Source organism: Phasianus colchicus, chromosome 28 (assembly GCF_987193195.1).
Source record: "Phasianus colchicus chromosome 28, bPhaCol1.hap1.1, whole genome shotgun sequence".
NCBI lineage: Eukaryota > Metazoa > Chordata > Aves > Galliformes > Phasianidae > Phasianus > Phasianus colchicus.
Window position 1 is genome coordinate 1,664,315 of NC_143463.1, and position 540,709 is coordinate 2,205,023.

The 540,709-nt window shown below is 53.7% G+C and overlaps 39 protein-coding genes, 4 long non-coding RNA genes and 1 other non-coding gene across 128 annotated transcripts in view; 23 read left to right on the top strand and 21 right to left on the bottom strand.

The window, feature by feature from the left end:
- Positions 1-15,066: 15,066 nt before the first annotated feature.
- Positions 15,067-43,499, top strand: UNC13A (unc-13 homolog A). Of its 3 annotated transcripts, XM_031604604.2 has the most exons (46): positions 15,067-15,191; positions 18,180-18,209; positions 18,409-18,508; positions 18,767-18,884; positions 19,072-19,195; positions 19,272-19,345; positions 19,426-19,480; positions 19,628-19,663; positions 19,754-19,964; positions 20,342-20,467; positions 21,816-22,382; positions 24,162-24,255; positions 24,971-25,020; positions 25,882-25,969; positions 26,713-26,718; positions 26,804-26,875; positions 27,141-27,360; positions 27,871-28,098; positions 28,464-28,605; positions 28,729-28,898; positions 29,095-29,210; positions 29,294-29,457; positions 29,603-29,765; positions 31,258-31,326; positions 31,418-31,507; positions 31,586-31,720; positions 31,878-32,011; positions 32,303-32,388; positions 32,540-32,666; positions 32,748-32,844; positions 32,933-33,076; positions 33,228-33,311; positions 33,545-33,622; positions 33,826-33,914; positions 34,001-34,153; positions 34,459-34,582; positions 35,798-35,803; positions 37,582-37,620; positions 38,391-38,420; positions 39,250-39,306; positions 39,391-39,471; positions 39,572-39,719; positions 40,151-40,207; positions 41,181-41,273; positions 41,349-41,508; positions 42,069-43,499. In XM_031604604.2, the coding sequence occupies exons 1-46, from the start codon at positions 15,170-15,172 to the stop codon at positions 42,355-42,357; spliced, it is 5,346 nt and encodes a 1,781-aa protein (XP_031460464.1). In that variant the 5' UTR covers positions 15,067-15,169; the 3' UTR covers positions 42,358-43,499. The 3 variants fall into 3 exon arrangements, with proteins under 3 accessions (XP_031460464.1, XP_089982046.1, XP_089982047.1); XM_090125920.1 differs by lacking the exons at positions 25,882-25,969; positions 26,713-26,718; positions 35,798-35,803; positions 38,391-38,420 and adding an exon at positions 25,655-25,733; XM_090125921.1 differs by lacking the exons at positions 20,342-20,467; positions 25,882-25,969; positions 26,713-26,718; positions 35,798-35,803 and adding an exon at positions 25,655-25,733.
- Positions 43,500-43,827: 328 nt separating this feature from the next.
- On the bottom strand, positions 43,828-55,198 carry LOC116236158 (unconventional myosin-Vb-like). The gene is made up of 37 exons (XM_090126003.1): positions 55,123-55,198; positions 54,587-54,697; positions 54,234-54,396; positions 54,019-54,163; positions 53,645-53,801; positions 53,392-53,532; positions 53,164-53,245; positions 52,881-52,982; positions 52,571-52,683; positions 52,236-52,501; positions 52,045-52,126; positions 51,667-51,807; positions 51,468-51,590; positions 51,266-51,349; positions 50,716-50,853; positions 50,526-50,623; positions 50,333-50,419; positions 50,141-50,252; positions 49,598-49,809; positions 49,369-49,525; positions 48,973-49,212; positions 48,575-48,784; positions 48,394-48,487; positions 48,176-48,321; positions 47,914-48,027; positions 47,559-47,795; positions 47,384-47,478; positions 47,030-47,216; positions 46,779-46,872; positions 46,514-46,651; positions 46,227-46,378; positions 45,978-46,067; positions 45,627-45,777; positions 44,688-44,958; positions 44,437-44,611; positions 44,255-44,335; positions 43,828-44,151 (listed from the first exon to the last, which is right to left on the bottom strand). Exons 1-37 carry the CDS (start codon positions 55,147-55,149, stop codon positions 43,993-43,995), a joined length of 5,175 nt encoding a protein of 1,724 aa, XP_089982129.1. The 5' UTR covers positions 55,150-55,198; the 3' UTR covers positions 43,828-43,992.
- A 2,462-nt stretch (positions 55,199-57,660) lies between these two features.
- Positions 57,661-61,992, top strand: PLPP2 (phospholipid phosphatase 2). 2 transcript variants are annotated; one of them, XR_016460273.1, is made up of 7 exons: positions 57,663-57,834; positions 59,653-59,804; positions 59,945-60,222; positions 60,305-60,362; positions 60,440-60,616; positions 60,718-61,282; positions 61,368-61,992. XR_016460273.1 is itself a non-coding variant. In XM_031604699.2 (6 exons), exons 1-6 carry the CDS (start codon positions 57,783-57,785, stop codon positions 60,853-60,855), a joined length of 855 nt encoding a protein of 284 aa, XP_031460559.1. In that variant the 5' UTR covers positions 57,661-57,782; the 3' UTR covers positions 60,856-61,992. The 2 variants fall into 2 exon arrangements, 1 of the variants encoding a protein (XP_031460559.1); XM_031604699.2 differs by having other exon boundaries at positions 57,661-57,834; positions 60,718-61,992.
- Positions 61,993-66,162: 4,170 nt separating this feature from the next.
- LOC116236155 (transducin-like enhancer protein 1) lies at positions 66,163-75,288 on the top strand. 3 transcript variants are annotated; one of them, XM_031604698.2, is made up of 21 exons: positions 66,163-66,350; positions 66,663-66,765; positions 67,843-67,967; positions 68,220-68,283; positions 68,528-68,572; positions 70,200-70,262; positions 70,388-70,462; positions 70,934-71,126; positions 71,384-71,400; positions 71,558-71,662; positions 71,749-71,793; positions 71,870-72,025; positions 72,360-72,489; positions 72,562-72,731; positions 72,802-72,878; positions 73,088-73,337; positions 73,591-73,838; positions 73,945-74,092; positions 74,181-74,331; positions 74,442-74,518; positions 74,625-75,286. In XM_031604698.2, exons 2-21 carry the CDS (start codon positions 66,742-66,744, stop codon positions 74,730-74,732), a joined length of 2,271 nt encoding a protein of 756 aa, XP_031460558.2. In that variant the 5' UTR covers positions 66,163-66,350; positions 66,663-66,741; the 3' UTR covers positions 74,733-75,286. The 3 variants fall into 3 exon arrangements, with proteins under 3 accessions (XP_031460558.2, XP_031460557.2, XP_031460556.2); XM_031604697.2 differs by lacking the exons at positions 66,163-66,350; positions 66,663-66,765 and having other exon boundaries at positions 66,912-67,967; positions 70,388-70,429; positions 74,625-75,288; XM_031604696.2 differs by lacking the exons at positions 66,163-66,350; positions 66,663-66,765 and having other exon boundaries at positions 66,918-67,967; positions 74,625-75,285.
- A 48-nt stretch (positions 75,289-75,336) lies between these two features.
- On the bottom strand, positions 75,337-85,635 carry TLE2 (TLE family member 2, transcriptional corepressor). 5 transcript variants are annotated; one of them, XM_031604691.2, is made up of 20 exons: positions 85,519-85,635; positions 83,300-83,385; positions 83,059-83,122; positions 82,529-82,573; positions 81,775-81,837; positions 81,572-81,646; positions 81,184-81,358; positions 80,624-80,640; positions 80,318-80,404; positions 80,084-80,128; positions 79,322-79,438; positions 78,414-78,531; positions 77,757-77,914; positions 77,595-77,671; positions 77,136-77,385; positions 76,665-76,912; positions 76,396-76,543; positions 76,160-76,310; positions 75,973-76,049; positions 75,337-75,897 (listed from the first exon to the last, which is right to left on the bottom strand). In XM_031604691.2, exons 3-20 carry the CDS (start codon positions 83,077-83,079, stop codon positions 75,790-75,792), a joined length of 1,980 nt encoding a protein of 659 aa, XP_031460551.2. In that variant the 5' UTR covers positions 83,080-83,122; positions 83,300-83,385; positions 85,519-85,635; the 3' UTR covers positions 75,337-75,789. The 5 variants fall into 5 exon arrangements, 4 of the variants coding, with proteins under 4 accessions (XP_031460551.2, XP_031460548.2, XP_089981960.1 ...); XM_031604688.2 differs by lacking the exon at positions 85,519-85,635 and adding an exon at positions 83,459-83,691 and having other exon boundaries at positions 81,184-81,355; XM_090125834.1 differs by lacking the exon at positions 85,519-85,635 and adding an exon at positions 83,459-83,691.
- A 3,142-nt stretch (positions 85,636-88,777) lies between these two features.
- Positions 88,778-95,776, bottom strand: TLE5 (TLE family member 5, transcriptional modulator). Of its 4 annotated transcripts, none has more exons than XM_031604693.2 (7): positions 95,496-95,776; positions 95,146-95,243; positions 93,970-94,033; positions 92,709-92,753; positions 91,485-91,547; positions 90,312-90,386; positions 88,778-89,758 (listed from the first exon to the last, which is right to left on the bottom strand). In XM_031604693.2, exons 1-7 carry the CDS (start codon positions 95,520-95,522, stop codon positions 89,540-89,542), a joined length of 591 nt encoding a protein of 196 aa, XP_031460553.1. In that variant the 5' UTR covers positions 95,523-95,776; the 3' UTR covers positions 88,778-89,539. The 4 variants fall into 4 exon arrangements, with proteins under 4 accessions (XP_031460553.1, XP_031460555.1, XP_031460554.1 ...); XM_031604695.2 differs by having other exon boundaries at positions 88,778-89,761; positions 95,146-95,219; positions 95,496-95,774; XM_031604694.2 differs by having other exon boundaries at positions 88,778-89,761; positions 95,146-95,222; positions 95,496-95,773.
- Positions 95,777-96,585: 809 nt separating this feature from the next.
- Positions 96,586-98,546, top strand: LOC149914722 (uncharacterized). The gene is made up of 3 exons (XR_016460233.1): positions 96,586-96,982; positions 97,143-97,233; positions 97,935-98,546. It is a non-coding gene; the product is annotated as an uncharacterized LOC149914722 (long non-coding RNA).
- Positions 98,547-103,603: 5,057 nt separating this feature from the next.
- Positions 103,604-104,587, bottom strand: LOC116236150 (uncharacterized). 2 transcript variants are annotated; one of them, XR_016460232.1, is made up of 3 exons: positions 104,508-104,587; positions 104,177-104,332; positions 103,604-103,954 (listed from the first exon to the last, which is right to left on the bottom strand). It is a non-coding gene; the product is annotated as an uncharacterized LOC116236150 (long non-coding RNA). The 2 variants fall into 2 exon arrangements; XR_016460231.1 differs by having other exon boundaries at positions 103,604-104,078.
- Positions 104,588-104,975: 388 nt separating this feature from the next.
- On the top strand, positions 104,976-121,550 carry LOC116236152 (guanine nucleotide-binding protein subunit alpha-11). 2 transcript variants are annotated; one of them, XR_016460230.1, is made up of 8 exons: positions 104,976-105,231; positions 111,560-111,744; positions 112,798-112,952; positions 113,921-114,049; positions 115,184-115,313; positions 116,038-116,191; positions 118,375-121,012; positions 121,396-121,550. XR_016460230.1 is itself a non-coding variant. In XM_031604687.2 (7 exons), the coding sequence occupies exons 1-7, from the start codon at positions 105,096-105,098 to the stop codon at positions 118,563-118,565; spliced, it is 1,080 nt and encodes a 359-aa protein (XP_031460547.1). In that variant the 5' UTR covers positions 104,976-105,095; the 3' UTR covers positions 118,566-121,550. The 2 variants fall into 2 exon arrangements, 1 of the variants encoding a protein (XP_031460547.1); XM_031604687.2 differs by having other exon boundaries at positions 118,375-121,550.
- A 1,173-nt stretch (positions 121,551-122,723) lies between these two features.
- On the bottom strand, positions 122,724-125,824 carry LOC116236148 (granzyme G-like). The gene is made up of 6 exons (XM_090125894.1): positions 125,539-125,824; positions 125,262-125,371; positions 124,379-124,526; positions 123,756-123,897; positions 123,414-123,647; positions 122,724-123,226 (listed from the first exon to the last, which is right to left on the bottom strand). Exons 2-6 carry the CDS (start codon positions 125,323-125,325, stop codon positions 123,092-123,094), a joined length of 723 nt encoding a protein of 240 aa, XP_089982020.1. The 5' UTR covers positions 125,326-125,371; positions 125,539-125,824; the 3' UTR covers positions 122,724-123,091.
- Positions 125,825-127,614: 1,790 nt separating this feature from the next.
- On the bottom strand, positions 127,615-129,500 carry LOC116236147 (mast cell protease 1A-like). The gene is made up of 5 exons (XM_031604682.2): positions 129,381-129,500; positions 129,162-129,309; positions 128,877-129,012; positions 128,442-128,693; positions 127,615-128,041 (listed from the first exon to the last, which is right to left on the bottom strand). The coding sequence occupies exons 1-5, from the start codon at positions 129,448-129,450 to the stop codon at positions 127,907-127,909; spliced, it is 741 nt and encodes a 246-aa protein (XP_031460542.2). The 5' UTR covers positions 129,451-129,500; the 3' UTR covers positions 127,615-127,906.
- Positions 129,501-132,256: 2,756 nt separating this feature from the next.
- On the top strand, positions 132,257-135,488 carry S1PR4 (sphingosine-1-phosphate receptor 4). Of its 5 annotated transcripts, XM_090125890.1 has the most exons (3): positions 132,257-132,271; positions 132,418-132,532; positions 133,217-135,488. In XM_090125890.1, exon 3 carries the CDS (start codon positions 133,358-133,360, stop codon positions 134,549-134,551), a length of 1,194 nt encoding a protein of 397 aa, XP_089982016.1. In that variant the 5' UTR covers positions 132,257-132,271; positions 132,418-132,532; positions 133,217-133,357; the 3' UTR covers positions 134,552-135,488. The 5 variants fall into 5 exon arrangements, with proteins under 5 accessions (XP_089982016.1, XP_089982019.1, XP_089982017.1 ...); XM_090125893.1 differs by lacking the exon at positions 132,257-132,271 and having other exon boundaries at positions 132,388-132,592; XM_090125891.1 differs by lacking the exon at positions 132,257-132,271 and having other exon boundaries at positions 132,388-132,532; positions 133,056-135,488.
- A 169-nt stretch (positions 135,489-135,657) lies between these two features.
- On the top strand, positions 135,658-147,337 carry NCLN (nicalin). Its single transcript, XM_031604663.2, has 16 exons — positions 135,658-135,933; positions 137,909-138,099; positions 138,332-138,476; positions 139,070-139,164; positions 139,382-139,462; positions 139,660-139,763; positions 140,203-140,291; positions 140,453-140,592; positions 141,018-141,196; positions 141,369-141,456; positions 141,544-141,582; positions 141,696-141,859; positions 142,449-142,502; positions 142,592-142,670; positions 143,311-143,410; positions 145,369-147,337. Exons 1-15 carry the CDS (start codon positions 135,753-135,755, stop codon positions 143,368-143,370), a joined length of 1,689 nt encoding a protein of 562 aa, XP_031460523.1. The 5' UTR covers positions 135,658-135,752; the 3' UTR covers positions 143,371-143,410; positions 145,369-147,337.
- Positions 147,338-147,660: 323 nt separating this feature from the next.
- On the top strand, positions 147,661-182,577 carry CELF5 (CUGBP Elav-like family member 5). Of its 9 annotated transcripts, none has more exons than XM_031604664.2 (15): positions 147,661-147,873; positions 148,071-148,202; positions 148,409-148,517; positions 158,132-158,214; positions 169,294-169,345; positions 174,004-174,132; positions 174,554-174,633; positions 175,374-175,520; positions 178,575-178,719; positions 179,097-179,243; positions 179,403-179,465; positions 179,583-179,666; positions 180,192-180,335; positions 180,447-180,611; positions 181,524-182,577. In XM_031604664.2, the coding sequence occupies exons 1-14, from the start codon at positions 147,799-147,801 to the stop codon at positions 180,572-180,574; spliced, it is 1,518 nt and encodes a 505-aa protein (XP_031460524.1). In that variant the 5' UTR covers positions 147,661-147,798; the 3' UTR covers positions 180,575-180,611; positions 181,524-182,577. The 9 variants fall into 9 exon arrangements, with proteins under 9 accessions (XP_031460524.1, XP_031460525.1, XP_031460529.1 ...); XM_031604665.2 differs by having other exon boundaries at positions 169,294-169,342; XM_031604669.2 differs by lacking the exon at positions 175,374-175,520.
- On the bottom strand, positions 182,571-188,693 carry HSD11B1L (hydroxysteroid 11-beta dehydrogenase 1 like). 11 transcript variants are annotated; one of them, XM_090125883.1, is made up of 9 exons: positions 188,587-188,693; positions 188,309-188,454; positions 187,276-187,409; positions 186,024-186,135; positions 185,801-185,892; positions 184,757-184,850; positions 184,454-184,619; positions 183,451-183,679; positions 182,701-182,801 (listed from the first exon to the last, which is right to left on the bottom strand). In XM_090125883.1, exons 1-8 carry the CDS (start codon positions 188,634-188,636, stop codon positions 183,469-183,471), a joined length of 1,005 nt encoding a protein of 334 aa, XP_089982009.1. In that variant the 5' UTR covers positions 188,637-188,693; the 3' UTR covers positions 182,701-182,801; positions 183,451-183,468. The 11 variants fall into 11 exon arrangements, 10 of the variants coding, with proteins under 10 accessions (XP_089982010.1, XP_089982009.1, XP_031460534.1 ...); XR_016460242.1 differs by having other exon boundaries at positions 182,702-182,801; positions 183,202-183,679; XM_090125884.1 differs by lacking the exon at positions 183,451-183,679 and having other exon boundaries at positions 182,571-182,801.
- Positions 188,657-191,193, top strand: MICOS13 (mitochondrial contact site and cristae organizing system subunit 13). The gene is made up of 4 exons (XM_031604684.2): positions 188,657-188,766; positions 189,432-189,588; positions 190,255-190,306; positions 190,984-191,193. Exons 1-4 carry the CDS (start codon positions 188,738-188,740, stop codon positions 191,079-191,081), a joined length of 336 nt encoding a protein of 111 aa, XP_031460544.1. The 5' UTR covers positions 188,657-188,737; the 3' UTR covers positions 191,082-191,193.
- Positions 191,194-191,728: 535 nt separating this feature from the next.
- Positions 191,729-206,638, bottom strand: LOC116236136 (scaffold attachment factor B1-like). 2 transcript variants are annotated; one of them, XM_031604657.2, is made up of 21 exons: positions 206,309-206,638; positions 205,572-205,659; positions 205,208-205,272; positions 204,916-205,122; positions 203,675-203,734; positions 203,001-203,028; positions 201,602-202,100; positions 201,120-201,169; positions 198,721-198,821; positions 197,279-197,428; positions 197,110-197,186; positions 196,756-196,895; positions 196,216-196,307; positions 195,726-195,832; positions 194,821-195,114; positions 193,893-194,030; positions 193,363-193,405; positions 192,817-192,938; positions 192,480-192,592; positions 192,343-192,394; positions 191,729-192,096 (listed from the first exon to the last, which is right to left on the bottom strand). In XM_031604657.2, exons 1-21 carry the CDS (start codon positions 206,495-206,497, stop codon positions 191,967-191,969), a joined length of 2,745 nt encoding a protein of 914 aa, XP_031460517.1. In that variant the 5' UTR covers positions 206,498-206,638; the 3' UTR covers positions 191,729-191,966. The 2 variants fall into 2 exon arrangements, with proteins under 2 accessions (XP_031460517.1, XP_089982001.1); XM_090125875.1 differs by lacking the exon at positions 206,309-206,638 and adding an exon at positions 205,786-206,221.
- Positions 206,639-206,914: 276 nt separating this feature from the next.
- Positions 206,915-220,295, top strand: LOC116236134 (scaffold attachment factor B1-like). 3 transcript variants are annotated; one of them, XM_031604655.2, is made up of 21 exons: positions 206,923-207,262; positions 207,628-207,715; positions 208,424-208,488; positions 208,578-208,856; positions 209,950-210,012; positions 210,251-210,278; positions 211,177-211,675; positions 212,105-212,154; positions 212,492-212,592; positions 213,526-213,675; positions 213,776-213,876; positions 214,768-214,913; positions 215,262-215,350; positions 215,858-215,994; positions 216,551-216,841; positions 217,371-217,508; positions 218,194-218,233; positions 218,714-218,832; positions 219,360-219,472; positions 219,675-219,741; positions 219,908-220,295. In XM_031604655.2, exons 1-21 carry the CDS (start codon positions 207,074-207,076, stop codon positions 220,032-220,034), a joined length of 2,880 nt encoding a protein of 959 aa, XP_031460515.2. In that variant the 5' UTR covers positions 206,923-207,073; the 3' UTR covers positions 220,035-220,295. The 3 variants fall into 3 exon arrangements, 2 of the variants coding, with proteins under 2 accessions (XP_031460516.2, XP_031460515.2); XM_031604656.2 differs by lacking the exon at positions 213,776-213,876 and having other exon boundaries at positions 206,915-207,262; positions 213,526-213,716; XR_004168497.2 differs by lacking the exon at positions 219,360-219,472 and having other exon boundaries at positions 206,916-207,262; positions 219,908-219,989.
- On the bottom strand, positions 220,193-227,698 carry MPND (MPN domain containing). Of its 2 annotated transcripts, none has more exons than XM_090125887.1 (12): positions 227,578-227,698; positions 225,872-226,092; positions 223,253-223,480; positions 222,489-222,639; positions 222,311-222,395; positions 222,137-222,233; positions 221,992-222,064; positions 221,851-221,927; positions 221,469-221,777; positions 221,279-221,368; positions 220,838-220,930; positions 220,193-220,692 (listed from the first exon to the last, which is right to left on the bottom strand). In XM_090125887.1, exons 1-12 carry the CDS (start codon positions 227,582-227,584, stop codon positions 220,606-220,608), a joined length of 1,518 nt encoding a protein of 505 aa, XP_089982013.1. In that variant the 5' UTR covers positions 227,585-227,698; the 3' UTR covers positions 220,193-220,605. The 2 variants fall into 2 exon arrangements, with proteins under 2 accessions (XP_089982013.1, XP_089982014.1); XM_090125888.1 differs by having other exon boundaries at positions 220,627-220,749.
- Positions 227,699-227,757: 59 nt separating this feature from the next.
- On the top strand, positions 227,758-232,616 carry STAP2 (signal transducing adaptor family member 2). 3 transcript variants are annotated; one of them, XM_090125983.1, is made up of 11 exons: positions 227,760-227,940; positions 228,084-228,155; positions 228,861-228,956; positions 229,202-229,258; positions 229,354-229,475; positions 230,648-230,788; positions 230,893-230,962; positions 231,526-231,622; positions 231,825-231,992; positions 232,076-232,153; positions 232,251-232,616. In XM_090125983.1, exons 1-11 carry the CDS (start codon positions 227,881-227,883, stop codon positions 232,310-232,312), a joined length of 1,023 nt encoding a protein of 340 aa, XP_089982109.1. In that variant the 5' UTR covers positions 227,760-227,880; the 3' UTR covers positions 232,313-232,616. The 3 variants fall into 3 exon arrangements, with proteins under 3 accessions (XP_089982111.1, XP_089982109.1, XP_089982110.1); XM_090125984.1 differs by having other exon boundaries at positions 232,254-232,616; XM_090125985.1 differs by lacking the exon at positions 230,893-230,962 and having other exon boundaries at positions 227,758-227,940; positions 229,192-229,258.
- Positions 232,617-232,689: 73 nt separating this feature from the next.
- FSD1 (fibronectin type III and SPRY domain containing 1) lies at positions 232,690-237,634 on the bottom strand. The gene is made up of 13 exons (XM_031604660.2): positions 237,487-237,634; positions 236,893-236,988; positions 236,628-236,759; positions 236,461-236,562; positions 235,903-235,925; positions 235,584-235,705; positions 235,127-235,336; positions 234,948-235,046; positions 234,719-234,878; positions 234,570-234,649; positions 234,236-234,487; positions 233,171-233,259; positions 232,690-233,068 (listed from the first exon to the last, which is right to left on the bottom strand). The coding sequence occupies exons 1-13, from the start codon at positions 237,496-237,498 to the stop codon at positions 232,958-232,960; spliced, it is 1,488 nt and encodes a 495-aa protein (XP_031460520.1). The 5' UTR covers positions 237,499-237,634; the 3' UTR covers positions 232,690-232,957.
- A 115-nt stretch (positions 237,635-237,749) lies between these two features.
- Positions 237,750-241,161, top strand: TMIGD2 (transmembrane and immunoglobulin domain containing 2). Of its 4 annotated transcripts, none has more exons than XM_090125981.1 (5): positions 237,750-238,520; positions 238,989-239,547; positions 239,749-239,772; positions 239,853-239,945; positions 240,249-241,161. In XM_090125981.1, the coding sequence occupies exons 1-5, from the start codon at positions 238,275-238,277 to the stop codon at positions 240,383-240,385; spliced, it is 1,059 nt and encodes a 352-aa protein (XP_089982107.1). In that variant the 5' UTR covers positions 237,750-238,274; the 3' UTR covers positions 240,386-241,161. The 4 variants fall into 4 exon arrangements, with proteins under 4 accessions (XP_089982107.1, XP_031460541.2, XP_089982108.1 ...); XM_031604681.2 differs by having other exon boundaries at positions 239,194-239,547; XM_090125982.1 differs by having other exon boundaries at positions 239,197-239,547.
- A 276-nt stretch (positions 241,162-241,437) lies between these two features.
- SHD (Src homology 2 domain containing transforming protein D) lies at positions 241,438-245,551 on the bottom strand. 2 transcript variants are annotated; one of them, XM_031604600.2, is made up of 6 exons: positions 245,316-245,501; positions 244,821-244,905; positions 244,501-244,713; positions 243,407-243,545; positions 241,872-241,991; positions 241,443-241,772 (listed from the first exon to the last, which is right to left on the bottom strand). In XM_031604600.2, exons 1-6 carry the CDS (start codon positions 245,484-245,486, stop codon positions 241,586-241,588), a joined length of 915 nt encoding a protein of 304 aa, XP_031460460.2. In that variant the 5' UTR covers positions 245,487-245,501; the 3' UTR covers positions 241,443-241,585. The 2 variants fall into 2 exon arrangements, with proteins under 2 accessions (XP_089982245.1, XP_031460460.2); XM_090126119.1 differs by having other exon boundaries at positions 241,438-241,991; positions 245,316-245,551.
- Positions 245,552-246,355: 804 nt separating this feature from the next.
- On the bottom strand, positions 246,356-251,170 carry YJU2 (YJU2 splicing factor homolog). 2 transcript variants are annotated; one of them, XM_031604654.2, is made up of 8 exons: positions 251,068-251,170; positions 250,772-250,872; positions 249,851-249,995; positions 249,486-249,620; positions 249,010-249,191; positions 248,430-248,550; positions 247,555-247,680; positions 246,356-246,855 (listed from the first exon to the last, which is right to left on the bottom strand). In XM_031604654.2, the coding sequence occupies exons 1-8, from the start codon at positions 251,089-251,091 to the stop codon at positions 246,835-246,837; spliced, it is 855 nt and encodes a 284-aa protein (XP_031460514.1). In that variant the 5' UTR covers positions 251,092-251,170; the 3' UTR covers positions 246,356-246,834. The 2 variants fall into 2 exon arrangements, with proteins under 2 accessions (XP_031460514.1, XP_031460513.1); XM_031604653.2 differs by having other exon boundaries at positions 247,515-247,680.
- Positions 251,171-260,440: 9,270 nt separating this feature from the next.
- On the top strand, positions 260,441-273,041 carry ZBTB7A (zinc finger and BTB domain containing 7A). 2 transcript variants are annotated; one of them, XM_090125931.1, is made up of 3 exons: positions 260,441-260,591; positions 269,434-270,641; positions 272,510-273,041. In XM_090125931.1, the coding sequence occupies exons 2-3, from the start codon at positions 269,449-269,451 to the stop codon at positions 272,955-272,957; spliced, it is 1,641 nt and encodes a 546-aa protein (XP_089982057.1). In that variant the 5' UTR covers positions 260,441-260,591; positions 269,434-269,448; the 3' UTR covers positions 272,958-273,041. The 2 variants fall into 2 exon arrangements, with proteins under 2 accessions (XP_089982057.1, XP_089982055.1); XM_090125929.1 differs by lacking the exon at positions 260,441-260,591 and adding an exon at positions 261,367-267,724.
- Positions 273,042-281,759: 8,718 nt separating this feature from the next.
- LOC149914723 (forkhead box protein L2-like) lies at positions 281,760-283,172 on the bottom strand. The gene is made up of 3 exons (XM_090125828.1): positions 282,876-283,172; positions 282,069-282,241; positions 281,760-281,985 (listed from the first exon to the last, which is right to left on the bottom strand). Exons 1-3 carry the CDS (start codon positions 283,170-283,172, stop codon positions 281,760-281,762), a joined length of 696 nt encoding a protein of 231 aa, XP_089981954.1.
- A 1,048-nt stretch (positions 283,173-284,220) lies between these two features.
- Positions 284,221-298,161, bottom strand: PIAS4 (protein inhibitor of activated STAT 4). Of its 3 annotated transcripts, none has more exons than XM_031604650.2 (11): positions 298,053-298,161; positions 294,938-295,361; positions 291,118-291,202; positions 290,405-290,446; positions 289,659-289,749; positions 289,239-289,367; positions 289,048-289,153; positions 287,263-287,336; positions 286,961-287,121; positions 285,225-285,355; positions 284,221-285,115 (listed from the first exon to the last, which is right to left on the bottom strand). In XM_031604650.2, the coding sequence occupies exons 1-11, from the start codon at positions 298,077-298,079 to the stop codon at positions 284,910-284,912; spliced, it is 1,476 nt and encodes a 491-aa protein (XP_031460510.1). In that variant the 5' UTR covers positions 298,080-298,161; the 3' UTR covers positions 284,221-284,909. The 3 variants fall into 3 exon arrangements, 2 of the variants coding, with proteins under 2 accessions (XP_031460510.1, XP_031460511.1); XM_031604651.2 differs by lacking the exon at positions 298,053-298,161 and adding an exon at positions 295,473-295,640; XR_004168495.2 differs by lacking the exon at positions 284,221-285,115 and adding an exon at positions 286,643-286,770.
- Positions 293,757-295,322, top strand: LOC116236131 (uncharacterized). Its single transcript, XR_004168496.2, has 3 exons — positions 293,757-294,026; positions 294,907-295,046; positions 295,235-295,322. It is a non-coding gene; the product is annotated as an uncharacterized LOC116236131 (long non-coding RNA).
- Positions 298,162-299,844: 1,683 nt separating the features above from the next.
- On the top strand, positions 299,845-307,521 carry EEF2 (eukaryotic translation elongation factor 2). Its single transcript, XM_031604648.2, has 15 exons — positions 299,845-300,003; positions 300,533-300,747; positions 301,682-301,863; positions 301,949-302,160; positions 302,832-303,010; positions 303,193-303,298; positions 303,575-303,688; positions 303,883-304,021; positions 304,441-304,636; positions 304,742-305,000; positions 305,336-305,443; positions 305,633-305,986; positions 306,173-306,355; positions 306,433-306,565; positions 306,781-307,521. The coding sequence occupies exons 1-15, from the start codon at positions 300,001-300,003 to the stop codon at positions 306,972-306,974; spliced, it is 2,577 nt and encodes an 858-aa protein (XP_031460508.1). The 5' UTR covers positions 299,845-300,000; the 3' UTR covers positions 306,975-307,521.
- LOC116236208 (small nucleolar RNA SNORD37) lies at positions 303,344-303,412 on the top strand. The gene has a single exon (XR_004168509.2). It is a non-coding gene; the product is annotated as a small nucleolar RNA SNORD37 (small nucleolar RNA).
- A 369-nt stretch (positions 307,522-307,890) lies between the features above and the next one.
- Positions 307,891-314,529, top strand: DAPK3 (death associated protein kinase 3). Of its 2 annotated transcripts, XM_031604644.2 has the most exons (10): positions 307,891-307,960; positions 308,041-308,142; positions 308,856-309,216; positions 310,018-310,147; positions 310,367-310,415; positions 310,508-310,534; positions 310,611-310,763; positions 311,030-311,075; positions 312,193-312,739; positions 314,318-314,529. In XM_031604644.2, the coding sequence occupies exons 2-9, from the start codon at positions 308,081-308,083 to the stop codon at positions 312,736-312,738; spliced, it is 1,374 nt and encodes a 457-aa protein (XP_031460504.1). In that variant the 5' UTR covers positions 307,891-307,960; positions 308,041-308,080; the 3' UTR covers position 312,739; positions 314,318-314,529. The 2 variants fall into 2 exon arrangements, with proteins under 2 accessions (XP_031460504.1, XP_089982376.1); XM_090126250.1 differs by lacking the exon at positions 307,891-307,960 and having other exon boundaries at positions 307,984-308,142.
- A 1,835-nt stretch (positions 314,530-316,364) lies between these two features.
- On the bottom strand, positions 316,365-323,622 carry NMRK2 (nicotinamide riboside kinase 2). Of its 3 annotated transcripts, none has more exons than XR_016460325.1 (8): positions 323,141-323,622; positions 321,612-321,702; positions 319,406-319,478; positions 319,059-319,230; positions 318,595-318,666; positions 317,605-317,711; positions 316,732-316,877; positions 316,365-316,655 (listed from the first exon to the last, which is right to left on the bottom strand). XR_016460325.1 is itself a non-coding variant. In XM_031604645.2 (8 exons), exons 1-8 carry the CDS (start codon positions 323,164-323,166, stop codon positions 316,639-316,641), a joined length of 621 nt encoding a protein of 206 aa, XP_031460505.1. In that variant the 5' UTR covers positions 323,167-323,622; the 3' UTR covers positions 316,365-316,638. The 3 variants fall into 3 exon arrangements, 2 of the variants coding, with proteins under 2 accessions (XP_031460505.1, XP_089982380.1); XM_031604645.2 differs by having other exon boundaries at positions 316,732-316,818; positions 319,406-319,454; XM_090126254.1 differs by having other exon boundaries at positions 316,732-316,818.
- Positions 321,709-329,462, top strand: LOC116236128 (uncharacterized). Of its 8 annotated transcripts, none has more exons than XM_090126256.1 (8): positions 321,709-321,966; positions 323,617-323,715; positions 323,956-324,073; positions 324,221-324,333; positions 324,476-324,516; positions 325,203-325,435; positions 326,947-327,055; positions 328,597-329,462. In XM_090126256.1, the coding sequence occupies exons 1-6, from the start codon at positions 321,949-321,951 to the stop codon at positions 325,240-325,242; spliced, it is 429 nt and encodes a 142-aa protein (XP_089982382.1). In that variant the 5' UTR covers positions 321,709-321,948; the 3' UTR covers positions 325,243-325,435; positions 326,947-327,055; positions 328,597-329,462. The 8 variants fall into 8 exon arrangements, 4 of the variants coding, with proteins under 4 accessions (XP_089982382.1, XP_089982381.1, XP_089982385.1 ...); XM_090126255.1 differs by having other exon boundaries at positions 324,221-324,337; positions 328,597-329,459; XM_090126259.1 differs by lacking the exon at positions 323,956-324,073 and having other exon boundaries at positions 324,221-324,337; positions 328,597-328,724.
- Positions 329,463-329,472: 10 nt separating this feature from the next.
- On the bottom strand, positions 329,473-344,049 carry ATCAY (ATCAY kinesin light chain interacting caytaxin). 3 transcript variants are annotated; one of them, XM_090126252.1, is made up of 13 exons: positions 343,750-344,049; positions 342,119-342,233; positions 336,554-336,618; positions 336,037-336,258; positions 335,712-335,897; positions 335,083-335,185; positions 334,330-334,461; positions 333,457-333,543; positions 333,145-333,243; positions 332,743-332,778; positions 332,448-332,483; positions 331,867-331,899; positions 329,473-331,335 (listed from the first exon to the last, which is right to left on the bottom strand). In XM_090126252.1, exons 2-13 carry the CDS (start codon positions 342,193-342,195, stop codon positions 331,326-331,328), a joined length of 1,086 nt encoding a protein of 361 aa, XP_089982378.1. In that variant the 5' UTR covers positions 342,196-342,233; positions 343,750-344,049; the 3' UTR covers positions 329,473-331,325. The 3 variants fall into 3 exon arrangements, with proteins under 3 accessions (XP_089982378.1, XP_031460507.2, XP_089982379.1); XM_031604647.2 differs by having other exon boundaries at positions 331,867-331,902; positions 343,750-344,048; XM_090126253.1 differs by lacking the exons at positions 342,119-342,233; positions 343,750-344,049 and adding an exon at positions 338,728-338,859 and having other exon boundaries at positions 331,867-331,902.
- A 20,048-nt stretch (positions 344,050-364,097) lies between these two features.
- On the top strand, positions 364,098-369,860 carry FUT6 (fucosyltransferase 6). Its single transcript, XM_031604641.2, has one exon. The coding sequence runs from the start codon at positions 364,519-364,521 to the stop codon at positions 365,650-365,652; it is 1,134 nt and encodes a 377-aa protein (XP_031460501.2). The 5' UTR covers positions 364,098-364,518; the 3' UTR covers positions 365,653-369,860.
- A 2,708-nt stretch (positions 369,861-372,568) lies between these two features.
- Positions 372,569-386,192, bottom strand: NRTN (neurturin). 2 transcript variants are annotated; one of them, XM_031604642.2, is made up of 4 exons: positions 385,810-386,192; positions 375,946-376,119; positions 375,023-375,181; positions 372,569-373,505 (listed from the first exon to the last, which is right to left on the bottom strand). In XM_031604642.2, exons 2-4 carry the CDS (start codon positions 376,082-376,084, stop codon positions 373,057-373,059), a joined length of 747 nt encoding a protein of 248 aa, XP_031460502.2. In that variant the 5' UTR covers positions 376,085-376,119; positions 385,810-386,192; the 3' UTR covers positions 372,569-373,056. The 2 variants fall into 2 exon arrangements, with proteins under 2 accessions (XP_031460502.2, XP_031460503.2); XM_031604643.2 differs by lacking the exon at positions 385,810-386,192 and having other exon boundaries at positions 375,023-375,272; positions 375,946-376,085.
- Positions 386,193-388,257: 2,065 nt separating this feature from the next.
- LOC149914724 (uncharacterized) lies at positions 388,258-412,660 on the bottom strand. 3 transcript variants are annotated; one of them, XM_090125854.1, is made up of 4 exons: positions 409,257-412,660; positions 409,039-409,159; positions 408,336-408,599; positions 388,258-388,956 (listed from the first exon to the last, which is right to left on the bottom strand). In XM_090125854.1, the coding sequence occupies exons 1-4, from the start codon at positions 409,354-409,356 to the stop codon at positions 388,506-388,508; spliced, it is 936 nt and encodes a 311-aa protein (XP_089981980.1). In that variant the 5' UTR covers positions 409,357-412,660; the 3' UTR covers positions 388,258-388,505. The 3 variants fall into 3 exon arrangements, 1 of the variants encoding a protein (XP_089981980.1); XR_016460240.1 differs by lacking the exon at positions 388,258-388,956 and having other exon boundaries at positions 398,295-408,599; positions 409,336-412,660; XR_016460239.1 differs by lacking the exon at positions 388,258-388,956 and adding an exon at positions 398,295-405,569 and having other exon boundaries at positions 409,039-412,660.
- An 80-nt stretch (positions 412,661-412,740) lies between these two features.
- DUS3L (dihydrouridine synthase 3 like) lies at positions 412,741-420,525 on the top strand. Of its 2 annotated transcripts, none has more exons than XR_016460261.1 (13): positions 412,741-412,827; positions 413,965-414,298; positions 414,736-415,317; positions 415,946-415,987; positions 416,084-416,236; positions 416,333-416,449; positions 416,749-416,814; positions 416,902-417,012; positions 417,608-417,704; positions 418,186-418,261; positions 418,531-418,719; positions 418,796-418,943; positions 420,347-420,525. XR_016460261.1 is itself a non-coding variant. In XM_031604637.2 (13 exons), the coding sequence occupies exons 1-13, from the start codon at positions 412,793-412,795 to the stop codon at positions 420,417-420,419; spliced, it is 2,004 nt and encodes a 667-aa protein (XP_031460497.2). In that variant the 5' UTR covers positions 412,741-412,792; the 3' UTR covers positions 420,420-420,525. The 2 variants fall into 2 exon arrangements, 1 of the variants encoding a protein (XP_031460497.2); XM_031604637.2 differs by having other exon boundaries at positions 418,815-418,943.
- Positions 420,526-422,028: 1,503 nt separating this feature from the next.
- PRR22 (proline rich 22) lies at positions 422,029-423,422 on the top strand. Its single transcript, XM_031604640.2, has 3 exons — positions 422,029-422,184; positions 422,299-422,403; positions 422,485-423,422. Exons 1-3 carry the CDS (start codon positions 422,091-422,093, stop codon positions 423,294-423,296), a joined length of 1,011 nt encoding a protein of 336 aa, XP_031460500.1. The 5' UTR covers positions 422,029-422,090; the 3' UTR covers positions 423,297-423,422.
- A 1,275-nt stretch (positions 423,423-424,697) lies between these two features.
- Positions 424,698-427,689, bottom strand: LOC116236098 (la-related protein 6-like). Its single transcript, XM_031604603.2, has 4 exons — positions 427,549-427,689; positions 427,267-427,431; positions 426,858-427,068; positions 424,698-426,030 (listed from the first exon to the last, which is right to left on the bottom strand). The coding sequence occupies exons 2-4, from the start codon at positions 427,419-427,421 to the stop codon at positions 425,113-425,115; spliced, it is 1,284 nt and encodes a 427-aa protein (XP_031460463.1). The 5' UTR covers positions 427,422-427,431; positions 427,549-427,689; the 3' UTR covers positions 424,698-425,112.
- Positions 427,690-428,444: 755 nt separating this feature from the next.
- Positions 428,445-483,743, bottom strand: RFX2 (regulatory factor X2). 13 transcript variants are annotated; one of them, XM_090125952.1, is made up of 23 exons: positions 483,472-483,743; positions 464,641-464,858; positions 463,399-463,548; positions 461,972-462,132; positions 461,334-461,486; positions 457,300-457,412; positions 454,556-454,645; positions 453,474-453,550; positions 452,508-452,772; positions 447,951-448,025; positions 442,596-442,777; positions 439,302-439,421; positions 438,342-438,457; positions 437,358-437,476; positions 436,915-437,027; positions 434,952-435,103; positions 434,012-434,109; positions 433,358-433,507; positions 432,755-432,963; positions 432,267-432,420; positions 430,546-430,588; positions 430,250-430,407; positions 428,447-428,670 (listed from the first exon to the last, which is right to left on the bottom strand). In XM_090125952.1, the coding sequence occupies exons 5-22, from the start codon at positions 461,404-461,406 to the stop codon at positions 430,298-430,300; spliced, it is 2,259 nt and encodes a 752-aa protein (XP_089982078.1). In that variant the 5' UTR covers positions 461,407-461,486; positions 461,972-462,132; positions 463,399-463,548; positions 464,641-464,858; positions 483,472-483,743; the 3' UTR covers positions 428,447-428,670; positions 430,250-430,297. The 13 variants fall into 13 exon arrangements, with proteins under 13 accessions (XP_089982077.1, XP_089982076.1, XP_031460491.1 ...); XM_090125951.1 differs by having other exon boundaries at positions 428,445-430,407; positions 461,972-462,057; XM_090125950.1 differs by having other exon boundaries at positions 428,445-430,407.
- A 76-nt stretch (positions 483,744-483,819) lies between these two features.
- On the top strand, positions 483,820-495,176 carry LOC116236118 (uncharacterized). 3 transcript variants are annotated; one of them, XR_004168490.2, is made up of 5 exons: positions 483,820-484,590; positions 485,243-485,416; positions 489,081-489,257; positions 492,435-492,667; positions 493,733-495,176. It is a non-coding gene; the product is annotated as an uncharacterized LOC116236118 (long non-coding RNA). The 3 variants fall into 3 exon arrangements; XR_016460263.1 differs by having other exon boundaries at positions 489,081-489,228; XR_016460262.1 differs by lacking the exon at positions 492,435-492,667.
- Positions 495,177-499,727: 4,551 nt separating this feature from the next.
- ACSBG2 (acyl-CoA synthetase bubblegum family member 2) lies at positions 499,728-513,053 on the top strand. Of its 3 annotated transcripts, XM_090125954.1 has the most exons (15): positions 499,728-499,916; positions 500,265-500,394; positions 502,878-502,957; positions 503,288-503,529; positions 504,545-504,633; positions 505,170-505,290; positions 505,740-505,820; positions 506,272-506,421; positions 506,599-506,775; positions 507,439-507,620; positions 507,896-508,129; positions 508,831-509,048; positions 509,875-510,014; positions 510,968-511,214; positions 511,592-513,053. In XM_090125954.1, the coding sequence occupies exons 1-15, from the start codon at positions 499,886-499,888 to the stop codon at positions 511,705-511,707; spliced, it is 2,238 nt and encodes a 745-aa protein (XP_089982080.1). In that variant the 5' UTR covers positions 499,728-499,885; the 3' UTR covers positions 511,708-513,053. The 3 variants fall into 3 exon arrangements, with proteins under 3 accessions (XP_089982080.1, XP_031460482.1, XP_089982081.1); XM_031604622.2 differs by lacking the exons at positions 499,728-499,916; positions 500,265-500,394 and adding an exon at positions 501,687-501,826; XM_090125955.1 differs by lacking the exons at positions 499,728-499,916; positions 500,265-500,394 and adding an exon at positions 501,687-501,821.
- A 373-nt stretch (positions 513,054-513,426) lies between these two features.
- The window catches only part of MLLT1 (MLLT1 super elongation complex subunit), a 33,185-nt gene continuing 5,902 nt past the window's right edge, over positions 513,427-540,709 (bottom strand). For 2 of the 3 annotated variants that reach the window (XM_090125956.1, XM_031604624.2), the window contains exons 2-12: positions 540,132-540,312; positions 537,266-537,348; positions 528,976-529,119; positions 527,462-527,587; positions 524,771-525,316; positions 521,596-521,683; positions 521,073-521,184; positions 519,987-520,086; positions 519,726-519,797; positions 518,045-518,116; positions 513,427-517,564 (exon numbers count right to left, since the gene is read on the bottom strand). In XM_090125956.1, coding sequence (XP_089982082.1) covers positions 517,436-517,564; positions 518,045-518,116; positions 519,726-519,797; positions 519,987-520,086; positions 521,073-521,184; positions 521,596-521,683; positions 524,771-525,316; positions 527,462-527,587; positions 528,976-529,119; positions 537,266-537,348; positions 540,132-540,312 — 1,653 coding nt within the window. In that variant the 3' untranslated portion in view covers positions 513,427-517,435. The remainder of the gene's footprint in view (positions 517,565-518,044; positions 518,117-519,725; positions 519,798-519,986; positions 520,087-521,072; positions 521,185-521,595; positions 521,684-524,770; positions 525,317-527,461; positions 527,588-528,975; positions 529,120-537,265; positions 537,349-540,131; positions 540,313-540,709) is intronic. The other variant, XM_031604623.2, reaches the window with a different exon arrangement.

Below are 540,709 nucleotides of genomic sequence, written 5' to 3' on the forward strand. Positions count from 1 at the left end.
ATGCCATTGGGTGCCATAGAGTGCCACTGGGTGCCACTGGGTGCCCTTGGGTGCAATTGAGTGCCACTGGGTGCCATTAGGTGCCATTGGGTTTAATTGAGTGCCATAGGCTGCCACTGGGTGCCACTGGATGCCATTGGGTGCCCCTGGATGACATTGGGTGATACAGGGTGCCACTGGGTGACATTGAGTGCTGTTGAGTGCCATAGGGTACCACTGGATGCCACTGGGTGCCATTGGGTACCACAGGATGACATTGGGTGACTTTGTGTATCATTCAGTGGCATTGGGTGCCACTGGATGCCATTGGGTGGCATTGGGTGCCACTGGGTGCCATTGAGTGCCATAGGACCACTGGGTGCCATTGAGTGGCATTGGGTGCCACTGGGTGCCATTGGGTGCCATTGAGTGCCACTGGGTGCCATTGAGTGCCATAGGACCACTGGGACCATTGAGTATCATTGGGTGTCATTGGGTGCCACTGGGTGACACAGGGTTCCATAGGACCACTGGGTGCCATTGAGTGCTGTTGGGTGCCATATGGTGCCTTTGGGTGCCATAGGGCCACCAGGAGCCCCAGTACCACTGTGTGACATCGTGCTGCTGGGTGTCATAGGGCCACCGGGTCTTGCATGGCCACCAGATGCCACTGGGTGCCATGGTGCCACAGGTTGCCACAGGGCCACCGAGTGCCACAGTGTATTGGGTGCCATAGGGCCACCGAGTGCCGCTGTGCCACTGGGTGCTGTAGGGTCTCTGGGTGGGTGCCATAGGGCCACCAAATGCCACCAGAGGCCATTGGGTGCCATGGAACCACCGGGTGCCACAGGACCAACTGCGTGCCATAGGGCGACTGGGTGCTGTAAGGCCACATTGGGTGCGGAGGGACGTGAGGATATGGGATTTCCAACACAGGTTTGGGGCCGAGGGATGCACAGATGGCCACGTCCCAATGCAGGGACACACGCAGGAACCACCCCGACCCATGGGACCACACCAGAAACCCTACGAGGGCTTCGTTTAGGAACACATTCCATCTCCTCCGGTCGGGGCCGCTTTCTGCTCTGCCATTCTGCCTTTATCCGCCTCCCCCCGCCCCCTCCGGGCTCTGCTTTGAATTAGCAAAACCTCAATCCAAGAATCTGCAGAGGGATGTTATAGAATTTTCCATGTCCTTATTATTATTATATTTCTTTATTTTTTATTTTTTTTTTTTATGAGCAGCACCGGGCAGCTCGGGTGAGAGAGGAAAAATACGGGTTTGGTGGTTCTGGCTGTGGTTGGGGCCGTGGGGTGGCAGTGGGGTGGGGGGTGAATTCCCAACATATGGGGCACGGGGAGCTGAGGGGCGTTGGGAATGTGGGGATGGGTCAGTGGGAGGTGGTTGGCAGCGTTATGGGGTGATGTATGGGGCTGGGGGCACAGAGATGGTCCTGGAGGGGTGCAGGGATGGTGTGGGTTATAGGGTTGGTCCCAAGGGATGCTCTTGTGGGATGTAGGGATGGTTCCAAAGGGATTCAAGGATGGGCCTGTGGGTTATAGGAATGGTCCCATGGGATGGTCTCATGGGATATAGGGTTGGTCCCAAAGCAATGCAAGGAAGGGTCCATGGGTTATAGGGGTGGTTGGTCCCAAAGCAATGCAAGGAAAGGTCCATGGGTTATAGGGCTCGTCCCAAGGGATGGTCCTATGGGATATAAGGTTAGTCCCAAAGCAATGCAAGGAAGGGTCCATGGGTTATAGAGCTGGTTGGTCCCAAACCAGTGCAAGGAAGGGTCCATGGGTTATAGGGCTGGTTGGTCCCAAAGCAATGCAAGGAAAGGTCCATGGGTTATAGGGCTGGTCCCAAGGGATGGTCCCATGGGATATAGGGTTGATCCTAAAGGGATGGAGGGATGTCCAAGGGGTTATAGGGGTGGTCCCATGGGATGTAGAGTTGGTCCTGAAGGGGTGCAAGGATAGATCTATAGGTTATAGGGTTAGTCCCAAGGGATCGTCCCATGGAATGTAGGGTTGGTCCTGAAAGGATGCAGGGATGGTCCAAGGAGTTGTAGGGATGGTCCCATGGGGTTTAGGATTGGTCCCATGGGTTGTAGGGATGGATCCAAAGAGATTCAAGGATGAGGCTGTGGGTTGTAGGGATGGTCCCGTGGGATGCAGGGTTGGTCCCAAAGCAATGCAAGGAAGGCTCCATGGGTTGTAGGGCTGGTCCCAAGAGATGGTCCCATGGGATGTAGGGTTGGTCCCATGGGTAGTACAGATGGTCCCAAAGGGATTCAAGGGTGGGCTGGTGGGTTATAGGGTCGGTCCCATGGGACGTAGGGTTGGTCCCAATGGATGATCCCATGGGTTGTCAGAGTGGTCCCAAAGGGATGCAAGGATGGGCCTATGGGTTACAGAGCTGATCCCAAGGGATGGTCCCATGGGGTGTGGAGTTGGTGTTGAGGGATGCAGGGATGCACCGTGGGTTGTAGGGGATGGTCCTGGAAGGATGTGGGTATGATACCATGGCTCATAGGGGTTGTCCTGAAGGATGGTCCCAAGAGACAAAAGGATGGGCCTGTGGTTTTAGGGACGGTCCCGTGGCAGGCAGGGGTGATCCCATGGGTTGTAGAGGTGATCCCAAGGGATGCACGATGGTCCCATAGGATGGTTCCAAGGGGTGTAGATGTGATCCCATGGGTTCATAGGATGAGTTTATAGGGATGTAGGAATAACCCTGCAGGGATGCAGCGGCCGTTCCAAGAGATGTGGAGGAGGATCCCCAGGGATGCAGGGATGATCCCATGGGATATAGGGCTGATCCCATGGGATGTGAGGAGGGGCTTGAAGGATGCAGGGACGGTCCCAAGGGATGCAGAAATGATCTGAAGGGATGCAAGGACAGGCCCGAGGGATGCTGGAATGGTCACAAGTGATATAGAAACAGTCCCAGGGGGCAGGGATGGTCCTGAGGGATGCAGAATTGATCCCAAAGGATGCAGGAACCATCCTGAGGGATGAGGGGAAGGTCAGGAGGATACAGGGACTGTCCCAAGGAATGGAGGGACGTCCTGAGGGATGCAGGGATGGATGCAGGGGTCAGGCTTTGATCCTGAAGGGAAGACAACAGCAGGATGAGGAAACAGAGACGGCACGAGGGACCCCACGAGGGACCCCAACCCCGTCACACCGTGCCTCAGTTTCCCCACTCCCATCCTTCTCTGAGCTCGTCTGCCCATTTCCCAACCCGGCTCAGGACGGGCAGAGTTAACAGCAGCAATGTGAGCTCAGAGCTCTGCCCACCCTGAACTGCTGCCAGCTCAGAGCCCAGGCAACAACGGCTGCATTGTGTGCCCATGGCCCCGCACAGCTGCGGGCAGGAATGCCATCCGGACAAGTGGACTTTGTATCCTGGGGAGGGATTTGTTGCATAGGAAGCAGAGAAATCAGAGAGTCCGCTTCTCTCCCACCTCCTGCCATTGGGCCTTCCTCCTCCTCCTCCTCCTCCTCCTCTTCCTCCTCCTTTCGGGTCCCCAAAGGTGCTCCATCATCCCAATGTCGCATCCCCAAAGAGCCCCACAAAATGCTGGTAAATGGATCGACTCCAATCCATTTGGGGCAGATCTGTGGGTCTGGGGTTGGTTTTCCTGCTGGATCCCTTTGGGTGCTGGGGGGACACCCCATCCCATAGGATCCCACATCCCTTTGGGTGTTGGGGGGACACCCCATCCCATAGGACCCCACATCCCTTTGGGTGCTGGGGGGGACCCTATCGGGTGCTTTCCTGATGGAGATGTGGGGGATGGGGGCACCCAGGGGTTCATTTGGGGGGCGGCTGCAGTTTCTTTTCAGGAAAAAAAGAAAAAAAAATGAAAAAAAAAAAGAAAAAAAGAAAGGAAAAAAAAAAAATCCAAAAAAGCGATCTTGAAAAAGAGATGAAATTGTTTTCATTTGGCCCAAACTATTCCTAGACATTTTTCCACGTTTCGCCAACGTGCGACAGCATTTGCTTCTCATTTCTCTTTTTTTTTTTTCAATGGAAACCCAGAGAAATGTAATTGGAAATGATGTTTTCCCCGAGAAAAAAAAGAATATATATATATAAAAAAAATCCATTTGGGTCAAAACAAAGCAATCGAATGAAGCAAAACCCTTCCAACATTGGGCCCCCTCTGCTCCAGGATGGCTCCAGACCCCCTGAGCTCCTCTCTGCTATGGGGCCAGGATGCTGCAAGCCACAATTTGGGGCAAAACCCCACAGAAATGGGGCCAGGAGGGGTGTGAAGCCAACACGAGGCGGCCCCAAACCCGCGTTCCCGTGGTGCTTTTTTGGAAGAGCGATAATTAAATTCAGACTTTTTTCCTTTCAAAATGCCCTGGAAAAATCCAATCACTTTTTTTTTTTCTTCTTTTCTCTCTCTTTTTTTTTTTTTTTTTTTTGCGAATCAAAATAAGCATTTCCAATTAATCCCCCTAACGAGAACCACATGGCTGTGCTGGGAAGGCAGAGCTGCTGCGACTCTATTTATAAATGGGGATGGCTCCGGTGATGCTGGGAGCTCTGCTGGGACACGCAGCCCATCCTGCCCCATTCTGCCCCATCCTGCCCCATTCTGCCCTATTCTGCCCCATTCTGCCCTATTGTGTCCCATTCTGACCCATTCTGTATCGTTCTGCCCCACTGCTGCCATTCTGCTCCACTGTCCCCATTCTGTCCCATTCTGCCCTATGATATCCCATTCTGACCCATTCTACCCCATTGCCCCCATTCTCCTCATTCTGCCCAATTCTTCCCATTCTGCCCCACTCTGCCCAGTCTTATCCATCATCCCCCATTTTCCCCATTCTGACACATTCTATGCTTTCCCACCCTTTGCCATTCTGCCCCATTACGTCCCATTCTCCCCATTCTGCCCCACTGAGCCCATTCTACCCCATACTCTCCCCATTCTCCCCTATTGTGCCCCATTCTGCCCCGTCCTCTCCCCATTCTGCCCCATTCACCTCCATTCTCCCTATTCTGTCCCCATTCTTTCCCACCCTCCACCATTCTGCCCCATTACGTCCCATCCTCCTCATCCTCTCCCATTCAATCCCATTCTCCCCATTCTTTCCCATTCTCCACCATTCTGCCCCATTCTCCCCTCATTCTGTCCCACCCTTCCACCATTCTTTCCCACTCTCCACCATTCCTTGCATTCTCCCCTATTGTGCCCCATTCTCTCCCCATTCTGCTCCACTCACCTCCATTCTCCCCATTCTGCCCCATTCTTTCCACTCTCCACCATTCTGCCCCATTATATCCCACTCTCCCCATTCTGCCCCATTCCTGGCATTCTTCTCCACTGTCCCCATTCTGCCCTATTACATCCCATTCTTTCCTACCGCCCCCCACTCTGCCCCATTCTCCCCATTCTGCCCCACTCTCCCCATTCTGCCCCATTCTGTGCCATCATCTCCATTTTCCCCATTCTGCCCCCATTTGTTCCCACCTCCCCCCATTCTGCCCCATTCACCCCACTCTTTCCCACTCTCCACCATTCTGCCCCGTTCTGCCCCATTATATCCCATTCTCCCCATTCTGCCCCATTCTGTGCCATCCTCCCCATTTTCCCCATTCTGCCCCCATTCTTTCCTACCTCCCCCCATTCTGCCCCATTTTGCCTATTCTTTCCCCACTCTCCAACATTCTGCCCCATTCTGCCCCATTCTGTGCCATTCTCCCTATTCTGCCCCATTCCACCCCATTCTGCCCCATTCTGCCTCATCATGTCCCCGTTCTGCCCCATTCTGCCCCATTCTGCCCCATTCTGCCCCATTCTGTGCCATTCTCCCCATTGTGCCCCATTGTGCCCCATTATGTCCCATTCTCCCCATTCTGCCCCACTGACTCCATTCTGCCCCATTCTGCCCCATTCTGCCTGGGCCCAGAAGAGTAGCAGAGACGACGACCCCCAATCCCACCCCCCACCCAGCAGTGGGGACACATGGGCTCTTCCCCCACATGGCACCGGGGGCAGAGTTAAGGGTATTGTGGGGAGGAAGGAAGGCTCAGCTCAGTGCCAGATCCCCACGCATTGCCATTCATTTCTCAGCTTATTAAGAGCCGCTCTGTAATTAAGGCCCCATGCAAAGCACATTGTTGTCTCGTAGCAACCCGAACTGGTCGGAGAAGAATTTTGTTTGCTTTTTCTCTCGCTCTCTCCCTCTTTTTTTTTTTTTTTTTTTGGAAAATAGAAGAAAACGCACCAGGAAACGGCAGCGCCCGTCGGGTTCAGCCCAGCACAATGGTTTGGCTGCAAACTGGGAGCACTGGGAGGCTACTGGGAGTCTTGGGTGGACCCCTCCCCCCCTCCAGCCCTAAAACTAACCCTTACTTTAATCCTGAACCCCAACCTTAATCCTAACTCCAACTCTAACCCATAACCCCAGTCTGAACCCTAATAGCAACCTTAAATTTAACCCTAACACTTAATCCTAACTCTAAGCCCTAAACTCTGTCCTAACTCCAACCCCAATCCCAACCCTAATCTCAACCCTAACCTGTAACCCATAACCCTAACCCATGCCCTCAGCCCCAACTCCAACCCTAACCCTAACCCATAACCTATAACCTATAACCCATAACCTATAACCTATAACCCATAACCTCAACCCCAACCGTAACCCACAGCACATAACTCCAACCCCAACCCCAAACCATAAATTATAACCCAAAACCCGTGACCCCAACCCCAGCCCTAACCCATAACTCATACCCCATAACCTGTAACACCAATTCAACCCCAACCCATACCCCATAACTCCAAACCCAACGCCAGTACTAACCCATAACCCCAAACCCCAACTCAACTCTAACCCATGACCCCAACCCTAACCCATAACCATAACCCCAACTCAACCCTAACCCATGACCCCAATCCTAACCTATAACCCATAACCCATAACCCATAACCCCAACCCCAACCCCATCCCTAACCCGTAACCCATAGCTCATAGCCCATAACCATAACCCCAACTCAACCCTAACCCATGACCCCAACCCTAACCTATAACCCATAACCCATAACCCATAACCCCAACCCCAACCCCAGCCCTAACTCTAACCCATAACCCATAACCCATAGCCCATAACCCATAACCCCAACCCCAACCCCAGCCCTAACTCTAACCCATAACCCATAACCAATAGCCCATAACCCATAACCCCAACCCCAGCCCTAACTCTAACCCATAACCCATAACCCATAGCCCATAACCCATAACCCCAACCCCAACCCCATCCCTAACCCGTAACCCATAGCTCATAGCCCATAACCATAACCCCAACTCAACCCTAACCCATGACCCCAACCCTAACCTATAACCCATAACCCATAACCCATAACCCCAACCCCAACCCCAACCCCAACCCCAGCCCTAACTCTAACCCATAACCCATAACCAATAGCCCATAACCCATAACCCCAACCCCAACCCCAACCCCAACCCCAGCCCTAACTCTAACCCATAACCCATAACCCATAGCCCATAACCCATAACCCCAACCCCAACCCCAACCCCAGCCCTAACTCTAACCATAACCCACAACCCATAACCCATAGCCCATAACCCATAGCCCATAACCCATAACCCATAACCCATAACCCATAGCCCATAACCCATAACCCCAACTCCAACCCCAGCCCTAACTCTAACCCACAACCCATAACCCCAGCCCCAACCCCATGCACACAGTGACATGATGAGGACACCAGGACCGACGTCACCACAGTGCCAGAAGGGACCCCAAGGAGCACCAGCACGGATGGGTACAGAATCCCCCGCAGCCCCATGGGCCGTACTGGGATCACTGGGTTAATGGCAAACAGCGCCGGGGGCCGTGAACCAAAGGCAAAGTTTGCAACCGAGCACAGAAGGTGAATCTGCAACCGCAGGAAGTCAGTTATTAATGCGAGCAGAGCTGCTCCCCTCGGCTTCCTGTGCTGGTGGCACCGGGAAGGGGACCCCAAGCATTTCCTGGGCTTTGTCCCCTGCGGGGCCTCGTGTCCCCGTGTCACCCCTTGCTTCTGCCCCTGCAGGGTGCACGGCGGTGCATGCGTATCTGTTTGCACGCTCGCGTTTGTGCACGCATTTACACGCGGTGCACGCTCACACGCCGCGCACACGCGGGCACCAAAGCTCAACGCGCCCCGCTGCCCCCCAAGCAGCTCCACTCCCCCGCCTCCAATTGGCCGAGCCGTAAATAAATAGAAGGGAATTAAATAAATAGAGGCGAGGTGGTTTATATAACGCGGGTACAGTTTGTCCTGAACCTCTGCACGGATTACGGAGCTGGCACCGACCGTGGGTCATTAGCAGCTGGGTGACCCCCCCGGCGCGGCCACCCGGGCAGCGGCCCCCAGCCCTGTGCTCTATTTACCTGCCCGGGTACAATTTAACAGGGAGCCTTGGGGAGGGTTGTGCATACGTGTGCAAGCGTGTGTGTGCGTGTGTGTGTGTGTGCTTGCATGCGTGTGGGTGCACGTGAGCGCGTGCGTGCATGTTTGTGCATGGCTGTGTGCATGAGTGTGTGTGCACGCACGGATGCACACGTGTGTGCATGCATGGGTGTGCATGCATGCACTGAACTGAGCGTATGTTTGCAAGTGTATGCACACTAACCCATAACCCATAACCTCAACCCTAACCTATACCTATAACCCAAAACCCATAACCCCAACCCTAATCCATAACCTAAAACCCAAAACCCCAACTCCAACCCTAACCCCAACTCATAACCCATAACCCCAACCTCAGCCCTAATCCATAACCCATAACCCTAACACTAACCCATAACCCATAACCCCAACTTCAACCCATAGCCTATAACCCATAACCCAAAACCCATAGCCCCAACCCCAACCCATAACCTATAACCCATAACCCCAACCCCAACCCATAACCTATAACCCAAAATCTATAACCCTAACTCCAACCCTAACCTATAACCTATAACTCAAAGCCCTAACCCCAGCCCTAACGCATAACCCATAACACCAACTCCAACCCTAACCCATAACCTATAACCCATAACCCTAACCCTAAACCATAACCTATGACCCATACCCCCAACCCCAACCCTAACCCATAACCCATAACCATAACCCATAGCCCCAACCCTAACCCTAACCCATAACCTATAATCCAAAACCCTTAACTCCAACTCCAACCCTAACCCTAATGCATAACCCATAACCCAAAACCCATAACCCCAACCCCAACCCTAACCCTAACCTATAACCTGTAATCCATAACCCCAACTCCAACCCTAACCCCAACTCGTAACCCAACCTCAGCCCTAACCTATAACCCATAACCCATAGCCCCAACCCCAACCATAATCCATAACCTATAACCCCAAATCCATAACCCTAACCCCAACTCGTAACCCATAACTCCAACCTCAGCCCTAACCCATAACCCATAACCCTAACCCTAGCCTATAACCCACAACCCATAGCCCCAACCCCAACCCTAACCTATAACCTATAACCTATAACCTATAACCTATAACCTATAACCTATAACCTATAACCTATAACCCAAAACCCCAACTCCAACCTTAACCCATAACCTATAACCCATAACCCATAGCCCCAACCCCAACCTCAACCCATAACCCAAAATCCATAACCCTAACTCCAACCCTAACCCATAACCTATGACCCATAACCCCAACCCCAACCCCAACCCTAACCCCAACCCTAACCCCTAACCCATAACCCAAAACCCATAACACCAACTGCAACCCTAACCCTAATGCATAACCCATAACAACCCCAACCCCCCACGCTGGCCTGCAGCTGTGTGCTTTTCTGCGTGTGCACTTTCAGGTGTGCAGACGTGTGTGTGTGTGTGTGTGTGTGTGTGTGCGTGCGTGTACTCGAGGCTGCACGTTATCACGGTGTGCACGCACACGAGCGTGCAAGTTTGCAAGCAAATGCACACTCGGACACGTGCTCACACACGCATGTATGTGTGCGTGTGTTTGCACGGCTGTGATCACGCCAGCACACCCACGTGCCCGCGTGCGATCCCACAGCCGCCCCGAACGGCACCCACGTGTCGAAGCCCCCCGGGGTCACCGCGGGACCCCCGGGCAGCGCGCAGCCACGGAGCTGCGGGTCGCTGCCGCTCCGAGCGCGGCCGTGTGCGCTCTTCTGCTGCCACCTGGTGCCGGCGGCGTGCGGAGCACAACGTGCGGCCCCGCAGCCGGAGCCTGAGTTCGTGAGCGCCCCAAGGCGTCTGCCGCTGGGAACCAGGGGGTAGGGTCCTGCCCCACGTCCCACCCCATCGCATCCCACCCCATCGCATCCCATCCCATACCATCGCATTCCATCCCGTCCCATTCCATCGCATCCCATCCCATCCCATTGCATCCCATCCCATCACATCCCACCGCATCCCATTGAATCCCATAGCAAACCATTGCAACCCATCACATCGCATTGGATCCCATTGCATCCTATCCCATTCTCACATTGTATCCCATCCCATCCCACTGCATCTTATCCCATCATTCCCCATCCCGCCACAAACCATCCTATAGTATCCCATCCCACCCCATCCCACCCCATCCATCCCATCCCTTCCCATTCCATCACACCCCATCACACCCCATCCCATCCCATCCCATCCCATCCCATCCCATCCCATCCCATCCCATCCCATCCCATCCCATCCTTTCTCACCCCATCACCTCCCATCTCATAACAAACCATTACATCCCATCATATCCCATTACATTCTATTCCACTCACTGCATCCCACTGCATCCCATTGCATCTGACCCCATCACAATAATCCCATCCAAACTAGCCCAGTCCATCCTATCTCCTCCACCCCATCCTATCAGGTTCTGTCCCATCCCATCCCACTCCACCTCACCTCACCTCACCCCACCCCACATTGTCCCAGTCCCATCCCATCCCATCTCAACCTATCCCATCTGATCCCAACACAGATGTGTCATCCCACCCATGGTGGGATCCGATCCGATCCGATCCTATCCTATCCTATCCTATCCTATCCTATCCTATCCTATCCTATCCTATCCTATCCTATCCTATTGCATCCCATCCCATCCCATCCCACCTCACCCCATCCCATCCCAACTTATCCCATCCCATCCCAACTTATCCCATCCCATCCCATCCCATCCCATCTTATCCCATTCCATCCCATCCCATCCCGTCTTATCCCATCCCATCCCATCCCATCCCATCCCATCCCATCCCATCCCATCCCATCCCATCCCACCCCACCCCACCCCACCCCATCCCATCCACCCCTACCCTATCCCACGCCACCTCCCCACGTCCCCACAAGGACAGCCCCATCCAGCTCTCCCCGCTCTGCAGCGTGGTGCTGGTGGATGTGGGGTGATGGATGGGATGTCAGCCCGTGTTCGGGCTCCTGGTGCTTTGCTCGGGGCCGTCACGCCAGGATGCACCACAGCAGTATTTTTAGTCCCGTAATTCGTTGCTACCTCCAGCTTGATTAATTTCTGCTCCGTTGCTCAATCCATCACCACGAGAGATGGGAGCAGGGCGCGGGATCACAGCTCATCCCTCCAAACCCCATCAACCCTCTGCTCCCCGTGCTGTTTGAGATAACGCACATTCCCAAAGGGGACTTTGGGGTCATCCCAAATGGCTCACATGTGGCCAGTCCCACCCATGTCCCCACTGTCCCTTATTGTTGTCACCGCCGTCCTGGCGCGACCCGGCTCCCCCGCGCCGGCAGCGTGGCCAAGGAAGCGATGGGCTGCGGGGGCTGCCTCAAAGGCCCCACTTTCCTCAGTAGGGGACGCGTGGGCGAAGGGGCACCGTGTTCCCGGGGGGGCCAACGTCCTCCACCTACGGCCCTTTGACAACAGCCCGACCCATTGCCTCGAGAGCTGCGGCCGCCCACAGTGGGGTCAGGCGGGATCCGGTCTATGGGGCCGTCACCCCACCACCTGCGTCTCCATTTTGGTGCGTGGGGACAGAGGAGCCCAATGTCCCCAGGGTTTGCCAGGGCCAGCCGAGTGCTTCCTGTATGGCAGGGATCAACACAGCCCATCAGTTCCCAAAACAGCCCTACAGCATCTGGGCTTCTGCAAGGGGACGGAGCACAGTCGCGCTCCAACTCCATCTGAAAACAGTGGGCATCGGTGGGCGCATCGTCCCTGAACCACATCCCAAACATTGGTGAGAGCATCACACCCCGCACAGCACCCCAAACATCAGTGAGAGCATCAAATCCCAACAGCATCCCAAACCAATGGGCATCAGTGGGAGCACTGCACCCCAATAATGCCCCAAACATTGGTGAGCACATCAAACCCCAACAACACCCCAAACCAATGGGGATCATCAGTGAACGCATTGCACCCCAACCATCGCCCCAAACCAAGGGGCATCGGTGAGAGCGTCACACCCCAACAACACCCCAAACATTGGTGAGCACATCAAACCCCAAATACATCCCAAATCAACAGGTAGTGGTGAGAGCATTGCCCCCCAACCATCACCCCAAACCAATGGGCATTGGTGGGCACATCACATCCCACATTGGTGAGCACATCAAACCCCAAATACATCCCAAACCAATGGGCATCGGTGACAGCATTGCACCCCAACCACATCCCAAATATTGGTGAGCACATCAGACCCCAAATACATCCCAAACCAACAGGAAATGGTGAGAGCATCGCCCCCCAACCATCACCCCAAAACAGTGGGCATCAGTGGGCACATCACATCCCACATTGGTGAGCACATCAAATCCCAAATACATCCCAAACCAATGGGCATCGATGAGAGCGTCGCACCCCAACCATCATCCCAAACATTGGTGAGCACATCAGACCCCAAATACATCCCAAACCAACGGCCATTGATGAATGTATCACCCCCCAACCACATCCCAAACCAGTGGGCATCACTGAACGCATTGCCATCCCAAACCAGAGGGTGAGCGGGTGACCCCAGCCCTAACGCTGAGTCCTTGGCACAAAACCCCACTTTCCCCCCCCCCAAAACTGAGCACTTTCCCCCCGATCTGCCCCCACTCACCATCCACCACGTCCTGGCTGTCACATCGTAGCACAGCTGCCACTGCACCGCTGTCCCCACCGCCTCCATCCCTTCCTACCACCCCGCTCCCACTGCCATCGCAGACCCCAAACAAAGTCACTGAGGCTGTAGGGCAGTGGGTGGGGGGCTGGGCCCGGATGGGGTTTGGCTCATAGGAGGGTGGGTGTCACCGTGGTGTCACCCAGAGGCTGTCCCAGTGGTTGGCACAGCCGTGGGTCTGACTGTGATGGGGACACGTGGGGGCAGGGAGCGTCCCTGTGGGTTCCACCCGTGTTTTGTGCTGAGTTCTATAGGGGATGAAGCCCAAAAACTGCAGTGCTCCTGTAGGGACGTGGGGGTTTGTGGCAGCAATGTGGCCAGAGGGACTGAAGGGTGGCACTTAGGAAATGTTTCGGGTTTTGATTTTTGGGTTTGAAGGTCCAGGACTCATAGGAGCTGCGTTAAGGCAGGTTGGGGTCGTAAAGGGGGGTTGGAGGAGTTTTGGGGTGATAAGTCCCACGGACACTGCTGACACCTGGGGATGAGGAGTGGCAGCACAAGGAGGAAATGCAGATTGCAGGGCTCTGCTCCTGGAAATAGACTGGTTTTGATTTAATGTAATATTCTCTCTCTGGTTTTGGCCCAAAGACAGATTTTTTTTTTTGGCAGGGGGGGTGGGAGGATGAAGGACCAACAAACCTCTTTGGCTGAGGCTCCTCTACATCCAAAAAAAGGTTTTGGGGTTTGGAAACAAACCCAAAGATTTATATATCGGGGTCAGTGCTCAGAGGGCTGCCCCCCAGCAGGGTGGGGGTTATGGGATGGCCTGCCCAAAGGCACGTCCCCCTGCCACCTTTTTGTCCCCTGCTCTTTCCACGTCCTCCCCAGGGCTGAGAGCATCGGGTTTGGGGCTCTGCTTTAGCCCCCATCTGACCCCCCCCACTGTGATATCGGGGTGCTGCTCCCTACAGACCCCACTTGTCAGCCCCTGAGCGTCCCTTTGGGAGGTGATGTTTGGAGGTGACATTGAGACCCCCGGGGGGTGGGGGAGGGGGGCAAGAGGGGGACGATTTATCGCCCCTCCCCACCTTAGTGCCATACAATAGAATCTCCTTCTTGGAGCCATAAGGGAAGAGGAGAGTCCCCCGGGGTTGTATTGGGGGGAGTAGGACCCCCCTGGTGCTATATGGTACAATAGGACCCCCCTGGTGCTGTATGGGCAGGACCCCTGTGTTATATGGGCACGACCCCCACCCCATGTTATATGAATGGAATGGATCCCACTCCCAGTAACACACAGGCAGAACCCCCCCCTCCATGCAGGTTCTGTAGGGACCTGTGTTATATGGGCAGAATAGACCCCCTCCCCCCCCTTGGTAATATATGGGCAGCCCTCCTCCCACCCCCCTGCCTTCCCCCCATATAATGTGAGCAGAATAGACCCCTGCTTTAGGGGCAGAACCTTCCCTACGTTATATGGACAGAATAGAGCCCCCCCTCCAGTTACATACGGGCAGCCCCCCTCCACGTAATAGGGGCAGAATAGGCATCTCTGGTGTTACATTGGTAGCCCCCCCCCCCATTATGGGCAGAATAGACCTCCTGGGTGCTATTTGGGGAGCCCCCCCTTATGTTATATATGGACAGACGAGACCACCACTGGTATGATATGGGCAGACATCCCAACACCCCCCCATAATATGGGCAGAACAGAATCCCCTTGCACTATACGGACAGGACCCCCCATTCCATGCAGACCTCACCTCAATTCTATATGACCCCCCCATCCCATAAATCCCCAAGCCAAATCCCCCCCCTTTCAGACAAACAAACAAACAAACACCAAAAAAAAAAGAACAAAACGAACCAAAAAATAAAACCACAAAAAACCCACACCCCTCTCTATGCCCCCCCCCCCCCCCCCCCCCAGTTTCGGTCGCTTTAAGCCCCGGGGGCGGGCGGTGGGGGGGGGTGGAGGGGGGGGGGGGGGGGCACTGACGTCACGGGCGCTGTCCGTGGTGCTGAAGGAAATGGCCGCCCCATAGCGCCGGGGCGGGACGCGCTCCGTGCGGAGCTTTGGGGAGATCATGTCGCTGCTGTGCGTCGGAGGTATGGCAAAATTGGGGGGGGTAAGGGGGGGGTTACACAGACACACACGGCAAGGAGACCCGCTGGGCCCCCCCTTGGCGGAGGAACCCCCACCACCACCATCACCCCCTGCCGGGTGATTTTTTTTTTAATTTTCTTTTTTCCCGTGGGGGAGAGAGAGCTGCTCCATTCATAAAAATGGGGGTTGTGTGAATGGAGTGGGACTTGAGGGGGGGTGGGGGGGGGAAAGGGTTTGGTGGGTTTGGGGGGGGCCGCACCCTGGTGCGATGTGGGGGTGCTGCGGTTCGGCTCAGTGTGTCGGTGCCGGGAAGGGAGGGGGGGGTTGAGCCCTAAATGTGATCCTAAAGCTGTGTGCCCCCCCGCCCCAAAATTGCCCCATCCCCGTGGCTATCCCCAGATCAAGCGGCTTCCCCACTATTCCCATCCCACCCCACCCCGTATCCATCCCCAACCACCCCCACACCGCACACACGGACCCCCCCATTCCCCACCCCCACGCCCCCCATTCACCCCCCACCTCGCCCCTCCTCATCCTCCCTGCCATTCCCAACGCTCCCACCCCACACACCTCATCCATCCCCAAATCCCCCCATCTTTCCCCAAACATCCCCCAAACGCCCCAACAACACCCCCCTCCCTCACCCCTAATTGCACTAATTACACCCTCCCAATTAACCCTTCCCCACATTCCCAGCCCCACACCCCCAACCTCCCACCTGTCCCCACCCCCCCAAACTTCCCCACCCCAAGCAGCCCCCATCCATCCTCAAATCCCATTATCTCCCCCCAAAGCCTCAATTCCCCCACATGCCCCCCACCCCATTTACACCCCCAGCCCCTTCTCCCCCAGTGACCCCCCCCCCCGCCCCTAATTCCCTCTCATCCCCCATGCACCACTGCAGAGTGGGCAATGAGCCCAGTGATGCTGGGGGGGAGGGGGACCTGGATTAGGGTTAGGTGCTGATGGGGGCCTAATTGGGAGTAACCACTCACCCAAACTGGGAAGAACTGGGAGGGGGGGGGGGGGACAGAGTCTGGGATTCCCTCCCAGTGCCAATCAGGGCGGTGACATCTATGGGGAGGAGAGTGACAAGTGGCATCCCCCGCACTGTGATTTGTGTCACCCTATTTCTGGGGCCACGGGGGTGGAAGTGCCACGTCCCCACATGGCTGTGCCCCCCCCCTCAACCCCCCCCCACAGGGGTCCCTTGCCTTTCCCAAGGGACAGAATCACCCACAGCACCCAAGGGTAGGAGGGGTGGGGGGTGGGTTTGACCTGGTGACAGTCGCCAAAGGGGAGCAGGGTGGTGTCCACAGATGGAAAGACAGACAGACAGAAGGGTGGGGAGACAGATAGATGGACGGATGGCAGGGGGACAGATATGAGTGAGGAGATGGGGGGGGGGGTGGATGGACAGAGGGACAGATGGACAGGTGGATGGACGTTGGGTGGATGAATGGACAGTGAGTGAATGGGTGGGCAGAGGGATGGGTGGATGGGCAGAGGGATGGACAGATGGACAGAGGGATGGGTGGACAGGCAGGTAGGTGGACGGATGGATGGACGAATGGACAGACGGATGGACGGACAGATGGATGGATGGATGGATGGACGGATGGACGGACTGGCAGGTGGATGGAGGGATGGATGGTTGTACAGATGGACAGAGGGCTGCGTGGGTGGGTGGATACGCTGGCAGAAAGTTGAATGGACAGATAGACAGAGGGATGGACAGACAGAGGGGTGAGCGATTGGATAGACAGACAGTGGGACGGACAAACAGATGGGCCCAGCCTGGTGTCCACACCACTGCCCACCCACTCCCTGCCTTCTGCCTCAGTTTCCCCACTGACAAACAACCCCCAAAAGCCTGACCCCACTCCGGGGGTCCCCATGTCCCACTCAGGGTCCCACCATCCCCTCCCCCCGCAGCACTGGGGCCAAATCCTGCCCAAGCTGCACGCCCCAAGCAGAGCCCCCCGGGGTGCCTTTGGGGACACGTGGGGGGGGGGCCATGCAGCCGCAGATGGTGGCAGCAGGACGCCTCCAAGGCGCGGATGACAGCCAGCACAGCCGCGTGGAAATGGTTCGTTCCCATCGGGTATTTTTGGAGCTTTTCCTTCCTCTGCTCTCCCAGTTCAGAGCAGCGGATGATGGAGGGCGGATGGGTCCCGGCCGTGGATGCAGCACCCCAGTGAGATCCCAATGGGGATCGTAATTATTTCCCTAGTCGTGTGTGCCTCCTCCCACCCCCCCTCCCCAGGCTGTGTGTGCCACGCTGTGCCACATCCGCTGCCTCAGTCTCCCTGTGCCACGTCCCCCTCAGGCACGTGTCCCCTGCGGTGCCGGCACGTCGCCGAAATCAAATTCCCTTTTGCTATCGCCAGGGCTATTTTCATCCCTCCTCGGTCACGTTGGTCCCCCCCCCCCCCCCCCGTTCCTCCCCCCCTTCCACTGGCATCGGCGTCATTCCCCCGTTCTGCAGGTGCTGTGTCATCCCTGCCCGTCTCATCCCCTTCTGTCAGCTCTGGGGACACCGACGGGGACCTCGTGTTGGTGCTCAGCCCGTGGCACACTGCTGCCTCCTCCACCCCGATGCAGGCACACAATCGCCCTAAACCACCCCAAAATGGCTGTGGGGTTCCCCCTGCATCGTTTGCTGTGGGGGTGCTGAGTGGGACTGGCCCCCAGTGCAAGGGATGCGCTGGGGGTGTTGCAATATTGCATCCACCCCATCCTCTAAATGGGGTCCATTTCCCCATGTGGACCCAAATCTGAAAGAGAGGGCAGGGGGAGGGGGTGAGGCCCTATCAACAGGGGAAAGCTGTTCATTTTGGGTTGGAATCGCCTGTCTTGGGTTATTTTGGGTGAGGGGGTTTATTGGTGGGAGGGGTCAGACGTGGGGTCTCCCCACCTTTTGGTACCCTGGGGGGATCCTCAGCCCCCACGTAAGCTGATCCCCTCATTCTCTCTTTATGTCCCTACAGTTAAAAAGGCCAAATTTGACGGGCCTCAAGGTGAGTGGGCATCGGGGGGGGGGGGAGCAAGGGGACCCCAAGCTCAATCTTACTCAGGGGACATCACCAGGATTGTGTGGGGTGGGAGGGTGGAGATAGGGGTTCCCTGGGTAGGACTGTGGGGGGGTCACAGGCAGGGAGTGTGTGGGTTGGGGGGGGGCATGGGGTGGTCCCTTCACCCTCTGCTTTGCTCCCGCAGAGAAGTTCAATACCTATGTGACGCTGAAGGTGCAGAATGTCAAAAGTACCACCATCGCAGTGCGGGGCAACCTGCCAGCCTGGGAGCAGGACTTCATGTTGTGAGTGCCCCCCACCCCAGTGGGGACCCCTACCCCACTGTTCCCTGTAACCCATAAGGACCTCATGGTCCCCCCACTCATGCTTCTCCCTGCATTATCCCCATAGGGACCCTGGGATCCCCCCACCCCACTGCTCCCCTCTTCCCCAGGGTCCTCCCACCCCTGCTGCTCCCTCTGAGATCCCAGCCCTATCTGAGCCCTGGGGGACGGAGGGGAAAATGGGGAGGGGGTGACCCCAATTTCTCCCCCATTTCATAGTGAGATCAACCGCCTGGACCTGGGCCTGACAGTGGAGGTGTGGAACAAGGGTCTGATTTGGGACACCATGGTGGGGACGGTGTGGATCCCATTGCGCACCATCCGGCAGTCCAACGAGGTAGGACTCCCCCCCAAAAGTGCCCCCCAAGGGACATGGGGGCATCCCCCTGGGTGGCTGCGTGGAGGTGGAACTCCTTGATTAGGGATGTTCACTAGCTCTGCAGTGACGCCCCACAGCGGGATGCTTGGCTCGCTTGGATGCTGGGGGTGTCCCAGTGACCCCCCCAACCCCTCTTTTCCCACAGGAGGGCCCTGGGGAATGGCTGACCCTCGACTCGCAGGTGATTATGACTGACAATGAGATTTCAGGCACTAAGGATCCCACCTTCCACCGCATCCTCCTGGACACCCGTTTTGAGCTGCCGTTGGGTGGGTGCCCCCCCCTCACCCCAACCCCGTGCTCCGGGGGTGTGCTGTGCACCTATGGGGGTTTCTCTCCTTCCAGACATCCCCGAAGAGGAGGCGAGGTATTGGGCAAAGAAGCTGGAGCAGCTCAACGCCATGCGGGACCAGGATGATGTAAGGGGGGGTCCCAGCACGGGGGCTGGGCAGGGCTGGGGGGGCTGCAGTCAGCCCTCATGTCCTTGTCCCCCCCCCAGTACGCCTTCCAGGAGGAGCAGGAGAAGCCACTGCCCGTGCACGGCTCCCAGTGCTGTAAGTGCACAGCACAGATTGATGCCACCGTGACCACTTCCAGGCACTGTCCCCAGCCCATCTCAGTGCCACCACACCGGGGAGAAGCAACTCCTGGTGCTGCCCCCCCACCACCCTGACCCCCCCCTCTGCCCCTTTTCTTTGTAGGCAACTGGAATTATTTCGGCTGGGGAGAGCAGCAGAGTGAGTATCCCTACATCCTCCCACACATATGGGGACGCACTGGGGGTGGTTTTGGGGTTTCCCCATCCCGCTCATGGCATCCCCTTGCAGACGATGATCCCGACAGCACAGTGGATGACCGGGACAGTGATTACCGCAGCGAGACCAGCAACAGCATCCCCCCACCCTACTACACCACCTCGCAGCCCAACGCCTCGGTGCACCAATACCCCATGAGGCACCAGCAGCAGAGCTCCCGTGACTCCTACACCGACTCCATGCAGAGCTACGAGATGGACTACTCAGACCAGCGGCCCATCAGGTAGCCCTGGTAGCCAGCAACCCCCCCGGCACCCGCTGCTCCCACCGCAAGGTCAGCGGGGTGGCAGCAGGGAAATCGCGTTGGCGGAGAGGTGAGGAAGAGGAGGGTGCCAACCCTGAGCCTCTCCTCATTGCTGGAGATGGATGGAGGAGTTTCCAAGCTCTGTGGGCTCAAACCCCCCCCTTCTCTGCCCCCACCGCTGACCCCAAACCCCAACGTGGCCATAGGGCAGGATGGACGAGCCCTGAGGTCACAGCACACAGCGCCAGCCCCCATGACGCAGCCCCCCAAGGCAACATCCCCAGCTGACGGCGCGGTGACGGGCGGTGGTGGGACCTCTCTGACCATCCTCTTCCTCTTCCTCTCCTCCCCGGCAGACGCTACGGTAGCGTAGATTCTGCCCCAAACGGGCGCAGCGACGCTGAGTCCGCTTCGGGGTCCAGCAGGCGGACCAGCCGCCAGCCTTCCCTTGAGAGCAGGCGGTCCCTAGACCTATCGGATAGGTGGGTCGTTGCTCATTGTGTGCCGTGTGCCGTCCTCGCACAGTGCTGTGCTCGCTCCTTGCAGCCGCGGTGAGGCCAACACCAGTCCCGGCAAGGGAGGCTTCGCCCCGCAGAGCGGGAGCGGCGTGAGGAAGCTCGGAGGGTTTTGAGTTTTTGCTGCTCTTCCTGGAGCTGGCGGTGGGGGGTGAACACGTGTCGTGGTGCCACTCGCCCCCCATCATGGTGACATGGGGAAACCAACGCCAACTGCGTCCCCGGTCACTTTGCACACTAGAGCTCTCCTTGCAGCCATTGGAGACCCCGAGGGCCAGGATCAGGCCAGGCACGAGTCATGTCTCCTGCACCCCCTGCCCCAAACCCCTTCCCCAAGGAGCCTGGATGATGCCTGCACCCCTGGGTGTCCCCAGCATCCCTTCCCAGTGCCTCATCCCCTGCTTCCCCCATTCCCTCTCCGTGCCCCCCTCGCCCACACCGAGCCCTGGCTGGAGACGTGGTGTCGGCCTCTTCCTAGGCATGTCCCTGTCCCTGTCCTGTCTGCATGTGTGCTTATGTGAGTCCCCAGAGCCACGCGGCCACCGGGACACCTCACCCCCAGGAGAACTCGGGGTGCAAGGAGTCCCTCTGCCCAACTGCACCCGTGGGTGCAGGTAGCAGTGAGAGTAGGGTGCTGGTTAGGGGGCAGCAGGGAGGGGGTGGTGAGAAAGCTCTGGCCCCATAGAAAGAGCAAAGGGAGGTCCCCAGAGCAAGGGAATGATTGGTCCATACAAAGAGGGTATCCTTGGAGAAGGGGGTGCCCATGGAGAGAGGATGCTCTAGGAGAGGAGATGCCCTTGGAGAAGGGTCTCTGTAAGGAGGGGGTGTCCACAGAAAAGGGGGTGCACTACAAGAGGGGGTACCTTGGAGAAGAGGTGCTCTTGGTGAGATGTGCACAGAAAGGAGTGCACTTGGAGATGGGGTGCACTTAGGGGAGTGGTGCCTATGGATTTGGGGTGCCTATGACAGGTGCAGGAGCACCAGGCCATCGGGTATGGGGTTAGGGGCCAAATTTGGAGGACGGAGGGCAGGAGTCTGGATCTGGCTGTGTATGCCACGTGGCCACACTGTGCCCCAACCCGTGGCAGGAGCAAGCTGAGGGGACAGTCAGGAAGGTCGGAGCCCCCCAGCACCCAAGCTGGGGTCTGTGTTTTCGTCTGCCAGTACAAGGAGCCCAGTGCCCACCCAGGACCACGTCCTGGTGGGAGCCCCTCCACGCCGCCCCACCCACCCCCTTGGGACTGAGGGGACATGGGGCAGGCGGTGCCACGACACGGACCCACGGGAACCCTCTCCTTGTCCCCTCACCCCACAGCCCCACGGGGAGCAGCCGCTACGCATCGTCAGCCGAGTTGAGCCAAGGCAGCTCCCAGCTGAGCGAGGACTTCGAGAATGAGAGCCTGAGGGACTCAGAGCTGGACGAACGGGACGGCGACTCCTACCACTCCTGCCACAGCTCCGTCAGCTACCGCAAGGATTCGCCACGCTGGGAGGAGGATGAGGATGACGACCTCTACCTGGAGGAGGAGGAGGAGGAGGAAGAGTTCAATGAGGACTACAGTGAGAATGAGGAGGGCTACCCCAAGGAGGAAGAGGAGGAGGAGGAGGAAGAGCTGCGGGAGCCGGATGCCTATGAAGCCCCTGAGCGTGACGCCTATCCCACACCACAGAAACCACAGCAGCAGCAGCAGGTCCCACAGGCGAAGCCACAGCAGCAGGAAAGGAAAGAGGAGAGGAAAGAGGAGAGGAAGGAAGAGAGGAAGGAGGAGAGGAAGGAGGAGCAGGATACGTCTGCCCCACAGGAGGTCGCAGAGGTGCAGAAAGATGAAGCTCCCGTGCAGGAGCCAGCACCCGAACCTGAGCCCCCAAAACAGGATGAGAGGTAGGAGGGGGATTTGTCCCGAAGCGTGCCTGGGAACACTGTGGACCGGTGACACATCTCGGTGGTGGCCCTTGGTTCAGGTCTGCCTGCAGCTCCCATTCTGTGGGCAGCCCCATGGTTGTCCCATTCCGAGGACCCCCACAAACAGGGCTGAGGTCCTATAATAAGGTCTCCTGAACTCCCCTGGGCACCATTCCCACTGCCACATCATGCTGGGCTCTGCGGGATCCTGGCAGGTTCAAAGCGTTCAAAGCGTTCCTCTCCTTTTCTTCCCCATCTGGATTTTGCAAGAGAGGAGGAAAAGAACTGGAAGTCATCCCTGGGCAGGGGCTCCTATCCCCAGCGTGGTGGGAAATGCTTGAAGGACAGCCTGGCTCAGCAGATGGGCTAGGAACTGGATGATATTTAATGTCCCTTCCAACCCAAGTCATTCTATGATTCCATGATTCTGTGACTCTATTACTCTGATTCTGTGTTTCCATAATTCTGTGACTCTCTGACTGCATGATTCTGTGACTCCACGATTCCACGATTCCTTGATTCTATGACTCTGATTCTTTGACTCTGATTCCACTACTGTGATTCCATGATTCTATGACTCTGACTCTAGGACTCTGATGCCATTATTCCATGATTTTGTGACTCTATGATTCCATGATTCTATGGCTGTGATTCCATGACTCTATGACTCTGATTCTAGTACTCTAAGATTCCATGGTAATATGATTCTACAGTTCCATGATTCCATGACTCTATGGCTTCATGATTCCATGACTCCATGACTCCATGACTCCATGACTCCATGACTCCACAATTCCATGATTCCGTGACTCTATGTCTTCGTGATTCCATGGTCTATGACTCTACAATTCCATGACTCTATGATTCTATGACTCCACGATTCCATGATTCCATAACTCTGATTCCATGATTCTATGATTCTGTGACTCCATGATTCCATGACTCTATGACTTCATGATTCCATTACTCTATGACTCTATGATTCCACAATTCCATGGCTCTATGATTCCATGATTCCATGACTCTATGGCTTCATGACTCCATGACTCCATGATTCCATGATTACATGATTCCATGATTCCATGATTCCATGACTCCATGATTCCATGACTCCATGACTCCACGATTCCATGATTCCATGACTCTATGTCTTCGTGATTCCATGGTCTATGACTCTACAATTCCATGACTCTATGACTCTATGACTCCATGATTCCACGATTCCATAACTCTCATTCCATGATTCTATGATTCTGTGACTCCATGATTCCATGACTCTATGACTTCGTGATTCCATTACTCTATGAATCTACGATTCCACAATTCCATGGCTCTATGATTCCATGATTCCATGACTCTATGGCTTCATGATTTCACAACTCTGTGCGATGATTTCATGACTCTGTGACTCCATGATTCCATGATTCTATGATTCCATGACTCCATGATTCCATGATTCCATGATTCCATGCCTCTGAGTCCAAAAAAACAATGAAGACATGTAATCCATGTGTTTCCACATCAGTGTCACTTTGCTCCAGGCTGGATCCTTCCCTCTCCCTTGGGTGCCAAGTCAGGGTTCACCAAGTGAGAGGAAGCTCTGCCTTTCCTTGGGACCCACTGCCTTTGCAGAGCATTCCCTGCTAGAAAACTGCATTTCCCATGTTCACATTTCCTCACAACCCATAGGGATCCCCACACCTCACCATGCCCTAACCCCAGCACTGTGCAGGCAGTGAGTGCACCATATCCCTGCAGGGAGCCAGTGGAAGCGGAGGTGCAGGACCCCAAAGCACGAGCCAAAGCCAACTGGCTGCGAGCCTTCAACAAGGTCTGCCTGCAGCTACAGGAGGTGAGCACCCCGCTGCCCACCCCACAAACACCCACACCCCGGGGGGCAGCGGGGACCCCACTGATGGCCCCATAAGGGGCACGGAACGCTGAGGACTGTCACCATGTGTGCTGCATGCCAGTGCCATCCATCCCCTCGCCCCATCCCTGCGTTGCGCTGACACTTTTTTGTTCTGTTTTTAGACTCCATCCTCCATCTTTTATTTTTGTTTTGGCTCTGGATTTGCTCCCCCGGGGCTGCGATTCCCCTCCCCACCGCTTCACTTTTCAGTTCTCCACCACCATGGCCCTCGCGCCCACGCGTCCCCTTCCCGCAGGGGAGGGCTGTAGGTAAGCATGTCTGATGGAACCGTGTGTGCCTTCCCTGTGTGCCCACATGTGTGCAGGGACCGCCCTACAAGGGAGGAACAATTGGCTTTTTCCTCTCTTTTTCCCCCCAAAATTCCTTCGGGGGTCCCTACACACACCCCAATCCTGCATTCTCTCTTGGATCCGCTGTGCCTTCCCAGTGATGCTCCCCAAACCTGCACTTCTGCACAGTACATCCGTCCCACCTGAATCCTACACCGAGCTTCTTGGGCTGTTTTTTTCTCTCTCCCCCTGCGCAGAGTAGATACTTGATGTCATTTTTCAGCCTCGTGCTTTTAGGACCAGGCTTTTGCCCACCACCCAGGTGACGAGCGCCATGTCCGTGACCCCCACCTTGTGTTTTTCAGGCTCGTGGGGAAGGCGATGGAGAAGCAAAATCGCTTTGGTTCAAAGGCGGGTGAGTACCTATGGGACGTGGGGCTGTCCCTATGGCAGCAGTATTGGCATTCTGGGGGGCTGGGAAGAGCTGTGGGGGACTGGCCTCCATGGGCTGGGGCCAGATTTTGGGTCTGGATGGCAGGTTCTCAGGTTGGATGGCAGATTATCAGGTTGGATACCCAGTTTGGGGTTTGGGTACTGGGTTTGGAGGCTGTATGGGGTTGGATGGCAGATTTTGGGGCTGGATGCTGGTCACTCGGTGCTTTGGAGATGTCCCCAGGCACTGCTCCACGTCCCCAAGAACAACCACCGAGGGGACAACGAGGAGGTGAGTGGGTCAGGAACACAGAGCTCCCTCATCCCTCCTTGCCACACGGGTCCTGAGCGATGCTGCAGGGCTCCCCAAGCCACAGGGTCCCCTGCGCAGCCCCACTCTGCACCAAAACCCTGAACCCAACCCCAAGGGCTGCTTTTCACTGCATTTCCCACTGCAGCACCAAGGGAAAACACCTCAATACGACGAGGAAAGCTGCATCTTTCCACCAGCACCCCACAGCGTCCAGCGCCCGGCGGATGCGCTGCTCCCAGGAGCGCCGGCTTCCCTCCCTGCCTCAGTTTCCCCGTTCCCCCTCTGACTCTCCTCTCTCTTGCAGGCCTGGCGGCGGGCTGATCATTATAGACAGCATGCCGGATATACGCAAGCGAAAACCCATCCCTTTAGTTAGCGATTTGGTGAGGTTCCTCCTATAACGCCTTGCGCCCTACAGCCGCCGGCTTCGCTCCCGCTGGACCGCGCCGCCCGCGCCCCCTGCCGCCTCTAACATGGCTTGTGTTCTCTGTTCTCTCTCCTCCAACCTGGCTTGGCCGTCCCCGGCTGTAGGGGGGCGGCTGTAAGGTTTCTGCGCTGCATTAACAGCATGCCCGACATTAAGCCCGGACGCAAATCTCTCCCTCTAGTCAGCGATCTGGTGAGCGCGGGATGAAGGGGTTAAAGGGAGAGCGCCCTTGGGGGCGGCCGGACCTCTGCTCCTGGTGGGGTGGGGTGGGTTTGGGGTCGCAGGTGGATTTGGGGTGGCCTAGACCAGGAGGACGGCGCTGCCCACCCAAGGGTGCTTCCCTTTAACGGAGCTGCAGGGTCCCGACACTGAGGCATCCGGCGTCCTCATCTTGGCCTGTGTCACGTAGCACAGACGTGCCCCCCCGTCCCCTCCTGTCCCACCACCCCATAGCTCAGGTGGTGCCACGGGTGCCGTAGTGCTGCCTTTATGGACCCCATCTGTGCCATCCCGTTGCTGGGACCTCAACCCCAACCCCTGTCTCACACACTGTCCCCACACTGTCACCTCCCCAGTGACCAAAGACACCAATTTCAGCAATCAAACGCCCTTTGCGCCCACAATTAGGTGCCCTTCACCACCTCTCCCCACACTTCGTGCCCTCCCCAGGGCATCCCCATGCTGTCCCCAACCCTGCCCCATCCCACCCTGCTGTCCCCCTGCTCTGCCCCCGTCCCCAGCCCGCTTGGGGCGGCCGCTGATGCTTCTGCTGTGCTGTGTCAGTGTCTGGGTTTTGGGAGTTTGGGTTGTGGTTGGCAGTGGGGTGGGCACCATGGGTGGGGATCAAGGGGTGGGCAGGTTTAGGGTTGGGGTTATGCTGTGACGTAGCTCCTAATGATGGATTTTTGCTCCCTGCTCGCCCTGGCTGCCCGCAGGCAATGGTGAGTGCTCTGTTAGGGGTCTCAAGGGTCTCGGATTTATGGAGAGGGGCTGTGCTGGACTGGGAACTTTGTTTCTTTCCTACAGTCCTTGGTCCAGTCCAGGAAAGCGGGAATCACATCCGCGTTGGCCTCCAGCACCTTGAACAATGAGGAGCTGGTAGGTGCTGGGATGGCAGCAATGGGGACATGGGGACATGGTCAGTGGGGTCAGGATGGCAGAAATGGGGTCATGGTCAAAGGGTTTGGGATGGCAGCAATGGAGACACAATCGTTGGGGTTGGGATGTCAGCAATGGGGTCATGGTCAAAGAGGTTGGGATGTCAGCAATGGGGATGCTGTCAATGGGGTCAGGATGGCAGTTTCCATGTGGCCACCACTCTAACTTAGGAGTTTTTTCCTTCTCTCTTCCCCCCCTCGCCCAGAAAAACCATGTTTACAAGAAGACCCTGCAAGCCTTAGTGTACCCCATCTCCTGCACCACACCCCACAACTTTGAGGTGTGGACGGCCACCACCCCCACCTACTGCTATGAGTGTGAGGGGCTGCTGTGGGGCATCGCCCGGCAGGGCATGCGCTGCGCCGAGTGCGGGGTCAAGTGCCACGAGAAGTGCCAGGACCTGCTCAATGCTGACTGCCTGCAGAGTAAGTGGTCATCTGCCTCCCCACCCCATACCTCTGTGGGGTGGCTCGGAGGGAGGTGGCCATGATTTGGGAGGTGGGGTCCTGCTGTGTGCTTGGGGTGAGCAGCACAGGTGTGCTGTGGGAGTGGGGTGAAGCTCTCCAGGATTGGGTGCAGTGGGCAGAGATGGGACTGACTGTTCCATCTGCTCTGCCCTCGTGAGGCCCCAGCTGCAGTACTGTGTCCAGTTCTGGGTCCCCAGCACAGGAGGGACGTGGAGCTGTGGGATGGGGAGGGCCATGAAGACGCTCAGAGTGTGGAGCACCTCTGCTATGGAGAGCAGCTGATGGAGCTGGGTGTGTTTGGCTCTGGCGAGCCTCGTTGCAGCCTGATCTGGTTTGGGGCACCCAGCCCACGGCAGGAGGTTGAGCTGGATGAGCTTTGATGTCCTCTCCAACCTAAGCTGTTCTATGAGTCTATGCTGATTCTATGATCCGTCCCCACTGTTGCCACCTGTCACTGCCCTCCCCCAGGGGCGGCGGAGAAGAGCTCCAAGCACGGAGCTGAGGATCGCACGCAGAACATCATCATGGTGCTGAAAGACCGCATGAAGATCCGCGAGCGCAACAAGCCGGAGATCTTCGAGCTGATCCAGGAGGTGTTTGGGGTCACCAAGACCACGCACACGCAGCAGATGAAGGCTGTGAAGCAGAGCGTCCTGGATGGCACCTCCAAGTGGTCGGCCAAGATCAGCATCACGGGTACATCACCCCCCATGGGGACACTGCATCCCTGCTGCTCCCACTGTGGGGCATCCCTGTGGGCACGGCTCTTGCCTTTCCTAACTGCATCCCCTATAAGCTACAGCATTTGGGGTGAGAGCGGGGATACAACAGCTCCAGTCCTTGGAGATGTCACCAACCCTATGCACAAGGACACTGCGTGTCCCAGCCTCCTCGCCCTACAGAGAGGAGTTAGGGGGTGCCATGGGGATACGGGGTGCTCAGCACGGGGACCTCAGCATGGTTGCAGCACTGATTTTGCTCTTTGTTTGTTCTCTCCTCTGTGCCACATGTGACTGGTGTCTATGGATGGATGTGCCACACTGTGCTATGCCTTGCTGCAGTGGTTTGTGCCCAGGGCCTGCAAGCAAAGGATAAGACAGGTTCCAGTGACCCCTATGTGACTGTCCAGGTTGGAAAGACGAAAAAAAGGACTAAAACTATCTATGGCAATCTCAACCCGGTCTGGGAGGAGAATTTCCATTTGTAAGTTGGGGTGGCAGGGAGCTGTCAGGCAGGGGGTCCAGAGGAGACGGGGCTGTACCTGGTTTTGGGCAAATTGAGGCACGTTTCCCCACTCATCCTGGTCCCACCCCCCTCTCCCTGCAGTGAGTGCCATAACTCCTCCGACCGCATCAAAGTCCGTGTCTGGGATGAGGATGATGACATCAAGTCCCGCGTCAAGCAGCGCTTCAAGAGGGAATCCGACGACTTCCTGGGCCAAACCATCATCGAGGTGCGGACACTGAGCGGGGAGATGGACGTCTGGTACAACCTGGGTGAGTGCTGTGCTGGGGACGCAACCCTCACCCTACTGCAAAGGGGTGGGGGATGATACCCAAAGCATCATTTCCTATTGGGACCATGGGGAAACTGAGGCACTGAGAGGGGTCCCATTGTACCCTGGACCGTCTGCAATGGGGCGGATTGGGGGCTGCTGTGGGGTCTGGCCTCACGCTCTCTGTGCCCCCCTAGACAAGCGGACGGACAAGTCGGCTGTGTCGGGAGCCATCCGGCTGCACATCAGCGTGGAGATCAAGGGCGAGGAGAAGGTGGCCCCCTACCATGTGCAGTACACGTGTCTGCACGAGGTGAGCACCACGTGGACCCCCTCGCCCACACCATGCTGCCCCCGACCCCGGAGCTGTAACGGGACCCTCGTGTGTGCCCCCAGAACCTTTTCCACTTTGTGACGGATTTACAAAACAACGGAGTGGTGAAGATCCCCGACGCCAAAGGGGACGACGCCTGGAAGGTTTACTTTGATGAGACAGCACAGGAGATTGTGGATGAGTTTGCCATGCGCTACGGGGTGGAGTCCATCTACCAGGCCATGACGTGAGTCCTTTGCTGCCCTGCATCTTGCTGCCCTTTGCGCTCCCAACCTTGCCATTGGTGCACGTGTGCACACATCCCCACGTACTCCAACCACCCCATATGTATGCCCCCAGACAAGCAGCACGTCTCCCACTTCTTCCCCCAGGCACTTTGCTTGCCTCTCCTCCAAATACATGTGCCCGGGGGTGCCGGCAGTGATGAGCACCCTCCTGGCCAACATCAACGCTTACTATGCCCACACCACAGCCTCCACCAACGTCTCTGCCTCCGACCGCTTTGCCGCTTCCAATTTCGGGGTAAGTCCGATGGTGCGTAAACACTCCTTCCTTCTTCTTCTCTCTTCTCTGGGGAGGGGGTGGGGGGGCAAAAAGGGAGCAAATGGGGCCGTGCAAGGCAGCTCCCAACTCAACAACACGGGGCAGTGGGGTTTTGGCACCAAAATTCATCCCTCTCTTGGATTGTGAGACGGAAATTTCCTGCTGGAGAAAGTCAAAATTTGCTCACAACATTACTCTGGTTGGGTTGAAGTGCCTTCTTTGGGGTGGCAATGCAGTTCACAATGCCTGTGCCAAATGGGAGCTTTGCACGGCCCCACGCGCACCGGGCGCAATCCCAAACCGCCGCAAACTCAGCCAGCTGTGCCAGCACCCATGGGTGCCACACTGAGTTTGCTCCGGGGATGGGTGCACCCACGGGGACACGGGCAAGGAGGGGGCTGTGCTCCCACCCCAGCTGCCCCTGCGTCCCCCTATGCGGGCGCTATGGGGTTGGAGCCCAGCCTCGGTTAGGGCGAAGGGTAGCGAGAGCCGTGCGGCAGGAGGAGACCACAGGAAAGAAAAAACAACAACAACAACAACAACACCTTTTTCTCTTAACGTGGAGGGTTTTAAAAACTTTGTTTCTTTCTCTTTTTTTAGAGAGCCTAAAGGTTGGGTCCTAAAGTGCCCGGCCGTGCCGCTTTATCCCCGAGCACCTGGCGGGTCCGATTTAAGCGCGCTGCAGCCGTTGGGTGCCGGGGACCGAGCGCGGCTCCGAAGGTTTGCAGGACAGCCCGGCCCTGATGCGGCCGACAGGGGGGTGTCCAACCCCCCCAGCATAGGTGCACCCAAAGTGCTTCATCATTTGAGGCAAAGCAGTCGCTTTGCCTCCAGCTCAGATGCCATATTTGCAGCCCAGCGTGCGTTGGCATCCCTTCACCCCATGGTTGGGAGATGAATTTATGCCCTAAAGCCACTCATCCCCAAAGGAACCCATCAGCCCATGGTGTTCCGTCCATGCAGCCTGGGCAGACCCCAAGGAACCCCAGGAGCATCCTGGGATCCCCCTTGATTTGTCTTGAAACAGCTCAACCTCAAAGCCAGAAATGCAGCACCCCACACTGCTCTCCCCACGTTCTTTTTTTTTTCTCTCTTTGGGGCTGCACCACAGGGAGGAGCAATCCTACAACATGCTCCAAGCTCTGCTCCGAGCCCAGGGAGGGCAGGGGTACCCCATCCTGCTCCAGCACACAGGGAGAGCTGAAGGGATGCAGGAATGCATCCTGCACCGAGCGGTCCCCTCTGCACTCTGCCAGGACCACGTGTGCCCTGGAGCCACCGAGAGCTGCCAGCAAACCCCAGAGAACATGGGCTGCCCCAACCACAGGGCTGGTGGAGGTGGGAGGGCCAGCGGGACATCAGGACAGAAGGATGACAGGACAGTAGGACAGAAATGAGAGGGTTGGGGTATGGGCGCAGCGGGGAGGGGGCGGCCCCCACCTCCATCCCCCCGTTCACCCGTCCCCGGGGCGTCTCTCTGCAGAAAGAACGCTTCGTCAAACTCCTCGACCAGCTGCACAACTCGCTGCGCATCGACCTCTCCATGTACCGGGTAAGGCACTGCTGTGCCTCAGTTTCCCCACCCGGGCAATAGGGTTCTCTCTCACCCCCCAACACGTGACTCTTCTCTCCCCCCCTGGCAGAACAACTTCCCTGCCAGCAGTCCTGAGCGGCTGCAGGACCTCAAGTCCACGGTGGACTTGCTGACCAGCATCACCTTTTTCCGGATGAAGGTATTTTCTCCTTCCACATTGGCAGTTTTGGGGCGGGGGCTGCTGGCCCTGCTGCAGCCCTACCGCCATCCCACACAGGTCCAGGAGCTGCAGAGCCCACCCCGAGCCAGCCAGGTGGTGAAGGACTGCGTGAAGGCATGCCTCAACTCCACCTACGAATACATCTTCAACAACTGCCACGAGCTCTACAGCCGCGAGTACCAGACCGACCCGGTGCGTGGGACCCCATTACTGCCCCAAATCCATCCCTTCTCCTTCCCTTCCCCCAGCGATGCTCCCCCTGTGCTCCACCGTGGAGGTGACCTCAATGGGTAACCAAATGGGTAACCAATGGGTAACCAAAGCCTCCACTGCACCCCTGTTGCTCCAGAACAAGAAAGGCGAGGTGCCCCCCGAGGAACAGGGGCCCAGCATCAAAAACCTGGATTTCTGGTCCAAGCTCATCACCCTGATCGTGTCCATTATTGAGGAGGACAAGAACTCCTACACGCCCTGCCTGAACCAGTAAGCAATTGATCAGCGATTTATAGGAAAAGGGGCACTCAGGATCACGTGGTGCCAACCAGGTTGAGTTTGGACGTGGGGTGTAACACCCATTCTATCCAGGGAAAACTGAGGTAATGGGGGGGGGAGGTTGGGGTTGGCTCTCCAAGTTGTGTGTGATGGGCAAAGGTTGGGGTTGGCCTCCATAAATCGTGTGATGGGCAAAGGTTGGGGTTGGCTTCCAAGCTGCATGTGACAGACAGAGTTTGGAGTCCACCTCTCCAAGCCTTCGTGGGATTCTTCCCACCCCAGGTTCCCCCAGGAGCTGAATGTGGGGAAGATCAGCGCCGAGGTGATGTGGAACCTCTTTGCCCAGGACATGAAGTACGCGATGGAGGGTGAGTGCCACGTCAGACAGCATGGCAATCCCCTTTCACCTCTCCCATCTTCTCCCCATCATTTTTGGGGTCACCCAACCCCCCCCCCCCCGCCAACTCCCAAAGATTTGGGGCTGGATGAGACAGCCCTGCTCTCACTTTCCCCACGCAGAGCACGACAAGCACCGCTTGTGCAAGAGCGCAGACTACATGAACCTGCACTTCAAGGTGAAGTGGCTGTACAACGAGTACGTCACCGAGCTGCCCTCCTTCAAGAGCCGTGTCCCGGAGTACCCTGCGTGAGTGCAGCTCCTGGGGGGGTGGGCACGGATCCGTTCTGTGCCCCCGCTCTGTCTGCTCTCACCGTGCACCCGTTACAGGTGGTTTGAGCCCTTTGTCATCCAATGGCTGGATGAGAATGAGGAGGTGTCACGGGATTTCCTGCACGGAGCGTTGGAGCGCGACAAGAAGGACGGGGTAAGGTCAATGCGCACGGGATGCAATCCTGGTGTGTGCTCATGGGGCCAGGAGCCCTCACCCCAATGCCCCCCTCATCTCCCCACAGTTCCAGCAGACGTCGGAGCACGCGCTCTTCTCCTGCTCCGTGGTGGACGTCTTCTCCCAGCTCAACCAGAGCTTTGAGATCATCAAGAAACTCGAGTGCCCCGACCCGCAGATTGTCGGGCACTACATGCGGAGGTTCGCCAAGGTGGGCACCTGGAAGGGGTCTCATACCCTCGGGACCCCAACCCTACTGTGCTGCTTGGCATTTCCCCACCACAACTCCTTCCCCAACTGCACCATTCCATCGCCGCTGAGGGACTCACGTCTCCTTCTCTCCCTCCTTCCTCTGGGTGCAGACCATCAGCAACGTGCTGCTGCAGTACGCCGAGATCATCTCCAAGGATTTTGCCTCATACTGCTCCAAGGAGAAGGAGAAAGTGGTGATGTACCTCCCTTCTGCTCGTGCTGTCCCCGCACAGTGGCTGTCACTTGGTTGTCACTTAGCTCCACTGCGGTCCCCATAACCCACATCCTCAGTCTTGTTGTCTGATGGAGGTCTCCAAAATGTATCTCAGTGCCATGGGGCTGCAGTGACCCTGTGTGGGATGGGGGGGCTCCATGGGGCCATTGCAACCATGAGCACTGGTGCTGACCCCAAATCCTGCCCCTACAGCCCTGCATCCTGATGAACAACATCCAGCAGCTCCGCGTCCAGCTGGAGAAGATGTTTGAGGCCATGGGGGGGAAGGAGGTGCGTAGTGGGGGTCTCAGGGTGGGGGGCATGGGGAGGGAATGGAGCTTTTCTCCGTGGATTGGTCCCCAGTTCCTCATTTCTGCGTGGGTTACCCCATGGCACCGCACCAGACCTTGCCCAGGGATGAATGTGGGGCACACAGAGAACCTCCAGTGTTGGGCTAGGGGATCTGATGTCTGCCCCAAACTGTCCCCCCCAAGCTGGACACAGAAGCCAGTGACATCCTAAAGGAGCTGCAGGTGAAGCTCAACAACGTCCTGGATGAACTGAGCCGAGTGTTTGCCACCAGGTGAGGGGGCATGGGGTCTGGGGATCATGCCCATGCAGGGGGTCCTATGAGAGGGCACTGACCCCCCTGGTCACTGCCATCCTCAGCTTCCAGCCCCACATCGAGGAATGCGTTAAGCAGATGGGGGACATCCTGAGCCAGGTGAAGGGCACTGGCAATGTCCCTGCCAGCACCTGCAGCAGCGTGGCACAGGATGCTGACAACGTCCTGCAGCCCATCATGGACCTCCTGGACAGCAAGTGAGTGGGATCCCCATGTTCCCAACATGGAGGACCAGTAGGGTTGGGTGGCGACATGGGGATTCCATGCTGGGACGTCAGCCATGACCTCCAGACCCTGCATCCCCAACTTTGGAACACAGAAGACCAGTAGGATTGAGCTGGCTGTACATGGGGTGGAGTTGGGATGCTGGGACATCAGCCATGACCTCCAGACCCTGTGTCCCCAAGTTTGAAGCATGGAAAGCCAATAGGGTTGGGTTGGCTGTGCATGGGGTGACACTGGGATGCCATGCAGGGATGTCAACCCCATTCCCACCCTGCAGCCTGACACTCTTCGCCAAGATCTGCGAGAAGACGGTGCTGAAGCGCGTGCTGAAGGAGCTCTGGAAGCTGGTGATGAACACCATGGAGAAGACCATCGTGCTGCCACCGCTCACCGACCAGACGGTGAGTGATGGGATGGGGTGGGGACACGGAGCTGCTGCCACACAGGGCACTGCTGGATCTGTGGTGGGGCACTGGAGTTGGTGGCCTCCACAGGTGTGTCCCCAGCTCATGGCTGGGAAAAGGACAGAGGAAGGAATGGCCACCTGAGATGTAAAGTCAAGAGCTGGAGTTAGGGTCAGGGTCAGGGATTAGGTTGGGATTGGGGTTAGGGATAGCACTGGGGTTAGGGTTATAGTTGGGATCCAGGGGTTGGGGTTAGGGTTGGGATCAGGGGTTACATTTAGGCTTAGGGGTTAGGACTTGGGTTTGGGTTAGGGTTAAGGTTGGGACTGAAGTTAAGGGTTCAGGTTAAGGTTAGGTTTTGGATAGCTGGGGTGAGTTAAAGTTGGTGTTGGTGTTAGAGCCTGTTAGAGTCAGCAGAGCTTGGGTCTCTTAATCCCAGTGCTGTAGGTTCTGGTTCCCTGTCGCTGGAATACCGCCTTCCTGCCATGGTGGCATCAGGAAGCATCCAGCCATGTCCTCCCATCCTTCCCTCCATGCCCTGTTCTGGGAAAATGAATATGGAGGTGTTGGAGATAGAGGGGGCCTTGCCATGGCTCTGGCACCATTTGGATGGGGTGACACAGGGATGGGGTAACACAGGGATGGGGTGACACAGGGATGGGTGTGAAGCCTAGCAATGGTTCTTGCATGGAGAGAAGATTCCTGCAGTCTCCGTGTCGCAGTGCTGCGTCTGTCCTCCCCACATACAGCAACGTGGGGCTTTTGGGCAGGGATGGGGATGTCCCCAAATTGTGTGACCCCAGGATGTTGTCACAGTCACAGAGCTGGGATGGGCCACTCGCCTGGAGCCAGCTCTGCAGGGCTGTGGGGCTCTGTGTTGTGTCTGTGCTGCTGGCTCTGCCCCCATCCTGGTCCTTGTCCCCATCCCACCACATGTAGCTCTGCCATGGGGCGGTGGCAGCGCTCGCTGTGCCATGGGGTGGTGACAGGGACGTGCAGATGGTTTGAAACCCCACTGGATGATGTTTGCCAGCCTTGGAAGTGCGGGGCTGAGGCTGAGTCCCCGCTGCAGCAGGGAGGCGGGTGGGATGGGGTCAGGAGGACCATGATGAGATGGGCAGGGGTCTGGCACTGGGCAGCGCGTCACATCCGATGGGGACACTCATGTCACGGTTGTTCTCTCCACTTGCTCCGCTCGCCTCTCAATGGCAGATGATTGTAAGTACGGCGGCTCCATGTCTGTCTGTCTGTCTGTCCGCTGTGTGTCGGTCCTGGCCTCTCCGGTTCCTGTCCCCTGTGGCTGCCCGTGCTCTGCCCGTCCCCTTACTGCCCGCTTGACACCGACCTCAGTGGGGATTTGGGGTTGGACGGATTCAGGGTGCCTGGATTTGGAGTCAGCGTGAGAGGGGATGGCAACGGGCAGCGCCATGTTTGGGGGCAGCCGAGTTGACCCCGTCATCTTGCTCTGTCTTGGGGTGGGACAGGGACACTGGCTGTGGGATCAGGGTGGGCAGGGCTGCTCTGCACCCCGCGTGCCTCAGTTTCCCCATAGGGTCTGGCCGGGCTGTGGGCACGGTGGGGGCTGAGGGCAGAGGTGTTCCCTGCCTGCAGAGAGGAGCAACTGGGACACGAGGTGTTGGCCAGGAGGTTGGCAGGAGGCACGAGGCTCTGCCCTGGGCAGGATATGGGATCGGCACTGCTCTGGTCCCTTGCACGGCTTGGACCCAGCGGTTTCCTTCTGTCCTCTTCTGCTCTGTCTGGGGCTGTCTCTGTAGGACACAAGGTCCCCCTGCTCCCCCATCACTCCATACCTCAGTTTCCCCCCAGGTCACAATCCTTCCTGGTAGCCCTGCTTGACCCAGCCATGCTGCTCATCCCCACCCCCCACAAGCTCCCCACACAACCACCCTGTCTAATGCTTGTACCTCCTCATTCAGAGGTACCCCAGACTCCTCCTCCCAGAAGCTGCTCACAGCCCCCCATGTCACCCTGTGGCATCCCACCAGGACCAGTCCTCTACAGGCCCAGCATCCCGATAGGAATCAGTCCCCCACTGACCCAGCATCCCCGTGAGGACCAACCCCCATAGTTCCAGCATCCCAACGTGGTGGATCAGCTCCCCATTGGTGCAATATCCAGCATCCCAGTGGGGACCAGCAGACCCAACCTCCCACGGGACCATTCCTCCACTCACCTGGCATCCCAGCAGGAAACAGTCTTCTATGAGTCCTGCATTCCAACTGGGACTAGATGCTCATCAGCTCAGCATCCTAGAGAGACCGGTGTCCCACTGACCCAGCAATCCATGGGGCCAGTCCTCTATGAGCCTGATATCCCATGGCACCCCCTGAGCCAACATCCCAGCAGGAACCAGTCCCCTATGAGCCCAGTGGGGACCAGTTGCTCATCAGCCCATCCTCCCAGCAGGAACCAGTCCTCCACAGGTCCAGCATCCCAATGCTGGGATCAATTCTCTGTTTGTACAACATCCAGCACCCCTTAGAGGCTGCTGGCCCACTAAGCCAGCATCCCAGCAGGGAGCAGTTGCTCATCAACCCAGCATCCCAGTGGGACCAGTTCCCTGCTAACCCAGCATCCTAGGGGACCAGCCCTCTGTGAGCCTGGTATCCCACAGTCACCAGCACCAGCCCTTCATTGACTCAGCATCCCAACAGGGACCAACCCCCATGGGTCCAGCATTGCAGGATGGGCACCAGTTCCCCATTGGTGCAACATCCAACATCCCAGTGGGGAACAAATGGCCCAGCATGCTCTGGGGACTGGTGTCCCACTGACCCCCATGGGTACCAGTACCCAGTGGTGCAACATCCAGCATCCCACAGGGACTGGTGTCCCACTGACCCCCCTGGGGACCTGTCCCCATCATCCCCAGCCATCCTTTAGGAGCTCAGTGATGCCCTCGCTTTACCCACATCCCCTCCACGTCCCATCCCATGCTGTCTCCCAATGCTCACCCTCTGACATTGCTTCTACAGGGCACGCTCTTGAGAAAACATGGCAAAGGGACAGAGAAGGTAAATAGCCCGTGGGCTCCGTGTGTGTCCTCGCCCCGTGGCCGCCCTGTTGGCCCCGTGGTCGCCGGGTTTGTCCGTGCTTCCTCTTGTCGTGCTGTCTGGATGTGGCGTGGTGTGGTGTGGCTCTGTGCCGTGTTGTCCCGGAGCTGTGCGGGATGGGGCAGAGCCCCACGTCTGTGTTTGGTTGTGGGGGAGGTTGTGCCATGTTTACCCCATGGGTGGGTTTGTGGGGTGTTAGGTGTGGGGCATGCGGCTCGGCATCCCACCGGGTGCAGGAACAGGAGGGCACAAACCCACCCCATTGCTGGGGGTGTAGGACTGGGGACTGGTGTCCCACTGACCCCCATGGGTACCGGTACCCAGTGGTGCAACATCCAGCATCCCACAGGACTGGTGGGCGCTGCAGGGATCCCATGGATCTCTGACCTCACCCCCAGCAGACTTCACTGAGCCCCAGACCTCCCTGTTCCCCATGCAGACCCCCATCCGTGGGCGCCCGCCCCCTATCCAGCTGCTCCCCACACCACGCAGTGCTCACATACCCCAAAACTGAGTGCCACAAAGAGCTGTGCTGGCATTGCCACACCTGGCCCCGATGTCTCCGTGCTGTGACCCATAGAGGACAGCATCTCCCTCCCCACATTGCCTCAGTGCAGTCTTCCATCACCCAGCCCCGCAGGTGGGGGGCACTGAGCCCACTCCATAGGGCGAAGACCTGGCACGCTCACCACTGGGGCCCCCAGTAACTGTCCCTTGCTCTTCTTTTCCAGAGCAGGGTGAAGCTGCCCAGTCACACTGAAGTAAGGACACAGCTCGTCTCCTCCCATCCTTGCCCCATGTGCTGTGGGGTGGGGGGGTCCCGCTCTGTACCGTGTCCCGTTGGGCTCCGTTTGAGTGACAGCTGCGTCCCTATGGGGGGGACAGGGCCAGCAAGAGAAGGGTTAATGAGGCAGGAGTGGGCCGCGAAGGGTTAATGGGGGCAGTAGGAAATAAAGGTATGGGGTGGTTTGTGGGGTTTCTCGTTGTTGGGGGGGGACTGGAACTGCTGGTGCTGGGGGGGGAGCTGGTGGTCATGGCTCTGCCCCAGTTTGCCCCATTACACACTGGAATGGAGCCAGAGCTCAGCTTCCGAGGGGTGACCCCATGCTGTGGGGCTGCACTCTTTGGGGTCGTGTCAGTGGGGCTTTGCATCCCCACACGTGGAGGTGGCACAATGTGGGGCACTGTGGGGACCGCTGACACCCACCCATGGTGTCCCCTGGGGGTGTCCCAGGGTCTGGAACCCCCTGGGGCTGAGTGGTGGGGTTGGGGCAAGGGGGGGACAAATGCACCATGGAGCAGCGGGGAACTGTGCCAGGTGCCAGCGCGTCCCCAAACTCTGTCCCTTTGTCCCTCTCTTGGGGGGCACAGAGCAGGGATATGGGGTCACCGGTGCCAAAGCGTCACCCTGCCCTGCTGTCCCCAAGCCCTGTCGCTGTGCTGTGATTGCTCAGCTCCTGGGGATACCCAAAGGGCTCAGAGGAACCCCTCTGAGTCTGGGGGCTGGGAGTCCCCAGGCATTGCAACCCCCCCCCCCACACACAACCTGGCCGCTCACTCTCGCCATCCCCTTCTCTCCGTTCTCTGCAGGGCACGCAGATGATCTTCAACGCAGCCAAGGAGCTGGGGCAGCTCTCCAAGCTGAAGGTGGGCTCTCTGAGGTCCCCTTTCAATGTGGGGTGAGGTGACGGCCCCACGCGTCCCCACTCTGAGCCTTTGTCCCCCCCTCAGGACCACATGGTGCGGGAGGAAGCCAAGAGCCTGACCCCCAAGCAGTGCGCAGTGGTGGAGTTGGCGTTGGACACCATCAAGGTGAGGGCACTGTGGGGTGGATGGGGACAGCACTGTCCCTATGGGAACACCAGGTTGAGCCCCCCCATGCCCCACAACTCCTCCCCCCCCCCCCCCACAGCAATACTTCCACGCTGGTGGTGTGGGGCTGAAGAAGACCTTCCTGGAGAAGAGCCCCGACCTGCAGTCGCTGCGCTACGCGCTGTCCCTGTACACCCAAGCCACCGACCTGCTCATCAAAACCTTTGTGCAGACACAGACATCACAAGGTACGACCCCCCCCCAGCCCCCCACATCCCACCCCCCAACCCATAACCACACTCCCAATGGGGCTGGAGCGCGGGGGTCCACAGGGCCGTGGGTGTGAGGATGGCGTGGGCTCTCCCTGCTGTGTGCTCTGTGGATGAATGGGACCGTGGGGAGCTCAGTGCCCCCTCCCCAGCACCAGGTCTGTCTGTGCGTCCCCGTCCCCACACCAGGACGTCCGTCAGTCCGTCTGTCCTGTGGGTCCCCCCAGCCCCCCTGGGTGCTCCGTGTCGCCGCAGTGTCGTCCGCCAGCGCTGATCTCTCTTTCTCTCTCTTTCTGTTCCTCCCCCCACCCCTCTTTTTGCTGTCCCCCCCCACACACACGCTGTCTCCCTCCTCTCTCTGTCCGCTCTGTGCTGTGTCTCCGTCTCTTTCTCTCTCTCCTCCCCGATAGTCCATGGTGGAAAAGGTGTTAGGTTTACCCTTAGTGAAGAGATTTATCCTGAGAAGGGTACGTGCACTGCTCACCCCCCCAGCACCCCTCTGCCTCTCCCCCAAGATGTGCCCCCCCCAGTCTCACAGGGCTGCTTTGGGCTGAACTGGGGGGAGTTTGGGGGCATTGACCCCTTCCCCATCCCCACAGCTTGGGGCTGGCTTGTGAGCTCAGGGCACCCCGGTGCTGCTGCGGGGGGGGCACACACAACCCATGTCCCCCCACCTTATTGCCATAAGGACCATTACCGCCTCGAGGAATGAGCACAGCCTCCCCTATGGGCCCTGCTTGGCCTCCTGCACACCTTCAGTTTTTTTTTTTTGGGGGGGGAGGGGGGGTGGAGGGATGGGTCTGCACCCCCTGCTTGGCCTCCTGCACTCAGACCCCCCCCTCCATTGCTCCATTCTGGCTCAGCATGGCACTGCCCATGGGGACGGGGTGCCGGGTGGGGGCAGAGGATGGAGTGTGGTTGTGCCCCCCTCCCCGTGCCATGCTGGAACACGTGGGGACGTCCTCCTCCTGTTGAACGTTCTGAGCCTGCATTGCCCCCCCACCCTCCTTCACCCATGGGTGCATGCACCGCTTGACGTGGGGGGGTTGCAGGTCACCGAGTTCCCCCTAATTGTGGGGCAGCCCCATAGCTTTGGTGGTGGCACAGGGGTACACTGAGCACCGTCATCCCGCATCCCCCGCCATCGGGGTCCCACCCCATTCCCCTCAGGCTCTCTTGGGGTGAGGAGGGGAAGGGGTTTGGGACCCACTGATGGAGAGGGGACAGCAGTGTCCCTGCTGCCAGCCCCAGCTGTCCCCAATGGTGGCTGCCCCCCATTTCCCCATGGGGTCACATTGGGGCACACGCGGTGCTGAACCCCCCGCTGTCCCCACGTCGCCTGCCCCACTGCAGCGGGCTTGGAGGCAGGCAGGGGACAACAGGGGACAAGAGGGGACAGCACCAAGGGCTGGCACTCACCCTGCACCCTCGGCCACGCAGGATCTGGTGTGGAGGACCCCGTTGGGGAGGTGTCCATCCACGTGGAGCTCTTCACCCACCCCGGCACCGGTGAACACAAAGTCACTGTGAAAGGTGGGCATGGGGGGAATCTAAAGGGGGTCGGGGGGTGGTGACACCCCACCAACCTCACATGCCCTCTTGGCACAGTGGTGGCTGCCAATGACCTGAAGTGGCAGACGTCGGGCATCTTCCGGCCCTTCATTGAGGTCAACATCATCGGCCCCCACCTGAGTGACAAGAAGAGGAAATTTGCCACCAAATCCAAGAACAACAGCTGGGCCCCCAAGTACAACGAGAGCTTCCAGTTGTGAGTGGCAGCTGTGGGGCGCAGGGCTGGGGATGTGGGGGGATGCTGGGGACACGGGGACAGGGGCACATCGAGGACATGGGGACACTGGGGAGGTGGGGACGATGGGGATGTAGGGACATGGGGACACTGGAGATGTGGGGGTGCTGAGGACATGGGGACCACCGGGGTCATGGGGACAACGCAGATGCAGGGAGGTGGAGACATTAGGGATGTGGGGACTCTGGAGACATGGGGATGCTTGGGATGTGAGACACTGGGGACACTGGGGACACCAGGAAATGTAGGGATGCTGAGGACATCGGGATGTGGGGATGCTGGGCATATGGGACACTGGAGAGAGGGGGATGCTGGGGACAGTGGAGATGTGTGGTCACTGGGGAAATGGAGACATGGGGATGCTGGGGAGCTCAGGATTCTGGAGACACTGGGACATGGGGACACCACCAGCAGCAGGAAGCGGGGAAAAAATACAACCTATGGGGGCCACAATGCTGTCCCAGAGCCCCCGCCCCCCCCCCCCGTGCCAACGCTGCCCCAACCTCACCCCCAACCCACAGCACACTGGGGACAGAGACGGGTCCCGAGTGCTACGAGCTGCAGGTGTGTGTGAAGGATTACTGCTTCGCCCGCGAGGACCGCACGGTGGGCATCGCCGTGCTGCAGCTGCGTGACCTCCTGCAGCGGGGGGGCTGTGCCTGTTGGCTGCCCCTCGGCCGCCGCATCCACATGGACGACACGGGGCTGACCGTGCTGCGCATCCTGTCCCAGCGCAACAACGACGAGGTGGCCAAGGAGTTCGTCAAGCTCAAATCCGACACGCGCTCGGCTGAAGAGGGCAGCACTTAAATCCCACCCACCCCCCCCCCCATCCCCTCCCCCACCCGCAGCCCCACAGCGTCCCCCAGCCATGTATAAGCCATAAGAGAGGCCACGACGGGCGGCTCCTGCCTATGGGGAGGGGGATGTGGGTGCAGCGCCGGACCCTCCCCCCCCACCCCATTCCTCCTTTGGCTGTGAGAAAGCACAGAGCGTCGCCATCCCGACCCACGGGGCTATAGGGCTGCACCCCAAACCGGGCAACGGGGCGGAGCTGCCCCTTCCCCAGCGGGGATGGAGGGATCCCAAAGACCCCACCTGGCCCCCCCGCCTCGTTGAGGGATGCAAGGAAAGCTCTGGGCTGGGGGGGCCCAGGTGACGGCCCGTTGTCCCCGTCCCTTGTACATATGTAGATAGAGCTGTACATAAACGGGGCAGCTGTGCCCCGCACCCCGAAGGGCTATGGGGGCTGGGGACCCCCCCAGCTGGCGGCGGCATCACTGGGGCTGGAGGGCAGGGAGCAACCCCCAGCCCCATTCCTGTCTTCCCTGCCCCATGCCCCACCCGAGGTGCCAGGGTGGGGGGTGAGGGGCACTCGCATCCCGTGGGCTGGGGGCACCCACCTCCACAGCAGCGCCCACGGGACCTCCTTGGCACAAGAAAAACCTTCCCCCCCCCCTTCCAAGCCCAAGGACCCCTCCCCTATTCCCCATTAACCACCATTTGTGTGATCAGTGGTGTGTGTGTGTCTGGAGGAGGAGGGAGGGGGCAGGAGCACAGGGTCCCACCCACAGCCAGAAGCCCCCCCCAACTCAATATATACCTCTCACCCCCCCCCACCCTCAAGGACAGGGTACCCCACCCCACCTCTCCATCTCCTTTCTATAGGGTTTGCCTGGGACCAAAGGGTTTAGGTGTCCACTCTTTCTGTTCAATGTTTACACCCCTTTTCTAACTGCTGCTCCCAAGGGGGCTCAGCCCTGCCCCCCCCCACCCCTATGTGCCCCCTTCCTACCCCACCCTGTTTGGCATGTGATGGACACCCCACCACTCTGCTCCGTACCTGTGTGTCTGTACCTCCCCCCCATAGCAGGGGCTCCCCTGGATGCATGACAGTGAGATGTTTTGCACTATTTTGACTTTTTTGGGCTCTGTAAAAATATTTTATTATAACTGACATTAAAAAAAAAAAAAAGGAAAAAAAATCACCTATGTTGTGGGGTGGGAAGGACATCCCACATTTAAGGTCAGCATTGAAGTGCCGTGGATGGTGCCTGCAATTCTTAAGAGCCATCCCTCCAACCAACCCTCTGCCCCCCAATGGAAGGGATCCATCAGGATCACTGATCTTTGGGCAAAAGCTTCAACCAAAGAGTTAAATAGGGTCAGGTAATACTCCACCCTCCCCCAATGTGCCCCCAAAGCCTAACAAGTGGGCAAGGAGGACCCAATGCCAACCACAAGGACATCACCTTACAACTACTCCCCCCCAAGCAGCCAGCCTCAGGCACTCAGTTTATCTGCAAAGACTTTTATTAACACCAAAGCATTAAAAAGAAAGGGGTGAAGATCATCACAGCTGTGCCACAAAGGCAGTACCTGAGGGTTCCAACAAACAAACATCACACAGAGCTGCATCCCAACCCCGCAGGTCCTCCTGCAGGCTCAGAGGCGCACCAGGAAGGCCAGGTCCACGCTGCTGGGGATGCAGAGCTCATCCAGGTGCAGCGGGGAGGGGATGAAGGGCAGGTGCACAGGGAAGAAGTGGCTGGTGTCCACCAGGAGCTGGCTCGGTCCCTCTGCCTGCTGCTCCTGCAGTCGATTCTGTGGGGATATGGCCATCAGCAAGGCAGTGGCCAAGAGCCAAAGCCCCCCCAGCAGAGCCAAGACCCCCCCTCTCCCCAGCCAGCAGAACCTCCTTCCCTACCTCCACGCTGCTGATGAAGGCAGGGCTCACTCTCTCCTCCAGCCCAGCAGTGGGGGTGTACGCCCGTAGGATCTTCACCACCTGGGGCAGACAGCAGATGATGGAGCTGAGGGATCATCTCTGCCCCAGCACTGGTGTCCAAGGCTCCCAGGTCGCTGCATCCAACCCCCCCAGCCCCGTACCTGCTGTGGGGTCAGCACGGTGCACAGGCTGCAGATGGCCCCCGCGTCCTCCTCTGTCGCCTTCTTCACCTGCAGCAGCTGTGCAGCCTGGATCAGAGGCTCCAGCATCTCACGGGCTCCGCTCTGCTGCAGCCCCTGCGCCCGCAGCCACTGCTCCACCTGACTGATGTTGTACCTATGGGGCAGGGGGGGTCAGCAGGAGGCAGCCCCCATTCCTCACCCCCCCCATATACACCCCACTTAGGACCAACCTGAGCTGGATGCCACGGCTCCAGGAGCACGCGTCCTTCCTCAGCAGCAGGTAGTTGAGGGTGGTGCCGCTGATGAGGAAGAGGAGCTGGCGCAGCAGCTGATGTCCCACGGCTGGGGACAGCCCATAATGCTCCAGTGTGCGGTGGAAGGAGCCCAGCTGCTGCAGGAGCTCGGGCAGTGTGTGGGCTGGGGGGGCCGAGGAGCGGCGGTGGGTGGGAGGGCAGGAGGAGGACAGACCCTGGATGGTCTCACTCTCCAGCATCGCAGCAACTGGAGGGGGGAAGAAGAATGATCAGAGCGTGGCTCATTGGCTTCATGTCATCTCCAGCTGGGGATGGAGGAGCTGATGGGGTGGCTGTGCTCCTTGGATGTGAGAAGTGGGGCGTGTGAGTGATGGAGGTCCTCAGATGGGGTACAAATCTCCCCTCCCCCTTCAGCTCCTCAAATGCATTATCTGATCTGGGATACTCCAACACCAGATCTTAGAGCCCTCCTGTGGGGATCCCAACCCAACCCAGAGCCCCAGGCATGGGAAACCTAACCCAACTCACAGCTCTCCTCTGTGCTGCCTTAGGGGGCTGTGGAGAACCCAACCCAGCCTAAGAGGACTTCAACCCAACCCACAGCCCCCCCATGGGAAACAGAGCCCAACCCACAGCCCACCTAAGAGGAGTCCAACCCAACCCACAGCCCCTCACCATGAGGAACCCAACTCAACCAAAGCCAACCTACAGTCCTCTTAAGAGGAACCCAATCCACCCCACGGGGAACCCAACCCACCCCACATCCTCCTTAAAGATGAATCCAACCCAACCCCAATCCCCCCATCACAAGGAACCCAACCCAAGCCAACCCACAGCACCACCCCCCTCCACCACCAGGACCACCAGGCACCCCACGAGCCCCCAGCCCCACACCCCCCCAAGCTCCATCCATACCAATCATGGGCTTGAGGCGCTTCTCAGCCGTGCGGACGAGCTGCTGGTACAGCTGCACTGCCAATGCTCCCAGGCTGTGGCAGGGGCCCTGCGGGTCCAGGTTGCGCAGGCGATGCTCATTCTGGTGTGCTGTGTTCCCCTGGTGGCAGCTCTGCAGGTACAGCCAGGTCAGGGTGATGGGTCCCCGGGTGACCCCACCCCAAAGCCCACCCTGGGGCAACAAGGGGCAGGAGCAGCCCAGCACGTGCCTGTGCACCAAATGGGGGGCAGCCCCAGCCCATAGACAAAGCCCAAGGCTCTTGATATCATCCTGGGAGGGGTGGGGATGACAGCCCCCTCCCCAAACCCTACCTCATCCCGGCCGTACTGACGCAGGCAGTTCAGGAGCCGGCAGGCATTTGCAAGCCAAAGTGCCACCACATCAAAGTCATCACTGTGCTTCTGTGGGGTGGGCAGAAAGCAAGCAGGGAGTGGGTCAGTGAGGTGCCAGCAGTGGCCCCATAGCACCCCAGCACCATCCTACAGAGCCCTAGGGTCCAGGCTGCAGCCTCCCCCCCATGCCATCTCCACATCACCCAGCAATTTTCCTGCCCCCAGCACCTTCATGACCCTTTTGATGGCATTGATGGCTGCATCCAGCAGTGAGTGGGCTCGTGGCTCATCACAGCAGTGGTCTGCGTGCCGGATGCAGAGGAAGAGGACGTAAGCTGGAAGTTCTGGCATTGCCCCAGGGCTGCTCTGCAGGCGATAATCTGTAGGGAAGGGCACAGATGTGGGGCCAGGCAGCCATGGAGAGCAGAGCTGGGCAAGGCTGGGGGGAAGGGAGGGACAGGACCCATCCCTGGGCACTCTGTTGGATCAGTGGGACCACGTTACCCCAAGCCCACCTGTGATGATGGCCTTGATGATGCGCCCTTCGTCCTCCAGCCTCCATGCCAGCATGGCCTGGGGGGGCCCTGGTGGGGATGGGACCATGAGGGACGTTGCTGGCTCCTGCCCCGGTGTGGTGGGCTCTTTCTTCATTGCTGGAGGGAAGCACAGATCACATCCTGGGCCACGGGACTTGCAGCAGGTCCCTGTGTGTGATGCACCAGCACCAAAGCAGGCTGGTGACCCCCATCCCTTTGTCCCCCTTCCCACGCATCTACTTACATGTAAACTCCTGGATCTGCTTCATGTAGGCTCTCAGCTGCTTCTGCAGCTTCAGCGTGGTCCTCTCCTGTTTCTCCAGCTTCTGGGACAGCTCCTGAGCAAGGACAGCCTTGTAAGGCTCACACCCCCAGTACCCACTCACAGGGTCAGGAGATGCCAGAGTTCCCATGCATTGCTCCCAAATGGGATGCTGCAGATTGCCATAGGACAAGATGGGGGTATCCAGCCCGATCCTGTTGTGCCCCCCTTACCCAGTTCTCCTCCTTCAGACGCACAACGTGGTGCTGCAGCCCCTCCTGGCCCTGGTGCCGCTGCAGGTCCTGGATGAGGGCAGCCTGCTGCTGGCTCAGCTGCTTGAGTGAACGGATGTCGAGGTGCAGCCCCTCCACCTCCTCCTCGTGGTGCTGCTTCTCCTCCTGCAGCTGGCTCACCAACAGCCTGCACAAGTGGGGAAACTGAGGCAGTGCACTTGGACTGGATTGTGCTTTGGGTCCCTTCCAACCCAACTTATTCCATGACTCCCAGACATCAACCTCTATCCTTCAGGGGTAAGGTTTATCCCCTCAAACCAACATCTCCCAGAGCATCTATGGGGCCACACTCACTTGTTGGCCACCTGCACCGCATCGTATGCATGCTTCAAGTCATCCCCCGCCGCCTTCTCAGGGCTCCTGCCCAGCCCCAGCATCTCAGCAATGTTCTGCAAGAGGAGAGCAGGGCAGGGTGAGGGCAGCCCCAGCAGCTCAGCTCCATCCCCACAGACACGGGGCAGAGGCTCACCCTTCGCTTAAGGAAATCCAAGGGTTTCCTCTCCTCGTGCTCAGCGGATGCTTTGCTCCTCCCCAGCTCCTCCCGGGTGCGGGCCAGCTCCTCCGTGACAGCATTGAGCTGCCCCAGCAGCAGCAGATAAGCCTTCTCAAAGCGGTCCTGCCCCACAGCAGCGTTAGGCACAGGGTCCTCCATGGGGTGGGGAGGCTGGGGGACCTCAGGTGGTGGCTGCCAGCGCTCCTCCAGCCCCTGGGAGTGGGAAGGAGGTTGGAGCTGGGGGCTGACAGCCCTGCAGCTGCCCCTCTGGGACCACAGGAGCCCATGGGAAGGGGTGCTTCCATTTGTCACCTCCACCATCTCCACTAACCTCAGCCTGTAGGTCTGAGCCATCCCGAGAAGGGGCAGTGGACATGGAGGACATGTAGCTGCTCTCAGAGCCCAGGAAGCTCTCGGATGAAGGGGAACGTCTCAAGGTGCTTTGCTGATGGGAGAGAAAAGGGACAGAGTTGCTCCTTGCCCCCCAAACAGCCACTATCTCACATCCCATCTCTCGTGGGGGTACAAGGATAGGCCTGGGGGTGACAGAGACACAGCAGCCCAAAGGGGCTGAGCCCAACATGACTCCTCACCCTATGGAAGGCCACTTCATCCCGCAGGTTCTCATAGCCCTGCTCCAGGCGGGCGTAATCCTGCACCAGGCTCTGGTAGCGCGCCCGCTCCTCCTCCAGCTCCTGCTGCAGCCCCCGGCTCTCCCGTGCCGCACGCTGGTGCTGCTCTGCAGGCAGACAGACACGTAGGAACACGTGGGAACACAGGGAGGGTGCACCGAGGATGGGGATCCTTCTACCTTCCAGATCCTGCGACTGCTCCAAGGTGCGCTGAATCAGAGCATCCCTCTCCTCACCCAGGTGCAGCTTCACTGCTTCCACTTCTGCCAGGCGCTGCGGAGTGAGCAGAGGGACAGATGCAGCCCAGGGGGCACCTCTGGGGCGCACAGCACCTCTATCACCCCCAGCCCCACGTCAGACCTGCCGGAGCTCCTCCACCTCCTGGGCCAGGTGGCTCTCAGCACTGTGCCTCTCCAGCTCGGCCAGCCGCTCCTGCAGCCGCTGCACCTGAGCGTCGTGTGCCGCATCCTCCCGCAGCCACCGCATCTCCTCCCGCAGCCGCTGCACCTCCTCAGCGTGAGCAGCATTCAGTGCCGAGAGCTGCTCTGCCAATCGCTGCTTCTCCTGGGCCTGGGGGCAGACAGCACCAAAACTTGAGAGGGTGCACGTGGGCACCTCACCCCAAAGGGGAACCCATCAGCAGCAACGGGGTATCCCATTTTCTCAGGTATCACCCCGTGCAGCATGCCAACCAAAGAGCCCACCGTAGGGACGGGTTGACCGCTGCACCGTGGGCACCCAAGAGCTGCAGCACCCACCTGCTCATCCAGCCTGCGCTGCAGCTGCATCACCTTGATCTCCATGCCTTTGTGCAGCTGCTTGTAGTGCTCTACTGAGCGAGCTTCAGCCCGCAGCCTTTGCAGCTCACGGCGCGCCCGCGCCCGGCGGTAGCAGCACTGCAGGTAGAGCACAGCCCTGCGCAGACAGCTGTAGTGCCGGCGGGCCAACCAGCCCCTCACAGCAGCCTGGAGCACCACAGCTTTTTGGTGCTGCACCATCTGTGGGGAGATACAGGACAGCAGAATCACCAGCGAGCACAAGGGACAATGCAACAAAGGTTGCTTGCAGTGGGATCGGCGCCGCGCCGTCACCAAGATGCAGGAGGGCACTGCTCCCATCCGTGCACAGCACTCACTGCTCTGCCATGCTCCTACCTGGCAGTAGAGGCGTCGAGCAAACATCCCCCGGCTGAAGGCCTGGATGGTGAGAGCAGCTCGACACACACGCAGGTAGGAGCGCCGAGCCAACACCATCCTCACGTTCTTCTGCAGCACCACCGCAGCTCTGCTCCTCCGCAGCTCAGCGGCGAGCCTGCAGGGTGCAGGAGATGAGAACCCCACAGCCTCCCCTCCCCACCCTCGGGCTCAGCTCTTTGCATCTCACCTGCGTGCCAACATGCCCCGGGTGTGACGCTGCAGGCACAAAGCTGCAGCACGAAGGCGCCCGAAGCGTCGCCGTGCCAGCCAGCCCCGCAGGTGCCTCTGCAGCAGGGTGCAGGCTGCACGCAGCCGGCGGCACCGCAGCTCCTCCAGGAATGCCACCTGGCCAGCACGGAAGAACACCTTGCTCTTCCCGCAGCGGTACACGCTGGGGTCCTGCAGGATATGAGGGAGATTCAGAGCAATGCCTCAAAGAGGTTCTCCCAAAGGGATGCTGTGTGACCTCCCTGCTGGCTGCAGGATGCCAGTTTCTATCCATCGTGCACAACACACTGAGGACCCGTGCTGGAAAAAGGATGGGGAGAAGGATGTGCAAGGGATGCTCGAGGGACACCAAGGGATGGGGAGAAGCATGTATGAAGGATGCTGGGTGAAATCCTGCAAGGGATGGGGAGAATTGTACATGAAGGATGCTCAGGAGAACAAGAAATGGGGAAAAACGCACACACAAGGGATGTGTCTGGGGGACCCTGCTGCAACCCCTTACTTGCAGCAGCCTCTCCAAGGCAAGGCTGCAGCTCTGCTTCGCATCATCACCCACCAGCTCCTCCCTGCTCAGCAGAGCCCTGTACCTCTCAAAGAACTCCTGGTATGTCCACCTGTGGGGGCATAGAGGGGATGATCAGGGGGTGCTGCAGCCAGTGGACCCCCATGGTGCTGGAGGAGTGGGGAAGGGTACCTGGAGGGGTAACCAGCAGCACTGATCCGGATGGTTTCCAGCACTCCACAAGCTCTCAGCTGCTCCACTGCTCTCCTGGAGTCAAAGCTGGGGCAAAAATGAAAGGGTTATGTCATTCAGGTGTCAGCTGGGGGAGCGCATGTGGGGTATGAGGGATGCAGCTCGGGGTTTGGCACAGCCCCACAGCACTCACACAAAGGGCAGCTTGCTGTCGTTGGGTTTGATGCAGCGCACGTAGTGCGGTGTGGTGCTGCCCAGCGTCTCCATCAGCCGGTGCAGGGAGGATTTGAACTGTAGAGGACAACAGGAAAGCGCTCAGAGCCTCTCCAGCACACAGCAGGGCCTCCTCCCCTCCCCCTGCCAGGGCTGTCCCTGCCCCATACCTGGCTGGAGATGGACTTCTTGCTCTTCTGCGTACCAGGAATTGACCTGCGGCTGGGGCGGCCGGACCTGGACCCACTGGACCTGCGGGACGTGGGGCCATCCCCATCCTCCAGGAAGAGCTCAGTGAGCAGCGCAGACTGCACAGAGTGGGGCAATGAGAGCCAGAAGGGAACATCACACCATGCACCCAGAGCCATCACTGCAGGACACAGACCCAGGAGCCCAGCACACAGCCCAGATGTGGGAGAACCAGCTGTGCCCCCTCCTGCCCCCAGAAGAACCCAATGCACCCACGGACACCCTGCCATGAGAGCAGCCCAAGGTGTGCCAAGATGTCACTTACCTTCTGCCAGGACCACGCAATGCAGAGGAAAGAAATGACAGCATTACCAACCTGAGGGCAACAGGACCCCCCTCCCCCCTCCACAGGGGCATGGTGACCAAGGCATCACACACCCCAAATTATGGCAACCCATGGGAATGGGGTTGGAGCACCCACAGCTCATTTCTCCCACATCACCCACCCTTCCAGCCCTGGGATGCTCGCACCTTGCTGGCTCTCAGCAGCCCCACCAGCTCCTCGGGGATGGTGTCCCTGTTCTTCTCCACAAACCCATCACACTGATACTCCACCTGGCAGGGAACAGCACAACGTTACCCTGGGACTTTCCCAGCCCAGCTTGCTGCAGCGCTCTTGGAACAAGAGCCTTAGGAGCCAGAGCTGCCCAGGGGGCCAGAGTTGCTCTCCTACCTTGCCAGCAAAGTGGCACACAATGAAGGCATCCGTCGGCCTCTTGGGCTTCTGGAAGTGGGAGCTGCCAAGGTGGATCTGGTACAGCTTCTGGGCCCAGCTCCCATCACTGCCCTGGGGCATCTGAAAGGCAGAGGGGTCAGGGGAAGCAGCCGGGGGGGCTCTGGAGGGCTGCAGTGCTGCCAGCACCCCAACCCACCTTGCACTCCTCATTCAGCAGGTCCAGCACGCCCAGTCGGCCCTCGATGAGCTCAATGCATGGCTGGTTGTCACAGAAGTCAATGAAGACCCATGGGATCTCCTCAGCCACGTACTCCTCCTGCTCCAGCTTGAAGACGTGCTGGAGGGACAGGAGAGCAGAGCAGGACCAAGGTGAGGGCAGAGGTTTGCACAGGGCAGCCTTTCCCCTTCTCTCGGATCTTCTGGAGAACAGAGGGCTCCATGCCCATCTCCAGCCCCATTCCCAGTTTTGAGGGAGCAGCCACATCCCCAGGGCAGGAGGACAGAAGGAGCAGCACAGCAGGACACAGGGAGGTGTGCCGCCCTCCCAGCAAGGAGACAATTGGGAGATACCCACCAGGTTGAAGAGCTGCTGCAGCTTCTCATTGGCATAGTTGATGCAGAACTGCTCAAAGCTGTTGAGGTCGAACATCTCAAACCTGTGGGCAGCAGATTGCTGCTTGAGGCAGGGCACAGCCACAGACCCAACCCCATCCACAAACCCAACAGTGGCCAGAGGAGGATCACAAAGAGGAGAGCTGTCCTTACCCATAGATGTCCAGGATGCCAATGGACGTGTGGTGGCCCTCTGGTGAGCGCAGGGCACGGTTGACCCTGCTTGTCATCCACCTGAAGACCTGCCCATACATGTGCTTGGCCAGGGCATCCCTGCAGTCCAGCGCCTGCTGCCTGCTGAGCGGCTTCATGTAGGTCTCACCCGCCGTCACCAGCTTGCGGTGGCAGAGCCAGCGTGTCACCTGCACCTCCTCAATGCCCAGCAGCGCACAGAACAGCCCCAAGGCCTCACTGTTGGGCTGAGAAGGGACAGAGGTGTCACCAGCAGTGCTGGGATGCTTGGGGACACACGTGGGGCTCTCACCCACCTCCACAAAGCAGCCGTCCCCGTGGCGGTCCCTCCCTCTGATGGCGACGTTGCCCAGGTGCAGGATGGCAGCAAGGATGGCAAAGAGCTCCAGCTGGTCAGCTTCAGGGACGCCTGCAGGCACAGAGTGAGGGGTTGGGGTCAGATCCTGCACAGCACGAGCTGGAGAAAAGGGAAAAACCAGCAGATACCCCGCTGGGCAGCAATGGGGCAGCCAACCAACAGGGGGTGAGGGAGGTGGGATGATTGTGACAGCCCACAGGACAATGGGGATGCCCACCCCATTGTTTTTCCCCAACCCAGGACAGTACCCAGGAGGGAGAAGGCGTGCCGTGTGCTGTCCAAGTCAGATGCATCATCAGTGCTTGTGCTGCAGCGGCCCTGCTGGGTGTAGTAGAAGGTCTCTGCTCCACCTAAAGAGGAGATGTGTGGGTGTTGAAAGCAGCACAGCCCCACCGGGCTCCCAACCACCCCCATCCCATGGGGCAGCACATCCAGCCAGCAGCCCCAAAGGCTGGGGGAATGGGAGGTGGGGGTGGAATGCAGAGTGCTGGCATCACCATGGGCACACCCGGGGGGACATGGGGCACTCACGCAGATGCAGACCCTGCAGCTCAGGCAGGGCAGCTGATGCACAGAGCTGATAGAAGATGTGGTAGTTCCGTTCTGCTTTTGCCTGCAGACGAGTGAGAAGAGCACTGAGCACCCCCAGAGCGGGGACAAGGGGATGCTCCCACCTCCCAGTTCAACCGAGCAGCGCTGGGGCTGCGTGCCATAGCAGCCATGGCCAACACTTGGCCCTGTCCCTACCCAGAGCCCCACCTGGAAGGTGACACGGGACTTCTCCAGCAGGTAGGTCTTGATGGTGGCCCCCATCACACGGGCATGGCTGAAGCCAATCTCAATGTACTTCCCAAAGCGGCTGCTGTTGTCATTCCTGGTAGTCTTGGCGTTCCCAAAGGCCTGGCAGGAGGGAGGCTTTGTTTCTCCAGATGCTCCAGGGGAGGCCAACCCCTCACACCCATTTTATCATGGGCTGAAGGCCATGGGAAGGGCTTTGGGATGGGGGACGCACCTCCATGAGTGGACTGGAGGCCAGCACCTTCTCCTCCATGCTGGAGTCCCCCAGACCACCCCCGACGGTGGTGAAGTATCTCATGGCATACTTGGCTGAGGCAGTTTTCCCTGCTCCTGATTCACCACTGATGATGAGGGACTGGTTCCTACCAAACCTGGAAGGGAATGTGAACCCTTCAGCCACTGGGATGGTTCCAATGGGGCTTCAGCCCTTCTCCACCACAACCCAGGGGTTACAACCCCATGTTGGGAACCCCCAGTGGAACAGTTCCTCCCAATGGGGCTTCAGCCTTTTCCTACCTCAACCCAAGTCTGTGGTACACAACCCAAGGGGACACCCCCACCCTGAGGTCCCCCAGAAGGATCTCTCACCTCACCATCTGCCTGTAGGCCTCCTCTGCCAACGCAAAGATGTGGGGGTCCATATCCCCCATCTCCCGGCCGCTGTAGGCGTAGATCACCTCATCCTCATAGATGGGTAGCGGCTTGTAGGGGTTGATGGCCACCAGGATGATGCCTGCAGGAAGGGCTCGGGGCTCAGACAGGGAAGGGGGGCACTGGGTAGGGCTGGAGGGACGCGGGCTCACCGCAGTAGGTGTAGATGGCATTGGCCTCCAGGAAGCGCACACGGAGGGAATGCAGCACTGCTGGCTCATGCAGGTGGCTCAGAGCCACCAGGTCATCCTTGCCTGAGAGGCACTCAGGGTTGCAGAGAGGTGGCAGCTGAGAGCCCAGGGGGTAAATGAGAGGCTGTAGGGTTGGGGAAAGGGTGAGCACTGAGCAGGGACAGACAGCCCCCAGGTAGGCAGGAGGAACGGCCACAGCGAGCTGTGCTCCTGCACAGCCACTAGGCTCCTTGTGGCCTCTCCACCAAGGGGCACAGGTGGATTTGGGGTGCAAAGATGATCTTATCTCAGGACCCACATGGCCCCAACCTCACCGAGCCATCCTCCAGGCGGAGGTGCAGGATGGAGTCTCCTTCCTCATAGCCTTTGGTTATTTCTGCTGCTCTCCAGACATGGACGCAGTCAGGGATCCAGACCCGGGCACCCTGGGGGGGAAGGGGACAGGAGGGACACCCTACAGACAGCCACCAAACCATGCAGCTCTCTGCATTCAACCTGGTGCTCAGCATCCCCACAGACCTGCAGGGTGGATCCCCCCCAGCTGAGCAGGGAGGCCTTGCAATCACCCAAAAGCAGAACATGACAGCAAAAAGGGCTCAAAACCAGCTGTTTTGGGCACCCAGCAACAGGGCTGGGGGATGCTCCAGCCCCAAAGTCCCTTTGGAATCAGCCCCCCCACCCCACCCCACCTTGCTGCTAAGGAAGCAGTCCTCCTTTCCTATAGGATACCACCATAAAAGGGGAACCCACAACACCCTGACCCCACTGCCACAGCTCCAGCAGCACACAGGGAAAGGAGCTGCTCCACATAGGGCGATACAGACTTTCCCTTCCCCCCCCACAGCCTCACCTGCCCATAGGGCTGCCCTGCCGCCATAGCCCCGCTGTCACACAGCCGGCTCCCCCCAGCTCACCGCCCTTTTATAGACGCTAATTGCCGATAATTGGATACGGGGTCCACAGCTGCTCTGCTGCCACAGCACCGCACTCCTCCCCTAATGGGGGAGGACCCTAAGAGCCCTTCATAGACACCTCCGGCTCCTTTAATGGGGGAGAACCCAAGAACCCCCTGAGCTCTAATGGACTCACCCCACAGGATGCCCCCCCACACACACCCCCAAAGTGCCGCCCCCCACCCCAGGACCACCGGGGGCAGCTCGAGTTTCTCCTGCCCACGGCACCCCCTATGTAGGACCCCCCAAAACTGACCCCTCTCTGGCTGACCCTCCCGTCCCCTGGGTGAATATTTATTAGCCCTACGAGAGAGAACATCTCAGGGCGTTCAGCTGAGCGCTGCTCTGGGGTGGGGATCCCAGAGACCTTTGGGATCTTGTCTCCCATCTGGGGCTGCTCAATTAGAAGGGACCCCGGGACCCGCATCCTCCATCTCCTGTCCCAACACATGGGGTGGGAAGGGATGCATTTCCCAGCCTGGGGCACGGGGGACCTCAGTGGGATGTTTTGGGGTTTCCGGCCATGGCAGGAGCCCCGGGCGCTGCGCTGTGTCTGCAGCAATCCCTCAACGTGACACAGGGCTGCGCTAAACGCTCCGCTTTTAATTACTCGAAAACCGTCGCAGCCATCAGAAAGCGATGCTCGTGGTCGTTGTGATGGAAATGTCCTTTAGGACCTCGTTCAAATCAGACGATTCTATGATATCCGTGAGGTTGGGGCGTTCCGGGTGGCTTCTGTTGTTTGGCATCGTCCCACAGCCCCAAGAGGGCAAAGTCCTGCAATGCCGGGCGGGGAGCAGCCGCTTATCGGGGCGCTGCTCTGCCCCGTTCAGCACGGAGCCGTGTGCCCGCAGTTGGCACCGTCCTGCCCCATTTCTGTCCCCCCGTGGTCAAATCTCAGCTCCCAGCACTGCCTTAACCTTGTTTGGGCTTTTATTTTTATCGCTGTTGTGTATTTGGTGTGGCTGGGGCAAATATTGAATGAGGGGAGAGCAGTGTGGATGGAAGGGGGGGAAAGGGAGGGAGGGAAAGAGAAAGGGAAGGGGAAGGAAGGGAAGAAGGGGAGTGGAAAGGGAAGGTGAGAGGGAAAGGAAGGGAAAGAGGGGAGAGAAGAAGGGGAAGGGATAGGAAGGAGAGAAGGAAGGAAAGAGGGAAGTGGAAAGAAAAGGGGAAGGGAAGGGAAGAGGGAAGGGAAGGGGGAAGGGAAGGGAAGGGAAGGGAAGGGAAGGGAAGGGAAGGGAAGGGAAGGGAAGGGAAGGGAAGGGAAGGGAAGGGAAGGGAAGGGAAGGGAAGGGAAGGGAAGGGAAGGGAAGGGAAGGGAAGGGAAGGGAAGGGAAGGGAAGCAGAGAGGAAAGAAAAGAGTGGAGAGGAAGAGAAGGATAAAAGGAAGGGAAAGGGATAGAAAAGGGGAAAGGGGAAGAAAGAGATATAGAATGGGAAAGAAGTAATCAGGGAAGGGAAAGAGAAAGAGAAGGGGAAGGAGAAGGGGAAAGGAAATGGAAGGGGAAATGGAAGGGGTAGGAAAAAGGGAAAGAAAATGGAAGGAAAGGGGGGAGGAAAGAGGAAGGGGAAAGCGAAGGAGAAGGGGAAAGGACATGGAAGGGGAAAGGAAAGGGGTAGGAAAAGGGTAAAGGGCATGGAAGGAAGGGGAAGGGAAAGAGAAGGGGGAAGGAAAGGGGCTGGGAGCAGAGGAAGCCAGGCAGCAGTTCTGCTCCTCTCCTGCAACCCCGGAGCAGCCCAAGAAGGTTTCCAACCCTGCTGTTTTCAACCACAGCCTCGAGGTTCTCCCCGGGCCGCTCACGGCGCGCTGAAGCCCAGCAGCCATCATCACTCGGGCGCTTTCTGTGTGATTTATGTCTCCTTCCGTTCCTAACCGAGCGCCAGGCCTGGAACAAACAGCCCCACGGAATCACCGCGGGCAGCAGCTCCGACCTTTGCTCCCATCCGGGTGCCGCAGGTTCGGCACATCCCGGCCCCGCAGCCGTTCAGCTCCGACGGGAAAACACCGCGGCTCGTTTGGATCACAGCTCCGGAGCAAAGAGCGCCTCGTCCTGCTGCACCCCCCTGCGCCCATCGCTCCCAGCACCGCTCGTCTGCAGGCTGCTGCCCCACCGCCCGCATCTGCAGCTCCGTTCACCCACTCTGATTTTGTAATTGATTTATTTCCTCCCCCCCCTTCTTTTTGTGTTTTATTTTATTATTATCATTAGAAAAGCAGCCCCCGAGCTGTCGAGGTTTTTCTTCTCCCTCATTCCTTTGGCACGGGGCGGGGGGTGGATCCCCATCCGGGGGAACAACGCGGGGTTCCGTCGCTCCGGAGCCGAATTAACACCGCCGGTGGTCCCGATGCGCTCCGGACCCCTCAGCCGGTGCTCGGAGGGGGGGCTCCGCCCCGTACCTGCCCCCGGCCCCGCCGTCCCGCCCCCCGCCCCGTCTGTCGGTGCCGCCCCGTCCCGCCCCGTCCGCCCGGACTTTTGCTCCCGGTCGGGCCCGCGTTGTTCCGGGCCATGTGAACCATAGGATCGGTCCGTTGGGCCGTTACCGAACCGGTGTCGGTATGGAACGCAGGAAGGTCTTCGTGGTGCTCGACGTGCTCTGCGTGGTGGTCGGTGAGAACCCGCTGGGGGGCTGCTGGGCCGCTTCCCCCTCGATGGGGCGGAGGGGTGGGGGGGGACCGGGGCCGGCCGTGCCCTCGGGTGGCAGCGGGATAAGAACCAAGAGAAGCACCTGCGAGACCGCGATGCCCCGACGGGGAAACGTTCGGCCTTCGCCCCCCACTTTGGGACGGAGCGATACGAGCCGGTGAGGCCGTTCGGTCCGAGCGGAGCCCCCCCGACGGGGACACCCCGAAAACCTCCCGACGGGGTCGCTCAGACCGAGGGCAACCGCAGGCGGACCCGGGCACGGGGATGGGGATGGGGATGGGTGACCGTCGGAGCCCCGAGCGCTGTGCCCCCCCCCGGGGCAGCCTCCGCCCAGACGCTCGTTTCTAAAAGTGCCGCTCTCAAGCACCTAATTAAGACGGATGGCCTAAAAATAAAGGCCCGGGTCGTAATTTCAGCCTCAACCTCCTGAGCTTTCTTGGGCTCTAAGCACCGGTGGGGAGAGAAAGAGAGAGAGAGGCAGGTTCCTGTTTTTTTGTTCGGTGCCCTTTTCCTCTTCTGCACCTTTTATTTTTAGGGGGAGCTTTTTTGGAGGATGGAATTACCCAGGGTTGGGAAGAAAAAAAAAAAAAGGAAAGAAAAAAAAAGGGATAAAGAAAAAGAGCGTCTAATTTGAGCTGCAAACGAAGGGTTTGAAGTCTGTACGGAGGCGTCCGTGCGTGCGGGGCTCCTCCCGCAGCCTGGGAGCCGTCACAGCTTGTTCCTGCCATGTTCCTGCCGTGTTCCTGGCCTTCTCGCAGCTCTTTTTTATTTTTTCTTTTTGGCTGCTTTCGCTTCTGTTCGGAGAGAGCCGCCTTTGGAGGCCCGGAGGCTGCGGGGTGGTGCTTTGCTGTGATTTCTTTCTCTTTTCGTTTCTGCGCTTTTGCTCGGCTGAGAGCGCAGCGTGGGACCCCCCTGGGGAAGGGGCTCCGGGTGCAGGGGTGGCTGCTGGGGACAAAGGTGTGTTTTGTTTTTTCCCTGGAGACGGAGGAACAATGGGGAGGCGGAAATCGCCTTCCTGAAGGCGGAACGGGGAAAGGAGCACGGGCTTAAGGTGGACCGTAGGCAGCCCAGTCCCTGCGGGGAGAGCATCCCGTGCCCTGCGCTGTGCCCAGCAGGGAGATGCCTGAAGATGCCCGTGGTCACCCCGGCCAGGGTCCCCAAAGGGTTGAAGTGGCTGCACGACCCCATGTCAGACACCCCTCCCCCCCCCCCCCGGTGCTCCTTCTGATGTTTTGTGTGGGATGGTGGCATCCACAGAGGAGCTGGAAGATGCTCATGGTCAGGGCTGGTGTGCACGGGGTGTAAAACTGAGCTGGACTAATCCAACTGGTCCCAGCATCAGTGCTGCTGGGGAGCAGGGTCAGGAGGGGGGGAGTAGCCAGGCTGGGTCGCGGGCTCTGGGCTCCAGCTCTGTCCAAACCTGAACCGTGTGGGACCTGAAGGCCCTTCTGGTGTAAAACAGGCTGGCAGGATGCCTGTGCTGCTCCCCCAAGCTCTGTCCTCCTCCAGGCAGTGGGGAATGGGTCCTGGCACCAGGCAGCAGCTGGGGAACAGTGGATGCTCCATGGGTGCCCAAATGCAGCCATCTCCTGCACTAGCTCAGTTCTGCAGGCAGTTGTGAGCCCTGATAATGCTTTATCAGCTGCGGGGCCAGCGTGCTGCACTGGGTGCAGGATCCTTCCCCAGCAGTGGGGAGCAGGGATGGGGGAACCGTGTGCATTGGGTGCCTGCATGGAGTCCTTGGGAGGGTGCCCCAGTCCTCTCCCTCTCTCTCCTTTGCAGCGTCTCTGCCCTTTGTCATCCTGACGCTGGTGAACTCCCCATACAAACGAGGCTTCTACTGCAACGATGACTCCATCCGCTACCCCTACAAGGCAGACACCATCACCCATGGCCTCATGGCTGGGGTCACCATCACCTGCACCGTTCTCATTGTAAGGAAACTTTCTGGGCTCCCTGCAGTGCCCATGTCTGGGGCTGAGACCCACAGCCCGTGAGGCTGGGTCCCTGCAGGGTGGGGGAAGGCCCCAGGAGTCTTCTGGGACCCTCACCTGTCAGCCTTTGGTCCCTGCAGATCTCCTTGGGGGAGGCATACCTGGTCTACACAGAACGCCTCTACTCCAAGTCGGAGTACAACAACTACCTGGCTGCCCTCTACAAGGTGGTGGGGACCTTTCTTTTCGGGGGGGCCATCAGCCAGTCCCTGACCGACCTGGCCAAGTACATGATCGGCCGCCTCCGGCCCAACTTCTTGGCGGTCTGCAACCCCGACTGGTCCAAGGTGAACTGCTCCATCTATGTGCAGCTGGAAAATGTCTGCCGAGGGGAGAGCAGGAACGTCACCGAGTCCAGGTGAGCCCTGGGGGCAGCCTCAGAGGGGTGGTGAGGGGTTGGCAGTCCCCCGCCATGTCCTGACCCATACCTTTGCCTGCAGGCTGTCCTTCTACTCTGGGCACTCCTCCTTTGGGATGTACTGCATGATGTTCCTGGCGGTGAGTGCTGTGTCCCCACCATGTCGGGACAGGACTGTTTGTCCCTGTGCTTGGTGACACTTCTGTCCTCTCTGTAGCTCTATGTGCAAGCCCGGCTGGTGGGGAAGTGGGCCCGGCTGCTGCGTCCCACCATCCAGTTCTTCCTCCTCGCCTTCGCCATCTACGTGGGCTACACGCGGGTCTCTGACTACAAGCACCACTGGAGCGATGTGCTGGCCGGGCTGCTCCAGGGCGCGCTCATCGCCATCCTCATTGTGAGTGTCCATGGATGTCCCCAACCCAACCGTGGTACCCGATGGAGAATGGAGGAGCTATGGGATCAGACCTGAGCCCCACCTCCTGTCTGTCCCCTCAGGTCCGCTACGTGTCCGACTTCTTCAAGCACCGTCCGCCCCGGCAGTGCGATGAGAAGGACCCGGAGCGCAAACCCAGCCTGCCGCTAACCCTGAGCGACACCGACCGCAATCACTACAGCTACGCGGGCGCCCCGTGAGCCGCACACGGGGCCCGGACTGTGGGAGTGGAGGGGTGGGGGGGAAAACATGGAGCCTGGTGCCCACCAATGGCTTCATCGCACTGCGCCGCAGCCCTGCCCTTCCCCGATCCCAGCAGCGCCACGGCTTTGGGATCTGTGGGGCAGGGGGAGGCCTTGGGCCTGGGCTGGGGTCTGCAGGGCCTGGGAGCAGGGCAGGGGGAGGCCTTGGGCCTACACCAGCACTGTGAGGCCTGGTCCAGCGCTCTGAGGCCTACCCTGAAGCCTATTCCTGCACCTTAAGGCCTGTCCTGGGGCCTATCCTGAGGCCTATCCCTGCACCCTGAGGCCTGTCCCAAGGCCTGTTCCCACACCTTAAGGCCTATCCCAAGGCCTATCCCAAGGCCTGTCCCAAGGCCTGTTCTCACACCTTAAGGCCTGTCCTGAGGCCTATCCTTGCACCCCCAAGGCCTGTCCCAAGGCCTGTTCCCATACCTTAAGGCCTGTCCTGAGGCCTGTCCCTGCACCCTGAGGCCTATCCTGAGGCCTACCCTGCACCCCAAGGCCTATCCCCGAGGCCTATTCCCACACCTTAAGGCCTATCCCAAGGCCTGTTCCCACAGCTTAAGGCCTATCCCGAGGCCTATCCCTGTGCTCTGTGCCTTATCCCTATCAAACACTACCGCCTTAGGAGCACAACCCCTCACAGCACAACACAAGGAGAGCAGCCTGCTGGGCGAGCACTGCTTTTTGTTTTTCTTTTCTTTTTTTTTTTTTTTTTTGGAAAGGATTGAAGCAGCCCAGAGCTTGGCTGTGTTCCCTGATGAGCTTTAATGGCCGTTTGGTGCAGGGCAGGGGGAGGCCTTGGGCTCCAACCCTTTGGGTGCTGTGGCTTCGGTGTGTCCTCTGTGGGGTGGTCGGGGCAAGGAGAAAATCTTCTGTGGTAAAGGGGGTGGGGGGTGGGGAAAGGGACGTGGAGCTGCACATGGGGCTCTTATCACTGGGGGAAGGTGGGAAATGGGCCGCATCCGTCCTGGCTCTGAGCTGCAGCCGCCTCTGGCATGGGCGAGCTGTGGGCCCGGAGAGAAGCGACAAGCGTTTGCATGATGATGTGTTTTTGTAAAAATGTGTTTTTTAAATTAGATCATCGAGAAAGAATGTCTGTCTCGGGCCTGCTCTCTTGCTCCATGGATGCTCCTGACCTTGGGGCTGAAGAACTCAGGGCTGCGGCTGTGGAGGGGACAGGCACTAAAGGAAGAGCCCACAGTTCTGGGAGAGCACAGGGCTGAGCCCTGGGGCTTTGAGCAAGGAACAGCAGGGCTGGAGGGAGCACTGGGGCCCTGGGACCAAGGGGGGTGGTTCCAGGACCCCTCCTGGTGCAGGGACCTGTGGCCCGGTAGCTCCAGACCCAGCACTGCCTTGAGCCTAGGGGAGCCTCCGCGCTTCCCAGTGTCTCAGTGAGGGGGAAGGGAAGGTGGCTGGAATCGCGTGGAAAAAGTGACGTTGTGTGCCTGCAGCTCCTTGTACTTCTCCGGGTGCCAGAGCTGGGGGAGGCGCGGAGCTGCCCGCAGCCCTCCCACTGAAAAAGGGGAGTGGTGGGGGTGAACAGTGGCCCCCACCTCCAGCATGGGGCTGCTCTGCTTGGAGCCGGGCAGGGATGGGGCTCACAGCTGTGTCTGATGCAAGGCAGGGACAGCCATGTCCCACGTCCGTGGCTGTCCTGCTGTGTCTTGCAGAGCTCTTGTGGCATGGGAAGGCTGGGCAGACTCTGTGCCTGGCACACTGGTTGTACCCAGGGCTGGCAGATGGGGCCCAGGAGCAGCAGGGTCCCCCTTTGCACAGCTGGGTCCCTCCTGCCTGGGCACAGCAGACTCTGCGTGTGCCCCAGGCTCGCTGTTGGTGCTCTTACAGTGTGGGTTGCTCCAGTCTAGACAAGCCCTGACCAAAACCGCCTCCTGCGTGGAGGGAACTCCCTCTCTGCATGCTGCTCTTCTGTTGATCGGAGAACTTTCCTCCCTGGTCCCTCAGCCACATCCCTTCTCCTGTCCCTGCCCTCTGCGCTGCTCCTTCCTTATCTGATGATACAAAACAATGCAGCGGAGCTGCTAGGGCCGGAGGGCAGGGCATCTTGGCTACAGTTTGCAAGTAAAGGAGTCGGGGAAATGCAGCACAGCCCAGCATGGGCACTTGGCTCTGGGTCTGTGATCAGTCTCGGGGTGGGAGCTTGGATGGCAGCAGTCGCCAAGGGCCGTGGTGCTCAGTCCCAGCTCCTGGCATTGCCTCGACAGCTCTGCACAGCCAGGAACGTGCCTGCTCCCTTCCCCTGAGATCTGATTTCGCTCCTTGGATCCATCTCTGGAAAAACCAGCTGGGCCACAATGCAGCAGTGTGCGGCTCAGCGTGGAGGGCAGGGCTGGGCTGGAGCACGGGGAGCTCACTGCGTCCCTGCCTGAGGCTCTGGCTCAGCACACAGCCAAAGCCCCTGGTACCCTGCCATGGGAGGGAGCTCCACAGCCACGTCTGGATGTGGTGAGGGGCTGGGACTGTAAGCAGCCTCTCCACAATCTAAGGAAGGAGTGGGGATGCCAATGGGGCACTGTCTATGCACTGGACCTCGGAACCAGAGGCACCAGCCAGGTGCTGGGGAAGATGGAGCAGTGGATGGGAAAGATGGAGCAGTGCCTCAAGCAGCTTCCAGGCCTCAGTATCCCCACTCCAGGTTTGCTGTTGCACCCAGCCCGATGGCTGTCGGGAGCTCTGGGTACCACGCTTGGCATTCAGGCTTGGGGAAGGGCGAGCCGTAGCCCTGGGCATTGCGCTGCCTCTTGGCCAGAGCATCCAAAGCCCTCTGCAGGAGTGACTCAGGCGTTAGGGATGCAGTGCTGGGGCAGACCGTGCCCCAGGCTGAAGCCGAGCAGCGTTGGCCTGCGAGCAGTGCCAGGGACCTGCTCTGAGAGCCATCCTGTTCCCAGCGGCAGCTCCGCACGCTCAGCCAAGACATCTCCATTCCAAAAGCAGCCGTTTCTGGCAGCGCCGAGCCAGGCTCTGGCTCCCAGCCCTGGGCTGCCTCCCCCAACCTGTGCCTCCCGCTGCCACGCTGCATCCTCCCTCCCCTCCCCCTGGCACCTGCGGCTCCTCCACCCCCCGGTGCCGGTGCCAGTGGGTCCATCTGGGTCCGTTTGCCCTGCCCTCAGCTCCGGGTTGCCTCCCGCTCTTGGCATCCTTCCCAGGCTCTTGGGGTACGGGGCTGATCTTCCCGGTGCCCCCAGCGTGCTTCCAGGAGTGGGCAGAAGCCTTGCCAGGAAGGATGTTACTCATCCTCTAAACATCCTTTTCCCTGGCCGGCAGCCACAAGAAGGCTGCCAGCAGATGAGCAGCGGGAGCACGAGGTGGTCCCCGCTTGGGGAGGGGACTGATACCCACGGGGGGGGGTCTGCACCTTTTGATGGGGATGTTTGCAGCTCCCCGTCCCAAGCGCAGCATGGAAAAGGGGAAATTGACCCCCATCAATTGACCCCAATCAATGACACCCATCCCGAAGGTGGCTGTGTTATCCAGGGTCCCCCAAGCAGTGCCGGTACCAACCCTTGTGTTCTGCTGGGAGCTTGGGGGGAGCACCGGTGTCCTCACCGTGCTGCAGGTTTGGAACAGCCCCGGTTTGGTGTTGCCGTGCTCAGCACAGAAGGGCAGCACAGCTCCCGGGCGCTGCAGCCCTGGCAGTATTTAAGAGATTCCACAGATTGAGGATGAGGGGGCAAAAGGAGGAATGGGGTTCAGCTGAAGAAAGGGGGAAAAGTTCGGTCGGGTTAAGGGGGGGGGGAGGAATTCATCACTCGGAGGCCCGGAGGAAAATCCCCGCAGCGGCTGCGGGCGGCAGAGGGCGGTAGGGATCCGACGGAGCCGCACTGCAGCCGCTGCCCCCCAACATCCCCCCCCCCAACACCCGGAGCTCCGACCCCCCCCCTCCCCCTCGCCCCGTGTCCCCACCCCGGGGGGGTTGCAGAGATCCGGGGATCCCCGTCTTCGTGCACCCACAGTGCTGTGAAAACGCTGAAACGTTCCGGTGCCACAAAGAGCGCTTTGATCAGGCTGGGAAAAAAAAAGCTAAAAGGATTGGGGAGGGGGGGGAGAGGGAGGGGGAGGGGGGGGGAAAGGCAGAAAGAAGCAGAAGAGCAGAAGGAAGGGAAAACCCTCCTGCTGGATGATGCTCCATCCCAACCCGTGCCCCCACCCCAACCCGCGGCCCTGGGGTCAAAGACATCGTTCCAATCCCCCCCCCCCATAAGCAGGGATACCCCGCCCCACGAGCAGGCGGCTCCCATCCAGAGCCCTGAACAACCTGCGTCGGTTTGCGTGTATCGTTGTCCCCCCCCCACCCCGGCCCTCACAGCACTGAATTTCTTCTCTTTTAAACTCATTTCCCCTCCTCCCCTCTCTACTGACCCTCATTAAAAGCCTCCCCCCCCCCCAAAGATGGAAACCCACTGCAAAACCTGGGACCCCACGGCACCCCCCCCCCCCCCCCCCCGCCCCATTCTGCCCCATGGGTGGACAGGGGTTCCACCATTGTGGGGGGGGGGGGATTGGAGCTTTCTCTCCTTTGGGGGGGGTGATTTGGATACACAGATATTTACATTTCGCTTTTACAGCGCTGCTGCCCTAACGTGACCTCAGCCAAATGGGGGGGGGGGGAACCCTGAGAAAAGGGCCGGGGGTGGGGGGTCAGGAAGGGGGGGTGGGATAAGGGGTGGGGATGGGGGGGGGGGCAGATCCCATTGCGGGGGTGCCGGGCGGGGTTCTCACAGCGCTGCACCTACGGACGATACGGGACCCCCCCATGAAGAGAGGAGGGGGCAGAGGGTGGGGATTTTTCATTATTTATCGCCTTGCAATGGATGTTGGGGTGGGGGGGCAAAATTTCAGCCCACCGCCCCCGAGCACTGAGCCGCCCCCCCCCCCCCCGCCCTAACGCTCGCTGCCCTGCGGCACCGCAGGGGTTAACGCCGATTTCCCCCCCCCCCCCAACCTCGCAGCGCTGTCCCCGCAGATTGACACATCCTCCTGCCGGCCCTCCTCCTTCCGCCAATAGGAAGCCAACTCCGCGCGTCCCACGTGGGGGCGGGCCGCCGGCGCGCGTTCCTATTGGCCAACAGCCGCCGAGAGCGCCCGCACGGGCCAGGCCCCACGTGGAGCCGCGCTCCTTCATTGATCGCCCTCCGCAAAGCGGCGGCCGCGGGGGGGGCGGCGGTGCCCAGCGGGGGCTTCGGCGGTGCCCAGCGGGGGCTTCGGCGCCGTTCGGCTCCGCTCGGCTCCGCTCGGCTCCGCTCGGGGCTCGGCCCGCGGTTCGGGGCTCGGCACGGCTCGGCTCGGCCCGGTTCGGCTCTCTTCGGCCCAGCTCGGCTCCGCTCAGCCCCGCGCGGCTCCGCTCGGCTCAGTTCGGCTCCGCTCGGCTCAGTTCGGCTCTATTCGGCCCAGCTCGGTTCGGGACCCCCGTAAGGACCGGGTTCAGCGGCGCGGTGAGTCCATCCCGTCCCATCCCAAATCCTATTCCTCCCATTCCGCTCCGTGCCCCCCCGCCTCTCCTCTCGCTCAGGGATGGGCGGTGGCCCCGCTCCCCCCTCCCCACCCCCACAGCGGTACCTGCGGTGTCGGAGGGGCCCATTGTCTGAGAGGCGTGCGGTGGGGGGGCGGACCGGGGCGTGGGGGGCGGAGGGGGGGCTGTGTGTCTGTGTGTCTGTGTGTCTGTGTGTCTGCGCCCCTCCCGAAGCGGTCACGTCGCGTTGTTCCCCCCCCCCTTCTCCCCCCCCCCCCCCTCCAACCCCCTGCAGGGGCTGAGCCGGAGCTGGAGCGCATCCCCGTGTGAGGAGAGGAGCTGGGGGGGGGGCCCGGGTCCGCCCGGTGCCGGCGATGTTCCCCCAAAATCGGCCGCCGGTGAGCAACGTCCTTTTGCTGCGCACGTGGCCGTGGGATGGCCGCGATGGTCCCCATAAGGGAGCGCTGTGTGGGGCCGGGGGGGGTGAGGGGGATTTGGGGGGGATGGGGGGCACGACGGTAATGTGGGGCTGGGATCCCCCAACGCTACGGGGGGGATGGGGTCAGTGTGTATGGAGTGGGGGCATGGGGTGGGTGATGATGGCACAGGGACAGCGATGGCACAGGGACCACAGTGGCACGAGGACAGGGGTGGCACAGGGACAGCAAAGGTACAGGGATGGTGATGGCATGGGGACAGCAGTGGTGTGGGAATGGGGGTGGCAAAGAGATGGGGGTGGCACAGGGACCACAGTGGCATGGGGATGGGGATGGCATGGGGACCAAGGTGGCATGGGGATGGCAGCAGCACGGGGACAACGATGGCACAGGGACAGCAATGGTACTGGGACCACAGTGGCATAGGGATGGCAGTGGCGTGAGGACAGGGGTGGCACAGGGACAGCAATGGTACAGGGATGGTGATGGCACAGGGACCTCAGTGGCACGGAGATGGCAGCGGCATGGGGACAGCGATGGCACAGGGACAGCAGTGGCAAAAGGACCACAGTGGCATAAGGCTGGCAGTGGCACGAGGACAGGGGTGACACAGGGACCACAGTGGCATGGGGATGGGGGTGGCACAGGGACAGCAATGGTACAGGGGTGGTGATGGCATGGGGACAGCAGCGGTGTGGGAATGGGGGTGGCAAAGGGACAGTGATGGCACGGGAACCACAGTGGCATAGGGATAGCAGTGGCATGGGGATGGGGGTGGCACAGGGTCAGCAATGGGACCACAGCAGCACAGGGATGGTGTTGGCACGGGGACAGCAGTGGCATGGGGACAGTGATGACACAGGGACCACGGTGACACGGGTGACAGCAGTGCTACAGGGCCAGTGGTGGCACGGGGACCACAGTGCCCACCTCCTCCTGCACGTGCCACCATCCCTAATGTCCCCACAGCCTCATCTCTGGGCTCTGGGGACTGGCGGTGGTGGCGGTGCCCCCCCAACTGTCCCCTCCCATCCCCAGGGCCACCTCCCAGCCCCCTCAGCCCCCTCAGGCCCCACCACCCCACAGTCCCTCAAGCTGACTTACCCCGAGACCTTGGATCGCATCAAGGAGGAGTTCCAGTTCCTGCAGAACCAATACCACAGGTGAGGGTGGGGGACGTGGGGGGGGGGGGTGTGGATGGACACCATCCCATGCGTTGGTGGCATCTATGGGGCGGTGGTGCCAGGAGGTGACACTGTGTCATACGGCCCCATTTGGGATGCAGATGCTGCACATCCCCGGTTTGCTCAGCCCTGGGATATGGGAGCAGATTTGGGGGATGGGAGGAAGGGTCTGGGGGGGGGGGAGGGGGGTCTTTCTGATCTTTTATCTGTTATTATGTTTTATTTTTACAGCCTGAAGTTGGAATGTGAAAAGCTGGCGACGGAGAAAACTGAAATCCAGCGACACTACGTGATGGTCAGTGAGAATTTCCTCTGAACTGCCAGAGTGTGACCCCCCCAACCCCCCCACTCCCCATAGCCGGGTTATGGGGCTGCCCCCTGTGACCCCCCCACCCCCACAACGGATATTTTGACCCAAAATGAGCCACATCTGAGTGCTGCAGCTCGTGGGCAGGGTGGCAGAATTGGGGTCCCCCCACCCCATCCCAGCTGTAGGACCCCCCCTTGCTGCCCCACTGATGCTCTGCTCTCTCCCGCAGTACTACGAGATGTCCTACGGGCTGAACATCGAGATGCACAAACAGGTGAGCCCACACGGGGGGGTCACCCAACCCACCTCCCCCGCCCCCCAATCCACCAAAAGCCCACTTGGAGGTCTGCACCCCATGGCCGAGGTGGGGGGGGCTCTGCCTTTTCCACATGGGCATTCCATTCCCAGCTTTGTGCTGGTGTTGGGAGGAGAACCATGCGGCCAGGTGGAAGATATTCCCTTTTTTTTTGGGGGGGGGCATGGAAGCAGCCCTAAACCCACCTCCCTGCATGGAGCAGCCCGAGGGGCGGTGGCAGTGCTGGTGGCCATGGAGGGGGGGGGGTGGGCTGGTGGGGGGGAGGGAAGAGAAGGGGGGGGGGACTGCGAGCAGCGCGATCATTTTTCATGCTGAGAGCGTTAAAGTGCCACTAAATTGCACATTAACGAGCGCGAGTGAATTGGAGGCAGCTCTCCCCGAGGAGCTGCTGCCCATCAGTGCATTAGGGGAGAGAATCCATCACTGGCGGCCCCGGGAGACAGCTAAATCCTTCCCAGAACCGCCGCCTGCCACTGCACTGCTCGCACTGCGCTGCTTTGCCTCCTCTTCTTCTTGCCTTTTCTCTCCTTTTTTTCCCCTCCCTCAGAAGTGAGGGTGGTGCTGAGGGTGGTGGGGGTGGCAGAAAGGTGTTCCTGTCATCTTTTCTGTCATCCCAGTGCATCCCCATCTTGGTGTCCCCATTATCCCAGTGTCCCCACCATCCTCGTGTCCCCCATGATGTCCTCCATCCCAGTGTCCCCATTGTTCCCGTGTCTCCATCATCCCGGTGTCCCCCCCCATCTCAACATTCCCTGTTCCACTGTCCCCGTCATCTCAGTGTCCCCATCATCCTGGTGTCCCCCGTCTTGGTGTCCCTACCCTGGTGTCACCCCTCATCTCAGGGTCCCCCGTTATCCCCATGTTCCTCCCCATCTCAGTCTTCCTGGTCTCAGTTTCCCCATCATCCCAGTGCCCCCCATCTCAGTACCCCTACCCTGGTATCCCCTCCCAGTGTCCCCATCATCCCATTGTCTCCCATCCCAGTGTCCCCCTCATATCGATGTCCCCATCATCCCAGTGTCCCCATCATCCCGGTGTCCCCATCCCAGTGTCCCCATCATTCTGGTGTCCCCATTATCCCAGTTGCCCCCCCATCTTGAAATTCTGCATCCCAGTGTCTCCCATCCCAGTGTCCCCCTCATATCGATGTCCCCATCATCTCAGTATCCCTACCCTGATATCCCCCACCCCAGTGTCCCCCCTCTCTGAGGGTGACCCCATCCCAGTGTCCCCATCATCCTGCTATCCCCATTATCTCACCGTCCCCCATCTCAGTGTCCCCATCCTGGTATCCCCCCATGGCCTGGGCCACGCTGCCACTGCAGTGTCAGTGCTGTCTTGGGGGTGAGGGGGGGGAACTTGGGCTCCCTGTTGGGGTGATATGGGGTTTGATGGGTGGTGATGGAGCTCCCTGCTCCTCCCTGGGCTGTATCAGCTTCGGGGGGCTGAGCGTCCAGGCTGGACACTGGGGAAGGGTCTCAGCACCCCTCAGTGGGAGGGGTTCAGCCATAGGGACGATGGAGGGGGGGGTGGGGAATGGGGGGAGGTCTCACCCTGCCAGGTCCCTCTCCTCCTCTCCTTGCAGACAGAGATCGCCAAGCGGCTGAACGTCATCTGCGCGCAGCTCATCCCGTTCCTATCGCAGGAGGTGGGTGTCCCCACACCGGGGGGGGCTGAACTCCCATCAGAGACCCCAAACCCCGCATACTGGGCTGGGGGGAGCCCCCTCCATCCCTCCCCCCCCCGCCCACGTGCCCCTCTCTCCCCCCCCAGCACCAGCAGCAGGTGGTCCAGGCGGTGGAGCGTGCCAAGCAGGTGACTATGAGCGACCTGAACGCGGCCATCGGGGTACGTCGACCCTCTGCCCCCCCCCCAACCTCCCTGCTGGGCACCTGCAGGTGATGGTGGCACCGTCCCAGGGCTGCAGACCCCCGCTTTGGGGGCACCCACAGCCCCCCCCCCCCAGAGCCGTGGGGGAGCACAGCCAGGCTTCAGTGGGGACCAGAGAGCAGTAATGGGGTTGGGAGCATAGTGGCATTGAGGTGTGGGGGTGCTGTGCCCTGAGGGCCGTAGGGTGGGGGTCACCACCATCCTTGTGTCCCCATCATTCCCTTGAGACCACAGCGCTGTGGATGTGGGAGGGATCCGAGGGCAGCGCCTCATCAGTCCCAGGAGGTGGCAGTGGGTGGGATGTGGTGCCCCCTCCACTGGCCTGGGGGTACCCTGGAAGCCCGACCCCCCTTCCAGCCCCTCCCATCATCCCCTCCCCTGACCCTGTGCCCTTCTGCTCTGCTCTCTCCCCCCACCTCCCCTTTCCAGCACCAGCTCCAAACGCAGCACCTCTCGCACCATGCCCCCCCCATCCCGCTGACCCCCCACCCCTCTGGGATGCAGCCCCCCACCCTGGCCGGGCTGGGCAGTGCTTCGGGGCTGCTGGCGCTCTCGGGGGTGCTGGGGGGGGCCCAGCTCCTCACCAAGGATGACCGTGGGGTCCACGACGCCGAGCACAGGGGTGAGCTTGGGGGATCCAAGGGGGGACCCAGAGGGGGGCACGTAGGGAGGATGCTCCCCTTCAGGCTGGGAGTGGGGGAGTGGGAGGTGTCCCCCCCTCCACGTGGCACCCCTTGGAGGTGGTGGGGAGGACTCAGCCCGGGGGGGTCGGGGACGTCCCCAAGGCTGAGCTGGGGGTCCTGGTACCCGCGGGAGGAGCACAGCCGTGTCCCTGCTTCATCCCGGTCCTGCTGCGCATCCGCATCACCATGGAGACAGAGCGAGACCCGGGTCCCGTAAGTCCCTTTCCATCCGTTTCCCATCCCCTTTCCCAGTGTTGTGTTGGCAGACCCCTCAGCAGCATCCCCACCCCCACTCCTTCACCAGCCTGTGATGGGGTGGGGGCTGCCATAGGACCCCCTGCCCCTAACATTGCCCCTAATGCTGCCCCAGAGCTCTCTGGTGCTGCCCAACGGGGACCGGGCACGAGCCATCTCTGAGTACCTGAGCAGCAACAAAAAGAGGAAGGTGGAGGAGAAGGACTTTGTGACAGACTATGTGAGTGCAGGGAAGGGGCTGGGGGGGCTGGCACGTCCCCACCCCCCCCGGCCGGGCACCCATAAGCACCCATTGCCGTCTTGTAGGGCAGCGATGCGGACAAAAGCGAAGACAACCTGGTGGTGGATGAGGTCAGTGCAGGAGCTGCAGGGATGGGATCGGGGTGATGCCCCCCATCCCTGCTCTGCTGATGTCCATCCCCCGCAGGACCCCTCATCCCCACACAGTGTCCATTCCTACTCCTCCCGTGAGAACGGGTTGGAGAAGCTGCCGCTGGGACGGAAGGAGCCCGCGCCGCTCAGCCCCACCTCCATGGCCTCCTCCAGCAGCGCATCCCCATCGCGCAGCAAGGATGCACCCACGGTACGAGCACTGCTCCGGTCCCACCACTGGGTGTCCCATTGGGTGTCCCATTGGGTGTCCCATTGGGTGTCCCATTGGGCATTGGTCCCGTTGGGCATTGGTCCCACTGGGTGTCCCGTTGGGTTTTGGTCCAGCTGGGCACCCCACGGAGCATTGATCCCATTGGGTGTCCCAGTGGGCATCAGTCCTGCTGCTCCACACCGACAGAGTAAAGGGTGATGGTTGGAGGTTGAGAGGGCTCCCCTTGTAGTGTGCTGGGTTTAGGGATGGGGGAATCACTGAGGGCATTGGGGTGGGTGGAGGATGGGTACGTGACGTTGTTCTGCCCCAATAGGTGGAGAAGGCGGGGACACCCAGCCTCAAGTCCAGCACCCCCACATCTCAGGGCGATGCCGCAGCGCCGGGATCCAGCGGTGCCCCACAGTTCCGCCCCACTGCAGCCAAAGCCCCCGTGGATTCCCTGGGTGAGCATCGCTGAGCACCGAGCACAGCCCCAAACCCACGACTCCATCCTTTGACACCACCTCTCCCTACAGCCCTGGGCCTGAGGACCCCGCTGGGCGTGCAGAGCCCCTACTCCTTCAGCATGGCTCACCCCGCTGTCAATGGGGACATGGCTGGGGCGGGCGCCTACGCCAGCCTGCACCTCGTGTCCCCGCAGCTCAATGGCACCGCAGCCGCCAGCAGCTACGGACGTTCCCCACTGGTGCGTTTCCCCCCCCCCCAGTGGGGTTGTGTGGGTTTGGGGAGCTGTGCTCACCCCCTGTGCCCTGCAGGTTGGCTACGACCCTCACCCTCACATGCGCGTGGCAGGGCTGGCGGCCGGCATGCAAGTGGGGACGTCGGGGAAACCGTAAGTGGAGATGGAGGGACGGAGGGGACGAGATGTGGGGGGGGACAACGCCATGGGAGCGCAGCAGTGGGGACAGCCCTCTGTGGGGTGACGCTGGCCGCCCCCCCTGCTCTGCCGTCCCCATCGCCGCTCCTCTCCTCTCCGCACGGCGCCGGGTGGCCCCGCCGTGGCACCGCGCGGCTCCGTCACCGCTCCGTCCCCTTTCCCAGCGCCTACTCCTTCCACGTCAGCGCCGACGGGCAGATGCAGCCGGTGCCGTTCCCCCCCGATGCCCTCCTGGGCTCCGGCATCCCCCGGCACGCGCGGCAGCTGCACAGCCTGGCCCACGGCGAGGTGGTCTGCGCCGTCACCATCAGCAACTCCACGCGCCACGTCTACACCGGGGGCAAAGGCTGCGTCAAGGTGTGGGACGTGGGGCAGCCGGGCACCAAGACGGCCGTGGCCCAGCTGGACTGCTTGGTACGTGGGGCGCGGAGGGGCTGCGTGCCGGGGGGTCCCGGGGTGCCGGCGGTGCCGGGAACGAACGGGCGGAGGAGAGCGCGGGGGGTCCCGGAAGGGATGGCGCAGGGATGGGGTCGGGGACGTCCCCCTGCCCAAACGTGGGGCTCCCCGCTCGAGGGCCGGGGGCCGTGCGGCCCCCCATCGCGCCCTGCCGTCCTGGAGGGGCTGAGGGCCAAGGGAAGGGGCTGACGGGGTCCTCCCTGCGCCCCAGAACCGCGACAACTACATCCGCTCCTGCAAGCTGCTCCCCGACGGCCGCAGCCTGATCGTGGGGGGGGAGGCCAGCACCCTGTCCATCTGGGACCTGGCGGCCCCCACGCCCCGCATCAAGGCCGAGCTCACCTCCTCCGCCCCCGCCTGCTACGCCCTGGCCATCAGCCCCGACGCCAAAGTCTGCTTCTCCTGCTGCAGCGACGGCAACATCGTGGTGTGGGACCTGCAGAACCAGAGCCTGGTCCGGTGGGTGCTGCGTGGCGCAGCTCCAGATGGGGAACCCCATGTCCTGCTCACTGTGCAGCGCTGACAGCCCTGCGCTTCCCATCTCTGTCCCTCTCCTCTCCCCCAGGCAGTTCCAAGGCCACACGGATGGAGCCAGCTGCATCGACATCTCCAACGATGGCACCAAGCTGTGGACGGGGGGGCTGGACAACACGGTGCGCTGCTGGGACCTGCGGGAGGGGCGGCAGCTGCAGCAGCACGACTTCAGCTCCCAGGTAGGCGCCAGGTCCCCCTGATGTGTCCGAGCCCCCCCCCTCCGTATCCAAGCCCTGCCCTGCCCCTGCCTGCCCCCTCCGCCCCCAGATCTTCTCCCTGGGGCACTGCCCGACGGGCGAGTGGCTGGCGGTGGGCATGGAGAGCAGCAACGTGGAGATCCTGCACGTCACCAAGCCCGACAAATACCAGCTGCACCTCCACGAGAGCTGCGTCCTCTCCCTCAAGTTCGCCGCCTGCGGTACGGGCACCGCCTGCTTCCTTGGGGCTGTAGCCTTTTGGGGGGGTCCCTGCAGCCCCCGACCCTGCGTGCCCACGGGGTCCCACACCGCTGCTTTGTCTCCTGCCCAGGGAAGTGGTTTGTGAGCACGGGGAAGGACAACCTGCTCAACGCCTGGCGCACGCCCTACGGAGCCAGCATCTTCCAGGTGAGCCAAGCTGCCCCCAGCGCTGCTCAGCGCCGTCCACGTTCCTCCAGCACCCAGTCCTGCACGTTGGGTGCCAGCACCCAGCCCTGCCCTCCCCTCTCTGCAGTCCAAGGAAACTTCCTCCGTCCTCAGCTGCGACGTCTCCACCGACGATCAGTTCATCGTCACCGGCTCCGGAGACAAGAAAGCGACGGTGTACGAAGTCATTTACTGAGAGTCACGGAGGTGACGGCCACGGCCTGGGTCTGTTCCCTGAGAACAGACAGACTCACAGCCATGGGGACGGACAGACGGACTCCGGCGCAGAGGGGTGGCAGCCCAGGCCTGGAGCAATTGGCGATGGGGACCCTGCAGTGCTGGGAGGCAGCTGCTGCTGGCAGGGCCCTTCCCGGGGGTTTCCTCCTCCTTTGGTTTGTTATTGGTTGGTTTGTTTCTAAACTGGGACAGGGGGTTGGGGGAGTAAAGGGGGCTTTCTTTTGTAATGTCATTTTCTTTGTGGGTTTTTTTGTTTTTTTTTGTTAAAGTGCTGGGCTGGGCAGGGTGAGAGCTCTCCTCATCTCCTCCTGCACCTCCCAGGGTATATTTAATAATAAAAAGAAAACAGCAGCACGGTGCATCGCAGGGCAGGGGTGGATGGGGCTGGGGGCTGCCCTGCATGGAGTCAGGGGGGGAAGAGGGCATTTCCAGCCCCTCATTGCATTTCAGCACCCCCAGGGGCAGAGTCCCTGTGTACTTCAAGTCCTCCCCCTCACCCCGTGGTGCCCTAGAGGAGCTCGGCCCCCCCCCCACATCACACCAACCACTCTTTTTCCTTTTTTTTTTTTTTATTAGTAAGGATTTGAAAACGCCATTAAATACATCTCTTTACTGATAATTCACAGCTGGGGCTGCAGCAGAAAATTGGTGCCATTGAATCAGTAGCAGTAAATGGGGGGGGGGAGGGAGGGGCCAACACCAGGCTCTGAGCTTCCTGCCTCTCATGGCTGTGTCCCCTTTCCCTACCACAGACAGACAGACAGACAGACTGACCACCCCCTGCCCTGCATCCCTCTGCACGGAGGGGATCCTGCATCCCTCACCCCAACCAGCCCCCCCTCCGTCAAGCAGCAGGAAAGGAAGGGGGGGCACAAAGTGTCACCTGCTCCCCAGCTTGCAGGAAGAGAAGCAGGAGGAAGCAGCTCAAAGAGCAGGAGGGCTGGGCTGGCTGCAGCAGTGCTGGGAGTTTGGGGGGCTCAGCCTCCAATATCTGAGCAACAGAGACAGGGGGGAGCTCAGTACACCACCTCATACACCGTGGCCTTCTTGTCACCAGAGCCAGTCACAATGAATTTGTCATTGATGGAGATGTCACAGCTCAGCACCGAAGATGATTCTTTGGACTGGAAGGAGAAGGGATGGGGGTGAGGGTGGTGGGGGTGAAGCAGCCCCCACTCTGAGCTGCCCCAGCCCCTCACCTGGAAGATGCTGGCTCCGTAGGGCGTGCGCCAGGCATTGAGCAGGTTGTCCTTCCCCGTGCTCACAAACCACTTCCCTGGGCAGGAGACAAAGCAGCGGTGTGGGACCCCGTGGGCACGCAGGGTCGGGGGCTGCAGGGACCCCCCCAAAAGGCTACAGCCCCAAGGAAGCAGGCGGTGCCCGTACCGCAGGCGGCGAACTTGAGGGAGAGGACGCAGCTCTCGTGGAGGTGCAGCTGGTATTTGTCGGGCTTGGTGACGTGCAGGATCTCCACGTTGCTGCTCTCCATGCCCACCGCCAGCCACTCGCCCGTCGGGCAGTGCCCCAGGGAGAAGATCTGGGGGCGGAGGGGGCAGGCAGGGGCAGGGCAGGGCTTGGATACGGAGGGGGGCTCGGACACATCAGGGGGACCTGGCGCCTACCTGGGAGCTGAAGTCGTGCTGCTGCAGCTGCCGCCCCTCCCGCAGGTCCCAGCAGCGCACCGTGTTGTCCAGCCCCCCCGTCCACAGCTTGGTGCCGTAGTTGGAGATGTCGATGCAGCTGGCTCCATCCGTGTGGCCTTGGAACTGCCTGGGGGAGAGGAGAGTGGGGGAGGACGCAGAGAGAGCGCGCGGCCATCAGGGCTGCCTGTTCCCAAGGAGCACCTCCAGCATCTCCTCCTCCCAAAGCTGCCGTTCCCCCCTCTGCTCACCTCACCATGGTCTGGTTCTGCAGGTCCCACACCACGATGTTGCCGTCGCTGCAGCAGGAGAAGCAGACTTTGGCGTCGGGGCTGATGGCCAGGGCGTAGCAGGCGGGGGCGGAGGAGGTGAGCTCGGCCTTGATGCGGGGCGTGGGGGCCGCCAGGTCCCAGATGGACAGGGTGCTGGCCTCCCCCCCCACGATCAGGCTGCGGCCGTCGGGGAGCAGCTTGCAGGAGCGGATGTAGTTGTCGCGGTTCTGGGGCGCAGGGAGGACCCCGTCAGCCCCTTCCCTTGGCCCTCAGCCCCTCCAGGACGGCAGGGCGCGATGGGGGGCCGCACGTTTGGGCAGGGGGACGTCCCCGACCCCATCCCTGCGCCATCCCTTCCGGGACCCCCCGCGCTCTCCTCCGCCCGTTCGTTCCCGGCACCGCCGGCGCCCCGGGACCCCCCGGCACGCAGCCCCTCCGCGCCCCACGTACCAAGCAGTCCAGCTGGGCCACGGCCGTCTTGGTGCCCGGCTGCCCCACGTCCCACACCTTGACGCAGCCTTTGCCCCCGGTGTAGACGTGGCGCGTGGAGTTGCTGATGGTGACGGCGCAGACCACCTCGCCGTGGGCCAGGCTGTGCAGCTGCCGCGCGTGCCGGGGGATGCCGGAGCCCAGGAGGGCGTCGGGGGGGAACGGCACCGGCTGCATCTGCCCGTCGGCGCTGACGTGGAAGGAGTAGGCGCTGGGAAAGGGGACGGAGCGGTGACGGAGCCGCGCGGTGCCACGGCGGGGCCACCCGGCGCCGTGCGGAGAGGAGAGGAGCGGCGATGGGGACGGCAGAGCAGGGGGGGCGGCCAGCGTCGCCCCACAGAGGGCTGTCCCCACTGCTGCGCTCCCATGGCGTTGTCCCCCCCCACATCTCGTCCCCTCCATCCCTCCATCTCCACTTACGGTTTCCCCACGGGGGTGCTGGGGAGGGATGATGGCAGCGTGGAGGCTCTCAGGTGAGGGTGCGACTCGAAAGCCACCTGAACGACGCAGTGGGGGCACTGTGAGCTCCAAAAGCAGCGGCACCAACGGAGAGCATCCCGCCCAGCCCCACGGGTGACTTACCATGGCTGAGCGCCCATACACGGCGCTGCTGAGCTGGGCTGGGAGCTGCAGGCCCACGTACACAGCGGAGGATGGCAGCTCTCCGTTGAGGGAGGTGTGGGGCAGCAGGCCCAGGGAGGTGAAGGGGCTGGAGATGCTGACAGAGGGGCTGCGGAGAGCTGTAAGGAGAGGGGAGAGAAATGCTGGAGGAGCGGGGCAGCCCCCAGACCCCAAATGTTGGCCCCATACCACCTGGTCCCTCAGCCCACAGTGCCCTGTGGCAGGCAGGGCCCAGCTCTGCACCAGGGCTGCGGGATGTTACTGACATCCATCTTTGCTAAACCTCTGTTAGTTTCCAGCCCAGACCAAGGTTTCGTATCTCGCTTTGGGCTCTGTTTCTCCCCAGTGTTCCCTCTCCTCCTCCCACCACTTCTGGTCCCTTTCACTGAGCCACAGCCAAGCTCTTCCCAAGCCCTCAGCCCACATCTTCCCTTAATTACACCCTCAGCCCTTCCAGAGGACCAGCACCCACACCACAGCCCCAGCTTGCCCTCCTGGCCATACCCACATTGGCACAAACCCTTCCGTGGCTCCGAGCCCCACCTGAGCACTCCAACATTCACCACGCAGTGATTCTGGAGGTGCCCACATTGGATCACACCATCCCTGGGCACTCACCGGGGGGGTCCTTGGCTGCAGGCTGCCGGGGAAGGGTGGCTGAGCTGGGCCCCACACCGGGTGTGAGGGCATCACGGGGTGGGGGGGATGAGGAGGACACGGCCATGGGGGGGGGCAGCTGCAAGAGAGAAGAGGAGCAGAATCAAAAACAGACCTAAGGAAGCCATGAGGTAGTTGGGGGTCCAGTGGAGTTGGCTCTACTGCTCCCCATGTGCTCCCCATTGCAGGGGGGGGCCCAGCCCAGCGCTCCCCCCCCCTCCTTGTTCAGCCCTCTTTTTATTTTCCTCCCGGCCTCTCCTCTTTCTTCCTCTTTTTCTGCCCCGGGGATTTTGTCGACACCAGCAAAAAAAAAAAAAAAGAAAAAAAAGGGGGAGGGAGGGGGGAAAGAGGGAAAAAAAAAAATTAATAACAGAGCAAAGCTGCGTGCTGTGCTGGCAGATTGCTCAGGGCGCTTTGTCTGCTCTAATCCGATTGTCCCAGGGAGCAGCAGCTCACTGCTCCCTGCACCCACAGTCGGCTCCTGACCCCAGGGCCAGCCAGGACGAATGGCGGCGGGTCCCCACGGCGGCTGGGAGGGGACTGGGGGGCTGAGGAGGGGGTGATGGAGGCAGCCCTCCCCCCCCCAACGCTGATGTTTCAATCTGAGCAGGGGGCTGGTGCTTGGCGAGGAGGATGGGAGGGAAAAGAAAAAAGGAAGAAAGGAGGGAAAAAAAAAAAAAGAAAATCGATGGCTCAGAGCAGCTCTGGGGAATCCTTCAGGCAGCCAGATGGAACGTACCTGCAGAGCCACGGCCCTGCCTGGCACAGCATCCAATTCCTCACCAGCACACACCTCTGACCACAGCTCTGGGGAACCCTCCAGGTGGAACAGCACAGTGCAGCCCCATCTCCTGCCCCACAGCCCTTACCAGCCCCGGCTCCTTCCGTCGGCACGGCGTGGTGCTCCGGCTGGAGGCTGGGCTCTCAGGGACATCCTGGGCTGGGGGGGGGCGGCTGCCAGGGCTGCCGGGCTCCGAGGGGGGGTCCTAAGGAGAAAAGAGGTCTTTGTGGGGCAGGAACTGCAGCCCCTCCGTGCTGGAGGGGGAGGATTCAGAGGCAAGGCCACCCGTCAGCTCTCGCTCCCCTATAAGCATTCAATTAGGGCTGTGATTTTTATCACCACAATTACACCACTGAGCAGTTTTTAATGTGCCGCTCTCCGCAGAACTCCCAGCTGAGGTTCCTTCCTGTGTTTTCTTGGGAAGTGACAGGAGGGGGGTAAAAAGAAAAAAAAAAACAAAACGTGTGTGCTGTCCATCCCCTGAGTCCCCTATGGGGAAAAAAAGGGGCGTCCCCAAAAAAATACTCTCTGGGCTGTGCCAAGAGAGTAGTGTGAGTGTGAGGCGCCTGCTTGAGTGCTGGGGAAGGAGAGCAGGGCGGCTGTGCCCTCCTCCCCATATGAGATGCTGTGGGAGAGGTGCTGATGTGGGGCTGGAGGGCAGAGCCATGAGCTGGCACAGCCTTCAGCCCCCATTGCCACACTCAGAACCAACCCCAGCTGCGCCAACATCCCACTGCATGTCCTGGCCGGCTGCCCCAGCACAGCAGCCCAATGAACTCCAAACTCTGCAGCCGGAGCCCTACACCAGCTGAGCACAGAGCACAGCACCCTGCGAGCAGCCAGGGCTTACCTCATCCACCACCAGGTTGTAGTCACTCTTGTCCCCATCGCTGTCCTGCACAATGGGAGAAATGCAGAGGGATGTGGCCAGGTCCAAAGGAAGAGGCTGCACCAGGCTCTGCTCTCTCCCCTGCACGTCCCTCCTGGCAGACCCCACGGCAGCTCTGCCCCCCCATCTCCATGGGACTTTTCAGCACGTCTCCTTGCAGGATTCCTGCCCCCCACCCAGCAGCCCCACACTCACATAGCGGCCAGGCAGCTCCTTTTCCTCCTGGCTCCGCTTCAGCCCCATCTCCTCACCAGGAGGGCTCTCTGGAGATGCCGACACGCTCTGAGCAGATGACAGGAGGTGTGAGGGGAGGCAGCCAGCCCTGCGCCCCGCCTCTCCCATCCCCTCCCAGCAACGCTTCCACATTCCCACCTTTCCACCCGCTCTGTTCCAACAGGGCCACCCCTGGGGGCAGCTGCCCCACTGCAAAGCAGACGATCCATCCCACAGCAGCCCCCCCACAGCCCCCCCATGCCCTCACACCCCCAAGGCACCACTCACCCGGCTGGGGCTGCGCTCTGGAGCACAGGCAGGACAGGCAGGTCAGCAGGGCAGGACAGGGGAGAAAGGGGGCTGTCAGTGCAACACCCACGGTGGGGAGAGGAGGCACAGAAGGGAGGCTGTGCCAGTTTCCCACTTTGCCCACCTCACTTTGCCCCAAATTTCCTCCTGTACACCTACAGGAGGGTGTAGGTGTACACCCACCACAGCCTCGTGGCCATCAAGATTTTCCCTTCAAGTCTCAGCTTTAGGCAACGGATCCTCATCAGGGGTGAACCCTTGCAGTAAGCAGGGTGGGGGGGGTCTCAGGTCCACCCTCAGTGGGGGGCACAGGGGTGCAGAGGACCCAGGTGTGCACACAGCCACGCACACAGCCCATGCTCTGGGGAGCTGTCGCTGCAAGGCAGCCACTCCATCAGCCAAAAACTGAGCCAGCCTCGCAGGGCTGCAGATGTTTAACGAGCTGGCAGCGTGCAGAGCAGGCGGCAGGGCTGCCCCCAGCGTGCCTGGGACACGGGTCAGCATCAGAAGGGTTAAAGCAGCTGTTCTCCATCCCTCACCTCTGCTCTCCTGCGCTGCTTTCTCCTCCTTGGCTGCCAGCTGTGACTGTGCCATCAGTGCCCCCGACAGGGCCAGCAGCCCCGCGGCCCCCCCGGGCAGGCTGTGCACACCAGAGGGGTGGGGGGTCAGTGGCAGCTGGGGGGGCTGATGGGAGAGGTGCTGCAGCTGCTGCTGCTGGAGGAGAGAAAGCAAACGGTCCTCAACACGGGGAGGAGGCAGCAGTGCAAGGTGCAGTGGGATGAGATGCGAGGTGGAAGGAGCAGTCGGACGGGGGGGGCTCTGTGAACAGCACCCAGCAGCAAACCCCCCTGCTGGAGCTCAGGGCTGGGCTCACCGAGCAATGAAGACCCCCCTCCGCCCTCCCCACTGCCACACAGTGAGACTCACCCCAACGATGCTGTTGAGCTCTCCCATGGTGACCTGCTTGGCCCGCTCCACCGCCTGCAGGACCTGCTGCTGGTGCTGAGAGCGGGGCAATCAGCACTGCTGCAAACCTCTCCCACCCCTCCAGCCTTGTTCTCCCCCCCACAACTCCCCCCTCTGCTCAGCATGGCCCCACTTTGCCCTTTCCCTGCACATCCCCAGCTCACCTCCTGCGTCAGGAAAGGCACAATCTGGGCACAGATGGCACTCAGCCTCTTGACAATCTCTGCCTGGAAGAGGAGGTGGGAATCAGCCCCGTGGTTCTGCGCCCCATCCCAGCAGTGCTGCACAGCACCCAGTGTTTCCTCCCCACGGAAAGGCAGAAACACCTCCCACCTCCACCCCAACCCCCCCATCAGCTCCAGGTACCCCACAATCACACACACAGCCAGGGGCTGACCCACAGCACCCATCCCTCATCACCCCATGGGGACAATCCTCAGCCCCACTGGGGTTAGGGGAGCACGTGGGGCCGTGTTGGAGGGCTCTGCCAGGTTCCCCTGCTAACAAAAGGAGCAAAGGCAGAGGGGCTGAGCCAGCTGGAGGAGGATGGCAGTTGACTTGCCACTTTGTCAGGCATAGGTCCAAACTAATTTCCCTGGCAGAAAGCCCGCGATGACTGGATTGATAAATCTGAAGAGGGAAAGCAAATTAACGCTGGAACAAAAGGGGAAGTGGGGAAGGGTGAAAACACTCCTCTGTGTTCGGGAAAAGGGAAGAAAGAGGAGAGGAAAAAAAAATTAAAAAGAAAACAGATATAAAAGGAAGACAATCTGTTTGCCTGCAGGCTCCAGCTCCCACTGTTTCCTGGGGCCACAGGGAGGACTTTGGGGTGTGTGCTCAGCCCCACAGCTGCCAGACCCCAGTGCAGGAGCCCTGAGGGATGCGGGGAGGAGGGAGGTGATGTCCCACCCCGCTCACCTGTTTGTGCATCTCGATGTTCAGCCTGTAGGACATCTCATAGTACTGCAAAGAAATCACAGCACGGCCACGTCGGGAGCTGCTGCCCCATTCCCTGCCCAGTGCTGTGGGTCCCGGAGCAGCGTGGGTTCCAACTCAGTGGGTCACTCTGTGGGGCAGCTCCCACCCAGAGGGGCTGTGTCACCCAGGGGAGGGGGCTGCAAGCTTTTTGGATGGGGCACAGCAGGTCTCATAGAGGTACAGAATGAGAAGGAATGATGTTCCCATCCCATCCCCATCCCATCCCCATCCCCATCGCCCCCCTTGGCACAGTGTCAGCCCCACAGCTCCTGGGGGCTCCCAGGGTGCAGGAGGGGGGGCTCCCAAGAGACCAAAGAAACGGGAATAAATAAAATTGAGAGACAAACTCACGGCACAGCACCGGGGCATCGCCTCCCACCTGACTCCCAGCCCTCAGCGCGGGGTCCCGCAGTGAGGAGGGGGTGCAGTTGGGGTCGTGGGGGGGGGTTGGCACGGCGGGCGGGGCTCACCATGACATAATGCCGCTGCATCTCGGTCTTCTCGCTCAGCAGCTTCTCGCACTCCAGCTTCAGGCTGCGGAGCGGAGCGGCGGTCCTCAGCGGGGGGGGAACCGAAACCCACAGCGGCGTCACCGCCGTTCCCTGCGCCCCACACCCGGCTCGGGGCACGGAGGGGCGGCACGGGAAGCCCGAGTCGCAGCCCCGCGGCCCGGACCCCCGTTCACCGGCCAGCCGCCGCTTCCCCCCCCACCTGTGGTACTGCGCCTGCAGGAACTGGAACTCCTCCTTGATCCGCTCGCAGATCTCCAAAACCGAGAACTTGAAGGGCTGCCCGGGCTGCGGGAGGAGAGCAGCGCGCCGTCAGCCGCGCGGAGCTCCCGGGACGGCGCCGGTAAAGCCCGGTACTCACCGGGTGCCGCCCCTGCGGGAACATCCCCGCACCGCCCGCTCCCCGTAGAGGCACCGCGGCTCCGCTCCGGTGGGGCGGATCACGTGACCGGGCCGGGGCAGCCCGCGGAATCCCCACGGGGAGAACCCGGCGGGGGCGCGCAGCGGGGCGGCGGTGGCGGGGACCGATTTAAGGTGGCGCGACCCCGCCGGACCCGGAGCGCGCCGGTACCGGAGGCTGCGGGAGTCCCGAGTGCCGCTCCACCTTAAGCAGCCTCACAGCCCGCCGCGGCGGGGGCCGCGCACGCTATTGGCCGGCGCCGCGAGAGCGCCGGCCAATCGTCGCGCTCAGCTCCCACATGGGTTCGTGACGTCTCGACCAATCGCGGCGGGCGGGGCGCCGCGGGGGCCGATGGGAGTTGTAGGCCGCCCGCCCTCCACGTGCCGCCCGCTGACGCCGCCCGGGGCGCGCGCCGCCCGCATCGCCCGCACCGCCACCGCCGCCGGGGCTGCGCTCAGCCCGGGGACGCCGCGCCTCGGCGACGGCCGCACCGGGAGCAGTCAGCGCGGGGGGAGCGGGAGGGCGGACCATCGGCCCACCAGGCCTTGCGGCGGCCGCCGGCTGCCACTCAAAGTAACGTGGGGCGGTGGAGGAGTGTCGGTAACCCAACCCCCCCCCACGGCCCCGCTGCCCGCAGAGACCCGAGAGCTGCGGGTGGGGGAGGGGAGGGCGGGTATCGGCATCTACGTCGTAACGGGGGGTTAAAAGACATGTGGCAGGCGGGGGATGTGGGGCAGCGGCCGTAGAGGAGGGGATGTGGGGCAGGAGACACAGGGCAGCAGCCATAGGGAAGGGAATGTGGGGCTGAAGATATAGGCATGGGGATATGGGGCATGGAAGTGGGGCTGGAGCCATAGAAGAGGGGATATGGGGCTGGGGACTTGGGGCTGGAGACACAGAGGGGATGTGGGACAGGGGATGTGGGGCAGGGGGCTGGAAATACAGGGCAGCAGCCATAGGGAAGGGAATAGGCAGCAGAGAATGTGAGGTTGGAGATATAGGGGTGGGGATATAGGGGAGGGGACGTAGAGAAGGGGATAGGGGGCAAGAAATTGGGGCTGGAGCCATAGAAGAGGGGATATGGGGCTGGGGATTTGAGGCTAAAGACATAGGAAAGGGGATGTGGGGTGGGAGAAGTGGAGCTGGGAGACGTAGGGAAAGGGACATGGGGCAGGGTACGTGGGGCTGGGGCCTGGAGACATAGGGAAGGGGCTATGGGGCAGGGGACCTGGGGCTGGAGACAAGGGGGAGGATATGGGGCAAGGGACATGGGGGAGGGGGCTGGAGACATAGGACAGAAGACACAGGGAAGGATATATGGGGAAGAGGACGCTGGCAGGGGATATGGGGCAGGGAACATCGGACTGGAGACATGGGACTGGAGACAGCAGCAGACATAGGGAAGGGGATGTGGGGAAAGGAATGTGGGGCAGAAGACTCAGAAGAGGATGTGGGGAAGTGGGCGCTGCAGGGGACATGGGGAAGGGGATGTGGGACAGAGGGCAGCAGGCATAAGGAAGGGGACAGGAAGAAGAGGACATGGGGAAGAGGACACTGCAGGCAATGTGGGATTGGGGACATAGGGCAGGGGATGTGGGGAAGGGGCACGGGGCAGCAGACACAGGGAAGGGGACGTGGAGAGGAGGACAAGGAGCAGGGGACATCAGGGCAGGGAATGTGGGGCTGCAGGCGTGGGGAAGAGGATGTGGGGAAAGTAACACAGGGCTGGGGGAGCTGCAGGGTTGAGTTCCCCCCACAGCAGGGAAAGTGGGCAGAGCAGCTTGGGGATGTTTGTGGCCATACAGTGTGGGTGCAAAATTGGGATCACCCAAGATTTGGGTTTTCCCTGCATGGACTCGCACCCGTTTTGTTTGCTGGACCCATGGACACCTTGTCACCACGTGGCTGTGGGCTGGGGGGGACACAGAGGGGTGTGGGAGCCTTGTGAGCAGCCCAGCAGCTGACAGCCCCCATCGCTGGCGCTGCCTTCGATCCGTACGTTGGCTCCTGTTTGCACTTACCGGCTCTGAGTGGTTTTTAATTATTGATGCCTCTTTTAGCTTTTATCTCGTGCTCGCTGCAGCCAGGAAGGGCTTGGCGTTCCTGCATTAGTGATGAATTGGGAAGGAGGCCCTGCTCCACCGCGCTGCAAAGCATTCCTGGCTGGCAGGCTTGTGCCATTGTTTCAAGCAAAGCTGTGCTGAAAAATGAAGAGGTTGGGAGCCAGGAGGGGGGAAGTGATGGAGGCAATCCCCGCTGTTCCTGTAGCGATGCAGGGGAGGAGGAAACGGCAGGGGATGGCAGAAAATAAAGCGAGGAAACCTGCTTGACCCAGCGAGGAACTGGCAGCGACTCACCTCGCCAGGGAGGAAAGATGCCATTTTGTCACCTCTCCAGCGACAGGCAGGTGGCCGGGGGTCCCGCCAAGTGCTGCAGGCAGGAATCGACGTCAGGTCAGGGCTGGAGGCTCTGTGGGCAGGGCGTGGGCTCCCTGTCCCCCCCCCCAGACAAGCCACAGCTCTGTGGAGCTGTTCCAAGGAGCCCTGTGCCAGCAGGGCTGGCTCGCAGCCTCTCTGCCCGCATCGCTCTCCCACTCTCGTACCACATCCTCAGGAGCGGTTTGTCTGCCAGAAGAAGGTCTTCAATCATCACAGATCAGCAGCACTTTGGGGACCCCGCGCCGCTCGCCGCCCGCGTGCCTCCAACCTCTTCTGCCAGGGCAGGACGGGCTGGCAGCTCTGCAGTGGGAGCTCAAGAGGCAAAGCAGGCTGTCTGGACACAGCGAGGCTGTTTCCTCCGGTCTGCAGCTACGAGGAGAGTCAGGAGGGGATTTCTAACCTTTTTTTAACCTTTTTTTTTTTTTTTTTTTTTAAATTTGAGCCCAACTCGAGCAAGGTTCCCCAAGGAATGGGGAGATCAGAAACAAACCCAAGGCGGGGAACCGCAGCACTGCCGGCCTGGGGGGGTGGGGGAGGCCCAGAGGAATGCCTTGAGCGCAAAGCCGGCGTGCTCCGGGAGCAGAGCACAAGATCCAGCATCTGCTGGGAGGTGCGGGGGATTTGGAGAGCCTGAAAGCTCTGTCTGTGTGCTTTGAAGCAGGTCAGCCTCCCGCGGGGAGCAAGGAAGTGCCAGCAGCCCGGCCGGGAGCAGCTCGCAGCCCGCCGGCAGCCGGGGATGCTCAGCCAGCAGCCTCGTGGTTTGTTCGACCCTTTGCCCACCGAACCGAAGCTGCTAATTAGCTCTAACAACAGGGACGTCTGTTCCTCTGAAGTCTCCAGCCTGAAAACGCCCCAGACCAATTTCTCCTAAATCCTCCTCCCCTCGCACATCCATCAGGAATAACATCCACTTACCGCGCTCCCTGCCCCCAGGCTGAGTCTGAACCGGTGACCTCGAGGTGAAAGCGCTTGAAAAGCTTTGGCCCTCCCCGCAGCCAGCACGCTCCCAGCGGGATTTTCAGCAGCACTTACAGAGCAGAGAGAGTTTCAGCAACCACCGCACCGCAGCCGCCCCCCCCAGCAGCCCCCCAGCCCGGAGCCGCGCTGCCCTTTCACACGGGAATCCCCCCTGCCCAGCTCTGGCCGTGCCCCGGGGGCAGCCGTGGGACCCGGGGTCAGGATGCAGCTACCCGAGCTGCTCAGCCAGCTCCTGTCTGGAGCTGCTCTCAGCTCAGCTGCACAGCGCAGGGCTGGGGGAACGCCGGGCTTCAGCCCCATCCTTGTGCTTGGATAAGAGAGCGCCGCCATGGGCTCGCGGTGCTCTGGGCTCCCTGACCCCTAAAGGGGGTCCCATAACCCACCTGATGCCCTGTGATCTGCCCACAGCCCACAGCCCATCAAAGGCTGCAGGACCTGTCATTTATCGAGGCCCCATAACCCACCCAAGGCTCTGTGACCCCACCTGATGCTCAGGAGCTGTGACCCCCCCGAGGCCCATAACCCACCTTATGCCCTGTAACCCACCCAGAGCCCATGGCCCCATAGCCCACCAAGGGCTGCAGGGCCCGTAATCTACCAGGACCTGCAACCCAAATGAAGCCCAGGTCCCTGTAATCCAGCTGAGGCCGTGGGTCCCATAACCCACCCAGTGTGTAACCCCACCAACCCCACAGCCCCATAACCCACCCCAGTGTCTGTAACCCCACCAACCCCACAGCCCCATAACCCACCCCAGTGTCTGTAACCCCACCAACCCCACAGCCCCATAACCCACCCAGTGTCTGCAACCCCACCAACCCCACAGCCCCATAACCCATCCCGGTGCCTGTAACCCCACCAACCCCACAGCCCCATAACCCACCCCGGTGTCTGTAACCCCACCAACCCCACAGCCCCATAACCCACCCCGGTGTCTGTAACCCCACCAAGCCCCACAGCCCCATAACCCACCCCGGTGTCTGTAACCCCACCAACCCCACAGCCCCATAACCCACCTGATGCCCTGCAACCTGCCCACAGCCCCGTAATCCATCAAAGACAGCAGACCTTGTAATCTAGCCAAGGCCCAGGACCCTATAACTCACCCAGGGCTCTGTAACCCCACTGAAGCCCGCAGCCCCATAACCCATCAACGACTGCAGGCCCTGTAATACACCCAAGGCCCCATAAGCTGCACAGAGCCCCATAACCCACCCAAGGCCCAGGGCCTCACAGCCCATCACGGACAGCAGGCCCTATAGCCCACCCCAAGGCCCCATAACCCACCATAGGCTGCAGACCCTGCAGACCCACAACCTGTATGGGACTGCAATCCCTATAACCCACCAGGGCCCAGGACCCCATAAGTCTGATATCAGAGACTGCAGGCCTTCTAACCCCCCCCAAGACCACATAACCACCCCACAGCCCTGCACCCCAGGCCCCGTAACCCCCCAGCACCCCATAACCCACAGGCTCCATAACCCCGCCGAGGCTCAGGCTCCCATCCAGCCCATCACAGACAGCAGGCCCCATACACCCTATAGCCCACCCCAAGGCCCCATAACCCCCTCATACACCAACCCCCCCCCAAATTTTGGCTGCTCAGCCCCATCTCTGCCGCATGCCTCACAGCCCCCTTCCCCAGGGGAAGGAAATTCTCCCACTGCAGCTGGCCTGGGAGACAGCAGAGGAAGATGTTATCAGGGCAGGCTCGCTAACCAGAGGACAGCTCTAATTATTAAGAGCCAATTCTATTACAGCCATCACAGCCCAGGGGCAACGGGGGGCCATGCCCTCCTGAGGGCCCCCCCACCCCCAGGAGAGCATTTCTAAGCAAGAAAACAGGCAGCACGTCACCATCTTAACCAACCTTCGTATTTCTTTATTTGAAAGGCACAGCTTGTACGTCCTTGATACAGCATTTTCAGTTCCTCTTATTATAGGTCAAGTGATTAAACACAAAAAGCAAAACAAGATCTGTCTAAAGGACTATATACAAACACCAGATTATTATTTAGTTTTCTTCTTCTTTCGTCGTCGTCGTTGTTCCATTTTTTGTATTATTATTTTTTTTTTTAGAAGACACGCTAGCGCACGGAGATAAGAACAGAGAAAGCTGCTGTATCCTCTACAGGGGGGCGTGGGGAGGGGAACGGGGGGCTCCCAGGCACCCAAATGCCCCTCAGCCACCCCCAGGCTCCCAGCCCCCCAGCAGTGGGTGTTCTGCCAAGGGGGGGTGGGCAGCAGGGTCCCCCCCACCCCCCCCCAGCCGGAGAAAACCCGGCTGGACACGTGGAAGTGCGGCGGTTGCTGCGGGACTGGTTAAAAACAGAGACATGCAGAACAGCGAGGTGAGAGGGGTTGGAAGGGGGGGGAGTTGGGGGGGTAATTGGGGCAGGGAGTTGTGCAGAAACCTGTAGGATTGAGGGCTGTTGTTAAATACCGAGGGGAGCAGTGGGTGCGGTGCCCCCGGAACGGAGCGGGATGAAGCCGGGCTGGGGGGGCGCACAGCGGCTGCCATGGTGCCACCCTGGGGCTCTGCTGCCCTGTGGGTGCTGCATCTGGCACGGACACCCCCCCCCCCCCCCACACACACACCCCCAGCAGCCCCGACCCCTTCACTCTAATCTGATTTCTCCCCGTCGTCGTCTTGGTGGGCGTCCCCGTCGTGGCCGTTCTTGTCCTCCTTGGCCAGGTGTGCCTGGGAGCCCAGGGCTGAGAGCGAGAGGAGGCCGGAGCCGGCGCTGACGGCGGGCAGGGATGGGGGCTGCAGCCCCACGGGCAGCGGAGTCAGAGGCAGCGCCAGGGCTTGGAGCTGCGAGAGCTGGTGGGCTTGGAGCTGCTGCTGTAGGGAACCAGGGGCGGGCGGGGGGTGGGAGGGGGCAGCTGTCATTGCAAGGGCACCCGAGCCCCCCGTCCCCCAGCTTCCCCTTCAGGAGCACCCACAGAGCACCCAGCCCCGGCAGCCCCCCAGCGACGACGTCCCCCGTGGAACACAGCCCCCAGCCCACAGGATGCCTGGCCTGGCTGCTGGCATGCTCTGAGGATGCGGTTAAACCCCTCTCAGCCTTGACTAGGAACAGATGGTGTTTTCACAGCAAAGAGCTGCTGCAGCTCCTGCCCCAAACCAAAGCCTCTCTCCTTTTACGCTCTGTGGGGCAGAGCAGAGCCTGCGCTCCCTTGCACAGCCGAGCAATGCTCCAGGGAGCCTGGACAGAACCAGCGGGGCCATCCCAGCACACACAGCCCATCCCAGCACACACAGCCCACCCCAGCACACACAGCCCATCCCAGCACACACAGCCCACCCCAACCCACTGGGCACACCTCCAGCTCTGCCAACGCAGGCACTGACCCCGTCCCCCCGCAGCCAAACTTAAACCTGCACCACGTACACGGATGATGGAGTTCAGCTCCGGCGCCGTCACCTGCTTGGCTCGTTCAATGGCTCCCAGGACTTGCTGCTGGTGCTGGGGTGGGGAAGAGAGGAATTTGGTGTCATTAAAGGCTTAAGGAAGGAAGGAGAACAGGGACGCGGCACACACAGCCACCCTCCTGCTCCATCCTTGTGGCCACGTGGTCCCAATAACTGTAGTCACCCCTCTGCACCTTCTACCCTGCCCAGCCCTGACACAGCATCAGACCCCCCGAAAAGCAAAAACACATCAAGCCTCAAAAATCAGCAGCTCTCGGGCAGCTCCCCAGGCCCTGGGATGCACCCCAGGCTCCAACCTGGAAGGCGCTGCTGTGGATGAGCCCTGCACCCCTCCAGGGACAGGAAGAGCTGCACTGAGCACTTAAAAAAAAATGAAGGATGGCTGTGTTTGATCCTGTGAGAGCACGAGGTCTCCCAGCACCAGGCCTGAGCACCTCAGTGCTGCCAGCAGGGTTTTCTTTCTGGCTTGGCAGAAGGACGGGGCTGGGGAGGGGGAACGTGTCGCATTAAGAAGCGAAGGGTTTAGAAGGGTTTAGCTGGGGCTTAGTTATCAGCCACCTCTGATCTGCTCAGCAAGCCACTCTGCCTTCCCCAGGCCAGGTGGGCAGCAGCAGTGTGGCCTGGCCCCCCATCCCCCAGCTTATCCAGGTCCCAAAATGCAGCTCCCCACCCCACAGCACCTGAACAGTCACCGCAGGGCTCAGCCTGGGGGCAGCACAAGGACTGGCAAACAGACATCATGTGAGGGTGCTTCAGCAGCTTCCCCCGAGCCCTCCCAATTAATTTCCCAGGGGAGTGGGAGGAGCCCATCAGCCACATTAATTAATGAGGCAGATGAACCTGGTCTCCAGGAGCCACATGGAGGTATTTTTTAATGTTCAGCCATCCACCCAGTCAGGAGCAGCTGGGAGTCACGGGAACGGGGTGAGAACTGAGCCCAGTTTGTCTGCAGCTGCCCACAAAGGGGACAGACGGACAGACAGACAGACCCACCAGTCCCAGCACGGCTGGGATGTGGGCTCCAACCTATCCTGAAGGGCTCGTCCTGCATGGAGCAGGCATGGGTGGGGAGGAACAGGGCACCAGCACCCCAGGGCTCCTCGGTGCCACGGGTGGGGGGTCAGGCAGTTACCTCCTGTGAAAGGTAGGGCAGGACCTGTGCACAGATCCCATTGAGCCTCTTGACGATTTCAGCCTGGAGAGGGGAAGGAAAAAAAAACCAAACAACAGAGAGGAATGGCATGAGGGGACCCCACTGCACCCACCCTGAGCACGGCCGGCTCCCTGCAACAACAACACGGGTGCTGGAGGGAGCCCAGTATAAGTGGGGGGACACCGCAGCCCCCAGATGCTTAAATAAATCTGAGCTGCTGACAGCAAAGAGCGAGTTTTCAATATTCTCTTCCCTCTCAGGGTCTCCAGTGTTCATTTAATGAAGTCGGGAGCAACCGGAGAGAAAATTTATTACAGACCCGGGTGGGGATGTGCTGAATTACAGCCACCATGCAGACACAGGTGGGCTGTGACCTTCACTTTGCTGGGCATCCTCAGCCCCCCACCCATTACCCCCATGGGCTGACGCAGAGCACAGGGCTGGGGGCAGCTCCTGCATCAAAGGCAGGCAGCAAACTGGGGGTGCATTAAAGCTTTTTGGCTGGGGAAGAGCAAAGCAGTCAGAGTTCTGCAGGTTACCCTCTAAGAGCCCAAAGGAAGAGGGGAAGAGGGACCCGCAGGGTTCAGGCGAGCACTGCTGTGGGCTGGGAGATGGCAGTGAGGAGCCGTGGCTCAAATCCTGCAGCTTGGCCAAAAGATTTCCCTCCCAAGGTGATGGGATCGGAGGCTCTGAGTGCATCTGCAGGGAGCAGAATGGTGCTAAGAGGCTTTGAGCCAAGCTGGGACACGTACAGATGACCGAGAGCTAAAGGAGCTCACATTGTTAGCAGCACAGGTAATTAGCCACTGAGGCACCAAACAGCTGAACCACCAGCGAGGGCAACCAACAAACTCAGCCAGGCTGCAGCAGAGCTCAGCACTGACTGCATCTGTGGGGTGGGGGACAGGATCACCCCTTCCACCCAGCCCAGACAGGTGTGAACCCAGAGCCAAAGCACCCGCAGGATCCCCTCCTTCCAGAAGGGTTTGTAAAGGCAGTTCTTTGCCAGGATGATTGATTTTTTTTTTTTTTCCTCCCAGCAAGAAAAGACGTTTTTATAAGGTCAAGGGGTGGAAAAAATGTGCAGGTCCTCCCCCACACCAGAGCTGGTGATCCCAAAAGCAGCGCTGACGTCTGACATCCTGAAATACCACCGAAGGGACAGAGGGCACAGCACGCAGCCCGCCCTCCCCCTCCCCATACCTGTTTGTGCATTTCAATATTCAGCCCGTAGGACATCTCGTAATACTGCAGAGCAGGGAAGAAGAGAACAGACAGACAGAATCAGGACTCCAGCAGGCCAACAAGCCCCCTACATCCACGCAAACCTACTGTCCCCAGCCCAGGTGGGACCTGAAATAACCCAGAGCCCACTCAGCACCTTCACAGAGCCCTGGCACGATGGTGAGAGCTCAGTGCTCTGCAGATGACTGCTGGAAAGAGGCACAGCCCGGCTCTGTTTGCTGTGCCTGGCCCATCTCCTAACGCCCACGTGGCTGCTCCAGCAGCAAATGGAAGGGCTCAGCACTGGGCTCCAGCTGCACGCAGCTCCAGCTGTTTGGGAAGGAGCTGCACGAAACACACACACACAAAAACCACCCCCCTCACACACACCAGCAACAGGCAGCTCCAGTGCAAGCTATTGGCAGGAGAAGTCGATCCCCGACCCCTCCAAGAGCTGCTTTTAAGGCTGATATGAGGACTTCAGAAATCTCCTTCCTCATCTTTCCTCCTCTCACTTCTTCCAAAGGGGAAAAGAAGATCCACGTCTGCGCTCGCTTCGTTCTGAGAGGAGCAGCTTGCTGCTGCTTTGATACCAACTGCATTGCTCTGTCTGCTCCCACATCACTGCTTCTCTGCATCCTGCAGCCCGGGCGGGAAGCAGGAGCACCACGCTGCTCACCAGGGCCTGCTCAAGTAGCAGAGCAGCTCTGCACGCAGCCAGGAGCTCCCTGCACGCTGGGCAGGACCCTGCAGTGCCGAGGTCACCGATTCTGGTGGTACGAATGGGTAAAAAACGACCAGCAGGCCTCCAGGTTTGGCTGTGTGAGCATCCATGCTGCATGGAGCAAGCATTTAGCAGTGAGAAATTAAGCAGCAGGCTCCTCCGTGCACCGAGCAGCTCTGTGCCAGGCGTGCTGGGCTCGGGGATGGGACCCACGGGTGGCACAGGAGGATGGGAAGGCTCCACCATGCCTGGGATTCTATTTTCCCATTCATTTCCACATCTCCCCGCTTCCTCCCGGGCAGCACAAGCAAGGATCAGCCCCTCTTTATGGACAGGACAACATCCCATAAAAACAGCTCTTCCCTGGCAGGTTCCTCCTCGGGATCCCAGCGGGGCACCAACTCCACAACCCCTCCACCCCAGATGCACCCCAGCAGCTCTGTCTGCACGAACCCAGCAGCAGCAGCACCTGCTCCCCACCCGTGCCACCCACACGCTGCCCCAGCAGCTCCTCACCATGACGTAGTGACGCTGCATCTCCGATTTCTCGCTGGCGAGTTTGTCGCATTCCAACTTCAAGCTGGAAAGGCAGAAAGAAGTGAGAGAAACCACGAGCAGGAGGGCAGCGGGTCGCATCCTGCAGGGTCCATCCCAGCCTGCTGTGTGACCCGGTGCAGCTCAGCGAGCAGCCAGAACCTCTTTTGGGGAAGCCCAGGTGCAGCGCAAGCCTCCAGAATGATTGCTTTTCCCCTTTCTTTCGGGTTCCTTGCACCCTTAAGAGCAAACGTGCTGCTGGCTGTGCTTTACGCAGCTCCCCAGCCCGGCAGCTGCAACCAGCATGTGCCGTGGTTTTATGTTTCAAACAAGAAACAGCTTCACCTCCACCAAACCTGCTGCTCCGTGAGCAGATCGGGTCCTGCAGCACCGGGGGGGGGGGGGGGGGTCAGGGCAGAACGCTGCACGATGCTGAGCCCCGGGGGGGGGAGGTGGGAGCAACGGGGCACAGAGCAACGGTTTGGTGCATGCGTGCAGCTAAAAAGCAAACAGCAAGAGAGCCCATCAGCAGCCAGCTTTTGGGTCAGCAGAAGCCATTCCGCAGGCGGAAAAGCGGAAGCATTTGGCTTTAAGTGCTCCCTGCAGCATTCGCGATCCAAGAATGGCAGCCAGCAGGGAGAGGGGAGGAAAACTCCCAGCGAGAGGCGGGAGGGCTGGAAGAGCTGCACACGGGAGGGCTGGCAGGGCTGTGCGTTGGGGGAAGACCTGGCTGGGAGCGGGGGGGTGGAAGGAAGAGCGTTTTCTCCTTCCAGAATCCCATCTTTCGGGGGCGGGCAGTGCGTTCCCCTGCCCGGATTGCAGCTTTTGGCCAAACCGCACGGCTGGGTCCCTTCCCGGTCCTCTGCCAAAGGAAGGCCAGCAACGGGTGAACACCGGGCCTCCCCCCGGGGTGCTCACAGTCTGCCAGGTGGGAGCTGGAGGCGACAGCACGCTGGGAAGGCTGCGCACGGGGGGGAAACCCAGGCTGGGAGGGGAGGGCAGCGCATTCTGCCGCACGGAGCCCATCTTCTGGGGCCACGCCGCGTCCCGGTCCGTGCAGGGAAGCGGCGGCAAAGCGGACGACCCCAAGTCCGGGTGCACGGCAGACCCCCCCGGGATGCCGGGGGTGATTTCTGGAGGCGGTTACCCGACACGTACCTGTGATACTGGGCCTGCAGGAGCTGAAACTCGTCCTTGATGCGGTCGCACGAGTCGGAGGTGGTGAACTTGAGCTGCTGCGGCAGGTGAGAGGAGCCCTTGAACAACACACACAGCGCTGCACACCCAATGGGGGGCCCGCAGCCCTGCCCACCCCCCAACCGGAGCCAGCCGCCACCGGGACCGCCGCCGCCCAAGGTCACCCGCACCCCCCGCCGCCGCTCCCGGTGGCTGCGGGCGGGGAGGAGGAGGATGGGGAGGAAGAGGAGGCAGCTCTCGGCGCTCCCCCCATCCCTCCTTCCTTCCTTCTTTCCTTCCTCCCCTCCTTCCTTCTCCCGGTGCCGCCGTACCGAGTGCCGGCTTTGTGGAAACATCATGTCAGGCTGCAGCCCGGCTCACCGCGCTCAGCGGTCCACCGCTCCGTTCCTGCTTTGGTTTGTTTTTATGGTTTTTTTTTTTTTTTTTTTTCCTCCCTCCTCCTCCTCTTCCTCCGCCTTTTGTCCGCGCCGGGCCCGGCCCCGCGGCCGCCCCGCGCCGCTCTGCCCCGAGCCGCCGCCTATTGTCTAATGGCGGCTGCGATCCGCTCCGTCCTGCGGCTGCTCGGCACCACCTGCCGCCCCGCCGCCGCCTCCCCGGGCCGGGCGGGCCCACGGCCGTCTCCGCCCCCGCCGCGATCCGGGCGGTGCGGGGCGCTGAGCCGCTCCCCCCCCGCACCTTCCTTCCTTCCTTCCTTCCTTCCTTCTTCCTTCCTTCCTTCCTCCTTTCCCACCCCCCAGCCCAGTGATGCTCTGCCCCCCCCCTCTCCGCTCCCTGGGTTTGGGGTCTGCTTTGGGACGGAGAGCCCCGCACCTGCTATGGGAGCACCGCGGAGCGTCGTGGGATCAGAGAAAGCTTAGAGTGGGGGCACCTTAAAGATGGTCCATTACACCCCCCCCCCCCCGTCTCCACCCCCTCCCCAGGTCTCCCCCCTCCTGGTCCCTCTCCCTGGGTCCCCCCCGGATTCCCTCTCCCGGGTTCTATGGGTCGCCCCTCCCCCTGTATCCCCCCCTATGGGTCGTAACCCCCTGGGTCCCCCCTTTGGTTTCCCCCCCCCGGGTCCCCGCCCGTGTTTCTCCCCCCGGACCCCTCCCCCCTGGGTCTGTCCCCCTCTGGACTCCTGCCTCGTGACCCCCCCCTGTGGTCATCCTCCCTGTGTCCCCCCCTATGGTCGTCCCACACTGGGTCCCCCCCCCCCGGGTCTCCCACCCCTCGGTTTGCCCCCCCCCCCGAGCCATTATGGGTCCCCCCTTCAGGTTCCCCTCTCCCGGGTGCCCCCCCGGTTTCCCCCCTATGGACCCCCTCCACCCCGGGTTCCCCCCATGGGTCGTCACCCCCTAGGTTGCCCCCCCCCCAGGTTCTCCCCTCCTGGGTGCCACCCCCCTCAGTCCCCCCCTATGGGTTCCTCCACCCTGGTTACCCCCACCCCCCCCAATTCAGGCTCCCCAGCCTGTCCTTGCATGGGGCACCTCCAGGGTTGGGCACCCACAGCTCTGGGCAGCACTGCTGGGGCCTCATCGCCTCTGGGTAAAGGATTTCTTCCTCACATCTAACCTCTGTCTCCCCTCTGCTAGTTTGAAGCCATTCTCCCTCACCCTATCACTATCAGATGGTAAAAAGTCGCTCCCCCCCCCAGTGCTGGAAGGCTGCAATGAGGTCTCCCCAGAGCCAAACACCCCCAGCTCCATCAACACGTCTCCATAGCAGAGGTGCTTCTGCACACTGAGCATCTTTTGCTCCCATTCCCACAGCCCCACATCCCTCCTGTGTTGGGACCCCAGACCTGGATGCAGCCCTGCAGGTGGGGCCTCACAAGGGCAGAGCAGATGGAACAGCCCCCTCCCTGCCCATTGCCCCCCATAGGTGCAGCCCAGGGGGGGGGCTGTGTGACTGCCACGGACCACAGCCCCCTAGCTGTGATCATCCAAGCAAACAAACCCCCTCTCTCTCCCATTTTGCAGTTTGGGGCCGTGCAAAGGCCTTGCACAACAGCAGCCTGACAACTTGAGTTGCCCTTCCTTTGGCCACCATGCCATCACTGAAGGCCACCAGGTGGGTCAGGCACATCTGCCCTTGGCAAACTTGGCAATCAGCGAAGCCCCCTCCCCAATTCTTTATGGTCCTTGGCTTGATGCTGCAGGATCTGAGCCCCCTGGCGATGTGGGGCTCACCATCACGTTGTGCCATTACAGTATGGGGCTCTCCATTGTAATGCAGGGCTCTCCATTGCAATGTGGGGCTCACCATCACAGTGCAAGGCTCACTATCACAGCGTGGGGCTCACCATTGCAATGCAGGACTCACCATTGCACCACAAGGCTCACCATTTACATTGTGGGGCTCACCATTGCAATGTGGGGCTCACCATTGCAGTATGGGGCTCACCATCATGGTGTGGGGCTCACCATTGCAATGAAGGGCTCACCATCACAGTGCAAGGCTCACCATCACAATATGGGGCTCACCATTGCAATGCAGGACTCACCATTGCAGTATAGGGCTCACCATCACAGTGTGGGGCTCACCATTGCAATGCAGGGCTCACCATCACAGCACAGGGCTCAGTATCACATTGCAGGGCTCACCATCACAGTGCAAGGCTCACCATCACAGTGCAAGGCTCACCATTGTAATATGGGGCTCACCATCATGGTGTGGGGCTCACCATTGCAATGAAGGGCTCGCCATTGCAGTGCAAGGCTCACTATCACAGTGTGGGGCTCACCATTGTAATGCAGGACTCACCATTGCAGGATGGGGCTCACCATCACAGTGCAAGGCTCACCATCACAACATGGGGCTCACCATTGCAATGCAGGGCTCACCATCGTATTGCAAGGCTCACCATCACAGTGCAAACCCCCACCATCGCAATGTGGGGCTCAATTTTTGACTTGCAATGCCCCAGGGATCCCCACAACAAAGCACTGCTTCTTCTCTGCTTTGCTTTGCTGGAAGAAACCATGCCCAGAGCAGCAGAGCCCTATGGGCAGAGGCAGCAGTGCTCCAGTGAACAGAGAAACGCTGCTGGATCCCTGCATGGCAAAAACAAGGAGTGAGGAGCAGGGCTGGTGTGTGCACAGGGAGCCTTCCTCAATTTCGGCTGCTGTTCTCTGTCTGTCTTGAAAAATCAGTGCATTTTCTGATTAAAAATAAAACCTCACACGTCATGGCTCCAGCAATGAAGGCTGGGCTGTTGTGCTATTTATTTTTAAAGAGAACAATATAGCAGCTGAGTTATTGTGACAGCTCCTGCATATTGTGCAGTAGCTTTTTCCCTCCGACGTCTCCATATTAGTGAAATCTGTGACAGCTTCCTGCCAAGGATTATTAATAGTGCAGGCAGGCTTTGTGTCCCTGAGGGATAGGGGTTGGAAATGGGGTGGGCCATCGCCCCGGAGCAGATCAGTGCTGAGGTCCCCATTTTTGGTGCCCTCTTTTTGGTTGAAAAGCCCTTGGAGCAGGTCTCATCCCTGCAGCACGCCCCATGCAACACGTTGTGTGTGCTCACAAGTGATGCTCCCTGCATTTTCCATCCCATGGGATGCAGTGTTGCCCTGCACAGAAGGTGCTGACCCCGTGTGCAGGTGAAGGGAAGGAGCATCTCAGCTCTCCTTCTGCCCATAACAACGTGCTGCTGCTCCCTTCCAAGCAAAAAATGAAATGTTCCTTTATTGGCTTTCACGTTGGCTACAAAAGATTCCATTTTATCATATTTTTTTTTCTTCTTCTCTCTTTACTTTCTTCCAGGAAACGCTCTAATTTATGGTATAATCTTGGCAAATGCCAGTCCTGGGGAACACAAATTCGCTTGTGCCCAGTAAATGGCACTTTAATGGGCTGCCTCCAGCTGGCCTGCGTGTCTGCCTCTGAAAAGAGAGGATTAGAACCTCACCCAAGCAGTGGGGCTGCGTGTGTCAGCAGGGATGGGGACGGCGGTGGAGCAGCACATGGAGGAGCTGCAGGGCCCTGCAGGCAGCGAGGGGCTCTTTGGGGCACGGAGGGGTTCTGAGAGCCCCAGGTGAACCCATCTAACAAAGCTGCCAAAAATAAATCAGTATCACGGAGAGCTTTTGAAAGTTATTCAGGTGTTCTGTCCCACTCTGACGTGGAGAGAGGCTACAAAGATGCTTTCTTGTCTTGGACATAAGGTGAAAATCACGCTGCTGTTGCAGTGGAAATGCGGGCTCTAAGAGCCTGCTTTCATCCTGGGAGGAATAAAAAGGAAAGTCTCTTTCACTGGAATGAAAGGGGAAGGCCCAGCAGCCGTTCGGGCCCTGAGACCAGGAATGCTTTTTGCTTTTTTCCCCTTCAGGACCACTCTTCAACCTGACCACATCCACCAGCTCTCCCATGCAGTGGTGGTGCTCCAAAGGAGAGCCTCAGTCCAGGCAGGACTCCTGAATGTGGTGCAACATCTCTACCTTCTGTGATCCCTTCTGATCAGTCAGTCTGGAATAACCAGGTTCCGTGCCTCCAGGTGGCTGCCATGCCCTCTGTTTTTGCTGCAGAATGATTAGGGGTAATTAGCATCCTTTTTAGCACGGAGCTGCAAGGAATGCTTCACGCTCCTTGCAGCAAAAGGGCTGTTGCAGCTGAGGTGTGAGGAGGAAGCACGTGGCTTGGAATCACTGCACCCAAGCAAGCCCTGCAACAGCAACGAGCATCAGCAAAGGCAGATAACCTCCATGCAGACCCCACATCTCTTCCCTGCTGCCCCTGTGCAGGATCAGAGCCCCCTGAGAGCCAACAAATGGATGTTTGCAGCAGCCTGGCACATACGGAAGACGGATCGCCACAACCTGAAGTGTCTTCCTCCTCTCAGCTGGTTCAGCAGCACTGCATTCCAGGTAGGGAGGACATTTCTTCCTGACCTCAATTTATGACAAAACACTGAAGCACGGGGCTGGATTGATTGCACGAGGAGATTGTGCCTTAGGAGCTCGTGTGAACGCTGCAGCAGCTGTGCTAATTCATCATTCCTTTATTTACGAAACGCTTGTGCAGGCTGAGTGCAATTAAATGATGTGCTTTGGGATCCTAGGAGATGAAAGGATCACGGTAAACGTAGGTTTGTTACCCTGATTTACCATGCACTGAGCCCACCTACAAAAGCCACGGCAAGCCAGATGCAAAACATACGGCTTTAAAACCAAATCAGCACTGGCTGTCAGCAGCTGTGTGTTTGATCTGGGCACCTTTTCTCCCTCTTTCCAGAGAACTCAAGCCTCCCAGTGACGTCTCCCTGTGACAGGCGACTGAACAGCTTGCAAAAATAATTTGGGGAGGGGGGGAGATGCTGAAACATCTGGCAACTGTGTGGCAGCACTGCTTGCAGTGCTCAGGATGTAGGAAGAGACCTTGCAGATAGGCTCATGGTCTCCTGGGAGGTGCTTTGAGAGTTGGAGTGCAAGGAAGGGGATGGCAGAGCTGCTGGAGGGGTCCTGGTTAATGCAGCGTAATGGGCAGGGGGCTGGCATGGCAGCTGGCATCTGTGCTGTCAGCCTGCTGGAGGGAGGGCTGTAACCTGTTCCAGGGTGATGCGAGCTGCTGCTGCTCCCCTGGGCCTGGATGCCATCCATCCCAGTTCTGTGGTTGGAATTCTGCTCCCCAGGGCTCTGGGTGCCACCCACCTCAGATGTGTGAAGGGAATGCTGTCCCTTCACAGCACTGTGATGGGAATTCTGCTCTCCAGGGCTCTGGATGCCATCCATCCCACTTCTGTGATGGGAATGCTGTTCCTTTATAGTACTGTGATAGAGATGCTGTTCCCCAGGATGATGCCATCCATCCCAGCTGTGCGATGCAATGCACAGCACTGCAATGGGAATTCTGCTCCCCAGGCCCTGGATGCTGTCTATATAAGGATGCCATTCCCCAGGTCCTGAATGCCATCGATCCCAACACTGCAATGGGAACCCTGCTCCCCAGAGTTCTGGATGTCGTCCATCCCAGTGCTGTGACAAGGATGGTGTCCCTTCACAGCACTGCAGTGGGGATTCTGCTCCCCAGGCCCTGGATGCCATCCATCCCAGCTGTGTGATAGGGATGCTGCTCCCCAGGATGCTGCCATCCATCTCAGCACGGTGATAGGAATGCTGTCCTTCACAGCACTGAGATGGGGATGCTGCTCCCCAGGGCTCTGGATGCCATCCATCCCAGCTGTGTGTTGTGTCTGCTGTCCCTTCACAGCACTGCAATGGGGATGCTGCTCCCCAGGATGATGGCATCCATCTCAGCACGGTGATAGAGATACTGTCCCTTCTTAGCATTGAGATGGGGTTGCTGCTCCCCAGACCCTGCATGCCATCCATCCCAGCTGTGTGCTGTGGATGCTGTCCTTTTGAGCACTGCAGTGGGGATGCTGCTCCCCAGAGCTCTGGATGCCATCCATCCCAGCACTGTGGCAGGGATGCTGCTCCCCAGGATGCTGCCATCCATCTCAGCACAGTGATAGGAATGCTGTCCTTCACAGCACTGAGATGGGGATGCTGCTCCCCAGGGCTCTGGATGCCATCCATCCCAGATGTGTGCTGTGGATGCTGTCCCTTCACAGCACTGCAATGCTGATTCTGCTCCCCAGGATGATGACATCCATCTCAGCACACTCATAGGGATGCTGTCCCTTCACAGCACGGAGATGGGGATGCTGCTTCCCAGACCCTGCATGCCATCCATCCCAGCTGTGTGCTGTGAATGCTGTCCTTTTGAGCACTGCAGTGGGGATGCTGCTCCCCAGAGCACTGGATGCCATCCACCCCAGCACTGTGGCAGGGATGCTGCTCCCCAGGATGCTGCCATCCATCTCAGCACGGTGATAGGAATGCTGTCCTTCACAGCACTGAGATGGGGATGCTGCTCCCCAGAGCTCTGGATGCCATCCATCCCAGCACTTGATGGAGATGCTGTCCCTTCTCAGCACTGCACTGGTGATGCTGCTCCCCAGGCCCAGGGCTCCATCCATCCCGGCTGCGTGCCATGGATGCTGCGTCCCTTTGCGCAGCACTGCTGCCCTCTGCCGGCTCCGCCGCCCCGCTCCGCCCGGTCTCGGTCTCGGTCTCGGTTTCGGTCCCGCCCCGACAGGCGGCGGTTTCCGGGCCCCGCAGCCGCAGCGTTACGGCGGGCCGGGTGGGGCCGTGCGGGTTGCGTTGTTGGGATCCGGGGTTTCTCCTCCGTTCGCAGCCGCCTCCCGGTTTGGGAAATGAGATGGCAGCCAAAGCCCGGGCTGCATTTCCCGACCCGCCGGGAGGGTGAAACCTTCCAACCTTCCGCTGCCCCCGACAGAAAATGTCGCCCCGGGGGGGGGGAAATCTGCAGCCCCGAACCATCTCTGCTGCTCTGCTGCTCAGAGCTCGGCTGGGATGTGAACTGTAGCATCGTGATCTAAACCTTAAATGGAGAAAACGCTGATGCTGGGGGGAGATGTAAGGACTGCACCCCTGGACATGGGTGATTCTTGGTCCCAGCTGTGCTGAGACAAGAGGTAACGGCCCCAGGTTGTGCCAGAGGAGGTGCAGGCTGGGTGTTATTCTGTGATTCGGTGTGATCCATCCCTGCTGTGTGCCTGGCTGAGCTGGGGGTCTGTGCTCACCCCCTGTTAAGGAGGGAGCATCCTCCTGGGCTGCTTGCAAGCTGCTTGCTTAAGCCATGCAGTTTTTCCTCAATTAAGTCGGTGATTGAGCAGCTGCAGCAAAATGCAGCTGGGATGTCCCTGCTCCATTCCCTTCACATGGAACTAAAAACACACACAAGAAATTGGGCCAGGAAGGAAGAAGGGAATGGGACTTTGAGATGTCAGTAAGGTGTGCTCACACCCCGATGGCTCCTGTGACAGAATTTCCTTTCCAGGGGTTGGGAGCTCCCTAAACTGCAGCAAATGGGAGCCATGAAGATCAGAGAATCCTAGAATGGCCTGGGTTGAAAAGGACCACAGTGAACATCCAGTTCCAACCCCCTGCTATGTGCAGGGTCACCAACCACCAGGCCAGGATAATTGCTCCGACCACCTCTGCCAGCTGCCCGGGATCAATCTGCTGGGTAATCCTGCTCATTAAGTTCTTCATGCAGAACTTAAGAAGCCACAGAAAACCACGAGGATCCCACGCCCTCGCCGGTCTGCTGGAAAACAGGCAGGGCTGAGCAGATGGGCAGGAATGTCCCTGCTCAGGCAAGCAGCTCTGGTCAGAAGCCAGCAGCAGAGGATGGAACACAACAGGAACGGCCTGGAAGGTGGTGACATGTGCTGTGATTGTGATGGGACGGCAGGCAGAGAAGGGCAAGGAAAGGAATTTGAAGTCTACAGACACACCAGTGTGCGAGGGGCAGGGAAATGAAGACTGAGGTTAGGGATTTGCACAGTGTATCAGTGACCAAGCTGAGGGACATCCCAGCTCTCCAGGTGCTTTCTAGCTGAGTCCCTCAGCACTGAAACCAAAAGGGAGGAAACAAGCAGACTGCCACTCCTTAGGACCTGCATTTCTGTGAGTTTTACGCTGATGGCCTGAGCAGGATCCATCAGAACAGATGTAAGAACCACGCAGGGGGTCCAGAGGATGGGTGTACGTTTGGTTACTTTTTTTTTTTCTTTTTTTGAGGAAACTTCCATAGTATCTTTTGTCCTTCGAGTTGTGATTGTGCCCAAAGGAAGGCAAGCAAAACAGCAGCCTGTAGCACGCGGCGCTGTATTCAAAGCAGCCTGAGGTCACTTCAGCACCTCCCAACGCATTGCATCCATCTGACACCGCAGCCTGAGGTCATGCAGAACAGCTCAGCGCTGCAGGGATACAGAAGAATCACAAGGTTGGAAGCGACCTGTAGGATCATCCAGTCCAACCGTCCCCCATCACCACTGCTACCACGAGCACTAAACCAGGGCTCGCAGCTCCTCGTCCAGACGCCTGTTGAACACAGCAAGGATGGCGACTCCACCGCCTCCCTGTGCAGCCATTGCAGCGCCTGGCCGCTGTGAGAGGAGAAGTTTTTCCTTATGCCCAACCTAAAGCTCCGGCTTGCGGCCATTTCCTCGGCTGTCTGTCGGCTGGGAGCAGAGGCCAAACCCCTCCTCGCCACAACCCGCCTTCGGGAACTTCTGCCCCTCGCAGCACCGCGCTGTGAGCGAGTCCTCAGCGCCCGCGCAGACGCGTCTGGGCGTCTGCAAGAGAAACGAGCAGAGCTCAGGAAGGGCCGGGGCCGCGCGAGCGCCGGGCGGGGTTCGGTGACCCCAGGAGCTGCCGGTTTGTGGGCCGGGCCGACGGAACCCGGCTCCTCTTCCGGCTCCGCGCCCTGCCGCGCCCGCAGCACAACCCCGCGGGCCGAGCCGCCCGCACCGCGCAGCCTCCGTGCCAACGCCGGGCCGCCGCAGCCGGAAGGGCCGCCGGGGGCGGGCGGCGCCGCGCCATGGCCGCCGGGTCCTCCACCGTCCCACAATGCCCCGCGGCGCCGCCCCGCCCTGGGAACGCGCGTCGCAAGCCCCGCCCACCGCTCGGCCAACCAAACCTGCTCTCCGTTCGGCGCGGAGCCCCGCCCTCCCGCGGGGGGAGCCCCGCCCCTCGGCGCGACGCGCTCTCCCATTGGCCGCGGGGGCCGTCGGTCAGCGCTTGTTTTCGGCGGCAGTGGGTTGGGTTGCGCCGGCTGCTCGCTGGCTCGGCGGGGCCGTGCGAGGAGGGAGCGGCGGGCGGCGCGGCCGGGCGGGGGCAGCGCGCTGAGTGCCGGCGGCGGCGCTGCTGCTGCTGGGCCCGGCCGCTGGGGTCGGGTCGAGGCCGGGCCGGGCCGGGCGGACGCCGGGGAGGGGAGGGTGGGGAGGGCCGGGAGGGGAAGGGGCGGCGGGGCCGGGCCGGGCCGGGGGGTCCCGGCCGCGCGGAGGAGAGCGGAGATCGGCGCCGGGAGGACCGGAGCGTCCCGGCGGCGTTGGGACCATGACTCTGGAGTCCATGATGGCTTGTTGCCTGAGCGACGAGGTGAAGGAGTCGAAACGAATCAACGCCGAGATCGAAAAGCAGCTGCGGAGGGACAAACGCGACGCACGGCGAGAGCTGAAGCTGCTGCTGTTGGGTGAGGGGCGGCGGGCGGGGCGGGGGAGGGCAGGGCTTTGTGCGAGCGGGGAGCGGGGGAACGGGCGATAACGGGGGATAACGGGGGATAAGGGGCGATAAGGGGCGATAACGGGGTCGGCGGGGGAGGAAATGGGGATGGGAGAAAGGGATGGGATGGGATGAGGAACGGGGTGGGCTGTGGGATTGGGGATCGGTGATAATGGGGGATGGGGATGGGAATGGGGGATAAGGGATGGGGAATGGGGGTGGAGAACAGCGATAATAGGGGATGGGGAATGGGGGATAAGGGATATGGAACAGGAGATGGGGAATGGGGATATGGGGTGGGGGTTAAGGAATAGGGAATGGGATGGAGAACAGGGATAGGGGATAAGGAGTGGGGATGGGATTAGGGATAGGGAACAGGGGATGGGCAGTGGGGGATAAGGGGTGGGAAATGGGGGTGGAGAACAGCGATAGGGAATGGGGAACAAGAGATATGGAACAGGAGATGGGGGGTAAGGGATGGGGAATGGGGGATATGGGATAGGGGTTAAGGAATAGGGGATGGGGAATGAGGGATAGGAGATAAGGGATAGGGAATGGGGATGGAGAACAGCAATAGGGGATAAGGAGTGGGGATGAGAATAGGGATAGGGAATGAGGATGGGGAATGGGGATGGAGAACAGTGATAATAGGGGATTAGGAGTAGGGAATAAGGAGTGGGGATGGGGATGTGGGATAGGAGATGGGGGGATAAGGGATATGGGATAGGGATTAAGGAACAGGGGATGGGCAGTGGGGAATAGCAGATAAGGGATGGGGAATGGGGATGGAGAACAGTGATGATAGGGAATGGGGAATAAGGGATATGGAACAGGAGATGGGGGATAAGGGATGGGGAGTGGGAGATATGGGATAGGGTTAAGGAATAGGGGATGGGGAATGGGGGATAGGGAATGGGGATGGAGAACAGTGATGGGGATAGGGAGTGGGGATGGGGATAAGGGATATGGAACAGGAGATGGAGGATAGGGGATGAGGAATGGGGATAGGGATAGGGAACGGGATGGGCAATGGGGATGGAGAACAGTGATGGAGATAAGGAATGGGGATAGCAGATAAGGAGTGGGGATGGGGGGTGTGGAACAGGACGGGATAAATGATAGGGAAGAGGGGATATGGAAGAGGGGTTGGGGAATGGGGGATAAGGGATAGAGAATGGGAAATGGGGATTGAGAATGGTGATAGGGGATAAAGAATAGGGGATGGGGAATAGGGGATAAGAGAAGGATAGGGGATAGGGAGTGGGGATGGGGAATGGGAAATGGGGAATAGAGGACAGTGATTGTGGTTAGGGAATGGGGATAAGGAACTGGAATGGGGGGTGGGGGTTAAGGAATAGGGGATGAGGAATGGGGGATAAGGAGTGGGGATAGGGATGGAGAATGGTGATAGAGGGTACAGGATAGGGAATGGAGAATAGAGAATGGGGATAAGAGACAGGGATAAGGAATAGGGGATGGGGAGTGGGGGAACAGGATAGGGGTTAAGGGATAGTGAATGGGGGATAGGAAATGGGAAATAGGGGATAAAGAATAGGGGATGAGGGGTAGGGAGTGAGGGGATAGGAATAAAGGATAGGGAATGGGGAACAGGATGTAAGGGATAGGGAACAGGGAGTAGGAGATGAGGAATAGGGGATAGGGGATAAGGAATAGGGGATGGGGAATGGGGATTAGGAGATAGGGAATAGTTTCCTGTGGAGATGTTCAAGTCTCATCTGCATGCCCAGCTGTGCAACCTATTGTGGGCACCTGCTGTAGCAGGGGTTGGGTTCGATGATCTCTTGAGGTCTCTTCCAACCATTGCAATTCTGTGAATAGGGGGTGGGGGACAGGGAGTGGGGGATAAGGAGTAGGGAATGGGGGATAGGGGATAAAGAATAGGGGATAAGGAGTGGGGGACAGGGAATAAGTAATAGGGAATAAGGAGTGAGGGACAAGGGATGGGGAATGGGGCTGTAGGGCTGCCACCGCATGCATGTAAATAATGGGCTGTGGGGGAATGCAGGGCCAGGGGGGGCTGCCTTGAGGGAGGGGAGGTGCCCTGTGGGGGCTGGCAGCAAACCCACGGGTTCACAGAGCAGCGTGCAAGGAGGAAATGGCCGTGTGCTGAGGGTGAGGTCTGTAGATGAGCGACTGCAGGAGCATCCGATCAGCTCTCAGCCATTCCTCCGGGGCAGAGAGCGATGCTGGAGCCCCAAAGGAGGTGCTGGTGGTGGTTCTGTATGGGCACCATTCCCACGTGTGTGTCTGTTCTGCTGCTGGAACACTGCCCTGCTTCCAACAGGGGTAGGAAACAGGAAAGTGAATCTGATGGTTGAAGTCATTGGCTCCGGGTCTGCAGCGAGGCGCAGGTGAAGGGTGAGGTGCATCATTGTGGCAGAGCAAACACAAAGCTTTGTGTTGGCTCAGTGAGGCCCCATCCTCGGGATGCCAGCCGTGCTGTTGCACAGTGGTTGCTGTAGGCTGGGCGTTGCTTTGAGTGCTGATTTAGGGGCTCTGAAGGCTCTGGGTCAGTTCCTTATGGTGGAGGACAGCCTGGCGCCGTCACGCTTCCTTAAAGCAGTCCCAAAGAAGCAGTTGTTTCAAAATAGGTTGGAGCTATAGGCTGATCTGGGTTAAGATGATCCCACTGGATCTAAAGATCACACTTCAGAAAAGAGATGGAAGATGCTCAAGAAACCTTTATATATATATGTATATCTATTTTTCTTTTCCTGAAGCAACGCTTGCAAACAAACCAACCAACCAAAACCTCCCCAAAATGACAGGGGGGTGTTGCTCCCCCAGTAACAACGGGGTTTAGAGCATGGTGGGGGGGGGGGGTGAAGCTCTTTGTGGTGTTTGCTTTCAGTGGGTGCAGCTCTGCACATCGCCCACATTACACTGTTGCATTCTGCCTCCATTAAGGAGCTCTGCTGTGGATTTCTGCTGTCTTGGGGTGAGCTCGGAGGTCTTCAATCACTGATATCATTGAGAGGGCTTTTCCCACACAGTCTGAGAAGGGTTTGGATATGGGAGGAGCTCCAGAAGCAGTGATGGTTTTTTCTTCTCAATGGCAGCTGTTGGATCCTATCACAGTGAGGAATCACAGTGCTGTTCAGTGCTTAACCCAGCAGTGAGAGGGTTTTGTTTCAAGATATCACGCGTTGCTCATCGTTGGCCTTTTTGTTTTATTGCTGGGGTGGCAACGGGGGGAGAACCTGCACACAAAGATCCCCTGGCATCGCTCAGCATTGGGGTAACACTGCTTGGATTCACCTGTTGGGTTCCTGGGGGGCATCGGTGACGGGGGGGGGGGAGCTGTGCTGCTCCCACGTGTTGGCAGGAGGCGCGTTGAGTTCAGCTCCTTGCTTTGTGCACTGCCATCCCAGGAGGGTTTCTGCCCTCATGCAGTGCAGGAGGCGGCGCCGCTTGGAGCTGGTGACGTTGGGTGTGATGCTCTGCATTATTGATGGCCCACACGAAAGCAGGAGGCAGCTTTAAAAACCAAAACCAACCTCCCCCCCCCCAAAAAAAAAAAAACAAACAACCCAACAACAACAACAAAACCCCACGTAATAACATTAAGAGGCAGTGATGGAGCAGCAGGAGGCTCTGTGTGCCAGCAGCCCGGCTCTGGAGCAGGTGAACACCGCTGAGGTTTGCTTCGTGTTTTCACTATCAGAATGCTTTTCCTTTCCTCCCTTCTGGTCGCTGTGGTGAGAGGCGAGGAAGTCTTTCTCACCACAGCACACCTAACCACAGAATATTTCGGTTTCCAGTCCCCCTCCCTCCCTCCCTTCTCTTCTGTTTGCTTTCTGTTTGAGATGGAGCCGCCGCTGCTGCATGGTGGTTGTGATGTTAATTCCTAACCTCGGAGACAAAAAAAAAAAACCCCACAACTCAGTCTGTTGGTGGAGATGGGGGAGAGTTTGCCTGTTTATTTTAAACACTCCGCTTCTATTTATAAGCTGGCTGCTTTTATTTGGGCTTATTTATTTGTTTGCCTTCTTAGCCTGGTGCTGGGAGAGTGAGTAATTGGGGATTGGTGGCTGCAAGGGGTGGAATCTGCTTTGGTGCACCCAGCTCTGCTTGGGCTGGGGTGAGAGCGAGGGCTGTGCTGGCATTTGTGTGCATTTGTAGGTGGAGATCCAAAGGGTGGCTTGCTTAATGAGATAGCTGTTAATTGGGGGGGTGAGGGGGGGGGTTAAAGCTGTCTCTTTGGATTCAGCATCCTGCATCCGGGTGGCTGGGCTGGGAGGTGGATGTTGGTGCTGAACGCTGCTGCTGGCTGGGTTTGTGCTCAGTGCCGTGTGATGTGGTTCACACAGCACGGGGAGGTGGTGGCTGTGTGTCCCTTCCCCAGAGCACACCGTGTCTGCATGGAGTGCAGCTCACTGGGCGCTTGCCATAAAACCGAGTGAGCAAAACAAGCTTGCATCACGACTCAAAACACTTCTACCTGCTGACGTTTTTTTCCTTTCAACTTCCCAACGTCGTCTTATGTAAGCTGTTGGCTTTCCTGACTTCACCAACGGGGCCACAAACATAGGAGCTGCCCAGGTGTGCAACCAGAGGCCGGGCTGCAGCCACTGCTGCTGAGCTGCCCTCCAGCTGCTCTTAGGACCTGGCACTAAACGTGTGCAATAAGGAACCAGCAGGCTGCTGGGGAGCTGGGCAGAGCACTGCTGTGAGCAAGGTCTGACTTTGTTCTCCCTGTCAGGCACTGGGTTTAACTCTGTCGTATCCAAAGGCTGCAAGAGGTTTCTGGGGTTTGGGGGAGGCAGGATGCAGCTCCTGAATGCAAATCCCAGAGTGCAGAGTGCAACCCTAGAATGTAATCCCAGAGTGCAGAATGCAACCCTAGAGTGCAGCCCCAGAGTGCAGAATGCAAGCCCTGAATGCAAACCCAGAGTGCAGAATGCAATTGCAGAGTACAGCCCCAGAGTGCAGAGTGCAAAGCCCAGAGTACAATCCTGGAGTGCAGTTTGCAGCCCCAGAATGCAATAGCAGAGTGCAGTTTGCAGCCCCAGAATGCAATAGCAGAGTGCAGTTTGCAGCCCCAGAATGCAATAGCAGAGTGCAGTTTGCAGCCCCAGAATGCAATAGCAGAGTGCAGCATGCAGTCCCAGAATGCAATCTCAGAGTACAGAATGCAAAGCCCAGAGTGCAATCCTGGAGTGCAGAATGCAACTGCAGATTGCAGTCCCAAAGTGCAGAATGCAATTGAAGAGTGCAGTTTGCAGCCCCAGAATGCAATTGCAGAGTGCAATCCCAAAGTGCAAAGGGCAGACCCAGAGTGCAGAATGCAACTCTGAAATGCAATCCCAAAGTGCAGAATGCAGTTGCAGAGTGTAGTTTGCAGCCCCAGAATGCAAATCCTGGAGGGCAAAATGCAAGCCCAAAGTACAAGATGCAAAGCCCTGAATGCAAACCTGGAGTGTAGAATGCAATTAGAGTGCAGTCCCAGAGTGCAGAATGCAAAGCCCAGAGTACAATCCTGGAGTGCAGAATGCAACTCCAGAATGCAATCCCAAAGTGCAGAATGCAATTGCAGAGTGTAGTTTGCAGCCCCAGAGTGCAATCCTAGAGGGCAGAATTCAACCCCACAATGCAAAGCCCAGAGTTCAGAACGCAGGCCCAGAGTGCAGAAAGCAACCCTACAGTGCAATCCCAGGCTGCAGCCCCAGAATGCGACCCCCAAAGTGCAGAATGCAATTGCAGAGTGCAATCCCAGTGTGCAGAGTGCAGCCCCACAGTGCAGAATATTGCAGCTCAGCAGTGAGGATTTCCATTTCAGTCCTGAGGAGCAGACGCCGTTTCATCTCGTGCTGCTTGCAGTTTCCAGGCAGATGCTCTGACTGCATGGTGGTGGCAGACAGATGAGCCATTCCTCGAGCTCTGCAATCCCTTAGGGCTGATTTTTTCCTGCTGCATCCCACTCTTCCCCACTGCTGATGCGTGGGCTGTAAGGGAAGCAGCCCTCCTTGCTGCACGGTGGTTGGAGCATCTCATGGAGTAGCTGGGAGCAGCTCAGGTGTGACGGGGCCCTTTGACGCAGTGCGTGGGGGAGTGGCTGTAATGTGAGATTTGGGAGAAGTAGCAGCCTTGCTTCAGAAGGCTGCAGCAGAGGACAAGATGTCCACCCTGTGCTGGAGCTGTGGGATGGCACTGGGATGGACAGTGAGCACTTGGATACAGCAGCAGGGGCTTGGAGGCGTGATGGGATGCAAGCATGCTGTTCTCTGTACCAAGCCTTGCTTGCCGTGGCCACTAATGCTCTCTCTTGCATCCTGCAGGCACTGGGGAGAGTGGAAAAAGCACGTTCATTAAGCAAATGCGTATCATTCATGGCTCAGGCTACTCTGAAGAGGACAAAAAAGGTTTTACCAAGCTGGTATATCAAAACATCTTCACTGCCATGCAGTCCATGATCAGGGCCATGGAAACCCTGAAGATTCTGTACAAATACGAACAGAACAAGGTGAGTTTCTCTGCATTTCTGCATGTTTTAAGGCTGTGGGGATAGTGGCGTTTGGCTCCCAGGTTTCTGTTTGCTTGGGCCCTTCTGCACTGTGATCTCAACCTCCCCAAACTCTTCCCTGTGTTATTTCTTTATGTGCTTAAAAGCAGCTGTTTATGGCGTTCTGTTGATCTCTAACTCCATTTGCTGCCTTTGGCTGAGGGCTGGAGCAACCTTCCACCTGGAGGAAGGAATCCTTTCCTTGCTCAGGGTCGTTTGCATGCTGCTCTGTATGGCAAATGGGGGAGCAAGGAATTGGAACTTGATACACAAGAGAGGCTCTGTGTGCTTATTTAAAGCACCCAGTCTTGTTGCCTGTGCTTTCTTTCCTTTGGCTGGCTTGTTGTCACACCTGAACACTTTGATCACTGCTCCTGCAAGCTATCAATCTGTGATAAGCACTGACCAAAGGTGCTGCCTTTCTTGAAGGGTTTTGGTCTCACCCTCTGCTTGAATCACAATTCTGTGCTTTGCCTTTCCCTATCTTGCCTCTAGGGTAATCCCTTCCACTCACATCTGATCTGACATCATAGTTATTTAGGGAAGGGGGGGTCCTGTTGAGTGTGCACCAAGAAATTAGGTTTCCTGGCATTTTGCTTCTGCATGCATGGTGTAATATCTCAAAGTAGAGCCATCTGTAATGTGTTCTGTCACACAGCAGCACAGAGCTGGCGTTGGTGAGCTGTTTGTAGGGGTTGGGTGGCCTTTGTGCCTTCAGAGAGGTTCTGCAGCTTCACCTCCACTGCAGTTGGGGTCCTTCACAGTGGGCATCCTGCCTTGGGAACTGCTGTGAAACAAACACGTGGAACTTTAATTTCTCAGTGTAATTCAGTGTCTTCAGTGTAATTTCTCAGTGTAATTCTGGGTAAAATGGAGCTGTGGTGTCTCAGCCGGGTGATTTATCACTGCTCACTGCTCTTTGCCTGCAGCGTTTGGATCCTTGAAGTCATAAGGAAAGGCCTTATTTCACCTGAGGGTTATTTTGCTGTGATTTTTTTGCTCTTCCATCTCCAGGCCAACGCAGTCCTGATCCGGGAGGTGGATGTAGAAAAGGTGATGACATTTGAGCAGCCCTACGTAAGTGCAATTAAAACCTTGTGGAACGACCCTGGAATACAGGAGTGCTATGACAGAAGAAGAGAATACCAACTTTCTGATTCAGCTAAATAGTAAGTTGTACTCACCAGCACGTGGTGCTGATGCTCTCACAAATAGAAACTGCCCAGTTTCTTATTTTTCAAGTTACAGGGTTTGTTTCAGAGGGTAAGAACACTGCAGCGGATTCCATTACGTATTTAATACATTTAATGCATATTGCTGTTTTCACTGGGGTAGATGAGTCTTGGTAGTGCTTTAGACAAGCTACACGTGTTGGGATAAAACCTATAAGCCAACAGTTTGCCTCTATCAGCACAAAATATCCTTGGGCAGAGTTAAGATGAAGGAACATTGGGTAGCTGTAAGTGTTAATCTGGCTACAGAAAGGCCTGGAGCTTTGCAGGAGAAAGGGGAAGCTCTGTTTCTTTGGGGACAGGTTCAGATCTGGAGATTCCTTCCCAGATTCCTTCCTTCCTTGCTGCTTTTCGTGTGGGTTTGAGGTGTTCTGGTGGGTGATGGAGGTGCTCACACATCTGCTTTTAGGTACAGGTGAGGGTGGAATCTCTGCTTGGTGCTATCTGTGTGGCTGTGGCTCTTAGGCAGCAAAATATTGCTTATTTTCTCTTCCCATTGGCCCTCTGGCCTTATTGTTCTACGTAGATATTTAACTTACCAACAAAACCTGAGTACAGAGAAATGAGGACTGTTCACCTCTGGCTGTTAGCACAGATCCCTTCATGACAGAAAAACTCAGGTGAATCCTGATACTGAAACAGAAGCATCCCCTTCATTAAAGCCTCTCTGTAGTAAAGTTGCCTTCCACGCAGAGCTGACAGATCCATCCTTAATGCCTCCATTCACCCTCCAGGGGGGATGGCTCCCGAATTCCTGCTTCCCAAAGGCACATTTTGATGTTCTCCACGTCACGTTTCAGATCCCTCCAGTGACTAACTCTGGGCTGGGGGCAGTGGCAGTGTTTAAAGCTGTATATTTCTGCTGCAACCTGAGGTGGTGCTGCTTGTTTTTGTGTTTGCTGCAGCTATCTCAGCGACGTGGATCGTATCGCTACCCCAGGATATCTACCAACTCAGCAAGATGTGCTACGGGTTCGAGTTCCTACGACTGGGATCATAGAGTACCCCTTTGACCTAGAGAATATTATCTTCAGGTACTGAGGGTGTGTTCGTGTTACAGCTGAACTGAGAGGAGAGTGGCTCAGTTTTGGGTTCTGCGTTGCTTTAGCGTCCAGCTGCCCCATTTAGGGTTGGTTTGTGCTGTGATGTTGTGAAGGATGTGCTGGAAGGGGGTGGTGCCATCTTTTATCTTAAAGGAAAGCTCCAAGAGGAAGCACTGACCATCAGGAAGCAGGACCTGCTGAATTGAAGGCTGGTAGGGCTGCTGAGCTGCTGGTGGCCCCAGCCAGGGGTGGGGGACGTGCTGTGGGTGGCACTTGGAATGGGTTTACCTTTGAGGTTGCTTGAGCAGCTTTGGTTGTTTGTTTCTCCTTCAAAAAGAGCCTTCCTCCTGTGTGTGATGGTTTTCTGTGCCCTCAAAACTTGCTGCCTCTGCTGCAGCAGCAATATGTGGTTAAGCCAGGAAATGAGCATGGCATCTGAGGGCACAGTGACATGCAAAAGCAATTTTCCTCCCTGCTTCTCTGCTGCCGGTTCCCATCTCCACCACAACACTGCCATTACAAAAGAGGAATTAAAGAAGCCTGCATCCCATCTCTGAATCCATTCAATTACAGATGTACCAAAATTACTCTCTCTGCTCTGTGAGATGGTCGTGGGTTTATAGCAGAGCTGTGGGGATTGGAGCCATTGTGCTGAGCTTCGGGTCTCACCAGGTAACTGCAGCATTGTGCACAGGTGGGACTCAGGGCTGAGGAGCCAGGCTGTGTCACTGTTGCAGAGCACGTTCTAGAAGGTTTTGTTTCCAAAGCATGCTCTGTGAGGAGTTCAGAGGTAAGCAGGTGCTTTCACAGGAAACAGCAAATAGTTTTTGGTTGGGCAGAGCAGAGTTTTGAAGGACAGCTGTTTAACAAACCAAAGTGCAACTGAAAGGGCAGTGGTGATGTTTGGGTTCTGAGTGTGATACTGCACTCCCGTGGGCATCTCTTCTGCTTGATTTTGTCTGAAATGGGATATTTTGTGAACTCGATGGCTTTGTTAGCAAGCATGGTGTTACATCCCCATTCTGGCTTATCCATATGGTAGAGTGGCATTTGTTCTCTTTGCATGCTGGTCCTCTGCATTCAGATGGAGAATTGCAGCTGTTTCTGTGTTCTCCTCTTCCACAGAATGGTGGATGTTGGAGGTCAGAGATCAGAACGGAGGAAGTGGATCCATTGCTTTGAAAATGTGACTTCCATCATGTTTTTAGTAGCACTTAGTGAATATGACCAAGTTCTGGTGGAGTCTGATAATGAGGTAAGCCAAAGGGAGGAGCCTTGCAGGGGGGTGGTGGGGAAGGAAGGATGTCTGTTTGCCTTCTGGGAGCCTGGTAACAAAGTGCTGTGCAAGTAAGAATAGTTGGCCTTCAGCTCTTCCTATTGTGAGGAGAACATGAGCCTCAGTGGGTCACAGTGTCATTGAGAACAGGGCATGCATTGTACATTCACATTATCTGTACTTCTCAAATAATGGGGAATTACCCTGAAATTGCTGAGCCCCGTGTGGCTCAGAAGGCACTGTGCAACTTGAGGGGATGCTCTTAGAATTCCCTGTTCCTGCTTTCCTCTTTTCCTCACTTGAATCCCTTTGTGCTGTGGCTGCTGCTCTCTTCATGCCTGGTCTCTGAAGTGGCAGTACTCAATTTTGACACCTGCTAATAGATCAAAACTAATGCCAGGAGGTGGAAGTGGGCATTGTTTCGTCTCATAGAGATGAAAACATGCAGTAGCTCACACAGTACCACGGCCTTTACATGACTACAGAGTGTGAAACGACTTATAAAAGTCTCTGATATTAATGATTTGCCAATCAAATGAGGCTCGAGTTCATCAGACTTTGCATTTTCTTTCCATTTACCTGCTCCAAATGAGCCAGCACTTAGCTGGGACCGAAGTGTGCTGTGTGCAGGAGCTGAGCTGTTGCTGCAGGCAGCAGAAGGGCACCTTAATCCTCATCTTTACAAACTGCTTTCTTGTTTCAGAACCGGATGGAAGAGAGTAAAGCCCTCTTCCGAACCATTATCACTTATCCCTGGTTCCAAAACTCATCAGTTATCCTCTTCCTGAACAAGAAGGATCTGTTGGAAGACAAGATCCTCTATTCCCATCTCGTTGACTATTTCCCAGAGTTTGATGGTGAGTGGCTTCAATGGGGAAACACTTTATGTTTAGAAGGAGGGGAGGGGATGGTTTGGTTGGATTCTCTTAGAGATTGAAGGAAAAGCTCTTTAATTTCAAAGGGAATTTCTCCTGCAATGAGAAACTGTCATGAAAATACCCTGATCTTACTTGGCTAATAGGAATTTAACCGAATGAGCAAATAATGAACCTTTCCTGCAGGATGAGATAGAAAAGATTTTCCCCAAGCCATCATTTAACACTTTAAAATGGATAAAGTCTGACTTTCTTCCCTGGATTCTTGTGCATGTGATCTGTTTTTTCAATAGGTGGCAATGCAGCAGTGTGCTGGGCGTTTTAATGCTCTAATCAAGAGGCAATTTCAGGCTTTGTTTAGAGAGCCTGCCTGGTCAGGCACCCGAGCTGCTCACACACTGATGCTGAATGAGCTCAGATGGCATTCAGTTCTTATTGAGCCCCATCTGAGTTGTGGAATGGTAATACCTGCATGGAACACAGAAAGTCTCACCTGAAGCAGAATTCCTCAGCCAGAATAGCACTGCCCTTCCAGCTCTGCAGCTGAGAGCATTCAGAGCTGTGTGGTAACACACCAGCCCAGGGCTGAAAGCAATGACATGCAGTGGGGAATGAGATCAGGCAGCACGCTCCTCTCCACGCTGTCATGTGCTGCCTGTTGTTATGCATCTTCAGAAAGTGCATGGAAGGAAGAGCTGCAGTTTGGCAAACCAACCGCTTTGCTGCTTTGAAATGACAAATGAAATCTCTCCTTATGGTTTGTCCTCCCACTCTGGGAGTCTCATGCCCCCTGCTGTCTGTGAGCGCTCTGAAATCAGCAGTGGAGAACATCAGGGCTTTGCAGCAGTCTGTGATTGCATGGGTCAAACAGCACGGATTTCCTACAGAGCACAACAGCTGGAGCCCACGTAGCAGAGTCAGGGAGCACCACGTGCTTTCCCCTTTCATCTGAGTGAGGGCTGTGGCTGCTGCAGGAGCACTGCATGGCTGTGAGTGGGAGGGAGCCCATCAGACCACCTCCCAGGAGATGCTCCGTGCTGCAGGGAGTGTGAGAACATCAATACTGAGAAAAGAATATCAGCACAGTGACTCAGAGGAGGTGACTTTTCCTAAGGAGCTGACAGCACCACCGAGTAAATAAAGGCAGGAGTTGCAGTTTTGGGCTCCTTTGAGTTAACAGGGTGGTGAGGATGGAGTTGGCTGAAGATGATCTTTGTTTAATAACATACACTCACATCCTCAAGGGTGTGAGATGAATTTATGTATTAAAAAGAAAGATACAGCTCAATTCCAGATGGCTGTGTGTGAATCCAGGTGTCTGTTGTCCAGCAAACACAGCACAGGTGGGGTTATAGAATGGGCTGGGTTGCAAAGGCCCACAGTGCTCATCCAATCCCAACCCCCTGCTGTGTGCAGGTCACCAACCAGCAGCCCAGGCTGCCCAGAGCCACATCCAGCCTGGCCTTGAATGCCTGCAGGGATGGGGCATCCACAGCCTCCTTGGGCAACCTGTTCCAGTGCCTCACCACCCTCTGGATGAAAAACTTCCTCCTCACATCCAACCTAAACCTCCCCTGTCTCAGTTTAAGACCATTCCCCCTTTGTCCTATCACTATTCAGTCATGTAAACAGCTGTAGACTGTTTATTCCAGAGCTTGGTCTGAAATAACACATTGCTGTCTGTCAGAATCACAGAATGACCTGGGTTGCAAAGACCACAGTGCTCATCCAGTTCCAACCCCCTGCTGTGTGCAGGTCACCAACCAGCAGACCAGGCTGCCCAGAGGCCCCATAGGGTGCCACAGGGATCTGTAGGGCCCCATAATCTTAGAATCATCACAGAATCCTAGCATGGCCTGGGTTGCAAAGGAGCACAACGCTCATCAGTCCCAACCCCCTGCTGTGTGCAGGTCGCCAACCAGCAGCCCAGTGTCCCAGAGCCACATCCAGCCTGGCCTCGAATGCCTGCAGGTCTGGGGCATCCACAGCCTCATCAAACCCTGGACAACAGCTCCTTTCGGAGCAAAAAAGCCACCAGTTCCCAACGTTTGTATGCAAGAAGTGTTTGGGATTTCTTCTTTCCAGCAGCGCAGGAGGAGCACGGTGCTGTGCTGCTTCACCCTGCAGGCTGCACAGAGCCATTAAGTGCTGTTTGTTTGCTGCAGGCCCGCAGAGGGACGCGCAGGCAGCCCGCGAGTTCATCCTCAAGATGTTTGTGGATTTGAATCCAGACAGTGACAAAATCATCTACTCCCACTTCACGTGCGCCACAGACACGGAGAACATCCGCTTCGTCTTCGCAGCCGTGAAGGACACCATCCTACAGCTCAACCTGAAGGAATACAACCTGGTTTGACCCCTTGGAAAAAAAAAGGCATCGGTGGTGAAAAGACAAAAAAAGAGGAAAAAAAAAAAAAAAAAAAGAATAATTTTAAACGTGACAGGAAAAAAAAAAAAAAAAAACAACCAACCAACCACAAAATGTTTTAATTTTTTGATGATCTGATGATTGGCAATTTGTCTGAGCTGTGGAGTGCTCGGTGTTACCCTGGAGTCTCATGTCTCTGTCCACAGAGTAGCTGATTGATTTCCTGTTTTTAACAAATGGCTTTTATTTCACAGTCGATGGGGATATGCCTCATTCCTCCAGCACCTTGCTCACTTCTTAATTGTTGCCAAGCAGCTGCGGCGGCCTCATCTCAAGCTTTTTTTGTTGTTGTTGTTGTTGTTGTTGTTGCTTAGCCACTTTTTTTTTTTTAATTATTTCCCCTCTTCGTTCCCATGCTGTATGTAGACAAAGTAACTTCCCAGCCGAGGTCCTGAAGTCCCTGGACTGTGGGAGTGTGGAATGCTACTGGTCCCTTTGCCTTGTGCTGTAGGGTGCCCTTGGTTTGTGATCTGCTAATCCTGCTTGCTTCCCCCCCTTTCTTTTCCCTTCCCCAGGTTCACTGTGCTGAAACGTTGGGGAACAACAACTGCTCTCCAATGTTGTGCAAACAAAAAACCAAACCCAAAACCAAACCACACACAACAAAAAGGCAAAACGCACCCAAAAAAAAAGAGAGAAGCCATCGCTTTTCCACCCTTCAGATGTTCTGCTTCTGACTTGCTGTCTTGTTTTTTCTTATCAATTGCAAAAGTTATGAAGACCGTGGTTTTGTTTTTAAGTTACTGATGCTCTGTGCGTCGCTGGCAGCACAGAGCTGTGTTTTGCTCATGGACCACAAAGGATGGGAGCTCTTGGAGCGACAGCTGCTGAGCCTGGGGAAGTGCCTGACTCTCACTGTTCGTTTTATTATTTTTTCCCCCCCTCTTTTTCTTACTTTTTTAATTATTTGCATCGTTTTCCTACGCGCACACGCCGTCCCCTCTCACACACAGCAGCTCCCCCTTTGCTTGAGCAGAGCCCACAGCATCCGTGGGGCAGAACCCTGGGGCTCAGGCTGCGGTGCTGCGGCGCTCAGTGCCAGCCTCTCATTCTTCTCTTGCTGCTAGCAGCAAACAAGCCTTGCTTACTGCATTTCGTGCCAGCGTGGTGGATGGCTTGCTGAGAGTTCCCCTGGTTTTTAGGAAGGAGCAGAGCTGGTGCTCGCAGCCTTTGGGGTGCAGGTGGGTTCTTAGTGCAGCGGATGCTCCTGGAGGGAGCGCTGCTCTCCCTGCATCCCCCAGGCATTGGTTGTGCTGCTTTGTTGGCCCTTCAGAGCGGGGTGGATCCTCTCTGGAGGGCGATCTGATGGGATCGTTGTGCTGAGGTGGCCGTGGGGTCGGGAGGTGGCACAGAGCTGCTGTGTTCTGGGTGCCAAAGCGAGCTGTGCTCAGCAGGACGCAGCGCTTCGGTGCATCCCAGCTGCTGAGATGGGAGGACGAGCACAGTGCAAAGCAGGGAGGAGGGAAGATGGGGGACCCGGCCCAGTTCTGGCTGTGCATCTTTTAGCCACCACAAACGCTTGTGTTGTCACAGGTGCTTCTGTTCCAATCCCAACCAGCAGCATTGGGTCCAAACCCACCGAGCGCCTCGTGGGAGGTCGGTGCCACCCGGGGGCTGTGGGCATTTTGTCTGTTTTGCAGACAGAGCACTACGTGGGTGTTTTGCTTTACAACACTACAACCCAGGGGCCGTTGTTCGGAGGGGTTCTGGTTTGCATCCCCTCGTGTTGGCTGAGGGATCCCCAGACAGCTTCACCTTGATCTCATTGCTTGGATTTTTTTTATAGGTTGTTTTTTTTTTTTTTTTTTTTTTTTTTAAATCTTTACGCCAAAAAAAAAAAAGATCCATTTTTATAGAGACCACCTCCCAAAGAGGAGCTCGTGGTCACCTTCGTGTGTATCCAAAGGCTGGCTGTCCCAAGCACAGCACAGCAGCACCAGGCTCTCATTTCCCCCCCCCTCACCCTGAGGGTTCACACTACAACAGGAAACACTCCTGGAGGTCCACGGGTCCATTTCCAGGAGGGAAACTTGAAGTCAATGAGTTGAGGACCACCCCCCCCCATCCCCATCCCCCCCAGAGCCGGGTTCTTTGCTCTCTTATCTCTTCCTACCAATGTCAGCATTGCCTTCGAGTATGGTTCATTTTTTTGTTCGTTTTTTTTTTTTTCCCTTCCTGTGTTTTAATTTTTTTTTTTTAAATAATAATAAATATTATATATATATATATATATATATATCAGAAATAATGAAAAGATATCCCGACAGCAGCGACGACGACGACGAAAAGCAGCCGACCCTGCGGGCGGTGCTGAGTGCTGCCCTGTATGGAGCCCAGCAGAGCTTGTGGGTCACACAGCACCCCGTTTCCTTACGGTTTGTGCCAATGCCCCCCTTTTCTTTAGTAGTGCCAGAGACTCTTTACAAGTGCCAACGTGGTGGAAATTATTTGGTTCTACTTGTATGTTATGGGATCCTTGATTTGAGGCGATCGAAGCATTGTCCTATTGGGGAAGAAAAAAAAAAAAAAAAAAAAAGGAAAAAAGGGGAAAAAAAAAGAAAAAAAAAAGGAAAAAAAAAAAAAAAACACACACAGAAAAAAAAAAAATACTCTTATCGACCGCTGTTTTTAAACCTTGTCATTTGCAATGCATGTGTTGTTGTGTGTGTTGGGGGGGGGAGGAGGGTCGGGGCGAGGAGTTTCTGAATACGACGCCCGCTGTCAGGTTCTATTCAGGCTCCAAACTGTCTCATTCCAGGCCAGGAGTGCGATTGTTTTCTTGGGACGATCCAACTCTGACCGCTGGGCACCAACCCTTCGCTACGGGAATATCTGATGGAAATGGATTTTCATATCTTTCTCCTGAAAAAATAAATTCTCTGTTTGAAATTGGAATAAATTTTGTTCCTAAAAGCCGTGGTGCTCCTGAGTGTCTTCCTTCAGCTCCACCCCTGTGCTGTGTGTAGGGCTGGGATGCTCAGAACCTGGGGGAATCCCGGGTGTTCATACAGGCTGGGAGGAGCAGCCCTTGGGAGCAGCCCTGCATGGAAGGAGCTGGGGGTCCTGGTGGTGAAAAGCTGAGCGTGAGGCAGCAGGGTGTGATTGCAGCAAATGGGATCCTGGGCTCCATCAGCACAGGGGTGGCAGCAGGACAGGGAGGTGATTGTTCCCCTCTGCTCTGCCCTTGTGAGGCCCCATCTGCAGCACTGCGTCCAGGGCTGGAGCCCCCAGGACAAGAAAGACAGGGAGCTGTTGGAGAGGGTCCAGAGGAGCCACAAAGATGAGCAGGGGCTGCAGCACCTCCCCTATGAAGACAGGCTGAGGGAGCTGGGCTTGTTCAGCATGGAGAAGAGAAGGCTGTGGGGTGAATCATTGCATCCTTCAGTACCTAAAGGGAGCCTACAAACAGGAGGGGAGTCAGCTCTTGGAAAAGGGAGATAACAGCAGGATGAGGGGAAATGGTTTGAAGTTGAGGGAGGGAAGATTGAGGTTGGATGTCAGGGGGAAGTTCTTTACAGAGAGAGTGGTGAGGTGCTGGAACAGCTGCCCAGAGAGGCTGTGGATGCCCCGTCCATCCCTGGAGGTGTTCAAGGCCAGGTTGGATGGGGCCCTGGGCAGCCTGGTGTAGCATTAAATGAGGAGGTTGGTGGCCCTGCATGTGGCGGGGGGTTGGAGATTCATGATCCTTGAGCTCCCTTCCAACCCTGGCCGTTCTGTGATGCTGTGAGCACCCGAAGAGGGCACTGTGTGCGTGGGGAACCCACAGCCCTGCTCTGCATCGCTGCTCTGTGTGCCTCCCCTCCTCCCCAGGGTGTTCTGAGCTGGGTTTGGGAGGGCTGGAAGGGATCCCCGAAGGCCACCTGGTTGCCCTCCCTGCTGCAGATGGGCACCCACCGCCCCATGGGGGCTCAGAGCCCCATCAACTTCCCCTGGGTGTCCTCAGTGCATGCACACTGCGTGCTTTGCAGCTCTGCCTGAGCCCCTGCAGCAGGGAGGGCCACCCTGAGCACCTCTGCTGCAGTGCAGGGCGAGGGGGGGGCAAAGCAGGGGGTGCAGCCTGGGGGGGTCCCTCCCCATCCCCGAGCTGCTCAGGGCTGGAGGCTGCCACAGATCCACGTCACCGCAGGGAAAAGGACTTCAAAGCAGATGCACTTTATTGGTTTTCTGTCTTTATTACAACAGAGCTGCAGCAGGAGGGGGGAAAGGAGGCAGGGAAAGGATGGAGGGTGTCACAAATGGGTGGTGAATGAAAGCAGCCGGGTGCCACACAGCAGGGAGGAGGAGGAGATGCTCGCTGCGTCCTGAGAGCTGCAGCCCCTCCTCTGGGTGTGCAGCCCACCCTGCAAACGGGGCTCTACACCAGAAGGGGGATCCCGGGGGGCTTCCCTGGGGAGGATGGAGTGGCAGCAGGAGGGCAATGGGCGCCGCGTGGGGTGAGAGCAGCCACTGCCACCTCAGGACTTCATCACACGGCTGATCCAGGGCAGGTAGGGTCTGATGTCTGTGTAGAAGGACATGCGCTGCCGGTAGGGGTAGGAGTAGATCCCGTAGGCTCTGTTGTTGCACACGAGGGGGCTCCCAGTATATCTCTGTGAGAAGGGTGGAATGGCAAAGGACAGATGTGGGGACGGAGCTTTCAAAGGGCAAAACCCAGTTTGGGAGCAGCACAGCCACTGCTGCATCACTGCTGCATCACAGCATCTCTCCGTGCCCCGCACAGCACCCAGCCCGGCTGCACTGCAGCCCCCCCCCCCACGGGGGTCCCGGCGCACCAACCTCATCAGGAACCCCGTTGCTGCTGCTGGTGGCACACAGGACGTGATCGGCGAGGCCGGGGTAGATGGTGAAGCAGTCCCTCTGTTTGCTGATGGTGACGTTGGCCTCACAGAGGGCAGCATTGGAGGCTCCGCGCCCCCACCCGGCGACGCTGCACGTCGCCCCTCCGGGAAACCTCGTGTTTGAGAAGGAGATGGGCCTCACGCGGTCGTTCACGACGGCTTTGCTTTTCAGCTGGGTGGCAGAAAACACAGAAATGGGCGTTTTGCCTTTGGATGCAGTGTGACCGGGGCTGTCCTCCCCCTCCCAGCCCCCCAGCTCCACCACCGCAGCCCGTGGTACCTCCAGCAGGAGGATGTCGTGCCCCTCCTCGCGATTCGTGTACTGTGGGTGGCAGTGGTACTTCTGCACCTGCAGCTCCTGCCAGCTCTCCTCTTTCCTCTGGATGTCGCAGGCTCCGAGGATGACGGTCAGGGGTCTGAGGCTGTGAGGTGGAGCACAGAGGTGTCGTTAGCTGTGCAATTAGAGGAGGGACGGCTTGGGGATGTGGGTTGGGTTTGGTGGAAGCTGATAGAAGTGTGGATCGCTGCTGCTGAGCCTGCCCAGAGCGGGCTGCTGGGCTCAGTGTGGGTTATCTGCCTCCGGAGCTTCAGCTGAGCTCATTGGGTCCACCTGCAGCAGGGGCTGCCCTGGGGGAGCAGGGGTGCCATAGGGTTGGGGCAGCCCCTTTCCATCAAGCTGTGGGATGTGGGCACTTTGGTTCTGCTGGTTTTGCCCCCCAGACGTGGGGCACAGACACAGGACCGGAGCTCCAGCCCACCCCCAGCTCCTGCAGCTCACCCCACACCGCCCTACAACCTCACCCCATGGCCTCGTGCCGGCCCCACACCCCCTCTCCCTGCCCACTTAGCCGTGCTGAGCCCTCCCACCCCCACCTGGGAGTCATCACCTGTCCCAGAACTCACCTGTAGCACTGCGCGGCCGTCATCACCCAGCCAGGGGCCACCAGGAAGCCCCCGCAGAATCCACCATCCCTGCCCCGCAGATAAGCCATGTATGGCCTGGACTGAGCCAGAGCCCGGCCGCCCCGGTCCAACCGGCTCCAGGAGTGACCTGCAAGGATGAAGGGGTAGATGGGGATGTGGGGATGGATGGGGACGTGGGGATGGATGGGGACGTGGGGATGGGATGGGGATGTGGGGATGGGATGGGGATGTGGGGATGGGATGGGGATGTGGGGATGGATGGAGACGTGGGGATGGGATGGGGATGTGGGGATGGGATGGGGACGTGGGGATGGGATGGGGACGTGGGGATGGATGGGGACGTGGGGATGGATGGGGACGTGGGGATGGATGGGGACGTGGGGATGGGATGGGGACGTGGGAATGGATGGGGACGTGGGGATGGGATGGGGACGTGGGGATGGATGGGGACGTGGGAATGGATGGGGACGTGGGGATGGGATGGGGACGTGGGGATGGATGGGGACGTGGGAATGGATGGGGACGTGGGGATGGGATGGGGCCGTGGGGATGGATGGGGATGTGGGGATGGATGGGGACGTGGGAATGGATGGGGACGTGGGGATGGGATGGGGACGTGGGGATGGATGGGGATGTGGGGATGGATGGGGACGTGGGGATGGATGGGGACGTGGGAATGGATGGGGACGTGGGGATGGGATGGGGACGTGGGAATGGATGGGGACGTGGGAATGGATGGGGACGTGGGGATGGGATGGGGACGTGGGAATGGATGGGGACGTGGGAATGGATGGGGACGTGGGGATGGGATGGGGACGTGGGGCACGGACCCCTCAATCCACCCCACAGCCTCTCTACTCACCAGCCGTGTCCAGAGGCCACGCCAGCAGCAGGATGGTCAGCAGGAGTCTCTGTGGGTGCTGCATGGCCTCGAGGATGCCCCAGGGGTGAGGCTGTGAGTGGGGTCTCTTCCTGCTCTCAGGAAGGATTTATACCCTGAGACGAGACTCCAGGAAACCACAGAGGTCGCACTTCATCTGATTAATCTCACTGCAAAGTGCAAACCTCAGCAATCTGAGAGGGGAATTCAGGCAGCTTTGGGCAATGGTCCACCTCCATGTGGGGTGGATTTGGGGTACCTGGAGCCCTCCTGGACCCAAAGGCTGCGTTATCCCATGGCCTCTGAGCTGGAGGCTGTAGGGAGCGCGTCCACCCCATCACACTGCAGCCCGTGTTGTTGTTGTTTTCGCAACTCTTTGCATCTCTTGATGTTATCATGAGCCTTGCAAAACAAAGATTTCTTTTACATGATGTACCGTCTCCAAGAAGGCCCTGAGGACCCTCCTACTTCTTCTTGGTAGATGCGGTCGGAGCCCAAGGAGCAGCCCCCCAAAACACCACGTAGGTTATGGCTGGCTGAGGGCAGGGAGCTGCACAGCAACACCACTGCTGGCACCACGAGGCCCCTGCTCTGCTGCTTTGGAGCCCTGCTGTGTATGGAAAAAGACACCCTTCTATGTGTTCTTTCTAGTTTGGGTGCTCAAACATGGATCAGGCTTCCTAGCAAGGCGCCTTCTGGCTGTTGGACAATGCCCATAATAAAATACTTGAAGTTTTGGTTAGCCCTGAAGTGATCAGGAAGTTGGATTTGGTGATCCTTGTACGTCCCTTCCACCTGAATTACTCCGTTCTACTCTACTGGGCTCTACAGAACTCAACTCAACTTGATTCTGCTCTACTGGACTTGTCTCCACTGAGCTTGACAACACCAGACTTCACTCAAGTGGACTCTACTGGTCTTGACTCAACTCAACTGGACTCCACTGACTCCAGATGTGATTGTTCCCCATTAAACAATGCTTCACTGCCCCTCCACCCTCAGAAGGATGGCGCCCAGGGCTGCCTCTGTCCCTGGTCTGTGGGGAGGAGGGTTTGGGATACTGCCCATCCGCTGGCCCTATAGGAGGGGTCATGCCCCAAACTGGCAGTTCCTTCCTCTGGTGATGACGAAATGGGCCTGATGCTGGCTGCTGGGAAATGCGCCCTCCCTCCTGCCCCCAGAGCCCTTCTTGAGCAGAAAGCTGTCATTCTCGTGCAAAGACTGCTGCAGACAGAGCATCAAGGAAAAACCTGACGTGACAAAGTGACAGAGATTTGTTTCACACCCTACAGATAAGCAGTTGCAGCAGCTGCAGCCTTTTCACTTGCAGATGTACTGGTTGATAGGAGCTGTTAGCAGAAGCCCAGAGCATGGATCCTTCTTGGTTTCTCCATGGAGCCGTGGTGGCATCACCTCCTCCAGGCAAGGGCAGGGAGAGCGTGGGCACACAACAGGGCTGGACCACGGCGTATTTCAGCCATCTCCTCCCTTTGGCAGATACGGCTGAGTGGAAGCCTAGGAAAGGCTCTGAGAACAGGGCAAGCATCCTGTTCCCTCAAATTGCTCACAGTTTCTGTATGTTCAAAATTTCACACTGGATTTCCCCTCCACAAACCCTCACATTCTCTCCTGGAACTTGCGTAAACATCTGGCATCCTGCAGCAAGGAGCTGCTCTGCCCTGCCGCCTCGCCTATCTTTAGTCCCCAGGTCCTTGCCCAGCCCTTTCACTATGATGCTTCCAGAGCTCCTATCCGTGTCCCTGCTCAGAGAGATGGACACTGGAGGGCTGTTGGCATTCTGAAGGGGATGGATGGGATATGTACGTCGCTTTCCCTTTCCATCCAGCTCATCATAGAATCATTAAGGTTGGAAAAGACATCCAAGACATCAAGTCCATCCATCAGACCATCCCCACCATGCCCACTGATAGATTCATGGAGTCATTAAGGCTGGAAAACACCTCTCAGATCCCCAGACCAACCCCAGCCCACCTCCACCGTGCCCTCTGACCACGTCCTCAAGTGCCACCTCTTCGTGGTTCTTACCTCCAGAGATGGTGATCCCACCACCCCCCTGGGCAGTCCATGCCAATGTATCACCATTTTTTGGTGAATAAATTGTTCCTCATATCCAACCTGCACCTCCCCTGGAACAACACGTGACCATCACCCCTCGTCCTACTGTTGTTACCTGGGAAAAGAGGTGGGTCCTTCTCTGGACCTCAGTGTCTTTGCCATTGCCATCCCACCACGGAGAGGAGAAGCACGACTGACCCAACCCTCCCTTCTTCCCGGGACGAGGGATAAGAAAGAAGAAGGCAGAAATGCTGGGGAATTCAGCTCAGAGTTTACTGGGGGTGTTTCAGGATCAAGCAGGGAAGGGGTGTCCAAGGGAAAGGGGTTCTGCAGTAGTGCCACTGCATTCTGGTGCCACATGGGAATTCTGCTGGGTGACAATGTGGCACCAAAATGGGCCGGCAGTGGGACAGCCATCAGCCTTGGAGCAAAGGGAGGGACCTTATGGGCATCCATTGGGACACTTGGGTTCCCAGGGACAGAGAGGGGAATGGAGCCATCAGTGGGGGCAGGAAGGAACCCAGCAGGTCTCCAGGGCTGGCGCTGCACCGTTACTTCCTCATGATTTGCTTGATCCAGGGTAGGTAGTTGGCAATGCGAGCATAGACACCAGGCGGGCTGTCGTACCCGAAGGAAACAACACCCTGAGCAACCTTATTGCACACCAGTGGCCCTCCGGAATCACCCTGCAGAGAGATGGGATCAGTGGTGGGAGCCTCGTCCTAACAGAGGTGGGCTCACCTCTACCCAGCAGGAATGGCCTTGCCCTTCTCAACGGGATTGACCTCACCTCTTCCCAGGGACTTTGCCTCTACCCAACAGGATCATCTCTTTCCAACAAGAATGGCTTTGCCTCTACACAATGCAATCAGCCCTTCCCAGCAGGAATGGATTTCCCTCTCTACCCAATGGGATCACCTCTTCCCAGCAGGAATGGCTTTGCCGTTCAAAGGATCACCTCTTCCCAACAGGAACGGCATCGCCTCCGTCCTTTTCCCCAGGGCCAGACCTGCTCCTGCTGGCCATGCTCCATGGACCACCATCTCTCCTGGAAACCCCCCAGAAGTGTCCCCTCTGCATCCATACCTGGCTGGAGTCCTTCAGCTCGTGGAAGCTGCCGGCACACACCATGCCGTCGTCGAGGTGTGGGTAGAACAGAATGCACTTCCTGCGGCTGTAGATGGAGACTTTGGTTTCGAAGAGTTTGTCTGTTATCTGGTCCTTATCAATCAGGCCCCATCCTGCTATGGTGCACGAGGTGCCCGTGGGGAGGTAGCTGCTGCTTTTGGGCAGCTCAACGGTGCGGACGTATTTGTTGAGCTTGGCCTTTGCTGTCAGCTGGGAGAGAGGAGGGCTGTGAGCAGAGTGGGAGGAGGATGGAGGGGAAGGCTGGTGGGATGTACAGCCTGCAAATGGGGTCCCACCCCACAGAAGTGGCGGTTGGCACAGGGCGCTCTGCGTGCAATGCTCTGTTTGGTCCCGCTGCCCCCAGCCCTTCTCTGCCCCTCAGGGCTGCCTTGCCTTGAGCAGCATGATGTCGTTGGCCAAGGTGTCGGGGTTGTACGCAGGGTGTGGGTGGTATCTGAGGACCCCGCGGACCTGCTGGCTCTGCTCTGGTTGGTAGATCTCGTGAGCCCCCAGGACGACAGTGATGTTCCTGAGCGTGGCATAAAAGGGAGAGGAGAACCAGTCGGGTCCCACCCCCACCTCCCCACCCCTTCTGCAGAAAGGTGGGGAGAGCTGCTCCAAAACAACCCCAGAGATGGGGAGGAAGAGGAGGATGAAGCTCCTGTGTGCAGTACTCACCCCAGCAAGCAGTGTGCGGCCGTCATCACCCAGTCGGAGGCCACCAGGAACCCCCCGCAGGCAGAATGCCCCACCTTCAGGTACGCCATGTAGGGGTGGGAGTGGGGCTGGGCCTCGTGGCCCCCAATGATCCGACCCCGCAGAGCACCTGCAAGGCACAATGGGGTGAGCCCATGGGACGGAGCACAGAGCAGCAGCCCCGTGCAGCTCTCCTCTTACTGCCATCAGCCCGTGGGCAGGAGAGCAGCAGCAGCAGGGCCAGCAACAGTGGGCAATGGGGACGACACATCTCCTCTCCCCGTTGGATGCTTAGAGCTCTGAGCCTCCCTCCTGCTGCCCGAGGGGTGTTTTTATAGCTTGGAGCATCTGTACCCTACAGCCAGGAAACCATGTGCGATGGGCTGATTGCTTTAATCAGAGCAGTGCAGCATCCCACCGGGCTATCTGCATCTCTGCTGCTCGTGTGCCCACGTGCTCAGGGGCTGCAATCAGTGGAACAGCAGCGCAGCACTGCCTCGGGTCAGCAAATCTTTGTGCAGAGGGCGCAGACCCCACGCACAGCACATCTGTGTTCTCCCAGTGCTGGCTCGCGGGTGGCAGCTGAGCCTGCAGTTTGCATGGGGAGCTGCAGCCTCAGAGGGAGCTGTGCCACCCGGCCCTGCACTGTTAGAAGCTCTCCTTCCTGATTGCTCTTCCCAGCCGTTCATTTTCCCCTCCTGCCAGGCTGTCCCACTTCGCTGCACTGCTTTTTGCTCCTTGGGGCTTCCATCTATCAAATCTTACAGAGCTGCACTCCATGCAGCTGCCGTAAGGAACTGCTTTGAGGGGTGGGCAGGGGAGCTCCAGAGGTCCATTTGATTCTGCGATTGATTCTGTGGTTCTGAGAAGCGTCCGCTCTGCTGCGGAGAGATTTCACATCACTCATCACTGTAATCATCTCAGGGTCCTCTGCTGGAAGGGGCACGAGGGGGGGTCAACTGCTGGGAGAGATCTCTGCCAACACAGAGATAAGGAGCGGGCAGCAGTCACTGGGGACATCCTGCCATACGCTCATGGGCTTAAAGAGGCCTTTGCTCCTTCCCATCCTTGGGTGCTTTGGCTCTCAGGGCGGCTTTGCCTTGGCACAGCCCTCCCAGCAGTGGTGGCTGAGCTCAGGGCAGGTTCTTTGAGTTTATTTGGGTTTCTAACTGCAGGTGGTAAGAGAGGAAAAACCCAGCAGGTGGTGATCATGGGGCAATCAGCAGTGTGCAGCTTTAACAGCCCCTCCATGCCACGGAGACATCACCCCTCGTCCTGCTATGGGATGCTGAAGTTCCTGGTCCTGCTATGCAACATTAAATTCCCAGTCCTGCTATGGATGTTTTCCTACAGACCCCTCTGTGCCTGTTCCCAGGCTGCTTTCTGCCCCAAACCCCCAGGGCTGTGCCCACCAGCCCCACTGCTGTCCCATGAGGGTTCTGCCAGGTGTGTGTGCCCCACATGGAACACCACCTCTGTTCCTGTGCTCCCAGAGCGTGAAATGCTTCCTCAAAAGAAAACCAGAGCATGGATGAGGCTCAAACCCAACCCCAAGGAGGATTTCTGGGAGGAGAGGCACTTCACACCACTGCTTGTTTTCTATTTCATGTTTTTTTTCTACAGACAAAATTGAACCAACCTTCTAAAGACAAAAGAAAAGAAAAAAAAAGTTGGGTGGATCTTTTCTTTCTTTTCCCTTCCCTCTTTGCTTTTTAAAGCCATTAATGTGGTCAGAAGGAGACAACAGTGAAACTTTCTTTCGTGTTCTTGTTTTTCCTGCAGAGGTTCAGTGAATTCTTTTTTTGCAGGGCCCCAACTGCATCCTGATGACCCTCTGAGTGCTGCAGACGTGCTGGTTCCTGGGCTCAGTGCATGGAGAGGTTCTTTTAGGGCTTTCTGCTGTGATGCTCCACAGGAAGGACCCCCACCTGCTGCAAGACAGCAGCACAAACTCATGCTCCAACCGCCAGCAGCAATCAAGTCATCTCTAAACCAGCACCACTCCACCCTTCCTGGGGCAGCAAAACACCTGCAGGGACGGATGGGTGGAGGTGGCACAGCGGTGGGGTTGGCAGTGTCCACTTGTCTGTCAGAACCTGCCCCACAGATTGTTTTGTTGCGGTGTGACCAGGGCTGGGGGCTGAATGGGACAAGGACAGCAGTGACCGGGGGTCTGAGGTTTGTCGCCAGGGTCTGGGTGATGGAGTGGGGCAGCTTTGAGCAAACTTTAGCCTTCGTCTGCAGGAAAGAGATGAGAGATGCTGCAGGACAGGGCGTCCTTCTCCTCCCCCCTGAATTTCAGAGAACATCTGAACTGAAATAGCAGAGGCATCAAGATAAAGCTGGTGTCTGTGCAGATCGCGATGGGGAGATGGGGCAGAGAACAGGAACTCGGCCTGGAGGAGGGGGGCTGAGTGCCACGTGGGGAGGACACCATACGGGCTGTGTGAGTGCTGAGCAGTGAGGACCCATTGGGGTGATCCGAGTGTCCCTGGTCTCATCGGGCTGCGGAGGCAAAATGTTCATTGCCATCAGATGCCTCCTTCCCACTGCTGCTCGGATGCCATTCACTGTTTGAGGAGCTGCTTCAGGCCCTAGCAGGGCACATCCCTTCATCCCTTGACCTTCATCTCCACCTGCTCCATCTTCTGCCTCCCAAAGCTGACGTTTGCCGGTGGCTCAGACAAAGCCGAGCGCTGGGAGGGGTCTGTGGGGCTGACATGGCCCCTTTGGGACTGAACTCTTTGCACCAAGGGCTGAGCACACCACACTCTGCTTTCCCCATGCTTAGGGCTCATTCTTCCCGCTGATTTCTGCTCCTTCAATCTCAGGGCCACCTGCTGACCGTATCAGCACGAGCTCCACTGACAGCGAAACCAAACTGGTACCAACAGCTGAAAAGACAAACGTGGAGCCTGGAGCCCCTCTGTTTTCCATCAGAACCACTTTTGTTGCACACCATCTCCTGCAGGAGGAACACCGGAACATCCTTTGCATTTTCCATGCGCTCGTGCCACAGTCCAGGAGAAATCCCCACATCCCACACCAGTGGGATGGCCCAGCTCTGCCTGGGGACCTCTCCATGACTCCGAGTCAGTCTGCACTGAGAACAGGGTTCAGTTGTGATCCTGATGCTCTTTCTTTGCAGATGTTTGGGTGGGTCCATCCTTGCAGAGAGATGTGGTTGACGATGTTGTAACTTCCCTTTTTTCTATTTTTTTTTTCTTCACGTTGGTAGGTATCAGCCTCGCTGCTTTCACCCTCCTCATTACCTACTGCACTGGGCCTCCAACGAGCAGCTGGGGAGCAGTGCTGGCTGCTGTGCCCCATCCTGGCAGCACGAGCCATGCCAGGTGAGTCCAAAACTCAACAACTGGGGCTGGGAACGGTGCGGTGCAAGAATGTCCCTCCAGGTGGGTTTTGCAGATGTAGGGAATAGATGAGTGACAGACATCAGTCCTGCAGTTGGGTTGGGGCTCTTGGCTCCTGATCCCAGCACAGCCCCTTCGGCTCTGTGCCTCAGAATCCTGCAGATTATGTAGGCAGTGGGAAGACCCTGACCTGTCTGCAGCAGGTGTCCGGGTGCAGGGTGCACGCAGAGGGCTTGGAGCATCTGGTTCCCTGCAGCGGGGTGCAGCTGAGCCCTGGCTGCAGAGCAGCAGGCGCCTGGATTGGTGCATTGGGGGCTACATGTGGGGTTCCGTGTCTGGAGGTCCTCAGGAGGGTGAGAGCACAGAATTCCTCCTGGAGAAGGGTGGATCTGGGCACAGGTGTGCATGGGGCAGTGGGTGGAGGGCAGCTGCTCTGAGGGGTGAATGAATGCCTCAAAAGCCCCAGCAGTTGCCGGGGCACTCATGCCAGCACTCAAACCAACAGATCCCACCCCATGATTTCTCCTTATTGAGAAATGACGACAGCTGCCAGAAACCATGCCAATCTTCTAGCTCACAACAGGAAACTTTATTAAACAACAGGAAGACCCTGCTCGAGCATGGCCTTACAAAACACCTCACCCGCCTCTCCCCTTGTTCTCACAGCACTCTGGGGCTGGCAGATGGGGCTCTGACTCCCACCTCTACACTGGACTGCCTCCAGCCCTCAAACAGAGGCTTGGCTCTGCTCAGAACCTCACCTGAGCCCTCGGTGCTCAGAATTTGGATGGCCCAGGGCTGAGCTGGATGCTGAATCGCTCCTTCTCCCTTTCTGCTCAATATCCCGAGCTCAGAATGGACCTCCTCGACAAGAAGAGCTCCTGCTTGCAGCTGGCTGCCATGCGGAATGTGAACATCATCCTGCAGCACTACAACTTCTCCGGCAAGCTGACCAACCGGCACTCCCGGGATGAGGGCATGGGCCTGCTCCGCACCATCTTCGTCATCATCAGCTGTGCCATCATCCTGGAGAACCTGCTGGTGCTGCTGGCTGTGCTGCGCTGCCTGCGGGCACGCCGCTGGGTCTACTCTTGCATCGCCAGCATCACCGTCAGCGACCTGCTGGCCGGCATCGCCTACCTCTCCAACCTCTGCCTCTCAGGCAAGAAGACCTTCCAGCTGTCCCCTCAGCTCTGGTTCCTGCGGGAGGGCATCCTCTTCATCGCTCTGGCCGCCTCCACCTTCAGCTTGCTGGTGACGGCCATCGAGAGGTACAGCGCCATGGTGCGGCCGATCGCTGAGAACGAGGCCAGCAAGACGCTGCGCCTGCGCGGCCTCATCGTGTTCTGCTGGCTGCTGGCCTTCGTCATCGGGCTGCTCCCGCTGCTGGGATGGAACTGCCTCTGCGATTTCAGCACCTGCTCCATTCTCCTGCCCCTCTACTCCAAGAACTACATCCTCTTCTCTGTGGTCATGTTCAGCATCATCCTGCTGGGCATCATCGGCCTCTACATCTCCATCTTCCAGCTGGTCCAGGCCAGCTCAAAGCAAACTACCTCTCGGCACAGCCGCAAGCGCTCCCTCCGTCTGCTCAAGACGGTGCTGATGATCCTGGGCGCCTTCATCATCTGCTGGAGCCCCCTCTTCGCCCTGATGCTCTTCGATGTGTTCTGTGAGACGCACACCTGCAGGCTGCTGCAAAGCCTGGACTGGACCTTGGCTCTGGCCATGCTCAACTCGGGCATAAACCCCATCATTTACTCACTGCGGAGCGTGGAGGTGCGCCGTGCCGTGTGCAGCCTGCTGTGCTGCTGCTGCATCAGGATCGGGCTCTGCAAGCCTGGGAACTGCCTGGTCATCACTGACATCAACTCTGGTTCATCCACCGAGAGCTCCCTGCGCTACCGGGAGAGCTTCCGCAGCCCCATAGCCCCGATCCTACGGCCCAGAGCACCTCTCTCCAGCAACTCCAGCATGATGAGCAACCTGCCCAGTCTCTGAGAGGCCAAAAGTGGTCCAGAGAGCCTGCCGGGACCTCAGGGTGCTGGGTGTGGCCTATCAGAACCGTGTCAGATGCTGTCCCACCCCCGCTGCTGACTGTGGCCAGGCTTTGAGCAGGAGGTGGCATAGAAACATGCTCCTGGAGACAGTGAGGGATACAGGCACAGGCTGGGATAGAAGCTCTGCTCAGATGGATGCTGTGCTGGAGTAGGAGTGGGTGCTGCTCCATATGTGCACGTATACAGGTGCTGTACCTGCTCTTGTGAGGGCATTCAGCCCCACTGCGTCCCACGGCACAGAGACTGCACTCCCCATTTGGACTTCTAGGAGTTATCAGCAGCAGAGATGAGAACTGAGGGTTGCAGGCAATTGGGCCACCAGCAGCCACGTCTGCACCCACCGCTGCCCAGGGCTCAGCGCTGCAGCCCCGGCCCGCGGGACAAAGCAGCAGGAGGGGTGCCGAGGTGCTGCAAGACCCCGGGCAGGAGCGGGGCGCTGAGATACACAGACACAGGAAGGGCGGTTCCAGGGGCGGGCAGAGCGCTGTGCTGTGCGAGCTCCTGAAAGGGGCCTTCTGCAGAGCGACGTTACGACAGAGAACAGCATCCAATTACCCCCCATCGCCGTGCGAAGCCAAAGCCAGCCGGGCCCTGCGGAGAAGCTTAAAAGCTTACAATAAAATCATCGGTCAGGAAGCCCGCGTTTGGTGCGGTTTTATTGAGTCTCGGGCGCGGGGCAGCTCGGATCCCGCAGTAGGAGGCCCAGTGCCGCCCCCTGCGGCAGCCGGTAGGGCACGGAGCCGCGAGATGGGCGCGCGCGGTGCCCCCGATCCCCGCAGGCCCGGCGGGACCCGGTGCCCGCTCCCCTACCGGAAGTGCCCGCTCCCAGCGCCTGCTCCACTACCGGAAGTGCCTGATCCCAGTGCCCGCTCCACTACCGGAAGTGCCCTCTCCCAGTCTCTTCTCCACTACCGGAAGTGGTGCTGCCCCCTGCAGGCCAGGCCGCACGCTGCCGCGACTACAGCTCCCAGCATCCTTTGCGGCCAGGCAGGAACTACAATTCCCAGCAGGTCGCCGGGGGAGGAGGGGGGCGGTGTGTGATTACGTCACGCGTCTCGCGTCACGTCGCGCCGTGCCGTGCGTGCCGGTGGTGCAGGCGGTGCAGGCGGTGCAGGCCGCAGCGGCGGGTCGGGGCCGCGGCGATGCTGGAGGAGGCGGGCGAGGTGTTGGAGTCGGTGCTGAAGGCCTCGTGCCTGCCGCTCAGCTTCCTGCTCTTCGTCCCCGCCGTGCTGCTGCTCCTGGGTCCGCCGCCCGCCGCTGAGGCCGCCCACGAGTTCACGGTGTACCGCATGCAGCAGTACGAGCTGGGCGGGCAGCCCTACGGTGAGAGGCGGCGGCGGGCCTCGGGCGGGCAGCGGCAGCGGGGAGGTTCGGTCCGGCGGCGGGGCGCGGAGCGGCCGTGGGGAGGGCACGGTGCCCGGAGGGCGGCCGGGGCCCGCCGGGCTGAGCGGAGCTGCTCGGCCCCGGTGCGGGCGGGTGACCTCCGGGTGGCCGCGGACCCGCCGGGCTGAGCGCTGCTGCGTGTCACCGAGCCCGGCTGCAGCCATCTTGCGTGTTGGCCGGGAGCTCCGTCGTGTCCCGCTGCCCTTGGCTCTGCTCTGCAGGCTGATCCGTCGCTCTTCAGTTCACAGAATCACAGAACGGCCAGGGGTGGAAGGGGCCCCAAGGATCACGAATCTCCAACTCCCTGCCACGTGCGGGGCCGCCAACCTCCACGTTTCATAGCAGCCCAGGCTGCCCCGTCCAGCCTGGCCTTGCGAGAGGCCTTCTTTCTTTCACAGCTCTTCCCTCCTCTTCCCGATGACCTCCAGTTCCTGTGCTCAGCTCCAGGCAGGCTGCTGATTGTGCAACAGCTCTCCTCAGGGCAGAAACACAACCTGGGAATTGCTGGAGTGCTGTAACCTTCAGCCCCCACTTCCTCATATTCCCTAACGTAGAGCCAATGTCGTCTGAGTTTTCTGCAGTCATTCATCCCACATCAGGACGTGTTCTGCCTGTGAGCAGCTCTGCCCTGCTGGCTTTCTGTGCTCTGAGTTTCAGGTTTTGTTAACAGCTGGAATTACAGGCCTACGTTCATTCTGTGCTGTGATAGAGATTGTCTGTAAGCCTCGCAAGGCTTCATGGGGTTAAATGGTACAAGTTCTGAAAGGGCAGCTGTCCCTGTGCGCTTTGTGGATATGGCAGATGCTGCTGGTGGTTTCTGAGCACCTGAAGTTATTACTGAGCTCCTTCATCTCTGAGTGTGTCCACATTTTGAAATGTCTGCCTTCGGGGACGTCCCTGAATCACACTGCTGTGTTTGGACATCGTGGTTTGGGGGTGGTGGAGTGGTTATCTTCATTATGGATTGAGGGGAAGGGTGGATAGTGATAGGACAAGGGGGAATGGCTTTAAACTGAGACAGGGGAGGTTTAGGTTGGATATTAGGAGGAAGTTTTTCACACACAGGGTGGTGAGGCAGTGGAACAGGTTGCCCAAGGAGGCTGTGGATGCCCCATCCCTGCAGGCATTCAAGGCCAGGCTGGATGTGGCTCTGGGCAGCCTGGGCTGCTGGTTGGTGACCCTGCACACAGCAGGGGGTTGGAACTGGATGAGCACTGTGGGCCTTTGCAACCCAGGCCTTTCTGTGATTCTTAATATTTGTCAGTTATGCAGCATAGGAGCTCTGCACAAAGGCTTTAGTGTGGCTGACCTCTGTGTCTGGGAGTATGGCCCTCCCTGGTGCTATGCAGGGGAAGTGCAAGCCTGTTTTTTGGCTTAGGTGCTCTGACCTTTGACAAGATCAAGCTAGTGTTAGAGTTACATTAAGCTTTAAACTTAACCTTTAGCAGCTGTCCGCTCTGGCATAGGCTGAGATGCTTTCTGGAGCACCCTGCTCCACCCTTTGCTGCTTGTGAGCTGACCATGATGAAGTTTTCACTGTAGGAGCCAGGATTGTGGAAGAATAAAGAGTGTTTGGAGCATTATAAATGGTGGGGTAGTTCTGAACATCTCTGGTTACACAAGATATCCTTCTAGTTCTCTGTTCCACAGTGCTGGAGCTGTTCGAAGCCTCTGGATTGCTGTTCTATCAAGGACTTTACTTCTGTGTGGAGGATTTGATAAACTGAAGCTGAGAGCTTGTAACTTTCTTAATTGCAGAAGCATCGTGGTGGGTGGATGAGCAAGAACAGACACAGATAGACATGGCTCTGAAGTTCATCAGGCTGTGACCAAGACCGTTTGGAGAAGGAGCTAAGCTCTAGCAAAGGGGATGTGGTGAAACTGCTTACTAACCCTCTCCCTGCTGTCCCTGCAGGCACCAGGAGTGCAGTGCTTAACACAGAAGCCCGCACTGTAGAAGCGGACGTCCTGAGCCGCCGCTGCGTCATGATGCGGCTGCTGGACTTCTCCTACGAGCAGTACCAGAAGGCTCTCCGCCAGTCAGCTGGTGCTGTGGTGATCATCCTGCCACGGTCCATCTCTTCTGTCCCACAGGATGTTGTAAAGGTGAAAAAAAAACCAAAACCCCACCTCCTTCCCTTTCTCTTGTGATGGGAGATGTATCTGAGAGGGAGCGAGGCTTGGGTTGCTGCAGGGCTGAAAGCACCTGCTGTAACACAACAAATCACATTCACATTTGGAAATTTATCTTTCCCTCTCTGGTTTGTTTTCCGTTTCCTTTTCCTATTCTCTTGCATGTTGAGCCTTTGCTAAGTTTGTGTCTCACTTAAATCCTCAGCAATTCATGGAGATAGAGCCAGAAATGCTCGCTATGGAAACCATTGTGCCAGTCTACTTTGCAGTGGAAGATGATGAGCTGCTGTCCATCTATGAACAAACACGGGCTGCTTCTGCATCACAGGGCTCTGCCTCGGCTGCAGAGGGTGAGTTTTAGTGAGTGGGAGAAGGCGTAGGGAAAGGCAATCCTGATCCCACCTCTGAGACTGCTCCACCGTGTTGCATGCAGCACAGACCAGCCTTCCTTTTAATTCTGTCTTTCTTAAAGTTCTTTGAGATCTAGTGGGATAAAAACACAGCATAAGTGAGAATAATTATTTACTGTATTTGCATGAGAGTGAGTTCTCAACTTTACGCTGTCGCTAAAAAGATAGAAGGCAAGATTTGTGTTACAAACAGCACTGATGTTAAGGGACTGCAGTTGAGAGAAGCTGAAGCTTTCTGTCTGACCACAGGTCAGCTCTGTGCTTCCATGTTCTCCCTTGTGAGTAACATTACTGTCTTAGGGACCAGCTGAACACGGTGAGCTTTAGATCTTCAGGGTCTTTTTTGTTTTAGTCAGTTTGAAATATGGGATTTCAGAACAGAATGAAAAAGTGTGGTCACCTGGATCTCAAGTCAGCGCATAAACATAAATGACAGCTGGGAGGGTGAAGTGATTTGAGACTCGTGTCTCCAGTTAGCAAGGGAAATGGAGGGGTGAAACTTCCCCAGGTGTGGTGATCTCTTTTTGTTCCAGTTCTGCTTCACACTGCAACTGCCAATGGCTTCCAGATGGTGACCAGTGGGGCGCAGAGCAAAGCTATCCACGACTGGCTTATACCCAGCGTGGAGGTGAGTTCCAGACAGATTCTAACTGGTGATGTTGATGGGATGCCTTCTCTGTGGGGATCTCATCAGCCATTCAGACTAATGGGGGAAGTCGGGTAAGAATCTCAATTCCTCAGAATTGAGACCACTTAGAGACTTGATAGGTTTGTAGAAGTCACACTGTCTTAGTCCTGGCACACAAGGAGGGTTGCTGAGTGACATTTATTTCCTTCCTCTCCAGGGGAGGCTAACAGGGCTGGGTGGAGAAGACCTGCCCACTGTTGTGATAGTTGCCCACTACGATTCTTTTGGAGTGGCTCCAGTGAGTATTCTTTTTTTCTTGAAGCCTTCTCTCCCATCCGTACCTTTTTTCCTTTTGGCCTCTGACCCTGTATTTTCTTTTGCTCTTAAAGACCAAAATTAGTTCTAAGTGGAGCACAGAGATGTGTTTATCTTGAAGGCTGTTTTGGAGCACAAGAATCACTGCTGTCACTGTCTCTGTCCCACTTTGTCTTGCAGTGGCTGTCTCATGGTGCTGATTCCAATGGCAGTGGTGTCTCAGTGTTACTGGAACTAGCCAGGCTGTTTTCTCGGCTCTACACCTACAGACGTACCCATGCTGGGTAAGAAACTACTCCATTTTGGGTTGGATGTAGCTAAGATCGGGTAAGAAGGGCTTTTGCTCCAGACCTGTTATAGCATACAAGCAGTCTTCTAATTGCTTCCCTCTTGTGCTTCCTTCTGAGTACACCAACTGTTAAGGGCCAAACTCCTTCCTTTGTTTCATGGTGTAGATCTGCTTAACTGCAGGGACAAGTGGATGGAATAACTTAGGAGCTGGGTTCCATCCTCAAGCACTGCGAGCTCCTCTACCCCCATCTTGCCACTGCCTTCCTTTGTGGCACATGGGAAGCGTTTGTTGACAGGCAGTTTGTATCTGGTGCTAACTGATGGGAATTCAGCCCACATCTGAGCACATTAGTTCTGGAATACAGTAAATTAATCACTGTTAATTTAGTGTTGTGTCCTAATTAATACCTCTCTGTTTTCTTTGATGGGCAGGTATAACTTACTGTTCTTTGCATCTGGAGGTGGAAAGTTTAATTATCAAGGAACCAAGAGGTGGCTGGAGGACAATTTGGACCACACTGGTGAGCTGAGGGGCTGTCATTCCAGTATGTCCTCTGGCAAGGATTCTTTAATGTCACTGTGTTAAGTCTGTTATGTTATCTCCTTGTGTAGGCCTTTTTCTGGGGAGGGTGGAAGTCCAGCACAAAGCACAGCATTAAAGGTTTGGATTTTTCTCTTGCAGATTCCAGCCTGTTGCAAGACAATGTAGCATTTGTTCTCTGCCTTGACACTCTCGGCCAAGGCAATAGCCTTCATCTTCATGTCTCAAAGCCTCCCAAGGAGGGGACCTTGCAGCACGCGTTTCTGAGAGAACTGGAAATGGTAACGAAAATGGTTGGGTGGATGGGAACTTGGGGCTTAACCTCAGGGAGCTGCGGCTCTCTTGCAAGAGGAAGAAAGGGAGGAAGATGTGAAGAAAGGGTCTATCACTGAAATATTGTGTGTGTTGTTTCTGGTTGCTTGATTTGGAATGCAGACATCCTCACACCACAGTCCTGAATGATGCATGCTATATCTGCTGCATTTTCCACAGTGCTTTGTTAGGACTTGTTGCTTGTAAAAACGACCCATGTGACTTCTGCAGTGACACTAAAATAACATTTTGATAGCATCAGTGGCATCTTACAGGCAGGAGCATATTTACCATCTGCAATATGAAAATATTGGGTCTGGTTGGGCTGAGCTGTGCAAGATGAGATGGTGCAGTGGGAAGCACGGCGCCCCGAATGGCTTTGCCTTTCCCGCAGGTTGTTGCCAGCCAGTTCCCAGAGGTGAAGTTTTCCATGGTGCACAAGAAGATAAACCTGGCTGAAGACATGCTGGCATGGGAGCACGAACGCTTTGCGATCCGGCGCTTGCCAGCTTTCACCATCTCCCATCTGGAGAGCCATCGGGACAGCCTGCGCAACAGCATCATGGATAGGAGGTGAGAGGCTGTGGGCGAAATCCATGAACACAAACTGGCCTCAGGACTGCAAGCGTTGTTCTGGCAGTTATGGGATGGGGAAGAAAATATGGGCAGTTGGCCTCTGGGTTAAGGGTGGGCTTTGGCAGAGCTGATCTCGTTGACAAGTGAATGATCCTCCATGTTGCTTTAGGTCACAAGTGGACACAAAGGCGCTGACCAGGAATACCAGGATCATTGCTGAGGCTTTGACGAGGGTCATCTACAACCTGACAGAGAAGGTAAGAACTGCCCATCCTGCAGTGCTTGCCAGCCTTTCCTGCTCGCCCGAGCTTGCTCCTAGCAGCAACCTGTCTTTTCCCTTCCAGGGAGCACCTGCAGATCTGCAGATCTTCACGGATCAGATGGTAAGCACACTATATTTTTGTAACCAGAGGAGGGGAAGGGATCAGGAGCCTGGGAGAGTTCTGATTTCAGTGTGTGTAGCTGACTCTGTTTCTTTGGTGGTATTTTCCTACAGCAGATCCAGGAGGAGCAGCTAGAATCAGTGATGGACTGGCTGAGCAGTCAGCCCAGGGCTGCTCAGCTGATTGATAAAGACAGCACCTTTCTCAGCACCTTAGAATATTATATGGGTCGCTACCTGAAAGATGTCAAACAGCATCACGTGAAGGCAGACAAACGGTAAGGACAGAGGTGAAAAAAACAGCCAGGGCGTGCAGACTGCCTTCCCCCTCTGCTCAATCTTGACTCTGAGCTGGAACCTTTGTGAGTTCTTGGTAGGTGGCTAGAAGTGACATGGTTTTGGTTCATGCTGCATTCTCCCAGAGATAACTCGTAATCATTTACAGAGCAAAAAGCCTCAGCAATTCGCTCCACCTCAAGAGCTTGTTTATCCCCTGCTTTGATTCTACCCTTTCCACTCTGAGTGCTGCTTCTCATCGAGAAAGAACTAAACACCCCCTAGAAAAACTTCATTTAATTGCCAAGAGGCAGCTTCCTTCCTGTCTAGCTTGCTTAGGTTGAAAGCAGCTTCCTGAGTCCAGCAGGGCATTGTCTGTGTGCCTTGTAGCTGAATGTTATGTTCAGAATTGCACCCTTGGGCTCCTACCTGTAGAAAGACTTGACAACTAAAATAAGTTCGGAACTGTCACCCAAGGTGGTCATACTGCCTGACCCTGGCTGGGTTAACTTCTTGGGAGGAGAGATTTGGGCTGTTCTGACTGCGTTGTCTAGAAATTCAGCCATCTTGAACAATTTCTGCTTTCCACAGGGATCCTGAGTTTGTTTTCTATGACCAGCTGAAGCAGGTGATGAACGCATACAGGTACGGCCCTCGGGTGTGCTAAGCTGTTGTCTGTCTCTGTAGCACTACCTGATGTTGCAGTTCCACAACTTCTTTTTTTCTTGTTGCAGGGTCAAGCCAGCAATCTTTGACCTGCTTCTGGCCGTCTGTATAGCAGCCTACCTTGGTGTTGCCTACGTTGCAGTGCAGGTAGGAGAAAAGCAGGAAACAAACTTCTTATTTTCCTCTTAAATCACATTAGCTGCAAGAAGTGGTGCTTACACAGCCCCAGTACCAAATTTGGAAGAATAATGCCATCCCACTCTAAAATAAGTAATCCAGAATGGCTGGCTGTTCTGGTGTTCGTGTTTTAGGCTGTGCTAAGGACGATCCCTTCCCACTCCTGCTGTTTTCTTTCCTGCTGCAAAACTACTTGGTTTTTGTTTGTTGTTACAAATTATTTGATCTTGTTATGTCCGTCAGACATCTCAGTAACTGTTACTGGCTCAGAATGCAGTTAAAGACTTCAGTGAGCCTCTAAGGCATTTGTGAAACAGTGAACATCTTTACCAAGTGTTTGCATCTTTCACAGTAGCAGTGATGCAGGTCTGCACAGAGTTTCTGTAAGCTGCTGTTTTCTGTGCAGCCCCAATTAACTGGCACCATTGGAGTCAGTCCTAATTCACCAAAGCCCACACAGTCCTGAGGCTGTTAGTGATCCAGGCAAGATACTGCATTTCTATGTTAGTGTTGTTTTAAGCCTTCCAGTAATTTTTCTCCTTGTGTAGGGCAGTTAATTTTAGTAGAACTTGCAAGCACTTATAGGTACTTATTTTTCTTCTGTTTCCAGAACTTCGGTCTCCTTTACAGGATGATACAGAGATTATCCCTTAAAACCAAGCAGCAGTGAAGCGACAAGTCGTCCTGTGTACAGCAGCACTGAGCCATCGGTGAGCCCATCAGGAACCTTCTGCCTTCCATTGAATCCTGCTGCTTCTCTTCCTCTCTCTCCTCTTTGCTGTCCTAGAGAGGAGAGGAAGGCAGAAAGAAAACAAAATTTCAACTCCTATGCACCTTTTAGGCGCTTTCCTTCCCCTCACTTGCAGCAGGTTTGTTTTCCTTTGCTTTTTTTTTCCGCAAGGGAAAAGCTCAGAGACTTCCGTAGTTCCTGCAAGTTGTTTAAACACTGAACAGCTGATGCTGAGCAGCTTCTGTGAGTATAAACCCGAGTCCTGCACCTTCGTGGACGTTTGTGCCATACAGCCAACTCGGAAGCTGAAACTACAGAGCAGATGTATTACCTCTGCCCAGCAAACCAAGGACTCAGAGCACTTGCTTAGAAGAAAATATGCACACGCAAATTAAAGAGAGTACTATTAGCATGTTTTCTTATGGTACCTCTTCTTAAGTTTACTGCCTGGCTTTAGGGAGATGTGCTGAGCAAGCAGTGTGTCTAGCAAGCATCTTTATGCAATTTGTTCAGACAGTGCAATAACTCATTCCCTTTTCTTGGAGGTACACTGTAAACAGTCTTGACTGTTATAGAGGGGATGAAGAAAGCTTGTTAAAACGGGTTCCTGCAGAAGGGTTCTTACCAGGACACGTCCTGCCCCTATTGGAGGATGCATTTTGCTTTGTACTTGATTTCTCTTAAAGTTTGTCCTTGGACAGATTGCTGCTGCCACTATGTGCTAAACTCTTGCTTGGTTTTTAAAGGCATTCTACAGTCTCAAACGTTGCAGGATCACGTTCTGGGCTGTTTTATGTATTTAGGCATTAATTGCAAGAACAGCCCGGTTCCTGCTGAGCTGTGATCAATCTTCGTTCCTCAGTTTGTGCTTTCGGATGGGTTCTGGATTTTGGGGCTGTATTTGTGTCCACGTGCATCTCAGGGTCTCATTTATGTTTTTCAGCTCTGTTATTTCTGAAAATGCTGTTCTCGACCTGCATGTATAAGCAAATTCCCAAAGTGCTTGCTGCTGCCTCCCTTCACACTCCGCCCCCACTGTGTAAGAAGGGAGGCAAGACACTTGGCCATTAAAAAAACAAGCCACCAAACACACACAAAAAAACCCACAATCTATTTTATGATTGTTGTTTTAAACATGTTGTTTTAAACAATTGGAGAATTGTAACTATGAGAGTGTATCTTGGAGCTCCCTTTGTTACCCTGGAGCAATCCTCACTTACAGTTCTCTCCACCCAGAAGTGTTGGCAGTCTGGCTGGCAGAGCTGGGAGGGGCAGGTTACCATTGCTCTGACATTGCCATCATCTTTAAGCCTTTCTTGGCCGCCACCACCAGAGAGGAGGATATTGCCTATTTCTAGAGAGAGCTGGCTGCTTTTTCAGGGCAGTGCTGTGCTCTATTTACCCCCAGGTTCTGAATATATGATGATTTTTGACCACAAGCCCTAAGCTAGTTGTAGTTCTAGAGGGGAAAGGGATTGAATGCCACTGTCCTCAAAAATGTCTCCCTGAGTCCATCCTTTATTTTTTGTCCTGTATACATGAAGGTATTTTCACAGGCAATGATGACTACATTAAAAAAAAAAAAAAAAAAAAAAAAAACAATTAGAAAACCCCTGCTTTAAATAAAAGCAGCACTTGTTACAGAGGATGAAAAACTCTTACGGGTTTGAACGATGGTGTCCTTTTTGTTTTGTATGCAAGGAATTCAGCTTTGCCTCCTTATCTGCATCACAGCTGCTCTGTGCTCACTCCTTAGAAAAGGTTTTTTTTATGGCCACTGTCTGTGCCCTTTGGATGGGGACCAACGCACGTATTTCCATCCATCTTGGTTGTTTTTTGCTGTTTTCCCCTCCTTGCACACCTTTGCCCCATAACGTGTGCTTTCTGCTATATTTAACGTGCAGCAATTTGTTCTTTAAAGGTTCTTTTCTTTTCCAGGAGAGCATGCTGTGTCTGTGGCTCCTTGTAATATCAGCAGGTGGCATGGTACCGAGCACTCCTGAAATATCATCCCTACGGGAAAACTTGCCTTTTTTTTTCTTTTTTTTTTTTTGAGTTCTTGTTTGAAATATGTCTCTCTGTATGCATGAAGTGTTTGTGACAGCCCTCTGCCGAATGGATTTATAATGACTTCAGAGATTGGTTGCTTGTTCTAGAGCGGCTGGAAGATGAGCTGGGGTTGTTTTCCACTGCGCTGGGACGTTGCACGTACTGCGTGCTGGAGGGTGCAGCTCTGGGCTTGGAGATGCAGGGCGTGCACAGAACAGCACGTGTCTCTGAATATCTGGAGGCAGCACCAGAGGTCTCCAGCTGCACCCCATCCTTTATGTCTGTTACCCATGGATGGGGCATTTTTCACTCCATGTTACTTAAGCAGGCTTAATGAAGCCCTATTACAAAATAGGAAAGTCAGAATTATCAGCAATCCTTCTTCAGCTTCGCTTGGGGAACATAAAAATTGGCAAGAGTGAAAAGGACAGGCCCAAAGCATTCCTCTATGCATTGGAGACTCTCAGCTTCCACTTTTCCAGCTCTGTCCTGGTCGAGGTTATAGCATTAAAGCAAACACTTCAGTTCCTCGTGGTCTCAACTGTAAAGCAATGCTCCTGCTGCAGTGCTAGAAGCAGCTGGCTGAAAACAAGATGAGTAAAGATGAAGGAGGAAAGTTCATACGTCCCCAGGGGCAGCTGGGAATCGCGCATTGTTCTGTGCACAGCCATAATTTGTCCGACCATCTAATTGGTCCATCTAGCTGCCTGCCATAGGAAGTCATTTTTACTACAGATAAGGGTTTATGCTTCTGATCAAAGTTTGTTTGTACTGAAACGTTATATAGTTAAATTCCAACTTAGAGCTGGAACAGCGACCATCCTGGGAGTGAGCTTAGTGCCAACGTTGCCACGTTTCCTATGGGGAGACGATAGGGCAGCATGGAAATATCCCCTCCTGTTCTGCCACGGTTTGAAGTGACAAGTGAATGGGTGCTGATTCATACTGCAGCACATCTGATGAATCTCACTGCCAGCGTGACACGCAGCAGCAGCAACCCAGTGGCTGTTGTGCTAAAATAAAGGTTCTCCGCTACGTTACAGAAGAGCTCTTGTAGCAGATTCTCGTGCTCTTGTTTTGACCTGGACTTTAATTGGGAATTTGCCTGGCCTGGAAGGAAGGAGCATGAAAAACACATGCCCATGTATGTGCAAGAAGCCAGCAGTTGCACTTGTAGCCAAAAAAGCAGAACTTTGCCTGTTGTCCTGGTGCTGTCAGAGATCACGGTGTGCAGAAATCTGTGTTTCCAACACTGATTGGACTCGTTCTGTCCATTCCCCACCCCAAGCACTGGGGGTTACGTGGGATTCGTTCAGGCTTTGTAGCTTATCTCCCGAATAAGAGAGGTTTACCCTTGTGAAATAGCACTGCGGCCAGCTGGAAGGAGTCACTGCAATCCGTTTCAACCTTTAAGACCCCACGTAGCCCCAAACTGCTGCGGGCCTTGGGTTTGGCTTTGGCTTTGTTTTAAACCACGCTCACAACACACAAACCAACATAACGAGCTTCCAGCACCTCGAGGTCAGGCTGGATTCGATGTTTAGAGCCGTTCAGCCCTGAGTTAACGATCTGGAGGGCTAAGAACGCTTCGGCCTCGCTGTGCTGTGTGTTCATCTCTGGTTTGCTCCGTTCCCATTTGTAGCCATGGGCCAACGTGATGTGGAACAGCTCAGGAAGAGGTGTTGATTTATCCGGTATGGTTAACACAACTGTTCAAATCCCAAAGAACAAACGTACGTCGAGGTGAATGTTGAACAGCTGACAGCGAAGGCAATGCAGTCGATGAATGTGCTATTTTTTTTTATTATTTTTATTTTTGTTTTCCCTGCTGATGTGACAGTATTTAATATTTTAACGTTTTTCATTTCCATGTTTGTTTGTCCCTTTGGAAAAATAAACTACGAGTGAGAAGGTTTGGTGGCGCGTTCGTTGGGGAAGCGTTTGCTGAGGAGATATCCCCCTTACGTGGGGAGAAGCGCTCAGGGCAGACTCCATCCCTTCTGTAGAGTGAAAAGTGAAATAGTTGTATAGGAAAGAGCTGGGTTTACAGCCTGAGACGGATAGACGGATCCCGGCACGGCCAGCAGTGCGCGTCCCCATTTATTCGGTGGGAGCGCAGCCCCGCGTCCCTCACGGCCCCTCAGCTTCCCTCAGGCTTCGCGCCTCCAGCCGTGAGATTGGCGGGAAGAGCAAGGGAGCCAGGGGATTGGCTGGAGGAGCAGGGGAGCCGCACGATTGGTGAAGAGGCGGGATGGGGGCGGGGCTTGGCGCCTCGAGAAGGCGGGCGGGTCGTGGCCGCGGCTCCCCTCACACCTCAGGATGCCGAAGGCCGAGGAGCTGGCGGGGAGCGGCCCGGGGAGCAGCCCGGAGGAAGAAGAGGAAGAGGAGGGAAAGGTAAGCTCTGCTCTGGGGTTGCCAGGACGTGCCTGCTGGCTGTAGTTTTCCTGAGTGAAAGTCGCCCCGTAGGACGGGACGGGCTCTGTGGGCCCTGGGAATGGTGGGTGCTGCTGGTGAGCACAGGCACTGAAGGCTCAGGGGGAGGCCTGCGGCTTTTAGGCCACGCTGTTGAAACTGGTGATCTCTCTCTCTAGAAAAGGAAGAAAGAAATGCCTTTGAAGTCAGAGAAAAGGCCCAAAACGGAGGCTGGGCCTTTGAGAGTGGCAGCAAAGCCCCAGGGATCAAAGCCCCAGGGCCAGGACGGTGAAGAAGAGGGCATGTTCCAGGTATGGAGGGTGCAGCCCCCTTCCTCTATGTGCTCCTCTTCGTACCTTCCTTTCGTGGCACAGGTCTCCTCCTCCTGTGTAACTGAGTTGGCTTCTTGGGATGCCTGCTGCTCCCTCGCTGCTCCTCTGGTGTTGTGAACAACCCTGTGGGCTGCAGAGCAGCTCGTTGTGGGGCAGGGCTCAACGCTGGCTCTGTGTTCCTGCAGATTGGGAAGATGCGCTACGTCCGAGTGTCCTGCTTCAAGGGGAAGGTGCTGGTGGACATCAGGGAGTTCTATATGGACAAGGAGGGGGACATGAAGCCGGGGAGGAAAGGTACTGCTGGTTTCTCACTGATGGGTCACTATTCAGCTTAGACCTCTTTCGCTTTGGCACTTATAACGATGACTTACCAGCTTGCCTTGAGGTTCACAGCCCCAGACCATTACACTGCTTTTCTCTCCTGCCATGAGTGCTGTAGGGCTCACCAAAGATTCAGCTCCTGTGAGACAAATTGAGGAATGTTTTGATCCTTGCTATTGATTTTTGTGTTAAGGCAGATGAATTTCTTTGAGCTTGGTTTGCTCCATAACCACTAAGCACAGTTTTCCTTGCAGAAATTAATTCCCTTCAAGGAAGAGGCTGCTATAAATTACTCAGAGGGAGCTGCTTACCCTGGAAGTTGGGAGCAGAGCAATGAAATCTTTCTGTGCCCATTGGGGTGGAGAGGGAAAGGAGCATTTGTGGGCACCTTCCAAGGCTGCAAAAAGCATACTTGCAACTGAAGACAGAACATCTATTAGCTAGAACAGAAATCAGGAGGAAATGTTTTTCATTTAATTAATGCCTCTGCTGTTTTTCTCAGGAGTTGTTGGCCCCTGATTTTTATCTAGAGAAATTAATAAAGCTCAGCCCTCATTCTTTAACAAAGCCATAAGGAACAAGTTGATAACGTTTAGCTGGAACCCACTCTGCAATTCCATGACTGTATTCCTTTCCTAAAGGAGAGGGAAGGGAAATGAAGACCTTATCTCTACTGGTCTTAAAAATAAAAAAACCAGCTCTTTTCTAGAGTTTAAGCTATAGTCGTGGTTTCTTGTTAGCAGCAGCTTTTCTAAATAGAGCTAGAGCTGGCATTTCCTTTGGGTGGTGGAAAGGATGGTTCTCTAACTGCTGGGTAGAGCAAGGCTTTCCTAAAATCTCTTTCCAGCTCATGAAGGTGGGAATTTTCCTAGGGAACAGACTAAAGAGGCTGCAGAACTCCTTGAAAGGCAGCTTGATCTTCTATTCTCACACAATGCTTTTGTGGTAGCACTGAGTACTTGCTGATATGGATACTGAAGCACTGACACAATTGCTGTGCTCAGCAGGCTGCCCCTGTTTCTTTTCTGGGCTCAGGCTGCACCTTTTCCTTCTGTAACTCTTTTGAAGGAGCTGCTGTGGGATGCTGCTTGATGCTGACTGCTTGCTCTGAACGCCCTTTCTGCTGTTTCCAGGCATTGCTCTCTCTGCAGAACAGTGGAACCAGCTGAAAGAGATAATTCCTGAGATTGATGCTGCAGTCAAGAAATTCTGAGATGAAGGATGTTGGACGTCTTCAATCTGTTTCCTTCCCCTGGAGTGAGCTGAGAATGATAGGGCCAAGAAATCTCACCTGGAGCTTTTCCTTGGCCATGTGAGGTTTTCTGCACTGAGGTGGTGGTAATGAAAATAGAAGCGTCTCTGACACTTGTAATGAGCACGTGGAACTTGAACCAGCGTAAGGTTTTCAGCCCCTCTGGTCTCAAGCTGACATGAGATCCGTGCTGGTGAGGAAACTGAGCAGCTCTGAGTGCTTGGGAGGACACAGCTGCAGCCTGGCTTTCCAGGGCTGCCAGTCTGCAGCTTTGGCTGCTCTGCATCTTTTCTGTCCTCCACTTGGTTGAGTGCTGAGTAAGATGGCTTATATACCTCAAGTCATCATCTTTTCTATCTTTTCTACTTGCCATTCTGGGTATTTCAAGTATTCTCTGTGCTGTTGGGATTTCTCTTTGATATTTTTTTAATATTCTTGGAGTGAAGAAAGTTGTTATACTTCAGCAACTAGTTGGTTTGTAGAGGGTGAACGTGCACAATAAATGCATTGGCATTACAAAGAGTTGCCTGCCTGTGAAACACTGCACTTCAGCTCCTTGTTTCAGGTGTGTATAGGTTGCTGTTCTCCTTTCAGGAGGAGTGCTCTGTCCTGTTTGTTCTCATACATTCCCAATACTCCTGTATAGAAGCAGTCAGGTAGCAGCCTGCTCCAGGCCGTGGGAAGGAAGAATGGGAATCACTCAAAGGAACTTTGGAGGCTTATTAAAGAGGGAAATTCAAAGCCTAAGATGGCAAGCTACGGGAAGAATAGAGAGAGGGTATTTTCTGCTTGGGCTCTAAATGGTTCACACTCCAGGATCAGCTGCAGCAAGCACAGCCCTCCTCAGCAAGACTTCTCCAGACTTTGCAGCAGCCTGCGTCTTCTGTCTATTTTGGGTTCTCTCCTTGCCCTGGTTTCCATAGTATCCGAGCGCTTCCTGCTCTTAAATATATCCCTGTGACACTTGCAACACCTTGGTGGAGTAGGAGGTACTGAAGCCGTTGCTCTGTAGAGGTGCTGGGCTGTGACAGCTCGGGACTGAGTGGAAGATGTGGGGCGGAGCTGTGAATTGAAAGTAGGCTTTCCTAAAGGCTGAGTTCCGAGCTGCTGTCACTTCCAATAGGGAGAGCAAGAGGGGGTGAGGGGAAAAAAACCATCAAACCATCTCAGCTAAATGTTGAAGGGCTCAGGGGGTGCGAGGATGGGCAGCTCAGTGACTGCTGCCTTCCCCCTCGTCCTGTGCTCACATAGCAAAGTGCCACGGCCCTCTGGCTGGTGAGAGCACTGGTGTGCTGCTGTGCTGTGTCACACAGCCGGGCTGCTCTTGGAAGTCTGGCAGTCCTTGGGCTGAGAGCTCTTGGCTGTGTGTGATTGTTAAGAGGTTTTGCTGCTGCTCACCTCGGTCATCCTACAGTGAGTGTAGGGCTGTCAGTCCTGATGGTCGTTCATCAGTGCGTTCTCCTAAGATGAAGCTTTGTGTGTGGGCAGGGCTGCAATTACTGCTGTCCAAGCCCGACTCCTGCTTCCATGGCAGAAAAGCTCTGCTGGTTGTTAAGGCTTGCTGTGTACTCCTACTGTGTGTGCCAAAGCTATGAACCCGTGATGCTGGGAAGGCTCAGTCGTTCTCTCCCAGCCCTGGGGAACCAGATCAAAGGTTGTAAAGCAGCCATTTCCATCCACGATGCCCGGTCCGGGAGCAGTGGCCGAGTTTCTGAAAGCAGCTGCTGCTCGAGGGGCAGAACTGTGGGCTGGTTGGTGCTTCAGCATCACCCCGATGTAGCAGAGGTGGGAGCGGCCCAGGCCACCCACAATGTGCTGCTTTTCCTCTGCTGCCTCGCAGCATCACCGCAGCTGGAGGAGCTGCTGGGACAGCAGCCCCCGTTGTCACACAGGGAGGCAGGTCCGAGCTCGGCGGCGGCAGCAGCTGCTCCGCTGTGGCTGCACCTCACCCGGCACGGCCTGAGCGGGGTCAGCCGGGATCCGCAGCCAGGACGGAGCCGCGCCGCACCGCTTCCTCCCCGAGCATCGCTCGGAGCGCCATCGCCCACCGCCGCCCCGCAGCGCCTCCGTACCGCCGTGCGCCGCCAGAGGGCGCCATAGCGCGCTCCTTTGTGGCTGCGCGGCGGCGGCGCGGGCGGCGGGGCCGTTCCCAGGCGCGCTGCCTCCCCCGTCCGCCCGCAGCCGCGCCGGGCGCGGGGCATGGCCAGACTCCGCGAGGGCGAGGCGAGGAGGCAGCCGCAGCCGCCGCCGCTCCCGCCCGCGCCGCAGCCCCCGCCGCCGCGCCGAGCCTCCCCCATGAGCAGCAGCGGCGGCGCGGAGCCCCCCGCGCAGCCCGACAGCATGAAGGACCTGGATGCCATCAAGCTCTTCGTGGGGCAGATCCCGCGCAACCTGGAGGAGAAGGACCTCAAGCCGCTCTTCGAGCAGTTCGGCAAGATCTACGAGCTCACCGTGCTCAAGGACCGCTACACCGGCATGCACAAGGGTGAGGGGTCCCCCGCACGCGGCGGGGCACGGCCTGCTGGCGGGGGCGGCTCCTCGTGGGTCCTGCGGGGCCACCCCACGCGCGACCCCCGCGTTCGGCAGCCGACCCCCCCTTTCTGTTCCACCTCCCCTCTTTCCCCCCCATCCTTGCCTCCCTCAGGTGAGGGTCGGCGCCCCGAACCGCCGCCGAGGGGCGGGGATGGGGTCGGCACCGAGAGATGGGCCACACCGGGTCGTGCTGCGGCTCCGCGGCTGCCCCCGCTGGGAGCCGGTGCTGTGACAAAGGGTCGGTGTGCGGCTGGCCGTGTCGGGTCACGGCCCGTGGTGGGCAGGTCACGGCCGGAGGCGGCGGGTCGGGAATCCCGCGGTACGGAGCAGCGGTTTTCCCTGTGCTCTTTTTCCCTGTGCTCTCGGCCGTCCCTGGCTGCGATACAGCAGTGCAATGGTAAAGTCTGCGTAACAAAGAATATTAGCGGTCGGTGTGCCATTTACCGCGGCCTTTGGGAGAGATGAGAGGGGCCTTATTGAGTGCCGAATTGCTGAAAGACCTTTAGTAGATGCAAAAAAAAAAGTTCGGGATGGCTTGTTTAGCTACAGTTGTTGTGTTTGAAAGCCGTGTTTTGAATAGCCGTCGTGTTCTGCGTGTCAGCTCCCTCTGTGGAGCCGTTCCAGCTCACCCTTAGCAGGTGTTTAGGATCTTACAATCACCAGCTCAGGCACTGAATGGGAATGCACAGAGCCCATTTGCTGTGCCGTTTGATGTAGTGATCTCAGCACCACTCCCTGGCACGCTCACATCGAACCTGCAGGGAACCCACAGTAAGTACCCTTAAAGTTGTCAGTGCTCAGCCTGGGGAGCTGTGCCCTCAGATGCTTTGTGATGGAAGGAGTGTGAGTCGCATCCAGCCCTGATGCCTTTGGTTTCTTCTTGTGGAGAAAACTTAAAAAACGCAGCAAGCCCAGTGCTTCTGGACTGAACAGAGAGGGAAAGGGGATGCAGAAATGTGAGTTTATTTCCAAGCAAAAAGTCTAATCTAACCCCAGTGGAAAAATAGAAAAGTTCCTAATTGAAGCCTAGCAGAGTTGGGCTGGTTTGGATTTAGCCAAAGGTGTAAATATGACTTAGAACCAAGATGTTGTATGTGTGTGTGCACAAAGCTCAAACCTGTGACCATCTGACGGTAAGCAGTGAGCTTTCAAGGCTGGAGGGAAGAGAATGGACCCCAGGCATGAGGTGATGGCACCTTTCATTGCAGTTGGCTTATTGAATATAGACTGTGTGGTCTGTGGTTGTGTTTCTGGAGCCAGATTCTAGAGATCAGCCACTTAGATATGGGAGTGAAGAAATCAGACACACAATCTAGGCATCCCTGGTCCCACTGTTCCTCGCTGTGTTGGTGCAGGAGCTGCTCTGCTCCCTGTGTTATCAGCAGGGTGTTGGCAGTGGGACCCAGTCGGGGCTTTGCATCCCCAGGGCCATGGAAGGCTTTGGCAGGTCCTGTGCACCGATCCCTGCACCGTACAGAAACCATCATCATCCTTGGTAGGTTGAAATATTTTCTCTCCCCGTGTTTCCAGATCCAACTGACAGCTCACAAGCATCTTCCATCTGCTTTTTCCTTCTCCAAAATGGGCAGAAGCACTCATCTGAGAGGCCAGCACTGCTGGCAAAGACCATCAGCTTTTCTTGCAGCCCCTTGCAGCTTGACACCAGGAGCTGAGCAGCTCCTTCTGCTTCCAGGGTGGAAGGAAAGGTGGGAAAAAAAGGTGCTCTTTGTGCCCAGCCAGGGGCAGTAAGCTGTGAGTTGGGCTGTGGAATCCAAGAACCAAACCTGTGGGCTGTTCTTCACGTTTGAAGACCTGGTGAATTTGGTGGAGGCAGATGGAGACATGAACTCAGTTCTGACATGGTTTTGGTAGTGCCTGTTTATTAATGGTCTCAGTAACCTGGCTACTGGTAGTTGGTACTGTTCCAATTCCCTGATATTATTTATGAGGCAGCGTTTCTATTTGTGTTAATCACAGGTACATTTGCATGTTAATGGCAGTGTTTTCCTTAATGCTAATGTCTTTACAGAAAGAGCAGGGAGCTGTTTATTAGAGCAGGCTCTTGGAATGGGTCAGAGGGCTCTGAGCAGGGAGAATGGAGAAGAAAATGCTGTCCCCAGTTTCCAGGATTGGGCAGAATGCAAGGAGTGCTCTCATAGATGGATTTCCTAGCAACGCCCGTGGGAGAGGAAGCAGGGAAGCTGTACTGTGAGATATGGAGCTCAGCTGCTGGGGAACGGCAGGACAGGAGCAGCCCCTCTCATGGGGCATCTGGAGACAGGTGAGTGAGTGACTTTTCCAAAGGACAACAACAACCTCATCCTCCTGTGCCTCACTGGCAGCTGAGTTTTGACTCAGCTTCTGTAGGCTTGAAGATAAGCAGCCTGCTGACTCCATGCTTCCCCTGCTGTAGTGTTTGACAAGATTTTAAATGCTAAGTTGAATCTGGAAGGCCCTCTCTTCTGCAAACTGACAGCCTTTTCTTTCAAGGCTTTGGGCTGCCGATGTCTGGAGTAACATTTAGGATCTGTAGTGATTGAAATCCCAGAGTCCACGTGTGGTTTGGAGGTAGAATCAGGCACGGCGTATCTTCTTTTCGCTGCAGCATCTTGCAAGTGGAACAAGGCTGGGTTCTGCTTGCAGGGAGCTGGAAACCCTCCTGCAGGCTGTGGGAGGTGGATGGGCAGGTAGCAGTTTGACGCAGCTCAGCCTACGCGCGGTTCTCAGAGAGCAGCACTCACACAAGCTGTGCTGCCACCCCTGCAGTTAGCCAAGGGCCGTGCATCCCATTGCCTCTTAGAAGCAAAGCCAAAATGTGATGAAAATGCAAGTCTGTCCATTGAGGGGGCATCCAATGCTGGGGGGTGTGAGACCCACGCGTGGTGTGGTCCCAAGGTGAAGCTGTAATTTGTGGGACAGGAATTGGTTTCAGCTTCAGACACCTGGTAGACGTATATCCATACAACCTGTGGAGTGGGTTTCCTGCTAACTTCACCATCCTGTTTCTTTCAGTGCCCAACCTCCCTAAATTTCTGCCCCCTGACTGTTTTTGCTGTCTTCCTGTGCTGCAGACCGGCCTCTGAAGGCCAACGACTGGTCGAGTCCATCCTCCCCTCCTGCTTATCTTTTTGCAAGGTTTAATGAACTAATTACTCATGGTCACACGCACAGGGGAGCTGAAGGAGAGCAGGTGCCAGAGGGTGGCAAAGCAAAGCACTGCCATCAATAAATACTCTCTCTGGAAGACAGAGTTGGCCTCCTGTGAGGTCTCTGTGCAGTAGCAGTGTGCCATCATTCTCCATCTCAATGGACAGCCTGTGCTGGGATTTTCAGTTGGACGGTGTTTGGTTTCCTGAGAGCCCCAGGGCTCTTTCAGCACCATCTCAGCAGGCACAGTGCTCTGGGTGCTGGAAGTGTCCAGAATGCCATAAGCATGGTGCCATTGACCTGAGTCTGATGTTAGCTAAAGCAGGAAGTGCAAAACAGGAGAGACTTGGGCCCCTTTGCATGAAGTGAGAAAGTGGTTGCTTTCTCACTGCTGAGGGGAGTAATGGGGAGAGAAGCACTCTGCTCTCGTCTTTTCTGGGAGTCTCTGTAAGGCTGAGTTGTAGGAGGAACCCACCAAAGCCACGATAAGCAGGGTCCTGTCACAGCATGGAATCCCTTTCTGCTTCCATGAGCTTCTGGTACTTCTGCAAGCTTCATTGGTGCTCTGCTTACTGGCTGCATCCTCAGGAGTAGCAAGAGATAATGTCTCTTCAGAGGGAAAGATGTTTTCCCCCAAGTATTTCCATTGACAGGCTTAGTGCTTCTGGAAAACCCCTTCCTGCATTTCTGACCAGGGCTTTGACTTCTGCATCCCATCTCCAGCACATCTGGCTGTGGGGGGACAGCAGTCGTGTTGTCCAAAGGTTGCAGCTGACCTTCTTTGCTCCCTGCTCTTCACAGCCTCCTGGATTTCTGCTGCTTAGAAGCAAACGTGAGCTGCTCAGGTACAACAGGTTGATGAGCAGGGTTTTGTATGAGGTTAATGCAGACTGATCTCAGTATAAACATTGTGTGATTCGTCCCAGCCCTGCAGAGCAGCAGACCATTGCAGTGGGTGGAAGCAGACAGAAAAGCATCTGTGTTTGGAACTTTGGTAACCAGGCTTCTGAATCTGGGGTTTGGGCTCTGTGGTTACACAGGTGCTTTTGAGGGGTGAGAGGAAGCAAAGGGGTGCATCTCCCCCAAACTGAGGCTGGCTGCCTTTGCTACCTGCATGTTTCCTGTCCCTGCTGTGTTTGTTAAATAAGCTGTGGATCCCACATCTGGCCTCGGTGCAGCATTCTCGGTTCCAAATGTGCGCAATAAGGGGCTTTAATTCCCTGTTAGAGGCATCCAGTACTTTATGTGTGCTATTCATGGAGGGTGGTGGCTTTGTGTTGTTGTTTTTTCTAGCAAGAGCTGTAAGGACAGCTATGATTTGCTCAGCTGCAGCAATTTCTGGGAGCCGGGACGGAAGAATAGCATAATCCCGCTGCCATGGGTTGGGATTGTCTTGAGCAGCTGGCTTCCACATGGCCTAAAAACATTCTGTACTGCGGAGCAGAGGGAGAGCTCTGTGCAGGCTTCGTCCTGTGCCCACCGCTGGATCCGTAGGGCTCTGAAGTGGCTTTGGAGGCAGAAGAGCAGGCTTTGTTTGGGCTGTACCGATGCATCTGTGAGCCCAGCTCAGCCTTGGGCACGTTGGCATTCAGTGCCAGGCCGAAGGGACACGTCTTGCTTCTGGTTAGGATGGGAAATGCTGCTGGGAATAGGAGGGGGATGAGTGAGGGAGTCACGCATCTGAGTCTGTTCTCCAGCCTCATCTGAAACAACTCAAGTGACAGAGCTCCAGGCACTTCCCCAGGGAGATCATTCCACAGTCTAATAAATTTCCCTCTGCTAGGACATGTTTCTTGATAATCAGCCAATTTTTCTTCCTTTGGTTAGTTTCATTTGATTGTTCTGAGCATCAGAGCACCCAGAGATGATCCCTTTTCTTCCTCGAGGGACTACAATTCTTCCCCTCATCCCAGATTCCAGTTTTAGGCTAAGATGTTGGGTCAGACCTTGGCTGAGAACGTCAGGATCAGGCCTTTTCCTTATGCTTTACATCTCACTTCCTAAGTCAGTGCTTGCAGAGTGCATTATGCTTTGCTGTTCCCTGTTTCCCCCATCATGGGTGGGAATATGGCACAGAAAGCCAAGCTGTGGCTTTCTAGGGTTCCATGGTGCTGGATCGTGATGCTTCTGTATCTCAGATGCTTTTGCTTTCTCCATGACTTATTTTATTTTGTATCAATAGCCGTACTGGTCCCTGCACCCTTCTGTTCTTTGTGTCTTGGGCTGTTTTTCCACAGGCAGTGTTACCCTGCTTTTTGCTCTCCTGTTGTTTCTCACTTTGCTCAACACCTATTTCAAACTGATGTGATTCCCTGGGACCCCTTTCCGTGGCTTAACAGACCTTGGATGAGACCTGCAGGCCTTTTACTGTTATTTTTTTGCCTTTTTCCCCAGAGACTGCAGTACCTCTAGATTTCATAACATTTGCTCCTTTAATTAGCAAACCTTCCACTTTTCCTCTGCTAATGAAGAAGTCAGGTCTCACACAAGGGCTGTCCTGGGCACTCCATCATTAGCAGGACAATTGGAGCACAGATCTGCTGGCACAGGCCAGTATTTAGGTACCTTGGTCACCTGTTCTCACCAAAGAGAAATACTGTGTTGGTGTGCATCTGCAATTGCACGTTTAACTTGACGCTTGCTGTGTCCACTGCAGGTTGTGCATTCCTCACGTACTGCGCCAGAGACTCTGCTATCAAAGCCCAGACAGCACTGCATGAACAGAAGACTTTGCCAGGGGTAAGTCCCAGCACATTGTACTGACGAGCAGGGGTTGCTGGGGAGGGAGCAGGGGTGTAAAAATGGCTTGGGAAAGAGGAGTGCTCTTTGTCTGTCCTACCAAGGCTGTCCCATGTAATTCCAGCCATCCCTATTTCTGTTCCTTGGTCTCAGTGGTGGGATGTGGCACCTCCAGCTATGTGTTGCTGTCACTAGGGAGCTGTGCTGCTCTTGGGGTGATGTTTGTGTCCTCGGCCTGCACAGCAGCCATGCTGGGAAGCTGATAGGAGTCACAACAGAAGGTACCAGATCCTTTTCTTCCAAGAGTGCAGAACTCGTTGGTCCATCTGCTGCCAGTCTGCTGGAGCCTTTAAGGTGCCTGGGCACTTTGTTGGGTGGATCTGTGCTGATCTCCGTCAGCTTCTCAGAGGAAGAAACGTACTTGGCATATCCCATAGTTTGGAAAAGCAATGAGTTATACAGATGAAACCAATTCTGCTGAAGTAGCTGTGGCTTATCCCTCAGGTGAGACCTGCTCAGTTTACATCTGTGCAGAGAGCAAAGTGCAGTAGGGATCCCGAGCAGCCAGGTGTTTTGGGTCAGGTCCCTCATTGCAGGCAAGCCTCTGCTTCCTTGGGACCTGCTGGTGAGCTGGCAGTTTTGAATCCCTGCCATTCCTGCTTCTGTGTGGTGTGAGGGCTTTGACTGGGCAATTCCCTTGCTGTGCTGAGAGGGTTGAGCAAACGCATTGGAAAGATTCATTTGTAGTTGAGTAGGTGGAGGAGCTGGGTACTTGTAGACAGAAGCTCACAGGAGGCCCTGAGTGCTCAAGGCAACAGGATAATTAATGTAAACCAGGGGTCTCTGGAGAAGGGTTAGAAATTCTTAGCCATAATGTTTCCTCTTTAACCCATACAGGTCCAGTCTGCTCCCCTCCCATCTCCCAGCTCCCCTGAAGACCTTCACACACACACACACACACATTTTCCTGTTTGTGTATCTGTGCTCTCTTTTCCCATGGGCTGGCATTAGAGGGACAGAAAATGTGCCTCTCTTGATTGCCACTTGATAGAATCTTTACAGTTTCAGGTTATGTGAGGACAGCAGAGGGGCAGAGTGCAGACAGCCAGGTTCTCAGCTGCCATTTGAGTTAATTCTGTGTAATCTGCTGTGTGCAGTGGTCCCGGGCAGAGCAGGCAGACTATAAGAAATAGCTGAAGGATGGAGGAGCAGCTGTGATGAGTCATGGTACAGCACTGTGACACAGCCACGTCCCTGCCCAGGGTTAGAGACACCCTGACAGGTTATTCCTGAGAGGCTCAGCGCGTTCAAAGCAATCTCAGTTTTGCTGCATGCCTGCATCGGGAATCTTTTGCATGGTCTGCTGTGTTTGTGCTGGCAGTGCTTACAGAGCCCTGCATGGGGCAGTGCTTAAAGCAGCAACACAAAGCGCGTTCATTTGGGGTGTGATGATCTAAATGTGATGATCTGTTTTGTTAAGGGAGGTGTAAGAAAATGCAGTGTGTGCTAGCTGAGTGCTTCCAAACATGTGAATCTTGAGACAGTTAATGAGCAATGTGCTGTAATTAAGCTTCGGGATTAAGATACAGATGAACTGTGCTGTATTTGGAGCTGTCGATCTTCAGGCTGGCAGCTTACTGCTTTATCACGTTGCATTCCTCTTTTGGGAATTCCTTCTGTGAACGAGAAGCAGGAGGTCATTTGACCACTTCATTCATTGGTCATTTAGAGATGGTCACCACCAGAACGAAACAGGCCTCTGTTCTGATTTGGGCAGAGTTGATCTTAGCATGGATATGGGCTGCTTGACCTGAGGCAGCTTCCAGCCCCCTCTTCTTAACCTGGATTGCTTGTTTCCTTAGAGTATCACCCATCCCAGTTGGTCACAGAGAATATTCTGGAACTTAGACACAGGCAGGAGTGCTGGGTAAGTGATTGTTTCCCTGCTGTGGGAGCAAGGCTGTGACATTTCTTCTGTATGCATTCACAGCTAGAACGTCTTCTCAGGAACTATGGCAAAAATTCTCACCAAAAATATGGTGAGGACCCAGCATAAGACGGAGAAGGGAACTTAGTGGACCACAGCTCTGGGATTTCAGTACATGGGCTGTGGTCTGCATTTTTTTTTTCATTTTACCCATTTAATGTCTTATTACTGCAAAGAGAATGGCAGGCAGAAAGTTTAAGAACGCATGATGTTGGTGTGGGGATAACAAACTTTAATCTGAATGCATGGCCAGGGATCAGCACCTTCAGAGGCAGCAAAGACTGGAACAGACATACCATGGCTTTGTTGGTTGTCCTACTCTTGCTGTTGTATTGCAAAGCAATGAATGAAGTTCTCCTCATCGTTGGTCACAGTGCAGTGTCAGACTGGTGGTTGATCTCAAACAAATGACTTTCTTGGTCTGTGTGGTAATGACAGGCTTAGGGAAATGCTGTGAAATGGTTTCTTGTTGGTCCTCAGGCTGTGAGCATGCAGCTTGACAGGTGACCTGGAGCAGGGCTGCTGGGTTCTCTTCCCACATCTATCACTGGGTTTGCTCTCTGCACTCACACGTGTATTGCCTGTGCCCTCTGGGTTGGATGTGAGGGCTGCCAGCCCTAGGAACACTGCCACGTTGCTCCAGCAGTGTCATGTCTGCAGTGTGGCTGTCCTGAGCTCTTAAATGGCTGCTGATTACTGTAGGTTTTCTGCATAAATCAGTAGCAGTCACCATGGTCTCTGTTGGCTTTTATGGTGTTTCTGGCAAGTTCTCCTTTTTGGGAATGAAATTCTCTTTGCGCTGTGACTTTTATTTCGTCTGTTTATCTTTAAATAAGTGGCAGCTAAATAGAACCCAAGTGTTAAACTCAAAATAGCTTGTTTTGGACAGTAAGATTTAGCATCTTTTTCTGAAAGTAGCCAGATTTTCAGTTCACACTCCCTTTCCTAAGGCGCTGGTATACTCGGGGTGTAAAGCAAGGAGGCTGTCAGCTGTGTACTGCATTATCTGAAACTTGTTGTGTTCAGAGGTACAGAACACCTGTGTTGTCATCAGAACTGCTGCCAGTCCAGTCTGGAATTAACAAGTGCTTGCATTCTCCCTTGGGAAGGGAATGATGGAGCTTCCTAGAACAGAGAGGTAAAGGTTTGAGGAAAGACAAGCAGCCCGTGGAGGCCGAACAGAAGCAGATTCTTTGGATCTGAAATGCAGAGAGAAAACCAATTTCTCGTGCTCCTTCTTAAATCTATTGTCCTCTTCAGCTGCCAGCCAGCCTAGCAGCATTTCACCTCCTTGCTGCTCCCTGGCTCAGTGAAATGATATTATATCTCAATAACCCATGCCTTTGATTCGTGATTGTGCCTTCACTTTGCTGAGTTCTGAAAGGAACTGGAGAGGTTATTAATGACACACAGTGATCACACACCAAGTTAAAGCCTCTTGCTAAGTGAAATTTGAGGGAAAAGCAGCCAGCTTTTCAATGTTTCGCAGAAACGCTTTGTGTTGCTTTTCATTTGCAGGGAGACAGTTGCAAATTACGTAAAATTGCTCCTGAAGAAGGGAAAGAAGAATGGAGGGAGAGAAGGGGAGGGAGGATTTTTTAAAAAGTAATTCTTCTGGCAAGATACAGTTACTGTTTTATTTCTATGCAGAACAAAGAAGGGCTTGCTGAAAGGTAGGCGAGTAAGTGGCAGAAATTGGTATTGATCCAAGCTGGGAATATGGGCAGTTTGAGAGCAGCAGTGGGGGCACTAAAATGCAGGGAAGGAACTCATGGATACAGCGAGGGCTTGGGAATGCAGGGCCACGGGAATGGAAAATTACGGCCAGCAGCAGCACTAGAGCAGAGAGAGACTCTGGGAATGCACCAGAGGTTGAGATGCAGCAGCAGTAACTCACATGGCTGGGCATCAGGATTAATGCAGAGACACAGCAGTGAGTGGAGAGCATCCCTGTGGGCAGGCTGTGCCTGCGCTGCCAGGACGTGGGCTGCCTCAGGATCCACAGCACGTGGTGGTGTGAGGGAACACAGGTGTCTGAGAGGGGCTGGTAGGGAGGTCAGAGCATCTCATTGTCCCCTTCTCTTTTGTCCAAGCAGCTGTGTGAAGCCAACGTGGAGCAGTATGTGTGAAATGGTTTCTCTGTGTGAACAGGACAGGGCATTGCAGCTGGCAGCACTGGAGTTGGTGCTGAAGGGTGCAGTGTGGGGTCTGAGTGTTGTCTGGGGGCTGATGCTGGGCTAACCTTGTTTGAGGTGGTCTTTGTGGTTTGAACCCTTGGGCAGAACAGGGAGCCCCTAAGCAGGCAGCAGCACAAGTGCCCATTCACTGCAGAGGTGAATGCAAATGCTCATTCTATCCAAGATTTGGCTCAAGGGGCTGAGAACTAACAGCAAGGCAAGGCAGCAGCCCTACGAAGTACACACCCTGAAGAGGCAGAGGGAGAGCAAGCTGCCAAGGCAAACATTGCAGCTTGCAGCCTACAGAATTGGAAGGATAAAGAAATTAAAGATCAGCACCCATTGCTATGTGCTGTTCAAAAATGCACACGCAGGTTCTGTCCTGTGCACAGGCACATCCTATCCATCCCTCCCATCCTCTCTAGACATTGCTGCCTTTTGCACAGCTGGGCTCTCATGACTTGTAGCACAGAGCTATAGCTTTTGTCTCCCAGAGCTGGCATATTTTCTGACAAGCTCACCTAAGGTGGTGGGCATGTTCCTGTGTGTCTCCTCTGCTATAGGAGAAATATTCCCAAGGTGAAGACAAAAGAAGATGTAGGAACATTCTTTTGCTATAGGAGAGGTGGAGAGGTAGAGCATGGTAATAGGACAGAAGGGAATCTTGAATGAAGGTGTGTGGAGTCATGGAATGGCTTGGGTTGGAAGGCACCTCTAAGATCAAATAGTTCCAACCCACCTTCCACAGGCAGGATTGCCAAACACTAACTCAGGCACTGGATCAGGTTGTGCAGGGCTTCATCCAGCCTGGCTTGAGCACCTCCAGGCATGGGGCATTCACATCTTGTCTGAGAAGTGGAGAAGTCCTGGAACAGGAAGCTCTGAGAAAGCAGGTTGTACCTTTCCCTTCTCATCCCATTCCCATTCAGATGTTGCCTTTGCTGCCCCACTAAGGCCCACGTGCAGCAGCCAGGAGCAGCACCAGACTCCTGTAGGACATTTCAGAAGGTCTCCTGCCCTGCTGCTGGACAGCTGTGCTACTGGCAGAGCTCTCTCAGTTGTGAAAGAAGGAGGTGCTGCCAGGAATCCCTGAAGATGAGGGGCAAGCAGCCTCTAAAATGGAGCCATGCAGAATCTCACTGACTGACACCTGCCAGCCTGCTGTAATCCCAGCTACCTGAACATTTTGAACCTGTCAGCCAGCTGTTCACCCATTGAATTGTGTGTTTATGTAGCTGGATGCTGGGCATCTTGTCCAGAAGCATGCCATGAGGAACAGTATTAAAAGCTTTGCTGCAGTCCAAAAAGATGACATCAACTGGCTTCCCTTGGTCAACAGCATGGGTAACCTTGTCATAAAGTAAATTAAGTTAGCTAAACAGATGAACCTGCCTCTTGAACCCCCTCTTGGCTATGACCAGTGACCACGTTGTCTTTCAAGGATTTCTCAGTAACTCCCAGAGTGATCTCTGTAATTCTGTCAGGAACTGAATTGATGCTGACAAGCCTGCAATTACCAGGGTCTTCCTTCTTGAAAACTGGGACAAAGTTTGCCAGCTTCCACTTGACTGGGACCTCTTCAGATTCCCCAGACTGTTGAAAAATAATTGAGAGAGGTCTTGCAATGACACCAGCTCTTAGAGTACTATGGGATGGATCCCATCAGGCCGTGTAGACTTGCATGCATCCATCTGGAGCAGCAAATCCTGCACAGGTTTGGAGTTGGATGGGGGTTTATCATTCCCACAGGCACAGTCCTGCAGCTCAGAGCTCCGGGGGTCCCAGGACCATCACTGCTGTGTGTCACCAGTGTGCTGTTCTTATTTAACATCTGCCAGGCTGGGGTCACCCATGAGGATAAGGGCAGCTGATCTGGAGGCATCTCTGAGTTTCTTACAGAATAATTCATCAGCGTCGCCATCCTGGCTGGGTGCCTATGGTAGGTTATTGTTGACAACCCTGCCTGTCCCTGCTGAAAAGCTGAAGTTTTCTTCCTTTAGCTTCCAGGGACACACTTGGTGTCCTAGCACCTGTAGAAAAAGATGTGAGGCATTTGGCATTTCCCTTTTCTCACCTTTAAGCCCCTTTGGCACTGAGCTCAGATAACAAGAAGAGATCAGAGCAATGGGGAATATCATCCAGTGTCCTCTTTGGTGCTCTGAGACATCAGGGAAGGAGCCCCACGAGAGCAGCCTGGCCATGGATCCCAGGAGCCTGACCTGATGATGTGTGCCTGCCAAAGCCACGCACGTGGCAGGGCTGTCTGTGCTACACTGAGCTGACCTCCCTGCTGCTTGTCTGATGCTAACTCACAGTAATGGTGCTGTCACTTCTGCAGGGCTATCAAGACGATGCAGAGGCTTTGAGTCACAGCAATAAGCTTCTTGCCTTGCTCCCAGAGCAGTGCTAGCTGGAGGGAGGACAAGGAGAGCTGACTGTGTTAAGGGAGAAGGAACACAGAGCAGTCAGTGCATGTGTATCGTGGCCATGCGCTCGAGTGGCTGCTTGCTGAGTCCTGTGTGCACTCAGCTTTGGAAGGAAAAGGAGAGAGCTCCCCTGCTCTGTGCTGGGGGAAAAGTACTTTCCAGAAAACCTGTGGGATGAGTTCCTCAGCTCTCCTTGTGACACAAAGCAGTGAGGTGAAAGCTCTCCAGCAATCTTTCTCCTTCATGTTGGAAGCAGAAGGCCATTGCTGTGTGGGCAGGAGCTGCGTGGTTTGGGCTCTGGACTTTATGTGTGACCTCCAACATCATCTCCCTTGGATTCTTCCACGTGGAGCACAGCTCTCATTATTATCCTTGTCTCCTTCTGAATGGCATTGAATGGGGATTGAAATGGACTGAATTCTTCAGCAGCTCTTAGAGCTGGGCTAGAGTGCTGCTCGTTGCTAATGTTGCTCATTTCTTCATGAAGGCAGATCCTTCTGAATAGGGCCAACACACCAGGGAAAGAGCAAGCAGGAGGTTTGGGCACCAGCCCACTGTATTCCCCACCAGGAGTTCAAATGAGCAAACCAGCATTTAACTTTGGGTGCACAGCTAGAATTGATTCCAATCATCGTGCAGGGCATCTTTAACTGGCCAGCAGAGGTCCAGCCCACAACCTACAAAGCCTGAAATCCCAGGACCTCATTCTGCCAATGGCCTTGGATGCCTTTTGGTTCCTGAAGTCCCAGAGGAGCCAGCCTGCATCATGTGTTTAATGCGCTCTGCCTCTGACCCACTTAACACTGTGAGGTTCCCCTGCATTGTACCTGGGGGGGCTATTCTACATAACTTAACTCCTAATTAATAGAGAGGCTTGCCCTGTCGTCCGTGGGGGCTATCTGCAGCCTGAAAGCTGGAGTAGCAAAAGGAGGGGCTCGCTGCTCCTCCTGGCAAACGTGGCTGCTGGGTTGCTGAGCTGCAGGCATTGCTGCAAACGTGGGTTTGGGGAGCAGAGCAGGGAGAGAAGCTTTGGGATGAGGGGTGGGCATCTGGCCCACGTGGGTCTGCTGGCGTGTGCAAAATGTGGCCGTGGTATTCTTCAGAAATGAACAAATAGGTTAAATTTTAATGCCCAGCTAAATAATTTAATGAGGAAAAATTAAGCTCAGCTTGTGAGGCGGGCGCAGCCTCGTAAATCATTTCTTTGTCCTGTGTGGCACACGTGTGTTCATGTATGTTTGTGTGGACTAGGCATGCAGGCCTGTGCACGTGCATTTCTGTCACTTGGGATCCAAGGCGTGCATGTGCTGCCTCTGGCTGTGATTGTGGGCCCATACAAACCTGGCTGTTGTGGGCTCAGGTGTCCCTGATTGCTGTGCAGCCTGAGGTGGTGACCAGAGAATGAAGGAATGCCCACCTCCAGAGTGTGGCTCTTCAGACTGAAAGCACGACCTGCCCGCCATCCTGCCTCTGAATAGCTTTCTCACGTGGAAGAGGTGATCTTTGGCCATCCTTTCTGTGTTCCCCATCCTTCTCTGTCCTGTTCCTATTGGGCGCAGAGCTCTTTGCCAAGACCTGTGTATGATTTTTATTTGCCACAGAGACACTTCCAAGGCCTTTGGTGATGAGTTAAAGCAGCTGTGGGCCCCCTTTGTATTTGTAGGCTCACATCTCTGCTTGAGAGGCCTTTGAAATTTTGTTCATCTTCAATGGCAGCGTGGGACTTGGAAGGATTAAAGCCATGCTCCTGCTCGTGGAAACCTCATGTATGCAGTTCTCTGCAGCCAGGGCCATGCCTGCCTCCCCCTCAGTTGGGAGCTCTCTCATTTCAGGACACAGCAGCACACACAGAATCCTGCTGTTCTCTTCCAACCCCAGCATCTGGACAAATTCCTCACGTCTTGTTTTCTCCCCTTTCCCCACCTCTTTGAGGGGCAGACGAGGACCAGAGCTCAGTGAGGGCAGTGTGCATCCCTTGGCTGTGAGCTTGGTGTGACACCAACGGTGAGTCTCCCACGCTGAGCTGTGGGGCTGCCAGGCAGTCAGAGGAAAAGCTATGGCTGCAGCCGTGGGGTGCAGTCCTTGCCTTCCCCTAGGATGCCTCAGCTTGCCGCAGCCAGGCACTGCTGGCAGGCTGGCACCACTGTTGACCCGTGGTGCTGCTCTGGCATCAGTGCTGGCACCTCTGCAGTCCTGCAGCCTGCGTGGCCGTGCTGTGGGCTCACCCCGCTGGGGCCTTGCAGGCTCTGGGGAGGGGGAAGGGGTGGACAGATGGACGGAGGGGGCCCCTCCCCGGAGATCATACCAAAATGTCTCTTTTCTGCAAAGCAGAGGGAATGCCCCCAAGAGCTGGTTTCTATGGCAACCACAAATGTCAGGTTCCATGCGGTGAATAACCGTTTCCATGACGACACCTCCTTTCCCCAAGGTGCTTGGAACTGGAGTGACAGCCCTTTTGGGGGAGGGGACGGGTGAGCTGTCCCCAGGTACTGAGCCCCCTTCTTCACCCCCCCCTCCTCCCCGTGCTTTTGGCTCCTTGCCCTAGGCTGTCAGCCCCAGCATCCCTGGGTGCCTCTGTACCCGTGCAGGGGGGAGTGATGCTCTTGGCTTCAGCAGCATCCCTTCCTCCCTCCCTGCCCCCCAATGAATTTGCTCCACATAGGAGATGAGATCCGAGCCTGCCCCTCCATCTCCCTCCCCATCTGTTTAGCTTAATCCTGGTTTTGCTTCCTGGGTAGAGACAAAGCTATTTCTCTGTGCTGCGGGAGAGGCAGGGAGGGAGGTGGGCAGCCACTCCTCCTGGCTCTGCACAGATCCCCTCTTCCAGACACACATCTGGGCTGCCTGCCCTCTCCCAGCCCAGCCCAGCCTTACGACCAGAGACTGCAGGAGCTGCCACATCTCAGCTGGGAGATGTGGAGCTTTCTGGAGCGAATTCTCACTGCCTCCTCCTGATCTCTGCCCCGCATCCCACGGAGCTCACGGGCTGAAGGAGATGCCGGGTCCTCAGCTGCAGCTCTGAGGCTGGTGAGTGCCAGTGCTGCACATGCTGGAGCCACCTGGCAGCAGAGCAGGATGTTGGGAGCTCTGTAAACCCATGCAGTTGATCCAGAGCAGGAAAGAGATCCTCAGCCTCTCCCTTTTCCCTGAATGACACAGCAAGTCCTGGCAGACAGGGTTGAAGCCAGCACTGCTGCCTACCAAAGAGGCCTTTCTCTGGGGTGCTGCCAGCCAGCTTCTGCAGCCCCACCTCACTCCTGGAGGCAGAGAGGGTGAAACCCAGGGATGCTCCCAGCTTTGGCTTCATCCTGCTTAAGATCCACCAGTCTGTGCAAGCCAGGTCATAGCCCTGGGTTGCCACAGGTTCTCTCCCATGCTCAGCCATCAGCTTGGCCTGCTGGCTGGCCCCTCTGTCCTGTTAGCTGCTGGGTTACCCAACAGATTTCCTCCAGCTGCTGTGAATACGGGCTCTGCTTTGGTTTTCTAACCAGCCTGGCTCAGTCACTGCTGTGACAGCAGCGTGTGTTTTGCATGCTGGCTTCTAAACACGTTTCAGTTTGTGACTTTTAAGGCCTGGTTTTGTTCTCTGTTTTGTTTCCTAAAAGGGAGGGTAGAGCATTGCTTGGCCTGCAGTTTGCCTGTGGGTCTGACCTGCAGTATTCCTGGTGGTTTTTGTGCTGTGAATGTCACTGCTTCAAGTCATTGTCAGCCTCTGTGAATGATGCTGTGAGACGTGGAGTGAGATGTGCTGTGTGGACATCTGCCTCATACAACAGTGCTCAGAGGCCATTCTGGCTCAGATGGATCCTGCTAGCCTGGGGAGGGAGCTGTGTTTTCCCTTTTTGGGCAGCATAGGACACACCAGTGCTGTACCATCCAGCTGACAAATGGTTTGCAAATCAGCCAGTTAAAGCTGTGGGTTACTTAATCCAGGTATTCCTGGGTAGAGCTGTCTGTCTGTCTTACCTGGAGAGTGCTCATGTCCTGTGGGCTGAGCTCTGGCTATTGCTGCTGGTTGAATCATTGCTGATGGGTACGAGAGAGGTAAGCAGCTCTTCACAATCAAAGCCAAGGATTTTTTGTCCCTTTCAAACAGTGCAGTAAGGAGACATTGCTGGAGAGCAGCAATGCCCTTCTTAGAGCCTCCCTGGAGCACAGAGCGTGCTCTGACTGCAGGGGGACTGGGGAGGGGGAAATGCAACCTGCCTGCTTGCTGCACTGCTAGTCACGTTCAGAGGCATTCTGCCTTCTGTCTGGAGGAAGCAGAAGTTTGTGCACACAGGGTATTTCCAGGAGATCCTGATTTCCTTTGGAAAACTCTGAAATCCACTTGGTCCCTTCTCCTGGGTTGCCATCACAGTGCCTCGATTCCCTTCTGCTGCTCTCCTGCCCTGCACAGCAGGCAGAAAGGGGCACCTGGTGCCATCAGCACTGTGTGCCAGGCACGTGGGCCATGCTCTAACCCTGTGTGTCTCTTTTCTCATTGCAGATGGCACGCCCGATTCAGGTGAAGCCTGCAGACAGCGAGAGCCGTGGAGGTAGTTGTCATCTCTCCTTGTTCCTCCCGTGGTGGCTTTGTGGTTGGGAGATGGAGCAGAGACGTGCAGAGTCCTGACCTGACCTCCCCCTCCCCGCAGTCTGTGTGAATGGTTGTTTGTATGTGGCACAGATTTAGGGTGGCTGATTCTCGTGCCTGCAGCTCACCTGTGACTGCTGGGCTGGCTCAGCCTCCCTGCACTCAGGACCCAAATGCCAATGGAGAAAATAGCATGTGATGGGGAGGCACTTCTGTAGGAGAAGGAGCCCGACTTTAAGGCTGAGATGGAGGAGCTGGCAGCCTGCAGTGAAGCAGCTTGCTTAGAGCTGCACCTAATGAGCAGTTCAGAGCTGGAAGACTGAGAACAGGAGAGTATTTCTGAAATTAATGGGGAGCTTACAGCAGCTCAGGCTCTTCCTCTGGGTGGAGAGGGTTTGCAGCTCCCACCCTGTCCAGATTTATGGATGTTTTGCTGCTTTTCCTTGTCTTACTGGTACATTGCTTTTCCCCTTTTTCCATTCCTGCATCTGCCTCTCCATGTGCTGCCTCTAAAAGCAGTTTGCTGGTGGGGAGGATTTGTGTGACGCTATTTGTTCCTGCAGGGCAGCATGTCCTGCGTGCTGTGTTTGGATTCAGAAGACTTTTATTTGGGATTTTCAGGGGTTGTTTCCAAGCAGTTGATCATTTCTAAGCAATTTTGCCTATTGCCCCAGCAGAAATGAGATATATTTTGTGATTTTTTTTTCACAGACGTGTGTATTTCTGTTTGTGTGATCCTCCTTTAAAAAACAGAAAGTTTATCAAGTCAGATATTTTGTTTTTTCAAACAGAATCCGTGGTTTTGCTGTTTTCTTGGGAAATTCAACACCTGGCTTGGACTGAGACCTGCCCATTTGTGTTCCCATTGCATGCCTAGCCATTCCACCAGATGTGTTTCATTGGACAGAACAGTTTCTCATACAAACATAGCTACCTGGTATCCCAAAATGGGTTGGAATTTAACATCTCTGGTGCTTTCATATAGAGCAGAAATAAGTCAATGGTGGTTTTGCTTTTCCTACAGAAGGGTGGGCTTCATTCCCAAAGAAAAACAGAAAATCCCACAGTGGCTCTTTAATTAATTGTTACCATTGCCTTGTATCATGGGCAGCATTCACCCCGAGGTGTCTTGGGATGCTTCCTCCCCCAGCAGAGCTGTGCAGAAGGCATACATCAGCTTTTAACATGTTCCTATTTCACCATTCTGAGAAGGATGATTTCTCTCCTGCAAAATCAATGCAAGAGTAGCAATTTTTTTGGCTCTCAAGGAAAAGGCACCAAAGAAGAAATCCCCCTTTTTGTCAGCACCACTGGTTTCTCATCCAAAAAGGCATTTTCTGTTTCCATTCCGTTTCACTTTAGGGTAAAAAAAAAAGTCTTTTCTGAGCAAACTTTGCCCTTTTTCCCCCTCTCTGTAGGGATTGCTCTTTTCCCAAGTGGGAATCTCAGCCTCAAGCCCACGCAGCACCCATGAAATCTGAATATGAGAGGAGTTCACTCCCCGTCTCTTCTTTCTTCTCTCCTTCACAATATTTATATTGCAAACATTCATTTTTCCCTGGAAATGTCAGAGCAGTGGTTGTTCTGCAGCTGTGCTGGGCTGGGCTGGAGAAGAGGGAGAGCAGACCAAAAGAGCTCATGTTGGGGAGCAAAGCAGGCAGGACTTTGCTTTGGAGGCAGGCTCCTGGTGTGGAAGCTCTAAGTGTATGAAAAGGGCCACGATCTCCAATGACTGCAAATGGCAGGGCATCAGCTCTGCTTCCCAGCAGCAGAGTGGAGCCAGGCTTTGGCTCCTGGACTACTTCTTATTGGAGGCTGCACATCCCCATAGCACTTTTATCTGGGAAGCCATGAGAATAGCTGGGAGGCTCTGAATACCTTTCTTGCTTCCAGCTTCATTGCAGAGCTCAGAAACTAGTGGTCCCCACAGGATCCACCACAGACTGGAATTTTCCCAGTAGTGGAAGCAGCTGGGTTTGTCTGACTCAGGTTGTTGTTTCTAAAGGTTCCTCTTGCAGTTCTCCTTCTTGCCAGAGATGTGGCCAAGCACATTTGCAGATCTGGAAAGAGCCATTCCCTGTAGCAGTAACCCCACACTGACAGGAGGTAAGAGGAAGATTTGGGCAGGGCAGAGCTGCTCAGACAAGGGAACATCAGTGGAGCTCTGATCTGCATTACCCTTGAAAGGAACCTCTGCAGGGGCTCACACCTCACAAATTAAGCACCCTGATTTAAGTCAGAGCACCATAATTTGTCTCCTGGTGTAAGGGATGTGAATCCTTGTGCCAGAGCAACTCTGGGAAGGTTGTGTGGGATAGCTGGATGCTGGGGGTTACTGCATTCTGCAGAAGGGATTTGCTAGGAAGAAGATGCTGCCTGCATGAATTCAGAGGACCTGTCATCCCAGTGCATACTGTGTCAGTTCTTCCCTCCTTCTGCTTCTGATATGAACCCAGGAGGACCAGCAAGAGATGGGCTGAAGGGGCAGAGGAGTTTGTCTGTGTTTCTGTGCTGTGCCAAGTCGATGTGACAGCTGGCCCAAGCCCATTAGCACTGTGTTAGAGGCAAGAACCCCCCCCTGCCTACCCAAGGAGGATCCTACCTGCCTAAATGTGGGACCCAACCCATCCACAGCTGCCTCCCCCTGCCCAAGTCCTGCTGCTGGGGGCTGCTGGCCCAGTTCCCTCCATCTGCAGGGCTGTGTGCTCCCTCTCTCGTGGCTGCAGCCTTCAGCCCCGTGGCTGTTCCCATGGTATCTTCATCCCGACCTGCTCTGCACTCTCCCTCCTCCCATCTGCCTGCCTGCGCCCAGAGCATGTTTCCATGGGAACTCAACAGCCAAGGATCAGAGACAATTTTCCTGCTTGCTGGACAGTATGGGGAAATTGCCAATCAGAAGGTGAAAAACAAGATCTGGAGAGAAACAGAGGACAAATGAGTGGAGGGGGGTGTGCTGTTACCAGGAGGGAGTCCTTTTGGAGCTGTGACCCGCAGCCGTGGCTCGAGGACGACAGCTGATTTGGGATCCATCCTTGGGAGTGGTGACAGCAGACATCAGGTGAAGGCTGTGGGGATTCAGGAGCTGCAGGGATGGCTCACCGCTATGGGCTGCCCCGACAGCTCTGGTTTCTTTCCCTGTGTGCCATCTTGGGAGCAGGGCTGCGTGAAATGAAATTAGCTGGGGAAAAAAAAAGAAAGAAGCCTTTTCTTGCATTGACAGTGATTTCACCCCATTCTGAGTGTTCAGAAGAGATTGAAAACCAATAGGTGTGGGGTTTTTTTGCCTTTAGAGCTTGAGTCTGTAGGGTAGCACGGTTCTAAGCTGTTCTGCATAGGCAGAGAAGCTGGAAATGTTTTTTTCTTCCAAATTCAAGCAAGAAAAGCTGACACTCACCAATAAAAACCAGGCTTCCAAAAGGTTCTGTTAGCAAACCCTCCCAAACAACAGAAGACCTGCAGCAAAACTGCAAGGACGGCGGCGTCTCGGTGGATCTTTCCCAAATGAGTCATCAGCCCAAAGTGGAACCATTCATCCAAGCCTTGGCTGGGGGCAGATGCTGCCGTAGTGCTGGTGCAGCCGTGTGGCACACGGTCTGTTTTCTCCCTTGCTTTTTCTGCAAGGGAAACGTGGCACGTGCACACTGCTTGCCCACGTTCTCATGGCAGAGCATTGGGAAGGCAGTGTGCTCGTGTGCCTCGGAGCTGGGGCCGTGTGAGCGTGCCGGGTGTCATCTATTCAACCACACACACAGCACAGCCCTGCAGCCCGTGCTGTCGCTCCCAGACCTGTTGTTTTTCAGGTCACTGCACTCAAACAGACTGCAGCTTCCTCGCTGTTTGCTGCGACGTGCGTCACGTTGCATTGGTTTTGTTTGAAGCCAGCCCCTCCGATCCTGTCACAATAAGGAGTCCTCCCAGTCCTCATCCAGCACCCCGCCTTGGGGCACATCTCCCCACGTGTGTCTGTGGCACTGGGGGAGTGTTTACTCCTGACATAACCATCCCCAACCATCTTCTTGCAGTGGCAGAGATGGGGCTGGGATGTGAAGCTGTGCTCTTTGAATGGCTGCTCCCAGCAGTTTGGGAGGATGCTGCTATGTTTGTGTGGGCTGATAGATAGGGCAGGGAAGGGCACATCCAAGTGGTGATGCTTAGTTACATAGCAGCAGTGGAAATAGCAATGTTGGATAGAGGGAAATGGAAGCAGAGAAGCCAAAGGTGCAGCATTTGATTTGCACTGCCTGTGACAGTCTGCTGTGTGTCCTGAGGTGCCCCTTGGACTTGATGTATTGCTCAGGAGGGGTATAATCACCCAGGAAGGTTTTGTTATTCCCATTTGCATTGGATTATCCAAAGGAAAGAACAATCATGACGAGCAGGGAATTGCTACCCTTGCTGACCATCAGGGAGGGGAGGAGAAGGGACACCACTGAACCCTTTGCCTGTGTGTGCAGCTCAGGAGGGTCCATCAGACATAACCCAAGAAGCATTTCAGACAACAACAAATCATTTCCATGCTGGGCATGTTTTCAACACGAGGCTGTTTTGTGCATACGTGTCCCTATCTTCCTACTTTAGACTGTGTCCCTCATAGAAGGTTGATGTTTCTGTGTTTGCCCCTAGGGGACAGGAAGCTCTTTGTGGGCATGTTAAATAAGCAGCAGTCTGAGGATGACGTGCTTCGGCTCTTTGAACCATTTGGGGTCATTGATGAATGTACGGTGCTGCGTGGACCTGATGGGAACAGCAAAGGTGTGAACCCCTCTGTGTCGTGCCCTTTCTCCCTGCTCTTCAGGTAGTGCTCGCCTGCCTCGTGGGAACACACATAGCAGGGAGGGGAAGGCTGGGGAGGATGGGCACAGTTAGGTGGAAGGATGGGGACAGAGAGCAGAAAGGAGCTGTTGGGATCATCAGTGAGCTCAGGTTGGGGTTGCAGTTGGAAACATTTGTAGGCACAATTCGGAGCACACAGAGAATGTAGGGAGGAGATGAGGAGGGGCAGATGTGGAGGTGTGACATCACTGAAAGAATGATGTGAGAACCTTCCTGCTTGTCCAGAATAGAGTGCTTGGGGTGAGCCATCCTTTCTGCTCTCCTTTGCCCTGCGTGAGATGTGACCACACCACAGCGGTCCCATCACTGCGTCTCCTGTGCTCTCTCTGTCCCTTTCCAGGCTGTGCTTTTGTAAAGTTCTCATCTCACACAGAGGCTCAGGCAGCAATCCACGCACTCCACGGCAGCCAGACAATGCCCGTGAGTATGAGGCCAGGGTACCTCCCCTTTCCTAATTCTCTCCCCCAGAGGGAAGTCCCTCACTGTCTACAACCACAGTTTCCAGCTCGGTACAGCTGAGGACAGGGGGCACATGCACATATCCATGCTCTTGTCCTTGGGGACCATCCTGTCTCCTAGGCTGGTGTGTGTCTGTTTGCCCAGACTGGTAGTGACAGCACTTTTATCTAGATAAAAGGCTAAAGAAGGAGAGCCAGGGACCAGGCTGTGAGTCTGTATGCCTGCTGAGAGCAGAGCAGCAGTCAGGGCTCCAGTGCCTGGCCACACTCCCTGTCCTTCTCTTTAGGTGGTAGAGGGGCCTCTGGGGCATGCTGGGGTAGGTGGGAATGGCCATGCATGGTGGGGCTGTGTAACCACAGCTGTGCCCTCTCACTGCAAGCTGTGATGTTATCTTTTGCAGTCTCACAGCCTGCTGGGTTGGGGCTGCCTGTGGTGAACGCAGCCAGAGGTGTGTGCAGTTGTGTGAGGGGAAGGGTGGGACATGGATGGACGGACGGATGGATGGGTGGATGGATGGATGGGGAAGGGCATGGCCCAGGTTCCAGGCAGCTGCTGAGCACTTTCACTCCAGTATTTGCTCTTCTGCACCTCTTCCTCTCTGCTGCCTGCTCTGCCCCATCCCTTGCCTGACCGCTGACTCTGCCTGCCCCTGGCCTCCTCCCCCCCGGCCTCCTCTCTCTGTCTCCTCTCTCTGTGCCTAGGGCGCTTCCTCCAGTCTAGTGGTGAAGTTTGCTGACACAGATAAGGAGAGGACCCTCCGTCGTATGCAGCAAATGGTGGGGCAGCTGGGGATATTCACTCCATCTCTCACCTTGCCGTTCAGCCCATACAGCGCCTATGCGCAGGCTGTGAGTATCACTGGGGGGCTGGGGAGGGAAGGCTGCCCTCCTGGCTGTGGGGCAGCTCCATACCTGGGCTGGGAGACTGCTGACAGGTCCCTGGAACTGTGTGCAAGCTTCCTGGCACCTGGGGTTTGTTCCAGTTTCTCAGTTGGCAGCGCAGCCCGTGTGCTTTTTCCTCCTGGAAGGGGCGGCAGGAGAGAACTGGGACCTCCTTACATTGAGGCTGGGTTCCTCTGACACGTAGACTGGTGGAGGTGCCTGGGAACAGGTGGAGCATGAGCTTTCTATCTTGTTTTGTGGACGGCTCAGAGCCACGATTCATGGGTGATATTTGACAAGCATGGTTTGTGAACCAGGTCCATGGCCTCAGTGTGTGCCTCAGTTTGCTTTTGGAGCACCAGGAGAGCCCTGGGCCCAGCCTCAAGTTTTCCTTTCTCTGTTGAAACTCTCCAGAAGGCACCAAGCTCCCACTGCTGTCCGTGGCTCCCAGGGTTTCCTCTCTTGGCCAGTGTGACCCAGTGGGGTTTGCAGGACGCTGCAGAGGGTCGGAGGGTTCCAGTCATCCTTCTTCCTCTCTGACAAGGCTGGCTGCACCTCAGATCTTGTGGAGGGAACCTCACTGCCTTATGGCAATGGTAGTGGTGGTTGCCATTGGTATTTGAAGTAGATCCCAAACTCAACAAGTCCCTGATCAGCTCTGGTGGAGCATATTCAGGTCTTGATGGCTGTCACTTTCAAGTCTCTCTGCTTCCTATGGAAGGAGGCTGGGAAATTGCTCAGGGCATGAGAGATGTTTGTGTCCAAGAGCCTGAAAGTAGGAGCTGCTCCCAAAAGTAATTTCCCTAGAGGACAAAATAAACCTTCACCTCTGGCTTCAGTGGCTCTTTGCTCTGTGTCCCATCTCCATGACAGAGGAGGAACTGTTTCCCAACTGTTGGCCATTTTCTCTAAGAATCCCCAGAAGCACCCACTACAGTCAGCACGTGGGTCAGCTAGGATGTGCTCGTGCTGGTGCACCCTCTGCTATCGTGGAGCTGGTGCTGAGCTGGGCAGGATGGCAGGATGAGGCTGTGCTGTGAGCTTGTGGCCTGCAGTGTGTGAGCAGGGAGATCTTCCAGGCTTGGTTTGTCAGTGACCTCCACTCTTCAGAAGCTCCCAATGGTGACCAGAAGGCAGAACCAAACTTCAGCTGTGCTGCTTGCTGATCTGCTTCTCGTTTCTCCTCAGCTGTCTGTAAATGCCTTCTCTCCACCTCCTTACTAACCTTCCTGCTCTGCCTGCAGTGCCTTTCCCCTCGACTCAAGACTTTCTGTCCCATTTCACTTTCAGCCTTCCCACAAGGAGAGATCCTCACCAGCTCTCAGGTGCACAAAATATCAGAGGCAGAGGGTTAACACCTTTCCTGCTGCTACCTGGGATGCAGCACTGGGGGAACAGGTGATGGTGGTGACGTGGCAGAGTCAGGCTGAGCACTGCTGGGACCTCCTGGGCACTGCTGTTACGTTCCCAGTGCTCTGTGCCAGCATTCTGCTCTCCCCATCCCTGCAGCTTTTGCTCCAAAGTTCCCCCTGAGGCATCACAGCATTCAGGGCCTCACTTCTTGATTCTGCTGGATGCTTTTAATTTATGTTAATTACATTTTCCTTGAAGGAAAGGTATCTGGGATGAAACGTGAAGTCATCCCAGGCTGTATTAGGTCTAAAGTTATCCAATCAGGTGAGATTAATTAAAAAATAGGCAGCGCATTTCAGCTGGTACAGCTTGAGAGAAAAGGGCTGCACCCTGACATGGGGGATGAGCAGCCAAAAAACAGCACATCTGAGAGCTGGGAGCTGAGCTGGGCCCCACACCCCTCCTCCACGAAGTGAGGACATCCCTCATTTCAGCTCCATCAACAGGTTGGTGATTAATTCAGATAAAATCGGGGCCTGGAGAAAGGTCTGGGTGCAGAGGAGGGCTGATGGAGCAGTGGGTGCCATCAGTGCCTGCTTGTTTCTTGGTGGCTGTGAGCACACAGCTGTGCATCCACCACCACCCTTTGTTCTTACGGCTCATTAAGGTAATTTTATTGAAGTAATGACAACCGTTTGGGAATGCTGGTGTGGCACATTTGCATCTGAATGCGGGTCGTGTTCCAGCCAGAGCCTGCCACCAAACAGGCACTAATGAGAAAAAAGAAAATCGATATTCTAAGTAAGAAATGCATCGGTTCCTGCAGGCTGGGGTGTGAAGGCAGAGCGGTGCATGCAGGCTGATGGCCCCGGGGATCCTCGGCACCACCTCAGTGCTCTCAGGAGGACTCGTTTTGCTGGCTCAGGGTGAGGGATCCGTGCCATGGAGCAGCTCTGCTTTGGGGGATTCGCTCTGAGAGCCCACAGCCAGGGCACGTTGTGGGCTCTGCAGCTCCTGGTGCTGCCTTGCAGTGGGTTCCATCCCTGCTGCTCTCCACACGTCGATTCAGACAGCAGTGCTGCGAGGTCAGGCAATGCCTCTCCTTCTTCTGCAGCTTCAGTGTGGAGGGAATGAAGAGAAAGCACAGAGAGATGCAAACATTTCCACGTTAGGTTTTGGATGCTGGGCCAAGCAGGCAGGGTTGTGCTGCACAGCAGGCGGTGGGACTGAACTCACATCAGTGTGAAGAGGATTCATGTTGTTGTTGGCTTTGCCTCGTGCCACCCCAGCTCATCAGTACTTCCAGAGCATCCTGCCTGCTCCTCCCCAGCCCTTCCTCTTGACAGCAGATGAGCTTTATGAAGGAATTTAGATGGCTGCTTGCAGAGCGCAGGGCAGCGTGCTTGGTGCTGTGCTCTGAGAGCTGCATCTTGTGTCTCACAGCACCAGCTGCTGGCTGCACGAGGCTTCCCCCTCGCCCTGCTCCCAGCCCCATCCCTCTCTGCTCTGGAGGAAGGATGGAGCAGGGCTGGGTGCCCATGGTGCACCCACACACCTTGCAAAGGACAGAGGGGTTGGGCTTCCTCGAGGCAGAGCTTAACACCTTGCAGGGGGGGGTTGGCTGCCGGGGGCTGTGCAGACCCTGAGCAGCCCTGCCTTGCCTTGCAGCTGATGCAGCAGCAGACGACCGTCCTGTCCACCTCCCATGGCAGCTACCTGAGCCCCGGCGTCGCCTTCTCGCCGTGCCACATCCAGCAGATCGGGGCAGTCAGTCTGAACGGGCTGCCAGCAGCACCCATTGCACAGACTTCAGGTGAGGGCAACGATTTGGCTCAGCTCAGTCCAGGAAGGTGCAGGAAGGAGTGAATCCATCCCCAGGGCTGTACCTGGCAGTGCTGCCATTCCGTGCCCCAATCCACAGCAGCTGATGGGGATGGGTGCCCGTCGGGAGCAGTGCTGTGCCATGCTGGCTGCTTTGCAGGCCTGGGCTTAAAGTGTCCCCACCTGGAGCTCTGACAGCAGCCAGTGCTGCCCCTCATTGTGTGACAGCTCCACGCTGAGCTCTGTCACCTGCAGATGCCATCTAGAAGAAATAAGAGCTCCGTGCACAGCAGTCTCACCTGGCAGATGGAACAGGCACTGTGGGCTTTGCAGGGCCTCACCTCACAGCATCTCCTCCTCACTCTGCAGGGCTGCACTCACCGCCTCTTCTGGGAACGACAGCCATGCCAGGGCTGGTGGCACCCATTTCCAATGGGTTTACTGGCGTGGTGCCCTTTCCCAACGGCCATCCATCCTTGGAAACAGTTTACACCAATGGCTTTGTACCATATTCAGGTAGGGCACGCAGGAGAAAACCATCCGGAGGCCTTAGGAGCTGAACTTAGCTCTCTTTTTCTCAATCCCTGCAGATTTCCTACCCTCCTTGCAGACTCAGTGGAGTCTCTGTGCATGCAGTTCCCTTAGCTGTGCTTCTGATGATGTTCTTCTTTGCAGCCCAGAGCCCGTCGGTAGCAGAGACCCTGCACCCAGCCTTCACCGGCGTCCAGCAGTATGCAGGTACCGCCTTCCCTTCTCTCCCTCAGGCCTTTTTGTGTTCCACATCCCTGGGTAAATGGTTTGTTCTGTGTTCCACATCCCTGGGTAAGCAGTTTGTTCTGTCTCCTTGGATCACAGCTGTGTATCCAACCACCTCCATCACCCCCATCGCGCAGAGCATCCCGCAGCCGCCGCCCGTCCTGCAGCAGCAGCAGCGTGAAGGTGAGGATGGGAGCTTGTGAGGCTCACAGGGTGAGCAGCTCAGCCCAGAGCTGGGATGTGTGGCAGCCCAGGAGGTTTCCAGCTGGGTTGAATGCAGCTACTGTGTGGTTGTGGGCAGGGAAGGTGAGAGCTGCAGCTTTCACACAGAGGTGTCCGCTGCTCAGGGCAGAGCTGAGCAATACTGGGAAGCTATGAGCTGTCACTTTGGCTGGTTTTATTCCAGCACGACAGCACCTGGATACTCACAGGGAGTTGTGGCCAGAGCCTAGGGTGGGAGCTGGGCAAGCTGCAAAAGGGAATCTGCTCTCCAGAACTTCCAGCTCTCTGTATTGTCTTCAGAGGGTCTTGGAGAGCCCTCAGAACCTTTGGATGAGTGTCTGAGACGAGTAAGGGGAGGTCAAGGCCAAAGGACACAGTGCTGGGGGTCTCCTCCAGTGCTGTGCTCTTAGTTGAGCCCTTTTCTCTTCCCCTTTCCCTTTGGGGCTGTCTGTGCTTTGTCCCTCCACACCGCCCTCGTGCCTGCAGGTCCTGAAGGCTGCAACCTCTTCATCTACCATCTCCCTCAGGAGTTTGGAGACAATGAGTTGATGCAGATGTTCCTTCCCTTTGGCAATATCATCTCCTCCAAGGTGTTCATGGATCGTGCCACCAACCAGAGCAAGTGTTTTGGTGAGTGCTGCTGCCCAAGAGGCCAAAGAAGCACAACATGGCTGGGATGTACATGTGCTGAGCACACCTCAGCAGTGCTGCTGTTACCACTGCCCATGTCCTCTCCTTCAGGTTTTGTAAGCTTTGACAACCCATCCAGTGCACAAACTGCCATCCAGGCCATGAATGGCTTCCAGATTGGCATGAAACGTTTGAAGGTCCAGTTGAAACGACCCAAGGATGCCAACCATCCCTACTGACAGCAGCGAGCAAGCAGGAGTCACTTCTGCAGCACAGGTAAAGTCCATCTGCTGCATCATTGTGGGGGGCAGCAGGGGGTGGCTGCTCCCTGGGATGGGCATCAGGGCTGGTGAAGGTGAATGGGGTTGGATGGCCAGGATGGCCAGGTGGGTGCATGGGACAGCCAAGGGGTTGGATAACAGAGTCTGTGGCTGCAGCCAGAGTGGGGACTGATTGGTGTGGGGCTGAGGGCAGAGGCTGAGCTGAGCAGGAGAGCTGGTGAAGGCTGTTAACATCATGTAGTGCACTGGTAGGTGGGTTGGGTTACCAACCTGTGCTCTGAACGAGGCTTCAGCCCCCTGCCCTGTCCTGCAAACTTTTCATCTTCCTCTGAAGGTCTTAAAACTCCAGCCATAGCACTGTTCTCATCTCTTGGGCCATTGGTCCTCTTCTGGTGGCCACAGCATCAGGAGGTGTTTGTGATAAAGAGGTGATGCCCTGCAGGGCCACAGGAGAGCTGCCTGCTGTGCGAGCTGCCTGGCAGAGCTGCTTCCTGTCAGACAGGCTGGGAGCAGGGGGGGCTGCACTTGATCCCTTCTAATTTGGGGTCATCTTCCTCCTCGTTTAAGCAGCATCAGCTCAGAGCCAGAGGTTCACACAGATGTCCCCCCGACCCCCCACTTCCCTCCCTCCTCCCTTTCTGTTCAGATGAAGGGGAACTCCAGAGGAAGAGTTTCTGCTTCAGGTTGACTTACAGAGAGGCCAGTGAATTTGTCAGCTCCCCTAGCACAACCCCTTCCCTTCCTCTCCCCCCTCCTCCCCTCTAGCTCCAGAAAGAGCCATTACAAAGGGAGGACTGGTCCTGCCTGGCAGGAAGGTCTTTTCCTCCTTCCTTCTCCACCTCCTCTCCCTTTTGCAGATCCATGTCAGTATTGCACAGCCCGTTGTTTTTCTTTTCTCTCCTTGAAGTGACTCACAGGACCAAACTTTCCCATTCAGACGCTCCTTGCCAGAGGGGTTGGAAGCGAAGGGTTTACCTCTGCAGCCGTGTCTTCTCAGCAGGCACTGCAAACAGACCTGAACATTTTGAGAGGATGCCTGGATGGACAGAGAGCGAGGGAGGGCCCATCTCCCCGCTCAGCATCAGCACCAAGCGAGGAGAAGGAGAACTACTTACCTCCAGGGTTAGGGCACAGCCAGCTGCTCCGCTCCGCTCACTCACCCACCAACCTTAGCACCAGCCTGGTGAAGGATCGCTCTGTCTTACCCTCCTAAGGGCTTCTGCAGACCAAACTCCTGCAATTCGGTGCCGGTTGGGCTGAAAGCACAGGAAACCTTTCCCTGCAGGACCTGCACTGCCGCCCCACATCTCATTGCTCCTCGTGGTAACAGGACAGCAGAGGAGGAGGAGGAGGAGGAGGAGAGGGAGCGCTGATGGAACGGCCGGGCCGTGCAGGACCCGGAGCTGCGTGCAGGCATTGCTGGTTCGCAGCCCAGGTGGGACCTTCCCCATTGAATTCAGCTCTGCAGCACTTCCCCATCGCACACGGGCGGCATCGGGCCGCCGTCCCTGCGGTTCTTTCTTCCCCAGCGCTCCCTCCGAGGGACAGATCGCACATCACACAGCCTGCGTCTGCATTCGCACCTCCGCACGCACTGAAGCACAGCTCGGAGCTCTGTGTCACAACCCCTGCACGGGGGGAGGGGGGTGGGGGGGCCGTGCTGCCGGGCCGATCCCTCGGCCGCCACGAACTGCTGCTTCCTGCTGAAGCCGAACGCGGCGCAGAGCGGGGTGAGGCACGGGGGGCGGCGCCGCGTGTCTGTGGGTGGGGGGCAGGACGGGGTTGGGGCTGCAGCCCCCCCCGCTCACCCCACTGCAGTGAGAGGTGGCGGAACCGGGTGGGCCGGGGGGGTCTGTGTGTGTTTCTATAGTCCATGTTTACTTATTGTAAATACCATTTTTATACTTAACATCGACGACGTCCGTGATTTGTATAATGTACTTTATTTCTGCTACGAGTAATTTCATGGATTTAAACTTAATCTAATTTTGAACAAAAAAACAAAAAAACAAAAGAAAAAAGAAAAAAAAAAAAGGACCAACAAATGGAAACGGGGAGGGGGAGGGGGGGGAACCACAGCGGGTCCGGCGAGGTTCGGCCCGCCGCCGTTTGACCATTCGCGTTTCTTCCATCGCCGATCCGACGCCGCTCCGTCAGTGTCAGCCCTCGCTCCGACCTACAGAGTCTGAAATTTATTTAATAAAAGTTTTACTTCCTAAGTAACCCGGCTGCCCCCTGCGTTCGCCGCCTGGGGTTGGGGCGACCCGGGGCCGTTCGGCGGCTGCAGCGCCAGCACCGCTTCGGGGAAACGGAGCGAAACCGGAACGGAACCGGAACGGAACCGGAACAGGAGTGGAACCGGAACGGAACCGGCGCAGCCGCACAGCGCACGGAGCGCACCGGCGCGCCACGGCCCCGCGGAGCCCCGCCCCCCACAGCTGCTCAGCCAATGGGCAGCCAGCAGCAGAGTGGCTCCGCCCACAAGAGGAGGAGCGATGCGCGGGGCGGCTCTTGCGCCATTAGGGCGGTGCTAACGTGGGCCAGGAGCCAATAGGAAAGCGCGCAACACAGCGCAATTTGCATACCCCTCGAGTGCCAGCCAATCCGCTGCCGCCCGGGGGGCGGGGCGCAACCCCGCAGCGGCCGCTTCCGGCTCGGGCGCTTCCGCCGCCGCGAGGCGCGGTGCCGCCCGGTCCGTGCGCGGCGCTCCGAGGGCAGCGGGCTGCGCTCCTTGCGGGCCCGGCCCCGGGCGGAGAACGCGAGCCGTAACCGAGCCTACGGGGCGGAGCGAGGGGGGCGGCCGGGGGATGCGGAGGAGGATGGGGGGCGGTCACCGCACGCGGAGCGCTCCGTCAGGGGCTGCCGGGCTTCCAGGCGCCGCGGTCCGAAGCGCTGTGGTTGTAGAAGCTCTGCAGCACGCGGGGGCTGGGGAGCAGCACCCAGAGGCCGTGCACGTGCCGCAGCCACCACGGGTAGAAGAGCTCCGGCACGCGGGCGGCACCGCCGCGAATGATGGCGAGCGCCGCTTCTGGCGCAGGAAAAGCAGTGATGAAGACTTTGCCTCTGCGCGAGACGAGCAGAGCGTCACGCCGCGCTCAGACACACGCACACGCGTACACACACACACACGCGTACACACACACACACGCGTACACACACACACACGCGTACACACACACACACGCGTACACACACACACACACACACACACACACAGACACACACACACACACAGACACACACACACACACACACACACACACACAGACACACACACACACACACACACACACACACACAGACACACACACACACACACAGACACACACACACACACACAGACACACACACACACACACACACAGACACACACACACACACACACACACAGACACACACACACACACACACAGACACACACACACACAGACACACACACACACACACACACACACACAGACACACACACACACACACACACACAGACACACACACACACACACACACAGACACAGACACACACACACACACACACACACACAGACACACACACACACACACACACACAGACACACACACACACACACACACACACACACACACACACACAGACACACACACACACACACACAGACACACACACAGACACACACACACACACACAGACACACACACACAGACACACACACACAGACACACACACACACACACACACAGACACACACACACACACACACACACACACACACACACAGACACACACACACACACAGACACACACACACAGACACACACACACAGACACACACACACAGACACACACACACACACACACACCGGGTCTTCTCCAGCGCCGTGGCGGTGTCGATGAGGCCCAGGATGCACAGCGTGATGGAGACGTTCCTCTTCTGCATCATCAGCTCGTGGCGCAGGGAGCTGAAGAATCCGTCCAGCGCAAACTTCGTGGCTGAGTACGAAGTGGTGAAAGGAGTGGGAATCTTCCCTGGAGGGAGAAGGAGAGAATGAGGAAACGTCCAGCGAGGCAGAAGCCCGGCCTGCCCCCGTCCTGCTTGCTACAGCTCGAATGTGTGCTGAAAGACGGGCGCGGCGTGCAGGAACTGAGCTCAGTCACGCACTGACCTGTGAGGGAAGAAACCACCACCACAGAGCCGTGATTCTTCTCCAGGCTGGGCAGAGCTGCTGTAGCGAGCGCCACATAACTAAAGAAATTCACCTGGAAGGAGGAGGGCGTGGGAGGAGAAGAGAGCTTGGAAAGGAACCTGCAAGCCGACAGAACAGCAGTGACAGGGAGCGTGGCTTGGATGTGAAACTGGAAACAGGAGGAGGAAAGATCTCAGCGGGGATGGGGACAAATGTTGCCCCCTGAGCCCTTCAGATCCAGGCACAGCAATGCAGAAGTCAGCAAATGTTACAGTGGGGCCTTCAGGTACATTTCCTGGCAGAGGGGCCGCTGTCCCTGATTTCTCTGTGCTGGGCTCACTGTGCATCCCCTGCTCAGTCACAGGGACCCCAGCAGTGCCTCAGTTTGCTCCCCAGCTGAGCTCAGATGACCATGAAGCATCACTTTGGAGCTCTGCTGCTCTGCAAATTGCAGGGACTTCCGTACCCGTGGCCCCAGGCTCCCTGCCCTGCAGCAAACACGCACTTCCCACCATCAGTCACACACCTGGCCCAGCTGGGAGCAAAGCAGGACAGCTCTTCATCTCTACAGTCCCAAAATGTGGCACCGTGGGGAAGTTCTGTGTCTGATCAGTGGCTCAAACAGCAAACACCACTTCCAGCCATCACAGCGTGTTCTGCAACAGACACCTGCTGTAGCTGGGTGGGGATGTTTGCTCCTCGCCTGCTGGCCCTCATAAACACAGCACACGTTGGGCAACGACCCACAGCAGGCCAAGCCCAGCAGCTCTGGGCTGAGGACAGATAGGAAGGATGAAAAGATGGAGAGAAGTCATCTCCTCCCGGGGTTCCTCTGCAAACACCAACATAAGTGAGCAGAACACTGAGGCGAGTAAGGAAGTGTCCAAAGCACTGCACTTGAAACACACACACACTGGTTGCTCTCAGCTGCTGCCACAGGTCTGAATTTGCCTTGGAGCCCCTCCAGGTTGTCCCAGGGGAAGCAGAATCGCTGCGCTCCACAGAACTGCTGGGAATCCTCACCTGCATGAGCCAGCGGGTGTGCTCCACATCTCCAGCCCACATCTGGAAAGGGGAAATGCCAATGTGGTTCAGCACCAGGTAATCCAGCCCTCCTGTGGGCAGAGACAGCAGTCAGTGGGGCAGCCGTCCCTGAGGACCCCCTGCAGCAGCCCCTCAACCCCTCACACCCTTTCCTCCCCCAGCAGCAGACAGTTGGGTTTGCTGCCATTCTTGTTCTGCTTACCCAGTTTTTGGACAGCGAACTGAACCACCCTGTCAGGCTCTGAAGGGGAAGACATATCAGCTGGGATGGAGAAGACTTTCTTTGCTCCGAGGGTCAGGCATTTCTCCATCACCTGGAAAACAATGCTCTCCCAGTGATCAAACAGCGTGGGGTGTGGGGAAGGAACAGCAATAAGGGCACTGCAAGGAGCTCCTTCCCCCTCACTACAATTAGAAAGAAACGATTCTAGACAAAGACACCCTTCAATGTAAATCTACCCCTATTCAGTTCATTTTACATCAGCACTCTGTCTGCCCACAGCAGCTGAATGGAGGCTCTTAACAAGATAGAGATTCCATCTAGCTTGGAAAAGGATCAACCCATCCAAAGGCCATCTTCAGAAGAATGCTTCTAGAACACGGGGTTACAGAACCACAGAGTGAGATCTTACAGATCCCTGAGTTCCAACCACTCTGCACTCAGTGCCTTTTGTTGTTGTTGATCCAAAGCTTCTGCAGTGCTCATCTTTCAGAGGTGTTTTGCACCGAGGGGTGTGTGAAGGTTGCCTGGCACACAGTTGGAAAGTGTGGTGAGGTGATGTCCCCATAGGATCTGTGCTCACTGCCCCAGCTCTCCTTCTGTCTCGTTTCATAGCACACAACTCTCCTGGCAAGGCACTTATCCCGAGCTCTCAGAGAGATCTGCTCTACGTAGATGAGGCTGCAGGGGGCTGTGAGCACCCAGCACTGCTGGGAGGCGTCCCTGCCTGTGGGCAGGTGGAGCTGGATGATGCCAGAGGTCCCTTCTGACCCAAACCACCCTATAATTCTCTACACACCGCCCCATAAAGAAGTCTCATCTCCGGTCAAACATTACACACAAAGGTTGGGGTGTCTGTAACAGCCACAGACAGGACTGACTCAGAACCTCACACAACTGCAGCTCTTCTCCCCTACGGCTGAGCTCCTCTGGAGCACAGAGCCCCGTTGTGCTGTGGTAGTGCCCTCTGGTAGGAGAAACACGCACTGCAGCAGCACTGCTGTGTGACAGCACAGAGTAACCCACGCAGGGGTCACTGCAGAGAAGGGTGGCACAGAGCAGTGGCAGCACAGCGGGCTCAGCACACGCTGCTGATGTCTTCTGTTGTTCTACAGAACCCACAAAGCATTCCCTGCAGCACCTCGGCTGGTTTTGTGCAACGCTGCTTCTGAAGGAGAAAACACAATGTGTGCCCAAAGCCCTGATGTTCTCCCTCACCCAAAGCAGCCCTCACCTCCTGCAGCACAGCTTCCCTCCTGGCGGTCAGAACAATTTCAGCCCCAAACGTGGCATAGTGATAGGCCATCTGCTCCCCAATCCCAGCGCTGGCTCCGGTCAGCAGGACGCGGGCACCAGAAAGCTGCTCTGCTTATGGGAGAACACACAGCACAGCACAGCACAGATCACTTCCACAAAGCAGCTTTCTGTTCTACAGAAGTTGTGCAGCACAAACAGAGCCCTGGGCCTGCAGCCCCCTCTACTCTGCTCTTGTCAGGCCCAATCTGGAATATTATCCAGAGTGTGTCCAGGCCTGGGGCCCCCAGCACAAGAAAGATGCAGAGCTCTGGGAACAGGTCCAGAGGAGGGCACTAAGATGATCAAAGGGGTGAAGCACCTCTCCTGTGAGGAAAGGTTGAGGAAACCGGGCTCGTTTAGCTTGGAGAAGAGAAGGGAGACCTCACTGTGGCCTTCCAGTACTTGAAGGGAGTGTATAAACAGGAGGAGGAATGGCTGTTTGTGAGGGTGGATGGTGATAGGACAAGGGGAAATGGCTTTAAAGTGAGACAGGGGAGGTTTAGGTTGGATATGAGAAGGAAGTTTTTCACACACAGGGTGGTGAGGCACTGGAACAGGTTGCCCAAGGAGGCTGTGGATGCCCCAGCCCTGCAGGCATTCAAGGCCAGGCTGGATGTGGCTCTGGGCAGCCTGGGCTGCTGGTTGGTGACCCTGCACACAGCAGGGGGTTGGAACTGATGAGCACTGTGGGCCTTTGCAACCCAGGCCATTCTGTGATTCTATGACTCTGTGTTTCCCTTGGGTCGGTTTGGAGTCAGGATCAGTTTGAGTTCAGCCAGCCCTCCTGTGCTCAGCCACACAGGAACGGTTCCTGAGCCCAAAGCTTGCAGTGAAAAGGCAAAGGCAGCGGCAGAGGCTATGAGCCCCATAACAGCCACGAGTGGGAAGAGGCTGCAATCACAGTTTGGAAATTCAAGCCGTTCTGTTGCACTGTGTGCGTCCCAGCTTGGGCTGAGCCCTGCTGAGCATACCTGGCTGGAAGGTGTCCCTCCAGAAGAAGGCAAGCAGCACAGCCAGGCTCCCTGCAGCACAGAGCACTTTTCCAAAGGCCTTCATCGTCCTCCACGCCGTGCAGAAGGGGACAAAAAGCCGCTCAGGCCGCGGAGGTGAGGCGGACCTTCGGAAGAGAAGAACCAGAAGCAAAGGTGGACGTCAGCAGTGGGGAGGCCGAAGGAACGCGATGAAGCTGACGGGCCATCAGAACCCGATCAGCCCCGAGCGCCGGACCGCCCGCAGCCCCGACCCTCACCCCCAAATGGCGGCGGGCGCAGCTCCCCGCCCACGTGACCCCGCCGCCATGGCAACGGCCGAGGCGGAAGCGCTTCTCCTCGCTTCCGGTCACGTGAGGCGCTCCCGGCTGCCCTCGCGGCGCGGGCCCGAGCGCTGCCCTTGGTGCCGCCATGGCCGCCCGCCTGCTGCCCGCGCTCAGGTCAGTCCGCGGCGCCGCCTCCCTCCGGTTCCGCCGGGGCTGCGGTCGGGCCCGGCGCCGCCCGCCCCGCGGTTCTGCCTTTCGCCCCGCTCGGCCCCGGGCGCGGAGCGAGGCGGGAGCGCCGTCCCGGCGCGGTGCCCTCAGCTGCGGCCCCTCCGGGCGGCCGTGAGAACGGGGGACGCGCGGGGCTCCGGGCGGCTGAACGCAGCTGCCGTCGAGCTGCGCTGCTGGGGCAGCCTGGCGTTGGCCGGGCTTCGCTCGCTGCCGCCGTGCGTCTCGTTCGTCCGGCGGTGAGAACGGCGGCACCGCGGCGGTGAGGCGTTGGCGGGGTCGCCGCCCCTGGAGGAGCTCGGAATCGCGGAGAGCAGCGGCGTCTGACGGCCCCGTTCGGTGCTGCGTCCCCACTGCCGTGTCCTCCCGTTGCTCTCTGCATCGGCCGCTCTCTCTCAGAGTTGTGGCGCTGCTTCCCCGTTCTCAGAGGCGCGGACAAAGCGCGAGCAGGTTTCTGGCAGATGAGGGACGTTTGGTGGGGGGGGGTGGCAGAGCAGCACCACCTGCCCTCAAACACCTCCAGCGACGGCGGCCCCTCTGCCTCTGGTCTACCGGGAGAGAAGCGGTGTCACTCCTGATGCAAACTGAACTGTGGCTGCTTTTGGTTCCTTCAGGTTTGTCATCAAAGGAAGCCTGGCCGGAGCTGCTGTGTACGTGGCCTACGATCAGGGGCTGCTGGGCAGCGGTGCAGAAGGTGCTGAAGCCCTAAAAAAGGCTCGGGCAGCGCTGCCTCCTGCAGTCAGAGAGTGGACGAGTTACGTGGGCTGGGAGGTGAGGATGGGAGGTGAGGGTGGGAGGTGAGGGTGCACAGATGAGCGCAGCAGATAATGAGGAGCACAACACAGTGGGACGATGGTTCAGGTTCCAGTGACACTGGCAGTTTTGCTGTTGAACTTGGGTTTCGCATTGAGGGTTCTTTGAGGAGGGTTGAAACAGGAGGATGACTTTCAGAGTGTAGTGGGGAGAATTCTGGGTCTTACTGGGAAGGAAAGAGGCAGTGAGCCCAGGCAGGTCAAGGAGGGGACTGCAGGTTTGCTCTGAGGGAGATTTCAGTGTGTAGTAATAGTTTTAGGCTTTTCTTTGGGCTCAAAAGTTCAGGCCAAGATTCTCCTGGTTTGTCAGGCTGAATTCAGATAGCCTGGAGAGGCCCTTTAAAATGTTTAAAATCTTCAGGAGCCAAGAAGTCTTTTCCATATTGGAGTCTATTACAACAAACCCATAGCTGCCAGCAGCACCTCAGCAGAAGTACTTCCCTTCTGCTGTGTGCTGCAGAAAAGAGCCAAGCCCTCAGCCAAGATCTCAGGGCAATGGCTGATGCTCTTTGAGGTTTAGGGAAGGGAGCACCAAAACACCTTTGAGATCTGAGTCCCAAAGCCCTTCCAGGTGAGGCAGCCCTGTCCCACTGCCCCCCCACTGCTGATTTCTTTTTCTTTCCAGCTCCCGGCCACTCCAAGCTTGGACTTTTCCCCCTCTGATTCCTGGAATAAAGGTAAAATCACTTTCCATGTAGTTGTGGGAAGGGGCCAACAGTGATCAGCTTGTCAAAGAATCATAGAACAGCCTGGGTTGAAAAGGAACTCAAGAGATCATCTTATTTCGGTCGTGTCTCAGTACTGCCCTCTAAGAGTGGTGATGTGGCAGGAGCTCTGCATCTAGGAGCAGATCCTCCAGGTTCCACCACGAGCACACGCAGTGACTGTGGGCAGTTCACTTTATCTCATCACCTTCATTTTCAAGTGTGAAATCCAAGTGAGTGTGGCCACAGAACTGTTCTCACACACGAGTGCAGCCTGAACTCACCCTCTGTTTTTTCACGGGAACGTTCCCATAATTGCTGGACAGTTAGGGATGTTTGAAGGCCAAACATTCATAAATACCTGACAAGGATTTATGGTGCAGCAAATAACAGCCCCCGTTCCTGTGACATGTCACCTGGGGTCAGCAGCAAAACCAGAAATGAAATTGAATTATCCAAGTTGCAGTTGTTGTAACCTTGTGGTCATCTGAACTCGTGCTATTGGAAGCAGGGCTGTACTCGAGCTCAAGCTTCATAACACAAATCTGTGTTTTCTTCTGTCTTTGAAGAGATCCACGGTGCTAGAGGAACGATAGGAAATTTGCTTTGAGTGATGCTTTTCTGGGGATAACTCTCCACTCTCCTCACAGGGGTGCACACGGTGATGTCTGCCCTGTCTGTGGCTCCCAGCAGGGCCTGTGAGTACACGGCGGAGGGCTGGAAGTACGTGAAGGACCTCGTCAAGTGAGCATGTCCTCTGGGTGCAGCTCTGCACTTCTGTCCGTCCTGTGCTGGTCCCGCTGGAGGGCAGCTCAGCCAAGCAAGGGCTACAATAAAGGACTTTGGAAGCTCCTGTTTCATTGGGGTTGGTCTTGGCACGCAAACTGCATCCACTGCTTCGTGTCTTCCTAGTGGTAGGTGCCTCAGCAGAGCATGGCTCGTGCAGAGCGACAGTTCTGTGCTGAGGGAGAACCTCTGTCTGCACCACTGTTGACTGCATACTTAAAAACAGCCAAAGACACCCAAGCACAGCTAAGAGCCATTCCTAATCTCCATCAAGGATTGCTGGGGGAATGTAGGTCTTGGAATTTGAGCTTTGGACTTCCTTGATGTAGCAGAGGCCAAGCAGGCGTAGCTCCCACCGTAAAATGAAGAGAAAAAGATCCTTCACCCCTCGCCCTCACTTTGTCCAAACTTTAACTAGCATCATCACCAGCATGAAAAAAATTAGATTGCAGTGCTTAATTAAGACTCCTAAAGTAACGTGGTGTGTCAGTGTGCTGCTGGGAGCACGCTGCTACTGAAAGTGCAAAGGCATTTGGGTATTTCACCTTGGCAGAGCATTCTGTGCTTCAGCGTGTGGCCAAACAAATCAGTGTCCCAGGGACGACTGAAGCCATTAACTGTAAACTGTTTTTTATTTATGGAAAATGGAATGCTTCATTAACAAACATTTTTAAATGAGATATGAACAACACATTACAAAACAGATGAGTTCACATTGTATTGAGTGACGTAATATGGCAGCAGCTTAAAAAAAATTACACTTACAGTGACCCATGGGCTCCAAGGAATGGTAACCCTGGGTGACAAATCAATTTCAGTTGCCACATAGCATTAAAAATTAAAACATTCAGTAGCGACGGTTGAACCGGGGATCGTTGGGTCTGCTTGCTCTTTCCTGGCCAGCAAATCCCTCTCCTTGCATCCCTCCTCCGTGCATCATCTGACTTTGGTTCCCGCCTTGCATGAACCCTCCTCGCCTGCAAAGTGAGGCAGATGGTTTGGGGTTTGTTTTCTTGTGACTCAAGTAGCCAGGTTGAAATAAATGATGTGCTACATTATGAACCACAGGAATATTCTGTCATCCCTTGACGTTTCACTAACAAACTGCATAACTGATAATCCCCTAAAAATGCTTCTCTGGCTCATTTGAATGCAATGGACTCACCCAGAAAGGAAAGGAAATGGAAGACGAAGAAATGCTTTGCTCTTTTTAAGCTTCTTACCCTGACATGCCTCCACGGTGCATCACGTGGCCAGGTCTCCCTCTACCTCCACCTACAAAAGAGTGGAAATGATTCCTTTATATCCACAGGAATCATTTTGCTTTGTGTCCAAGCAGGCGCCCCGTGGGCAGCATTACCTTGCCATCTCTCGTGATCCCGTCCCATCATCCCTCCATCCACACTGCTCTGCCACGAACGCTCTTGGTGCCCTTCAAATTTCCTCCCGTGGTCCCCCCAGTCGCGGCCATCTCTGCAGGAAGAGCCTGAGTTACACTTCTGCACAACAGCAAGAACCCAACGGGACGCCTGGCACTACTGCAGTACAGGAGTGAGCTGGAGGAGCCACTCTTGTGCAGTGCACCTGGCAGAGAACGGGCTGAGGAGGGAGGTTTGTGACCAAGAATCACGTCAAGAAGTGCATCTACAACATTCACTAGCTGCACAAGGAGAAGTGCCACAGCTCAGAGCACTGACCGTGAGGGGGGGGGGATCCCTCTGCTCTCACTCATCCTCCTGTCAGAGCCGTAGCTGCCCCAGCTCTCCCGGGAGTCCCGTGAGTGGCGCTCAGGTCCCCCGTGGCGCTCATCTGGGTAATGCTGCAAGGCAAAGCACACGTGTGTGAGCCCAGAACCAGCTCTGTCCTTATTTCTTCCTGTGAACTTCATGATATTCCTCTCTGCCCAATTCTGTCAGGGACTCTCGCTATCCCACAGCTCAGCCATCAGCAAAAGCCACCTCTCAGCGCCTGCCTCTCAGGCCACAAGAACACACCAACACCTACTGAGTCTTGCCACCTTACAGAGTTGATTTTGTGGTACTTGTCCCCTCTCTGAGCAACCTATCACCCACCCCTCTGACAAGCTTGTTTTGTTTGCTGTGTACCTGACTTTTATAGCGAGTCAAAAACAAGGCAATCTTATCACTCATAGATACTTCTAGCACTATAATTTTAATCTGAAACTACAGCAAACCAGGTTGTAAGAGTTGAGGTAGTTCTACAGCTTATAAAAAGCAACTCACTTGTCCATCGCGATCTCCCATCATTGTCCTTGATCCATCTCTCCTACACACAGACAATTAAAATCAGGCTGTGGTTGGAAAACACACTGCACTTATAACAGTATCTACATATCACAGATAGAAAATCCTGTTTCCATGTGCTGCCAGCACTGCCTACAAGAGACACATGGGGTAGGAACACAGGGAAGCCACAACACTTGAGATTCCTGGAAAAACCTAGCTAGCCCAGAAGTATGAAACAATATCCTCCATTAAGATGCTACAATACTATTTCAAAAGCTGTTTTTTTTCCCAGAGGCTTATAAATCTGCAAAACAGCAGCACCAGCACACTGAGCAGGTGCTTAGTAAATGCTTAACTCATGGCACAGAACAGTTCTCTTCAGTTTCACAAGAGAAAGCACAGCTACTCAATCATGCTTAAAAAAGGAAGTGCAGAAGAAACACCCACTAAAGAAAAGGCAGCAAAATGTGACACTGCATACATCTTTGCCCTTTGATTTCAGACAGCACAGCAGAGGTAACACCAACCTGTCTAATGAGTGGTCTTGGTACCGGCCACGATCCCTGTGGTCGAAGTCGTGGAAGCGATCCTGGCGGCCAAAGTCAGAATGGTAGCGATCGTTCATCGCCATCCGCTTCGCTTCAGGCCAGTATGGATCATCCCTCCTGACAGAAAGAACACGTTTCTTTTAATCCAGATTGTGACTTTTGATATTTGTTCCCTCCCTTCACACTGTGCAAATCAGAAACACGTGGAGCCCCCAGTACAAGAAAGACAGGGAGCTGTTGGAGAGGGTCCAGAGGAGGGCCACGAAGATGATCAGGGGACTGGAGCACCTCCCCTATGAGGACAGGCTGAGGGAGCTGGGTTTGTTCAGCCTGGAGAAAAGAAGGCTATGGGGTGAATCATTGCAGCCTTTCAGTACCTAAAGGGAGCCTACAAACAGGAGGGGAATCAACACTTTGAAAGGGTGAGTGACAGCAGGACAAGGGAAAATGGTTTTAAGCTGAGGGAAGGGAGATTTAGGTTGGACGTCGGGGGAAATTCTTTACTGTGAGAGTGGTGAGGTGCTGGAACAGGCTGCCCAGGGAGGTTGTGGATGCCCCGTCCCTGGAGGTGTTCAAGGCCAGATTGGATGGGGCCCTGGGCAGTCTGGTCTAGCATTAGGTGGGATGGTTGGTGGCCCTGCGTGTGGCAGGGGGTTGGAGATTCATGATCCTTGAGGTCCCTTCCAACCCTGGCAATTCTGTGTGATTCTGTGTGTGATTCTGTTTAAAAAAGCTCAGAAGCAGGAACAGAACTCAGACCGAGGAGCACAACTGAGGTTTTACACGCAGGCAGCTCAGGATAAGCAGTGAGTGCAGCTCCGAGCAGACAGACAGCTCTCTGTAGGGCAGGCTGGAGCCACAGCCTGGCAGCCAAGAGCCCTGCTCCTGTCCCTCACATTGCCTTTACCTGCCATCAATATCATACGGCCTTCTCATGGCAGAGCGGCGTTCTTGTTCGTAGCGCAGCTGCTCGTGCTGCCGTCGCAGCTCTTCCCTTTCTCGCTGGATGCGATCTTGTTCCCTCCTCCTTTCGTGCTCTATGTGCATCCGCTCTCTCTCCAGTCTCTCTCTCTCCATCCGCTCTCGCTCCAGCCGTTGCCTTTCAATTTCCAGTCTCTCACGAGCAATCTCAAGCCTCTCCCTTTCCTCGCGCTCGCGGATGGTCTGCAGGTGCTGCTGCCTCTCCCGACGCTCGCGGGTGCTGTTTTAGCAGCATGAAGGGTTACAGATTTGTATTTCAACAAAGGAAGTTAAAAAGGAAATAAATTAATTAAGGAATAAAACCACAGCGACTGCAGATCTGTTGAGCTCCTCAGAATTATATCGCAGCAATGACTTGTATTTACAGTGATCTCACTGCTCCCATCAAGGACTAGAGGGAATGGTTTCAAGCTGCACCAGGGAAGATTCAGGCTGGATATTAGGAAATACTACTCTGAAAGAGTGATCAGGCACTGGAATGGGCTGCCCAGGGAGGTGGTGGAGTCATCAACCCTGGAGGTGTTCAAGGAACGTTTGGACGTTGTGTTGAGGGATATGGTTTAGCGAGAACCATTGGTGATAGGGGGATGGTTGGACTGGATGATCTTATAGGTCTTTTCCAACCTTAGTGATTCTGTGATTCTGTGATCAAATCCACCCTTGGGGGTAAATAATCCAATATGGACAGGAGAAGTTGAATCCAAATGCCTCAAAGCTTCTACTCAAATAAAAGAAGTATTTTCTCCCTTGGCCATTTTAATTAAAAGAAAACTGTATCACTTCTAGGAAAAAAAGAAGAAAGATTTCAGCCAAGCTAACTGCTGCTCTTACCGGCGCTGCTCGGCCTCCCTCATTTTCCTCTGAGCTTTGATCTTGTCGAAGGGCACAATGCCTTGCCTCTCCCTGCTCTCCGATTTGCGATCCTGGCTCTTAACACTCTGCATTTAATACAGAAGGACAGAAACTCAGCAGAGTGCATTACAAAAGGACGACTGCTACGCACAGTGCTCGGCTCTGTTTCCATTCACACACATCTCAAAGCTCTGCCCCCACATTTTTCTATTTCTTTTTTAAACATTGCAGACCCACAATATAATAACCGAAGACCTTCCCTTCCCACATTTAGTTTGGCAAGATTTCATTGCTGAATATGTTATCAGCCATATGAAAAATATTTGACTAATTAAGAGCTAAATCCGCATTATAGAAACCTAATGAGACTGATCAGTAGGACAAGCATAGGGCATATGCAGCTTAGTGGGATTCCTGATCTGTTTCTAAGGAAAACCGATGCACCGTGCTTCCCATGCAGAAGACTTACTCTGTCTTTTGATGTAGTTGATGTTTTCACACTGATAACAGGTTCTCCTTTGGATTTATCCATTACCACCGTTCTCTCTGTTCCTTTACTCCCTACACAAATCAGAGGTTGAGCAGAAAGAGGTGTAAGAAATAACAATGTTACATAACATATGCAACTCATTACTGTGCACAAAGTCACCTCCTCTACAATGTGAAACAGGTCTTTAAACCTCTGCTCAAAATGCATTTCTTCACTACAGCTATCCCAAGTGTCACCATTAAGGCTGACATAATGTCAGTGCTCCTCCAAGACTATCCAGTCTTGGAGCAGGTGAGGCACTGGAACAGGTTGCCCAAGGAGGCTGTGGATGCCCCATCCCTGCAGGCATTCAAGGCCAGGCTGGATGTGGCTCTGGGCAGCCTGGTCTGCTGGTTGGTGACCTGCACACAGCAGGGGGTTGGAACTGGATGAGCACTGTGGGCCTTTGCAACCCAGGCCATGTTATGATTCTAGGATTCTATGAGAGACTGACTGTGAAATGAAGAACAGCCACGTTACCTGACTTGGAAGATTTAGGCTGATCCGATGAAGCAGACTTCTGTTCATCCTTCTCTTTCCTTTCTTTTTCATCTTTGTCTTCAGCCTTTTTGGAATTGTCTTTTTGGTCACACTTCTCATCCCTTTTACTACTGCTAGGCCTACAGGCAGACGTTGATACAGATTAGACTGATATTCAGGAAGAGAGAATTAAATTAACAAAACCCAACTTTGATTTGCTGAGATGTGGTAGTTACAAACACACACTTATCACCTTCTGGATGTTTATCATAAAAGTTCTATTTAACTGTTTTTCTTGGCAAATCAATATAGAGAACTGCAACACCTCTGGACAGGGAATGTTTAAGGCAGTACCTCTCGCTGACTGTTTCTTTCTTCGACTCATTCTCCTTTTTTTCAGTTGGTTTCTTCCCAGCAGGTTCATTTTTTGCCTGAAATTTATTTTGCACATCAGCTGAGATCGTGGTTTCAATTACGTGTACAACTCGATGGCGGCGAGAAATCTTAGAGGATCAATACTCACTTTTTCCACAGAAATGATCTTCCCGTGTAGCTCTGTTTTGTGGAGGTGAGTAATGCACTTTGTGGCTTCCTCAGCTGTAGACATGGTGACAAAGCCGTAACAGCGCGCACCGGGGCTGCGGGCATTGGTGACCACCTTTGCACCAACCACCTTTCCCAAAGAAACAACGTGTTATGCTCACAGCAACGAGGGCACAGCATTAACAGCAAGAAACACACAGAGCATCCCTGGTGCAACCCAGGGCACGCTGCTGCCACTCCAAATGATGTCTTCATGTCACCGCTGAGGATGACAAGGAGTGACATCCATAGCTCTGCTTAAGGAAGAGAAGTTCCCCCCCCACAAACAACTCGAAAAAGCCTGCAAAAAACACCTGCTTTACAAATGTCACTTACACCAATGTGTGCACAGAGGCATTGCACTGAAGTGGAGCTGGGTACGGAGCGTACTTCTGAGCTCTTGATTTATTTAGCAGATGGGCACTGACTGCTTGGAAGTTTCAACCTCCATCAGTAGCAAATAACAGTAATTTTATTTACATGACTACACGTTATTGTGGCAGCTACGCAGCTGCAAACGTGAGGTGAGCTTATTTTTTTTTCTTACACATTTAACACGCTGTGGTATCTCTATGATCAGTGCATTCCAGCTCACCAGATGGAATTCTGAACAAATAAATGGAAAGGCAGCGCTGTATTTTTTAATTGACATGGGGAAAGAAGCTTCTGGTACTCTTCTGACTGTCAAACCCAGTGCTGTGCCACACTTAACCCATTTCAGTACTTACTGTCAGGTCACAGCTTACACTCTGCAGTTTTTTTTCAGTTAAACATTCAGTAATGCATTACTAGCAGAGATTTCTCTAACTACAAGCTGCTGAGAAAGACATCTTTAAATGGGCTTCATCCCATCCTTAGGAATCAGCTCCATGCAAGAAATGCTAACAGCTCTGACAGCAGTTTTCTGTTGAACTAGTTCTTTCCATTTTCCAGCTGAGATGGAGTACATCCATAACAAACGCAGTAAAGAACAACAATGCCCAAGTGAGTGCATTTTAAAGCAGTTATCTACTTCAGACAAGGTAAACCTTCGGGTACTGAGGGAATTCCTCATGTACACCCCAATAGATGCATTATCCTACTTTGTCCCAGGAATATATTTAATAAGCAGCATTCACTGCTTGCTGTGAGGTTCAAATGAGTAAAGACACCACCACAGGACACAGAGAAGTATGTAAGCAGTCGCTGTCTGTTTATATAAGGACTGAAAAAGGAATTTTGTTTTTGTTTGGAAGAGATAAAATAAAACTGCAGCCATTCGGCATGAACTCATGCAGGTTTTCTTCCCTCTATAATCCCACAGACATTTTCAGCAACAGAAGCATACCAAGTCTTAAAGACAGTTTATAGTGAGGGGAAAATAAACAAACAAACCAATCTTACCTTCCCATATTTGCTAAACAGATTCTTTAAGTCTGTAGCTCTGGTAGTGGAAGCAAGTCCACTCACCCAAAAGTTTCTCCCAGAACCGCCAGCAGTGCGACCTAATTAGGAACACAAACAAAACCACACCCCGAATCCTAATTAGTTCTACTATTCCCATATTTAAAAAAGAACAGTTCCACAAATCTCATTTTTCCAATCATAAAGTAAAGCATAAAATTCATCTCCCCACAACTCGTATTCCTGAAGGCAATGAGGAGTCCAAACTCTTCTAAGATGGAACAACAAGCTCTGTCACGTGCAACAGAGGGATGTTATTCCCTCCATCATCCCTCAAGGAAGAAACTCCAGAGATGAAGTAACTGTGGCCCTTCAGAACGTGTCTGGATCCATCCCAGCAAGTTGGAACTTACAGGAAAAGACTGAAGACCTGCAAGGGCTGTGGGAACCAAGTCAGCACCCACAGGTACTCATGTCTTGCCCTTGTCTCCTTGATTCCTAAGGAATTACAACTGGATGCAGATTAACCGCACCTCTCAAGGAAAAACATTCACCATAAAAGCAAGAACATATTTTCCTAAGTGTCTGCCTGCACGTAGTTCATGTTTAGGGTATGAACAGTTCAGCTATGACCTCAGTTACTGCAGTCAGAAAAGGGTCAGCATTCTTCAGCTATGCAAGAACTACAGAACGCCCAGCCAGTACGGCATCTGAACTGGTCAGTGTTTGATAAGTGACTGTATCACTGCCAAGTCTGAGAACTCATGGTCCAGAGATTAAGAAAGGTTCAAGTTAAATGCTCACAGATGTTATCTCTGACAGTGAGAGATTGATGTCTTTCTGTAAACATCTGTTATTGCTGAGTGATTGTGTTGTGCTCATCTCTCTAAGGAGCAACCAGCAAGCCTGGCCAGCTCCTCTGTCATTTCACTGATTCCTGGTTGAACTTCTCTGTTACTGGTAACTGTGCTAAGAAAAGCCAAACAAACGGGGAATAACCTTTATCCCTTTTAGAAACAGTCTGATTTATGCAAGTTTTGATGGTTGCCTGTTTGCATGGAGTGCTCACACCAGTACACTATCCCAATCTCCTCTGAAATCTCTAAGATCTCTGTACTCTCTTCACAGCATTCAGTCCCACAGGCTTCTGTGACTGGAGTGCAGCAGGTCTCTCTACATCTATCTGCTTCTAAAACACTTTTTTGGTGATAGAAGGAATTTCTCAGAACTGTCATCAAAGGGGAGACACATCTTTCAAAGGCAATCTGAAACGCTCTCCTTACTCAGGAATCTTTCTGTCTCTTGGTTCTTCATGTGGGAGCTCCCACCTTCCTGCTGCAAACATGAGCTCTGCAGGGAACGCTGTCACATTTGTACAAGTTCCTGTGAAAGTATGCAGGGATTTGTAACAAACTCTTAAAAGAAAGATGACACGGCCCAAAATGTGCTGAGTCTCTGGGTAAATAATAGAACCTGTTAAATGGTCCTTAAAATGTCCCGAAATAAGAGTAAAAATAAGGATGAAAGGTGAACAGATGTGGATGGAGCTAATGGCGAGGTCTGGTAGCTGGCACAGACAGGCAGAACCCAGAATCTGGGTGGAAGCAGCTGATGGTGAGTTCAGTCTGTGCTGTAAAACCTAAAACCATGCAAATCCTTCCTTTCCAATCAGTAGACAGGCATCTCCTAACGAACTTCTTGCCAATTACAGAACTGCTGGGACTTCAGCATTCACTGCTTTGAACTCCCTGCTGCACATAAGGCAGTTCTAAGCTTTCTGCCTTGGAGTGGTAAGAGAGAACAGAAAAGAGGAAAGAGAAGTAAAGACTCAGCAGAATGTGCATTAAAAGGAAGAAACGATGAGAAGGAGCAGGCAAAGCCTCACTTGGCACTGCTCATCTAGAAACGTCCATCCTGCTTATCATGCATTGGCACTGCAAACAGGATCTGAGTAGATGAAGATTTAAGAACCATCAATCCAATTGGAAGACATTAAACTTTGAGCATTTGTGATGTTTAAGTACATGAATACAAGACTGTACATTATTTTCACGTAACAGGAGATGGTATAAAGAATCACGAGGAAACCAATCACAAAAGGCTTTGGACTCACTAACAGCTGTTGGTATCCTCAGTGCCATGAAGGACATATTTCACAGATTAACATCTACCTCTGGAGATCAAGACACAAACAGAAGGGCACAACGCAAAGCCTTGTAAAATGTATCAAAGAGAAGAACTTTTTGGCATAAATACATCTTTAAAACTCCAGGAAAAAAGTAAATAATGATACTTAAGAACTGCAGAGACTTCAAAGCCTTCACAACAAAAGACCCCATCCAACACAAAAGGAGCTTCGCTGACAAAAATGTCAAGTTTTGTTTTTTGAAGATACATACCCTTCTCGTCTTTTGAGATTAGCTTTGTATCTCTGTCCTCCTCCACAGGGCTAAAGACAAAACAACACGTTACTCAAGTCAGAGAGAATAATGACTACATATCAATTATTTAAAAAGCTAAAATTAAATACCTACCAGAAAATACGTTGCAAACAAAAATACACCTTTATATACTCGATTTAAGTAATCTGACATGAAATAAGGGGAGTCAGATTCTTAAACAGAATTATAGTAGGAAGAAGTTTACAAATCAGAGTAATTTAAGAAAACAACCTTTGAAGGTTGAGGAAGGAAAGAAATCAAACCCTCTGCGTTTAAGAAAACAACAACAATTCTGCACAAGGAGAAATCAAACCGATTCTTTAGGAATAGGCTACAATTTCAGCAGGCGTGGTGGCCAATTGAAGGAAACGGCTTATTGGCATCACTTAACGACCCGTGACAAAAGATAGCATCTGGTCTATAACGGAGAAAAAACAAACCTCTTTTTCTGATCACCGCCCTCACTGGCTGAGGACTCTTTAGTAGCGGGGCATTCCTCTGAATTAGCTTTGTCTTCTGTTTTCTTGGCATCTTCTTTGCTATCTTTGCCTTCCGCACCTGCGCCTCTCTCCGCTGTTTCCCCACTAGAGGCTTCCAGGCCTTGGCAGCGCTTGCTACTCTGATCGCTTACGCTCTCTACTCCTACAGAGTCAGAGTCCAGCTTCTCTTCCTCTATTGTCTGTTCACTTGTCTCCCCTTTTGCTACAACTAAACGCTTTGCCTCCTTCCTTGCCATAGCTTGTGCCGATTTGCTGTCCAAATCTAAAGCATCTTCCTCCGACTGAGCGGCAGCAAGAGCGTCCTCTTCCTCTGCTAGCCTCTTGCCTGGCACCACGTTACTTGCTTCCTGTGCATGTGGCTGCTCCGCTTCGGAGGTTTCTTCGTTAAGGAGCTCAGATTTACAAGTTTCCCCCAAAATGTCGAGTATTTTCTCATTTTCTACGGATTTAACAGGAATAGAATGGCACAAGGTTTAATCACCAGGGAAATACAGCAATCACAAACGTGGAACTGGCATGGCTGCCACACTAACACCAAGAGAACGGCTAAGCTACACAGAGATTGGAAAACCCTAGTGTACACAGTGTTACAAGTCCTACGCTCACTGCTCTCTGACACACTACTGCATCAGCCCTCACACGTTAACAGGGAAGAAAAATGCCCCCACAGATTTAACAAAAACCTTCTGGCTCATCCTTGATATTCTTCACGAAATCGTTCAGCTGTTTCTTCTCTAGTTAGCTTCCACAGTCCGAGACGCTTAACTGAACATAGCAAAGCACTGAGGGTTCAATTTTTAAATCTCTGTGACATTCTTTTAGCAGACAGTCCAACATGAAACCTGGGCTTCTTCTGATGGTGCATGAGTGTGTTTGCAGTCCACAAAGTGAAAAGTATCTGTATGAAATTTCCATGAAGAAACTCTCTTCTTTCTTCTGTATCCAGTAACTAAGCTTTACATTTTAATGTCCTACAATATCTTTTTACTGCTGTCACTGCTCTCTACTTACTAAAGAGTTAAGGTGTGTGCGATATCACAAGATCTGTTTAGAGGGAGATTGTTTAGCTCTTAAACTGTGATTACCTTCTCTAAATCCATCTATGTAGCTTAACAGGTTTTTAAACCATTTCATATCACTGAAAATATTTCAGAGATGACAAGCATCACTTCACAGATCTGGGGATATGATTGGGTTTCCAATCTCTATGACCCTGCATGATCTGGGTTGTCCATCATAAGAATAACGCAAATTCTATGTTTGTTTGTTTGTTTTAAACAGTTAATGGTTTAAAAAGTATTAGTTGAAAAGACAGGAATATGCTTTTCTTTAACAGTACCTGGCTCCAAGTGTAGTTTCTCCATTTTCTGTTCAGGAAATAAACACAGAATAAGGATTTTATGCAGTGTACTTTGTTACAGAGCATCGTTGCAACCCCCCACCCCATCCATGAGATTTAAACATATGCCAATCCACCTGCTGCTTTTTGCATTGCTTTTCACCATCCACTGGAAATTAATAATCTATGCAACTTTTTTTTTGACTAATTAAAGCCCAAATTTCAGCCACTATTCGCCTCGTAACTGGGAACATTAGAGAAAAGGGGGCAAAAAGGTTCCTCTGTGTACTGCAGAGTGAAAAATGAAACCAGGCTACTGCTGGATATCATCAGCAGGGGAAAGAAAAAATAAATCAGTTGTGAAACTTTTCTAGTAAATCTCATTTTTCCCAAGTAAGAAAAGCCATCACAGTGCTTTTGCTCTGCATTTCTGAAGGCCTGTTTCCTTTGCAGTGCAAGAGCAAAAGTGGAGGAAGTCTCCTGAAATTGACAAAGTGGGGAGGGAAGAAAAAAACCAAGGAAACAACTCGGGGCATCCTCACTTGACAGACTGGACTGTGTGTGAGATCACTCTGACCGTGGGTTCTGTTACAGCTCACACTATGGCCACGTGGTATGAACACAGAGTGAATGGTATTAAAAAAAAATATCTGGAAGTTACATTTTCAATTTACCTTCATTTCAATTAAATCAGAAGAGGAATCTACATTGTTTTCAATTTCATCATAATCTTCCTAAAAGAGTAAAAAAGCAATTAGAGTACTCCTTACACAGCAACGTTAGCTTACTGAGAAATACCACCACATCCAGCTTGCCTGAGCAACAACACAAGTAGTATTTTCCAATATTTAGAAGATCTTGATTACTACTTCTGAGCACAACCCAAGAGGAGCAAGAGATAATATTCTTTAGCATTAAACATTAGCAGGAGAGCACTCTTTCCAGCAACCTTTCATTTTAATTTCATTGTAATACTGAGATTAAAGTATACTTTAAAGATACTTTGATTTAGAAATTGTTTCTCCATGTTCCCACTTATTTTTTTTCAATTTTTTATTTCTTTACCTTCTAACTTCAAGGAGTTAGAAGTGAAGTTGATTTAAGTCTCCACTTTTCCAATAACAAAACGTCCCCCACATCTACATTCCTAAGAGCTGCTGGAGCTCTATTTGGTTGAAGACTCAACCAAAACCTCACTGGTTGTGATTCTCAACAGCTCTAACTGAAAGAAAGCCAACTGGCCTTTCAGGTTAATGGGCTGTTTCTGCAATTACCTTGTTTCTCACATGGTAAAAAGCTGAGACAGACATGACAAGCCTAAAGCAAATACACAAGGAGACAAGGAAAGAGAGTACTTTTTGTGTGGGGAGTAAACATAACATACAATTTCTGTGTTCATTCAGTAGCTGGAGACTGTATAGGAGATATTCCAACTCGCTCTCTAAGCTACATCAAAAGTTTGGCACTGCCAGGCAAGGGCAATACCTGATACACAAAGAGCTTCATGTTTTAATAACCTATACAGATCTACACAACATAAATTCTTCACAACATTATTTCTGCAGAAAAGAGTTCTAAATTGTAAGTTGAAAATGAATTTCTTTCTTCACATATACAATTATTTGCATAGGTGGGTACACATCTATGTGCACACATCCATTAATGCACACACACTCTAACAAGCATAAATGGCAACAGGGAACACTGAAACTAACAACTGCTTTCAGCCCCACAGATGTCACTGCATAGTAAAGCAGATGGTAAACTTGCTGCTGTCACCCCTTCATACCTCTGGTAGGACACAAGAGCTGTTAATGTGAACCAGAATCCATATTCTATACACAACCTATATTGTACTATATCAAAGTAAAGCCTCCACGCTACAGTTGTTACATTTGCAAGGATCTCTACTTACCTCATTTTCTGTCAGCTGATCTGGAAGTTCTTTCATTTCTGCATCAACATTGTCTTTATTATCAGACAGTGAATCCAGAATGTTATCAGGACTATAGTCTTCTCCACAGTCTACAGCACTGCTGTTGTCTATTTCAGCCTCATCTAACACACTAATATCCATCATGTCGATGTCTTGTAAGGTATCCAGGCTGGCTTCAATATCCTCCTAAATAAAGGAAAAGGACAGATGTGTATTTACTGTGATTTTAATGACACATGTACTTGGAAACTGCAATCATGCTTTCACCTACCTGCCCATCTCTGGAGTTTTCTTCTAGCCCATTGTCTTCCACCCCTTCCTCTTCTGATTTTCTTCCTAAAAATAATATAACTGAAGTTATATTAACAGCACTGTATTTCATAACATAGCTACTGCCAAATTATCTACTCAATGCTGCTTCAATTAATAATCATTAAGATCCTGATTCAGATTTAGCTGAGGATGAAAATATAACACAGTCAACACAAATACACAGCACGAACAAGGTTCCAAGGCATGCAAACAGAAATACACCTGGGTGTCATACGGTTGTTGTCTTTGCTTGCTAATGAAACAGTTTTACTATTTTCCATACAAAAGCACGAAAACAAAAAAGCTGTATTTGCACCCCATACCTTTGCTCATCCTTTTTGACAGCCTCTTGTTGGTCAGTTCTGAAGCCATGGGAATTTCATCCGGATCTCCTCCTTCATCCTCGATAGCCTGAGGGAGACAGCAATACAGCCCTGTTGTACTGCTACCAACGTGTGCTTTGTCAGATGGGGCTCTCAGTTCACACAGCCCCATCACAGACAAACTGTGTGCTACAAAACAGCTCCGCAGACACACCGAGATACGATCCAGGGGTGAAGATCCCCACATCTGTATGCAAAGCTTTATAGCACAGATTGGGTTTGGGTTCTGTGTGGTGCTGCGTGGACTCACTGCTCAATGTTCTAATCATAGAACTGACTGAGCTGGAAGGTGACGGCCATCCAGCACACCTCCCCTGCAACGAACAGGGCCATGCAGGGGTACAAATAATCGAGAACAGCCGCTCCAGGGCCACGTTTGTGAGAAGCCACAAAGGACTCGGCACACGCAGCTGGCCAAGCCTGCTGGGAGCCACGCGGGAGAGATGGAAGAACCAAGTGAAGGGCGTGCGGATGGAAGCGGAGCACGGGAAGGGAATCGCGCCGAGGGAGCGGGACAGGAGAACGGCGACACCCGGCCCCCCGCCCCGCGCTGCCCTCGCTGCGGCGCCGCGCCAACCGCGCATGCGCCAACGGCCCCGGGCCGCGGGACAAAGGACCCGGATGAGGCTCCCCCGCCCCCCCCGCGCCTCCCCCCCCCCGCCCGGCGCCTCGCTCACCTTCCTCAGCCGCTCCATCAGCACGCTCTTGTTGCCGCCCGTGTCCAGGTTGCGGCGCTTCAGCTCCGCCCGCAGATCGATGACCCGCAGCTCGCTCAGCCGCCGGGTTTCGGGTTCCGAGCCGAGCGCTGCGGCCCCCCCGGGGGATGTCAGCTCCCCCAGCCCGGCCGCGGATTGACTCTCCGCCATCAAGGCCCCTTCGAGATCCCGAACGTGAGGGAGGTTACGGCGCGATCCCACGGCTAGCCTTGTGATCGCGGCACAAAATGGTGGGGAAGCCGAGACGCGCTGAGGGAAAGGGGAAAAGAAAAAGAAAAAAAAAAAAAAAAAAAGGGAAAAAAAAAAAAGCTTACTCCGCGCAAACTCGGCGAGAAGAGCGACGAATGGCGGAGGGAGGGGAAGGCGGAGCCTGAGGGAGACGCCAAGCGCGACGCAGCGCTCCGTGCGCGCCTGAGGGCGGCTCGCCAGCCTCTGCGCATGCGCCCGCGCTCTGAGGCGCACTGCGCCTGCGCGGCGCCGCCGAACGCATAACTGCGCACGCGTGGTGAGGCCCAAGCGTAATACTGCGCATGTGCATCTCCGGAGCGGGCGGCGCCTTTCCCGCGCATGCGCAGCGCCCCTCACTCGGGGCTGCGGGCTCTCCGCGCGTGCGGGCTGCGCTCGCTCCCTCCCCTTCTCCTCAGCGCTTTCGCCACCATTTTGTGTTGTGCCCGCGCTTCGCGCCGTTGTTTTCACCCCGTCGTTTTCAGTCGAAACAACGGCCCCATGGCGGAGAGTCACTCAGCGACCGGGCAGAGCGAATACGTGTCCTTGAGCGGGTGCGGAACGCCGGGCTCCGAGCCCGAAACCCGTCGGCTGAGCGAGCTGCGCGTGATCGATCTGCGGGCGGAGCTGAAGCGCCGCAGTTTGGACAGCGGGGGGAACAAGAGCGTCCTGACGGAGCGGCTGAGGAAGGTGAGCGGGAGCGCGGCCATGGGGGGGGGGGGGGGGGCGCTCACACGGCGCGTGCGCGGCGCTGAGGGGAAAATGGCGCCAAAGCGGCGCTGAGGGGAGCGGGGCTGCGAGCGGCTCTGTGGGATGCGAGGCTCGGAGGTGGCGTGAAATCGCAGGATGTCTCACGTTGGGGTGGATCTGCAGTGGGGGGTCGTACAGCTGTTAAGGTTGGACTCGGCCTCAGGGGGCTTTTCCGACCCGCTCGGCTCGCAGTGCCACATCGCTGCGGTTCCTCCCCTTCGCAGCCGAAGGCCGTGCCGTCCCAAAGTAACCAAAGTAACCGTCCTGCCTGCTCCCCGCAGTGACTGTCCGTCTGCTCCCCACAGGCCATCGAGGAGGAAGGCGGGAATCCTGACGAAATACCCGTGACCCCTGAAAGCACAATGAAGAGAACCCCAAAAAGAAGCAGCAAAGGTACAGGGGGTATGGAGAGGATTTCTACCCCTCTTCTCTTTGTGTTTTCTGCCTAGGGAACCCATAGGGTGCCACAGGGATCCATAGGGTGCCTTAGGGATCTATAGAGACCCATAATCTTAAAATTATCGCAGAATCGTAGCATGGCTTGGGTTGCAAAGGCCCACAGTGCTCATCAGTTCCAACCCCCTGCTATGTGCAGGTCCCCAACCAGCAGCCCAGGTTGCCCAGAGCCACATCCAGCCTGGCCTTGAATGCCTGCAGGGATGGGGCATCCACAACCTCCTTGGGCAACCTGTTCCAGTGCCTCACCACCCTCTGTGTGAAAAACTTCCTCCTCATATCCAACCTAAACCTCCCCTGCCTCAGTTTAAAGCCATTCCCCTTTGTCCTATTGCTATCCCCTATTCTTTTTTTCCTTTTTTTCTTCTTTCTTGTAAATGCCACATGACAAATTGAACATTGAGATAGATAACTGCAATTTCTACTCAGTCAGATGTAAGGGGTGCACTGTGGTGCTGCTTGAAACCTGTGTCAGAGCTCACACTGTGCTGTCTTACTGGTATAGAAAGTGTACAAACACTCGATTTTGGAAAATGGGGAAAAAGTGGATAGTCAAGTAGGATAGAATACCTGTTATAATGAAAATATGCAACTTGAAAAATATATATTTGTAACTTTTTATATTTTAACAATCAATGCATTTAGGTCGTAGACCAGATGAGGAGGGAGCTGAAGACAACGGCCTGGAAGAGGATTCTGGAGATGGGCAGGTATGCAGAGCTGTGTTGGAAGTGAAGAAATAACAGTGTTGTTTCTAAGCTACAGTGACTTCCATATATGCCTTTTTTTCTTTTTACAGGAGGATATTGAAGCAAGTTTGGATAACTTGCAAGATATTGACATGATGGATATTAGTGTGTTAGATGAAGCTGAAATAGATAATGGCAATGCTGTAGATTGCGGAGAGGATTACAGTGCTGATCACATTCTTGACTCACTGTCTGACAGTAAAGAAAACGCTGATGCAGAAATGAAAGAACTTCCAGATCAGCCTACAGACTATGCTGTAGGAAACTTGGAGGCATCCCCACAATTTTCAGAAATTAAAGAAGAACCAAGAGAAATATCAGTAATGATGGTATGCATCTCTTCTGTGTGTGGAGTCGGATTCTTGTTGTTTTATGTTTGTTTGTTTTGTTTTTCACATTCAGTATTGAAACAGTCATTAAGGAGTAGTTGGAACCAAGCTGTACTGCTTCTCTCCATCACTGCTTTTTATTTCCTTGCATATTTGGGGAAATATCATTCTTGATTTTTAAACGCTTTGGTGTTTTTTGTATCATATGTACATATATGTCACATTTAGTCTGAGAAACAACGTTTTAATAACGTTTTGAAGTCACTTTATACTTCCATTCTCATCTTCATATCTTTCCTTTACTTAAAGACTTATTGCCTCTGTGTGTTTCACCTCCTCAGCTGCACAGCAGCATACACGTATTCTAGATGCTTCTTTTTGTCAAGATATGGCCTTGCACTTACTGAAGTTTCACAGGTATTTTTAGGTTGGTTTTCCATGCTTGTCTGCCTGTTGCACTGACTTTACCACAGTACTCGTTTGTACTAGATGTCTTTCCTTAAGTCACGTGCTTACCTCTTGAACTGTACCACAGAATGCTTGGAGAATGCTATTTGTATGCAGTCTGATGGGGAAGTACACTCCTTGTTCCATCAGCCTGGTCTGTTAGCTCCCCAGATGGGCACTTTTCTCTCCATTCCCAACTCTGGAGGCTTACAGCAGTAAACTTAGCTCTGTCCTCCAGCATTCCCCTTACCCTCAAGACAAACATGAATGCTGAGAAAGCAGGGTTTTTTTCAGTGAGGAAAGAACCAGAATCTAGGTCAAATCCTGCAGTCTTTTCTCAGCATGTACTTCTCTGCTCACAGACGTTTCTTGGTTCTCTGTTTGCCACAGGGTGTAAAAGAAATGCTGCAGTAAGAATTGACATTCTTAAAAGATTTCTGTGAGGCCGTATTTCAGAGGTAGTGAGGGCTTCAGTGGCAGCCGTCGGTCAGCTTTTAACCTCATCCCTTCTTTTGGGCACTAGAGATCTTTGTGTAACATCAGTTAGCAGTAAAAATCATCTCCAGCCTTGGATTTCTCATCCAGGTTTCACTGACAGTGCCATGGTTTGACAGATAACGAGGTGTCTGTTCTGCACTTTCTGCAGGTGGAGGTGGAAGACGTTGGAAACACTTTTGATGCCGCTTCATCTGAATTAATTGAAATAAAGGTAAATTGTGACCTGTTCTTTAGAAATGAAAAGCTTTAATATGTGTCCTATCATCTTCATAGAGAATGGAAACCATAAGGAGTAACGTTAAATCTTCTTGTGAGAAATCTTTTTAAAATGCAGTGGTTTCAAACCTGAGATCAGGAGAACCACGGCGAGGGAGCGGGATGTGTTCCATGCTGGATAACATCTTGGCCTTCTACTGAGTACTGATACTTTTCTTCCCCCTTCCCCACAGGAAATTGAAGAACTGCCTTTGGAGCCAGGTACTGTTTATAAAAATATTAAAAACAAACAAACAAACAACAAAATCCAGGGCTTTAAAACAGTTAAATTCTTCATTTAATCTTTTTTGTATCCCTGTTTCCTTTTAAATTCGTTACTGTAGTGTACATTATTATGATGGAGAATCCAGGTCATGCAGGGTCATAGAGATTGGAAACCCAGTCATATCACCAGATCTGTGGATGAGAACTGTTTGGAAACGTGCATTAAACGTGATGAAATAGTTCTGTAGAACTACAGAGGAGTTAAAGGGTGAGCCTTAAAGACACAAAGGTTCTGAACCTAAAACAGATCTTGTGATATCACGCTGTACTCTAGTTCTGTGAGTATAAATACAGGAGTGCAGGGCATAGGAAGCTGTGGTACAGAACAGAAGGTAAAGAGTGGCTGGACTTCCAAAGAAGGAATACAGTGTCGTCATGGAACGTCCCACAGATCACGTTTGGTTTCTGGACTGCAAACACACCCATCTGCCGTCAGAAGAAGCCCAGGTTTCGTGTTGGACTGTCTGCTAAAAGAACACCACAGAAAACTGGAAATTGAACTCTCAGTGCTTTGCTATGTTAAGCATCTTGGACTTTGGAAGCTAACTAGGGAAGAAACAGAGCGGAACCATTCCACGAAGAGGATCAAGGATGAGCCAGAAGGTTTTTGTTAAATCTGGGGGGGGATTTTTCTTCCCTGTTAACGTGTGAGGGCTGATGCAGTAGTGTGTCAGTGCAGTGAGCGTAGGACTTGTAACACTGGGTTTTCCAATCTCTGTGTAGCTTAGCCGTTCTCTTGGTGTTAGTGTGGCAGCCATGCCAGTTCCACGTTTGTGATTGCTGTATTTCCCTGGTGATTAAACCTTGTGCCATTCTATTCCTGTTAAATCCGTAGAAAATGAGAAAATACTCGACATTTTGGGGGAAACTTGTAAATCTGAGCTCCTTAACGAAGAAACCTCCGAAGCGGAGCAGCCACATGCACAGGAAGCAAGTAACGTGGTGCCAGGCAAGAGGCTAGCAGAGGAAGAGGACGCTCTTGCTGCCGCTCAGTCGGAGGAAGATGCTTTAGATTTGGACAGCAAATCGGCACAAGCTATGGCAAGGAAGGAGGCAAAGCGTTTAGTTGTAGCAAAAGGGGAGACAAGTGAACAGACAATAGAGGAAGAGAAGCTGGACTCTGACTCTGTAGGAGTAGAGAGCGTAAGCGATCAGAGTAGCAAGCGCTGCCAAGGCCTGGAAGCCTCTAGTGGGGAAACAGCGGAGAGAGGCGCAGGTGCGGAAGGCAAAGATAGCAAAGAAGATGCCAAGAAAACAGAAGACAAAGCTAATTCAGAGGAATGCCCCGCTACTAAAGAGTCCTCAGCCAGTGAGGGCGGTGATCAGAAAAAGAGGTTTGTTTTTTCTCCGTTATAGACCAGATGCTATCTTTTGTCACGGGTCGTTAAGTGATGCCAATAAGCCGTTTCCTTCAATTGGCCACCACGCCTGCTGAAATTGTAGCCTATTCCTAAAGAATCGGTTTGATTTCTCCTTGTGCAGAATTGTTGTTGTTTTCTTAAACGCAGAGGGTTTGATTTCTTTCCTTCCTCAACCTTCAAAGGTTGTTTTCTTAAATTACTCTGATTTCTGTCATCTGCAAAACAGCATTAATTGTCATCTTAAGTATACAAGTCCCATATTTCCAGTCACTCTTCCAAAAAATTTGCAGTGGTACCTTTTATTTCAGAACTAATTTTTACTGGTAGGTATAAAATTCTAGTGTACAACCTAAACTTACTTTATCTTATGCTTGGTTGAATAATGTGTTGTTTTGTCTTTAGCTCTGTGGAGGAGGACAAAGATACAAAGCAAGCCTCCAAAGATGAGAAAGGTAGGCTGTTTTCCTTAATGAAATAAAAATCTGAAGAAAGTTTGTTTTGTGTTAACACTTAGTATTTTGACATTCTCTTCAAAGTGATTACAATGTAAGGAGGCCTGTGCATAGGTGAGAACTCATTAAGGCTGTTTGAATGTAGAGCTCTGAATTGCTGAAAGCTGCAGTTTATCTCCTGATTTTAAGTGGAAATATTTTGGAAGCAGTGAAATTAATGTGCTGAAAGAGGTTTAAGCAGGAGGGGAGAAAGTGGAGTTGTTTTCTCACTGTTGCGTTCTTGCTTAAATGGTTGTGGGTTGTTTTTTGTGTTCATGTTATGTTTATGTTCCCTCAGGCCGTGCTGGCAGTGGCTCTGGCAGAAATCTGTGGGTCAGTGGCCTCTCATCCTCTACAAGAGCAACAGACCTAAAGAATCTCTTCAGCAAGTATGGGAAGGTGCGTGGTGGGTGTGCAGATGGTTCATGTGTCTCATGGGGTGACCTGGAACTTCTGGTCACTTAGCTTCTGGTTTTTCTAATGACTCTTGGACTGAGCATTGAACTCTTCCTGTATTCTATTGAAACTCTGTCTGAAAGTAGTAAATCTCATAAATAATGTTGTCTGTGATGGGACAAAAGGAAAATAGTGGTTTTGGGGGGTCTCTGCTCAGCTGCTCTAAAATGAAGGCAGTTCTGGATGTGAGGGTAGCACTTCCAGAGGGGAGCTCTCTGCAAGACTACCTCCCTCCCTCCTGCCTCTCTGGGTGTGATGTGGAATGTTTGTGTCACTGTGCACGCTCACCCACAGGCATTTGGCCATAGGAACTGACAGAGATGTCTCCTAAGAAAAGACAGATGAATGATATTGTTATTTCCTGCTTTCCTGTGTATCTTTAAGTCAGCTACCTGCTCAAAGACCAATTTTGAGTGTGGTTTTTATGGTGGCATCTCTTTCAAGAGCTGTATCATCAAATCAGTCCCACAGTTCTGGGCAGCCTGGTCTGGTGGTTGGCGACCCTGCACACAGCAGAGGGTTGGAACCAGGTGAACACTGTGGTCCTTTGCAACCCAGGCCATTCTGTGATCTCTTCCAAACCATTTCAGGATTCTGGGGTATTTTGTGAAGTCAGGCTTAGTTGAGACACTTTCAGAACACTGTGGGGCCAGCAGTCTGTGTGCCAGGTTAAAATAAAACCCATCTCTGAATTGAGCTTAGCACTGCCATCTCAGAGTGCCAGTGAAGCATTGTATGCCAAGAACGTTTCCTCTGCATTAAAACTGAGTATATACACTCTATCACCAGTGAACAGAGCTGCTCACACGGTTGATTAGAGTTAATTTGCCCTTGTTTCTACAAACACAGAGTGTCTTTTCTTTTTTCCCCCTGCAGGTGGTTGGTGCAAAAGTGGTGACAAACGCTCGCAGTCCCGGCGCGCGCTGCTACGGCTTTGTGACAATGTCCACATCTGAGGAAGCCACCAAGTGCATCAATCACCTGCACAGGACAGAGCTGCACGGGAAGATGATTTCTGTGGAAAAGGTCGGCGGTAGCTCTCACGTGGCAGGATGTTGGAACGAAAGGTGGAATTTTAATGCCTGTGTTTTATTGTTAAAAAAAACGCTTCTTGCTGAAATTCTAGGCCAAAAATGAACCAGCTGGGAAAAAGCCTTCAGACAGAAAGGAAGGCGAAGCACGGAAGGAAAAAGACAGGCACCATTCTGCAGATTCCAAATCTGAGAAGTAAAGTGTTTTGTGTGTTTTGTTTTTTTTTTAATGTTTATTTTCCTGTGTTTAAAGACTGCTCATTTGAAACGCAGCCACGTGAGAAAAGGGGACAGGAATTGCAGTGAGTCTTGATCTGCTGCTTGCTGCATCTGGAGTGAGAGTCATACTGGAAAAATAGCCAGAAGTGCATCTAAATAGGCTCTCTGTTACAAAACAGGGAGAGTTTTAGTGTTCTGTAACAAAACACACCAGCTGTGTGAGATAATGTCACAGCAACCAATATTTTTTAATCAGAATTTTGTCCTCTCATCTGGTTTGAATTTGTTCTGCTCGTTGCTGGTTGGACTAAATGGTCTTAGAATCATTAAGGCTGCAAAGACCGCTATGACTGCACTGACAAATCTTCCTGGTAATTTGTCTGTTTTCTGATAGACTGAATGATGAGTAAGCAGTGTTCCCATACTTTTGTTTTTCACATGCTCTTTTCCTTTTGAAAGAAGCATTTTGCTTTACTACCTCATAAAGTAACCAAAGATCTGGTAAAGGAGCTGCGGGCTGAACTCCTCGCATCAGATGCACAAGTATTTGTTTGTGAAAGCTTCTCTTGCAGTGGAGCTCAGCCTGCTCTCCCTGTGCCATGCATGAGCTGAGCTGTGGCGGAGAGGATTTGTATTTCTAGCACTCTCCAGATAGTGAGAAGGGTCATCTGTAGTTTCTCACTTTCAATCAGCCTTAGCTCAGTGTTTGCTGCTCTGCAGCACGTGCACAAGCACAGCCTGGCGTGCTGTCAGTGCTTGGCAGCATGGAAGTGGTGTTTGGAATGCTTTTTTCTTTTGACTCGATCAGTAGGAGTGGTTACTGAGCACTTCTTGTCAGGTCTTCTGTTAAAGCAAAGTTTGCCTGCAGGTCTGTCGGTGTTAAAAAGGAGGAGAAGGCCGACAAAAAAGACGATGTGAAGAAATCTGAGAAAGATTCAAAGGATGAGAAGGAAGGGAAAGAGAAAGAGGAGCAGAAGGCTGGAGCCTCCGATCGATCCAGGGCGAGCAAATCAGGTGTGTTGACAAGAACACTGCTTTAAAGTACTGATGCAGTGTGAGCAGCTGTGAAAAAGTTTGTAGTTCATTAACTGTGGCAAAAGTGTGTGTTCTGCAGACATAAGCTTAGATTTGCTTTCTTGTAACCTCCATCTCTGCTAGAGAGTGCTTCACTGAGATGTTAGGATAGATTCAGTGCCCTTTCCCCCAGCTTGCACGTGGTTGGCAAGCTGTTTAAATCGTGGATACATTCTCGCACAAGTCATCTAAGAACCCTGGTAAAATAATATCCTGGTGGTTTAAAATTCTTGCAAAATTTTTGAACATCTGGAGTATTATTTATTCTTGTGTGCCTTTGCTTTCTAGCAAGTCGAGGAACTGAGAGGACAGTGGTAATGGATAAATCTAAAGGAGAACCCGTTATTAGTGTGAAGACATCTGCTTCCAAAGAGAGGGTAAGCACGACTTCATGGCCACTTCTCTGTAAAAGCAGGTGTGAATAACCTTACCTGGGTGGTGACTGCAGGGTTTTCTGCCTCGAGTGTGGAGAACAGTTGACCTTTAGCAGTATTTTAGGAAGCAGTAAGGAGTTAATTGTGCTGTGGAGGTAAATGCTGGTGCCTCACCTCGCAGTCACTGCTGCTGGAGCTGAGGAAGTAGAAATGTAATTTGACAATGGTGTTAAGATGATCCATTTCGAGTGTGGTGCCCGGTGACCTTTGCAGTGCTGTATCATTTACCACCAGCACAAGGCAGGTCATGTGCCTCTAATATTTATATGCACTTACACTCACTGGAAATTCTAGCCAAATTCTGGGTGCTTCTCCCTGACTTGTGTGTGATTCCCGTGTTGTTCTGCTTCAGGAGGGTGGGAGTGTTCCGAGTCAAAACAAAGTGGGTGTTTTGCTTGGGAACGGTGGCTGGAAGCGTTCAGCTAAACGTATTGCTTTGATTTAACTCAGAGCACAAAGAGCCAGGACCGCAAGTCTGAGAGCAAAGAGAAGCAGGACATCTTATCATTTGATAAAATCAAAGAGCAGCGCGAGCGCGAGCGGCAGCGGCAGAGAGAGCGGGAGATCAGGGAGACGGAGCGGCGCCGGTGAGTGCTGGGGCTCTGCTCTGCTGTCCTCAGCTGTGCTTCACACTGGCTTCTGTGAGGGCCCTTCCACATTTGTAGCTCAGATCACTGATATTGTGCAGAGTTGGGAAGGCTTTTTTTACTGAAAGCGGTCATCTCTAAGCTTGTGCTTCTGAGGAGGCTGTTGTGGGTGATCGCTTCTGTGGCTACTCCCAGCTCACGTGTTCTGCTGAGGCAGGATTGAATGCTCCTAGTGTTTGTGTTCTGCCTGAAAGTTTTGAAATACCTCCTGAATGCTTCATTTGTCAGAGCTCTGTGTTAGGACACTCTGCTCTACCCAAACTTTCTCAGCCCAACTTGGAGTAGGTGCTGCCTTACTGATGCAGTATGCTTACCTCCCTTTGGGCTCTTATTAAGCAGCTTTGGTTTGGTTGAGAAGAGACCATTTATATTTAATCATACAGTGAGAAGAGCATAACTTGTTTTAAAAGGTGAACTAACAGAAGCACCCAAAACAAGCAATAAAGCCTCGATTGGAGATAATTGACTGAAAAACAAATGTCTTGTTTTCAATTAGAGAGAGAGAAAGGCGAGAAAGAGAGCAGCGCCTTCAGGCCATGCATGAGCGGGATGAAAGGCAGAGGCTGCAGAGGGAGAGGGAGAGACTCGAATTTCAAAGGCAGCGTCTGGACAGAGAGCGCTTGGAGAGAGAGAGATTGGAGAGGGAAAGGATGCACATCGAGCAGGAGAGGAGGAGAGAGCAGGAACGGATCCAGAGGGAGAGGGAGGAGCTGCGGCGTCAGCAGGAGCAGCTGCGCTACGAGCAGGAGCGGCGGTCAGCAATGAGAAGGCCCTATGATGATGGCAGGTAACTGCAGTGAGATACCAGGATGTGGCCACGTCCACCTGCAGATACACTGTTCTGGAGGATACAAGAAAACAGTGTCAGGCCGTGCTGGAGGAGGTTTAGATTGGAAATGAAGCAGAATGTCTTCACGGAGAGGGTGGTCAGGTGTTGGAACGGCTGCCCAGGGTGGGATCCCCATCCATCTGGGTATTTAGGGCATGTGGGAATGGCACTGGGGGCGTGGCTCAGTGATGCGCCATTAGGTTATGCTGATGGTTGAACTTCATCTTGAAGATCTTCTCCAACTTCGGATGGTTCTGGGAATCTAAGCTGTAAAGCAGGGTGCCAGCAGGAGGAGCTTGTTCTCATGTCTGCCCCTGCTGAGGGTCTGCTTTTTGTGGTGGTGCTGCAGCCGACTCCAGTCCTGAGGCTTTAATTACAAATCAAAAATAACTATTAAAATAATGGGATTGAATGTGGTTTGATCTCAAGGTCTCACTCAAGAGATGAAGAAAAGAACTCTGTACAAGATTGGTTTCCTTTCTTACAGGCGAGATGATCCATACTGGCCAGAGGCGAAGCGGATGGCGCTGGATGACAGATACCACTCCGAGTTTGTGCGCCAGGACCGCTTCCATGACTTCGACCACAGGGATCGTGGCCGCTACCAGGATCATTCCTTGGACAGGTCAGCACAAGGCAGAGGTTCTTCTTCCCATACCCTGAGGGAAACTCAGCGTCTTTCTGCTTTACTCGTGGCTTGAATAGTGCTGAAAACAAACAGATGAGCCTCGTGCTTTTCTTGCATCTGATCTCATGCATACTTGCAGTCCTGTGCCTGCACCACTCAGTGTGTATCACAGATCTGCTGTCTGAGGGCAGTCCTACAGTTCTCAAGGTGTATGGATGTATGAGTTATGAAACCAAGTTAATTAATCCAAGATGTAACGATTTCCTTTTGCTGTAACACTTTCCCCACTCCTTCACAGCGTAGCTTACACTGACTTTAACTCCACAGCCTGCAGAAGTGCTCTCACAGCTGTGGGCACTTTGGGTTGCCCTCGGAGGAGCTGTGGGAGGAGCTGTGCCTCTTTACTTTTGCTTGTAACTCATTTCTGATGCTGGTAGGTTCACTCTGTTCCTCCTTGGCTCCAGGTCTGGCCTTGTCCTGCTGACCATAACTCAGTGTCACCTGAATTACTCATTGCTATAAGTCTTCCTTTGGTCTCTTTGTATGAAATCAGAACTCATTTCAGTATGTTACAGCTGAACAGATGCTGGATTCTCAGACTTACAGCCTTCTGAATACAAAGGTCCGTGTGCTGCTTATGGATTATGACTGTTGGTTTAACTGCAACTTTCTTTCTTTCCAGAAGAGAAGGTTCAAGAGGAATACCAGACAGAGATGGGCAGGTGGGTCACATCCACATCATGGCTTCATTTTACACAAATTCCAAAGCAGAAGCAGCACGGTGTTACCTGTCCTTAAATGGAACTGCTGCTGGGATTAAGGCGCGAGTCCTGAGTGCTGGGAGCTGTGCTGGCTGTTCTGGCCATAAGGTGACGTGTGGTGACAGATTCCTGGTTCAAAACCCCGGGTTTGTGATGTGGCAGCACTGTGAGGGTTCCCTTCTCTAACACTCACCTGAATGACGTGTAGAAAGAGATGTTCTGTTAAAAGAAAAGTCTGCACCCCCCCACCAGTGGTGCTGTGAGACCAAACCGCTGCCTGGTGCGAACTGCAGAAGGCACAGCGGCGGAGCCAGCAAAGCAGGGAGCAGCTGCTGCTCTATTTTCTGGAGCTGAATGCCACGGCACCCTGTGAGGAGCTGCGGTGTTGCTGTTAGGGAAGGACTGGGGATGAGCTGACGTGTGACTGTCCTTGCCTTGCAGCATTACCCCGATGAGCGGCACGGCCCCGAGCGGCACGCGCGGGAATCCCGCGATGGTTGGGGCGGTTATGGGTCTGAGCGGAGGATGAACGAAGGGAGAGGGATTCCCCCACCAACCCGGTTAGTGCTCAGCACACGAGGGAAGCATTGTGTTGGTGCTTCGTTCTCACGGCGGGTAAACCTTCAGAGGGTGCTGGTAGGAGCGCTGTCACGGCGTGAGTCCTTTCTCCTTGTGGTTCCTTTGAGCCTCTCTCATCTGGACGCACGAGGAATTTAGGGGCGAAGAGGGGTTCTCCGTAAGCAGCTTCCCTTTTACAGATGAGGCTCAGTGCTGTTAGCTGCCCCAGGGGCACCCACAGAAGTAGCACTCGTAGTTAGAACTCAGGACTCAGCAGATGGAGGTAATGGGGGGGTGCTGAGACGTGCTGGTGGTTTCTCTGCAAGTCAGCAGCCAGGCTGGATGTGTCCCAGATGCGTAACATTGGGTTCAGTGCAGGCACACCAACAGGGGAGCAGTGGTTGGTTGGTTGTTCCACATCTAATCCACTCTGTTGTACACTAAGCACGTGGGTCTCTGCAAGTAATGCCTCCTGTGCTGGCACACCGATCAGGGACGCACCTAGAAGATTCTCTTTTATTTTTTTAAGAGATGGACGTGACTGGGGAGATCATGGTCGAAAGTTAGAGGGGCATCAAGATCGTTCATGGCAGGGCAGTGTGGCTGGAGGAATGATGGGACGGGATCATGAGAGATGGCAAGGTACACTTGCTGCTTCCCAGTGTGATCGTGGTCTTTCTATCAATTACTGCTGCTGAACTTCTGGTGGTAATTAAAGCCTACAGACCTTAACAGCGTTACTGAGAAAGCAAATCAAACTGGGGACGATCTGGCTTTTCTGGTAGGACAACACAGAGGCCTTTTCTCCTCCCCCCACCGTTTCTTTCTCTTGTTTTGTGCTCAGGTGGTGATCGAGGCACGCCTGGTCAGCAGGGACCAGGCCATGTGATGCACCGCGGTGGGATGGCAGGGTAAGGAGTTGTCACCTCGTTACCAACAGCAGGCCTGAATCAAAGCTCAGTGCCTGTCCAAAGCGCAGAGCCATGCTTTCAGATTCAACTCGAGTATAGATTTGCAAGTAGGAGAAAAAAACAAAACAGAATCAAATGCCTGTAACCTGTCTGCTCTCCTTTGTAGGCGTGGAGGATTCACACAGGGCCCAAACCACAGCCAGGTGGCACCAAGTGCTGCAGTGCAGGGGGGGTTTGCAGGCCAGGAGCGGGGACACAGAGCGACCGAGCCGCGCTTCGCCCGCCGCTACTGAGAGCGCTTTAATACACAGATCTATAGACATAAATATATATTTTTTAATACAAAATGACAATGGTGGTGAGTTTTATTAAGCAACTTGAATTTGTGATGACGAAAAAGCAAGACTGCTGCCACATCGTAGCCAAACGCTCTATCAGTTCAGCTGATTGGTTTCCTTTCTTTGTTATGAACGTGTTCTTGGTCGGCATTGAAGTTTCTGTTAGTGAAACATTCCATTTTTCCAGAACAATAAAAGCAGTTGATGGTGAACAAACGGTTCCTTCTTCCCGTGGTCTTTGGCAGCGTGGGCGTGGAATCGAGAAGTTCTGCTTTCAGCTCTGAGGGCAGTTCTGGGACAGAGGGACGCGTGCACGTCTGTGTGTGTGAAAGAGGTGAGACTGTTTCCTCATTTATTTCTCTGTGCTTTGTTACACTTCAGTAAGTGTTGGGCTCCCACGAGTCCCCTGCTGCCCTGCGCCCCCAGCTGCTGGCTCTGCTCCTTCCGTCGGCTTCCTAGGCGCAGCAGGCAATGCTGCATCCCTGCAGTGCTGCTCGCAGCCCCTGCTCCCCATTGCAGCTCCTGCTCAGCTGCTGTGCCTCAGCAGGCCGTAGATCTGCTCCAGGATGTGGGCAAAGCTCTGGTCCTTGGGGCTGCGAGAGGCCAGGGAGCCCTGTGGAGAGGAAGGCAGCTCTGGTCGCTGGGCTCACCCTGTGCCCTCTGCTTTGCTCTGCACCGGGGTGGAGTAAAACCCAATGATCAGCTCGTGGGAGGTGTGGGGTGGGTAGAGCTGAACTCGCAGAAAGCTCTCTGCCCACCTTCAGCTTATCCAGGTAGGTCTGGTCCTGGCTCCACAGCTCCTGGAACTTCACCAGGTCCGGGGCTCCTTTGTAGAACTCCACCAGCAGTGTCTGGGGATGGAGGGCAGGGGGCTGCACTGGGGCTGAGTGCTCCTTCCCCAGACCCCCAGAGCAAACAAGGATAGAGGAGAGATTGTCCCCAAGGCTGGGATGGGTGGCAGGGACACAGCCTAGGTTTGGGGGTGAGAGGGTGGTGAGGCACTGGAACAGGTTGCCCAAGGAGGCTGTGGATGCCCCAGCCCTGCAGGCATTCAAGGCCAGGCTGGATGTGGCTCTGGGCAGCCTGGGCTGCTGGTTGGTGACCTGCACACAGCAGGGGGTTGGAACTGGATGGGCATTGTGCTCCTTTGCAACCCAGGCCATTCTGTGATTCAATGACAGCTCCTGCCCCACGCTCACCATCTCCTGCAGGACGTCGTTGGTGAGGAAGCCATCCTGGATGTAGGCCACCTCCACATCCATGGGGATGCCGTAGTCGTTGGGCCGTTGCTGGATGAGAGGGGAGTGGGATCACCCTATGGGGTCACCTATGGGGTCACCCATCCGGCACTGCACTGGGACCCCCGAGGAGGCGATGGGAGCCGCTCACCTCAGGTGGTGGCATCACCCAGAAGGGCGCAATCTTGGACTCCACACCAGGGTTACCAGCATAGTACGGCCCTGGGAGGAGAGATGGCGCTGATGTGGGGGGGCTGCAGCTCTGTGCCCCCCCCAGGGGTGGGTGCTTACCGCAGATGAGGGCCAGGCAGGGCTGGAAGCCGTTGCCACTGCCCTGCAGTTTGAGCTGGTAATCCATCTGCGCGTCGATGTCGTGCAGGGAGGGCAGCGCGGGGCCGAAGGGGTGGCTGTGGTACCAACCCACCAACGACAGCCCCCGCAGGAACAGGCTCTGGCAGATCTGGGATGTGTGGATAACATCAGACCCCCACCCCACATCACCAGAGGTGTGGGGGGCACCCGAGGGCCATTACCTCCTCCTCCACAGCACCCGCAGCCTCAGCATCGCCCAGGCGGCTCCGGCACGGAAACGCGCGCAGCACCGTCAGCACTGCGGGGACGTGGGGGTGGGTGGCTGTGCCAGGGGCTGCTCCCCCCTGTCCCCCATTGCCTACGCTGCGTGTTGGTGTCCCAGCGGCCCCCCAGGTAGCCCACAACTTCACTGCGCGTCAGGTGGCTGTGGAAATCCTAAAGGAAAAGGGAATGCGCCGAGGGAATCCTAAAAGCGATCCTAAAATCCCAGCAGGGGAGGGGACGCACCAGCAGCAGGAGGACGTTGCTGGAGATGGCCACGTTGAAGGGCTGGAACTTGTTAATGGCGGCGAAGGACGTCACCTCCACCAGGGTCTGTGGGTTCCTGCAACAGACACAGCCCCGCTCCCCCCGGCCCTCCCCACCCCGAGGGCTGACCGAGGTGATGGCGGGGGTCCCTACCTGGCTGCATCCCGTGTGCCCAGCATGCAGTAGCGGACGGGTGCCCGGGCTTTGCTCTCCGGCCTCTTCCCCGGGGGGATGGGCTCTGTACAGCAGTACCACCATCACAGCCCCATCACTACACCATAACCCCATGGCCACTCACTGCAACCCCGTTCCAACCGCCGTTACCCCTCACCCTGCTCTGCTGTGCTGCGGCCCGGCAGCTTCTTGCTTTTCTCCTCCGTTCTCTTGCTGGCTGCTGGCTCCGCTGCGGGCGTTCGGCCGTCCCCAGCCTCCTCCTCTTCCTCCTCGGGCAGCTCATCCTCCTCGCCCTCACTGGGCAGAGCCTGGGGCAGAGCACCAGGAGGGGCTGAGAGCCGTGCCCACCCCAGGGCCCCACAGGGAACCTCCTTGGTGACATGGATGGGAGCCCCCACAAGGCTCCTCCTTGTGACACCCGTGGGAGCACCCTGAGGCTCAAGGCATTTCCTTGGGGACACCAAGGGGGGCATCCCAGGCCCACTCTCAGGTACACCAATGGGGATCTGAGACATCTCCGTGGGGACATCATGGAGACCTTAGGCATCTCCCTGGGGACACCCAAAGGACCTCCATGGGGACATCTATAGGGACACCCCAGGCCTTTCCTTGGGGACATCCATGAAGACCTGACGCACCTCCATGGAAACCCATGGAGATACCCCAGCCCCTGGGATACCCCATGACCTTGAGGACACCCATAGGGACCCCTTGAGACCCCTCCCCAATCCCCATAGCACCTGCTTGGGGACACCCATGACTACACTCCAGGTCTGTCCCTGGGGACACCAACCAGAACCCGAGGCACCTCACCGGGGACACCCCAATGGACCTCCTCGGAGAGGAACCCCGAGACCCCTCCTCAGGGACACCCATGGGGACCCCCCAGGCCCCTCCTTGGGGACACCTCTGGGTTCCCACCTCATCACTGGGCGCGTGGGGCTGGTGCCGCCGCAGCCACGCAGCCTTGTACTGGTCCAGGCGCTGCCCCTTGTAGCGCACGGACGCCCACCCGCAGCCCGACTTCTTGGCAGGGTTCACCAGGCGCTTGCAGTGCGTGGCCCAGGCGCTGGGTGAGCCGAACACCTGCCCCGTCTCCTGCCACGTGATGGCCCCGTCTGCACCCAGGTCCCCCACGAACTTCTTGCCCTGGGAGGAGCGGGGAGGGCTGATATGGACCGTGTCCCCATCTGTGCCCCCACCTGTGTCCCCAGTCACATCCCCAACCATGTCCCCATCCGTGTCCCCATCCATGCCCTCACTCATGTCCCCATCCCTGTCCCCATCCGTGTCTCCATCCATGCCCTCACTCATGTCCCCATCAATGTCCCCAACCATGTCCCCAACTGTGTTGCCATCCCTGTCCTCAACCATGTCCCCATCTATGTCCCCATCTGTGTCCCCATCCATGCCCTCACTCATGTCCCCATCTGCGTCCCCATCCCTGTCCCCACCTGTGTCCCCATCTGTGTCTCCATCCATGCCCTCACTCGTCCCCAGCCATGTCCCCGCCATGTCCCCATCTGTGTCCCCATCCATGTCCCCCACTGTGTCGCCATCCCTGTCCCCAACCATGTCCCCAATAATGTCCCCATCCATGTCCGTCCCCATCTGTGTCCCCATCCCTGTCCCCAACCGTGTCCTCATCCGTGCCCCCATCCATGTCCTTATCACCATGTCTCCATCCATATCCACACCAATGTCCCCATCCATGTCCCCATTGCCATGTCTCCATCCGTGTCCTCACCCATGTCCCCATCACCATTGTCCCCATTCATTTCCCATTCATTTCCCATCCATTTCCTCATCCATGGCCCCACTGCCATGTCCCCATCCATGTCATAGAATCATGTAGTCATGTCCCCAACCATGACCCCACTTCCACTGCCATGTCCCCACCCACGTCCCATGTTCTCATCAGTGTCCCCACTGCCATGTCCCCATCCTCATCCATGTCCCCATCCATATCCCCACCCTTGTTCTTATCAATATCCCCAATCACGTCCCCATCACCATGCCTCCATCCATGTCCCCACCATCATCCCCACTGCCATGTCCTCATCCATGTCCCCACCACCACATTCCCATCCATGTCCCTATCTCCATGTCCCCATTCATTTCCCCACCTACATTTTCATCCACAGCCCCACTGCCACGTCCCCATACATGTCACAGAATCACGTCCCCATCCATGACCTCATCTCCATGTCCCCATTGCCATGTCCCCATCCCTGTCTCCAACTGTGTTCCTCATCCATGTCCCCAACCATGTCCTTATCACCATGTCTCCATCCATATCCACACCAATGTCCCCATCCATGTCCCCACTGCCATGTCCCCATACGTGTCCTTATCACCATGTCTCAATCCATACCCAACATCTATATCCCAATCGTGTTCCCATCCATGTCCCATGTCCCCATCCATATCTCCATCCACGTCCCCACGTCCTCAGCAATATCCCCATCTCATGTCCCCACCCATGTCTACATCCACATCCCCATCAGTGTCCCATTCAATGTCCCCATCCATGTCCCCATCCATGTCTCCATCAATGTCCCCATCACCATGTCCCCATCCATACCCACACCAACCTCCCCACTCACGTTCCCATCCATGTTCCATGTCCTCATCAATGTCCCCATCCATGTCCCCATCCATGTCCCCAACTGTCCCCCCATCCGTGTCCCCATCCATGTCCTTATCACCATGTCTCCATCCATACCCACACCAATGTCCCCATCCATGTCCCCACTGCCATGTCCCCATACATGTCCCTAACACCATGTCTCAATCCATACCCAACATCAATATCCCCATCATGTCCCCACCCATGTCTACATCCACATCCCCATCAGTGTCCCATTCAATGTCCCCATCCATATCCCCATCCGTCTCCAACCATGTCCCCATCACCACGTCCCCATCCATACCCACACCAACGTCCCCACCCATGTTCCCATCCATGTTCCACGTCCTCATCAATGTCCCCATCCATGTCCCCAGCTGTGTCCTCATACGTGTCCCCATCCATGTCCTTATCACCATGTCTCCATCCATACCCACACCAATGTCCCCATCCATGTCCCCATCTCCATGTCCCCATACATGTCCCTAACACCATGTCTCAATCCATACCCAACATCTATATCCCCATCATGTTCCCATCCATGTCCCATGTCCCCATCCATGTCTCCATCCACGTCCCCACGTCCTCAGCAATATCCCCATCTCATGTCCCCACCCATGTCTACATCCCCATCCCCATCAGTGTCCCATTCAATGTCCCCATCCATGACCCCATCTCCATGTCTCCAACCATGTCCCCATCACCATGTCCCCATCCATACCCACACCAACGTCCCCACCCATGTTCCCATCCATGTTCCACGTCCTCATCAATGTCCCCATCAACATGTCCCCATCAGTGTCCCCATCCATGTCCCTATCACCATGTCTCAATCCACACCCAAAATCCACATCCCCATCCCCGTCCCCACCCCCACATCCCCATCCCCACCCCGTCCCCACCGCCCTCACCAGATAATAGATGGAGAGGACCCCACGTCCCGGATCCAGGAGCCCATCACGCAGCAGCACACGCAGAGTGATGCCCCGACGTGTGAGCACGGCCCCCCGGGACCCCCCTGCTGCCCTGGCCCCACTGTCAGGCTCCGGCTCAGCCTCATCCAGCCCCGGCTCCAGCTCATCCTCCTCCTCCTCTGCACACTCGTCCCCGCTTGGGGAGGCGGCCGCCAGAGCTGCGGGGTGGTGGGGACAGAGCCTGCGTCACCCCCAACCCAAATGGGGAAACCCCAGGTCTTGGGGGCAGAGCCTTTGGGTGACCCCGGCCATGGGGTGGAAATGGGGACGTTGGGGGTGTGAACATAGAGGGGATGTGGGGATACAGGGGGATACAGGGGGACAGCAACACGGGGATATGGGGATATGGGGACATAGGGATATAGGATCATGGGGATGTGAGGATGTAAGGAAGTGAGGATAAGGGCATGTGGGGATATGGGGATGCGGGGATACGGGGATATGGGGACACGTGGATATGGGAACGTGGGGATACAGTGATGTGGGGACACAGGGATACAGGGACACGGTGACACTGGGGAAATGGGGCTATGAGGGCATGGGGGCACAGGGATATGGGGGTATGGGGATATATGGGGACATATGGGGATATATGGGGATATGGGATATATGGGGATATATGGGGATACATGGGGATATATGGGGATATGGGATATATGAGGATATATGGGGATATGGGAACACTGGGATATATGGGGATATGGGGATATGGGGATATATGGGGATATGGAGACACAGGGAGATATAGGAATATGGGATAAATGGGGATATGGGGATATGGGGTTCTATGGGATAAATATGGGGAGATATGGGGACACAGGGAGATATGGGGATGTGGGGATATATGGGGATATATGGGGATATATAGGGATATGGGGATATGGGATGTATGGGGATGTGGGGATGCATGGGAATATATGGGGAGATATGGGGATATAGGGGGACATATAGGGATATGGGATATATGGGGACATGTGGGGATATGGGCATATATGGGGGTATATGGGGATATATGGGGATATATGGAGATATGGGAATATGGGGATATATGGGGATATGGGATATATGGGGATATATAGGGATATGGGGATATGGGAATATGGGGATATATGGGTATATATGGGAATATATGGGGATATGGGATATATGGGGATATATGGGATATGGGGATATATGGGGATATGGGATATATAGGGATATATGGGGATATGGGGATATGGGTATATATGGGTACATATGGGGATATATGGGGATATATGGGATATGGGGATATGGGTACATATGCGAATATATGGGGATATGGGATATATGGGGATATTTGGGGATATATGGGGATATATGGGGATATGGGGATATGGGATATATAGGGATATATGGGGATATATGGGTATATATGGGATATATGGGATATATGGGGATATACGGGATATAGGAATATGGGAATACAGGAGGCACACACGAGGCTGAGGGGCAGCGCGGGGACGCAGGGATTTGGGGGGGGGTGACGACACGCACAGTGAGGGGCAGCCCCTCCCCCCTCCCCCTCCCCCCCCCGGTGCCCGCACGCAGGTGCGCGTTCCTCCCCCCTCCCCCCGTTCCCCGCACGCCCCGCAGTGCCCCCCCCGTTCCGGTCCCCCCGTTACCTGCCATGCTCCCACGCCGTCCCCCCCCCCGCGTCGTTCCCACGTGACGGGGCGGCTCCGCGAGCTCCGCCCCCAGCCGAGCGGTGCGGGGGGGGCACCGCACACCGGCGCCGGGCGTGGGGATGCGGGGGGGGGGGGGGTTGGGGGGGGGAGAATCGCTGTGCTGTGCGGGCGGGGCCGCTGTGCTGCGTGTTGCGGGGGGGGGGGCAGCGGTCGGAGGTTGGGGTTCAGCGGGCGGCCCCGCGCTGCCCTTCGCTCGGGGCGGTGCCGGAGGTGCGGGAGGGGCTCCGCAACCTCGGAGCCATGGCCCCCCCGCCGCACTGCTATGAGGGCTTCGTGGAGGTGCGGGGGCTGCGGGATCAGGTGCGGAGCGGTGACCTTCCGACCCCCCCCCCCCCCTTCAGACCCCGTTCCGCCCACAAAAGGTGTGCGGTGTCAGCGCCCCCCCCCCCGCACACACGCACGCACACCCAAACTGTGCCCCCCCCCCCCGTCCCGTCCCGCAGAGCTGCAGGAGGCGCTGGGCCGGGCTGCGCGGGGCGACGCTGTGCTTCTATGGGGCGCCCAGAGAGAAGAAGGTGCGGGGATGGGGGGGGGGCGGGGGTTGGGAAACCCCCCCTGTGGGCATCCGAGGGTTGAGAGCTGTGGGGTGGGGGAGAAACTCGGGTGGGGAAACCCCGAGGTGGCGCTTTTTTGTTTGTTTTTTTTTTGGGGGGGGTCCGAGGGTGGGACTCGAAGGGTGGGAATCCCCCTGGTTGGGGATCTGGGGGGGGGGGGGGGCCATGAGAGGGGAACGCTGGGATTCCCAACGTTGGGAACTCTGGGAGCTGCTCAGGAGGTGGGAACGTGGGAACCCCCCCCCCCCACCTCCAGCATTGGGACCCCCGTGTGGGAGCCCCCCCGCGTGGAGCACCAACGGGCTGGGAGCAGTGGGGTGGGAGCGATGGGGGGGGCATTGCTGGGACACCCCTGGGTGGGACCCCCGAGGTGACGCTTTGCTGGGGTGGGGACCTCGAGGTCAGGGTCCCCCCCCCCAGGGTGAGACCCCTCGGGTGGGAGGAGAGAATTGAGAGTGGGTGAAGTCCACAGATCGGGAGCTCTGCACCCCCCACCTCGAGACGTGGGGACCCCCCTGGGTTGGGACCCCCCCCCCCCCGGGCTTTGCAGGGTGGGCACAGCGTTGGGACCCCCAGACTGAGTCCTCTCCCAAAAGAATGGGGAACGGGGAAGAGGGGGGGCATTGGGGGCCACGGCTCGGCTGCCTCCATCCCCCCCCCCCCCAGCCCCTGGAGCTTCTGGACCTGGATGAGCTGGTGGGGGTACAGAAAGAGGGGGGGGCCCTCGTCCTCCAGCTGCGGGATCAGAAGGTGACACTGAAGGTGAGGAGTGGGGGGGGGGGAGGTGGGGGGAGGCAGTGGGGCTGGGGGAGGACATGGAGGGTTGGGTGGGGGGGGCACAGGGTCCTTAGGGGGGGGCTGGGGGGTGAGGAATGGGGGGGGGGGCAGAAAAGGGAATTTGCAGATGTGAGGGGGGAGGGGAGTTTAGGGTTGGGGTGTGGGGGCACAGGGTTGGGGGTCCGGGGGATGCAGTATGGGGGGGGCTCACGACCCCCAGTCCCTTGCAGGCAGACAATGTCCAGGCACAGGAGCTGTGGCGCGGCTTCATCCTCACCATGGCCAAGGTTGGTGGGTGCCAGTGACCCCCGCCACCCCCCCCACCCCCACCCCGTGTCTCAGTGTCCCCACATCGTGTCTCCCCCCCCACACACACACACAGATGGAGGTGCCCACAGACCTGGAGCTGCTGCCTGGGCACATCTTCCAGCTGTCGGAGGCGCTGCGCCAGGAGAGGGAGAACCGCCGGGGGGCACGGAGTGTGGGGACAACTGCAGTGCCCCCGTGAGTGGGGGGCAGCAAGGGGACCTGAGGTTGAGGTGCCATGGAGTGGGGCGACACGGAGTGGGGCGACACGGCTTGGCTTGGGATGGCTTGGCTTGGATGACATGACATGGCTTGGGGTGACATGGCATGGCTCGAAGTGGCACAGCATGGATTGCAGTGATGCAGCATGGCTCAGCTTAACATGCACAGGTTGGGGTGGCATGGCTTGGGTGACATGTAGCAATTCAAGGTGATGTGACATGGCTTGGGGTGACATGACATGAGTTGAGGTGACATATTGTGACTGGAGGTGACATGGTATGGCATGGGGTGACATGAGATGGCTTGGGGTGACATGCCATAGCTTGGGTGACATGGCTTGGGGTGACACTATGGCTCAGGTTGATGTGGCATAGGTTGGGGTGACACTACATGGCTTGGAGTGACATGGCATGGCTTGGGGTGGCATGGCATGGCTGCATGGCTTGGGGTGAAACTGTGGCTCAGATTGACATGGCATGGTTTGGGGTGACATGGCATGAGGTGACATGGCTCAGATTGGCATGACATGGCTTGGGTGAAATTATGGCTTGGATTGACATAGCGTGGCTTGGGATGACATGGCATGGGGTGACAATGTGGCTTGGGATGACATGGCATGACTTGGGATGACATGACATAGGCTGACATGGCATGGCTTGGGATGACATGGCATGGGATGACATGACATGGCTTGGGATGGCATGGCTTGGGGTGACGCTATGGCTTAGGATGACGTGGCATGGCTCGGGATGACATGAGATGGGGTGACATGGCTTGTGTTGACATAGCATGGCTTGGGATGACATGGCATGGGATGACATGGCTTGGGATGACACGACATGGGATGACACGACATGGGGTGACATGGCATGGGGTGACATGGCATGGGGTGACATGACATGGGGTGACATGGCATGGGGTGACATGGCATGGGATGACACGGCATGGGGTGACATGACATGGGGTGACATGGCTCGGGATGACACGACATGGGGTGACAACGTGGCTCAGGTTGCCATGGCTTGGGGTGACGTGTTGCGCCTCGAGGTGCCACGGCACGGCGTGGGGTGACACAGCGTGGCTCAGGTTGGCTGGGGGAGCTCGTGGTGACACGCTGCACCCCGGGGTGACCCCACCCCCACCCCCAGCATGCCCAGCTGCTTCTTCGACGTGTCGCGTGCCGAGGCCGAGCGGCTGCTGGAGCGCAATGCGGGCGGTGGGAACGTGGTGCTGCGCCCCGGCGGGCACGGCCAAGGCTTCTCCATCAGCACACGGCAGGTGCAGAGCGGGTGAGCGGGGTGGGACCCCCCTCCTGTGCCCAGGGTTGGTCCCGGGGTTGGGGTCTCCTTGGGTGGGGGTTGGTGACACCCGCTGAGGTCGCCTCCCCGGGCAGCGTTGCTCTGCTGAAGCACTACAGGGTGGTCAGCGTGGCAGACGGGTTCCTCGTCGACGTCGATGCGCCGGTGAGCGCCGTGGGTCTGACCCACAGACACCCACTGTGCCCCTATGGGATGGGACCCCCCCCCCCAGCTCTGGGCTGAGGATCAGGGATTGGGACCCCTCCCTTCCCACAGAGCTGGGATCCCCCCCCGAGGGACTGGGGCCAGGCAGCCCTGGAGCTGGGACCAAAGGGGTGGGAAAGCAGGGATTCCCGGGGGGCTGGGAACCCGAGGGATTAGGAACCCCAAGAGACTGGGACTCAAGGGATTGGGGACTGAATAGCAAAGATTTATGGGATTGGGACCCCCCAGGGGTTGGACCCCAGGGACTGGGGACTGAATGCAAAAGATTAATGGGACTGGGACCCCCAGGGGGCTGGGAGCCAGGTGACCCCCCAGGAGAAACCCCCAAACCAGGGAACCCCACAGCTGAGACCGAAAGGGCAAGGAACCAGGGGACTGGGGGCTGAATGGCGAGGATTTATGGGACTGGGATCCCCTCTAGTGGGGCTGAGGGAGCTGCAGAGGGTCTCGTGGTTGTGGAGGGGGGGAGGGGGGGTGAATGACCCCATATCCTCTCCCTGCAGCATCACTGCTCCTCGCTGGACGAGGTGGTGCAGTACTTCGTGGAGCAGAGCAGAGGCAGCCTGCAGCCCCTGCGCCGGGAGTACAGCATGAGGCTGGGTGGGCGCCGGGGGGGGGCGGCTGGGGCACAGCGGGTGTTGCAGGATGGGGGGGGAATGTGGGGCAGGGGAGGGCCGGAGTGAAGTTTATGGGGGGGAAGAAGGGGGGATCTTTGGCTTGCATGGGGTGAAGGGGCTGCGGGACGGTTTCTGCGGGGTGGGGGGGGGAGGGGGGGGTCTGTGATGCCCCCATTCTGCCTCAGAGTTCGCGGAAGCAGATGATAAAAGCTCGGAGGTGACACAGCAGCCATGTAAACCCCCCTCCTGCCCCCCCGCCCCCCGGCACCCCCCCACGGCGCAGCCCCGCCGGCTCAGGGCCCCCCCCCCGCTGCCAAAGGCAACACCGAGCCCACGGCACGCAGTGAGAGAAGGTGAGTGTGGATGGGGGAAACTGAGGCAGAGGGGGGAGGAGGGAGGGGGGAAAGCACTGCACCCACGCTGCTCTCCCATGCAGGTGCCGGCAGCCCCCCCCGCTCAGCGCCCCGTCCGACCCCACGGCGCGTCCCACTGCTGCCCCATGGGCACAGTGCTGGTGAGGGGGGGTCTGGACAGGGCTTTGTTTGGGGGTGGGGGGCGGTGGGGAGCCCATGACGTGGATCTGCTTTGCCCCACTGCCCCCCAACCCCCAGCAGACATCACAGAGGAGCTGGCTCAGAAGCTGATGGCGCGCCGTGCTCTGAATGAGGACTGATGGGGGTCAGGGAGGGGGGGTTGGGCTGGCTGCCCCCTCCTTCCCTACCACCTGTGGGCGGTGGGGGTCACCTGCCCCCTCCTGACCCCCCCTCACGCTGCCTGGCCTCGAAGCAGTGGCTGCCCATGGGTTGGAGGCCCCAGGTTGGAATACTGGGGGTGCACACAGCCCAATAGCAGCACATGGTGGTGAGGGGTTCGAAGGGGAGGGGGGGGCACACAGCCCTGGTGGCACTACAGATAATAAAGCTGCCCATCCCACCACCCCACTGCGCTTCCTCCATGTCCCAGCCCCCCCCCACACCCCAAAAGTCCCTCCCCCCCCCTTTGGCTGTCCCCAAATGCAGCTCGCACCTCTATCCCGCTTTATTAAGGCCAGAAGCAGCTGTCTGTGGGGGGCAGCGAGCCCGGCCCTGTGCCAGTGTTGGGGGGGGCACACATGGGGGAGGGACCTGAGGGTCACAGGTGCCCCAGCACCCCAACCCAGCATCCCATGAGGGTCTGGGGGGGGCTGACACCCCCTACCTCCCCCCCAGCGCCTGGAGCGTGGCGAGGACAGAGTGTGATGGGGTAAGGGGGGGGTTGTGGTTATGGGGGGGGTGATGGGTACATTCAGTGCTCTGCCCCGGGGGGGTCGCTGGGGCTCTTAGGGCAGGCTGGCCGTGGAGCTGCTGGCCGCGCTGTTGCGTTTCTGGAGGCATTTCACAGCGCTGGGCACCTGCAGGCCCGAGGAGACGTGGAAGCTGCCGCACCAAACCTGGGGGGCACAGGGGTAGCGGTGGGCATTGGGACCCCTCACAGCCCCCCCCACGATCCCACAGCCCCCCTCCTACCCCCCCCCACCTCAAGGCATCCTTACCATGAAGGCCGGCAGCACCGGCTGCGCAAAGCGTGCCTTGAAGGTGTGCAGCAGCTGCTTGGTGCGGGCGTTGTAGAAGGACAGGAATCCTGTGGGCACATGTGGGTATGTGTGGGGCACACATAGGGGCACACGTGGGGCACACATAAGGGCAGGTGTGGGGCACACATAGGGGCACACGTGGGGCACACATAGAGAGATGTTTAAGGACACACGGACACAAAAGGGGGAATGTATGGAGCACATAGGGACAGGTGTGGGGCACACACAGGGGCATGTGTGGGGCATACATGGGGCTCATGGGGCATACATGGGGCACAGTAGAGACGTGCATACACGGGTGCATGTGGGCACATATAGGGGCACACAGTGGGGCATTTGTGGGACAGATATAGGGGCACACAGGGAGCACATGTGGGGAACATGGAGACACGTGTGGGACACAAAAGGGGACACATGGGGCAAATGTGGGGCACACAGAGGTGTGGGTGGGGCACACATAAGGGCATATGTGGGACATGTGAGGCACAGATAAGGGGCACATGTGGGGCATATATGAGGCACACATAGGGGCACGTGTGGGGCACACAGGGGCATATGTGTGGCACACATAAGAGCATGTATGGAGCACACAGGGGGGCACATGTGGGGCACACGTGGGCACACAGGCGTATGCGTAGGGCACGCATGGGCACGTGTGGGACACGTGGGGGAACACATATGGGCATGTGTGGCATATAAGGGCAGACATGGAGTATACAGGAGGGCACCTGGGGCACATAGGACCACATGTGAGGGACATGTAAGGGCACACATGGAACACACATGGAGCACAAGTGGGACACTTGGGGGCACATACAGGGGCACGTGGGGGCACACATGGAGCACATAGGGGAGCACACATGGGGCATACATAGGGGCATATATGGAGCACACTTGGGGACATGCATGGGGCACACACATGGGCACACGTGGGGCACAGAGCTCCACCTCTGCCCATCCACCCACCCCAGCAGTGCCCCACACGTCCATCGCCCCACACCCGATCCCAGGAGCAGCTCCCACCTTCATGGAAGTTGCAGTAGACGCCGATGCAGTCGGGCACGGGCACATCCAGCACCTTGGCCTTGTTGGCGTGCTTGGCGCTGAAGCTGACCTGCAGCCAGTTGTTGAGGTGGAGGCACCACGACGCCGACGTCTTGCCCAGCTGATCAAACTTGCCCAGGCTGCGATACGCCACCCCAACACCGAACGCTTTGCTGTCACGGTCGTACCTCACCTCCCAGTAGTGGTCGTCACCATCGATCAATGTGTCACCTGCGGGCACACGGCTGCCACGTCCCCCCCCTCTCTCTGTGCCCCACATTTTCCCCCCTCAGGCCGTGGCTGCTGCTCTCACCCAACACCGTGTAGGATTCGGCGGTGAAGCGATCCCTGCCGGCGCGGCTCAGTGACATCCGCTTGGGTGACTGCACAGCCCTGGGATGGAGGGATGGCGGTGAGGTCGGTGCCACCACCATCACCAGGAGATGGCTGGGGTGCTGTTACCTGGCGGGGGAGTTGGCGGGCGATGCGGTCCTGCCCTTCCCATCCTTCTCACGTGTCTTCACATCCTGCACCTTTCCGCCCGTGGCGTCCCACTCCACGCTGAAGTCCTCCACGCGCAGGTTCTGGTGGCACGTGCTGGCATCCAGCCGGAACATGAACGCTGGGGACAGCCACCATCAGTGCCACCCCCACCCCACCCCCCACCAGGTGCCACCCCCCCGGCACCCACCTCTCGTCTCCAAAGTGACTGCCTCAGAGAATTCTCCAGCCACGGCTTTGTTGCACGCCCGCACCCGGAAATTCATGTATTTCATGTCAAACTTCAGCCCTGCCGACACGCACAGCCAGGTGACAAACTGGGAGCACTGGGACAGCTCTGCTCTGCACCGACCGGCCCCACATCCTCACCAGACAGAGTGTATTCAGTGCCTTTAATGCCCTCCACCACCATCCAGGGCTGCTCCTCCTTGGCTCGGGGCGGCCCCTCGAAGTTGGTCCTGCGGTACTCCAGCACGTAGTGGTCGATCTTGCTGTCCTCATCAGGCATCCTCCAGGACAGCGTCACGCAGTTATCGGCCACCAGTGACTCTGTCAGGTCGATCTCAGGGGTGCTCGGCACTGCCCGGGAGGAGCAGCATGTCAGTCCCCCCCCTCCCCAACACAGCATCCCCGGACCCCCAGGTGTGGTGTGATGGGAGGGCTGACACCGTGAGAAAGCACCCATTGAAACCTGGCACCCAGAGCTCCCTGGATGCAGCACCTATGGCCCCACGCACCCCAGCACAGCCCCAGAGCTCCCACTGAGCCCTCTGTGCTTCTACAAAGGCCACCACCACATCCCCACACCCCCCACACGCAGGGGTACCTGGCAGGAAGGCGAGGGCTTGCAGCAGGCGGCGCTCCTGGGCAAAATCCACCATCAGGTGGCTCATGTTGTCGCTCACCTTGGCCTTGAGCGAGAGGCGGAAGGCAGGAGCCATCGTCACACTGGGACACGGGGACAAAGCATCAGCCAGGCTGGGAGACGGACCCAGACCCCCCCCAACCCCGACTGCCAAGAGGGAGCTGAGGAGGGTGGGCAGCACCCTACACCCGCATCCCCCCCTCTGTAGCTGTGGGGTGAGGGTGGGGAGACGCCGACGCTGGGGTTAGTTGGGCATGGGGGGCAGCAGGGGGCACCGTACCTATCCTTGATCTGTTTGGCAGCCTGGAGAGCGCAGAGGGAAAGAGGAGAAAAAGAAAGCAGGTGAGACAGCAGTGCCAGGAGCCAGCGTGCTGCAGCGTGTCCTGACATCGTGGCCTCACAGCACAGCATCCCTGCAGCATCCCTGAAGCATCCCTGCAGTGGCACCCACAGCATCCCTGCATCCCCACAGCAGTACCTGCACAGCACAGCGTCCCCTGCGCCCACCGGCGTGCCATGCAGTGCAGCATCCCCATGTCCCCACCCCGGTGCACTTACATCCCTTTATCTCGGATAACAGAAGGTGCCACGCAGCACCTGAGGCTCTGGGTGATACGGGGGGTCCCAGGCCCTAACCAAGCCTGGCAGCGGGCAAAGCCAGCCCAGCGTTAACGAGGTGCCCAGCACAGAAAGAGAGGAGCGTGGCCGCCTGGGGCGAGCACAGTCAGAGTGGCACGAGCCAGAAGGTGAGGGGGGACAGCACAGCCTAGCCTCCACCTCCAGCACACAGCGCTGGGGCAGCCGGGCAGGGATGGATGGCAGCTCCCAGCATGTGCACCTGGGCGAAGTCGTGGTTGTTGGCCGTCGCCAGGGTCTGGTTGGCCGTCTCCAGCAGCTCCTCCGAGCTCTCCAGCGCTTTGGCACACGCCGCCAGCTGAGCCTGAAGGACACAGAGCTGCAGTGTGTGGTGGGGGCAGGCAGTGGGTGGGCAGGGCAGGCGCTCACCTGCAGCTCGTAGGTGCGGCTGGCGCGGTCCTGCTTGATCTTCATCAGCATGCTGTCCTTCAGCTCGTCCAGCAGCGCATACAGCGACTGGAACTCCCCCTCCAGGTCCTCCTGCACTCGTGCAGAATTGTCCTGGTGGTGACAGCACACGGCAGCAGGTGATGGAGGCGGCCATGAGCACCACCCCTCACTCTGCCCCCATGTGGGACCCCCATGTGGCAGTGCTGCTGACGGGGAGGGGGGGACGTGTGGGGCGTTGAGTTACCTCCACATTCTGCAGCATCTGCTTGAGGGAGTAGATGAAGTTCTGGATCTCTTCATTCTTCACGGCCAAAGTGGTGATGATCTTCCGCAGCGCTTCCTGCCCGGGGGGTGGGGGGTACATTGTCAGTGTCCTCCTGGATCCCTTCTGAGCTCAGCCACCCCCTGGGTCCCCTCAGCCCCACACCCCCGACCCCACGGGACGCAGCACAGACACAGCAATGACTTGGCAGCGGGTGCGGGCGAGCTGCCAGCCGGGGGAGGGCATGGGGGAGGGCCACACCAGCGCTGCTGCTGTGCAGCCAGGCAGGACTGGGGGAGGTGGGGAGGGTGGAGAAGCTCCCAGCAGCCCCTGCCCACACCTTTGCCCCTCCATCTTCAACCCCTTCATCCCCCCCTCCAGCCCTCCTCCCATTCCCCCACACCTGTCCCTCCGTCCTCACCACCCTCATCCCCTCTCTCCTCCATCCCACCCCCATCCCTCCATCCCCACCCTCCACCCCTCCATCCCCATTCCTCCATTCTCCCTTCATCCCAACTCCCTCCATCCTTTCCCCATCCCCCCCCAAGCCCTGTCCCATACCCGGCCCGGCCCCACCTGGTCGCCCATACCGGGCCGCCCCCGCCGCCTCCAGGCCCTGCCGGCACCAACAAAAGGGGAGCGGTTCCGTCCCCGCTCCGCCCCGCCCGCAGGGCATGCTGGGAAGCGTAGTCCGCCTTCGGGGCACGCCGGGATGCGCCCTATTGCCGGGCGACGGGCCGCGGGGCATGCCGGGAAGTGTAGTGCGGCCGCGAGGCGTGCCGGGATAGGTCGCGTTGCCGCGGGGTGTGCTGGGATATGTAGCATTGGCTGCGGGCGGGCGCGGGGCACGCCGGGAAGTGTAGTGCGGCCGCGGGGCGTGCTGGGATACGCCGCATCGCCATGGGGCGGGCGCGGGGCATGCTGGGATGTGTAGTCCCGTGTAGGCCGTGCTTCACCCAGAGGGCCCAGCCCCCCCCCCAGCGCAGGGCTGAGCCCCCCAGGAGGGGCTGAGCGGCACCGCCGCCTTCAGGCCCCGCTTCCCCCCCGCATCTCAGCCCCCTCCTGGGGAAATGGGGCCCCCAACCCCAGGGCAGGGGGGGACAGAGGAGGCTGCGGGATGCGAGTGCCTGGGGAGGGGAAGGAGCCCCCAGCGGGACCCCCAGCCTCGTGGTTGTCACCGTGAGGCCACGTGGGCCGCAGTGCTCTGGGGTCAGGATGTGCCTCCAAGGGAGGGGACACGGAATGGTGGCACGTCTGGGTCAGCTCAGTCCTCAGCTGGGTGCTGGGGTGGGATGGGGGTCGGGGTCTGATGCCATGGGGTCGGGGGCTGATGGGGGTCGGGGTCTGATGGGGGTCAGGATCTGATGCCACGGGGTCATGGTGTGCCGTGGGGTCAGGCTGTGACACTGCGCTGTCCCCCACCCCACGCAGCTCCCTGCGCTGCAGCAGGAAGCCGTGGCGTCACGGTGAGGGTGACAGGCAGACCGGGTGCTGTGGGCACAGAGGAGAGGACAGCCCAGGGATGGGGACCTCATGGGGACAAAGGAGCCGTGGGGATGGTGCCTGTGTGGGGATGTGGAGGTTTGGGGTGCTCATCCCCCTCCTCGGTGGTGAGTGGTGGGGATATGAGGGGGTTGGGGGACTTGGGGCTGTGGGGTGGGGACAGGGGGGCGCGGAGGGGCTGCGGGGATCAGCCTGGGATGGGGGGCTGCCAGGGGTGTGTGTGTCCTGAGGGTGGAGAGGGAGCGGGGAGGGGTCTGGGACAGAGACAGACAGACATGAGGACAGGATGGGGTCAGAAAACATCACTCAGACCCCACTCCTACCCCATCCCCCCGTGCCACTGACCACGTCCCCATGTGCCACATCTCCGCAGTTCTCAGCCCCCCCAGCTACAGTGACCCCCCCACACAGCCCCCTCGGCAGCTGTGCCAGCGCCTCACCTCTCAATGCTCCTACATCCAACCCAGACAGAACAGGGACAGAGATGGGGACAGTGGCTGTGGGTGGGGGGGCACGGCAGAGGCGGTGAGGATGGGTGAGGGGACGCGGAGAGGAAAGAGAGCTGGTGTGAACAGGAAGGGGACAGCGGCGGTGAGGACAGGATGGGGACGTGTGTGGTCAGTGTCTGCGGCCAAGCAGAACACAGAAGCAGGACAGAGAGCATCCCAGCGTCCCCATCAACAGCAACGGGGCCGTGGTGGCACTGGGGGACCTCGAGAAGAGCCACGTGCCCGGCCATCATCCCCCAGAGCCCCGTGGTGACCCCAGTGCCGCTCCCAGCAGTGGGAGCCCTGCAGGTGAGCCAGGAGCCAGCCAAGCTGCGGGTGGCAGCGGGCACCAACGTGTCCCTGTGGTGCCAGCTGGTGACAACAGAGCCGTGGTCCCTGGCCCGCATCTCGTGGCTGAAGGACGGGGAGCACGAGGTGCTGTGCACCACCCGCCTGTATCCCAAAGCCGCTGCCGTGCCCTGCGCCACCCCCCGCCTCCACCTCGCCTGGAGCCCACCCTATGCCAACCTCAGCCTCCACGGGGCACAGGAGGGCGATGCAGGAAGCTACGTCTGCTGCTTCGCCATTGAGAAGCCCTACCTCGCCATGGCCGCCGGGAATGGCACGCTGCTCAACGTCAGCGCAGGTATTCAGGAGGCACAAGGGGGTGGGCTGTGCCCCGCTCTGCTGCTCCCCCCAGGCAGCATTCAGTGGGGTCTGGGGGACGTGGGACCCCCAGGAGTGTTGCTGGTGATGTGGGGTCTCTGCATGGCAGCACTTGTAGGGTCACAGCATGGAGTGGGGATGGGGGCTGCGCAGCTCTGACTCTGCTTTCCCTTTGCTGCAGGAGCTGATGGAGTGCACGGGGCAGGTATGTGTGTCCCCACCGTCCCCCATGCCCCCCCAGTGCTGGTGGCAGTGACGCAGCAGCCCAGCTGGCTGTGCTTGCAGAGCAGAAATGGAAGCTGTGGGGGGCTGTGGGGGGCACCCTGCTGCTCATCGGGCTGATCTCCTTTGGCTGCTGGCGCTGCAGGAGGAGAACAGGTAACCCCCCCACCTGAGCAGCACTGTGCCCACAAACCCCCGTGTCCATTCACCCCACATCCACCCACCCACACCCCTGCCTGAACGCTGTCCCCAAATACCCCAATCCCCCTCTCACCCTCTGCCCCAATCCTCCACACTCCCCTCCCACTTGGCAAACACCCCTCTGCCCGTGCACCCCATGCCCCACTCCCCCCTTCCCTTCAGACCCCTGGCTGCTCCACTGGGTGCCTCTGGGGCTGGGGGCTCTGCCTTTAGGGCCGTGCCTGCCCTGCACCCCACAATGCCCCCGCTGTCCCCCAGACACCTCAGACATCTACGTGAACGTCACGCTGCGCCGGACCCCGAGGAACAAGAGCCCCCAGGGAGCAGCTGCTGGAGGACAGCGCGTACAAGGGGGGCTGGGCCGAGCGTGGAAGCCTCCCAGCCCTAAGGGGTGACCCCCCCTCGTGCCCCACAGCCCCCGATATCAGCAGGGACAGCATGTGAGCGATGCGCTCTGCTCTGCTTCACACAGGAAGAGCCCCCGCTGGGTTGCAGCATCCTGCCGCCTCGCTTCCTGTCTTCTTGCGGCGCCTTCCTGCCCCCCAGCATCCACCCCTGGGGGCAACCACTGCCCCCGGGACCCCCAGCACAGACCCCGAGCACTGGGCAGCCCTGGGGCTGGGGGCACAGCACCGTCCCGTGGCCCCCCGAGTTACAGGGACGCCGCCGTGCTGTCCTGTGTCCTCGTTTCTCCTTGCACGCAGTGCCTGCGCTGCCTGCAGCAGGGCTCAGCCCGATCCTGGCACAGCCCCACGGGGGGCACTGCTGTCAGCCCCCCCTGCAGAGCATGGGACAGAGGGGGGCCAAGGGTGGTTCTACCCCAGTGCTGGGCCACGTGGGGTTACACATCCAGACACCAACCCTAACACCAACCCAAACCCTGACCCTAACCCTGATCCTAATCCCAACCCATCCTGATCCGTAACCCTAACTCTGACCCTGATCCTAACCCTGACCCAAACTCAAAGCCTAACTCTGACCCCAACCTGAACCCAAACCTGACCCCTAACCCAGACCCTGACCCTCACTCTGCCCCTAACCTGAACCCAAACTCAGTCCCTTTCCCAATCCCGCTCCCTTAATCCTAACTCTGGCTCTGGCCTCAAGCCAAACCCAATCCCAAACCCAGACCCAAACCCAAACCCAAACCCAGACCCAAACCCAAACCCAGACCCAAACCCAAACCCAAACCCAGACCCAAACCCAGACTCAGACCCAGACCCTGACCCAAACCCAAACTCAAACCCAAACACAGACACAGACCCAGACCCAAACCCAGACCCAGACCCAGACCCAGACCCAGACCCAGACCCAAACCCAAACCCAAACACAGACCCAAACCCAAACCCAGACTCAAACCCAAACCCAGACCCAGACCCAGACCCAAACCCAAACCCAAACCCAAACCCAAACCCAAACCCAGACCCAGACCCAGACCCAGACCCAAACCCAGCGCTCCCATGGGGCAGCAGGATGGGAACTCCCCCCACCCCTCTTCCCCCCACACACCATAGAGTTCAACCCCAAGACGTAGCAGAGCGTCCCAAAGCCTTTAATGGGAACACCCGGGGTGAGGCTCCCCGGCTGTGTGGGGCTCAGGGTGGCTGTGCAGCCACAGGGTAGAGCAGGGAGAGGTGCCGGGCACCGCGGACGGGCAGCGCCCGCGCCGTGTAATGCCGCACAGCCTCGGGCACGGAGGGGAACGCGGCCCCAGCGCGTCCCAACACAAAGTGCTGCTCCCGCGTCCGCGTCAGCTTCACGTGCACGAAGCCGTGGCTGCTCCTGGGGGGCAGAGCAGGGAACGCGTGGGGCAGCGTGGGCACCGATGTGGGGCTCGTGTATCTCACAACCCCGTTCCCGTAGGGCGGCCCCACGACGTACCGGAGTGACAGTGAGTAGTCGTCGGGGCTGGTCTCGCAGTCCCTCACCAGGAAGCTGCCCTCACGGCACAGTGCCAGCAGTGTCTCGGCGCCCGCGCGCCCGATGGGGCCGTGGTACCACCTGGATGGGGCACGGTGGGGTTTGTCACCGCAGCTCTTGGCACACGGCGTCCCAACGTGGGGCACTGCGTCCTGCCCGCGCTGCTCGGGGACCAAACTCAACGTGGGGCACCAAAGGTGGCAGCCATCTGTGCCACCAGGATGTCGTGCCGTGGGGCATCTGCTGTGCCATGGGGTGTCCACGCCATGGGGACCCAACTGTGCCATGGGGACCCATCTCCACCACGGGGACCCAGCTGTGTTATGGGGATGTCTATGCCATGGGGACACATCACTATGATGGGGACATCCATGCCATGGGGACTCCATCATAGGCACCCATCTGTGCCATCAGGTATTTTCTGTGCCATGGGGACCCAACTGCACCACAGGGGTGCATTTTCTGTGCCATGGGGAAGTCTATGCCACGCGAGCCCATCACCATCATGGAGACCCATCTGTGTTATGGGGACCCATCTCCACCACCTGTGTTATGGGGACATCCATGCCTTGGGGACCCAACACCATCATGGAGGCATCCATGCCATGGGGACCCATCTCCACCATGGGCACCCATCTGTGCCATGGGGTATTTTCTGTGCCACGGGGACCCAACTGCACCACAGGGACCCATGCGTGCCATTGGGATGTCCTTGCCATGGGGACCGATTCCACTATGGGACACACCTGTGCCACGGGGACCCAACTGCCCCATGGGGACCCATCTCCACCACAGGGACCCATTTGCATCGTTGGGTTGTCCATGCCATGGGGCACCTTCTGTGCCATGGGGACATCCGTGCCATGGGGACCCACCTGCACCATGGGGCCCCTCCTGTGCCGTAGGGACCCAACTGCATCACTGGGACTCATCTGTGCCATTGGGATGTCCACACTATGGGGACCCATCTCCACTATGGGGACACATCTGTGCCATGGGGACCCAACTGCGCCATGGGGACATCCATGCCATGGGGACCAGTTCTATCATGGAGCACTTTCTGTGCCATAGGGACCCATCTGTGCCATGGGGACCCAACCCCCACCATGGGGACCCATCTCCAATACAGAGACCCATCTGTGCCGTTGGGATTTCCATGCCATGGGGACCCATCTCCACCTCGGTGACCCATCTGTGCCACAGGGATGGCCTCTATCCCCTCTGAACCATAGGGACCCCACTCCCCCCCCCATACCCTTCCCCCCCACAGGGCCTTGTCCATGCCATCCATGACGTTTGGGTTCAGATTAGGGTCAGAGTGAGGGTGAGGGTCAGGGTTTGGGTTAGGGGTCAGGTTTGGGATCAGGTTAGGGTCAGAGTTAGGGTCAGGGTTATGAATAAGTTTGGGTCAGGGTAAGGTTCAGAGCCAGGATCAGGGGCAGGGTTAGGGTTATGGATCGGTGCCACCCCACTTTGGATGGGGCCCCCACACTCACACTTGCTTCTCCAGTGGCAGCGAGGTGTCCACGTGCCCTGGGCTGGGTGGGCAGATCGGCCTCGTGCCCGGTGGGGGCCGGGGGGGACGTGGTGGCTGTCGGGACAGACTGGGGGAGCGCTCAGGACTCTCAAACTGCACTGCAGGGACAGAGCGTGCTGTCACCACACTGAGGTGTCCCAGCATCCCAAAGTGGTACCCACAGGGGGGGAGGGATGCTGGGGCTGCAGGGTGGTACCCATAGGGGCTGAGGATGCTAGGGCTGTAGAGTGGTACCCATAGGGATTGAGAGATGCTGGGGCTGTGGGGTGGTACCCACAGGGGCTGGGGCTGTAGGGCTATATGGGGTGGTACCCATAGGGATTAAGGGATGCTGGGGCTGGGGGGTAGTGCCCATAGGGGCTGAGAATGTGGGGCTATGGGGTGGTACCCATAGGGGCTGAGGATGCTGGAACTGTGGGGTGGTACCCATAGGGATTAAGGGATACTGGGACTGTGGGGTGGTACCCACAGGGGCTGGGGCTGTGGGGGCTGTGGAGTGGTACCTATTGGGATTGAGGGATGCTGGGGCTATGGGTGATGCCTATAGGGGCTGAGAATGCTGGGGCTATAGAGTGGTACCCATAGGGATTGAGAGATGCTGGGGCTGTGGGGTGGTACCCACAGGGGCTGGGGCTGTGAGGGCTGTGGGGTGGTACCCATAGGGGTTAAAGGATGCTGGGGCTGTGGGGTGGTGCCCATAGGGGCTGAGAATGTAGGGTTATGGGGTAGTACCTATAGGGGCTGAGGATGCTGGGAATATGGGGTGGTACCCATAGGGGCTGAGAATGTGGGGTTATGAGGTGGTACCCATAGGGGCTGAGGATGTGGGGCTATGGGGTGTGGTACCCATAGGGATTAAGGGATGCTGGGGCTGTGGGCTGGTACCCATAGGGGCTGAGAATGAGGGGCTGTGGGGTGGTACCCATAGGAATTGAGGATGTGGGGCCGTGGGGTGATACCCATAGGGATTAAGGGATGCTGGGGCTGTGGGCTGGTACCCACTGGGGCTGAGGCTGTGGGGTTGGGGCTATGGGGTGGGAGGGACGCCGGCACCTGCGAACGCCCGTGAGATGTGATCCTTCTTCCACTCCCAGGGCTGGTCGTACTCATCAGCTGGGCGCTCGTCGTCGCGGGGCAGGCGGCTGTCCCGGGCTGCGCCCCCCCCCGTGCCCTCACCCACCTTCTCCCATCCCTCGCAGGGGGTGTCGTAGAGCTGTGGGCCCCGCTGCGTTTTCACCCGCTGCCCCTCGCCGCGCCGTGGGCGCCCTGGGGGACGGGCAGGGCTGTGGGGAGCAGCGGGGGCCGGGGGGGCTGCGGGACCCCCTATGGGGACGGGGGTGGGGGGGGGGGGGACGCGGTGCGGTGTCACCCACCTGCAGCCTCGCGGGGGTCTTCATTGCCGCCCTCGGGCACCGAGTCCTGATCGAAGGGCTCCGAGTATTCGCTCTCGTTGGGGCCCTGCAGAGCGGTGGGACGGGACCCCCATGGAACCCCCCCACGTCCCCCCCCCCTGCGGTCCCCTCCGCGGGTGCTCCCAGCTCTTTCCCCGCTGTGTTCCTTTGTGACCCATCCCTCTCCTCTCCTCCCCCCCGGACCTCCCCCATCCCCCACCCCAAATCCCCCCACTTCCCCCTTCCCAATTAATTCCCTCTCCCAGCCCCCAGTGCCCCCCATTCCCCCCCCATTCCCCCCCAATTCCCCCATTTCCTCTCCCGCTCCGCCCCACCCCCAAATCCCCCCGCGGTGACCCCACACCTCTCCCCACCCCCCCCGCTCCCAATTCCCCACCGTTACCCCATCGTTTCCCATCCTCCCCACTGCCCCATCGCACCTCCCCCCCGCACCCCCCCCGGGTGCCCCCTCCTCACCTGTTCCAACCGACCCGGACCCCCCACCCTCACCAGCCGGTGCCGGGGGGAGGCGGTCCCGGTGCCGGTTCCGTGGGGGCGGCGCTCACCGCCGCTGTAGTCGGGTTGGGGCGGCCGGGGGGGGGATCGCCGTGCCCCCCGGCCCAGGTATTCCCGCAACCATTTGGCCATCGGCACCGCGGGACCACCGGACCCCCCCGCAGCCGCCGCCGCCGCCGCCGCCGCTTTGTGTCACCGCCGCTCTCAGCGCGGACCGGAGCCCCTCACCCCCCCACCCCCAGTACCGCCCCGCAGTGATGCTCCGGAGGGGGGCGGAGGGGGGGGGGGGGGAGGGAGGGCTGAGCCCCCCCCACCCAACCGGGGTCAGTGGGAGAATCGAAGTGGCACCGGGACAAAAGCGGGCCGGCGGCCGCGGGACCCCCGGGGATCGGAGCTGGGGGCGGCCGATCCCCCCCCCCCCGCACCAAGAAGGTTCCGCGGACCCCAACATCTGTTGGCCCCAGAGGGGTGCGGCCCCCCCCGGCTCAGCACAGGGGCACGAGGACCCCCCCCCCCCCATCCTCTTCCTAGGATATTTGGGGCGGGGGACCCAACCGCAGCCCCGCTCCGCTCTCCCCGAACAAAGACCCCTTTCCTGCTGGGGGGGGCACACGGGGGGGGCACACAGGACACCGGGCGCCGTCCCATAGAGCGGCCACGGGCAGAGCTTGGAGGGGGGGAAGAGAGTCAGCCACACCGGAGCGCCTTTCCCCCTCCACCCCACAAAGCCCCGCAGCCCCAGCGCCATTTGCGGTGGCTTCGTCGGGTTAATTAGCGCCCGACCATGGGGAGGGGGGGAGAAAGAGGGGGGGGCTTTGACAAAGGGGACGGCGGCACCGGACCGCGCTCCGCTTCGGGCCAAAGCGGCTCTGGGTCTCCCTCTGTGGGTCAGAACCATAACGGACACACGGACCCATCCGTGGGTCAGACCCTATAAAGGACACACGGACCCATCCGTGCCTCGTGAACTCCCACTCTGCTGATGAAGCAGACACAACCAGTTCCAACACACCCCGTTTATTCACTGATTGGGGTCCTCTGTGGGCACAGCCAACCCCACTGCTTCTCCCCACAGCAGCCCCACACAGATCCCAAGGAGGGGGCAGAGAAAGGAGGGGGTTCTTGGCTACAAAAAAGCGCTGAGCTCACGTCCCCCTGTGGGGGTAGGAAGACCCCAGAGTGCTGTTTGCACAGCAGGAGGGTGGGGGGCTGCTGAGGACAGCAGAAAGGACGAAGAACACAGTCCTGTATGGTCCCAGTGCTTCCCAGCACCACGCTGGGATGCATCACCCCAAAGTGCAGGATTGGTGCCCGCAGCCCCACTGCAGGACTGGATGTGTGGGGTGGGAGCACCGCGGGGCTGAGCGGCTCTGGGGCAGCTGCTCTCAGCCAGGCAGGACAGCAATGTGTGATCCCAGGGCTCCTCAGTCACTCTCGCTGTCTGTGTATGCTCCCAACATGCTGAGGGATGATGTGGTGCTCACGGTGCTGGGCAGGGAGCCTGGAGGGTGAAGGGAGAGCAGAAATGGTCAGTCCTTCCCAGGGGAGATTTTGGGAATGGGGAGGGGGAGAGGAGGAGCTCAGCTTCGAGTCTGTGAGCTGCCAGCTGCATCACAGCACAGAGTGCACAGCTCAGGGCTGAATCCTTGTAAGACACACTGCTCCTCCAGCAGCACTGATTGCAGTGGGCAGACGAGGAAAGGTGAAATGCAGGAGTTGTCCCTCCCCACAGATCCCCTGGGGGCACAGGGACCCACTGAACCAAAGGCTTAGGACCAACCAGCACAGAACCAACCCCATCTGCTCTCCCCCAAGCCTCTGGCCCTCTGCTTTCCTGGGTCGTCCTGCTTCTTTTGTTCCACAGCTCCAAATTCCCAAACTCTGGGAGGTTGTACAATCAGGCCCCAGCCCAAAGCAGCCCTCCCACCGTGACACCCCACTGATTTCCCCACTGTGGTGGTTCCTGGTGCTCTATCAGAACACTGCAGTGTCCTTTGGAAGCTGCTGTCCCCACCAGGCTGCCAGCAGCTCGCCTCCCCCAGGAGAGGGGACAGCTGGGAACAGGGACAGTCCCTACTGTGACACCACCACGGCCCCATCTGCCCCACAGCAACTCAAACGGGGAGCACTGGGGCTGCCAGACCCCACATGGGCAGTTACCAGTGCTGGTTGTGGTGCCTCGGTTCTCTGCCCCATTAACCTGGGTGGCACTCAGCTTCTGCTTCCTGGCTGTCACCAGTGCAGCCAGCTGTGACTTGCTGTTCCATTTGCCCACGCTCCGCTCCCAGCTTTCAGTCTTCAGCTTCTTGCTCTGGGGCTGAGGGTCCTGCGGGGCGGAGCGGGAGCATTAGGGATGTGTGGTGTTGTGATGGGGAGGCAGAGGGAGAAGGGGCACTGAAAACACAGACACAGCTCTGAGGAGCACCTAAGGAGGCAGGGAGCTGAACAGGGCCATGCAGGTGGTGCCAGGCGTGCCTGCAGGTTGTCCTGCTGCCAAACTGAACTCCCTTGTGCCCACAGAGCAGCACAGGGCTGGGGAACACAGCTCGGATTAACCCCAGCCTGGCTTACAGACACGGCTGCTTTGATTCATCCGAATGGACAGAGGTCCCTGCGGGCACGGATCGACATCAGAGAGCAGCAGTGCAGGGGGCCCTGTTGGTGGGGATAATCCCTCCCTTGCAAGCCAGGCACTGAAAGCTCTTTTGTCCTGCTCGTCTCCAACATGGATGGAGGAAAAGCAAAGGAGAGGCCGTCCCAGGCGGCTGATTCACCGCTGGTAAATCTTTGGAGGGCTGAGATTGTGCTGGAGTGGGGACTGAGGCCCGGGGAAGGCTGAAGGGGAAGGGATGCTGCATCCTGAGCTCCAACCCAGCTGAGGCCACCTCCTTTGTCAGCAGCCACAGACTAAAATCACCGATTGATCCCTCTCTGCTTTCGGCCCAGTGCACAGGATGCACGCTTTCCGAGCTGCTCATGCGTGACGGGCAGCAGGGACAGAAGGAGCAGTGCAGAGCCCAGGGCAGCAGCAGGGAGGAGCAGCAGCAGGAGGACGAGCCTCTGCCCCCTGCTCACCTCCTGCAGGACGTCTGTAGGCTTTGCCTTCACCACAGGTTTGGTTCCTGGTTTTGCTGGCTCTTCGTCAGAGTCGGAATCTGCCAGCAGCCGGCGGTTCTGGGCCTGCTCCAGCATGGCTCTGCGGGGACAGAGGGCACGAGCTGAGGGTGAGAGATGGCTCTGCCCCGCCACCACGAGGAGCAGCACTGTGCCTGTGCTGCCTGCTGCGTGGTGCTCCCCTACTGCTGGAATTCAGCAGCAGGACCCACATTCTCAGGTGTTGGGTTTAAGTCACCTTCAAGCAGTGCCCAAAGGCAGCCTGATGCAGCTGCAGACAACCTCTCTCCCCACGAGGACACTTCCCACAAGCCAGGCTGTGCTGTCAGCCCACACCAACACCACCTCCAGCATTTGTGTTTCTCTCCCCTCCCCTTCACAGCCCTCTGGTTTACACCCCACCCACACAGCCCCTCCAATCTCAGGCCCCTCAGGCACTGCCCTCACTGCACAGCCATCAGGGTGCTGAGCAGATGGCAAGATGTGGTCCTTCCCCACAGGGCTGGTTTCACACACGTGGCAATGCTTCCAGCCTGCTCACTTCATCTCCTGCTCATCCTCCTCCTGCTCCCTGCGCTTCTGCTCCTCCTCGTATTCCTTGTACTGCTGCAGCATGGCCTCAAAGTCAACATTTGCCTGGCGCTGGTTGAGCTCCTTCAACTCCTGTAGGTTCTCCAGAACTTCCATCTCCAGTTTGGAGTCCTTGGTTCTGTTCTCTAGGACCTGGGTGACCAGAAGGAAGCCAGGTTTACACAAGGCAGCAAGGCCTGCCAGTAAGGTCTAGCACAGCCTCCCTGGGTAGGGGAGTAGGAAGCACTTTTCAACACCTTCATTTCTGAGTCAGGCACAATAGGAAAAAACAGCCTGGTGCAAATTCCAGCACAGGAGGAAACCTCCTGAGAGCAAACAGCAATACCTCACAAGTCTGGAGAAGCTATAAGGTCGTGCTGAGCAAGGTACAGCCGGACAGGGGAGGAGAGAGGTTTGCCTTCTGCAGAGAACAGCATTTTCCAGTACCTTCATGGGATTGTTCAGCTCCTCCTCTTCCCTCTCCTTCTGAATCCTTTTCTCCTCTTCCTCCAAGAGCTTCTCAGCTTGGAAGTTACGAGTGGCTCCATGCTCCATGGTGTAGTCTGTGTTCTCAGGATCTGTCTAAGGGAAAAGTAAGGCAGCAAATTCATTGTCCCGGGGCAATCCTACCCCAGTCACACCGTGGCTACGATTCCCCAGTTTCATCCACGCCGCTGGGCAGACAAACAGCTGCACCCTCCTGTTCAGCTCCAGAATGCACTCAGGCTCAGCCTGTGCTGGGACAGCCCTGTTCCCCATCAGACTGAGCCCACGACCACAGAAAGCAAGAGAGCAGAAAGAAAATATTTCACCTTGAAAGTGATCTCAGCCAGGCACCGTGTGCACTTGATGTAGAAGCGGAATATGGGAAGTCCCAGATACACCTCATTCTGAACCGTCTCCTTACGGGCGTTAAACTTCTTCCCCTTATAGATGTATTCCCCACACGTCTTGCAGCTAAAGAGAAGTCACAGAATCACAGAATTGCCAGGGTTGGAAGGGACCTCAAGGATCATGAATCTCCAACCCCCCTGCCACATGCAGGGCCACCAACCATCCCTCCTAATGCTAGACCAGGCTGCTCAGAGCCCCATCCAACCTGGCCTTGAACACCTCCAGGGACGGGGCATCCACAACCTCCCTGGGCAGCTGTTCCAACACCTCACCACTCTCTCTGTAAAGAATTTCCCTCTGACATCCAACCTAAATCTCCCCTCCCTCAGCTTAAAACCATTTCCCCTTGTCCTGCTGTCACTCACCCTTTCAAAGAGTTGATTCCCCTCCTGTTTGTAGGCTCCCTTTAGGTACTGAAAGGCTGCAGTGAGGTCACCCCACAGCCTTCTTTTCTCCAGGCTGAACAAACCCAGCTCCCTCAGCCTGTCCTCATAGGGGAGGTGCTCCAGTCCCCTGATCATCTCTGTGGCTCCTCTCCAACAGTTCCCTGTCTTTCTTGTACTGGGGGCTCCAGACTTGGATGCAAGTCCATAGCACAGCATTAGAAGAAGAGAACAAAAGAGACGCCAGCCCAAATTCACTCCTTTGGAAATCTGGCACCCACAACCCCAAAATCACCTATAGTGTCTCTTCCCTCTCCTTCCTCCCTTTTCTTCCAGCCCGGTTCATCTCTAAGCACTGCAGCCAGCAGCTCCCTGGCAGAGCGAGGAAGCAAAACAACACCCAAACAAACTCCCCTCCCCTACAGCCGCTTCCTTCAGCCCCACGGCGCCTCTTACCGCATGTTGAACGGGGCCATGAGCCGCACCACATACTGACGGTCCTTCGGGAGTTTGAGCTTCGGGATCTTCGCAGGATCGAAGTCCGGCGGGTAATATTTCTGCAGGGGCGGAGCAGAGAAGGGCACGATGTGGGCACAGAGCGGCACAGAGCCGCCAAGCAGCTCCCCAGCACCGCCCGGGGAGCTCCGAGGCCTTTCTTAGCCCGAAGAGCCTCCCGAGCCACCAGGAGCGCCCCGAGGACGAAGCGGAGCGCCCGCAGACCCCCGGCCCACCCAGGAGCCCCCCGAACTCACGTTCAAGACTTTCCGTTCCGACATGGCTGCGCGCCGCCCTCAGCGCCCCGTAAACAGCGGGGTCAGCACCGCCCGCCGCTTCCTGGGAACGGCTCCCGCCCCCCTCCGCCTCTCATTGGTGAAGCGGGATGCTGCCTGAAATGTTCTCCTGTTCTATTGGTTGATTCTGCCGCTCGTCAAAGAGCTCCGCCCACATCCCGGAAGTTCGTGTGCCGCCGCCCAAGGGCCCGCCCTGCGCCGCGACCCGAAGAAAGGTTCCGGGGCGGAGAGGGGCCGGGAGGGGGGACCTGGGGAGCTGAAGCAGGACGAGGCGGGGGGGCCGGGACGGAGGGGGGCGGCGGGGACCGAGGCGGGTCCTGGGGCGGCCTGGGACCCAGTTCGGAACGTGGAGGGAGGCCACAGACGCTGTCTGGGGCTGGGGGCTGTATGTCTGAGGCGTAGAGACCAATAGGTGCCGGGGGGCACAGGGCCCTCCTTAGGGACCGGCTGAGCCATAGGGGCCGGCTGAGGCCGTTAGGGGCCGATTAAAGCACCCCCGGCCCCCAGCTGTCCCCGCGCTGTGCCAGCCCAGCTCAGCACCCCACAGCATTTTCAGCTTTGCAGAGAACACCACAGGTGTGGGGCAGGGGTCAGAGCCCCAGGATGGTTTATTTATGGGCTGCGTGTGACCAGCAGCGTGATCTCTCCTGTACTGCTCTGCAACTCGGTGGTGCCTCAGTTTACCCCCGTTGGGGGGCCAGCAGAGGCTGAGCTGAGACCCAGCAACTCATCGCACTGATGCTTCTGCATCACAAGGCGGGGGGCAAAGTGGAGAAGGAAGAGAAACCCACAGCCGACACGAGCCCCAGGGCTGGACGAAACCCAGCAGCGATGCTGGGCAGCGGGGTTAAACACGGGGGGTCCGTGGGGGCTCTGCCCGCAGCCCCACACCTGGCTCCAACACCCCGGGGTCCCGGCGGGGGCTCCAGGCCGCCTGCGGGCACTGCGGGGCTCTTCGCTGTGATCCACGGCTCCCCCAAGCGGTCTCCCATCTGTCCGAACGGCCACGCTGCGCCCTCCGGCTGCGCTCCGGCAATCCAGGATGAGCGCAGAGCCCCTCCGTGCGCTCCGAGGTGCCCAGGAGGCCCCCCCTGCTTCCCTCCTGGAGGTACCTGTATTACTCTCAGGAACCTGAGAGCATCCCCTGGGCTCTGCAGAGTGCTCTGAGGATCCCGGGCTTCTGCCCTGCGTGCCCCACCTGCCTCTAGGGCACAGTGGGGAGCTCTGGGAGCACAAGAATTGAGTTCTGGGATTCCTCTAGGGCACAATGGGAAGTCTCCAGGTCAACCTAAAGCGCACTGAGAAGCTCTGGGAGCAGTCCTGGGGTCTCCTGGAAGGCCTCTAGGGCACCCCACAGCACCCTGAGGGGCTCTGGGAGCACTCCAGCCCAGGGGTATGCTGTGGGCTCCAGGCCCCCAGGATGCCCCATAGCAGTAAGGACTGCTGTGTGCAATATGAGGCGCTGGGCTGGATGCTGTGATGTGGCAGGGTTGGGGAAAGCTGTTTGAGATGAGGCTGTGGGGAGGGGGAATGACCCCAGGGAGGGGGTCTCACCTCAGCCTTCCCTGCAGACAGAGCTGGGTCTGTGCTCCAATGGAATCCAATTTTAGGAATGGCTTTGCTGGAAACTCTCATCCCAGCAGCAAACTGGCACAGTCCCAGCAGCTGTGCCGGGGGTGCTGGAAGCTTTGTGTGCAGCACTGCTCAAATGCTCCGAGCTGGGAAATACATCTGGACTATAGGAGCAGTGATAAAGCCTAAATTCAGCCCCCCCCCCCTGGGCAGCACCAAAATCCCATTTGGTGCCACAGCAGTGGGGGAAGGGAGCAGCTGTGTGGCTGTTGAGAGCATCTCTGGAGCACCACTTTTTGCTGTGGGTCACTGCACTGAGAGCTGCTGCCTTGGGGAGGGCTGGGAAACACAAGATGTGTTTTTGTGGTGACCTCACAGGCAAACTGCTGACTTTGAGACCCTCTGACATTCGGGGGCCTGGGGGTCACCGCTGCCATCCCCATTGAAACAGAGTGGGTGTTGTGATCCCTGCCGACCTCCAGGCCCTCCTTGTGGGGCACAGCTTGGAGTGATGGACCTCACGGCTCTCCCCATAGCCCTGTGGGCTGCAGGGAATGCTACCCACGCTCTCCTGGGGACGGGTGGGTTCGGTGGAAACCTCTCCATCTGAATACGGTTTTGCTTCTCGTTGCTTCTCATTTCAGTTTCACTGGGAATCCAGCAGGACGGGCAGATTTGAAGATGCTGACGGTGAGCAGGGGGAGCAGTTTTCTTCCTGCGGTGGCTGGCACCACATCTGCCTCCCCATCCCATCCCATCCCATCCCTCGCTGCTTCCCTTGCTCTGAAGGTTGGAAACTCCCCCGGCTGAGCCCGAGAGCCAAATCCGGCCCAGGGAGGCAGTGACTCAGTGCCTTTGATTCAAAGGCAGTGATGTTATCTAAGCCCTGAGAGCCTGCTGCCCCTCCCCAGCAGAGCCCAAGGAGGGAACCTGACAGCTCCAGCACCTCCCTGCATCTGCCGAGGGTTGGGGGCCAATGCTGTGCCTCGTGAGCAGGGTGGGAGAGCTCAGTTTATCCCCATGGCCCCACTTCTCTTCCCCCCAGCAGTGCAGAGCTCGCAGCTGGCTGCCCCCCACCGCCCCTCACAAAGGCAGCAGCCCTCAGCCTGTCCTTGTTTCGCCCCTGCCCGGCGCTCCTGTCCTTGTTTTGAGGCTCTGCCTCCACTCCTCCTTGTGCAGGGGATGGCGGCGGATGGGAGCAGGGTTTGGTTTCCAGGAACAAAGCGGGAGCAGGCTGAGCACAGGAGCTCTGTGTCCTCTCAGCACTGCAGTGTTTGGGTTTGCTGGAGGGATGCAGCACGCAGCCTTTGCTCCTCAGCTTTTCCACACACCCTGAAAGCAGCCCGGCCACGCAGGGCACGCAGCCATCCCAAATCCCATCCACGGGGCTGGGGGCAGCAAACAGCCCCCAAACCACACTTCGGTTCCTCTGCCCTCAGCTCGGGCTGCAGCACCTGGTCTGGAGGTTGGTGACCCTGCACAGAGCAGGGGGCTGAAACCAGGTGATCGTTTTCAACCCAGGCCATTTTATGACTCTGTGATTCCATGCTTCTATGGGTCTTTGATTCTGTGATTCTGTGTTATTCTATGATTCTGTGTTTCTATGATTCCATGGTTCTATGGGTCTATGGTCTATGATTCTGTGATTCTGTGATTCTATGATTCTGTGATTCTATGTTATTCTGTGTTTCTATGATTCTATGGTTATATGGTTCTGTGATTCTATGGTTCTGTGATTCTGTGATTTTATGTTATTCTATGTTTCTATGATTCTGTGATTCTGTGATTCTATGGTTCTGTGATTCTATGATTTTATGATTCTGTGATTCTGTGTTCTTTTATGATTCCATGATTCTATGATTCTATGGTTCTGTGATTCTATGTTATTCTATGTTTCTACATTTCTATGATTCCATGATTCTATGATTCTATGGTTGTATGATTCCATGATTCTGTGATTCTGTAATTTTATGGTTCTATGATTCTGTGATTCTATGATTTTATGATTCTATGATTCTATGATTCTATGTTCTTCTATGTTTCTATGTTTCTATGATTCTATGGTTCTGTGATTCTATGATTCTGTGATTCTATGTTATTCTATGTTTCTACATTTCTATGATTCCATGATTCCATGATTCTATGATTCTATGGTTCTATGATTCTGTGATTCTATGTTCTTCTATGTTTCTATGATTCCATGATTCTATGATTCTATGATTTTGTGATTCTATGATTCTATGGTTCTGTGATTCTATGTTATTCTATGTTTCCACATTTCTATGATTCCATGATTCCATGATTTTATGATTCTATGGTTGTATGATTCTGTGATTCTGTGTTATTCTATGTTTCTATGATTCTATGATTCCATGATTCCATGATTCTATGATTCTATGGTTGTATGATTATGTGATTCTGTGATTCTATGTTATTCTATGTTTCTATGATTCTATGATTTTATGGTTCTGTGATTCCACGATTCTGTGGTCCTGTGATTCTATGTTATTCTATGATTCTATGTTACTATGATTCTATGATTCTATGATTCCATGATTCTATGGTTCTGTGATTTTGTGATTCTGTGATTCTATGTTATTCTATGTTTTTATGATTCCATGATTCTATGGCTCTGTGATTCTATGTTCTCCTATGTTTCTACATTTCTATGATCTGTGATTCTGTGATTCTACGATTCTATGTTTCTATGGCTCTGTGATTCTGTGATTCTATGATTCTGTGATTCTATGTTATTCTATGTTTCTATGTTATTCTATGTTTCTATGTTTCTATGATTCTGTGATTCTATGATTCTATGTTTCTATGATTCTATGATTCTATGGTTCTATGATTCTGTGATTCTATGTTCTTCTATGTTTCTACATTTCTATGATCTGTGATTCTATGATTCTATGATTCTATGTTTCTATGGCTCTGTGATTCTGTGATTCTATGGCTCTGTGTTTCTATGCTCTCCTATGTTTCTACATTTCTACGGTCTGTGATCCCAAGCTCCTACGACCTCCATCCCAGGAAGGCAGCGGTGCTGCACGGCTGCTGCCCTCCCCACCTTTGCAGCATCGCACCTCCCAGCGCCGCAGGCGGTGGATGTGTGCATGCAACCAAACGCAGCCCTGCACCGAAGCAGCCCAGCACGCCCACCGTGCAGCCATGTGACGGCCGGGCCGCCCCTGCTGTCACCGCATCTGCCTCTGTCACCATTTCCTGTCCTCCTGCACGCAGCTCAGCCCTGCAAACCCTCCTTCCTTCTCCCCAACCATCCCAGCCACCAGCGCAGCACCCACAGCACACAGCTCTGCTTCCTGCAGGGCTCTGCCCCCACCCCACGCCTCGCGTCCCCTTTTTGGGAAACGTGGCCGATTCTGCCCTTTTTTTGTTTGTTTTGAATTATTATTGTTGTTGGTTTTATATCAGAAACGCCTCCGGTGGGGTTAAAAACGTCCGTGTGTGATGGACGTGTGCACACAGCCGGGCTGTGGAGGAGCTGCTGTGGGCGTGGGGGGCCTCAGTGCTGGGTGCTCGTGGGGATGGGGGCTGCTGGGGGGCTGGGGGCTGCTTATGGCTTCGTTGGCCCAGCTATGGGTTTGTAGGGCCATGGCTTTGTAGGGCCATGGGTTTGTAGGGCCATGGGTTTGTAGGGCCATGGCTTTGTAGGGTTGGTTATGGGTCTGTGGGGCTGCTCATGGGTTTGTAAGGTTGGTTATGGGTTTGTAGGGTTGGTTATGGGTTTGTAGGGCTGCACATGGGTTTGTAGGTTTGGTCATGGGTTTGTAGGGCCATGGGTTTGTAGGGCTGCTCATGGGTTTGTAGGGTTGGTTATGGGTTTGTAGGGCCATGGGTTTGTAGGGCCATGGCTTTGTAGGGCTGGTTATGGGTTTGTAGGGCCATGGGTTTGTAGGGCTGGTTATGGGTTTGTAGGGCCATGGGTTTGTAGGGCTGGTTATGGGTTTGTAGGGCTGGCCATGGGTTTGTAGGGCTGGTTATGGGTTTGTAGGGCCATGGGTTTGTAGGGCTGGTTATGGGTTTGTAAGGTTGGTTATGGATTTATAGGGTTGGTTATGGGTTTGTAGGGCTGCTCATGGGTTTGTAGGGCTGCTCATGGGTTTGTAGGGCCATGGGTTTGTAGGGTTGGTTATGGGTTTGTAGGGCTGGCCATGGGTTTGTAGGGCTGGCCATGGGTTTGTAGGGCTGGTTATGGGTTTGTAGGGCTGGTTATGGCTTTGTAGGGCTGGTTATGGCTTTGTAGGGCTGACCATGGGTTTGTAAGCTTGGTTATGGATTTATAGGGTTGGTTATGGGTTTGTAGGGCTGGCCATGGGTTTGTAGGGCTGGTTATGGGTTTGTAGGGCTGGTTATGGGTTTGTAGGGCCATGGGTTTGTAGGGCCATGGGTTTGTAGGGCTGGTTATGGGTTTGTAGGGCTTGGTTATGGATTTATAGGGTTGGTTATGGGTTTGTAGGGCTGCACATGGGTTTGTAGGTTTGGTCATGGGTTTGTAGGGCCATGGGTTTGTAGGGTTGGTTATGGGTTTGTAGGGCTGGTTATGGGTTTGTAGGGCTGGTTATGGGTTTGTAGGGCCATGGGTTTGTAGGGCTGGTTATGGGTTTGTAGGGCTGGTTATGGGTCTGTGGGGCTGCTCATGGGTTTGTAGGGCCATCAGTCTGTGGGGCTGGTTATGGGCTTGTAGGCTGGTTGTGAGTTTGTAGGACTGTTCATGGGTGTGTAGGGTTGGTAATGGATTTGTACAGTTGGGTATGGGTTCGTAAGTCTGCTTATGGGTTTGTAGGGTTGGTAGGGCTGGTTAAGGGTCTGTAGGGTTTGTCATAGGTTGGTAGGGCTGGTTATGGGTTTGTAGGGTTGGTCATGGGTTTGTAGGGCCATCAGTCTGTGGGGTTGGTTATGGGCTGGTTGTGAGCTTGTAGGGCTGCTCAAGGATGTGTAGGGCCATGGGTTTGTTGGGCTGTTCATGGGTTTGTAGGGTCATGGATGTGTAGGGTTGGTTATGGGTTTGTAGGGCTGGTTATGAATTTGTAGGGCCATGGGTTTGTAGGGCTGATTATGGGTCTGTGGTGCTGCTCATGGGTCTGTAGGGCTGCTCATTGGGTTTGTAGGGCTGTTCATGGGCTTGTAGAGCCATGGGTTTTTAGGGCTGCTCATGGGTTCACCGGACAAGTTATGCATTTATAGGGCTGCTCAAGGGTTTGTGGGGCTGCTCATGGGTTTGTAGGGCCATGGACTCGTCGGGCTGCTCATGGGGGGCTGGTTACAGGTCTGTGAGCTGGTTATGGGTTTGTAGGGTTGATCGTGGGTTTGCAGGGCTGGTCCTTGTTTTGTAGGGCTGGTTATGGGTTTGTAGGGTTGGTTATGGGTCTGTGGGGCTGCTCATGGGTTTGTAGGGCCATGGGTTTGTAGGGCTGTTCATGGTTTTATTGATCCAGTCATGAGTTTATAGGGTTGATCATGGGTTTATCATCCTGGTTATGGGTTTATAGGTCTGGTTATGGATCTATTGGTCCGCTTATGGGTTTATCAGCCCACTCGTGGATTTATCAGTTTGATCATGGGTTTAATGGTTCACTTATGGGTTTTATGTTCTGATCGTGGGTTTGTAGGTCTGGCTGTGGATCTCTTGGTCCTGTTATGGGTTTATTGGTCCAGATCAGATTTATCCATCTGGTCCTGCATTTATTGACCCAGTTATGGGTTTATCAGTCTATTTAGGGATTTATTGGTCCACTCATGGACTTATAAGCACAGTCGTGGGTTTATGGGTCTGGTCATGGGTTTCTCAGTCGGGTTATGGATTTATCCACCTGGTTATGGATTTTTTGGTCTGGTTTGGGTGTATTGGTCCAGTTATGGATTTATTGGTCCAGTTATGGATTTATTGGTCCAGCCATCGACTATAGGTCCAGTTGTGGATGTATAGGTCTGGTCACGGGTTTATTGGTTTGGTTCTGGATTTATCAGTCCAGTCGTGAGTTTATCAGTTCGGTGATTGATTTATCAATGGATTTATCCATCTGGTCAGGGATTTATCGGTCCCAGCATAGATTTCTAGGTCCAGTCATGGATTTATAGGTCTGGTTATGGATTTATCACTCCGGTTATGGATTTATGGCTCTGAAGGTGGGGAGTTGGATGACACACGGAGCATTAAGGTATATTTGAGGTTTCTGTCGCTTGTTGGGTTTGGGAAGGGAGGAGCCCATCGAGCGTTCAGCTGCCACAATTTAGAAAAAAAAAAAAAAGACAAACCACACAACAACTCGATATTTTCATCATGGAAAAATAATAATCATCATAAATGGCACTTTATATTTGCAGGGTCTTCTGGTTCGTCCCGGTTGGAGTTAACCCCTTGGTGGCTGGGGCAGGGAACCGATCCAACACCGCCCCACTGGGATGGATGTGGGCTGAGGGGAAGGCGATGCCATAAATCCCAGCTCTGCAATGATTGCGGAGCCAGGCTGAGCTCTGCTGGGAGCCCTGGGCTGCTCCAGCCTCAGCAGCACTTCAACCAGCCCCAAATTTGGACGGAGAGCTGAAAAACGATTTCGGATCCTGGAAAATAATTGTATTGAGACCCCGTCTCCCCTCACGGGGTCCCATCCCAGGGGGGCTGTGGGGCTGGAGAAGCGCTACCCCCATGCGTAGGCACGGCCCGTGGCACCACATGCAGGTGGTTTTGGGATGCCCCCGCCCCGGGGAGCTGTGTGGGGTTATTACCCCTGGCACCGCTGTTTTCCGGAGGTGCTGCATGGGGGAAAATGAAAGCAGTGGGTGCTGGTGCGTGGCAGGGCACAGCTGGGGGGGCGGATCCCCCCCTCACCCACGGGTGGGGTTGGGCCCCACAGCCTCCCGGTGCTCACACACGGCGCTGCCTCAGTTTCCCCATCTGCAACACAGGGGTGCTGACCCCCCCCTTCTCATTTAAAGCTCCCACGGACCCCCCAGCCGGGTGTGGGCACGGGGGGGGGGGGGTGGTGAGCACGGAGCTCTCACTGTGCCCCCACCCCCAGCAGAGGAGCAGAGTGGGATTATTGAAGGGAAGAAAAGGGTGCTGCCCTGCAGTGTGTGTGTGTTGGGGGGGGGGGGGGGCTCCATGGGGGGGTCAGCAGCCACTCCTGGCCGTTTCTCCCTTTGGCACACAGCTATTTTTGGGGTACGTAGATAAAGATGACAGCCGTACACGCGACATCGCGATTTTTTTCCCCCTATTTCACGCTCTCCCGTTCAATTTCACCTCCCCAGGTGACACCCCGGGGGGGGGGGCACACGGACAGGTGTTCCAGCGGCCGGGCCCGGCGGGCAGCAGGGAGCTTTAACTCCGCAACCCGGTGGTGGAGCCCCGAAAAACGGGCCGGGGGGCGGGAAGGGGGTTGGGGGGGGGGGGGGGGGTCCCCGCAGGTGCACGTGCGGTCGATCCGCGTTCCCCCCCCCCGCTTCTCTCCCCCCCGCCTCGCGGGTTCCTCCCCTTCCCGCAGGAGGGGAGAGGACGGAGGGGACGCGGGGACGGGACGCGCCGGGGGCAGAACGGCGGCGGCGCGGGGTGACGGGCGGGGGGCGGCCGGCGGGGACACGCGGCCACACGCGCAGAACGGGGCGGGCGGTGAGGGAACGGCCCCCCCCCCACGCGGGGAGGGGAAGAGGGAAGGGGGGGTGTGGGGGGTCCCCGCCCTCAGCGCGGGGGCGGCGCGGGGGGCGGCGGGGCGGGCGCGGCCCCTTTAAGAGCGGGGCGGCCCCGGCCGGAGCAGGAAGGAGCCGCATACGGGGCCTCGGCGAGCAGCTCCCGCGGGGCGGCCACAGCCTGCTCCGCCCGCACGGCTCGGCCCGGCCCGGCCCGGCTCGGCGCAGCCCCCTCCGCTCCTCGGACAGCGCGGCACGGCCCGGTACGGGGGGGTGCGGGGGGGGTGGGATGGGGGTGCGTGGGGAGGAGGGGGGGGGTTGGGGTTAAGGGAGGGGGGGTGGGGAAGGGGCGTAAATTGGGGGTGGGGGGGGGGGAGCTTTGATGCCCCCCCCCCCCCTCCGTTTCCCCCCCGCTCGGCTGCATACGTTGTACTTGGCCCGGCCGTGCTGGGGGGGGGGGGTCGCGGAGGGGGGGGGGAAGGGCCCTGCGGGGTGCGTGTTGGGGAGGGGGTGGGGGTGCGCGGCGCGGGGGCTCCTGGGAGTCGTAGTCTTCGCCGCCCCGCCGGGCCGCAGGTGCGGGGGGCGCTCGGACTACAGCTCCCGGCGTGCGCCCCGCGCGCGGCGAGTGGGAGGCGCGGTGATGGGCGGCGGGTGGAGCCAATCGGGACGCGCTCTCCGCCCCTCGAGCCCCGCCCTACGCCGCCGCCCGGGGCCAATGGCGGGCGCGCGGGGTGCGGGGTGGCGGAGGGCAGCGCGGCGCGGCCCGGGCGGGCGGTGGGGGCTGAGCCGAGCGGGGCCGCGCTTCCTCCTCGCCGCGAACCCCCCCGCGGCGCCCCCCTCAGGCCCGGCCCAGCGGCGGGGCGGGGGCTCGGGGTGAAGCCGGGCCGCGCTCGAAGCCTCTCGGCTCGGAAGAGGCCGCGGGTGGAGGCCGTAGGGCCGGGGCCTCGCCTCGCCGCCCCCCCCTCCCCCCCCCCACCGCCCGCCCTCCTCCCGGCCTCCATTGGCGCGGCGCAGCCCGGGGAAGGGGTGGGGTCGTGGCGCCCGGCCAAGGCTCCCTGTGGGCCCCGCCGGCCGCGGTGGGAGGGAGGCGGAGGGGAGGGACGGGGGGGCGGTGGGGGCCGCAGGGTGGGGTCCCTCGGGGCCGCCGTGCCGCCCGCCTCCCCGCTCGGTTCCCCCGCTCCGATCCCCGCGCACCCCAAGGTCGCCGCGGCCCGCCGGGGGGCTTTGGCCGTTAGGCCGCGCCGGCCGGCTTCGGTTTCCTGGGGTTTTTCCACTCGGGTTCCGTCCCCTCCTTCCGCCCCCCTCCGGCGCCCACCTCCCCCCGTTCCGCCCGCGGTTCGTGCGGGGCTGCGGCGCCGGGCGCTGCCGATGCTCCGAGCCCGGAGCTCCGTCGGCCCGCGTAGGGCTGAGCGTTAAGCGCTGCCTTCTGCGGAAGGAAGGCCGGGGCCGGGGGTGCCGGTGGGGCTGCGTGTGCTTTGGATGGAGGAGCTGCCGGGGAGGGCGGCTGGTGCCGGCCGGGCTGCGCGGATCTCCCATCGCTGCCCTCGTTCACGTGCTCGGCCTGCGGTCACTGATGCGGTGCTGCTTCCCACGGGGCACGGCTCAGCTCCTCGCCGCTCAGCTCTGCTGCTGCCCTCAGTTCGCTGCTCTCTCTGCTTTTCGTCGTCCCGGCTCTCCGGACCAGAACTTGTGATACGAGTGCCTTACAGACAGCTGTGCAGGAGGTCTCGGCCCGGAAGGATTTACGGCAGCTGGGAGGTCGTCCCGGCGTCGCAGAAAGGTTGCTGGTGTCACTTTTGTTGTTACTTCGTTCAAGGAAATGTTGTTGTTTCTCGTGGTCCTGATGGAGAACTGCACTGTCCGGGCAACCGAGGCGCAGGGTTGGCCTGGCCTGAGAATTGTGAGGCTTGCTGGAGACAGCGCCTTTCAACCGACTCTTCCAAAGCAATAAAGTGAGAGAAACGGAGCGCTTCATTAGACAGGAGCCGTTCTCGTTTAATATTCATTGTGGCCCCTGTTCTGGCTTGTCCTGGGAGGGAGGCAGCGAGGAGGAGCCCAGACGTGGCTGAGATGGTGGGATTTTTCCACCAAGCCTTCCATGTGTCAGCAGTTCGGGGGGGGTTTTGTGGGGCGAGGGCTGAACCCGGTGGTGAGTGAAAGTTGCTCTTCGTTGCCCGCCGCTCTGCTGACTCCAATCCCGCCTTTAGTTTAACTGTGTTCTTGTCTTTCTGCTCTCCTCGCTGTGTTCTGGCCCTGGGAACGGTGGTCTGTGGCCGCACAGGGGCCGGGTGCCCGAATTTCCTCGCCTGTGCATGAGACAGAGCCGAAATGCTCGGAGCTGTGGCTTTATCTTGATTAAAACTGACACTCGAGGGCTTTTTCCCAGTCTCGGGATGCTGCGTTTATTGAAAGAGAAGACTTCTGTGACAATTAGACACCTACTTGTTATCTGGCTTAGCCAAAGCAATAAACAGCCGCTCTTCAGCAGCCCTAACCTCAGTGGAAGGGACCGGTTTCAATCTGTAATTAAAACCCTTTTGATGAACTCAATTCAAGGAGAGGTAGCGAGTCTCTGTCTGGGCCGCTCTCCCCCTGCCCCTCTCTGCCTGGGAGCGGGGCGGTTTTATGGCTCCCTTCCATACCTGGGAACGATGGGGACGTGGGGCAGAAGGAAATGGGGTCAGCCGTGCCGCTGCCGGAGCGCACGGGGTGTTTGGCTGCCGCTCCTCCAGCTCTGGAGCCGTATCATCTTCCCTCCGTGCGTCGTTTCAGTTTCCCTGCCTGGCTCTCGGGGCAGAGCCTGCGTGCAGCTCTCATGGCACGGCTGCCGTGGTGCTGGAATCGGCCCCGAGCTGTGGCTCTGTGCTGCACGAGGGGCTCAGGAAGCCTTTGGTGGGCCGTGGGGGGGCAGCTGGCCGTGTGTGGAAGGGACCGGCGCCCTCGCTTAGCGTGACAAGGCGTGAGAAACTGGAACCGGGCGCGAGCTGCCCTGCGCTGCAGGTGGGAGCCAAGGGCACGTTGGTGAGATGCGCCGCAGATCCCTGGGCACGGCGGCTTCGCTTTGAGGCCCTCCCCCTTAAAAACGCACAGAGGGACACAGTGCTGGTGGGTGCAGCCCCCCGCCAGTGGGCTCGTTCAGTGCAGCACCCATAGCAGAACTTCTCCCGCAGCTCCCTGGGGCTCCTGCTGTTGGGATGTTCAGCTGCTGCCCCTCTGCCACCGCCTGCATCCCGCTCCGCCTTCACCCCACAGCCCCAGCGCCGCACTGCACGCATCCCACTGCCAAACTCAAGCTGTGCATTGAGGAGCGCTCTTATTTCCTCCCCCCCTACAGATTTTCCCATTGGTAAACTGCAAAGCGTCTGGTCCATCTCCGGGCTGTTTTGTGCCCTGCTTGGTTTGTTTGCTCAATGCCTCCCCAGCACAGAGCTGGGCTGGTGCCGAGCGTGGGCTTGTAGCTACAGGTTGTGGCTCCAGCAGCCTCGTGCCCCGACAGGCAGCCGTGTGTGCATGGTGTGTGCAAGGTACCAGCACGGCGTTCTGCCTCCGAACACACGCTGCCCTCTCGTGTGCCGAGGGAAGGAGCACAGCGTCGTGGGACGCACTGGAACAGGTTGCCCAGGGAGGCTGTGGATGCCCCAGCCCTGCAGGCATTCGAGGCCAGGCTGGATGTGGCTCTGGGACACTGGGCTGCTGGTTGGTGACCTGCACACAGCAGGGGGTTGGGACTGATGAGCACTGTGGGCCTTTGCAACCCAGGCCATGCTAGGATCCTGTGATGATTCTAAGATTATGGGGCCCTACAGATCCCTGTGGCACCCTATGGGGCCTCTGGGCAGCCTGGGCTGGTGGCTGGTGACCTGCACACAGCAGGGGGTTGGAACTGGATGAGCACTGTGGTCTTTGCAGCCCAGGCCTTTCTGTGATTCTATGGCAGGGAGCTGGGGGCTGTGAGCAGTGCAGCAGTGCAGAGGTGCTCTGTTCCACCCCTTTGCGTGCCTTGTCCGTCAGCAGGGCTTAACACTGGGGGATGTTTCAGTTCTTTTTTCGGGGCTGAAGCACTGCCCATGTGTTCCCCAGCACCCCCAGCTCGGCGGGGCTCCTGAGCTCGCAGAGAAACCTTCCCCTCCCCGTGTTGCCCAGCACTTCCAGGAGCTGCTGCTTCTTTAGGCAGCATTGAAACCGACTCCGCTTTCGTGTTTGGTTTTATTTTTTCCCCTCTTTGAACACCCGATGCTGTCAGGTCCTCCTCGAGGATCTCTCGAAACCCCCCTGTGGTTTTGCAGGGAGCTGACGTGTTGTGGATGGCAGCAGCAGAGCTCTGTGGGAGAAAACCCATCGTGTGGGCACGCTCAGCTTTGGCTTTTTGAGACGGTTGGGCTCGGCAGCACAGCAAGCAGCTTGCATTAATGCGGGCTGCGCGGCCTTCCTGACCCTGTAAGCTGTGCTCTGGTGTTTTCAGGCAATGGAGGGCAGTGTGTGTGGGCTGCTCAGGCAGCAGGGAGGGCTGGGAGCTGTCTGTGTGCCCACGGGGCCGCAGCCTTCGTGGTGGGGCTGGGGGTGGTGGGTGGGTATGGGCTCAGAGCAGGAGACGTGGAAGTGTCCCTTCCTACGTGCATGGAGGTGTTCAAGGCCGGGTTGGATGGGGCCCTGGGCAGCCTGGGCTCACATTAAATGGGGAGGTTGGTGGCCCTGCGTGTGGCAGGGGGTTGGAGATTCCTGATCCTTGAGGTCCCTTCCAACCCGGGCCATTCTGAGATGTGGTTACGTGGGGCTCCAGACCTGCTGTGCTGGATGCTCATCCCGTATCAGCGCAGCAGTGCAGGTGATGGAGGCTTTCAGCGTGGAATCCCAGAAGCACGGTGTGATTTGGGTTGGAAGAAGGGACCTTAAAGCCCACTCAGTCCCAATGCTGGGTGCTGCGACCACCCCTCCAACCCATTCCTACACTGGCTTCAGTGGAGGCGCATTCCTACTGGATTAAATACGGTCTCTGATGACAAAGGAGAAAATTGGCAAGGAGGTCTGGGTGGAGCAACCAGTCGAAGCTAACCTTGCAACATAGGAGAAGCATTAACATGGCCTCGTTGTGGCTGTCAGGGGTGCAAATGGCCGCGTGCTGTGCAAATGGGGCCTGGTGTGGGGCTGGGCTGGAGCCCCATGGGTCTGGTGGGACCCAGCAGCAGGCCCTGCTGTGTCATGGTGCTCTGGGAGGGGGCACCCACTGCTCCCTGTGCAGCGCCAGCACCTCGCTGCCCTCCGAGCAAAGGGTTCCCCAGTGACATCAGCCCCAAATCTCCTCTCGTTTGGGATCCGAAGGGGTGCTGAGAGGTTCCCCCTGCTGAGCACTGCGCTGTGCTGCGCTGCTGTGATTTTCCCCATTCTGGTTCTGCTGCTGTTGCGTTGTGCTGTGGGTTGGGGTGGAGGTGCTGAGTGGGACAACGTGGCCCCATCCTCACAGGCACTCATCCTTCCCACGCTCATGTGACAGAAAAACCCTCCTCTGTCCCATCCCCTTTCCTCTGGGCATCACATGGCGAGCACTTTGATCCTAGAGTTTTGGGGGAGAGCAGGAAGCCTTTTTCTTCCCAATATGCTTCGTGGCAGCATCCCTTACGGCCTCCTGCAGGACTCCCAGCCTGAGACTGGCCTGCACCCATGGCAGCACCCAGCTCCAACCACAGCACATCACATCCATCTCCCACTGCTCCTTCTGGCACCGCTGGTTTGGAGCCCATCCCCGTGCCCTGCTCCGTGCGGGCCGACGTGGGGTTCTGCTGCTCTCCTCCCCGCGGTGAGAGCTGGGAGTGTCGAGGTGTAGAACGATTATACACGGCTCTGTTGGGTTTGCCTGAGGTGCAGGGGTTGCTGAATCACACCCCAAACCTGTCTGTCCGGGAGCGGTGAGGCACTGCGTGTGTCACCTGCACGGCTCAGTGCTGGTGGTCGCACACCCACAGCACCCAAACTGCACCGCCCCGCTGGGATTTCTGCATCCCGAGGGGGAAATGGGGCTGGAGGAGCTGCAGTTAATGCCCCGCCAAAGGTATCAGCCCTCTGAGTGAGCACAGGATGCAGGCTAGGAAATGGCTGATGATGGGGCAGTCGGCCCATGGGGAGCAGCTCCCAGCATTGCACGGGGAGTCCTTCCAACAGGAATGGAAACTCAGCTTCTCTGCTGTTTGTGGCTGGGAAGGTTCTCCTGCTGCTCGCTGAGGCTCTGAGGTCCAGCGCTTTCGCTCAGCACGAGGTCGTGGCTGGGGGATGCTGCTCCGTGCTGGAGGATCCGTGGGGTTTGGGGGCAGTTCCGTGTGCAGGTGTGGAGCAGGGCTGTGCTGGGGCTTCCCCTGCAGGCAGGAGGGAGAGGCAAACCTCCCCGGCAGGTTGGACCTGGCAGCGGTGAGGGCAGTCCTGGCTGCTTTGCCTGCATGGCGCGGGTGTGAGTTTGAGCCGCGTGGAAATGGAGGCGGTGGAAATGGAGCGGGGCACAGCAGTGGCTTGGTTTTGACATCAGGCCGTGGGATGCTGGAGCGGGGTGACCCCAAAGCTCTGCTCTGGGTGGGCCTGCTGGGCTGAGAGCAGGGCTGAGGGGCGGCTGCTTGGCTCTGTGCTGTGCCGGCTCGGTCCCACTGTGTGATTTGGAGCCCGGGGTCCTTTGGGAGCTGATGGAACCCACTGTCACCGTGTTCAGCTCCTGGGATGGTCTGTCCATCCGGCAATTCAAACCGCGGTGATGAGACCTCATGGAGACACAGTGCTGGGGAATGAGGGCAGCCGCCTTCAGAAGGGGCCGGGGGGGCAGGGGGTGCCTGGCAGCAGCACACAGGGGCAGATTGTCTGTGCGGAGCCCTGTGTGGGACACTGCTCTGATCTCTGCACATCAATGGCTGCGTGATCTCGGTCTGTCACGCGTCTCCTCCTGTGCTCTGCCCCAGACGTGCTGCCCGGGTGGGATAGAAGGGATTTCTTGTTGCGTTGCTGAAATAGGGGTATTGAGTCAGGGGGGCAAAAAAAAACCATCAGCACCCTTTTGCATGATAACCACACGTTTGTTCCTGTCCAAGCGCAGGGTCTTCGCCTCAGGAGCACGCATCTGCTTGGCAGGTCCACATAATTTGGATAGTTTGGCTCTAAACCGCCGACAGCGCATTCCTGCTGGGGAGCAGCAGAATTTTAATGGCACCGTGGAGGAGCTGCAGCAGCCTTCACCCCCCCCGGCGGGCACAGCCCTGCTTTGCTGCCCTCCCCCCCCTCCCAGGCTCCGTGCTGGGGGCTGCAGGGTGCTCTGCCTGCAGGTCTGGCCTCGTGGCTGTGAGGAGGAGAGGGCAGCCGGGGTGATGGCTCCCGGAGTGCGCATGGAGAGACAAGGGCTCGCATTGTGCGACCTATAATAGGGGTGAGCTGTTCATAGGGGGGGAAAAATGCTCATTGGTGGGGAGGGAGAGGGTGATATTTGGGCCTTGGGCAGCAAACCGCTGCCTCTTTTTATTTTGTTCTTTAATAGCAACATTATTGTAGTAATCCTCTCCTGGCACACAGCAGCACTTGGAGGACGCTGTGATTTGTGGTGCGGCGTCCTGCCCCACGTGGCTGCGCGGTGGCTGCAGAGCTGTTGTCCTGCCACCGTGTTGGGCTCTGGATGCAGCACAGCCCCATGCTTGGGTCGCATCCCTGCTGGGGAGCTTGGAGGAGAGCTCTGGCATTGCTGCACAGCACCTCTTCCCAGCGGCCGTATTTCAGGCTGGCAGTTCCCCATTGGGTTGCACGGGAGGGCGCAGTGCTGGCAGCCAAAGCGCGGCCGCTTTGGGGTGAAATGTGGCACCAGAGACACACAGTCTGGGACAGCAGTGCTCGGTGTGGGGCGGGGGGGGAGGAAGGAGCTGCCTGGAGATGGAGGGCAGGGGCCGGAGCTCCTCGCCATGGTTCTGTTCTTGCCAGCTTGTTGGGTGCAGTCACCCAACGCTGTTGGACCCTGAGCGCTGCCTCGCTGTGCCTCGTGTCCAACATTGCCTTCAGCTGTGGTGGTTTTAGGTTCTGGAAAGGTGGAAGGTCCCTCATCATGTCACACATCCTCTGGTCAGCATCCCCAGAAGGGAGCAGCAGGGTGGAGTTTATAGTGCTGCCGGGGGGGGGGGCTGGCTGCATTGCCCCCTCCCCATCTCAGCCATCGCATCGCTCCGACCGCAGGCGGGCACACAAAGGCTGTGTTGTGTGAGCAGAATGAGCAGCGACTTCCCCTGCCAGCCCTGGGCGGTCGCGTGACCCCACAGCCGTTCCCACACCGTCCGCCCTCTCCTCCCAACCCCCTGCCCAGCACGGGGGTCACCTCCCCAGCACAGCCCCCTGCCCCGCTCCTGTCGTGTCCCCGGAGCTGGCGGCTGCCACCGCACAGCCCGAATTCTCCATGGAGGTGGAGGGGACCCGTCTGAAGCCTGCGATCTGGATGGGAAGGGGTACAGAAGCACCAGGGGCTCCTCCCATTGCAGCTCAGAGCCCTGGTGGCTGAGGTTTGGGGTTCCACATGACCCCCTATAGCTCTGAGGTCAGGGGTCCTCACCCCAAACTGCCCTCAGCCCCTGGGCGGCTGTTCCCCCTCCAAGCTGACGCCTCTCCTTTTGGGTAACCCACAAATCACAGGCCACGAGTTTGAATCTCGCTCCAGAAGCTCCTTTCTCCTTTGGATCAATAAAGTTCTTTAGAAACCACATTTGTGAGGAGCTGCTCGGAAAGCCTGCAGTGTGTGCGTGTGTGGCTGTGCGTGTTGGGAAGTGGGCTGGGGAGAAGCATTGCACCCATTTTGCAGAGCCAGAAAGTGTGAGACGTTGGGTTGGCAGCATTGGCTCCTGCTGTTGGGCTGCGTTGCGTCTCATGTTGGGGTGATGGAGAGCATCCCTGGGGGAGCTGCTGGGTGTGCTTGGGTTCTTCAGCCGTCGGAGGGGTTGGGTGTTGTATGGTGGACACGGTTTAATGGGGAAGTGGTGGTGGTGGTTGGGCTGAATGAGTGTAGATGAACGACCGTATCGCTGGTGATGCTACGATTCTACAGACGGAGCGGATCTGTTTCTTTGGAGCATCTGGGAGTCATTGCCTTTCTTCTCTCCGCAGCCTTTCGCATCCACGATGGCGGGCGGCGTGGACGGCCCCATAGGGATCCCATTCCCAGATCACAGCAGCGACATCCTCAGCAGTCTGAACGAGCAGAGAAACAACGGGCTGTTGTGTGACGTGGTCATCTTGGTGGAAGGCCAGGAGTTTCCCACCCACCGCTCCGTCCTGGCGGCCTGCAGCCAGTACTTTAAGAAGCTCTTCACCTCAGGGTTAGTGGTGGACCAGCAAAACGTGTATGAGATTGACTTTGTGAGCGCCGACGCCTTGTCGGCTCTGCTGGAGTTCGCCTACACCGCGACCCTTACAGTCAGCACTTCCAACGTCAACGACATCCTCAACGCCGCCAAACTGCTGGAGATCCCGGCGGTGAGGGATGTTTGCACGGATCTCCTGGACAGGAAGATTCTGGCCAAAAATGACCAGATGGATATAGTAGATCAAATTGATCAAAGGAACCATCTCAGAGCAAAAGAGTACCTGGAGTTCTTCCAGAGCAACCCCGTCAACGGCCACCAAGGCAGCTTTCCGTGGACCAACCCGGAGTTGAGAGACCTTCAGAGACTCAACTTCCGAGGCCAAGAGGACGAGGAGGAGCCGGACTGCAACGGCTTGGACTTCTATCCGCAAGCCTCCCTCAACGAAAGACCAAAGGCGAATGACTGTGATCCCGACAGCAACCCGGCCATGTGGCTGGACAGAGAGGAGGAGGAGGCGGCGGCCGCCCCTGGCTCCTTGTTCTCACCTTCTCAGAACGGACATTACAGCGGCCGAAGCCTGGGCACGCCAGGAGAAGAGGAGGTGGCTCCCGGGGCCGCCCTGGACCAGCAGGACGCCGGCGACTCCCCCAGCTTCGTCCCCACCGGAGCGGAGGCGGAGGACGATGCCAGGGATGTGGACGGGTTGGCTGCCAGCGTGCTGCAGCAGGTGATCAGCTCGGTGGGGAGGCAGCAGCTCGGGGACGACGAGCGGAAGGACGACGACGGAGTCGTGGATTATTACTTGAAATACTTTGGCAGTTCGAACGAGAGCGACGTGTATCCGTCCTGGTCCCAAAAGGTGGAGAAGAAGATCAGGGCAAAAGCATTCCAAAAGTGCCCCATCTGTGCTAAAGTGATCCAGGGGGCTGGCAAGCTGCCGCGCCACATCCGCACCCACACCGGCGAGAAGCCCTACGAGTGCAACATCTGCAACGTGCGCTTCACCAGGTAAGGGCTGAGCTGTGTGCTGTGACGTGACGGTTCCATCCCAGCAGGAGGGCGTTCAGAGGCGTCTCCATCTGATGATGGAAACGTCGGTGGCCTCGCCGGGTGCTCAGGGATGGGTTTGTGCCCACCTGGCCCCAGACAAACCCCACAGCTCCTCGGGCATCGCTTCCAGCCAGCAACCAGCCTGCTGTGGGATGGCTGGGTTCGAGGGCTGTGTTGGGGTTCCTCCTGTTAGCCCAGGCCTTCCAGCACGTCCTCCTTCCACTCCTCATGTCCTCCATCGCCCGGCCGAGGGCGGGGGTTCCGTGCCGTGCCAGGAGATGTGTGGGCTGCAGAAGGAGCAGCCAAATGGCCCAGCCTGCTCTGCTGTGCTCTGCTGTGCTCTGCTGTGCTCTGCTTGCTGCTCACCTCCTCAACGCCCGGGCAGGACAGAGCTGCTTCCCAGCAGCGTGGGCCATTCCCAGCCCTGCAGACATCATGGGCTGGAGCGGGTGACTGCAGGACGTGGGGCTGCTCTCTGAGCCTTCCACCTGCCAGCCTCGTCCCCTCTGCACCCTGAGAGCCATGCGGGGCCGCACCCGGGTGGCTGGGGACCCACGTTTGATAGCTGAGGAATGCAGATAATGCCGGGGCGGGATGCCAGCCCTGCAGCACGGCTCACTGCCCTGCCAACCACCACCGCCCTGCCCGCGGCGGGGGGGTCGGGGGCTGCCTGCACTTTGTGTGCCCGCACCCAGGTTCCGGCTGCCACACCTGAGCGGTTCAAGGTCCTCGTGTTCCCCCCCCTCCTCCCCACCCCCCGGGTTGTGGCCTCCTGGAAGCACCACGAGGGCTGGCAGAGCGGGGGCTGTGCCATGGGGCAGGGTGGGGTTTGTTTGGAGGTGGAGGGGTTTGAGGAGCTGATGGCATTGCTGCTGCAATTCTGTCTGCTGCCTTCACCCCGCTGCCTCCCCCTTCTGCCTTCATCCCGCTGCCCTCGCCTCCCTCACCCTTCTACCTTCTCCCTACCACCTTCCCCATCTTGTCTTTACCCTTCCACCGCCCTCCCTGCTGCCCCCCAGCTCACAGGAGGCATTGGCTCATTGCAGGCGGAGATGTGGGTGGAAGCTGTGCCTCACCCCAGCCTGAACGTGGCCATAACGCATCAGGGCCCTGCTGGTTTCGAGCTAAAATACACCCTCCTGCACTGCCCCCAGCTTGTGGGAGGCTGCATTTGGCCACACAGAGCCCCAGTGGGCGCAGTCTGAGGCAACCAAGCCTGAAATCATCCGGATTTCCCTTCCAGTGTTGCTCTTCTCCCCTCTCATCCCCCATTCATCGTTCTCTGTCACGCTGCCTGATGCAAAGCCCCACCTGCCTTCATGGCTCAGGGCTGTGCTGGGAGCACTGAGCCCTGGCGTGGGGCAGAGGTGCAGGGTTGGGGGTGTGGGGGGGCACGGAGCTGTGCTCGCTGGGTGGGGAGGGCTCACTCACAGCTTTGTGCTGATTTTTGCTTGCTTTGCTTCCTGGTTCCTCCGTGCCCGGATGGGGAGGAGCCGCTCTGCTGATCTTTCAGGAAGGGTTTGATCAGAATTCAACTCGGAAAACCGCGTTGTTTGCTCTCAGCCTGGCCCGACTTCCCAGCTCCCTTTGGGAGCCTCGTTAGGACCGGCTGCATCCTCGAGGTTTCCATCCTTCCCTCTGTGCCAGGACGCCTCCCGGCCCTAAGAGCCCTCGGGGCAGGGGGGGCTTCATGCTCACCCCCACTCCGCTCTACCGCTTTCCTCTGGGAAGAAGCAAAGCCCCAGCCCTGTGACGGCGAGGATGAGGACGATGAGGAAGGCCGTCCCCATCCGTCTGACCGCCCCGTGTCCTTTCTCTCCACGCAGGCAGGACAAGCTGAAGGTCCACATGCGGAAACACACGGGGGAGAAGCCCTATTTGTGCCAGCAGTGCGGAGCCGCGTTCGCTCACAACTACGACTTGAAGAACCACATGCGTGTGCACACCGGCCTGCGGCCCTACCAGTGCGACAGCTGCTTCAAGACTTTCGTCCGCTCTGACCACTTGCACAGGCACCTTAAAAAGGATGGCTGCAACGGCATCCCGTCCCGGAGGGGCCGACGGCCGCGGGTGAGAGATGCCGGGGGGCTGCCCACCCCCACGGGAAACCCCGAGGATGGAGGATTTCAAGGAGGTGGGGAGAGTCAGGAATCAGAGGACACCGTGCAGGGGAACGGCCAAGAGCAGCACTTTGAGGATAGTTCTACTACCGAAGCGTCGGGATTGAATGTAGCAGGAGGGTCGGCCGAGGGCAGCGCGCCAGGACTCTCCTAAACCAAAAAAAAACAAAACAAAACCAAACCCAACCAACCGACAAACCACCACAAACGACAACAAGAGAGGTGTCACAAAATCTAGTTAGTACTTTTTCCTCCGATTTTCTCTTTCGAGGTGTTTCTCTCCCCCTTTTCCCCTCCCTTCCCTCCGCTCCCCCCCCCCCCTCTCCGTTCCTCACCCCCCTCCCCATTTTTTTTTTTTGGTTTTTTTTTTTTTTTGGTTTTTTTTTTAAGGAAAAAAGAAGCAAAAATAGGTCTGTCGACGACGTTCCCAATCTCCCCATGGCAGGCAGGGCTCCCCCAGTGCTGGTGGGACGGGCAGGCGGGGCGGGGATGGAGAGCGCATGGAAAGGAGCTTCCATGTAAAACCCAAAGCTTTATTTTGTGTCCGAATACACGTTAAAAAAAAAAAAAAAAAAAAAAAAAGCCAAGAAAGAAAGGAAAAAAAAAAAACCAACAAAACAAAATATATATATATATATTATTTCAGAGAGATATCTATTTAAAAAAAAAAAAAAAAAAAGGAGGAAAAAAAGCAAAAATAGACGTTTTAAAAAAGAAAAAAAAAAAAGATGGAAAAAAAATAATAAAAAAAAAAAGGCCAAGAGTGGAAGGGGGGCTTTTTGTTGGGGGGAGGGGGGGGTGCACGCAGTGCCTCGAGGGGCCGGGAAGGAGCGGGCCCACCTTCCCCCCCCCTCCCCCCCTTTTAACCCCCCGCTCTGCCTGCAGAGCTGTAGGGAGGTGTTGGGGTGCAGCGTGGGGTTGGGATGATGCGTTTTGCACGGGGATCTCACGGCGTGCGGCCCCGAAGGCGGCTCTAAGCTCCTTAACCCAAAGTCTGTTCCCCCCACAGCCCTCGTCCCAGCACCCCCAACCACCCCCCCATAGCACCCAGGAACCCTCAGGAATATCGCCCAGCCCGGTGCTGCGGTGCGGCCGGGCTGGGGCTGCCCCTGCCCCATATTTTTAGGCACTCGTTCGGAGCTGCAGTGTTCCCGCACGCCCAGAAAGCACCTAAAAATGGCAGATTCCTTTGAAAAAAGGTTATTTGAGGTCTCCCTTAAAGGGGAAGGAGGGTTTTGGCAGGAGGAGATGGGAGGGGCGAAGGCTGCGGCCGCGGCGGCTTTAAGGCTGTGCAGAGCGGCTCTGCGTCACCCTATGGCCGCCGTTCTGCACGGCTCTGCGGCCCTTTTGGGGGCACCTTTCTCAGGGATGCAGGCCTGTCCCCAAAGGGACAAAGCCCTGTCCCCTAAGGGTACACAGCTCTGTTTGCAAAGGAGCACGGCTCTGTCCTCGAATGGACAAAGCCCTGTCCCCGAAGGGACGCAGCTCTGTCCTCCAAAAGATGCAGCCCCATTCCCAAAGGGATGCAGCCCTGTTCCAAAAGGGACACAGCTCTGTCCCCAAAGGGATACGACCCTGTCCCCAACGCGATGCAGCCCCGTCCCCAAGGGGACACAGCTCTGTTTGAAAGGGGGCGCAGCCCTGTCCCCAGAAAGGCACAGCTCTGTCTGCAGTGGGGTGCAGCTCTGTCCCCAAAGGGACGCGGTGCTGTCCCCAAAGGGATGCAGCTCCGTCCCCAAAGAGATGACGCCCTGTCCCCAAAAGGACACAGCTCTGTCCTCCAAAAGATTCAGCCCCTCCCCAAAGGGACACAGCCCTGTCCCCAGAAAGGCACAGCTCTGCCTGAAGAGAGGCACGGCTCTGCCCCCAGCGGGACAAAGCCCTGTCCCCCAAGGGACACAGATCTGTCTGAAAAGGGACACGGCTCTGTCCTTCAAAAGATGCAGCCCCATTCCCAAAAGGACAAAGCCCTGTTCCCAAAAAGACGCAGCTCTGTGTCCAATGGGACGCGGCCCTGTCCCCAAAAAGATGCAGCCCCATCCCCAAAGGGACTCAGCCCTGCCCCCAGAAAGACACAGCTCTGCCTGGAAAGGGACACAGCTCTGTCCCCAAAGAGATGCAGCCCTGTCCCCAAAGGGACACAATGCTGTCCCCAAAGGGACGCTGATGGACGTGGGTGCGCCGTGCGTGCCCCCCCCGTGCAGAGGGCGATAGGAAGGCACCTTTCAGCCATTCACCTGTTTTCTAAATGCACATTTTGAGATGAAAGAAAAAAAAAAAAAAAAAAAAGAGATTTTAGTCCTTTTATTTTGAAAAGCACTTTTTAAGATTCTTTTTTTTTTTTTTTTGCCTTTTTCTGGTTTTTTTTTTTTTGGTTTCTTTTTTTTGTTTTGTTTTTTTTCCCTTTTGGTGTTTGTTTTTACTCTCAAAGCCAGAGCAGGTCGGGCCGAATGTATTTTGGAGAGGGAGTGAGAGGGGAGTGTGTGCTGGGGGAGGGCTGAGTGGTGGGGGGGGTTGGGGAGAGACGGATGTTTATTTAATGCAGAAAAAAAAAAAGCAATAAAAATATATTAAAAAAAAAACCATTATTAAAAAAAAAATAATAATAATAATAAAAAAAAAAACAAAGAAGTCTTAGCACTTTGCGATGGAACGGGTACTTTGAGATCACTTTATCTTAATTTAAACAAACAAACAAAAAAAAAAAAGCAAAAGATGTTTACAAGTCGAAACCAACTTCTACGGAAAAAAAAAAAAAAAAGATATTATTAAAAAAAAAAAAATCCTAAATTTATTTTTGTAAGAAAAAAAAATGTGTGTATATATATATATATATATATATATTTAAAAGGAGAAAAAAAAAAAAAAAACAAACAAAACCAACGTAGGCAGAATCCGAGTTCTATTTCGTGGAGTAATAAAGGCTGAAAGGTGTCCAGTGAGAGGAACGATGCTAATTAGGTTCTGTGACAGCCCTGAAAAGCCGACCCTTGGGAGTCGTTGCACTTCACCAAACGGAAGCTTGAATTTTAGGCAGGAATCGTGGGTTTTGTTTCATTTTTGTCTATCGTTCATTTCTGCCCCCCTTCCCCCCCCCGCCCCCCCCCCTCAACCACCCCCCTTCTTTTTTCTTTTTTTCTTTTTTTTAATTATTATTATTATTATTATTATCCTCTTTTTTTTTTCTTTTTTTTTTTTCTGTTGTTGCTTCTTCTTCAATGTTCCATAGCCAGTGCTGGGCCAGACGTGCATCCCCCACTGCCCCCCTTGTTGTGCTGTGGGGCCGGAACCGGAGGCCTGGTGTCACTGGGACCAGTGCTGTGGGCCTGGCACCATTGGGCCCGGTGCTTTGGGTCCAGAACCACCAACCCAATGCCACCAGGCCCGGTATTTTGGGCCTCGTGCCATTGGGCCCAGCTCTTAGGCCCAGCACTTGGGCCTGGTGCCACTGGGCCTGGTGCCATTGGGCCTGGTGCCATGAACCTCTGGGCCCGGTGCTGTCAGCCCAGTGTCACCAGAGCAGTGCTGTGGGCCCGGTGCCGTAGGCCCAGTATTTCAGGCCTCTGGGTGCCGCTGGGCCCGGTTCTGTTGGGCCTGGCCCTGTAGGCCCGGTGCTGTAGGCCTCTGGGCCTGGTCCTGTGGGCCCAGCGCTGTTGGATCCGGTGCTGTAGGCCCAACGCTGCTGAGCCCAGCACTGTGGGTCTGATCTGGGCCCAGTGCTGTTGTGTTCGGAACCGTTGGCCCGGTACCAGCAGGACCAGCACTGCGGAGCTGGCTCTGTTGGGCCCGGTGCTGCAGGCTCAGTGCTGTTGGGCCTGCGGTGCCATTGGCCTCTGGGCCTGGTCCTATGGGCCCGGTGCTGTTGGGCCTGGCACCACTGGGCCTGGTACCATTGACCTGGTTCCATTGGGCCTGGTTCCATTGGGCCTGGTTCCATTGGGCCTGGTTCCACTGGGCCTGGTTCCTCTGGACCTGGCACCATTGGCCTGGTTCCATTGGGCCTGGTTCTTCTGGATCTGGCACCGTTGGTCTGGTTCCGTTGGGCCTGGCACCATTGGCCTGGCACCACTGGGCCTGGTTCTACTGGGCCTGGTTCCATGGGCCTGGTTCCATTGGGCCTGGTTCCATTGGGCCTGGTTCCACTGGGCCTGGTTCCATGGGCCTGGCACCACTGGACCTGGCACCATTGGCCTGGTTCCATTGGGCCTGGTTCCATTGGGCCTGGTTCCATTGGGCCTGGTTCCATTGGGCCTGGCACCACTGGCCCGGTACCACTGGCCCGGTGCCGTCTGCATGCTGCAGCCTTTGGCCCATTGCTGCCCCAGGCCCAGCAGCACGCAGGCCATGGCGGGGGCTGCCAGCCCTATCTCTGCCCGAGGGCCACGTCTGGTGCAGCAGATAACGCCACCCCCCTCCCCCCAACAAACCCAGCGCCCTGCATGGCGCGGGGTCCCCCCCCCTTCACCCCCCCCCGTCCCCACGATGGCAGCGAGTGCCTTGGCTGGACGTCCCCGCAAAGGGACGGGGACGCAGGGCCGACCCTCTGCTCAGTGCTGGCATATGCAAAAACTCGCGCGGACGTGTAAATAGAGTTACTTGAGGTTCTTGTAATCGAGTCGTGGTATCTCTTTTCTAGTTTGTGTCACTGCTCCTCTTTGTCCCCCACCTCTCCTCGGCCCCAAAGGAACGTTGCGACGAAACAAAGCCCCCAACGCCCTCCTCCCCCCCACCCCAAAGGCAAAAAAAGGAGGAAAACAAAACAAAACAAAAAGGAGAAAACGATAAAAAGCGAAAGGAGCAGAGAGAGGTCGCGTGTATCTGTGTGTGTGTGAGTGTGTGAGTGTGTGAGTGTGAGTGTGTGTGTGTGTGTGTGTTAGACTCAGGATGCCCCACGGATGGACTGACGGACACTACGCCGACCGCGCCGCCGGACGGACGCACCGTTTGCTGGCAACACTTTAGCACAAGTTGGAAGTTTGCACTAAAATAATAATAATAAAAAAAAAAACAGCGGGGCAAATAAAGGAAAAAGGAAGAAAAAAAAAAGGAGAAAAATGGAGAAACGGGGAGAAAAATAAAGAAATGGGGAGAGGAGGGGGAGAAAAACGGGAAGGAGGAATGAGGAGATGAGATGGAAAAAGAGGTGAGGGGATGGGTGAGAAATGAGAAAAAAAGGAAATCAAGGGTTAGGGGAAAATGAGTGGAAAATAAATAAGCGAAAGGAAAGCAAAAATTGGGGAAAAAAAAGGAAGGAAAATGAGTGATAATCAGAGAAAAAAAAACAAACGGGCGTGAGATTAAAAAAATTAGGGAAAAATAAGGAAAAAAATTGGAAAAAGAAATAGAAAAAAAAAAAAGGGTTTAAAATAAGGAGAACAAAAAAAAAGGAAAATGAGAAAAGGCAAAAAGGTGCAGAGGACGGAGGCAGAGCCGCGTCCCGCCGAGCTGCGCCGTGGTAAAGTGTTGCCAAAGAGACGGAAATTAACGAGAGATTAATTGAGAGGAGGGGGGGGGGGGATGGGGAGGGGGGGGGGGCTGTTAAAAAAATAAAACACAGCAGAAAACGGGAGGAAAAAATGGATTTCTGCCCGTTTTGGTACAAAGAGGGGAAAAACGGCGACCCCAAATGTCCCCATGGTGGTGGTTGGGGGGGGGGGGGCTTTTAGGGCTCATTTCCCCCCCATCCCCCCCCCTTCTCTCCTTCCCCCCCCCCCTCCCCAGCCCGCCCCAAAGCTCCTATTTAAAATAAAAGAAAGAAAACACATCTATATATATATATATATATATATAATCTATTTATATTTTCGATTTATGATGGAAAAAAAAGAAAAAAAAAGACAAAGTTTTATTTAAGAGAGAAACTCTTTGTAAAAAGGGGGGGGTTGGGGGCGGGGGGGGGGGTGAGACCCCAACCCCCCCCCCTCCTCCTCCTCCCCCCGAAATAAAGGAACCCATTATAGATATATACACACACAGAGCAAAGAAATGGATTTATTTTGGGTTTGTGGTGATGGGGGGGGGGGGGGGAGGTGAAATTTTGGGGGGGGGTCTTTGGGGGTTGGTTTTTTCCGGCGCCTTTCTGGATCTCTCTCTGATCTCGGAGCGAAGGAAGAGTTTTGTGGGCGGTTTTTAATGTTATATATATATATATTAAAACAAAAAAAAAAAAGAAAAAAAAAAGGAAATAATTAAAGAAATGAATTTTTGTGGAAATGGGGGCGGCGGGGGGGGGGGGGGGGCAAGAAAAGCACAGCAAAGACATTCCATAGATTGTACCTTTGATAGCTCTTTATAAAAGGGGGGAGAAAAGGATTAAATAAAAGATGAAATCATTAACAAACGAGTTTGGTTCTCCTTGGGGGGGGGGGGGTCACCCCGAATCAGCGCTGAATTGGGGTCGCTCTGCAGAACCCCGCTGCAAAACAATGGGAAAAAGCCATTGTAAAGCAATGGAGCAAAACCCCACGTGAAGGAAGACCCCAAATGGGGGCAGAACTGCGAACCCATGGCAGAGCACAGCCTGTTAGAAAGCAATGGCCAACCCCGCTGCAAGGCAGTGGTGGAACACATGGAGCAAAACCCCACATAGGGCAAAACCCCATAAAGGGCAACACCCATATAGGGTAAAACCCCACATAGGGCAAAACCCCATATAGGGCAAAACCCCATATAGGGCAACACCCATATAGGGCAAAACCCCACATAGGGCAAAACCCCACATAGACAAAACCCCACATAGGGCAACACCCATATAGGGCAAAACCCCATATAGAGCAAAACCCCACACAGACAAAACCCCATATAGGGCAAAACCCCACATAGACAAAACCCCATATAGGGCAAAACCCCATATAGACAAAACCCCACATAGACAAAACCCCACAAAGAGCAAAACCCCACATAGGGCAACACCCATATAGGGCAAAACCCCATATAGAGCAAAACCCCACATAGGGTAAAACCCCACACAGACAAAACCCCATATAGAGCAAAACCCCACATAGCGCAACACCCATATAGGGCAAAACCCCATATAGGGCAAAACCCCACATAGACAAAACCCCACATAGACAAAACCCCATATAGGGCAACACCCATATAGGGCAAAACCCCATATAGAGCAAAACCCCACATAGACAAAACCCCACATAGACAAAACCCCATATAAAGCAAAACCCCATATAGGGCAAAGCCCCACATAGGGCAAAACCCCAGTGCAAACCAATGACAATTCCCCATAGAAAGCAAAACCCCAAAAGAAGAAAAAGCCCCATATGGAGCAAAACCCCACTGCAAACCAATGGCCAAACCCCACTGTGAACCGATGGTGAAACCCCATATAGGGCAAAACCCCATATAGAGCAAAACCCCATAGAGGCAAAACCCCACATAGAGCAAAACCCCATTGTGAACCAATGGTGAACCCCCACATGGAGCAAAACCCCATACAGAGCAAAACCCCATACAAACCAGCAGCCAAACCCCACAAGGCCCCGCTGTGGCTCTGCCTGCCCTCCCACCACCCCACAGCAAAGTGTTACTGGGGTCTCCCCCCCCCCAGACCCTCCTCGCCCCCCAGGACCCCTTGGCCGCCTTCGTGCCGCTTTGGCGGCTCGACCCCACTAATCCCACAGCCGAGGTGCAGCGTGGGGCCATAATCCCATTTTTTGGCCCAGATTCGGGGCCAACCCCACAGATGGCCGCGTTAAGGACCCCCGGCTGTGGGGCTGGGGGCTGCGGGACCACCGAAGGGCCGCGATGGGGGGGAAAATGAGGGGGGGGGGCGGGAAACGATTGGGATCGGGGTCGAACCACACACCGTATGGCGGCCGACCCCAAACTCCCACCTCATCCCAGCCCTATGGGGTCGCCCCGCAGCCCCCCACCCCACACGCCAACGTGAAGAGCTTAATTTGTGTCATAAGCTTCCTAGTGCTCGGGGCCGCGATGAGCTTTGGGGTTTTATCTCCCGGGATTAAGCGGGCAAGTCGTCTTTCTTAGCGAGACGCCCTAATGCCACTTAACACCTGGGATCCCCGATTTTCATTAGGGGCGTCAGGGACAATTAACGGAGAAAAACTAATAAATAGGGCAGGGTCCTCCTGAAGCTTAATCAGCAAATGCGGCCGCCGTGGGGTTTTAAGTCCCATATGTGCTGGGGATGGATGGTCCCATAGGGGGCTGCTGTGGGGCACCGTGTCCACCCCCCCAGCAACCATGGGTGTGGGGTGGGGGGGTTCTGTCCTGCTGTAGGGTTGGACACTCGGGGGGGGGGGACAACCCTGGAGGTGTAGGGACATGGGGATGTGGGGTGGGGGGATATGGGGGCATGTGGGTGTGGGGATGGATATAGGGACATGGGGATGTGGGTGTGGGTGGGGGGATATAGGGATGTGTGGATGTGGGGTGGGGGGATAATAGGGATGTGTAGGTGTGGGGATGGATATAGGGAGGTGTGGGTGTGGGGTGGGGGGATATGGGGACGTGTGGGTGTGGGGTGGGGGGATGTAGGGATGTGTGGGTGTGGGGTGGGGGGATAATAGGGGTGTGTAGGTGTGGGGATGGATATAGGGAGGTGTGGGTGTGGGGTGATAATAGGGATGTGTGGGTGTGGGGATATGGGGACGTGTGGGTGTGGGGTGGGGGGATATGGGGACGTGTGGGTGTGGGGACATAGGGATGTGGGGACGGGGGAATACGGATGGGACATGGGGATGTGGGGATGTAGGGATGTGGAAGTGTAGGGGTATGGGAGCTTGGGAATGTGGGGATGCGGGGTTGTGGGGATGTGGGTGGGAACACGGGAATATAGAGATATGGGGTCAGTGCTGCAGAGGGACGCCCTCCCCAGGCTCTGGCACATCGGGTTTTGCTGGCAGTGGGGTCCATGGGGACGGAGCCTCTCACTGAGCCACCCCTCCGCTGTGGGGTCCGCATCCAGGACCCAAGAATGGGGCTACAGGAACGGGGGCCGGGGAGCGGGGAAGAGGGGACCAAGGATTCGGGGACCCGGCGGCCGCCCCCAACCCCATCGCCCACGGTGGGGGCCGGGGGGCAGCGCGAGCGGGGGCGGCAGCGGGGGGCACAGAGGGGGTCCGGTGGGCGCCGGGGGGCAGCAGGGGCAGCAGCAGCCGAGGCCGTAGAGGGCGTAGGGGTGGCAGTAGCCGATGTTCACCGCCATCCTGGGGGGGAAGCAGAGCACAGGGTCAGCTCTCAGCCCTCGGCCCCCAAATGATACCCTGCACGCCCCCAGCCCCCCGCTCACCTGCGGATGCGCCTCCGAGCCCGGCGGCGGTGGTAATCCCCTTTGGAGAAGTCCTCCAGGTTGGCGGGGTGGATGGCCCAGAAGTGGCCTTTGCCGTTGTCGCTGCGGCCGGCTTTAACGAAGCATTCGTTAAGGGACAGGTTGTGGCGGACGCTGTTCCGCCAGCTCTTCTCCTGCGTTGGGGATGCGGTGTCAGAGCCCCCCCAGAGGCCCCCAGAGCCGGCACCGAACCGTGGTATCGTGTGGGACGGGAAGGAGCAGAGCCACCAGTTGGGTGGGACCAGAGCAAATGGAGCCGGCAGCTGGGACTGGGGGGCGTCCATCAGTTGGGATGGGAATGAATGGATCCACCAGTTGGGATGGGAATGAATGGATCCACCAGTTGGGATCGGAATGGATCCACCGGTTGGGAGCAGAAAGGACAGATCCACCAGTTGGGAGCAGAATGAATGGATCCACCGGTTGGGATCGGAATGAATGGATCCACTAGTTGGGATGGGAATGGATGGATCCACCAGTTGGGATCAGAATGAATCCACCGGTTGGGAGCAGAAAGGACAGATCCACCAGTTGGGATGGGAATGCATGGATCCACCAGTTGGGAGCAGAATGAATGGATTCACCGTTTGGGATGGGAATGGATCCACCAGTTGGGAGCAGAATGAATCCACCGGTTGGGAGCAGAGCACAGCCCTGAGCCGTGCCCACATCTCCATCAGTTGGACCCAGCAGACACACAGTGAGTCCATCCCAGCCCCACCGCGGCACTCGGACCCCAAATTCCCCCCCAGCCCCCCCCCCGCCCACCTTGTTCTTGAAGTAGGGGTACTTATCCATGATCCACTGGTAGATATCAGAGAGCAGCAGCTTCTTCTCCGGGGACGAAAGGATGGCGGTGGAGATGAGCGCGATGTAGGACTGCGCTGGTTTGTCCCCAGGCTGCGCTGTGGGGCCGGGGGGGGACGTGGGGGTGCTGCTGGGGGGCGGGGGGGACCCCGCTCTGCCCCGTGCTGCCAGGAGGTACTCGATGGTGAAGGGGGTCCGTGCTGCGGGCGCTGCGTCCCCCATATCCCCCATATCCCCCGTATCCCCCGTATCCCCCATCGCCCCGCAGCGCGGCGCCGGGTGAGGGCTCCGACCCGATAATTAGTGCAGATTACAGGGTTTGCTAATTGTGTTTTCACAAACGGGCTGCCTTTGCAAAGCGGGCTGTTTATCTGGCAAAGCCCCGGGTTTAGCGGGATTTGGGCCTTTAAGCCTCATAAATAAAATGATTAATCCGCTGGAGGTGGAGGAATTTGGAGTGGCACCGGGGATGGGGGGGTGGGGGGGGGTCCCGGGGGGGGGCTGTGGCACAACACCCCCATCCCACCCCAGCAACGCCATGGGAGAAGAGGAAACCCGAGGAGAGGTTAAATGTAAATCTTTCTTTTTATTTTAACAAACACTATAATTTCCAACTTTGAAGAAGGTGTTACTGAGGGAAAGAAAAATAATTTTCCTTTTTTTTTTTTTTTTTTCTCCTTTTTTTTTTTTTCCTCTCTTTTCTCTTTACAAAAGAAAAAAAAAAAAAAAAACCAAAAAAAAAAAAAAGAACAGAACAGGATATAAAGAAAACAAAACATATGTACAGGAGGAGCTGCCAACGCAAACACAACAGCAGTAACAGAGCGCGACGCTTCCAACCAGCGGCTCTGAGCCTGGAAGATTTAAAAGCAATTAAATTAGGATACAAACATCAGAAAGAAGGGGGGAATCTGCGGCGCCGCCCAGCCGCCCTCCTGCCATCCATCCCCTCCTGCCAACCCCTCCGAGCCGGGGGGTGTCGTGTCCCCCCCCAACCTCCTCCCCACGGATGCTGTGGGGTGAAGGGCTGGGGGTGAGGAGCGGCCGTCGGGTTGCGGATGGGGTTGGAGGTGGGGAGGGGGGGGGGGTTTGAAAGAAACCTGAATTGGTAACCGAGGTAGAGTTGGTGAGAACTGAGATTCCCCACCTGGCATTTCTGGAAGGGCCCCGCCGCCCCCCCGCCCCCACTGCGCCTTGTCTCAACGGAAGGGGACGCGCAGCCCTTTGAGTCTTCAAAAACACCAAGTTATTGCACTTCAAAAAGACAACAGGTTTGTGGTGCCAGCCCCCCCCCCCCAACCCCCCCCCAACCATCCCATCCCCCCCCACCCCACCCCCGATGGCTTCTGCTCAACTAAAGGGGTCACTACGCACGATGCCTACGTTACCTGGGGTCGGGATGAAGGATGCAGGACGTGTCCTTGGACACGAGGTGCAGAGCTGCTCCAGCTCCTATCTAGAACAGTGCGCTTCCACCCAAACCTCTCCCCCTTCACCCCCCACCCCTACCAAACCCCTCTATGCTGGGTGATACAAACCCCCCCCCCCTTCCCCCCCCAACCCTCTCTCCTCCTTCCCTCCCCCCACCCCCTCTCCCTCCCCACGTGTCCGGCAGAACTCGAGATACTCAAGGAATGGTTAATTAACGAGACGATCAAGATGCACACAGCTTTGGAGATGCGTGGGGCCGTGCTGGGGGGCAGCAGGGCGGGAGCTGCAGCCCCAGCCGTGGGTTAAGACACTTTCCTTGCTTCAGAGTCCGGTTCGGGGTCGGGCCTGGAGTTGGGCTGGTTTTCCAACCAAGAAGCAGCTCAGTGGTTGCGGGGTTTTTGTTTGTTTGTTTTTCTCTTGTTTTAATGGTTAATTCGGAATAGGAAAGTCAGAGATGGGGGAGGATGGGAGATGAGGTGGGAGACGATGCTCTCCCCCCCCCTCCAGTTTCAGCACCAGAGTATTCAAGTCTGTCCGTTCTGAGATTCAGAGCTGCTTCCACAGTCAGCAGGCAGAAACCAAACCCTTCTCATAAGAGCAGCGCCGTTTTGGTTGGGGTCCCTCATCGTCGTCGTCTTCCTCCTCATCCTCCTCCTCCTCCTCCTCCGATGATGAGCTGTCCAGTGTTAAATCCACCACATCAGCAGCAGCTTTGCCGTTCTCACCGTTAGCGTTCGGAGGGGGCAGCAGCCCGTTCACATCCGAAGAACCTGAAGGCGATCAGGGAAGAGAGGACTAATTAAGGCCTCCGCTAATTAACGCGTGGCTCAGGGGATGGCAGGAGGGTGTGTGAAAGCCTCTGCAGCACGGGGTACTCACCCAGCACCAGGATGGGGCACTGCGGGCTGCAGCTGCGCTCCTTCTCGGCTCGGATGGGGCACCACGAGCCATCCACCAGGTACTCGATCTCATCCGCATCCTCACACTCAGTCAGGATCTTGGACAGCAGCCTGGGTGGGAGGAAGGGCCCCGTGGGTCTGGGTTGGCCAGCAAGGAGTCAATGCTCTGCACTGCATCGCCTCAGAGCTCACAGCAGCGCCCTGCCCTGCGCTGACAGCATCGCCACTCACAGCTATGAACCAGCAGGTGCAATGAGATGAGCATCTCACCTCTGAAGAGGCTCCCAGGCAGGCACCCCAGACCCCACTGAGGCCAAATGTGGGCTGGCAGCTCCCCGAGGAACCACACACCCTCACACTGCCCCACTGATCCCACGCACAGCACTCTGCTCCTATTTTCACTCCCCGCAGCCACTGCAGCAGCCACCCACCTCCACAATGGCATTCTGCAGCACGAGGAGCAGCTCAGCCCCACAGGACCCCCAGTGCCAGCACACACAGCCCTGTGGGCAGCCCCACTGCTCAGCACAGCCACCTACACCACAGTTACCAACACGGAGCCCCAACCACGGGATGAGAGCAGCCCTTACAGACACAGCAGGGCTCAGAGCACTGCCAGCACAGCCATGGGAACAGCCCTGGGCCGACCCACTGCTCAGCTCCACACACCACGTGCCATCCCCAGCACTGCAGCGATGCCACACTAAAGGTCAATTACACAGCTGCGTGATCCCAGCCCACAGATCAGCAGAGAGCTGTGCCCACCGCGCTGCTCCACAGCCTTCCTTCACTCCCAGATGGGAGCCAGGCCTCCACGCAGCTCCGCTCTGCTCTCTGCAGGTGGCTCTGTCACCAGGAGGGGGAGAACTGCTGCTGCAGAGCAGCGCTGGGCACACGCGGCAGCCTGGCTGCAGCACTGAGCACCTCCAGGCACTGCTGCTGTGCCCACAGGAGCACCCAGCTCACCTCACCTCGGGAGAACCAAAGCTTTCATCGGTAGAAAGCAAGCAGACAACTCTGGTGCAGAGATACAGGGAGCAGCACTCCCACACAGACTGAGATGAGGGTTGTGTGGCAGGGCTGGAGCTGCCCCTGCCAAACTCACAGCCACAGAACTGACAGGGTTCAGCACAGGCGTTTCTTGCCTCGCTCTTATCCAAACATGCTTTGCAATCTGCTGCTCCAATTCCCTGCAACGCTTCCACAGCACCACACAGAAGAGAGAGATAACGTTCCTGATGTAAACACTGCACCTGCACTTCTGCCTCAGGGACTGCATGTTGGGAGGTGTTTGCTTTAGAAGCTGGCAGAGATCCCCCCAGCCAAGCTCCCAGCGTGGCAAGCGCTGCCTGCTCACACCAGCAAGAGAAAAGGAAGATGGTTCCTATCAAAAATCACCTTATCGTGTGCTTATAAAGTGGGTTTATTCCATGCAGCGTGACATCTGTCAGCCAGGGCAGCCAATTGTGCAGGTTCATCAGAGTGAGGCAGTAAACGCTCGATGCTCGTAAGGCTTTATGGTAATCCTAAAATCAAGAAGGGCAGACCAACAAACCTTGCTCCAGCACACCAACACAAGCAGTCAGGGCATAATGCATGAGCAAGATACGCTTCCAGCTTCGCTCCGATGCAGGCTCCAGAAGGGCAGACCACAAAACAAGATGCTTCACCCAGCAGAGAAACACCAGGGCCGAGGACAGCAGCAAACACACTCACCCATCAATTATCAGCTGGTCGTAGGGCGCGGGTTTGTCACACACAGGACACATCCACGTGGGCTTCTTCTCGTTCATCTGAAGGTAGAAGACTGCATCGAAGCACTGCAGGTGTGCACAGGTCTCAGCCCGGCACGGCACAGACAGCCGCATCTTCACCAGCTGTGGGAGCAGGGCAGAGGTGAGCAGCAGGGCTGAGCTCACAGCCAGCACTGCGCCCCTTCCAGCACAGCAGCTCTGCTGCACACGGCTGGATTGGGTTTCTGGATGAAAGCACACTTAGGAGGTTCTGCAGAGACTCACCGGGCAGATGAGAGACACGCGAACGCCCGTGGTGGCGATTTCACTGTCTGGGTCCAAGCGTAGCTTCTCTTTTACTGCAGGAACAGCAAAGGGCAACAAAATTAACAGAAGCAAACTTCAACATGGAGACAACCCGCAGTGCAGGGTGAGGAGCTCTCAGAGGCAGAGAGAATGGCACAGCACTGCAGCAGCCACGCACGGCTCAGCACTGCAGCACGCAGGCTGCAGGCCAGCTGGAGCATCCATTCACCTGGCAGGAAAGCTTTTTCCTGCAGCCCACAGCCTCAGGGGCCACCCCCCTTTCCCACAGCCCTGCCTTCCCAGCTGGCAGCAGCCTACTGTCACCATCCCTGTGCTGGTGGGGAGCAAAAAGATGGAGAGAAAGAGGCACACCACCTAGAAAGAAGCTCATTAATCCATTGATTTATCTGGTCGTTAGCACGAGCAGGATGAACTCCATTCCCTTCCAGGATGGGTGGCAACAGGATGGGATGCACTGCATCCCTCTGACCCCTGAAATTCTGAGGAAGATCCCACAAATGCAGCCCAAGCGTCAGAGAGCCACCCAACTTCATTTCTCCATCGGTCACATCTCAGCATTCCTGGGTGCTGCTCCTCAGTTCAAGCACTGAGCAGCTCAGGAAGGGCAGCAGATGTGCATGAACCACATGGGAAAATCTGCCTCAAGGTGCAGAACCAACCTGAGATTAAACCACACGACTCCTGAAGAACAGCAGCTGCTGGCAGCACTGAATGCCAAGGGCATTTCCACCAGCCAACTTCTCTGCAGCACATCCCCCCTTTACCCTGACCTCCCAGATCACAACAGGAGCTCTCCAGACCATGAGGCTCTCTAATCAGAGCACGACTTCTCAATGCAGCACTCCCAGGAGACAAGAAGACTGGGTGCTGCTTTGGTGTCAGGTGATCCATCCAAGATCAACTGGCACAGAGCTGCAGCATTTTTGGTTTTTTGGTTGTTTTTTTCTTTTTGGTAAGAGCTTTCTTTGTGACTGCAACCTCCAAGCTATCTTCACAGTGATGCTTCCTGCAGCTGCTAAGAGCTGTCCATGCTCTGAATAGCACAATTTAAAGTCTGCTGTGATCCAGCGTTGCTTCTCTTACACAGAACTGAACACTAACAGCAGTCCATCCAGTGACAACAAGCAACTTGGAATCCTCCAGGCTCTCAGATGCTGCAAATCAGATTCTGCCTTGAAAAGGTGATTTCCCTTCACATTTTTTCCACGCTGCTCTCCGTGTGCCTCATACCAGCATTTACCTGAGCAGCCCAGGACAAGCATCTGTTGGGATCATCTCTTCTCTGAAGCTCTCAGCACATGTGAAAGGTATGGTGCTGAAACCAGGAACCCTGGGGCGGGCAGAATTATGTTTCCACCAGGATCCCTCTCTCCAGAAGTCTCCTTTGGGCTCAATGTGGGTCAGGGCTGAGGTGCTGCAGTGACATCCCTCAGCTCAAGGCAATCAGAGGAAGGCACGAAGCTGCTCAGAATGATGCTGACCCCCAGCAGTGCTCACAACATAACCTAAAGACAAACCCTAAACACCACTGTGTGACTCAGAGCCTCTGCACGAGGATTTGGGGGCAATTTCCCATGATTAACAAACATCTTCGTGAGCCTGTTCAAATAAGAAGTGTTTTATATGACCGGAGGGAAGAAATGGTACAAAACTCAGCTCTCACACACGTTTCTAGCAGCCTGGCTGCCGGAAATGCCCACCAGGTAGGCACACATTGAGCCCCCCCCACCCAGAAATACTCACCCAGTGCTTTGCAGAGCTCTGGATGTTTGATCCCAATGGTTTTCAACCTCTGCAGCAGCTCCGCTGAGGTCATCTGCCGCACTAAGTACAGCCCCACGGAATAGCTCTGAGGATAGGAGGAAGGGAAGGGCTGAGCAGGGGGCTCTCCTGCACCCCCCATGCAGCCCTGTGTGCCTCCCCATGGCACCTACCTTCCCGTAGTTCCCCCAGGTGACGGTGATACGATTGGTGGCTGCAGACAAATACATGAGATGGGTGAGGTTGATGGGACGGCAGGGCCTCTTGGGTTCCACCCCGGGTTTGTTTGATGGGTAGTAGCCCTAAAGTGGAAAGATTTGTGTTGTTTAAATGCTGCAGATGCTGCTGGGGAGGAACATCCACACATGAGCCTCACTGCCTTCTAACCCAGCCATGGTTTTCAAGGAAGAGGGAAAAGGGAGCTGAGCGGTGCGACCCAGCACAAAGCGAAAAGGAGACTTTGCAGGAGCACTTTATTAACAGTAACCCATCTGAAAGTTAAATTGGTAACTTCTGTACTCTGGCTTCTTGTCTGCACTCAGCAGGAGTAACACTTGCACGAGTCCTGGTGCCTCCCAGCCCAGCTGGCTTACCGGCACAGAGCAGTAACTGTGGTTCACTTTCACGGCGATGTTGGGGGGGTACTGATCCTCCTGGGGAGAACTGGTGTCTGTGTAACAGATCCTGCAAAAAAACCCAAACACACAGCTCCTAAAATGCCTGTCCTGGTTCACTGTTCAAAGATCTACACACCAACCAGCAGCCAACCATCATCTGCCAACCCACATTCCCTCCTCTGCCCACACCGAAGGCCAAACCAAGGGCAGGACCTCTGCAATTCGGGTCCTGGATAGTGATAGGACAAGGGGGAATGGTCTTAAACTGAGACAGGGGAGGTTTAGGTTGGATATGAGGAGGAAGTTTTTCACACAGAGGGTGGTGAGGCACTGGAACAGGTTGCCCAAGGAGGCTGTGGATGCCCCATCCCTGCAGGCATTCCAGGCCAGGCTGGATGTGGCTCTGGGCAGCCTGGGCTGCTGGTTGGTGACCCTGCACACAGCAGGGGGTTGGAACTGGATGAGCACTGTGGGCCTTTGCAACCCAGGCCTTTCTGTGATTCTATGGAAATGGGATGCACTGCTGTTTGCTGTTGACTCAGGTGGCATAGCAGGAAGCTGTCAGAAAGCTGAAGATGCTTGCATGAGGTGTGCCAGCAGCCAGCTTGCTCTAACTCCTCTTTCCAGCTATGAATATCACCACCCTGCAACTCATTGCACCCAGTGATGTGTTCCCCACCTCCCCCTGCAGCACCTCATCTTAAATCCACACTCAGACATACCTGAGCACCACCTGAACTGATTTCACACCGGGCTGCAACTCCCTGGGAAAGCAAGGAAGAAGAACTTACATAAAGAAAAGCCCAAACCAGCTGTCCCATTTACCAGACATAAAGGTTAGAGAATCAATCTTTAAACCAATCTAAAAATCAGTCTTTAAATAATTACGTCCCAGAGTTTTATATAAATTGCTCAGCTCACTCTGCAGCCATCTATCTGTCCTGTGTGCTTTTGTTTTGTGATCTGGCACCCTGCAGCCTCACAGTGAGTTTTCAAAGCTGTACAAACATTGCAGGAAGGACACTGGTTCTCCTGGCATTTTTTTCTGCTGTGTGTCAGCATTTAGAGGACCCAGGTCTCAGGTAGGGTCTGACTGCGCTCCTCCAAGATTCTGCTTACTTCTTCAACTAAATATTCTTGTTGTAGGGGTGGAGGGGATGGCAGCTGAGCTCATGTGGTGGTTCTGGATCCACGTGGGTACAAGTGGGGCACTGCCACAGCAGTGCAAGAGACGGGCTGATCCTCACAGACACCCCCTGAAGCCACTGCTGCAAAACTACTGTGCTTATGTATGACTGATGGTGAAAATTCTCTTCATCTATTTGGATTTGTGAGCAAAGGGCAGTAAGGATCAGCTTCGTGCAGGGGGGAGAGGCGGCACAGAGGAAGCACTGGGCTGCAATCTCTCCAGATAAGAGCACCCAGGGAGGAGCACCTGGAGTTCCGGATCAGCTCCACTTGTCTCGGCGTCAACGCGAAAATGCACGGGCTTTCCTGGAGCTTCTCATTGTTCTGTGGAACTGAAAAGGAGAAAAGAAACACGTCAGTCTGACGGCAGCTCCTCTGACACTGCTGGCTGATCTGAGCCGTGTTGTTGTCTGAGTCTTCTCGGCCTCCATCTGCCACCAACAAATGAACTCGGAACGAAAAGCAGCAGCACAGGAGCAGCTCTCAGAGGCAGTGCTGTAGGCAGGATGACCCAGCAGGAACGCTCAGCCCGGGAGCCAGCATTAACTGCCCTCCTCTCTAACCCTCATTTTAAGATGAAATGCCTTCAGTCTGCTAAAAATTAAGCCTGAGATGTGGGAACTCAAGGCTTATTACCTCAGGTTAAATGCCAACGTGCTACAGTTTGCTGTCACAGGTAACACGCAGAGCAGGAAGCAACACAACTGCCTGCTTCCCCTTTCCTCATGTGCCTTCCCTAACCACCTCAGTCACTGCTGGTTTATTCAAAGGCAAAACACCTGGATTTGAGATGTGGGAAAAGGTGCCTTTCTGCCCAGTAGTAAAAATGAGATGAAGGAAGGAGAAAAGCCCAGCAGCTCTCAGATCCTGACAGATGTGGATTTGCTGCTTCCATCTGCTGCCCTTCTATAATTCAGCTTTAGAAACACAAAAAGGACATTCAGAATAAATAATGTTAAGATATCCTTATAGACTTAGGGAATCATGGTCTGTCATCTAAACACCTCCAGACCAGTGAGCAAAGCCCTTCCAACGCACTGCAACACCCAACGCTTCCCAACAAAGGCAAACAGGTTGATTCAATATCATAAATCTGTCCCTTATGGACCCTCCTCTCTGGGAGAGCTGAGGGCACTTCTGCACTCACAGCAACCTGCTGCAGCTTCACCTGGAGGGAACACAGCCACCCCAAAGACAGCTGCTGCCTGCTGGCACCTCTCTGCCACAGCAAAGCACTGCAGGGATAAAGCAGGAAGGAAGGTCCCCAGCAGAGCAGGAGGAGAACTGCCCCAAGGCAGAGCTGGGCAGTGATCCCACGTCCTTTCCAAGCCCCAACCCTGGAGCTGAGCTCCCACTGCAGCAGCTGTGCTTTTCAGGGCACCTCAGCTGCTGTTCTATCTTCACTGAGCAGCCGGGGGAAAAAAGCACGGGCTTTTAAGGCTGCAGATCTCCAGGTGACTGAGTTCCATCCTTTCTCTGGAACAGATGCTGCTGCATTGCAACTCTGCGCCTGGGCTTGTATGGCTGCTGCTGCCATCAGTTCATTACAACAGCAGGAAATCGATTTTTAAGACAGAGCTCAACCAGCAACCTTCAGAAGGAGCCCAGACATAAAGCTGCTGAAGCCCAGAAGGACTCTGCAAACTGTCCTTGGGAGCTGAGCCCACAGACAACACTGAAATCGACTGAAACTGCGTGTGGTTACGGTGAGGAAGGAGCTGTTTGCAATGGACCTCACTTGTTTGCTGTGGGCTGAAGCCTGCAGGTGTGAGAGTGATGTGACCCCTCCTCAGGGAAGGCCCTCACCCACAAACCAAGCTCAGCATCAGCCTCGAGGCGATCATCTCCAAGGGGCAAACGAGCTTTTAATTAACAAATATGCTTCCAACCCACATCAGGAATGTACAAATTAGGCTTCCTTCACTCCCACTGTGGCTACAAAGCCTCCTGCAGCCCAGGGAAGGGTGCTGCTCCCACAGCAGCTGGGTGTTTTCCTACAGAGAAAGCTCCTCCATGCACTCAGTCCCAGGCCACAGGCTGGGGCTGACCCACAGCCCATGCTGAGTGCAGAGCTGGGATGCTGAGGGCTGAACCCAACCACTCAGCTCCCAGCCCCAAAGGTTGTTCAGGAAATGCTCTCATCAAAGGGAAATTTGTCACAGCCACCCTAGGGAGTGCACCAACCTGAGGGAGGCATCAGCTAACATGCAGGTGTGTTACTGCATGTCATGAGACTTCACTTCTCACTCAGCAAAGCAAATCTGATGTCAACTTTTAATAAGAATTTATTCATCACAGTAAGCATATCCCTGCTCCTCTCCTATCTCTAGATGGCTCCACTTCTTTATGATTACTTCTCTTCAAAATCTTGCATTCCTGACTAATACATGCCATCCCACACTCAGGGCTGAATTAAACCATCCCCTGAGCAGCACTGAGAGCAACACTTCAGCTTCCCAGTCATCAGCTCACTATCAAAGTCACAGCATGAACACAATACCTCCCCAAAAAAGGTGAAAATCACATCAAGCCTGATGAATTTGTATTTAAAGAAGGAAAAAACCCACCAACGTGAGTGGTTAAATAGGCTGCAGGCCTGCTTACCAGTAACAGAACCAGGGTGAACAGGTGGAGGCAGGCAGCACTACATGCAAAAGGTAATGAACATCTGGTGTGAGTTATGAGGGGAGACAACGATGAAGGGTGTGTGGGAGGGACACCCAAACCAGCTAATGAGGCAGAAAATGGAAAAGTCTGATTAAAACAAAAAAAAAAAAGCAGAAAGATGCAATTCAGAAGTGATGGAAGACACACAGGCACATCTCACACCCCTGCATTTCCAGCACAGCCCAACACCACGCCACCACTGTGATGTCACTGTGATCTCAGATCAGCTCCCTGAGCTCTGGGCTCACCCAGCAGTGAGGCCTGAACAGCTTCACTCTCTTTAGGAGACACTGAGGCTAAGCAAAGCACAACAACAGTGTAATCCCTGCAGATCAACCTCCCCAGACCCCAGGACAGTGCTCAGGATCTGAATGAAAGTCAAACAAAGCAGATTCCCACCCCACAGTGGGAAAAAAAGCTCCCCACAGCTCCCCAGCTTCCCTGGCTGCTCCTCCAGACACAGCAGCACACGCAAGGCAAAATGAAGAGGTCAGAAATGGCACCAGATGTGCTCATTCAGCCATGGGGGGCTCCAGGTTGGCTGTGCTCAGCACTGACAAATAACACCAGTGTGGAGCATGGCACAAATAGACTTGCTCAGCTCGGGTGCAACACCAACACAGAGTTTCATGGACAGACTGACACATTATAGGGAGAGAAAACAGATGGTGGTCCATAATGCAGCATTAGGAAGGGTAGAAAGCTACAGCCAATGGGACAGGCTTGCAAGTTATATCTCCATGCAAGTGTGCTCTTGTTCTAAGGGAAGGGAGGGAAATAATGACTGGTTACAAGGGTAGATAGTGATAGGACAAGGGGGAATGGCTTTAAACTGAGACAGGGGAGGTTCAGGTTGGATATTAGGAGGAAGTTTTTCCACACAGAGGGAGGTGATGCATTGAAACGGGTTGCCCAAGGAGGCTGTGGATGCCCCAGCCCTGCAGGCATTCAAGGCCAGGCTGGATGTGGCTCTGGGCAGCCTGGGCTGCTGGTTGGTGACCTGCACACAGCAGGGGGTTGGAACTGGGTGAGCATTGTGGTTCTTTTCAACCAAGGCCATTCTAGGATTCTATGCTGATTCCATGGCACCCTGTGGGTTCTCTGGGCAGCCTGGTCTGGTGGCTGGTGACCCTGCACATAGCAGAGGGTTGAAAACATTTGATCATTGTGGTCCTTTCCAACGCAGGCCATTCTATGGTTCTATATTCTACACACTTCAAGTACCAGGGAGGAAACAAAAGCAGGGAAAGCTGACATCCACCACTGTGTGCACAGCCTGTTCTTCACAGAGCCTTGAAAAAGCCCATTTTCAACCCCTTGACAAACCAATCTTTTGGACACTCGCACTTATTTCACTCCTCTCTGCCAGCCCAAACCCAGCAGACACACAGAAAACTCACCGAGCTCCGTGGGCTTCAGCAGCTCATCCAGGGTGGTGTAGAAGGGGAGCTTCACCAAGCGGACTTCAGGCTTCACAGCTTTGGGGGGCAACCTGCCCAGTCCGTTCAGGTACTTCCCATAGAGCGTGGGATAGTCAATGTTGGGGGTGGAGAGAGAAGTCCGAGCCACGGCGCTCCCGCGGTCGTATGAAGAATGAATGGGGAGAGCCTCGGGGGAGCGGGGCGGCTGCGGGGCCTCGGAGCTTTTCTTGGCATAACGGGTCTCGTAGAGCTCCTTGATCTTCTTGAAAACCTCAGGGCTGCAGTCAAATTGGACCAGCTGCAGTGCTCTGGTGACTAGTTCGTGTTTAAGTCCGCTTTTACTCCTGCCAACAAAACCCAGCAACATCTGAAGATCTGAGACTCGGAAACTCATCACCATGTTCTAGGGGATAAAAAAATTAAAGATGTTCTTACAGTGAAAGGAAGGCAAAGTGACAGTTCTTACTGTTCTCTATGAGTCAGAACCCACCGCCCCACCCAGACCAGAGAATACCTCCACAAAGTGATAAACACCAAACCATCATTCTGATAGGAGCAACGGTGAGCACACGGGAGAAAGCTCAAACATATCAGTGCAGCCCACTGCATCAACACCATGCAGGAGCTCAAAGCTTCTGAGCTTCCCTGCATCTCTGGGTAACATGAAGGGTTTAAAGAGCCAAAAAAAAAGAAAAAGGGGAAAAACACCAGCTGGAAAGCAGACATCACTGAAGTGGGGCTGCCAGTCCTTCAGTGCACCTATCTGCTGTTTTACAGACAAAACAAACTCTCTAGAACTCTTCTTATACGTGCAGAACTTTAAGAAAACAAGAAGTATGTATATTTTCAGCTATGGGAAGAGAAGACTGAAGGGAGCAATGCGTTCCCATGAGAACAATGCCTGCAGGCTGCAGGCGGGGGCTTTGCCAAGCACTCCCCCACGCTCACAGCCAGCACCAGGGCTGCTGCTGGGGATGTCAGCACTTTGATAAGCAGTGAAAACCAGCCCTACCTTCACAAATGTATTCTGCTGCTGCTGTGGGAGCTCAGGAGGCCTGGAACCATCAGCAGGTTCAAAGAAAGTTCAATGCTATATCAGAATAGGAGCTAGAAGTGGGCTCTGCTGAAAGCAGTGATACAGTCAGATGGATGTCATGCTTCTCTTGCATGGCAAAGGGCCATCAAGCCTATAAAGCAGGTTTTTGTGAAGATTCAAGCTGCCCTGAGAGTGTACTTGATAGGCACCCACCTCAGCATCCTTCCTAGTTAGTGGAAAACAAGAACTCAGCCATCCCACAGCAAAGAGCAGCAGCAGTGATAGGACAGGTCTCCGCTCTCCCAAAAGGAGGGGGAAGGAAGGCAGACAAGAGGAGAGAAGGATGCTTAATTGCTATAACGACACAAGAGATGTGGATTCACACTGCTGCTTTGCCAGGCACCACCTGCGTGACCCTGGAGGGATTTAGTTTGTGTCTCAGAATGGTACAAAACAGAGTGTGTGTTGTCTTCACTGGGGCACATCAAGGATAAACACATATCTGCAAAGATAAACACAGCCACAGCAGTGCTCCTACACTCACTGCTCCCACAGCACCACTCACTTGGCACTTTTGGTGCAGAACCAACAGCCTTCGGGATTGGAACCCAGGATCCGTGCTGCTGCAGAGCAAGTCTCATTAAAAAACAACAACGTGTCATTGAGGGATCTGTACGAAGTGCTGAGATCCCTGAGCTCAGCTCCTCCCTGGGTCTGAGCACCAGCTGTGCTCCAGTGGTAAGCAGGCAGCAAACCTCCTGCAGAGGGGTCCTGAGCCCACAGCAATGAAGAGGGGCCGAATCACTGACAGATGGGGACCAGAGGGGTTGTTAAAACATATCCCTGCTCGTTAGCAGGTGTGAAGCACTTCCAATCCACAGGAGCTGCTGGGCTGCACTGACACACAGCTGTGCAAATCCACACCCACAGGGATCACACAGAACGGAGCCCCCCAATACAAACTGCTGCACCCACAGAGCCCAGAGTGCCACACAAACCCCCTATGGGTGCCACAATCACAGCTCAACGCTGGGGGGAGTTCAGGAGCTCCACAGGCCCCCTCCCCAATGCACTGAAGGGACACAGGTTGGGGGGGCTCACATGGGCCGCTCCCCTCCCCCATCGCTGGGAGATCCCCCCCCCAGCACCCCACAAACCAACACCTGCCCCTTGACACCCACAGGAACCCCACAGAACGGAGAGAACGGAGCCCCCCACTACAAACTGCTGCACCCACAGAGCCCAGAGTGCCACACAAATCCCCTATGGGTGCCACAATCACAGCTCAACGCTGGGGGGTGGGTTCAGGAGCCCCCCCAGTTCCCCAATACACTGAAGGGACACAGGTTGGGGGGGGCTCATATGGGCCCCTTCCCCATCGCTGGGAGATCCCCCCCCCAGCACCCCACAGACCAACACCTGCCCCTTGACACCCACAGGAACCCCACAGAACAGAGCCCCCCCACTACAAACTGCTGCACCCAGAGCCCAGAGTGCCACACAAACCCCCAATGGGCGCCACAATCACAGCTCAATGCTGGGGAGGGGGGTTCAGGAGCCCCCCCAGTACGCTGAAGGGACACAGGTTGGGAGGGGCTCACATGAGGGGCTCACACGGGCCGCTCCCCTCCCCCATCGCTGGGAGATCCCCCCCCCAGCACCTCCAGCGCCCCACAGACCAACACCAGTCCCTTGGGGGGGGGTGTGAGGGCCGCACAGCCGCTCCCTGTGACAGCAGATGGAGAATGGAGGAAAGCCCCGAGCGCCGACGAACGGCTGCGAACAGCTCCGGGAGCGGTGAGGGCCGCGGCGAGGCCTGAAGGCCCGCACGGGGTGGGGCGGCCCTGAGGTGAAGCGGGAGAACGAGCCGGGGGGGCGGAGAGGAGAGGTGGCGGTGGGGGGGGCGGTCCCGGGGTGCCGCCCCCCGGCTCTCACCCGCAGAACCGCACCGCCCGCCGCCGGCTCCGAGCCGCGGAGGAGCCGCCGCTCAGCCCTCGGCCAGCTCCCGCCTCGCCCGGCCTCGCCGTGCCGCCGGCGCCGCCGCCGCCACTCACTCACTTTCGCCTCCACCAGCTCCGCCGCCATCTTGGCCTCCAGCGTCCACCGCGCCGGGAGCCGCCGCCGGGTCACGTGACGCCTGGCGGCGAGGGGAGGGGCGCGCGGGAGACACGCGCCGTCCAATCCGCGTTCGCGCTTCTCTCCTCGGAGGCCGCCGCCGCATCGCGCAGGCGCGATAGCGCCGCCCCGCCCCCGCCTTCCGGGGGCCTTAAAGGGACCGCGCCCGAAAAACGGGAGGAGAGGCGGCTGTGAGGATGGAGGCCTGCGGGGCCGGGAATGCAGCGAGCAAATGGCAGCGCGGTGCGGGGCGGACCAGGCCCGCCTAGGGGTCGCGGCCAGTGCCCCTAAAACGGCCCCGGGCCTGCATTAGTGGGCCCCGGCCTACCCTTATTGCTGGGCTTGGGTCTAAGGCCTGGTGGGGGGGGCAGGGAAGGGATGCTCCTTGGTTCTGCTCCTGACGGGCTTCGCTGGGGTCTGCGGCCTTTGGAGCTTATTCGGGGTGCTAGGAGCCTTGGAAGCAGTGCTGTGCTGCCCGGTGAGGAAATAAGGCTTTCAGTACGTTTTCCTTTTCATTGGAAAGGCCTGAGGTGGAGGAGCAGCGGATCTGATCGCGTGGGTTTTGCTGGGAGGCGCTTTTGGGGAGCTGAGAGCTGAAGGACGGAGGGTAAAAGCAAAACGTCCGTCCTTCAGACGTGTGCCAGGCACGCGGCGGTGCCCAGCCCTGGGCTGAGGGCTGCAGGGAGAGCTACAAGGACAGGACGTGAGTGGTTGGGGTGAAGCTGGATGCAGTGGAGCTGCTCGTCCTGCAGGTGAAGCACGCCGGGGATGTGACAGCTCCTCGTGTATCGATGGCAGCGGTGTTACACAACCGGGGCAGCCCTGAGGGTGGTCTCTCGGAGAACACGGAGCTTCTCCCAGCGCTTTCTCTCTCCTCGATGTCAGCCCCGTAAGCTAATTAAGCAAAAAGATAATTAGCCAGTTTTCCAGGCAGGACAGCGTGTCAGTCACACTGCTCAGTGTGCTCTCTGGGAAAAGCCAGCATCAGTGCTAGAAACTCAAATGGCTGCTGTAGCAACGCCAGCAGCTGATAACTCGTGCTGTCACGGGGAAGGGGCAGACACAGCCCCCCCGAGGCCGGGCAGTCCCTGCTGCACCCACTGCTGTCCCCATGGATGGGGCAGGGAAACAGCATGCTGCAGGCTTGGGAGAGCTCTGTTTCACTGCAGATGGAAACGGAGCCGCGGCGTCCTGCGGGGCTGATGAGGAGGAAGAAACGGCAGCGAAGGACTCGCGGTGTGGAGATGGAGAGCGATGTTCCGCCGCAGCCCTGCTTGGATCCTCTCTTTGCTGGTCCACGACGGAGCGCCCCGGGCTGCGCGCTGTGCCGCGCCTGACCTCGGGCGCCGCGCTCCTCCCCGCCCGCAGGGGGCGCTGGTGAGCCCCGTGCACTCCCCGGTGCCGGCCGGCGCATGCGCAACTGGGCCGGGGACGCCGAGAGGGGCGGGGCTCGCCCACACCCCGGCACGGTCCCACTGCGGCCAGGGCCGCGCCCCGCGGTGCCCGGCACAGCGCTGCTGACAGAGGCGGAGGCACGCTCGTGGCCTTGGGGAGCGCCCCGAGTACATTCTCCGGCTCGTTCCCGCGGTGGCCGCGTCGTTTTTGCTGCGGGTTCTGAGCGGGGACTGCGTGGAGCCCGGCTGCGGCCCTTGGAGGACCTCACCGCCCGACCATAGAGCTGCCGGCAGCAGGGTGCTAGAGAGGCACGTCTGCGCACGCGCACGCGCAGGCTCCTCCCCCCGGCCGGCGCTGCCCTATAAAAGGGGGGCGGTTGACGTCAGCGTTCTCTTCCGCCCGCTCTGCGCTCGCCAGCGAGACAGGGCCGCCGCCGCCGCCGCCGCCGCCATTGCTGTACCCCCCCGCCCCGGAGAATCCACCTCCATCCGCCACCATGGTGAGGCCCCGCGTCCCGCCGCCGTTCGAGGGGAGCTGAGCGGGTCCTGCGCGGGCCGCGCGGGCGGGGATGTCCGCTCCGGGAGGGCTGCGGGGCTTCCGCTGCGGGGCGAGGCCTGGCGCTGCGGCCCGGGCCGCTGTGAGGGGAGAGGGGTGGGGCCGGGGCCGGGGCCTGGTGCGGCCGTGGGGCGTCGGTAACCCGGAGCTCCGCGGCGGCCGGCGGTGCGGCGTTGCGGTGCGGCTGCCGGAGCGCTTACGTAACGCTGCAGCTCCGCGGTGCGGGGCTCCCCTGAGCGGGGGGTGAGGATGGAGGGCGGCCCGCTGCACGCGCGGCGCTGTCAGTGCGGCGCGGCCTTGAGGACGCGTTGCTGGCTGCCGTGCCGCAGGCCCGGCCCTCTCTGCGGTGCCCTCGCCGCTTTTGCAGCTTGCTGTTTTGTGAGGTTAAACCTGACAGTGCCACGTATGAAGAAATGGAGCTGGTCTGTTACGTAGCGCGTCTTCCTTTCCTCCCTCCTTCTTTTTTTTCCAAGGTGAACTTCACAGTAGATCAGATACGGGCCATCATGGACAAAAAGGCCAACATCAGGAACATGTCGGTGATCGCCCACGTTGATCACGGCAAGTCCACCCTGACTGATTCTCTGGTATGCAAAGCTGGAATCATCGCCTCTGCCCGCGCGGGGGAGACCCGTTTCACTGACACCAGGAAGGACGAGCAGGAACGGTGCATCACCATCAAATCTACGTGAGTGCTGCTCCTAAGGGCGCCCTCGTGTTCCCAATGACCTCGGGAGTGCTTTGAATCCTACCCTGGTTTCACCTTGAGATGAAGATGATCACATCAGCCTTTCTCTTGTCTTGTTGTTCAAAAGCTTAGTGTTTTTTTCCCTTGTGTGGATTGCTTGCATGAAGGAGCACGTATTGATTGCCCTGTGGTGAGTCACTGAGCGTTACCTTGATGGCTGCTGGGACGTTGACGTGCTCCTGCAGTGTGACTTTTGGCCTCTTGTTTTGGCACCAGCTGTGTGTGATGGAGCTGGTGGCTGTGAGTCCCGCAGTGTGGAGGCTGCCTGGTGAGCAGCTGTCCTCCTTGGGAGCATCGCTGCCTGTGGGTCTGACTGCTGGAGGACACCTGAGGAGGAGGGATCAGAAGGGGTTTGGGCCGGTGGGAAAAGCAGAAATATGAAGCTGAGAGGAGGTGTGCCCTTTTTAGCACTTCATGTTGTCGGAAGAGGTTATGATTTCAGAGAAGCATGAGAAGCAGAAGATTTTGTGGACGCTCCTGAGCATCTTCCCCACCCGCCTCTCAGGATCATGTTCCTTGATAGGGGAGGTTTAGGTTGGATATTAGGAGGAAGTTTTTCACCCAGAGGGTGGTGAGGCACTGGAACTGGTTGCTCAAGTAGGTTGTGGATGCCCCATCCCTGCAGGCATTCAAGGCCAGGCTGGATGTGGCTCTGGACAGCCTGGTCTGCTGGTTGGTGACCTGCACACAGCAGGGGGTTGGAACTGATGAGCACTGTGGGCCTTTTCAGGACCACAGGAAATCTTGAAGGCTGGATGCAGCTGTCTAGAAATAAATAATAAAGGATAAAAGGATGTTTCCAACTGTATTTGCTCTAGAGTGCTGTGAAGGGGTAAACGAGTGGGTGATACTAACAGCTCTTCTTCCATTTCAGAGCTATTTCTCTGTTCTACGAGCTCTCTGAAAACGATCTGGCGTTCATCAAGCAGAGCAAGGATGGTTCTGGTTTCTTGATCAACCTGATCGACTCCCCTGGGCACGTGGATTTCTCTTCAGAGGTCACTGCTGCTCTGCGGGTCACTGATGGTGCCCTGGTTGTTGTCGACTGCGTCTCTGGTGAGATTTTTGCAGCCATGTGTAACTGCAGCCTGCCTCAGGCTGATCTGAAGGGGAGGAGAACTAATTTTCCTGTGTTGGCCAGGTGTGTGTGTGCAGACAGAAACTGTGCTGCGTCAGGCCATTGCCGAGAGGATCAAACCTGTCCTGATGATGAACAAGATGGACCGGGCGCTGCTGGAGCTGCAGCTGGATCCTGAGGAGCTGTACCAGACCTTCCAGCGGATCGTGGAGAACGTCAACGTCATCATCTCCACCTATGGGGAAGGAGAAAGCGGCCCTATGGGAAATATCATGGTAGGTGAATGGCTGCGAGTGCTGCTTTCAGGATGAACCCCTTCAGCGGGAGGGAGCAGCTATGTTTGGTAGCAGTGCTTTCTTCCTTCCGAGGGAGGAGTGAGGCTGGGGTAGTGGAGGCACTCACCCAATGAAGAATATGAGCACAAGTGTGTTTTCTGTCTGGTGAGGGTGTCCTCTTGGCAGGACTTTCCTTGCTCACCTGACACAGGGTGCAGTTCCAGGGCTGCCTTCTGAGGCTGGAGGGCACTTGGTGATGTTGATCCCTTCGCTCCCTGCTGGACTCTGAGCTGTGTGCAGGGCTGTTCAGCTGCAGGTTCTGAGGAAGCCTTTGTGTTTTGTTCCTGTTGAGGAACAAACAAATTGTACATTTTTTGACTGATATTCCCTTAAGGATCACAGTCTGACTTGCAGACAGATCTAAGCAGATACTGAGCTGGATGAAGTGAAGAAAAAGGATCCAGTTTTGGGTTACGGAGCTAAAATGGGGTGTGTGGACCAGGCAGTCTCTCTGGCACGTGCTGTCACAGAAATGCTCAGTGCATCTGTAGCTCTGAAGCCCCACCTTCAGGCTCTTGGTGGAGGCCTGCAGTGTGTTTGGTTTGCCTGGGCTGAGTGCTGTAGCCTTCCACAGCTGATCCTCTGTAACCCACTGTCCTCTTCCCTTACAGATCGATCCTGTGCTTGGTACAGTTGGCTTTGGTTCTGGCCTGCATGGCTGGGCTTTCACTTTGAAACAGTTTGCTGAAATGTACGTTGCAAAGTTTGCTGCTAAGGGTGATGCCCAGATGAATCCATCTGAGCGTGCCAAGAAAGTGGAAGACATGATGAAGAAGCTGTGGGGAGACAGGTGAGTAACTGTGGCTGTTGGTTCCAATCCCACACCAGCTCTGTGTGCCCCTCGCCTGGCAGTGCAGACATTCAGGCTCAGTGAGTCGGTCCTTGTGCTGAGCTAATCAAGATATAAAAAAGCCACCACACTTTTACCCCTGAGCTGAATGTTGATATTTGTTTGGCTTATTTTTTCTGCAGATACTTTGATCCTGCTACTGGCAAGTTCAGCAAATCTGCTACTGGCCCTGATGGAAAGAAACTGCCTAGGACCTTCTGCCAGCTCATCCTTGATCCCATCTTCAAGGTGTGTTCCTTGCTGATGCCCTAAGCTCAGTTTGTTCTGCTGCAGTGCATGATGATGGAAAATTTCTTCACTTTGACCTGACTTGTTTGATTGAAGAAATTTGAGTATCTGACATGAGCTGAGCTCGTTGTGTGCAGCAGGGGGGCTGGTGGTAGCTGTGGGAAGGCAGGTCTGTGCCCGGGAGTCCATGTGGATTCAGCACAGGTTCTCCTTAGAGATGCTGCTGCTCTCAGACTGGGTCCTGAAAGGCATTCCTAACTGCTGCTGCTCTCGCAGGTGTTTGATGCAATCATGACCTTCAAGAAAGAGGAGGCAGCTAAACTGATTGAGAAACTTGACATCAAGCTTGACAGTGAAGATAAGGACAAGGAGGGCAAACCCCTGCTGAAGGTGAGATTGGTCTGAATCCTCCATGAGAAGGGATGAGGAGTTGGGCTGATCCAACTGTATGAATTTGCTCTGCAGCTGCAAACCCTGCTTGGGTAGGAAGGTGCTGCTGGTCACTTAGAGGGGAGCGAGGAAGGCAGGGCTGACTGCTGGGCTCTGAGCTGCCTGCCTGCTCTCACCCTCTGCTCTCTGCTCAGGCTGTGATGAGGCGGTGGCTGCCTGCCGGAGATGCCCTGCTCCAGATGATCACCATTCACCTGCCTTCTCCTGTCACAGCCCAGAAGTACCGCTGTGAGCTGCTCTATGAGGGGCCCCCTGATGATGAGGCTGCCATAGGTATGCGAGGCTGCTGCTTTGCTGCCAGGGATCTCTTTGCAGAAGTGTTCAGTGGTCTAAAATACCTGGAACTATCTTGTTCTCCAAAGCCCACAGCTTAGTAGCTTTTGTAATTCTTGAGCCTGTAGCTTTTCTAGTGTGGATCAAACAGGCTTACCAGCGAGCGCTTGACTCGGGAGTGCTGAGCTTGCTAAGTAACTGGAGAGCAGCCAGGGCGTGTGGTGGCGGCTCAGGCTGAGCCTGTATTCATTTAAAAGATCTCTGGGCAATCTGATCTTCCTCTCTGTTGGGCTGGCCAGCTGTCAGAGCGGAGGGGGGCACTGCTGGGCACAGGTCTGGTAATGAGGGGATGGGAGAAGCAGGCAGGTCTGCTGAGTACCAGAGGTATTCCTCAATGAAATCTGTTTCCTTCTTCTCAGGTATTAAGAACTGTGATCCCAAGGGCCCCCTGATGATGTACATTTCTAAAATGGTGCCAACCTCCGACAAGGGCCGTTTCTATGCTTTTGGTCGTGTTTTCTCTGGTCTCGTATCAACTGGCTTGAAGGTCAGAATCATGGGGCCCAACTACACGCCTGGCAAGAAGGAGGATCTGTACCTGAAGCCAATCCAAAGGTTGGTCCTGGCTGGATGCAGTACGAGGGCAGCTGTCATTTCTGTCTGTGTCTCTCGGGTCCGTCCTTATCTCTGAGGCCATGAAACAGCCTTCTCTTCCTGCAGGACCATCCTCATGATGGGCCGCTACGTTGAACCCATTGAGGACGTGCCTTGTGGAAACATTGTGGGTCTGGTTGGCGTTGATCAGTTCCTGGTGAAGACTGGAACCATCACCACCTTCGAGCACGCCCACAACATGCGGGTGATGAAGTTCAGTGTCAGCCCTGTGGTGCGAGTGGCCGTGGAAGCCAAGAACCCTGCAGACCTGCCCAAGCTGGTGGAGGGGCTGAAACGCCTTGCCAAGTCTGACCCTATGGTGCAGGTGAGCATGTAGGAAATCCCAGTCCTGCTCACACTGTCACACGCTGTGGGGCTTTTAGTTGTGATTGCATCAGGAGAGCTGGCAGAAGTGGCTTGAGTTGATTATTAATTCCAGCCCTCCCAGAATGGGAAGGAATAGAGCATTCCTCCTCGAGGCTGACTCATCCCCAGAACAGCAGAAAGACTTTCTAAAACAGTTCTATGAGTCAAGGCAGAAAATCAGACACCATCAGGCAAACGCTGGTGTTTCACATGCAGGAGCTTTCATTGCATTTCAGCCAGAAGTCCCACCTGCTGTATTAATGTGGTTTTTTTTCCTTTTTTTTTTTTTCCCAGTGCATCATTGAGGAGTCTGGAGAGCACATCATTGCTGGTGCAGGGGAGCTGCACTTGGAAATCTGCCTGAAGGACCTGGAGGAGGACCACGCTTGCATTCCTATCAAGGTACAGCTGCTGTGTGCAGGCTGAGGGGCTGTGAAGCAGTGTGGTTTGGCACCAACACACAGCTTGAGCAGCAGGGGCTGCTGTTGAACCTGCAGCAGTAACAGCTCTGTGCTGGCAGCCTTTCTGCTGCTGGGGAGCTGCAGGTTGGTGGCTCACAGCTCTTCCCTGCTGCGCTGTTTGTCGCTGCAGAAATCAGATCCCGTCGTGTCTTACCGTGAGACGGTCAGCGAGGAATCCAATGTGATGTGCCTTTCCAAGTCCCCCAACAAACACAACAGGCTGTACATGAAGGCCCGGCCCTTCCCAGACGGTTTGGCTGAAGACATCGACAAGGGCGAGGTCTCTGCTCGCCAGGAGCTGAAGCAGAGAGCTCGTTACCTGGCTGAGAAGTACGAGTGGGACGTCACCGAAGCCAGGAAGATCTGGTGCTTTGGTCCTGACGGCACCGGGCCCAACATCCTGACTGACATCACCAAGGGAGTGCAGTACCTGAATGAGATCAAGGACAGCGTGGTGGCTGGCTTCCAGTGGGCCACTAAGGAGGTAGGGGTGGTGTGTGTGAGCCGGGCTGTCAGGGAGCAGCGTGGTGCCTTTGGCGTGAGCTTGGGGAGCTGGTGTTGAGACTGGTGGGCAGTTCCAGTGCTGCCTGCAGCCTTGACTCAGAGGGGGGAGGAGCAGAATTACCATCTGGCCCCAGTGCTGCCTCACAGCCTGCCTTTGCTTACCCAGGGCGTCCTGTGTGAGGAGAACATGCGCGGCGTCCGCTTTGATGTGCACGATGTGACCCTGCACGCTGATGCCATCCACCGTGGGGGTGGGCAGATCATCCCCACTGCCAGGAGGTGCCTGTATGCCTGCGTGCTCACCGCCCAGCCCAGGCTTATGGAGCCCATCTACCTTGTGGAAATCCAGGTAAGGAAAACCCTCTCTCTCCACCTGAGGAGAATGGAGGTGGGCAGTTTGCAGTTCCTCACTCCTCTGTCCCACAGTGCCCAGAGCAGGTGGTTGGTGGCATCTACAGTGTGCTGAACAGGAAGCGTGGCCACGTCTTTGAGGAGTCCCAGGTTGCTGGCACCCCCATGTTCGTGGTCAAGGCCTACCTGCCTGTCAACGAGTCCTTTGGTAAGTGTGTGCTGCAGCTCATCCTGCTCGGGATGGACTCCATTCATGTCCTGTGGTTTAAGGTCTGGAGGCGCAGTGGGACGTGGGCTGTTGATGGGGGTGGAGGGAAGGGCTGTAGGTTCATGGGAAGGCTGCTGGAGCTGAGCTGACCCCACATCTATTGGGCTGCAGCTGTGATTCCCCTTCCAACTCAACTCTCCTCTCTTCCCCTCCAGGTTTCACAGCTGACCTGAGGTCCAACACAGGCGGCCAGGCTTTCCCCCAGTGCGTGTTTGACCACTGGCAGATCCTGCCTGGGGATCCCTTCGACAGCACCAGCCGCCCCTTCCAGGTGGTGGCTGAGACCCGCAAACGTAAGGGGCTGAAGGAGGGCATCCCAGCCCTGGACAACTTCCTGGACAAATTGTAAAGGCTGCACCCCCAACATCACTGTCACTGGTGTGGGACTCAGACAAACTAACTAGCATAACAGCGGGCAAATGGTAGACTGCAGTGACCATCTCTTTGCATTGTACTTAATCAGTTTCATAGCGATTGGAGACTTTCAACAAAAAAACAAAACAAAACAAAAAGGAAACAAAAAAAAGCATTGATATTCAGCCTTATAGGTTTCTGTGTTGCACATGACTCATCTGGGGCCCTACTCGGTGCCATTGTAATGAAGCATTTCCACTCGATGCAACTAGAGTTGCCTGATTCCATATTTATTTGACTTGAGCTGAGGAGCATCTCTGCTTTGTTTTGCTGACGGGGGGGAGAGGAGAGGCTGAGGGGTGCAGGGGCTGCTCCCCCCTTTCTTGGGGAGGGGCTGATGGTGCCCAGCGTTGGGGAGGGGGGGCTGTTCTGGTTGGGCAGAAACTCGAAGGCAGGGAGATCTTGTGCAGTGTGATTGTCATCATGAGCATCAACCAATGTATTAGTGCCACTGGAAATAATAAATTTGATATGGTGATGAAGATCTGGCCGTGCTCCTCCTCGCTTTGCTGCGCCATGCGTGGGGCTGAGCCTGAGGTGTACATTGTGGCTGCCGCCGGGCCCTTGCGTCATCCCCGGCCTCCAGCAGCGGGGTGGAGGGCTGCGGGAGCTCAAAGCTGCGGGAGCTCAAAGCTGCGGGGTTCAGAGCGGACGGAAGAGACCCGCGGTGCGGGGCCGCCAGGAGGCGCCGCCGGGATTCGAACCCGCGTCCCGCAGCTCCGGGGCGAGGCCGGGCAGCAGGGCGGGGTCACCCCGCGCGGCCTCATCCGCGCATTCCAGCATGACGTCACTACGAGGAGCCAATGACGGCGCGCGGGGGGCGGGACGTCGGCGGCACAGCGGCCAATAGCGGCGGCGGAGGGGCGGGGCCGGCAGCAGTGCTGGAATGCGGCGGCGGCGGTGCGGGCGGGGGCGGCTCAGGTGCGGCGGCGCGGGGCGATGCGGGGCGGGGGGCGGCGCGGGGCTCGGCGCGGGGCTCAGCCGCGAATCCCGCTCCGCAGGGGCTGAACCGAGCCGAGGGGAAGCCGCGGGGCCGCGGCCATGTCCACCTTCCGGCAGGAGAGCGTGGAGGACTTCTACGAGATGGGGGAAGAGCTGGGCAGGTGAGCGGGGCGCGGCGGGCCGGGGGCGAAGCTCCGGCGGGAGGAGAGCGGGCGGAAAGCGGCGCCGGTGGCGCTGAATCGCCGTCCTCCGGTGCCCCCAGCCGGGCCCGCGGTCGTGGGGCGCGTCCCGCTCCGCTTTGGGGTTTTGCGGTGCCGCTCCGCTGCGGTTTGGGGACGGCGCGGCGCTGCGGTCCTTATATGGCTCCGCATGGGACAGAGGGACGGACGGACGGACGGACGTCAGCGGGGAGGGGCCGGGAGGGGCGGCGGTGCGGGGCTGCGGAGCTGCGTCCTCCTCCGCGGTGCTGCGGGGCTTCGGGAGCAGCGGGGATGAGCGGCCCCGACCCCACGGCAGAGAAATGGGGACGGGAGGGACGGACAGCCCCAGCCGTTGGGATGGGTTGGTCCCGGCCCTATGCACAGAGGTTGGGCTCACAGACGAGCAGGGCTGTGGGGTTGTGCGGTGGGACAGCTGAGCACTGGGAGGAACGGATTCCCGTCCCACGTCCCGTTCTGCAGGGTTGGGACGCACGCCGAGCTCGTGGGGCAGCCCTGTGGGCTCTGCTATAGGGGCTGCTCTGCCCCATCCCCACGCTGGGGGGATGTTGGCTGCATCCGAGAGAACCCCGCTTCCCACCGGGTGTTGGGATCTGTGCCTTCTTCTCCCATTGCCCCAGCGATGCTGGAGGCTCTCAGGTTCTTTCCTCCCACAGCGGCCAATTTGCCATCGTGAGGAAGTGCCGGGAGAGGAAAACAGGCCTGGAATACGCAGCCAAATTCATCAAAAAGCGACGGCTGTCATCGAGCCGCCGGGGGGTGAGCAGGGAGGAGATCGAGAGGGAGGTGGACATCCTGAGGGAGATCCAGCACCCCAACATCATCACCCTGCACGACATCTTCGAGAACAAGACGGACGTGGTGCTGATCCTGGAGCTGGTGTCGGGCGGGGAGCTCTTCGACTTCCTGGCGGAGAAGGAATCGCTGACGGAGGAGGAGGCCACGCAGTTCCTCAAGCAGATCCTGGACGGGGTGCATTACCTGCACTCCAAGCGCATCGCACACTTTGACTTGAAGGTGGGGGTCTGGGGTGGGGGTGGGAGCTGTAGGGGTCGGGTGGGGTCGTTGGGTGGTCAGCTGTTGGTTAACCATTGGTCTTTTTGGCCACTGGGACGCTCTGCAGGCTTGTGGGTGTCCATTGGTCATCTCTTGGTCAACCGTTGGTCATTTGGGACACTGCTGGCCTTCGTGGTTGCTGGGATGCCCCGCTGGCTTGTGGTCGACCTGTGGCCAACTGTTGGTCAACCATTGGTCAACCGTTGGCCTTTGTGGCTGCTGGGGCACACATCTTGGTTTGTGGTCAACCATTGGCCAACTGTTGGTCAACCATTGGTCAACCGTTGGGCTTCGTGGCTGCTGAGGCACACATGTTGTCTCGTGGTCAACCATTGGCCAACTGTTGGTCAACCACTGGTCAACTGGGACAGCACTGGGTTTCATGGCTGCTGGGGCACAGATCTTGGTTTGTGGTCAAGCTTTTGCCAACTGTTGGTCAACCATTGGTCAACCGTTGGCCTTCGTGGCTGCTGGGGCACAGATCTTGGTTTGTGGTCAACCATTGGTCAACTGTTGGTCAACCACTGGTCAACTGGGACAGCACTGGCCTTTGTGGCCTCTGGGGCACACTGACTCCTGGTCAACCTGTGGCCAGCCAATGGTCATCCAAGACACCGTTGGCCTTTTTGGCCACAGGAGGACACTGCTGACTTGTGGTCAACCATTGGTCTTTGTGGCCACTGTGGCACACTGCTGGCTTGTGGAACACCTCATGTTCAGCGTTGGGTGAAGCACTGATCATCCCTCCCCCCTCCTCCACAGCCGGAGAACATCATGCTGCTGGACAAGAACGTGCCCAACCCTCGCATCAAACTCATCGACTTCGGGATCGCCCACAAGATCGAAGCTGGGAATGAGTTCAAGAACATTTTTGGGACCCCGGAGTTTGTGGGTGAGACACAGTTTTGGGGGGTGGGTGGTTCTCTGGGCTCAGAAATGTTGGCCTCATCCTGCAGAGTTGCCCCTGGGTGGGTGATCTCCCTGTGGGGCTGTGGGGCAGAGCCGGGTGCCCCACGTGTCCATACAGTGGGGATGGGTGCCTTCATGGGGACAGATAATTTTATTTTTCCCCCCAAAATGAGTCTGTTTTCTCCCTTCTTCCTTCCTAAAGCACCAGAAATTGTGAACTATGAGCCACTGGGGCTGGAGGCTGACATGTGGTGAGTGAGCCCCAGTGGGGGGTGAGGACTTTTCCCTATGTGCCATGTTGGGGGGATGCTGTGAGGCTCTGACCTCCTCTCTTCCCTTCCAGGAGCATTGGGGTCATCACTTACATCCTGTGAGTAGCGGGGCTGGGGGTGGGGGAAGCTGCAGGGGATGGGAATGTGGGGCTGAGCATCCCCCCATTGCTGCAGGCTGAGCGGGGCCTCCCCCTTCCTGGGGGAAACGAAGCAGGAGACCCTCACCAACATCTCCGCCGTCAACTATGACTTTGATGAGGAATACTTCAGCAGCACCAGCGAGCTGGCCAAGGACTTCATCCGCCGCCTGCTGGTCAAGGACCCCAAGTGAGGGTTGGGGTGTGGGTGGCAGGGGCTGACGTGGGACTGGCTGTGCCCCACATGGGTGTGGGGTGGGTTTCTGTGGGGTCGCTGCAGCGGATGGAAGGGAGGGAATGGGGTTGTGAGGAAGTGGTGGATTGAGGGCTGACCCTGCATGGCCCCCCTGATTTTGTGCCCCTCTGATCCCATCCCCTGATCCTGTCCCCTCTCCTCCTGTTCCCCCCCCAACCCCCAACCCCATCCCCCACCGTCCCACCCCACTGCTGTTGCAGGAAGCGGATGACCATAGCTCAGAGCCTGGAGCACCCCTGGATCAAGGTATGGGGTTTCCAGGTGATGGTGTGGGGCCTGTGGGACAAATGGGGGCTTGGGGGAGTGGGGTGGGCTGTGGCCCCACAGCCGTGTGGGTTTGTTGTGGCACTGGAACAGCACTCAGATCTGTGGTTTGAGTCTCATGATGTCCCGTGGTCAGCAGTGGGGCTCAGCGATGCGGTGGGGTCGGGCTGTCCCACCCCACAGCGCTGCCCCATCCCTGGAGGCAGTGGGGGTGGCTGGGTACTCTGGGTGCTCTGATGTACCAAGGGGCACCCAGCTGTGGTGAGGGTTGGAATGGGGAGATCTTCGGAGTCCCTCCAACCCAACTGAACCCAACCCAATCCACCTCAACCCAACGCAACTCAACCCAAACAACTCAACCCAACCCACCTCATCTCAACCCAACCCAACTCAACCCAACTCAACCCAACCCACCTCAATGCACCTCAATTGAACCCAAACCAACTCAATTCAATCCAACCGAACCCAACTCAACCCACCTCAATCCAACCCAACCCAACTCAACCCACCTCAATTCAATCCAACCCAACTCAACCCACCTCAATTCAATCCAACCCAACTCAACCCAACCCAACTCAATGCACCTCAACTGAACCCAAACCAACTCAATTCAACCCAACCCAACTCAACCCACCTCAACCCAATCCACCTCCATGCACCTCAACTGAACCCAACCCAACTCAACTCAACCCACCTCAACTGAACCCAATCCAACTCAACCCACTTCAACTCAACCCATTTCAACCCAACCCAACTCAGTGCACCTCAACTGAACCCAAACCAACTCAACTCAACCCAACCCAACTCAACCCAACCCACCTTAATGCACCTCAACTGAACCCAAACCAACTCAATTCAACTCAACCCAACTCAACCCACCTCAACCCAACCCAACTCAACCTACCTCAACCCAATCCACCTCTATGCACCTCAACTCAACCCAAACCAACTCAGTTCAACCCACCTCAACCCAACCCAACCCATTCTGTGCTCCTGTCCCTGTGAGTCCCTCCTGGTGCCTTCGGTGCTCCTCCCACCCCATAGGGTCAATCCGGCCCCACTGCGCTGCCCCGTCCCACGTCCCACCTCCTCCCCACAGGTGATCAAGAGGAGGAACGTCCGCAATGAGGACAGTGGGAAGAAGGCAGAGCAGCGACGGCGGCTGAAGACGACGCGGCTGAAGGAATACACCATCAAGTCTCACTCCAGCATGCCGCCCAACAACACCTACATCAACTTCGAACGCTTCTCCAAAGTGATGGAGGAGGTGGCGGCGGCGGAGGAGACCCTCCGTGAGATCCAGAGGAACAAGAAATCCTTCCGGGAGGACATCGAGGCTCTGCTGTCCATCTACGAGGAAAAGGAATCGTGGTACAAAGAGGAGAATGAAAGCATCGGCCGCGACCTGCGGCAGATCCGGCAGGAGCTGCTCCGAGCTGAGTCCGCCCGGCAGCGGGCGCAGGAGGAGAGCAGGAATGTGATGCAGGCGGCCGGGGGGCTGCGCCGGCGCTACCGGAGGTTGGAGAAGCGTTACGGAGCCCTGGCTGAGCAGGTGGCATCCGAGGTTCGCTTCGTGCAGGAGCTGCTCTGGTCCATCGAGAGGGAGAAGCTGCAGAGCGGCGGGGAGGATGGCAGCATCCGCTGAGGTGGTGGGGATGGGGGGAGGAGGGGGGATGTGGGGTGGGGGCTGTGGGGATGGGGAGCGTGGGGCTGTGGGGTGGGGCTGTGGGTGGCAGTGGGGTTGGGGAATGTGGGGCGACGGGGCAGGGCAGCAGCCCTATGGTAAGCAGTGGGATTGGGGAACGTGTGGGGCTGTGGGGCAGGACAGCGGCCCTATGGTTTGCAGTGGGGATGGGAAACATGGTTTATGGGGCAGGACAACAGCCCTTTGGTTAGCACTGGGACTGGGGAACGTGTGGGGCTGTGGGGCAGGACAGCAGCCCCATGGCTGGCTGTGGAGTCAAGGGGCCACACTGTGGGGCAGGTGGGGGTCCTGTGGTTGGGTAGGGGGGTTGGGGGGACATGGGGCTGTGGAGCTGTGGGTGGCAGTGGGGTTGGGGAATGTGGGGCTGTGGGGCTGTGGGGCAGGACAGCGCCCCTATGGTTAGCAGTGGGGATGGGAAACATGTGGAGCTTGGGGCAGGACAACAGCCCCATGGCTGGCTGTGGGGTCAAGGGACCACACTGGGGCAGGATGGGGGTCCTATGGTTGGATAAAGGGGTTGGGGGGACATGGGGCTGTGGGGCTGTGGGTGGCAGTGGGGTTGGGGAATGTGGGGCTGTGGGGCAGGACAGCGGCCCTATGATTAGCAGTGGGATTTGGGAACGTGTGGGGCTGTGGGGCAGGGCAGCAGCACTATGGCTAAGCTATGGGGTCAAGGGGCCACACTGGGGAAGGATGGGGGTCCTATGGTTGGATAAAGGGGTTGGGGGGACATGTGGGGCTATGGGGTGGGACAGTGGGGCTGTGGGTGGCAGTGGGGTTGGGGAATGTGGGGCTATGGGGCAGGGCAGCAGCACTATGGCTAGGCTACAGGGTCAAGGGGCCACACTGTGGGGCAGGATGGGGGTCCTGTGGTTGGGTAGGGGGGTTGGGGGGATATGTGGGGCTGTGGGGATGGGGAGCGTGGGGCTATGGGGTAGGACAGTGGGGCTGTGGGTGGCAATGGGGTTGGGGAATGTGGGACTATGGGGCATGAGAGCTGCCCTATGGTTAGCAGTGGGGATGGGGAACGTGTGGGGCTGTGGGGCAGGACAGCAGCCCCATGGCTGGCTGTGGGGTCAAGGGGCCACACTGGGGCAAGATGGGGGTCCTATGGTTGGGTAAAGGGGTTGGGGGAACACATGGGGTGGTGGGGTGGGAGCAGTGGCCTCAGGGAACATATGGGGCTGTGGGTTGGGATTGGCAACCCTATTGTTAGGCCTTGGGGTCAGGGGGGCACGCTGTGGGGTGGGAGCAGCCCCATGGTTTGGCAGTGGGGTCGGGGACCACGTGGGGTTGGACAGCGGCCCTATGGCTCAGCTTTGTGTGCCCTCAGTGTCGGTGTGGGGCCAGAGCTCAGTGTGCTGTTGTCCCCAATAGAGCCCCTGGTTGTCCCCAGTGTCTGTGGGGTTTTCCCCCTGACTCCACGGCCGCACACCCCTTTCCTTGGGCTCCTCTGGGGGTCCTGTGCCATCTGTGGGGCTCCACTCCCTCAGTGGGGCAGACATCTCACATCCCTCAGGGTCGCACCCCTATGGAGGAGGAATGGGACCAAAGCACTGTTCCTACATGGCCCCAAACCCCAGCCTGACCCCAGAGTGGCCGTGCTTGGGGGGAGGCTTGGAAGTGCCCCCCAAGGCCGCCCCACACGTCCCATCTGCCCCACGGTGCTTCCTCCCAGCTGGGTGCAGCTCTGAGTCCCTTTTAATAAAATAAAGCTTTCTGTCCTCATAACCCCTCTGTGTGGGGATGGGGGATGTGGGGGGGTCACAGCTGTGCCCCCCCCGAGGTGGGTTTGGGGTGCAAGGGAGTGGGGGGGGAGAGGGATTTGGGCATTCTTATGGCTGGGAGTGAGCGCCCTGCGGGGGTCTGGGGGTTTGGAGGAGGTCATGGGAATGGGACGGGGTTTGGGGGGGGTCTTTGGGGGGAGATTGTGGGAATGGGGAGGTCTGTAGGGTTTGGGGGTGGTCTGTGGGGGGAGATGATGGGAATGGGAGGCGTCTGTGGGAGGTCTTGGGAATGGAGAGGTCTGATGGATCGGGGAGAGGTCATGGGAACGGGGTGGGGGATCTGGGGGAGGTTTTGGGGTCCAAATCTGGGCCCATTTGGCCACATATAAACCTCAACCATGGGACTTGGTGTGGGGAGTGAGGAGGATGCGACCGTGCCATGGGGTTGAGTTATGGGGCTGTGCCATAGGTCATTCATTCCATAGGGCCATTCCATGGGGCTGTGCCATAGGCCATTCCATAGGGCCGTTCCATGGGGCCGTGCCCTAAGTCATTCTGTAGGGCCGTTCCATGGGGCCGTGCCACGTGCCCATTGACGTGCTGTGGGGTGTCAGGTTCATCCCAACCTGTGGGGCACGTGGCTGGGTGATAATTTTAGGGCTGGGGGGGGGAGGTGGCAACGTGACTGCTGTGCTGGCAGTGTCCCCATAGCGGGGCAATGTGGGATGATCCCTTCCCACCCCCCTCGCAGGGGTCCATGGGGGGCAGAGGGCTGACCCCATTTGCTCCCATCGTTTTGGGGCTGAAACCCAGAGGTTGCTGAGCCAGGGGCTCCATCTGCTCCCACATGGAGGTGGGGGGAGAGGGGGGGGAATCCTACAGTGACAGCTGATCCCAAAAGCACAAAGTTCACCGAGTGCTGAGGCTGCGCTGGTGCTGTGGGTTTGGGTTTCAGGAGCCCCATGGGATCACAGCCAGCAAAACCCCAACCTGCACAGGGAGCTCCCCTGTGCTGGACTTGAGGCTATGGGCACTATAGGGGCTCCTGAGTGCTGTACAGGGGATCCTAAGTGCTACAGGGGCTCCTGGGTGCCATAGGGATCCCTAAATGCTCCAGGGACTCTTAAATGCTATGCAGGGACTCCCGAGTCCTGTAGGGATTCCTAAATGCTGTACAGGGACTCCCAAGTGCTATAGGGGCTTCTAAATGCTATATAGGGACTTCTGAGTCCTATATAGCACTTCCTAAATGCTATAGGGAACTTCTGAAGTCCATATGGGAACTCCTGAGTGCAACAGGGATTCCTAAATGCTGCACAGGGAATCCTAAGCACCATATAGGAACTCTTAAATGCTATATAGGGACTCCTGAGTGCTATATGGGGACTGAGTGCTGGAGGGATTTCTAAATGCTATACAGACTCCTGAATTCTACGTCAGGACCCTTAAATGCTATAGGTGCTCCTGAACACCATATAGGGACTTCTGAGTGCAATAGGAATTCCTAAACACTATATAGGGACTCTTGAATGCTATAGGGGCTCCTGAGAGCTATACAGGGACTCCTAAACAATGTAGGAATTCCTAAATGCTATACAGGACTCCTGAGTGCTATATAGGGGCTTCTGGGTGCTATAGGGATTCCCCCACACAGGGAAACCCATAGAGAGCTCCTCCCCATCCCAAATCCCATTGGGTTTTCCCATCAGCATCAGACACAATCCCCGTGGTCACATTGTCTGAATGGGGCCCAGTTCCCACCCGACCCCAAAGAGGGCAGTGTGGGGTTATGGGGCTGCAGGTACCCCCCACCCCATTACAACGTCAGCTCAAGAAAAAGAGATTTGAACTGGTTTTACTCAATGGGAACGATGACGTTGCAGAGCGGCCGGGTCCCAAAGGCGGCCTCTGTTCTTTCCATCAGGAAAAGGAGTTCCCAACTTCTGGTGAAAGTGGTGGAATATAAAAAAATAAAATAAAATAACAAATCCTGCCCGGCACGGTTGCAAATAAATTATCTTCAGTTCTCGATTATATACAAAAGACGTTTCCCAAATCAACCCTCCTTCCGACGTCGGCGTTAAGTAGTATTTACATCTGTACATGGGGTCCCTCAGCTCTTCTGGGGCCCTGTGAAGGAGAAGGGGAGCTGTGAGACCCCCCCAGCACACAGGGCTGTCCCCCCATCCCCCAGCTGTGGGGTTACCTGGGGGGCGGTTCAGCAGGCTGTTCCTGATGTCCTCCAGGACTTCGTTGTAGAGCTCCTCCCTGCTCTTCAGCCCATCTAAATAGACTGAGGGAGAGGAGGTGTCACAGGATGGGGGCTGGGGGGAAACCTGTGGGGTCTCTGACCTGGGGGGGGGACCATAGTTAATAGGAGATGGGATGCTCAGGGCAACATTTGCATTCATTTGTTCCCAAATGTGGCATGGATTGACACAGCGTTGGCTTTGTTGGCCCCAACGTTGGCTTTGTTGGCCAAAACGTTGGCCCAACATTGGCTTTGTTGGCTCAAATGTTGACCCCACCATTTGTTTGTTGGCCTAAATGTTGGCCCCAACATTGGCTTTGTTGGCCTAAATGTTGCCTTCGTTGGCCAAAACGTTTCCCCAACATTGGCTTCGTTGGCTCAAACGTTGACCCCACCATTTGTTTGTTGGCCTAAATGTTGGCTTTGTTGGCCCCAATGTTGGCTTCGTTGGCCAAAACATTGCCCCAACATTTGTTTGTTGGCCTAAATGTTGGCTTTGTTGGCCCCAACATCGGCTTTGTTGGCTTGTTTCCCTAAAACAGAACCCATCCGAAAAACCCCTTCCCCCAGCAGAAAGTTGACTTTTCCCCCTTAATTTTCCCCTCTATATTTCCCCATTGGCCATCACCAACCAGAACAGCCCTACATTTCCATGTGGGTACAGCGTGAGCCTCAGGCTCAGTGACCTCAGAATTCTCCCCCATCCTTAATGGTGACTCTTTATGACATGGACCAGAACGAGGGCAGCACCACCACCACCACCAAACCATCACTGTGGGGGACTCAGCGACCTCAGAACCCAAAAGGACAGGGAATGGGGACACGCACCGACATCGACCCCGCTGTCCTCCATCTCCTTGCGGTGTTTCAGGTACATGGGCCACACGTGGCCATCGAAGAGGCCGGGGGGATCAGGGACAGTGTAGCTGCGTGTACTGCAAATAGGGAACAGCAGGGATGGTCATCACTTCCCAGCAATAGTTACCCAAATTTTGGGGCAGGTTTTCTTCCCGCGCCCCCTGATGGGGTCCGTGGTGGCTGTGGGTTGTGGGGGATGCGTGCCATGTCCCTGTTGGTGGGTGGGATGTTGGTAAAACCCACTCCAAAGGGACAGTCAGAGCCAAGACTGACTGCCCCATATCTCCCTGCATCCACCCCACGGCCCCCTATAGCCTCATATCCCCTATAATCCCCTTATAGCTCACTCACTGCCCTCTATATTCATATCCCCCTATGGCATGAGGTCACTTATTCTAATTAAACTCATTAACTGTAATTCCAGTTTGCACACGATGCTCCTACACACCAATAACGGCAGTGTAGGGAACCCCAAAGCTCATCACCCTCACTGGGGTTGGGAGGGGGATTGGGGTCAGCAGTGTGAGATGGGAGGAAGGCTTAGGGTTGGGCAGAGCTGAGTGGGGTGAGGATTTAGGGCGAGCAGAATTGGCTGGGATGAGGGCTTAGAGTGAGCAGTGCTGGGTGGGATGCAGGTTTAGGATCAGCAGTGCTGGGTGGGGTGGGGATTTATGGTTGGGGTGAGGGCTTAGAGTGAGTGGTGTTGGTTGGGATGAGGATTAAGGGTTGGCCAGTGCTGGTTGGGATAAAGGTTTAGGGTTGGCAGTGCTGGCTGGGATGAACATTTAGGGTCAGCAGTGTTAGTTGAGATGAGGATTTAGGTTTGGGCAGTGCTGGTTGGGATGAAGGCTTAGGGTGAGCAGTGCTGGCTGGGATGAAGGCTTAGGGTGAGCAGTGCTGGCTGGGATGAGGATTTAGGGTTGGCTGGGAGGGCTTAGGGTGGAGCCCAGCACCACTCACCTCCTCCTCCGTTTGCACTCATCGTACGGCACTGCCAGGAAGTAGCGGAGGTCGAAGAGCTCCACCAGGGGTCTGCAGAAAGAAACCCCCACTCATTATTTCCTGGTTTTACCTTACCCCAAAAAAACCCCCACAATCAACCTTTCTATTTCCTGTGTTGCTGACCAGCGTTGTCATTAAGGCACACTGTCATGTAGGCACACTCCATCAACCCCAAAGCTCCCCTGGGCCCATATTCCATTGCCCCCAGTGCTCCATAATCCCATACTCTGTTACCCCAGTGCTCCCCTGTCCCCAAATTCCACTGCTCCCAATGCTCCATTACCCCAGGGCTCGTTAGCAGCCATCAGCGTGTCAGATGGTTGACCCCCACCCCAATATCTGCTATGGGGACTCCGTGGGGCACACAGATGCCAGGGAATGGGTTTCAATTCCACGGGTTCCCCTCCCCCCCTTGACCTCACCTGTAGTTGTAAAGCAGGAAGCCTTCGATGAGCAGAATGTGGGGCTCTTTGGAGGGAGGCTCTGTAGGGTCGGGCGTGACGTTCACCCCATGGGAACGGGCAAACTTGACCGGGTTCTCCATCCAGGCACGCACCGTGCTCACCATGGCCTCCATATCCAGCGAGTCCAGCACTGAGGGGTGGGTGGGAGAGAGGGTCCCCATCAAACGCCACCACCCGCACGGGTTCGAAAGGTTAACGGACTATTACAGCGTTAAGAATTAAAAGGAAATGCTTAGGGAAAAACAAACAAAAAACCCAACGAAAGAAGATACAGCACTGCATCCTACAGCCAACACCGCTCTTACCGTCCCACTGCTTAAAGCCGTCCTCCCCGACTTCTATTTGATCCTGGGGCTGAAATACAGCGAGAAAACATTGCTGCAAAGCCAGTGGGATCGATTCCCCAAACCCAGCAGCCTTTAATCACAGCCTTTCCCATCTCCCCCCGACCCCAAAAACCCCTGCAGTGCTCTGGGCTCATTGGGGCCATTGGTGATAGAGGGCTGAGTTGGCCGTGCTGCACCATCAGCCACCCCAGCATTTGGGGTTATGAGTAGACATATAGGGCAGCACGCAAACTGGCCCCAGGGCTCCACCAGCCCATCAACCCCACTGGCCCTATATTCCACTGACTCCAATGTTTCCCCATCTTCCATTGGCCTTCAGTGAACCGTGGTTCATAATAACTCCAAAGCTCCCCTGCTCTCAGTGCTGCCCTGACCCCAATACTTAATGCACCCCAATGCTCCACTGAGTGATACTCCAACACCCCAATACTCTGCTGGCCTCAGTGCTCCCCTGACCCTAATATTATAGCCAACCCCAATGCTCCCCTAGCCCCTATGCTCCATTAATCCCAGTGCTCCATTGCCCCTGTATCCTATTGACCCCAATGTTCCATTGACCCCAATGCTCCCCTGATCCCATCTTCCATTGCTCCCAATGCTCCGTTGCCCCATACCCTATTAACCCCAGTCCTCCATTATCCCCAACGCTCCCCTGGCCCCATATTCCATTGATCCCAGTGCTCCACTGGTCCCATCTTCTATTGGCCCCCAGCACTCCACTGGCCTCAGTGCTCCATCAACCCCAGTGTTCCACTGGCCCTATATTCAATTGATCCCAATGCTCCATCAATCCCAGTGCTCCCCTGACCCCAAATTCCATTGGCCCATGTTCTATTAACACCAGCACTCTGCTGGCCTAAGAGCTTCATCAACCCAATGCTCCCCTGGCCCCATATTCCATTGCTCCTAAAGCTCCATTGCCCCAGTGCTCCATAGTCCCATACTCCACTACCCAGTGCTCCCCTGACTCCAGTGCTCCACTGGCCCAAATTCCATTGGCCCATGCTCTATTATCCTCAATACTCCACTGGCCTCAGTGCTCCATCAACCCCAATACTCTCCTGGCCCCATATTCCACTACTCACAGTGCTCCGCTGGCCCTATATCCCATTGTCCCAATGTTCCACTGGCCCCAGTGCTCCTCTGGCCTCAATGCTTTCCTGGCACCTATGCCCCATTGCTCCCAGTTGTCCACTGGCCCCAGTGCTCCATCAACCCTAATGCTCCCCTGGGCCCATATTCCATTGCCCCCAATGCTCCATAGTCCCATACTCCATTACCCCAGTGCTCCATTGACCCCGCACTCCATCTACCCCAATGCTCCACTGGCACATGCTCTATTAACCCCAGCACTCCATTGGCCTCAGAACTCCATCAACCCCAAAGCTCCCCTGGGCCCATATTCCATTGCCCCCAGTGCTGCATAGTGCCATACTCCATTACCCCAGTGCTCCCCTGGCCCCAAATTCCATTGTTCCCAATGCTCCATTACCCCAGTGCTCCATTGACCCCAGTGCTCTCCCAGCCCCATATTCCATCGCCCCCATGCTCCATAATCCCATATTCCATTACCCCAGTGCTCCCTTGACCCCAATTTCCATTGGCCCCAGTGCTCCATTGTTCCATGCTCTATTAACCCCAGCGCTCCACTGGCCTCAGTGCCCCATTAACCCAACACCCCTCTGACCCCAATGCTCCATTGGCCCCATTGGTCCCCTGGCCCCAAATTCCATTGGCCCCAATGCTCCACTGGCTCCATGAATCCCATTCTCTCCCAGCCCCAATGCTCCATTACCCCAGTGCTCTCCCAGCCCCATATCCCATTGCCCCCAGTGCCCCATTCACCCCAAATTCCATTGGCCCCAATGCCCCACTGGCCTCAGTGCTCCTCAACCCCAGTGCTCCCCTGACCCCAAACCCAACCGATCCCATTGGCCCCATTGACCCCATTGGCCCCATTGATCCCATTGACCCCATTGGCCCCATTGATCCCATTGGCCCCATTGATCCCATTGACCCCATTGGCCCCATTGATCCCATTGGCCCCATTGATCCCATTGGCCCCATTGATCCCATTGACCCCATTGGCCCCATTGATCCCATTGGCCCCATTGACCCCATTGGCCCCCATCGCTCAGACCAGCAGCACGTGGGACGCCCTCACCTTGAAGAAGTCATCCTGGTGGACGACGCAGCAGTTGGGCAGCGCCTTGACGATCCTGTTGGTCAGCGTGGTTTTGCCCCCATTGGTGACGCTGGAACGGAAAGAAATAAAATAAAATAAACCCCAAAAAGCCCCAAACCGGGCGGAACCCAAAGCGGCAGCGGGAAGCGCGCGCTACACGTTTGAATTTCGCGCCGCGGCGGCGCGCGCTGAGAGCTGATTGGCTGTCGCCGCCAGCGCGGCCCGCCTCCCATCCCGGAAGTGTAACCTTCCAAACGTCCGGCGCTTCCCGCGCGCGGGAGGGCGCTGCGGCGCTGAGGGGAGCGGGGCCGCCGCCATGTTGGGCGGGATGGAGGTGGGGGGGCTGCGCCATGGCGGCTCCGGTCACCCCGGGGCAGTGTCCGTGTTCGCCCCGTACTGTGTGATCAGCCCCGGAGCCCGTCCGACCCGGTGTGTAACCCCACCATCCTGTATCAGCTCCTATGGAACCTCGGGACCGCGTTCCATCCCCTATATAACCCCATCCCCTATGTAACCCCACAGTCCTGTACCATCCCCTATACAGCCCCCATCCTAACCTCTGTATGACCTGAGAACCTCTTCCCATCTCCTATGCAACCCCCAGAATCCCATCCTGTCCCCTATATACCCTATAATCCCCTATATAGCCGTATAATCCCCTATATAGCCCCAGAACCCCATCCCATTCCCTATACGACCCTCAGAACCCTGTCCTATCCCCTATAGAGCCCCCAGAACCCCATCCTATCCCCTATATAACCCAGGAGCCCCATCCTATCCCCTACACAAGCCCCAGAACCCCATCCCTTCTATCACCCCATAACCCCCTCCTATTCCCTATATAACTTCCAGAACCCTACACAACCGTCCTATCCCCTATAGAACCCCTAGAACCTTGTTTTATCCCCTATATAACTGCAGAACCCCCTCCCATCCCTTATATATAACCCATGAACCCCTTGTCAGCCCTTAAACAACCCCATAATGCCATGCTACCCCCTATATAACCCAGGAACACCAGCCTATCCCCTAAATAACGCCAGAACTCCCTCTTATCCCTCATACAACCCCTAGAACCCCATCCCCTATATCACCCTTGAACCCTCTCCCTCCCCCTATACACTCCCTAACCCTGTCCCATCTCCTATATAACAGCAAAACCCCCTCCTATCCCCTATACAACCCAGGAATCCCCTCCTATCCCCTATATAACCCCCAGAACCCAGGAATCCCCTATAATACCAAAACCCCCTCCTATCCCCTATACAATCCCCAGAACTCTGTCCTATCCCCTATACAAGCGTATAGAACCCATCCCCTATATAACAGCAAAACCCCCTCCTATCCCCTATACAACCCCCAGAACTCTGTCCTATCCCCTGTACCTCCAGGAACCCCCTCCCATCCCCTATATCACCCCATAACCCCCTCCCACCCCCTATATCACCCCCTAACCCCCTCCCATCCCCATACACCCCCTAACCCCATCCCATTCTACCCACACTCACCCTCCGATCCCTATGATGTACTCCATGGCGGAGCTGTGCGGTGTGGGGAGGAGGAGGAGGTGGAGAACCCCACAGTTTGTGGGGTTTTGCACAGAGGGGCCCTTTCCCCTGCTGGCTGCGCTGCGTTCCTGCTGGGCTCAGCCCTGCTCCGCTGTTCCATTGAATCAGAGGCTCTTTGCTGCGGGTTTATAGCACCCGGCGGCCGTTTCCCCGCCCCATAGTTGACACCGATCTGCCCCCAATGCCATATTTTGGGGCCACACAGCCCAACCCCCCCCCCCCAGATCCTCCTCCTCCCCCCTCCCGGCTCTGATCGTGGGGTCACGCGCGCACCTGTCGCTCTGCCGGCTATAATTAGCACTCGGGCGGCGATCCCTTTGCCTTAATTAGGAATGGGGCAGGTGGAAATGTCAACCCCTCCGTGGGGCTGAGCGAGGAAATCATTCTCCTTTTGCTTTCCCCTCTGCGGATCGCAGCTGCACCCGGAGCACAGCACGGAGGAGCACTTCGTTCCCAAAGCCCCGACACGGACAGCGCGGAACGAGAGCAGCCTCCCGCTTCCTCTTTGCATTCCCGTATGTATAACTCCGTCCAAACCCAAAAAACCCATCGTCCCATCCCCTGTTTACACCCTTAGGGAACCACTCTCAGCCTGCCGCTCGCTCTGCCCCACAGACACAGCGCCCAGTGCGGCACTGATGGTCCCTCCCTGCGTTCCCCCCCCACACATCCGTCAGATCCGGATGCTGCTGCTCAAATGAAGGACTGCCTCTGCAGTGCAGGCCCTTTGATTTTAATTACTGTGATCATTTCAGATCCCGGATCACGGGGACGCGCTGTGTGGGGTCGGCAGCGTTCTGACGGACGCAGTGATGGGAATTTGGAGCATCATTTCAAAGCAGCAGCCGATAGAGCTCCAGTCACCAAAGCATGGCGCGTTTCCTTCCTTCTGCTTATCAGCACAGCGCCTGACAGTGCTAGCAGCATTCCTGGCCATAAAGGGGGCTGTAATGTAATTGACGACATAACGATGCAGCTGGTAAGTGCACCAACACACGTTGTGTCTCCCTTTCCCTACAGCCCTGTGCTGCAGCACCGATCCCCGCTCCCGTCCCAGTGTGGATGCCTGTTGTGTCTCCCATCCCGTTGCACCCCCAGCACGTGGCACACACCAGCGATGCCTTTTTCTCCAGGCAGGTGATGATGTGCCCTCAGTTTGTGTTCAGGGCTGCTTTGTGCAGAAAGCTTTGTGCCCTAAATAATCTCATTTGCACCTCAGATCTGGGCTGTGCCCCCCAGCTGTGATCCAACCAAGCGTGGTCCTTCTCCCCGCAGACCCTGCAGGCTGCACTGTGCTCATCAGCCATGAGGTCAAGGTCTGGTGCTCCGTTAAAACAAGCCGACCACAAATTAACACAGGTTGCCAATTAGCAGAAGAACGTTAACTAGATTCCAGAACCTTGCAATGAAAGTGTTGGAGGCAACAGATGAGGTTGTTTCAATGGAGACAGTCTATAGCAGATCTATGAACGGGTCTGCACAACGTGACCCACAGCGCTGCATTGCTCTGTGTGTTGAGCACCCAGACCTCTGCATGTTCCCACTCCAGTTCTTACTGCCAGCATTAGCTCTGTGCTGACGTGCTTCTGGGGGCTCTCATTGCCATTTTCCCAAGGCAAAAACATGATGGGATTGCTGCAGAGATGTGTGGAGCTGCAGTTCCTGAGGATGAATGGGACATGAGTGTTGGGAAATGGGATTTCCAGTGGCTGCAGTGGGGTCACCCAACTGGTGCCCAGCACAGTGATTACAGTGGGTCACCCAACCCATTGCCACTGTGCACTGAAAAGGAGTAGCAACAGTTGATCCCATCTTACAATCCAACCTCAGCTGAGCTCTGTGCAAACAGAAGTACTTTTTTCTTCCCCTTCACTGTGTCCATCTCCTGCCCACGAGCTGGGGAGGTGTCTGGTTAATGAACAGACTTTGTGTGGTGTTTATTAGTGTCGATTTCACCGTGTTTGACCTTAACATGGTCATAAAAACCTGCGGGTTTTTGCAGGTGGAGGAACACTGGGGTCAGCCACCTTCGGTCACTGTGAAAGCAAATATATTTGGAACATGCCATCTTCTGTGCAGCTGAGAACTGCCTCCCACCCCAATACCCCAAACGGACACTAATGAGAACAGCCGTCCTTTCTGGAAGCAGGGAGCCCTCCTGACCCATCGCGTGGCCGTGCCATCGCTGCGTGCTCACGAGTTCTTTTTTTGAGCAGCACTATGGCTGCGTGTCGGGTGAGTCACATGTCACTCATTGAGACTTCCTTCTTCCGTGCTCATTTCTGCACAGAGCCGTTAGTGGTGACACTTCGCCAACACAAACATGGGGTGGCAGCTGTGACCGCAGGCAGACAGCGATGCTCTCTGCTGTTAGAATGTGCCTGCTACTGCCAGCTTGAGATTGAAGCTAGGAGAGGTTTGGCAAAGGGGACATAAACATTCCTGGGGAGTGCCTCTGCGACAGCCACGGAGCTCTGCTGCAGGATGCGTCAGTTATCCTAAAGCTTCAGTTCAGATTTCAAGTTGTGAGGTGTTGCTTATGGGGTCAAGGTTAGGATCAGGGTCAGGGTTAAGGTTAGAGTGAGAGTTACGGTTAGGATGTGAGCACTGTTATGCCAGGATTTCTTGATGCCTTCCTTGGAGGTAGTGTTTGGATGAGGCAGCACTGCAGCTAATAAAGAACCAAGGGATGGCAGTGGTTTCCACCTGTAGATTTTTATCTTCTAGGTTGGTTTGCTCTGGGCTGTGCTGCGGAGCATTTCTCCAAAGGTTGGGTGGTACTCACATCTCAACAATGCAAAACTCTTTGTACCCATTTGGAAGAATCAAAGAACCTTGGAAAATTCTGAGCTGGAAGGGACCATCGTGACATTTGTGTCCAATTTCTACCTCCATACAGGGCCGCCCTGAAAGAAGATAAGGAGCTCTATCAGCTGGTGGCAAAACCATGGGCTGGCAGAGTACCAAGCTTCTGTAGGATAACATTTGCTGGCACCTTGTCACAGAGCTGCCAACAGTGACATGCTCTGTGTCACTGCAGCTGATCCCACTGCTGTGGGAGGGCTGTGTCAGCTGGGAGTGGGGACCAGTGAGAGGAAATGGGGACCTCTGGGTGTGCTGTGAGGTGTGGGGGGAGGCAGAATTGTAGGGGGAAGGGAAAGCGATGGAAACAGAAGGAATGGACTAAAGGTTGGTGTGAGAGGAACAGGGTGAGGCAATGTGTAGATGTCAGACAAGGATTATCATAGTGGTCTTTTCTGACATTATTGATTCTTTAGGGCTGGCAGGGGAAGGAAAGCTGGAGCCTGAAGGCAGGCAGCTTGTTTTTGCAGACCCCAATTAGGGATGTAGAAAATAATTCCCAAAGTGTTGGGATCTGCAGCTGTTCTGCTCCCACACCCCATGACCTTACTCTGAGTGAAGCACACATCGATCCCGATGCTGCAGGAAAGGGACCTCTTTGGGGTTCAGTGCTCTGTGGGAGGAACCTGCTCCATGGGGTTAGTGGGAATGGCCATGAAAAGGAGTGGGGAATGGTTCTTCTTTGTATCCGTGTGGTGCCAGGTAATAACAGCAGGAATTCCACCTGCAGGAGCTGACAGAGCAGCTCTGTCCCCATTGGAACCTCACGTATTTCAGCCAGGTGTGTAACTCTACGATGGCCAAAGCTGGAGGAGAGGGATCTGAATTCAGTTCTGTTGGTGGATCTGGATCTTGTTTTTCTGAGACTATTTTTGTTGTTGCAGGTGAACACACAAAAAGGAAGAACTGTCCTTCAATGGCAGTGCTGGAAAACAGTGGAAACCAGTGCCACACACGGAGCAGTGATCCTCATGGGATGGTCAAATCACAAAGGTGGGAAAAGATTTCCAAGATCATCAGGTGCAACCCCAACCCATCCTTCAGCCGTGTCACACAGCCCAATGGGATCAAGATCACTTGATCCCTCAGCTGTATCACAACCCAACAGAATCAGGGTCATTGGGGCTCCTTCAGCCATGTCACAGCCCACTGGGTTCAGGATCATTGAGGTTCATTCAGCTGTGTCATATTCTTTTCCTGAATATTTCACAGTATGAGCACAGTGATAATTCTATAGGATTAAGCTTGCACCCATCCATACTTCCAATTCCTCAGCTGAAATATCCCCAAATCCCATTTATAAAGCACTCAGATCAACATCTCAGATACCTCACTGTACATCCTTGTATTTCTGTACATAAGTATGACTCTATATAGGTGAGATTAAGTTAAACTTGAGGTGCATACCTTCTGTACCCATTGTTACAGACTGCAGCTCTATCCTAAGGCACAACACAGGGATCCCTTTGGAAGGGCCATGTGCCATATGGACAGGACAGAGGTCATTTTGGTGAAAACACTCAGCTTCCAGTGCCATCACCCCTAGAGGAGGACTTCAACTTTATTCAAGTCCACTGAGTTTTGTGTATGGGGCTGAAGTCTCCAGAGTTACAGACAAAAAGAGGGACGTGGGTTTTTTCTTGAGGATTAGTCTTGTTTTTAATTGGGTATCCACAGATTCTGATGGGATAATACAAAGCCAAAAAAGAGCGATACATACTGAGCAGCAATCTACCCTTCTAGCACAGCCCGTCCGATTACAAACACTTTAGAAAAAGGACATGTTTTTACATGTGGGTTTGTGTGAAAAGGGCCACTGCAAAGGAAAGAAAAACCCGGCGATCGATCCGCTCGTATCGCCACGGTGCCTTAAAAACTCCCTTCCCCAGGGGCTGCAGAGGAACTGGGGTAGGTGCAGCAGTTCCACTGCTGTTGGGTCAATGTGAGCTCATTGCTGCCACTGCTTCATCGGCTCCTTCCTTTTTCAGTGCCTGGATATGTTCAGGAGGAGATGTGTTGCTCTTCAAACCTGTGCTGCTTTGCTTTCCTTGTCCACACGTCCCTGCGTCTCTCAGCAAAAGGGTCTTTGGAAAAAAAGAGTTGGGAACAGTGGAGTTGAGGGGTGCTCTCTCTGCTCACGTTTGTGCAGTACAGTGTGGTGTGAGTGCTCCTAATGGAGCAGCATCTCAGCTTCATTCCCTGGGTCATTGCTGTGAATCAAAGAGCATCACTGGGTGGTCCTGAATGGGGGTAGTTCCTAAATTGGCCCAAACAAAGCAGTTCAACTGTGTAAATCCTCTGCCTGATGGAGAGCAGCACATTTAGAAGTCCAATATCATCCTTAGAGATGTTTCTATGGGGCAGAAATGGGGCCTGGTCTGTATTGGGAACATCATCCTGGGGAACAATGGGGTGAAAAAGGATGGAGCTGATTCTGTTTCCTTTGGTAGGTATGTCTACGTGCTGGCAAAAGGCTGAATGGAAATGCGCTTGCACTACCACATTTATTTCACCTCTTTATTTTCTTCTGGTAGAGCAGATTTGCTCTGAGGATCTCCTACAATCTGCACTCCGGTGGAAACATCAGCACCAGACCTTCCATACTTTGATTCTGATCACAGCGCTCCATGAAACAGCAAAAAAATGTGTCTGCAATCACAATCACTTTGGATTCCTCTTGGCCCGTTGTCATCTGCTTTACGGTCGGTGAGTCCCATCATCAGGGCTGGCAGCTCCACATCACCAGTGCTCCATCACCTGTCCCCAGTTTTTGTCTGCTGTCCTCCGGAGTTACCATCAACCTCTCACCTCTGTGACATCAGGACGTGAATTTCTAACAGCATTTTCAGACAAATGCAGCTCCTTTTGCATCCATTTGCCCCTCTGCTCATCCCTTGGCCACCCCATGGCAATGTATTGAAGCCTGTCTACCAGCCCTAAAGCCATCAGCATTGCAGCGTAGTTAATTATGGGACATTGCCAACCCCATTGCTGTGTGCTCAGCAAAGAGTTTCACTTAGCATCTGAATCGCTCTCTGGAACAATAAGTTAATGATATATTTTTCATTGCTATCAAAATGCACTTTTTACATTTAGTTTTACCTATATCCCTTATGGGTTTGACTGTACCCATATCCATTGTGGATATAGGGGTACCCATACCCGTGGTGGGTTTAGCTGTGCCCATACCCATTGGGCTGTGCCCGTACCCGTTATGGGTTGAACGTTCTCTTCCGTGCTGAAAAGCTACACAGGCATCCATCCAGGAACAGAACATTGATGCAATCCAAACATTTTGTGAAAAATTAAAATATGGTGCATCCTACGTGGAGTGCTCCATCACAAAGTGCCCTTTTGGAAAAAGAAGTTGTAAATGGACTCGTGTTCACACCACTTCTTATGCATCTCACAGTGAAGTCTGTGCATCCTCACAGGGAACTCTTGGCCCAAAGAAATCTCTTGGGGACACTTGGAAACCTGGGACACGTCGTCTTCAGGCCTGCAGCTTTTCTGAAGTTGTAGACCTTTTCTAGTTGTAGACCTAGTTGTCTGTTCTTTGGAAAAGAATTGAAAAAGGAAAAAAAAAACCCAGACCAACAAACAAAACCCCAAGCCATATTCTTAGGGTACCACTCGGGGTCGTGAAGTGTTGCATTTCATGGACTGTGGGATTTCAGGACTGTGAAATGGTCCCAACACCACACGTCCTCTACATTCCTTACTGCCCCGTGCTCTGTAGCAGCACTATTTCCCACTGTGTTTCAAACACTCTTCACTGAAGTTTTTAATAACTACAGATGTCAAAAGGGTTTTTAGAGCTGAGCTTTGACGCTACCCAACATCCCACCCATTTGGTTGCTAACTCCACTCCCAACATCCAATTGCGCTCTTTTGTGAAAGCAGAGCAGGTTTTTGTTTTTTTTCTTCTTTTTTTGTCTAAATGCATTAAAATGGTCCAAAAACACAGAAGGACAACCTCAGTGTTATCGACAGGAGATGGCAAATTCCCACCCTACTACAGGGAGATCCCCAGTGCTTATGGAATGAGCTGAAGCCCACAGGATCTGGAGGGGCTGCCTCGATGTTGCAGTGCTGTTCAGTCCTTCTCTGCTGTGCAGAATTCCTGTTGCCAGTGGGGCCCGTAATGATGCTTGCAGAAATCCACAGTTAATTTTGGATTGCTGTGGGTTGGGGTCTCTGGGTGTGGGACCCACAGGTCTCCATCCACCTTATTGGCACAAGGCTCTGCCTGGTGCGCTGCGTGTCAGCTCGCTCCGACGAGAGCAGGATCTTTAAGTGCCTTCACCAGGTCCTCATTTCCAACATGCTCTCCCCTCTTCTGCTCCCACAGCCCTTCTGAGCCCCAGCACCAGGCAGCACAGTCCCACATCACATCCCTACTTTCTCCTCCATCCCTGTAGGTAGATCTGCCCCGGGTCCGTCTGTACCGAGGGGTCTGTGCTCCCCAGGACACACAGCGCGTTCCTGACCCTCAGCAGTGGGAATCCACCAAGGGAATGTTCATAGAGGATTGTCTGAGGGCATGAAGCCAACACAGGAGCATGGGAAGCACTCCTGTCTGCAGGGCTCCTTCTGACCACTGTGTGTGACATGAGGAGACACTCACAGGGAGGCTCTGTGGGACCCTTCCCAAAGCTACCGGGGCCGTACAGAGGCAGAATGAATATGGTAAAAAGACAGCATCTACCCACAGCAACAGCTCACTATGAGTTAATAAGAACTGGCAGCAGATGAACGGAGGTCAAGGCTGGGAGGAGCGGTGGGCACTTGGCATTTACAGGGGGGAAATAAATGGATAGGAAGGGGGAAAATGAACTCTTTTCATTTCTTGCATTAGTGATCCCCTGGGGCAGCAGTGTGTCGCAGTGAGCTGGGACTGAAAAGAAGAATAGATCTGTCTGTGGGCTGGTGGCAAATGGACTGCGGGATGCTCTTTGCTCACTGCGAGGAGATGCAGTCTCTGTTTGCTCCGAGCTCTCTGCAGACCATTGTTGGACATGATGGAACCCATCCTGAAAAAAAGAAGTGCTATCCTTGGAGATATTTCTTCTTCTTGTTGTTGTTGAAAGTCAAATGTTTTCCAGAAGTTTGGAGGACGTTGTGTTGTGCAGACAGGGGAAGCCCCGTGACCTTACAGAGCTCAGAGCTGGGTGGTGGAAAGGTCTTCTACCCAAAGGTCATTTCCAGGGGGGAGTGCTGGGCTGCGTTGCTCTCTGCTCCCTTTGTCCCACGCTGCCTCGATTCATGGCATGCTGGGAAGGAACAGACAATGCGGGTTTGAGATGGCAAGTTGTGGTGTTTTGTTCTCCTTGCTATATCTGACAGTATGGTTATGTCTGGGGGGAATCCTCCACTAAATACCAGTGGGTGGATGTGAGGGACACGGTCAGTGGGTGGGAGGTGAGCTGGGGGACCTGAGAGGTTTTTTCCAGCCTTAATGGTTCTGTGGTTCTGTGATCAGACTGAAGAGACGGCCATGCACAGCTTAATGGGAATGGGTCTCCTCTAAGGACTTTCCTGAGGAAATGAAGAGCTCGCTGTGGGCTAACAGTGGCAGTCTCAGTGCATCCCATGGACACCCATGGGTGCCCCATCCCCAGAGCAGCCCAGGGCCACTGGGCAAGTGGGGGGCACCCATGGAGTGGGTGGAACTGTGGCATCTCCAAGGTCCCCTCCAACCAAAGTTATGGTTCTGGGATGACACACGTGTTGGAGCTGTTCACACTGCAAACTACAAATGCAACAAAACCCCATAGCAGAGGGGAGGCAGAAGGCGGTCCAACCTGGTTTCTTGATCCTCTGCAGGGGGCACAGGCCTGCTGGGAAGAGAACCACAGACACAATCAGTGAACTTGCCCTTTGGCCCTGAGGTCCTTTGTGTTCCCATTGCTCAAATGGGTCCTGGCACATCTGACCCACAGCTCTGGGGAGGGAGGGATGAGCTGCTCCCTTTCAGGAGCTGCTGAGAACAAAGCAGAGAGGCCAAAGCAGAGCTAACACCAGGCCAAGCGATCCTGGCTTTGGCTTTGGACACTGTCTTCCAAACCTCCCTAGAGTTTTCCTTCCCATCTAATGTTACAGCCTTTGGGGACACTCAAATGTGCCAGATATCAGCACTTGGCCCTCTGCACTTTCCCACTGTGCAGAAGCTGAAACTGAACGTTCCCAGTGCTGCTGGCTGTGCTCCGTGACCAAGCGGCTCTGCTAGCTTATGGAGGTGACAAACAGGGCTGGGGATCCACGCACACAAATGAAGGTCAGCAGCAAAGCTGCAACAAAAGTAGGGCTTGCTGTGACCCCATTCTCATGCCAAGAATGCCTCAGGTATTTTCTAAGTGAGGGATAAATAGGAAGGAATCATTACCTTTCCCTTTCAGCCATGTCTTGTTTCTCTTCTGCCCTGTAAGCAAGAAGTGCATTTGAAATCTATCACGTTTTGGGAGAACAGAGAGTTTAAGGTCTTCCTGGGGAGGGCTGAGGACACTGCTCTGCTGTGTAGGAGTGGGATGGGGAAAGCTGGAGCTGAACGGGGTGGGAGATGCAGGGAGCAATGAGAGGTTCTGCATTAGCAGGAGATGGGGGCAGAGCCGTGCACAAAGAAAAAGGGCAGCAATTTCCTGAGTGAAGGAACCACCCCTCCTCCCCGAGAGCAGTTCTACCTTTCTCTCCTGGCCTTGATCCTCTCTTCTTCATATCTGCAACAAACAGGAAACACTTCTTCAGCATCACCCCTCTGACACCACCTGCTTTTAGCAAAATTTCAGTGTTTGCTCTCCATGCTTTGGCTCCGGGATGGCAGGGAGCTGTCTGCACACCTTTGCTTGGCACACACAGCGAGAAGCCAACGTCCACCCCAGGCTCTGTGCTCCCAGCATGCAGCTTCGGACCCAACATAATGTCCTTTGGACCCAACATAATGTCTTTTGGACCCAACATAATGTCCTTTGGACCCAACATAATGTCTTTTGGACCCAACATAATGTCCTTTGGACCCAATATAATGTCCTTTGGACCCGACACAACGTCCCCCTCCATCAGCATTTGTGTCCCATGGTACTCACTGCGAGACACAGTCCGGGATCTGGACGTGCTCCATGGGGATGAGCTGCTCCAGTTCCTCCAGGCTGTGAACGTATTGGATCTTATTGATGAACTTCACGCTGGCAGAGGAAGAGAAGGAGTGTGAGGCCTTGGTTTGCTTTTCTCTCTGCAGAAATTCTGGTGTTTCTGATGGGAGTGTGGAGCTCTGCTCCTCTGTGCCCATCTCCTCCTCCCCTCCTCTCTGTGCGTGGTCTCACTTTGGGCACCGTTACCCAAAGCTGAGCAGAAGATTAAAACCATTCAATTCCCATTCTGAAACCATTCACATTTACCTGATGAAGGGCCTGGAAATAGCCAGCACCGTCCGGATGAACCACGAGGGATGCACAATGATCAGGGCTTTGAGGTTCTTCCGCAGCCTGGAGGGAAACCAAGGGATGGAACGTCAAACTTGAGACAGATCTCACTGTGATCTGTCAGTGCTTGGAAGGCTCCATAGTGCCAAGGAGCTGCACGTGGGGGTCTCCAACCCAAAGCCCATGGGTGCACTGTGGGAGCACTGAGATGGCAGCTTGTAGGATGGCTGCCTACACGTGTAGGATAGTCCCTACACAGGTCTGAGTTGGAGAAGGAGGGAGATGAGGGGATGAAGTCAACAAGATGTGACAGAGGAGATTACAGAATCTGGAACTTGGCTGAGGCCAATGGGATGAGGTCCAACGAGACCAAGCACTGGTCATATCCAGAGAGGGACAGAGGATTTGAGAAGGGTCTGGAACATAATGGGGACTTAGAGAGTGGTTTAGGGAACGGAATGGGTCAGTATGGAGAAGAGGAGGCTCAGGGGAGACCTCATCACTCCCTACAGCTCCTGAAAGGAGGTTGTGGAGAAGGGGGGTCAGCCTCTGCTTCCAGGTAACAGCAATAGGATGGGGGGGATGGCCTCACGTTGCACCAGGGGAGGGTCAGGCTGGGTATTAAGAAGAATTGAAACAGTGGTGAGGTGCTGGCACAGCTGTGCAGGGGATGGGGGGTCACCACTCCTGGAGGGGTTCAGAGTTGTGGAGATGTGGAACTGAAGGATGTGGGCAGTGGGCAGTGTTAGTGGGATGGGTTGGGGCTGGGGGTTGTGGAGGTCTCTTCCAACCTGAATGATTCTATGAAAGCAATGAGAGATGTGGGAGGAGGGCAGCGGGGGATCTCACCGTCTGTCTATCATCTGGTAGCACTTCTTCAGCCACCCCAGCCCTGGCATCCTCCTCCTTGGTGTTGCTCCATTCAGGTACACGATCATGTAGTCCTCAGCCACCAGCAGCTCCAGGCTGCTGATCACGTAGCTGCAGGATGGTCAGAAGCAACAGGGATGTGAGGCTCAGAGAAGGCACTGCAAGCTCCCTCCATCATCCCAAAGGGACTCCAGGTCCCTCCTCTGCACACCAAATTCCCCCGGCACCACATTTCATAGAATCACAGAATGGCCTGGGTTGAAAAGGCCCACAGTGCTCATCAGTTCCAACCCCCTGCTTTGTACAGGGTCACCAACCAGCAGCCCAGGCTGCCCAGAGCCACATCCAGCCTGGCCTTGAATGCCTGCAGGGATGGGGCATCCACAACCTCCTTGGGTAATATTTCCCAGGAGTTACCCATGCTTGTTGGCACAGTGCACACATCAGTAGATGTCTCTGCACTGTTTTGCTGCCCAGAGCAGCAGCTACAAGCTGTTCAGTGCTCTATGGCTGTGCCCGAGTCCATCGCCAGCATAATTAACACTGAATGTCTGAACATTCTGACTTTGTGAGCACTGAGGACATCTCAACGCAGTGACGTTCCCCCCAGCTGCATGCTGCAGACTTTTGGCCCCAATTCAAGCTCCTTCCAGCTGAGGTTTCAGATGCAATGAGCAAACAGCAGTCCTGGAGCCCAGGCTGCCTTCTCTCCGTCCTCTGCCATCCACTTACAGGAAGAGATTCTCCATGATATAGTGGTAATCAGCCAGGTTGCTGTCTGGCAGGTAGCAGGCAGCGAAGACGATGATGGCATTGAGTCCTTCTCCGTAGTACCCTGGAAAAGAGGCACAGGCACCATCAGCTGCTCCTTCCAGCAAAGATCTGTTGGTAAGTCTGGGTCTGTGCTGCTTTCTGGGGCTCTGCTCAGCTCAAGGGAAGCATTTGTCCCTGTGATGGACCTTTGCCACAGCTGAGTTAATCTCCGAGCTGGGTTTTGGCTGTGACATGCACATGGGGTTCAGGGAAGGAGGAAAAAAGCACAGAGCAGAGAGTTCTGCCCCAGGTTTTTGCGTGGCCACGCTCAGATGTTGGAAATGGTCCCTACCTATGGGTACCTTCACCTCTGGCTGTGCCCCAGAGAAATCCAGAGGGGTTTGGCACCTTCAGTCACTGCAGCATTGGGAATTGGTGGGAAGGCTCAGGAAGGTTCACGCTGCCTCAGAGCCACACTTAGCACTGCTTGTGTTTATTGCAGCTCCCTGCTTCTGCCACGAGCAGCACAAAGCCCCCCGACTCAAAGGGGACAGCCCTTCCAGCTGACAGAGCCATGATGGCAGCCAGCCTCCAAGGCATCCCCTCACCTCCGTGCGTCACCACCCTCATGTAGGGTTTGATCATCTGCAGGTCGATGCGGTGCTCCTGCTCCCCAATGATGACCGTCCTCCAGAGCCGCCCGTTGGTTGCGCTCCCATCCTCTGTCCCACCGTCCCCAAACAGATCCGCGCTGTCCCCAGGCATATTCTTGGCCGTGGCCACAGGAGTGTCATCTGGCAAAGGGACAAACCCTACACATTACCCCAGGCTGTGGTCAGGCTGTGAGCCCTGAAAGCACCGTTTCTAGCAGCGAGCGGTGCCAGAAGCGATGGAAGTGAGGCCACCCTCACCACTTCAGAGCCATCCTCGTACCTTCCCATTCCAGCTCGTTGCCATTCCCCAGGAATTCGAGGGAATCCGTCTCGTCGGGTGTTTCGATGTCATCCACGTTGATATCCAGATCATCCGGCGTGTCCAAGAAGTCATCGGACAGAATGGAGCCTTCACTCTGGTCCAGGGAAATGTTGATTTCAGGTGCGACAAGCGTCTTCCGCTTACGGTGCGCCCCGTTAAAGTTTAAGGTATGTGGGGGAGCTGGAGTCAAAAGGAAAACAAGGGACAGGTTGTCCTGGCCCTGCATCCTCACTGCTGAGTTCCTTCATTTCAGGTGATGCTTTATGGCTATGGTTGGATGGAAGCACCGATGCGTTGAGATCCCAATTTCCTCCCCCCAGGTTTGTGCCAAAGATCCCCAAATTGAGATCTGGTTCCTCTCCTGAATGGGTGTTTTGGTGGAGGCTCCATGGAACTGCCTTGTGCCCATCTGTGCTCTGTCAGCCCATTGGGTTTGTGCTCCCCTAGGACCCTGGCAAGGTGGGCTGGTACTTACAGGATGTGTGCTCGTCCTCTGTAGGGCTGCCCAGCGACTCCATGCCAGTTTCTTCTGGGAGAGGTCTGCAGGCAAGCAGAAAAGTTGGGAAATAAGGGATTTTTAGGGGAAAGTCACCCCCATGGAGAGAACTGGGGACATCATGGAACAACACACAGCCCTGCCTGGGCTCTTCCCTTTGGGAGCATCAGCCTGGTGATGACTTCGGGTGCTCTGCCCAACAACTGCACCATCCCAAGTAACTTCCAACCTGTCCCTCCAACACTGCTCTCATCCAACTGTCCCACAGACAGAATGGGAAATCTGAGCAGAAAATCAAAATGGAAAATCGGAATGGAAGATCTGTATGGAAAATCTATCCAGAAACACCAGAATGAGTTCTGTCCCTGGAAATGCTGGTACCATCCTCCTATCCCAAAGTCTGACTTTGCTCCATCAGTGGCTCTGTTGGTGGTCAAGGTGAGGTTTAAACCTTAGCTGTGACCACAGTGCTGTTTTTGGCCTCTGCAGCCAGCAGTGGTGCCTGGACCCCGTGTTGAAAGCAGATCAGTTTGGAGTGGAGATCTGGGCACCAGAACCCAAACCTGATCTGGGAGGTGCAGGCTGACCACAGCTCTGCTCCCTGGGCTCCTGCAGCCCCGTGGTGAAAATGCTGGAAATGCCCATGGTTTGGCTTCCCTTTCCCAGTGCCAAGGCCAGGTCTCATCATGTGGCTGTTGTCCTTTGGAAGTAGGTGGAGATGCTCCCAGCCCATAGAGGGGACAGATTCTGTGCAGCTGGTGGCACTGAGAAGCACTGCCCACCCTGAGCTGGACACTTTCTGGACACTTTTCCCTTTAGTTTGGACTGGAAATCGTGCCTTTCCCAGATGTTAGCTGGGGGAGCCGTTTTGCAACCTTTTTATTGCATCATGGCCAAATCCCACTGACCCCATGGCACCTTCATGACATCAGTGGGTTCCCAAATCTCACCAACCCCATGGCACACTGGTGGCATCAATGGGTTCCCAAATCCCACTGACTCCATGGCACATTCATAGTGTAAATTGGTTTCCAAATCCCACTGACCCCATGGAAAATTGATAATGTAATGGGTTCCCAAATTCCACCGACTCCATGGTTCCTTCATGGTGCCAATGGGTTTCCAAATCCCACTGTCCCCACAGCACATTCATAATGTCAGTGGGTTCCCAAATCTCACAGACCCCATGGCACGTGCATAATGTCAGTAATTTGCAAATCCCACTGACCCTGTAGCACGTTCATGGTGTCAATGGATTCCCAAATCCCACTGGCCCCATGGCACATTCCTAGTGTCAAATTGTTCCCAAATCCCACTGACCCCATGACAAATTGATAATGTCAACGGGTTCCCAAATTCCAGTAACCCCATGGCACACCCATAGTGTCAGTGGGTTCCCCAATCCCACTGACCCCAAAGCACATTTATAATGTCAATGGGTTCCCAAATCTCACTGACCCCAGAGCACCTTCATGATGTCAATGGATTCCCAAACCCCACTGACCCCATAGCACGTTCATGGTGTCAATGGGTTCCCAAACCCCACTGACCCCATAGCACATTCATAATGTCAGTGGGTTCCCAAACCCCACTGACCCCATGGTGTCAAAGGGCTGTTTGAAGAGGGTCCTTCTGAGCCCTCCTTGTTTCCCCACTCCTTGCTGGGAGCTCCCAGCAGCAGGGGATGAGCGTGGGGCCTGCAAGCTTAAATCCTGCATGCTGGGATGTCCCCAGGGAGAAACATGGGGGAAAAAACCAAACATTTTTAATGCAGTGCTGTGAGAATGGGGATAGGACAGGGACAGATCCCACAGGGACGACTGCCGCCGTGTCAGCTGCAGGATGCTGCCCCAAATTAAACCATAACATCTTCGGAGGGAGGGCTAATCCTCCCCGAGCTGCTGTTGTTTATTCATGAGAGCTGATCAAAGCTCTTGGTCCCCCACAGGCGATGAGCAAAGGCCCGACAGCCCCCTGCCCACCCCCAGCCCTCCCACCCCCCCTCCTGCTGTTGTCTCCATGGCTGTTTATCCAACAAACGCGGTGTAATGCACGGTTTGGCCCCACGGCACCAAAAGGAGAGGAAAAGGACAGCGCCATTTCCCAAGGAGCGGCAATCCCGGTGTCAGATGCAAAGAGAAAAGGTCTCTTACCTTCCCGAGGGGGATGGGATCACTGCCCCCCAGCTCTGCCTCCCCCCACACCGCGATTCCCGCAGCGGAACGGCTCTAAGGCTCCGGGAGGAGCACCAGATTGCTCAGCACTGCCCACCACCCGCAGCTCTGCATGGGATGCGATGGGTGCACGGCGAGCACAGCGAGCACAGCGAGCATGCTCCGACCCCACGGCATCACAGCATCACAGCATCACTGCATCACAGCATCACTGCATCACAGCATCATGGAATCATGGCATCACAGCAGCACATCATCATGGAATCATGGCAACATGGCATCATAGCATCATGGAATCATGGAATCATGGCATCACGGCATCATGGAATCGTGGAATCATGGCATCACAGCATCATGGAATCGTGGAATCGTGGCATCATGGCATCATGGAATCATGGAATCATGGCATCACAGCATCATGGAATCGTGGAATCATGGCATAACAGCATCACAGCATCACAGTGTCATGGAATCATAGCATCACAGCATCATGGAATTATGGAATCATGGCATCACAGCATCACAACATCATAGCACAATGGATTCATGACATCACAACATCATGGCATCACAGCATTATGGAATCATGGCATAACAGCATAACAGCATCTCAGCGTCATGGAATCATGGCATCACAGCATCATGGCATCATAGCACCATGGAATCATGGCATCACAGCATCACAGCATCATAGCATCATTGAATCATGGCATAACAGCATCATGGAATCATGGCATCACAGCATCACAGCATCATAGCATCATTGAATCATGGCATCACAGCATCATGGAATCATGGCATAACAGCATAACAGCATCTCAGCATCATGGAATCATGGCATCACAACATCATGGCATCATATCATCATGGAATCATGGAATCATGCCATCACAGCATCATGGAATCATGGCATCACAGCATCACAGCATCATAACATCATTGAATCATGGCATCACAGCATCACAGCATCATAGCATCATTGAATCATGGCATCACAACATCATGGAATCATAGAATTATGGCATCACAGCATCATGGAATCATGGAATCATGGCATCACAGCACCATAGCATCATAGCATCATGGAATCATGGAATCACGGCATCACAACATCATGGAATCATGGAATCATGGAATTATGGAATCATGGCATAACAGCATCACAGTGTCATGGAATCATGGCATCACAGCATCATGGAATCATGGAATCATGGCATCATAGTATCATGGCATCACAGCATTGTGGAATCATGGAATCTTGGAATCATGTCATCACAGCATCATGGAATCATGGAATCATGGCATAACAGCATAACAGCATCACAGCATCATGGCATCATGGAATCATGGCATCACAGCATCATAGCATCACAGCACAACAGCATCATGGCACCACAGCATCATGGAATCACAGTGATTCCATGATGCTGTTGGCTGTACTATTGTGCTATTGGCGTCACAACATCACAGCATCATGGCATCACAGCATCACAGAATCATGGCATCATGGCATCATGGAATCATGGCATCAGAGCATCACAGCATTCATGGCATCACAGCATCATGGAATCATGGCACCATGGAATCATGGCATCACAGCATCATGGAATCACGGCACCACGGAATCATGGAATCATGGCATAACAGCATCACAGCATCACAGCACCGTGGCAGCCACCATGCAGCCCGCGGGGAGGACCCTCTCCTCTCCATGTTCCACTCTATCAGCTGCAGCTCAACACATTGGCATCACACCTTGCACAGTGCCTGCATGGGGAGGGCTGGGAACAGCTCTCAGGAAGAAGCTGTGTTCAGTGCCCAGCTTGGAGCTTGCTAAAGGATGGAGGCATCTCTCCATTGCAGAAATCAGCTCCTGATTTCATTCCTCTGTGGCAGATCCTGCACTTGGGGTCCCACATTGCTGCCACCCTCATCCCTCGTCCCTTGTACCACATCCCTGGGCCTCTCCCCAGTTTGCATCCAAGAGCTGCATTGCTGGGAATTATACTGCGAGGTGCAGTGCATCCTTCCTCCATCCATGGGTTTTTATGGGGAGCATTGGGTGGCACACCATCCTGCTGCCCCACACTGCCCAGGTGACCCGATTGCCAGCAGAGGTCTGCACGGCCCTCAGCAGGAAGAGAAACCTCCCCTAGAAACACAGGACCTGGCTGTGCCCCCACTCCCCTCTCTTTTTGGCACAGAGATGCTCCCACCAACACCGCAGCTGCGCTCGGGGCGAACAGAGCGACGCTCATCCGCTGGCCCTGAAGGACACAAGGAGGGCTTTCAGGGCTGCACGTGCCATCCCACAGCACACACTGCGCCTCTGTGCCACCGACACTGCCACCCTGTGGGTTCAGCTGCAGCTGGGAGGGGGCACAGCCTCCCCCAGAGCCGCCGGTCCATGCTGCTGGGAAGTGCGGGTGGAGGGGGGGATGTCACCTTAATGCCTCTGTCTGCTGGAGTGGAGGGATGTGGGATCCCATAGGTGGCACCAGGTGGCATGGGGTACCCAGTGTCCCAGTGGGGTGGGTGCTATAGGGTCCCATGGATGGCACCGGGTGACATGGGGTACCCAGCAGTCAAGGGAGAAATGTCATAAGGTCCCAAAGGTGGCACCAGATAACATAGGGTGCCAAGGGGATGGGTGCTGTAGGGTCCCGTGCATGGCACCAGGTGACGTGGGGTACCCAACATGTCAAGGGGGGTGAGTGTCAGAATGTCCCTACGTGCCATAGGTTGCCAATTGTGCCAAGGGGACCGGTGCTATAAGGTCACATAGGCATCACCAGGTGACATGGTGTACTCATGAGATGGGTGCTGTAGGGTCCCATGGTGACACCAGGTGCCATAGGGGACAGGTGACAGAGGTCCAGTGCATAGGTGGCACCAGGTGACATGGGGTCCTCACTGTGCCAAGGGGACAGGTGACACGGTGTCCCATGGGTGGCACCAGGTGACACGTGGTACCCAACATGTCAAGGGGAGGGGTGTCACCAGGTCCCATAGGTGGCACCAGGTGCCATAGGGTGCCTGCTGTGCAAAGGGAATGGGTGCTATAGGGTCTCCTGAGTGGCACTGGATGCCATGGGGTGCCCACTGTGCCCAGGGGATGCGTGCCATGGGGTCCCATGGGATGCCAAGGGGACAGCTACTATAAGGAGCCATAGGTGGCACCAGGTGCCCACAGTGCCAAGCAGAAAGGTGACACGGGGCCAGATTCTGCCACTCAATCTTTGTGTCCCAATGGCTTTGGTTCCACTTTGCTCCATTTGGGAAGATGCTGCTCGATCCATAGAGCAGCACGCAGAGCCCACCCCTCCAACCCTTAGACACCCATCCACATCCATCCCTGCTGCTTCCCTACCTGGGGAAGTCCTCGTCCTGCCACTCCTCCTTCACATCCACATTCTCCATCCGCAGGGTGGCTTCTGTGGTTCCCATCACGCTCAGGAGATGCTTCCCACAAGGAAGGGCTCAGTCTGGAAGGTGGAAGGGGGAGAGGTGAGTTCAGCCCTACGGGCAGTGGGTTCAGGGCAGGGACACTGACCCCACACCCACAGAGAAGCTGAGGGGGTTGTGGGGTTTTCAGGACCACGGGGTGCTGTGGGGCTTTGTAGGATGAGAGAAAACAGCATTAAATTGCACCAGGAGAGGCAGAGGGTGGAAATTGGGAATGATTTCTTTGATGGAGTGGTCAAACATTGGCACAGGGAGTGCTGCCACCGACCCCAGGGGGTTCAGAACCACAATGATGTGGGGACGTGGTCAATGACACAGAAGGATGGGTTGGGTTGGGGGTCTGTGGGGTCCTTTCTGAGCAGACCCCACGATTCTGTGGCCTCCTGAGATGCTTTGGATCAGAACAGAGGAGGTGAGCTCAGCCCCGGATCTACGCAGCAGCTGTATTATCTCCACGCTGCAGTGCCCTGAGCTCTCCCTGCCAACTGATAACCACCCCTTCCCCCTTTGCCTTTTCTTCCAAAACCAATCTCAACCTTCACAACTGCTTCTGCCAGCGGTGGGTCACACATCCCCTGCTGGCAATGTTGGGTTGCTCGGGCAGCAGCGCCGTTCTGCTGACCTGGATGGATGCTGATGGCTGTGCTTTGGCAAAGAAAGCCCTGAGCAGCCCTGCCTGCCCCATTCCCCATCCCCACACGTGTCCCTGTGCCTGGAGAGGAGCAGGAGAGGGTGAGGAGCTCCCAGGGCCGTGTGGTTCCCCAAAGGGGTCACTCCCAGCATCACTCTTGGATAAACCACAGTCGAAAAACAGGAGCAGCTCAGATGGAGGTGTGTGGGATCGAGCCGTACAGATCCACACCCAGGGCCTTGTTCTCATGGATGCCAACCCTGACAGCGCCTTCAGACTGTATATAAATATATCTGCCACCCTTAGAAGGTTCCAGCAGGAGCTGAGCCTCCTCTCCTATTTCCCACCAGCCCATCCGTGCTGTGTGTGACCCCCACGAGGCCCGGCCCCACACTCAGCCCCACTCAGGGCAGACCCACAGCCCCCATCCCGGGGCTGCTGGGTGCTCAGGGCACCCCACGCTGCATGGAACGGGGGGGAACGGCGGGCGCAGCACCGACTCCTCTCTGCAGCTCTCCCTGATCGCAGCCCCGGTGCCGTCGGTGCTCCCGGCTGTGGGCAGCGCCCCATAGATGTTATTACACCGTATCTGCGGGGCGGGAGGCCGGCGCTGATTTCCCAGCCCGCCGCCCTTGAGGGCTGATTTCCTCTCGCCCGCAGGCTGCGCACGAAGGATCGGGGGGGAGGACGTCTGTGTGCGCACATCTGCTCCGAAGGAATGAAGCGGCGAAGGGACCGAGCGGGGCGCATCCCTGCCCGCACCTCTCCCTCTCCTCTCACCGCATCCCGTCCATTCACGGCCCCATTTTGGCTCTCTCCGCTCCTACGGACCCCAGATCGCATCCGCCCCCCCCCAGCTGTGCCCGCAGCCCCCAAAGCCCCCCGGAGGTGCCGTTCTCACTCACCGCCGCTGCGGTTAACGGGGATCGACGCTTCGCATTCCCCCCGGGATCGCCGCTCGGGGGATGCGGGGATGTGCGGGTGCATCCAGGTGGGTCCCCGCTGCAGGAGCCGCACTGGGGGTGTCACTGGGGGGGAGCGGAGGGCTGTGCTTTGTATCCTTCCATGGCGGTTCCTTCTCCGCCTCCGGAGGTGTTTCGCTGTTTTCTTCGGCTCTCTGAATTCAGCTCATTGCAGTGCTTTGTGTGCGGGGAGGATGGCGGTGGTGACAGAGAGGGGGTGTCGTAGGAGATGGGTGGAGAAAGGGAGCCCAAAGCAACCCCCCCTCAACCCCCCCCCCCCCCCCCCTCAATGGCACCGCTCCTCCCATTGGCTGCGAGGCACCGAATCTCTCCCAGCTCTTCCCCGGGGCGGCTGATGCTGCCGTGCCCATCGCCCATCGGATGCGGCCCCACGGGAGGTGTGGGGCTGGGTGACCCGGCCCTATGGGAGGTGTGGGGCTGGGGAGTCGGGGGGATGGGGGGGAAGGGGTGGGGAGGGGTGTGCGTCTCAATGCGGTGATAAGGAGAAACGTGGCTCCAGCAAGCGAGAGCTTTGCTGCGTCAGACGCGTCCTGCCTTGAGCTGATCTGCGCTCACACCGCGCGGTCTGACTTCTGGTGCTGAGCAAACACAGCCAGCAGAGCCCTCCCCGCAGCTCCCGTCGCTTCCAGGATGTCAGCAGCACCGTCGCCCCGAGGCCTTCGCGGATTCCTTTGCAAGAAGAGGCAGAGATTTCTGTCTGCTGCGGATTTGGGCTCAGATTGGCACCGTCTGCTCCCCGGGCTGCTGCACGGCGCTCCCTCCGGCTCCGAGCAGAGCATCAGCCCTGGATCCCACGCAGCGCGATCCTTGCAGTCTGCTGCACTCCCAGTGCAGGAAGCACGCTGACTTTTCCTTCGGAGTCTTTGCAGAAACAATCTGCACTGCTTTTATTCCACGGACAGGCAGATTTCCCATCACTGCCGATGGCAGGTTGGTTTTTTTGGGCAGCTGTTCCTTTGGCATCGCTGTGATGCGGATCAGACCTGGGAGGAATGCTGGGTGCTCCTTGCTTTACAGCACCCAGGATCCTTAGCCTTGTATATATCCCCTTCTATTTATTCCCTTAAGGCAGACAGACAGACCCACAGTGACTGAGGGAGGTGCCAGGAGGTCCATAAAACCCACCAGCTCCGATGTTACTCACCAACCCCAGCACTCTACAGTTAGCATTTGCCTCACACCTTCATTTTCACATAATAAACACCACTCTTACATCCCCAGGGCAGCTGTGACAGCATGCAGCTGTGTGCAGCAGTGTACAGATGCCATCTACAGGCTGGGATGTGGGGCAGGGGTACCCTGTGGGGCAGAGATGCACTGCCTGCATTGCCCCAGCTCTCCTTGCCAGGCCAAATATTTGCATTTTTAGGAGTCTATTTTCTGTTGGTTACACTGTGACGTGAGGAGCAGGCACTGCACTGAGGAATTCTGCTCCTCTGAGAGCTGAGTGCCACTCCTGCAGTCCTGGGATGGGCGACAGACAGGCAATGGGATGCACTGTGTGGGACGAGAGCCTGGCTGCATTCTGAAGCAGCTCTTTTCACACAGAGCCATGGAATTGTGAGGGCTGGAAAAGACCTCTCACATCCTTAAGCCCAACCCCAATCCATCCCACTGTGCCCACTGGCCACCTCCCTCAGTGCCACATCTCTGCAATTCTCAGCACCTCCAGGCACGGTGACCCCACTGCTCCTCGGCCAGCTGTGCCAACACATCTCCACTCTTTGAGAAGTTGTTCCTCATACCCAACCCGACCCTCCTCTGGTGCAGTGCGAGGCCATCGCCCCTCATCCTGTCGCTGCTACCTGGGAAATGAGGCCAACAAAAGGATGGTTCCCCCTTTGGGCTTTGGGGTGGTGCCCACTTTAGGTTTGGGCCACTCCAGTCTCTCTATGCTCCCCTTGCCTGCAATGGCACATTCACACGTTGCTTTTTCAGTCTCAGAGCCCCATGCACCGGGGAAGGGAAGGACGGTGTGTCCCTTTTGGGAAGAGCATCTCCCTTCCATTTCCCTGACTGCGATGTCCATGCTGGGCAGCAATGGGCACTTTGCAGTGCTGCAGAGTCTCCAGTTGATTTTCTCACACGTGTGAGCCAGCCTTGCTCAGAAACGCTGATGTTATTACAGCAAATCCAGATGTTGGGCGCAGGCACACGATGATTTCGGCGTTATGGGGCTGGAAGGCTGCTTTGGCTGCAGGAGATGCACAGAATGGGCTGCAGAGGGCCCTCGGCGCCAGGAGATGTGCAGCTCATGGATTGCTCGTGTCTGGGAATGTGTGTGAACACAGCCATGCAGCTTCCAGCAGTCTGGGAGTGTTTAGGGCATTGAAAACGTCTGTCTTTATGGGCAGGGAGCTGAAAGATTTGGGGCTGGCAGAGCATCCCAGAGAGCTCAGCACTCAGGGATGGAGAGCTCGGAGGTTCCACACTCAGAGATCTCTCTCCATTCACTCTCCTGTTCCCCGACACCAACAGGTGGAGACCACAGAACCATGGAACGGTTGGAAGGGACCTCCAAGGTCCTCCAGTTCCAACCTCTAGACCACAGACGCTGCCCCAAAGCCCAGATGTGAACCATCCATAACACACTTCCTCCTCTTTCCACCTCTTTTTGACCAACACATCCATTGCGGGATGCTCAGGGCGAGAGCCCGTTGGGTTTTGGTGATCTCCAAGGATGGACAGCCCACATCCTCTCTGTGCAACCAATTCCAGTCTGACTGCTCTTCCAGTTAAGAGAAATAATAATTTTCCCACTCTGCTTAAAGGGAATTAATTTCAGCTCATGGCCCACTGCCTCTCATCCATTCGCTGGGCACCACCAGGAATCTGTCTCCAATCACACAGAGCCGGCCTGCCCGAAAATGAGACGAAACATTTGTTTATAAGGAAAAATAAAAGGTTATTTTGGTCCCTTTGAAATTATTTACAACTTCGGTTTGCGTTTAAAATGAAAAAGAAAAAAAATAAAGAGTATTTTGAGGATGAAAAACTGCAGGCTTTGCTTGGATACGCTTGAAATTAAACTCCTTAAGTTTTATTGCGCTGTGACATTCTCCATTTGCAATTTGCCTGCCTTTAATTAACGAGGAGGGGACCGAAATGCCTCAAATTATACATCTGAAAACAGAGAGATGTATCTGTGGGACAACCAACTGTTTCCATTGCCTCTGCATAAAGAAAGAACGTTTTGCTGTGACAGATGGAAAGGTTTCGCTTTGGGTGGACCGACGGGGTGCTCTTTCTCCTTCATCCATTTGATCTTTAAGGGAAAGACTGATGGTTTGTACACGTATGGGCTTCACCTGGAGGGCCCAAGGGAGGGGATGGGGGAGGAATTCCAGGTTTGGAGGGTCAGTGCTGTTGGGGGTTTGGTGATCCAAGCTGCTGAAGCAGCACAGTCCTGCGCTCCTCCTCTTTGCTGCTTCCTTCTCACTCTGTATTTTGCAGGACTTTGGTGCTGCTCTTGCAAAACTGCTGCCTGTGGGTATGGATTGATGAATGAGAGTGGATCCTGAAAGGTGGGGTGTGGGAGGAACCACTCATTCTGGTGGACAACATCCCATGGCATGCAGACCCCAAGGGAAAGGGAAAACGAGCACCCAAATGTTCCTGGAAACCAGGAGCAGCACCATTCCCAACCGAGACTGTGATGGCAGCAGCTTTTCCTGTGGGGCAGAATTTGATGTCATAAGATCATTCTGGTCAGAAAGGATCTCCAGGATCCCCAACCCAAACCCATCCCACCATGCCCACTGACCACATCCCCGTGGTTCTCAAACCCCTCCATGGATGCTGACCCCCCCACCATCTCTCAGCAGCCTGTGCCAATGCCTAACCACTCTTTTGGAGAAGTTTTTCCCAAGATCCAAACACAGCATTGCGTGGCCCAACCTGCGCTGCTTGGTGTGTTTTACATCTCCAAAACTGCACCATTTCACCCATGCTCTCCTGCCTCCTCACCTGCTGGGCTGGGCGGGATGTTCTTCATGTGAGTGCAAGCAGGATGCAGGTTTGGGAAGTTCCTTGTGGTTTTATCCCCTGCATGATGAGCCCAGCCCTTGTGGTCTTTTCTCCTCTGGTTTGAAATAACGAGGCTGGTTTTTATCTTTTCCTTTGGTGTGTTTTCTATGCTTAGTCCTGCAATCAGAACTGCTCAGCAGCAAAGGGACGTCACGGGTCAGCGGCAGAGAAAACGGGTCTCCTCTCTCGTGCCCTTTGCGGAGGACAGAAGGTGATTCCAGCGGTTCGATTGGAGGGATTCATGCAGAGGGATTTAATCTGCTTAGAATTATCCTCCCCACCCCGAGGGAGACGCCGGTGATGGATTTGCAGGGTGAGCCCCGTGACACATTGTGTGCTGAGACAGCTCTGCACCTGCCCGGCTCTCGGATCCGTCTCCACTTCAAAGCAGGCGAGCTCTCCATCACCAGACGTCTCACAGGGATGGCGGAACGGGGCAGAGGTTGTCTTTCTTTTCATCTTGATGTATTCATCAGTGCCAGCTACATCCACACCTGCATTTTGTATGGGCTGGTGCTGAGGTGCAGAGATACGTTCTTGTGCCAATGTTTGGCCTCAGCTTTGTCCCCTCCTAGAAAGGAACCGATGGGAATGAAGACATTAGGATTGGGGAACCTGGGAATGCAATCTGGTGATGGGGCATGGCCTCACTGCACCCCGACCTTTCCAGTCACTGCTCTGTCTTTTGGAGATTCAAGCTTGAGGCAGCGGGGCTTAGTTGTACCATGGGAGGAGAATCAACCAACGCACTGGGGGAGATCTGGAAGGCTCTCTGTGATGTCTGTGCTGGATTCCTTCTGAAGACTTTGGATTTGGGACCTCGTTGGGAAGCTGTTACTGATGCGGGCTCCTTGGAACCCCCTGGAGCAACGCAAAAGCTTTCCCTTTGAGCTCCTTGAACTCCTATGGAATTTGGAGCTGGCGCAGATGGCTCTCATGTTTTATTACCTAGCAATAAACGTTTATGATCACTGCTACTCACGAAGGAGCGCATCACTGCAGCAGGTCTTCAGGTGGTGACAGCACTGGGATGGATTTTGCCATCCGTTTGATGGGGAACATTTCATGCGCGTGGATTCCCAGCCTGCTGACAGCTGACATCCAGATAAGGGCTGCCCCCATCAAACACCCCGTGACCTTGACATCCACGTGTGCAGGGTTAATGAGGGCTTTGCTTCGCCTCCACCTTCACGCCCGCTGATTAATTCCAGCCAGGTGTCAACAGTCCTGGTCTTAAAACAACCTTCGGGGAAGCGTCTGGGAACATTTAGTTTGGCTTCACTCTGCAATTCCAAGTATGGGTAAATATTTGCACCTCTGCGGCTGTGAGACACCTTTGAGATATGAAGGCAATTATGGTAGGAGCTCCCTCTGAGCCAAGAAGGTGGATTTCGTGGGGAGCAGCAGCGGCTCAGGGGCTGATGGAGCGCTGTGGATCCGTCTGGGTGGTCCTGGGGAGGTCATGGGGTGGGGGCTGTGGGCTCTGGGGGGGCCGTGGTTGGGATTCAGACGTGCTTCCACCCCTTCCACCCCCCACTGATTTTCAGCTCGGTGTTTTCCGGGCTGCAGTTCCCCTCATGTGGTCCATTTTACATGGGAGAGCGAGGAGCAGAAATGCAGACGCAGAGCCACGTGCGTTGCCCTGGGGTGCACGGCACGCCGAGCTGTGTGGCTCAGCCATCCCAGCAGACACGCTTCGTTTTGGGCCATTTCCTCTTTCCAGCTGGGTTAGCACAAGAGCTGCCTCTTCCCATTGGAGAAACCAGTGGTTTCAGCTGTGTGTCCTGCACGGATTCCGCCCTGCCACTTCATTCCTGGCATTCAGCAGCACGGATAAGAGAAGAGATAAAGATGGGCTGCAGGAGAGGCGTGGTTTGGCTGAGGGAATGGGTTTGCAAGGGAATGGGTTTGCAAGGGAATGGGTTTGCAAGGGAATGGGTTTGCAAGGGAATGGGTTTGCAAGGGAGCTGTTCTCTCCATCACCATGCAGAGATCCCTGTGCTGTGCTACGGGATCTGCAGTGCATTACTGTAACCACTCCAATGGCATTTCCACCTTCAAGTGATCACAATAACGCTCATAAAGCGCTGCCCAGCGTGAAGTGTTTATGAATTATTCTACTGAAGGTGGAAAAAAAAAGGGGGGGGAAGGGGGAAAAAAAAATAATAATAATAAGAAAAGACCTGGGCTGAATTAATAGCTCTGTAAGAGCAATAAATTTAGAGGAACCATATTGCAGAGGGCTCCTTGGTGGGTGCAATAAATGGAACATTTATGGCTTTGGTGTGTACATTTGCTCCGAATGTTTTTGAAGTGGAGGACCTTTGAAATAAGTTATAACTTTTTTTTTTTTTCTTTTATTTTTTTTCCCCCCCCTTTCATTTTCAGGTCTCCAGCAGACGTTGGCAGAGGGATTGCACTGATGGAGGTGTGAGAGCAGAGCCACGTTTTGGCACGGCCGCGGGATGCCGTGATGCAGATCCTGCAGCATCCTGCCCTGCTCCTTCCCCAGCTGCCGGGAACGGCTGATTCAAGCAGCAGGAATGCAGACACCATCCCCGTGTGGTTGTTTTGGTTTTTCTTTTTTTTTTTTTTTTTGCTCCTTTGCTACGTACCATCAGCGACCTGAAGCAAAGCCCCGGCTCATAAATCCTCACTGCTGCCAGGACCTGGAGGGTTTTCTTCCCTCTGTCAAACTCAGTCATCAAATCCCCTCAAACACATCTTTAATTGGGTAACTGGGGGCTGTGATATTCCCTCTGGGCCATGCGCCGTGTGCTGTGCAGGCAGCAGGGAGATGCTGGCTCCCATCCCCTGGTGCGAGTGACGCCAAGCAGCAGCTCCTCCTGGAAGCATTTAATGCTGCTGGGTCGGGGCACCCAGATGGGAGCGATTTGGGGCGATGCCTGCAGCTCCAGCTGTGCTCCCCTGGGGTTGAGCTGGTGGGGTTGGGGGGGGATGGGAGGCTGTCTGTCTGTCAGACATTGAAGCGAGGAAGGACGGAGCAGTTGTGAGGCTGTGCTGGAAATCGCGGCGCTGGGAACGGCGATGGGCGCGGGGGCAATTTGTCTCCTTGCTGTGAACTCACGAGTTGAGTGAAGGGAAAGGAGCACAGTGTGGACGTTCCCTCCTGACCCATCCTGGTTCCTCACAGCTCCTTGGGGTCCTTCCATCAGGGGAGGATGGAAGCCACACATCGTGTGCTCGGAGAGGAGGAGGTGCCTCCAGCAGATGGATACTGCCAGAAATCCTGCTGCGCTCGGTTTCCCTCTGGTTACCTGCAGGCACTGCAGCCACACCTGAAGTACGCAGAAATGCTCCGTCCCGTTTTGGAGCAAGCTCCATCCTTGGCTTCTCCACCACCTCCTTTCTGGATTCAGAGCAGTGCTGGACCCGTGGGTGCTCACGGAGAGGTGCAGAACCCAGAGGATGCTCAGCCCCTCATCGAGGCAGCCTGTGCCTTGCTGTGCAAGGGAAAGCTCCCTTCTCGCAGCCCTGTGAATTGGAGCAGCTCAGGAGGTGCCTGGGGTCTAATCCAAAACAGTAGGATGGTGTGAAATAGGCTCCTGGAGGGCCCTCCTGCGGCGCTGGATGCAGATCTGAGGCGCTCAGCGCAGGGTTTGCCTGCAGGTCGGGGCTCACATGGAGATGGAATCTCTTCTGTCACTGCCACGCGGGACATGGGGCACCTGGGTGAGATTTTGGGAGGGCTGGTGTAGGAGAGCATAGTTTGCTCCCTGTGGTTATCATTGGGTCCCTTTGATCCGCTTCCTCTGGATCCTTGAGCGAGAAAGGTGCCAGATCAGCTGAGGCCATCCTGAGTGTCACTGCAAAACCCATCAGCTCACTGTCAGCACGGAAATACCTTTCTCTATCCCCTCCAGGCTGGATTAATGGGTCTTTTCTATCAGTCCTTGTAGGAAAATGCTCTTTTCTCTGCCTTTGCTTCAGAGCTGTGTTCAGCCACATTCCCTGCGACAGCGCTGTGTGGGAATGCTGGGTTCCTTATAAACACCACGATGGAGAAGGAGCCAGGAAATGGCAGAGTTGCTCGTGGTGGTACACGAGGACACTGCTTCCTGAGGGCTGCAGAGAGCACTCAGAGCAATGAGGGTAAAACAGGGCAACCTCACACCAGGGAGCTCCAGCTGTGGGCTGGTTCCTGCTCAGCGTGGCTGGTTTTGAGCCTCACTCATGGGCTGAGCCCTGCCTCACCTCCACTGTTGCTCCTGGGGTCTCAGGGGGAGTCCCAGCCAAGATTCCCAACCTTGGTTTTGAGTGGTTTGAGGCAAGCACTGCATTCCAGGGGGGTGGGGTCCGCGTGGGGACGGGGCACATCTCTGGGTAGGTGGGTATTGATGAAATCTCTCCCAACTGTGCCGCCGTCCATTCTCTTACTGATGTGTTTATTGTCGATCTCATGGATCAATGGGATCCCAGAGGCCTTTGCACGTCAGGTTGAAGAGGACTTTGTGGTGTGTGGCCATTGGCCGATGGCTTTCGGTGGCATCAGTGTGTGCCCTCAGCTGAACCGCGCCCTCGGTCGCTGCTGATGGATGAGGCTGAGCTTGGAGGGCTTTTAAACCTTAAAACAGACATCTTCAGGTCTGGGCTAAATTATGCCTCCAGAGCTTGTCATTATATCATAAAAAGAGCAGGTTCGTTTAAAATATTTGAACAATTGCCCAGATGGAGTTCGCTAAAGAAGAAACCTCTGTGAGCGTTCGTGGATGAGGAGAGGAAAGCAGGGCTGGAATGCTTTGATTTACGAGCGGGGCTGGGGATGCCCAGAAATGAGCACAGCCTTGGATGGCCCATCCAGGAGGATTAGAAGAGCCGCTGAAATGCTTTGTGGTCAGAGGATTTTGCTGTGGGACCGATGATCAGAAAATAGCAGAAATTCCTTCCCGATGACACGCGACGACTGGAGAAGCCAGCTGATGGGTTGAGGGAGCAGAGGAAGGTCCTTTGGTTGTGGCTTTTTTTGGGGGGGTACGGTTGTGCTCCTTCCATTGCTGATGTGACTCGGAGAGCTTCCCGCAGCTAAAACCCGAATCCTTGAGGGCCTGAGCCTGCACAGCCCTCACCCAGCAACAGGAGGAGAATTTTGGCTGCGTTTGGGGAGAGCAGAGAGGAGCTGGGAGCGGGCGGTGGGACGCGGCACTGCTGACGTCAGGCGGAGTTTGCTGGAGAGGAGCTCAGAACACCCTGAGTGGTGTGAATTTGGATACAGCACAGCCCGGGGGGTGGAGGGAGAATTCATTAAAACACCAGCACATGTGGAGTGAGGTTATAATTGATTTTAAGCGAGCGCAGCTGGCAATCTGGAAACACATCTTCCCCTCCAAAGAGCTTTTTCATTCTCTCGGTTCCATCTCCCCGTAGATCTGCACACCGAGGCGATGCTGTGAGCCGTGCTGGTGGGGATGCAGAGCAGAGCGAGGTGCTCTCATGTGGAGGTGGCTCTGAGGATCGATGCTCTCCCATCGCTGCTCTCCATGCGCCATTCCCACGTGCTGGGAGCTGCGCGTTGCGCTCCGGCTTTGGCACGAGCCATTTCTTTCCATTGGAGCTGCTTTGCCATCCCAGCAAAGCATCAAACTGGGATGGCAGTGTCCGATTCGCCACCTGGGGATCCTTTGGGTGCTGCCCTACAGGACAGCCCAGCAGCAGCGTGCCTGAAACCGCTGCGCTCTGCCGATCCCACCTCCCCAGCCGCCCTATGAGGAGGAACCGCAGCGCTCAGCTCCTTTGCCTTCTTCCTTTTTCCTTTTCCTTTTCCTTTTCCTTTTTCCTTTTCCTTTTCCTTTTTTTTTTTTCTTTACTTTTTTCTCCTTTCCTTTTATTTCTCTTTTCCTTTTTCCCTTTTCCTTTTTTCCTTCCCCCCCATTTTTTCCTTTATCTCTTTTTCCTTTTTCCTCCCTTTTCCTTTTTTCCTTTTCCCCCTTTTTTCCTTTATCCCTTTTTCGTTTCCCCCTTTTTTTTCCTTTTTCCTTTTTTCCTTTTCCTTTTTTCCTTTTCCTTTTTTCCTTTTCCTTTTTTTCCTTTTCTTTTTTTTCCTTTTTCTTTTTTTCCTTTTTCCTTTCCTTCCTTTCCCTTTGTTTCCCCTTTTCCTTTCTTTTCCTTTCTTTTTCTTTTTCCTTTTTTCTCCTTTTCTTTTTTCTCCCTTCTTCTTTTTCTCTTCCCCCCCTTCCCCTTCTCCCCCCTTTTCCTAAATACTCCCACTGAAACCCCCCTATGGTGCACAAAATCCAACCCAACACCAACACATCCACCCCACCAATATCCCCCTCATCAGCCTCCTTGGCCCTGGAGGAGGTTTTCCTTTCAGGCTGTGCTCCCCTCATTGTGCTTGAGGGCCCACAGCTATGAGCTGAGCGTGGTGCATAACCCATGCTCTCATTATTATTCTCCAAAACAGCTCCTTATTACTGCTTAATCCCTTTCCAAACAGCTACGCTTAAACCAGTTTGGTTTTATGCCAGTCCATGCAAGAAGCTGTCCTGAATCATATCTGCGGGCAGATGACACTTGTGAGGTTTGCAAAATGCTGAGCACCTTCCTGGCAGAGCCTCAATGAATCAAAGTGAAGAAAACACTGCTGCACGTGTTTCCCACTGGTTGAGATGCCCAGTGCCTGCACGCACCGATGTCCCCTGGCTGCAGGAGAGCGTGTTTACCCAGGGATCACAGGCAGATTGGGGAAGATAAACACCCATATGACCAACGCTGCCTGCGTGAGCAGAGAACTGCAGTGCTGGGTCTGCCAGGGTGGCTCCTCACCATAGTGGAGCATCACGAAGGGGTCACAGCCCCACGTGAGGAGCTCGCCAGCATGGGGTTAAACCTTCACTGCTGCCTTGGTGGGGTTTTATGGTGTAAAAACTCCCACTTGCAGATGTTCCCCGACCACCTCCGGCGCTGCAGGAAGGCTGTGTTTGCCTGGCAAACGTTTGACACCATGCAGAGGGGATGCTGGTGGATCCAGGATGTTCCAGAACTCAGACCCAATGCAGACACCGAAAATAAGATAAGACCAAAATAATTTCAAATAAAGCTCGCCTCTTAAAAGCAATAAATAACCTTCAGCAGATGCTGGCTCGCTCTTAATCCAATTATCTATCAACAGGCCCACGCAGCACCGAGAGCAGAAACACCAACTGCATCTCGTTGGGAAATGGGGCTTCAGCTCCAGCCAGCTTTCGGGTTCCAGCTGTGCCCCAAACCCAGCAGAGCTCTCCAAAAACACAACGTCTGCGTGTATCAGCACTGTGGGTGAGCTCCCTGAACGAAGGCATCCTGCTTGCCTCGGTCAGAGCACTCAGATGGTGATATTTTGCTCTGAAATATGAGGTCTTGAGCCTCTTTGGCCCAAAGCTACCGCAGTGATGTCTTCTAGAGCTCCGTGGTGCAGGCTCTTGGGGAAAACCCTTTGACAACACAGCACGCTTGTTTTACATCCACTTTCCCTGCAGGGCTGCGCATCCTGGTCAGGATGTGGCTTATGGGAACCACAGCCTTTGGGATACCCCAAGGGCAGAGCCTTCCACCTGCCCGCCCCAATGTGCCTGGAGAGAAACCTCTTGGCAGGGTGGTTGAGCAGAGCAGGATTTGGTGTCCTTGCAGCATCTCGAGGTGATTTGGTCCCTTGGCCAAGCTGGGCTGTATGGCAACTCCCCCCCTGCAATCAGTGGCCACCGTTGGGTCTCAGCAGCCCTTCTGGGACCAGCAGTGAGAGCTGCTGGGAACCCCGTCCACCCACTGCGATGGCAGTTAAGGCATTTCTGGATGACTGCCCTTGCCAGAGTAAATTGTTGGCAACCATGCGCTAATTCCCCTTTTATAAACAGAGCAAAGGAGATAAAAGCAGCAGTCTCAGCTGCCTCCGCTCTTCCCCTCCGGCTCAGTGCCTCGTGCCCTCGCACACCCAGCCCTGCATCTGGAGCTCATTGGGGGCAGCTGCGGGGAGGAGGCGGATGGGAAGCAGCTGAGCCGAGCTGCACGCTGCCTCCAGGTCTGGGGTACGGCCCTGCAGAGGGAAGGGGTGAGCAGGGCCCCACTCGGGCTGGGAGCCTCGGGTCACATCGGTGGTGGCAGCTGAAATACAGGAGAACAGGGTGGATTGGTCGGCCTGTAAGCGGATGCACTGCCTGCAGGCTGGTTGCGATGGCCAAACAGCCACAGGTTTGCTCTAGGGCCATTCTTGCCCCCCTCAACCAGCAGTGGCCAAATGCTGGTGAAGCATCCTGCTTGGGGGATCTTCTTGCACACGCCCTGGGTTTTGTCCTGTCCCCGACACAAAGCTGAGATGTGCAGTAGGAGCAGGATGCTCCTCAGGCTCTGCAAAGATGTGCTCAGCTTGGGATGGGGACCTTAATTTTCAGCTTTGGGAATCTGTGGTTAGAAAGGTTGGTTTGAACCCTATTCTGCAGCCAGGGGTCATTGCAGATGGATTTCTCCACGCGGGAAGATTTTAGTGGGAAAGAAACCACCGTGTGACCACAACGGAAATGTTTGCATTTTCCATTTGCAAGAGGAGCATTTTCCATTTGAGAACGGGAAGTAACTTCTGTTTAGAAACTCAAAGACAGTAAAGCAGGACCGGGAAATAAACAGCAGGGCAGCCCGACTCCAAACTCCACAGCCCAAAAAGAGGCATCTTGAAAGAAATGACTCCCCCAGCTGCTACAAAAATGAGTTCTTTGGAAGTGGGGCTCCACCAAAGCCTTCCCAGGGCATCTCCCAGTCGAACCTACTGCTGGTTGGGGGCAGAATTTGGGAGGCTGAGCCCACAGCCTGTGGTGCTCACTTGAACTTGACCTGAACTTGTCAGCCCTGTAGGAAAAAATGGTATTTTAACCAAATCTGGATGTGGCAGCTGGCCTGTCCTGGTGCAGGAGTGTGTCTGCCCATCCCCAGCTCCCCTAATGGCTCCTGTCTCATCAGGGTCAGCTCACTGCTTTGCTGTTAAGGTCAGGATGGGGTGCTGGTTTTCATTAGCTGGGGAGGGCGGTTTGCTGCCTCATTACCTCCTCCAGGTCTGCCCCATCCTCAGGCTGAGCTCGTGGTGATGAGTTGAGCACAGTGTGAGTATTCCTCTCTGCAGGAGTCAGATTATAGAGCTGTGTGTCCCGGATTACTCTTTGCAATCTGAGACTGCAGTACTTCAGCTGCACCTTTACTTGTTTATCAAGATTTCCTCTGAAACCAGAGATGTGCTGCCAGCATGGTCTCCATTATAATTTAATTAGTTACATTTCCAGTCACTTGCCTCTTTCATTTTCTCCTTCCAGCCCCTCCCTTGGCCTTTTCTTGGGAAAAAAAACACGAATGGGGGTCATTGCCCAACTCTGCTTTCTTCTGGCAAGGAAAGTGTGCAGCTGCAGAGCTGGGTTCTGCTTCCAGTGTGCAGACATGGGAGTGCAGTTCGGCCATTCCAAAGGATGCTTTGCAGGGGTCCAGTGTCTGGTGAGACCCAATCCTCCTCTTCTCCATTTTGGGATGCTATCAGACACGTGGGACATCGGGACTTGTTGTGGCAGCCCCTCAGGTCCTAATGCTGAGCCATGGGGTGAAGCAGCTTGGGAGCCAGCAGGATCTGCATGTGCTGCAGTGGAAGGGATGGTGAGCTCTGATGGTGAGCTCTGATGGTGAGCTCTGATGGTGAGCTCTGATGGTGAGCTCTCTTGGCACCACTCTGAACTTCACCCAACCACAGACCAACCATGCATCCACCCATCAGCCCCACGCCAGGAACCTGGACCCACATCCATACCTCCACTACATCAAAACCAAAGGGAACAACCTCGTTTTTGTCTCCTCCCTGCACACTAAATGATTTTCAGCTCTTTCTTTTCCCCCTTTCCCCTAGAGAATCGCAGCAGACAAATGACAAATCACCCCTAATCCACCTGAACTGCTAAATCTCTCAGTAATCCCTCCTCAGCACAGCTCTGGTGCTGCAACAGCCTTCCTTGGTACCATTAATCAGCGAGTTTGGCTCCTGGGTGCCTCTTGGTACGTGCCTACACGAGGAGATCCTCTCATTTATAAAACTTGGGGACCTCCCACAGCTCCCCATTCCCCACGACCTCGTCCAGGGGGTCAGCGCGCAGAGTAAACCGGCTGAGAGGGAAGGTCCTAATATTTATATGGGAAGCCATTAGCAGGCGATCTCTTATCTGCCTCCTGTTTCGAAGCGGGGGCTGAGGGTGATGGCAGGGCTATGGGCAGTGCTGGAGCCGCCTTGGAAATGCCCTGACGTGCTGCCATCCAGCCTTGGGGATGGGTTACAGCAGTCGTGGGGAGAGAGTGTTGTGTGCAGAACAAATCAGAGAATCACAGAATGGCCTGGGTTGAAAAGGACCACAATGATCAGCTCCTTCCAACCCCCTGCTGTGTGCAGGGTCTCCAACCAGCAGACCAGGCTGCCCAGAGCCACATTCAGCCTGGCCTTGAATGCCTGCAGGGATGGGGCATCCACAGCCTCCTTGGGCAACCTGTTCCAGTGCCTCACCACCCTCTGGGTGAAAAACTTCCTCTTAAAATGCAGAGAGGGAATAAATAAAGAGCTCAGTTCCCCGCCTGTTGGGTTTGAAAGCCACACAGAAATTCCCAAATCTACCCTGATACCTCCTCACACAGTGTGATGCTGTACAACAGCACCCAGCTGGAGGATGGAGTGGTCTTTTGGGGTCTTAAAACACCTTAACCTACAGAATAACCATTGTCTTGTGGGTTCCCCTGAGCCTTCCCCAGCTACTGAGTGTAGCTTTGAACACAGAGTTGGGCAAATCTTCTCTCCAATGGAAAAGATCCTGGTAGGTCTTTGCACTGGGTATATGGAAAGGTCGCAAAGAGGAAAATGAAGATGGAGTAGGGATGCAGCAGTGGTGAGGTTTTCCTGCAGGACTTTTCATGAGAGAAGAGGTGGTGACACGCAGGGGACTGGGAGGCATGCAGGTGCTGGGCAGCTGGGCTGCAGCACAGCTCTGTCACACACTGCATTTCCTTAGGAAATATGGCAAAAAGGCAAACCAGAACCAAAAGCAGAGAATGAGGCAGCGGGGTTTCAATTTCCCTGATACTGTACTCATTAAATGCTCATCAAAAAAAGAACCCTCTGCTCCTGGGCTGCTGTGCAGCTGTGGATATAACTTCATAACGTCCCTTTTTTCAAGTCTGTATCCCTCATACGATGCTGGGAGTCCAGGTGGGGCTGGGAATGGGAACAGAAGCTCAGACATAATGAAACTCGTTGGGAGCAGCAGTTGGCTGGCAGTGTGTTACCTTCAGCATCCAGCAGTTCGGGGTGTTCTGTAGTTGTTGGGTATGGAATGGAGAGAAGTGGGGGCAGAGGAAGCTGCTGCAGCTCCTTAAGCCCTAACAAAGCTCACTGTGCTCGTCCTTGAGGTCAAAAGGGGACGTCCAGGCATAGGCTGGAAAAGTCTGAGAAAGGGAAAAACCTGAGCTGCACATCCAGGTCACCACCCTGAGCTAAGAGAACTCCCAGAGCCAGGAATGTGGCTGCTCCCAGTCCTCTCTCCAAGCCCAGCATAGGGTGGTTCCATACGGAACAGAAGAAACACATTTACTAAACCAGAAAGCTGCCCCTTAGCAGCATTCACATGCGTGTACATATAAGGCTGGTCCTCTTGCACCCGTGAGAGATGTTTCTATGATCCAGCTTCCTTTTCTGCTTAAGTATTCAGGTCTGTCTGTTTGGATTCCTTGCACCAAAATGGATTTCTGAGGTGTCCCTGTTTGCAGTCGCTGAAATTCTACACTGACACCATCGTGTGCTGATTTCTAAATGCTGAGAAATGTAGGATCTTGGCTTTTGACCTGGGAAAGACACTTGATGACTGCAAGGAACAGGCTGGCTGGGGACAGTTGTGGGCAGCTCACCACGTGTTTGGCTGCTCCTGGACCAGGGGAGCTGGTGTGAACTGTCAGAAGGAACGCAGCTTTTTGCTTCATATACAGATTCCCATTTGCTGGTGGGCCAAGTTGAATGCCAGCTCACGGCTGTGATTAACCAGGGCTCCCTGCCACTTTCTGTGGGGCTGCATGGCCCAAGGAGTCAGCCCCACGCCAAAGGTGTTGCTCTCCAGGAGGAGTTGTGGTGCCAGGGAGTGCACAGAACTGGTGGTCTAATAAAGACAGAGGGAAAACGTGGGGCAGGCTGAGGGGAGACAGTGGTAATGTGGTTTGGTGTACCCAGGGAGGGAGGATGCGAATGGGTGCAGGATTTGGTGCTGCCAACCTCATCTGACTCTGCCGTGAAAATGCTTGGGATCAGGCATAGCTAAATCCATTCCCAGTGCCACATCTTTCCAATCTGTTGTTACCAGGCTGTGCCATGAGGTTGGTCTCACCTAGAGGGTCAGAAACCCATTGCTGGATGCCAACCAGAGCGTGGGATTATGTGGTGAGGCACAAACAACCCGACCAGCATCACAGGACCTATTTTACCTTTGGGGTTAAGTCCCTCCCTGATTCTCCTCCCTTACATCGGAAACTCACACGAGAAATTAGCAAGGTGATTGCATCTAGTGGTGCTTCTTTATGTCTGCTCAGGCAAAAAAGCTGAGGGTATTGGAGGACAGCAGCAAATCATCGTGTTTGAACAGGGCCTATCCATGCTACCTGCTGAGGCTCAGCCGTGTGTTTGGGATTACCAAGCCGGTATTTACCTCTCTCATATCCTGTAACATCTTTGTTCCTGGAAAACCTTGATCATCTCTCTGCAGGAGATGATCAGGGAGTGGCCAGGAACTGCAGCTGTGAGTGCCCCAGGCTGAGTTCCCCGGTGAGATTTCGTGACAGAGCTCTGCATTCCTCCAGCTGCTTTGCTCTGCTCTTACAATTCACAGTTGTTCCACGGAGGACGCAGCAAGGAAATGCAGTGTTGTTCCCTGGTAGAATCTGCAGAAGCTTTCCAATGGAACTGGAAGTGCACAGAGACCTTTCCACGGTTACTTTTAATATGGACGTTAAATGCCTTGTCTTACATACCTTGGTTCTAGGAGATGCATGTGGCCAATGGGGCTGTGGGACACACGCACTGTTCTCTTGGAGCCTCTGTCTTGGGACAGGTATCTGGTTAGAGAGATACCTCCAAGATCTCACGTCTCCACTGTAGCCCTGGGCTAAGGGCTTGCCCTCACATGCTATGTATGCAATGAGGATATTGCTGCATTGGCACAAAGGGTTCACAGAACCACAGAATCACACAGAATGGCCAGGGTTGGAAGGGACCTCAAGGATCACGAAGCTCCAACCCCCTGCTACATGCAGGGCCACCAACCTCCACATTTCACACCAGCCCAGGCTGCCCAGGGCCCCATCCAACCTGGCCTTGAACACCTCCAGGGATGGACGGGGCATCCACAGCCTCTCTGGGCAGCTGTTCCAGCACCTCACCACTCTCTCTGTAAAGAACTTCCCCCTGATATCCAACCTCAATCTCCCCTCCCTCAACTTAAAACCATTTCCCCTCGTCCTGCTGTTATCTCCCCTTTCCAAGAGTTGATTCCCCTCCTGTTTGTAGGCTCCCTTTAGGTACTGAAATGCTGCAATGATTCACCCCGCAGCCTTCTTTTTCCAGGCTGAACAAGCCCAGCTCCCTCAGCCTGTCCTCATAGGGGAGGTGCTGCAGCCCCTGCTCATCTTTGTGGCTCCTCTGGACCCTCTCCAACAGCTCCCTGTCTTTTTTGTCCTGGGGGCTCCACACTTGGATTCCAGATGGGGCCCCACAGGAGCAGAGCAGAGGGGGACAATCACCTCCCTGTCCCTGCTGGCCAGATGAGAGGGTTCAGCCCTCTCATCTTCCTGTGCTCATCAAGGTGAATGAATGCTCAGCCCTTGAAGCTCTGCAATCACTTTCTTTGTCAGCAAAGGCAGCAACCAGTAAGCTTCTCCAGATCTCAGCCTTTTTTTTTTTTTTTTTTTTTTTATCTTAAGATGCTGGGATTGCTAAACCTATTCATCATATAGAATAAATGCTCATGTTTGGTCCTGCTAAGCCTGTTACCTGAACGGCTTCTTTGTTCAATCCATGTCACAGCTCACATCACTTTCTGAGTGAGTGATCTCTCACATCACGTCACCTGTGCCACTCAGAACAATTCTCAAGTCACAGCTTCATGATTTGTTTTCTGTGCCTTCCCTGCGTGTGCTCATTTGTCTAATTTACATCAACCACCCCTGCCAGCTAATGTTCCTCATGGCCCTGGTTTTCAGGGGTGCAAAAGTCTTGAATTTTCTACCTGCCTGAAGCCTGGTGCTCCAGGATCCTTCGACTCAGAGCTCCCTGCAGTGCTTGGAAACTCGAATCTTTCTTCTCCACAGCCTTGAAGAAAACGACATCTGGGGACATCATGCAGGAGTTTCATTTGTGCTTTTGGCTGCAGTGCTCGGATACCCTCAGCAAGAAACAATATTTAAGCCCTATAATAACACATAATGGCTGTGGGTTTTTTTGTCCCAGCCAAGTGCAGCCAAGCTCAATGCGAGATCAATTCACTCTGGCCGTGGCAAACAAACAGCCTCCGTGTGTCCACAGACCATGTTGTACAATGCCTATTCTCTGGGGCTGGAGACACTCCAAAGCCAGGTCTGCGGTGCTGGGTGGAAGGATCCCCTAACAGTCCTGGTCAAGTGCTTGTCTACTCTGAAGCTCCAGGTGATCCCTGAAATCACCGGTCCCACGATGCTGGAGATCCTGGAAAGGTGATTAGAAGAGGAATCCTGACATGGGGATGGAGGCAGCTGTGCCACGAACCCTGCTGTGTGCCAGGGGGCTGGGAGACCTGGTGCTTCCACCTCCACTCCCTGCTAATGTGCCCCACCCTTCTCAAACAAAGATGTTCTTCTGCATGACATAACGTGGAGGAGAAAGCACATCACATGCAAATCCTGCGGGCCAGAATGGTAAAGGAAGTAAGCTATTGCATGTATAGAGGTGCTTTCAAAAATGAGGTGTGCTGTAATCGGTCAATAAAAGAGGTGCTTTGTTTAACCTTTGCTCACAAATTTGTCAGAGGAGTCTGCCCTTGTTTCCTTATGGCCCTCATTACTGGGTGAGGGTTCTGGTGGCTGCCATTTGGCACACACCATTCAAGATGCCTGGAACACATCACTGATCCCACCCCACGTCTGTGTTTTCTTTTGTTCTCCTCTTTTCCTGGTTGTGCCCTTCACTTCACTTCTCCCCTGCGCTGTGCAGTTTCACACCAGGGCCATGCCTGCAGGTGAGTTGCCACAGTTCTTTCTTTTTCTTAGGGGCATCAGGGAGGAGGTCTGTGGAAATCTGTTTTTGCTTCTGTTTGCAGGGAGGTATTTTTTCCCTCTGTGCTCCCACATCAGTATAACTGATAGTGTCAGTATAACTGATAGACAAGAAGTGACTGGTGCCAGTCCCACCAGCTTCTGCCAGAAATCCTGTTGCTGGAAATCTCACAGCTACCTGTAAGACACTGTGCGGTGTGGGTTGGTGCTGTTTGTGCTCCCTTGTCCTGCAAATAAGAGGTAGAAAACTAAGCATGCAATGAAGTCCGTCCCGTTAGACTGTCCTGAGGGCTGCAAAAGAGGCAGAACCCAGGTTTTGGGGCTGCAGCCCTATGATCTTAGAGACCACAGCAACTGCAGAAAAGAGCATGGGGATCAATGAGAGCACTGGGGATGCTGCAGAGCTGAAAGATCTGGTATAGAGAAGGTGCACCTAGCAGGATGCTGCTGTTTAAAGGGTGGAGGATGGTGCTCTGATAGAGGCTGCTGGTACTGAGACTTTGACCTCCAGACTAGCCGAACAGAAAAAAATATATATATTAAAGACTGCTAATTGGGAAAGCTAAATGCAGTTTGTAGCTCAGCAACAAGAATCTTATTGGCATGGGGTTATGGAGGCCCTGAGAACCCTTAACTGCAGGTTGCTGTAAGGTTTAACTTGCAGGTCTGGCTGTTGTTGGCCAGAACTGGGATGTGCATGCATATATAGATGCATATTTATGTGTATCTATAGTAGATAAAACAGGTATTTGTACATTCCTCCATGAGCTCCTACATCTGGTATGAATTTAATATATTTTTCCTGATGTGACGTCCAGCTAAATGGCAGCCACCAAGCAGCAGAACCTGGTCCTAAGATGGCGTCAAAATCAAGATGGCATCAAAATCAAGATGGCTGCCACCATGTGTGTGTGTGGGGAAACGCCTTCCCGCTCAGAGGGAAAGGAGGCGTGGCCTGTCCCACCAGCCAATCACAACGTGTTGTGACCGGAAGGGGGCGGGGCCTGTGGAGGAAATGTGTCTGGTGGGCGGGGCAGCACCTCAGGGCTGCGTCCCTCAGCGCCGGGCGGTGTTATGGCGTGGGGCTGAGCAGCCGGGTGCCGCCTGCTCGTGGCGTCCCTGTGTGAAACGAGGGGTGGCAGATGAGAACAGGCCGTGGGATGGAGGAAAAGCTGGGCGCTGGAGGGGCGGCTGTGCCCTGTGGGTGTGCGTGGATGTGAGCAGGCTGTGCGTGGTGCTCCCACAGCAGCCGTTCTGTCCGACGGGAGGAAGCTGAAGGTGAATGGGCCTCAATGCTGTGCCCGGCCCCACTGCCCTCCCGCACACCTCCCTGCCGTGCTGTGCACACAGAGCCACGGCCCTGCTGGCATCGGCATGCAGCCACCGCTCAGCGCTCCGTCTGTGGTGTTTGCAGATCCATTCACGGAGCTCTTGGAAGGGAAGATCTCTTGGAAGAAACTCCTCACCTTCCTCCTCTTCAGCTTCATCTTCAGCTTCTGCCTCTTCGCTTCTCTTCGTCAGATCAGGACTCCCGAGCCAGAGGATAACAATTCTTATCTTCCCACTGAAAGATCCCAAACTGGAAGTACCTGCACCCCGCCGAAGAGCGAGCGCAGGCTGACCATCCTGCTGTGGACGTGGCCCTTCGGACAGCGCTTCACTTTTAGCGACTGCTCAGAGCTCTTTGACACCCCGAACTGCCACTTCACCGCCAACCGCAGCTGGTCCCAAAAGGCAGATGCTGTGATTATGCATCACAGGGATGTGTGTGGGGACGGAGCGAGGCTGGCCCGGCTCCCCAGACTCCCATCCCAGCGCTGGATCTGGTTCAACATGGAGTCCCCGAGTCACTCTCCAAACTTAGGTGCCATGAACCACCTCTTCAACCTGACTATGTCATACCGGAGAGACTCGGACATCTTCACCCCCTATGGGGAGCTGCAGCTGCTCAGCCAGCCCCAGCCCTTCAGCATCCCACCCAAGACCAAGATGGTGGCCTGGGTGGTCAGCAATTGGAGACCAAGCTCCCACCGGGTGAAGTACTACGAAGAGCTGAAGAAACACATCCCCGTGGATGTGTACGGGCGGCATCACTTGCCCCTGCCCATGGACATGCTCCACCAAACTGTGTCCCAGTACAACTTCTACTTGGCCTTTGAGAACTCACAGCACGAAGACTACATCACGGAGAAGCTCTGGAGGAATGCCCTGTTCTCTGGCACCATCCCTGTTGTTCTGGGGCCGCCTCGAGAAAACTACGAGCACTTCTTGCCCCCTGACTCCTTCATCCATGTCGACGACTTTGCCAGCGCCGGTGAACTGGCTCAGTACCTGCAGGAACTGAGCAGGGACACCGAGAGGTACCAGCGCTACTTCCAGTGGCGCAAGTGGCTGAAACCCGTGCTGGGGGTCAGCTGGGCCATGCAAGTCTGCAGAGCCTGTCGCTTCCTGCAGAGGACAGAGGCCAGCTACCACGTCGTGCCCAATCTGTCCAAGTGGTTTGTGTAACAGCTGTTTGCTCAGCTCTCTGCTGCGTTGTGATCTTTTTGTCCTCGCTGGATGGTTGCAGTTTTGAAGGCTGATTGAATGTGGTGGAGCCAGAAGGACGAGAGGAGCTATGAAACAAGCAGTAATGGGGAAGCGTTTTGGTGTTGGGTGTGCCTTTGTCTTACTAGAGAATAGACTGCCAGGTAGAGTAGGACATTGTATTTTGCCAATGCATTAGGTACCTGAATGTTACGCTGGCTGCAGCTCAGTCTTTGCAGAAGCTCAGAGCAAAATGCTCTTTTTTTTTTTTTTTTTTTAACTTCCAGTCTCTGAAAACAGTTCTGGATGGACTCCACTGATTGTAAGGCAGAAGCAAGGGGTAGAGAGGGGAAGGTGGAGAATCAATTTATACAGTCGTAAATCTGCTTCAAGGACTTTGTACTGTGCAAAGCTGCAGCTGGAAGGGGTGGCCGTGCTGTGCAGCTCCTCCCTCCTGACCTCTCTTTGCCTCAGGCTCTGCCTTTAGGGTGCTGCATCAGGATGCTCAGCAGGCAGGAGGCTGCTGTCCTTATTTTACAAGTCTGTTTTTTGGACAGCTTAGTGAGACAGCGTGAATGTGGGGAAGGATCTGACAGGGGCACACTGGTGTGGGTAAAGTGACACGGATGGCTCTGAAAGCGCAGTGAAGTTTTCACACGTGCAGCACCCTATGGCAAGGAAATGCTGAGCACAGCTGTGTCACGGGCTGCCTCCTCCTGTGTGCCCAAACATCCCAACTTCTGCCATCAGCTGATGGCCGTGCTCCAGGCCACGCATTACAAACACCTTTTTGTGTTTGACCTTTATTGAACTTCCTGCTGCTTTCCAGGTCATGCTACTGGAAAGTTTACTTTCCAACTGGGGAGCCCCACTGCATGGAGATAAGCTGCATGGAGACAGCCCAAGCTCCCTGCTGCCACCTCCGGACATCCAGCTTGTCTTCCTGACTGCTGCTGAGCCCTGAGCAGAGGTTTCCAAAGGTCTGTTGTAGCCCCAGGATGTTTCCACGAGGAAAGTCAGCTCCAAGTCCAGCGATGCATATAGAGACACAATTGTTTTCTCCATCAGCACCATTTAGTAAAGATTTTCCTCTGCATTTCCTTGCACAGTCATTCTGTGGCTGATGACCCACCAGCAAGACCTTGTCTTTAGCACTGTCGCCTGTTTATTTTCTCTCTCTGCTTTGCAGATTGGTTGAATATACTGAGCATCACAAGCCTAAGAATAAATCCTTCACTCTGAAATCTGAACTTTAATCCCTCCTCTATTTCCCATCTTTCTGATGGTACCCATCTAGATGGGGCCTCACCAACGCTGCTTCGTTTCTTGAAGAGCCTTTGCTGGATCTTAGCAAAGAAATTCACACAGAGAAACATGCCACATCTTCCTTGGCCGTGTGCTTGCTGACTGCTTCAAAGAAGAGCAAAATATTTGTGAAGCAACCTTCTCTATTGCCAAATATTTGTCCATGCTTCTGCTCCTGCCTTGCCTGCCTGCAGACACACACCTTTCCTTTATCTCCTAGATGCACTGACCGACGTGGTGTTTTCCCATCTCTAAGCCCTTCAGGTCCTGAGCAGCTGGAGAAATGTAAGATGTTAATGCTGTTGACTGAGCTGAGATAGATGTGATTAGAAAGAACTAATATTCTGCAGGTGAGCGGCTTCTTCCTGCCAAGGAAAGGCTGGCAGGGACATGGGAACGTCAGGACAAAATCCAGCATGAAACTTCCCCTCCTCAGTGACATGGAGGCACACACAGGCTGAGTTCCTTATGGGATGAGAAAGCTGACACCACAGTTGGGAAACTCTGGAAGGGGCGACTTAATCGAAGGAAACATCTGGATGGCTGCGCCGCGGGGCCTGGGACTGGTTTTTCCCATCTGCACCCACTTGGGAAAATGCCATACGTCAGTGTGAGGGGCTCCTTCAGTCCCTGCTCCCCCCAAATCCTCCCCTGCCTTCACCCAAAGGTGATAGGAGCCGGGCTGAAATGTTCTCAGCTGATGCTTTTGGGTAGAGATGGTCTGAAAAACAAAGGGGAGAGGTTTGCTTCCCGAAAAGGAGAGCAAGAGGCTGATCCTCATGGGGAAGTGGAGAAAGAATAACGTAAAAAAGTTGAGTTTTTGGAGCAGGATCTAAGCAGACGGTTGCAATCTAAGGCAGGAGGTGGTCAGCCTTCCTCGGTACCAGCTGGCATGGCATGGTGTGGGCTTCTGTCCCTCCTCTGGGACATCCCTGTCCCCTCATGGCCTGGAAGAATGCAGTGTCCCCTGACTCCAAGTATTTTCAGCATCCTAGAAAATATCCCCATGGCTCCGCTGAGCTTCCTACCCATGGAACCTTTGCTCTGTAGGGCTACCAGGAGTGGAGAGGAAAGGCAGAGCGTGAGAGAAAAAGAAATCCCCATGTAGTGCAGCATTGCAGGTAGGGATGGGAAGAGAAATGGCTGAAACAAACCAAAACTCTGAAAACACAGGAGATGGAGCCCTCCGAGCTTCATCCCTGCCAGTTTTGTCCTGAGTGCACGAAGGAACCTGAACCAACCCCAACCCCAAACCTCTGCTTTCCAGCTTTCCTGAGCCTATGGGCAGACACCCGTCCCATTTCTCAGCTGTTTCCTTTTCTACTTAAAAACATGTCGGGGCTTTACAGCTGGCACCAGCCAGTGAAAATCCCCCACATCCAAGCAAGCAACACACTCCTCAACCCCAAGAAATGGCACTCAAAATCCCTTCAGCCCAACCCAGGAGCATGACCTGTCTGTACTTTGTCACCTGCAAACATTATTTTCTTTCTGGATGAGTCAGAGTTTCCAAGCAGCCCTCTCCAATTTGATCATTAAAACTTCACTTTGTCTTTGGTTTTTGGTGTTTTTTTTTCCTTTCTCTTCTATTTTTTTCGGGCAGGCCAGCAGCAGGATCACAGTTTTTGGAGCACACACCCCCCCCAACACTCCCGCGCACGCGGGCGCAGATGGAGATTTATGAGCCTCAAAAGATGCTTCGTAAAATATTTACAGAGCAGAGCTTCAGGGGCGAGTGGTTGAGTCGGCCACGAGATGTCAGATCTCTGGGTGGCACGACGGGGGGAAGATAAACAGACCTTTTTTTCCATTCCTGAAAAACTGCTATAAACTTTTTTGGGTTCAACGGCGTTTTCGCCTGTTCCCTTCTGCCCATGGAAAGAGGCAGACACCTGGGGCCAATGGGTGGTAAAGATGGAACGAACAAGTGCTGCTTGGATGAGTGGTTGAGGGCTGAACTTGGCTGGGATTCCATATTGCAACGTTTCTCCCAAGGCAAAATATTAACCACCATCGTCATCGTCTTAATACGAGGAGCAACAAAACCACAGCCAACGCTGCTGCTGACGGCGAGTTGTTTTCCCTATAAAACTTTTCTAACCTCAGCTCTGCTTCCGGATGAGCAAATGAAACACGTTTCTGGCTGACCTTATCAAAACCTCGCATTCTCTTTCTCCCCGTCTTTCCTTTAAAAAAAAATTTTTTTTTTTTTTGGACCTGATTTTGCCAGAATTGGTGCATCCCTACGGGACACGTCAGCTTTGAGCCAACCCAAGTGGAAGAGCCTTCATGCGGAGGCGATGAGGACAATTATTTCTGTGGCCAAACCAGTACAGACTCATACAGACAACAACCCAGCCCTGGTAATGTTTTAAATCAGTGATTCCACATCAGTGTATCTTTGTGATGATGGAATGATACAAACAGGGGCTGTTGGCGGATGCACATGGAGGTTTCTGCAGGAAATGGGAAAATAAAGTCGAGCTCCATCCGCCCCTTTAGCCTGCAGAGAGCCACATGGACCCTCTCTGCTCTTTCAAGAGAAAACCCACATTTCCCATGCTCGTCCCCATCCCCACGTTGGGGACTTAATGCCACACCTCAATGACTCGCTCGGAGGCAGCAGTAAGTTGAAAACCCCACGGAAATCGACACAACCACAGAGAAATCAATATAATTCTCCTTTTATTTTCACTTTATCGTGAGTATGTAACAGCATCACACCCGAGTTTATGTTTGTTTAAAAAAAATAATATCATACTGCATTTTTTTTTTTTTCCCCCAACGTTTAGAATAAATGGTAAAAATGTAATAAATGTAAACTGCACTTGGCACCATTTGGATCAATAAATAAAATCTTAAAAAAAAAAAAAACAAAAAAAAAAACCACAGAGAGAGAGAAAGAACGCGTTACATAGATGGCACACTATGGTATCTAAATAAATAACATAAGTTACTTCGAATAAATAGGGAGTATCTAAAATATAGATGCATTGCATCAACTTCTGCAGATGGTCGGACAGAGCCGACAATACCAGAGGGGAAATGGGGTTGCACCAATGGCATTGAGTGGTGACATGGGGACGTGGGGTTATGGGGATGTGGGGATGTGGGGATGTGGGGATATGGGGATGCTGGGGACATGGGGATGTGGGGATGGGGCTGCCTCCTCCCGCGCTCACCCTTCTCCTGCCCATGGCTGCCAAATCTCTCCTTTTTTTTTCCTTTTTCTTCCCTTCTTTTCTTCCTCTTGGGCCTCAACTCGGAGGTTCTGCCTTGTTTAACCAAGAACAAAACCATGTGGTGGCCCTATTTATGAAGAGATGGTGGCTGAGGTCTCGAATACCGCCGAAAAACCATTTGTCTTGATAAACTGGGAGAAATGATTTCTTCCCAGCACATTTCTGAACCTGTTTAAATAAAGGACTCAACGTTTGCCAGTGCTTTCACCGAGTGGAAACAATGATGTTAGGCCCATTCCCCCTCACCGATACCAAATCGGGAGTGCGCCCATGTTGGCAAATGGGATCCCGACTGATGCAAGTGACAGGCGGAGCCGAACCAGAGCCAGAGCCGGAGTTACCCAAACACTGCACAGCCATATGGGGATGTGTATAGTAAAACACAATGAAACGTCCCATAACTCATTATCAGAGAGTCGGGATAACATAACACTCATATTTTGCGCTGTCACAACCACTGGAATAGTTCTAAACATCTTGTCGTCGTTTCCAGCCCTCGTCTCCTGCCTTGGGTGATGGGCAAGCTGCAGGGTTGAAGATGCCCCAAAAATCCCAAAAACACCACCCAACAGATGTTGCACACCGTTATTAGCAATCAGTAACGCATGGGGTGATGAGGAAGAGAGCCAGATGAGATTGCGCCGTAGCTTTGAGCGGGGAATTTTCCATCCTTTTGCCTTTTCTGCATTGTAGACATTCTTCCAGACAGCTCCAGCTCCTATTACAGCGGAGAGGGCTGTAGAAATGGAAAGCATTAAGGGAAAGAGCGGCGGTTCTATTGGAACCACATTTCCTTGCTCAGGCATTGCGGGACAGGACGATGCTCCCGGAGCTGGAGGACACACGTGTCCCCAAGAGGACAACCCTGAGTGACACGCACAAAAGCGACACGCAAGCAAAAGCCACGGTTGGGTGATGGCCGCGTTGGCCCTGCTCGTCCCCCGGGTGTTGTGTGGCTGCACAGTGCAGCTGCAGCCCAGATGCACTCCTCGAACCATCACACGCTGCCAACGTCAGCCACTTCCCCCGCACCTCTGCATGGGGTGAAAAAGGAAAGGGGGGGAAAAAAAGGAAGAGGCGTTGCAGCTATCCGCGTTGCTTTGCAACACGCTTCGCACTGGGGGTTTCCCAATGCTTTGGGGTGCTTTTGGGGTTGCAAAGTGCACCAGTTCAGCAGCATGAGGGTGCAAAGCTGCTGCTGACCTCAGCCCTGCAAGCCCCGAAAGCAGTGGGTATCTCCAACACATCTCCAAAACCTGACACCAGGAGCAACACAGCAGCTGCAAAACCTCAGCATCACCTTTGCGCTCCTGGTGACACGGGGAGCTCGGTGCTCACCCTGCTGCTCTGCTCTGAGCACCTTCCTGTGCTGCAGTGCCTTTGGGTTTTGTTTGTTTGTTTGTTGGTTGGTTGGTTTTTCTTTCTTTCTTTTTTTTTTTTTTTTTTTTTGCTTGTTTAACTGGAGGCTTCTGCAACACAACTAATTTTAGTTTTATAGTAGTGAGAACTGGAACGCGCCCAAGCCCTTCAGAGCGCAGTTATTATTATTAGATTTGGGTGCGTTGTGTTGCTTTATTTGAGGGCAGGAGCAAGCTGTGGGCACAGCGTGGGTCACAAGCACAGATCCTCCTGCATTTGCTTCTTTTGGGGTAACCTCTGTCACCACCACCCTAAAATCCTGCCCATGTCCCCAGTGGCCATGGTCCCAATATGGCACAGAGGTCCCCCAGTGGAGCGCTGCCATCGGAGCGTTCTTCCTCCATGCCCAGGACACGACACCAATATTCTCCTTCTGTTTATGATTTGCTTTTTCTGGGAAGAGGGCCAAGGGGAGAAAACCCATCAATCCCAGGCAACAAATTTAGCCTGCCCGGAGAATGCAAAAGTCTGCGGTCTCATTTATTTCTCCGCAGAGTAAACAAGAGTGACACTGCTGTAAATGCGAAGCGGAGCCAAAGCCCAGGCCTGAGCCCTGTCCTGCATGTGCTCCGAGCTGTGCTGCCCTGGGCCAGCTTTGGGGGATCCTCACCTGCTGCAGCCCAGCCGTGCTGGTGGCCCCATGGCTCTGTGTCACCTCCATGGCAGTGGCACGTCTCCAGCCCGGCTGCAGGCGGAGGGGCCGTGGGCTTAATCCAGTTACTGCAGATTATCCTACAAAGCAGCAGCTGCAGGGAGTAAGGGGATGGGGTGTGGGGAATGGAGATGGAGCTTTTCCATGGTGTGCATGCAGCTCTGCACCCAACGTGGGGCTTTGAGGCACAGCACGGGGACCCCAGCACGGACACAGTGAAAACAGGGGATGTCAGCCATACCTGGGGCACCCGTAGCCATCCAACACCCCCTGTGCCATGCGAGCGTCACAGTCTCTCCTCCTCCCACTGGACATGTGGGGGTCCATGGGGCATCTCTCCTCCTCCCTCATGGACATGGAGGGTCCATGGGGCACCTCTTCTTCTCCTCCATGGACAAAAAGGGTCCCAGTGGACATGCAGGGTCCGTGGAGCATCACTCCTCCTCCCATCGGACGTGGAGGATCCATGGGGCATCTCTCCTCCTCCCAATGGACATGGATGGTCTGTGGGGCATCTCTCTTCCTCCCCCACAGACCTGGAGGGTCCCAGTGGACATGGGGGGTCTGTGGGGCATTTCTCCTCCTCCCAACGGACACGGAAGGTCCATGGGGCATCTTTCCTCTTCCCAATGGACATGGTAGGTCCACGGGTCGTCTCTCCTCCTCCAACTGGACATGGGAGGTCCATGGGGCGGGCGGCGGTGTGGGGTCCATCCCCATCCCCACCGTAACCTTCGCCCCCATTGGGCCACCCCCCAACCCGGCCCTTCACACACAGCCGCACTCTTTGGCCGACAGCTCGTTGACGGTGTAGTAACGGTTGTAGGCATCCAAGAAGGACACATCATCATCGTAGGAGAGCGGCCTGCAGCAGGGCCGTGCGCGCACCTTCTCCTTCCTGATCTTCTTCCTGCTGCGCACGCTCTTCAGCGAGAGGTCGTAGTTCCTGATGGCTGCATCGCAGGTGCCGCTGCAGTAGCGGAACAACACGGTCTCATCTGACTCGTAGCCCAGGCCCAACTCGCTGACGCTCACCTCCAGCTCCTTCAGGGCGCAGGGTTTGTGGCGGGCGCGTGCCCGCTTCATGCGGTTGCCCGTTTTGGGGAAGAGGGGCAACTCGTGGCCACCCGAGTTCATGGCCTGGCTGTAGCGTTCCACCAGCGCCGAGATGAGCTGCCGGATCTCCCCTTCCGTGTAGCTCTCCAGCAGGCTGCTGTCTGCAAGAGAAGGGGCGGAAAGGGCAGCGTTCAGTGCCACAAAGCCAACCGTGCCACAAAGCGGCCGTGCATCAGAGGTGCGCAGGATCACAGAAGGTGGAGGGACAGACCCCCCTGCACGGGTAGATAGTGGTAGGATGAGGGGAAATAGCATTAAACTAACAGAGGGGAGATGATATAGGTTAGATTTGAGGAAGAAATCTTTTATCCAGAGGGTGGTGAGGTCCCAGCGCTGCTGCCCAGAGCTGTGGGTGCCCCATCTCTGGAGGTGCCACGGATGGGCACTGGGCAGCCTGAGCTGGTGAGGAGCACCCAGAGCAGAGGGGTACAACTGGATGATCCTTAAGGTCCAACCCAACGCTCCAACTCAACCGTTCCATGGTTCTGTGATCTTTAAGGCTCCTTCCAGTCAGCTCGTTCTGTGGCTCTATAAACCTTGAGGCCCCGTCCAACCCATCCTGTGACATTAAGCATGGGACTGAGACCCCAAGATGGGTTCCCCATTGTGCAAAAATGAAGACCCCACAAATAACCCCACCTTCCTCCTCTTCCCTCCTCCTCCTTTCTGTTTTCTACCCTGCCCAAAGCCATACCCTTCCCGGCACATTAAGTGCATGATTAGAAGTGGAGGGGAAAAGAAAGCATAATGAATATCTGCTGTGCTCATGGTTTCCAGCTGGCCGATGGCAGCAGTGCTGAGGGTGGGGATTGGGCAGCATGATGTGGGGTGCACACAGCAGTGGGGACACAGGGGCACCAGGCAGCACATGGGAACCAAAATTCCATGGTGGCATTGCCCCAACTTGCCAATGTGCAAAAAATTTTCCTGATCCCCGCTAAGAGATGATACTACAGAAAAGCCACCACGGAGTGGTGAAAAACTCCAGCAAATGTAATATTTGGGATGTTTTCCCATTGCTTGGTGGAAGGACTGCTCACCAGAACTGCATGCTGCACACACACAGCGTCCAACCGCAGCTGGCAGCATCCTTGTCCCCATGTCCTAACCCTGAGCCCAGGCTTTGTCCAACACAGCACTGGGGGAGGCACAGAGGAAAGCATAATTTGACAGCTTGTCATTGATTTCCAAATTTCAAACCAAAAAGAAGTTCCTCTGGTTTGGAATAAAAGCAAACACGCCTGGGATTTCCAGCAGCTGCGAAGGCGAAGGGGCGAGCGGCGCTCCGGGGGAAGTTGCTGCAGGATGGAGCTGCTTCCCTTTGCTCTCAGCTCCTGTTTGACATTTTGCGTTTTTAAAAATAGCGTGGCAATTAACAACAACAAAAAAAAGGCCCTTTGGAGAAAAAAGGAAAAAAAAAAAAAAAAAAAAAGCAGCTCTTAGCATGAAGATGAGCGTGAAGGTTTGCTGCCTTTTCCACGCGTGGTTTTCCTGGGATGCTCCCAACCCCGTGCTTTGCTAAACGCCCCCGACCCGCAGTGCAGGAGGAAGGGAGGGATGAGGTGGGGGCTGAGACAAAAGCAGCCCCTGTTGGTGTTGTGGGGCTGTGGGTGCTTACACTGGGAGAGCAGAGAGCTGTGGCGTGGCAGGGCCCGGGGGGGTCTCCGCGGAGCCACCGGCAGCGAGGAAGAGGAAGAGGAGGAGGAGGATGCCCGTGAGGCCAGCGAGGAAGGCAAGGGGCTGTATGTCCGGCTTCCGTTGAACATGTCTCTACAAACTAAAATGGATAACATGGAACTGAGGAGCATCGATGCAATGGCTGCAAACTTCCATACCTTCATCTTAGAGCAAGTCAGAACATTGAAACTCTGCAAAACAGGCAAAACAAATATCCTTATTACACTGCCTTTGCCCGGGGCCACCCCTCCCACCCCTGTCCCCACGGCTCAGGTTGGCCAACAGCCCCCTGCTGGGCTCCAGCCCATCCCCCTCTCTGCCCCCAGCAGGGGTCTGGATAGGACTGCAATGGGGAAACTGAGGCATGGGGTGTGGGCTGAGCAGGAGAAAGGTGCAGGTGGTTCATGGATGGGCTGTCCCCAGTGGTGACAATGGGGACAAGGGGATATTCTCGCCCCATGCAGCCCCAGCAGCAGGTGGCACGCGGGGTTTAAGCCTCCCTCTTGGTGGCTGGGTCTCTGCCTTGTCCTTGCATTGGGGCTGAGACTCTGGTAGGTGGCTGTGAGTGAAGGATGGGGAAACCCACAGGGAGGGGATCCCACACTGAGCCCCTCTGCTCTGCCTCCACCAGTGATGTGCACAGAGCCCAGATTGCAATGGGGAACGGGGTTGTGGTGCTTAACCTCCACCCAGATCCCTGCCCCAACAGCGCACCAACACGGCCACCCCCAAGCCCCAAAAACCAGCAAAACCACAAGAACTACCCTGCTCCATCCCAGCAGCGCTGGGGACTGAAATTCAGAGCTGCAGCACCTGAAGATCTCACATCACCCCAAAACCCTGGGGCAGCCAGGATGCCCTTACCTGACAGTGCTGGGATCTGTCCATCCAGAGCAGGTTGGACCTGGTGGGAGCTGATGGGTGCAGCCATTAAACCCCCATCACCGCCAGCCTTCGGAGAGCGGCGCTGACTCGCAGTCACCTCCCATCCCCTTTTTCTCATCTCAGCTCCTTGCAAACTCCAAACATTTCTCCTTTCTAAATAAATTTTCCACGGGGTGTCAGAGTTTGGGAGGAGGGTTTTGGGGGTGGGGGAAGAGAGAAGGGAAAGAAAAAAAAAAAAAAACACAACAAAACATAACCCGGTTTAGCAATATTTGCCAAATAGAATATACTGGGGGAAAAAAAAATGTTTATTTTAAAATGGAATTTGAGAGATTCACTTTTACCGTTACTGCAGAAAACAACCCTGAGAGCTGTGCAACTGCTGCCTCATTGCCAGCAACACTTTATTTTACAGGATGCAGCTAATTATGCGTTAACTAGCAGTAATTATACGCCCCGTAGGTTACGAGATAATTGTAGAACCCAGCCAGAGCCTAAATATTTTCAACTAGGCTATAAACAATGCCAAGATAGAAAAAGAATAGTTTGGCCATATAAGGAGGTAAGATCATGAAATCCCTCCGTGGTACCGGGAGGCAGCGCCGGAGCGACACGCACAACGCGCCGCGGTGCCGCGTTGGGCTGAGCACTTGTAGGGTGGATGGTGCCCCATGGGCTGTGCTGGGGAGGGTCATGGGAAGGCATCGAGTGGGTTTGCCCCATGGTTAATTGCGGTGTTTGGGGGATTTCAGGCTGAGAGCAATGAGGAGAGAAAGGGGAATGCATGCTGGAAACGCTCGTGGGCATCAAATAGGTGCGGTGAAGCAATGGGGGATGGCGTTGAGGCTTTGGATGCGGCGCTGTAGGGTTGGAGCTGGGCAGGACACAGCGTGGCCAAACCCAGGGAAGGGCTTCTGGCTCGTTCTGAGCCCGTAACATTTCAGCAGGGCGGGTTCAGCCTCGCACAGCCCGCACAAACACTCCTCTTTGGGCAGCCAGCAATTGTGGCCCCCACCCGCTTGCTGGTGACCTTTCCAAAAGCTGGATGGAACTCTGGCTCCAACGTACAAAACAATCAGAAACAAAAATGATTCATACAATCATAGAATCATAGAACGGCCTGGGTTGAAAAGGACCACAGTGATCATCTAATTACAACCCCCTGCTACTTGCAGGGTCACCAGCCACCAGACCAGGCTGCCCAGAGCCACATCCAGCCTGGCCTTGAATGCCTGCAGGGATGGGGCATCCACAGCCTCCTTGGGTAATTTTCAGTGTGATTCCAAGCTTTGCCTTTGGTTTCTCTCACTCTAAGCCCCAGACCTGTGGGGAAAGCAGAAATGCAAGGGGGAGAAAAGGAAAATCACACACACACACAGCTCACGGCCACGATTCTCCCACAGCTGATTCTGAACTGTGCCCTCTGATCCCTCTGGTTTCCACCTATCCTAAACCCAACCCCAATGATAACATTTTGCTGTGGCTGGATGACCCCACGCTGCCATGTGCTGGTGCCCAGCTACTCCCATAGGCATCATGGCTCTGCCACCCTGCACTGCCCCTTCCCCATCCCTACCCTTGAAGCTTCCATCCTCCCCCAGCAAAAGTCAGTGCTCCCTGAGCTGCCCATGGGCTCAGCATCTGCTGGGTTGGGTACCACGACGCTCTTCCCAGCCTGCCATGAGGTCCCATCTTGGTTACGCTGCTGCTGCTCCTCCTGGGCTCAACAAAAGGCCAAAGGCTGCACTTGGATTTTCTTCTGGAGAACAGCCCGAAAGCACTGCGCTCTCCCGAATTCTCCCGATAATCCATCAGTGCAGTGGTCCAGATCCAGCCGCACTGCGCCTGCTGCCAAGTGGGAAACTCGATCCTGCAGGAGGAAACCCTTCCCAGCAGCCCCACTCTGCAGGAGCCGAGCATCAAACTGAGCCCATGCTTCTCTGCATCCTCCCCAGAAAGCTCCACATCCCGAAGAACTGGAAACCTCACAAAAAATGATGGCCAGCAGCACAGCCGAGGCTCACTGCTTGCCTGAAAAGAAGCAGCCGATGATTTTGGCTCCCCTCTGCCCGGCGCTGGGGTGAGCTCCCTGCCCAGCTCCCATCTCAGCCCAAAGCATTGAGCCCTCGGTTCTGTGTGCTTCTCCAGTTCATCACCTCCCCCATTGCTCAGCAAAATGTAGAACCTATGGAGCTTGGCTTCTAGCTGGAGGTTTCTTCGCTCCGTCTCCCAAGCGCTGGAATTTCTCACGCCTGTCCCTGCTCAATGGGAGTGCAGCACTCCCATCCCATGGACTCGCCAACGCCCGCGGGCTGCATTGCATTCGGGACCGCGTGGGCTTCATCCACTCCTCACTCTCTCAGGTTCTCTCCTCCACGACCATTTCCAGCTGTTAAGCCAACTCACGTCGTCCTTCAGACTCCTCAGTGCTGAGGCGAGGGGAGAAGCCGAGCTTCATTTTTTACCCTAAATCCTTCTTTATGGCGGAGAGAGGGGGAAGAGGAGACGTGCGAACGTTCCGTCCTCGGGCTTTGAAGCCTAGAAGCCAGGGCGCCCAAAAGACATTATATTGTAAGTATGTCATAAATTTTCAGTCGATTCATGCTTCCGGGCATTGATTCATTATTTTCAAGCTCTCGGCCTCGGCCACAGCGCGAGAATGGATGAGGCCACGGAGTGGCCGAGGTTTTTGGCAACACGAAACACTTGGAAAGATCAAGGCCTTGACGGGACATCAGAGAGAGCTTCCACCTGCCACACTGTTTATTTTAGTGCCTTACATGGGAGCCAAGCTGCTTTGAAATCCCGGCTCCTCATGACTCACCCCGCAAGAATTAAACAATTTCCATCCCGGCTCCGTGCTGTGGCGGAGCAGCTGTGGTTCTTCCAGGCTCCTGGAGAAGCCAATGGATTGAGCAGCTCCCAGGGGTCCCAGCACCACCGGTGAGGATGGGGACAGTGTGGTGTTCAGACAGAATGTTCCTCAAATGGCCCCGAGTTGGTGAGATCCCCTCTGGAAGCGCAGCCCCTAAATGGCATCGCTGTGCCTGAGTGCTGTAGGTTGAGTGAGAAGGGCTGCAGTGGGGATGCCGGTGCTGCAGGGCCAGAACAGCCCCAAAGTGGCAAAACGCCCAAAATGGAGAGCATCAGAAGGATACATGCCCCAAACCCTGCTCTGAGCTTAATTAATTAGCATTAAGCGGATGCAGAGGAGAGAAAGAAAGAAGAGGTCCCGAATTCCGGCTCTATCTCAGGGTTGCTCTGTGCCAGCAGCCCCGTGGCAGACGGCAGCACCGTGCACAACGCACACGTGGGTTTGGGGCATCTCAGTGCCCACAGAGCCGTGCTGTCACCAATGCTCCCTTTCCCCTCGCTCCTCCCCAGCTCTCCCCATGCACTCTAAGTAAAACCAGAGCCCTGCGCTCCACATGGATCTGCTTTCCCAAAGTGAAAAGCAGCCCAAGGCGAGGAGCTGCAGAGCTCTCCACTTTCCCTCATTCCTCCCACGGGGCTGAGGACAGCCCCACAGCTCTGTGTGCCCAATCCATGGGGCAGCAGGGAGAGAGCCAGGAGGGTCAGGGTGGTGCAGCTGCATCCCTTGTCCCTACTACCACCTCTCCCAAGGGGCAGTTCCTTTTATGACCTTTATCCACTGATTCAATGGGTTTAACCAGCAGCAGAAGCCACCTTTTGTGCTAAGAGGTGGGAACGGAGAGGTAAAACTACGGGGAAATGTTTTGTGATTGCATTGCTCAGCATCAGCCGGAGCAGAGAGCGCGAATGCAGAATCACTCCTTTGAGGTGGGGGTAAACCAAGGATGTGAAACACAACGTGGTAGCAAAAGCACCGCACAGAAACGGCCCTTTGATGGTGGGCAGGAAAAGAAAACAGAGCATGGAAGCACTCCTGTCAACACCGGAGGATTCTCCCCAGAATCTTTACGTCCAACCTCAACAGGGAACACGCAGGCAAAGAGGAAATCAGTGCTAACGTGAGCCAAAAAACCACAAGTATGACAGCCCAGGCACCATAGGTGCTGGCAAATGGCGCTTCTCCAGCCCCAAATTTCCCACTCCTGCCAAAACCTGCTCTGAATGACAGCCCTTTTGGAGCGACGAACCAACCCTTCCAACGCTAAATAACCGCACGATGCCAGAAAGAGGTGGTTTGCTGAAGGAAACTAATTGCTGTGGCTTGTTTGAACAACCCCAGTGCCTGGGGAAATAGGGTTAAAAGCTTACATTTTGGCAGCGGGGCTGAGCTCGGGCCCCAGATGTGCTTTTCTCTGGGCCAATTTCGACACCACTGGTATCCACAGAACCTCCTCCTGCACTGAGGAAGTCACTATGGGACCCAGCGGGACCGGTGACACGGGAGAACACTGAGGAATGTGGTCCTAAAAGCAAGCAATGCCACCTCCAGCCCAGCACTGAGGCATCCCTCCGTCTGGCTGTCCCTTTTCCCCAAAATCTGCTGTTTTTGCACAGAAGGAGCTGGTTTGTCAAGGCGCCCGCCAGGGATTACAGTGCTTTGCTGAGGGCAGGGAGACCCGATAGAGGTTTGCAAATCCAATTTGCACTAAACCCTTCCAGTGGGTTTTGGACGGTGCACGGGATAACATCACATTAGCATTTAGCATCCGACTCCAGCAGCAGCTGCCGACATATTGAAGCACTTAGAGCTGCTCTGCAGCGACCGAACGAGGAATTCCTCCTGAGACGGCGACGGCGGAGTGCTGGGAAATGGAGATTTCGTGGAATCACAGAACATCCCAAGTTGGAAGGGATCATCAAGTCCACATTCTGCCTCCGCACGTGGTCACCAAAAATTCACACCGTATTTCTGAGTGCTTCCCGAACTTTGCTCCCCTTGCAAAGGAGGTGCATGCTGCCACGAGGAGCTGTAGGGCATAAGGGAGCTGTAGGTCCACCACGAGGAGATTTAAGGCCACCATGAGGAGCTGTAGGGCATAAGGGAGCTGTAGGTCCCCACCACGAGGAGCTGTAAGGCCAACATGAGGAGCTGGAGGGCCACCATGATGGAGCTGGAGGCCATAAAGAAGTTGTACAGTCACCAAGAGGAGCTAGAGGGCTGCCATGAGGAGCTGTAGGGCATAAGGGATCTGTAGGGCCACCATGATGGAGCCGTAGAGCAGCCATGAGGAGCTGTAGGGCGTAAGGGATCTGTAGGGCCACCACGAGGAGCTGTAGGGCTATCAGGATGGAGTTGTAGGGCCACCATGATGGAGCTGTCGGGACACCATGATGGAGCTGTAGGGCCACTGTGAGAAGCTGGAGGCCAAAAGGAACCTGTATGGCCATCAGGAAGGAGATGTAAGGCCACCATGGGGAGCTGCAGGCTGCCATGAGGAACCTGTAGGCCATAAGGGGGCTATAGGGCTGCCACGAAGAGGCTGCAGGCCACCATGAGTACTCCCTGTTTGCTCTTCTCTAAGCCAGACAAACTGAGGATCTCAGCCACTCCTCATGCTCTCTGAACCCTTTGCCATCTTGTTGCCCTCCTTTGGACACTCTCTAAAAGTTTTGAGTCCTTCCTGCCCACTGGCACACGTTCCCCTCCAGCTCCATTTCAGCAGCCCCAAAAGGTTGGTTTGGAGAAGGTTCAAAGCTGGGAGATGATGAGGGCTGCAGACAATGGGGAAAATCGGGGCAGGTGTGTGAAGCACAGTGGGTCAGGACTGCCTGGTCCTTTGTGTGCACGGACACCATCGTGGCAGCACCATGGCACTGTGCTCCTGTCTCCATGGGCAAACGGCCTGTGGGGTCAGGGTTTTCTATAGGAGGAGCTGAGCAGCTTCCATAAGTGCAGAGCTTTGCCCTCAAAGCCTCACCACCAGTGGTTCCAGGGTGGTGGCACTCATGTCTGTGCTGCCCAGAGCCACTTGGGATCAGATATGGCCTGGGCAAGACGAGGCAGACAGCAGCCATCTGTCCTTCCCCACCAGTGTCACTCTCCACAGCCACCCACCTGCCTCACACCAATGATCCCAACCCCAATGTCACGGGCTGCACCCCATACCTGCCTCATCCCCATGTCCCCAAGGGCTTCAAGCAGGGGCGCAGCACAGCCAGCATCCTGCAGGACCCCATCCACCACTGCCCCAGGAAGCTTGTGAGATGCTTGGAAGGCTCGTGCTGCCTTGCTGCTGGCTCCTTGCAGCCCTCTAAGCTGCTGTGGATGAGGGTGGACACCCAATGGGGGCATGGCTCTCATAGGGGCACAGGGCTGTGGCACTCGGCGCAGGCAATGACTGCCTCTTGCCTCCTCCTGCTGCTCCACTGCTGGCACCATCCTTCCCAGATGGCTCCACAGAGCTGCTAAGCCTCAAAAATGCAGTCTTAATAAGCCTGCACCACTTAACGAAGACAGCAGCTGGCCTGTAAAACCGCAGGCGAGCCGTTCTATAAGGGACAGCCCAGAGGGACAGGGCACAGTGCCTGCCCCAAGGGGTGTGGGTGAATTGGTTTGTCCCCCTGTCACCTGCTTTGATCCCCTGCCCTATGCGTGGGCATGACACCCATCTGTTCTGCCAAGGCAAGGCAACAGAGAGGGAAAAACCCAGGGGACTACGAAATGTCTCTGCTGGGAGCATCCCATGGCTGCTCCTCCCCGTGCTGCTGCTACTTGGGAACCACAGTGCCACCGTGTCATTGGATGCAGGGCCCACAACCCCAAATAGGAGTGGGGGCTTTGCCCCATCAGGGGGTCCCTAAGCCCATCAGCTCTTTAGAGGAGAGGATCAGAGAGCAACAACCACTGCAATTAATACACTGTGTGCTCCCTGCCCAGCCACAGCCAACAACAACATCATTGACAGCAGAAAGAAACCACCGAAAGCTGCACAGAAGCTGCTGCTGGTCACAATCTGAGCACTCGGTGCTTTTGCAGCTTTGCTGCTGGAGGAAGGCATGGAGGTGGGTGAGAGCAGCTCTCAGCCACGGGATGTGACCACGGAGCTGCTCCCAGCCCTGCAGTGGAGCTGCTTGCTCAGTCCATCCCCAAATCTCAGGGACTGTTTGCTTGCTTTGAGAGCTGCCATTTGCTCAGGGATGCATTTTTCCAGGAGATGAGCTTGCGGACCTCTTCACCCAACTAACATTGCCTGGAAAAACAGCCAAGGTGAAATAAAGGGCTCTCCAAAGCCCCACTATGGCAAATTCTGCTCCGGGGCAACTCAGTGCCAGGCATCACCCAGGAGAGCTCACAGTTTTGGTCTCAGCACTGCACGTCCCCACAGCCCAGACCCTGCAAGCTCAGCCTGGCCAATGTTCAAAGGAAACCTTTCCTGCTTGGAAAAAGATGTGGTTCCATCCAAATCAAAACACTTCACGAAAAGCAGCATTGATGGCACCAGCATTCCTTGTCAGGGGGCTGACAGGCTGGCGACGCGGCCTTTGAACAGCTGCAGGAGGAAATGCTTTTTTGTCATCGCTTGAGAACAACACGGTGGCAAACGACTGTTTCAGTTTAGCTCTTTGGAGTTACAGTGAGACCGTTTGGGGTTTCGTGACAAAGAAGTGAACAGAGCAAAACTGCTCGTGGCATTTCCTTTCCTGGGGCAGCGGCGGAAGGGCTGGCTCCTTCCCATGCTGGGGATGCTCCTTCACATGAGAGCATCCCTGTGGCACCGGCAGCAGCCAGCTTGTGTTTCTTTTCCCTTCTGCCACCTTCAGTGGGGAAAGACTGCTCCAAATCACTGAAAGAGATGCGCTGGAGGGGATTCCTTTGGTCTGATCTGCAAAGGATGGGGCTGGAGTAGAATGCTCGCCCAGATAAGGACATCAGCCGGCCCCAGAGCTGCATCCCTGCAGCATCTTTTGGGGATGCCAGTGGCATGGCAGAGAGCACGCAGCATCCTGATCCTGACCCCCCCACCAGAGCTGTCCCTGCGCTTAGTGAGAGCTCGGCTCCTGGCAGCAGGGCTGTGCACACGTGCTTTAGCTTGGAGCAGCATGGAAAGTGCCTGCGGCACCAGGGGAAAAAACACAGCAGTGAAACACAGTAACCCTGAGCCACGTGCCTGGCCCATCCATCCACCCCGCAGCATCCCCCGTCAGCCACCTCTCGGCCCCACTGGGTACCACAGGATGCTCCAGGGGAGGATGCTGCCATCACCAGGCAGCCCCAAACACAGCCCTGTGTTTGTGGGATTGCCACAGGATGGGCCTCCCTGGACAGAAAGCTGCGTGCCTAATGCCACCACGTCAGGCATGGGGACAGCCAAGGTGACACTGCTCTGATTACACTGCTGCATGGGCCAGGCTTGGGACCACAGGAGAGGCATTGCGCATCTCAGACCATCCCTTGCATTCATTCCGCTGTAGGTAGAAGCTGACCCACAAAGCACACCCCAGAGATGTGAGGTTGGCCCAGCAGCTCTGCCAGGGGATCCCACCGGGAGAGCAGGGAGCTGCTGAGCACCGAGCTGTGATTCACGGCTGCACCATGGGAGGGCACCCAGTGCAACCACCACCAGCCCCGCTCTGCACCCACCGAGCCCTCCCCCTGGAACCCAGGGGTGCTCCCAACCCAGGGACCCCCAGTTCCAGTGCCTGTATGTCCCTGGCTACGTCCCAATAAGCTGGGCCAGCTCCTGCATCCAACTCAGGGTGCTGCAAGGTGCTGGGTGCTCTCACCCACCCAAAATTTGCAGCCATGCGACATGAGAGCAGCCCGGTGCTGCAGGTGCCTCTGATCCGGTGCTGTTAAAAACAAACAAACCAAACACCATAAGATGTAGAAATGAAACAAAAAGAGTTGTTTTCCCCCAGCAGTGCTCCGGTGGGGACATGGGACAGCTGGCAGCCCTCCCTGTGCAGCAGGCAGGTGCCCGGCGATGTCCCTAAGGATGCTCACACCACAGCAGTGCCACATCCCAGTGTGGCATCGCCAGCTCCGCTTTGTCACCTGGATTTGGTGCTGCTTTGGGGCACACCTGGGCCCCAGATAAAGCCAGCAGCTTTAAAAATCAACGGGCAAACGAGTGTTTAAAACCTCTGAAAACGTCCCTTCAGGGCCCTCCCGTCCCCACCTGATTCCTCCGCCCCGCATCACGCCGCGTCTCCGCGCTTCTGCTGTTCGACCCGGCGGCGCACAGCAACGCAGGATCGGGGATTCGGGATCCACAGGTGAGCCCGCTGACAGAACCGGGACTTCAGCACGGGGCCGGGACTCACCCGGAGCTCCCGACCGCCCCTCCCGCCGCAACGCCCCGGCGCCGAGCTGCGGGTCGGCTCCCCGAGCAGCGATCGGATTTAAATCAGTGCCGGCCACGAGCTACCATATATGTGCAATAAAGACATCTGAGGTCTACGTTGTTTTGTTAAAGCCTTCGTACGGAGAGTGGGAAATTCCCTCCCTCGACGCCGCGCTGCCGTTGGCCTCCGATCCCCGCGGAGCTCCGGATGCCGAGGATCGGAGGGACCCGAGGAGGGCAGAGCCGGTTGGAGGTGACGGTGCGGCGGATCCTTTCCGTTTCTTAAGCTAATATTTAGACAGGACGCGTTTTCTCCCCTAACCCGAAAGCGCCGCACCACGAGCCGTCCGAGCCGCGTTTGCCTTTCTGCGCTGCGGGACGCCCTCCAACTATGAAGCAAACTCCTCCGGCAGCCCCAACGGCACCGGACGGGCGGGGGGCAGCGGGGGGCAGCCCGGTTCTGGAAGCACCGCTTCGTGGGGCGGCTCCGCTTGTTGGGCTCCGCTTGTTGGGTTCCAGGGGTGCGAGGGGACGGCGGCAGAGCCGGGACCGGGCTCGGGGGTGCGGGAAGGATCCGTGCGGGATCCGTGCAGGTGCTCCCGGTTCCACGGGGGGGTTTTCTTACCTGCAGGCCGGGCCGGTGCGCAGCGCTCAGCGGCGGCTCCGTGCTTGGACCGGGACGCGCGTGGGACCGGGAGCCGCCATCGGCGAGAAGCGGTGCGGTTCGGTTCGGTTCGCTGGTGCTGAGCCCGGCACGGCTCGGTTCGGCTGTGGCACGGCTGCAGCACGGCTCGGCTCAGCACGGAGCGGGGGGGGCTCGGCCACCGCCTCCTCCCCGCGGCGGGGGGCGGGTTTGGAGCGGGTCGGCTCCCGAGCCCCGCCCGGTCCCGCCTCCCTCCCCCCGGTCCCGAGCTGAGCTCCGGGCCGAGCTCCGGGGCCGCTCCCGGTGCCGCTCCGCACCCCGCGCATCGTTTGATCTAATCCGTAATTTCTTTTCTTTTACCGCTTCTCCGTTTGCCAAAGGGAACAAGAAATAGTTCGGAGAGATGGGGGTCCTCCATCCCCCGCGGAGCTCGGGGACGAGGAGCCGTGTGACAACCTCTGAGCCGTCAGCCCCCGGCCAGGCTGCAGCGATGCTCTAATATGGCGATTGGGGAGAAGTTATTTCTAATCGTAAAGAAATCCAGGTCAGCCAGACAAAGAGAGATGTCAAGGAATTGAAATCCTACCAGAAACACATCGAGTTTTAGGCAGACAGAGGCTCAAAGTGCTGCAGTTCCAAGGCCAGAGGGGACACCGGGCCCTGGCAGCTGATGGGACACGGGGTGACCTTGGGATGCTCCAGAAGAGCCAAGGACGTCCCCTCCCTTTATCTCAGCTGTCTCCTAATGGGACAAGCACTCCTCCAGCCAAATCCATGCCCATGTACTCACTGCAGCACTGCAGGACGGGTGGAAGCATCCCTGCTGCTCCCCTGTGACCGCAGAAAGCCAATTTAGCCAACAGAAAGAAGCAGAAAGTGATGTTTCTTTCAGGTTTGGTGACAAATAGCTGCTCCTGCTGCTCTCTGCCCTGCCATCATTACGCTCCAGAGTTAACACCCTCACCAGCAGCCCCCGCTTTGCTGCGCCCTCATGGCAGCCCCTCTTCACAGCCCCCAGCACCGGAGAACCCCCCCCTTCCCAATGTGGGAAAGCAGCAAGATGTGCAAACAGGCACTGCAGCAGCTTAATGACTTCTTTTTTTTTTTTCCCCCCCATTGTCCAGTCCTCCAGCCCCCCCAAAATGTTTGCTTTTGGAAGAAATGCGATCTGAGCGCCGGGTTGGCCGTTGTGCAACAAGGAGGGCGCAGGCTGGGGCAGGCTGGGATCAGGCTGTGTGCCCACCTGGGGCACCTGGCTGAGGGTTGGGGGGGTCCTGGCAGCCACCTGCACTTCCCTGAGCAAACAAACAAACAGAGACCCAGCGTTCACAGCACGGAGGAGGAGGGTGAAACTGAAATCCTGTTTGCTGGGATCGCTGAGGGGAAAGCAGCAGGAGGTAAAGAAAGCAAAGCTAATTGGCTTGGCGGTTAGGTGAGTTGGCAGCCAGCGGGATGCTTGCTTTTAGGGACAGATTAAAGCCAAGCTAAGTGTCACCCTTTGCACCTGGAGGTGTCCCCTCTGCTGTTTCCCAGGTTCCAGCTCAGCCTGGTTCCAGTGCAGCGTTATCAGGGGTTGGGGGTGAAGGATGCCTGAGCCCTGTGCTGCTCAGTGCTGGGGGTGAGCAGGGCACGTGCCTGGCATCCTCCTCTTAGCAGGAAGGAACACTGCACCGACATTCTGACTAACTTGCTGGGCTCGGGATCTGTCTGAAATAAATGGAGAAATGCTAAGAAGCAGCAGTGAGAATCCCCAAGCACCAGCTGCACGTGGAGCAGCACCTCCATCGCTCCTCTCCGCACTCTCCCATCCAAGCTGAGCACTGCCTGCTGGATACTGCAGCGTTGCATTGCAGTGTGAGCTCTGGAGACCAAAAAAGAGAGAAATCTGGTTGGGAAGGAACACAGGTGTCCTTCGAAAGCTAACCATGCTGGGCACCACCAAAGGGGCTGCTCTTGTGGGGGGTTCTCAGGAGGAAATGGCCATTGGTAATGGAGGGATTGGAGGTCTAGAAACTCAGCACTCCTCTATGGCATGCTGCTTCCTTCTCCTGCCTTCCTCCTGTTTGTTTTTGCAAGTATGAATACACTGGGACTGCTTTCTTTAACGCACACCGTGTTTTGCCAGGGGTCTGGGTGACCTTCCCAGAGGGGTCTGCAGAGCCCACGGTCACTGTGGTCCCCATTTCTCACGATGGTGATGGAACCCCCAGCCCCAGTGCACCAGCAACACCGCATGCGGCCAAATGGGAGCCCGATGGGTTTGGCCCCAGGTGCTGCTTTTCCCCCCCAACATAACAATGCTCCACTTTGACATGTCCAGCAGCATCCCACGATCCCTTCGTGCTCTGCAAGCAGAAGGCAGCAGCAGTCCTGCCAAAGCCCCAGTAGCTGCTGAGCAAACAGCCTAATGTGAACCAGCCCTGACGGAACGGGAGGGAACGTGCCCGAAAAAGCATCGAAGGCGTTTGGGAGCCGTAACAAAAGCACATGATGTCACAGAGGCATTGAGGAGTGATCAGGAAGCACAGCCTGGGACCATTTGCATCTTTCCTTTTAACTAACATTTTCCTAATGACGTGTGCAGCGTGCTGGGTGATATGCAGTTTCCATTGGCCTTGGGGGGGGGGTTCGCTGGAGAGCCCAAATGCCATCTTGCCTGGCCCCACACCTCACCCCTTCTAAAAGCAAAAGAGCAAATGAAGTGCAGCGAGCAACCGAGGGGCTCCCATTGAGGTCTGGGAGTCACTGTTGTTTGCCTTGGCTGCCTCCCATTGACCAGCCAAGCTGCCCTTGATCCGCGTGGGTTTATCCGGCCCCACGCTGATGCCTTGTAGGATAACAGCAGAGCCTGGAGAGTTCTTCTGCTCCTCTGGGAATTCCTGCTTGCAGCTGCACAAGCAGTCTGGAGAAGCAGCACGGTGGGGTCTGATGTGTAATACTGCATGGTGGGGTCTGTTGGGCATGTTGGCCCCATGGAGGTGTTTGCACGGGTGGTAAGAGTGGTGGTAAACCCAGGAATGAGCAGTCTGGGGATGCACCCTGGCTGTGCGTGGCCTCTGGAGTGGCACATTCAGCTGCTGTGCTTCCAAACACCTCCCCGGTGCAGCCCAGCCCATCCAATGTGAGAAGCTGTTGAGGAAATAGAATCGTAGAATCATGGCGTGGTTGGAAAAAAGTTCAAAGCCCCCCCAGTTCCAACCCCCTGCCATGGGCTGGCTGCCTGAGAGGCTGCTCAGGGCCCACCATGGCCTTGGGCACCTCCAAGGATGGGACACCCACTATTTGGAGAGCTCCTGTGCTCTCAGACAGGCATTCTCAAAGATGTCCATCCAGCTCCATTCCATTCCTTTGTTCCTAAGGCCAGCTTCCCATGGGATCCCACCCAACAATTCCTTCAGTAGGGATGACACCACGCAACAGAGCCCAGTGCAAACCCAATGCCATCAGCTGCAGTCCCAGCTGCAACGAAGTCTTGGACATCTTCCCATCTCTACATCACCCCAAAAAGCTCTGGCTTCCCACCTGAGGTTAGCACTGCCCCGGGCTCCTGCTCGCAGCCTGACCCGTTGGATTCCTGGAGAGGAACCACTGGAATGGGGTGAAAAATTGGCAACAGGCAGAAAGTACATGGTACGGAATGTCACGCTCCAAATCCACCATGAACAAGTGTCCGTAAACACCGGGGGGGGGAAACCTAAGCAATTAAGTCATTTTCAATGTCAAATAGCCCACGGACCCCACATTCGGACATGACAGATGAACAAAAACATAGGCATTAAAAATTCCTGAAAACTAACAAAGGAACAATGATTAATTTCTCTCTGTTCCAGGGCAATCGCATTATATACACACAAAGGAGTCATAAAAATTCCAGGATGACGGAACAAAATCCTTACAGAGCTCCACGGATAAAATACAACCGCGTTGGAAGGAGTTGGAACGGTCCACGGAGGGAGCACAGTGGCTGCAGCTCATCATATGGAGAAATCCCTTCATCCTCCAGTCAATGATCCCATGGGGTCCCAAGAAGGGGAGAGTCCATGGTGACAAACCGTGGTGCTGCCAACGTCCCCAAGGAGCCTTGGGAAGGGAGAAAATCAAAAGCACTTCCATCCGAGAGAGGGTTTTGCTCTTCAGTTATGGGGAAGATATTCCAAACCCAAACCACAAAGCAAATATCATTAAGGGAGGCCGTGGTTTCGCTCGTTGGCTTTTTAGGGGATGTTTTTCATCAGAAACGGCTGCTTAGTCTGCAAAGGGACTCACGGAGGGTGCTGAGCAGTGCCCCTGTGCTCTGCCCTGTGCATAGCAGTGAGGTGGCTGGGCGCTGGGGGCCAGCACTGTGCCCACAGCAGATGTCTCTGTTGGCAGCAAGCCCAGCTCAGGGTCCCCTTGTCCCTCTGTCCACACTGCAGGGCAGCGCTCAGCCAGCAGGGATCCCGTATCCTATTGGGATATGGGAAAGTGTGAAACTTCGGGATGGGATAAGACATGGGGGGAAAAAAAACAAAAAACAACACATGGCAACGCATGGAATGGCTCCAGAAATGGCTCCAGAAATGGCGTAACACATCGCGGCGCTGGAGCAAGAGTGGGATGGAGTGGGAGCCCTGGTGGTGGCTGTGGGGTGGCTGTGTCCCCACATCCCCACCCATCGCTGGCAGCAGCCCTGGCCCCAGACTCCTGTCCCGGGGAGGTGTGCCGGGCGAGAGCCATGGCAACTCTTACACAAAGTGTCAACAAAATCAGCCAAAGAATGACTTTCTCATGAAGTCTCCGGGGAGGCAAGAGGAACTCAGGCCAGACCTGCCTGCCATAAAACAGGCTTTAAATTTTTTGCAGCGGAGGCTGAAGCAGAGCTGAGCTGAGGGTTTGCTTCAGCTCCGTTGCGTCCAATGGAAGGGAATGGCTTGGGTCAATGGGAAGGGTCAGTGCTTGGGGATGGGTCTTGGAGGGGGATGAGAGGGACACTTTGCATTAACTCTGCTTGTTGTTCGGTGTACAACTTGAAAAACAAGTTTCCTTTAAAACCGAATTAAAAAAAAAAAAAAAAAAAAGGTAATGATAATTATTTCTTTAATGGAAAAATGCAGCCAGAAGGCAGCTTTTTCAGATCCACGTGCATCACTCCTCAGCATGGGCCGTCCAGGACAGGTCTGCAGCTCCCGCAGCCCCTCCCGACTCAGTCACACATCTGAAGCCGACCCCAAAACACAGCCCAGAAGGGTCTGACACAAAGTTGGGAACCCGCCAAGAAATTCCTCGTGGCAAGCAGTCGGCGAAGCGTCGATCAGTGGGGTCCCTGCCTGGCGAACCCCTGTCGGTAACGGTGAATTACGAGCAAGCTCTGGGTTGAAATGAGGCAGAATAAATCTAATCATATTTTTATGAACCCCTTTTCCTCCCGTGGGCCGAGCTCTGAGCGCACGCTGTGCAGTGGGAAGGCTCTGCCTTCCTCCCCATCCATCCCCTTCGCAGGGTCGGATCGTTGCCAGATGGAGCTGTGATGGATGGGGTCCCCGGAGCGGGGCTGTGCCCATAGGGCACCCTGCCTGCAGCACGGCCGTCTCCAAAGGGCTCCTTCACTCCTACTTGGGTGTGAAGGTCACAGAGCAGATCTTGCCTGGTGCATTATAAACTGCATTTCAGCCCTGCATTCAAATCTCCCCTTCGTTTTTCCCAGGGAGGGGAGATTTGTTCCTTGGAGGTGTGCAGCTGGGAGCCAAGGATGGATGGTGCCTGAGGAGTGATGCTCTGATCATGGGGATGCACAGCATCCCAGTGAAATGACCCTGCATGATTCCACTGCCCAACTCAGCCCCTTTGCAACCATGGGGTTTGTTCAACCCTGCCCACTGGAACTAGATGATCTTTGAGGTCTTCTCCAACCTAAAACATTGTATGATTCTATGGGTTTGGAGCTGCTGCCTCGAAGCAGAGTTTGGTCTGCAATGGGATTGGCACTGGTGGAACCATTGGGATAATGTCCTGAAACCAGTGTGAGGAGGGTGGGAGACACAGCGAGTGCTCTCAACACCATAAAGCACCCCGTGACCTTCGGGAAGAGCAGCTCCATGGGAAACGTGGCACAGAGCAGCCCAGAGCCCAACCCTCCCCATGGGTCCTTCGGGTCCTGTTCTACCCTGCAGCAGCCCACATCCCGCTTGGGCAGCACTGCCCCACAGCCCAGACGAACCCACGGAGGAGGAACCCAGCTGCCAGAAGTGCTGCTAGTGCTGCTGGTTCCTCCTCTCCTTGCAGAGGAATCGAACCACCCAGCTGCTGCTTTGCACTGGGTAATGAACCCACACTTTTGCTGAGCGTTGTAGCAAGTGAGTGCTGCCAGACCACAATTTCTCATGGATGCAGCACCCCTGGGCTCGTGGCAAAGCACTGCGAGGAATTTGGGGAGCTCAGGTTGAGGACTGCAGCAATTCTGCAAATAAATCACCCAAACCAATTCGCCAGCTCTGTCGTCTGCTTGATCGGGTTGTTTTTTTTTTAGGTGACACGTGAAAATGGCAGCTCGGAGCAGAGCTTTGCACTGAGCTGAGCTGAGCCACAGCCCAGTCAGGACGTGGGGAGCAGCAGTGGGGTTTGGAGCAGCCCCAAGAGTGGGAGATGGGAACACAACACTGGGTTCTGCTGCATCCCTGAGGTGACTGACTGTGTTGGAAAACCCATTTGTCCATTGGAAAAAAGATGAGCCCAGCAAGGCGAGTGTGCTGGGCTCTGCTCGTCTGCACAACGCACACACGGAAAAGAGAAATTAATTAAAAAGAAAAGAAGTGAAAAATAAAATGCATGCTGAACCAGCCTGTCTGAGCCCCTTGGGCTGCCTTGAGATGCATGATGCTTGCCCTCCGTACCCACTCCACAGCCAATAAATCCTCCTCTTCGTTAAACACTGCAGGTCTCAATTAATTAAATGAGCACAACAACCACAGCCCCCCTCGGCAATTAGAGAAGTGGCTGGGTAATTAGATGGAATGTTAATTTAATTTCCAGGAGGGAGAAGGAAAGGAAAAAAAAAAAGAAAGGGAAAGAAGGGAAGCAGGAAGGGGCAAATGGGATTACGTTTGATGAGAGGGGAATTAAAAGTCACTCAGTCATAGAGCAATTAAAGAAAAGTCCTCAAATTGCTCCTCTAGAAGGATGGGACCACCGGGTGGTGTTGTGAGTGATGCTCACCCCGATCCCTCCGGGACCTCGTGGGGACCTCAGGGACAAAGGATGGGGATGGGGACACAGCTCTGAGCTGAGCCGAGTGTGCAGCGCCGCTCAGCGCATCCCTTCCCCATCGCTCAGAGCTGAAGGGCTGAACCCTCCTGCAGACCCCCATAGGATGAGGGCAGGAGCATTGCAGAGGGTAAAGCAGAGAGTCTGTGACCCGACACAGCTTTGGGATGCGGCACACTGCTCGCCAGCACTGCCAGTCTGATTTTATTAGCTAAAGCCACATGAGACAAAGCAGAGACCCACACGTCGGGCTGCCAACGCCAGCTCTAATTCGAGCACCTACAACTCACCAGCTTGTAATTATGATGCGGAGCATTCACAGCAGTCCGGCAGGAAGAAATATTTTCCACCAGACAGACGGCTGCGTCTGGGCATTCAGTCCAAGGCTGGGAGGAGGGAGGTGAATGGAGGCAGAGCGGCGGCTCGGTGGTGGCATGGGACAGCCCAGTGTCCCCAGAGCTGCTGGCATGTGATGGTGACACGGGGCTGGGACACAGTCCTGTGAGCTGGGTGGGGGAGGATGGAGAGCCAGCATCCCCAGCATCTATGGGTGCTCACGCTGCTCTCCAGCCCCGAGGACTCTGTCTCTTCAGTGCCCCACAGCTCTGCTTGGTCCCACATCTTCATCCCTGGTCCCACAACACCATCACTGATCCCACATCCCCATCCCTGGTGCCTTATTGCCATCCCTGGTCCCATGGCCCCACCTTTGGTCTAATGGTTCTAATGGGTCTAAAGGGTTCCATCCCTGGTCCCATATTCCCATCCTTGTTCCCACATCCCCATCCTTGTTCCCACATCCCCATCCCTGGTACCACATCCCCATCCCTGGTCCTATATTGCCATCCCTGGTCCCATGTCCCCACCCCTGGTCCCATATCCCCATCCTTGTTCTCATGTCTCCATCTCTGCTCGCACGTTGCCATCCCTGGTCCCACATCCCCGTCACTGATCCCACATCCCCATCACTGATCCCACATCCCCACCCTTGTTCCCATGTCCCTATCCCTGGTCCCATGTCAAAGAATCATAGAATGGTTTGGGTTGGAAGAGACCTTTAAGATCATCTAGATCCTCCCCCCTTGCTACAGGCAGGAACACCTCCCTCTAGACCAGGTTGCCCACAGCCTCATCCAGCCTGGCTCTGTATGCTTCCAAGGAGAGGGCATTCGTATGCCCCCATCTCCAGTCCCAGGTCCCCATCCCTGGGCTCAACCCCAGATTTCTTGGAGCCCCAAAAGCCTCATGGAGATCACTGGGAGGGGAAAACCATTCCGTGTACCTGGAATTCAGCATTTGCTTCAGCTCCATCCCTCCCACCAACAGCCCCTGAGCAATGCACTCTATCACCTGTGGGGTTTTGCAGGAGCTCCATGTGCCCTCAGGATGCTGCTGCCCTTTGGTGTTTATTTGCTGAGCGGTAATTAGAGTGGTGTAATTATAATCAGTGCTGGTTTACAGAAGAATCACTTTGCTCTGTGCTGGGCCCCCCCTGCTCTTCCAGCCACGTGCCAAAACAAACCGACCCGTGGGAGCCCAACCAGAACCCAGAGCTTCTGCACCAAAAGGGATGCAAAGAGGGGATGGGAAATGGGGTGAAGTAGGGGGCTGGGGACCCCTACCCCTTTTGGGATGGCTGTTGGAAGAAAGGCTGTGGGGGGAGCGTGGGGCTGAGCTGGGAAATGGAGCCCAGAGCTTCGTGTTGAGTGCAGCTGTGAGGGAAAAAAACCTCCTCAGCCCCAAAACCTGCGGATGAAAATATTTACATTTTCTTCCTGTGCTTTCAAGGCTGGCTGGAAATAATAATAATAATAATAAAAGAAGAAGCGTTTTCATTTGGGGAAGCAGTTCCCTGATTTTTTTTTTTATTATTATTATTTTTTTAATGGGTCTCTTCCAAAGCTCAACGGGTGAAGCTAGAGCTAAAAATGCACCTTTTCAAATCAGGTGCTTTGGGAGAACTGCTGTTGAAATGCAGCTCTATGAGGAGGATTTGGACTGCTGCTACACATCGCCTCCACCAACTGCTGCTCTCACCTCTGCAGATAAAGCACTAATCCCTGGGTTTTGGGAGACCTCTGGAAGCTTGGACGTGTTGCTGCAGGAAGCCCAAAGGGAGCAGCTGCAGCTCTGGGGTGAGGTGAGGAGAAGGGGCTGTGGGGCTGCCACTGTGCCTACATCTGTGAAGTGTTCCCCAATTCCAATTGCAAGTTGCATGTGTCACCTGGAGGATCATTGTCCTCCCAGTGCCACCTCTGCATTGGAGGGCCAGGCAGCAGTGCTGTCCTCATCACCATCCCCACTGCCATCCTTTCTCCATCATCATCATCATCACCAGCGCCATCATCATCACCATCACCATCACCATCCTCATCCTAATCCCCATTACCATCCCCATCCCCATCCCAGTCCCCATTGCCATTCCCATCCCCATTGCCATCCTCATCCCCACCCTAGTCCCCATCCCTATCTTATCCCCATCCCAGTCTCCATTCCCATCTCATCTCCATCCCAATCCCCATCCCCAACCCCACTGCCATCCCATTCCCCATCGCCCTCCCCATTCCATCCCATCCCCTCCTGCATGGAACCCAATGAGGCAGCTGAGGAGGACACTTCCCTCATGCCCCCTTTCCCATTGCTCTCTGCCTTGTCCTACAGCAGACACCAGTGCTGGGAGGGGGTATTACTTTTCCCCAGGGCTTTGAGGGGATTTAAATAGGATTGGGAAGGAAGGAACCACTCTGCTGCTCCCAGCAGCGCTTTGGTGGCCTTGAGCCTAGCAAAGAGCTGCTCTGAACTGCTGCTGGTGGAGCTCAGCCAGAGATGGACACTATTTCCTGAGCTGTTTACATTGCTGAGATGTTACACCTCATTCCTGGCGCGGGCTGAGGTGCCCGTTTGGATGCACCCGCGCAGGGCGAGCGCCTCCGAGGTTCTGCTGTCATTGATTTTGTGTTGGGAAACAAAACAACGGAGCTCAGTGCTGCTGCAAGGTCAGACCGTAGGGAGTGCATGATTTGCAAAGGGGTTGGGGCAGAGCGGGGCTGGGGATCAGGATGTGGCATACAAGCTTGGACTCGTGTCCATATTTCTCAGACATGGAGAGGTTTCAGTGCCCCATGTGCCACCAGGCAGATGTTTCCCCTCTGCAACTTTGATGCTCCTATATTTCTAAGCCAAAACCAGGCAGGGTTCATGAGTTACAGTGATTTCCTCCTGACTCACACCAGTCTCATCCCAAGGCACGCTCAGCCCCAGGGCTGCAGCAGGACAGCTCTGCTCGCACGGCGGGCGCGCAGCCAGCCCCAACCTCGCCTCCGGAGGATGCGTTTGTAGACAGTTTACAGATCTGCCTTCCTGCTCTTAAATATTTGGGGTCCTTTTGTTTCCCCTCACCTGGAAAGGAGGTGTGAGAAAAGTCCCTGTCCCCAAGTGACACCGCAATGTCACCGCGTTCCTCCTGCACATCCCTCGTTTTGCAGCCAGCAGAGCGGGACGTGGCAGCACAAAGGGGCTCTGTGCTGGCAAGGTTGGCACCAGGCACACTGCGGGGGTTCAGCAGCCCCAGGGCAGCAACCTGAGCACGGAGCTCAGGGGAGTGCAGAGGTGACGCTGTTCTTCTGCTCATTCCTTTCTTTGGGGCTTGCAACAAGTGGTTTCCCCGCGGGCAATGTGACATGGAATGGTGTTTGTTGAAGCAGGAAAATGGCATTTTTCTTGTACTGCAACCCCATGAAATGCTTTGGAAATCTCTATGCATTCTTTTTTTAGGGGCACCCCACCTGCCCCAGCACGGGGTGCCCACCCCCATAGGAGCCCCCAGCCCCAGGTGGGGTGAGCACAGCCCCGATCGCTGGGCTGCATCCTGCCCTTTTGTTCTCCAGTCAGAGCATTTGGCCATTGGGTGCCAGCCACAAGAGCTGCTGCCTGCTTCCTCCCTTGGCACGCAGCAGTGCTGGGTGCCTCTGGCCAATTCCTGCTTGCGTAAACAGCGCAGCTAACGAAGATAAATGAGGCTGCATGACAGGGCATGGCGGATGCCAGCCCTCCCTCCCCAGGGAACCAGGGCATGCTGCAGGGCCACGCGCTGCCTGGGGACCACAGCATCCCCGGAGGGGTTTTACAAGTTGCCTTCAAGGCACAGCAACTCCAGCCAGGCAGGGGGTTCTCTTGCCCATTGGGTTTCACTGGGATGATGTCCTCCCTGTGCCACCACTGCATTGGAGGAAGGAGACCATAGGCAGCAGCATTATCTCCATTCCAAACCCCATCCTCATTTCCATCCCCTTCACATCCCCATTTCCATCCCAATCTCTAACCCAATCCCCATCCTCAACCCCATCACATCTCCATCTCAATCCCCATCCCCCATCCCAATCTGCATCCTCAACCCCATGACATCTCCATCTCCATCTCCATCTCCATCATCTCCATCTCCATCCCCATCTCCATCCCCATCTCCACCCCAATTCCCACCCCCATCCCTTGGGATGAGGTTGAGTTTCTGCATGGCTCAGCCCAAGGAAATCACTGCCACCATCGCTGCCCATTGATGTCCCCCCTCTCTGGTGTGGCACTGCGCTCTGAGCCACATCTGCTCAGGGCTACAAGAGGTTAATATTAAAAAAAAAAAAAAAAAAAAAAAAGAACAACAACGTCTTGAGGCGAGCTAATGCAGCAGCAGAACACAGCACCCTGCCAAGAAGCTTATCTGAGGCTCTTTGTGAACAAAGTGAACCCGGGAAGGTGGCGAGGCTCCGTGGCGGGGAGCAGGGATGCGCGCCAAGACCACTGCTGTTGGCCAGGGGAGAAATTTCCATCTTAGCGAGGAGCCACCCTGCTCTGATAACCAGGCTGTGCCCAACGCATGGCAGCAGGATGGGGCCCTGTTCCCCTGGATCTGGCTCTGATGGGCTCTCTGTGCCCCAAACGTGAATTGGGCCATTCTCTTCCAAAGTTGGTCTGTTGGAATGGGAAAACTCAACCAAACGGTGAATACTGGGGCAATGTCCCATAGTATGGCACGAGGCAGGCATCTTCCCTCCTCTCCCTCCACCCCAGCACACCCTTCAGCCCTACACTGGGATAGAAAATGGGAGCTGGGGGAGAAGGCAGGCACTGCACAGTGAGCCGCTCAGCCCTACAACCTCTGCAAGCAGACGTGAATGAGCCGCACGTCTGATGGGAAAATCCGGGAGCAGCCAGAATTTCACAGCAGCCCCGACCCAAACTTTCTGCTTCCCAAATCCTCCCGGGGTCAGGAATGGAAAAAGAGCAGCTCCAGCCCAGCGCCTGGCCGGGGTCAATAAAAATCAGCTGTGACCGAGCGCAGCCCGCCCCTAATTGTGTTTATTTTTAATTGGGTGGATTGGTGGCTCAGCACCGAGCCGGGCTCTGCCAATTCCTGGAAACTGAATCCCCGGATCACTTCTCCACAGCTACTGTGCACGGGTGAGAGCAGAGCCCAGGCGGCTCTACGGGTCCTCAGTGCTCCCCAAAGGAGACACACAGCCAGCCAAGGGGAAACGCAATGGGAATTTGGGGATTTTGGCTGCTTGAGCACTTGGGAATTTCTCCTTCTTCTCGTTGTCCCTCTTGGTGGGCAGCATGGAGCCACGGGGATGGGACAGTGCTGAGGGGCCCCTACAAGCCCAGCCCAGTAGGGACCCCAGTAGGGCTCAGCAGCTCGCACTGCACTGGGGTTGGTGCTTGGGGTGCCACACAGGGCAGGAAATGCTCACAGCTCAGCTCTTGCACGAGCACTTGGCTTTCTCAAAGGATTCTCCATTAGGGTTTGGTTTATCTTGTCTTTCTCTTTCCTTCCTTTTGCAAAAACCCTGTTTGGACAACGAACGGCAACATCCTCACTCCACACAGACAGGGATTAAAGTGAGCAGACGCCTGTTTGCTCACCCCAGCCAGGGAACAGGACCTGAGCCATCCAACAGGAGTTTGTCTTGTCCCAGCTGGAGGTTCCTGCTGTGGTTGGATGCCTGCAGCTGCAGCTCGCCTGCTCAGAACAGCCACTTCCCAAGGAGTGGAAGTGAAGGAGTTGGTCCTGGCATGCTCAAGAGCTGCTGCTGCTGCAGGAGATCCCCAAAATTCTCCAATCCCACCCATCCCATCTGCACAGAGCTCTTCCACCTTCTGCGTCCCTGCACTGCACGGGGCACTTGAAAAGGAAGGAGGATGGGTAAATAGGTTGTGTTAAAGGGTGGGCTCTCGTTTAGATGCTCAGAGCTGCCTGCTGCTCTGGGATTACCCCGTCATTCCCTCTCCTCAGCCAAAAGGAGAGGATCAAGGGAGCTGAGCACCTCGCTGCAGCCTCTCAAGGTGATATCAGATTATTGACTTTCTTGGTTCTCAGCAGCTCCGGCTGCAAGGATGGATGGAGCCGCAGACCTGCGCCAACCAGCACAGCTTCACGTGGGCACAGGGAGCCTAAGCACTGCCCCTGGTGCCAAGCAGAGCCCTGAGCAGAGCGAGAACCCCAGGAGCACCCATAGGCAAAGGGAAGTGGGCACATGCATCAGTTGCCAGCGAGCAATGCTACTGGGCAGGAGTGGGGCTGGGGGTGGCAATGGGGCAAGCCCTGGCACTGCAGAGCCACGGCCGAGCCTGGCTCGCAGGCAGCACTGCCAGATAACAGAGAGCTCATTAAGCAAATTGCTCCCTGCCCGCTCTGTTTTCCTAGAGCCCCAGCCAGACCCCACGACTATTTATCTTGGCTTTGAAGTCTCCGCCCCTCGCTGCGCTGCATGAGCGCGCGTAACCGCAGAGCTCTGCTAATAGGAACCAAAGCAGAAACTGCTGCTGAGCTCTGCAGGAAAGGAGCTCCAAGCAGCTCAGACAGCGGGCGTTCCTATTCCCATTGGGAAACCCTAAAGCCACATCCACACCTGGGATTCTACGCTGTCCCTTGTCATCATGTTGGCCCTCTGCGCTCATCCCAAACTGAGCCCTCCAGTGCCAGTGGCCACGCAGAGGTTCTGATTCTGCCACATCTCAGCCATCCATTAAGGCTAAAGGGATACATCAGTGGTCCCTACAGCACCCAGACCTCAGCCCAGCTGCATTGGAGCTCCTTTTGGGGCAGATTCTCTGATTCACCCACCATTTCCCTGGTGGCAGAAGCGGGGCTGGAAAGCCAACCCAGAGAGATAAATCTTTCCTCACATCTTACTGCATCCCGAAGACTCATGCCTGGACAAGGAAAAATGGAGTGTGCTACACTTCAAGCAATGCAGAAGCATGTCGGGGAGTGGAGGGCTGGAAGCAGACAAGATGCTGCAATGTTGGCCAGACCCAACCCACTGCTCGGGGGAACGCCTGTGAGCTGGCCAGACCCACAGCTCTCACCTCCCGTTGGCTCCGTGACACTTTGGATTCCTTCTGGGAATCCCAACACTTGGGAAATTCCCAATAGGAACCTTTTCTCATTGGCCTTCCCAGCCAACCCAGCTGCAGCTCCTCTCCATCAGCATCCACACATCCCCCTGTGCATTCCTGCTGCCCAGCAGCGCCGGAGCTGCTTTCCTTCACCCCGCAATTCTCACCAATGAGGTCATTTTTATTTCCTGAGACAGTGGCCAAAGCCCCCCAGCAGCTCACCAACACCAACGTAATGAAAATTCTTCTTTGTTTCAAATATGATTCACAGCTAATATCTGGCATGAAATACTCCAAAGAGAATGTGCAGATCCCGGCCCCAAGCAAGAGAATAGGGGCTGATTCCCTTTTAGTCTATACACACACGTGCATATATACATAGCATATAAATATATATGTGTGTGTTCATATACACAGAGAGCTTTTACAAACCTGCCACGCTCCAAAGATGTACAAAAATCACTGCCCTCGATGCAAAATTTCCCTTCTCAGAACTGGGAATCGAAAAGGGCTGAGCCCGGTGTTTGCAGGGAGGCTCCATCCATCTTCCTTCCCCTTAGCACTGCAGAGAATGCCCCCAGCCTCCTTGGGTGGCTTGGTGTTCTGCTTTGGCCATTTTGCTCCTAACGACTCCAGGAGGAGGATTGATATGCAGGCGGCTCATTCTGAGGAATCAGGCTGAGTTTTATTGGGGCCAGGAGTAGGCTTCTATTTTTCCAAGCCCAGGGAAAGTGTGCTCAGGCTGATAAATATCTGTCAGCAAAGCTATTAGCTGATTGTGTGAACCACAGAAGGCAAGGAAGCCTTTTGGCGTTCCCAGCAGAGCTGCTCAACAGTCTGTTCCTCCATGCAAGATTTCCACTGCATTTCTTAGAGTGTTTTCTGCAGCCCTGCACATGCACTGGTCTACTACCAGCAGCTGCATGGAACGACAACCATCGTTCACCCAAAAATCTCTACTGACTGGCAGCAAAGCATCACTTCTCCTCTTGGTTCTCCCACTGAGGATGGATTCGCCTCTGCTGCAAACTCAGCACCTGCAGGGTGAGCCCCTGGATGCTACAGCAAGGACCCATAGGGGAACCTCGCAGGGAGGGACGGTGCTTCTGTGCCTCAGTTTCCCATCCATAAAATAAAAACCACAGCCATTCAGTCCCAAGTCACCCACGGAGAGCTCCCTGCAGGTGATTCCCACTGCTGTGCAGTGCCAAACCCCGAGCTCCCATTCCCAGAGTGACCCCACACCTCTCTGTGATGTTCCTACATCACAGAACCACAGTGGTCAGAACAGACGTGGATCTGGAGATCACCCATTCCAACCCCCCCAAAGCACATTCCCTACAGTAGATTGCTTAGGGTCCTGAAGAGAACCCCAAAATTCCCCCCCAGAAGCCCAAGCTCTGAGCAGCAGTGAAAGAGGACGCTTGCTATTTCCTCCCTCACCTGCCTGGTGCTTAACACCAGCAGTGCTTTACAGCAGAGCAGGGAGAGGCAGTGATTTATCGTGCTGAAATAATTGGGGTCAGCAGAGCTGCCACGCTCCTCGGGGAGCCCCGCTCAGCACTGCCTCTCCTTTTGGCAGAGCTGGCAGCAGCAAAAACGGTGATTTACTGCAGCAGCAGAGATTTACATCTAATCCTCTTCTGTAATCTCTTCCTCCAGGAAATTTCGGGATGCTGTGGGTGGGAAGTTGTGCCTGCAAGGACTGCAGCATAGGACAGGTGCTGCAGGACCCATCCCTCTGCAGCACATCGTGGTGGGGTGGGCGTGGAGAACCTCCTGCCCCACCGCCTCCCTCCAGCTGGGACGTGGCCACAGAACTTGTGCTCTTGCTGAGAAAAGCCAGACGTGTCATAAAGCAGAGAACTAATTGCCCCCAGGGGTTCTATTAAGGCCGGCAGGATATCCTGTGGGGCCAGGAGAGCACGGCTGGAAGCACCACGAGGTCGTGGTGTAACCACTGCAGGCAGCACAGGGGCACAGAGAGGGGCAGCGAGGCAGACTGGCTTCCCAGTGGGCACAGAAGCAGCTCGAGTCACCCTCCAGCAGGAATTGTAGCATGGTTTGGGTTGGAGGAGACCTCAACGATCACCTCATCCAATCCCTGCTGTAGACCATCCATCCCATCCCTCGTCCACCAAGCTGCCCATCCATCAGATCCATCTCTCTCTAAGTCAGAGACAGGAACGCCATGTAGGACCGTCTCAAAGACCTCATCCACTTATTTTTAGGATGCTCACAGATCTCTGTAAACCACCCCCCTCACTTCTGCACTGCTGAAAGCAGCTCTGAAGCCAGACATCCCTACTGCCCCATGACGCTTGGTACATTTAACCACCATCTAACAAGCCCTGCTAACGAGGGGCAGCCGTGATGAGGTCACAGGACACTCTGGTGGCCAAGGGGACACTGCTCTGTCTGCTGCTCATCCTGCAGCAGCAGGGAGATAAGGAGCTCTGGGTCTGGTGGGAACTCTGACAAGGAGGCTATTTCAGGCTGGCTCCCATCCCAACAGGCTTAGGACAAGCCTGACCTCACATCTTGGGGGTCTGCAGCCCACATTGCTGCTCACTGCTGGTCCCAGTTCCCCTCCACCCCCAGCACGCAGATCACAGACATGCACAGAACAGAGGATTCCCACATCCTTCACCCAGCTCATTCTGGGTGATTTCTGGGCACAACGGGAAGGAAAGGATGGATAGAGGGAGGCAAAGTCATCTGCCAGCTGCAAAGAAAGCAGTTTGCATGGGATGAGAAATAAAAGCAGTTGGCAAGAGGGCTGTGGGACCAGGGGCTGCCACCCATCCTGGGCGCTCGGGAAGAAGGGAAAGGGCACAAGGAGCACGGTGTTCAAATAGGGAGATAAGGAGAAGAATTAAGCAATGGGCTTTGCAGTATAAACACTGTGATGGAGGGGCTCTGTATTCCAAATAAGCAAAGGCAAATTAAAGGAGAGAAGCGGGGGAAGGGAAAGGAGAGGGGGGGAGGAGAAAGAGGCTGAGCAGAGAGCTGTGCCAGGTGGAGAGAAAGCAGTTCTCCTGTTCCTGGGAAGGTGTTTGGGGAAGAGAAGGCTGGAAAAAAAAAGAGGGGTCCCAGTGCCTCCAAGCAGAAGAGCTGCTGTGGGGAAAGATGTGGACAGAGTCTCAGAAGCAGGAGCCAAGCTGTCACACAGCCACAGTGGGTGCTGATGGGCAGCCCTGAGCTGGGGGCTGTGTCCCTGCCTCTGTCTGAGCAGGGAGATGACAGAGCTGCAGCTGGAGCACACACACATCACCCTTCAGTCCATGAGGATAAAAGAATGGGGGATGCACATGGAGGCACGGAGGTGAAGGTCACTCCCAGTGTTGCTCCAACTGCAGAGAAACCTTCTCCCACCAGACTTGTTTTCCACTCCCTTGGCACTCTCAGGATGGTTTGGAGAGGTTCCCAAGCTCTGCCCACCCCAGCTGGGGAATGTGGCCCATTGTCTCCCCTTCCTGCAGCTCAGGGGTTGCTGTCCCACCTCTGGGGACAGCACAGAGAACAGAAGCAGCTCCTTTAGACACCAGCAGCTCTTTGCAGTGCTGCAAAGCCTGGGAAAGTTCCACCCAGTTCATCAGCACGGCTGCAAACTGCCGACTCAGGGAAACAGAAGCACAGCATCGATTTGCAGGAAGCCAAGGGCCGGGTGCCTCAACACGAGCTTCACTTTCACTCATCCCAACAGGTTTCTGAGTGCTGTGACACATCTCTATGGGGTCCCCAGGCTCCTGTGACATCCTCAGTCCCCTCAATTCTCCAGCCCTGCAGCTCACTGCAGCTTCATGGTGGACCTGCATCGATCTGCTCCAGCTCTCAGGTTCCTATCTCCGTTTATCAGGCCTTCACGTTCTCCTAATCCCATCTTAGCCCTCCCCAAAGTGCTGAGATAAGAGGCAGGCTGGGAAGGCTGATAAAAGGGAACTGAGCAAATCCATTAATGCTGTTTCTGTGCCAGGAATTACAAACCTTGGCCCATGCTAATTACACTTGCCAGCCAGAGTCCAAGGCAGCAAAGCCAGGGAGGAAAGTCAGTCTCACTCATAATGCGTCCTGAGGAAAAAACCTCAATACTTGGAGGACCAGGACTCCTTGGTTCCAATTGCACATGGTTCAAACTCAACTGATTTGCTGAGTTTGGGCAAGCAGGGTGCTCCCACCCGAGCAGCTGCAGCACTGATCCCTGCTGCAAACACCTTCCTTTGGCTTCTGTGCCAAGAATTTCACTGCAGGAGGGTAAATCCTGCAGAGCCCACAGGGAGCTGCTCCACAGCACTGAGCCTCCATGCATCCAGAGGTGCAGGGATACCATTCTCACCCTTCAAGATGTCTCACGATCTCTAATTAAGAAAATAAACCAACTCGCAGTGCCCCAAATCACAGGAAAAGTCAAATTTGGAGCATTTTGTTGAAGCACTAAATCAAGAGAGCGAGTGGGGCAACACACCAGGTCAACTGGAACGTGTTTTAATTGCAACCTTTGGAAGAAAAGTCCTTGTATAAATGGAGATTAATGGGTGTTTCAAGAGACAAAGTTGCTTTAGTCTAACCCTTCCCCTCCCCATTTTCCTTGGTACGTGGCCTAATGGATGTGTCAACAATGTCAAACCCAACAAAAACTATTAAAATACACTCATCCGACCAACACCCTCTCTGGAACAGCTTCAGATTTTAATTGATTTCTTCTAAAAACCAAATCCTTTCTGGGGGGAAAAAATAAACCGCAGCCACTCCAAGGAAAAACAAACACGATAAGATCTGCCCACGAAGCCTCTGTTCATGGGAGGCAGGAGCTGCACTCCCTGAGCAGGACCTCAGCATTGGCACACAGAGCACTGACTCCATCACAACCCCAGCAGGTTTCGCTCTGTCTTCCTCCCAGCTCCCACTTAGGCAGTCCAAGGGCTCGTTAGGAAATACAACTAATTATGCTGGATGGCTGGCAACTGGGGGCTATTACTCATCCCTGTGCAGACACCGTAAAGTGCTGTGCAGAAGAATTCAGCTGCAATGAGGTGAAACATCGTGAGAGGTAACGTAGGATCTGGAGCAGCAGTGAATTAAATAAATGCATGGGCAAAGGGACACAGAAGCTGCAGCAAAGAGGAGAGAAAAACCAGGATGACATCCAGCAGCCCAGGCTCCTGCTCAAGGATTTTACTCTAAGTGTGATTACAAAATCTGCAACACAGTGGAAGAAAGCAGAGGAGCTTCGAATAAAACCCAAACCTCTCAACCCCAGTGCAGTATCCAAGCTGCAACCAACCAACTCCTCTAAGCTCTTTTGTACCTATATCCATCTGAACAGCTTGGAGATTACCTGGCAGGAGGAATTAGGGCTTTATACTACAGCAGAGAAAGGAGACACAGCACAGCAGGACAGGATTATTTCACACTCGTGCTGTTTCAGTTCTACGTCGCAGGCAGCTCAGCTCAGACTACAGCCTGCTCAAGAAACACCTGCTAAGAAAATGCTCCTGCCCAGGGAAAAGGAGAAAAACACAAATAGGATCTGCCAGGTCAGATCCCTGCAATCACACCAACAGTTGCATCAGGACAGAAAATTAGCAAGAGGTTGTGAGGCAGCTCGTGGGAAAATGCGTGGAAGGAGAGCAATGTTTAACCAGACCAGAGGAGGAGGGAGGTGTGCAAACTGCCCAGATCACAATCAGGAAAATCTCCTTCTGCTTCAGCTCTCCCACACTGGGTTATCTGGGAGCAGGACCCCGAGGGCAAGCAAGGACAGTGCTCCTCCTCACAGGTGCCACTGCTCCTGCTAAGCACCACCCAGCAGCACTTATCTGCCCATGTGGCATCTTAATCCGCCCTCATCCCATCCTTCACAGCAATGAAGCTGCAGGACTGAGATAAAGATGCTCCGTGCAGCAGCAGAAGCATGCAGCCCACCGTGCCCCAAACCCAGGCAGGAAAAGCATTTATAGCCCCAGACCCCACGGTGGGTTCCAGATGAGCATCAGTGGGGCAGTGTTGGGACAAGGAGGCAGCCATGGGGTGTTGAGATCTGCAACCCCACACAGGGGGATGTGATCCTACCCTTAAACATCCCCCCTGTTCCTTAAACTAAAGCTCTGGGAAAATCTTCACCTGCTCTTGAAACAGGTTGCCTCTTTGGGACAGCTGTTCTGCTGCTGGCATTAAGTGCCTGTGTTAGCAATCTGCCTTGTAGGTCACAAACGTTCCAGCAGGCTCCATCTGCCTGTCCCTGCCTCCCTTTAGGGTGGCTTTCAGGGATTTACTTAAAGCAAGGTTATATTCTTAGTGCTTTCCTAAGCTGCTTGCACGTTTGGACATGGAACCTGTCCTCTGCTGCTCTGCTGAGCAGGGGCTGCATGGGGAGAAGCCCTTATGGACTGGTGAGGTATAGCCCCCTCCAACCCCTCTACGCCCCACATCACCCCACACCTTCTCCCTGGACGTGAGCACTGCAGTCACACTGTAAGTGGGTGCCCACTGATGGGGGGGAGACCCTCTGGAAAGGGGCAAATCCAGGTCCCACACCACCCAGCCACCTTCAGGGACCCCGCAGGAACTCAGTACTTGTGAGATATCTCCCATCTGCCAAACAGTGCTGTGAGCAGCCAAGGGATCTGACTGCTGATGGGACAGGGGGAGTGCACGCTCTGAGCCTGCACAGAGAGCACGTGGCTCATCCTGCTGGAGGGGGTGGAGGTGGCAGGGAAGCAGCTTGCCAGGGTGGGAAGGGGATGTCAGAGCTCAGCGCACAGCCTGCAGCCTCCCCATGCCCCACCAGTACAGCCAGTTCTGGTAGCTCCGCTCACGTTTCGGCTCTGAGAGAGCAGCCAAAACCCATTTGCTTTCTGCTGGACTTGTCACATCCTGTGGCTTGCCAAGGTCGACGTGGAAGAAGCTGGAGGCTGCTCTCAGTGCCACTGCTCCTTCACCCTCCAACCATGCAGGCGGTGCTGCCAGCAGCTGCTCCAGCTGCAGCAGAGAGCCAGGAGGGGTGGTTTGATCTGGGTAAGCACCCTGAAGTTCCTCTATGAGATTCATTAGGGCTGCTCGACCCAAAGCTGGCTCCCTTGCACTGTGGGAAGGAAGGGGGACATCCTTGCCCCCAAAGCTTTTTCTGCAGAGAAAGCTACCTGCTCCTTGCTTCTCTCCCCACACACCTGCATGGACCATAGGCTCTTCTATTTTCTCAGGAGGGCTGAGCCAGCCTTTAAATTACACGACACCAGCCAAGGGCATGCTCTGCACTGAGCTGCAGGCAAGCAGATGGCACAGCATGGCTGCAGTCAGTGCACGGGCATGGACAGCCCTAAGAAAACGCAAAGTCTAGAAGGGCACAGAAATGAAACAGATCCCCTACAACGGAGAGGTGCCACCTCTTGTTTAGGAGGAGGAAGAAAAAATATGCATGGAGTATGCAGAGAGTCAAAAGCTGGGAGGGACTTTGGGTAAAGTGAGATGCACAGCCCCTCCTGGGCTGGCAGTGCACAAGCAGAGGGACAGGGCTGTGCTTCCTCACTGCTGTTCCCAGAGCAACATCTGTCCCTGAGCAGGGCACTTCCCAGGGACATTGCCAGGGGTTGAGGCACAGTGGAAGCTCGGGAACATCCTCCCTGACAACGAGCAGAGCTTGTGCAGAGTGCTTCAGTACCTACTGCTGGGAGCAGTCACAGGACACACTATTGTGATTAACAAGCTAAACAAAACCATCTGCGACCCTAAACATCAACACGTGTTGTTCCCCTCTGACTCGTACAAAACTTGTGGGGACAAACAGGCAACACAAGACCTCAGACTGCCCACAGGTTCTCCAGGAGATTTGGGAGTGGAAAGCTGCTCGTAGGTTTGGAGGAGAAAACATCTCTCACCTGGGATATGGCAGAAACGCTGCGCCAGGAGGAGCTCTGCATGGATGAGCCCAGGTTGGCCCATAGAACCTATGGCCCTCCTGAAGACCCTGCATCAGCACTTCACCAGCACTTCCCCCACAGCTGAGAAGGGCGCAGATGAGGATGAGGATCCTTCCTTGAGATGCAGAAGAACCAACGCTCCTGTGGGTGCACACATCCAGTGCAGGAAAGCAGCAGTGAGGCCGAGCAGCCACACACCCTGAGCAAAACCCAGCTGCAAATCTGGAATGAAGAGCACAGAGGGGTGAATGGGAACTCGGCGGGGCAGAGATTGAGCTATTATTCATCAATGACGGGAAAAGTCACCAAAATAGAAGATGTGGAAGCTTCCAGAGCTATTCGTGAAGCGGGGCCAAATTGGACTCATAGTTTCAGCCAAAATGGGGGAAATAATTAGAAAAACATTGAAATGCATCATTTTTAGTTTTTGTTTTTAAATTCCCACCTCCTAAGCCCCCCCACCCCACCCCCCCAGTGAAACATTTCACTTCGGAAATGATGAAACATTGCAGTCGCAGCAGGATCTTGGAGCCTTTGTCCCAAAAAACAGGAATTTTTATTCGGTTTGTCACTCACTGACTGAGTTAAATGTCAGGAAGAAAGCTCAGTGTTGCTTTTTCAAGCAAAAATATATATCTTTAAAAGTGTAAAAATGTTTTACCTGGTGGTAGAGGGCATTGGAAGAAGCCAACGAAAGGACTGAAGGCACGCACCTCTCCTGCCCCAACCCTCACCTCCCTGAACCCCACAGCAGAGCACGGAGCCCTTTGGGGTGAGCTGACCTGCACAGATAGAGGACAGGAGCCTTGCCTCCACCCAACCCAAGGAGCTGCCCCACAGCAGCCCTGGGGAGAACATGGTGAGCACTGCTGTGCTCACCACATCCTGCCTCCTCCTGCCAAGCACTCAGCCTATTCTCAGGTTTGATAGAAGATCTGGGGTCTCCTCCAAGCTTTACCAAGGAAGGGTTGAGTGTCATAGCCAAGAGATTCCACTGCTCCCCATTGCTTGCCTATTTCCTTCCCTTCTCTCCTGGAATTCCCTGCCCACGCACCAAGCAGACGTCACAAACCCCAGACTCTCCATTATGGTTCATTATTGCACTTTCTCCCCTTGGAGAGCCCTTATCACAGCCTCCTCAACAGACCCCAAACTCCAACCTCCTTCCAGAGGATTGACAGCCCATCCCAAAACCACACAGGCCTTGCCCAAACAACGACCTTTAACAACTCCTATCTGCGGGCCAAACGCTAAGTCAGCGCTCTGAGCAGCTCGTAAAGCAGCCGAGGGGAACTACGACAAAACAGACTTTGCCAAATGCCATTAGGCAGCTGTCTGCCTAAAGCTTGGCCCTGCCAATCACAACCACTTGAGGAGCACACCCCATTTCCATAGCATCCCATGCAGGTCTCCTTGGGGGCACTGATCTCCCTGCATCCGCCCTTGGGAAGTGCCCAGAGCTGGGAGGGGAGTGAGAGCTGGTGATTGGGAAGAATGGGAGATGGGGATGAAACCAGAGAGGGGAAACGTTTAAGCTTTAATCTTGGAAACAGCTTCCTGACAGTAGATTTATGAGCAATGGGAATAGTCTCCTTTGCAGAAGGCTGGAAGCTCTGCTGCACAGAGCTTTGAAAACAAGGCGGGATAAAAGAGGAGGCAATAGACATGAGGAATGGGTTTTGCCTCAACCAAAAGATGGATAGGACTCAGTGGCTCACTTCCAGCTCTGGCTGCCCAGCTCGTACACAAGCAGCAAATCTCACACCTGCCTTCCATGACATTTGCCCATGTACATGATTAACCAGCAAGGGCTGTCAGAATATTACAGCGCTGCTATGAAAGGCATCCAAACAAATGTGACCGGTCCAAACTTCTATCCCCACTCTCACCCACTGCAGCTGTAGAGGTGACCTCTCAGGGCAGCCACAGAACCTCATTTTTCAGCTCACGCCTGGGTGTAGTAGCCAGAACCAGGGGCTCAACACATCCGACTTTTGTGCAGCAGCCCGTGGAAGGTGTATTTTCATTAATGCATGCATCTTGTTTTACTTGGACGTTGAAGGAGCTGAACTTTTTCTGACTTGGTTACTCCTGTATATGTATCACACTTTCCTGTAATCAACCTTTCCTTTTTTCCCCCCCACTTGGCCTTTTGCAGTGTGCTGTTAGGTACTGGCTCTCTCCAAAGCTGCTTTAGTGCTGCTGACGGATGCTAAGCCTGGCTCTGAAAACAAAGCACTTGCTCACCCACAGAAGCAGCCCAGCTCAGGCTTCCAAACCACCCCTTTCCCCACCCCACTGTCAGCCTAAACTCAACCAGGTCACAGCAAGAGCCGGAGCAGCCAGCCAGCAGGAGAAGCACATCCCTGCTCTGAGCAGAGACCCTCCAGCAACCCCTACCTGCAGCCCAAGTCTCCATTGCACTGTGCACAAGCAACAGTGCTGCTGCACAACACCTGCAGAGCCCCAGCTTCGTGCTCCTCTCTCACCAGCAGAAAGCTTGCCTGAGGCTGAGCCTCATAAAGCCACCAGTGCCCTAAGAGGAGATTAGACGTGAAAGCCTGACCTCAGCCAAGTACTGCAAGTCAAAAGCGCTCTGACTTCAGGCTAACTGCCCCACAAAAACATCAGTGAAATCACTTCATTAATCCCCACGGCCTCATTTCCTTCCTTCCTTCCCTCAGCCAAGCTGAAGCTTAAAATAGTATTTTAACATTCCTCATATTTCTCTCCAAAACTAATTAATATCCAATCAGCCAAAAGCTCTCCTCACAGCAGCTTGTCTCAATCACACAACCTGCCCACCCTCAGCAAGAGCAGAAGCACCCTGCCAGGCTCCCAGCTCCTCCCAGAAGACATTTCTGATGGAGCATCAGGAGAGAAACGTGTGAAGGCAGCAGAAAGGAGGAAAGCACCGAAATTAATGCCCTGTGTGCAATCCTACCTCCGCCCCCCACACGCACACACCACCCCGCTGTGCCCATAAACACACACACACTGCAGGAATTCCCCAACACAGCAGGAGCAGCTGCTCATCACCAGCTTCTAGCAGCCCCTAACGGCAAACCGCAGGGCACCTTCCTCCTCTTTCTGTCTTACTGGTACCTGCACTTCAGCACAAGACTGAAAGCATGCTTCAAAGGAGAGGAAAGAAAGAGGAGATGGGTCTGCCTCCATTTAGCCAGCCTTCTCAGCAGCCAGGATCAAGCATCAGTCAAATAAGGGTGCACAGGTGGCAGCGTAGCTGTAAGGAAGGGATGAGAGCCTGAGATAGAAAGGAAACATGGAAAGGAAACATCCTCCAGAGGTTTCACCAGCCCAGGGGGCACAAAGTCCTTTACCACAAGGTATTTCTTGTGTAAGTCTCACTATGCAATGCTTCTGGCACACAGAGACACAGATCAGGAAGGAGACTGCAACAAGTGCTGCAAACACATAGGAAATACAGCAGCTACATGGGATGGAAAGGTCACACAGACACGCAGCCAAAGAACTCAACATGGGGGTTCATCTTGCAGCCCCACATTCAACCTATGTAAGGCCTGGATTGCACTTTGGGCACCTCAGAAGCACCAGCTGGGACAGCCTGCTTAGCCCAGTGGTGGGAGCACAGCACTGCAGGGCTATGGCGCCATGGTGGGTAACCCCATGCTAAAGTTTGTCACATTCCTCTGCCCAGTGCATGGGCTGATTCTCCCCATCATCACCAGGCACACAAGAAATCTTTGTGTCTGTGTGTGTGTGTGCATCAGCTGGGCAGCACTACAAGGAAACTGCCAGAGCAGCCACAGCACACGGCTTACGGGACAGGCAGCACAGCACCAAGGCACAGGGACGATCAGTGCACCACAAGTACTCACACCCTCTGTTTAGGCTGCCTGGCACATGAAAACAAAGCAGCAAAACAACCAAACCCACAGCCACTCCATCCCACAGCTCCGCAGAGCCCCAGCTGCTCTACCAACAGGCAGAACCCACGGCCAGGAGCTCCTCTCACAGCAGGGTGACGCGATGAGGCCACAGGAGAACCTCCCAGCCCCGGCCGCCTCCAGCCCGGCTCCGAGGCACGGAGCAGCTCTGCCGGCTCAGCCCGGGCCGCCACGGAGCCTGGGGGAAGGGCGAGGGCACAGAGGCCGCAGGCCGGGCTCTCTCATTCAGGGCTGGGGCGGCCCTTCTCGTTACAGAAGGCAGAGCTGAGAGCTCTCGCTGACTCTCGCAGCCCTCAGCAGCACCGTAACCCTTCACAGAGCCTAACCGAGCTCCTCAACACAGCCGCGCGCAAAGCACCCACCCTCCCCACCCCGCACCACCCGCCGCTCTGGCGGGACCCGCCCTCCGCCCGCCCTTTTATAGCCGCCCAGCGCGCGCCTCCCGCCCCCGTCGCGTGAGTGACGTCATCGCCGCGTGCGGCAGCAATGGCGGCGGCGGGAGTGGCGCCGGTCCGGGAGCGGTGAGTGCCGGGTTCGAGGCCTCGCGTGAGCTCCTGTCCGCTCCGTGAGGCACCGGCCATCGCACGGAGCCGTCCCTGAGGCGGCTGAGGGGCCGGCCCGGTCCCGGGGTGCGGCTGGGGGAGCTGCTGATGTCCTGCGGCCTACAGCGGGGATAACAGGGCCTCATCCTGGGGTACTGCGGGGTGGGGGTGGGGATCGGGAAGGGGGTGGGGGTGGGGATGGAGTTTGGGGCCGGAGGAATCCCGGGTGTTCATACAGGCTGGGAGGAGCAGCCCTTGGGAGCAGCCCTGCATGGAAGGAACTGGGGGTCCTGGTGGTGAAAAGCTGAGCGTGAGGCAGCAGGGTGTGATTGCAGCAAATGGGATCCTGGGCTCCATCAGCACAGGGGTGGCAGCAGGGACAGGGAGGTGATTGTCCCCCTCTGCTCTGCTCTTGTGAGGCCCCATCTGCAGCACTGCGTGCAGGGCTGGAGCCCCCAGGACAAGAAAGACAGGGAGCTGTTGGAGAGGGTCCAGAGGAACCACAAAGATGAGCAGGGGCTGCAGCACCTCCCCTGTGAGGACAGGCTGAGGGAGCTGGGCTTGTTCAGCCTGGAGAAAAAAAGGCTGTGGGGTGAATCATTGCAGCCTTCAGTACCTAAAGGGAGCCTACAAACAGGAGGGGAGTCAGCTCTTCGAAAGGGGAGATAACAGCAGGACGAGGGGAAATGGTTTGGAGTTGAGGGAGGGAAGACTGAGGTTGGATGTCAGGGGGAAGTTCTTCACTATGGAAGTGGTGAGGTGCTGGAACAGCTGCCCAGAGAGGCTGTGGATGCCCCGTCCATCCCTGGAGGTGTTCAAGGCCAGGTTGGATGGGGCCCTGGGCAGCCTGGGCTGGTGTGAAATGTGGAGATTGGTGGCCCTGCATGTGGCAGGGGGTTGGAGCTTCATGATCCTTGAGGTCCCTTCCAACCCTGGCCATTCTGTGATTCTGTGTGATATGGAATTGGGGATGGGAGTGGGACTGGAAGCAGGGCTGAGGTTGAGGATGGGGATAAGTTGGTGGTTGGGGATGGGGATGAGGATGGAGGTGGGGGCACTTCACAGCGCTGTGGTGCTGGCAGTGCAGTTCTTCACAGCCTCATGGTTGTTCTGCAGGTTTGTTGCCTCCAAAGAGCAGTTCCATGCCTACCTGAGGGCCAACGGTGAGCTTGGTGGCCAAGGAGGTGACAAGGAGGAGGAGAAGGAGGCCAGCAGTGAGCAGAGCGAGCCCCCTGCCAAGCGGGGGAGGTTGGATGTGCAGGGCCAGGATGGAGAAAGCCCAGAGGAGCCCGAGGACGGGGAGAAGGAACCCAGGGATGGGGAGAAGGAGCCCAAGGACGGAGAGAAGGAGCCTGTGGAGCGCAAACGAGCCCGAGGGCAGAACAAGAGCAGACCCTGCATGAAGCCCAACCACTATGAGAAGAGCCGGTTATGTCCATCAGTCACTCAGGTGTGACATGGGGTGTGATGCCTTGCTTTGCTCTTGGTGGGATTCTTTATTTTTTAGCTTAGGAAAGCACATGCCAAAGTGATTGAAGGCAAAGATGCTCCAGGGTGAACTCTCACAAAGAGGGAGCTGAAGGCACAGGGAGGGCTGTGCTGGCACAACTGCCTCTGTTGGCTGCTTGGGAAGCGTGTAGTAGGATGAGGCTGAACAGGGCAAGCAAAGCATCAGCTTTCCTGAGTCCACAGGGCTCAAATAGCCCCTCAGGTGCTCAGTGCCCACCAGCGTCTTCCAGCAGTTGGCTTCGTGATTCGTGGCATGGCCAACATCATGGGTGCTCAGTGTGGCTTTTTTTCCCTCTTCAGGCTCACCTTGGTTGTACAGATATGCCCACAACTAGAAGCAGAGGGTAGAGGTTTTAATCTCTTCTTTCTTGTTTGAAGGGCTGTGCAGAGAAGTGCTACTTTGGCCCACGGTGCCGCTTCCTTCATGACGTCGGGGAGTACATGGCAGCAAAACCAGCCGACCTGGGGCACAGCTGTGTGCTCTTTGAAACCTTTGGCAAGTGTCCTTATGGCATCACTTGTCGCTTTGCCAAGGCCCACCTCAGGGATGGCTACCAGAATGTGGTCAACACAGAGCTGGCCAAGCAGTGGGAAGGGAAATCGCTGGTGAGGAACAACCTCTCCAAGGACCTCCAGCACCAGCTGCGCAAGAAGAAATTTATCTTTAAGAAAGCTGATGAGTATCTCTGCAGCCTGGCCAAGCCCCACCACAATGATAGGAAGGGAGGCAAAGCCCCGGGGCACTCTGCAGGGGGTGAGGAGGTGTCCAACTGCACAATGCCTGAGGATGGCCTGGGAGACACCTCAGAATGTCCTGTGCTACCAGAGGGAGGAGATTCCAAACCAGCTCCTGTGCAGAGTCCTCACCCCACAGAAAGCAAGGAGGGGTGCCCCACCAAAACAGCAGGCCCAGTGACAGATGAAGACATTGTAAAGCTGAGGCCACGTGAGAAGAAGAAGGTGAGCAGTGAGAGTTTGGTCAAGGGCTGCTATCTCTGTCCCCAGGGAAGACAGAACAGATCTCTTAGCTGGATGACAGGTGGGGGGGGGGGGGTTGAGCTGCATGGGGACCACATTACTGTCATGAGAGGGGAAGGATGCAGGCGGGTGAGCTATTGGAACCCAGTAGTGTTGTTGAAGGGGTGAGAGCTAAGAGAAGCTTCAGCCTTTTGCACATGAGGGAAATTAGGAGCTGAGCTGTCAGTGCGGGTAGAAATGATCTGCAAGGAGAAACTATGCTGGGGCTGGTTGGTATGCCTGTACTGTGCAGTGCTCTCCTGAGGGGAGGCTTAGCATTGCCTCCTCCTGACCTCTTGTCCTTTAGCCAGTCTTACATCCTGCTACATTTGTAACTGTTTGAGTTTTATCCAAGCTGAGCAGTGAAAACAAATGGAGCAATTAAAGTTTCTCTTACCCAAATGATGTCAGGGAGCTGTTGAGGTTCTTAAACAAAAAACAGTGATTTCCTGGGTTTCCCACTGAGTTTTCTCAAGACAGGTGATACAGTGGCTAACTGGAATCTCCTCGTGTTTTACCACTGCCGGTTCAGCTCTGCTAACATGCTCCTCCATCCCTGGTTGTTTTCCAGTTGGAAATCCAAGGCAAGCTCTACTTGGCCCCACTGACCACAGTAAGTTGATAATAATGTCCTTTGGTCAAAATTTGCCATTACCACATTTGGAACAGAGCTCATCTCCCCACAAACGATCTCTCTGCTGTCTTTCAGTGTGGCAACCTCCCTTTCAGAAGGATATGCAAACGTTTTGGGGCAGATGTCACATGTGGAGAGATGGCTGTGTGCACAAACCTGCTTCAGGGCCAGTCCTCTGAGTGGGCTCTCCTCAAACGACACCACACTGAGGATATTTTTGGGGTGCAGGTGAGTGCCATCACCTTGACAAGCAGACAAATTATAACTCACTTCTGAGGCAAAAAGCTGCTTCTTGAACTCATGCAAACTGTTGCCCTTTGGTAGCTGGAAGGAGCATTTCCAGACACAATGACCAAATGTGCAGAGCTCCTGAACCAAACGATTGATGTGGACTTTGTAGACATCAATGTTGGCTGTCCTATCAACCTGGTCTACAAGAAGGTAAGAAGATGTTCTGCAGCATGCCTTGTTTCTGTCTACAGATGTTTGTCATTTGCATCATTTCCTGCTACCTGATCTGCTCCTCTCAGTTGGGTCCAGAGTTATCAGGTCATTTATGGACACTAGACTTCAACAGCAGGCAGAAGGGGGGAGGGGAAAGGATAAAGGGAATATTTCAACAAAAAACACACCAAGTCTGGAAAGTCGTGGAGTTTTAACTGTGTTCCTTTGAACAGAGGGCTGCTCTTTTCTATGCAAGGAAGCAAAAAGTCTTGATTGTGCCACTTTTCTTTCCCCAGGGTGGAGGCTGTGCTCTGATGACTCGATCTAACAAATTTGAGCAGATTGTCCGAGGGATGAACTCGGTGAGTCCAATCACAGGCTGGCAGCAGAAGAGAAGCAGGTGGAGCTGACTGCTTCCCCAGCCCGACCTCACTCTGCTCTCTCTGCAGGTGCTGGACGTCCCACTGACTGTGAAAATACGGACAGGGGTGCAAGAAAAGATAAACGTGGCCCATAAAATAATCCCCAAGATCCGGGAGTGGGGAGCATCCATGGTCACGGTACTGGGATACCTGCTGGGGCTTGAAATTGTTGACTGCTGTCTGGGGAGCTCTGCTTGCATGTCAGCCCAGAGTGTGACCTCACCCCCTGCCCAGAGCTGAGAAGCTCTTTCAAACACCTTTGGCTATCTGTGTACTATTTTCTAGTGCTTTCTCCTAAAAAGAGAGACAAACTGTGATGCTTTTATATTTAGAACATTGTCCTCACTGCTCCTGAAGCTTGCATCCATTACAAAAGGAGGTGGCTTTGAAACAGAGGCTTCATTCAGATGAGCTTCATTATATCAGGGCTGGCTAATCATTTGCATGGGGATGAGTAGTTCCTGCCCACAGTGAATATTCCCTTTCACTGCCTACAGTCACTTCCTGCTCTGCCTTGCAAATAGCCCAAACATTACTCAGAAAAGCATCCAGCCCTTTCTCAGCATTGCAGACCACCTCTGCAGCCTGCTTTGTTAGCAGCTGGGCACCCATTAGGATCCTTTACCCCAGCCTGGTGACATTGCCTTGTCAAAGCACATTCCTGCAGTGCTCCTGTGCTGTTCTGCCTCCTTTCTGGTGCTCAGTGAGGTCTCACTGTGACTTCTTTCTGCAGCTGCACGGCCGGTCCAGGGAGCAGAGGTACACAAGAGTTGCTGACTGGGACTACATAGCAGAATGTGCTAAAATAGCAAGCCCCATGCCTCTTTTTGGTAGGTTGTTTTGGGATGTGGGGCGCCCTTCTGATTTGAAAAATGTTGAAAACAAAAAGAGTAAGAGAAAAAATACAGCTCCCAAATACATCCAGTCTGGGGGAAAGGTTGGATTATCCCTGGCAGTGCTCCACAAAGTCTTGTGCAGCTCAGTTCTGCCTGCTTGCTTGAGGCCTGGCACGATGAGCAGAGCAGGATGGAGGGCACACAGAGCACCTTGGTTTCAGCAGGTGCTTTCTCTTGTAGGCAGCATGGCACAGAGATCCCAGCTAAACCTTCAGGGTATGAGTTGAGAGTGCAGAAGGAGAGAGAGAAGAAGGCTCCCCTCCTTGTGATGGGAACGTTAATCAGAAACATTCCTGAGGATCTCTAAATATGACCCTGTGTCCTTTTTGAATTTTATCCCATGCCTGGATTAGCTCATTTTGACTTGCCCTGCTGCATCACTTTGACCTCTGGCTTCTCCCTCCCTTCTGCACAGGAAACGGTGATATTTTGTCTTATGAAGATGCTAATCAAGCCATGCAAACCGGCGTTTCAGGAATTATGATTGCAAGGCAAGTGGCTGCATTTCCCCTGTGCTTCTGAGCCTATTGGTGCAGGGGTAAAGGGAAAAAAAAAAAATAACTAAAATAATTTTAAATATGAGAAGAGCTTCCTCTTAGTGAAATTACTCTTTGAAACTTGGGACAGTGTGTATCCGTGGGAGCTTACAGTGGCTGAAAGCTTTTCAAGTAGCACTGGGCTGGCAAATAAGAGCTGGAAACCATTTTAGTCCTCTCTGAAGCATCACAGGAGTAATGATGCATGTTTTATTTGGCTGCAGGGGAGCACTCATCAAACCGTGGCTTTTCACTGAAATCAAGGAGCAGAGACACTGGGATATCTCCTCCAGTGAGAGATTTGATATCCTCAAAGACTTCACCAACTACGGCCTGGAGCACTGGGGGTCAGATACTCAGGGTGTGGAGAAGACCAGGAAGTTTCTGCTGGAATGGCTCTCATTCCTGTGCAGGTAATTGTGCCCTGTTTGGAGGACTGTTTCCACAACAGGCCCACCTCGTTTGAACAGCAGCACACAGTGCCCATAGTGTTTGTGTTTTGCTGCAGGTATATTCCAGTTGGGTTATTGGAGCACCTACCTCAGAAGATCAATGAGCGACCACCTTACTACATAGGGAGGGACTATCTGGAGACACTGATGGCAAGCCAAAATGTGGATGATTGGATTAAAATCAGGTAACAAAGCACAGGTCAAGCAGTGTTTCACTTGGAGGTTTTAGCTGAGCTTGGAGTTGCCATAGAAGAGCTCTTGTTCCCTCCCTCTGCCTCAGGAGGTCACGCACAGCCCACTGCAGAGCTCGGGTAGCTGACCTCTCTCATGACACACTGTTCATCCTGGGACAGTCAGGAACTGAGAGGAGAGAGCACAGCGATGGGACAGCCCGGGCTGTCAGCACTTTGCACACAGCTCTGCTCAGCCAAGCGACAGGGCAGCATCCCCAGCTGGAGAGAACCGAGCGTGACCCCCCCATTCCTCAGCATCTCATTCTGAGTTTGTGCAACAAAATGCAGACAACTGCTTCTCCCCACTTCTGTGAGCCTACAGGCAGTGGCTGGGAAGTGGCTTCAGTTCCAAGCCAAAATGAGAACTCATGCAGCACAGCCAGCTGCTGTTCCTTGTGTCATGGAAACAGAGATTAACAAAAATAGAGCACAGCCACGAGCTTCTCTGGTTTTTGCTAATCCTCATCCATTTTGGTAGTGCTGGGAACAACTGCCTGAAAGCAAGTTGTGAATACGTCAAGTTTTAATCAGGATTTTTAATTGCTGGTTTTTCAAGCAGAACCTGCCCACGCGAGGCTGTGCAAAGCTCTGTAACCACTGCTCCTTGCAGCACCTTGTAAGAGATTCGTAGCCATAAAAATTCAATTTCCAGTCCAATTAGGTTTATTCATTAAAGCTTATTGTAAGGAGATGTGAACCAGCGGAGGGGTCTCCCAGGCATGCTCTGCTCTGCTCTCACCATCACAGCTTTTCATTACACAGCAATGTGCCCTGCTGGGATACACTGCTGACAAGCCTCATGGAAAGTTTTAGTGATGCTATATTGAACCAGCATCCAGGAAATACATTAAACCTCCTTGACTGTAAAGAAAATTACTCCGCGCTGAAAATACAGCGTGGGTTCCCAAGTGTGAAATAGTTGAAGTCTTAAGTGAGGATAAGTCGCAATAGCACTGGCTTACATCATTTTAGGATCCAACCTTAATACTCTTTGGCACTAACGGGGTTTTGGCTCTGCACAAGCACAGCAAGAGGTTGGGAGGAGCTCTCAGAGGCTTGTGCTGATTTTAGGCATGCGGGTGCCAGCAGTGAAGCTGGTATTCAGGTCACCAAACTTAGAATCCCATTTTGGCATTGACCCACAGCAGTGAGAGCTGTGCCAAGACCCAGAGTCTGTGCTTCCACTGCTGTGGTTCAGGGTTCGAGCTCAGCACTAGAGCCAATTGGGTGCAGCAACACTTGTGAATTTTCGGGAGGGTGACAGCTTTGGGTACAACTGAGTAGAGCCCTGGTGCTGTGCAGCAGGTGGGGTGGCAGTGGTTCTGTACTGAACACAAACTTCTGTTTCCTTTCAGTGAGCTGCTCCTGGGACCTGTACCCACCAACTTCACCTTCCTGCCTAAGCACAAGGCAAATTCCTACAGATAGGAGCAGTGCAGCCCTTTCCTGCAGCATCGAGTGCAGGGGAGGCAGCAGGATGGTGTGTGTTGCTCAGCTGCACGCAGAAATGAAATAAACTCTTATGTTTTTAGGAGCGTGGTTGCTTTCTTACCTTGAGCATCATTACCTGTCACAACCACCACTGAACCCTGCTGTTCACATTGTTGCCCTCTGTTCCTATAGGGATATCCTGGGTTAGGGGCAAATCCTGTCTGTGGGAGGGTGAGGCGTATGGACCCAATTCCTGGCAGTCCTGGAGAGCACAGCCACCCTCACCCTCCCGGCAACTGATGTACAGAATCCTGTCCCTTTTGGGGAGCTCACATGGACTGCTGTCATCTGCTGGACGTCACACAGCCCCTTCAAGGGCTGTGCTGGAAGGGGGTGTGGGGAGCAAAGCAGCTGCTTTTCCATCACGAGCTCTGCTTAAAGCGAAGGGTGAATGAAAGCAGGCCTGCTGACAGCGTGTAGTGACCTTCCCTTGGCTGCCTCGAGGGCTTTTTCTGTGCCCGTGTCACTTGAGCACAGCAGTGAAGGCTGCTGAGCACAGGCAGCAGTCACGGATGCAGCTGCTCTGTATCTCAAGGACTCCACGAGTGCAGCCACGAGGCAGACAGCTCACATCCCTGACTCAGCTCGACTGAATCAGCTCCATCCCCTCCAAAATATTCCACTGGGTACAAAAGGGGTTTGCAACCACAGCAGCCGAGGTTGGGTAGAGCCGCACCGCAGCAGCAGGCGTTCCTTCCCTGCTCAAAGAGCAGCTGCTGTCTGAATGAGATCCACCAGCAGATCAAAAGCAGAGAGGCTTTTGGTGCAGCTGAGCAACGCTCACATGTTCACATGCTGCCTGCCATCATTCCACCACCAAGAGTCCTGGCAGGGCTGAGCTGTGTGGTTTGCAGGAGCACGCAGACCCTGCTGCCCGTGGTTCCAGCCTCGCTGCAGAGCAGGGTGCAGAAGGGAATCTCTAAAAATTGCTGTTCAAAGCCACAGCTGTGCAAGTTTCAGCCTAGGCTTGCTTGTGAAGTGCCTTCATCTGGGAGCACGTGGGGAGCAGATGCATTTTGGGGCAGTGGGTTCAAGGGTAGGGAGAAAGGGAGAGGATGGGTGGCCCACAGTGCAGCCCCCCAGGCAGTTTGCCAAGGCAGAAAGATGCTGTGATGCTGAGGATTGCACCAAAAGTCACTGCAAGTAAATCATGAAAGTCAGTCATGGCAGTCAGGCACCCAGAGCCTAGTTATGCTGGGCAGAGAGCATCTCCAAACACAACAGGAACCCCGAAAGGGGCTGCACACCAACCCCAAGTGCACACATCCCTATGGGGTTCCACTTTCATCCTTATGGGGCTCCACATCCAGCCCTGAGCACCCACATCCCTACGGTGGCTGCACGGGATGCCCCAGCGCTGACAGCCCCCAGCCACAAAGCGACCCCTGGGCTGCAATGGGGCCAACGAGCCCTGCCCCATCACCACCTCATAAAGACCCACAGCTGTGGGGTCACAGCAGCCCCCGTTAACCCTTCCTCTCCCTTTAAGGCCAGAGGAGGTGAGGAGGGGGCGGTGGGCGGGGATAGAACGCTGGGACCCCTGGCAACCCCCCGTGGGAGACCCCAAACACAGCAGAGTCGGTTGGACCCGCTGTCGGACAGCAGCTCATGGAGTTGGCTGCCGCCTGGCGCTCCTCTCGCGGCCCCCAGGGCCCCCCGGCTCCTCCGCCGCTCATCCTTCCTGAGCTCTTCAGCCTCGCAGGTGAGGACCAACCCCGTTTTCTCCACGCGGACGCGGTCCCTTCCCAGCCCGCCCACCCCGGGCTCCTCCTGTCGCTTTGGGAGGGGACTGATGGCGTTTTCTCACCTCTTCCAGGCTCAGCCAAACCCTGCCAGCCTTCTGCGATGGAGCAGCCCCTCCTCGCACCTCCGGCGATGGGGACGCTGATGGCACCCGGCGCGCCCCGGGGTCCCCCGCCAGGTTAGACATCCCCCCATCCGCAGTGTGAGCCCTCGGGGGGCCCCGAGGAGCCCCCTCCCCAACGTCCCTTCGCCCCTGCAGGGCTGTGGATGGCTCCGTGCGGCTGCTTCTTCGACCCCCGTGTCTTTCACTTCGAGTGGGCAACCACCACCGTGCCCCCACCGGCCAACTCCATGGGCTCCCCTTCGCTGCCCAACGCTGCCCCCGGGGCTCCGCAGAGCTGGGTGACCCCCCCGGCCCCACCTCAGCCATTTGTGCCCTACAAGCAGCAGGGCGCTGTCGTGACCCCGCTGCTGCCATCGGTCCCCAACTTCCAGCAGCTGGAGGGGCAGATCCAGCAGCTGAGGATCTCAGAGGCACCTCCGAGCGGCAGCACCGGTGCGCCCTCTCATGGCATCGTCCCAGCCGATAGTGACACCCCAATGGGCGCCTCTGCCATCCCCAACCCCCAGGAGATGGGGGCCAACCTGGAGAGCCTAGACATAGAGCTGCCCGACGAGGTGCTGCTGGAGGAGGCCGTGAGGCTTTTCAACTGCTCCCCTGACATGGAGGAGGTCAACCAAGACAACCCCAGCAGCATCCCCGTGCTCAAAGACCTCGGGGATCTCGCTGACCTCGACGACATCATCTCCTGTCACGACATGAGCTCGCTCTCGCTGCCTGAAGAGATGCTCTCCTCTGACTACAGCATCCCCGAAGCCTCCAGCATGATGCTGAGCGTGGAGCAGCTCGACAGCGTCCGGATGAACACCCAGGAGATGCACCAGGATCTGACACCGCCAGCTCTGCTGCTGTCACCGCCGCAGGGCAATGCGTTGCAGCCCAAAGCCAAGCTGGAAAAGAGGGGGAAAAAGCGACGAAACAACTTCTTGCTGAGAAAGGGCTGCAAATAGAGGGCCTCCACCTGCAGCAGTGGGGTGGGAGAGCAGGGTTAGAGGCCGGGTAATGGGATCGGGAGGGGGGAGGGAGAAGGGTGGTGTTATACAACTTTTGTCTTGTTATCTATTAAACATTGTTTGTTCAGAACATCTCCATGTCTTGGTGGGGGGTGGAACAGCCATTGGGTTTGGGGGGGGGGGGGAGGGGGAACTGGGACAGACATGCCTACACACAGCATCCCCAGCCCTACAGTGAAACCCAGGCCAAGGGCAGAGGGAGTTCAAAGTGCCTTCATCCCAAAGGCAGATGGAGTCACTTTCAAGGTTGGGGGGGAGTGTGGAGGGGGATGGGGGGGGTAAGAGGGTCCTCCAAAGAGGGGGGGGAGAAGGGGGACAGGGTCCTCCAAAGAGGGGGGGGGGGAAAAGGGGGACAGGGTCCTCCAAAGAGGGGGGGGGGGAAAAGGGGGACAGGGTCCTCCAAAGAGGGGGGGGGGGGGAAAGGGGGACAGGGTCCTCCAAAGAGGGGGGGGGGGGAAAGGGGGACAGGGTCCTCCAAAGAGGGGGGGGGGGGGAAAGGGGGACAGGGTCCTCCAAAGAGGGGGGGGGGGGGAAAGGGGGACAGGGTCCTCCAAAGAGGGGGGGGGGGGAAAGGGGGACAGGGTCCTCCAAAGAGGGGGGGGGGGGAAAAGGGGGACAGGGTCCTCCAAAGAGGGGGGGGGGGAAAAGGGGGACAGGGTCCTCCAAAGAGGGGGGGGGGAAAAGGGGGACAGGGTCCTCCAAAGAGGGGGGGGGGAAAAGGGGGACAGGGTCCTCCAAAGAGGGGGGGGGGAAAAGGGGGACAGGGTCCTCCAAAGAGGGGGGGGGGGGAAAGGGGGACAGGGTCCTCCAAAGAGGGGGGGGGGGGAAAGGGGGACAGGGTCCTCCAAAGAGGGGGGGGGGGAAAGGGGGACAGGGTCCTCCAAAGAGGGGGGGGGGGGGAAAGGGGGACAGGGTCCTCCAAAGAGGGGGGGGGGGGAAAGGGGGACAGGGTCCTCCAAAGAGGGGGGGGGGGGGAAAGGGGGACAGGGTCCTCCAAAGAGGGGGGGGGGGGGAAAGGGGGACAGGGTCCTCCAAAGAGGGGGGGGGGGGAAGGGGGACAGGGTCCTCCAAAGAGGGGGGGGGGAAAGGGGGAAAAGGGGGGAGAAGGGGGACAGGGAGACATGACAACAGGGTCTGAGTGAAGCCCTTAAGTAACACCCATCCTAAGGGCCCACTCCAGAGCCTGGCTTGCCCTCCCTGCTGCAGCAAAATAGCCCTAAATAACCCGAAGAAGAGTAATGGAGGAAGCCACTGTGGGACAGTACCCCCACTCCCCTCATCTGCCCAACATAAAGCCACAATGCTAGAGGAAAAATAACATCACTCACAGCCAGAAAGTGCCTGGAAACGTCACCTGTCTTTATTGAGCATTTCACATCTGAGCTCCTCAACTTCATACCAATGCAGCCAACACAGCACCTTCAGGCCATGGTGCCACCATTCCGCCACGCTCAAGCTCTTGGTTTCCCCATCAGCAGCCCCAGGGTGTGGGGGAGTGATGGGGCAGAACCAGTGACCATCACCTGAGCACAGACCCCAATACGGGCAGTGAGGATGGCTCAGGCATTGGGAAAAGCTTTGGGTGCTGCCCCTTCCCTGAGCATCCTCACTCCAAAACAGAACCACACGCAGCAGCGGTGCCTCTATGGGCCACAAAGAGATGTTCTGCTCAAGAAAAAGGAAAAAAAAAAAAAGGAAAATAAAACAATAATTAAAAAAAATAATAATCCCATAACCCAAACGTAAAGGAGCCTTAGTGCTCGAGGACAAACTTCCCTCTGCCAATGCTGTTGTAGAAGCCTTTGGTGCCATCGGGCCCATGGGGCAGGCGCAGCACGCAGGATTTGGGCTTCACAGCCGGGGGGGTTCTGGGAGGGGACGTGGCATCCACAGAGGGGCTGTGGGCAGCGCTGCTGAGCCACGGGGCCCACGTGCTCCCCCAGCCCAAATCGGGGCTTTTGGGGGTGGCATTGAGGCTGAAACCCAGCTCTGCAGTGAGCGGAGGGAAGGCCATGCTGGCCAGGAGCGACCCAGAGAAGGTGCTGCTGAAGGAGCCGGGCTGGAAGCTGTGGCCATGGGGCCAAGCGGGTGCAGAGAGGAGCTGCGGCGAGGCCACGTCCGACTCCGAGGAGCTGCAGAACAGCGAATCCCCAACAGCACAAGGGAAGGCTTCGGCTCGCGCCTCCACCAGCTCCTCCTGCTCAGCCCCGCTCCTCTTCTTGGATCCCTTCCCCGAGAGCCTCACCACGCAGATGCCACGGGAGCAGGGCTGGCCCAGCTCCTCGCAGGCCCTGCGCGCGCTCTCCAGGCTCTCGTACTCCACCAGCGCGCAGCAGTGGCTCAGCAGCTCAGGGAAACGCGTTGCGTATTTCCTCATGTCCGACGGCAGCTTGCGGCCCGGCCGGAGGATGCGGATGGAGGCGATGGCTCCAAAGGGGCTGAACATCTGAGTGATGGTTTCAATGAAGTTCCTCTGGAGCGGTGGAGGCGTGCCCGGCTCCGGGGGCAGCGGGTCCCAGGCCAGCAGGAGTTTGGTGGGAGGGACGTTGAGGATTGAGTCGGGGATGGGGACGCGGCGCCGCACTTTGGTGCCCTCCTGGTTGACTTCCAGCAGCTCGGAGAAGCGCAGGGCGTAGAGCGTGAGGCGCCAGTCACGGGTGAGGTACTTCACCTGTGGGGAGAGGGACGCTGAGCCCCTGCCCAGAGCCATCGTGCAGGCACAGCCTCACCTCGAGGCAGTCATGGGAGCACTGAGTTGGAAGGGACCTTTGAAGACCGTCTGGTTCAACTCGTTGCAATGAGCCAACTTGAGCGAGGCTCCCATCCCTCCTCAGGGCCCTGCAGCTCCATCGGGTGCTCACAGCATTGTTGCCTCACCTGGGTGGTCTCCAAGGGATGCAGTGCCCACCACCATCCTGGGGATCAGTTTAGTGACCCTCCTCTGGATGCTCCAGCAACAGCACAATGTTCATCTGAACTCCATTGGGGTCTGCAGGAGGAGGCCCCTAAAGACCATGGAGATGACCATTGGGTGGCACAGAGCTGCGTGGTGCAGTGACACTCCTGAGGGGTGAGACGGCATCCAGAGAGACCTGGACAGGCTGAGAGTGGGGCCAGGGAAGCCTCACAAGGGTCAAAGTCAAGTGCAAGGTTTTCAGCACCCCCACTGCTTGAATAAGGTGGGGGACAAAAGGATGGAGCTGTTGGGATGTGTCCGGGGAGGGTCACAAAAACAATCCAAGGGATGGAAGAGCAGAGAGGTGGGTGGGTGCCCCATCCCTGGAGATATACAAGGTCAGAGATGGGGCTCTGAGCACCTGGCAGAGCTGCAGGTGTCCCTGCTCACTGTAGGAGAGTGGGGCCAGACAGCCTTTAAGAGCCTCTTCCAACTCCAACCATTCTGTGACTGACCCATATCTCCCCACACAACCCTCCCTTCCCTGCTTCACCTACCCAACAGAAGCCCCCTCCTGCCCAGCAGGCACCAAATCTTCCCACCTTCTTGAAGGATGTCAGCAGCTTGATGCTGACAAAGCCCAACTTGTTCTTCTGGACGTGCTTCAGGAGGAAGGCATCCTTGGCCAGGTTCTCATCAGAGAGGTAGAATTCCACCTGGGACACAATCCTGCGGATCAGCTGTGGGTCAGGGATGGAGTAGCTGCAGTCGAAGAGTTCTGAACCCACAGCATCACTCGTATCACAGAAACTCCTGGGAGAGCAGCAGGGACACAGAAATGAGTTGGCAGCCTTTGGATATGCAGGGCTGCCCAGCCCCAATAGCAGTGGGGTGGGGGGCAGAGATGCCATGAGCCCCAGGTCCATTGGTGTGACCTGGCTATAGGGGCTCAGAGATGGGCACAAAGCAAGACAAGTGCTCAGCCCTGTGTACACCCACACAGCCACGTACCTATTGGAGCTCCTGAAGAAACTGTCTTGGCTGAGCAAACAGCTCTGCGACGGGAGGTGCAGCCCAGGGAAGGAATTTCTTTGCACAGACAGTGGGGTGCTGCAGCTGGGCTGGGAACTGAGCCCCAGGGCCACCATGGAGCTATGCGATGCCATGATCCTTCATCTGGGACATCATGTGGGACAAGGGCTGTGCTGGGAGGCTCCAGCAGCCCCAGAGCAGAGCCCACCTCCCAGCAGCAGCCCCAGAATAGGGATGGAAGAGCAGAGGCTGTGCCCTTACCTGCGTGGCAGCACTGGGAAGCGTGGGAAATCCTGGCACTACATCCTAGAGCTGCAGGGAGCAGACAGAGCCCAACCCTCCCACCTCCAAACTAAGGCTCCTGAAAGGTAGGGGGAAAGGAAAAAGGGAGAAAAAGCCTTGAGGGCTCTCAGGCTGCTGGCTTATAAGAGCCCAGAAGGGGCCCAGAGCTGAGCCCTACCCCAAGCCCCACCAGCTCCAGCTGGAGCGTATCAGTGGGTTAAGCAGCCCCAGCTGAGCCCTGGCTGCAGGTGCTGGGCTGGGGCAGGCTGCAGAATGTTGCTGCCAGGGGCATCTCTGCCTCAGTTTCCCTCCCTTGCACAGGGGCAGTGACAATCACATCAGGAAGCTTTGGTGGCAGGCAGCATTCATCTCCTCATGCTGTCAGGGTGACAGCAAAGCCCTTAATCCTGCATGCCCATAAAACAAAAGAGCCCCCCAAAAAGGGGAGGCACCCACTGAGGGGGGGGGGACACTGCGGGGCAGGATGGCCCACAGCCTCAGTAAGGGACAGGGGAGGAGAATGGGGATGAAATATCCCCATGGCTTAAGCCCTTGGTGGGGGCTGCCCATCTTTTGCTGGGACAAAAGATGACCTTCAGCCCGTGGGGTTCAGCTGATGCACCCTGTGGCTATGGGGTGGGCTCTCAGAGGAGCCAGGGTGAATGCCCAGACTGTGCCTCACTGCCAGCCCAAACCCTGCCCTTCTATCATGAGTCACAGAGAGCAGCAATGCCAAACCACCTCTGGGATGTTCCACTCACTGGGGTTCCCAGCTGCTTTGTCTGGTGCCCCCCCATCCCCAGGACAGATTTGCATCTCCCCCCAGCCCTGCAAAGCTGCAGCAGCTGCCTGCCACCTCCTCTCAATGACCAAAGAAGAAATGGGACCACAACAACTATTGTGCAGGCCTGAGCATTTGATATACATTTATTGCTATTCGGGTTTAGCTGGGAATTTTGTGCATATGGATTTGGAGGGGGTGATCCAGACTCCTCTTATGGTGCTGCACAGCTCCAGAGCATCTCAGCCGGCCATGGGGAGCAGGAGGTGGTTGGGTCTGGTCCATAGAGCCAATGCAGCAGCTGAAGTCAGCATCATGCTCTGTGGGAGCAGGGGAATTTAAGACTTGGTTGCTCGGTTGTTTTTTGACCATCATCTCTTATTAGCAGGATGTGAGGGGCAGATACTGACCCAGGGAGTAATCATTGTCATTATTTACAGGTAAATCCAGCCTTCTCATTTGTCTCTTCCTACTGTGATACGAGACATTTACAGACAGACATCACCCTGACAGACACCAGCACGGAACAGTAAGAGGGAAAGATGTACACTGTACACGCTTTCTTTTTACTTTCCATTTCTTTTCAAGTGTCACAGCTACCTTAGTACCACACTCTGAATAAGTAAATATTATATTTGGATAGAATATACTCTGATATGCAAATGTACACGAGGCCCCTGGAAAAGCTCACATCAAACATACCATATAAAACATCATTAGAAATAATTATAATAAAAGCTATTTATGACACAGCCTTTATTCACAGAAAGATTTGCCTTGGGGTTTGCTTTTTGCAGTTGGCTTGACAACAGACCCCCCACTGCCTGCAGCCGCGCAGAGCTGCCTTGGCTCAGCCCCACAGTGATGGCACAGCAGGGAAATGTCCCTGCAGTGCTGAGCATGGTGCCAGCCACGGCCACAGGGAGCCCCTCCCAGCTGCAGGGCCAGGGTTGGAGCAGGAGTGGAGCACCGCAGAAGCAGGCCTGCCAGCCTGTCCTAAGGCACTGCGGTCGCACACCCTCCCCCATCTCTGCATACACCTTGTGTAGGTCCACGGTGGTATTTTAGCAGGACATCAAGCTAGAATTCTACTGGAATTCTGCTGGAAACCTGGAATTCTAGAATCAACCTGGAATTCTACTGGAAACCTGCTGGAAACCCAGGGTGTGAGATCATGCCCTCTGTGTGGGTACCCTGGAGAGAATGGAAACGTCCCATCCCACAGACATGGGCATCAGAGCCAGCTTGGTGTCCAGCTGTTGCGTCCTCGGAGTCCTTTGGTATCTTGGGTTGGTTTAACAGCATCCCAGGATCGCTCGCAGATGGAACACATAGCTGGCAGGACGTGAGCGCAACAGGGAGGGCTCATCCCAAGTCCCAGGGCATGTATGTGTGCCACTCGGGGGGACCAGCTCAGAGCACAGCCCCAGACAGGTTCAAGAGGTGCACAGTACCACACGCCCAGCACAAGTGATTTGGCAAGTCAGAGCCAGGACAGTGTGTCTCGAAAGGCTGTAGGAGAAGGGTCAGGCATTTTTCCTTCCTCTTGGGCACTGATTGGTTCAAGTTTGTATCACAGTGAAGTCTGAGAAGTGGGGAAGAAATCCAAATTACCTTCCCTGTAAGAGAAAGCCTCATTTGCCCCGTCATTCAGTGGGGCACAGCCTCTCCTGCCAGGCACAGTCAGTCCAAAGACGCTTCAACCTCTCTTTAGCAGACTTTGTCCTTCACCCTCCACTCAGCTGCTAGCAGAGAGCTGGGGGCAGGCAGAACCTCCTACTGCCCCCCATCCGGGATCACCGCCCGCAGCCCTTCCTCAAACAGCAGTAAACAGAGAGAGAAACTAAGAGGCACTAATAGCACAGATGTGGGGAGACTCAGGCTCGAGGGCTGCCAAACCTGGCTCCAGATGTCTCCATCCAGCTGGAGAACAGCCACATCCCCCTGTCAGATCTCCTGCAGTGAGTGCCCGGTGTCGCTGCGTTCTCGCTTCACAAGTGGCTCCCCCACGCTCCGGGAATCCGTGTCTACTTCACTGCCCAGGTCACTGATGTGGTCTGCAAAAGGAAAGGCTCAGCATCAGGGTGGTCCCTGGGGATAAGAGGTCCTTTTCTCCAACACAGTGAAACAGAAAGGCTGGCACAAATTTCTCCCACCCGCAGTGATTCAATCTCAGCCCTACAGAGCTTTCATACCTTTGTCCAGCAGTGTTGGGGACATGGATGTGAGGTCACCAAACTGAAAGAGAAAGGAGGCTTGAGGTGAGTGAGGATTATGCAGAGCCAAAGCATCACATCTACAAGCCAGCATCTGTCTCCAAGTAATTCTAACAAGCAGTTGGGTGAAGCCACGAGCACCAGCAGTGCCAGTGGTAAAAAGCAGAGAGCAAAACTGACGGTGCATTTTGTGGAAACGTTTGTCACTTTCACCTAAGCCTCTGCAAAAATACAAAACACAAAAACCCAGGGAGGGATCAAGCTCTGGAAAAGGGCAAGAGAAGATGTTCTGTCTCTCAAGTGCTGCCACAGACTTCTGGCCAGGGTGCTGCCTGTTCTCCAGACAGTGGAGAAGGACAGCAGAGAAGGTGCCTCTTCTCCAGCCTTCTGCCTCTGTCAGGCAGCACAGACATCTTTCACCCCTGCTGGGCTTTACCAACATTCCACCTCTGCACAATCTGTGCAAAGCCCTTTAGTTCAGGTCAGGAAAGTGCTTTGGCTTTCAAGGCCACAGTGCCAAGTGTAACCAGTGAGCTGGTGACAACTTTGGTTCTGGAGATGTATTGTCTCCATCTGTGACAAGGTCTGAAACTCTGAAAAACTATAATCATAATTCTGAAAGGTCATACAAAGTTGGGCAGCAGAAAGAATCGAAGACAGCAGGAGTTATAAAGTGAGCAATGGGAATAGATGGACACAATTCATTGTCTTTTGCTGGGAAGAATCAGCCTCCTCCTGGAGAAAAGAAATATTGCAAGAGTGTAATGAAGGAAAAGCAAAACCTAAAGGATGAAAGCCTCCCACAGCTAGGTTTTGCTAGAAGGTCCTCCCTGTCTTTCATGTTCTTCTAATATCAATAAATATAGAGGTTTCAGGGAAGAGTGTGCATTCACAAAACTGCTGTCATGATGCAGCAGCATGGGTCTAATGGGAGGGGAAGAGAAAACAAAATGGATGCGATTGATTTGTCTGACTGCCCTACATGAGCTCCACAGAAGGAGGAAAATAGCATGAACTTCATGGAGCAAATAGCATCAGTTTTAATCTAAGAGCAGTTTCTATATTGCTTTCACAGGTTGACTGGAACCTTTTAAATTTGGGCATGTCAGAATGAAATGTTGGAAGTGGCTTCAGCTAGACAAGAGAGGTCCTGTTTGCAAGCCAGGCACTATCTTTGCTGTCTGATTTGTAACTAAAAAACCCACAAAACTGAAAAACAAACCTCTCATCACTTCTCCACAGAAAAAATGGAGAGGGTGGCTGACTGTGCATACAGCTCTGGGGTTTGCAGAGGGGGTCTGCAGAAGTGATGTGCACAGTACCACTGAAAATTGCAGGGAAAATAACTTCTGGAGATTTTGGTTTTGGTTTAGCTTTTGTGTTGGATGGGGCTATGGCAGGAACACCAAAATCAGATTATGGAGAGAAGTTGATAGATCTATTTCCTTCCTCCTTCAGGGCTCTGAAGCCCAACTGATGCCCAACTGCCTCAAAACCATCAGCCCAGGTATTAGTGAGACAGGAGGGAAGACGCTCAGGCAGTTGGATCCTTGTGCTAGGCACTCAAAACAAGTCAGTAAATCCCTCAGCAAAGATGGTTGCAAAACATGTTCAGGGCAGAATGCTGTTTGTGAACCAACAGTGCTCCCTTACGTGCTGCTTGGTTTGGGCTTGTTTCTAAGGGAATAAACAATTCTCACCTCTCCCATTACAGCAATTGGCGTCTCCCCTGTTGCCTGGGCAACACGATGCTCTACCAGATAAAACATGTATTCATCATACAGCAGGCGAATCAGGTGGAAGGAACCAAAGCTGGCAGCGCTGCGCAAGGTGAGGTCACGGATCACCATGGAGCTGGAGAATGACCAGAAAGAAAATAGTTAGAATGTGTTTTACACTTGCATCATGGCTGATGTGAATTCTTGATCCTGAAGCTACTCCAAGTGCTTTGTTTCTAACTCTAACCAAAGAGTGTCCAAGAACTTCAAGAAATTAGTTGGTGGGCATCTGATCTCCATCCCAAGAGGATATAGGTGGAAACACTCTCTTTTGCACAAGAGCAGAACAACAGTCAGCCAGAGTTGCATGTGTGTAAAGGTGTAAAGAAGTTGGCTTTGCCTTTTCAAGGAGTTATTTACATGCTCTGAGCCAGATGCAGAGTTATTACCAAAATGAGAAGAAAACATACCTGTAGAAAGACCATTTCAACAGGAACTGCCTGGCTGCCTTGGGGAAGCTGGGACTGCCCTCGTGATGCTTCAGGACTTGAGTAACAACATTATCCAGCCAACTGGCCCACTGGTCCAGGGAGCTCTGCTGCTGCAGTGTGAGCTTGAAATCCTGCTCCAGCTTCTGCACCATGCCTTCCTCACACTGGCACACCCATGAGGCTTGCTCCTGCTCAGGAGGAAGGGCTGACAGTCACTCACGCAAAGCCTGCTATTTCAGTTTTTTCCCCCAGCCCAGGAATTCAACCTCATTTCTAGTAGGCAAGGACTCCAAACCAGCTCTGAATCACACCTCTTTTGATCTCTCCTGACCACAGTACAATATTCCTATTAGAACAAAATCAGTATTGCTAGTAGTACTTCTTATAGAAGTTCATGAGAGCCTTCTCCACTATTCACAATGAGATGACAGATACACCTTGAAAAACACCAAAACCTCCCGTTAAATAATTCACTTAATCACTTTTTAATATTGGAAATAACATGCTGGTTACTAGCAGACAGTCTCACTAGACAGTCCCAGTTCTAGACAATATGGCCCAGGAAAAGATACAGTAAGTTACCTGCACGTTGGCAAAGTCAACCCGATTGAGATCACTGAGCATCTGGTTTATCTGGGAAGTGTTCTGCAGCACAGCACGAGCAGCCTGAGCCAGGTGGTTAAGGGATGTGTATCTCCGCAACGTCTGTGCAAAGGCACTCACTACTCCAACCTGCAGCAGAGCAGAGCACGGAGGGGACTGTGATCAGGGGGCAGCAGGGCTCAGGGGCTAACTCTTCTCAATGCTGAGCTCAAGAATGCAGAATACATTAGCTGGGGTAACCTGCATGGTTCCTCTCAAGCTGTTGCCTAATGTGCACTCAAGCACTTTTGCAGCATCTACTGAGTGTATCTCGAGCTGGGAACAGGCTTCACAAATCCATGGTGTTAGGAGAAAGACAGTAGGAGCCTTATATTCAGTCTCTGTGGTGTCATTCAGCCTCTGAAGTATCCTGTACTTTCCATTCAGGCAAGGAAATGGCACAACAGGCAGAGCATTATCAGCTCAAATGAACTGCCTGATCTTGCCCTGCTCCTTGCTGATTTTGGTTCAGAATTATTCTTGAATGCTGTGTTAGTCTGGAGTACTCATAGCCAAATTCCAGCAGTGATTTCCAATCACTGTGGAAAATGACAACACACACACTCAATTCAGTATCATGCTTTCTCTACTTACCTTTGTCTGGACAATCTGGGGGGGAAATTCACTCATTGCATTCATCAGCCACCCTTCCAAACTCTTGGCAAAATTACGAATCGCCTGTGTAAGTGTGCCTGCAAAGAAAGCTGCAGAGTTAGAAAGGCTGTTCCACATTGTCTTTACACACCACCTTTCTAGATCAGAACTGCTGTGGAAGGCACAGCCACTGATTTGGTAGTTGTGATCTCAGTTCAGCATCCTGGATCAGCTAGGTCCCAAAATGCACACAAACAGCTCCTTATCTTATTTGTGGCCCATTTTAGCTTTCTCTAATTGCTGAGACATGCTCTTTAAAGACACTTGTCTGCACCAGCATGCAGACTGACAGCAGATCAGTCTGCTGGGACCAGGTTTTTACAGCACTGCTCAGCCCAGTTTGTGGCTAAGTTGTAGCCGTTGGAGACTGACAGATGCATCAAAGTAAGCAGCCAAATCAGAGTGAAAACCCTCCATACGCCATCACTAATCTCCCAAGTGAAAGTTAACCCTATGTTTCCAGGAGGTGCAGGAGGGGACAGCATGGTCCTGTGTGAACAAAGATACAGTCTCCAAGGAAACATCTCATGAGGACTTGCCACGCTTACAACTGCTTGTGCATTAAGCCTTTGCTTTTCCTTTGACTTATAGCCAAAGTCAGGAGATGTGATATGAAATGGAGCTTGTTTTAAAAGGCCTGGGAATTCCAAAGGCCACAAAGTTATGCCTGCAGATAACAATGCTGTGGAAGGAATATTGTCCTTGCCCAAAATATTAGACTGCTTTTACAATGGAAATCTTTGTGGCAAGTGGTAGCCAGACAGCATGAATCACAAAATGCAGTTCTCCAGACATCTGGTGACTCAGGAGCAGCCCAGCAAGGAGCTGGAGCAGGAGGCAGCACTGCCTGTGCCCTCCTGGTCCCACTGCAGATACTCACTGGGCACCGGTCGCAGCACATCGGGGATGAGAATCTCCACCAGAGCCTGGTACAGGATGTGGTCACAGCTTCTCATCCACTTGAGGATGGGTTCGTATTTACACAGAGTGATCAGCTTGTCTTTTGGGAGGGTCCCTTCATGTTCTTCTTCACTGCGGGAAAAGGGAAGCAGCATTAGAAGCTGATATTCCAGGCAATTCACACTTCATCTGGATTTCTAATTTCAGTTTTCAGCAGAAAAAGCAATTCACATTTCTTTCAAAAGGAAATCTCTGATCATCTGTACCAATCTCTGACTCTGCAAGCACCTCTCCATCACAGGATCAGAGCTCTGACTGTGGTTTCACCTCAAGCCTGCATTTCCTGTGCTTGGCCTCCTTTTGCTTTCTCTACCTTCAGCCTCCCTTCACACACACACATGTTCATGTGTACCTGGGAATTGTCCTACAACACAGCACAGCTGGCTCCTCCTTACAGCTCAAGCTGTTCCCAAACCCTTCACACCTTTATCCTCTCCCCTCTGACAAATATTTGCAGCAAATGTTGTTTGAGCAGGTTAGCCAGTGCTGATGGACACTGTGATCATTTCTGAGGTGTCTGGTACCTTCAAATGCTACAAAATTTTCATAAGCAGAAAGATTTGGTGTTGTGATGAGAATAAATTGTCTCCAGCTGAATGAGGTGAAATGAGCCTGCATTCACTTCACTTTATAGATGTACGGAAACTTTTTTTTGCATGATTAAGTCATAAGATATTTGTTTAAACAGCAGGCAGAGAAAACTGAAGCCTTATTGCCCTGCCAGAGTCACAAGTCAGAGCTATTAAGACACTACACTGGGAACTTACAGGGAACTTTCCTCATGCATTACATCAAAATCATTAAAGCTAAGCCTTTGATGTACTATAAAGAGGTCCTTATACTCTCTGCCTGAGAGGTTTTATCCACGGGTGTAGTCCTAGAACACTCACATGGAAAAACCAGCTGTCAACTACCTACACTTTCTTGTTCTGGTTTCTCAAACCAGATTTGTCATTTTATCACATTTTTAAACAATTTGGCACTTGGATAACACTTTATTTTTATATCCATATTTATAAAAGAGGGGCTAGAGTGCTACCTATCTTGATTAATGGCTGTGCTGTGCAGAGCTATGGGAGCACACTGCCCTACCAAGGTGTGCCAGTTTATGCAGAGCTCTGTGCAGATGCTGCCCTGAGTCTGCTCTGATCTAGCTCAGCTCTCTGCTGTGCTGCCAATGCCTTGTAGATGTCCCCGTAAGTAAAAGATTCTGAAACCATCAAAGAGCTACAGTGTTTCTCTGCTGCAAAATATTCACTGGATAACATCTGCTGAGGGCAAAAGGGCTGTACTCCAGGGATTATTATGGGATATTTCCTTATTACCCAAACTTTTATCGTTTTTCTTCCAAATATAAAACATCAATATCTGAAGTCCTCATGTAATTACTGTGAGTGAACAACACAGACTTTCAATACATATCTTAACGAGAAACCATCACCTTTTCAATTCTCTCTATTTTCACTTATTTCCCTTATACTGTCTCTTGGCAGCAGACTACCAGTGCATAAAGGAAGAAGAATAGGCAATAATGAGCCAGACAGGAGCACAAAGCCAGGATCAGAGCAGCTCAGTTTGTCATTATCTTCCTCAAGACATGAGAGACGCACAGACTTGGTCAGGCACCCAAATAAGTGAGCCAGTCGAGGTGTCACCAAAACCTCAGTGTTGGAGATGCTTTCAAAAGCAGCATCCCATTTGCATTCACCCAACTGCTCCCTGTATTTCAGATTAGGATACAGGAAGCATGCCATGGGTGTACCTCATCAGAAGAAGTAGGTATTTCCATGTCTAGTGAAGCTGAAATCACTTTATGCATTTTTAAAAGACAAAAGGCATCAAGAAAAGGATCATTCAGAAATCATCAAAGCAGCATGGTGTACCTGGATGGCAGGGCAGCAGAGCCATCACTAGGTGGTGTTTTAGGACTCCAGAAGGACTGCCACAGTTTCTCAATATAATGAAACTGAAGGTTCATTACAACATCCAAAGTTGCCTAACAACAAAGAATACATCTCATTAGCTACTCTGTTAGCATCTTGTCACAGAGTGTCAGCATGTATTTCATGTGCTGACGTTTAGATTAAATAATTTACAGGAAAAACAACAAGAAGTGCATTGTTTTAATAATCAATGTAATACAAAAGAGGTCACACCATGAAAAAAATAACCAAGTGCAACACTTCAGTTTCAATACCTAGTAAAACAAACATGTCCTATTACAGTTTAGCTTTTCCTGAGGGCAGCATGAAAGAGGTGTACATGAATTATGTCCCGTGTCATTTAATTGATCTATTAATCAATTAAAAATATTCAAAGTAATCACCTCGCAGTGTCTCCTGTAAAGAAGCTGAAGAGTTTTCACATCATTCATGGTGACTCCTTCTTGTAAGAGAACATTACCTAGATCAGGGGCTGGGAACTCGGGAAAGACGTGGGTTACATCTAGGGAAAAGAAGATGGGGAAGTTGGTAAAAATTAGTAGCATTCAGTTATGCAGACTACAGACACATACAAGTTGCTTCTGTCTCTGGTTGCTATCTTACACATTTTAATTGGGAGTGAACCTGTTGAAATGAGGCTGATAAACGAGTACTTCCCTGATTCCTGCTGTTATAATGGGCAAAAAGTAAACAACTGCAATCCATATGTCCAGCATGTAAAGGAGAATGTTTTCCTTCTCTTTGTAATAAAAGTAACAAGAATACATTGTCCTCGTGTAATGTGCTTCCCATTAGATTTTCTCCAAGGCCTGAAAAACATCCCTTTGTAATTTTGAGAGTACAATGGACAATATAACTGGATATCAGGCATATCAGGAGTAATTGCATTTCAGAGAATGCTTGGAGCTGGGCTGGGATTTTGTATCTCTACTGGAGATTATGGAAACACATAGATCCATGACCAGTAAAAGCAGAGAACTTGTCTCATCATGAGAGGCTCTGTATGGATCTCCTGGAATTGAACACACACAGCTTGCAGTGTAGGGCAACAAACAGAATGGCTTCACTCCCCCTGTTCTACAAAGCTCTTCAGAACAGTGTGGCTTGGAGAGTTCTACTTTTCCATCCAACTCGATTGAGTTAAAAGCATACCTAGGAATTGACAGAGCCAGTGGCAATAGGGTGAAGTTTCCTGTGGGTACAGGAGAAACACAGCAAATGTGACATCACAAGAGTGTACTAGAGTATAAGTTTTTTAGAAAAGAAGAAATTCAGAGCAGGCAGGTTTTGCTGGACAGGGCCTTCCTTCTTCTTAAGGTGATCAGCCCAGATGTGCAACTTCAAATCCATGAAAGCAGTCTGCTCACCTATGAACTGCTGATGGTGCTGACTTTGAGCAGCAACTGATTGCTCAGGGGTCGTGTGCAGGCTGCTGTTGGAGCCAGCTTCTGCCACGCCATCCATCTTCTGAGCTGGTCTGTACCTAGGGTTACAGAATGCCCTGGTGTTACACAAGCACGAACAAACACATCACATGCAACATGGTCATGCTGTGAGAGATAGGGACACCTACAAACCTATGATGCTGTAGAGCACTTAATTAAAAAGTTACATCATGTAATAAAAGAGGTTACATCCAAAGCCAGCATTTGGAAGGCTGACTATTTCTATCACCTGCTCAAGGTGGGGAATGAGACTCTCCTTTGGGAAAGCACTACCCAGGAGAAGTTTAAATGGATTAAGAAATTTGCCCAAGGTGGATGTAAAAAAAAAGAAAATGAGAAGCAGAGCTGGTGTGGATGCCAGAGTGCAGACTCTGGAGGTGACTTCTGCATTTGTTTTCTGTTCAGGAGCAGAAGAAATGAATTCTTTACTGTAGCATGAGCCAGAAGCGTCAGCGCTTCCAGGAGACAATCCCAAATTCCACGGCACTCAAAATTGCTCAGACACAAGACTAACCATAGCACTTTAACTTGCATTGTTGCAAGTCCAAACAACCCAAAAACCCAAACCCAAGAAACAAACCAATGCAAGCCCACAACCCCTTCTGTGATCAGGTACAAACAGCTGCAGAACTGAGGTCCTACGCTATTGAGCCAGGGGATACAGTGAGGAGTGGTATATTCTGCAGTAAGCTCTGTAGCAGCAGGCTGAACTCGGGCCACTGGCAAACAGAACAGTGGATAAACGCAGCTTGGCAAGCCATAATTTCTCCTTGAGCCTTCTGCTGCTCAGACCAGGCAGAATCAGGCAGCCCCACTCCTGGGGAGGACCCCACAGCAGCTCTGGGGCACAGCCCTGGGTGCCACGGGGCCAGGAGAACCTACCTTTGCTTCTGATGGATGGGCTGCTGCCTCATGGCCATGTACTGCGTGTCCTCCTGCAAGCGGTTCAGTGGAGACTCTGGCTTCAGCCGGATCCCATAGTAATGGTATTTGGAGTTTCCCCTGCAAGTAGCAGCATTAAAATTGCTCAGTGCCAGCAAGTCAATGGGAGCAACCTCACAGCCCTGCTATTTACTCTCAGGCTTGTTTTGACAATTCACACCACTCCTTACAGTGCACGTGTTTGTTGCCAACGCTGTCTGAACGCTGACCTAATGAATGCCATCAGCCCCTATAAAATTCATGACCACATGTCACAAAGTTCAGTGACATCCACATGTGAAATCTGGCAAGGTTTGTTCTAAGCAGCCAACAGCAACGGGGGAAAACTGGCAAGTGTTAAAAGTACAAAGCATTGTTAAACAATGACAGAGACCTCAAGGGACGCTTCGCACTTTGATTAGAGCTTAAGAATTTGCTTTTATATTGAAACTAAACTTTTATCTTCATCTAGAGTTGGATGAAAACAAGCCTGACTGAATGGCCAGCTATGATAAGAAAGCCACCTCTCTGGTGCCTGCACTTTAATAGCAACAGTTAAGAGACTTTGATCTGCTTTTGGCCTTGGGAATTGCTCATTTTTGCAGTTTTGTAAGATCTGAAAGCTTTTTGCAAGAAAAAGAAGCTGAATTTCCTTCTCCTTCCTAGGTGCATAAAGCTGCTGTGATGCTCCTCAGGAAGAGGCCTTTCCACCCATCACATTGGACAGATGACTCCATTCAAGTTTTCCCACCAAACCAGGATTTTTCCTCTGCAGTGGGGTCTCCAATGTGCTCTCATTGCTTAAAATTACAGCTTAATGCTTCAGTATGACAGTGTCTGAAGGCACCTTCAGATCCAATGATGTCTCCCATAGAGAAATTTAAGAGAAGTATCAGTTGAAGAATTAAGCTGGTATCCAGAATACTTTTTATCTTGTGGGAATTCTCTCTTTTCAATTTTTGGCTGCTGAAGCAGAACTGAAGCAGAACTGTTCAGTCTTTGTCACTGTAATGTAAGGTTTACATGTGCTCAGGTGTGAAGCATGCTCCAATCAAACCTTTAGTGATTCTAAGTGCCTGCAAATTAAATAATAGATGCATTGATAATGCAAATGAATGAATAAGGTGGTGGGCAGCTATTTCCATATGTATGGAGGTGTACTGTAGCCTTTCAAGCTTGCACATCTTGAATATTAAGTTTGTTACTTTTTTTGTTTCTGTCTTAATCACAAAGTTTTCAAGGTTAACCGAAACCTTTAGTGATGGAATTCAGAACATCACAGACCAAAAGAATACCTGGTGAATATTTAACATTTATATCACAGGAGATAGATATAAAAATAAGTTTAAGAACTGGACATCAGTTCCCTTATTACATCAATTTCCTTCTTTTTAGAAAAGAATATAAGAGCTATTAGATAATTTAAAACCTTAATAAATAATGACATGTCAACCAAGCAGCATTACTTACGTTGAAATAAAATATTCTGACTTTTTTTTTTTATTTCAGTCTTTCATGGTGAAAATAAATTCTGAAATATTAGAACACTGCCATCAATCAGAAATTCCATTTTCTGAGCCTTTCTATTTTCAAGTCCAATCATCTTTTAGGTCTCAAAGCAGAAGGATTCTAGAGCAGCTGTTGGGACTTTGAATTTTTCCTCCCTTGGTAGGATTAAAGAATTTTTCTCCTCTGAAGAAATGACTTCAGAGTTCTTACATTGGAACCCATCTTCAGAAATCCAAACTCTCCCCCGCTTTTCCTGTGACTACGACCTCCCCATTCCAGCTGTGGAATGCTCCAGGCACATCTGGTTTTGTTCTACTCTGGAAGACCAAATATCCAAGCTTGTATTTTATTATAGGAAGTTATACAACCAGAGCAATCACTGCTTCTCCAGTGTATTCACTGCTTTTTTAAAATTAGAAGCTGAAGTAAAGTGCAATGTCAGCTGTACAGACTGTGCATATACTTTGGATGCTTCCCTGAAGGACACATGCCATTATTGCAAGTATAGATTCTTAAGTTTCACCTTTCTTGTTGCACCATACGAGTCTGTGATATTTTAAAACAAATACTTGTTAAGAAGATTCAGCCTTCTTCTTTGTGAATTTCAGAAATAAGGCATCTCCATATCTATAGGGATGTCTGAACACCTTGTCTGTATCAGGGAGTTGAGATCTGTTCCCACTGCTGATGGAGAACATTCCTGGATCCAGAAGGAACTCTGCAGCAGAACGCTGGATCCCGCAGCTGACAGCAGCAATGGTGATCAAGAGAAAACAATGGGATGAAAAACAACCTGGATTTAAATAAAATGTCCTTAGATTCCTTGAGAAACGGGCTTAGATTGAATTCAGAATGAGGTGCTGTCACCAAAATCCCAGAACATGTCTGAAATTAACATCCTCACCCTGCTGATTCCTGTTCAGAAAGAGCTTTGCCTCACAACACATGGAAATTAGTCCTGTGATTTACTATAGCAATTTTTTTTTCCTATAACATAATGTTTGGTTGTTTCTATACATCTCAGAAGAAAGACCCGTGCCTGCCAAGTTACACTTGGTAGATTTTCTATGTGTGTGAGAGGAGTTGCAGATCCCACAAGAACAGTGCAATGCTCTTTTTTTCTGCAAAACATGAAGCCACATGCTTTGTTCTTGAGAACAAACTACAGCCCCTGAAATTAGTGGCTATACAAAATATTTGCTTTTAATTAATCCCTGATGCAAGGAGCTGTAGAGCACCCACAGCCATACACAGTGGTGGGGGAAGGCAAGATGCAGCTGAGCTTGGGAGCTGTCACTCACTCTGCACTTTGAAGGCCCAGCCAGCATCTATCTCTTGCTTGCCTGCACCTTGCCACTGAGTGTACACTGAGAGCATCCCCAGCTCACCCACAGGACAGTGTGCCACAGAATCATGGCATGGCTTAGAATCATAGAATGGCCTGGGTTGAAAAGGAGAACAATGCTCATCCAGTTCCAACCCCCTGCTGTGTGCAGGGTCTCCAACCAGCAGACCAGGCTGCCCAGAGCCACATCCAGCCTGGCCTTGAATGCCTGCAGGGATGGGGCATCCACAGCCTCCTTGGGCAACCTGTTCCAGTGCTTCACCACCCTCTGAGTGCAAAACTTCCTCCTAATATCCAGTCTAATCCTCCCCTGTCTCAGTTTAGGTTGGAAAGGACTTTGAAAATCATCCAGTTCTGGGAAGTTTCTCCCCACCACCTCCAGCCCCAGCTCCCCCACCAACCTGGTTCCCAGGCGGCGAGTCCTCAGCCCCATGAACACCGACCGGATCAGTTTTCCAAAGGAAGCAGCATTCACTGGGTCCAGCTTGTGCTCCTGGCAGTGCCTCAGGTAGTGGTTGTAGAGAGAACTCCGGGGCAGGCTCACACCTTCCGCTGTCTCGTAGTTGTCCAACAACCACTGGAGCTTTAGGTATGGGAGACATAAATAAAGAACACGTGAAAGTCTAAAGAGGGCTGGAACGGGCTACAAAAACCAATGGCAGTGCTTCATGTCAGCAGCAATATCTGACATTCAGAGCTCAAGAGAACTGAACACTGCGTGGTTAATTTGTATAAGTGATAATTATGCCAGCAACATTGTTATAAGAGTAGAAGGACCCCCAATCCAAAGCTAACAAAGAAACAAAACCACTGATCCTGCCATCTCAGTGTCCATCTTGCATTTGGATAAATTCCTGTGGGACCAAGATAGAGCTGTTTGCCAAGAATGAAGACGTTAAAAACTGTCTTGGATGAATAAATTTCAGGGAAACAAAGATGCTACAAAAACTTTATTCATTTGAAGATTGGCATGTCTGCAGCTGTTCCCCTAGCAATAAATAGTTCACCACCCAACCTTGGAAATCTGAGGTGTTTCGCCTATTACTTTCCAAAACTTGTTGCTTGAACTTCTTCTGACATTTCTGTTGATTAGAGTTTGCAATTAAATATAAATTATTTATATCCAGATGGTCAGAAAGGATGAAAATGGCAGTACAGGAATTAAAACACAAAAAAGTCAAAAATCTAATCTCCTTTAATTGGCTAAAGGAGTAAGTGTTGTGTTATATTAAGGGAATTTTTGAAGGAACCAAATGTACAAATGGATTAAAATCAATAGCTTTGGTAGGAGTCCTTTCACTGACATTGGGGCTATTTGGGATCAATACTTTCCCAGTGAGTCTCTACATCCAGACCTCTGCACAGACATCTATATAAAGGTGGCACAGCTCCATCAGATGCAGCTGCATTTGCAGCTCATTAGTGGCAAAACAAAGTCAACTTCTGGAGGTTAAAATGTTCACCCCATTATCTCCTTACAACAAAGAAGTCAAGAACATATTGTACTTAAGCACAACCTTAGAAACCAGTGGGACTCAACCACGTACATGGAGGTACAAGAGGCCTATGCTTCAATCCTCCCCACTCATACTTCAATAACTGCCTTTTTTCTATCATTTTCCCTTGGTGAAACTTGAGGGTCCCAATTCACCACTACACTGCTTGAGTTTTATGTCAATAACTGTGAGAACACAACCTGCAGTGTGCAGTGACATTTCTGACACCTCACTCAATTCAGTCGTTTTCAGTTTCTGCATTTCCCACCCCACTTTGCTCTCATTCAAATGCTTCCGAGCTATAAGCTATCAGCACCTGCAGATGCATGCTCTGTGGTTATCATCCACGTACTGAAATTTCAACTTCTGCTATGCCAAAGAAGCTGAATCCAATGAAGCACAGTTAAAATGAGTTCTGTTACTTGGTTTGATCCAACACACCCAGACATTCAGATCATAGAATCATAGAATACTCTGAGTTGGAACAGACCCATAAGGATCATCAAGTCCAATGACCATCAGCAGTGGTGGGCTTTGGAGCAGGGCACAGAATGCCACAGCAGGAAGAAGAAAAACCTCCTGCTCAGCTCCCCAGCCTGCTTTTCAAGAGCCACATGTCTGCCCCCTTCAAACCTCCCTCCACTCGCACTGCTTTGCACAGAAAATGAACTTTCTGGAGCCCAAACCCTACAGACCTATGAGGCAGTGACTGCTGGTGGCCTCCCTGCCCCTATTTGCACCAGGAGATGTGGTGGGCAGTCCCCAAAAGGCCACTGCAGACCCGAGGCTCCGATGAACTCATCCCTTACAGCTGCCTCTAACAAAAGCACTCCCCAGCACTCAGGACATGAAGAACCAGCAGCAGTTCTGTCTCTAACCAGTCCACACCTGCACTTATTTTGACCCATCCCTTATATTTAAAAAAATAATGATTAATAAGTTTTGGGGTTTTTTTTTGTTTTGTTTTCTTTACCTTTTATTTATCCAATGGAAGATAATGACTATGGATTGGTTATTTCTACTCTTCTAAACCTGCCCTAATTCCATGCCTTGAAAAACAGGCATTTCAATTTGACCCTGGAGATTTTCACTTTAATCCTACAACATCCCCTCCACCTTCCAACACTCTGCAGTGTTTTTTAACATTCCTTCAAACACTATGGAGTTTCACGAGATTAACTCCCACTGCTGAATTGGAATTTGATGCAAAATGCACAAAAGAACTCAAAAAAGGCATGTGTGAGGATACAAATAATTTTCAAAGGACGATTTTTGCTCTTCCTGCATTACCAACAACGCACTGGGCACTTAAAATAAGAACATTAAAGATTCTCCCTGTTTGCGTTCTCTATTCTGTTTACTTTTTGACACTGGGCTCTGTTGTGACAGTGACAAAATACACCAGTTTCACTTCTGATTGTGTTATGATCAGGCTCCAATAAAATCTCAGTGCAGCTGTATGCTGCTGGTTGTGTTACACGCAGAGGAACATTTCCATTTCATTTTTACTTACACTTTATTTCTATCGAGTGTCTGTTTTGATGTAAAAAAACAACCCTTTAACACAGCCCTTGATTCAAGGAGGGATCAGAGGGTGGAAGAAGTGATGCTGTGTAAAAAGGAGAAGCTCCAGGTTTGGAGGTTTTGTTATAGATCCTTCTATGGAACCGAACAAACCCATGAGGACACACACCTGTGGGGCACACGTGGGAGTTTCACCCAAGGCTGGGACACCTCACAGCCTTCCACAATTAGATGTCCCCAAAATCTACACTTTTTCTTCAAAAGTTTTCTTGAAAAACCACCACTTCCCTCCCTCTGCATCATCTGCAAGCTCCTCATTGTCAGAGAATAATGCTCTGACCCAGAGACTCCGGAGTGCACTTGTGAGCAGAGCTTTTCAGGAACAGTATTTGATGGACATAATTTCAATAGAAGCATCACTTCTCACTGGGTATTACCATTCGCTTTGGCTTCTACACTCGATATTTCAAGTGCACTTAAGTAACTTCTCAGAGTTTTCAAGGGTAATTTCAGTTATCAAGAGTGGCTCCTTACGGCATGGACTCTGTATAAACTGAGTTATGTAAAAAAAACCAAACCCTCTTGATTGAGATACATTTTGTTTTCCTTTAAAGAAAACCCTGACATGAAAAATCTGCTGATGGCCATAAAATAAACCATTATCCTAAGAATTTACAAATTTGCAAAAAGTGCAGTTTAAAATGAGAGGCAGAACACTCGATGAAAAATTCTTCAACCTTAAGAATAAATGTAATTAAACCACAACTAATGGTGCAATTAACATCACCTCAAAGCTTCCCTTGGGTACCAGGTCTTCCAAAAGAGGAACATTTGTCGGGTTAAAGGATTGCATTTTGCTACCACCTTGGCTTGTGATGCTACCACTGCTCGGGGCTGTGAGCTCTGTTTTGATTTCTGTCCCCCATGTCAAGCTCCTGTTTTCCTTTCAGCCCTGACAAATCACAGTTCCCTTCTGTTTTGCTTTCTGATTCTCACTGGCGAGCCTGACAATATTCAGGCAGGCAGCTGAGATATGTAATTGCCTGTCTTCACAGTAAGCATGGAAGGTAGGAACTGAAATATCCCATGTAACAGAAAACATTATAACTCAGCATGGACCAGGGGACGCACGCGGACACTTAGCCATAGACTGAGGCTAACTGCACAGGAAGGTCCTGAAGACTTCCACAACAGGCAGAGGCTTTTCCAGGCAGCTTCACTGAGCTCCCTCGAGCTCTGAGAGGAAATCACCCAACCTGGTCCTGCAGCACATTGCATTTCCTGCAGGCACTGCAGCACTGCTGCCTCCTCATTGCTTCTACGTGTACATGGACACAGCCTCACACTGCAGAATGGTTGGGACTGAGCCAGGAGACTCAAACACTGAGCAGTGACATGGGCAGAGACCTTATGCTATGTCTTGTCCTGCAAGAAAGAAGTGAGGTGGCACTGCTGGGAGGCTGGGTCTGGCCCCACCTCCGTTCCACATGACCTGTCGTCAGATGAAATCTCTGTCTTCACTTTCCTTGCTCTGTTCTTTTTCTCCTTTTTCCAAACCTCCTTCAGAATCACTCCACTCCCTACCCCACTCTGCTCCACTCTGCCCCTGTCTGTGCTGCAATGAACAAGAACAGTTCTGCAGGACATTACCCTTAGCCAAACCTGTGTGGCTGAGGGGCAGAAGTGTGGCTGCAACCTGGGGCAAGAAGGATGTGCACTAACGCTCAGATCAAAGCCTGATTCCACAACAGTGTATTTTCCCAGCTACAGCAAGGATCCTTCTATTTCTAGCACCTGAAATATGAACTGAGCTCACCCAGGAGCCCAGGCTTGAAGTTTGGAATCAGCTTAAGATATCAGAACATTAGTTTGAAAGTTCCTCTAATTTTCTCTGCCTATTTCTGTACGGTGAAAAGGTCAAACCTACTCAAGAATGACAACATATCTGCCTCCAAGTATGAAGCAAGACTAAATTTGTTAGAATAAGGAAGTACCACTTAGTGCACTGTGAGTTATCAGAGCAGAACATGCTTCAGCCTTACCCAAACCACAGTGAAGTCAAGGCAAACCCAGTAACTTCAGTAGGACTTGAATTAGACTTCTCAAATCTGACACAAGCATGTGCTTGCTGTTAAGCATTACTGCATGGAAGCCATAAACCATGATGCAGAAGACCCTGAGTAGACCCAGTAGAACAGCAGGAACTTCACACAAAGCAGGGAAGTTATTGGCATAGTAAGAACAGAGAGGCCTAGCAAATGGATTTAGCATAGCATTGTAACAGCAATGGTCTTCCTGAGGCACAGAAAGAGGCAATAAAGTATTCACAGGAGTAGGCTTTTGGTATTTGGAATCTAGGGGATATTTGTCATGATCCACTCCAAGTTATTGCTGTAGAATTGCAAGTTATTCTCCAGCCATCTTCCAATTTCACCAAAAGGAAAGAACTTCCTCAAATGTGTTTATCTAATTGCCAGCAATTTCCATTGCAAGGTAGAAGAAATAAATAAATACAGGGTAGAGGCAGTTAACACAATCCAGAGCTTCTCATAAACAAACATTAACATCATGGCAGCTTTTGCATCAATTCTTGTTTCTTAGGAATGGGCTGCTTTGGGCAGCACAGCTGAATCATGGGCTGCTTTGAGTGCTTTGTGCTCTTGAATACACCAAACAGCTACAAATAATGCTTCAACCAAAGCAGGAAAGAGGTTGTAAATTCCGATTGCAACTTACATGGCTGTTGAGCAAACTGCTTTTGTGTGATGTAATCCCTTCATTTTTTTGTAGGTTTTCAATCGCCATTTCAAGCTAAAGAAAATGTGCACAGGGAAAAAAAAAAAGGAAAAAAGAAAAAGAAAGGAAATCAGATAGTTAGCAACAGCCAGGATTTTACCCTTATTAATACTTGAATGATTTATGCTTCATATCAACAGGCTTGTGAAAAGAGCAAGTAGATGAGGCACAGTCCTTATGGGATGAAGCTGAAAGACGTTATTGTATGGCATGCAAACTAACAACACAGCAAGAGTCCCTGTTAGGCTGACAGAGTGAGACAGGGGGATATTTGCTCTTCCACTATAAGCACTGCCCATTATAAAGGGGAAGCAGTTTTCCTTCTCTCCCTTTCATGCCTAGACCAAAACACCACCATACAGATGCACTGCAGCAAATCAAAGAACACTGGTACAGAGGAGGTGCATTGTACTCAGATCTTTCATGGAAAACTGGGATTAATGAACTTATTACTTCTTAAAATTTTGACAAAGAACTAAAAGCACTGAAATAAAACAGAGGCACCAGGAGGGTTGATACAAGGAGTGTGCAAGCTGAAATGGAATGCATCTTTGCTGTTATGCAGGCTGCTATTGTACTCATTTCCTCTGATCTCAGAGCTTCTGCCATACATCTTGGCTTCTGAACAGACCCTTTGCTTTCCTCTACCCGCTCCTACCTTCTCTTCTACTCCCAGCCTAGCTCTTGCTGCTGCCCTGTGCTGTGACCCCCTCCTAGACCCTTTTTGTGTTACTGCTGGGGATCCTTTGGCAATCTCTGGCAAACGACTTAGCAGAATGCTGCTGGTCCAGAGCTCTACTGCTCCTGAGCACAAGGTTTCTGCAAATGTGGAAGGATAAAGAAGCACCTCAGGTTGAGGGACTGGCAGTTTTCTGTCAGTTCCTGTTGTTTCCAGTAGATGTTCTCCAAACCCTTTATCTGTGACCTGTTAGAGCAGGCAGGATAAGGCAGCATGCTACAGAACTTGCAACCAGCACCTATCTCTTATCAAGTTTAGCATCTATCACCATCTAACATGCATGGTCACACATGTATCTGGAGGTGCATGCAAAAAGCATCACATCTGCATGATGATCAGTCAGCTTATGGCTTCATTTACATACAGCTATCTCCCTATACTCAAGTTTGCACTGACTCCTAGCATGGCAAAGATAAGGGTGGAGAAAAAAACAGCCAGGTACAAAACCAAGCTCTATCAGAGAAGTGAGATCTAACATCTGAAGCTCAGTTCAGTAAGAAAATGTCCAGGCTTTGCCATATCCGTGTATGAATGTGACACTGTCCAAAAACCTCCAGCATAAATTCCTTGGTTTCTGCCCCCAGGAGACATCACTGTGGCACCTCTCAGTAAGTTATCACTGAATTCAAAAAAGGGTCAGCCCAAGCATATGGTTCACTGGATTTTGAGAAAACTTGCACGCCCTAATGCACCATGAGGAACCAAAACCCATCAGCACAGATTGACTGCTGACGCAGCCTTCAGGAAATGAGTCAAAGTGTGAGAGGGAGACACCATTTCCTTCCTCTGTTCAGGGGCAGAACCAGCTGAGCAGGGCAGTGCCTGTTGAGCAACATCTCTTATGCAAACACAGAAGTACCACTTGTCCTTTTGGCATTTTGGTAAGTGTCCAGTACAAATGGACACCTTACATCTGCAGGAAAAAAAAAGACTGAAATTTTTTAAGCAGTCCTTTATGAAAGAGAGCTTTTTGATAAAAGAACAGTTCAATAGCTGCTCTATGAGAATAGGTGCTAAATTTCTTGACTTTGAAGTTAAAAAGCACCATGTGCCCTGATGAAATGTCATCAGCTCATTAAAGGAGAGCTGTTCTGCTCTCTATCCCACCCTAGGATACAGGAAAAGACTGCAATTGTGGGGCTGCCTAGAGTGGTGCAGCAGGTAGAAGACAAGCTGCTTTACAGTTGGTTATTCATTCTGCAACCATAGCTGTACAAACCAGCAGCACCTCTCAGCTACTGCTCACTAACTGCTGGACAAGCAAAACCTGTCCAAGAAAGGACTGGAGTGCATTGGGTAAAGACTGAGTTACTGGGACCAGATGGAAGACAGTTCTGAGGGATTTCCTGGCCCAGTTTAATTTAGATGAAGATTAATAGTGCTCTGGCAGTACAGACACCAAACAGAACCATGTGATGCTCTGTTACAGCCCACTAGAAGAAGAAGATCTTTATTCCAGCAGATTTGGAGGATGCTGGATTTTTTCTTTTTAATACTTGAAGATTTTATTTTAGTGTGCATACACCCTTTGCCAAACATCTCTCAACCTCCTGAGGCAGCTCTGCTCTTATTCCATTGCTAATTGTGATCCCTTGTTCCCATCTCACTCTCTTTGAAGATACTCTCCTTGGTTTTCCCTCTGAGGTTTCTGTTTTGGCTCTGCCACAAGCAGTCAGCATCCTCCAAGCCCTCACGATTCCCTGTTCCTTGCAGCAGCATCTCTGTTGCTGTCCTTGCATTGCTGGCTGTGTTGACACCCAAACTCTTCACACTGCACACCTGAGACCACGTGCAAACATTTCTTCCTTGCCTACATTTGCATGAGCTGTAATTGTGTTCTCTCCACAGTTAAGGTCTTAATCCTGCCCCAACTGTTTTTGTTAGGTCTGCAGGCTTGCAACACCAGGCTTCCCTATTCTCTGTTTAAGCGAAACACTGCAAATAAAAATAATGTTATTACCCAGTGACATTATCTTGATATTGCCCTTGCCTTCCACTATCTGTCCACCCATTACTGTGTGAAATTAAAAGCATCTATCATGGCTCTGAATGTCCCTGAAAGATCTACCTTATCTCCCTCCAGCTCTGGTCTGCGCTGAAAGAACTGAAAGCCACAGATGGACATGCCCCTACACCATCTTCCACACAAGCATCATTCATTAGTTAGCACTCTTAAGCTTATCCACAGGAGCCACAGACACTTCTGAAAGTTCATTCCTACATGCAACAGAGTGACTTTTTTTTCAGATGCATTTTCATAAAGGTCACTTCCTAATTTTTTTTTTTTCTGAACAACTTGTCTCATGTGATAGACAGCTACAAAACAAATCTGTTCATGGGACATTTGTACTGACACATCACACTTGGCCTTTTTACACTGAGTCCATTGCCATGGAAATAAAGAAAAAAAAGTAATGTTGTGCAGATTTGCAAGATGCAGTCACACACAGGTGAAATGATCAGCAGCTACTTCGCTCAAAATAACAAGCATGAGCAAAATCAGAGGAAGTTCCAGTGCTGGTTCTTAACTCTGAGTAATTAAAACACACAGAAAACTCTCACAAAAGAAATCTGCTAGTCCAGTGAATCTGCCACTCATTCCTAGAGTTGTCACCACATTTTCTCCTTCACCCTGAGCTAAGACTGTTCTCCACTGACAGGTATTTCTACCTAAGGCAGAACGCATTCACTGTGGGATCAAAAGATCCAAAGTGTTTTAAGTCTGTGTTTTAAAATGCTGTGGGACAAGAAAGTGGAGCCTTGTCGGCCAGAGATTCAAGAGAACTCAGTAGCCAGCAGCTCCCATTTTTCACCCTAAGTAGTGCTTTTCATGTTTTAAAATCCAGCCACATAAACTCAATTGCACCTATATTTGTAATCACATTTACACAGAACTGTATACACACATACACACACCAACGTCAGGTGAAAAGGAAGGTGAATACTGTCCCACAATACAAACTCCAACCAACTCTTGGCAACAGTTGCTACTAAGACTTTGTAGATTCTCAGATAAAACTCTGATAGCTTCTAGCCACGGGAAGGCTGCTTTAGGTTAAGCTATCTCTCATAGTCCCATACAGTTGTACAGCTATGCTTCTAAACCTGGCACCTCTGATTGTTGGAAAGACACAAATAAAAAATATTAGAGCTTTATACGTTTGTGTAAGAGCAGTATTATCCCTAAAATACATTTTCTGTAACATATGGCAAAGACAGAATACACAGTGGTGTAGGAGATATATGAAAGCTTTTCAGTCATTGCGAATTTGGAGAAATCAGCTTGACATACCTTTTGCAGTAATTATTCACCATGTTAATAATGGACTTTTCAGGTCTCTTTATAATTAAAAATATATATTTCTTTACTTTGGGATAAGCCTCGTGTTCAGATGCTATTAAAAAATGTTAACATAGACAATTCTTTTGAATTGGAAAGCCAAAACATTTTGCTTGGGGAAAGAAAAAGCCCCAAACTCTGAGAACATAGCTCTTATCTCCATGCTGCATAATTTCAGTGTATGAATGATCTGCTCAAAACATTTGACAAGCTTCTGCCTGCCAGTGAGAGACATCTAAACTCTGGGATAAATATCCGTGCAGTACACCAGTGTCTATTCTCTTCCTTGCACTTGCATGACATGTTATACAGACATATACACGGTGATAATGATAGGAGAATTTATTTTCTGAAGGCTTTTCAGTTCCCTTGGAACAATTCCGGGCCCCTGAGCTACAACATCTGCAGGGCTACATACCGTTGCTGGAGAGGAGCGTGAAGTATGTGACAGAGAATGTCTAGTGTTTTCCATCCCCCCATGAATGAGATAGGCTCCCGAGCTGGAGAGGATCGGACTTCCCCCAATGTCCATGGTGATGCCCACCATGTTGTGAGAGGGAATGGCTGTAGGAGAGGATGCCGCTGTAGTCACCTGAGCTCCACCTCCCTGCGGTTCGAAATAGGAAGCTGCACTGCTAGGGGCGTAAATCTGAGCTTCGGTGTTGTAGGAGTAGGCGGCTCGTCTGTCAAAGGAACAATAGGGTTAGGATGTGGAGCACACGCCGATGGAGAGGAGCTTACAGATCTAATCTCACAGACAATGGCTTTTGCAACGTGCGCCATGTTTTAAAAAAGGCCTCGACTCCATTGTCAGAGGGATTTGCTTCAATGAAATCGAACTCTGCCATAAAAGTCAACTCTGACATCATTAATCTGTCCTGTGACAGCCCTGAAGCAAAGACCCACACCCACAGCCTATCCAAGCAGTGTGCACACAGAGTCCTGTGACCACTCTGCAGCTGTCTCAACCTAAATGTGGAGGCTGAAAGCATCCCAGTGGGCAGCAGGACCCAAGCAGGGGCACAAAGAAGGTCCCAGCAGAGAGGCAAGAGGAAATCTTACATAGCCCCTTTCTCCCTATAGAAATCATTCTTTGGTTCCTAAGCCTGCCCCAGCTCTCCACTGCAGAGGGCTGGGGAGAGGAAAATACTGGATCATTTCATATCAGGGAGAGCAGGATTCGCTGGAGAACACTCCTTCCATGAGGACAACATCTCTGCCTAAAGTCTAGCACCCACACACACAATGCAGCATGCAAAAAAGTTTTTCCCTTCCACCTTTGAATGGCAGGCAGTGCCAGGAGCAGTGCTGGACTAGGAGAACCCGGCAGGACCAAACTGCTTAGACCCAGTGTGGAGTAGTGAACCGAGTAAAAGACTCTTACATGGTTCCATTGGTATAGACAGCTTCTCCTTCCACATACTGGACCTGGGATGGATAGACGTGCTGCACGGATTGCACCTAAAACAAGCATCATAACAGTTAGAGACATGCCATTGCCTAGGAACAGTGAGACAAATTTCATACTGCATCCTTAACTTTCAACCTTACCTTGACACCTAGGCTTTCTTCAACAAAAAAAGATAATCACAACAAAAATAAAACCCCAAAATACACACGCTTGGGAATCCCAAAGGACACATTTATTTTAAAAGTTCAAATTAAAATAAATAAATAAATAAGTAGTTGCTCCATGAGCAGTGGAAACAATGGAGCTGGGTTTTCTCCACACACACGTCTGAGGGCTGCTTCTCTGCTGACTAATAAGGGTGAGATCACACCGCAGCCTTTCCTTCAGAGAGGTTGGCAGCGTCCATCTGCATCCCAGCCCACTTTCTTGTTGGTCTGGGAGATATGTGGTTGCCCTCTGTCAAGTTTTTCTGGAACTGAGCAACCAAATAAAAACTGCTAAAGGAAAAAGTCAAAGGAGTCAGACTCACTGTCCACGTGAGACAGCACCACATATGCTTGGTTTCTTAGGAAACAAGGGCTGCAAAAGGCAAAGTTCAGATAAATAAAAACACTTGCATGGTTCTCAGTTACCCAAACTTCCTACGAAGCCACATGCAGCCAGTATATTTGTCTGTGTAACTAAAAAATAACCCCACTTTGCCTCTAAAAAATTTTTACAGAGAAGTCCTGCTTACTAAATGGCAATTAAAATCAAACATCAAATCTTCAAATGTATGCAAGACACCTGCTACAGTAAAGGTTCTTTCTAAACCTTAAGTATCTTTAGAGTTTATTTTATTACCAGTCTAAGAAGGAGAGGGAGAGACGGAGAAAGCTGCTCTCACAGTGATCACTAGGTCCCCAGTTGCACACAGCTCTTTAATTAAAACTATGGATCTTTCAAAGGAGATATTTGTCACAGAATCTAGTACAGGTGGGACATGAGAGATGGGGGGAGTGTACAGTCCTGCTGACACAAAGTCCCTGTGTGGGGTCTCCCCTTGGGGACATTACCTGTTGTGGAACCTGCTGAACTCTGGGAACAGAGATCTGCTGCATCTGCGCTCCTTTGGGAGCAGAGCCTGCTGCTTGCACCAAAACCCTCTGCAGAAAGAAGATACATTAACACACACTTATTGCAGCTTGTTGTTATTCTGAACAGGTGAGCCATCTATTCCCCTTCAAACTTTCTGGGAGGCAGGACAACTCCTTAGTTGACAACCCTGTGGTCCCCCATCCCTCCAATGTAATCTGCAGTGACACCAGACTGAACTCAGCACCCAAAACTGGGGAAAAGTGGAGAAGTACATCCATGATTTCTGAATTTCTCCATGGAAGATAAAAGAGTAACAGCAAGCAGCTGATTGACAGGAAAAGTTCAACAGAAGGCATTCAACAGGAGGAGTTCAGCAGGATGTTCAGGTGCAGCACAACAAGAACTGTTCCTCACATGTTCACATCTTCCTCCTAAAACTGCAAAGCTTCTTCTTTTATTCCTGCTACACCGAGCCACTTTCTGCCTCCTGTGATATGAAATTGCACTCTCCAACAAACCACAGATGTTATGGCTCTGCACCTTTAGTGGCTTTAGTGTCACCAAGGACACAAATTTGACTCGTGCTGCCCTGCAGTGGTCACTCCAGAACACTGTTCTCTACCTTTCCCCTGCCTTTTCCATCGCCCCCCTGCTCTTTGCATTACACTCCACACTCTGTTGGAGGCTGGGCATGTCTTGAAGAGTGCTAAGCACCTTGCAGATCCAGAAAAACAAATGTGGATGGAAATAAATGATTCAGCGAGGCCCATGGGAACAGAGCCTTGGATACTGGCATGAAAGTAAGAAAGGAAACATTCAAGCCAAATATCTGTATGGCATTTTAAAATGATGAGGACCTTCTCCAAGGAGACAGTCATCCTCTGCAGCTTGAAGCTTTAAAAATACCCAGCAAACTGGGCCAACAGAATAAACAGCTGCAAAACAATCCCACATGAGTCCTAGAAGAGACCCTGACAATTATTGGCTGTCATATCTCTATTTATGAATTTTAGTCCTCTAATACCCTCCCAGACATGGCTTTTGTAACCAGCCAGAAATTCTGTTCCTGCAGAATTACCAGGAATATGATAATTACACAGTCCCTACATCACCAGCCCCCCATGGAGACCTTCACAAGTCTGGATACATTTGAGATCCTGCAGCTGAGACAGCGATAAGGACACTGACAATTACGCCTGCCATCACTTTGCCTATTTTATTTCCAAAAGAGGCTGTGACCAGAGGAACATTAAAAGCCCTTTTTCAAGTCAGACCTTGGCAATGCCAACTGCCTCCAAGTCTCACCGAGAATTGTTCCTTTCTCCTACTTTTCATTCATTCTCTGTCATTGCTTTTACCAAATGACACATCTCTCCTCCATTTGGCACAGCTGCCCAACTCAGCTACTTCTGTAATTCATCACCACCTGCCCGGTTATTCCTATCGGCTTCCAACCAAAATAATTAATCATCCCCAACCTGTAAGATGAGGCCATCCTGTTCGAAGAGCCTTCTCTCACACTGAAAGGTAGACCAGTGATCAACAAAACCAAAGGCTTCAGCCTCACACCACTCCTGCTGCCAGTAGTTCATTCCTAGCGTTTCCTTTGTCCTGCAGGTGGGAGGGGGAGGCTCTCTGGATGTTCCTCCTCCGAGCTTTCTTCCAAGTTCCTCTGAGTTTTCCTTAATCCACGGAGTTCCACTCAATATGCCATGTCATTACAACAGCACTAGGAAATGCTGGATGGGTAATTTCATGATCCAAAGCCAGCAGGTTTTCTAAACTTTGTTAACGTTGTCCCTAAGATACGTTATGCTATTGTCCAGCATTCGCACCATTATCATACAAACGAGAAACAACACTTGGATAAATGCTGGGAAGGCTGCAGGAAGACAGAGGGCTGGCCAAATGCCGAGTTGCACGATGTGGATGCCCAGGTCCTATGGACAAAGTGCTCCTACCAATTCACTATTTTTAATTGTCACTTCCCACCAGCATCCAATGGCAGCTACTTCTGCTCACTTGGGAGCTGGAGAGAAGGGTGTAGCTCAGCTACACCCACCCATTCTCTTATCCCTTCAGCTTCCTTAACTGTGATGGAAAGTTCTTCTGACAGTTCCCCAAATGGCACAAAAAGGAACTATAGTAATACTTAACACTTCCCGTTTTGTACTAGGTAGTTTTCATTCATCAATTAATTCATCTCTCCTATCAGGAGACCTTCCAAGAGCATTGTGTTCATGCAAATACATCACAAATATCTCCCCTCTCCCTAATTCAACATGTTAGGATCCACCCACAAAAGGAAGAGGCTTCCTTTTGACTCCTCCACCCACATCTGCTTAGCATTCCCCCTCTCTTTTTCTCTTGATCTTGGTAACTTTTCTGCAAGAGATGTCTTTAAAGATTATTTCATTTTCTGATGCTTTTACTGACACAACAAATGACAGCAAGATATTATACTGAGAAAACATCAAACTGGCACAAACTGAGTTCCTTAGGTAGCTAAGATAAAAATCTAAATTCTGGGGTTTAAAAGCACTGCTAACACAGCTAAATATCTCTGGCCTCGATCAACAATCTCCAAGCACAGTTTCTCACCACTGCCTCAACAACTGATTAGCAAACTCTTTCCCCAAATAAGATCCTGGATTAAAATGCATCTACTGGTAGAACTGGTCCCTTCTCCATGGAAACGGCGTTCCAGCTGTGCATACATTACCTGCTGTGAGGCTGGCACTGGCTGCACCACTGGAGCTTGGGCTGATGCAGAAGGATGAAGTGTCACGGAAGCTGCTGAGTCTGATCCACCCTCTGAACTCTGCATGCTCACTGCTGGAGAGAGCAGAAGGGACATCAGCATAGGAAGCACTGTTACGCTCGCTCACCATAGCCAGGAGCTCCAGGAACCAGTGTCTAAATGGAGCAAAATCCCAGTGGAAGACCCAGGGGGAGTGATAGGAAGGAAGGTAGCTACCTTCCTACACAAGGGCTCTTTTTAGTCTTGGATCTAATTTTAATGCGGTATTATATTAAGAAAAAAGAAAGTTGCACAATTGTTCCGCAGAAAGGGGAGGGAAGGAACAGAAAATGCACTTCTAAATATAACAAAAAAGTGGCATTGGAAAATTATTGTGTCATAGCGAGGGATAACTACAGATCTGTAAGAGTAAGAGCATATTTTTGAAGCCATTTATTCTTCCCTTCTGCTTTATCATGGTTACTGTAAAATTTGTATTGAATACCTGCCTGGGGCTGCATTCTGAAAGTGGGGTGTCCAATTGGGGCGTTCAATCAAACATGAATGCAGAGAACAAGCAGAGGCTGAGTGCCATTCCAAACCTCCAAGGGACACCTCTGCCCTCCAGCCAAGTCCCACATCACTTCATCCTGTCCATGACTCCCAAAGCAGGACCTAAGCCATCACCCTCCTGCCCTATGTGCTGCCCACCCTAAGGGGACTGCTGTGAAAAATTAAAATGCTTTCAAGATGTTTCTGTCATCACTTCTGAATCAACAAATTCAGAAACATCCACATTTTGAGCAGTCATTTCTCCTTCCTCAGTCTTGCTGCTGTGTGCTGCACAGCCCCCGAACAATGGGGTGGAATCCTTTCAGTTTTATTTTTCTACTCCTTTCAGTATCTGAACTTCTCCTTCAGCTTTGTGCAATTGAAGAAGCAAAAGGGAAAATGAGAAGTTTAGGGGCACTCTGGACACCGCTCTTGGTGGCAAAAAGAAGTTTGAGAATGGTTCTAACGGGGGCAGATGTTGGCATTTCAGGTCTGCAGAAAGGTCTCAAGAATGGCTGTAAGAATCACGCTTGAGTGCACTTTTCTGATAGCTCAGGATTACCAGTGCCTCAGCCCTGCTGATACTTTGTCTTCTGGCTTCCCCCAGTGACCAAACGAGAGCAGAGAGAGGCAGAAGATGAACTGTCTGCTGCCAAAAGAAATCATCACCATTAGTTTCAGATTTGTTATAAAACACAGGCTCTGTTACTGATGACAATAAAGCCAGACACAAAGAATACAATGACATCTGCAGCTGTACTTCCAGACAAGGTGGACAGACACAGGAGTGCTGGACCCCAAAACACATGAACAGGACTTAGTATTATTTTGTTCATTAGTAGAACATCCTGCATAGAGAATAATTCATTTCCTACTGAAGCCATCCTGTACTTCCTGAGAACTGCAGAGACAGAACCATGTATGCCATCTGCTAGCAGTAATTTGTGCTGCTGAGATGCTGACAGTATCAACAGAATTCCTGCACTCCAAGCAACCACTGCATGGTGCCCCACATCTCTGTCCACATCCCAGAGACAGCTACCAAAGGAGAAATGGGGAACTGCTTTTTAACAGGATGGTAAGCATGTCCCAGGCCTTTTCACTCCCCTTTCTGGAAGTTGCTCATGCATAGCATGGAACACACTTGCGATGGGTGCTTGGTGTTGGGGCACAGCCCCAGTTTGGTGCCAGTTCTGCCACCTGTCTGAAGCCTGTGCCTGGGAAAGGACTCCTTGCAGGAAGTTTTGCAGATCTGCTCCTGGCAGCCTTGGTAGCTCAGAAACTGCCCCATCATTTCCCCACAGCTCCAGATTTGGTCCCCGTTGGCTGCAGCTGTCCCAGCAGAAGAAACCGACAGAGCTGGGAAAGGTGTCTGGCGCCTCCCAACAGCTGATGGCAGCATAGCAGCCTGGCAGCCCCTTGGGCCGGTGAGTCTGCACAGATGGAGAAACAAATCAGCACTAAACAAAGCCACCAGTGGTTCACAGAAAGGAATAGCAACCATAGCCAACTCCCAATGCTCCAGAGCTCCATGCAGAGCTAAGAGCAAAACCACAACTTAGTTATTTCTCCAGTTAGCAGATGGAATCTGACCCTGCAGAAGGAATAAAACTGCAGTGAGTGAGGCCCCGTGCAACTGTGCATTTCAGGTTCAGACAAGTCTCAAAGCTGCTCAACCTGACGGTGACATCACGCATGGCATCACAGCAGCGGCTGCAGGAGGCGGTGCAGAAATCTGGATTCCACGTTGCATCATCACTGAATGAATCAGGCTGCAGGGCTGCTGGGCTCTGGAAACCTTCTGTTTACACCCCAGCTATCTTGGTATCCAAGCAAACAGCAGTGACAGGAAAGGAAATACAGAAAAAGCTAATAACTTCTGGGTGCTATTTCTGGTCCTGCCACCAACTTGCTCTGTGACCTTGAGCAGGATGCTTCCCCTTTCCTATGCTTCAGTTTTCCCACTCCTAAAAAAGCGATCCTGCTCCCCTCTGTAAGGTGTTTTTCAAGCACTGGCCTCAGAGAGCTGTCAAAGACTGAATGTGTTTGAGAAAGACAAGTAGTCATGCTGCAAGCCTGGGGCTTGATAAAACTCCAATTGTTGCTGCTTCATTCATAAATCTCACGGCCTTCATGTAAATAGCCTTGCCTTTGTTAATCTGTCCTGCCTAAACCAGCTCCAAAACGCTGGGAAAACAGAGATAAGGGAGCACTTTGCAATGTTTTCCACATTCTGATTTGCGGTGAGGGGCATCCAAAAGCTTTGTCCTGCAGCTGGGGTGGAAGCCACCTCACAGGAGCCCAACACCCAGCACCAGGGTCCCAGCAGCCAGGGCTCAACAGAACGCAGAGGTGAAGAGGAGTTCCAAGTATTTTTCCACGGAACACTTTAATATAAACTATCAGCTCCTGGACGCTCAAACAAAAAAGCTTCACTGCTAAATGCTGAGACCTCAATTGTCTTAATAACTGCTGCTGATTAGAGCCAGAGCAGGGAGCCTGCCCCAGAGAAAGTATTCGGATTGTTTTCCTTTGCTGCTCTGCTCCTCATTCAGCAGGGCTGCAGCCCTACAGCTGCCCAGATTTAATAGGAGAGGGTGCAAGTGCTGTTCCTCCTGGCCACCCCTCCCTTACTTTTACTGCATGTAGGAGCAGCCTCACTGAAAGGCAGGAAGTCCTGGAGTGGGACTGGCACACCAGTGTGATTCTCACGGGTGAAAGCAGTGTGTGAGGTGCATGGATGGCATCTAGGTCTTGCATTTACATAGCTACATTTTTTAGGTGCAAATGTAAAACACAGGAGCTACCTACCCTGCACCAGCAAACAGTGAGTGCCATTTTTTAAGCCAGAATAATGGTTAAAGCATACCAGTGTTGCTTTGAGAATACTAACATGGCTTGTTTCAATGATTTACATGCTCAGTGGAAGGCAAAACATATTGTGAACCATTTTATGGTGGGGAAAAATTGAATTTGCTTTTCAAAGCTTACTTGGTCATCCTTTGATCTTATTTAAACTTTTTACATTCTTTTATTACATCTTTATTATATTTTTTTCCTGGCAGAATTTTTGAAATGGAATACAATACCAGGGCAGAAATGAGGGGAAGGAAAATGTCTCAGATGAGGTTGTTCTTGTTTGTTGTCTTTAATAAAAATAGTCAATAATTCTACCTCTGGGACAAATTCTCAGCCATTTATTGTTCAGTTTTACAGTAAACCTCAGCAGATGCTAATGCCTCTGTTGGGTGATTCCACTGACTGTGTTTGCCATTAGAGAATGGGCTTAGCACTGCCCCTCTAAGGGGATTTCTGGACTTTAAATATGGGGCATAAAAATCCACCAAGAAAATAATTGCCTCAAAGCACAAGAATCACTAGTAAACCTAAGACTGAAGAACATACTTCATGTCTTGCATTTCAACTGAAGACAGAAAGAAAAACGTTCATTTTTCCAGGCAAACCTGCTATCATCATGTCTTCCTTCTTTATTTCTGATGCCACGCTCATTAAACAGGAAGCAAATGCCAACTGCATTAGCTCTCCAGCTAAAAGAAGGGATCCTGAGTTTTTAATCGCCACCTGCACATGTTGTCAGACACATCCTACAGCAGGGACTGAAGATAAAAACCAAAATCAGAATGCAGGCAGCCGTGGGAACAGAGATGAGCTTGGTTACATCAAAACACACAACTACAATGAAGTGCAGGTAGATGCAACAGAACAGTGAGAAGCCTGAAGAGCCAGATGTGATTGCTAAGGGAATTTATAGTAAACTTCACCCTAAATGATGGGTAATCTTTGTGCTTCTTTAATATTACCATCAGTTAATGAGATCTGCAGTACCCAACAGCCAGGATGCTGAACTGAGCCCAGTTTCTCCTCCAAGATTTCTTTTGGTTTGCTGGACTTCAGGCTGACCAAGGGGTAAAACAACCAGGGAATCAGAAGCAGTCACTTTTCCATGTACAGGATTGTGATACAGCTCTGAGATTTTTATGGAAATCCCATAATAGTTGGTGTTTTACCAAAAATCCAACATGGGAAATGTGTAGCAATGGGAAAGTTGTAGTTTAATTAGAAGAAATGAACAATTTCTTACCCATAGCATTGACTTGCTGGATTGAAATTCAAGTCCAAGTTTCTGCTTTTTTTCCTGTTTGGTTGATTTTGTACATTTTCTGCATACTTTGAAGGGAAGGTTTACAATTTAAAATAGTTATTTGCTTTCTGGAACTTTTTTCAGGTTTAGCTGGCATGGAGCTTGAATAAATAGGAAAAACAGAATGGCAACAACTGGATTCAGAAGAAATAAAAACATTATTTAACCACCAAGTTCTACACAAGCTCTAAATGGTATTTACTCCCCTGTTTATCTACCAACTTGTCTCTACACAAAGGATGCAGGGTTTCTGCTTTTAACAGATTCACTACTGAGGACCCTCAATAAACTCAGAAGTGTTCAAAAATAATAAAAGGAATACAGAAAATAGCAGATCTTCACTTTCTATTCTAGCAGATGAACGCCAACTGTTGACTTTATCTACCACCTCCTATGCTACATTTATTTTATTTGAGGTTTTCTTCAGTATTTTCCATTTCTTTCAGCATTTTTTGCCTAGTCTCTTTTTAATAATTTGCTCTGAAAAGGCATTAGCTGCGTTTTAACTACAGCACAGAAAGGAACTGTCTTTATTTGGAAAAGAACACATTTCTATATTACGTGAATAAAAACGTGACCACATGAATTACACCACCATAGAGCAGAATCAAGGCAAATGCTTGTATCAAACCCAGCTCGCTTCCTGCCTCCATGCATCCTTTATTCCTGCAGTGCTTGTCTCCAAAGCATGATATCTCCAAGAAATAACAGGCGTTTCCCTGAAATTCCTATCAGGAAAATATTTTATTTTCCCATTGCCCATTAAACTCAGGGCTGAAGGAACTGTGGGCTGCTGCCACGCGGCTCTGAACCGAGGATGTGGACAGGCATGTCTCTATGCCTGCACCCAGCATTCTGCTTCAGGAAAATGGAGTTTCAAGGCTGTGAAACCAACAGAAACAGATCACCATTGGGTGGTTGTGTCCATGGTTAGGATTAAAGTTGTCACCTCCTTCATGCACTACAGCAAACACTCAGGGGGTGAAGCTCCCAGCACGGTTGTTAGTATTGAGTACACCTCGTTTGGGCTGGAAGGGACCCTCCAGCACCGTCCCCCCAAGTCCCACTCCCTGCCATGAGCTAGTTAACCCCCCAGCTCAGGCTGCCCAGGGCCCAATCCATGGCCTTGGGCCTCCAGGGATGGGGCACCCATGGCTCTCAGCAGCAGTGCCAGGACCTCACCATCCTGACGAATTTCCTCCTCATATCCAACCTAAATCTCCCCTTTTTTTGGATTAAAGCCATTCCCCCTCCTCCTACCACTATCAGACCCTGTAAAAAGTTGGTCTCTCTTCTTTTCATAAGTTCCCTTTAAGTACTGGAAGACCTTATCCAGACATTATATCCAAAGGAAGGCTGTTCCTTACCCAAAATATTATATATCCAGAAAATGTGATACCAGCTCAACTTTGGAGAGCCACAGTATTTCCTTACTCCCTTTTAGCTGCTCTGGGAGCTGTGGAAGATCCTTTCTGCTCAGCGTTTAGAAGGAGCTGGATTCAGAGGAGCAGTTAGGGCTGCACAGAGAAGGACAGTGAGATTCCCATGAGCAATGACGTTCTCCTTCTTCCAATTTTGTCCCATAGGATGGGAGAGCCCTGCCAAACTCAGCAGCAAAATGGGGCAAAGCTTGGGGGCATCCCTGGCTCTGAGCATGAATGTGCCCTTGTCACCTCGAGTAACACAGTGAGTATTCCAGATAAACAGGAGCTGGCACTTGAGCAGCCTCATCTGAAGGGTGTCCTGAACTGCAAGTCATAACCTTTAGCCTTTTAATAAGCAGTGCTAAGTGGAGGGGATGGAAAAAGGAAGGCAAATATTACAAGGAACTTGATAATAAGCTGATTCTGGAAAGGCTGCTTATTAAATTGCTTCAAAATGATATGAACAGAGAAGGCACCAGAGCCTTCCACTGATTAGGTTAAATTAATTTAAAACAGAAGCAACCCTGCTCGTCTAAGAGCTCCAGTTACCTGGAAACCCAGATAAATCCAAAACATGAGTTTTGAGGGCAGCAGCAGTATGGCTGTTTTTTCAGAAACATGGTCCTCATGGAAAAATACAAATTTGGAAACAGCTTTTATTAGCAGTAGTTAATAATATACTGTTATATAAATATAAACACAGTCTTTAATTGGATTTCATGGAATCAGTCATGTAATATATATATATATATACAGACATATATACATAACTGTTGCATAACAGCAGCTTAGTAACCTTTACTGTTTCTTTAAAAGTGACTTTCAGTGGTAGGAGAGAGCTGGGAACATCTCAGTGCTGGCTGCTTGAGTGGAGTTTCCTTAAAAGCCAGGTGAGATGGAGCAGCAGAGCTGTGATGGGTTAATGCTGCTGGGAACAGTCTGATTACAAATCTCGTGTGCTCAGAGCTCAGACCTGAGCACTGGCAAAAGAACTCAGTGGCTCCCCCTCCCATCCATAAGACTGTCCCTTTTTCATTTTAGCCCAATGACTTTAACACTCCCCAGGTGTCAAAAGTGGGATTGAAATCCCCTAGACCTGAACACATCCCTTCTGGTGTGTAGGAACAGGGAGGTCAGCATCATCCCATTCACTGCTGTGCTGCACTCCACCCCCCAGAACCTTACCTGTGACAGCCCCAGACAGCATCTGTTCTTAAGGAAAAGTTCCACAGCTCCAGGTTTTCAGACTGGCAAAGCCCTGACAAGAAGTGCTTGAAAGTCCTTGCATCCTTTCTATGAGCTAGCTAAATCTTGACTTCAGAAAAGTTTTGCTATAGCCATGGAAAACAGTGCTGCCCAAGAGAACTTCTGGAGATTGCTGGGCAGTCAGGAGGCTTTCATATCTGAAAGGAGGAAAAAAATGTCACACACTGAACTCTGTTCCACACCGTGGCCTTTTGGGTACCACCTGCAACACGTGCGGTGAACACGTGGTAAAATCAAGCACAAGTTCTGGCTCCAATTCATCATCTTCCCATACTTTTAATATGTACACTGCAGGGTTTCCCAGGGCTGTGGTTCAACAGGGGAAGTGCAGTCTACCAGGCAATACTCTGGCACAACATTGTGAAGGCTGCTCTCTAGGACAAACCTTCAAAGTGCTGTTTTGGACCACAGCATAACCCCATCCCAGCTGCTTAACCCCATCCCAGCTGCTCCCACGCTGCCCTCAGTACCTGGATGCATTCATGCTGTCCAGAGGACTTAGTCCCTTTGAGGACTGGGTATTGTGATGTATAACATTGGATGTGCTTTTGTAGGATCCGCTTTTATAGCTGTGACAGAGAACAATGGAAGATGTCCCTTATTTTAAATTAACTCCCAGTGAATCTGAACCTACATGTCCATCGTTTACTTGCTTAGCCTACAGAATCCTTCAGGTCTCAAGGCTGGCCGCCCTTCTGACACATCAAACCTGAAGTAGGAGATGTGCTGCAGTACTTTGTTTAGAAATGGGGCAGCAGCAGCTGTTCCCATCATGCCCATCTGGTAAGCAGGAGACTGCTGCCAACGCAGCCCAGTATTGCTATTTATTTACATAGCACCATTCTCGAGTGTTATGGTGCTTAACAAAGTTAAGCAGAACAAGCCACAAACATAAACTGTGGCTATTCAGAAAAAAAGGCTTCAAATCAGATTTTAAAGCAGCTGAACTTAGGGGAGAGTTTTCACCATGTGGTGCATAAAAACATGGCACAAGGAAGTAATTTAAGAAGCCAGAAAGGAGTTGGGCAAGGAGAGGAACCAGAAGCAGTCAAGTCTTCATCCTGATCCAGCTCTGACTGCAGCATCTCTCCATCCATGCACAAGATGCTTTGACAGGCTGTGCTGGGGACTGGTGTTACTGGGGCAGAGCACTGCAGTGGGCTGAGCTCTGCTCCTGCCCTGCAGAAAAGAGGTCTCACCCTCTGTGCAGTGCCCTGTGCCAGGGTGAAACCTCACATGGAGCAAGGAGGACACAAGGTTGCCAATGAGCCTCTGGAGCAATCTCTTCTTGGGAGTTTGGGGTTTGTTGTTGGTAACTCTCCTCATGCACACACAGTAAAATAGCAGCACGTTCAAAACCCACGTTGGCTGTGTGCATTTGGGGGCACGCTCATCTGGGAGTCACAGGCTGGTATGGCAAGGGGGTCCTGAACTGGAGCCCCCAGCTTCTGCCAGCTCATTCATTGCAGCATTCTGTGCATGTTATTGCAGCTCAGAGACAGAAACTGCTTTCCACAGCAGTGCACCGATAGTAGTGAGAGGGAGAAGGAGCTGGGCTTTGTCCCATGGAGATTTACTGTTCATACAGCTATTGACAAGTGTACTGCAGACTAAACATGACCCCCCAGATTGAAACCACAAGCTGTCTACAACCACAATTCTTGGAAAAGCTAAGAAAAGGGGAGGCTGCTTCAGATTCCCTAAAGAAAACATTTAGGAATATGTACTGGAATACCGTGCACTTGGAGAATGGCACGGCTGTATTTTTGGTGAGGACAAGAATAGGACAGAATGTGTTCAAGTTGAAAGGGAGAAGATAAAGTCTTCAATGCATGCTGGTCTAGCAGTTTGTATTTTGCAGCAATCATGTCCACAAAGAAAAAAAACCACTGTCTGTTACCAAATGAGGAATAACTGAGTTATAACTTGATCCAACTGAGGAATCCCAGCAGGCAGTGCTTTTGGCCGGGAGATTCGAGTGGGTGGCTTCCCAACAGCCTCCCCGGCCCCCAGCTGCCTCTGCCTGCCCTGAGAGGGGCTCAGATAGCACTGGACCCGCTCTGTTCTGTCCATGTGCAGCATAAAGCTTCCGTTTTAAAAGCACATCCTGAGTGCTGCACTCTAGATCAAACTGGGAGATTTGAGCCCTTGTGAAAACCTATGAGGGGGGAAGCAAGACGGTTAGATTTAACTCAAGTCCTGAGAGCACTTCTGGGTGCTACGGGGGGAGCTGCAGCCCCACTTCAGTTCCGCAAAACAGGAGAAAACGCAGGGGCTGCACGGCTGCAGCAAAAGTATGGGATGCACGGCTTGCATGGGAGGAGCAGCCGGCAGATGTTGGGTGACGAAGCGGGCAGGGCGATGTTTGGGGAGCAACACGGGTTGCTAGAGGAGACCGAGCCCGCAGCGGCGGCCGGGCCGCGTTGCTGTGCGACGCAGGGAACACTTCCCAAACCAAACAGTGCCAGCCCCACCGGCCCCAGCGCGCGCCGCCAGCGCACTAAATATGTCAGCGGGTATTTTCAGCAGCCCGGGGAGGATCGACAAATAATGTCTTTGCTATAGTAACTGAGCGGGGGGGCTGCAGGGTGTGGGGTGTTGTGGGTTTTTCTTTCTTTCTTTCTTTTTTTTTTTTTATCATTATTACAGAATAAATGGATTGAGAGCCCTTCAGTGGAAATGCACGGGAAAGGAGCTGTTTTGAAAACCTCTTTCTTTGATTTGTTTTCTCAAATATTATTAAGCTCTTTTAAAGAGAGTGATCATCAGTCAGTCACCACGCTGTGACTCCTGCTCTCTGTGCGGTGAAGCCTTGCACAGCACTGCACGGACACCAGCCCCAACCACAGCCCCTTCTCCAACTTCTTTTCACTTATCTGTAGATACCCAAACATTTCCCAGCAGAGTTTTCAGCCCCTTTAGAGCAGGTTTGCTTTTCCTTATGGTACCTGGGGAGCCCAGGCTGCAGGTGGGACATCAGTGTTCAGGAGGCAATGTGCTTTTTGGGTGTCCTCTGCTTGATGGAGAGGAAAAACTCACCAGCAAGATGTTTTCTTCTAAATCCATGAACAGGGTAAATTGATTTAAATTAACTATTTCCTTTCTTTTTGAGGCAATGAACCATAAGCAAAGATTTATAAAATCTCACAGGATTTTAAGTGCGAGCTCTCTCTCTATGGAAGTGAAGAATAGAGGCTGGTTTCTATTGGACTGGTGGAAACAGGCCATTGTCCTGGGCACAGTGGTACAATCCAAAACATAAAAGTTCTGCTGTGCTTGCTAATCATCGTTAAGGCCACACGCTGCTGTCACAAGCTTGCTAATTCAATAGGAGCCGAATTTGGGCAGAATTTGTCCCTTTAACTTTCAAATCTCAGCTTAGGCACTGGCATCCCATCAGCTCACCTTCACAGTGCCTACCAACAAGGCTTATCACTGCAGCTGGTGGCTTCCAAGTGCAGGGTGCTCTCAGCATTCCCTTTGTAGCACGTTCATGTATCTACTCCTGGCACAGACTTCCAGGGCACTGCAACAGCACTGCACTATGGCACTCACCTCTCCAAGGCAGATGCCATGAAAATCTGAAATCACTCAACCACTAGATCTCAAAAAGTCACAGTATGGGGTACATTTTACATGAGGTGTTTCAACAGTTTTGTTCTTTATTTAAAGACTTGCTGACTTCAGTCTCCCAAGCACCCGGCCTTCTAGCACTTGGTTGCTTGCACCTCCATCTCACAGGCCTCCTGTCCTTCAAATGGGAACCCTGAGAACATTTTGGAATATTTCTGGTGATGAGAAGAAAGACTTGTGTGAGAGCCAGGAGCTGAGCATAGCCTGGCACCTTCAAAATGACAACTGAAAGCTAAGAAATGCCAGAACATGAAGAGTCTCCCCAGCAGAGGAATAAAAAGCACACAGTTTGCAGCTATCTGAGGTGAAGTGGGAGCCTTTGTGCTCACTGCACAAAAAAGTGACCTCAAACTGCTTACTGCTATCCTACCTTATGGTAGACTTCAGCACTGAAGACTCCAAGCTGCGTGAAATACAGTTTAAAATGAAATATGGTCAAAAGATGCTTTATCACTGCAACATTTGGCCAAGGAAAGGGCTTCCACAGATGCTCCTGGCTCAGAGGAACAGCTCTGCCCCCAGCCTCCTGATAGTTCTGGTCTCACTCAATGCCAAGAATCCTTCTACCAAAGCTACCCAAGCAATGCCTTTGCTGGCATCAGCCCAAGACCTATCAGCTCAGATGCAAGACCTGCAGCCATGAAAGAGCCACTGTTCCTACTCCTTATTAAGATGGGCAAATTAAGCCCAAGACTTTCCTCTTTCTATTTCTTTCTGCTAAGTGCCCTCATTCCTGCCTTTAATATGCTAAAAAGTTACCGCTGGGATGAGGAAAATGCATTAACACTGAGAGCTGACACCTCTTATCACAAGTGAGGATGCTGGTGGGGGTTCACAGCTCAGTTGCTGGAGTCCTGTTACTCCCACAGAGCTGCACCATACAGAAAGAAGTTTCCAGCTTTCTGACTTTTACTGCAAAAGCACAAAGAACCCAATTTCAGTAAGCCACTATTTGAACAGTCAGCCTTCCTCACTTGTATCTCCTGGTGATTTTTAACACACCCTTATTTTAGGGCATTTCTGACTTTGAGTGTATTCACAATCAAATACCATCTGAACCCTCTCCTTCCTTTTTTTCTTTACCTTCCCTAAGAATTCTTCTACTTTTTGCTTTCCAGAAAATGAAACCCACATCCTCTTCTTGCAAGAACTAGAGCAATGCTAGGAGAGTTAAGTGTGATGGCAGGAGCTATTTCCAGTCTATATAGCATTTACTGCCTGTGCTGAGCAGTATATTGAAGAGACCATGAAATGGTAATTTTCTACAGACTGCTGGAGATACAGTCTCAAATAGAAGGAAAACAGCTTTGAGAGATTTTTGCCCATTTCATCTCCAGAAACCGCACAAAACTTTAACACCTCCCTTTGGCTAAAGCTTTCTGAGTTACACTTGAAAAACTGAAAAGGAAAACCAGATGAGGGTGGGGGGAGGAGCAGATAGTGATGATCCAGAGCTAAAATATCCATTAGTGGCAAATTCCACCATCTCCTCCCCCTCCCCAAAAGCTGGGAGGGTCAGATTCCACCCGCAAACAGAGCCACGGGGCTGCAGGCTCACCCAGTGAGGCCTTTTCATTGTGCTGCTTGGCTCCAGGCTGCTAGGCAACCCGAGCAGCCGTGCTGCTCATATGCATTAAGTATTAACTATTATTTCATTCCTTTCCCCTTTTTATCAAAAGGCAGCAATCTCAGTTCCCAAGCTTTTCTCTCTGCAAAGCAAATGCTGACTGGACACAGCTGGAAGTGGGGTCAAAGCCACGTAAGAGTTGAACACCCCCGGGTTTCTCAGCCCTGCAGGATGCTCTCAAACTCAGCTGCTTTGGATGCATAGGATTTCCAACACCTGGCATTAACCACCTACCCCAAGTGCCCTCCTTGGGAGCTCAGTGCTCAGTTTGCTGTGCAAGGAGATGCAGGCAGTCTGGGGAGGAGATGCTGCCTGCACTAGGACTCCAAAGTTCAGGTTAGTGCCCAGAAGGAAGCAATGCAAACACTGCAGCCAGTCAGATCAAAAGAAAGCAGCAGTTGCCAGTGTGTAGAAGCTGCAGAGATACTTCAGGTCTGCAAAAAAATTTGGCAACATATTCCTACAAGTCAACCATACAACTTTATAGCAAAGAGTAAGCACTGATGTAACAAAACAGGGTAACTGATACTGGAGGACGCGGGTACCATGGGAGTCACTTTCCATATTACACAGCAATTTAGATGTAAGTGGCTCACATTTGAAAAGCAGTAAACTATGACTGAACAGATTTATTGTAGGTATACGCTATGTTAATAAGTGAGCTAGTAAAAACCAAGCAATAGGAGAGATAGAAACTCCTGTTCTTCTTTGTACAAGTTTCTTTCATCCCTGCCTAGGACATCTCCCAAGTCCATGCACAAACACCAGCTCATGCCTCCATCCACAATCACCAGTGCAGCTCCTCCCTGCCTCCTCCTGAGCACACACAGGAGAAATGCAGCAGTACAAAACAGTGGAACTGCTCCTGAACCAAAAGAAGTGTTACTTTCACTGTCTTCTTCCTAGGTATGACAAATATTTAAAGTACTCCAAGTGTATGGCCAGCCCAAGCAGTGCAGTAAGGCCCTCTCATAGCAATGTTTGAAGCCTTGGTGTACACAGGGCTGCCCAAGGTCCTGCACCTCCCTTTGAGGCCTTGTTCCTTACTACACATCAATGCTGATACACCAACTGCTCAAGAGCCTGGTTTAAAACTTAGGTGACACTCCTGCATGGTAATAACCAGGATCCTTTATAGCAAAGGAAGGTGTGGTGAGGTGCTGGAACAGCTGCCTAGAGAGGCTGTAGATGCTCCATCCATCCATGGAGGTGTTCAAGGCCAGATTGGATGGGGCCCTGGGCAACCTGGTCTAGTATTTAAATGGGGAGGTTGGTAGTCCTGCATGTGGCAGGGGGGTTGGAGATTCATGATCCTTGGGTCCCTTCCAACCCTGGCCATTCTGTGATTCTGTGACAGCAAGAGAAGAATGGATGTGCAGAAGTTCTCACCTGCAAGACAAGGGCAAGGCAAGCCAGAGCTGACTGTGCACAGCTGCTGAGCTGGATGCACAGCACTCTGAGCCCAGTGACATTTCTGAGTAATTACTAAACGTTAAGATCCATTATAATGTTAATTTGCTGGCTGGCTGTTGTGTAGCAGCGTAATTAGATGTTGTGTAGCTGAGATACAAACAGGAAGGAATGCAAGGAATGTCACTGCTTAGGGACTGGGCACTGCTGGAGCAGAGCCCACACGGGATGGTGCAGAGCTGGCACAGAGCTGGCACATCCACGCACCACCAGGCTGCAAAAGGAAGCCATGCGTGGAGCAGGGCCTGCTCTGTGATCCTCCTCTGGGGCACGAAGGCTTCACTGCAGCACAAATAGAGCTGGTGAGCAATGCACGAGGCTGAGCCATGGGGTGTTGTCAGGTGAGCATCCCTACACTCTTGCCCCAAGGCAGGGTTGATACAAGGGTACCTCTCGGTATCATACTTCAAATTCCCTCATTCCAATCAAAGAAAATAGTAGCTGCCACAACTGAGAGCACCCTATTGGTTTATGTCACTATTTTGACCGAAGTTTTCAAGTTAAATCTTTCCTTTAATAGAGGCCAGACAGAAAATGTTTGTTTTTTAAATTATGAGACATTTCCTGAGCTAGGGATGCACTCGCAAGCAACAACAGTGCCCTACAGCTGAGGATGACAAAAACTTTCAAATATTAAAACAGATTTCTTTATACATGGCTTTGCCTTATATCAGAATTAAGAGAAGCAATAGTTGTTTTTTTTTCCCCCCTATTTAAAGAAAGTAACCTAATGTCACAGCACATTTGGAACCAGAATCAGCCATCATTTCATTTCTGAAACATACCTACTGAAAGGACTGCCAGATTTGATACAAATTTTCCTCCACAAAATGAACTGGTTAAATGAAAACTAAATTGCAGTTCCTACAGCTTTGTAATAGTAAACTTCACGCAACAGCTTCGTAATTTGCAGATGGAAATTCTGCTCTGAAAAGGAAAGCTGTCAGCAGCCGAGAAGAGAGTAACAAGCCTCCCAAGGCCAAATAATCATCACAGGAAACACCAGCAAAAAAGGTGCAGTGACATTAGCAAAGAAAAATGTTTTCTAGGAATACTTCCTCGGGTAAAAACACCAACAGCATCTCATAGAGGAGCATATTGTACACAGAGCAGCATTTGAAGAAGGAGCACGAGAGGCAGAGTGAGAAGCAATACCCCAAACATCACCGCCTTCTCCTGGGAGACTGCAGGTGGTGCTGGATTGAGCAGACAAACAGAAGTTACTGACCATAAGCACCGCAGTTGGGACACCTTCTTATTCGCATCCATGTTTCAAATGGCAACATCTTGCTGAGGCTCTGTTCCACAGGGAGAGATGCTCAGGGAGAGATGCTCAGGGTCTGTGCTGTGCCACTGTCACCAAACCCAGGCAGCAGCCCTTGCCTGTGCCCACCTGAGCCCTTGCCTGCACACTCTCCGTCCCCTGTTAGCAAGCTATAGAGATCTCAGTTCTTCAAACCGAATGCGATTGCCACAGGGAGAGAAACTGGGGCTCTTCTGCTGGTCCTGAAGGAATGTGGAGCTGCCTGGGCTGGCCAGATGTTTGCTAAGTCACACAGAGCCCAGTTAACAGTTCAAGGATCAACAAAATTTGTTATTGTTCCAAGCAAGGCCAACCTCCCTCACAGACACCACAACTGACTTTAGAGACTTCTGTATCAGAGCTGGATAAAGCAGGAGCAGCTACTTTGTGCCTGGAGCAATCAAGAAGGTGCAGGGATGTTGCCTGGAAGACAAAGCGTGCAGAAGCTCAAGTTCAGTACTGCAGATTGAAGTGCTCCAGAGCTACCCAGTAACACACCCACTCCATCCTTTTTTTTTTTTTTTTTTTTTTTTTTGTAAAAAGTACGTGGCTAACAAATAGTGAATTCCATTGAGTCTTCAGCAACAACTTTTCCTGTATTCTGCTGAAAAGAACAATGAAGATTTGTCATTAAGTGAAAAGAGGGAGCTCAGGCTGAAGCATTAAGAGCCAAGATCCTGCTCTTCTGTGTGGGCTATTAAGCTTTCAATGGAGTTTTTCAATAGGAAAGATTGCACAGGTGGCTTGATTAAATCACCTCAGCCTCATTCTCCTGTCTGAGCTGTGCAGCTTAAAAAGCATCAGAGGAGGCAGTGAGCAGTCATAGCTTTCAATAGTATTGAGCAGTTTCCTTTTTTTTTTTTTCCTTTCCAAATTAGGAATTGTTTGGCTATTGACCCATTTCAGCTCTCCACCGATTTTCCCTTCATTAACTGACTTCCATAAATCACTCTTTAAAAAGTAAATCAGAAAATATGTGCTAACAGTGATGTCACCATAGTCTTCCTATTTGCAGCATTCATCCCCCACAAGACAAAGAAGAAAAAAAATAGAGGTGGGAGGAGAGAGGACAGGTTGGGAAGCATTAATTACAGATGGGCTTTGGCACTGTCAAATGAAACACCAGTTCATTCTGCTACTCAGAGTATCAGGCTGGGGTTTCTACAACATCCATACTTGACCCTTTCGTACTCCCTGACTCATAGGTCTCTCACGGGCCATGATCTGAAGGTATTTACAAGACAAACGTGCTTCAAACAAGTTGAAGGGTTTTAAAAAAGCTTGCAATACCTCCAGAGCCTCAGTGCAGCAGGTAGCCAGCAAGGGCCCTTACACCATCAATTGTAAAAGCAGAATGATTTGTTGCCTTAAAAAGCAATTAACCTTTTCTGGCTCAGTTGTGTACTGGGATTCGGGTGGGGAATAGAGGGAAGAATTCCCTCACTGAAGCCAGATGGAATTCCAAATCTAGGCAGCTTAGTCAATGAGCTAAGGGGAAGATGTCAAAACATGCTTTCCATTAACGCAATAGCAGAAAACACAACGGGCTTGAAATACTATATACAAACAATGACTGTTCTGTAACAGAACCCATGCCAATACGAGGGATTTTATAACCATAGTTAGTTTAAACTAACAGCAACAGAGTTGTAAGTCAGCAATATGGTATTTTATTCTTAAATATTTGCTTGGGATGCTACTTGACATCAGACTTCAGTCAAAATAAACATCAGCAAGTGATTTGTTATGTGATCCCATCTGCCTATTTCAAAGGCAAAAAAAAGTAGATTTTGTTCAGCCTGAATTTCCAGGTTCAATCTTCCAAAAGAGAAAGCCCAGTTTTTCTCATTTCACGTGATGTTCAGAGAGACAATTCAAAAAACAGACCCAAAGAACACTACAAGCAGTTTGTATTAATTTCACCAAAAAACGCTGCATTTTTCTTAAAGCTACAGCAATGATACTTGTATCCCCTTGCAGAGAACAAAAAAACAAATCATGTTTGCAGCCTTGATCTCCTGCAAGTGTGCACACGTGCGTCCCAGTGAGAGTTTTGTTTGTGCTTCTGCAGTGATAAAACACTCACTGTTGATACAAACTCATGAAATGGCATCAGTACAGAGATTACTTTACCTTCCAAAGCAGGTTTTCAGCACACTTTGTCCCAAAGGAATTGCAGAGCCAACTCCCTGTGCCCAGCTGATTATGACTGCTGGGGGGTGGAGGGCAGAGCAGACTGCAGAATGATAATCCTGCCCTGCTAAGCCATTATGGGACCCTATTATTGCATACCTTCTGTAACTGATCCCACACTTTCCATTCATCAGCACATGCTACTGCTGATTTGGGGGAGACGGACACTTCCAGAGAAGAGATAGCAGGCTCAACCCTTATCTTAACTTTCTGGTACAAACTACTAATTTCCATAAACCCTTTTTTATAAATACCTTTTTCATAAAAAAAGAAAAGGTATAAAGATTTCATAGAGGCCACCAGCTGTCATTTCTTCCCAACTTTCAGTTCACTATTAACCCAGGATGGCAATAAGCAAGAAGTGAAAAGTAAAAATATATCCGTACCCAATTCCCTTCTCTCCAACAAAAGCATTGCATAATGTTTAGGCTGTGTAAGTCAGTCCTCATATATAAAGAAAGCAGTGAGGAATCAGAAGATGCATTCACACTGTGTAATGTTCCAACATCAGAATGCAAGTTCAACCAAATAGCTGCCAAAAGGAAAGCTATGACAAAAATTCCTTAATAATAGAATAATAAGAGACTCTTCACCAAACTATTAAGTAATTCTTCAGGGAACATGAATAAGAAATGCAATGTATGATGTATTAATTCAGTAATTTTGTGGCACTTAAGAATAGGACTCAAGTGTTAAGGACAAGAGGTTAGAATACAGCTGGAAAAATTCAATCCACAGCATAAATAGTCTCTTAAAATGTGCAATCAGAGGGAGTGTCACTGAAACTATTTGGTGTTTCTCATCAGATGCTGCAAACAAAATGACTTGGAACAATGGTTTTACCTCTCCTGTAGTTTGAGCTACCAAATGTTATTGCTAAAAAGTTCACTTCTTGACAACTTGTGTTCAGCTGGATTGTAAAGCAGGCTGAAGAATCACTATGCTTTAGGCACTTCAGCAAAATCTTGTCCAATCACTCTTTTCCCCCACAAGCATCTCTCAAAGTAAAGAATTTCTAAGCTAAACTGTCCTCCAGTTTCTAATACCCAGAACATGTCTCTGAGCATGCTTTCAGCATCTTTACCAGCCAGAAAAAGACAGGTATTGAGTTTTTCCCTTCTGAAATATGGAAATGAAAGCACAGAGCAATCAAAGCAAGGTTTCCCAAACAAGCTCAGAAGTACTGCTAGATGCAGAGCCTGGAGCAGAAGATGGGAGCTGTAGATCAGAGATGAAGCTGTGCCTCGTGCCATGGTCCTGCAGGGGAGCTCGAGGTGGCACAGCTCCTTGGGAGACCCAGCAAGGACTGGGTCTGGGGACAAATGTGGAAGCAGCATCCTTTGGCATGCTGTACTCTGTAACTACAATGCATCATAACATATATATATATATATATAAATATGGATACAAACAGATGCATACATCTCCTCAGAGAGCTACAGATATAGCCCCGGGTCTGAATTAACACATACATTCTGCTGACAGACATCTTCAGATGTTTTGATATTAAAATCTCTCCTTTCAGTCCTCATTAAAGTAGTGATGATTAGCACTTTTTACTAATGAGCTATGAAGGCATGCTACCTATGGAGCTAAAGACAAAACATGTTTCCCTACAGAGCAACAGCAGGGGACTTAAGAACTCCTGAGCACTACAATACACCACATTGGGATTTTACAGGTGATTGCATCCATAAAACAAATGCAAAAATGAGCCTGGTCCACAGCCTGTGTATGAAAGACGTCTCCTGCTTTGCTGCAATCAGCCATGAGAACGTGGCAACAAAAAAAGGGCAATGTCTGGCCATCAGTGAGCATCCTCTGACCTTGTGGGCCACAAAGAACCAGAACACTGTCTCTTACAAATCACCTCCAAAACGTGGATTTGCAGCTTATATATTAAGCACCAATAACAGAGTCTGTGACTGCAACACAACAGCTCATTCCCCCCTGAAGGTAAGGGGAGGTTTGCTCTCAGGGATGCTGATCTCCATCCAGCAGGGCTCTGTAGCTGAGCCAGCCCAAAGACGTTCGTGTTCTGGAGGCCCTTGAAGACACATCAAGCTTTTCCCTGGTAACCAAAGGCTGTGGCTACAGCCGTTCCCCCAACAATCCAGAGGATTACGCAGCAGGCAGTGGATGAGGCACAGCACTGGAATGTCTTGGACAGGGACTGCAGGGAGGTTGCTGGGACGGCAAAGCGTGCTGCCAGCATGAAATCATTAACCCCCATCCTGGTTCGAAGGCAATCCTTCCTCCGCCTTCCAGTGGAAACTCCTTGGGGCAGACACCAGCCCTGCTGTACTTCTGCACAGAGCTTGGATAAGGTGTTCTCAGATTGTAACAGCTCAAACATGAACGGTTTTTAACTGATAGTGGAGAACAAATCTGAAAGAAGTTACAGCTACTCAGTTCCATCTACCTCAAGCCAGGGTAAATATGGGACTGACACAAAATTTCAGTGCCCAGGTAAACCTTTAGGAGCACACAATTTATTAAATGCTACAGCAGTGTTGAGTATGTTTTGTTTTTTTTTTTAAAAAGCATTCTAACCAGTGTCTAGACTGGGAAGGACGAAAATGTCCAAACCAGATATCAAAAAGCATTTTTGGTGCTCCAGTATAACTTGAAGCAGTTGTTATCTAATGGTCGCAGCACACAAGACAACACTCTGAAGTGTAAATACATAAATTTATCAGCACGGCAAACAGAAGTCCTGGTCCTCTAACTGCCTGCTGAGGCTCCCATCTGGTAAACATCTTCAGGTCAGGATGTTGGGAAAAATCTCACATAAAATGTGTAGGAGGTGTTTCTACAGCACCTACCATCTACAGCACCAGACCTCAAGGCCAAACCATGAGCAGGAGCAGTGCTGCTTTAGAGCACCCAGCTCAGGTCAGGGGCTGCTCCTCTCATCAGGTGAGAGGAGCTCATGTTGTAGAGAATGAATATCTGCTAGGAAGAGGTAAGCTGTGCAGATCAGCTTGGCGACCAGAAGCCATTATTTCTCTCATGATCTGTACCTGTTAAAGAAATATTTCCTCCCACGATTGGTCGTTCAAAGTAATGAATATTTGAGAAGATCCACATTTCATCTTCTTCAGGGGGAAGAGGGTGTAGGAATAAACACCACATAAAATATTTTATTTAAATGTACAGACTGCCTATAAAGTAGAACCAGTCCATATGCACTCACATCTACCCCCACGTATCACATCCCAGAGAAGGATTTCAGATTGGTTTCTGACTGTGCCTTCCAAGACAGCTTGGGGTGGGGGGTGGGGAAGAGAAAAAAGAAATATACCCATGCATGGAGCACTGAGGTTACAGCACTTAGAGTGTTACTAAAACGCTGCCTTTCCCAGCATATGAAGGATGTTACCTGTCAGCAGGAGGCTTCTTCTAAAACCTGCTGAACTTCCAGCATCCCACACTCAGTATGGATTAGAAGCAGTCAGATAACTAATACATTCCCGCAAACATGTTGAATGTTTGACCAGCTGTATGTGGTGAGCTAGAAATTATCCAGAATTGTTGCAAGGTTGTCATGGTGGCAATGGGATCTTAGGCTGAATAGTCTAAAAACAACTAACCAGCCAGCAGCTAGAAGGTTGTTTGCTTGTAATCACTCCACTTGCATTTCTTTTTTGTTTTTCTCTCCTTCCCCTGCTGTCCTTCAGCAGAACTGCCCCAAGCAGCAGAGCTGAGCCCACACAGATCCACTGCTGGATGCACCTCAGAGCTGGCAGCACGCACAGCAGCACCTGTGCCTCCTGCACTCACTGTGTTTCAGGCTTTGACTACCCAGGAGTCCCCCCTAAAAGAGGTGAAGAATTCAGACATCCTCCCCTCCAGGCATTCCTACCAACCAGTATTTTCTTGGTGATGACTAGAAGCTTTGGAAAGTCTAAACACCCCAAAGACAGGAGGAGAAGCAGCTGAGCTGCAGAGGACAGGCAAACACCAGGCTTCCCAGCGTGCACAGCCATGTGCTGTCATTTGTTCTGCATGTGAAGCCAGAGAAGAACCACCTCAAAGAGACGAAGCCATCTGTGGAGCCTGACTGATACAACACACACTGATGGACAAAATGGTGCATCAGCACAGGATGCAGGTCCAGTCAGTGCAACTTTTCCTTCTTGTTGAGGACTTCCTCCAGCAGAGGAACTTGTATTTTGTATTTGCTTTGTACAGTCATCACTGGCACAGCATCCTGTGACCACTGTTTCTTTGAAAGCAACTGCAACAAATTGTCAATTTCTTTCATAGCTTTGCCAGTAGGACACATTTGTACTACACTGAGACTTCTTTAGCGTTTGTTAAACTCTGAAAAAGAAATTCTTAATTTTCTAATAGAAACCTCACTTAGAGGAAAAGCGCACCCAGCAATTGCCTTTAAACTGCTTTTCAAATGCCTTCATCTGGCACTTCTACAGCTCTTAAGTCCTGTATAACATCAGACTAATAAAACCAAAAGAGTTCTTAGAGCTCTCTTTGGGAAGAGGTTTTGCTTCTCATGCACGTCAGAATTCTCCCTGTAACTGCAGTGCTGGATGGATGCTGCCCACACCTGGTGTGATAAGCAAGCTGGATCTCATTGGGTGAGGAAGACTTTCCGTCATTGACATGAAGTTACACGTCTACACCAAACACTGTTTCAACAAGTTAGCTGAATGATGCACATTGTATCACAAACATGGCTATCATTCATGAATACATGGCCCAAAGCTGAAGATGCTGGTTGTTTCCTTGTTTTTATTTGGAAACAGTTTGCCTAACAATGTGCACTGACGTATCTCCATGCTATCTGTGCTATGGAAAGTGATTATTTGTAGGTAGTGCCCTTACAAAAGGATTCCTCTTTGCTCAGTGCATTAGGAGGTGCGTGGCTTGTGCTGAATACATTTTCATTATCTATTTATGTATTTATGGCATAATTAGTTCACACATTACTTAGACAGAGACAGCCCACCACAAGCAAGCCAGCACATTCTTAGACAATAAGGTGGATTTGTGAATGTTTGAATACAGGAATAAAGCACTGCCAGCACAAACAAAACAAACCACCTCCTCTCAGAGCACAGATGACAGAAAGAAAGCCCGTGTGCATTTCAAACAGGAGAAAATAACCCCACACCTCGGGGCTGCACACACGGAGCTCGGGCTCACAGCTCAGGCTGCAGCTGCCCGGTGTCTGGCGGTAGCAGTGCTGGCATTTATTTCATGGGAGGGAAAGGGGGAAACTGGTTTAAATATAACTCGGCCTCCTCCAACAGAAACTTTGGCTGAGCAGGCAGCTGTAAGATAAGCCTGTTGAATCAGCACTGCCCTCCCTGTTCTGTGACTGCACACGCTGCAGGATGCACTTAGATTTAGAGCATTAAAACAGAACGGGGGAAATATGCTAAGATGCATTAAATCAGCTTTGTTTATAGGCCTGTATTAAAAGCAAAACCATGTTCTGATTCAACTTAACAGCTGTCAATGCTCCGAGGTGTTACAAGTATGAGACTATTTAAAGACAATGACTGGCGCCATCTATTTCACTTTGATGGAGCCAGGAAAAGCTGTGCTGACTGAGGCTTTAAATTGATGTCAGCTCTGAAGACATTTTGTTGCAAAAGGTGTAGGAATGGCAACAAGTGCAGGGCTGACTTTTAGCGGCACCTAAATGCTGAATGTTCTCCACTGAGGAACCAAAAGGATGTGGAGCTGATGGAGCGGGTGCAGAGGTCAGGAGGATGCTCAGAGGCTGCAACATCTCTGCTGTGGAGTCAGGCTGAGGGCATTCAGGGTGGAGAAGAGAAGGCTCCAGGGAGGCATCCTTCTGTAAAAGGGACTACAGGAAAGCTGGGGAGGAATTCTTTATCGGGGTGCAGTGACGGGACAATATAATGGCTTTGAATCACAAGAAAGTATGCTTAGACAAGATATTAGGAAGAAATTCCTCATCATGATGGTATGAGGCTGTCCAGAGAAGGTATGGGCACCTCCAGGCATGGGACACCCAAGGCCAGGTTGGATGGGGCCCTGGGCAGCCTGATCTGGTTGGGGGCAAGCAGCCCACAGCAGGGGTTGGGGATGGCGTTGCTTCAGCGTCTCTTCCAACACAAACCATGCCATGATTCTAATTTACCCCAACAGACAGCAAGGACATGCAGCATCTGTCAGTGCCATCAGAGGTAATGGCTGCTCGTGTCTTCATAAATTACAGCCTTAAATCACCATTTCACATTCACACAAGCAAAAGCATACAAGAAATGCATTTCTGCTGCCCCATCATGCAAGTACACATGCACACAGATATCTATCTAACACACAGTTAATGCTGACTCTCCAGACCTCACTCAGCTTCAAGTCTTAATGGGAGCCCCTTCCCTCCTACCCTGCTGTACTGTCCCAGGTCACTCTGTGAGGCTGCACCTTGACCTGCATGCCAGCCTTGCAAACGTATGTGACAAACATACAAATCGTTCTTAGAGAGGGCAGACTGCAGGGTGAGGATGGATTTGCTGCCCTGGGCTGTAGCCACAGCCACGCCATTTGTTTCCTCCTCTCCAGCAGTCTATGTCCCTGCTGCTCCCCAGCCTTGGGATTTCGTGCTCTTGGGCTCTTCCACAGCAAACAGGGCTGGCATGCAGGGCCCCAGGACAGGGACATGATGCCAGAAGAGGAATTCATGAGATGTAAATGGCACAGCAGGAAATGCAAGGCAGGGACTGCCCAAGGGAACCACTGGGAAGTTTGACAGACCTGGCGTTCCTCTGTAGCACTGGATGCTCCTTATCAGCACTCTTGGATTCACTGGTATTTTTCCCATTATGCAGAAGGCAAGTAGGGACAAAGAAATTCCAGCTGTCAACCCTCACTTTTGCATGTGTTTTTGCCCTTTAGGCCAAGATCTCGCACTTACACAAGGATCCCAAGTTCCTTCTGGAAAGACTGGCATTCCCAAACCCTGCTGTACAGGAACAGCTTTGAGAAACCGAACTCTCAAGGCTTAAAACAAAAAGCAGAGCACACCCACAACCTCACGCACCTCAAGGCAAAATGTAAGGTGTCCAGCAAGATTCAAACTAACGTCACACCCCTTGGGACAGCGATATCGAGTGCTAAGACAACAGCTTCTTTTTTTCTTTTTTTAAATATGATTTTCAAAATTAAACAACAAAGCCTCCGTGGAAGCCCCCTATCCCAGCACTGATGTCAGCATCTGATCCCACAGCTCAGTCCTATGAGGAGATGGGTTCATCTTGAACTCAAGCAAACCCTTGCAGGAAGTCAAATAGAGCAGAAACACAGAATGGCCTGGGTTGAGAGGATTGTGAATCTCCAACCCCCCCGCTGCATACAGGGCCACCAACCTCCACATTTCATACCAGCCCAGGCTGCCCAGCGCCCCATCCAACCTGGCCTTGAACACCTCCAGGGATGGACGGGGCATCCACAGCCTCTCTGGGCAGCTGTTCCAGCACCTCACCACTCTCAGAGCAAAGAACTTGCCTCTCACTCACAGAATGAGCCTCACAGCAGAATGAGCCTTTACATTTTGATTGATTTCTGTTTTCTTTCTTCCCCCGCCCCATGTCAGCAATGGCTCTGCGTTCTCCAAGGGTTTATAACTGAGAGTCAAAAAGTTTGGGTTGGAGCAGATGAGAAAACCTCGGCCAACCAATGGCTCTGAAGCAGCGCGTGGCCACTTTAAGGAACAACAAAAAAGCCTTTTTCCAAGTTATACTTTACCCCGCTTCGATAAGTACGGTTTGCTTCCTCCAAAAACAAACCCAAGAAAACAATCACTTTCATCCCTAAGTCAAAGAAAGGAAAGATCGAATCCCAACGCAGGAACTCACGCTGGGAACAGGCGCACAGACACACACAGCCCCGCTCCGGGGGAGGGGGAGGAAGCAGCTCCGGTGGCACAACGTGCTTTATTCACACGGCGGGACGAGCCGGGCGGTGTCAGCAGGGCGGGATGAGCGGCTCAGCCGGGTCCGGCGCCGCTCCCTCCCCGCCCCGGTTCCCACCGCACCCTCACAGCGTTCCGTTTTTCCTCTCGTTCGTCAGATTCCTACAAAAAAACTCGTTCGGTTCCGGGACTTTTGCTCCGTTTCACGGAGCTCTAACGTTTACAACGCGCGTTAATCAAAGAACCCGATAAATCAAAAACCAAACCAACAAATCCATCAATAACTCCCAAAGCCAAGCGGGTGGAAGTTGTTAACCCCGGAACACCGCACCATACACACAAAACCCCCCTCAAACCCCAAAACCCCGCTCCGCCCCGGAACTTTCCCTGAGGGCAGCGGGGCCCGGCGGGCGGCTCGAGCTGCGCCCTCACCTCACGGCGCCCGGCCGAGGCCTCGCCCCGCTCAGCCGTCCCGCTCCGCGTCCCCTCAGCAGCGGGACGCCCCACAGCCGGGCCCGGCCCGTCCCGTTCCACCGCCTCTCCCTAAGAGTTTAAAATAATAATAATAATAATAAAAGCTCCAAACGGTTCCGAGATCCGACCGGCTCCTCTCACCTGCCCTCCCCGCCGGGTTCAGCGGGTCGCGCTGCGCTCCGGCCGCCGGGGCTGCGCGCCGCTCCCGTTGGCAAGGAACAGTCTCCAGGGCTACGGTCACTATGGCGCCTCGCGCCGGGTCTCGAGGCAACTGTTGCTACCCTCTCCCCGCGCGTCACCGCCCGGCCCCGCCCGCTCCTCTGAGGGGGGGAGAGGGCGTGGCCGGCTAGATGCCGCCGCTGGTTGGCTTAGAGACTGTCGATCAAAAGGAAGGCGGGATGTTCTGAGGATCAGCCAATGGTAGAGGGGAGTGGGCGGGGCTGAGAGTTGGCGGGCGCTTTGGCGCTTCGGCGGGAGGCGGGAGGAGGGTGGGGGGGGTGAGAGTGAGTGAGTGAGAGGCGCTGTGAGGCGGGCGGGAAAAGGGCGCGATGTGGGGCCGGGGTGATGGGGACAAGATAGGAGGAGTAGTGAGGCCAGGATGGTGATTGTGGTAAAGTGACGGGATTGAGGTGGCGGGGATAAGGTGGAGCTGAGGTAGCGGGGCTGATGTGGGGATGAACTGAGGTGACAAGATGGAGCTGAGGGAGTGAGGGCTGTGTGGGGCTGAGGTGAGGGAGGGTGAACTGGGGGTGAGGGAGTGGGGACAGGGGCTGTGTGGGGCTGAGGTGACGGGGGTGAGATGGGGTTGGGATAATGATGACAACATGGGGGTGAGGTGGGATAACTGAGGTGGTGGGGACAATGCAGAGCTGAGCTGACAGACAAGAAGGCACTGAGGTGGTTTTGGACCACTGGGGTGAAATGCTGGTGGAGTGAAGGGACAAAATGGGGCTGAGGTAGTGGGGAGATGAGGTGAGTGGGGGTGAACTGGGGGTGAGGCAGCGGGGTAAGAATTGGGACGCTGTGGTGATGGGGACGAGGTGGGGATGAGGTGACTGGGATGAGATTGGCACTGAGGTGACTGAGGGGCTGCCTGGTGGAGCAGGATGATGGGTGCAGGGAGAGCACAGACCCATCTCTGCCATGTAAAGACAGCAGCGCCAGCCCTGCAGTGGGGACCATGGGAAAGTGAGTGGTGAGGAGAGGCATCCCCATTCACCCCAAAGCACAGACTGTCAACTACCCTTGGCATGGCACAAGGTGAGCCTGTGTTTTATACTGTGGATGCATCTGGAGGCCCCACACAAACTGGTGATCCAGCAAGCTCTGTTAGTACTATTTTTTTTTAAGTTTTTTTTTTTCTTTCCTATATTAAATATTGAAAAGTTCCTATTGGCTCGTGGGTAACTGGCAAAAAGCTGGAAGCAGACTCCTCGAATTAGCTGCATTTCTGTTCCCTCGCCCTTCCGCACAGCAACATTTGCATGTAAACAGGTTCTTTGTTTCCTAAGAGTTCGTTTGCTTCTGCTGCTGATTTCTCCCTACCTGAACTAATAATTCTCCATGACATCAAAATCGTTCCCATAGCGACCAATTGTGAAGTCACAAATAACAAACAGAGGATTATGGATTGGAGTGGAGTACAGGCAGCTGATGCAGACAGGGAGCAGGAATCCTGTTTTAATGCAAATTCTTTAGAAATAAAAGCAAATTGTTGTGCAGCATCGCCCCATGCAGTTGCACAGCTTCCATTTCTCACCCCAGAAAGGGCTGCATTTCTTTTGTGGGTGGAATAACATGATTGGAGTGCTTGAAGTTAGACCTGGGGGATGCGTTGGATAAGGCTAGGAACAGCATAATTTATCACGCCACATCAAGTTATCTATTTAACAACAAATGTTTCTTGATGCAGTGTTTGTCACAAGTTTTAAAGAACCAGCTATGGAGCAGTCTACAGAACGCTTGGCTCGGGCTGAGCTGCTGCATAGCTGGAAGTCTCTGCTGAGCACGGAGCTAAAGAGTGTACTGAGGAGCCATCTACTGGCTGCAATAACTGAGAACAGCTCGCAGTGCCCGCCTTGAGCAGGTAAATTTGCAGTCCTGTCACTGCTCAGATAGCCATTTGCATGTGATTGGCATTGCAGGACTTTGGCACACTACACTGGAGAAAACCGTGTACCACATCAGTGTCTGTCCGTGGTTGGAAGATGTAACTGGTATTTTTATGCTGTTGGCAGTGACAGATACAAAACCTATGGTCCCCGGATGAGAATTGCAAAAGATTCTTGTTACTCTTGTTTCTGCCTGTAAATGAATGTCTCCTCTATGCGTATGCTAATAGATGTTTGCAAGCATAGCCTCTGTGCCCTCCTGGAAACAACTCAAGCTGGAAATTCAGCAGAACTCATCAGGTGCTGTTTCCTTGAAGTCCCTTCCCAGAAGAGGAAAATGACCAGGAGAGACCTGAAAGAGTTTGCTCTATGAAGAAGGGTATTTGTAGCCTCAGGCATACATTTTTAAGTCTTGACATGAAGTCCTTGCCTCTGCCACAGCAGCAGATGTCCTGAATGCATGCAGACTGAAATGTGCCCATGACTGTGAGATTTATTCTGTCATACTGGGAAAGAAAGAGAACGTTTGGTACTGCACCTCACATTCTTCCTCTGCTGGGTGGTGATAGTCGTCTGGATACAGATTCCTATAAAAACAAATCAGTGTGTACAAATCTTTTCAGGTAGTTCAAGCAATTCCCTTGGAAATGAATATGGTCAACTCTTGCTGACCCACCTTGTGCCAGACATTCTGCAAAGAAGAGACAAGTTCTCTTGTTTTCTGTCATTAATGCAGGCTGTTTTATGTCTGTCCCTAAGAAAGAGATGGTGAAAGTAAGACACTGCTAGTAATGTGAAGCTTTTAATCATTGTCACATTGCATTAGTACTAGGTGACAAGATTATATTCTAAAAGGTTTAGTTTTCTAACAAAAGGGTCACAGTGATGATGCTGATGACCCTGAGCCTGGCTTTGTGCTTAAGGTTTGGTGCAGTTTTATTCCTAAATAAGAAATTATTAACAGCTTTAAAAAGAAGCAGGGATATGTCCTGCCTCCTACTGCAGGCAAGTGGAGCAGGAGTGTGTGTTAACCTGCCTGCTTCAGAGCTGTCATGCCCTGCTCACTCAGTTCTGCATCCTTCTCTCAAGGTTAAAATCACCAAGGAGTGCAGCACAGACCCAAGCTTATAAGAGCTTTGGAGTAGAAAGGGAAGCACTCTGCTCCCTGCTTCCTATCCCATTTATTTTAGTTCCAGCAGTAAGCCTTGCATAATGAAAACTGATACGTGCTCAGTCTTTGAACAGTTTTTGAAAGCAGGTGCTGCCAAGGAAAACAGCAAATTTATAAAACTTGACAGAAAACTTCTGAGTTTTGCTTTCTTTCTTTTTCTCTTGGAGAATCACAGTGAAATCTCTGCATGCTCTTCTCAATGGCTGAGAAAAATCTCCATTAGACGTGTTAACATGAACAAGGGGAAGCATCACACTGACATGGAATAAGGGGTTTCATGATGATTTTTTCTGTAACGTTTTCTGAAAAGTATGTCAGAGCCTAAGCCAAGGAAGTGTGTGGAATTTGTACCCATGGAGACTCCAATAACACAGCCAGCTCCAAACCCACAGGATTATTGGTGTTGTTACCTAACATATCAGGAACAGAGTTACTGGAAAAAGGGGAGAAAGAGATTGAAAGTGAGTGAGAATATAAAACAGAGAGGCTGAATGTTGCAGGAACGTGGAAGGCTTTTGGGTTTGCATCTGATCACAGGATTGAAGTTAGTTTTCAGTAGGTTGCTGTCAGTGTTACCCTGGAAAAATTCACAAGACAGTGTTGAGTGTGTGAGCCTCAAAGTCATCCTGGTTGCAATATTCAGAAGTTAAAATAAAAGTAATTCACTTTTCTTTCAAAGGACTGTAGTCCTTAAAGCAAGGTTATTTAAAAGGAAACTTTTCCATGAAGGTGTCATTGATTAATAAACAGTAAAATAGAAAATGAACAGTTTGTGAGAAATCATCTGATACACTTATAAATCAACAAAAAGCAGGACCTCCTTTACCTATGTCTTATCTGACAGCTTTTACTCTTACCTTCTCTTAAAGTCTTGCATCTTAAACAATGATGTCCCAGCCTCTCCTTAGTCAGAGTATGCAAGCTGGGCAATTTCCCCCCTCCCCATTTCCAGCCTAATTCTCACTTGTTGCAGTAAGTTCATCCCTGTTGTTCTGTTCATGTGGGAAATGGGAATGAGATTTACATCTTTTTCTTTATAGCACCTGATATGTTTGAGGATTGCTCTCTCTCTTCTCCCCAGTTCTCTTGTTTTTGCTAAGAAAAATCTAGGTCTGTCCTACAGAAATGCTATGTAGGTGGTTGTTTCTCTTCCTGCAGTAGCATGGTCACTTATTCCTACTTAAGCAGGATACTTTGCATTTGGTCATATTGAATTGCATCGTGTTTACTTTGGATCACTGCTCAAATTTATTAAGAGGTTAATGAAATCCTTAAGAGGCACCTGCAGTCCTTCCCAGCTCAGTTCTGCCTGCAATGTGTTGCTGCAGATCTGTTATCACTTTTAGGGGAGGTTTCTCTTCTCTTTTATGTCTTGCGTGGAATCTGCTCCTCTGCAAGACACGTGTAAAACATTTTGGTATGTTCTTATGCTTTCAGAAGTGTCAATTATTATATGAATTCCAAAGTAGAGGTTCTCTGTCTCACCCTGCCAGCAGTAGCCTAAAATGCTTAATAATGCCCAGCATACAACCTTTGATAAAGCACCTCCTGGAAGTTAGCCAGCTCCATCCTGGGAGGCTGGATAATAATCATAGGGTTGCTATTTTTAATTAGAACCTGTCTGTCATTTGTTGTGTCTGGAACTAGTTTTCCCCTCTTTCTTGCTGCTGTTGCATATGCCAGATCTCATCCCTTTCAAATTGGATAGTACCAACGTGGATCTGCTGAATGAATCTTGTAAGAAAGCTGTGGGTGAAGAAAAAGAAGAAACAAGGCCTGGTGGTGAGGTATCATGTTTGCTACAGTTATCTCCTACCCACAGGAGGGCAGCTGGAACACAGTTAAATCCTGTCTCATAATCGCTGCACAAAGGGACTGTTTGAATTAGTTTGAATGAAAGGAAATTCGGACCAAAAATAGTCTTTTTATGACAGTAAAAGCCCTGCAAATATCATGTGATCCTTCCTTATCTGTGAAAAATAGAGTTTTGGTAGCTGATAATGAAATACAAATGAAATTATTGCCTTGTTTTACTGAGAAAATGAAATCAAGAACAAAAGAAAAAACTCTTCTGTCCTTTTTTCTTAAAAAAAAAAAAAGAAAAAAAAATTGTTTGCTCATGTTCAGCCAGTTCTAATGGGGAGAATCCTTATCGTTACCCATCAGACATCAAACCCAAACAGCACTTTACTATCAGAAGGCTTTCTGTGTCAAGTTCACCCATCAGTGTCAGATTTTACTGCTGAGTAATCTCTGCACACCTAATGTAAAATATGAGGAGCTTGAACTGGTGGCTCCATCTATGTGTTTTACCAAAGCATATATAGCATCATCCAATGCAAGGTATGAAGATTGTCTAAGCTAATCAATTTTTTTAACATATATATATATAATATCAATGAAAAATTTAACTTATCAGTGATTTTAACTTGTGATGCAAATGGGATAAGTTCTGTTTTTGTGGGCAGGTGGCTGCTCAGCTTGAGAACAGAGTAAATCTCCATGCAGAAACTCCTGGGAAAACCCCTTCAAGTGACTGACAGCAAAACTGAAACTATGGCCTTTCCTGCACAGAGCTGCCACATCTGGAGCAGTGCTGCATGCTGATTCTGCTGAGTGAGTGCCTGCTCAAATCATAGCCCTGGGTATGTTGTCTTCTGCATCATCAATTTCTCAATTTGCTGCTGGTCAAATAAAGGCTCTCTTCCGTGCTTTTGGCTGGACTTAAAAAAACAAATCTGTTAAAAGTTGATTTTCCAAGGCCATACTGGAATTTCCCAATGGCACCAGAATGCACATCATTGTCTGCCAACACACTGCCTACGTGTTTCTTCAGCAAGAAAGTGAATTCAGGGCTGCACTTATTCTAATGTTACAGGCACTGTCCTGTCATGCAAGCACACCACAGCACTGCTGCTTTTCTTTCTTATCTAAACTGAGGGAAAAAAGGTGAGCCTGAAAATGAGCGAAAGAAAGGGCATCTAGCCCTTCCCTTTCCCTTGCTGCTGAGTGGCAGCAAGTTTCACAACAATTTGCAGCAAAATACACAGTGCAGTAAGGCTGGAGGCAGCATGCAATACCTGCTGTACCTTGTGCACTGTGCTCTGCTTAGAGAGGTGGCTGCTGGTCTGAATGAGCCCAGAAGTCCAGTGGATTTGAGCCGTACTCTGAACAGGTTGCTGGTCTCAACCTTGTGTCTTCCTCCAGCCATTACTTTTTTTTTAGCATGGCCAGAAATCCAAATGTTCTCTGACCCCAGAAATTTCCTTTCAGCAGAATTAAAGGACTCAGTATTTATCTGGAGTTTTACCTGCTTGGTTTGGCTATGGCTGGCTGGAAATCCTGGGCATTGCGTATTGGAAAAAGCAGTTATGCTGCCTTGGCTGATATGGGTCTGTGTGCCACACCCAGCATGGAGAGATGCCTCCTCGACCCACAGGAACTGAGAGAGAATGTGTCCAAAGCTTGGATGTGGCCAAAGACTGTCATATTGATATAACTGAATCAATACAGTGTGTGTCAACACAGCTTCTATATGGAGGCAACACTGAAGTAATTAAACTCTCAGTGACTGAATAGTTCTGGCATCAGATTCTAGTAGAACAGGGAAATTCCCTTCTGTAAAACATGGAAATTCCTTTCTGTTGCAAGGAGTATAAATGACTCTCTCACTTTTCCATACAACTACAGACAGGTTAGAAGAGAGAAACCAGCAGTCCTGGGAGGGAGCAGCAGACAGGGTCAGCGGGGTGATATGGCAGGAATGGAACACAAGATCAACAAAGCAGGGCTTAAGTGGGGTCACCTCAGGCACATGTATGTAAGGAAAGAAGAAATCCCACAAACCCTTTCTAGAAAGTCTATGCACCAGGGTACATTTCTGAAGCCTGTGTGTTAATACAGGAAATATGGGAAATAAACATGGTGAGTTAGAGATAGGTGTGCAGTTGCAGGGCCACAATCCTGTTGGGATCACACAGATATGGTGAGATGGCTCCCACAGCTGGAGTGCTGCAATGGGCAGAGACTAGCCTTTTAGAAGGGACAGGTCAGGAAGCAGGTCATAAGAAACCCAGGTGGTTCCTGGAGTGTGTCAACAACAACTTCCTGACTGGAAGGATGGAGGAGCCACTAAGGAGAGGTGCTTTGTTAGAGGGTGAGGTCAATGAGCATCTAGTTTATGTTACTGTTTAGTCAGTGCAACAGCATTCACTGGGATTGCAGAAAAGAAATGCCCAAAACAAAACTGAAAAATCCCTACCCCTAGGCTGTTACTACCACTTCTAAAAATGTCTTGTGTGAAGGCAGCTATGCTGGCAAAATAAAAAAAGGATTTGTTTTTTACATTCCTTTTTTCTAGCTTAATATTAATAACAGACAGCTTCTGACTGAAAATGTTACGCTCTCATCAGCTTTTTATTTCCTTACAGGTAGAGTTATTTTCTCCATTTCCATTCTGACACAGCAGTATGTGTGACTGCTGCCCAGTCTGTAGCTGTGTAAAATCAGTTCTTAGAACAAACCAGCTACTGGGGTGTTTTGCACTAAAGTTATATGCCTTCCAGTTATAGGTATGCAGTTGGTAAGATTACTGCCCTAAATTTGCAGCACCTTCTCATGCATTTTGGTGGTATTAAAAGAAGTGCAAATGAGAAATGACCAAAATTAGTATCAGGTAAAATCGGGTGCCCTAATTTAGGAAAGCTATTTACATTACGTTAGGCATTTCAGTTGTTTGAAATGACTTAGCAAATATTTGCAGGGCTGACAGCTGCCAGCTGTGAGGTAGGAGCTTGGGATGAGCTCTTTGCTCCTTGTCCTTCTGGGTCTTAAAAAGCTGTGATCTGCTGGCTTAGGTGGCTGACTCTGTTCATGCATATGTAGGAAGGACATGTTGGGTTGGGTTTCTCTTGATGGTCTGCTAGAAGGATAGCAGCACACAACCTTGGTTGTATGTAAGTGAGGTATAGCTGAGTCTGTAAGGCTCTGATAGACAAGCTGTAGTGAAGCTTGGTGCACTTGTCTTCATCTTTGCACTCCAGCTTACTGCCAAAATCTGTGCAGGAGAAAGGTACACATGCTTTTTGCTTTGTCCATCTCCATGCAAAGCTTGGCTTTGTAGCCCATAGAAGCAGCAAAGTGAGGCTGACCTATGCCATAAACTGCAGCAGCTAAGGTAAGTGGGAGCAGCAAGAGGTGATAACTATTCCAGCTGCTATAGAATGATTTCTTTAAGCCATTGGATTTGGCTGTTGAGGGGCAGTTTTCTTCAACAATGCATTGCTGCAGCTTTGTAGGCATTGCTGGCTAACCTGTAGGAAGGACAAAGATTAAATAGGTGTTCTACTTGATGTAGAATAACCTACAGGGTCTGAATTATTCTGAAATCCAGAGCAGCTGCCTTCCATCTGCCTGTCCTGTGAATACTTTCAGTGCTTCAGGTCACTTCTTCCCTCCTGAACTGTGACAAAATGTTGAAGTTTGGAACAATTAAAGAGAAAAGTTTTGGGTTGTTTGTATGGGTAAGTTAAATGTATTTATGACAAAGCATTTTTTTTTTTTTTTTACTAGTGAGACTGCTCATAAAAATACACAAAAATAGGTAGCCCTATGGATTATTAACGTTTAAGATTGAATTATTAGGGCATAGGTATTTCATTGCAGTCTAAGTATAGCCAGCTCACTATCAGCAGATGTACTGTTTATGTTGCCTTAAAGAACACAGGATGATATCTGGACTGCTGTAATTAAGTGAGGGTGCATGTTCTGTGTCTTACTGTAATTACATGCTCATCCTCTTTTTCTTTTTTGTTACGACACAGTTTAAATGCTGAGGACAGATAGGACACAACTTTGTTCTGCTTTGGGCAAGGCATGCCTGGTAAACCATGTGACACCATTGCAACACCTGACTTGGTAATCAGGAAAGCAAGCCTGCTGTTTTCATCCTACAGTAGCAAGGAAGATGTAATGCTTTACAGAAGTTCCTGAGATGCAGCTGTGTTTTTTGTCCTGAGCTGCTGGGAGCAACTTCACTCTTTTGTGTGTAACTTCTGTATGTATCTAAATTTGGATCAAATTCTTTTGAAAGAGTGAAATCACCTGTGGGTATAAATAACATCCTAGCGTGGTTTTTAGCTTTAGTGTTCAGGGAACACAGATAAGTTCTTTAGAGAGAAGTGATAGCTAGCATCAAACTAAATGACCATATAGACAAGAAATTCTAATCCTAATCCCCCTCACTCTTCATGAATGTGTTTGTAATGTACTGTGCTTTACACAAGTGCCTACAACAGACAGGACAAACGCACTGCTTCCTACAATTTTATTTACGAGAGCCAAACTGTAGGAGGCTCATGTTATTATAAACTGGCTTTACTGAGTCAGCTAAAGGTCACCTTATCAACTGCTGTGTCCTGTTGAAGACTGTGGCTTTGCTAAGGCTACACTGATTTGTTCAGCTGATATGAATCTAGACCTTAATTTGGGATTTTAGCGAGCTGTTTTTCTTTTGTACTCCAGAGAGACCTACGCCTATTTGCTATAGACTCTTTCATGTGACCAGAAAGATGTGACAAGTCCTTGGTGGGAAAGATAAGATGTGCTGCTGAAGTTGAGAAATGCCTGTGTGCTAAACAAACTCCTCTGTCTCCCATCCTTCCTTGTGACCACTTATTTACTGGGCTGTTTTCTCAGTGCATTCCTTCTCCTTCATGTAGAAATTGATGAAATGGTGCATTGGCTGCCCCCCACCCTTCTGTTATCTTTCAGGTCATTGACCTGAGGTACAACCATGCTTTGGGTTGAGTCACTTGCTACCAGTAACTCTGGAGCTGGAAATGTTGTGAACTTTATTGGAGGATTGCTAGCTCAGAATAGCTTACAGATCCAATACCAGGGATGAACTGGAAGGGTGATGAAAGTGGTGTGTTGTGTAAACTGCCTGGGGTCACACAAGTGGGCAGATGTGACTTGTTCCATATGGGGAATGAGTTACCTAAACAAGGAACTTATTTCCACTTTCTCTGCGTGTCCACAGCTGTATTAAGAGCTGATTCTTTGCTTAAGATAGAAAAAAATTTGCAAATGGAATTTATTATCTTTTTTTTTTTTTTTCCAGAACATGGAGTGAATTCTGTAAGTCACAGGAAATGTTTTTGTAACAGGAGTCAGGTGATTTGGCATGCACAAGCACGAAGTACAGGAGCCCAATCTGCATTTATCCTGGATCATATTAAAGCTCTTATCCTACATCTCTCCCACCTCTGCCCTTGATGGCATTGCACAGCACCTCAGCTGAGCCTGCACTATCAGCACAACTCGAGGCTGCTTAACTTGCAGCCAGCTCCCCCTCTCCCACATTCTCTTCTTGTGTCACTATTAAGAGCAACAGAATAATGGAAAGGCTTCTTCAAAGGGCAAAGGTATGCTGTGGTGGTGGATTTTTAACCCTTTTTTGGTGTTCCTTGAATACTTTGGATTTGCCTGGTGTTTTCATGGAGCTTGTTCCATAGGAACTCTTCCTGTTCTCCCCCAGCAAATCCCTGCAATCAGTCCCTGCAGCTTTGGGTCCTTTTTGGTCAGGACAGTAGATGTGACCATTCATCTGTATCAACCTAAAACTAGAACTCCATGCAGAGGTTTGACAGCTTTGTTAATTTGAAAAATCTTAATTATTAATTAATGCCCTGATATGGATTGATCATTTAGAAAACTGGCTTCAATTGTTAGGCGTGCTTTACAGATGCAAGCAGCAAGGCACAGTGCTTACCTATCTGGGCCTTTGCTATAAAATTCACAGCTTTGCTTTGGCTGTTGCTCTTGGCAGGAGACGTGCTGTAGCACGTGGCATCAGATGAGAAACTGGAATAAAACCCTTTCAAGTCCCAGCGACTGCAAGTATCTGTGCAGGCAGTAGATACAAGTGAAAGACTAAGACACGCTTCTCATGCTTCCTCCCTGCCCCAACGTGTCTGTATATATAATTCACACTGGCTGTAATTTTGATGGCACGAGAATTTAGTGAGATCAGGCTCAAGCTGGTGATTTGAACAGCTGTTGCTTGCAAAGAGCTTTTGGTGTCACCTGGCCCAGCAGTCAGAGCTGCAGCTCAGCCCATGTGAGCTTTTCTGTACAGCATTCCTATTAACTGGAGGTAATATTTCCTCTACTTGGAGGTGCTTGAGCCAACCTGCTTTTGTTGCCTTGGAAAGTGAGAACCCTGGGACTCCACTTGAGTTAATTGTTCATAAATGTAGAGCCCACAAATGTGATCCTTGACAAAGGGTGCAGTCACTGCGGTGCATTTACCACCTCAGGAGTTCAAGCTTGGCCACTCCATCTTTGTTTGCAAAGGGTTAGGCCTGTCAATAGCAACAGTCCGTTGTTAGGAGGTGATGGAAGCTGATCTCCTGCAGGCAGCCAGAGCAGCTCAGTATCACACGCTATGCTCTCATGTGGTCCTTTGCTGATGGTCCCTTTGCTCTGAATTTTGCAGACACTTTGACATCTACCTCTGTAGTGTTGCAACCTCACTCACAAACAGAAAAAAAAAAAGTGCAGCTTGCCCCAGGTCACTTGCTGGCTCAGGCCATTATCCAAAATAGAACTGGTTACTTCTGCCACATCAGTTAACCTTTGGGCTGTGCCACTGAATCTTTTTTTGGGTCTCCAAGACTTCTCTGCCCTTTGTCAGCACAGCAGGTACTGATTAACAATTAAGGCGCGACTGGAGTAAGAAGGTTAGTGGGCTGCTAACTTCACAGATCTGCCCACAGCTCTGGATTGCAATCTTCCAGTACTGAAAGGGAGCTCATAAAGAGGAAGAAGACCAATTATTATTATTATTTTTTTACAGGGGCAGACAGTGATAGGACAAGAGAATGGTTTTAAACTGAAAGAGGGGAGATTGAGGTTGGATGTGAGGATGAAATCCGTTATTCAGAAGGTGGTGAGGTCCCAGCACTGCTGTCCAGAGCTGTGGGTGTCCCATCCCTGGAGGTGCCCAAGGCCACGGATGGGGCCCTGCACAGCCTCAGCTGTGCCCCACAGCCCAGGCAGCGGGGTTGGAACTGGCTGGGCTTTAAGGTCCCTTCCAATCCAATCTGTTATTATTCAGTGTTATTTGTATCCTCGCTCTCCAGAGTTAATTCACCATCTGGATGGAAATGGATGAGCTATACAGGAGCAGGTGAGGTAGCCGGGGCAGGGTGGAGATGCTGCAAGAGATGATGGCAGGCAGCCATAACAGCAACAGCTCCTGGGTCTGCGAATCTGCAGAGCTCGCCCTGTGAGGTTCCTGGGGCCGGTTTGGCAGCCCCAGCTCTGTGCTGAGGCTGTTTTGCAGCTGCGATGTTCTCAGCGCTGTCCTCTCCCCTGCACCTGCTGCTGCTCCAGCTGTGTCCCTGAGCTGCTGGCAGGACTGACCCATGTCTGCACACCACAAGGGAGCAAGGAATGTGTCTGGAAAGTGGAGGCGCTGGGGAGAGGAGTATGCAGGAAAAACAAGGCTGGGGAATTTGTGGTCTGTGCTGGCAGGATAGCAGCAATAACTCATTTGAGGATGCAGCTGTTTGGCCATCAGGATAAACACTATCTTGGCTGTTGTGCAACATCACAACTGAGAACTCAAAGACCTACTATATACAAATAAAAGAAGCAAAGGGGGCACGCAAGGAAGCACAGGCTGCTGCAGCCAGGCTGCTGGGTGCTGTCACTTGGTGCTGGGTGCTGTCACTTGGTGCTCGGTGCTGTCACTTGGTGCTCGGTGCTCTGAGCTGCAGCGCTGCCCACGAGCCCGTTTCCTGTGAGCAGTCATCGCACCACTTCCTCTGCTTGCTGGGGCAAAGCCCTCGTAGCACGGATAGGAAATAGACGTGCGGCCGTTTCCATCGTGTTCTCTTCCTCTCTGCTTTTGGTCGGGGCCGACTCGCCCCTCCCCTGCAGCCGGGAATGGGCCGCGTGCGCCCGGCGTGTCGATCCCTCGTTGTCACCACGTGTCGCCGCAGCGCGGGGTCAATAACCGCGGGTGACCTCAGCGGAGGAGGTGGGCGTGGCCACGCGGTCTTTCGAGCAGCGCGCTGCAGCGGAGGCCCCGCCCCCCTTCTCCCGCGCGCGCTAAAGGGCCCCGCGTGGCGGCGCGCGGCCGCTGTTCCCGCGTCGCGCCGGGTGGTTGCGCGCGCCCGCCCGCTCCTGAGGTAACGGCGCGTGCACGCGCGCGCGCGGCGGGACTGAGGAAAGCGGGCGGGTGGGGCGGTGGGCGCCGCTGAAGGGCTGCCGCGTGGAAAAAGCTTTGGCTGCGTGAAAAGCACGAGTGTTTGGGGATCGGGTTGAAGGGCTGCGCTCCTTAAAGCTTCTTTTTTTGGGGGGGGGGAACGAGGTGCTTTTAAACGGAGCTGAAGCGCCGGGAGCTGCCGGTGAGCGGGGTGGGAAGCGAGAGCCGAGTGCAGGCTGGAAGGGAACGAGGGAGAAAATCCGCACCGAAGGGCTGCGGAACGAGTTGTGCGGGGATTGGGGCGTTTGGTGCTGGTCGGCTGCGAGTCTGAGGAAAAAACAGAGAGAAAATCCGCCTTGGGTTCGGTAGGAGCTGGTCACGCATCTCCAAAAGTGTATTTCTGAGCGTGAGGGAATTTCTACTCCGCAGAGATGCGTGATGGAGCGAGCGGTCCGTGAGGAAACAGAACCGGGGGTTCAGCCCGGGCTGCGGGGAGCGGAGCGGCGATGGGTTACGTGGCAGGCAGGGCGGCCCCGTAACGCGGCTGCACGCAGCCCTGCTCTGCCTCTGCGGCCGGAGCCGCTCTGTGGGCGCCGCCGTTGACTGAGGCTCCGTGGGCTCGGAGGCTGCTGTCCCGTCTCATACACCCCGCTTGCTGTGGGCTCAGCCAGGCTGGGTTTGGTGCCGTGGCATCGCCCAGGGAGAAGTTACGGTGCTCGGAAAGCTGCTGTCGCTGTACGGGTGGTGTTTAAGAGGGGGAAAATTGGGCTGTAAAGGATCTGTTTCCTCACTTCGTAAATCCGCGGTGAAAACAAGAAGTCCAGCTTCTGCTTTTCTGCTCTGTTTCTGGATACCTGGTGAGGTGATGTGACAGCCACAGTAAGCTGGGCAGCTCAGCAGTGCTGTCCGTGTGAGGAAAAGGGAAAGAAAGCAGCAGGGAGCAGAGCAGACTTGTGGTAGTGAGCTTTGGGCTGACTGATGAACATAACCTTAATTTGAATGGGTGTTTTTGAAGCTTTGAGTAAGGGCATATTTTGAAGTTTTGAGTAAGGGCATATTGAGATCCTATTATCAATGAAACCTCCACCTCTGTAGCTCTGCCTGTCGTGGGTGCACGCAGTCACACTGTTACTTTGTTCTGGAAGCAGAGCTGTTTCCATGAAATAGTTCATAAACTTGCAGGTCTCCAGGATGTAGCGCTCAAAGCAGGGGGCGGTTTGTAGTTAAATGACTTCTGCTTTCACACAGATGTAATTAAAAGGGAGCTTTCTCTCGACAGGCTTTTCTCTGGGTGTGTGTTCGTGTTTCTAACAGCTGTGGCATGTTGCAGAGGGTTAATTCCCCCACAAACAGCGTGTGCTCATTCCTGATCCTGCTCCCCCACCCATCGAGCTGTGGGAACGAAGTGTGAGTTGTCACTGCGAGGTTTGTGCAGCACAGCTGTGGTTGTAGCAAAGCATCACAAAGTATAGGGCCATAGCTGGATTGCTTAATGGAGCTGGTGAGGAGAGTATGTATGTTGGCATTTTTATTTTTTATCTACAGCCCACATTTGCTGTATGAAATGCATGGCTGGGTTGGGCTCCCTCAGCCCTGCGTTCACAAGAGAAATCACACAGCTAGGTTGCACTTTGGCCGTCTGCTCGTGTGCTGATGTTTCATGATACGAGTATATTTGGGTACTCCAAAAACTGCTGCTGCTTGTGCTGTTCTTCTGTAGGTGCTGAGGGCCACGTGGCATTAACACCTTGATTCTCCTGGACAATCCCACGTCCACCTGAAGTAGTGGTGCTTCTCCCTGGGCTTCCAGGCTGTGCAATCTCATGTTGTCCTGGTTGCCCGCAGGGTCTGGGCTCTCAGCAGATAACACAGTGAGGCATTGGAGGAGGGCAGTTGGTGGCTCCCAGGGCAGGCACTGTGCCATGCTGAAGCTGGCGTGCTCTTGTAGATGTGGGTTTGAGTTCCTCCAGGTTGGGGAGGCAGCTTTACCCATGCTTCACCATTCTACAAGCACTGGGCTACTCTGCAGAAACAGTGCTTGTTTTCTCCCAGCTGCCTTATACAAAGAACAGAATAAACCACTGTGGTGTTTCAGTCTAGAGTGGGGTATTGGGCAATGTTTGCCACTTAGCCCAATGCTTCTGAGGTGGGATTCTGGAGATGCCCCACTCTCTGCTGCTTATGAATTGCACTGTTTTTTTAATTGGGAATTGTAGCTCGTAGCATTGCGTCCTTGTGCAGATGAGGAATTGGAGGGGGGGTGTGCTTCTAGCCCAGGAGAGCAGATTTGCATGCTTGAATTGCAGCTGGCTGTGCCTTTCTCCACTGCTGTCAGAAGCAGGGTGCTGCACAGTCATTTCTTCCTCCAGACCTCCAGGCCACATCTGATTCATTAGAGAAACGTCTCTTTCCTCTTGCTAGTATCTGTCATCGTTCAGACAGACGTGTTCCTTGCATTGCCTGCTTTCTGTTGCCCTAATGGAGGAACCACATGGCATGCTAAAATTCACTTTTTATAAGGATGAAGGGTCAGATTCAAATCAGTTGATCAGTTACAAATTCACAGAAGCAGTTAAAGCTCAGCCTGTCAGGTTGTGAGCATCAAAAGCTTTTGATGACTGTAAACCTCTAAATAAAAGCAGCGTTGCTTTCAGTATAAGAAAATGCTTCATTTAGATGATGAAACCCCTTAATGACAAAGGACTGAAGGCAGTGCTGAAAACACAGCAGCTACCAAGCACCGATCCTTACGAGGTTTTAAATCCCCAGGGAGCAAGAATGCAGGGGGCTGAGCCCCCCCAGCTGCCCCAGGCATGCACAGAGGAACCCCGAACCTCCCACGCCCCGAGAGCTGAGCATGGCAAGCAGGCATGAGGCCAGCGCTTCCTCATTAGGCGGCGGTGTGGGGTGACGGGCTGCTTCCAATTGCAAGGCAGGGAGCACATGACATAAGATGCTCCAGATCTGCCTCATGGGCGCTAGTTTAAAAATAAAGGATATTTTGCATCGGTGCTGGTTCAGAGAGGCTGCGGGAGGAGAGGCTGCACAAAGGAGCAGACGATGCGTTGTAAGGCCGAGCCGGAGCACTGCGGTGGGTGAATGTGGGGAGGGCTGAGAGCTGAGCCTTAACATTTGGGGCAGAAGAGTGCAGAATGTAAACGTTAACCTCGCTGTGCTTTTTCTAAGCTGTAATTGTCAGACTTGTTTTTAAGTGTGAGAGTGGATGTGTAATCTAATTCTCATCAGGCTTTCCAAATGCACCGGGCGTGATGTGAAGAGCACTTTGTCTAATGATAGAATTTACCATATTTAATGCAAATGTAGCAATCTTGGATCACATCAGCTTTGGGTTTTTCATGGTCAGAAGGTCCCATCAATTAAAGCTGATTTCGCTGTAGTATTTGATTCCTAAATCCTAATTTAAAACCTATTTTTACAGGGATGATGCTGTGTGAGGCAGAGGCACGTTCGACGCTTACAGATCCAGTCCCCATGGCTTATCACAGTGTGGATGCTCAGGGGAGCAGTGAGGTGTCACTGGATGATATCACCATCAGCTCCTCAGCTAGGTTTGTCTAGTTTAAGATCTTATTGGTTTTTTTTCTTGTCATTACCTTTGTGCACAGCACATAGCTTGTATTCAAACAGACTTGGATTAATTGGGACATTCTGAGTTTTAGAGTAAATTTCAAACATTTCTTGCTACTTACAAAATCAAGAAGTTGAATCTGTGATCTCACCCCCTGAAAAGAAGGAACAGAGTTTATTTTTACTGTATGTAGCTACAGAGTGCAGAGCTTGGGGTAGTGTGTGTTTGATAGAAACCCAAGGTGTAGAAATGGTAGAATGTTCTGCAGCTTCAGAAAGATGACTTCTTACAGAGGAACTCCAGATAACTGTTAATTCTACCTAACTGGGAGGACACTGATGAAATGCTTAGCAAGGACTGCGTGCACTAGTGAAGCATTGCTGTACTGTAAACCAGAGGTGAGCCTCTTTAGGGACAGCTTGTTTGCAGAACCTGTACTGATTTTTTTATTTTTATTTTTTTTTACCAAGCTAGGCAGCCTGGTAGTCCCTCTGTTAATGTACATAGCTTCATAGCTGAAGAACAGATTAATAATCATTAATCAAGTGTAATGAGGTATAGCTAGCAGACTTCCAAGGCTCTCTTTACCTATTTTGTGAGGAGCTGTTTAAGAACTATATATATTATGGAGGAGGGAAAGATGGCTTTTGATTCACTGTAAGGGAAGTGGCTGCGGGTTTTTTTTTCTCATATAACTGAGTCACTTCCATACTTTGCCCACAAAAGCAGGTGGAGAAATGATGTAGACCTTCTGCAACTGGGGGATAATCTGTGTTGAAAACTGTTCTCAGTACTGATGAAGAAATGTGTACTGAGGAAGATCTTGTAATCCCTTTGGGAGAAATAAAGGAAACTGATTGATGTTTCTCTGGTTTCTACCTTGCAGATTAGGTAGTAGTGATTCTGCTTTTGGACAGTACATAGGAGTAGCTATCAAAGCTCTGTGCCTTAAATCCTATCATATGTCCAAAGCCATAATTGCTTAATATCCCTTAGAAATTCAAACAAAACATAAACTGGAGGGAAGCAATTTACTGCTTAGGCTGAGAATCACGTGGGGCTTTCTGGCTGATTTATCTCTGCTTTGATCCAGCAGAAAGAGAAGCAAACGTGAGGCTTGGCTGGCAGCCTGCTGGGGTTAGGCTAAAGGGTTTGCATGGGACTGAGAGCTTCCTGGTTAGTGACAGTCACTGAGCCATGTTTTTGCCAGAAAGCTGTGCCTACAGACAGAAGAACTTGGTGAGCCCTCTCTGTGATGTCATGGGAGGTAACCCTTCTGGAACACTACTGAGTGCCTGCAGGAAGCCCCATGCTCAGTGTTGCAGTGGGGAGGAGTGATGGTGTGAAAGAACAAACTCTGTCATGACACCCTTGAGCAGAGGTCCCCCATGAAGGCTGTTTGGCAAGGCAAGGTAGAACTGTAGTTTCTCTGGGATGTAATCTTGGGTGGAGCAAAGCTTGGGTCTTAGTGCTAAGGTGATACAAGTGGGGTCTGTCCAGGGTAGGGAACAAATATCTCCTGCCTGTAGTTTGGAGATGGGAAGTGTTGTTTTGAGGGCAGAACACACAAACTCAAATACCAAATATCACATGGGCTGCCTTCCAATTTGTCATCTGAAGTGGGATTTGTGACTTAATTGTTCCATGTTCTCATCACTCAAAGCTTTATGAAAGTCAATTTTGGAAAAGATCAGAGTAAGAACACTGTTCTACCAATGCAGACAGGAGGCTTTTACCAAATCTTGCAAGATTGAAAGTAAAAAGGGCCACTTTCATATGGAACCACAGTGCAGGCTCCTTGAAGAGCATGGCTGCAGTAGAGGCACATCTGAGAGTGCCTTTTCAGTTACTTCACAAACATGTGCTGAAGCCTGATGGACTAACTTTATTAGGAATACCTAAGAACAGGATTTCCTGCTAAATCAATTTCCTGCTCTTAGCTGGCCTTACCTTCTGCAGGAAATCTCTGGGTTTTCCCGAAGGGTCACTGGGGTGGTTCAGCACTGCACAGCAGGAAGGCCTTGGGGGCTGCTGCCCTCACTTAGACTTGCTTTTCTCCTACCTGTATCATGCACCAGATCTGCACGCCTGTTTTTGTCCTCACTGCTGCAGACTGTTGCAGGCACACAGACCATTCAGGTGGTGTTAAATTATCAGGCTTTCTGGATGCTGTGATGCTGTGTTCACGTGTTCTTCTGCAGCGTATCTTCCAAATAAAGCAACACGTGTGTACAGAAGCAGGGCAGGCAAAGATTGCACACTTGCTTAAGTGGGCCTGTTTTGTTCCTATACCCATGCAACCTGAGCTAGTGAAATTAATAAAGCCAAGTACAGAACATCAGGAATCACTAATCTTTGTTTGACACGTGAGGATTAATACAATTAAGTGATGGAGCAAGCATGCCTCAGGCATTCTTCAGCCTCTTCTGTGCTTGTCCAGCACTAATTGCTTTTGCCTTGCAGAGCTGTTGAGGTCTGCAGCGTGGAGCCAGCTGAAGATCCTAAGACAGAGAGATCTCAGGTGAACAAGATTGGTTTAACATGTAAGTGGAAAGCGCTTTTATTTACTGTTATGTGCATAAAATTATTGTTTAAATGAGGGAGTGATTAACGAAACCATAAGAAGTGGTAGAAGTGTAGGATGGTCTGTCCAGAAACCTCTAAGCATAGACTTATGTCTGTGTTCCAAGGAGTAAGAGAGCTAATGTCACTGACTAACGCAAACCTATCAGGTAATCATGTATTCCAGTCCTTTTTAATTAATAATAATTTTTTAAAAGGAGGACTGTTGGCATTTGCTTCTATTTATATTTCTATTATGGCAGCAGGGAATTTCTAAATACGAGACATTGAACAATTATCTTTATCTCCAGCCCCTCCACCTCCTGCCTCCAGCATGTGGACAACAAAACGAGATGGAGAAGTGAAATTGAGGATGGATGAGGAGGGCGTAGGCAGCAGGACACCAAAGACAGTTCATGACCTGTTCCAAGAAGCCGTTAGCAAATACAGTGATTATTATGCTCTTGCATTCAAGAAGAATGGCCAGTGGGTAAAACTCACGTATAAGATGTACTATGACAAGTGCTGGAAAGCAGCCAAAAGCTTTCTGAAGGTGAGCTTTTGTTGAATTCTACTCCACATGTGTCTTCAGCCAGTGTAACTGCTGAAACAGCTGCAGTCAGCTGTATCTTGAGCTTGCAAATTCTCTGAAAGTAGATGAGACTTAAAGTGAGTGAAAATATTTGAACACGCAATGAACATCTTGGTGATTATTGCAATGTTTTTGTACATACGTACAAATTGTTTCCGTGTTATGTTGAGGGAGAGGTAATTGAGGGATGTGCCAAACCTGGGCAGAGCCCCTCATCACTCTCATACATTGTCACTTTTCCAGGAGAAAACATGAAGGAAGCTGCCTATGAGTCCAACTTAAATGTTCAAACTGGCTGAGCTGTTTGCTTGTGCTGTTGGATATTAAGGCATTCCAAGAGAGAGAGCAATGTTACATGTTCTTCCTGTCTTATCTTTAGAAAGTCTTATTTTCTAAAGTTAAAGCCATTTTTTTTTTCTCTGCTCATGCTGTGGTATCTTCCAGCGTATGCACTTTACTCTCTGGTGCTAAACCAAAGAATGGCTGAAGCAGATTTAAAGACTTCAACTTCAGCAGCTGGAATTTCCTAGCTAAGTGTCTCCAATTGCCATCAGAGCTTCTTCTGGTCATTACTCACATATGACTCCTCTAACCTGTACTAAATGACTAAATGTCTCAGCAGTAGTTGTTTAGCTTAACCTCTTACCTTCCAAGCCCAAAGGGAGCTGACAGCTACTTAGCTTGTAGTTTTATAGCCCCGTGTGTGTCAGTGAGCTAATCATATTGAATGCAGACCTGAGCAAATCCAGAAAATCCCTTTTTCCTTTAATTTTTCCTCTCCTGCCTACTGATGTAGTTGGACAGTGTGATGATATGAAACTTTAATTGGTTCCATGCTAAGCCTTGGAATGTGTGTGAATTACTGCACATAATAGTAGGAGCTTTTCTCCTGACACTGTTCTCACAGCAGAAATCTGTGAATTAAGTGTTCTTAGAGGAAAAATAAGATTGCTGTAATCTCATCTTTTGTTTCAAGCTGGGACTCGAGCGTTTCCATGGAGTGTGCATCTTGGGATTTAATTCCCCAGAGTGGTTCATTGCTGACATTGGAGCTATCTTTGCAGGGTAAGATGAGTTTTGGCTCTCACTGTGCATTTTGTTTTAGCCTTTAGATATTAATCCTGTTTCTGATTTAAAACAAAGCAAGTTCTGCTTATATTTGAACTTAATGAGGGTAGTTACAACCTAAACTCTCTTTACTTCATTATGAATTAATGAGACAAAAAAAAACGTATTTTAGCAAGGTACTTCTTTTTTAAAATGAGATGAACAGTTGGTTAATCCTAAAGCACACTTAGTTACATTTGGATTAAAAATGTGATGGTGGGAAAGGTCAGAGTACCACAGTACCCTTCTATGTGAGACACTTTGGTCAGTAACTCCATTCTGACATTACCCACGCACAGAACAAAACCTGTGTTCTTAGAAGTAAGGATTCTGCTTTTTCTTGTTGCCTTGTGGGACATTCTTCCTGAGAGTATTCCTCTGTTAAGATTTAAAATAATCTGATTTTCTGCCAACAACTCTGCTTATCCTCTAACTCTGTAATTTTCTCCTTTTTTTTTTTCATTTTTTTTTTTCCCCTCCCTTTTCTGTTGCAGTGGACTTGCTGTTGGGATCTACACTACGAACTCTCCCGAAGCCTGTCATTATGTAGCAGAGAACTGTAGTGCCAACATTCTGGTTGTGGAAAATCACACACAGCTGCAGAAAATCTTACAAGTAAGTAGAGTTGTTGGATGAGTTGAGGCTGTGTGTCCTGCTGGTGGGTGTGGGAGGGTAAATCTACCTGAGGGATATGCTGGATCTGGAAGCAGATGTGAACTGATTAAGCCAACTTGATTGTGTTCCCTGTTTGAGCCACAGGAGTGATCGCTTGCACTAAATCTCATTGTAAGATAATGGTGGTTCTGCAGCATAGCAAAACCTTGAGCTTTCAAGTATGATAATTTAGAATAAACAATTGAGAATCACCTATATTGACTGACAACATCTCAGTCCCAATGATTGCTGTCTTAACTGAGGCTTCCCTCTTCTTTTTCAATAGCACAGATGAAATTCTCTAAGCTTTACTTCAGATGGGAAGTAGCCATGTTAAGTGGTGATTTACTTAGGATTAAAAGGAACAAGCAGGCTTTGCTCATTCTCATGAATCTCCCTTTCTAACACAGATTGAGCATAAGCTACCTCACTTGAAAGCTATCATCCAGTATGGAGAAGAGATAAAAGAGAAGAGACCAAATCTGTATTCTGTAAGTACTGGCGTCTTACTGGATTGTAAATATTGGCTGTGCTTAGCTGGTGGCTTGGAAGCAACCATCACCTTCCACTGTCATGACAAGTGTACACTGGGTTCAGCACTTGTCTGGATGAAGTGGTAGATGTCTACTGTTGTTCAAACCTTGATAATCCATGTTGTAAGGGAAAGCTGCAACATACTGACCTCTGCTAGACAGCTTTGGGTCCCAGAATTACTTCTCCTTAGCAGTCCCAGGGTTACTGCAGAACTGGGAAGCTTCAAGGTACATATGTCTCCTTTTCTATTTCTTTCCACACTTCCTGTGGCAGCTAGAAAACAGGGCTGAGAGATTCTGCTGCAGGATTGAACACAGGAAACGCAGTTTCTTACTCTTCATGTTGGGCTTAATTTTGTTTGTGAATCATAGCCTATAAAGTGATGAAGTTCTTCACTTCTGTACACAGTGGACAGAGTTCTTGGACCTCAGTGAAGATGTTCCAGATTCCCAGCTCCGTGAAATCATTGAGTCACAGAAGCCTAACCAGTGCTGTACCTTAATTTATACCTCAGGGACAACTGGGCAGCCAAAGGGAGTGATGCTCAGTCACGACAACGTGAGTATCTCTTTGTATGGACATCCATTCTGAGAACTGTGACCCTGGGTGGGTGCTGAGGGATGGCAGAGGTCAGCTGAAGAGTCATGGCAATTCACAGCCTTCATTTGTGAGCTGCATGTTCTGTGTTCTACCCGCTGAGCAGCTGCTTCATGCTGGGCTGTGTTCTTGTTGCAGTTGACGTGGACACCGATAGCAGCTGGACATTCTTTAATGCTGATGGAAGCTACTGAAAAGCAAGAGCTGGTGGTCAGCTATCTGCCTCTCAGTCATGTTGCTGCACAGATTATGGATATTTGGCTATCAATAACATTTGGAGGACAGGTTTTCTTTGCTCAGCCAGATGCATTAAAGGTAAAAATATTAGATGACAAAAGAACTTGTGCTCTTCTACCTGTGTGTAGCTAGGAGTGGGCACTTGAATACAAACCTTGGTGGCTTAACAAAGCTTTCAGAATCACGAGATGTTTGTTTGTGTAGTGACAGAGTGCTCCTGTTTAAGGGTCTGTTGGTTTGAAGAATGTGGGCAGCCTGACCTTTGCCTTTTGGGTCTGTATGACATGCCAGGATGAGCTGACCAAGAGCTTCACAACTGGAGCTCCTCAGTGTCTCATCTGGCACCGCTTCTGTGCCCTGATATTTTGGTTGAGCTTTGTGTTTGCTGTATTTGCTCTGTCCATGTTGCACAATGCCCCCACCTTTAACTCTGTGCCCTGGGAAGAGCATTCTGTCCCTATGCTGTGTCAGCATGGGCATCAAGAGTGTTGACCCTTGCTGTCTTGTCAAAACCAGTGCAGAATAGGAATGCTTCTGAGGCTTTTTGGTGGAACATGACAGGAAGAAAACTAGTATTGTTCAGTGCTGCTCTGTTTGCACTCGGCAGCAGTGGCACTTCATCTGAAAGTGATCCATTCCTCAAGAGCTGATGGCAGTTGTAGGCCTTGGCTAGTGAGCAGCGCTGACCTGAATCTGTACTAAAGCACTTTTGAAATCTGTGTTTAATTCTCTTCCTCTCAGGGCACCCTGGTAGACACCCTGCGTGAGGTGAGGCCAACTGCCTTCTTAGGAGTTCCTCGTGTCTGGGAAAAAATAGAGGAAAAAATGAAATCAGTCGGTGCAAAATCATCGACACTGAGAAGAAAAGTGGCAACATGGGCCAAGGGGGTCGGGCTGCAGACAAACCTGAAGTGGATGAATGGGTAATTACAAGTTAACTTAAGGGGTGTTACGAATATTAAGAGAACTTTAGCTCCCAATGAGGAATTAATTGCATGGAGCAGGCCAGACTCGTGGGCTTCAATTAAAAACCAAATGTAATGGTTGGTCAAGAGGATGGGCAGCAGTGGTTGGAGGCGGGAGTGATTTCTATTGTCATTTTTTTACTGAAGAAGGCAAATTAGGAAATGGATGAAAGGAGGGTGGGGAGAAGTTTTACTTTCTAACTTGAGATCCTGTCATAATTTTCCTTCCACAGGTACTCTGAGGTCCCGGTGAACTTCCGCCTGGCCAGGCAGTTGGTGTACAAGAAGGTTCGGAAGGCCATCGGGCTGGATCGGTGCACCAGGTGCTTCACAGGAGCTGCTCCCATTAGCAGAGAGACTCTGGAGTTTTTCTTAAGTCTGAACATTCCCGTGTTTGAGCTGTATGGCATGAGTGAGAGCTCAGGGCCTCACACAGCCTCCATACCTCAAGCATTCAGGCTTACCAGGTAAATAACCGCTGTAAGCACTGCTCTGCTGGGAGGAGCAGAGATCCTTTAAGGTTTCTCCTGTGCCTGGCTTCTTTGTTTCAGCCACTGCAGCTCAGCCCCACTCTCACAGCCAGTAAGATATCTCTGGGGAGCCAGTTCCTCTGGCCATGTTCTGCAGATGAAGAGATCTGCCAAGGGCAAAGGGAGCATTACTTAGGTTTGGCCTGGATTCTCTGGGAACTGAGTAGAAAGCACAGGATTTGTGGGAGGAGCAAATTAGTGACTTCAAGCTACAGTTCACCTTAATGTCAAATGAATAAATACAGTCAGCCTCTTCTGTGGCTTCGAATGGCTCGTTCAGTCCCCATGGGTTTGGTCTGCAGAGTAACACCACTGTTAGTAGAAGTTTGCCACCAAGAACATAAGTCTTCTAATTCAGAGCTCAGGTGTCTGAGAGCAGTGGGTGGAAGCACCAGGTGTGTGAGCACTGATCTCTCTGCAGTAACAGCTTTCTGTACTTTCCTTTGCATAAGCAGATGCCTTTTAAATCTTTACGTTCCCCATTGGAGTAGTTGTAATAAAAGGCTGCCTGGTTTGGTTCAGACACTTCAGGGTGTGTGGGTACTGCTATTGTTTCTCTCTGCTGTTCAGCTACTGAATGTAAAAATAGTAATAATGAAAAAAGCCTTGGGTTTGTGTTTGTGTTCTCTTTGTTGAAGCTGTGGGAAGGAAATGGCAGGCTGTCGGACTCTGATCCATAAACCAGATGCAGATGGCATTGGGGAGATCTGCTTTGCAGGAAGGCACATCTTTATGGGCTATTTGAACATGGAGGAGAAAACCAAAGAGGCAATTGATGAAGATGGCTGGCTGCATTCAGGAGATCTTGGCAAGTGTGATAAAGATGGATTCATTTACATCACTGGCAGAATTAAAGGTAATTCTGCACCTTGTCACTCTTCTGTCTTGCGGTCATGCAGTGCTGGGGTTGAATGCATCAAGCCCTGATAGTTTTATTTTGAGATACTTCTCTTTGTGAAGATCTCAATCTGAATATGGCTGCAGGGTTTGCTGCCAGCAAACACGTGACACAGCTTGTGAAGTGAGAAGGATGACCTCTGCAACCAATGTGTGTCAGCAGAGTAAGGCAGAAATCCTCTGATTTCTTCAGCAGCTTTGCTGCCTTGTGTACCCTGCTGGCTCCCTCCAGTTCCAGCTGGCTTTGCTGGTTAACCTGTAAGAGAAAACAAAGCTTAATGCTATTGTGAAAATGGCTTGCAGCAACAACAGCTCTTGGCCAACACTAAACAAATCTAATTTCATGAAAGGCTCTAATCAAGAGATAAATGGTTGTGCAAAGGGACTGCTTTCAGCAATTTATAAAATACAACTAGGAAAGGGGCTCAGCTCTGGTCTGCCTCAGTGAATTTTTGGCTTCAGTTTCTGAACAAGTTGGTTGAATTCCCTGTAGCCTGAGGTGACTGTGGTTGTGTGCTGAGGTGCTCATACTGCACACCCTGTGTTCCCAAGCTGCAAACATCCGTAGAGCATCGAGCAGCTCCTGCATGGCTGCTCATTTGCACACCTCAGTCTCAGCTCTTGTCACCTGGCTGGAGTCTTTCTGGTTCACTGCCTTCTCCAGATGCTGGGACACACTCCTGACTGGGTCTGTGTCGCCACAAAGGTGCTATGAAGTCATTTCAGGCTGTGAAGGAAGGAAAAAGGAAGCCATAAGCAATAATCAAGATCTGATTGTTTTCCAGAGCTCATCATCACAGCAGGAGGTGAGAACGTTCCTCCTGTTCCAATTGAGGATGCTGTAAAAGAAGCCTGTCCCATCATTAGCAACGCCATGTTGGTTGGAGACAAAGCAAAATTCCTTGCCATGCTTCTAACACTCAAGGTGGGATTGATGTGCCTGCTGAATGGAAAATGGGATGGGCATCTACCAAGGGATGGGGCTGAAAGGACACAGATTATTTTAGTACAGTGAGGTGACTTTTTTTTATATTCTGTAATGCCTGCTGGAGCCTGGGGGTGATGCAGTGGTTTGTAGCTGAGTTGCAAACACTGTTTGTACCGTAGAGGAAAATGAGCACTTGCCATCTGATCAGCCAACAGCGTTCCATTGTTCAGGGCAACTTTATCTCTGTACCACCTCAGAGAGCAGAAACAGTACTAAGATGTAACAGCCAAACTGAAAAAAGAAACCTGCTTTTCTTACCTAAATTTCAGGATCTCCCAGAGCAGCTCAGGCAGTAATGAGATGTCAGCGATTTCTTTTTAAAAACAATGGCTTTAAACTCCACAGTGCCATGGGGGTGGACTGTACTGATGCCCCTGTCTAGGGCTGGAGGGACCTCATAGACCAGTGTTTTTCCAGGACAGTGTTAATTGCTCATTAGTGAGGCTGCAGCTGCCAGCCTTCTTGCCCTTGTGCCGGAGATGCTGAGCCAGGCTCTGGTGATGGTGCTGCTGTTGGGGTGAGGGGCAGTGCTGACTTCCAGCAGGATGCAGTGCTGCTATGGGATGCAGGCAAGTAAAGCTCTGGCCCAGAGAAGAGGGCAAGATAGTGTCTTGCTTAAGTCTGTATAGCAAGGGAAGGATTTGGAGCATGAGTTCTGAGCCCTGCTTGCTCCTGGGTGCTGACATAGCTGTGTAGAATGTGTAGAGATATAAAGGTGTTTTAACAAACTTTCATTTGAAGCAGCAGCTTGTATAAAGCATATAAAAAGTGGCCGACTGACAGTCGGTGCTGAGGTGGGAGAGGGGACACAGCAGCTTCCTGTGGGCGTAAGGCTTATTGGGGTGAAGGGGTTTTTAACATCAAGTGACCTCTCCTAACTTGTGTTGCAGTGCACTGTAGATATGGAAAGTGGGGAGCCGGGAGATGACCTCACTGCAGAAGCTATTGAATATTGTCAAAAACTGGGCAGCAAGGCTACCAAAGTCTCTGAAATCACAAGCAGCAAAGACAAGGCCATCTATGCAGCCATCCAGGGAGCAATTTCAGAAGTCAACAAGAAAGCTGTCTCAAATGCTCAGAAAATTCAGAAGTGGGTCATTCTGCAGAAGGACTTTTCTATCGGTGGTGGAGAGCTGGGTGAGTGGTGGGGGGGGAGCAGGGAGGTGGTCCCACCTGAGAGCCTGAAACATGCAGCCCTCTGGCTGTGCTGTGTCAGCCTTTGGGAGGGCAGGATGGCTTATCCTGGACTTCCAGCTCTGCCTGACAGCACTGAGCTGAGCAGCCCTAGGTGCTGTGCTGTCTGCTGCAGGGTGGTTGTGCTGTTTGTGTTCATGGGGGAGGTGTGGAGGTGTTATTAATCACAATTAATCACAAACAGCATTTAGAAGTCGATGTTGGTTCCCGTGCTCTGGATCCTCCAGGCTTCCTTCAACTCTGACATCGATTTGTGTCCCAAAATGATGCTGTCTGTAGTGCTGGCACTGTTAGATCCCCGTGCTGTGTGTTCTCCACAGGCCCAACAATGAAACTGAAGAGACCAGCAGTGGCACAGAAATACAAAGAGCTGATTGAGGAGTTCTACCTGGATGCAAACACACCGACGGCATCAGAGCACGCACTGCGGCAGTGACGTGGTAGGAAACTTCCCCTGGTGCACAGCATTCTGTCAGCCTGGGCTCCCTGCAACGGATTCAGAGGGTTCTGCAGAAATAAATGACACTCAGCAACCACGCAGCCTTCCTGAGGTGCTTAGCTGTACATTTATGGGCCCTATTACTGCAGTGTGCTCACACCCCATTTTCCTGTGTATGTTCGCGTGCTGAGAGATTGCTGTGTGTCTCTGATTTGTATTTTTACTTTTTTTTTTTTTAATAAGGGCAATGCATTTACCGTGTCTGTACCAAAGTTTTCTTTTCCCAAGCTGAATGTAAAACAATCAGGATCTGCCTTTTTCCTGCTGTGTAGGGAAGGCAGAGTTCCTTTTAGAGCAGTCTGTTTCGTTTTCCTCGGTGCATGTTTAATTGCATGCTGCTGACATGGGAATTATTTTATATCATTTTATCCACAAACCATCATCTGTTAAGTAAGGCCAATGCTGTGTGACTGCACACCCTGGCAAGTCTGTGTGGAACCTAGAGTTCACTGGGTGGGTTTGTGCAATACTTGGAGTCTGTTTCAGCTTCTTGAGTTATAAGGAAACCATAAATTATATTGTTTAAGTAGTATACATGGACTAGATTGTTTGAAAAGGCTGTGTACACCTGTGTAACCTCTGTCTGTAGTCTTACAATCATAGAAACGTTGTTTAGGTGCCACTCCAGAGCTGTGGGGCTGTGGTGGCTGATATATATAGAAGTTTAGAGGAGACAGCACAGGGAACAGCAGCTCCTTGAGTTCCTCAGTAGTTCTGTGAAGCTCGTTCATGTCTATCCCTGCCTGGAGGGCCTTCAGATGCCCTCAGCAAATGAAGGACTGTTTGTAAAATGGCTTATTTCAAACTAGAAATCCTCAATCTGAAAAGAAAGTGGAAGAAGTTGTGTGCTGGTCCTGACTCTCGTTTCCCTGGACAAAACAGGAGCACCCAGAGCTGCTGTTGTGTGCTTTGAGTGGAAGTGGCAGACAGGGAAAAAGCAACAACCCCATTAAATAATGCAGAACTCCAGCAAACTGCTGCTTGCACGTTGTTGGTTCTGTTCCTGCAGTTCTGGTTCACATAAAATCCTGCAGTGGTGAGAGAATGTTTGCAGTACTCAGAACTGGGAACCTCAGGGAAGGTTTCATGTTTAAAACTATTTAATTTGGGCTCAACGCCACAGCAAACAGCTCAGTGAGGTGCCCAAAGTGCCTGCATGGAGTGTGGTTCTGCACTATGGGAACAGCTGCTCTTCTTGTGCAACCGTTTCTCAGCTGTGTGAGTTGGAAATGTCTCAGCTTTCAGAGCAACGCCCAATAAATGCCCTGTGCTTTGTGTCTTCATGCTTTGGTAATTTTTGTACAACAGTGCTCAGCTCTGAGGTACAAAGGTACAAATCAACCCTTCCGTATCACCACTGCATGGGAACAGTTCTTAGTAATTAGCAAGTGTGGGGATGTGCTCCCAGCAGAGCACCCAGCACTGGAATTAAGCTCTGGAACAGGCTCTGCTCACAGCCTGCAGGGGAGGAAGGCTCTGCCCCACTGTGCTCAGTTGGGCCCTCAGCCCCCAGCAGGAGCAGCAGCACCTGGGAGCTGTGGAAGCAACTCAGGAGCTGCAAGAAGCACAAGGTTGGTTCTAAGGTTGAGACCACAGCTGCTGTGTTTTGACTCAAAACATGGAGGTAACCACGGATGTGGCCGTGCAGAAGCAATGCAATGAACAAAAAACCCTGAAAGTTGTACTTTTCCATCTTACTTTATTTCACTTTTTCTAGAAAATTCCTCCGTAGTTCCACAAATTTAACAAAAAGGTTTAAAATTCAGGACAAACAATCCTGTAACGTATTACAAACATGATTATTTTTTCATCTTGGAAGTTAGTCTTGGGCCAGCTGAACTTCTTACAGCTGAGAGCAGAATTCATTTCCCAACACAACTCTGAAAATCCTCAAGTGAGAAGGTATTTAATACCTCTAGGCAGAAATACAATTAAAAATCATCTAGTTGAAGTACTTACATTTTTCTTTAGGAGTGCAAACTCATCTCTTCAGTTTTTGATGGCTATTTCGTGCCCCCATGACAGCAACACCGAGCAGTTCTCATCTTTCAGAAGTACCACGTGGGATGGCTGTAGCACTGAGGTGAACCTGGGGTGGGACAGAGGAGCTCCAACTGTGCTCCAGTGCAGTGGAAGGTGTGAGAACAGATGGGGCAAGTTCCGGGAGAGGAGTTGGAACCTCTCACCATCAAACACTACTGAGATCTGACAAACTGTTCCTGGATTGTTGCATCCATTTCTCTGCTAGTTCTGATGCTAGCACAGCACACAGCACTATGAGAACTGGTGGCAGTCATTGCACTTCCACGTATTCAGCCTGACCACAGCACAGCCAGTCTTGTCACCAACGCGTCCGCTACTCCTCAGCCGGCGCTCAGGGAGCCAGCCAGCCTTACTGCCTTTTGTTTTCTTTCTTTTTTAATAGTAAATGTCAGTTATCAAAGCCTCAAGGCTTAATACATACCAGACCAAGACAACAGGAAAATTCTCCTAACCCCTCTTTTGCCCTTTAATACGAAGGCCAAGGACAAAGGAAAAGCTGCGTCCTGATCTTAACCTCCAACGCCATTCAATTCAAAGCAACTCTGAAAGCCTTCAGACTGATCAGCACTTATCCGTGCCTTCAGGGTCGAGGTGAAGGACACAAAAGTAACCGAGTTCTGTCCACTTTCCATGGAAAAACCGTTATGGCTAGAAGTCAATTTTGGATATATATATTTTTTTCCTTTTTTAAACAATGCAAATGCTACTACACATCCTCGAAGACCTGAAGCAATGCTGACAGCAGCACTGCCACCTCCTTCCTATTGAACAATAATCCATCCATGCTCTCAAGAGTGACACAAGAACAAACACGTTATCCACAAATACCTGTACACGGCATGTCCAGAACAGCATTCAGCCAGCCTATAGAGAATCTACACAGGGAACTCGTCCATATGCAACTAGGAGGGGACACAAGATGAGGCCCAAATTCGACCATCCTTTGTTTGCAGAGTCGTTCCTCCTGTGGTCCCCAACGCTACCACATACCCCAAAAAACAACAACTCTGTAGAACAACTAAGTACTTGCAAGAAACCTTTTAGTAACAAATCAGCATGTGCACACAATGGAGGAAAACTATTGCTGGGGGAACAATCCTATTTTGGGTTTTCAAGGAGATTATAAAGAGTCTAAAAAAATCCATGTGTAAAATACTTCTTATAAAAACCGAACAAAATTCCCATCAATGCTCGTCAGACTTCACAAATAAAGTCGGTTCCAGGGCAGGATGATGCCACAGCTGTGGGCAAAAGCCCCGTGTGCTTCCAGCCAGGCTCAGGAACACCACTGCAGTGTTCTTGGCCCCGTGGGCAGCAGCAATGACGACAGATCTGTGTGCGATGGGGGCAGGACGGCGACTCAGATACTGACAGTGCCAGGAGAAATTGCTGCCAGGACGGAGAGCACGGCTGCAACAGCTGCGGGAGGAGGAGACCTTGTGGAGAGAGCAGGCAAAGGCCTTGGGAGAACATCACCACTTTGGCTTGGGCTGCCCGTCACCACTGCTCTGCTGCTTGGGGGATGGCAGTGTCACAAACCCACCCTGCACGAGGGTGGGAGTGCTGCCAAGGTTGGGGCTGGAGCAGCTTCCTCTGTGCCACAGACCCAACGGGGACCGGGAGGAGCTCAAAATACCCACCACACCCAAAGCAAATCCATGGACACTCGTGAGCCACATCTGCCATCCTCCACCGCAGCACATCTCAGCAGCAGCTGCAGCTCCTCTTCCTGCTGTCCTCCACCTTCTCACTGTGCACACAGGGTTTCTATCCAGGCTTGGCATCGTCCATTGGGAAAGAAAACAGCTGAGATCACTGCTGTGATAGGGAACGCACCTGGCATGAGCTGGATTATTTTTCTTTTTATATATATATGTATATACACACGCACGAGACACATGAAAGATGGTACAAAGACAAAATTAATGGGAATCGGGTCAACATGACCCAACTCAAACAAGCTTATCATCATATTGCCACTTCAGTTGATTAGTTGCAACATTTCCATGATAAAGAAAGGGGGAACCCAAAACAAGGGACTGCAATTTCATCACTGAGAAGGGACAGCAAACCCTGGAGCCACGCAGCCCCTGCACAGCACTGCACAGAGCAGAGGCCCCTCAGGAGCTGCTCTCCTCACTGCCAGCAGCCCACCCAACATTTGGCAAAAGCTTACAATGCTGATTGGAAAAAAAGTAGTAATTCTTCCCCCAAAAATACTGAATGTAGGGAACAGGAGTGTAATACAGCTTTGATAAGAGCTACAGGGCTTTCCCCATACCCACACAGAACACAAACGACACCTGGAGGTCTAGTTTAACTAGAAATACACAAATGGTTCTGGGTTAGTGTTTACTGCCACTTCTTGCACGGGTGTGAGGGGGAGAAAGGAGGAGGAAAGGAACCTGATTTCACTTGGTGTTACATCAGTGTTTTCCAGGTGCGTCCCAAGATAAAATTCTCCCTTGTTTTGGTTTTCCCAAAGTACAGCCACTACTATAGGGGCCACTGTAGGAGATTCCTCTTTGAGAACATAGAACAAAACCAATCACGTATTTTGGCAAAGTTATTCAACACTGACAAATGAAAAAGACAACAGGTGAGTCCCTTCCAGAGCACAAAACGCTTTGAAGATTGCTGTTCAGCTTTCATACACTAAAAATTGTCCACAAGAGGCATTTTAACAAACAAGTCAATCTTATTAAGCGCCCTTCCCCTGCCATAGCCATTAAAAAAAAAACAGAAAAACACACCCTTAAAATCATAAGACCCAACTAGGCCCTTCTTATACATACAGTACATACATATATATAATATATATATAAAATATACAGCTTACAGTTTTGTAGTCCTATTACAGTTAAAGCAGACTGAAAGGAGTGAGACTTTGTTTAGGAGCTCAGGTCAACAAACAAAGACGTCTCCAAACCCCAATGGGACACAGCAGATTGGAGAGGGCCTCTTCAGGGAGCACAAACCATCCCTGCAGGCAGCTGGAACAGAGCACAGCCCTGCAGCCACCGCGAGCCAAACGGCAGCAGCACTCCGTGCCCAACTGCAACAGAACTCACAGAGTGAGCAAAACCAGAATCTGTCTGCTTTCCTCCACGACGGACCAACGAGACTCCCAGAACCTCCTCTGTCACCAGCAGCCTCCCGGCGAGCTTTGTAAAAGCCAACGCGGCACGAATGCTTCTTCACGGAGCTGAAGGAAACCGGACTGACTGGAGCTCTCTGCAGGCTGGTCCCAAAGACTTGGTGAGGAAAACATTGCCCGCACTTCTTCAGGTCTCAGAGGTGCCTGAAAATGTTCTTCAAACAGTTTCTTGAATAAAACCAGAAGGGCCGCGCTGCAGTTGGGCGCAGCCGTTCTTTTGCTCTACTCAGGACCTGTGCCCAAGCGGACGTAGGAAGCTAGGGAGGACAGACTCAGCAATATGGGTGCTTGTTTGAAGCCTACAAGAAAGTGCAGCTGGCTGTGCATTCATAGAGCATGGCTGTTCTCTAAGGCAGTGCTTCGGGTGAATCGAGAGAATAAGAAGGCCTAGTTCCATGGGTTCGTTTCCTGGTACCAATAAAGGGGATTTCTGGTTTCAAAAGCAGCCTGCTTCCAAGGCCGAGGTCATGTTGCTACTGCTTCCAGGTAGCTCTGCAGCTTACGAACAGTTGTTTCATCCAGGGAGAAGAGGTCAAAGTCAAAAGTTGTGTTGGTAACGTTAAAATGCCCCGTTTCCTCAATGAGATTTACAATCTGTAAAGAAAGGAGATGAGCAACGACATAGAGAGAGCCCATAAAGATTAAGCACACCAGAAGGACTGGCAGATACAAAGCAACCCACCTATCCTTTCTGTATCCCTTTAGAAAAGCCTCAGAGCCACGTGCCTCTCACAACAAGAAAATCTCCCAGAAAAGCAAAGCAGCTTCTCCTGCTCTAACTCAGTCTGGGAAGTGACCTGGGCACGTTTCCTTTGACATCAGACAGCCCAGCTTTGGGACAGCTATCAGAACGACAGGGAGATGCACAATCCACACTTCTGTGCCTTTTTCAACAAAAGCAGTGCATGCACACCTGATTTTTTTTTCTACAGATCTGCATTTAAAGTGAACCAGACCATCTCAAGAAGGAGAGGCAGTGAAAGGCCAAGCATCACAGGGGTCTGCCTGAGACCCTTGGACACGGAGTTTATCAGAGTACAGCACCTTGCCAGAAAGCTGACCAATGATCTCTACCTGCTGCAGCACATTGCGCTCTCGTAGTGCCATGAGTCGCCTGTGAAGCTCCACTAATTCATCAGTGTAGGCCTGTAAAGGAGGCATGAACAGAAATAGTGACACACGTGGCATGTTTGTGTGACTGCCAAAGCGATCAGAGCAACTCCAGGCTCTTTCAGACACGTTCCTAACCCATTTTACCCTACACTTTGTGCTGCCTCCTCTACTCTATCAAGTGCTGGGAGACCACAGACTTCACACTGATACAGATGTCTGAACACCACCAGCTTGGCTACTTCATTAAAAAAAGCCTCTGCTCAGAACCTCTGAGCTCAGTTCCATTGTGGTGAAGCTCAGTGCAGCTCTCCATCAGCAGGGCACACCAATAACTACTCACTGCTGAGGAAAGCTGCACCAATGCACAGAAATCAGCAGTGTTCAGCTGCAGAGTGCTGTGTTCCCTGTTAGTTTGTGTGCAACACAATGGGGAACCCAGGATTGTTTATGAGCTCAGCATCATTTTAACTGCTCTTATATAAGAGACTGGTTGGTTTTGTTTTTTCATTTTTAATCTCAACACTGCAGCCCCTGCTGCTCACAGGGGATGGATTCTTAATTTCTAAAGCAGTCTCAGAGTTGTTCGTGTCTGTATCAGCAAAATTGAACTCATGTAAGTAATTGTACCAAGGCAGGGGGAAAAAAAAGCTGTGAGACATGGCTTCCCCCTAACACAGCTATGCACAGAAAAGCATTTCTCCCAAAACACTGCAGCAGTACTGAATGCTTCACTTTCCAGGAGACTTAATATCTTCACAAAAGCACTGGCAGCTGTAAAAGCTGATGATATTTCAGGCCCTCTCCCTTCAATGGGTCTCGAGGGTGTCCCCTTCTATCTGCATTAAGTAGTCTAATAAAAGACACCATTACCTACAGAGCTCTGCTCAGATAGGGTATCTCAGCTACATTAACAGTATCAGTGGTAAAGGTTGTGCAGCCAGCAGGAGATTAGCACCTCCAATATCACACTTAAACCAACATTAAACATTTATCCTGTGATCTATTCTCCTGCTGGAAGTGTGTTAAAAAAAGGGGAAGAGCTACAGACTGATTAGTTTAAGGATCTCCATGATTAGATTAAAGAAAAGTATTAAAGCTTCTGCTTGATTTATGGGACAAAAAAAAAAAAAATCACCGTAGGGAAAACGTCCTGGACAACTCGAGGTTTGAGTATTTGTTTAGCAGTTAGCATGCTTTAGCAGCATACAGACACACTGCTTGACTTTCCCTGGAGGGAAAAAAGAAGGGAGTTTCACTCAACAAAGAATTCAACTAAAATAGCAAAGCAGAGCTCCAAAGAAAATCAAATCTTTGATTTTTAAGATCTTAAAAATTAAAGATCAAAGACAGATGAAAACTGCCTTGTAATGAATAGATGCTCACTACTGCAGCGGCAGCCACACCAGTGGGTCACACAAATAAATCCATTTTAACATTTTGCACATGAAAAAGACACAGGGGTGTCCCAATCTAATGCACACAGTTTCTATAGTGTCCCTCTCCCACGTTTATCCTTTCAACATCTGTTTATCATTACACTCTAGCTGTTAACTTGCCAGCACTGAGCAATCTGAACCAGCTAGGCCACCTCCAGTTGTTTTTTTACACAGCAGTACCACGATATGCAAATCTTCACACATACCTTGTCGTAGGTTCCCTTCTTCAAGATCTTCTCTGGTTTGTTACAAGACTCCGGGCTTTTTCTTCCAGACGCCTGAGGGCAACACAAATCAACAGCAGGGACCAACATGAGTTCAGACAATGTGCTGCTTACACAGCCTGTATGCACAGCACTGAAATTACCTCCCAGTGAAACAGAGGAGCACTGGTGCTACCCAGAGCTCACACCATGGCCTGAACGCAGAGCAGGAAGCAGTGCTGTGTGGGCATGCAGCTGCCATACCTTATTATTTGCTGGGGGCAGCTTCTGAGCAGAGGGAGGCTCTCGACTGGGCAGGCAGGAGTCTGCACTGTTGTCACTGTCACTGTCACTAAGGCTCAGTCTGAAAAACAAGTAGTACAGAATTAGCATCAACAAGCAATGGGAAGCTTCCCTAAGTCCATGTGGTTTGGGTGACAGCTAAGGGAAATGAATGATGCCCACTAATTCTGTTCCTTTTCACTGAACCCTACACTGCCCAGATGAATAGTAAAAAAAAAATACATCACCTATTTTGTGTTTCTGGGATGACCTTTGAGATTTCCTCTTCAATCCCGTTCTTCTTTTGCCCTACAGCTGCATCCTACTTTTGATGAGTTTGTAAAGCCACTGCTCATCCCCTCAACAGTATAAAAATTGTCCTTTAAAAGAAATCTCCTTTCCTGATAATAATTTAGCTGATAATGGCAAAATACAAAGGATTTTTTGGTTGTTGTTGAACACAAACATCACTTGCAATCTGCAGCTGCTATCTTGTCCAAGCATGTGGCTTCAAATACTCAGCCTAAGACTCCAGGTTTTGGCTACAGCAGTACTTCCGGAGGGCAGAAGGACAAAATTCAACTATTTTCATTGACTAAAGCAGGAAGCAGCTGCTAAACAAGTCTTGTGGGAGCCAAGTAACCAACTGTCAGTGTGCACCATCAGTGGAGATGAAGACCTCTCAGTTCTGAAGCAGCAGCACACAGTGTGAGCGGCACACGCTGACAGCACCCACAACACTCCTCTAATCTCTGCAGATGAAAGCTGTCACGCACCATTCCGTGCAGCACAGATCTGAGGATGGCAATTAGGTGACTATTTTGAGGAGCTCAGTCACTCACACCTGCGAGCTCCACACACCACTTTGCAGCAGTTTCCTCTTTGAGCTCCACTGATCTCTCCTTACCCACTTCTGCTCTCACCCCGCTGCTTTCACCGGCACATCTGTGTTGCCTCTTTCTCTGTCACTCTCCCATCACACAGAACCCTATCGCTTCCACTTTCCGAGCAAAAATCCAAACACAGAGGGCAAAGGGACAGCAGACATCCATCATGATTTGGTACCACCTGGAATCCCGGCTGACAGGGTTTGCTTTGACTGCTGCCTCTTCCCCCGAGGAGCTGTCATCATCATCAGACTCCTCTGACTGCAGATCCTCCACCATGGAGCGCAGCGGGCCTGTGAGCAGAGGGGAGAGAGAGCTGCAGCACCTGTCCGTGAGACGTGCAGCAGAACTGCAGCCAAACTCTGACACGGATTGGATTCGTTATCATTAACATCAAGCAAGATTTCTTGAGGAGACAACACTGCTGTTTTAATTTTGCAACACGCACTGAGGCAGAAAGCAAAGTCAGAGGGGGAAAGAGCCCAATCCTGATAATTAATGACTGCCCAAAGAAGAAATATACTTGTTCATATTTACACTATGACGTTACTGCCTTCTGCTGAAGCATCACAGCTTCAACACACACTTCCATAGAAGAAACCACATGAGCCTGATGTATGATGCTGGGGAGCAGGTCTAATTTTCAAAAGCCTTTTAGCTTTATGCAGGGAAGACTATAACATACTTCAGTTGTGGCAACACACCTTGACTGTGGTTCTGAGATGGCTCAAAGTCGGAGTCAGAGCTGGAGTCGGAGCTGGAGCTGGAGTTGGAAGGGCTGGACTGGACAGACTTAACCCCCCATAAAAGGAAAAAAGAAAAAGAATCTTAATCCTTCTAATCTGGAGCATCACAGAACACAAACACAGCGTTGTACATCACTGAAACACAATTACAGAGCATACACAAAGTGCAACATACACAAAAACAACATTTGTGGCACCAACAGCTCCCAACAAAACCCTCTGTGCTGCTCACCTCAGAGCGATGGCAGAAGGTGACAGATGTACACCCCACCATTACAGTGTCAGTTTTCCCCCAGGATTTGCACAGATTTTAACCCACTGAGCACAGAAAGGGACCCATCCCACATAGCTCCAAGATTTGAAAGGCATTCCAGTGCATTACCACGTCCTCCAAACAGTTGTTTCCATGTTGATCTCAGTGATGCACTGTATTGCTGCCAGTTCATTCTGACAGCACAGATCAGCTAACTCCTGTGAAACCAGCCCAGCAGGCAGCACTGATGCCCCTCCACACTGCAGTGAGTGTGAATAAAGAGCTCGAAGCACCAGCACTACTGACAGCATCCAGAAACAAAGCTTTAATGCTGTACCAAGTTTTTAAACACGAGACCAGGACCTGCAGAGCCTTCTGGTGCTTCACCATGAGGGCCACGAGGTGGCAGCGGAGGCAAATAACTATTCCCTCCCCAGCAGCAGTGACTGCAGCAGTAACCAGAGGGTTTTTGTCTCTGCAATCGAGGATAAAGATTCTTGACTTCCTGTGCCACCCCACTGGTTTGGTTTTTTTTTTTTTTTTAGGAGTAATTCCCTGGAAATTTAATGTTTCCATTTCGTTGTGCCATTCTTGGAAATCCACCTATCATTTCTGCTACCAAATCCTGATGGCAGAGATAACCCTCACATCCTCACCGGTGGATGAGCTTTGTCACAGAACACCTTAATGCTTTCATAATGATACATCAGCAGGCAGAGGCACATCAGCAGCTTCAGGCACTAATAAGTCCAAGCAGCAGAAGGATTTCCATCTCCGCAATGTCCTTCCCTATAGTTTTTCACCCAAAGATTTGAGTTGCATTTGCTCAGCTTTAAGAAAGGAAAAGGAGTGGATGGGGGACATAAAAACGGGTGTCACCCTTGTCAACAGTCTGGCAGCAAAGCAGAATGATTTAATGCCACTATCTGACATAGTGGCACATGGCAGTCTTATTTGTTTAGAAAAATTACCACAAAGTAAAGAGCACTATTTATAAGATCAGAGAACACAGTGCTCGTGTCCTACCCTCAGATTCCATCCTATCGCCTTCATTCCTGCTAACCTAGCAGGTGTTCCCCTGCAATGACCACCAGGACTTGAGAAGCAGCAAGCAGGGACTGGGCAGCCCCTTCCTCCTTCTGCTTTACCCCCATTGCAGCCGTCCAAGGCACCCAGCCCAACCAGCTCACCACGACAGCACGAAGCACACACCAACAAAGGAAAGAAGCAATCCTGCTCTCACGTCTCAGCCTCTCCCTTTTGTCAGCACCAGCATTTAGGCAGCCAAGCACGAGGCCACATCAGGGAACTGGTCTTGATGGAAAAAAATCAAATACATAGAAAGGCACAACCAACTTTCAGCGGGGCTGAAATGGAAGGAGGAACTCCTCCAGCCCTCTGCAGTCACATAGTTCGCATGCCAGCAGCACAAATGAGAGCAAGGCTGTTCCTTTCAGCAGCAGCCTGCGAAGATGTCAGCTCAGAGCAGTGAGGAGCTGCAGCCCCAGAGCACGTTGCACAATGTGTTGGCTTCAGCAGCAAAGCTGATTTAAGAGTTTCCGGGCCCCGGTCCACCTCCAGCTGCTCACTCACTTTAGTGATGTGGCTTACCACACAGATCCACAAACAGCTGTACCAGCACAAACCACGGAGCAGCAAACTGCAGCCTTGGGAGCAAAAAGAGCCCCCCAGGATGGAAAAAGAACTCCAGCAGCTTTCTCTGCTGCTGATGCCAATGCATTATGCAGTTAGATCCCCATGCTTCACATTCCACAGAAACCCAAGCTGGTCCGACTGGCAGCTGCCACACTTTGCCCTCCAACTCCCTGAGCATTCTTCTCCTCCTGGGCTCACGCTCTCCAAGGGCTCTGCAAAGCATCCAGCAGACAGCAGAGCTGGTGCAGGGGAGGACAGACGCATGCAAAGCGTGGGGGCACAGGGCAGGGCTGCAGCAGACACAAACATGGGCTGTGGTTTCACAGAGCAGCCTTACACACTACCAGTTTACAGCTGTGGGCTGAGCCCCAAGGGATGACACCTAAGAAATAACCAAGTACACAACTTTCAGGGCTCAGAGACTGGCAGAGAACTGAATCTTGCAGAGTGGGCCATGTATCTTCTGCAGAAATAAAGGGCTTAGCACACACTGCTGCACTTTGGTTACAAAGCTTTAAATGGAGAGAAGCAGTTTCTTTCTAATCCCCTAAATTCACACTTGAACTGGAAAAATCTTTGCAGATTATCTTTAATTAGCACTTCCCTAACAAACTCCTCTACTGGAAATTTGCTGTGAAAACTGTTTCTCAAATAAACACATCCGTGCTTACTGCCCCACAGTGCTGATTAAACCACAATGCAAATCATCCCCAGCAAATTCACTCGAGTAAAACCAACCTTTCTCAAAGTAGTAAGCAGTTCAAAAAGCCTTGTGATACAAACCCAGGAATCCTATTAGAAGATATATAGCCTCTTTATAGTAAATAAAAAGCACACAAGAGAAGCAGTCTGTCTGGACCTGGGTCGTGTCCTTCCCCTCCTATTTTTTGCCTTCTTTGGGAAAACAATTTTCTGAAGACAGAGGGTGAGGAATGTTCTTCGTTGTAAAGAGGAAAAAAATATTTAGACAGCTTTTTAAAATAGTAGTAGAATAACATAATTTGGTTTGTTTTACAACACAAGTTATTTAGATTTAATGGCACGTGGTTGTAATTTGAGCTCTAGCCAATAACACTGCTTACAGGCTACGGCAGGAAGAGTTCTGTACATTTTTTATGCTGTTTCTGAAAAGAAGAAAGCAGAAGTGAAATTGTTTGCTCCATTGATGGACTCAGATCAGATTCAAAAACATTGTATTATCATAAGGAACCGATCTGTACTCACCTCTGATTTGAAAGAATTCTCATCCTCTGAATTTGACTCCTCCATTTCCACAGGCTTTTTGATCTCCTTGGCCTCGCTTTCAGATTTTACCTTTTCCACTTTGGCATTCATCTTCTCCTTGGTTTGTTTCTTCTCTGGATACGAGGAAGACGAGGTTCTGGGAGATGTCCCCAGGATATTCTTTACCCCTTTGGAGCTGCTCTTTTTTTGTTTTTTGGCACTGGGCTTTGGTGACTCCACGTTGGAAGGCCTCTTGCTGGAAGACTTCAGCTCTGGCTGTGGCCCACCCTTTGGAGAGGTGTTCTCCAGTTTGGTCTCCTTCACAGCCAGTTTTGGTTCCTTGAAAGCAGCTTTTGGAGGTGCCTTCTCCTCCTTAGGCAGTTTGTTCTCTGTTGGTTTTCTGGAGGAGTCCTTCAAAGGTTTGTTTTGTTCTCTTTCAAGGTCTTTGGAGGAGTTTTTGCTCTCAGAGTCTTTCCTTGGCCTCTCTCTGTGCTCCTTGGTTACTTTGTGTGGCTTGGATGCCTTGCTGCTTTCCTTGTTGGCATCCTAAGATTTACCAGCAGAAATATGCAAGCTTAGTATGAAATTGTTTTTTTATTCTGTGCAGAATTTCATTCTCATGTATCACACTAAAGCATTTGTTTCATGTACACCCACTGATAGCAAACGTACTCATAAACATCTGAGGCAGACATTCAGGCTGCTCCCAAGTTTTTGGGCAAAAAATGACAGCAGACAAACATCTGCCCCAGCACAGGGTGAAACATATCACCAACACCTGTTCCTAACCATGGGCTACGGAAGGATGACACAGAGTTAACCTGCAGGGTTAACATCTGAGGTCACCTCAGAGGGCAGTCTGGAAGAGCAGACTTACAGGCTGTAGCTACTGGCAATTCTCAACTGAGCTTCTGTCTGTCAAGGTTTTATGGTTTTTGTTATTGGTATTCCACACCATAACATCATGTAGAGCACTGGGAGTTAAAGAGTTAATGCTCCATCTCCAGATTGTTGGTAGTTCTGGGCATACCTGTCTCAGAAGAGAACTACTACACATCCCAGAGGACTTTGCACTGTTCTGTTTCCGTTTTCTGTTCAGAGGGAAAGATAGAACTGTTTGCACTCACAAGCCATCTCCTTTTTCCCTTTCTACTAATCTCTGCAGTCGTGTGCTCCTCCCTACCTGTCTGCCTTCAGCATTACAGTAAGGCCTTTGGTTCTGGGATGCTCTCATTTTATTTGTTAGCCTCAATACTTATTATATTGCATTATATTGTGTCAACTTGCATCCCGACATCTTATTTAGTAAATTCCTCCTTTCCTCCTCACATCGTTGCTGCTGTTTTGCTTTCAGGCCCATCTCCCATCTCACTGTCCTTTCCCCTTTTCCCCCTGCCCCCTTCCCCGGGGGTGGGTCCATGGGTCCTCCTGCCCCATTAGTCACAGAATCAGGACAAACCAGCCTGTAAACCATTGACAGTGTCAGAGCCTTTTATTTCTCTTTTGTCTTCTCCATTTTCTAATGTGTAATCCCTGACCAAAATTAAATCAGGCGCTAGTAGGTAAGTCATCTTTATTCTGTTTCATAATGTCAACATCAGAAGGCATGCTCGAAGTGCCAGGAGTGTTCACAGCCTTGAAGAAAGCGGGTATCAGAATGGTATTACACCACAAAATGTATTGCTGCTAATATTTGGGACTGATAAAGGGTATGTAATCAGCTTCAGAGCACACTGCCTGTGGATTCACACTCCTGCATAGAATTACACAAAAGCAGCCTTATTACACAAGTGACAAAGAAAGCTTAAGCTTCTCCTGAACCTCTCAGGAGCTACAAACTGCTGAGGCAAACATAGAATCCTGAAATCACCAGCTGGGCCAAACATGGCACTCTTGATGCTTTTTACACCATGATGCCAAGTAGTTCTAATGACAGAGAAAGTGCTGAGTGTCTGATCAGCCTGCTGTGAGACTGAAAGCCCACAGACCTACAGAACTGATGGAAGAGCCACACAGCTCATCTTCAGCATTAAGGACAACTCTAAACAACCAGAAATCAGTCAGTACAACTCAATCTGCTACTGCACTTCAGTAGGAAGATACAGCTCACCAAGACCTCCCTGTCCAATTGAAGTATTTTGTTTTTTTTCCCCTAAACTTCTCTTTAGATAAACCTACCAAATCATAAAAAGGTTTCCTTAAGTTCAGAGGGCAAATAAAGGACTGATGCAGCTGACACTGTAAGTTCCAGTCCATTAACTGGTTTGGAACTGAGTGACACATTTATGTACAGATTTCCAAAGCTGTCTTCACTGCGTTACTCTGGTATTAAATAATATTAAGAAAAGAAGTTCTGAACTCTTTGATGGATGTTCTTATTTCAGGCTTACACAGGGTGACAACCTCTGTCATTGATGACTCCACCTCCTTTTAATTACTGGGAAAACAGCATCATACCAGGCACTATGGGAGAAAATCACCCTTGTCCCTTGGAAAACAGGACGAGCTCTTACTTGGAAAAAGCTGCAGTGAAATGAGAACAATATAGATCACCCCAGGACTGAACTAGAAAGCACAAGGGAAAGCTTTTCAGAACTAGAACCAGGTAGTAGAAACAGCTGCTGAACAAACTCTTATTAGCTCGTTGTGAAAGACTTTCAGCTCAAGGCAACAAAAGCAGGTTTCACTGACCTTTGACCCATGGGATGGTTTGGTCTTCTTGGGATCAGAGAAGGCAGAGAGTGGTATTGTGGGTAACATGGGATAATCGGGACTTGGCCTTGAAACAGTTTCCGCTCCCTCTGGCATTACCATCACCTAGTAGTAAAGAAGAGGAAAAATAGGGATGAGTGAAGCTGAGCAGACTATTAACACATGATTATACCAAGTTACCTCCCCACTGCTGTTCATCTTTTATATGCTTATTTTTTCTACCTTAGAGACTGCAGAAGTTATTGTCTGGACAGTTCCAGATGCTCAGTCTTAAGGCAACTCTTGAAATATCAAGAATAAAAAACAGTAGGCAATATCAAGCACCTTTCCTAAAGGAAACTCCAATATTCTGAGCATAAAGACAGAAACTGTGTTTTCTGCTGCAAATGCTCTTACTTTGCAAACAGGGATCAAAGGAAATCTGGAAGGAAGGAGCAAAACTTCCCTCATTAAAAAACAAACAAACACCAGCAGACTTTGGGGACTTCCCTTGACAGGACCTTAAGACCAAGTGCTGACCTGCACAAAACAGCATCCCTTCTTATCTCCTCTATGTTCCTCTATGGGGAAGATCTGGACAGATAGCTTGGAGTACTTGCTACTCCTGAGATTTATTACTGAAACTTATATATATTTTTTATTCTTCAGGCTAGAAAGATGCTTTTACAAAGAAAACTCGGCCAGCCATGGGGACCATCCTGAATAAAGTCCTTAAAGAAACCAGAATCATACATTATTATACATGAGGGTGTCTCAGGACAGCCGTGACAATGTCTGTGTTTTAAAACTTCATGTACTACGTGGCTGGCTTGTACTCATTTGCCTATTTCAGGATAATTTCTTTAGTCTATCACTGCATATTAATTTCCCAGAAGTAACAGTTTATCCAACAACTGTATGTTGGAACTCACATCCTTATTGTGCCTTCAAGAGTACAGCTTTTTTTTTTTTTCCTTCCTTCCCACACCCATTTTTCCTCTAAGTTCCAGTATTTTCCATTAATTTTTTATTAGCTAAGTCACAGGCAGCCAAACCCAGTTTTAAAGGACATTCACTGACCAAGAAATGCTATCTATTAAGCTTTCCCGGGGCCAAGAGGAGTAAAAATACACTGGAAGCCTCTCTCTTCCTCGAGCTCTTCTATCCAGATGCATCTCATGACACTGGAAGGTCACAGATAACCCTGACTGCCCACCAGACAACACGCAGCGTCCACAGATCTCCATTTCCAGAGGGGGTCTCATTGTTTTGACGTTAACAGTCACATTTTAATTGAAAATAAAGCACCACTAATCACACAAGCAACGGCTTAGTTTTGCTTCTAGCGCTGCACTCACATCGCCAGCAGTGAAAGCTGGCAGGGTCCTTTCAACAAATGTAGAGAGCTGCAGCTTACTGGGCTGCATGCAAGGAGAAAGAAATCTCGGAACAAAACTAAATCCCCACACATCTGAACAGCACCTCTTCAGCTCTCTGATCCCTTTGGCACTTACCCCTCCAGCCTTAATAAGTTTGCGTCTGAATTCCTTGGTGGGGTTGTTGAAAGTCAGTTTCTCACAACGCAGGTGGTTCACTGGTGGATTTCCCTCCAAGTTTAAAAACAGGTCATATGTGAAACAAACCTTTTTCGGCTCCTCCTAAAAACAAGACAGACTTTGGGAAAAAGGAAGACGTTTGGCAAGCACCCTGAGTCAGAGGATGCAGACAGTCACTCCAGAGAATCCCAAATAAACCACTGAATAAGTGGTGCATTCATCGTTTTTCATCATGAGATCAGAGCACTTTCCAAGGCTGGAAAATAAACAGCTTGCACCTCCAGCTTGAGCTAACATACCTTCCACCAGCAGCTTGGGCACTGCTTCTGCTGCAAAAGAAACTCACAGAGAAGGACAGCGACTGCAATGTGCTGTCTGAAGGCATTAAGTCCTTCTAGGAAAGCAACTTCACAACTTTTATCTGCTGCTCTGTTTTTAATCAAATGCAGCTCCTCCAGGAAGCAATTGAACTACAGCTATCAATATGAAAAAACCCATAACCCTTTATTTAGAACTTCTGAACTTGCAGGATCTCCGTGGCTACGGAGGCAAGATGAAACACAATGGTAAAAGGATGACTCATATGGTAAAACCCTACTCAGTATGCATATTGCAGGGGTTGAATGGGAGCTATCCGTGCCTTTTGAACTTTCCAAGGGCACTTCCACCGAAGCAATCCTGAGCTGTGTGTACGCTGGGGATCCTGTGTGCCTCGCTGGTTCTGCTCCACCTGCTGCAGAAGCACAAACTGTGCACTGGCCGTACACAAACTGGAAATCCCTTCACTCCCATTCCCCCAGTGTCAAATCTTTTGTGCTGTTTCTGCACTGCAAAATATCGATATGCCGTTTCCTGGCCTTGCATTCTGCATTTCAAGATGAAAACTCCACGGTGGCAAAATCGACTCTCCTGTTACAGTACATTCAGTATTTACATGAATGCATCCCATATGCCCCATTCAATGCGCAACATCAAGCAGCTGCACAGCAGTCTTTTCCACAATTCATATCCAGCAGCTTGATTTCCTGGTGTTGCTGCATTGTTGGATGGGAACAGATGCCGCAGGCTTCCAGCCCGAGCCATTAGATTTGCTGAAAATAGGTTGAAGCAACAAACAGCTTCAGACCACACTGATTCCTGCTGCTTGCTTACGGGATGCCAGCATCGCTAAATAAGCCACCGCTTGTACAAACTATTCTCCTAATAATGAAAAGTGCTGTTACCACACCTGGTTTACATCAAAGTCAGCACTGTAAGCCCACCTGGGAGTTAAGGTCTCCCCAGACAGGGGAAGGCAGACATCTAAGCGGCCACACGCAATAAAAAAGTCTCAAATTAACAAATAAGAGCATGCTACCGACACAAGGGTCTGCAGAACATCTCCTGGGAAGGTCCTGAGGAACCCAGTCCCACCTGAAAGCATTCAGTGTCTGCCACAACATAGGAATGGGAAGAAAACCCCCCTCGTCATTTTCCTCTTTGCTACAAAAACTGTCCTCATTAACCAAATCATTAGCGAGCTCGGCATGTGTGTGCCTATGCTGGATTTAAAACAGCAGCTGTAGAGGGTCCCTCAAAGTCTAATAAACTTAAATGAAGGATGAACAGTAATCCAAATGTGGCCTAGGAATTGTTTCTAAAATGCTTTTCCTAGTTTACAACATGGAATCAATTGATCTCGGATGCATTAGCAAAAGCAGGCTTTGGTCAAAGGCCCTTATGGCACACAGTCAGAGCTCTGCTTTGTCATTTTGCCCCTTTGCTTTCAGAGCAGGACAGAAAAAGGGAAGATTCACTTCCCTTTTGTCTCAGGTATTCTTTTTTTTTTTTTTTACACAGGCTCTCACAGAACCTCCCAAATATTTACCAGATCTCTGTGATGAGCTGTTTGGTTTTTTTCCCCTTAATTATTATTATTTTTTTTTGTAAAATTAAGACAGCTTTTAAACACTTCTTTCTCCAGCTCTCACCTGATGACCCATCTGGGAACCAAGTCCCAGACAAGTGCCACCACCATTAAAATATCCTTTGTATCAGCTCAGGACATCAGAAGACCTCATCCAAGTGAATAGTTGAGCTTACAGCACTCCTAAAAGGAGGAGTACAAAAGTCTCAAAGCTAAAAGCTGCAAATAAACACCCTTTACTGCCTTCACTGGGCTGCTAATGATTACAGCTCACAGCACTCCAAAGCTTAACCCATCCGGTCTTCCCTAAAAGGTTTTCCCTTCTAAACAACCATTAAGAGCAGGAGGTGTGGGGGAAGAAAGAAAGAAGAAAGCCAATTGATCTGGACCTACATATCCTCTAACAGAAAGCCACACTTTGGAATCTTTCTGAATAAGATGTTGGGATTTACACATTCTCCAGGCAGTTTTCACACAGCAGCACCACTCATCTACTCCTGACTGACTGAGTAGCATCCACAGAGCAGAGACAAGCTTTGCTCTGACAGTATTCCACCTTCCCATATTTGAGCCTTGCTTCTGCTGAGCAAAACCAAAAAGAGAGAGACACTTTTTGTGGGCATTTTCCTTCCCTGTGAGAAAAACCTGAGAATAAGCCTTACATCCAGTTCACATCTATCCCTTAAACCTCAGCTGTGAGAGGTAAAGCAGACGCGTGTGCCATCACATTAGGGCCCAGCCAGTGCCAAACTGCATGTGTGAGCTCTGCCTGCCCCACCACCGACCCCCAAACCTGAGCCTGTTATGCTTTATTTTCACTACTTCCAGCTTCCTGCCTGCACTGACAGCTGCTGCAGTTCCAAACGGTGGAGTTGCTTTGTTTTTCTTTCGAGTTCTGAAGCAATGGGTTAAAGTTCTTCTGGCACTGTTCGTAAGAGCAGGAATTTTTCAAAGTCTTTTGTTAAAATTTCCTCGTCCTGTTTTTCAGGCAGGGTGTGCCCTTTGCCACTGAACACAAATCGAAAGGATTTCACTGGTAGCATGCACATACAGTTCATAAATCACTTTTAGAAAGCCATAAAACAAAATTATCTACAAAAATCTAGCACACCAAGGAAGCAGCCTCATGGTTATTCAATAACCATAACATCCAGCAGCACTTCCCTTCTGCCACAGATCCAGCCCAATGGGGCCATTCAGCTGGACCTGGTTGGTAATGCCATATAAATGAGCCCTGCTTCCACACCCACCCACCCTCAGGACTGCCCTGCATCCTGCTGCAGAGCACTTAAAGTGAATAGGGCAATATATACTTCTAAAGCAAGCAGCCTTATATTACACCCTGCTCACACGGCACCCTGATCTTTGTTGAGATTCTATAGGGTCTAGTGAAATAACTGAACAGCATTTTGCAGCAGCTCCTGTTCAAAGCCTTTTGCTGTCTTTTAATGTGAAGAAAACGATCTCTCTGCTCAAATAGAAGCATTCCATCATCTCTCACAAACCCACAATATGATGCTGGCTGCTGCTTGACAATGCTCCCTTGCCAGGCACTGCCTGCCACCTCTCCATCAGACACAGCACAGGTCTTTCAGCCAGGGCAGAGGGAAGGACAGATATGGATAATGCGTATGGATTTAGGACAGAAACAAGCAAAAAAAAAGATTCACTGCTCAGCAGCACACTGAGCACTGCGGGTTTGGTAGGTCAGGTCATACAGAACAGACCTCAGAAATGTGAGCAACAAATGCTTGCACTTACAGCACAGACAACATCCAGTTTTACTCCCTGCACAACTTTCAGAACAGCAAGCAAACTGTGAGAGGTGAAATGCACCCTTCTCAGACCTGCACAGACCCTGCCCAGGAACACAGCCATCTGTTGGGTAAAACAAATGCCCTGCATCAATACAGACCTTCCAGCACCTTCCTTAGGAGCACTCCTCCAGCTAACACAGCACATCTTTAGCTCCAGCTGCTCTTTGGTTTCACCCCTCTTGCCACACGTACCCACATACAGTGTTCTCACTGAGTTCCAACTTGAAAGATAGGATCATTTGTGCATGCATTTATATAACACTTCTATAACTACTGCAGAAAGGAGCAAAACATATGTTTTTATTTTGAACCTCACTGGAAGATTCAAACTGATTCCCATGCCTTCTTCATATCTCTCCCTTTTCACTCATAGAAAAACCTACATCACAGGTACTACACTATGTAAATACTGGAAGCCTTTTATCTCTTATAATGAAACTGGGAGGCAGTGTCTTAATACAACACCATGTCCATGCTGCATTAGGACAGCCTGCCTTACATCAGGATAACATGAAGGTAGTGAACTGACCTATTTCATTAGGATGCAAAAATGTAACTGAAGCTGAAGTCATACCTGTACTACTACAGCCTCCAGATTAAAGTGTGTGCCACTGCAAGACACAGATCTGGAGACAAGGATGCCAAGAAAGAAGAATCAGGACTGCTGAAACGGGGTGGGGAGGAGTATTAGAAAAACAGCACCACATTTGTTGTACCCAGTTTGTATTGATTCAAGCACCAGAAGCCACTTGCAGCAGCCCTTGTTACAGGAAGGAACACAAAGGACTTAAAAATAGAAATAACACACTAACACTTTCAGTCCCAAAGTTCCCAGATGATCCAGTATCATTAGTCAACAGCGTTTCCAGAAGCTTTATTATTTAACCTGCTGAGCTCCTGACATTTATTGTTCAGGTTCAGCTGCAGGGCTACAGCTGCCAGCAGCACCGAATGGGACTGCAAAGCTCCCAGCATCGGCTCCTGGGCTCTCCAGAAGTCAGACACGAGCCCTCCATGTTTATAGCAATATTCAAGATATGTACATTCTGTGATTCAAAGGACACGACTGAGAGAACACCTCATGAAGAACTAAATGACAGCACAGGACAAGTGCATGCCAACAAGGCAAAGGCATAACTGTGTTTATGTAGGACAAGAACTGGCTCTTGAGTCTTTCTTAACGCTCTACTGGCACTTTTCTGTCTGATGGGGAGGAATCAAAAGCCTCAGTAGGACCAAGAGCACCACTGAGCTCCAAAGAATTCTGAGCAGGCACAGAAAGGTCTCTGCACAGAGGAGCTGGTCGGCAGCTTTAGGCAGACTTGCCTAGAAAAATCCCTGATGAGATTCATTAAAAACACACTGAAGCCATTCTTCGTAAACCAGTTTCTTAGCAGTGAGCAGGCCCATTTTCATCAGCCAAAGCAAAGAGCACGTTGGCTCTGACAGCCACTATTTATCATCCCAGTAACAAATTAGAACAGAGAAAGGAAACTGCTAAGAAAGGAGGCTTCAACTGGGGAAAAAAAGTTCCAGCCAACCATGGCAAAGATCAGCCTTCCAAGATTACTTCACTCCCACTTCAAATCCTTTTCCCTCTCACCTTTACAAAGCCAAACATGCATCGATAAACAAATCCCAAAGCCTTTACAGCTCTTGTTTCAACTGAGAGGATACACTTCAATCAACAAAAAGTGCTAGAATGTAGGGAGCATATGGCCACAAAGAGCCACCCTGCTCATCCCAGGCAGCCAGTTCCAAAACTGCCCTTTCATCCCATCCCCAAATTAATCCATAATATCTCTGTGAAAAGACCAATTCAAGGATGAGTCCCAAACGCTGCAAAGTGCTGTCATCAATCCAGAACAATATATGCTCCCCACGTAACAGCTGATCCCCACCAGTGTCAACAGGTTTACAGAGATCAGAGTGAACATATGGTCGTTAAGTAGGAAATACTTATTTATTTGGTGCTTGAATGTCACATTCTTCAATGAAGGAGAAAATAAGACTGCCTTCTAAGCCTTCACCATTCATCCTTCTCTTCTTATCCATGAGTTTTAACTTCTACTACATCCCAGCCTTTGCATTTGTCTTTCACCTCTTACATTTCCTTGAGCCCCAAGCACTGGAAATAACCACAGAACTCTTCATATTTGGGACAGTCTCAGCACTGAACACCCAACAAGCCCAATTCTCCTCAGTGGGCAGCTTCTGAATTTCCAGCACCCATACGGACCAAACTTGGCCTCCAAATGGGCAGAGAATACAACATTTGCTGACATAAAGATGGAAAAATCACTGCTAAGCAATAAAAGCAAATTTTAAACGACTTCAGCATAGCTCACATGTCTCAAGCTCAGAGCTGAGCCTGGAAATTGGTCTCTGCTCAAATAAAGCACTGGAAGACTGCAGCTATCACATTCTTCCTCATACAATGCTGACAGAACTCCTTCATTAGTCAATTAAACAACTCAGAGTGAAGAAGAATTTCTCCACAATACACACACCTTTGCTGTGTTTTTGATGAGCATTTCACAACTAACAGTTTTTCTACTTATTTCTCGTGCTTCTGAAGACTGAAATGCCAAAAGCCAACCACCTTCTCCCAAATTAAGTACTACTTCCATTGTTTCCACCAAGGACAGAGGCTTCTATTTCCCTTACGTATAAAAGCCATCACATCCCTGATGCTACAAAGAACAACTATGAGGTGATGTGTTAACAGGAGCAATGAGAAGTGATGATTTGGGTGCAAAACCAAGTTATGCTCAAATAAGCTGCCAGTCCTGTGTTCAGTAAGGAGCATACAAGGAATGGAGAGAAAGAAAGCATACAGATGGAGACAATGCAAACAAGGGCACCTACAAAGAGATACAGGAGAGGCAGAAATGAGAGAGGAGGATCTGAGAAGTGAAAGAAAGCCACAGGAGACAGGCATGAGAACAGACTGGGTGAAGAAAAGAAGAGAAAAAAAAGGCAGAACAAAACATCTCACCCGTAGCAATGGGTACAAGCAATTAGCATAGGGAAGCTCAGATGTTTTGGTCAGGAATGTAAAGGCAGATTTTGAACCTAAACTGAGCCAAAGTCAAACACAGAGAGGCAAAGAGTTTCCTGATTGCCAACCAAAACCTCAGAGATGCCAACAGAAGTCAAACTGCTTCTAGCTTTCCAGGTAGGCGCATTTTTTGGTGTTCTTTTTTGTTTGCTTTTCGGTTTTGTGCATTCAAGTCAGTTTTCAGTGCTTAGCAAAAGAGCTGTCCTACCAACAGCTTTCATCCCCTATCCTTGAACTGCCCAGTCCTTGAGGCCTACCCCACCCACCCAAAACCAAGCTGTAAGCAAGGAATTCTTGTCCCAGTTCCTCAATCTCATTATTTGGTATATTACTAACTCGGACTGAAAGTAAGGCAAATCAATGTGGCAAGTGAAAAAAAAAACACCCTAAAATGCTGATGATTCAAAACTGACACCACCAGGAGAACAGTGTGCTCAGTTAGGGTAAGAAGGGAACAACAGCCACGTTTGTGGGAGGTACAGTGGAAAAGATGCTGAAGCTAAATAGAATTAGGTCATAATAAATGGTCCTCTGCACAGCCAACCTGGGGTCATGTGCTTAGTGTTGAAGGGGTGGGGGGGAGAGCACACATTACTGTGAGGTAGCTTCAAGCTTTAACATTTCATTTATCTAAGTTCCCTCCCAGGAATAATAAGCAGAACATTTTCCCTCCCTCTCCCTCCCCCCCCCCCTCTTTTTTTTTGAAGTAGTAATCAAAACCAGAAAGATTCTGTATCCCTGCTTAACAAAACAATTCAACTGAAACTGAGTTAATACAAATGCAAGTGTCCAAATCTCTGTTTTCTTAACCTTCTTCAAGTCGTGTAGCATGTGACCTCTGTGGTAAGACTTAAAGCAAGTAATAAATCCCAAATTTTAACACTCATTTGTTGGCAGCGCATCTTAAGATTTAAACCGTTTTGTGTTTTCTTTTTTGGAAGAGCACTGGATCAAAATGACAGCATTTTTAACACAGCTTTAAATACCTGCTCCACAAATGCAAGTCTTTGACTCAGGCCCACGTAAATTTTATACCTATACGGCTATTAAAATAAACCTGCAAAAAATTAATTAATTTTTAAATATACTGCCAGCCAACACAGCAATTCCAAATGTTTAAGAGTTATTGCTTTACACTGATTTACTTACACATTTGCAAAACCTATTTTAAATGGGTTTAATGTTATCCATAGTAGAGAAGGCTGCCACAAGTGGCACAATATCTGTGCAGAATCTCCAGGGCCATCAGGCTGTCCTGATATCACCTTTCTATACAATCCCATTTCTGCCAAAAGCTTTCTTTTGAAGTCTGGCAGGAGGTTCCAACTCCCAGTTAAATTCTATTTATTAGTGTAATAAAAAACACACACATAAAACAGTCACATAATTTAGAGTCTTTCTGTCAGGCAGTTTCAGTCTCTGGCACAGCTCAAAACAATTACAAGACCAGAAATCAGATTCTACCTTATTTCTGAAGTACACTTCAATGGGCATAATGAAGCCTGCGTAGCCAGACTCCTCCACTTTGTACGGGGGCTCCTTGCACACTGAAAAGAGAATACACAAACATTAACTTGGAATACAATGCCTCTTAATCTGAGCCAAAAACAAGTTGTAAGATGAGAAATGTGCCTCTGACAACTGATGGCTTCGTTACAACAGTGATCTTTGTGGAGAAAAAAACACCACCCCAATGAGATGGTGCCCATGGGCTCAGTGAAGAGCATGAAAATCTGTGATTAGCTCCCCCCATAGAAAGGAAATATAAAACACACTGTGCCAGAGACTCAGTAAGGCTCTTCCCCCCCTCCTCTTTGCCGTGATACAATTACATCCCTGTGCTGCTCCCATTAGAGCCATCGTGAAAAAAGTGCAATGCTTCAAAAGGTGGGAATCTGAACAGTACAGAACAGAAAATTTACTGTGATGCCAACGTTTATTCCTCAAGACAGGATAATGTGCAACCAGGATTGTTGGTTCTTCCCTTTGGAGTGCTCTCCTGCAATGCTTAATCTTCATAATTACGTAATAGCCACACTATGAGCTGCCTCATCCAAGCCCTGTAACAAACCTGAAGGGCACACAAACACTGCTGTGTATTTCACGTGTGGAAACGGAGGGAGGTGAAACAGTTTGCTGCTGCCTGCTGCAGGAATACAGATTGCAAAAGTTAATCACTTTAAGAAATTAATCTACGTGCTTCCTGCTCCTCGTTCCGCTACCTGTTGTGTTTTCATGTTACTAAATCCTTCCTATCACCTACTGCTGTATTTCTGCTTAGTGAGAGGCAGCTCAAAGGCTTCTATGATCACTTGGCCACGGCACAGCTATACATAGCAACTGCCAGCAGAAACATGAGACCGACACAGAAATTCTCCCTCTCAAGAACCGGATGCACTTGCACACAATTCATGCACTACAATACATGTAAATCAAATCAATAAAGTAATTAGGGGAGTTTGGTGCAAGTCTTCTGACTTTCCCTAAAGAACTGCAAGTAGTATGATTAGGAAACAGTACCTCAAACCTAAAAAGCACAGCAATTTTCTTGTAGCATAGATACATTATTCCCAGCTCTAAGAACCATCATAAAGGTACCAGTAAGCAGTACTGAAAATTCAACTGCAGGGAAAAAAGAACCTATCTAAAAATACTCAACATCCCCAGAGCCACTTGAATTTTTGCATAGAAACCTTGTGGAAAAAAAGCACAAAATCCAAACACAGTGTCAGCATGGAATCAGGAATCTTAAGATGATTTGCCAAGCAGCCTTTGTTCCTTTTCCACCCTATCCTAAGAAATTAAACTTGACACAGAAGCAATCTGCCCACAGCACAAGCCCACCCTCACCACTAGATTTTGCTTCAAGTAAGGGAGAGCCAACAGAAGAAACCTCCAATCTACGTAAGCAAGCTTAAGAAAGCACTTAAAATCTAAGAGAAAAGAAAAACTCTCTTTAAAGGTAGATGACACGGCAACCCACTGAGCAAAGACAATGTGCTATCCCAGTACAGTTGTTTGTAATAATGTAATTACACTGGATGACAAGAATTGTAGCACAGCAGATTGTAATTTCTGTTCTACAAATTAGCTCCCAGCTCAGTATTGCACTGCCTTATCATACATCAGTTTTACTACGTCAGTTTGAAGGAGATATTATTAACATCCACACTAAATTCACATCCCTGGGAGCTGAAAACCTCGGAGTTGCTTTCTGTTGTAGACTCTCACAAATAAATGGTGCAGGAGGCAGCCCCAACACATCCTGCATGACCAGCAGTCTTCCAAAAAAGTATCTCAGAGAATGTGCATTACAAAGTAATTTATAGCAGTACTGCTAAGCAGTCAGCACTCCTGGTAACACTACATAATAACAGCATGCAGTTACACAATCTCAAATAGATCTAAGGCCCGGCTGCTGCCAAGAAGGGCAATTCCTGCTCCTCCACCACGCATTCCAGCTGCCCCACGACAATAAGGTTCATGTTGCTGTACACTCAGAGCAAAGAACTGATCCAGCAGAAAATAGCACTGCAATTTTTGTAGTGTTATTTTGTTGTGTAGCTTCCCAACCTTGCTGACTGCACCAGAGCTTACAGAAAATACATTACTGAATATCCTGAGCTGGAAAGGATCCACAGGTAAATCCAACCCCTGGCTCCACACAGGACCAACCCCAATCCATCCTCTATGACCGACACAGTGCTGCCCAAACACTACCCAGGCTCTGGCAGCTTGGGGCCATTCCCACTGCCCCTGGGCAGCCTGTTCCACCCCCACCATCCTCTGGTGCAGAACCTTTCCCTAACCCCCACCTGAACCCCCTTCCACCCAACACAGCTCCATGCTGTACCCTCATGCCCTGTTGCTGTCACAGAGATCAGTGCTTCCCTTCCACTCAGTGCTCTGGGCTGAACAAACCAAGGGACCAGCACAGAAGTCTCCCTGCTGCAGCACATACCCCAGTCCCCTATCTGAGGGCCTCTCACCCATCACACACTTCCAGCTTTTGTTGGCTGATATCAACAAACCAAACCCGCCTTTCCCATTCGGTAACACGAATCACCTTCTGCTGTCACATACTGCTGCCTGGGAGGAGAAAGCACCTCACCTCCAAACCTTCCATCAGAAGAAAGGTCTCATTCTTTCTCCCTCACCTTCCTCAATCAAAGATGGTTACGGTGAAGTTAAGACTCAAGTGCAAGGAAGGCATATTTTGTTCCTCCTCATGAGGACATTTTACAGAAACATGACAGTACAAGACAGTCTACACTGCACAGTGCTATTTCACACAGAAGACCTAAAAACCCATCTTCAAAACGTGACTCACCTCGCTTGGGTTTCGGGAAGCTCTCATGCAGCCTGAAGACCACCTTCTCCACGAAGTGCTGGATGTCACACTGCTCCGGGCCGCGCACAAACACCATCCAGTCGTGGGTGAACCCCTCAGTTGTGGGCTTCTTCCGCAGCTGGGCTCGGTGCCCCAGCTCCAATTTGACTTGAACTGTGCACTGTTTGAGGACAGAGGTCAGAATGTAAGCAAATCACACATCAATGCTGAGCCCCACAGACTGAAGATGCTGCATAACAACTGCACAACAGCCTCCACAGAGATTAGTTCTCGTTCTGAGAACTACAGTATTGTTATCAACCAGAAAAGGTTTTATAAAAATAGCTCCAAGCATCTCTTCATACCTATTTTTTTTCCTAATATTAGCATTGTAGAGAAAAGGGTTTTAGAGGAGGGGTAGGTTTATCTGCCTCACTTATCAATTAAAGTGTCAGCAAAGTCCTCATTGCAGAACCTTTATTTCTAGAAAGTCAGGGATAGAAATTGATGTTCACAGCACTAAAAAAATTGAAATGGGAAAAATCAGATCATGAATTGGTGCCTGATGGTATTTTCAA

What these genes read in the sequence shown, in the direction of transcription:
- UNC13A (XM_031604604.2), top strand. Translation starts at nt 15,170, where the DNA reads ATGTCGCTGCTGTGCGTCGGAG. An exon ending in TGGGAGCAGGACTTCATGTT is followed by an intron (nt 18,509 to 18,766) that starts GTGAGTGCCCCC and finishes CCCATTTCATAG; the next exon opens with TGAGATCAACCGCCTGGACC. An exon ending in CGTGCACGGCTCCCAGTGCT is followed by an intron (nt 19,481 to 19,627) that starts GTAAGTGCACAG and finishes TTTTCTTTGTAG; the next exon opens with GCAACTGGAATTATTTCGGC.
- LOC116236158 (XM_090126003.1), bottom strand. Translation starts at nt 55,149, where the DNA reads ATGGCGGCAGGGCAGCCCTATGGGCAG. An exon ending in GCTGCAGGGTCTGCATCTGC is followed by an intron (nt 52,983 to 53,163) that starts GTGAGTGCCCCA and finishes TCTCCTCTTTAG; the next exon opens with GTGGAGCAGAGACCTTCTAC. An exon ending in GTCTGAAGGAGGAGAACTGG is followed by an intron (nt 46,873 to 47,029) that starts GTAAGGGGGGCA and finishes GTCCTTGCTCAG; the next exon opens with GAGCTGTCCCAGAAGCTGGA.
- PLPP2 (XM_031604699.2), top strand. Translation starts at nt 57,783, where the DNA reads ATGGAACGCAGGAAGGTCTTCGTGGTGCTCGACGTGCTCTGCGTGGTG. An exon ending in CGTGCTCTGCGTGGTGGTCG is followed by an intron (nt 57,835 to 59,652) that starts GTGAGAACCCGC and finishes TCTCCTTTGCAG; the next exon opens with CGTCTCTGCCCTTTGTCATC. An exon ending in AGGAACGTCACCGAGTCCAG is followed by an intron (nt 60,223 to 60,304) that starts GTGAGCCCTGGG and finishes CTTTGCCTGCAG; the next exon opens with GCTGTCCTTCTACTCTGGGC.
- LOC116236155 (XM_031604696.2), top strand. Translation starts at nt 67,477, where the DNA reads ATGGCATGGGGACAGCAGCGGTGTGGGAATGGGGGTGGCAAAGGGACA. An exon ending in GCTACGGACGTTCCCCACTG is followed by an intron (nt 72,732 to 72,801) that starts GTGCGTTTCCCC and finishes TGTGCCCTGCAG; the next exon opens with GTTGGCTACGACCCTCACCC. An exon ending in ACGGAGCCAGCATCTTCCAG is followed by an intron (nt 74,519 to 74,624) that starts GTGAGCCAAGCT and finishes CCCTCTCTGCAG; the next exon opens with TCCAAGGAAACTTCCTCCGT.
- TLE2 (XM_090125834.1), bottom strand. Translation starts at nt 83,482, where the DNA reads ATGTTCCCGCAGGGGCGGCACCCG. An exon ending in TGCCTTTCCTGACGCAGGAG is followed by an intron (nt 81,647 to 81,774) that starts GTGAGCTGGGGA and finishes CCCCGCTCTCAG; the next exon opens with CACCAGCAGCAGGTCCTGCA. An exon ending in AGCTCAACAGCATCGTTGGG is followed by an intron (nt 81,359 to 81,571) that starts GTGAGTCTCACT and finishes TCTCTCCTCCAG; the next exon opens with CAGCAGCAGCTGCAGCACCT.
- TLE5 (XM_031604692.2), bottom strand. Translation starts at nt 95,522, where the DNA reads ATGATGTTTCCACAAAGCCGGCACTCG. An exon ending in TTCCACAAAGCCGGCACTCG is followed by an intron (nt 95,244 to 95,495) that starts GTACGGCGGCAC and finishes GTGTTGTTCAAG; the next exon opens with GGCTCCTCTCACCTGCCGCA. An exon ending in ATATTGAAATGCACAAACAG is followed by an intron (nt 91,548 to 92,708) that starts GTATGGGGAGGG and finishes TCCCCTCTCCAG; the next exon opens with GCTGAAATCGTCAAGAGGCT.
- LOC116236152 (XM_031604687.2), top strand. Translation starts at nt 105,096, where the DNA reads ATGACTCTGGAGTCCATGATGGCTTGTTGCCTGAGCGACGAGGTGAAG. An exon ending in GCTGAAGCTGCTGCTGTTGG is followed by an intron (nt 105,232 to 111,559) that starts GTGAGGGGCGGC and finishes TGCATCCTGCAG; the next exon opens with GCACTGGGGAGAGTGGAAAA. An exon ending in CTAGAGAATATTATCTTCAG is followed by an intron (nt 114,050 to 115,183) that starts GTACTGAGGGTG and finishes CCTCTTCCACAG; the next exon opens with AATGGTGGATGTTGGAGGTC.
- LOC116236148 (XM_090125894.1), bottom strand. Translation starts at nt 125,325, where the DNA reads ATGCAGCACCCACAGAGACTCCTGCTGACCATCCTGCTGCTGGCGTGG. An exon ending in ACGGCCGCGCAGTGCTACAG is followed by an intron (nt 123,898 to 124,378) that starts GTGAGTTCTGGG and finishes TCCACCTCACAG; the next exon opens with CCTCAGACCCCTGACCGTCA. An exon ending in GCAACGGGGTTCCTGATGAG is followed by an intron (nt 123,227 to 123,413) that starts GTTGGTGCGCCG and finishes CCCTTCTCACAG; the next exon opens with AGATATACTGGGAGCCCCCT.
- LOC116236147 (XM_031604682.2), bottom strand. Translation starts at nt 129,450, where the DNA reads ATGTGTCGTCCCCATTGCCCACTGTTGCTGGCCCTGCTGCTGCTGCTC. An exon ending in ACGACATCATGCTGCTCAAG is followed by an intron (nt 128,694 to 128,876) that starts GCAAGGCAGCCC and finishes CCTCTCTCCCAG; the next exon opens with CTGACAGCAAAGGCCAAGCT. An exon ending in AGCTGAAGGACTCCAGCCAG is followed by an intron (nt 128,042 to 128,441) that starts GTATGGATGCAG and finishes ATCTCTCTGCAG; the next exon opens with GGTGATTCCGGAGGGCCACT.
- S1PR4 (XM_090125890.1), top strand. Translation starts at nt 133,358, where the DNA reads ATGCTGAATCGCTCCTTCTCCCTTTCTGCTCAATATCCCGAGCTCAGA.
- NCLN (XM_031604663.2), top strand. Translation starts at nt 135,753, where the DNA reads ATGCTGGAGGAGGCGGGCGAGGTGTTGGAGTCGGTGCTGAAGGCCTCG. An exon ending in GGACAATTTGGACCACACTG is followed by an intron (nt 140,292 to 140,452) that starts GTGAGCTGAGGG and finishes TTTCTCTTGCAG; the next exon opens with ATTCCAGCCTGTTGCAAGAC. An exon ending in CACGTGAAGGCAGACAAACG is followed by an intron (nt 141,860 to 142,448) that starts GTAAGGACAGAG and finishes TGCTTTCCACAG; the next exon opens with GGATCCTGAGTTTGTTTTCT.
- CELF5 (XM_031604664.2), top strand. Translation starts at nt 147,799, where the DNA reads ATGCCGAAGGCCGAGGAGCTGGCGGGGAGCGGCCCGGGGAGCAGCCCG. An exon ending in CATGAAGCCGGGGAGGAAAG is followed by an intron (nt 148,518 to 158,131) that starts GTACTGCTGGTT and finishes TGTCCACTGCAG; the next exon opens with GTTGTGCATTCCTCACGTAC. An exon ending in TGGCTTTGTACCATATTCAG is followed by an intron (nt 179,244 to 179,402) that starts GTAGGGCACGCA and finishes TCTTCTTTGCAG; the next exon opens with CCCAGAGCCCGTCGGTAGCA.
- HSD11B1L (XM_090125877.1), bottom strand. Translation starts at nt 188,636, where the DNA reads ATGGCGGCGGGGTCACGTGGGCGGGGAGCTGCGCCCGCCGCCATTTGG. An exon ending in GTTCGCTGTCCAAAAACTGG is followed by an intron (nt 185,893 to 186,023) that starts GTAAGCAGAACA and finishes CTCTGCCCACAG; the next exon opens with GAGGGCTGGATTACCTGGTG. An exon ending in ACACCCGCTGGCTCATGCAG is followed by an intron (nt 184,851 to 185,800) that starts GTGAGGATTCCC and finishes TCCTCCTTCCAG; the next exon opens with GTGAATTTCTTTAGTTATGT.
- MICOS13 (XM_031604684.2), top strand. Translation starts at nt 188,738, where the DNA reads ATGGCCGCCCGCCTGCTGCCCGCGCTCAG. An exon ending in CGCCTGCTGCCCGCGCTCAG is followed by an intron (nt 188,767 to 189,431) that starts GTCAGTCCGCGG and finishes TGGTTCCTTCAG; the next exon opens with GTTTGTCATCAAAGGAAGCC. An exon ending in CGAGTTACGTGGGCTGGGAG is followed by an intron (nt 189,589 to 190,254) that starts GTGAGGATGGGA and finishes TTTTCTTTCCAG; the next exon opens with CTCCCGGCCACTCCAAGCTT.
- LOC116236136 (XM_031604657.2), bottom strand. Translation starts at nt 206,497, where the DNA reads ATGGCGGAGAGTCAATCCGCGGCCGGGCTGGGGGAGCTGACATCCCCC. An exon ending in ATCAGCTGACAGAAAATGAG is followed by an intron (nt 203,735 to 204,915) that starts GTAAGTAGAGAT and finishes TTACTCTTTTAG; the next exon opens with GAAGATTATGATGAAATTGA. An exon ending in AGATCATTTCTGTGGAAAAA is followed by an intron (nt 197,187 to 197,278) that starts GTGAGTATTGAT and finishes AATAAATTTCAG; the next exon opens with GCAAAAAATGAACCTGCTGG.
- LOC116236134 (XM_031604656.2), top strand. Translation starts at nt 206,915, where the DNA reads ATGCGCAGCGCCCCTCACTCGGGGCTGCGGGCTCTCCGCGCGTGCGGG. An exon ending in GAGAAATATCAGTAATGATG is followed by an intron (nt 208,857 to 209,949) that starts GTATGCATCTCT and finishes CACTTTCTGCAG; the next exon opens with GTGGAGGTGGAAGACGTTGG. An exon ending in CTGAATTAATTGAAATAAAG is followed by an intron (nt 210,013 to 210,250) that starts GTAAATTGTGAC and finishes CCTTCCCCACAG; the next exon opens with GAAATTGAAGAACTGCCTTT.
- MPND (XM_090125887.1), bottom strand. An exon ending in GGCACACGGGATGCAGCCAG is followed by an intron (nt 222,234 to 222,310) that starts GTAGGGACCCCC and finishes TGTCTGTTGCAG; the next exon opens with GAACCCACAGACCCTGGTGG. An exon ending in CTGGGACACCAACACGCAGC is followed by an intron (nt 221,928 to 221,991) that starts GTAGGCAATGGG and finishes ACGTCCCCGCAG; the next exon opens with TGCTGACGGTGCTGCGCGCG.
- STAP2 (XM_090125983.1), top strand. Translation starts at nt 227,881, where the DNA reads ATGGCCCCCCCGCCGCACTGCTATGAGGGCTTCGTGGAGGTGCGGGGG. An exon ending in ACACGGCAGGTGCAGAGCGG is followed by an intron (nt 230,789 to 230,892) that starts GTGAGCGGGGTG and finishes CTCCCCGGGCAG; the next exon opens with CGTTGCTCTGCTGAAGCACT. An exon ending in GCCCCATGGGCACAGTGCTG is followed by an intron (nt 232,154 to 232,250) that starts GTGAGGGGGGGT and finishes CCCAACCCCCAG; the next exon opens with CAGACATCACAGAGGAGCTG.
- FSD1 (XM_031604660.2), bottom strand. An exon ending in ACAACCACGACTTCGCCCAG is followed by an intron (nt 235,926 to 236,460) that starts GTGCACATGCTG and finishes TGCGCTCTCCAG; the next exon opens with GCTGCCAAACAGATCAAGGA. An exon ending in CCCGCCAACTCCCCCGCCAG is followed by an intron (nt 234,650 to 234,718) that starts GTAACAGCACCC and finishes CCTCCATCCCAG; the next exon opens with GGCTGTGCAGTCACCCAAGC.
- TMIGD2 (XM_090125981.1), top strand. Translation starts at nt 238,275, where the DNA reads ATGCCACGGGGTCATGGTGTGCCGTGGGGTCAGGCTGTGACACTGCGC. An exon ending in GCTGCTCAACGTCAGCGCAG is followed by an intron (nt 239,548 to 239,748) that starts GTATTCAGGAGG and finishes CCTTTGCTGCAG; the next exon opens with GAGCTGATGGAGTGCACGGG. An exon ending in TGATGGAGTGCACGGGGCAG is followed by an intron (nt 239,773 to 239,852) that starts GTATGTGTGTCC and finishes CTGTGCTTGCAG; the next exon opens with AGCAGAAATGGAAGCTGTGG.
- SHD (XM_090126119.1), bottom strand. Translation starts at nt 245,486, where the DNA reads ATGGCCAAATGGTTGCGGGAATACCTGGGCCGGGGGGCACGGCGATCC. An exon ending in GTCCGGGTCGGTTGGAACAG is followed by an intron (nt 244,906 to 245,315) that starts GTGAGGAGGGGG and finishes ACCGCTCTGCAG; the next exon opens with GGCCCCAACGAGAGCGAATA. An exon ending in CATCTCACGGGCGTTCGCAG is followed by an intron (nt 243,546 to 244,500) that starts GTGCCGGCGTCC and finishes CTGTCCCTGCAG; the next exon opens with TGCAGTTTGAGAGTCCTGAG.
- YJU2 (XM_031604653.2), bottom strand. Translation starts at nt 251,091, where the DNA reads ATGTCGGAACGGAAAGTCTTGAAC. An exon ending in ATGGCCCCGTTCAACATGCG is followed by an intron (nt 249,996 to 250,771) that starts GTAAGAGGCGCC and finishes ACTTCTCTTTAG; the next exon opens with CTGCAAGACGTGTGGGGAAT. An exon ending in AGCTGAACAATCCCATGAAG is followed by an intron (nt 249,192 to 249,485) that starts GTACTGGAAAAT and finishes CTGGTCACCCAG; the next exon opens with GTCCTAGAGAACAGAACCAA.
- ZBTB7A (XM_090125931.1), top strand. Translation starts at nt 269,449, where the DNA reads ATGGCGGGCGGCGTGGACGGCCCCATAGGGATCCCATTCCCAGATCAC. An exon ending in TGCAACGTGCGCTTCACCAG is followed by an intron (nt 270,642 to 272,509) that starts GTAAGGGCTGAG and finishes CTCTCCACGCAG; the next exon opens with GCAGGACAAGCTGAAGGTCC.
- LOC149914723 (XM_090125828.1), bottom strand. Translation starts at nt 283,172, where the DNA reads ATGGGGGATACGGGGGATACGGGGGATATGGGGGATATGGGGGACGCA. An exon ending in ACCCCTACTTCAAGAACAAG is followed by an intron (nt 282,242 to 282,875) that starts GTGGGCGGGGGG and finishes TCCCCAACGCAG; the next exon opens with GAGAAGAGCTGGCGGAACAG. An exon ending in GCTCGGAGGCGCATCCGCAG is followed by an intron (nt 281,986 to 282,068) that starts GTGAGCGGGGGG and finishes CTTCCCCCCCAG; the next exon opens with GATGGCGGTGAACATCGGCT.
- PIAS4 (XM_031604650.2), bottom strand. Translation starts at nt 298,079, where the DNA reads ATGGCGGCGGAGCTGGTGGAGGCGAAA. An exon ending in CGGAGCTGGTGGAGGCGAAA is followed by an intron (nt 295,362 to 298,052) that starts GTGAGTGAGTGG and finishes TTTATCCCCTAG; the next exon opens with AACATGGTGATGAGTTTCCG. An exon ending in AGAGCTCTGCAAAGCACTGG is followed by an intron (nt 287,337 to 289,047) that starts GTGAGTATTTCT and finishes CTGTTCCTGCAG; the next exon opens with TAAAAGAGAAGCTACGCTTG.
- EEF2 (XM_031604648.2), top strand. An exon ending in AAGAAGCTGTGGGGAGACAG is followed by an intron (nt 303,011 to 303,192) that starts GTGAGTAACTGT and finishes TTTTTTCTGCAG; the next exon opens with ATACTTTGATCCTGCTACTG. An exon ending in TCCTTGATCCCATCTTCAAG is followed by an intron (nt 303,299 to 303,574) that starts GTGTGTTCCTTG and finishes CTGCTCTCGCAG; the next exon opens with GTGTTTGATGCAATCATGAC.
- DAPK3 (XM_031604644.2), top strand. Translation starts at nt 308,081, where the DNA reads ATGTCCACCTTCCGGCAGGAGAGCGTGGAGGACTTCTACGAGATGGGG. An exon ending in GGGCTGGAGGCTGACATGTG is followed by an intron (nt 310,416 to 310,507) that starts GTGAGTGAGCCC and finishes CTTCCCTTCCAG; the next exon opens with GAGCATTGGGGTCATCACTT. An exon ending in TGGAGCACCCCTGGATCAAG is followed by an intron (nt 311,076 to 312,192) that starts GTATGGGGTTTC and finishes TCCTCCCCACAG; the next exon opens with GTGATCAAGAGGAGGAACGT.
- LOC116236128 (XM_090126255.1), top strand. An exon ending in GCTCCAGTCACCAAAGCATG is followed by an intron (nt 324,074 to 324,220) that starts GCGCGTTTCCTT and finishes CTTTCCCTACAG; the next exon opens with CCCTGTGCTGCAGCACCGAT. An exon ending in ATGCCTTTTTCTCCAGGCAG is followed by an intron (nt 324,338 to 324,475) that starts GTGATGATGTGC and finishes TTCTCCCCGCAG; the next exon opens with ACCCTGCAGGCTGCACTGTG.
- NMRK2 (XM_090126254.1), bottom strand. Translation starts at nt 323,166, where the DNA reads ATGGAGTACATCATAGGGATCGGAGG. An exon ending in ACCAGGATGACTTCTTCAAG is followed by an intron (nt 319,479 to 321,611) that starts GTGAGGGCGTCC and finishes CTGGCTTTGCAG; the next exon opens with CAATGTTTTCTCGCTGTATT. An exon ending in GAGTGCAAACGGAGGAGGAG is followed by an intron (nt 317,712 to 318,594) that starts GTGAGTGGTGCT and finishes CCCTATTTGCAG; the next exon opens with TACACGCAGCTACACTGTCC.
- ATCAY (XM_031604647.2), bottom strand. Translation starts at nt 342,195, where the DNA reads ATGGGAACCACAGAAGCCACCCTGCGGATGGAGAATGTGGATGTGAAG. An exon ending in CAGGACGAGGACTTCCCCAG is followed by an intron (nt 336,619 to 342,118) that starts GTAGGGAAGCAG and finishes GCTTGCCTGCAG; the next exon opens with ACCTCTCCCAGAAGAAACTG. An exon ending in GAGGGTGGTGACGCACGGAG is followed by an intron (nt 335,186 to 335,711) that starts GTGAGGGGATGC and finishes CCTCTTTTCCAG; the next exon opens with GGTACTACGGAGAAGGACTC.
- FUT6 (XM_031604641.2), top strand. Translation starts at nt 364,519, where the DNA reads ATGCAGCCACCGCTCAGCGCTCCGTCTGTGGTGTTTGCAGATCCATTC.
- NRTN (XM_031604642.2), bottom strand. Translation starts at nt 376,084, where the DNA reads ATGAGAAAAAGGGGATGGGAGGTGACTGCGAGTCAGCGCCGCTCTCCG. An exon ending in ACAGATCCCAGCACTGTCAG is followed by an intron (nt 375,182 to 375,945) that starts GTAAGGGCATCC and finishes TATCCATTTTAG; the next exon opens with TTTGTAGAGACATGTTCAAC. An exon ending in CAGCTCTCTGCTCTCCCAGT is followed by an intron (nt 373,506 to 375,022) that starts GTAAGCACCCAC and finishes CTTCTCTTGCAG; the next exon opens with ACAGCAGCCTGCTGGAGAGC.
- LOC149914724 (XM_090125854.1), bottom strand. Translation starts at nt 409,356, where the DNA reads ATGACACTCAACCCTTCCTTGGTAAAGCTTGGAGGAGACCCCAGATCT. An exon ending in GCAGGAGGAGGCAGGATGTG is followed by an intron (nt 409,160 to 409,256) that starts GTGAGCACAGCA and finishes CTATCTGTGCAG; the next exon opens with GTCAGCTCACCCCAAAGGGC. An exon ending in CCAATGCCCTCTACCACCAG is followed by an intron (nt 408,600 to 409,038) that starts GTAAAACATTTT and finishes TCTTCATTCCAG; the next exon opens with ATTTGCAGCTGGGTTTTGCT.
- DUS3L (XM_031604637.2), top strand. Translation starts at nt 412,793, where the DNA reads ATGGCGGCGGCGGGAGTGGCGCCGGTCCGGGAGCG. An exon ending in TATGTCCATCAGTCACTCAG is followed by an intron (nt 414,299 to 414,735) that starts GTGTGACATGGG and finishes TCTTGTTTGAAG; the next exon opens with GGCTGTGCAGAGAAGTGCTA. An exon ending in TTGTCCGAGGGATGAACTCG is followed by an intron (nt 416,815 to 416,901) that starts GTGAGTCCAATC and finishes CTCTCTCTGCAG; the next exon opens with GTGCTGGACGTCCCACTGAC.
- PRR22 (XM_031604640.2), top strand. Translation starts at nt 422,091, where the DNA reads ATGGAGTTGGCTGCCGCCTGGCGCTCCTCTCGCGGCCCCCAGGGCCCC. An exon ending in TGAGCTCTTCAGCCTCGCAG is followed by an intron (nt 422,185 to 422,298) that starts GTGAGGACCAAC and finishes CACCTCTTCCAG; the next exon opens with GCTCAGCCAAACCCTGCCAG. An exon ending in GCCCCGGGGTCCCCCGCCAG is followed by an intron (nt 422,404 to 422,484) that starts GTTAGACATCCC and finishes TCGCCCCTGCAG; the next exon opens with GGCTGTGGATGGCTCCGTGC.
- LOC116236098 (XM_031604603.2), bottom strand. Translation starts at nt 427,421, where the DNA reads ATGGCATCGCATAGCTCCATGGTGGCCCTGGGGCTCAGTTCCCAGCCC. An exon ending in TTCTTCAGGAGCTCCAATAG is followed by an intron (nt 427,069 to 427,266) that starts GTACGTGGCTGT and finishes CTGCTCTCCCAG; the next exon opens with GAGTTTCTGTGATACGAGTG. An exon ending in TGCTGACATCCTTCAAGAAG is followed by an intron (nt 426,031 to 426,857) that starts GTGGGAAGATTT and finishes CTCTCCCCACAG; the next exon opens with GTGAAGTACCTCACCCGTGA.
- RFX2 (XM_090125951.1), bottom strand. Translation starts at nt 461,406, where the DNA reads ATGCAGTTGGCATTTGCTTCCTGTTTAATGAGCGTGGCATCAGAAATA. An exon ending in CCCAGATTGTCCAGACAAAG is followed by an intron (nt 433,508 to 434,011) that starts GTAAGTAGAGAA and finishes GCTCTGCTGCAG; the next exon opens with GTTGGAGTAGTGAGTGCCTT. An exon ending in TTGAAATGGTCTTTCTACAG is followed by an intron (nt 432,421 to 432,754) that starts GTATGTTTTCTT and finishes GTCATTCTCCAG; the next exon opens with CTCCATGGTGATCCGTGACC.
- ACSBG2 (XM_090125954.1), top strand. Translation starts at nt 499,886, where the DNA reads ATGCGTTGTAAGGCCGAGCCGGAGCACTGCG. An exon ending in GAACAAGATTGGTTTAACAT is followed by an intron (nt 502,958 to 503,287) that starts GTAAGTGGAAAG and finishes CTTTATCTCCAG; the next exon opens with CCCCTCCACCTCCTGCCTCC. An exon ending in AGCTGCAGAAAATCTTACAA is followed by an intron (nt 505,291 to 505,739) that starts GTAAGTAGAGTT and finishes TTTCTAACACAG; the next exon opens with ATTGAGCATAAGCTACCTCA.